The 576,716-nt window shown below is 44.8% G+C and overlaps 6 protein-coding genes and 1 pseudogene across 11 annotated transcripts; 4 read left to right on the top strand and 3 right to left on the bottom strand.

Moving 5' to 3' along the window:
• Nucleotides 1-13,872: 13,872 nt before the first annotated feature.
• On the top strand, nt 13,873-49,300 carry BPIFC (BPI fold containing family C; the record flags this gene model as incomplete). Its single annotated transcript, XM_082665061.1, has 15 exons — nt 13,873-13,996; nt 15,660-15,780; nt 20,663-20,791; nt 21,917-22,072; nt 22,193-22,256; nt 24,446-24,506; nt 26,816-26,907; nt 28,651-28,827; nt 30,015-30,068; nt 30,872-31,042; nt 31,688-31,755; nt 45,854-45,896; nt 47,365-47,428; nt 48,193-48,269; nt 49,136-49,300. 15 exons carry the CDS (start codon nt 13,873-13,875, stop codon nt 49,298-49,300), a joined length of 1,566 nt encoding a protein of 521 aa, XP_082521187.1.
• On the top strand, nt 40,684-41,402 carry LOC309829362 (pleckstrin homology domain-containing family B member 2-like; annotated as a pseudogene). The gene has a single exon. The product of its transcript is annotated as a pleckstrin homology domain-containing family B member 2-like (transcript).
• Nucleotides 49,301-51,079: 1,779 nt separating the features above from the next.
• RTCB (RNA 2',3'-cyclic phosphate and 5'-OH ligase) lies at nt 51,080-73,257 on the top strand. Of its 2 annotated transcripts, none has more exons than XM_082666962.1 (12): nt 51,080-51,247; nt 53,950-54,028; nt 55,190-55,257; nt 56,375-56,474; nt 58,526-58,682; nt 60,463-60,619; nt 61,842-62,001; nt 63,282-63,457; nt 63,961-64,149; nt 64,838-64,948; nt 66,342-66,461; nt 70,097-73,257. In XM_082666962.1, the coding sequence occupies exons 1-12, from the start codon at nt 51,155-51,157 to the stop codon at nt 70,202-70,204; spliced, it is 1,518 nt and encodes a 505-aa protein (XP_082523088.1). In that variant the 5' UTR covers nt 51,080-51,154; the 3' UTR covers nt 70,205-73,257. The 2 variants fall into 2 exon arrangements, with proteins under 2 accessions (XP_082523088.1, XP_082523087.1); XM_082666961.1 differs by having other exon boundaries at nt 70,079-73,257.
• A 17,978-nt stretch (nt 73,258-91,235) lies between these two features.
• On the bottom strand, nt 91,236-91,864 carry ASCL4 (achaete-scute family bHLH transcription factor 4; the record flags this gene model as incomplete). The annotated part of the gene is made up of 1 exon (XM_082665797.1): nt 91,236-91,864. The coding sequence occupies one exon, from the start codon at nt 91,862-91,864 to the stop codon at nt 91,349-91,351; it is 516 nt and encodes a 171-aa protein (XP_082521923.1). The 3' UTR covers nt 91,236-91,348.
• An 11,361-nt stretch (nt 91,865-103,225) lies between these two features.
• On the top strand, nt 103,226-127,730 carry PRDM4 (PR/SET domain 4). Its single transcript, XM_082665060.1, has 14 exons — nt 103,226-103,321; nt 103,503-103,769; nt 106,906-107,039; nt 109,611-109,796; nt 111,387-112,181; nt 114,439-114,588; nt 115,599-115,717; nt 116,666-116,751; nt 117,746-117,873; nt 118,500-118,814; nt 120,378-120,546; nt 125,873-126,134; nt 126,856-126,982; nt 127,607-127,730. The coding sequence occupies exons 2-13, from the start codon at nt 103,759-103,761 to the stop codon at nt 126,979-126,981; spliced, it is 2,481 nt and encodes an 826-aa protein (XP_082521186.1). The 5' UTR covers nt 103,226-103,321; nt 103,503-103,758; the 3' UTR covers nt 126,982; nt 127,607-127,730.
• Nucleotides 127,731-145,501: 17,771 nt separating this feature from the next.
• On the bottom strand, nt 145,502-167,593 carry PWP1 (PWP1 homolog, endonuclein; the record flags this gene model as incomplete). 2 transcript variants are annotated; one of them, XM_082666391.1, is made up of 15 exons in its annotated part: nt 145,502-146,436; nt 147,270-147,375; nt 148,765-148,886; nt 148,979-149,069; nt 150,781-150,892; nt 152,128-152,189; nt 152,854-152,950; nt 158,928-158,989; nt 159,631-159,761; nt 160,537-160,647; nt 163,104-163,200; nt 163,301-163,386; nt 164,946-165,130; nt 165,267-165,325; nt 167,380-167,593. In XM_082666391.1, the coding sequence occupies 15 exons, from the start codon at nt 167,449-167,451 to the stop codon at nt 146,327-146,329; spliced, it is 1,503 nt and encodes a 500-aa protein (XP_082522517.1). In that variant the 3' UTR covers nt 145,502-146,326. The 2 variants fall into 2 exon arrangements, with proteins under 2 accessions (XP_082522517.1, XP_082522518.1); XM_082666392.1 differs by lacking the exons at nt 165,267-165,325; nt 167,380-167,593 and having other exon boundaries at nt 164,984-165,017.
• A 21,204-nt stretch (nt 167,594-188,797) lies between these two features.
• ABTB3 (ankyrin repeat and BTB domain containing 3) lies at nt 188,798-494,455 on the bottom strand (the record flags this gene model as incomplete). Of its 3 annotated transcripts, XM_082666738.1 has the most annotated exons (17): nt 188,798-189,007; nt 195,872-195,985; nt 197,853-197,921; nt 204,872-204,953; nt 207,040-207,142; nt 210,564-210,669; nt 223,351-223,529; nt 224,983-225,203; nt 225,870-226,005; nt 226,122-226,215; nt 228,195-228,296; nt 230,288-230,377; nt 232,482-232,647; nt 258,748-258,900; nt 295,105-295,309; nt 306,880-307,029; nt 493,303-494,455. In XM_082666738.1, the coding sequence occupies 17 exons, from the start codon at nt 494,453-494,455 to the stop codon at nt 188,798-188,800; spliced, it is 3,333 nt and encodes a 1,110-aa protein (XP_082522864.1). The 3 variants fall into 3 exon arrangements, with proteins under 3 accessions (XP_082522864.1, XP_082522865.1, XP_082522866.1); XM_082666739.1 differs by lacking the exons at nt 224,983-225,203; nt 225,870-226,005; XM_082666740.1 differs by lacking the exons at nt 295,105-295,309; nt 306,880-307,029; nt 493,303-494,455 and adding an exon at nt 258,999-259,132.
• Between the last annotated feature and the right edge of the window lie 82,261 nt (nt 494,456-576,716).

Genomic DNA, 576,716 nt, shown 5'->3' with positions numbered 1-576,716 from the left:
GCTTTTTCCAGAATATCATATAATTGGAATCAATTATGTATGTAGCATTTTATGGCTTCATGACATGCTTCTTTCACTTAGCAATATGCATGTAAAATTAATCCATGTCTTTTTGTGGCTTTATAGCTCATTTCTTTTTTTGTTGTTTTGTTTTTTTGGTTTTTTTTTGCGGTACGCGGGCCTCTCACCACTGTGGTCTCTCCCGTTGCGGAGCACAGGCTCCAGACATGCAGGCCCAGTGGCCATGGCTCACGGGCCCAGCCGCTCCGTGGCATGTGGGATCTTCCCGGACCGGGGCACGAACCCGTGTCCCCTGCATCGGCAGGCGGACTCTCAACCACTGTGCCACCAGGGAAGCCCCATAGCTCATTTCTTTTTAATGCCGGATAGCATTCCACTGTATGGATGTACCACAGTTTATTCATTCACCTATTGAAGGTTGCTTCCATTTGGGGGCAATTGTGTATAAAGCTCCTAGAAACATTTGTGTTTGTGCAGGTTTTTATGTGGACCTAAGTTTTCCTATCAGTAGGATAAACACCTAAGAATACTACTGCTATGTCATATGGTAAGACTAGGTTTAGTTTTGTAAGAAAGTACCAGACTTTTCCAAAGTGGAAAACATTTTTCATTCCCATCAGCAATGAATGAGAGCTCCTACTGCTTTGTATCCTCACCATCAGTTTGTATTGTCAGGTTTTTTTTTAAAAATTTAGCCATTCTAAGAGGTGTATAGTTGTATGTCATTGTTTTAATTTGCAATTTCTAATGGCAATGCCAAGCATCTTTTCATATGCTTATATGCCATCTATATATCTTCTCTGGTGAGGTATCTGTTCAGATCTTCTGCCCACTTTTAATTAGGCTGTTTGTTTTCTTATTGTTGAGTTTCTGTTTGTTTTCTGAATTTAAATCAAATTTGGGTGCATGACAAAAACCCTTTATAATCTAGCTAGAAACCTCTTTCTTCAATCTGCCCAATGATCCCTGAAGACTACTCACACTGCGCTACTCCAAAAAGCCTCTCCTCCTCCCCTTTATATCCTCTTGCACCAAGTCAGTTTGCCTCTGTGCTTTTACACAAGCTTATCCTTCTACCTGGAAACCTTTCCTACCCTTCTTTTAAGCAGAGTGTGTTGCTCCTTCCTTTTGCTCTGAGAGCACTTGGAACATCCTTTTCAATGTTAACCATCCCATCATAGTGCAATTATTTGTGCACCAGGCTTTCTCCAATCCTAGGTTACGAGTTTCTCAAGGGGAAAAGGCAGGTCTTATCCATCTTCAACAACACTCGACCCCCAGCTCCAATGTGAGGGCTGGTTAAGCAAGATTCAGAATGACATAAAGATATCCATGCTTATCTCTGAGTTCTTCATATATCTGTTTGGAAGAGTAAGATCCTCATTCTGTCTCTACCAGAGAAAGTCAGGTTGGCCTCAGTTTCGCTGTTTTCTTACAAATCCAATCCACTTTCTTGCATCTTGAGCTTTAATCTACATACCCATAGTTCTTGCCCTTTAGGGTGTCTCAGAATTACCTGGAGGGCTTTTTAAAACACGGATTGCTGAATCCCATCTCCAGAGTTTCTAATTTAGCAAGTCTGGACAGGAGCTTGAGAATTTGCATTTCTAATGGTTTCCAGATGATGCTACTATGAAACCACACTTTGGGAACCACTGGTTTATGCCATGTGTTCTTGCCGTGGTTGTTCTGGGTTTTTCTAACACTTAGAAAAGACTTTTGAGGTAGCTGTGCTTGGTGAGAAATTGAAATGGGCTTTTCAAAATGTTGTGAGTTGAAATGAGAGCCATACAAGTTAGAAAAAAACATCTTCAGTAGTTGTTGAAATGATTAAGACTCTATCCATGGACCAGATGAAGATGTCTGGAATGTATTGAAAGAAAGAAAGAAAAATGTCCTTGGAAAGCAAACTAAGTGGACGCACACAGGAGGTAGGGACAAGGCGGGTGGGGGACCTTGAGGATTTTCACCGTTTGATCTGTAAACTTCAGTATTGTTTGAATCTTTTACCAAGAGAATGTTATTCACATATTTATTGGGTAATTAACAAAAGTGTTATTAGGACTACTAGAATCTGATCCTTAGGAGGAGTGACATTTTCTACTGCAAGAGCTAGACAGAATAATATACTTTACTTTCTCGGTTCTCAGTGAAGGCCCATCAGGGGACACTTGGCATAGTCTGGAGACATTTTTGTTACCATTCGGGTAAGAGGGAGTAGTGCTAACATCAGGGTATAGACCAGGGATGCTGCTAAACATCCTACAATACACAGGACAGCCCCCTAAGTTAAAGAACGATGCGACCGAAATGTCAATAGCGCCAAGGTAGGGAAATCCTTGTCTCGTGGAATTGGGCTCACACCAGTGATTCTCAGACACTTCAGAGATGTATCACACTATCTTGGTTCCACAAGATTTCTCATGTCTCATAAAAGTTATAGGAAAGTACATTTAAATTTTAGCATGAATTTAAATTCACTTTGAACTGCAAAAAATAAAAAGTAACTCCCTTTTAAATAACCAACAATAAGTGAAGGTTCAGTGGGTAAGTGGGGTTGTTTATTTTTCAAAACCAGGAGGGAGTCACTGCCATAAACCATTCCAGAGTGTGATTGGTGGGAGAGGCCATGGTCTGAGTCAGTCATCAGTGCCCACCCAGAAACGTCATCACACAGACATCAGGGGCGTATGGCCTGGGACCGAGCTGGGAAGAGAGGGAGAAATGCTGCCAGGCAATAGGGTGATTCTGCCTGATGTCTCCCTAGCCCTTCCAGAGCGAACTGTAGAATCACTGCTCTCTCTCAAGAGCTACACTAATTCCAGGCAGTTTCCTCTGGTCAGTAATAATCTAGCAATTTCAAACAAACACATATATCTATGTTACTCAGATTCAATTAGCAGCTCAGAAAACCAGATGTGTTGCCTAGCAACAGCATCCTTCTCTCTCCTCACCTTCCACATCCCCTAGACTGTGGGTTGCCCTTTTGTGACCTTCCTAAAACAGGCAGCTTAGCATAGTGGTTAAGAGCCTCCCAGAAGTAACTTAACCATAAAAGTAATCTTAACCATAAAAGTAATCTTAACAATAGTGGTTCCTAGACTCCCAGAAATGGAACACCTGGGTCCTGAATCCTGGCTCCACAAACTAGCTGTGATGCCTAAACTTAGGCAAAATTACTTAACCTCTCGGTTTCCTCATCTATAAAATGGAAATATTATTACCTCGAACAGTCTTGGTGGGGATTTAATGAGTTCAAATACAGATGATGCCCAGAGCATAACAAACACTCAATAAATGTTAGCTCTTATTTTTCTCTACCTCTTATATCCCTCTTCAGGGTTTCCTTTTAACCAGATTTCATCAATACAAAATGTTAGGGGATGGTGAGGGATGGGAATTCACAGTATCTTTTGCCCTAAAACTGCTTTATCTGGCTCATCCCCTCGTATACACAGAATCCCTGTTCCCTTGCACTTTTGTCTCCCACAAAGAATAACAATTTGTTTCCAAGCTCAGAAAAAGTCTTATATTCAGATAGCTTCTTTCTATACAGGAATAGCCCAGACATTCTAGAAACCAAGAACTAGGATGCTCCGTTCCTGTATCTTTCTTTAATGAAGATTCTAGCTAGTTGATTATAATTTTTCTTTTGGACTATTAATTAAAGGTACCCCCTTGATCTGCAGAGACTGATGTACTGTCAGCCGTTAATAAGTGAAATAATTAAGCTTGCATTCTAGATTATCATCGTGAGTAGGCTGGATAAGTAGGAGTTCCCAGCAAATCTTTAATTAAATCTGAAAAACTAAAACTAAAATAAATAACGCAACTGGATATAGTGCTGCTGGCTTTTTTTTTTTTTTTTTTTTTTTTTGCTGTACGCGGGCCTCTCACTGTTGCGGCCTCTCCCGTTGCGGAGCACAGGTTCCGGACGTGCAGGCTCGGCGGCCATGGCTCACGGGCCCAGCCGCTCCGTGGCATGTGGGATCTTCCCGGACCGGGGCACGAACCCGTGTCCCCTGCATCGGTAGGCGGACTCTCAACCACTGCGCCACCAGGGAAGCCCAGCTTTTGTTGTTTCTAATGACAAATTTGCCAAATTTACCTGAAAACAATTCCTTGAACAGAAAGTAAGGCTTGAGTTGATTTCTAAGACCCCTTTCAAATAAGATAAAACAGACCAGCTGTAATCTCTTCTTCTATCTTTGTTTCTTAAACTTCAATTATCTGAGCACCTTTTCCCAAAATTATCCCGTGTCCCACATGAGCTGTACTAATTATTTATTCTTCCCCATAAGTCAACCCAAATCTTAAAGTGTATGTAAATTTGTTTGAAAGGAAAAGCTATATAAAGGGAAAACTTTTGTTAATTTCCAAATAGAGGGTAAATGTAAAAAGTAAATATCATGAAAATTAAACTTTGTACATTTCTTTAAAATAAAAGTTGTTTAAAATATCTTTTAAATTATTAATTGAAAATAGTAATGGGGAAATACAAGTAATAATGCATCTAATTTATTGACACTGTAGGAAAAATTTAATATGTGCTAGGTCACTTAGTTTAATTTTTATAATGACTCTTCAAAGTAAATGTGATCCCCACTTTTACAGAAGATTCTCTGAAACTCAAAGGAAAGAAGTAAATTGCCCAAGATCCCAGAGTTGGGGTGGGCAGGGCAGGTCCATGTGAGGCCAGAGCTCTCAAGGACTGCAGGATGGGGTCCCCCCACCATTTTAAATCCTCTCCCCTCTCCTTCATCCAGGCCACCCTTCCCAAGATTTCTCCTGAAATCCTGTGCCCAAAGTCCTAAGTTACACACCAATGACGGGTTTTCACCAAGATGTGGTTGGACTTTCAGGCCTTTTGTGCCAAAAAGAAAAATTAATATTTACATCAGAAAAAGATACTGTTATTTTACAATTTTCAGCGTCCTTTTAAGTCGAGCAGATTCTTATGCAGCTGGTTAATGAGTATGAGATGGAAACAGGAGGCTGGGCAAGAGCTATTTCTGACCGAGAAAAGAAAAGGGGGTGGGAGAGAAGTAGGGGAGCAGGGGAGGAAGGTAGAGGTAAGAAGCTGCTCTGGGGAGGAGAGATGAGACAGAGACAGAGAGAGAGAAGAGGGAGACAAGAGGGGAGAAGGTGATGCTGCCGCTCAGGGAAGACTCAGAGGAAAAGACAGAAATATTTAGAGGTACTTTATGAATTTTTTTCCATGTGCTGTGTCATGTCATTCATCTTCTTCCATGTCTGGTTCTGGGGTGTTTTTTTTCTAATACATTAAAAATAATCACAATACAACATCAAGTGTTTATCTGTGTATCACCTGAAATTATCCCGCACCCCTCCTATAGCACAAGCACCACGGGAAACCGCCTCAGATGATCTCACCACTTCTGTGGCTTTAATTCCACCTCTAGCATGATGACTTGGAAATTCATATTTCCAGCTGACCTCTCCCGGGAACTCCAACTACCCACCTGACGCAGCCATGTAGATGTCTAATATCGTTATTTCTGCTCTTGCTACATTCCAGACACACTGGCCCACCTTTGCCATTCCCTCCACCCTATTCCCTTCAGGGCTTTGCCTGCCTGGCTTCTAATGCTCAGATCTCAGCTCAGATATACCTCCTCAGAGAAGCCTTCCTGGCCCATCCTAACAGAAGAAGCACCTCTCCCCCAGTTACATCACCCTGCCAATTACAAGACCACCGCATCAACTACATTCCCTTATTTCCTTCATAGCACGTGACAATCTACACATTTTGGTTTGTCTTGTTGTTTGTTTATTTTATATCTCCATCTGCTAGAAGATAAACTCCATGTGGATATGAATTCTGTCTTTTTTACTGAAGGGGAACTTGTACTTAGTAGGTGCCCAGTATTTGTGGATTTAATGAATGAATTAATCTATGATGACTGAGATGACTGACAATAAATGATTCTATGAGGAGAGTGTCTTCAGGCTCCTATCACCATTGATATGGCCACATACTAATGAATAAAGATTTTATAGCACTTTACAGTTTAAAAGCACATTCTCCTAGGTTATTGTTATGGTCTGAATGTTTGTGTCCCTTCAAAATTCGTATGCTGAAATCTTAACCCCAAAGGTGATGGTATTAGTAGGTGGGGTTTGGGGGATTAATGCCTTGTAAAAGAGGCCCCAGAGAGACCCCTAGCTCCTTCCACTATGTGAGGACACAGCCAGTGGACCTGGCTATGAATCAGGACGAGGGTCCCAACCAAGATGTGACCATGCTGGCTCCTTGATCTTGGACTTCCCAGCTTCCAGAACAGTGAGCAATAAATCTGTTATATATAAGCTATGTCGTCTTAGCTTATACATTTAGCTTAGCTTAGACTGGCCTGTGATAGTTTGATAGCAGCCCAAACAGACTAAGACAGTTATCTGTATCTTTTTTCCACCAGCACCTATCAAGGTAGATACTAATTTTATCCCCACTTTACCCTTAAGAAAACTGAGGTTAAACAGGTATATATAACTGGAGGTACACTAGATGAGAAACCTGTAAAGCTGTCTGAAGTATGGACAATGCCAAGCAAACATACCTGTTGTTCTACCTAGGTTCCCTGAACTCTCCTGGTTTTAGTACCGAAAATCCTACATCCTGGGAAAACCAGGAAGTTGATCACCCTATCTTAAATTGTAAATTTAAGACCTCAAATACTTCATGTAATCAGATCCCTGGCCATCTAAAGTTCAATGACTAAAACATGGGGGATGGGAGTGGGGATGGCATTTAGAGACTAAAGACATCAAGTTCCATAATAGTTGATGAACCCACCTAAACTGCTTTCAAAGGAATTCTGGGAGAGGAAGTCATTAATAACCTGAAAAGGAGCAGACGCTTAGAAATGCCATCTCTGGTCCTACCCTGAAAGATAAAGATGGTAACTAGGTCGGCGTGGCTATCAAGCCTCATGCTTTCAGAATGAATCTGATCCACCAAAAATCCAAAAGGTATATTGGGCAGTAGTGGCACCACCAACTGCAGGCACCCTGACCGAGGGAAACTGGCTTCCTATCCCAGAGAGGAAAGTTCTTCCTTTCCCAATTCAATACAATTTAACACCTTTTTCAATACATTGGAATTCTTAACTTAAGCATTCTGGTGACGTAGCCATAAAAATTTCACAAGTTTGTGTGTGTGTATGTGTCTCTCTGTGTGTGTGTGTGTGTGTGTGTGTGTGTGTTAGAGAGATAATTATTGCATAGGTGGCATTGTTTTCTCATCTAGGTAGAGACTGAAGTATTCATTCAAGTCATTGGGTAATTGAAGTGAAGCAATTATGTGTCACATTTTGAAAGAGGCTTTTTAAAAAAATCCACCCCTAGATGATTTAGACTTAATTATCTTGTCTTTGCAGCAGCTGAGTTCAAGCCTCAAGTGGAAAGCACATCGATTTCAAAGGCAGAGGGAATCAAAGGTGCTCCCCGGCTTTGGATACTTCCTCTGCTTGAGGTAAGAATCATGAACAAACTTCAGGTCTCTGCCACTGCACAGTCTCCCAACGGGAATTACCTTGTTGCTGGAGATGACCCAGATCTGGTAGGACACCTTGAACAGCCCCCTGTCACGTATCCTGAATTATTTTTGTCTGCCTAGGTTTTTCTGTTTTATTTCTTTTTTATGTCACTCACACAGAAGACTAACAGCTCTAAGAAAGAAACAAGAGTTGGTTTGGACTACATGTTTAGTTTTGCATCCTTCAACAGTGTTAAAAGTGTTGCTCAGTAGTCTGGACTTATTTTTGCCTCCATTCCAGTGGGGCACCCAGCACAGAAAATTCACACTTGCCTCTCAACTGGTGTGGTTCAGATGAAGGAACCGCTGTGATCTCTGTGCTTTGGGACCAGGTCTTAAACCATATCAGTGACCTAGATCCTGCCAAGCAAAGGACCTTCCCATCTGCCTGAATTGTTTAACTTGTTTGTGTTAAGTATAGAGTTTGGGGGGTGAGGGAAGACTTGGTGTAAATTTTCAAGGCCCTTGTCATTAGAGATCTTGGTATAACATCAGATGTGTGTGCTGAATCCCTTGAAATATTCTCCAGTTCTGCCCATATTCCATACCTGTTGATATAGACATTTTACCAATGCTATTATTTGTCTTAACTGTTAGGCTGGAATATTCTTATAGACTAGGCTTCTTTAAACCAATTGAATTTAATTTCTCAAACTTTGCCTCTATTTTAAAGGCTACATTTCATTCATTCATCAGTCCTTCTTAATTTTTCCAGAGTCTGTCAAAGCTCTCCTTCATGAGTGGTAACGGTAAGTTGATCTGTCTCAGCAATTTTCTGAGTTGTACTTGAGTGTTCTTATTTCCGGTCATCAAAATGGCTCAAGTAAGAGCCAAGTAATTTACAAGTGTTATTCTGTCTGAACATTGGTATGGCAATGCAGTGACTTCTCAGGTTTCGAATATTGGAAAGAAGCAATTCCTCAGAAGCAACGAAATAGGTAACTTGCTAGCAGGTTTTTAAATCATCTTGGATTCCTTCTTTTAACAGGCAACTTACCCTGCCCTTACTTGTCCGCCAAATTACCTAACCTTTTAGGAGTCATCTCCTGGCTTGACAAGTTTCTATTCCTCCCCTGCCCATAAATTATCATCCTACCCAAACAATTCAACTGAAAGTTACATTCAATCCGTCCCTTTAGAGCCCAGTAATTTTATTCACTCATAAAATTTCTAGAGGAAAAATATGTGTTTTCTATGTGCAGTTTTGAGTTCCTGGATCTCCATCAAAGCAGACCACTTCAGAAAATTCCTTTAACCAAGAAGTGACAACAGGTTTTTCGCTGCTGGAAGGGAATTTAAAACTCCATTCGTACCCAAGAAAATACAAAGGGATTTGCACTATGATGCTTGAAATTTTCCAGATGCTTAATGAATTTTTCCACATATAAGATGGTATCAAGCAACTCCTATTTAAAATTCCCAGATTAAAATGAAAAATCTAGCACTATCAAGTCATTAAATGAAAGAAAACCATAAAACTAGAATTAAGAGCCAAAAGAACAGGTTTGATTCCCAAGAGTCTGACTTATTATGTGATCTTGGACAGGTCATTTGGACTCTCTAAGCTTCTGTGTCCACATGTCTAAAATGGGGGGAGGATGATAGTATTGTCGTGAGTTTTGTGAATGGTGAAGAAGTACAAACTTATTATTTTAATTGTTCTTCCATTCACAAGTAATACCTCTGCTTTGGTTTATTGTGCTTTTTCACTGTAGAAATGGAGAGCTATTTATATGATGGTTTGGTTTTCTCATTTCTTTCAACATTTTCTAGAACCTTCCTTAGTTCACCAGAATCTTGTAAGCCAGTCGGTTGGTCAGTTAGCAAATATTTATTGATATATGCCAGGCAGAGACATAATTTCTACCTTACTTTGCATACAGTCTAATGGATATTGGATTTTTGGTCTAACATTCTTTCCCATTGCTTTCCACTACTCTGAAAATATTTTCCTCTTTTAAAAAATCCCCCTCTTGTGATAACCTATAATGGAAAATAATCATATATATATATATATATATATATATATATATAAACTGAATTGCTTTGCTGTACACCTGAAACTAACACAATATGGTAAATCAACTATACTTCAATAAAGAATTTCTCTCTTATGCCTGCCAAGGCAGGACACATCCATTTACAATTCTTTGCCTACAGTGATATTAGCATGACTACACATCAGTATGGCTCACCATTTGTTAAAACGTGGAAATACTTCTATACCAGTTGGTAAATAGCCACTAATCTAAGCCCCAGGAGTGTTCCTCTCACTCCCACAATGCCATCCATCGCTACCTATCCCCCTCTCAAGGACGCTGGACCACTCCCAGGACAACTAAAGGATCAAGGAAGGCCTAGAACAGATGCCAACTGGACCTAACTTCTGCATCCGTTCTGAGTATAAGGTGTTGTTGATCTCACCCTGCCTCCCAGAATGTGGAGGACTTCACGCTTGTTTATCCCACTCCTCACATTTCCTCCAGCCCTCAGATTACTCGTTGCTTGATCAGAGACCCTCCTCTCCTACTGGAATTCCTTCCCCTCAGCTCTCACTCTCATTCCTCAGTGTTGTCTTCACCCTGAGGCTGCCCAGCTTCTTCCTGTAGACTGTCCTTTATTACCCAAACCAACTCCATAGAGCTGAGACATCACACTGAATGCATAAGGCCATAGCAGTTTTAAAAGATTGAAAGACCTCAGTATCTAATAGTAAGTAGTCGCTACTCAGAGTCCCCCACCCCAGCCCCCAGCGTAGGCCAGCCACACTGGCCACCCCTCCAAGACTTCCTCTGTGCTGCCCACGATCCGGTACCTAACCTCTCCGATCCTGCTCCAGAACTGTGGCCAACATCTGTTCTGATGGGTAAATGTGCTCCGCTAGTGCATAAGTGCTCTGTTAACCACCTCTGCAAAGAACCATAATGTAATGTAGAGTGAAATGAGGGCTATTCCTTTACTTATGATTCATTGATTCCTTCTACCAGGACTTATCAATCACTCACTGTGTCCAAGACACCAAGCAAGCCAGGCTCTAAAACCTCCAAACCTGATGAGTCCTTTGCCCTCATGGCACTTACATTCTGGTAGGGGAGACTGACAATAAGTAAAAAATAAACATAGACGTGTGAATAAATATATATTTTGACTGAGGGTTCAGAAGGAAATGAGATTAGCTTAGGGAAGTCAGAAATGGCTTCAGAAAGAAGGCTATGGTTACAATGGACCTTAAGGATGCACAGGGTTTCTGCAGGCCTGAGTAAAAGGGAACAGCATAAGCATGGATATTAGTCAGGAAACATGGGGTGAGTTTGGGAACTTGTCTGGACAGGGATGGGCAGGGGGCGGGATTATACGGAGGAGGCTCCTGGGAGATCAAGTGAGAAATGTAAACAGGTTGACTGAGCCAGCCTCTTCTCACACCTGAAGATGGATTCATGAACTACAGAACAGACACGTCAAGACCCTAATTCTCAACCTCATGGCCGTCTAGCAAAATGCCCTCATGAGCATTCACCAGTCTGAGCATAGGCCCACTGTACGAGTGGGGCAGCTTGTGCGCTAGACAAAATGCCGACACAAGGGATGAGTGGAGCCTCCTTTTCTCTCCCCACCAGGCTGGATGCACTAGTGTGGGATTTTCCTAGAACACTTTCTTCTGGCCCCACTTTGTGCCAGAGGCTGGTATATCTCCAGAGGGCACCTTTTCTCATTTCACACAAAAGCCCAAGATAGGCTAGCAATAGCCCTACTCGGACACTCCCTCCCTTGACCAGACTGCTCTGCTCCTTTCAAATAAATTCTCTGGAACACCCCTTCGTCTGCATTATCCCTTTCCTACCTCTCTGGCCTTACCCAAGAGCACACACAAACCCCTTTATCAAACTTCTCGCTTATCTTGGCCAAGCACAGACGCTCACTCTCTCTCTCTCTCTCTCTCTCTGTGTGTGTGTGTCTCTCTCACACACACCCCTCTTACAATGACCTTTGCCTTCATCTAGACTGCTCCTGAGTCCCAGCCCCTCTATGCATCCTTCCCTGCCCAGCTGGCCTGACGCCTTGCTCTGTCTGAATGCACAGCTCCTACAGCTTCCTCTTCCCTGACCACACCCACAAATGCTTCCCTGACTTGTTTCATGTTTGTGTGTTAACTCCATGGGTATCTGTGTGAATGCAGTAAGGGTAGCTCACCCAGCTTGTAAACTCCCAGAACTAGAAACAAGGCCTGTAAATGTATTACTCACTCAGCTGTGAGTCTCATTAAAAGAAACCTATGTCACTGTTGCTGTTGGTACCTCTGCTTCATTCATCAAGAAAATGGAGTGACATTAATTCATCAAGTCCATTCATTCAATAAGTATACATTGAACACTTACTCTGTGTCAAGCTCTAGGAATATAACAGTGAATAAGATGTGGCCTTTCTCCTTGGAGAAGATGTTTATTAAGTTTTTCCATGTGTCTACTATGTGCCAGGCATTGTACTAGACTCTGGAGTTATAGAAGTAAGATAGACAAGTAAAGACAATCACATTGCAGGATGGTACATATTAAGATCAAGGACTGCACTGAGTACTGTGGAACCTCAGAAGGCATACCTGGCCCACTTCATGGTTTCAAGGAAGAGACATTCATTCATTCATTCAATCAATCAATCAATATTTACCCATTAATTATACTACATAAAAGATGTAGTATATACTACATCTTATAGTAATTAAGTAATTTATGTTAGTAAATTATACTAACATAAAAATATTAAAAAAAAATATTTACCCATTGCCTACTGTGTGCCAGTCGCTGTTCAAGGTGCTGAAGTGATGAAGTCCTTCACCATGAAGCCTAAAAATTCCAGTAGGAGAGACAGAAAATAAATAAGATCTGTAGACTATACTAGGTGATGACAAGTGCTTTGGAGAAAAGTAAAGCAAGGGAAGCATGGGGAATATCGAGGTCATGGGGGAGGGTGTTTCGTATAGAGTGGTTAGGAAAGGCTTCACTGAGACAACACTCAAGATACCTGAAGAAAGTGAAAGGCCCAGCCATGTGGTTATCTGGAGGGTGACTCTGTCAGGCAGAGGGCACAGTAAGTGCAGAGACCTGGGGTACAGGCTGCTTAGAGTGATAGGAAAGATCAAGTCAGCCGGTGAGGCTGGGGCCAGGTGAGCCAGGTGTGTGTGCTAAGGAAGGTCATCGAGGAGGTAGAGGTGTGGGCAGGGCAGGGCCTTGCAGTTGGTGGAAGGGCTTTGGCTTTTATGCTGAGTAAGATGGGGAACCACTGGAGGGTTTTAACGGGAAAGGGGGTGGGGTGATGAGGTCTGACTTTCATTTTCCAAGGCCCACTCTGGTGTGGAGAACAGCCAGAAGGGGGCAAGGGAACCTGAGAGACCAGTAAGGAGGCAGTTGTAAACATCCACATGAAATGATACTGGCTGGTGTAGTGGCTGGAGGGATAGTGGTGGAAGAGGTGGGGCTGCCTCCAAGTCCATCGTGTGTCAGATTGACCTGGTGAGGGGAGCTTTCACAGAGGGAACATTGGAGCTGGCCCTGGAGGATGCATTCACCAGACAGATGTGAGTATGTGACCCAGAGGCAGAGAGACAGAGAAAGAGATGTATGTGCATGTGTGTTTACATTGGGAGGGTTATCGAAAAAGCCCTCAATCATGAGAGAACTGACAAATTGAAGAATAGCAAATAGCTCAGTGTGGTCAGCTCAGAACACTACCACTTAGACAGGAGGAGAGCTAGGAGCTTGGAAGAAGTTTGGAGCCAGTTGTGAGCGGCCTTGATTGCCATGCTAAGAGCTTAGACCTGTCTGTCGTGTGGGCCAAGGAGAGTCATCAAGAATCTTTAAGCAGATAAGTGGTTGCCTCACATCCACTGAGGCCACCTTTCCAAACTACTGACTCATTTGTTCTAAAACTCAAGAATTCCCCCATCCCACCCCCATTATCCTTCCCAAGGCATATCCAAATTGCTATATTTTTTGTAAGACTCTTGTATTGCATTGCATTATATCTTACTGTGTTACAATCACCTGTGTGTGTATGTCTGATTCACCCACTATTCTGTGGGAAGCAAAGGTCAGGGGCCACACATAGGTCATCTCTACACCCTCAGCACCTAGAATACGTTCCAGTGTGTTCAATAAATGATTACTGGATGGATGGATGGATGGATGGAGCAAGTTCTGGAAGTAAGCAGTGAAAGTGAGAAAGCCTAGAAATGCTAGATGGAATTGGCCAATGAAAAAGTTAAGAATAATAAAGGGACTATAAATGTTGACTAATTGCAGATGTGTACAAAGATGGTCCAAGTCCTCTGGGGATGTTTCCTCCTGTGGAATCTCTACATCTCATCCGCTCAGACCATTTACCCTGGAATCAAGGCGAGGGCTACTCAGAGAGCTCTGGACTATGGTGAGTTGGATGCTTTCAGAAGCCAGGCTGTACTCACCTCCCAGGTGTAGTCTGTGACCCAAATCCAGAAGCTCAGATTGGTCTGTCTCATGACTGAGACAAGCTCTACAGTGGGGTGATCCAGAGCTACTAAGATGGTTGGGGGAAAGGTGTTGTCTAAAAAATAATCACCTTAACAATAGGCATATCCAAACATCGTCACAGATTCATATTTTCCCTCTCTCTCTCCCCCGCACATGCATACACAATGAACATCTTAGAGCATATAAAGTACTTGGAACAGAATCTCACAATAGCAAATGCCCAACAAATATTACCTACTGTTATTTTCACATATGTGAACAGACACCTCCACAGTTGCTAATGTCCCCACGTTACAGATGAGGAAAGTGAAGGACAGAGAGATTTTGTAACTTGCGGAGTCACACAGCTAGTAAGTGAGGGTTGGGATTCAAACCTAGGCTGTCTGATGGTGCCTTCGGTTCCATCGTTCCATCCTTTACATTCTGTCTTTACTTCTCCATATTACAGTATTATTCACAGTATTATAGAGGATAAAATCTGCTCTTCTTAATCTCCAAAAAGGATAGGATAAGTGGAAGTGAGCTTAAGCTGTAAAGGAAGGGGTATAAGCAAAACTTCCTCCTTGAGAAGGTAAAAATGAAAAGATCATTCTTCATTACTAAGTTACTTTTCTCAAGCTCTTTAATGTGGAAGAGGGCTCTGTTTCTCCACGAGCTCAGAGAAATGTGTTCTGTGGTGCTATTATATAAAGATGGGTTTATTCCAGGATTAAACAAAAGCAGTGGTTGCTAACCTTTTTGGAGTGCTGGGATCCTTTGAGAATCTGATTAAAATGTGAACCCTGGGGCTTCCCTGGTGGCGCAGTGGTAGAGAGTCTGCCTGCCGATGCAGGGGACACGGGTTCGTGCCCCGGTCCAGGAGGATCCCACATGCCACGGAGCGGCTAGGCCCGTGAGCCATGGCCGCTGAGCCTGCGCGTCCGGAGCCTGTGCTCCGCAATGGGAGAGGCCACAAGTGAGAGGCCCGCGTACTGCAAATAAAAAAATAAAATGTGAACCCTGGAAAATTTTCCCCTAAAAAATGAGATAGATACACATACACATGACCCACTCACTATCTTTCATTAGAATTTCAGGGGCTTCAAGTGTTCCCAACAGTCCATGGACCTCCAGTCCAAAATTCCTGAATTTAAAGAATCTAGGAGGGAAAAAGGACAGTGTAGAATAACTGTCTGGAACCGGCCATCAGGCATAGATTCTGGAGCCAAATTGCCAGATTTGACTACTGGCTCCCCCAGTTCTTAGCTGTGTGACTTAGGCAAGAATTAACCTCTTTGAGGCTCAGTTTCTTCATCTGTGAAATTGGATAACGATAATACTTTGTACTTTTCCTATAACACTGTCCTGTGTTAACATTCTCCCATGCTGTTAGCTCTGGGTTCTTGGACAATTTTACTAGCCTCTCTGAGGACCAGTGTCTTCTTCTGCAAAGTAGGGACAATAATAACCACCTTGTTAGAATCCTGTTTTCTCAGTATCTAAGAGCATGGCTTACTTAATAAATTTAACTTGTGTGTTTAATGATATTATGCCATCATCATCTTTGTTATCAATAAACATTTTCTTTGGTTGCTTCACAGGCATTCAAGCTGGGGTGGAGATGATTGAGCAAATGGTCAAGGAAAGAAAAATCCCAGATTTAAAAGGTTCTGAATCTCCTAAATTTCTGAAAATTGATTATATGAACTACAAGCTTATAAAGTAAGTAAAAGAGAAGAACCTTTTTAGCAGTGAAATTAATCTTTAAAATCTCAGGGTTGTGGATACGCCACCGTGAGTCCTGGTGTAACACCAGGATGGAGTAGAAGTTAACCAACCTTTGGTGAAAGCCTTATCAGATAAATCACCCAAGAAAAAGGGGTCATGGAGCCGGCATGTGGTGTTTGGGTCAGAACGCGTGGGTCCAAGTCACATCTCTGCTGCACACTCGTTGTGTGTACCTGGCGCATCTGCTCAGAGACTCAGTGCCCTCTCCTCATTCCTAAAATGAGAGTTCTAATTCGATGCAGATGTCGGCTGTGGGCACCTTGCCCCCAGAATTCTAAATGAAATTCTTGTTCATTCCATTGCTACCCCTATCCCCATAAACTTAGATGCAGGGTTCAATATCAGTCTCACAAACAAATCTGCTCTCACTACATCTTGTCTTATTTTGTAAAGTTTAGTCAAAACTTCAGAGGTCATAGGAGTGGATTACAAGGCACATGCTTTCTGCCCTCTTGCTATCTAGACCTCCTCTCCTTCTCTGGAGCAACGTCAGTTTCTTCCCCTGGGCTCATGCATAGCAGTTCCACCCACTCCTGGGTACCAAAGGATCATCCTAAATACTTTTCCAAGTAATTTTCCCACCAATAAACTTCTCTTCCTAAGAAGAATTCTGGTGGCAGCTATAATCTTTTCTACCATGTTACAGCAATAAAATCAACTGTCGGAATCAGTAAACAATAAAAAGCAGATGATGTAACAAATGTGAAGATACTTCATAAAACTGAAGCTGCTGAACACGGATTAGCTGATATACTTAGTGACAGCATAGACCGTCAGTGTAAGAACAATGGAATTGCCACATTGATCCAGATCCTTGTCTCACCCAAGCCAAGGGTTTTGAGATTGTATTTATATTGTTACCCACCCTCTCAGATTGGGTGGACCCCAACTGGGTCCTTCTCATGCCAGATGAATGAGACAAGGTTTGGCAAAGCAGAGCAGAAACTGTATTCGTTGATCAAGGAATGGAGAAGGGAGAGCTCATGCTCTAAAGACACCTTCTCCCCATGGGAGGAAAGTGGGAGATGTTTAAGGAGTAAGAGGCCAGTGCATCATCAGAAACTGGGGAAAAGGGCAGAGATTTCCAGGAACAGTGCTGCATGCACAGTCCCTTGCGCCCGGCACTCATTGTGCCTAGCAAAGTACGAGTCCCCTCTTTGGGCGGAGATCTTAGCACGGTGACGAGGCAAAGGCAACTTTTGGGCGCTTCTACGTTTCCTTGGCACAGACGCTGCTCTTTGCACTTAGGCTGGAACTGATTCAGGGCGGACGACTGTAGAGTTTCCTTTGAGGTGTAACTGATAAACATCTTTGACAAACATCAGGTGTTTTGGAACAAGAATAGAAATAGGTTAAAGCAGAGATCTTTCAGCTCCCTGGGGTATGTAGGGGTGATGGTACGAACCAGGAAAAATGTTCAGCCGAATATAACAAAACTAGTGTGACTTAGATGAAATAGGGGTTCATTTTTGTCTCACAAATAAGAAGCTCTGAAGAGAAATTGTACAGAAGAACCTATTTTCAGGGCAGGAATAGAGACACAGACATAGGGAATGGGTGTGTGGACACAGTGGGGAGGATGAATTGGGAGATTGGGGTTGATATATGTGCACTGCCATGTGTAAAACAGATCGCTAGTGGGAACCTGCAGTATAGCGCAGGGAACTCAACTCGGTGCTCTGCGGAGACCTAGATGGATGAAATGAGGTGGGTAGTGGGAGGGAGGTTCAAGCGGGGTGGGGGTATATGTATACATATAGCTGATTCACTTCGTTGTACAACAGAAACTAACACTACATTGTAAAGCAACTATGCCCCCCGCCCCAAAAAAACAGTTGAAGAATCCTATTGAAGCCCCACAGTTTCATCAGAATACAACTGTCTTGTATTTTTCTGTTCCCCTATCCTTAACTCTGGCCTCTGGCTTCGTTTGCCTCATGGTCTAATATGACAGATGCTCTAATTATAATACAGTCAGCCATTCAACAAGAATTTGTTGAGCACCTACTGTGTACTAAGGCTTTGTTCTAGGCATAGGGTATAGTGTAGTGAATGACACAGATACGCCTTTAGTGTCCAGTGAGAGAGATGAACATTAAATATATATTTACAAATCTAATGATTTAATTACACTGATGATAATGCCACAGCAGAAAAACCAGGGTGATTCCTGTAATATAAAGTGAAGGTAAAGATGAGGAGAAACAGGTATTCCCATGCATTGCTAGTGGGAGCAGATAAACTGGTACAATAATTTCAGACCTGTGCTGTTCAAACAGGAGCTGCTAGCCTCATGTCACTATTGAGCACTTGAGGTATGATTAGTGCAACTGAGTACTGGATTTTTAATTTTTTTAATTTCAGTTTTAATTTAAAAACTCACATGATTCAGTTACTGAAGAACTTTTAAGTCTGGAACAATTTGAGTATGTAAGTTTACTCTTTCAATTGAAAATTTTATCAGCTCTAAATACAGGTCAAGAATTTCTGTTGAAAATGCAATATCTAGATTGAGGTACATCATGAATATAAAACACATACTGTATTTTGTTTATTTTTGAAAAAGGAAAATAAAATATCTCATTAACAATTTTTATATTGATTACATGTTCAAATTATAATATTTCCCATTTTTAATGTGTCTAGATAATGTTAAATTACATATACGGCTCACATTATATTTCTATTAGACAGTGGGGTTTTTTTTGTTTTTTTTGTTTTTTTGCAGTACACGGGCCTCTCACTGTTGTGGCCTCTCCCAGTGCGGAGCACAGGCTCCAGACGCGCAGGCTCAGCGGCCATGGCTCACGGGCCCAGCCACTCCGCGGCATATGGGATCATCCCGGACCAGGGCACGAACCCGTGTCCCCTGCATCGGCAGGCAGACCCTCAACCACTGCACCACCGGGGAAGCCCCTAGACAGTGCTATTTTAGGAGGTGATTTTTAAGGATTTTTTTAGGCATGCTTTTTGACCCAACAATTCCACTTCTCAGCACCCTCTCTAGAGAAACATCTACACAAACAGCATATATGGGGATGTTCACTGTGGCACTGTTTATAATGCAGAAATACTGGAAACAACCTAGATGTCTACCCACAAAGCAATGATTTTTTTTAATCCATAGCTTAGATTACTCTGCAGCAATTACAAAGAATGAGTTAGACCTATACGTATCAAAGTGAAAATATTTCCAAGATACATTAATCTCTACCATCCTCTTTTCACAGTGATCCTCAGGATATTTGACAGAGAATAGGTAGGAAAGGATGCAGAAAAGAGGAAATAACAAATAATCGTTTCTTATTGGCTGTCACATTTTAAAATTTTCCCTAATCTTAGTTCATAACAGTGCTTTCTCCCGTGCAACAGTTATACACAGATGGCTTCATTTTGTCTTCTCAACCTTCCCATGAGTCACACTTCTTTTCAGTGACTGACTGAAGGAGGTTAAGTGCCTTGCCCAAGGTTGTACAGCTAGCACAAAACGTGGCTCCGAGCCCAGTGCCCTTTGCACGGTGCACGAAGTGCCATAGCCTCCTGGTTAAGAAGCCTGAAGACAGATTGAGGAGGCTTCCAGGTCTGGTTCTACCACTTATCTATGACTTCAGCCAAGTTTCTAATCTTCTCATCTCTGAATTGCAGATTGCAAAATCAGCAGCAGCCTCATAGGATTATGGTGAGGGTTAAAATGAGGTAACACATGTGAAGTGCTTACTCCAGTGTTTAGCAGGTAGTAATTGCTCAATAGATGGTCATACTAATAACTTAACATAATGCACGTGGCCATCTACCTATGTATGTTGCATGCCACCTACTGCCTCTAGTTACCTGTGTGACAGCTCAGAGAATCCTAGGGGGAGTTAATGCTCTAAAATAAATTTCTCAACTAGGGAAGATACTGTCCACATAGAGGACATTTGGGAGGAAGGCATGCTGTTTATCGTCCTGATGATTTAGGGGTGGGGGGAGGGACACGATTGGCATTTAGTTGGTACATATGCCAAATATCCTGCAATTTGTACAACAGTCCTCTACAAAAAAATAGTTGTCCCATCCAAAATGTTAATGTTAGGCTTCCCTGGTGGCACAGTGGTTGAGAGTCTGCCTGCCGATGCAGGGGACACGGGTTCGTGCCCCGGTCCGGGAGGATCCCACATGCCGCGGAGCGGCTGGGCCCGTGAGCCATGGCCGCTGAGCCTGCACGTCCGGAACCTGTGCTGCGCAACGGGAGAGGCCACAACAGTGAGAGGCCCGCATACCACAAAAACAAACAAACAAACAAACAAAATGTTAATGTTTCCCGCATTGAGAAACACTGGGACAGCTGAAGGGAAAAATAATGATGGCAGTGTTTTGTCTTTAAAGAAACTAAAGAAGTCGATTGATTGTTTGCAAATCTGTTCCTAAACTTGCTCATTTCTCCCCTCAGCTAGATACAAGGGGCTTCCTGCCAAGGGTGTGAGAGGAATTAGAAGGCAGTGCCGTGAGGCTGCACTGCATACCTAAGGGTCCTTCCTCTATAGCAGCAGTCCGAAACCTTTTTGGCACAAGGGACCCGTTTCCTGGGGAGCAATGCGGAGCGGCAGATGAAGGGCTCGCTCGCCTGCCCGCCGCCACTCACCTCCCGCTGTGCGGCCCGGTTCCTAACAGGCTGTGTACCGGTACCGGCCCGTGGCCCGGGGGTTGGGGACCCCTGCTCTATAGGAATTCACAATTGCCCATCTTGGGAGTTCTACCACTGCATTTCCGATTTTGCCTTACTTAGAGATGTGCTGGCTGAGTTGCACTAACTCCTCTGTTTCCTGTTTTACAGCATAAAAATCAATGCCTTTTCACTTCCAAATACTTCACTAGCCTTTGTGCCTGGGGTGGGTATCAGGGCCCTGATCAAGCACGGCACTGCCAACATCAGCACAGACTGGGAAATCAAGTCTCCACTTTTGTGAGTATTCCACTGAGAAGTCTACTGCTGTTCTGGGGGAGACGGAGCAAGAAATCAGAAGTAGATAAAGTTGCCAATGTGTTTGACGTTAGGCTTCTTTCCCTCAGCCATTAACCATCTTTCTCAAGAGCATCTTTCCAGGAGAGATTTAAATCAGAATATCTCTACTGAGGGCAGGGAGGAGGGGGCTGAAAAGCATCCTTCCCTTAAAGTCAGAGCCACTGATCAGCATGTCATTTAAGATTTCCTGGGACTTCCCTGGCAGTCCAGCGGTTAAGACTCCCCGCTTCCACTGCAGGGGGCACAGGTTTGATCCCTGGTCAGAGAACTAAGATCCCACATGCCATGGGCTGTGGCCAGAAAAGAAGATAAAAAAAAAGGATCAAATTCATGGTACGGTTACAAACCACCTACTATGTGTAAGTCACTGTGTGGGTGTAATGTTTAGGTCTGCCTTGGTTGATGCCCCAGGATGACACATTCATTCATCCATTTGGTCATTCAGTATCCATTTACTGAGTACCTACTGACTGTATCCATTTATAAATGGTACTGAGTACCATTCATCCCTGTCTCAAGAACTCCAGTCTCGTAGACGGTAGGGATATAATATGTTCCCCCATAAGAAACATAGATTCATGTATTATTCATTTCTTTGCTGACTCATCAACCATAGATTGAGTGCTTATTCTGTGTCAGGCCATGAGCTAAATCCTGGGGCTTGGAGATGAATAGCACCACTCCCTCAAGGAGTTCACAGATGACATCTAAGTGTCACCTCCCCATCTATGCCCCTCCTAAATAAGGTGTGGCCACCTTGACCCCTATGTTCTTCCTCCAAACAAGCATCGTATATGAATGGTGCCTAATACATGCTCAACCATTATGGGGGCCAGCGAACTCAAGATGAAATAAATGCAAGTTTCCTAGAGCTGTCACCATTCACATATTTGTTACTTCATTTGTTCAGTAAATATTCACCCCTACCTGTTGTAGGTGCCAGGAATCCAGAGGTGATGAAGTTCCTGCCCTCCTGGGGCTTAGATTCTATGGCTAATCAGAGAAACAAGATCCATCTGCACCCCTGCCCAGGCTTGGGTAACCTTGCACTTCTTCCCTCAACAGCCAAGACACAGGAGGAGCTAACTTGCTTCTCTCTGGGGTCTACTTCACCGGTATACTTGTCCTGGCCCGGAATGACTTTGGTCACCCAGTCCTGAAGCTCCAAGACTGCAATGCCCAAGTGAGCCGCAATGACATCTCGTTTTCTGGAGAGCTCAGGTGAGCACCCTGGTAGGCAGTGGACAGTCTGGAGCTGGGTTCTCACGTGGCACCTAGGGGCAGTTATGAACTGGCAGATATGATCCTGTGTAAGCCCTTTTGTAATCTCTTTTTTCCTAGTGTCCTATATAACTCCTTTGCTGAGCCCATGGAGAAACCCATTCTAAAGAACTTAAATAAAATGGTAAGTCTTTAGAGGCTATACAGCCATAGTAACATGCCATCAGCAGCAGTTCTGCCGTGCTTTGATTAGCTTTTAGTCACTAAACCTTTCCTGAGCACCTACCGTGTGCTAAGCACCATCTAAGGCACTTTCACACACATTATCCTTTGCAACTTAGTAGTTTCTCAAGTGCCTACTGTGTGCCAAACAGAATGGTAGGTGCTAGGGCTGCAGAGATAAATAGTACAGCATTCCCTCCCTCAAGTCCTCGCCCCAGGGTGGGCAAACAGTCAAAAAGAGTTCGTTTATTGTGTACCTACTACATGCCCAGCACTCTAGGCTAGAGTCTGTTGAGGATATGGAAAAGGAATAAACTTGTCTGTTTAGGAAAAACCAGCTCAGACTTGTGAAACTGCAACTGAATAAGTATTTGAATTTCGTACATACTTACATGGTCATTAGGTTGGACTGAGGGGGTTCAGAGAACTGGAAAGATTAAGTAAATAGAGCCTAGGAGTATCCTATCCTGGGAGATATTTTTGGAGAGTGCAGGACTTGAACTGAGCCTTCAAATATAGGTAGGAATTGAATAAGTAAGGAACGGGAAAGAAGAAAGAATATTCCCAGCCAAGTGAAACAGTATACGTTAAGATGGCATCCAAGTATCTTGATGCCAGAAGTCAGTGTCCGAGGAAGGGAAAGATGGAATTGGCCATGTGCCCTGTTTCCGTTCCTGACAATATCTTCCCTGAACGCTTTACCCACATTTCTGGGGAGACAAGGAGAGAGGTGAGGAGGACGGGAAAAGAAGGGAGATTCCTTTCTGGAAAAGAGGGGCAAGGATGGTGTCTGGCTGTCTCCAGCCCCCTTGTGTTCAGTTCAGCACTTGGAAGGCAGTAGGTGCATAATGAATGTCAGTGAGGAAATCAACGCACAGAGACGTCAAGCAGCTTGTCTAACAAGGTTGTGCGGCTGGTCAGGGGACACTGAAGCTTTGCAACCTTTCCCGTCCTTACCTGAAAGGTGCTGAGTGCCAGTGGATGTGCATATTGAAGAGTGCCTGGGAAACAGTGCTGTTGCTTTCAGGGACCCCACACTTGATCATTCCTTTGTTCAAAACAAGGCATGGTCCTTTGGCCTCCGACAAGAAGCCAATAGTTAAGTTTGCCTGGAGCTTGTGTATGACTTAGAGATCGTAGATGCTTTGCTTCTAGGTTCCCTCTGTGCCGCTAGAAAAGGCCAAGGGTGCTCAGACCACAGCTGTGTAGCCACGTCAGGCCAGATCTCACATCCTACTGATCTAGCTCCTGGCAACTCGCTTACCCTCTGCAAGCTTCTGTTTTCCATCTGTAAATAGGGGCCAGTAGTGCCTGCCTCTCAGGACTGTAGTGAGGATGAAATGAGGTTGGCAACAGCTAACATTTACTGAATGCTTACTCTGAGCTGGGCAATCTCACATGGATTGCCTCAATTTCTACTCACAATCACCTGACGCAGTAGATACAGCTATCATCCCCACGTTGCAGATGAGGAAACTGAGGCCAGAGAGTACAAGTAACTTGCCAAGGCATTCAACCCCAGGCAGCCAGGCTCCTGAGCCTCTGCTAGTAACCACCACACTGCGTGCTCAGCACACTCCTGGCACACGGCATCGAGCTTGATACTCTTCCTTCTTCCTACAGATGTGCTTGGGTCTGATTCAAAATTGATTTTCTAATTCCAAAAGGGGCTCTGATCTAAATAGATGTCTGATCTAATGGGCTCTCCGAGCAGTCCAGCAAGGAAATAAAGGCCCTGCTCTAACTCTCCCTGGCAGGGCCTGGCATGCTGATGGCAGAGGTGGCAGGCAGGGGCATCCCTGCCATTGGGAGAGGCTCAGCCGTGCAGGCAGCAGGTTCCCCAGGTGTCGTAGCACTAACATGGACTGGGGCACATGCCCTGTCATGCTGCAGAGATGAAAGCCAAGGGCTTGTTCTTTTATGGGGCTGAGTGGGTGTGGTCCCGGTTGCTATGAAGTTGAGCCAGCATTCTATGTCATGCCACCCATACATACGGAACCTGAGGCCCATAGGCATCAACTAATTTAAGGGAGAGTCCAAAGGGAGAATGTCTCCTCACTGGAAGGCCTTTGTTGGGGTCTAGGCCCTTAAACAGTGGTTTCCAGTACAATGTGATAACCTGCATTTTTTTTTTATTCCTTTTATGGCCAGCTCTGTCCCATTATCACAAGTGAGGTGGAGGCACTGAATGCCAACCTCAGCATGCTGGAGGGTGAGTCCCAGAACTGTCTCTTCTGGGTGTTTCTCCTCCCACCTTCACACGCAGGTGCTCTCCAGGTGTGCTTTGCTCCAGCTCCCCCATCTGCTTTCCCCTCTGCAAACTAGCACCGCAGGAAGGTGCATGGGAGGACCTGCCCGTGTGCAGGTCCCGCTCTTTTCTGCTGCTAACCAGCTTCACTGCAGGTGGGGGTGACTTCAGGAAACTAGATGCAAGGCAAAGAATTAAACTGTCGTGAGCCTGAATCCCAGCTCTGGGGCTAAATCCATCCTCTTCAGAATGATGAATGCTCATCCTGACCAGTTATCCCCTGGTTCTAACCCCTCCAGTGGCTCCTATAGCTGCCTTCAGGATCAAGTCCAAATACCTTAACATGGACTGCGAGACCCACCTGCCGTGCTCTGGCTCCCTCTCGCCTCTCTGGGCTTCATCTTGCACCTTTGTCTGCGATCAAACTGCTTCTACCGCCTCACACCTTGCCTCCAGTCATGCTGTCCTCTCTGCCTAGAAGAGCTTTCTCTTCCTCCCCTCCATCCATCTATTCACTTAAGAGGTATTTACAGGGCACCCATTTCTTTGCCAGCACTGTGCTAAGCCCCGAGGGATGCAGCCCCTTCTGCTCCCTACCCCGCAGGCATCCCTTGTCCTGTTCACTCCTCTAGCTCTGAAGGCTCAGCTCAGGCATAGTCTCTCCCAAGAAATCCTACCTGACAGCCCACACCCCAAAGTCCCGCCTCCTCAACGCTCACATGACACTTCGGGGCAGATCTCTCTTTGCACTCCATCCACTTACGCCCCCGCCCCCGCCCCCGCACCCTGCCACGGTATGCTGAGCCCCTGTAATAGGCTGGGTGCTGTTCTTGGTGCTGGGGATGCCGCAGTAAGCCTGTGAGACAGAAATCCCTGCCCTCATGGGGCTAGTGAGAGGAGACAGCCAGCCGGCAAGATAATAAGTAAAATCTATGGTATCGTTGCGATAAGTGGTATGAAGAAAAATAAAGCAGGGAAGGAGCTGACGAGGGGTTTCTGTTTAAAATAGCATGGCCAGGAGAGGCGCCACTGAGCAGCTGGCATTAGAGTAAAGACCTGAATGAAGTAGGGAGTACACCGCTCCTAGATCTGGATGAAGAACATTCCAGGCAGAGGAAACGGCAGGCTCAAAGGCCCATGTGGGAGCACTGCCGGGCGCATTGAGGGATGTTGAGAAGTCCATCCCGAGAGCAGAGGGAACGAGGAGAAAGCAGACGGCTAGACCTTCAGGGCTCTGTAGGTCACTACAAAGCCTGGCTCTTCATCTGATATGGGAAGTCCTGAGAGAGTTCTGAGCACGGCTTTCATGAGCTGACTTATATTTTAAGGAGATCCCTCTGGTTTCTCTCTATTAATAATAGGACAGGATTCAGGGGTGGAAGCAGGGAGACCACTTAAGAGGCTAGTGCAGTGACCTATACGAGCAAGGAAGGCAGTGACCTGGATGGAGTGACGAAGATGGTGAGATATGTTCAGGTTTCGGATGTACCTGGAGGGTAGGGACAGTGGTATTTGCTGACACATTGAATGTGGGTCATGAGGGGAGTCAGGCATGAGGCCAGGGTTTACTCTGAGCAACTAGAAAATTGGAAGAGTGGAATTACTGATACCAAGATGGGGAAGACTATAAGACTATGTTTGTAGTAGGCCCTCTGGAGCTCAGTTACAGATCTGCTCTTATTACGCTGTATTATAATTTCCTGTTTATATGTCTGTCTCCTCCTTCAGACTGTGAGTTCATTGAGGGCAGGGACGTTGAGTCTTCTCCGTGTTCTCAACACCGAGCACAGTGCCTAACTCACACTAGGTTCATAAATATTAACTTGATAGAGGGATGAAAGGAGATGATGGCTGGACAGATGGATTGATGAGTGGATGCAGATAGATGAATAAAAAAGAACAGATTGGAGAGGTAGGGAAAGAGAAAGAAGATGTAGAAAAGACGAGGAAAGAACCAGTGGAGGATTGCCATGTCCTAGGTTGCTGTGGGCAAATTTCTTTACTTCTGGGAGCATGCATAAAAGGCTATGTACCAAAATTTTACTGATGGTTCTCTCAGGGCAGTGTGATAAAGAAGAGTTTTTACTTTCTTCTTTTGATTTATCTACTTTTCCTGGGTTTTGAAAAGTGAGCAAGTATTATTTATGAAACAGGGTAAGGGTTAATTTTGTTTTAAATAACAGAGGATTAAAAACTTGTTCTGGATAAATATTAACCATGTGTTATACTATACCTTTAATAAATGTAAATTTTCTTTTTTCTTTGTTATTTAGTTTTAAGAAGCGTTGACAACTATACCCTGCTGGATTATTCCCTAATCAGTTCTCCAGAAATTACTGAGAATTACATTGATCTGAATTTGAAGGTAATTTTATCATCATCAGAGTCCTAAGCTTGGCTATCAATACCACTATTCAAGGAACAAATATTACATGCAGAGGGAAATATAACTACATTCTCTTCCAACAGTTTAATCTTCTTTCAAGCAGTTCTCTCATGTTTATGCTCCTTTAAAAGACTCTTGAACATCTTCTGGACTGGTAAATGATTGCTTGGATTGCACAGCATATGTCTGCCTTCTTCAAGAAAAGTATCGTGATGTCTCTGCCTCTGGGAGTAAGCCTGCAGACTAAGGGGCAGCAAGTAGAATAGTCTGCATTTATTAGGGCTCAACAGATCAGTAGACTATAAATATAGATAGTTCTATTCCTAGCTCTCAGGTTAGTCGATCTAACTGAGGGCTGCTGAACTCTGTCAGGGCCATTAACACATGATAATAGTGTTTGCTGGGCTTCCCTGGTGGCGCAGTCGTTGAGAGTCTGCCTGCTGATACAGGGGACACGGGTTCCTGCCCCGGTCCGGGAAGATCCCACATGCCGCGCAGCGGCTGGGCCCATGAGCCATGGCCACTGAGCCTGCGCATCCGGAGCCTGTGCTCTGCAACGGGAGAGGCCACAGCAGGGAGAGGCCCGCGTACCGCAAAAAAAAAAAAAAAAAAAAAAAATAGTGTTTGCTGATTCTAGAAAAGTGATTAACTGTGCTTTTGTCCCAAAGTAAATATAATTTATTTTAAAATTTATTTATTTTTTGTTGGGGGGCTACTCTTCGTTGTGGTGCGTGGGCTTCTCATTGTGGTGGCTTCACTTGTTGCAGAGTATGGGCTCTAGGCACGCGGGCTTCAGTAGCTGTGGCAAGTGGGCTCAGTAGTTGTGGCTTGAAGTCTCTAGAGCGCAGGCTCCGTAGTTGTGGCGTGCAGGCTTAGTTGCTCAGAGGCATGTGGGATCTTCCCGTACCAGGGCTTGAACCCGTGTCTCCTGCATTGGCAGGCGAATTCTTTTTTTTTTTTTTTTTTTTTTGCCGTACGCAGGCCTCTCACTGTTGTGGCCTCTCCCGTCGCAGAGCACAGGCTCCGGACGCGCAGGCCCAGCGGCCATGGATCACGGGCCTAACCGCTCCGCGGCATGTGAGATCTTCCCGGACCGGGGCACGAACCTGTGTCCCCTGCATTGGCAGGCAGACTCTGAACCACTGCACCACCAGGGAAGCCCCCATTGGTTTTTTTTTTTTTAATGTACGTTGGCTTATGTTTCAATCAGAGTCATTCAACTCAGTTAAATATTACACAAGACACCATTTTGTAATAACAGCCTATACCTTATGAAGGCAGCAGTAAAAATGCCACAAAAATGCTTTGAGCCATTTAGAATCCTGGGTCCTTCTGAGTCTTTCTGTGATGCCCCAGATGCTCAGAAGTTATGGATTTTGAAGGTCAAAAGTTTGACATCTCTACATGACACTTCAGGAACTATTCAGAGCTGTCCCCTCCAGCTACATTCACCTGCCTTCCTGTCTCTGAGAAGAGGACTAACAAGGAACTTCTCACTGGATTACACCCCAGGGTGGACAGACACACTCAGATATGCTCAAGAAGTCATCAGAGCTCTGAAACATAGTCCCCAGTCAAGGAGTCAGAGGACTCGTGGTTTTTTCAACCCTACTGAGTTTCTGGAATATTCCTTATTCTGACTTGAGTGGGTCCACCTTCTTTAGTCCTGCACATTCGAGTCTTCCCCTGATAACACTGGTCTTTCTCTCTGTTTCCCCACAGGGCGTATTCTACCCCCTGGAAAACCTCACAGATCCCCCCTTCTCATCAGTTCCTTTTGTGCTCCCGGAACACAATGACTCTATGATCTACATTGGAATCTCCGAGTATTTCTTTAAATCTGCGTCCTATGCTTATTTTACAGCTGGGGCTTTCAACGTCACTCTCACCACAAAAAAGGTTAGGAGAGTTAACGGATGATGACAATCGACACCAACATTTAATCTTGTTATAAGTATCCCATTATGGGGGGTTTTATGTCATAGTTTCTATTCCTGGGCCTTTGTAGACATTATCACTCCTAGCAGGACAATGAATGAAGGGATTATGGAATGAATGTTGATACTAGTTGGGGAGTTGTTGGGTTTCCAGTTCTGCTAATTTCAGCTTTTTATGATACTGGGCCACTGTTCTTCTAGACTGATCTTCAATAATACCAAGAAGCCCCTCCACTACTTATTACCTGTGACAAATACCTATGAAAATTTGGTAATTTCAATGTACTTAACTTCTCTGTGCCAGATTTCATCATTTGGAAAATGGGAATAATAATGTTCCATACTCATAGGGTTGTTATGGGCATTAAAGAGGTTTAAATATACGTAAAGCATTCAGACCAATGCTTAGCACAGACTACATGCTCTCTAAGTGTTGATTATCATCATCATCATCATTATTATTTTATTATTTGTGTTATGCCAACATAAAGATTTCTACTGTTAGTAATTACAACTGACATCTACAATGACCAGTAAATAGCACAGATATTCATTGATCCTCTGTCATGCCCTTCCCTTTTATAATGAGAACTCTCTCTTCTACCAGTCAACTAACAACTTTTATTGAGCATTCCTTATGTATCTTTTCATTCTCTAGGCCTTAATTATACAAATAATTATAAATCTTGTGTTCAAAATGCTGATGGCAACACCAGCTGCTATACAGTACTGAGAATTAGACACTTCTAGCTTCAGACTTGAAAACCATTCATCTATGAAGATAAATTGCTTATGCATCATGTCTCAGTAACCTCTGAAAAAGAGGACAATAACACAAGACATTGTTAACCACTGTACAATGTTTACACATCGATCGTAGCCATAAGATATACACTGTGTTCCTAAGGTTAAAAGGCCCTTACTCAAAAGCAATGTAACTTCCTGTGTGACCTAGGACAAGTCACTTTACCTCTCTGGGCCTCAGATTTCCTGTGGTTGGGCTATAAAATAATCAGTCACCTTCAAACACTAGGCATTTTTGGTGCAACAGCTTCATGATTCATAAAAATTACAGGGAATGCTGCATTTTCCCTGAAAATACAACCCAGGTAAAAACCTTGCAGTGACATGATGGTCTTCATTTCCCAGATTTTCAACCATTTGATTCGCAACTCTCAAGGCCTTGGCAACATGCTCTCCTGGGTAAGTGCTCAGGGTTTGACTCCTTAATGGTGTATTTGGTTTCACTGCAATTACTTCTGGAAGACTTTTTGTTTCTTTATGTTCCTTTCTGGTCCAAGCTTGCATCCATATTTCCATTCTTAAGAGTTTTTCTTTTAATCAGATATCCACAAATATTAACTGAACAGTACAAGTTACTAGGAAAGACATTGTACACAGAATAAATCATTTGTTCCTTCCATAAGTTTCCACCACACTTTAAATAATTAGCTTAAATGGGAAAGGAAGGAATAGTGCCACATTGTGACTTTAGTTAAAACAACTATTAATATCATGCTGTCATGGGATCTGAGTATTGGACACAGTATATTGAAAGGCTCAGGTTTGCCCTGGAGGACAGAGAGATGCTCGTGTAGCATCCTGGGTTTAGAGCAAGGATCTTGAGTCAGACAGACCTAGATTTGAATCCCAGTTCTATAACTTACTCATCTGGAACCTTGAGAAAATTACTTAACCTCTCTGAGACTCATTTTCTTTAGTTGTGAAATGGGAATTCCGATAGAACCTGCCTCAGAGGGATTTTTTGGAGATTAGATGCAATAATACTGAAAGTCCTGACATGGTGCCTGACACACAGTATGTGTTCAATAAATGGCAGCTGTTATTATTATTATCTTGTTGTTATTGCTATAATTATTAAAGAGTTTTTTTCTGTTCTAACTGTATGATGTAAGATTTAATCACCACAGGCCACCCCAAATTTGTTATTTCCCCTCTTCAACTCACGACTCCCAATCTCTGTTTCTTTCCCTGAATGTGGGCAGATTGCAGAGCTGTACATCTTGTCCCAGCCCTTCATGGTACAGGTCTTGGCAAGAGAGCCTCCCGTGGTCAATTTATTACCGGGTAACTTCACCCTAGACATCCCTGCCTCCTTCGTGATACTCACCCAGTCCAAGAACTCGACTGCAGAAACCGTCCTTTCCATGGACTTTGTAAGTCTGCGGGGACAGGAGGGCAGCCTACGGATACCAGTCCTGTTCCTGCAGTAGACCACTGGCCAGCAGGGTCTACTAAATGTTTGAAGGGATGGGATGTGATCCATGGATTAGGAGAGAGGACAGGGTTGAGACTGGGGTGGGGGTAGGTATGGGAGGCCAGTGCTCATACCCCCAAACGTTGTAAAATAGCTCTCCCTGCTTCTCCACGTCCTGTGTGCCCTTCCCTCTGCTTCAGTTACATTGATAACCAAATTTCTTTTTTTCTTGAAATAAGTCAGTCAAGGTAGAATTCAAGTTTATTTGAGTAGATGAAGGCCAAATAAAATCTGAGAGAAAATGACTGAACAATGAACCTAAGTGAGACGTCTCTCTCTCCCTCTCTCTCCCCCCACTGCCCCCCACACACGCAAAAGAGAGATTAGAAGAAAAGGAAAAATAATTTAAAGGAGATCTTCAAACAAAAAGTCTTTATAGTTAGTTTCCCTACCTGCAAGACAATATTTTTAGAGCTATTTCTTTCCAATATTTTTTGAGATGAGAGTGAAAGTGAAGTTTATGTTTCTACCATAGGTAATGATATTCATGGCCAAAATGGATAAATTCACTCATCTTACTAATGTACGCTTTTGTTCTCTGCAGGTTGCTAGTACCAATGTTGCCCTGGCTATTTTGGGACAAAGATTGATCTGCTCTTTATCTCTGAACAGGTAAGCTCAGTTGATGTGACTGTTGGATGGTAGTACTAAGTGAATCAACAGACCTTAGAGACAAGTGAACAGTAACAAAACAGGTGAAGTTACCATTCAATAGAACATGAATCACTTAAACATTTCTCCTATAAGAGTCCAGATAATTTCAGAATATGGACCTAACTGAAAATTATGAAGTTTTTCTTTTTTCTTCCCATCAGACAATATTCAGATAAATTTGGCAACAAAATTATTGTAAATTTAATTCCACAATGTAAATTCTCATTCTAATGGTACAACAGTATAAAATAAAGTTCCTCTTCAACAAATTTAGAATGGATGCTATTGAAGAAAGAGCATGAAGCTTTGAGGTCAAGGAATGAAGTTTCAAATCCCTGCTCCCTGGTTCCAGAACCGTGATCAAGTCTGTTAACCTCTTTGAACCTCAGTTTCCTTATCTGTAAAATAATGAAGTTGGACAAAATCATCTCTGACTTACCTTCAGGCTCTGACACTCTGATCCCTTTACTAAAGTGGAGAATTTAACAAGACCATGCCCCACGGCCTGGCTGGCTCTCAAACACAAACCATGCAGTGTGAAAGGGCTTGAGCAGGTCATGTACACAGATCATTGAACACTAATTACCACTGGGAAGAGCCACCCGCAAACCCCGTTCTCCTCAGCCCAATAAAGCCCATAGCTGAAGCCATGAATCAGACTACCTGGGGCGGAGGGAGGCAGGGGAGGATATACAGAATGATCAGGTGGCCCAGACTAAATCCATGAAAGGACAAAAAGGAAGCAATAAAACAGACAAAGAAATCCTAGTCTGAAAAGATTGGGAAACCAACAGAGAAAAATAAGTCAATCACCATAAGTCAAATTGATGGTTAGGAAGACTATTGTAGAAACATGGAAAATGTTTTCAGTAAAATAATACGAAATGGAATAAACAGAATACAGAACTGCATAAACACAACAGTCAGCCGTGTAAACTAGCTTTCCATCTGGATAAGGAAGTGAATTACAAATGAAGGGTTGTGTTAGACTATGAGATTATGAGTTGGTTGTTTCCTCAAAATTTTCTTTATAACTATGTTGTTTTCCCAATAAAAGGAACAATAAAAGCAAAAAGTAATATGGCTTCCCAGAAATAAAAGACTTCATGAAGGCTTTCTCCTCAACTTTACCCAGGCCTTCAAAGAAGGACTAATTTCTCCATTAAATTCTAAAGGCACAGTGCCCAGAGCCTATGAGACTTCAGGGACCCATGAAAATGTTTTAATATATTTTAAAATGAGAATTTTAGGGGCTTCCCTGGTGGCGCAGTGGTTGAGAGTCCGCCTGCCGCTGCAGGGGACACGGGTTCGTGCCTTGGTCCGGGAGGATCCCATGTGCCGTGGAGCGGCTGGGCCCGTGAGCCATGGCCGCTGAGCCTGCGCGTCCGGAGCCTGTGCTCCACAACGGGAGAGGCCACAACAGTGAGAGGCCCGTGTACCGCAAAAAAAAAAAAAAAAAAGAATTTTAAAATAAATACAATCCAGACTGGATTATACTTATCTTTATAACAACACAGTCTTCGAAGATAATTTTTAATGTTTTTTTATGGAAGAAGGGCTCCTGAAGGCTTCAGGCTACCAGAATTCATATGTGGCCCTGTTTCTAGAGGATCAAAGCTGATGAAACTCTGAACCTTGATGGGTGGTGTTTGAGATGGCAGTTTTAATGGTTGAGAGGATGGAAGCCAGAGAGCAGGAGATGAGGAGGGAAAGGACCAAAGGTGAAGAGCTGGCGGTATCTGAGCTAGGCCGAGAGAAAGGAGAGAATTTGAAAGGCGGTTTGCCTGAGCCGCAGGACTGGGAGGCCTCTATCTGAAGACTGAGAGGAAAGGGCTATAGGAAAGGGCAGCTGGCAATCTGGAGTGATGGGGGAGTATGCGGGCAGGGCTGCTAATTGAGGCAGCAAGCTCTGAGAAGGTAGAAACATTTGCACTTGAGCGGGGTTCTGGTTTACTGGCAGGATCTGAAGGAAGGATTTAATAAGAAGGGGATTTCAGGCTGTGGCAGGCAGGTAGGAAAGATCTTAAGTTGCAGAGACCAGGTTTGCTTCTCTGCTTCATTGGGCTTGACCCTCACCTCCAACATTCTACCAGTAAGAAACTGCATGTACAGTGGGCGTTACGTTTATTTATGGGAGTAACTGGGAAAACTGATGGTAACCTGCTAAATTCACATCATCCAAAGGAATGTTTGAATTCATTCTCCAGCTTCTGGAGGTCCACAAGCCTTCTTTGACCTTGTGAACACCAACCTGAAATTAGAACTCCTGCCTGCTTGAAGTCTCTTCCGAACACCCCTGTGATCTCCTTTAGATTCCCGTGCTGGGGAGGCTGCCTGCGCCCTGAGGCCTTAGTAGGGTCTGAACAAGACCACCTACATAGTTTGTGAGGCTTGGTGCAAAATGAAAGTGCAGAACCCCTGTTCAACAATTATGAAGAATTGCAAGATGGAGACGGCAGGGCGTTAAACCGAGCACAGAGCCCTTCTGAGCACCGTGCAGGTCACGTGCACTGAGTCTGAGTGGGGCTCCTGCAGTGGGTACTACAGCAAACCTCAGGCAGCGAGCAGACTAGGGGCAAAGCAGGTGGGCCTGGCATCACTCAGGCCTCAGGCAGTCAAACCCAGAAGCAAGACCACAAAGGAGCAGAGGCTGTGCTGAAAGAGCAGCCTGAGCCGTTGGCAGCAAGAGCAGTAGCCCCGCCTCCCACACGGGCCACAGCAGCCAATGCCTCCGCTCCGGGGCTCCACAGAGCTGCTTTTCAGGGTGAGCTGGTTTGGTCTTAAGTGACGTCATAGAGACACGGCAGGAAAAGGTGTAAGGTGGACGGGGACCAGTGAAACGCCCCTGAGGAGAGCCAGGGAACACAGGGTCTCCGAATACGTCTCCCCAGAACACCACGGCCTTCCTAACTGTCCCCTGTCTGAGGGCGTCTCTCTCTGGAGCTGCTCAGGGCTGGCTACCTAGACACGAGACGCAAAAATCAGAGGCGAATCCAGGGTGGTGAGTTTAGAGAGGTGGGGAGATCATGGGCTTTGGAATCAGACTATCTGGTTCAGGTCCCAGCCCGGATCATTAGCTGTGGGATCTCAGGCAAGTTTCTTAATCTCTCTGGGCCTACATTTTCTCCTCTATAAAATGATACAATAAAACCTACTTCAGGGAGTTGTTGTGAGGAGTACATAAGTTAATACGTGTAAAGTGCATGTTAAGTGTTAAAAAAAATGATGGCTATGGCTATTATCTAAAATTATGGGGACTGGCCTCAGCCAGGGGAAGGAAGGACTCAATTATACAAGATCATTCCAAGAGCTCTATTCAGAAAACACCTCACTCCCCTGTCTCCTGTCCAGTGATGGCTATTAGAGAAAGTGCCTTTTGTTCTACCATTTATAAATACACTTTATCATTGAGCCTTTACTATCTGCTGGTCCTGTACCAAGCACCACACATAGATTACTTTTTTTAAACCTCACAACCCTGTATCTCCAGGATCCGGCACAGCGCTCCATAAGTGTCTGTAGATTGAATGAATAATCCTGGAGGTAGCTTATCATCCCCATTTTCCAGCTTATAGAGGTCAAATAACTTACTCAAGTGTTGACCAAAATAAATGGACTGCCGGATATCTCTCCCCAGCGAAGATGTACGTATTCGGGATGAGCAGAGAACTGCAGTTTGGGGTCTATAACCATGGTGAGCCCTGTGCAAGTCCCCACGTGGCAAGGGAAGGAGAACCCTTTTATAGAGGGAAAAGGAAGTTGGGAGGGCTGTAGTAAACAGAGAGTCCATGGCTTTTCTTTAGCTAAGTCCTTGCCAGGAAACAAGAGGAGGCTTCCTTCTTCCTGTTGGGCTCTGCTGTCGTCACAGGGTGTGAGAACTCCCCCTGCTGGTCTCCAGACTCTATTGAACTGAGCTTTCTATTTATTAGTAATTTTTTATGCAAGTCTCAGAGCTATTGAATGGCAGAGCTAGAACTTGAACCTGAGTGAGTCTTCAACGCCATGAGTGTTTGTTTACTTACTACATTGTACTGCCTTTGATGTGGTGAATAGCTAAGTCTTAGAAAATGAGACTTAGACCTACAATTTATAAAAGAAATACCTTTGCCTAGAGGAGAAAACTAGAAGCATGGAGTCAGGTTAAAGTGAAACAGATGTCCTTTCTCAATGTTAAGTATTGATAGAAAAAAGAGAAGACACTGGCATTGTGTGTCCTGAAATGGAAAAAGCACACAGCCCTTTTCTCATTGCGTTAAGGAGCTGAGTGAAGGAAAGAATAAAGAAAGAGAAAGCTGGAAGTACTACTAATAAACTTGACCTTTTTGTGTATGTCCAATTAAAAGCACAGGCTCTGGAGTCAAGCATGTCTCATTTTGAATTCTACCTCAGCCATTTGCTAGCTGAGTGACCTTGCACAAGTTAACTTTCCTCCTCAGCAAAACAGAGCCCCTGTGTAGAATGTTGTATTGGTAGAGATGAGAATGTATGAAAAGCACAGCGCCCAGCCCATAATCAGTGCTCAAGAAACATCCGTTACTGCTACTAGTAGTACTTTATTCTCTTTCCTTATTCTAGTATCAAAGTTTGGCCAAGTAAGAGGGAGAAATTGGTCCCAAGAGACATGACAAGTCAGGAGGGTCTTAAAAGCTGTGGAGTGGCCCATAAACCAGATTCTTACAGCTCTTTGTATATTTGAGGCTTTTGTTCCAAACAGTTCTGTTTGGAGGTAACTCCAATCCAGGTTGGTCTATTTGGAGGTAACTTCAATCCAAATGTCCATGTAGACATTTTTGAGACTAATTCAGGGACCAAATTAAACAACACTTTCCTTTTGATGGTCTTCATACACATGACTTAATTCTAACCCTTTTTCTTAATCGCATGCAAAGCTCAGGGCAATCAAATGCACATTATTGTTCAACCATTTAGAGCTTGGAACACTTTTTTTTTACATTCCCATGATTGAGGATTTGGATACTCCCAAACTGCACCCCACCCCACTACCACACACACACACACACACACACCTACCTACCTGCCCTGCAACCCCTCCCATGCAACACCATCAGAGTGCAAATATAGCTGACTACAAGCAGATAGTATCACCACCCAACTCCATTTCTCACAGCTGGGCAGATAAACATTTCCCAGCGTGAGCCATCTGGTGAGAAATAGAAAGGGAAACAAGTCTGGGAAGAATGGATTCAGTTTCTGTTGGAATGGTGCTTGGACAGGCCAGCAGAGCTCAGTCTTGGCAACTGGGCTGATCTCCATCTCCATCCTCCCTCTGAACTACTGTTGAAGCCAGGGTAGAGGAAGGCCACAGTGGGGAGCCCCTATCGGAGGTGGAACCCCGAATGACTTCTTACCTTTCTCCCAGACTCACTTAGGGAATTTCTAGACTGCAGAAGGCAATGGAGTTAAAATACTGGGGAACTCTGCCTCATAAAGAGGGTCCTTTAATTCTGGAGTGGGCTCAACACATTCCTCCCCTCAAAACTTTTCATCATTGGATTAAATCTACAGCCTAGGGTTTTCAAGCTCTTCAATGTCTGGTCCTACCTTTCCAGACAGCCAGTCTAACCTCCCATAACTCCCTAAATGAACATTTTGCTTTAGGTGCTTCACCCTCAAGGTGACCTCAATTCTAATAGATACTTTCCCACCCATCCTTTATCTGCTTGTTTATCCATACATCCATTCAATGAGAATTTATTGAGCACCTATTACGTGCTCTGCACTGTTCCTGATACAAAGAGTTGAGAGAAGAACAATGGTTTCTACCTTCCAGGTCCACAGCCTGGTGAGGGTAACACTCAGATTTTTTTAAATTAATTTTTATTGGAGTATAGTTGGTTTACAATGTTGTGTTAGTTTCTACTGTACAGCAAAGTGGATCAGCTATACGTATACATATATCCCCTCTTTTTTGGATTTCCTTCCCATTTAGGTCACCACAGAGCACTGTGTAGAGTTTCCTGTGCTATACAGTAGGTTCTCATTAGTTATCTATTTTATACATGGTATCAGTAGTGTATATATGTCAATCCCAATCTCCCAGTTCATCCCACCCACCCCCTTCCCCCTTGGTATCTATACTTTCTTCTCTATATCTTTGTCTCTATTTCTGCTTTGCAAATAATATCATCTATGCCATTTTTCTAGATTTCACATATATGTGTTAATATACGACATTTGTTTTTCTCTTTCTGACTTACTTCACTCTGTATGACAGTCTCTAGGTCCATCCACATCTCTACAAATGACCCAATTTCATTCCTTTATATGGCTGAGTCATATTCCATTGTATATATGTGCCACATGCTAATGGACAAGGTAGGGTGCCTGTACATGGTAGTATACAGAGTGCTTCTCTCAAAGGGCAATTTATTTCCGCTCTCCCCCTCGTATTACACACACACACAACCCTCGCTGGTCTCATCACCTTTTCACACCTTCTCAGAATTCCTGCAACAAGTCATGTGTAAGCCCACAAAAGCGCACCTGAATACAGGCTGCTTTGTATTGCTCTCTAACTTCTTCCTGTACAGAAAGTTTCTCCCCATCCCTCATAAATATAGATATAAATAAAATTCTTCACATAGCCTAGCACATTACCAGGCATAGAAGAAGGGCCTGGGAACCTCCTCAGCCTGCCAGTCTTTTCTCCATACTGCAGCCAGAGTGATCTTTACCAAACACTGACCTCCTCCCCCTTCTTAGAAACCTGCCACAGATTCCTTTTCGGGTAAACATCAAAATTCCAACATAATCTGAGAAACCCAGCCTGGTCAACCGCTGTCTGTCTGTCTAGCATCGTCTCACCGTGCTCTCTCCGTAACTCTCTGTTCCCTCCACTGGGCCTTTGCCCTCTGCCCAGAGCCCCCCACTCTTCCTTCCCCATTTTGCCTTTTTAATTCTGCTCATCCTTCATATGTCAGTTCAAGGACACAGCCCTTTCTTGGAAACCTTCCTGCCTCCACCAAGTTAGATTCCTTAGTCATTTGCCTCAATGAGCAAATGAACGTATTTCTTTCCTTCAGACTATTGATCTAACCTGTAGTTAAACGTTCATCAGTGCAGTTATTTGGTTAATGTCTGCCTTCCCACTAGGCTGTAAGCTACATGGAGCAGTGAGTGTGTTTGGTTTTTCTCACACTTGTATCTCTGGTACCTGTCCCAGAGCTGCTGTATACTGGGTATTCAATAGATATCTGCTGGAAGAATCAATGAGTGAACGAATGAACACTAAGCACTAAGTGTGCCATGCTCTGTACTCAGTCCCACGAATACAGAGGGAATTAAGACTGTATCTCAACCCACAAGGAGTTTATAGTCATAGGGCAAAGAGGTAAGCAATCATTATAGGGGATTGAGTGCAAGGATTGATTTTCAATGTCTGCCATGGCCACAGGGTTGGAGGAATGGCATTGTGAATGCCTGTGATTTGGTCCACTTGGCCTTCATTATGTCATAGTTGCTATATTGACTCAGATTATGAAGGGCTTTTTGCCATGCTTAAAAGTTTGCACTTTAGCTCTGGTTTTCAATCAGAGCAGTAAACCTTCTCCAAAGCTTTAAAAATAAACTACACTTTTATATGCCTGCAAGGTAGACATATTTGAGCTCCCTTTCTCCTCAGCTACTCTGTGGTTCTGTAATAAAAATTAGCTGCTAGTAGCAGGGCTTTAAGTAACAGGTTAGGTGCCAGGTGAAGGATAAAATGTCAAAGGAGTGAAGTTGTTCGCCACCTAGTGGTCTGAGTTGAGCTTGTGTGTTTTTCAGAACCTGGACGGGAAGAGTTTGCTCTTTGCTCCACCTGTTTCTCTGCAGTTAGACTTGTCTCTTAGTAAACTAACCTAGTAAATATGCCTAGAGACTAGTAAATAGATAAAAGTCATACGGCCCTAGTAGGAAAGGATAGTTGGTTTGCGGGAAGCTCAGGTGGTCCTAAGATAACCAATCATGGCTTAGGGTTGTGATGAAAGAAAAGAAAGGAAACTCACAAGTGTGTTCCATTTTATGCAGACCTAATTTCTAAATTGCTCTAGATTGCCCATTGTAAGAGGCAGGGTGACCAGGGGGAGGCACCCACATTTCCCCAGCAGTGCCTGCCAATGTTTGTTCAACTGCTCAGCTTACTTCCTTCAAAGATGCCCCAATGATTCTGGTCCTCACTTTCCACTAAGATCAATTTGAGCCACGGTGCCTCTGATACCATTTCTGATCCTTGTCAGAATTAACAGTCTTTCTGGTTTTTACTCCTAGCTGTCACTTTGAATAAATCTCAAAAGCTAATTCATGCTAACATGATATTGGCTGATAATAAGCAAACTTACCTCTTCTGTGAATATCTGCTCCTTAAATGAAATAACAGAAAGATTCCCGGAAGAGGTCACACCTGAGTTAAATCTTAAGCAAGTAAAAGGAGTTAACCAGCCAAAGAGAAAGGAGAAGGGCAATTCTAGAAAGAGGGGGCCACATGAGCAAAAAGCATGGAGGCCAGAAATATCATGGAATATGCAAGGAAACACCTCAAGGTCGTTTTAGGGTCTTTATGGCCTTACCCACTCTAATTTTTGGAGACTCCATCCCAAAATATATTGCACATATTCAAATGCATTCCACAGTAAATATAATTTATATTTAACTATGAGTCGGGTTGAGTTAACGTGACTAGCGGCCATAATGTTACTTGTAGACATTTATTAATTTTAATTTTTCAGGATTTTTTGGTATGTGTTTTGAAGCCAATATACTTCAAACTCAGGTATATAGTACCTGATGAAAAAGACAGCATAGCGCTAAGCAGTTCGGAGTTACTGAGTATAAAGTTCAAGGTAGAGGGCGTGAGGCAGTCGGAGCTGAGGAGCCTGGCAGTGACCTTGCGCTCCCGCCCTGCTTCGGTGCACGGCTGTGGCCAGAGGCTTTGCAGGTGAGAAGACAGCGTTTGTGAAGAGTGGATGGTTGCTGAGACAGAGCACTATTTTGAAGCGCTGGAAGGAGAATGGGTTTGACCTGTGGTCAGATGGTCACCTGACCTATTATGATGACCAAACTCGGCAGAGTGTAGAGGATAAGATGCACGTGCCAGTGGACTGCATCAACATCCGCATGGGACATGAATGTCAGGATATTCAGTCTCCAGATGGGAAGGCAAAAGACTGCTGCAGATTGTTTGCCGAGACAGGAAAACCATCAGTCTTTGTGCAGAAAGCACAGATGATTGCTTGGCCTGGAAATTTACACTTCAGGATTCCAGGACAAACACAGCTCATGTTGGCTCAGAAGTCACGCATGATGAGACTGCCCTGGCTTCCTCCCCACCTCCTTACACCGCCTATGCTGCACTAACCCCTGATGCAGATGGCTATGGTCCACACAGTGGTGCATACCTGCCAGGAGCTCAAGTTTTCTATGCTGCAAACAGGCAGGCTTATGCTGTACCCTATCAGTACCCATATGCAGGACTTTATGGACGGCAGCCTGCCAACCAAGTCATCGTTCATGAGCGATATTGAGACAATGACAGTGACCTGGCGCTGGGCATGCTGGCTGCAGCAGCCACAGGCATGGCCTTAGGGTCTCTGTTCTGGGTCTCCTAGAGTCCTTGGAACCTGGATGTGCATAGCTTCTGATACCCTGCGTGCAATAATATACTTTGCAGGGCATTTCTGTTTGTTATAAATGCTTTTAATAATAGTTTTAGTAGTTCTTTTGAAAGTAGTGACATCATACTTATAACTAATCCATATAAATACCACAGAGAAGGCTTTGGACTGCTGTTCAGCTAAAACGTGGGGGCACTGGCTCATTCTAGGAGTTTTTTATGGCACTCTCAGAATACCTTATTTGAACACACCTGTTTGGAAAGGCCATTTTCCTTTTAGAGTTAGGCCTTAGTGCTTAAGGGATAGTTTATTTTAGTAGTACACTAGTAACATGGTGATGTATGAGTGAGTGAGTGATTAGGGCAAGAAGAACTGCAGCTGTTTTGTTTTAATGCCAGACTTTGAAACCTCAGACCAGAACTGGCTGCACGTTACTTCAGGAGTTGTAGGCTGGAACCTTCCTGAGGCAGCAGTGTGATATGCCCACAGCCTCTGGGGCTCTGCAAAGCTGACTGCTCAGGATGATGGGCGGGGTGGCAGATCCCCCCCTTTAAAATGATGCCTTTTCATTTTATTTTTACTAGTTTGTTTTTGGTAGCGATCCTTGGAAAACATCTCAAATTAGGAGTAGACTTGAGTCTCAGCGTTTTAGGGCTTTATCATTTAAAACTTGAACAAGGCAAAACAATTACAAACAAGTATGTGGAGGTAGATTTGCTTTATTCAGAGGCATCATGTTTTTAGTGTTTACTTTGACTATTTTTATTGCCACTTCAGCCTACTTATAGCTTGTTTTTCTACTTGTTGAGAAAGTAATATTAAGAGAATGGTGAGGAAAGTGGAATGAGAGCCATAGTTACAGTGCTGTTTCAGGGGATTGGGCTGCACTGAGGATCCTCTTTTCCACCCTTCTGAAGGCTGTTAAAGAGCCCGTTTCCTGTCCTGTGCAGGACTGGGGCTCTGTGGCTGTCCCCAAGCACTGGGGTGCGTGCAGCCCCCATGGGTGGCATGGTTGGGGAGACTCAGATTACAGATGGGAATTGCGGCCTAAGGACATGAATAACCTGCTCAAGGTATTATTCCACCTGATCAGGACACCGGCCTTGTTTTTATTCTTGACTCAAATGTTACAGAGAAGCTTAAACCATTTAATTTGAGCCCCAACTATGTGTGAAGCTCTGGAAAACTGAGAGTCGTGCGTTTCTGTTATTTCTTATTTCTTTATTTATGTAAATTTTAAAACTTCAATTATTCCAGTTTTCTGTCCTGCATGCTTTAAAAAATGTGCTTTTACAAAGGCAGTTTAGCACATTGAAGGTCTCTGCCCCTGTATTCCATGTGGCCCTATTTTCCATAAAATACACTCCTAGTAGCACAAATTCTGTTTGTATTCTATGTGGCCAGTTACATACATAGTCTTTTGTTCCACTGATCAATGCACTCCACCTCGAAGGCAGACTTAAATAGATCTATCTCCGTACGAAACCAGATGCCAAATGAACTTTGTGGTGACCACAGGTCTGTTTTCCTAGTCAATTCTGTTGCACTTGTTGACTCTGGAGAGTCTGTTTCCAGCTGAAAAGAAGTATACTTGGCTGTCATCTCTTTGGATGTTTGACATGGTGGAAATTTGCCAGACGTGATGCGTGACAACACTGGTTTTGATGGTTAAAAATGTTACTTTAGTTATTTTACATCGTATGTAATAAGAATGGTTTTGTTCAGATGGTAAGCATTATTTGAGCTGTATGCTTTACTTACAAAACACTAAACTCAGTTTTTAATGTTACATCAGGGTATTAATTTTGAACTTGGAGTTACTGGAACCACAGATACTGAGTTATGTCAGTGAAATGCCCTTGAAGCAGATGGTCTCCCTGTGTTCCCCTGGCTTCCCTCTGTCAGAAGGGGGAGAGCTATGGACTGAAGCTTGGGCACACGTATTCCCCCGCATCTCCAGTCCCTGTCCCCAGTGGGGCCAGCCCCACTGGGCAACTATAGTTGAGTCTGGAAGTTCAATGTCACTAGTGACTTGATCCTGAGAGGAAATGCATGCTCGGTATAAAGATGGGCTGAGATACTTCATTTCCCTGGCCCCAACTCTCATAGATGCCAACACTTAGGTAATCCTAAATCAAGAAGTTAGGTGAGTTGGAAGGAACTTGTTCAGGTTTAGTCAGTATTTTACTTCCATGTGTACTTTTAACTAGTTGGCCTTTGACATTGCACACAGGCCAGTCTGCTTGTTTCTTAGCTCTGTTCTTTTAATTCCTTGAGTTAACTTCAGGGTCTTAGATGTAAAGAGAAGGGAGAGACCCGTGATTGTGTTTCAGATCATCATTCATCAAACGGGCCAGACCGGGACCCAAGATCTGGATCATGGGAGAAGTTCCTGTCATTGAGACAAAATGACCCACATTTATTTTCTGCATTAATTGTGATACCGTGTGATCTATCTTTCTGCTTCCCAAGTTTATGTAGACACCAGCATGGGATGCAGTTCCCTTTTGTCCCCCTAGGTTGATCTTTTTTTCTGATTGCTTGCCTGTCTCTAGTATTCTGTTGTGTCCTCAGAACCTATTTTTCCCTGTATATGCAAATTGTATGTTTATAAGTGAAAATGTTAATACATTAAATGATTGCTAACCTTAAAAAAAAAATTCAAGGTAGAGAATGAAAGATGAGAACAGAGAGGCAGCTGGGAGTCAGGATACAGAAAGCCTCCTGTGCTGTATGAATCACTAGGACTTTATCATAACCAGGAAAGAATATTGAGCAGGAGAACGTCCTCGTCAGACATGCGTGTAAATGTAGCTCACTCTGGGGATGGTGTGGAAGATGGATGGAGAGAATGAAGACTGAAGACAGGGAGTTCCACTGGAGGGATGATGCAGAAGCAAGACTCTAGACCTGGGCAAAAGTGAGCCATAGGAAGCTAAACAGGGAAAACGAGATGAGTCAACCTCGTATAATGGAAGGGAGCTTGGGGGTGGCATCAAGAGATCTGTGTTCCAGTCCCAAATCTGCCATTAGTATTCCCCTCTTTGGACCTCAGTTTTCCCATGTGTAAAATGAAGGAATCCTCCCTGTGGATTACTATTGCTCCGTAGTACAATTCTATTGATTACTATTGTTCCATATTACTATTGCTATTGATTACTATTGTTCCATATTACTATTGCTATTGATTACTACGGCTTCATATTACTATTACTATTGCATTGAACATCAAGTGTGTATGTTGGGAGGACTACCTGTGGATCGGTCCTTGGAAAAATGGGGAAAGAGGCAATGTTGGCCTTTAGCTTTATCATGAAAATTACAAAATATCAAGCATCAGGACAGGCTGTGTTGGGGAGGTGAGGGACTCCCTGCTAATGGGACCTATAGCAAAGGTTCTGTATTTGACAAAGAATATCAAGGGCATTATGTGCTGGCCTAACTGTTAGCATTTCTCCTAGTTATAATAACAGCATTGATCGAGTGCTAAGGATATGCTAGGCACAGTTCTAGGCATTTTATGTGCATTATTTCATTCAATCTTCACTATAGTCCTATAAGGTAGGTACCATTCTTATTCATATTTTGTAGATGAGAAAACTAAGATCCAGAGAGAGTAAGTAATTCTATGTAGTAAAAGGCAGACATGGGATTCAAACTCTGGCATTCTACAGAGTCCCTATTCTTTAACAATTATACTGTACTGCCTTTCATATCAGGTAGCCATCACAGGTAACGTTTCCCTTATGTGTTCTGACTGAGGCGCTAAAAAAATTATACATGTAATACCTCCTTCAGAGGGGTGTGGCCTAGACAGAGCATAGAACTTAAGAGTCAAATAGAGTGAGATTTGTCACCTGCATCTATCAATTGCTGACTCTGTGACTTGGGAAATTTCCTTTCCCTCTCTGATCATCAGTTTTCTTGTCTGCCAAAGGGACAGTAATAGTAGCATTTCTTACAGGGTCATTATGAATATTAAATTTTTGAATGTTTACAAAGCTCCTAGAATAGTCCACGTCCTGCAGTGGCACTACCACCATCATTGTCATATTTATTAATAAGGGACCGGCCTGACTCGGGGAAGTTATATGGTTGAGTTCAAAGCAAGAAGACTTAAAAACTGTTTCTTAAGAATGTTCTGCATTCCAAGTGGCCAACAGTAAGTTGCATATAGCAAATGCACTTGGGCAACCCATCCTGGTTACACATCCAAGCTTTCCGTTACCCCTGCTCTTCTTCTTAAGCAGCAAATATAGGGGTAAAGATGTACTAGAACACTATGTTCTTAAAAGTTTGTGTAGTTTTTTGAATAACGGCTTATTGAACTAAAGAAAAAAAAAGTTCCCTTTCCTTTTTGTTTCTTTCTTCCGATACGGTTGTTTTTAAGTCTTCCCTCCTTTAACTTTTTCCCATTGGTTTTTGTTGCTTTGTTTTGTTTTCAGATTCCGCCTCTCTTTGCCAGAGTCCATTCGCAGCAATATTGAGGTAGGAATCAGAGCTCTCAGAGTCCCCGTACAGGGAAAAATGAGAATTTTCCTATATAGTAGCTGGATGATTGTTTTCTTTGCCTCTGATTGTAGGTTTTAACTTTAAAATTCTTTATGTAGCTACTCATCCACCAAGCCTGTTAACTATTAAACTCTCCAATTTACTTTTATCTATTCAAAAAGACTTTCAAAAGAACTCAAAAGACTGTTAAGACTGTGTAATATTGGGGAGAAGAACCCAGACATTTCATTTTTTGGATAAAATAATCCTTTAGAGTTAAACTTAAGATTCAGACTACCAAAGGATGATGCTCTATATAATTATTAGACTACGATTAGGTTTGCTCTTAAAAGGATATCTACCCATCTCCTAAAATTAGGTCAAGGTGCCTAATTTTAGGAGGTTGTGTAGGTGCCTCTTTGGAGGGTCTAGCCTGGTTACCTCCTGACTGGAAGAGGTCATCCCAACATTCGACTTGGAAACCCCCCTCCCCAAGCTTCAGGAAGATCAGCCAGATCACTAATTGGTGCCCCTACCCTCACGTCGCTTATGTTCTAGAGCGCTGGTTCTCAACGCTTATGTTCTAGAGCGCTGGTTCTCAACGAGGGTCAATTTTCCCCTCCACGGGCATTTGGCAGCGTTTGTAGACATCTCTGAAAAATGACAATGCTATATACTGGGCATTTTACATAATATTAACTTGTTTAATCCTGATAACAACCCTCTGAGATTAGTACTATTATCTTCATTTTACAGTTGAGGAAATTGAGGCACAGAGAGATGTTTCCCAACATCACACAGTAAAATGGTAAAAACAAGAGATAAACCTAGGACATCTGCTTCAGAGCCACCCTTGCTAAGCTTCAAAGAGGTTCTTATTATTGCTAAGCATATAGGATGCTTAAAAAATATTCACTGAATGAACTGATGTTCATCATAGTGCATTTGTTTTTAATACCTAAATCTTCCCAGAAACCAGCAGTTTGCTAAGATTATACAGCTACCATAGTTTATTAAAGATAAATTACATGTTCTGGTGGTGCTATTAGCTATAGAGCATAATATAATACAAGGAAACTTCTGTGGCCAGGGTTCCCAATAAATTAATGGAAGACTACTAATTGGAATATCTATTAGTCATTCAAGATTATCTTACCTGATCAGTATCTAAGCTGTTATGTTTGCTGCCACCATGTGGTCCCTCTGCATTTGTTGTCACCACGATCTACTGTAGAGAGGAACCAAAATGTCCATCCTCAAAGAGGAAAAAAGATTAGGAAACCCTGTAAAATGGCTTCCCACAAAATAGCTTTCAGTGTCTGGAAAGCTAGAGTATCTCTATGGGGAGATGCTAATTATTGCTTTCAGTCCTGATAAAGACTGGGAGAGTACATGTCCAAACCAGGTGTGGTGCTTTCAAAATGCCCTGATTCGGCAACTGATTCAGTTTCCCCTTTCATTTTAGGTCTTCAGGTTTGAGAATATTCTGTCTTCCATTCTCCACTTCGGAGTCCTCCCACTGGCCAATGGTAAGGGATTCTTGGGAAACAATGTGACACTGACATTGGCTAAGTGTTGGTGATTGTCTGGGACTTTTCCATCCTGAAGCTTGTACTTCTAATGTGTTCTTATGAATCGAGGCCAGCACTAGAATTGACAGAGTTTGTACCAACAACGATACAGTTTTGAAGTTAGATATTCCAGGTCCAGGACTTGTTAGCAACTCTACTTGCAGACTCAGCAAGAACAGCTAACTCTGTTTGAGTTAAGGAGATTAAAACCACTCTCCTTAGGCAGTCAAGAGTCTCCTTCGGGTCAACCAGAAATGAGATGATGATCCTTAGAAGGTGTCTCTGTGGTTCTTATGCAAAGACCACCATCTGGACAGACACAGTTTTAATGAATGACAATCCTAGGCCTTCTCCCTACACTGCAATTGTTCACAAACTGTAGGATCTTGAGTTTGGCTTGGTTAAAATATGCTTTGTACTGGAGATCAAAATATTCTCAGGACCCACTAGTTAAGGTATTTTCAAAATACAAATTGGACAAGTTGCCAGCATTTTTCTGCCATCCAAATGCCCATAGTTGCAGGTGCATTTTTATTAAGCACAGATTAATTAACCATTCTTTCAGGGAAATGCTAGGGACATATCAGAGAGAATGAAGACACAGAACCAGGAAGAATGGAAAGATAAATTATCAAAAAGTTTCTTGTTATTCTCTTACTAAAAGGTTTACTAAATCTTCCATGCCCATGCCCAATTATTTTACATCTTGTTCTATATTTTAGCAAAATTGCAGCAAGGATTTCCTCTGCCCAATCCACACAAAATCTCACTCGTCAATTCAGATATTGAAGTTCTTGAGGTAAGAATTGTCAATGTTAATTGCCCCATTTCTTTTCATAGTAAAATATACCTCTTCTTATTTTGCTTACTTTTTGTTTTATTTTGTTTTGCTTTGTTTTTTCCCAGCCCGAGGAATTTCATAAATAAGATGTTTAGCTCTTAAAGCCCATAATTAACAATGAAAAGCACTTAAACTTGAGTTTAAAAATCAGATCAAAGTGGAAAAAAACCCCATCAGACCAAGTCTGATTTCCCTTTGAAGCCAAGTTTATTCACACCACACTACAAGAAGATGCACTAGTGCACTGTATTTCATTTGTTCCACAAGACAACTTGTAAGGCTGGGATTATTAATCCCATTTTATAGATGAGGAAAGTAAGATCCAGAGAGGTGAAGTGGCTTGTGTCCTGGAAAAGGGCATATCTGAGACTAGACTGACTCTTCTGATTCTCTCAGTCAGTAAACTTTTGCCTGAACCAAAGACCCTCCTCTGGGTTCAGGGATCTGTTGTGAGCTGTTTCCTGGTTAATCATTATTAACAAACTTCAGAATACCTTGTTTCTTCCTTTCTGGGGCTTTTTGGTTTGGGGAGGTGAACATAAGATTCTGACAGAGTTCTCCAATCCTATATACTACCCTGCACTCCCTCTTCCCTCCCCATGTCCCTTTCTATAACTGCTTAAGTCACATAAGGTGACAAGAATCCAAAATGGCCTGTTCCTATGTCTGAGGCACTCACAAGGGGGACAGGGGTTAGGAAGGGTATTGCACAGTAGGACCTGGTAAAGAAACCACATCTCCCCAACCCCTCAGGCAAACTCAGACATCCTATGGCTCCAGGTGCCCCAAGTTTGATATCATCTTCATTGTTGCATCCTTTTCAGGGTTTCCTTTTGATTTCCACTGACCTGAAGTATAAAACGTCCTTAAAGCAGCAGTCAAGTTTCCATGGTTGGGAAGCTCTGAACCTGATAAGTGGACGGTGGAGGGGGAAGCCAGCCCCTTGGTTGCCTGTTTGGAGTCCACTCCAGGAAGTAAATCGCCCTTAATCCCACAGCTCCTGTAAAGCCAGAGCAGGAAGATGGTACACACAGGAATTGTAAAGCCATTGTGAATTGCTGGAAGTTTTCTTTTTCAAGCCCTCAGGGATGTAGAGGGAGGCAAACTGGGTGAAAGGGCTCAGTCAGGATGTGTGTGTTCCCATGTGTGTGGAGGGGTATATGTTTGAATGTGTGTTCATGTTTGAGTGCATGTTGTATGTTCCTGTGTCTGTGAGATTCTGGGGCCAAGAGTGAGGCATGTACTTCTAAGGAGGTGCATGAGAAACTCTCAAATACAGATTTGCATCAGTTGTTATCAGCGGAGATCCCTTCAGCCCCTTCAGCTCTCTAGGGTTCCCCCCTCCCTGCATATTGGATTTTATGTTTTATATTTACTGTTACTGTCCCCTGTATTTAATTAAAATTGTTTGCTATCAATGTCAATTTTGCCTTTTTATTTGCAAATTTTCTTGCCCCAGATTTTTTTTTAATAAAATAAGACTGGTAAGAAGAAAATTTAGTGTCCTTAACATTAACACAAACTGAGCTTGTACAGAATTCAAGAATTTTAAGTCCTTGATTTAAAAAGGGAATATGTTGTCTCTTTAGATGTTTCCAGAGAGAAACAGAGTGAACACAGGAAACTCTAGAAGTTGTATCACTTGCTTAAGTTTTACGCTGTTTTCCCTTTCAAATTAAATGAAATGGCAGTGAAGAGTACTAAACCTAGATAAATCACAGTAGGTTAAGTTAAAGCAACCAATCAATGGGGCGAAATTGGGGCAGAAGAGGAGGAAAGGGGAACCCGTATGGATAATGTAGGGAATGAATAGAAACCACACTTTGCATTTGTGGTGCTGACAATCCAGTGGGGGAATGGAAGAGAGCTGTTTACTGGAGGGCTTACCAAGTGTCATTTCATTTAATCCTCACAGCCACTCTGTGAAGAATTATGATCCCATTTTATAGATAAGGAAACAAAGGTTAAAAGAGATGAATCACACAAAGCCAGTAAACAGCAGAGGTAAAAATTCAATCAAAGCCTTTCTGATTTCAAAGTCGCTGTTCTTTACATGAGGTAGGATTAGAAACCGAAGGCACTTAAAGCTCACTTATTACTGTGGAGAAGCGACACTGGATAAAAGCACGATCACAGAGTACTTAGTCATCACAGAAGGCTGGACTGGGAAGCTCTGGCTATCCATAGGGACTGCCATTTACCCATCTTCGTATTGCTCATAAAATAGCAATAGATACCCCCGTAATAGAAGCCCCTGTCAGTGTTGTTGGAATAAATGATAAGCTGTCACGTTTCATTCTTTGGAATGCCCTTTTCTGAAAGAAAAGTTATTTAATGTGTTCACAAATTCGTTCTGAAACATTACAAAATTTCCGTTGTGGTATTTATTTAAACACGTTTCTCTTTCTCGGCTGCAGACATTTCTTCCCCCTCACTACTAGGAAGGTAAACTCCAAGCAGATGGATGCTTTAGAACAACTGGACCTGATCCCGATTCAGTGTGTTTCTCAGTGCTGGAAAACACTTCCAAAACGAAGGATAACTAGATCATACTAAAAACTACTGCACTGCATTTAACCTAGCTTTAGCCTAGAAGAAAATGACTAGTTAACATCCAAAAAGTAAACACTAGAGGACAGTCTAACTTAAAAAAAAAAAAAAAAAAAAAAAAAAGCGATTGGTGCGACGAGTTTTGAGCCTCGGCGCTAGCCGTCGCCCATCCTGCCGCGGAGCTGACCGCGCCTGCGCGTTGAGTTCCGGAAGTTGGTGTTTCGGTCAGCGGGACAACGCGGCAGCGGCTCTTCAAAGCGAAGCCGGGAGTTTTCGCCACTCTTGTCGCCGCCATGAGCCGCAGTTATAACGATGAACTGCAGTTCTTGGAAAAGGTCAATAAAAGCTGCTGGAGAATCAAGAAGGGCTTCGTGCCCAACATGCAGGTGAGGCGGGGGAGCAGGACCCGGTGTCGGGGCCTTCCCGGCTGGGGGCCCGCGGCGCGTCTTTACCCACCCGGCCCGGTCTCCTTCGAGCCCTCCCGACCCCTCGCGCGCCGGAGAGGCCCCCGCCCACAGCAAAGTTCCCATCCCACCCCACCCACTCCTCCCGCCTCCGGGGCTGCCCAGCCTAGGGCGGCCCCACCTCACGGATGGAGCGGTCCCCGAACCGCGAGGACGAGCAAAGCGGAGTGCGTCCAGGGAATCCCAGTAAATACGAAATTGGCCTTTGCAAAGCGTCTTCACACAGAAGTCTCATGAACGCACCGTGAGATGTGTTACGTCCCTGAGCCTTAGAGACATTAGTGGGCTTTTACTAGGTGGCACAGCCAGTCCGGGGTGCAGTTGCTGGGACTGAACTCCGCTTCTCTGAGTCATACCAGTCATTTACATAACGTTTACTGACCTGTGTTCGCTGAACCAAGTTTCTAGCATTCACTGCTCCGTGTTGGGTTTGTTGTTGTTTTTTTAATTGACATGCGCGGGGTTTTAATACAACGATCTTGCTTCTCGTGGCAACCTAGAAAGTTCACAGGGCAGGTTTTTTCTTTTTAATGTGCACTTTTTAGTAGGGCTTTGAGCGTGAGTCGGTTACACGGCTTCCTTTACTCACCCAGTAGAAGCTCAGCTAAGACGTGATGTCCAGTTCACTTATTTTTCCTCTGACAGGATGACGTCTTCCCGATGGAGACTTGGGAGCCCGATACCAGAGAGTTTGAAAGCCAGGTCTCTGTATCTCTTGGGCTTCCTTGTCATTTGTGCTTATGGTCTTCCATTAAAATGAAGAAGGCGGCATTTGTGAGGTTTTGGTGCATATGTTGTTAGACGGCTTTTGAAATCCCTTTAGGTGCCCTGCAAGTGTATTGAAGGTTTGTGATCCTGCGTCTTGGTAGAAGTTCCTGATAGCTGCTCCACCCTCTTACTCAATATTAAAACTTATTGAGCGCCCCCTATGAGCAAAGCACTTAGCTAGACGCTGAGCGGAGAAAAAGCCCATAGTCGCAAACCTCCCTTTTGCTCTGTTTTTTCCTTTGACTAGTTTCTTTTTATGGAATCCAGTTCCCTGCATGGAGTAGAAAATAAAAAGCATATGACCATCCTAAGAGAATTGTAACACACACTGTTATGTTCCGTCAGCAATTCTAGCTTAACTTTTGATGCACACACTCCTGCTAATTCAGCTTGGGGACAAGTCTGATTTTTGCTAGGCAGTTCCAGTTTAACTATTTGAACAACACTTTACTACCACCCCTCCCTTGGGAAGGGAGAGTTGAAATCTTGATATATTGCTCTTAAAAAGTTACTGACCTTTATGGTAGGCTTGTGTTGTATTCCCAGTCTCATGAGAGTAGTGAACTTCACACTTACAATTCCCTATCTCTCTTGCTTAATCTCCATTCCTCCTGTAAGAACCGTGTGCTGCACTAAAAATTCCTCTTTGTTCCTTAAAAATACTTCTCTCCCATCTTTACGTCATCTTTCCATTCAGCTCCTAAATGTGTTGCTGCTGCTCCAGTAATCTCTTGTCTTTAAAGAGCCAGCTCAGTGTTCACAAAAAGTTAACAAACTGTGAAGCGCACCCCCACCCCGGCTACCGCCTCCCTAGACTGTTGAGCCCCTTCTTCATCAGATTCTTCCGTAGTACTCTGTGCTTCTATTACAGCACTTGCCTCATTGCACTCTACGTTTTCTAGTCTGAGCTTCATGCTAGACTAGAAGTTCCACAACATCACGATCTTGCATATTCTCTGTATCTCCCCTACTGCGCAGTACAGTGCCTGACACATAATGAGTCCTCAGCAAATGTTTGGTGAATTAATAAATGTGGCCCTTTGGAAAATTGAGACATTTTCCATAACTGGTATTGTTATTCATGCAGTGGTAAGATGCACAAGTCATCTTTCTGATAAATAAATTTCCTTGTCCAGATGATTGTTAAATCTTTGGTTCTTCAATGCTAGGCAGATCCTTCATAATATTTGATCTCTGATTAAAATGTTCTGTCCTTTGGTGTTGCATAATCATGTCTTCCATTGACCTTTGTGTGCCTCTATTGTCAAGCTTTTTTATCCCCTTAAAATTACATAGATGGTAAAACTAAGCACACAGCTTTATAGCTACCTGTTAAAATTTTTTTACTCACTGTTTACCTAAGTACAGATTTGTAAATCAGAATAGGACACAGTAAAGTGTAGTGTGCTGTTGTCTTAGACCTAGAAAAGGTACACTTAGGTCAGATGACTGCATTTTTATGTTTAGATCTGAGTTTTTGATTCATTTATTTTTTTCAAAACCTACTGATATTTTAGAAGCACAAGAATACTGAGACCTTTGGCCTTAGAGCATTGTTGGAAGACGTTTCTTTATCACACACACACACAAAATATTTTACCTGTTGAACTTTTAAATATGGCTTATGAGAGTAGGAGAATAAACAAAATGATCTGTGAACATTATAAAATACACTTTTAAGATATAAAGATGGGAACATCTTGTAAGAAGTTTTCTGCTTGTTTAAGGTAGCGTGAAAGTGTTTTATAAAGAGTAAAGCAAAATAAATATTGCCTACAGTGTTTGTATTCTGTCCTGTACTTATATACATCAGGTCCATGTGCTTAGACATAATTCTTCCTTTTCTTTGGTACCAGGTTGAAGGAGTTTTCTATGTGAATGATGCTCTGGAAAAATTAATGTTTGAAGAATTAAGGAATGCCTGTCGAGGTGGTGGTAAGTAAATTAGAGTTTGACATGTGGCGGTACAAGTAGTGTCTACCTTGTGGCCTGAAAAATGGTAACTCAAAGAATTATAATTTAAAAATACAAAAGTGTTGTCAAGGAATGATCAAGACTTCAAATGAGACGAGAACCCGTTACTTATTCGTGATCACATTGTTAGCCACCTGGCCTTGTAGGAAGCACTTGGAGCTGGATGGACCTGATTGGTTTTGCACCTAACCTCGGACAGTAATAACAAGAACTACCATTTATTGTGCACTTACTATGTGCCAGGCACTTTACATAGGTTATCTCATGTAATTCTTAAAGTAACTCTAAGAGGATATCTCCATTTTACAGATGTTTAAGTCAAGGCTGAGTGAAGTTAAGTCATTTTAATTTGTCCAAGGTTGCACAGTCTCTCAGTGACAGAATCAGAATTCAGATCCAGGAGTGTCTGATTACAAAGTCAGTGCACTGATTAGCCTCATTGAACTTCAGTTTTCTCATCTGTAAAAGAGAGTTTATAACACCTATCTTGCAAGACTACAGGGAGGTTTAGAGATAAATGTATAAAACTGTAATATAATGTTCTAGTGGTGATGGTAGAATAGAAGTCTAGTTTTAACCGTTTTATTTTTTTAGTCAACAAACCTAAAATAAATAAGTCTCATCCTGCCCCCCACCAGGGTGTGCTGACTTGTCTGAAATGACACACAGCCAGTGACAGAGCTGAGATTAGAACTCCAGATCCCCTGACTCTCCATCCAGTGTTTTCCCAACTCTTCCAAATTGCCCTTCTTTGTCACTTAGAATACAACCAGTACTTTTTTTTGATATATATTATGAACAGTTAAAAGAACCCTTTTTTTATACTGACAACATAAGGTATAATGATTATGTTTCACATCTCCCTGTACAGTATTTGCAAGCAATCCTCCGTGGTATGCACAGAATACTGACAGCATGTTTGTAATTATTCTGGTTGCCCTCACTACCTTCCTGTGCATGTGCTGCCTTCTTTTCCACTTCATCTCAAACACCCTTTTATGCTTTGTTGTTTTAGCAGTCCTAGCTGCTACCCCTTCATTAATGCAATCTAGAAAAGTATGAATACACTTCAGCTAAAAATCAAATATGTCCTCTTTTCTAATATTGAAATTTTGTTTTCAGGTGTTGGTGGCTTCCTGCCAGCCATGAAACAAATTGGCAATGTGGCCGCCCTGCCTGGGATTGTTCATGTGAGTCTATGTTCACAGTTTTAATCACTCATATTTTTTTTTAGTCTGAAAGTTTGTTGAATGGATGAATGGCCATGCCTAACTGATAGTGGTGTCATTTAGACAGTGACCTTCAAACATCTAGAAATAACCATGGAATTTAAAGAAATAACTGAGTCTAGGTAACATCTCAGTTTCTGGTTGCCTTTAGCCAGAATCTATAAGTGTTTGAGAACCTTTGAAGTAGATTTTGTTTTCTTGTTGTACACATTATTCTTATATCAGTTTGCCACCAGTGAAAGTTTCACGGTGGCCTCATTTAAGAGGTTGATTGGAGAAAGACTGGCAAGAATTGTAAGGGTTAGGACTGAGGGGAGGGACAAAGGGCAATATAGCTGTTGTGGATATGATTGGAAAAGGAGGGTGGCGGCGATGGTGGGGATAGAACTGGATGGTACAAGTGGGGCCCTCACCCGAGTCTACATTCAGATTCCAGCATTAGAGGTAGATGTTAAATCCACTCAACAGACATTTTTTGAGGTCTTTATGCCGGTTTCTCTGCTGGGCACTTGGGAGGAGAAGTGAAAAGACATGGCTTGTGCATTTAAGGAACTCGTAAGTGTCCAGGTGTCTGCATGTATTCCTACCATGTTTTGACCTCCATTCTTCCTGGGTCAGTATCCTTTTCTAGGCCCCAGATGTAGAAATTGTACAGTTTTCATACCATCAAATGGATTACATTTGTCTCTGATTGCTTAAACACTAAGGACCTGTGTAAATCAGGTATTTTCCTCCTGTCAGCCTGACATGACCACAATCTGTCAATCATCTTTAAAATGTAATAATGCGTTAAAGTTAGTATGTGGTCCTCCTATATCATGTGGTACTAAGGTTTTTCTCTTTTCAATTTTCTTAGTTAATGTCAGACTTTGTAAAAAAGTTTTTCCTGCTATATTTGGCTTTATGATTAGGAATTTTTTACACCTAATTTCCACCAATAGAGAAGATTTCATGAAAACAGAATCTTGATTTAGGGAAGGCTTCAGCCCCCCAGCCTATTTGAGAGTTAGTGTCAGGTCTATCAGGCAGCCAGAGTGCCAGTGAGAAAACTGTATTTTATTTTCTAATTCTCTTTCAGCGATCCATTGGGCTTCCTGATGTCCATTCAGGTTATGGGTTTGCTATTGGGAATATGGCAGCTTTTGATATGAATGACCCTGAAGCAGTGGTATCCCCAGGTAAGGTCACTCAGGTGTGTAGCTTCTCTCAGAATCGTAGCCTTTCTAAAATAGAGCACAGCTGCATTTTGTGTGTGAATGTCAGCCTCATCATATTCTATCATTTCTTTTCCCCATTTACTGAGAGAATTAATTGTGGACACTCAGAGGCTATTAAAATATCAAGTAAAGCATATATTTATTTAAAGTTATTTGGGCTCCTACTGTGTGCCAGGCACTATTCAGACATGGGCTACAAAAGAAACTGAAACACTTCCCTGGCAAATTATACATCTTCTTTGTATCCCAGTTATGTCTTAGGCAAATTGTAGTTAATAATGTTATTTACTACATAGCATTATTGTGAGGATTAAATTCATTAAGCTTTGTTAAAATACTTAGAACAATGCTGGACACATAGGAAGTAATTGATAAGTGTTTACTCTCATTAGCATCATTATTAGTCACTTGTAGTTGTATACTTCTTTTCTGCTGTGGTGTGCTTTCACTGAAAATGTTTCACGCTGGAAGTAATATCTTTGCGTTCAGAGGCTGAAAAAAAGATGAAAGGTTGAATCGTGTCTTGAGAGTTCTGCCTCCAGCAGCAGTGGACAAGGTAATTTCAGGCAATCCTTTGCCGAGAACAACGAGAAAAGCTGCGTGAAATTTTTAAAACAGAGCCAAAAATGCATCTGTTGAAACCATAAAAATCTACAGAGGCAGTAAGAATTTGTGAGGCTAAGATCCAGAGGAAAAGTGCAGATATGTGAGCCCAACATTTAGCACTATTTTTCTCTTGAGGAAATGGCAGATTTGAATCAGTAAGGACACGTGATTTGAACAATCCTGTTACAAACTTGACACCTTGATCTCTCCTATACATGTGTGGTTGTGCATGCATCCACATTACAGTACATCCAAGAACTGTAGAGTACACATTCTTTTCAAGTGCACACAGAATGTTTACCAAAATTGACCATATACTGAGCCGTAAAGCATGTCTCAAGTTTCAAAGCATTGAAATCATACATCAGCAGTTCTCAAACTTTGGGCCCAAGACCCCTTTACGTTCTTAAAATTATTGAGGGTTGATCTCAAAGGCTTTTATCAATGTTTACCTTACTGGAAATTAAAACTGAGAAAGTTTAGAAACAGTAATACACAAGGACATGTCTCATTACCCCTCAGAGCAAGCATGTTATCACATGTCATGTAGCCTTTGGAAAACTTCACTGTACAGTAGAGAGAATTGTATTGTTATACAATTAATCCTAAAGGCCTGAAAGAATTCTTGGGTCACACCTAAGAACCACTGATATAGAGGATACTATCCTACCACAGCAGAATTAAGTTAGAAATCACTAATAACAATAAAAACCTGGGGGAAAAAAAACTATGTTTATGAGTTAAGCAATGCATTTAAATAACCCATGGGTCAAAAACAAAAAATCCTAATGGAAACTACAGAATAATTTTAACTGATGTTAATTTAAAAAATACCTGTCTAAAAATTGTGGGTTACTGTTAACGCCATACTTGGATAGAAGTATATAGCCTTCAGTGCACAAATTAGAAAAGAAGAAAGGCTGCAGTGTCAATGATCTAAGCATCCATCTCAAAAAGTTAGAAAAAGAACAACTAATTAAACCCAGAAAATGTAGATAGGTGGAAATAATTGAGCAAGATTAATGAAACAATATACAGTGGTAAGGACCAACAAAGCCAAAAGTTGGTTCTTTGAAAAGACTAATAGAATTCATAAACCCCTGACAAGAGTGATCAAGAAAAAAAGAGAAGCATGTAATTCAAATTTTAATCTCTAGTCTAGATGTTACTTGTTGTTCATTACTGCCTCCTTGACCCACAAAGTACCTTTAGTATGTATTTACTTTAAATTTTGTTGTCCTCAGACTTTACCCACAGAGAACCACTTTGTTGGCTCCTTTAAAACATAGCTATTTTTAAAAGAGTGGCTGTCTTTTAAACCCTTTATTAATAGTGGGAAACCACAGGTAACAAAGCCTAACTACCTGGTTTTGCTAATATTTGACTAACTTTTCTCTATTTTGTAGGTGGCGTCGGATTTGACATCAACTGTGGTGTCCGCTTGCTAAGAACCAATTTAGACGAAAGTGATGTCCAGCCTGTGAAGGAGCAACTTGCCCAAGCTATGTTCGACCACATTCCTGTTGGGGTGGGGTCGAAAGGCGTCATCCCAATGAATGCCAAGTAAGAATGAAAGCTGCCAGTAAAGGGAGCGAGAGATAATAATCACACGACCCTCACGTTCATTTCCAGTGTAGGACACTTAGGAGATGGGGATTGTTCAGTCACTGTTGAAGAAGTGGTAACAAATTGTTTTTTTAAGCATGAGGTCTGTAATATTCATTAGAGACATTAGTCAATTCATGTTCATCATGACAGCCTTTGACATATGGTAGAATTCAGAATAGAATAATATCCATTGATGATTACTGAGCACTTCCTATATGCAGAGCACTGTGCTGTAGTGTAGGTGTATATCATTTTGTGTAGATAATAACCCTAATATTATTCTTAGTTCACAAGAAAGGAAACTGAAGTTTAAAGAGATAATAGTAAATAAGCTAGTAAGTAAAGTCAGGATTCAAACCAAGGATCTTTTGGCTTCAGAGGCTGTATTCTGAACCCCACTGTCCTTTGTCAGTGAACCTGTATTGACAACCTTCCTTTTTGGATGATAGCACTGAGTGTGTTCTTCACCTAAGATGTTGTGTATTTCCAAAGTAGAAAATTCAATGTAAAGCTACAGCACAGTGGCCTTTTACATGGCCGTTGATGTACTGTCATAGCTCGTATGAAGCTGTGCGCCTTACACTTTGCAGAAGGGTGTGCTTAATAAGTATGTATCATTGATATCTTCTGTTTTATCTAAAAGTTCATGTGAATTTTGCATTCTATTCAAATATATGTACAGACATTAATATTAAAATGTCTTTAGCTATTACCTGTTATACAACTCCCCTTTACCAAAAAACAAAACAAAAAAACGTGGAGTAAAATTGATACATTTGGAAGATGCTTATTCTGTGACTTTATGTGGTCCCTGAATGCAGTCCCACTTTGAAAAGCATACCTGGAACATCTAAATAAATTCCAAGCATCTTTACAAATATTTTAGGTAGGAATTTTGTCCTAATAAGTAATGTTTGAAATGGGCTGTTGTGGGGAGGGCCCATTGATCATTGTAATCTCTCCGGATGGTATTTTGTAAGAGGGCTAGACCTTAGGTGAAGATCAGAGCTTTTTCCTTCTAAGGGTTTAACGTTGTGCACCTCAGCTTCAAAGTGCGGGTGCAGTAAAGCGACGTAGTACTTCTGTGAAGGTGGGAATAGACCTTAAAATTTAACCTGTGTTGGGCTTCCCTGGTGGCGCAGTGGTTGAGAGTCCACCTGCTGATGCCCTGGTCCGGGAAGATCCCACATGCCACGGAGCAGCTGGGCCCGTGAGCCATGGCCACTGAGCCTGCGCGTCCGGAGCCTGTGCTCCACAACGGTGAGAGGCCCGCGTACCGCAAAAAAAAAAAAAAATTTAACCTGTGTTGCCTGAGGACATTGAGATAGCTTTGTTTGTTAGTTGTAATTTTTCATAAGTTACTATGAAAAGTTAGTGTAGCTGTAGTAAAGTTGGTGGCAGATAATGATATTTGATTATGGTTATAAATTTTCTGTGGCTGCTTAATCACTGCCTCATAGAATTCAGGATCAGAGAGATAAATAAGATTTGAAAAGTATGAGGGGCTGTGTCAATGTCAAGAACATTGGCATTTATAATTTTAATATTCAATTATTTATGTAACCGCTTTTCCTCAAAAAACTAGAGTTGCTGAGAGCATGAACTACATCTAGCACGATGCCTGATACACAGGCATAGTCAATATAGTTCTTCCTTTTGCCCTTTGAGATGTGGTCATCTTTAGATTTTGATCTGCCTTGGCTGTGAAATGACCTGCACCTTGTTACTCACTCAGAGACTTGGAGGAGGCCTTGGAGATGGGTGTGGACTGGTCCCTAAGGGAAGGCTATGCCTGGGCTGAAGACAAGGAGCACTGCGAGGAGTACGGAAGGATGCTGCAAGCCGACCCCAGTAAGGTCTCTGCCAGGGCCAAAAAGAGAGGCCTTCCCCAGGTAGCGCTCACTTTGCAGGGGAAATGTTCATTTTTTTCATATTTTGTTTTTGTTGGGAGGAAGAAAAAAATCTGTCTTCCATGTAGTAAATATACCCCAGCTTTTTTCACATCAAAAGGAACACAAACTTGTTTATGCTTCATTGTTAATCTTTTAAAAAGCTATCAGGAGCTTGTAGATGTTCATAAAATAAAACAAGATATCATGAATTAGAAGTGGATGGGAGGAAAACGGGATATGATTATGAGGCTTAAAATGTATACCAGGGCTTCCCTGGTGGTGCAGTGGTTGAGAGTCCACCTGCCAATGCAGGGAACACGGGTTCGTGCCCCAGTCCGGGAAGATCCCACGTGCCGCGGAGCGGCTGGGCCCGTGAGCCATGGCCACTGAGCCTGCACGTCCGGAGCCTGTGCTCCGCAACGGGAGAGGTCACAACAGTGAGAGGCCTGCGTACCGCAAAAAAAAAAAATGTATACCAAAATTGCATATGTACAAACTTGGACAATCTACAGATTTGGCTGAAAGTTTTCTAGCATCCAAGATGACAGCAGATACCTTGTCGGTTCATGGTATCCATGATATAAAAATATACCCGATGTTTGAAATTCACAGCAAATTGTGATGGCTTTGCCACTAATTCACTGTGACCTTGGGCAAGTCTCTTTTGCCTGTCTGGGTCTCATTTTCTCATCCAAAAATTGAGATAGTTAAAACTAGGCAGTCTCTAAGACTGTTCCAACACTGCCATTCTTTGGGTCCGTAAAGCATCTGTTAGCTCCAGTTATGGGATATATTCTTCCAGTGATGGATAGTGGTAGGTGTCAGTGAACTCACAGATATTTCAAAAATCATTTGAACTTGGACTTTGTGTAAGAGTCAACATTCACCAGAGTTCACCCCAAAATTTGACCCTTCTCTCCGTGATGTTTAAATTGTCCTGTGAGCCATTTGGTGGTTTGAGTTTTCATTTATGATGCTTTTAATGTGCTGTGCCTCAAGCAAATAATGATATAATAAACGCAGGAACTGGTCTACATTATTTTAGTTGTGTGGGATATTACTTTAAGTGAATGAAGCGTTTCTAAGCTTAGAAGTTTTTTTGTTAACGCTATATGTGTGGTTATCTTTTTATTTTTATTGGGTTTTTTTACCTATTTGCTTTGCAAATGGATTTTTTCAAACCTGAATGCAGCTATTTTATCAGACATTCTTACATTTGCAGTTGGGGACTCTGGGAGCAGGCAACCACTATGCAGAAATCCAGGTTGTGGATGAGATTTTCAATGAGTATGCTGCTAGGAAAATGGGCATCGACCATAAGGGACAGGTGTGTGTGATGATCCACAGTGGAAGCAGAGGCTTGGGCCACCAAGTAGCCACAGGTATTTTCTGGACCTAATTTTTGACTTGGTGCTAAAATGTACATTTTGTGGGGAACCATATAGAGACTAAAGGGAGAAAGTGCTGGAACTGTACTGTGCAGGATTTTACCCTGGTTTTCCTAACTAGCAGAAATTAACTGCACTGGGCCTTAACTTACTTGTCTGAAAAAAATGGGAATAATAATTATTTCATATGGTGTTGTCAAAGGCTCCAGTTACCATATTTACTCTTACAGGTTACTATTACTGTCTGACCAAGAAAGAGCAGTAAAGACTTCAAATTGTAGAGTTTATGATATATGCGGGAATATGTCTTAGACACCTACCTGTACGGCAAGATTAAGTGTTATAGTGGATTCAGAGATGAAATAGCAAGGGCTCTGCCCTCAAATTGTCTCATGAGAGAGATGTCATGTTCATTAAGAAGAAAAAGTAAAGACAGAAGGTATAGTAATTGATAAAATACTATGGAAGAGACAGAAGTGTTTAGGGAAAAGATTTTAGAGATGACTTCATGGACACATAACATGTGCAGTTTGAACAATCACACACGCAGAACATTCATGACCAAAAGACAGTGTGAACAAAAGCAGGAGGCAGGGAAATAGTAGAAAGGTCACTTTGGACCGTTTGTATGATGAGTGAAAGGATTTATGAATATAGGAAAAGTTATATAGACACGTGGAATTACTATAAACTCTAAATTGCAATTATGGTTCATCCTTGTATGTACATTTAATTCTATGGGAATCTAAAAATTTGTGCCAGCCTGGCCTGTTAGAATATTTTGTCTAGCAAATATATGGAGCATTGACTAGTATTTCTGAACTTTCTACTGAGTTCTGCTTTACACTTTATCATGGATTTGATTTGCATGCAGAAGGTCTAGCAACTTACCTCCAGTTCTTTTCAGTTAAGTCACTAAAAATTATTTTTAAAAACCATGATGGCAATAAAACGTATTTTATTACTTCTCATTCATGCACATGCCAGGAAGGGAGTAAGTAACTCAGACCACCTTGCATTCCCCTTGCAAGTCCTCGAGGGCAGGTGTTCTCTTTGGAGCCTGCATATATTGTGTCACATAGCTCTGACAGAAGATTCTCAGTAAATATATCTTGACCAATAAATAGATGAGCTCAGAAACACTTTAAAGGGAAAATGGTATTTTACTTGTTTCTTTGTAGAATGGTTTTGAATCTAGCCCACTTTTCTGCAATAAATCTGAATTATAAAGGGAAAGCTGACTGGTTTGGACTTGTTGTGCTCTCTCCTTTCAGATGCGCTGGTAGCTATGGAAAAAGCCATGAAGAGAGACAAGATTATAGTCAATGACCGTCAGTTGGCTTGTGCTCGAATCGCTTCCACAGAGGGTCAGGACTACCTGAAGGGAATGGCAGCGGCCGGGAACTATGCCTGGGTCAACCGCTCTTCCATGACCTTCTTAACCCGTCAGGTACAGTTGAGGTTGCTTGTCTGTTCCCAGTTATACATGATGAAGTTAAGTAATTTAAAACATAGTGTATTCAAATCTAAGCCTGTAGAATTTGGTTTTGGAAATGTATGTAATAGATATTCAGAATATTGGCGAAGTGTCCAAGCTTTCGGTGTGTCCTTAAGCTAACTCAGCAGGGTATCAGGAGAGGGGAGAAGAGAAGCCAGAATTATTCCTAGAATTTGCCTTGAGCAGCGGAGAGGGTAGAAGTGCCGTTCATTGAGATTCAGAAGGCTGAAGAAGAAGCACCTCTGATGGGTTTGGTCAAGACTAGTTGGAGTTTATGGAGTGGAGTTTGCTCTGTGGTCTAAAGACAGTTTTTGTCCTTTACATGAAGGTTAATAATTCTGCTATTTTTGAACTCTTAAATCCTTCACTCCCTTCCAACAGACCTTCCAGAATCAATAAGATAAGTTCTGAAGAGCTGGTTCTGCCACTTTTAACGTAAGCTTTTTTTCTCTTAGGCTTTTGCCAAGGTCTTCAACACAACCCCTGATGACTTGGACCTACATGTGATCTATGATGTTTCTCACAATATTGCCAAAGTAGAACAGCATGTGGTGGATGGAAAGGAACGGACTCTGTTAGTACACAGGAAGGGATCCACCCGAGCTTTCCCTCCTCACCATCCCCTCATTGCGGTTGATTACCAAGTACGTACTGAGCCATTTGTGGTTTTAAGCAGTGGGGGCATGATTTAGACAGTTCTAAATACGTAAGAATTTAAACAGGAAAGCAGCAATTGTGAAAAGAAAACAGTCTGTCATCCATGAGAACAGTGATTTCCAGTCTTCTCTGAAGCATGACTCCCCCCATCATCTGTGCTTACAGTGTGCTGTAGTGCTGCATGGAGAATATTCTACTCCATTAAGATGCACTAAGATTATCTTTTTAAGGCCTTTGAATGATTAGAAGACAGGATTAAGATTAAACTCAGTCTGTTTCATTCCTCTTATCCTTTTGGTGTCTGGCTGTGATAGAGTTAGAAAGACCCTTAACCTACCATTTCACAGATGAGGAAACAAGCCTGAGGGGGCAGATGCCTTGCTCGGGATAGTTCTTCCTAAAAACAGTTCACTACAAATTTGAGTTTTGCTTTGCTCTTACCTTCAGGCTGTCTTCTGCTGCCTTCCTGGTCCTCACATTTTTCCTCCCATCCTCTTCCCTTCCCTCTCAACTATCAAAGAATCAGAATAATATCTTAATATAGTTGTGAGCACAGTGCATTTAAAGGCCCTGGTTTCTCCACAGTCCTCCAATGCAAGAGGAAATTTAAATCTCAGACATAGGAAGCTCCTGCTTTTCTAAATTTTAACATGTTTGATTTGTGTGCTTCCTCAGCTCACTGGACAACCTGTGCTCATTGGCGGCACCATGGGAACCTGTAGCTATGTTCTCACTGGCACTGAGCAGGGCATGACCGAGACCTTTGGAACAACTTGTCATGGAGCGGTGAGTTAATGAAAACAGTGTAGTCAGTGTAGTCACTGTTCTCTTCAGTGTAGTCATTGTTTTGCATTTTGACAGGTAAATGTACTTGGTTGAGCATTAACAAAGTTGAGGTTTGGGTTTGTCTTGTCTTCTACCTGAATTTTTCCCCGTAATATATACTGTCTAGTGAACTAACTGAGGTCACCAAGTATCTCGACCTTAGTGGGGTCATTGTACGGCCAGGGACTGTTCCTCAACTCTGTGAGTCCACAAAATCCAGATCGAGGAATTATCACACTACCGTAACTGATAAAACTTTACCTGATGCAAATTTACATCAAAATGTATCTCAATGATTCACAGACCTAGCCATTAGCATAATTTGTTCCTTACTGGGTGGGTCCACTCGAGATTTGGAGGATATGCCCCATTTTGCAAATCAGGACCCATGTGTAGACTGCACACCTATTTCAATATATTGCCTCTTCTAAGCCAGGGGTTGGTAAACTTTCTATAAAGCACCAGACAGTAAATATTTTAGGCTTTGGGGGCCATAAGATCTCTGTAGCAGCTATTCTATTGTGCCATTTTAGTAGAAAAGCAGCCATAGACAATACATAAACAAATAGGTATTGCTGTGTACTAATGAAACTGTATTTACAAAAACAGGTAATAGTCCAGATTTGGCCCACAAACCAGTTTTCCAGCTGCTCTTCTAAGCCATCAAAGTTCTTAGCTGGTGATGGAGTGGAAAATAGAAACTGTCTATGATACCTTCTCAGTAGGACAGAGCCTCACATATATATTAACCCTACTTTTTTTCCTCTGATCCTTTCTCATTTTCAGTTGCCTCCCAACTCCTAACTTTAACCCAGTGATCAAAACCATCTCCCCACACACATTAGCAGTGTCTCAGGGCATTTTCTGTTGTCGCAGTGGGGGAGGGGAATTGTGCTATTGGCATCTAGTGGGTACAGGGCAAGGATGCCGCTAAAGTATGGGACAGTCCCCACAACAGTTACCTCATCCAAGATGTCAGTAAGTGCTAAGGTGGAGAAACTGTTTTAAACCACAGAGAGCACAAAGTTTTTGTGATGATAGACATACTGATTACAATTTTAAATTAACATATTTATATGTAATTGATAATTAGTAGTGATTAGATACACAAAACTAAGTCTTTAAATGCTAAATGCTTTGTAGATGTAAATTTGTCTTCCAAAAGGATGAGTCTTAAAACAAAAAGCACATTACAGTGTTGATTAAATAGAAAAAGACTCTCTTATTTCTTCTTTTAGTTTAAAAAGAAGTCAGGGAAAAGGCATATGATCCTAAGGGTTTAAATAATTGCTGGGATTGAACATAAATTGGAGCTCAGAATTTATAAATGAAGTTCATTCCTTTCCCAATCTAGGGCCGTGCACTGTCCCGAGCAAAGTCAAGGCGTAATTTAGATTTCCAGGACGTCCTAGACAAATTGGCAGACATGGGAATTGCAATCCGTGTTGCCTCACCCAAGCTGGTTATGGAAGAGGTAAGTGAAATTTTGATAAGTATTCAGCATAAAACTGTTTATAATTTATGCCAGTACCTGGAGACAGCAATTTTTAGTATTGCTAATAGAAATGGTTTTTTTAAAAGTAACCTCAGTTACAGTCTATCATTGTCTTCTCTTTTGTTTGGAGGTTAATTATGAGCTGGGTCCATAAGAATGATTTTTACCATTCATGTATAGTCTTTGTCTACATATTACAAGCTTTAAATTTAGTTTGAGCTAACTCATCTTAACCTTTCTTTTGCACAACTGTATACTTAACAGTTAAATTTGAAAGCAAATTTGAAAAGGTAGGGGGGAAATGTTTGAGAAAATGGGTTTTTTTGATTCATAAGGGAGCAAAGATTTTGTTTAAATTACATGTATGTATATGTACACATATGTACATATTTAAATTAGAAGCAACATAACTTCCTTTTAAAAGTTTAAGAGAAAAGAAAAATTGTCATCAGAAATTCTGTGCCATGACATAACTATTACCTCCTTTTTTTAAGATGCTTATTGCCATTTTTTCCCTAAATGCTTTTTTTTAAACTGGTTATAATCATAGTTTACAAACATTTTATAGTCCTTTTTAAAATTTAACACATTATTATAATATTGTTTACGTCATTTTTAACGACTGAGAAATATTCTACTAGCTAAGTACCGTAAGTTTCTACCCATAGTGGATATTCAAGTAGTTTCCACATCTTTGCTACTCTATATTAAGTTGTACTGTGTGTCTTCATGCCTGAATCTTTCCTTCAGATGTTTTAATAATTAGAGTGAAATCTCAAAAGCAGAATTACTGCGTTAAAGAGTATGACAAAGCTTTATTTTTTGTTTTTTTGGGGTTTTTTTTTTTGTGTGTGTGGTACGCGGGCCTCTCACTGCTGTGGCCTCTCCCGTTGTGGAGCACAGGCTCCAGACGCGCAGGCTCAGCGACCTTGGCTCACGGGCCCAGCCGCTCTGCGGCATGTGGGTTCTTCCCGGACCGGGACATGAACCCGCGTCCCCTGCATCGGCAGGCGGACTCTCAACCACTGCGCCACCAGGGAAGCCCCAAAGCTTTATTTTTTAACAACTTAATTTTTCACCTGATTTTAATTAAGAGGTTTTAGAAAATACCAAGAAGAAAACATCTAGAATTCCACCAATCAGAGATAACCACTATTAACATTTGGTATACTTTTTACTTGCACATTTTATATATGATTTTTTTCACTCATCCAGCTAATACTTATTAAACATCTGCTATAGTTAGGAACTGTTCTAGGTGCTAGGGATATTGCAGTGAACAAAACAAACATAAATCCTTTCCTGTGAAACTTACCAAATAGTAAAATGTATAGTGTGTAGAATGATGGTAAGTGCTACAAAGTAAAAATGGGAAGGGGGATAGGGAGAGACTGGGAGTGGGTGCAGTTTTAGATAGGGTGTAGTGAGGTGGTATTTGAGTGAAGACCTGAGTGGGGTAAGGGAACAGGCTATGTGGGTATCTAGGGGTAAGCTTTCCAGGCAGGGAGGATGGCAAGTGCAGAAACTCTGAGGCCAGATCACACTTGGAGGTTCAAGAAACAGTGTGGAGGCCAGCGTGACTGGAGCGAGCAAGAGGGAGAGGAGGTTAGAGAGGTAGGGTCACCAGATCGTGTGGGTCCTTGTTTTTTCCTTTACAAATGGATTTTTGCTCTTCCTCTGAGTGAGATGAGGGGAAGACTTGGGAGAATTTTGAGCAGAAGAATAACATGATCTAACTGATGTGTTTGCATGCTGTTGAGAAGAATCTAGAAGAGAAATTGAAGATGCAGGAAAGAGTGGGGAATTACTAGAGAAGTGTCCTTGAGTAGACGAAAGGAGATGGGATCTGGTGGGGTTGGTCTTTGCTAGGAGCTTAGGTAATTCATCCTTAATAAAAGGAGAGAAGGTACAGATGCTGGTAGTCAGGGAAGATATGGCAAGAGAGTTTATGGAGATTCTTTTCTGGTTGTTTCTGTTTTTTCAGTGTAATAGGAAGTAGGGCCAGCAACTGAGAGTGAGGATGCAGGAGAAGGTATAAAATCATCATCTAAGAAAGTGATTGGCCTAGTGAAATTTTGGGTGATTGCCAGGACAGCGTCAAGGGCCCACTTGAGCTTAAATTCAGTGGTTGGGTGTTTTTCAGCTACATCCAACTGTATAGGTGCTGGCATGAAATAGATGTTGAGTTTCCTTTAACCAGGGTTGCAAGTAAAGGAGAAGCAAGGTTGTTGAAGGGTGTTGCAAAGGGATTGTGGGTCTCGTGGGGTTAAAGGATTGTTGGAGGTGGAAACCTAGGCTGTCTGGGGTGCTGGGAGCTGAGACTGTGGAGGAGTTGTAATCATTGGTTATGACGAGTTCTTGGGGATGACTCTGGGAGAGAATGGCAGAGGTAAACATTGAAGGAGAGGGAATCAAGAAACTAGGAAGCCAAGTTACTGAAAGAATCCTCTTCCTGGATATTGAAATCATTCTGAATTACAGCAGGAGAGGGTGAGGGTGACCCAGGAGCTACAAAACTTTAAGTAACAATGGGGATCAGACTCTAGCAGATGATTGCAGCAACAAGAGTAGTGGGTGGTATAAATGGTGACTGCAACATTCAAAACTGGGAGAAAGGAGGGAGAATGGTCTGAAAGGAACCATGAAGAGCAAGGACACCTGTCCCACCTCTCAACCTCATGGCATGACCCAGTTTGGGAGAGAAAACAGCTACCACTTCAGAAAGTTGGAAGCAGAAGTAATATCCTCAGCGGAGGTCCATGTTTCAACAAGAACAAGAAAGTGAAGGGAGTGTTTAAAAAAGAAAGGAAGAAGTTCTTTGCCTTTGACTCAATGGAAGGAGTTCAGAGGCCACAGTTTTTAAAAGTTTTTAAAAAACACAGTTTTTAAAAAACAGAAATGTTTCAGAAACTGGAAGGGAATAGGAGATGGGCTAGAAAGGGGTGTGTACAGAGCCCCCACGGGAATCAGTCTGAGAGGCCTAAGCTTGCTGTGTTGACATGAATGGAGATAAAGGGTGTGTGTGGTGAGATTTGTTCTAATGGTGGCAAGACAGAAGGAAGGGGGGAGGTCTTACTAGAAACTCACAGAAATAAATTGTATGTGTATGTATGTATGCATGCATATATGTAGTGTTAGTTATATATATGAATGTAATAACCTTTCCTTATTGTGAAGGTTATACATGGTCATTCCAGGAATTTTGACAACTGTAGAAATATCTAATAAAAGAAAATCAAAACTGCTAATAACTCCACCATCCAAAGACAGTTACCACTAACAGGATGATTTGGTACATTTCCTTCCAGTTGGGTATTAGTGTATATGCTTTATTCAATTACATTTACTGCTTTTCCTACTTATACAAGTGATATATGTTCTTTGGGGAAATTTAGAGAAATACAGAAAAAATATAAAACAAGATGAGAGTGTTATTATACTACTCCCTTACCAACACTGAGCTTCATCTTTTTTTAAACCTTTGCCTATTTGATAGGCAAAAAAAGAAAAAACAAAACCAACTCAGTACTGTTTGAATGTGCATTTTTTAAATTACAAGTGAACATTAATGCTTTTAAAGATTCCATTTTAAGTAGACTTTTCCTCCCCTGCAGGCACCTGAGTCTTACAAGAATGTGACTGATGTGGTGAACACGTGCCATGATGCCGGAATCAGCAAGAAGGCCATTAAACTGACACCGATTGCTGTTATCAAAGGATAGAACCCTGACGGCAGCCACTGGACACCACTGACCCTCACTGAAGTGGACGTGGACTGAAATGCTCTTCAGACATCAGACTCGAGACCTGACAGGTTCCAGGGTGTGCAGGTGTAGCTGCCCGTTCCAGAATGGCTGGTGGGGAGGCTCCTGATTCAGGAACCAATGTTGTAAACTTTCCTTCTGGGAGGAGTCACAATGCCTGCATTTGGAAAGGGATGTATATGCTTCCTCCCTGATTATCCCACAGGTTTTTAGGAAAGTCTGTTAGGGGGTGGGGGTAAGTCAAGAAACTGCCTTACTCAGTCATACAAGTCTTTAATCATCAGAATGAAGTTCTTTACACCAACCTTTGTTTCCAGCCTGAGAGGTGTCATGAAGAACATTGTATTAAATAGGAAGGTTTGGGAATGTTTCTTTTTGCCCTCTGTTTGTCAGTTTATCCATTTAGCCACTCATATACCCGCTTCCCCTGCACTGAGCAAAACCCTAAATACCGTTCTTACTTGGAGCATATAAAAGGGTCATAGCAAGATGTTAGATGGATAATGAGATACGTTATGGAGGGGTTATGTGTGGAGGCGTAGGGATAGGGACCCAAAAGAGAAAGTAATTCATCATAGACTTGCTACCTTTGTCATTCTAACTATGAGGCAGACTTCTGACTTCCGTGTAAAAGTGGCATCAGCTGGTATCTTTAATTAGGCCTAGTCTGGCAGACTTTTCTTGAATAATAACTTGCACAGCAGCAGCAGAGAACCCTCAGATAATACAGATATCTTTACATTTATGATTGAATTATTATAAAAGCATCAAAAGGCCGCAGCTATGATGTTAATGGTTACTCTGTGTTGACAGGTTGGCTAGTCCTTGTGCCACCTAATCAGATTAGGTATTATATATACTGTGACACCCAAAGATGTTAACGTTATAGGTTACTAAGGCCATAGTTGAGTCTAAATAGCCAGTAAAATAGAAGAATCTAATAAAGTTGTAATACGTTGTTTATATTTTGTGCTTAATGTTTTATGGCTTAGGATAATTAGTATTTTTTCTTGGTTCACTTTGGACAGTGCTTCTGTTTTCTGATTTTCTCCCTGGTTGCTTTCAGAGATGCACCCTAAAAGATATTCTTTTCTAACACTTACCTCTCAACATATAATAAAACCCCCCATTGGAGTGTCTTCTAAATGCTGTTTGGAAGACTAGAGAAAAGCAGACTTCCTCTGAAAAATGTATGATATGAAATAGCATGTCTTGACTCTGAGCACTCGGTAACTTTAATGGTTTTGATGGTAGAGTTTGAAAGTTATCAGTAAGTTAGTAATTGTAATGCGATAATTATGCATTAGTTATGCCTCCAGATTGGACCAGCAACTGTTGTGCACAGATGACTTAAGGATGTAGGTTACCTGTGAACGCTGGAGGGCATTTAAAGATGAGAAACAGGCTTCTGGCAAGTGCTAGATTCTCTAGAGATGAGGCAACACTGAGTGTCTGAGTGGACTTCCTCTAACTGGGCTTTCCCAATGATGTTGTTTGAAACAGATTCATAGCAAAGTCCTCTCCCAAAACTAACTGATGTCAGTGCAAGAAATGCTGCAGATCGTCTTAAATACATAGGTTGCGTTTTATTGGATGCTTTGAAAGTCACTCTTTGGGAAGGGAAGAGGGGAGCAGGTGAGGAGGAGAAATAGAGAAGGATGGTTTGTGCCATGGCATTTCTGTATTATAAGCTTTTCTTATATGTAGCATTTCTACCAAACTTGACCCTATTAATGACCTTGGAAAGTAATGGTTAATATTTTGAGTTCAAAAAGAAAACTACAAACATTGTTTTCCTTGTTCTAAAGATGTTATTTTCCCATTTGAGGCAAAAAGCCACTTAAAAGTGAATGTTCAAATGAAGCTGATGTAACGGACTGTTTTTACTGCCCTGAGTAAAAGAACCCCATGCCTGGGCGCATGGACGCAGCTGGGAAAACCCTTTGATAAGGCACTGTCTGGTTTTCTCAGGCATGAAGGTGAGTCTTATTACTATGCACATATTTGTCCCTTTTTCAGCCCTCTAAAGTCAGTAGGTTTATCATTAATATTTTCAAAAGCACTGCCGTTCACACATTGATGATGGGCTGTATCATTCCTGTCATCAGCATATGGTTGGGAAAACCAGTTCATGAGATATAAACAAAATATGAACATTCACTAATTTTCTAATTTTGTGAATATTTTGTGGAGCAACAAGGAACTGAAGGTTTTTTTTTTAGGTTTTCCTATTTTGTTTGCGTAAGACTGCTTTTTTCCCCTCATGTTCATTTTAAAGTTTCTTTCTCCTATTTCTGAAAATTGCCTTTAAGCATCACCTATATTGCTGGAGTGTTTGCAACTCTCTGTGCCTGCTATTCCAATACACAACTAACATAGCCTCTCTGTCCGTACTTCTCACCTATGTCCTTATTGTTACATCTGCTCCATTGCTTGACTATGTAGGATTTTCATGTTGTCCAGAGAGCATGATTTGGGTCCATCTGGATCAGTTGAGTTTGAAGATGCTGTTAATTATTAATCAAGCACCTTGGAGTATGCAAAGTTGTTATGATAGATTCTGATCTTTAAAAGATCTTGCTTTAGGGCTTCCCTGGTGGCACAGTGGTTGAGAGTCCGCCTGCCGACGCAGGGGACACGGGTTCGTGCCCTGGTCCGGGAAGATCCCACATGCCGCGGAGCGGCTGGGCCCGTAAGCCATGGCTGCTGAGCCTGCACGTCCGGAGCCTGTGCTCTGCAACAGGAGAGGCCACAACGGTGAGAGGCCCGCATACCGCAAAAAAAAAAAAAAAGATCTTGCTTTAAAACTAATATCTGAAACACCAGTGATCCGAAGAGAAGATAATGTTATAAGGGGAACATGTCATAGAGAACTGAGTAGTGATTGAAGTTGTACCTTGCAGACAGACATGTTGTAAATGAACAAAGTGCCAAGCATATAGTAGGTGCTTAACACATTAAAAATCATCATTCCTGGGGTGAGGGATCAGAGAAAAAGAAAAAATCACCATTCCTGCTTTGCAGTTTACCCAACATTTTTACATATGGTTTTAGTCCTTAATAAATGAGGGAGGACTGACAGGCAGGGTCGACGCCCCTACTCAGCCTTGAAGCAGTTACAGAAGACTGACCATTGCCCCTTGCTTCCCATTAGAATGTGGGAGTAAAATCTCTGAGGGGGGGATGAAACAGAAGGTGAGGGGTCAGGGCACAACCTTTAAAAGAATGACATAGCCATAGGACATGACAAAAACTGGTTAGAACCAACTAGATCCAAGATGGTGAAAGATTCACCTTCCAATGGACCTTTGAGCCTCATTATATGCTCATTGTAATACATTAGCATATGCTGAATGACATGACACCCACAGGTGTCATGACAGTTCCTAGGCCGACCATCAAAGGTCAAAAAGTGAGTGGTGGCCCAGTTTCTGGAAATCTCCACCCCTTCTCCAAAATAGTTAGAATAATCCTCCCACTCATTAGCCTATGAAATTACCCAGCCCATAAAAACTAACAACCCCATATTCCAGGGCCTCTAGCCTTTTGAGATGGACTGCATTCTGTATGTGGAATGTGTATCTCTCTAAATAAGTTCACTTCTTATCTAAAAGGAGGGAGGGAGGATTGTGTGAGCCATTCACTGGAATTTAATGAAGTTGGCAAGATAGGTATTATCGCATCATTACAAATTAGAACGAAGCCTCAAAGATCAAGCAGCTTGGGGACCTCCCTGGTGGTGCAGTGGTTAAGAATCCGCCTGCCAATGCAGGGGACACGGGTTTGATCCCTGGTCCGGGAAGATCCCACATGCCACAGAGCAACCAAGTCCGTGTGCCACAGCTACTGAGCCCATGTGCCACAACTACTGAAGCCTGCGTGCCTAGAGCCCGTGCTCCGCAACAAGAGAAGGCATCACAATGAGAAGCCCACGCACCACAACAAAGAGTAGCCCCCACTCGCTGCAACTAGAGAAGACCCAACGCAGCCAAAAATAAAACTTAAAAAAAAAATCAGTTTGCCCAAGGACAAGCTTGCCCAAGGGCACCAACTAATGACAAAGCCAGGCATAGAGAGCCAGGTGTTTTGACTCCCAAGTTTAATTTTTTTTTTTTTTTTTTAAATTTCTGTTTGCACCACGCAGCATGCGAGATCTTGGTTCCCCAACCAGGGATCAAACCCGCGCCCCCTGCAATGGAAATGCGGAGTCTTAAGCACTGGACCGTGAGGGAATTGCCCCTGTTTTCTTGATGTCACACTGCCTCATTTAACCACTTTGTGCTGCTTTTTCTAATCAGTACAAGAACCAGCCAAGACCAGTCTGGAACTTTTAACATGGAGCACTCACAGAAATTTCTTTCAAATGGGATTAGTCTTCTTGCTTGGCCTTGTTGAGGCAGGTCAGAGATCTTGACCACCGTTAAGGATTCCATGTGAACTATGAAGGTTTTATTCTGCTTAATGAATGTAAAACAGGCCTCTCCTTTTGCTTTGTGTCCTAGCCCACAAATCAGCAAATGTCAGGTAGCCCTCAAAACACAGCATCTCTAGGGACCCCAGGACCCTGTAAACATTTGCCCTCTGTTGCTACATGTTTCTTTCCCAGAATGGGAGAAAAATTTGTGTATAATCAGGCACCAAGACACTTGCCCAAGTTACTGGGGGAAGGAGACCCCTTTGCTCTCGATTCTAAATCAGTATTTATTAATCAACAATAGTTTTATTTTTAACCGTGAGCAGAGCACTGTGCTAGATCCTAAGGAAGTTCACAAAGATTGTCATATTCTACCTTCAAGAACTTAGAGTCTAATTGAGAATGTGGAACAGATGTGCATACTTTTCAAACAAAAGCAATTTAAGCATTGACTGATAAGTGTGAAGAATACATGTTGTAGGGAAAAGACACTGAATTCCAGCCCATCGTTGTACACAGCCATGCTACTTCAGAGGGGTGTGTGTGCTCTAAGCCTCCACTTCCTCTTCTCCCATGCTGTCCTTGATTCTTCTTAATCCTGGCTGTGCCCTTACAACTCCAAGGAAACTACTCACCAACGTCACCAGTTGGTTGCTAGTTAGATGGACCAATTTTTGTTTGTATTTGCCTTGTGCAGTATTTGGTACTATTAATCACTCTTGGAACACTCCCTTAAAATGTTTTCACTGGGGGAATTCCCTGGCAGTCCAGTGGTTAGGACTCTGCACTTCCATTGCAGGAGGCACGGGTTTGATCCCTGGTCAGGGAACTAAGATCCCACAAGCCACGCAGTGCAGCCAAGAAATTAAAAAAATTTATTTAAAACAAAAAAGTGTTCTCACTGGGCTACATCCTGGCCCTCTTCCCACTGTGCACATACTTCATGGCTCATTGTCAACCACTCCCATGGCTGGTGACCCCACGTTCACCTCTCCAACCCACACCTGCTGGACAGCTCCACCTAAAGATCCCATAGACACCTCAAAATCAACACGTAAATTCAACTCATCATTTTTCCTTCTTTCAAGATCTGTTCCCAGTCTCAGGGAAGACGCTACCACCAGCTGATCACTTAAGCCAGAAATTAGTGTCTTCTTTGATTCTCGCCTCTCTTATTCTAATGCTTGGCTATCTCTAAAATGCTTTCCTCTCTTCATTTTCAGTGCCTACATCACTTACCTGTTCAGATGCTTATCTGCCATCTCTGAGACTATGCATTAGCTGGTAGCCTGCCCCGCATAAATCCTCTTTTCTTCCGGTAATAGAACCCATATGTTTCTTAGCGAACCATTCCGCCTCCATTCTCAGTTCATGTGGTTTGTTGGGTGGACTGACTCCACCCCTAGGCTCACACCTGGGTACCTGCATCACTTCCTCCGCCCCAAGCTCCCAGCCCCAGGAACTGGTTGAGGAATTGGCACATGATCCAGTTAGAATAAAAGCTAACTGGGAGTTTTTTCTGTTACCCAAGAGCAAGGTGCCCTTTTTCCCCTGGTGTTGCTAAGAGGATATGATGTAGGCCTGGGCCTCTTGCTGGCCATCTTGCCATTTGAGCAAACTTGCCTGAGAACTGGAACCCACATAAGGGAAAGCAGAGCTGAAAAAGCAGATTTGAACTGGACTTACCCTTTCCCAAAAGCAGGATACCCTTGGACTTTTCAGTTATGTGAGAGGAAAAAAGTGTACCTTTGTGCTTAGGTCAGTTTGAGTTGAATTTTCTTACAACCATAAGATTCCTGGCTGGCACAGTGATCAGATGATGGAAGTAGGCAGGAAGAAAGGAGTCAGCTGAATCCACAGTTTCGCACCTGACGTACTGAAAGAAGGATGGCTCCCCTCTCAGAAACAGAGATTGCTGAGGAAAACTGATTTCAAGAGGGTCGTGAGTTTGGCATTAGACACATTGAATTTAAGGTGCTTCAGACCATGGAGGAGGCAACTGAAGATGTATTACAGGGGCTAAGAAGGGAGACTCTAAATGGATTGTTGGATTTCGGAGAAAGAGATTTTTCAGAACTCAGACTCTGAGGCAATCTAGCACCAGAGCATGGGAATCTTCCCTAATAATCTTAATAGTTAACATTTATTGAGCATTTCCTATAAGCTGGAGATTGTTTTAGGGCGGATGTAATTGAGATAGCAAAAGGAAATAACACCCCTCCAAGCTACCCAATAATAAGGAACCTGAAAAATGGTAGATCTGAAAGACTCAATAGGGATTTCTTGAGATGTTAGTTGTGGTCCTTAAACTTGTGGAGGTCAGGGACGTTCTTTGAGAATCCAGTAAAAGCTAAGCTAGATCTCTCCCCAGAAAAATGTACAATCAATCACACAAAAGTTTGCATATAACTCATAGGGTTTACCGAGGTCATCTTTGTCAAATCACAAGGATGTGTGTGCGAGAGAGAGAGAGGGATAAAGACTGGAACATCTTCTTGTGCCAGAAAATAAGGAAAAGCTCAATGAATAATGGGGACATGTAAAAGGAACCAGCTTGAAGGGGTTTCTCTACCCCCAGTCAAGTTAGAAACAATCTGAACACTCGGGAACAGTATTTATCAAAAATAATATTAATAGGTGACAACCTACTGAATGAGTCGATACTGATAAAAATAAATGAATAAATTAATTGAGAAAGTAGAGAAAGCTCTTCCACTGTGGAGGTGACTGATGCAGATAGGAGTCGTCAATAAACATGAAGGCGAGTTGGTGGAAGTTTGATGAACAGGATATTGGCATAATATGAGAATACCTCTCCCTCCCTCAAAGACTAATCAATTACAAAGGTGAATTTAAGGTAGGGAAACCTGGCAGATTGATCAGGGTTAACATGGCCAATGGTGGGATGACTCACATCTCCTGGTGTGAGGCAGAGAGGAACACAGCACCATCTCTGAGATGTTCCTGTCAAGAACGCATGGCCTCAATCTGGTCATGAGCAAACATTGAAAACACCCAAGTTGAAGGTCATCCTACAGAACGAAAGCCTGTGCACTCAAAACTGTCAAGGAAATGAAAGACAGGGAGAGGCTGACAAACTGTTTCAGACGGAAGGAGTCTGAAAAGACATGACAACTAAAGGCAATGTATATTCCTGGATAGGATCCTGGACCAAAAAGGAAACACTGACATTGTTGGGACAGTTGGTGAAATTTGAATAAAATCTATAAACTGGCCAGTAGGGATATACCAACGTTGATTTCTTGATTCATTGGTTATGCAGGGTGGTGTCTTTGTGTGATATTGTGATCTATAACAACTAACATAAATTTGGTCTTCACCCCTGGCTTTTGGCACAGAGCTCTTAAACCCTTGGAATTTCCTAAGTGATGAGTGATAAAGGTGTCTTGTTATTCATAACAAGCCCCTTTCAACCACATCAGAGTTTATACCAATGAGATAACTTTTGGAAAACCCCTAAGGAGGGGGCTGGTTGCCAGGGGAGCCAACCACATGATTCGATGGTTGGAACTTTCAGCCCCAACCCTGGACCTCCAGGGAAATGTGAGGAGCTCGATATGGACTTCAGTCACCAATGGCCAGTTGCTTAATCAATCATACCTATGTAATGAAGCCTCCATAAAGACCCAAAAGAGGTTCAGAGAGCTTCCACGTTGGTGAAACAGAACACATCCACATGCCAATAGGGTAGCACACCTGAAACTCCACGAGGACAGAAGCTCCTGTGTTCAGGACCTTTCTGGACCTCTCCCTTTGTATCTCCTCATCTCGCTGTTCATTTGCATCCTTTAATATTCTTTGTAACAAACCAGTAATCTAGTAAGTAAACTGGTTTCCTGGGTTATGTGAACTGCCCTAGTAAATTAATCAAACCCAAGGAAGGGGGTCATGGGAACCTCTGATTTATAGCCAGTGGGTCAGAAGCACAGGTGACAACCCGGACTTGTGACTGGCATCTGAAGTGGGGGAAGACCTGTGGACGGAGCCTCTAACCTGTGGGATCTGATGCTGTCTCCAGGTACATAGTGTCAGAATTGAGTTATATTTGTAGGACAACCAGTGTCCACTGAGGATTAGAGAATTGCTTGGTGGTGTTGGAAAACACAGACCTCGACCTTGTTTGGGAGTGTGAATGAAAATTAACAGAGCTAAGATGCCGGCCAAACCCCCTGATGCTGCGCTCTGGAGCAGAGAAGGCGAGTGCCCAACACCCCACATGACTCAGACCTGACGCCCGTCCCTCAGGCAACTGCACCTGACCAGGAAGCCCCTGACAGGAGGCTGCCCCTCAGGAGTCTCCGGGGCCCAAGAAGAGGAGCCCCCAACAGGACACCCAACCCTCAGGTGACTCCATGACAGGATGGCTGCCCGAGCTGTGTGGCTGACAGGGTCTTGGTGCTCTGGCTGGGTGTCAGGCGTGAACCTCTGAGGTGGGAGAGCCGAGTTCAGGATATTGAACCACCAGACCTCCCAGCCCCATGTAACATCAATCGGTGAGAGTTCTCCCAGAGATCTCCATCTCAACGCTAAGACCCAACTCCATTCAACAACCAGCAAGCTCCAGTGCTGGACACCCAATGCCAAACAGCTAGCAGGACAGGAACAAAACCCCACCCATTAGCAGAGAGGCTGCCTAAAATCATAAGTTCACAGACACCCCAAAACACACCACCGGACGCAGTCCTGCCATCAAAAAGACAAGATCCAGCCTCGTCCACCAGAGCACAGGCACCAGTGCCCTCCACCAGGAAGCCTACACAACCCACTGAACCAACCTTACCCACTGGGGGCAGACACCAAAAACAGTGGGAACTACAAACCTGCGGTCTGCGAAAAGGAGACCCCAAACACAGTAAGTTAAGCAAAATGAGAAGACAGAAAAACACACAGCAGATGAAGGAGCAAGGTAAAGACCCACCAGACCAAACAAATGAAGAGAAAATAGGCAGTCTACCCGAAGAAGAATTCAGAGTAATGATAGTAAAGATGATCCAAAATCTTGGAAATAGAATGGAGAAAATACAAGAAACGTTTAAGAAGGACTTAGAAGAACTAAAGAGCAAACAAACAATGATGAGCAGCACAATAAATGAAATTAAAAATTCTCTAGAAGGAATCCATGGCAGAATAACTGAGGCAGAAGAACGGATAAGTGACCTGGAAGATAAAATAGTGGAAATAACTACCACAGAGCAGCATAAAGAAAAAAGAATGAAAAGAATTGAGGACAGTCTCAGAGACCTCTGGGACAACATTAAATGAACCAACATTTGAATTACAGGGGTCCCAGAAGGAGAAGAGAAAAAGAAAGGGTCTGAGAAAATATTTGAAGAGATTATAGTTGAAAACTTCCTTAATATGGGAAAGGAAATAGTCAATCAAGTCCAGGAAGCACAGAGGGTCTCACACAGGATAAACCCAAAGAGAAACACGCCAAGACACATATTAATCAAACCATCAAAAATTAAATACAAAGAAAAAATATTAAAAGCAAGGGAAAAGCAACAAATAACATACAAGGGAATCCCCATAAGGTTAACAGCTGATCCTTCAGCAGAAACTCTGCAAGCCAGAAGGGAGTGGCAGGACATATTTTAAGTGAGGAAAGGGAAAAACCTACAACCAAGATTACTCTGCCCAGCAAGGGTCTCATTCAGATTCAATGGAGAAATTAAAACCTTTACAGAAAGCAAAAGCTAAGAGAATTCACCACCAAACCAGCTTTACAACAAATGCTAAAGGAACTTCTCTAGGCAGGAAACACAAGAGAAGGAAAAAACCTACAATAACAAACCCAAAACAAGAAAATGGTAATAGGAACATGCATATCGATAATTACCTTAAATGTAAGTGGATTAAATGCTTCAACCAAAAGGCATAGGCTGACTGAATGGATACAAAAACAAGACGTGTATATATGCTGTCTACTTCAGACCTAGGGACACATACAGACTGAAAGTGAGGGGATGGAAAAAGATAGTCCATGCAAATGGAAATCAGAAGAAAGCTGGAGTAGCAATTCTCATATCAGACAAAATAGACTTTAAAATAAAGACTATTATAAGAGACAAAGAAAGACACTACATAATGATCAAGGGATCGATCCAAGAAGAAGATATAACAATTGTGAATATGCACCCAACATAGGAGCACCTCAATACATAAGGCAAATGCTAACAGCCATAAAAGGGGAAATCGACAGTAGCACAATAATAGTAGGGGACGTTAACACCCCACTTTCACCAATGGACAGATCATCCAAAATGAAAATAAATAAGGAAACACAAGCTTTAAATGACACATTAAACAAGATGGACTTAATTGATATTTATATGACATTCCATCCAAAAACAACAGAATACACTTTCTTCTCAAGTGCTCATGGAACATTCTCCAGGATAGATCATATCTTGGGTCACAAATGAAGCCTTGGTAAATTTAAGAAAATTGAAATCATATCAGGTATCTTTTCCAACCACAACACTATGAGACTAGATACCAATTACAGGAAAAAAAGAACTGTAAAACATACAAACACATGGAAGCTAAACAATGCACTACTAAATAATTTGATTACTGAAGAAATCAAAGACAAAATCAAAAAATACCTAGAAGCAAATGACAAAACACGACCCAAAACCTATGGGATGCAGCAAAAGCAGTTCTAAGAGGGAAGTTTATAGCAATACAACCCTACCTCAAGAAACAAGAAAAATCTCAAATAAACAACCTAACCTTACACCTACAGCAATTAGAGAAAGACAAAAAAAAAAAAAAAAAAACAAAGAACAAAGTTAGCAAAAGGAAAGAAATCGTAAAGATCAGATCAGAAATAAATGAAAAAGAAATGAAGGAAATGATAACAAAGATCAATAAAACTAAAAGCTGGTTCTTTGAGAAGATAAACAAAATTGATAAACCATTAGCCAGACTCATCAAGAAAAAAGGAGAAGACTCAAATCAACAGAATTAGAAATGAAAAAGGAGAAGTAACAACTGACACTGCAGAAATACAAAGGATCATGAGAGATTACTACAAGCAACTCTATGCCAATAAAATGGACAACCTGGAAGAAATGGACAAATTCTTAGAAAAGCACAACATTACGAGGCTGAACCAGGAAGGAATAGAAAATATAAACAGACCAGTCACAAGCACTGAAATTGAAACTGTGATTAAAAATCTTCCAACAAACAAAAGCCCAGGACCAGATAGCTTCACAGGCGAATTCTGTCAAACATTTAGAGAAAAGCTAACACCTACCCTTCTCAAACTCTTCCAAAATATAGCAGAGGGAGGAACACTCCCAAACTCATTCTATGAGGCCACCATCATCCTGATACCAAAACCAGGCAAAGATGTCACAAAAAAAGAAAACTATAGGCCAATATCACTGATGAACATAGATGCAAAAATCCTCAACAAAATACTAGCAAACAGAATCCAACAGCACATTAAAAGGATCATACACCATGATCAAGTGGGGTTTATCCCAGGAATGCAAGGATTCTTCAATATACACAAATCTATCAATGTGAAACAACATATTAACAAATTGAAGGATAAAAACCATATGATAATCTCAATAGATGCAGAGAAAGCTTTCGACAAAATTCAACACCTGTTTATGATAAAAACCCTCCAGAGGGACTTCCCTGGTGGTGCAGTGGTTAAGAATCCACCTGCCAATGCAGGGGACGGGTTCGAGCCCTGGTCTGGGAAGATCCCACATGCCGCGGAGCAACTAAGCCCATGCACCACAACTACTGAAGCCCACGTGCCTAAAGCCTGAGCTCTGCAACAAGAGAAACCACTGCAATGAGAAGCCCACACACCGCAACAAAGAGTAGCCCCCGCTCAGTCCAACTAGAGAAAGCCCATGTGGGGCAATGAAGATCCAGTGCAACCAATAAATAAATAAAAATTAAATTAAACAACAACAAAAAACTACAATGAAATATCACCTGGCACTGTTCAGAATGGCCATCATGAAAAAATCTACAAACAATTGTGCTTCCCTGGTGGCGCAGTGGTTGAGAGTCCGCCTGCCGATGCAGGGGACACGGGTTCGTGCCCTGGTCCGGGAGGATCCCACGTGCCGCGGAGCGGCTGGGCCCGTGAGCCATGGCCGCTGAGCCTGCGCGTCCGGAGCCTGTACTCCGCAGCGGGAGAGGCCTTAACAGTGAGAGGCCCACGTACAGCAAAAAAAAAAAAAAAAAAAATCTACAAACAGTAAATGCTGGAGGCGGTGTGGAGAAAAGGGAACCCTCTTGCACTGTTGGTGGGAATGTAAATTGATACAGCCACTATGGAGAACAGTATGCATGTTCCTTAAAAAACTAAAAATAGAACTACCATATGACCCAGCAATCCCATTACTGGGCATATACCCTGAGAAAACCATAATTCAAAAAGAAGCATGTACCACAATGTTCATTGCAGCATTATTTGCAATAGCCAGGACATGGAAGCAACCTAAGTGTCCACTGACAGATGAATGGATAAAGAAGATGTAGCACATATACACAATGGAATATTACTCAGCCGTAAAAAGAAATTGCGTTATTTGTAGCGAGGTGAATGGACCTAGATTCTGTCATACAGAGTGAAGTAAGTCAGAAAGAGAAAAAAAAATGCCTTATGCTAACACATATATATGGAATCTAAAAAAAAAAAAAAAGGTTCTGAAGAACCTAGGGGCAGGAGAGGAATAAAGACGCAGACGTAGAGAATGGGCTTGAGGACACAGGGAGGGGGAAGGGTAAACTGGGACAAAGTGAGAGAGTGGCATGGACATATATACACTACCAAATGTAAAACAGATAGCTGGTGGGAAGCAGCCACATAGCACAGGGAGATCAGCTCAGTGTTTTGTGACCACCTAGAGGGGTGGGAGGGAGACGCAAGAGGGAGGGGATATATGTATACGTATAGGTAATTCACTTTGTTATACAGCAGAAACGAACACAACATTGGAAAGCAATTATACTCCAATAAAGATGTTAAAAAAAAAAATAAGAAAACAGAAACCTCATTTAAAATGGAGTCAGGAGGCCAGTAGAGGGAGCTCTCACGCCCACCACTTGCCATCGACTGCAGACCCCAACAGCAAGAAGGTTACTACTTTACTACCCAGCAGGAGGAAAGAAGAATTTCTCCCCGCCCAGTGACAGCCCAGCCAATGAGAGCCAGTCACGGCTCAGCTAATGAAAAGCTACTATACTTGGAACTCCCAGTTTCCTCCAGAGGATTCTTTGTTTATAACAGCCCCTCCCAATTTTCCCCTCTCCTTTATAAAAGAATCATCTTCTCCTCTCTTCTCCCCAAGGGAGACCAGCAGATGAACCACCCAGTTAATCTCACAGTCTCAATTGTGGGAAACAATAAATTGCTGTTGTAAATTTTAGAGTGACTTCTTACACATTAGGAAACCTAGTATGTTTCTATTTCCGTCCTCATACTTGAGAATTTAATCAATATCAACTGACTTTATGCTGAATAGAATTTTCCGCAAATTGGATAGTGTATTTCTCTGCAAAGCGATCCCTAACTTTCATTGGAGAATTGATTTGCATATGGGTTAATAGTGATAATAGCACTTTTTAGAGAGATATTTTACTTATGTAGCCTCATTTCGCCTTTACCACAACCCTGTGAGATGGAATAGGGGTTACTATCCTTAATTTTACAGATGAGAAAAATAGGTTCAGAGCAGTCCTGTCACTTGCCCAAGGAAACAACCAATAAGTGCTGAAGTCAGGACTGGAACACAGGTCCTTTCTACTCCGTCAAGGTGCAGCTAGTGTCATGGGCCTCTGTGGGGAACACTTGGCTTACCTGCAGATGTCAAACCGAAATTACATCAGGAAGTGTTCTAATGTTCTGAATCAACTTTGGTTGCTGTGAATGTGAAAGGGGATTGATGGGGATCCCCTTATCAAGTAGGACCCCACTTTATTCCATTTGTCCCTCGTTTTTTTACATGGATATTGAGCTGAGTGTGGTAACCATGGGTCTCAAACAAGAAGAGCTTACAGGGGAACTTAATGTCAGTCTTCAGATACGCTGGTCTGATTGAAAGTTGTCTAGACATTTAAATCTGCACAGGGCTGCTTTAGAGCAGTAGAAGGAGAAGAGATGTTGATTGAAAATGAGAGTGAAAAGTAACTGAATTACAAAAATCCTTGCTTTATTTTTCTTGGCCATTATCACCATCTGAAGCACATTTATGCTTGTTTACTGATTTTCTTCCTCTCCTAAAATTAAGCTCCATGTAGGCAACCAGTAAATATTTACTGATTGATGAATGGGTGGATGGACAGATGGATGGATGAAGACCAACCAGAGACAGTTTACTACCACTGATCTGTATGATATGCTACTTAACCTCTCTAAGCTTCACTTCCTCATCTTTAAAATGGAAGTGGTACACATACCTTGTAGGATGGTTGTGAAGATCAGATGAGAATAATACATAGAAGGGCTAGCCTCCTGTCTGGTAGGCCCTCAGGAAATGTCAACTGGTGGAGAATTTCTGTCATTAGAGGTCTTTTAAGAGAGAACAGATACGCTTCTGCCCTGCATGGTTTAATCCTTCATTTCACTAAAACCCCTGGGGTTGAATCAGGTCATTTCCCAAGGCCCTTTCTAGTCCTGTGACTCTGAGATAGGATTCCTTCTTCAGAGATGTTTCCACTGTCAGGGAAATGAGAAATGTCTTCAGCAGTGGCCCCCTCAAGGCTTGCTCTGCAGGCAAAAACCAGTTTGGAGAGTTTCATCGTCTGGACGCACTTCGTTCTGCCACAACTGCAGTTTCATTTTAGCTGTGGTTAATGACAGTGAGTAACCCCACACGAGAAGGCCGCTGACAGGTTTTCAGCAAAGGACGCAGCTAAAGAGCTACGAAAGGATTAAAGACCAATCTCACCACCCAGAGAGCCTGCGTGTAAAACGCATACACAACCCAGCGATGATAATCAAAGAGCTGGAATGGTTCTATGGTTTCATGGACCAATAAAGAAAATGTAAAGCAATTTCAGGCCCTCTGCCCTCTTCCAGCAGTCTGTCCGCCTCACATGGAGATAAAAGGGCCGGTGATGCCTGAAAGAGAAGGGTGGAGAAGTGATCATTCTGCAGAGAAGGAGTCCTTTGAGCCACATTTCCATCAAAAGTCTCATTCCCAGGGCGACAAGTGGGATTGTTATCCATTTTGGGAGAAAATGATAACTTTGGGAGCATTGAAAAAAACCTTCAGAGGTTTCAAAAGCTCAGAAAGCTTTTGAAATGCACCATCTGAAACCGTGGTTGGCTATAGCCGGGTAACGCTGACTCATCCTATGAAACGCCTTCCCCAGTCTGATGGAACTTTGCTCTCAAATTCAATTAAGACTTATAGCACCTGGAGTCAGGAGGATGAGAGATAAATTCAAGTGTCCTGAGTTGAAGTTATTTTACCCCAAAATCACAAATGGCTAGGCCAAAGGAGCAGACCCCGTCTCTTCAGATCTAGATAACTGAAGGGCATCTCAGTTCTCCTCGCCTCCAAACTTTGTTCCTTTTTCCTAGGTTACTTTATTCTTCTTGTCTCCAGAAATAATTCCACAAAGGGAAGAAAATAAGATACTGTTTTCTTCTTTCTCATCAGTGCTTGATCCACTGCAGTTACTTTATACCGTTTGTTCTGTAAATACTATTCTACATGAGAATTTTTTTTTAATTAATTAATTTATTTATTTTTGGCCGTGTTGGTTCTTCGTTGCTGCGCGCGGGCTTTCTCTAGTTGCGGCGAGCGGGGGCTACTCTTCGTCACAGTGCACAGGCTTCTCATTGCAGTGGCTTCTCTTGTTGTGGAGCACGGGCTCTTTGGCATGTGGGCTCAGTAGTTGTGGCTCGCAGGCTCTAGAGTGCAGGCTCAGTAGTCGTGGCTCATGGGCTTATTTGCTCCACGGCATGTGGGATCTTCCCAAACCAGGGCTTGAACCTGTGTCTTCTGCGCTGGCAGGTGAATTCTTAACCACTGAGCCACCAGGGAAGTCCCTCTAGTGATCTTTCAATGGCTAAATCCAATCTGAATCACTTGATGCTGTCCACTGCCTCCTTCTTACAAAATGAAATCTTCATTTAATTGCCATGATCTCACACCAGCCTGGTTCTCCTTCCAACTTCTCAGTCCTCTTCAAAGACATTTTTTCTTCTGCCACTCCTTCAGTGTAGGCCTGCCCGGCTTTCTTCTCTCCCTGGGAGATCTCATCTACTCCTACTGCTGCTTATATGTTTATGCCTCTCAATCTACAGCTGTCCTTGACTTCCCTCCTGACCACACTGTCAGCATTTCCGGGCAGGAGTAACCTATTAATATTTTAAACCCAGCATCTCCAAATCAAGACAGGTACCTTTTCAATCTGCCTCTCTTTCTGCATTCCCAACTTCAGTTAGTGGGAACTCACTAGAGCTGTCTCTAACTTCTTCCTCTTCTTCATCCCCAGCCCTGTCCTCTGAGTAGCCAAGACCTATTAGTGCTACTCCCACATCACCTCCTCATCCATCCATCCCTTCCTTCCCATCCCCACCACCACTGCCTTCATTTAAGCCCTCACTTCCTCTTCCTTCATTATTGCAATACCCCATCAGTCTGCTGCTTCCTGCCACCAGAGTGATCCTCAGCCACAGCGATGAACAGTTCACCCTCTCTGCAAGCCAAAAGAAACCATTTTTTTCCAATAGTTCCCCATTGTCTTAAAAATAAAGTTCAAGTTATTTTAGCCGGGCTTTCAATGCCTCCTAGAACCTAGTCTCAGCCGTCATTTCTAATCTCCTATTACTCGGCTTCTATTCTCCAAACACAGTTCCTTGCTTCTATGTAGGAATCCAGTCGATTCCCCGCTAGATGCTCTGCCTGTAATTGTTCCCCTTGGATTCTCTGCCTGTAATTCTCATTCCATTTTCACCTGCCCAAAGCCTTCCCTCCGAGTCCTCTGCTCACCTGAAGTTAGAACAAATCCCTCTTTTCTCTGTATCCTCATAGCATTTTTCATTTTGGACCCCAGTTGTAACACTTACACCTTTTTACCTCATATTGAGGTGAAATGGGTTCATTTTTCCTCCAGATTGTAAGATTCTTCAAAGTCCACTCCACAGAAGATTATGAAGTTTGTGCTTTTTAAAATTAAGCATTGTAACAGCAACTAGACTCAAAGTGTAAACTGCAGCTCTGGGACTGGATCTTTCTAGAGGGAGAATATGATACAGAAGCATAGAGCCACTGCACTGTGTGGCAGGAAGTGGGCATGTCTTACCACCATTTGTTTCCCCTAGTCTAGGACTTTGCACATGTCAGAAGAATGGCATGTTCTAGCTGGAAGGCCTAAAAGATCATGCAGTCCAGTCTTCACGTGCCCTAGCATAGGGAACTGAGATCACTAAAGTTAGGGACTCGCCCAAGGTCACCAGATCAGTGAAAGGCCAAGCCCGAGGGCACACCCCTCCCACACCCCTCTACAGCCCCTCCTTCTTTGCACCCAAGGGATGGGGGTAAGGTGTCACAGTTATTAATCAGTGTTATGAATATTCTAAAAGCAATACAATGTAATCAATGGATATGTCTGGGCTGAGTGTCCAAAGAAATAGGGAAGATCTTGAAGGACTTGCAATGTTTCTCCTTTCATGAATGCATCATTTCCATAAAACTCCTCTCCACTCCATTGATTCTACGCAGCCTGCGGGATCCTAGTTCCCTGAATAAACCCGAGCCTTGGGCAGTGAAAGCATGGAGTCCTAACCACTGGACAGCCAGGGGGTTCCCGAGAGTTAAATTGTTCTGTGGTTCATTAAGTGTTCAGTCACAGAAAAAGGGAAGACTAAACATTTTAAAAGGTCTCATTCCTGGATTGGTGCTCCTCCTGTAAGCCATTAGGAAAGTTCCAGAAAAACTGCCTGATTTTTTTTTTTTTCCTCTAAAAAAAGTTACATGATTGAGATAGGATTTTTTTTTTTTCCAAAAGGTTTCTCAAAATCATTGCTTTATTCTCAATAGGACTTATTTTTTTTCAATAGGACTTTAAAGAAAAGTCTCATTAGAAGTCTCTCAAGAAATTTTATCCAGAAAAAAAGTTCTCTTTTAAAACTGCCTTTGTCCTTCTCTTTATAAACCACTCATGTCAGCCAAGTATATTATACTTATTCACACATTTTATACACATATTTTGAAGAAGTAAATGAAGAAATCTTTATTTCTTTTTTCCTGCATTAAAAGCAACCACATAACCTGTATAGATTAAACAAAATATACTCTTTTATTATTATTCCTACTGTAGAAAAGAGAATGTCAAGGTTCTCACCCATTAGCTGGAGCAGAAAAAAGGAATAAAGAGTGTTATTACTGTCCAACGAATACCCCTAAAAAAGTATCTCAAAGTTCTCCAATTAACAACTTGATTAATTAGCCTCTTCTTCAACACAGCCAGGAGGTAACATGAGTGCTTTCCCTTTTTCTTTTCTTTTTCCCCCTAATTAGCAAATATATCTTACGTATACTTGCTTCACTGAAACCTGCACTGGAGTAAGAACCAGCCTGGAGAAAAAATGGATACATTATAGGAGTTTGTCAGAATGTAACTAAGTAATGGGTAAGAGAAAATAGCTGTTCCATCTTGCTCATTCAAACCACAGAGCTCTGCCTGCTTCTAAAGAAAAAGTAGTTTGGTAGTAAATCATTGCACAGCATTTATCTGAGCAGTAAGAAACAATAGAATCCCATAATAATTCATCATCATAAATATTAGTAGTAATGCATTTCAACATGGATTCAGCATTCCATCAGTCATGTCCCCTAGAACCTTACAATAGAAGACAGAACCCTAATAAAGTGTGGTTTACTCCATCCTTCTGAACGCTGAAGAAATCACACTCACTCCATCTAGACATCATTTTTAACCAGGCTTACTCTCCGTATAGCTAATGAATAGTACTTCCTCCAAACACTAACGCTAACACTACTAACTTAATCATTGGATTGTAGCTTGCAGATGACCAAGGTCTGTAACCTATGCTTCTGTGAAGTAGTGGAATGAGGAGGAGGAACCTGAGTTGCAGAGAGGTTAAGAAGCATTTGCTGGTCACCTAGCTAGCAAATGACAGGGCAAGGGAGAGCACAGTCAGGTAGAAAGCAAGCCTGGGCTTCAGGGTCAGGCAGACTTAGGACTGGATCTCAGCTCACCTAATTCTAGCAACACTAACCTGGGCAAGGCATGTAACCTCTCCCAGCCTTTTTTTTTTTTTTTTTAACTACAAATATGTATAATACCCACTTCACAGATTTATGAGAATAAACAGGACAAAATGTGAAAACCACACAGCAAAATTTCTGGCACATAAAAGATGTTTATTGTTTATTTGCTTCCCTCTGTTTACACATCTGCAGAAAGGGGGTAATAAAACCTACCTCAGTGTGGGACTTAATGAAATAATACCTGGAAAGGGCTCAGCACTGTTAGTTTTCTCTTTGTCCTCTTCCCAGCACCCCCAAACCCCCTCACCCCCAGAGCAAAGCTGTCTCCAGGGAAAGGGACAGTCAGCATATTAGAAGACTTTAGAGATAGGAAGTTTATATGTCAACAAGCATTTGACTTACCTACTGAATTTATAATTGTTTCTCAGGAAAAAAAAGACCAGAATTAAATATTTTTAAAAGACTTCTAGAGTCACTAGACAATTTCAGTATAGCTGGAAGCCCTCAAGGTGATAAAAGTATGAGAATGTCCCAACGTCAATCCCTCCCATTCAACCATCTAAGCGTTTCCTTTTTTTTTTTTTTTTAAGGTCACAGTGCCACTTTAACAGAAAGTTAGATGGAGTGAGAACAAGGGGGTGGAGGTGAGGGGTGCAAAGAAAAGGAAAATGAAAACACAACGCACAAGACACCTGAGAGGAAAAGTAAGTTTTCATACAAATCTTGAGTTCTCTTCCAAAAAAAGATCATTGCCACTGACACGTTACTATCTGCTAGATGCTATGAAGCTCCCACACGACCACTCTTGATAAAACAGGATGTTTCCAATATGGAATGTCCTTTCTAGCACCGCCATCCACACGCTTAGTCAACAGCACAGGCTGGCCTGGCCGCGTGCTCTGGCAAACGTGTTCCCAGGTGTCAGCTTTGGGCCACCTTCCTCCAAAGCACGGTGTCAATTACATTTCACATCAATTCCCAAATGAAGGAATGCAGGAAAAACCTTCCGCTCATCTTAAGGGCTGTTATTTAGTTAGCTAGTTTTGGAAAGTTCTTCTTTGGTTAAGATTGGATTTGTTTCAGTATTTACGTCCCTAATTTACCCACCCCGCTGACTGTGGCAAATCCTCGTTGTTTTCGCCCTTTGAGGAGTTCAGAGTCTGGTACAGTTTGTCTTTGAGAAGTACAGGAAGAGTTTCATAAGCATCTTTCAGTTGCAGGCACATAACCAATAGGGGGGGTGGAGGGGGTGGAAACAACTAGAATGTCAAAATCTTTTTTTCCCCCTAAAGCACTCATTTCTTTTTCCTAAGATTTAGTTCTGGAGAAAAGAAAAAAAAAAAACAGATTGCAAATGCAAACCACCTCCGGAGGGAACCTTAGAGCAGACTCCAAAAGCGCGCGGCGCAGCGGGAGGGGTCCGGGCCGGCCCAGCGCTCGCTAACAGGCCCCCTCCTCGGGCTCGCTGCTGGGCGAAGGCGCCGACGAGGCCTTGGACTCGCCGTCGCTGTTGCATTCGGACCTGAGTGAGGGGCCGGCGCCGGCCGCGCCCTCCTGACCCCGCGCGTGGCGCTCCAGCAGCTCCTGGAGGTGCTTGATGTAACGGATGGCGGCGCGGAGCGTCTCCACTTTGCTGAGGCGCTTGTCCGCCAGCTCGCGGGGCAGGTGAGCTCGGAGGCGCGCGTAGCCCTCGTTCACGCAGCGCACCCGCTGCCGCTCGCGTTCGTTGCGCTTGCGGAGGAAGGCGGGCTCGAAGGCGCCGTCCAGCGGCAGGGGCAAGTACGGCCGCCGCGGGGCGCAGCCGCCCCGCTCCCAGCACGCGGCGTCCAGACGCAAGGAGACCCTGAAGGGGTCCCGCAGGGGAAGGCGGGGCAGGGACCCAGGCACGCCCATGGGCCCCGGGAGCAGGTGGTACGGCAGGGTCAGCAGTCCGGCCTGTTTACGTTTCTCCATCATCCGCCGAAAAGCGAACCAATCACTCCAGAGGTGAATCTCTCAGCAGAAGACAGAAAATAAATCTTCAAAGCGGAGATGCTGGTCCATTCAGACTGCCTAGCACCGCCGCTGGTCTGCTTCTGGAGAAGGTTCTGGATCCGGAAGCTAGGTTCCAGAACAGGCTTCACGGAAACGTTGCATGATTCCCTAAGTTCATTGTACTCCTCGATCTTTTTATAATGATCCAGGCGGAGGTGATAGGCAAAGATTTAGGCGACCCCCCCCCCAATCCACACTTCAAACCCTGTCTTCCCTTCTGATCTTATTTCAAAAGATTACAAAAGGGGTTCCTCTACGCTGTCCCCTAGCCTGGAAATGTGAGCGCACACCAAACATATAGTAATCTTCCAAAGCCACCAAAGCTTTTCAATTACTGTAATCCACCGCTCTGTGTCTTCATGAACATAGGAATCGTCAAGGTTTCAGAAGAGCTCCTCCCAGGAACCAACAGATCTCCTGGCGGCTGAGCGAAAGTTTACCAGAGGCTTTCTCCTTGAAAATCAAGACTTGACTGCCCTTTGTGGTTTCCGGCGTCCAGGGCTAATGGAAAGAGCTTTTAGGCTGTTTGCAAACTTACACTTGCTCTTTCATTTCTGGAGAGGTGGAGAGAAGACCTCATCAAAGGGAAGAGTGCTCCCTTGTGGTTATAAAATGTGTCAAGTTAAGGAGGATCCCAGGGAAGTCTTGAGGGTTTTCTTCTCCAAAACCAAAACTTTTAAAAACCCAAGTAGACATTTTTTGAAGAGAACAGAAAAGAAATATACTTTAGCAACAAATATAAGGGTCTGCATATTATTATGTTGAACACGGGGGCCGTGATGTATTTGTGCTACTTTTTAAGAGCACATCAAAAGACTGAGCAGTAACAAACACTTTTAGCCAGAGTTATTTCTCACAGTGCTTACTGTAAACACAGCTTAAGCGCTGCTTCCCGATCTCTTCTGATCCCACCCAGGATATAAGGACATCAGCTTTCCATAGTGTAAATAGTATATTTCTATTGTATTCTTTTTGTCTTAAAAAAAAAGATGTAATTTATTTTCTCCCTTGGGGGTAAGAAAGCAACATTTGAAAGGTGGAGAGCCCCAGTTCCGAGGAGAAAGGATGATGCCTTTGAAGATTTGTCTTTTTAACACACAACCAAAAAATGAATAATTAATCCACCGTGTTGGTGAAGGGCTTTGAAGATGAAAGTGTCATTAAAAATCCAACTGTACTGGTTAATGTCAAAGAATGTGTTATCACACTGAAAATCAGATTTCCTGTTCTGCAAACCAGCACATTAAAGGCAGCTTCTACTTTAAAAGACTGACTTAAAAACAAGAGAAGCAAAAACCCCCTACGTTTTCAATCAGACTTTCTGCCTATTCCTCCGGGAGCCAAGGTGTCGCCCTAACATGTTTTTTTGACAAGTCCTAGGCTTCCCTGTTTACTCTGATGATCTGCCTGAAGCAATTGGAAAAACACTTCCATCAAGGCAAGTAAAATAGAAACAATTATTCCTTTCAGGCATAAGTTAGTCACATTTTAAAAGGTGTAGCTCCCTCTGAGGCTTGTACCAGTAAACAAACATATGTCATCTTGATTTCTCAGTAGAGTTGAGACCTATCAGGAGGAAGCCCTACTGGGGGAAAAGCCCACCAGAGAGGCAGACAATTAGACCACAAGGAGCTTTGGGGCCATGTCAAAGATGTTGGCCATTACTCTAAGAGTGATGGGAAGTAAATGAGGTGTTTTGAGCAGACAGGTGACGTGGTAAGATTTGTTTTTCTAAAAGATCACTGCAGAATGCAGAATAGATTGGAGGGGAACAAAAAAGAGAATAGTTAAGATACCATTTTTCATCCTCAGATTGGCAAAAATTTAAAAGATTGCTAATAAGGATTGGGGGAAAGGGCAGAAGCATAAATTGCTGCAAGCTTTTGGGAAAATAATATTAATAGTGCACATCACATATCCTTTGACTCAGAGTTCTCTACAATTTTATCCTGCAAAAATAAATGCACCAGTATGGATTTATATGTACAATAATATCTATTACAGCATTGTTTGTAGTGATTAAAACAAGAGAATAAATGGAAATAGAGGGAATGTCCATCAATAGGGAAAGGGCTAATCCTTTTAACATACTGTCTTATTAAAAATAAGGAGTTAGATCTATATGTAAGAACTTGCAGAGATGTCCATAACACGACAAGTGAAAAAAAGCAAATGGTAGGGTAACGTATGCAGCATGAACTTAAAACAAACTATTCTGCACGATGTCTTTACATGAGCACGGAGAAAAAAGTAGAAAGACACACTCTAAACTTTTGTCATTGGTTGCCTAAAAAAGGTGGCATTGGGGGGCTTCCCTGAGTGGTGCAGTGGTTGAGAGTCCGCCTGCCGATGCAGGGGACACGGGTTCGTGCCCCGGTCCGGGAAGATCCCACATGCCGCGGAGCGGCTGGGCCCGTGAGCCATGGCCGCTGAGCCTGCGCGTCCGGAGCCTGTGCTCCGCAACGGGAGACGCCACAACAGTGAGAGGCCCGCGAACCGCAAAAAAAAAAAAAAAAAAAAGGTGGCATTGGGGATGGGGGAGTGGTTCACTTTTCTTTATGGATATTTCTACTATTTAAAGTATTACAAAGAACAAATATTACTTTTGATTTTCTCTGATCTAGTGAACTTTAAAATACTAAGGTAAAATATACAGAAAACTCAAATGATACCCTGGTCTGACCTAAACGAACAGATTTATCATTAAAATTTAAAGTTCTTGAGCCAAGTTTTCTGGCTTCTTATAAATTCTGTCTCTGAGGAATAAATATCTACAGGATTTTTTTTTTCCCACTACTAATACCACAATCAACAATGGCCGGACCCTGATCCTATAGTGGTCTTTTTAGAGGGTCCAAGTAGTGTTAGGATTACTACATGATCTATATGGTCACAAAGAATGCTGACACTCTTTCTTACACTTTTTGAAGGTGCACGTGCATTGGAAATAAGTGGTTTTCCCAGTGAGATCCCAGTGAGAGAAGCATCATTTTACTCGCACAATGTGCGTGAGTGTGTATGTGGGGGGGGGGGGTATGGGGGGAGGGGCTGCCTTCTTTCTTATATAAGAGATCAAAAGAGGAGATTCTGACTCCCCATCACTCCCCAGTCAGTTTTCATCCAGACAAATGTTCTCGCCAACTTTAAAGATGTCTTTCTTAAGACTGGCTAGATCAAGTTACAGATAGGCAAAACCGCCAAGAGCGTTTGGGACTAGGGTTATGTAGTCCTACTTAGATCTGCTTGTAAAAGGGGAGATGGGATTCACCCAGGCTCAGGAGATTTAAAGGTATCTCTAAGGCCAAGGAAAACTTCCACCCCTAAAACTCAGACAGGTCTCTCATCACTTGCTTGAAATATGTGAGATAAAGAGACTTAGATTGGCCCTTCTTGTGAAGTATTTGATATCACATTGTAGATTTTGGTATCCTAAACCCATGGCACAGAGGGCTGCATACCCCCTGGCCCCATACCTGCAATTTGCATCAGCTGCCACTGATGGGGGAACAGGGAAACATATGTATTACCTCGAGATCCAAGTAAGATTTATCACAGGTGTAGTTACATAAATCTCAAATTGATGCTCTAACACAATTCTATCCAATTAGTTCTTTTCTATATAGCCCAAGTATAAACTGTTTGTATTACCATTTGCAGCATTCACCAGGAGTCTTCTCAGGCACAACTAAACTTCAAGATTCATTAAGACTACCATGGGCCACATTTAGCATCAGATTCATTTGGAAGGATTTAGGTCAGGAACAATAGCTCTGAGCAGGGCAGAATTAGGTGTTATACCTCCCAGGGAGTGCTTGCAGTAATCTATGCAGAAATCTACATAGCTTCTCCCCCTTAACCCACCTGCGGCCAAGTGACAGCTCAGGTGCAAGGCAAGACCACTCACATCAGACCAGTGTGGCAGCTGCCCTGACTTGGATGTCTGGTACCCCTCGGGAGCCAGTATGTCTTGTAAAGACCCCATAGGCATAACTTCCAGGGACCTCACCAAGGGCCCAATTAGAGTCTTCACACTCAGAAAAGCCCAAAGCTATGCTCCCCCACCAGCTATAGTTGTGGCAACCCAGATGCAATCTAACAATCAGGTAATTGCTTTAATATAAGTCAGGCTGCCTAACAACATAGCTGACATTCGATCTTTATTAGGTTTCAGAGAAACAGATAACAGCAAGTTAACCGAAGGTCAAATTGTTGTGCAAGAAGAGGAAAAGTTTTATTAATCCTTTACCCACACCATTACATTCTATTTTAAAGATAATATAATTTACAGCAAGATTTAAAGAACCACAAATATTTAGGTACAATTTATTACTGTTTTTATTCTGAACTTCTCAAACACTATTTGCATTTTAACCTTGCCTATGCAGTCTTTTATTGGATAGAAATCTAAAACTTTGATGTAGTCAGATCCATTAATCCTTCCCTTGTGGTTTTTGTCTTTTCTCTCTTGCTTAAGGCTACCTTCTCCTACCATACATTTACAAGGCCTTTCCTTGTCTATGTGGCATCTTGGTGTGAATCAGAAAAATGTACCACATTCAAGGCTTGGAGAATGGATGGCTGACTTTGCAATTTATCTGAAAGAACTATTGAGCAAGGATGCCCAAATTTGGAAAAGAAGAGGAAAGTAACATGCACGTTTAAAAAAAGTTATTTATTTATTCATTCATTTTGGGCTGCACTGGGTCTTCAGTGCTGGGCGCGGGCTTTTCTCTAGTTGCGGCGAGCGGGGGCTACTCTTCGTTGCAGCGCATCGGCTTCTCAGTGCGGTGGCTTCTCTTGTTACAGAGCACGGGCTCTAGGCACGCGGGCTTCAGTAGTTGTGGCTCGCGGGCTCAGTAGTTGTGGCTCACGGGCTCTAGAGCATAGGCTCAGTAGTTGTGGCTCATGGGCTTAGTTGCTCCGCGGCATGTGGGATCTTCCCGGACCAGGGCTCAAACCCGTGTCTCCTGCATTGGCAGGAGGATTCTTAACCACTGTGCCACCAGGGAAACCCAACATGCACTTTTAATATCCGTGAGAGAGGAAAACTTTGGGATTCTAATTGGGATTGTGTTAAATATACAGATTAATTTGGAGAGAATTTACTTTTTTTTTTAACATTGAATCTCTCCTATACGAACATAGTAGAACTCATTTATTCAGGCCTTCTTTTTGCCCTTTAATAAAGTTTCATATGTTTCTTCATGTAGATCTTACACACTTCTTGTTATGGTTATCTCAGGATGTTTTACAGGGGTGATTGCTGCTGTGAATAGAATTTTTTCAAAGCTATTTACTTATTTCATGTTAATTTTTAATCCAGTCATCTCATGATCTCTCTTGCTAGTTCTAATGATTTTTAAGTGAGTGAAAATCTACATATAGTTAAACTCTCATATATTAAATACATCATTCAATGAGTTTTGATATATGTATACACTTGTGAAACAACACCCCACTCAAGATAGTTCTAATAGGTTTTTCGGGGGCCACACCACACAGCTTGTGGAATTCTAGTTCTCGGACCAGGGTTCGAACCTGGGTCCTCAGCAGTGAGAGCGTGGAGCCCTAACCACTGGACCGCCAGGGAATTGCCAATAGTTTTTGTTTGTTTTTTGTTTTTTTGGCCGTGCCGCAAAGCATGTGGAATCCCAGTTCCCCAACCAGGGGTCGAACCTGTGCCCCCTGCCCTGGAAGCACAGAGTCTTATCCACTGGACCTCCAGGGAAGTCCCCCAATAGTTATTTTTTAAAGATAGTTTTCTACAATTTCTTAAACTGTAATCAGATTGTCTACAAGTAATGATAATTTTGTTTCTTCTTTTCTAGTATAACTCATTTATTTTTTCTTATTGAATTTCATTGCCTAAGATCTCTAGTCCAATGCTAGCATCCTTGTCCTTTTTTATGGGAAAGCATCTAATGTTGCAGCAGTTTAGCTTTTGCCCCATTAAAATCTCTAAAGTAGATCAGAACAATACATTTGTTAAATTAACCTCAAAGCCTGGTGGTCCCTTGGCCAAAAGCGCATTCTTTTCCTTTCTCTAATGAAAACCATTTCAATAGAGCTGGCCAGAGATTATGCAATCAAATAAATTATCAGTAGAATAATACTTCAGACTTTTAAAAATCATTTATTTATTTATTTGGCTGCATCCGTTCTTAGTTGAGGCACATGGGATCTTTGTTGTGGCACGCGGGATCTTTCGTTGCGGCGTGAGGGCTCTTCTTTGCAGCGCGGGCTTCTGTCTCGTTCTGGTGCGCACACACAGGCTCCAGGGCGTGTGAGCTTAGTTGCCCTGTGGCATGTGGGATCTTAGTTCCCCGACCAGGGGTCGAACCCACATCCCCTGCATTGGAAGGCAGATTCTCAACCACTGGACCACCAGGGAAGTCCCCAATACTTCAGATTTTAAAAAGCACCCATTATCAAATTGCTAAGGATAAATTAAAACCCAAAGTTTAAATAACCTTACCCTATAGGTTTAAATTCAAAGGTATCAACATCAAAATTTCTTTGGTTAAACTCCACAGATCATTCCCCCCAGTTTCCGATTCTGCTCAGTCTCAAATAGAGGGGTCACACTGCCCAGTCTGAGCAAAGTCAGGGTTTCTTCAGCAGTTTTAGCCTGGGTGATCGTCTACTGAAATTCGTGTAGTCTCTTCAAATCTGAGGAATTGAATTAGTTTATCACCACATGTTTTCTGCTTTTGAAGTCCATAGAACACACAAGATTATCCCAGTTCTAGTCCCATACACACTCCATTTAGAAAACAAGCCATTCTGCAGCCCTTAGAGAAGTTAAACCAAATACTTGGAACTTAACCCAAGAGAAATAATGTTCCAAATACCAGTGGTTAATTTTATACCCATGTAACAGTTTCCAAAGGTCAAAGCAGAAAATCAGTGGCATCCAAGAAAAGGAAGGCAGCCTCAAAATTGCCATCAAATAAACCACCTCAAGACTCAGTAGCTTAAGAAAATAAGCATTTATTTAGTTCTTGAGCCTGAGGGGCAATGATTTAGGCTGAATTCTAGTATATGTCTAACATGGCAAACTTAGAATCAAGGGGCAGAAAAAACTTTTTTCTTTTCCTAGGATGAGCTATGAAGTCCCCTTGTAAAGGGCATGGTTACAAGAGGAGTGAAGAACTGGGGCCAGTAACATAATCACTCTAAAATAATTACACAATTTGAACTAGGGACATTTCAGGGGCTCAATAACCACACGTGACTAGTGGCTCCCATGTTAGACCGTCAAGTGCTAGTGTCACTGGCCTCCTTGCAATTCCTCAAACCTGTCAGGGATTCTCCTGCCTCGGGGCCTTTGCATTTGCCATTCCCTCTGAGTGAAACACTCTTCCAGATGTGCAGATGGGTCACTCCCTCATCTCATTTGTTTCAAATGTCACATTTTCGATGATGACTTCCCTGTCTACCCTGTTTAAAATTGCAGCTCCTATCCCTGAGCACTATCTATATTCTTTGCCATACTTTTAATGGTATTTATTGCTATCTCATATATTTTATATTTTAATTATTTATTATTTTTCTCCACTATAATGTAAGCTCCATAAAGACTGGGTATCTTTTGCCTGTTTAGTTCACTGTTACCTCCCCTGTGCCTAGAGCAAGAGTAGGCACTCAACACATATTTGTTGAACCAACTCTAGCCTTTCTGCAAATACTAAAGAAATAAGTCAGTTAGAGTTATATTTGATAATTATAATTTATTATATCAGATTGTACATCATAAGTCTGATTTACAATAAATCAGGCTTATGCATGAGAATCCCAAGAATTCCAAAGAACAGGTTTACCCACGTAAGAAGTCGTATTTCCAGACCCTCCCTTACATGAGCGATCAGAAGTAGGATTTGAAACCTTAATTAGAGTCAATTGAAAGAAAAATATCCTAAGAAGCCCAGTCCAGGCCCAAACTTACCATTACTGTCCTTGTCTTTAGGGCTAGAAGATAACGTTTAAAGGTAATTTGTGCGGTTTCCCTGGTGGTGCAGTGGTTAAGAATTCGCCTGCCAATGCAGGAGACACGGGTTCGAGCCCTGGTCCGGTAAGATCCCATATGCCGTGGAGCAACAAAGCCGGTACGGCACAACTACTGAAGCCCGTGCGCCTAGAGCCCATGCTCCGCAACAAGAGAAGCCCATGCACCACAACAAACAGTAGCCCCTGCTCGCCTCAACCAGAGAAAAGCCCGCGCACAGCAACGAAGACCCAACGCAGACAAAAATAAAAAAATAAATAAATTTTTAAAAAAAGGTAATTTGCTGTTTCTGTCTTTGCCATCCAGCAAAATATTAATGCTTGCTGTCTGGTTTGTCTTATACACAATTATCTGTAAGGTTTACCTTTGATTGCAACCCTAAATCTTTGCTCCACAGTCTTTCTATTACTTGGGTTCTGAAAGAGCAGCTATGCTCTTCATTTCTACTTGTCTAATTGGTCAGTAATTCTCCTGTTGTTTTTATTGTCTCAGTGGCACTTTGGTGTCTCCTAAGTGGTAAGTCACCCTAAATCAGCTCCTTAGACAACTGTGGGCAACCATTTTACTGTAGGTCTCCAAGTAAATAGATATTTGAGTCAATAAGCATAGCTTTGATTTATGCTGGTTTGACTTTCATTCATTTAACAAATATTTATTGAGAACCTAATATATGCTGAAAATTGTGCTATGTCATATAGCATTAAGTAAGATGGACATGGGTCTTGTCCCCAGAACTTAAAATCTACTTGGCAAGACAGAAAATTAAACAATTAATTACAATGAAGATAAGGACGGTGAGAGAACATACGGTGGACCTAATCTGGTCTGGGGAATGGGGTTAGGATGCTTCAATTTTTGATGACCCTGATATCATTTTCTTTTTAAAGCAACTTTTTGAGTGTTTTTTTCTTAAATGAAAGAAATGGAAAATTTTATTCAAGCCAAATTTGAGGATTATAACCCAGGAAGAGCATCTATCTCAGAAAGCTCTGAGAACTGTTTACTCGAGGTATTTTTACATACAATAAAACTCATCAATCTCAAATGTACTATTTGATGAATTTTGACAAATGTATGCAGTCATACACCCACTCCCACAATCAACATAATTACATCACCCTTAGAAGTCCCCTCATGCCCCTTTGCAGGCAGTCTCATTCCTCCCATTCAGCCTCAACTCCCAACACTTACCTGCTTTTTATTACTACAGTTTTTCCTTTTTTAGAATTTCTAGCTTTTTCCTTCTTATTGCTGAATAGTATTCCGCTACGTAGATATACTCTAATTTGTTTATTCATTCACCAGTGGATGGACATTTGGGTTATTTCCAGTTTGAGGTTATTATAAATAAAGCTTCTATGCACCTTTGTGTACATGTCTTTGTACATATGTTTGTATTTTCTCTTGGGTAAACACTTAGAAGTGTTAATTACTGAATCATATGGTATAAAAATTGCTAAGTTGTTTTCTAAAATGGCTTCAGCACTTTGCATTCCCACCAGCAAAGTGTGAGGGTTCCAGTTGTTTTGTATCTGCACCAACACTTGTTGTAGTTGGCCTTTTAAAATTTGGCCACTCTAGGATGTGTATAATGTTATCTCATTGTGTTGTGATTTGCATTTCCCTAATCAATAATAATTGCTCATCTTTTTGTGTGCTTAGTTGCCATGCATATATCTTCTTTGGTGAAGTGGCTGTTCAAACATTTTGCCCATTTAAAAAAGTTGGGTTGTTTGCCTTATTATTTAGTTTAAAGGGGTTTATATACATTCCAGTAAAAGTCCTTTGTCAGATATTTGTTTTGCAAATATTTTCTCCCCATCTCTGGCTTGACATTTCATTTTGTCAACATTGGCTTTTCAAGACCGAAAGTTTTAATTTTGATGAAGTTCAATTTGTCAAATTTTTAGTGGTTCCTGATTTTTGTATCCTATCAAGATTACAAAGATTTTCTCCTATATTTTCTTCTGTAAGTATTATAGTTTTAGCTCTTACATTTATCTGACCTGACTTTTACATACACTTCTGAAATTAATAAAATTGTCCAAAAAGAATAGGCATGGGAAACCAGAATGAAATTATTTAGCCTTTGTAAGACATCATCTCTCCCTAGGCCCCAGGTTTGATGTGACATTTTAGGGAATATTGTCTCTCACTTAGTTGTGATATGATGACTTTCTTGATTTAGGTTTCTATTGATATCTGTTGTCAACAAGAGCAAAACCAACGTGACCTGCCAGTGTTTGGTGAATAGTTCCCTCAACTTGGAATGTTCTTTCTCCTTCTGAGAAGTAAAGGAAGGGAGACATTACACCACTCCAGGCTCTCGTCCAAAACATTGTATGCGCCTCTGTCTTTCACATGAGACTGAATTTCCAAACTCACCGGTCCCTACTACACTGCAAGCTGTTGAAAGTAAAGACCTGCGTGTTATTTTGTATCCTATGTTTGAGATGAATTCAGTAAATGTCTTCTGAATGAAAGGAGGAATTCCTGGGTCTCTGCTGTTCTGCTGGTGAATGGAAGCTAACAGGTAGTGTGTGCTGTAGTTTCATTGTCCAATCCTCATGAACTTGGACCACTTTCCTTTAAAGCCATCTCAGTATCCCTAGGGCTTAGCACAGTGCCTGACATGCAGTAGGGAACGAACGGCAAAGAGAGAAGGGGAAGGAAATTTGTACAAAATCCCAAACACCACTCTTTATGACTTCAAGCAAGGAAACTGAGCAACCTTCAGATGTAACGTATGACGACAAATATTCGGGATATTCAACTCCTCCTGGGCAACACCACCAACACCTCTAGGTTAAGTCCCTTATTTCAAATCTTGTGGGCTTGCGTGGACGCACGCTTTGCTACTAGGAGAATGCCAGGAAGACTGAAATCCTAAGTGTGGTGGATTTATAAGACTCAGAACTCACTCCCTGCGCGCACGTCAGCCCTGGTTACTTAGCAACGGGATCGATCGCTCGGCGCTCGACTCGACCCGGCCGGACTGAGACGAGGCGTTCCGGGCCGAGCCTCTCACGGCCCGCCCCCTCCGGCCCGAGTCCCCGCGGCGCGCAAGCGCGGAACGGGGTGGGTTGGGGGGAGGGGAGTCGGTGCGCTGGCGCCGGTTGCGGGCCGTGGCGGGGAGGGGCGCACGCACAAGGGGCGGGGCAGCGGGCGCCGAGAGTGGCTGAGGAGCCGGAAACGCGCCTTGGAGGGTGCGGCCCTGAGGACACTGCGGGCTGGGCCGGGCCGGGCGGGAAACGTTAGGCGAGCGGGCCCCGGGGCGGGGGGTCGTGCTGGCGGGGAGGGCCCCGAGGCGAGCTTTGCCCGGATGAGGAACAAAGCGGTGGGGCAGGCGTGCGCGACCCCCGCGCGGCCGGCAGGTGGGCTGCGCGCGGGCCCGGCCGGGGCGGGGCGAGGGCGGCCTGCGGGCCCCATGCCGGCGAGCGGGCGACTTGGCCGCCCTTGGGAGGCAGTGTCAGCAGGCCCGGGCTCTCTGGCGGCGAGGGGACGGGGGCTGCATCCTTCCCGTGTTTTGGTGACCGCCCTTGTCCTCCCCCTCAGGTTAGGTAGCCCCCCTCCCGAAGCTTCTGGAGGAAAGGCCCCGGGTGTCCCCCGGCATGCCTTATCTCGCGGCGGGGTGCGCGGCCGCCGGCCCTCGGGAGAAGTTGGGCTGCCCCGGGCGGCCCCGGGGAAGAATGGCCGCGTTTGTGCAGCGGTTGTAAGCAAGATGCGGTAGCACGTGACCCTGGAACGCAAACCCTGATGCCGGTTCTCCACCACCCGTGTGCGCGTTCCTCTGACACTTGGCCCCCAGCAGATGCATCACAGGTGAGTAGCTTGGTGAGCTCAGCGTTGGTGACATCTTTGGAAAACATTTGGCAAATGAGACTTAAGAGTGCTTTTGTTTTTGGTGCCATTGGGCAGGTTACAGGTGCGATTGGCAAGTGGGTTTGTCCCAAAGGGAACAAAACATCCAGAAACCAGTATTGAGTTGAATATACTCTCATTAAATTTGATTTACTCCAAATGTGAGTAGTTGTTCCGAATAGCCATTACGTCGATTGTTGGCTCGTTGGACATCTTTATCCTTGCCTTTGAGTTATTTGCGCGTTTAATAATATTTTCATCTGGATTTCGAAGTGTGTTTTTAGCTCAAAACCATGTTTCACCTTGAATTTTGCTGGTTACCGTCTGGCTTGGCTGGTAATGTAGAGAAATTAAGTTATTAATTGTGCAGGCTCCGTGTTAATGTTGAAAGTACTTTGTGGTACCATGCCACTACAGTACAGAAGTGTGGCAGAGAAATAGTTACATTTGGCCATTCTTTATGAGTCCTTTCATAGGCTGTATGTTGAGGATAAGGAAGATTAAAAAAAGTTCATCCAAATTACTGAAACTGTCCATTGCATTTGCAAAGTGGCTGCATTTCAGTTAGCTTCTTATGTCATTCTAAGAAAAAGTCGTAAGATCAACAAATGGTTCATACATAGGTCACATAAACTAGAGAAGATGAAGGATATGATTCTACAATGAATGCATAGGGAAGAAGAGCGAGCTTAGTATCTTGATTCTGGCCCTTCTCCCAAGATTGCTTCCTAGCATCCCATATGGGAAAAGGAGCTAGAATAGACTTGCACTTTGGAATGAGGGAGTCTTTTGAGGCTCATACTGTAAATTCCCTTCATCTGCTTTCTCTCTGTGGGATACTAGTTACCTTTGGTTTATGGCTGCTGAGATCATCACATTTTAGTGACTCACAGCAAAGCAGAAATCTGCTGAGCCTCTCACATTAAACTCCGGTTTGAACTGGTTTGAGAAGGCCTAAGAGTCAACCTAGAAGCACCGTTTTGATTTTCATCTTGAGATGAGGTGCACAGATTAATACTCAGAAATTTTCAGCATGGAATTTGAAGCTACAGACTTTTAATTGTACTTAAAAAAATTATCGTAACCATTTTTTTGTAGGTCATTACTGCTCCACTGGTTCTAAAGTTTTAGTTAATGTTTGTAGCTATAAAGTCACAGGAAAAGTCTGTTTTAAACCACCCCAAACCCAGAAACCTTCAAAATTGTTAGCTATCACTTCTTTAGGCTATAAGGATTTTTGCATTCTTTTATAGCATAATTAAATACTGTTATTAATGTGCTGTCTTTCATAAGGTGTATCTCATTTGCCATGTGATGCTAGTTGTCTTTCTAGTAAAGATGAGTTTGCATTGCTTCATCCAAATCAAATACATATTTCAGAATGCCTACTCTATATAGGGTGTCGCCCTCAGCTTTGTACACTTTATTAACGTCTGGGAGCCTAGTTGTATGAGATACCTAGCCCGGAGTAAGGTTGAAGCTTATGGATAGAGAGTAATTCAGGAATAGGTCTATGTGGGACTTTAAACATACTCCACAATATAAATACACAGATCATAAGTGTTGGGACTGTAAAAGGCAAAGAGTTTCTTTTATTGTAATTGTCTTTTTCTAGTCATAGTTAAGAGTTTAGATTTCTTAAATTAGGCAGACCTGGACTTAAATGCCAATTCTGCGACTTACTAGTTTTCTTAAATTAGGCAGACCTGGATTTAAATCCCGACTCTACCACTTACTAGTTAATGTAATTTGGGGTTAAGTTTCTTAGCCTGAGTCTCAATTTTCTCCTCTCTAAAATGGGATTAAGAATAATACCTACCTCACAATAGTTATAAGGATTAGGTGAGGTAATTACATGTTATCACTTAGCCCAGTGCCTAACACCTAAAGTAAGGGAGTAATAAGTATTAGTTGTTATTATTTTCATGTTGATTGGCAGCTGATATTGCCATTTTTCAGATTAAAAACGTATTAAGTTTTGCCTTCACTGCTAAGGAGTGTGTAGACCGATTTGGTTCCCCTTCCTGTTCTTCACCCCTCCCATATACATAGGTGCATGCGCATGAACTTGAATCACTGATAACTCAGTATAAGCACTGGCGGTCACTGGTGACCTCCTTTGGATAGCCTGTTGGCTGGCCTCTTGAAGTTGTTTATAATATGGCAGTCTCTAAATTCTGACATAGGAACTAATACTTACTGATAACAATCTCTAGTAGTATCTTATTCAAATCAGTATACTCTTATTAATGACTTTGTCAATGGCACTACAAGATGGATTTTATGGAAAAAGCAGTTCTCAGATTCTTCAGCCAAAAATGGTCTCTAGATAAAAAAAGTTTGGTGTATTGAAAAACTTTCTGACAGTATTTTGCAGCATGATCTGTGTTATTTCATTGCTGTGTGATTTGGGGCATATGACAAGCCCTCTTTGAGCCACTGTTTCCTTGGTTACCTTATTTTGTAGAATTGGTGAGCAAATATGAAGGAATTTTTTATAACGTAGCTAGCAAAGCTTGCCTAATGAACCTTGATATGTGGAGGATATTACTAAAATTGATTAATTATTAAGGTATCTATACAGAATTTTAATAAAATGCTGATCCATGGAGAAGATATGGTGCTTCTTTATACGATTGGTAATCTAATTCACACCCAGTATCACTTTAACTCCTGGTAAAAGGAATTAGTAAAAATTCTTTGAGTAAGTTAAAACAGACTGTCTATAAAACTCCTGGTTTAAAGTAATAAGCTGGTTGGAGAAACTAAATACTGTGAAGGAAAAAACTTAGGTGAATTTAAAAAACAAACCCTTGTTGCCAGTGTGCTCTAAGGATTGCAAACTTTGCTTTGGATAGTGTGCTTAGGGTTTGGAGCGAGGCACACCTGAGTTAAATCCTGTTTCTGCTATATGATGGCTGAGTTAACATCTCTGAATCCCAATGACACTAGTTATCAGGGAGCTGTGAGCATAGAAATGAAGTCATAGTTGGTTAAGTCCCATTTCCCCACCTCCATTGTTTCAGGTTCTTCAGTACCTTAAACAGAGTCACTGAGGTAATTTTTTGCATAACTGGTTGTGTCTGCTCTTTCTTAGGATGAATGAAATGAACCTGAGCCCAGTGGGGATGGAGCAGCTGACTTCATCCTCTGTGAGCAATGCCTTGCCAGTCTCAGGGAGTCACCTGGGGTTGGCTGCCTCACCCACTCACAATGCCATCCCAGCCCCAGGTGAGTGGTAAGGGAGAGTGACTGAATTTCAGCACTTAATTGCATTATCAGTTCTAAATGGAGCCTACAGGGGGGTGAAAGCCCCTTTAAGAGTAGAAGGGAGAAGCCCAGCAGGTCTAAATGGTGGTTCCACATGTGGCAGCAATTTTTCTAGAGTACTGAAGTCCTAGTGGATAGAATAGGAGTAGCGGTTTTTTTCTGGTTGTTCTCTTCTTGGGTTAGTGGCCTTTTGTCTGTAGAGCTGTAGTTGATTTGGCATTTTATCTAGGGTTACCCATTCATCTGTTTTCCTCCTTGGCATTCTGTCCCTGGGTTATTAGGAGAGAATCAAAGTTACTGTAATAACTATTCCTAGAACACATGGGAAATTCAGCTTTATTTTCTATGATATCAAACTGGCAACAGCTGCAAACACACCAGGCCTAGAATTATGGTCAAAGAGGAGGTTTCAGAGATGGAGCTCCTACGTAGAACTCCCCCTGAGCCTCAGTACTGGGACAGAATAATAGTATAGGAAAAGCTCATTTTTCCCCATCGCTGTACTTTTAAAACCTTTTTATCTGGCTAGTTCAATTTTTCCTTTCTACTGAAATAGAAATGAAACAAGTAAGCCATTGAGTCTTACAGTGGCAAGATAGTGATTCTTCGGTCTTTGACATTGTAATGTATTGGATTTTATCAAAGTAAGAGTTAATGTTTAAGAGTATTTTAAATCTATTAAGTTGTTTAGTTCTCTATAGACAATTACCTGCTTAATTACTAATATGCAGCCGTTAAATAAGGTTTGTCTAAACTAGGGTGTCTTCACATTTCTTTTAGTGTCCACAAAAGAAATTTTTAAAAAAAGTATTACTTCTTAACTCATTTGATTATGTCTTAGGCATTCCATTAGTGGACACTTATTGAGGAGGAAAAACCTATTAAAAAATACTGCCACTGGCAAAAATAATGCGAATCAGCACTGCCCAAGTTGGTGATTGTTCATTATGATACGTAGGCACAGGGTCACTTTAGCACTTGCGGATAGATATAGTCCAAGGTAAATATAAAGTACAAATTTTTAAAAATCATGAAGTACAGCATATATACAAAAGATTATATGAAAATATGTATGTACAGTTTTACATTTAGCTTTACATTAATATCCAAGTAGAAACATTTTTTAAAAAATTAATTAATTTTCTTGGCTGCATTAGGTCTTTGTTGCTGTGCCCAGGCCTTCTTGTTTTTGTTTTTGTTTTTTGCGGTACGGGGGCCTCTCACTGTTGTGGCCTCTCCCGTTGCGGAGCACAGGCTCCGGACGCGCAGGCTCAGTGGCCATGGCTCACGGGCCCAGCCGCTCTGCGGCATGTGGGATCTTCCCGGACTGAGGCACGAACCCGTGTCCCCGGCATCGGCAGGCGGACTCTCAACCACTGCGCCACCAGGGAAGCCCCCAGAAGCCCAGAAGCATATCTTTTTTTAAGTGAAACGTTCTCACCATATAAAATGGAAAATATAGTAAAGTGCAAAAATAAATTAAAAAACTCTGGGGACTTCTCTGGTGGCACAGTGGTTAAGAATCCGCCTGCCAGTGCAGGGGATACGGGTTCAAGCCCTGGTTCGGGAAGATCCCACATGCCGTGGAGCAGCTAAGCCTGTGCTGCGCCACAACTACTGAGCCCGCAGGCCACAACTACTGAGCCTGCACTCTACAACTACTGAAGCCCGTCCTCCGCAACGAGAAGCCACTGCAGTGAGAAGCCCACATGCCGCAACGAAGTGTGGCCCCTGCTTGCCACAACTAGAGAAAGCCTGTGCGCAGCAACAAAGACCCAAAGAAAGAAAGAAAGAAAGAAAGAAAATTCTTAGAAAAACAAACAACTGTTCTACCACTACTCAGAGACCACTCTGAACTTTGATATATTTCTTTGATCTTTGGTATGTTTCTTCCCATTCTTTTTATCTCTAATAATTTGTTTTCTTAAATTGTATTTAAACTAGGTTTTTAATTGTAATTAAATGCTTTGATACTTAAGAGCAATAGACAACTGGATGATCAAGTTGGCATTTTAAAACTAACTTGACTAAATGTAGGACTTGTTTGTGGATGTCTGCACAACACTACCTATCTGTGGATGTAAAGGGCTGCTAGGTGAGATTTTTGCCCATTGCAAAAACCTTCCTAAGAGTTGAGCAAGTGATTACAGAATTTTAAAGTACTTACTTTTTTAAAAAAAATTAATTATGGCTGTGTTGGGTCTTCGTTGCTGTGAGTGGGCTTTCTCTAGTTGCGGAGAGCGGGGGCTACTCTCCATTGTGGTGTGCGGGCTTCTCATTGCAGTGGCTTCTCTTGTTGCGGAGCACGGACTCTAGGCACGCAGGCTTCAGTAGTTGTGCCTTGCGGGCTCTAGAGCGCTGGCTCAGTAGTTGTGGCGCACGGGCTTAGTTGCTCCCGCGGCATGTGGGATCTTCCCTGACCAGGGATCGAACCCATATCCCCTGCACTGGCAGGCGGGTTCTTAACCACTGTGCCACTAGGGAAGCCCTAAGATACTTACTTTTAATGGAGAAAAAAATTTTTTTTTGTAGGGCTGCCAGTGGCGATTCCAAACCTGGGTCCCTCCCTGAGCTCTCTGCCTTCTGCTTTGTCTCTCATGCTCCCAATGGGTATTGGGGATCGAGGGGTGATGTGTGGGTTACCTGAAAGAAACTACACCCTACCTCCACCACCTTACCCCCACCTTGAGAGCAGTTACTTCAGAACCATTCTACCTGGTAAGTGTTACAGTTATTCAGGAATTTAGGAGAAAGAATTCAGCCAGCTCTTAATTTCAGTTCTTGAAGGCTTGAATAACACTTTTTTCTGTTTGTCACTATTAGACATTAATCTTTGTGGGAAAAAATTGTTCATATTTATGTACTTTTCCTCTTAGAACATATAGATAACATATTAACATAGCAGTTTGACTAAGCTTAATTTCTTTTTTTTTTTTTTTTTTTTTTGCGGTACACGGGCCTCTCACTGTTGTGGCCTCTCCCGCTGCGGAGCACAGGCTCCGGACGCACAGGCTCAGCGGCCATGGCTCATGGGCCCAGCCGCTCCGCGGCATGTGGGATCCTCCCAGACCAGGGCACAAACCCGCGTCCCCTGCGTCGGCAGGCGGACTCCCAACCACTGCGCCACCAGGGAAGCCCTAAGCTTAATTTCTTAATGGCACATAAACAATTTTTCTTGTCTCCTCTAGCATCTCCTTGGTTCAGTTTTTATAATTCTGCAGTTGTAATTCCTATCAACCACATGTCCTGCTTACAAGTGTCATTGTTTATTATAAATTAAAGTTTATTGAATTTTTATTCTAGAAGTATTATATACTCATTTCAAAAAATTTAGCAAATAAGGAGGAAGGGGAATCATTCATAGTCCCATCATCCATCTTTTTGGTGTACTTCCTTCCTGTCTTTTATTTTTATGTATAGGTTTTTACTGTTTTTCATAATTAACACTATATAGTACTTTCTATACAATTGTGTACCCTTTTTTTTACTTAATATTTTTCTCTATTTTTACATAGTTATTTTTCCCAACTGCTGTGTGGTTTTCATAATTATCCTTTTTAATGATGCATTATATTCTACTGAGTGGATATTCCATGGTTTATTATATCTTTATTGTTGGACAGTTTTTTCCAGTTTTTTTAATAACCATATATGAATGTCTTTGTGTATAATACTTACAAAATGCATTTAGGTGAGATTACCATAAGTGGAATTTCTTGTGCAAGAGGGTATGAACATTTTTGAGGTTATTATTGTAGATACTTTCCAAAGAGGATTTAGAAATTTAGGCTCCTACTGGCAATGCAGCAAGTACCATTTCACCACATCTTCATAAGCACGAGTGTTCAAATATTTTTTTCTGTTTTAATAAAGCAGGTATAATTGTGACTTGTTTTGAATAGAGCCTAATGTTTTATGATAGTCTAATAAGTTAAAAATTATATTTAATTTTTATTTTTCACATGGAAAATCTTTTAAATGATTTTACCTTTTAACTCTTATAGAGCAGATTTCAGCATCTTAAGACTCAGGAACTCCAGCCATGTATATATTAAAGGCAGCATTTATAAGTGATTAATTTCTAGTGACTTCAAAGGAACATAGTTAATTTTTTATGATTTCTGAGTTTCACAGGAAAAACTGAATTGTGGTATATGTATGTTGCTATTTATAAAGTATATAGATATCAAACCAAAGAAATAGGTAGGAGATTATTTTAGTTTAGTTACATTTGTAAGGAATTTGGAATTCTTTATATTTAACAATATACTGCAAAATTCCTGATATCTCATCTTTTCCTTTTCTCAGGCATTTTATCTTATTTAGCTGACAGACCACCTCCTCAGTATATCCACCCTAACTCTATAAATGTTGATGGTAATACAGCATTATCTATCACCAATAACCCTTCGGCGCTAGATCCCTATCAGTCCAATGGAAATGTTGGATTAGAACCAGGCATTGTTTCAATAGACTCTCGTTCTGTGAACACACATGGTGCCCAAAGTCTTCATCCCACTGATGGCCATGAGGTGGCCTTGGACACAACAATCACTATGGAGAACGTCTCTAGGGTCACCAGCCCAATCTCTACAGATGGAATGGCAGAAGAGCTTACCATGGATGGTGTTGCAGGCGAGCATACCCAAATCCCAAATGGCTCCAGAAGTCATGAACCTCTGTCTGTGGATTCTGTGAGCAACAACCTTGCAGCAGAAACTGTAGGACATGGTGGTGTGATACCCATTCATGGGAATGGCCTGGAGCTCCCTGTGGTCATGGAGACAGACCACATTGCAAGTCGGGTCAACGGAATGTCTGACAGTGCCCTCAGTGACTCCATCCACACCGTGGCCATGAGCACCAACTCTGTAAGCGTGGCACTCTCTACCTCACACAACCTCGCCTCCCTAGAATCTGTTTCCCTCCATGAAGTTGGCCTAAGCCTAGAACCTGTGGCTGTCTCCTCCATCACCCAGGAGGTTGCTATGGGGACAGGTCATGTAGATGTGTCTTCAGACAGTCTTTCTTTTGTACCACCTTCACTGCAAATGGAAGACTCCAATTCAAACAAGGAAAATATGACAACCTTGTTTACAATTTGTGAGTGTGCTTAGCCTTTTTCTTTTGGAGATATTGATAGAAAGGGCCATCATCCTTAACAGGTTTAGTCACAAAGTCAGGTGTTAAGGGAGTATAGAAAGTAACTAGACTTTGGAACTTTTATTTGCCTTTGTATTGTCCTTTGTATTAATGTGGTGCCTTTTCCTCAGGTAAGCCAAACAGTATATAGACATTTTGTTGGTTCTTATAGCATCTTCCTGAAGTAAGGAAACAGTCATTTCTGTATTTTACAGGTAAGCTTAGCCTAATAATGCTTAAGGTATTTCCCAAGATTTCACAGATAGTTAATTATAGAAGTAAATTTCAGTAAGGTGTTCTGTGTGACATGCCATTTGCTTTTTCAACATAAGACATATTTATTAGATCATGTGTAATATAATTCGCATATGCATTTAAAGTGTACAGTTTAGTGGTTTTTAGTACATTGACAAGGTTGTGCAACCATCACCACTGTGTAATTCCAAAATTTTTATCGCCCCATAAAGAAAGCCCATTAGCAGTCACTCTCACCCCTGCCCCCCATTCTCAGGCAACCAATAATCTACTTTCTCTGGATTCGCCTATTAGACATGTCATATAAATGGAATCATACACTATGTGGCTGTGTCTGGCTTCTTTCCAGCATAATGCTGGGATGGCTCATCCGTGTTATAGCATGTATTAGTACTTTATTCCTCTTTTTGGAAGAAGAATATTCCATTGTGTGCATATACCGCATTTTGTTTATCCATTTATCTTTTATGACTATTTTGTTTCTCCTTTTTGGCCATTATACTCAATGCTGGTAGGAACATTCACGTACAAGTTTTTGTATGAACATATGTTTTTAATTTTCTTGGATATATATTAGGAGTGGAATTCCTCGTTTTGAGGAATTGCCAGACTATTTTCCAAAGTGGCTGCACCATTTTACATTCCCAGCATCTGTGTATGAGGGTTCCATTTTCTCTACATGTTTGCCAAGACTTTTTTTTTTTAATACCCATTGTAGTGGGTGTGAAGTGGCATCTCATTGTGGTTTTAATTTGCATTTCCTTAATGACTAATGATGTTGAACATCTTACATGTACTTATTGGCCATTTGTATATCTTTAAAGGAAACCTGTAAGCATTTTTTGCAGTATGAATTCTGAATCTCCTTTGTTTGAAGAGTTAACATGGTTTCTTGTTAAGAGCATTGGAGAATAAGTTCTCATAGAGTGTAGGGGATCTCTAGTCTGATATTCAAAGAATTTTTAATCAAGTAGTACTCGAAGAAGTAATATATTATTACTGCTTTGGCTAAATATGAAAACTTACTGATATTTTATGCCATTTAGGCAGTAATTTCTAATGGATTTCTTAGGAGAAAAAGGCACCTAGAAGGCTGCGATTCTAAGGTTTATGTATTTACAACTATTTTGTGAATGAATTTGGAAAGTTTGAACACAATCATTGACTAAATAGGGTCATTAATACTACTGTTAAGGTAGCAGTGAGAAAGGAAAGTAAAAGAATAGAATGGAAGATTTATAGAGAAGGAGGACACTCCTGAGCTTGTAAAAGTGAAGTTACAGTAAGCACAGAAAACAGAATATGAATTCAGCATTTTTTCTGACAATGCAAAAAGACCGCATGAACAATAAGAATTAAGAATGTTAAGCAAATATATCTGCAAGAATATGATTCACCTGCTGTCCCAAAGAGCAGGTTGCATATTTTTTTTTGTCTTAAGAGCTTGTCATCAAAGCGTGGTCAGCCAGTTTGTTAATAGTGAAGCAAAAGAGAGCAGTGGTGCAGCTGACTCTGACTTTGTTGTGCTCTGTTGTCATCTCTGTTTTGGCTTTGCATCGCTACAGCATTTTAACTCAGTTTCCTCTTATAGTTTGGTAGAATTGGAATCTTTTGGACTTTAGAACATCGTATCTCAAGGTATTACTTATCTACTCAATGTAAGGAATAATATACTTGATTCTTGAAGTAATGTAGGCTTATTTTTTGATCAGTCTTTCTCTTACGCATTGAATAGAAAACTTGTCCAGTTGGATCAAAAGAAAAATATCAAATGTTGCTGAAGAGAGATATAACAGTGGATATATATTTTAGTGTAAGAAAGTGGTTCTTTGATCAGAGAATTTCTGCTAGAACCTTGCTTCGTACTGGTTACATTTTAATAATTTGTATTTAAATAAAAAAGCAGGTGGTCATTTGCCTGCTAGAACTGACCCCATTTATGTCTCAAATTTCCCATCTGCAGGGTGCACTCTCTGTGACCGAGCCTATCCCTCAGACTGCCCAGATCACGGACCGGTGACTTTTGTTCCTGACACTCCAATAGAGAGCAGAGCGAGGCTTTCTCTCCCAAAGCAGCTTGTTCTCCGCCAGTCAATTGTGGGAGCAGATGTTGGTAAGACCCTTGGAACCATAAAACCCCATCAGAGGTTCTTCTTCCTTTGTAGGGTGAAGTTGTAAAAGTGGATGTGTGTAATTTAGTGATTATTTGGTTGATCCAGAAGTCAGTTTATAGCTGAGATTTATCCTTTTACGGAATATTTGTCTTGTCCAGGGGTGACAGCAGTACATCAAGTTGAAAACTTTATTGGAAAAGTTCCCGTTTCTTAGAATCAGAATTGAATAGAGGAGAGAATCCTAGCCTGAGTCTTTGAAGACTTGACTTTTATTTTCAGCTGTATCATCCACTATCAATAATCATGACAAAGCACTCCTTGAAACTTAGTTTCTTTTATAAAACATTGAAAATTCACCATTGATAACTTCTTTATCACTAAAGATATTTACATTAGATGTTTGTAAATTGCCTAATACTCCTTAGGAAAAGGTAATAAGAAATGTAGACTGCCAAAGTATGCTTATCCATATTGGAACTTCACATGGTATCTGCATCACTGTGCCATTCTTCGAAAATACAATACTAGGTTCGTTATTCTTTCAGGTGTAACTTAGGCATGGGTCAATTGAAAGCAATAAACAGCTTAGATAGTAAAGAGCAGTGCTTTAAGCACAAGTGATCTTAGAAGTTTGATTTATTTTGTAGTAATTGCTTTACCTTTTTATGATAGAATGGTGTTCTCTACTCTTTTTTATGTATCAACTCCAAAATAACGTATTTGGAGGGACATGGTTTGGTTCCTTGTGTATAAAAATGGTTCAGGAATTTCTGATACTGCTTCTTACTCTGCTTATTTCTTCTGAGCCCCTATCTAATCTGTTTATTACTTTTTCCTTATTTACAGGATAGGACCCATAAGACTTATCTACCTCTCAGGAGTGCTAGAATATCAGTAGTACTTAGGTTCATTGAAAATAAGATTCTTTGTATGAGTTAAGCTACTCTCTTCTCTATCTGATTAGATGTTTAAATGATTGATTGTGTAGTTCATGTCCTTCCACTGATAGGTGTATGGACTGGAGAAACCATTCCTGTGCGGACTTGCTTTGGGCCTCTTATTGGCCAGCAAAGTCACTCCATGGAAGTAGCAGAATGGACAGACAAGGCAGTTAATCATATCTGGAAGGTCAGTGTTTATGAAACTTTTCTATGACTTTTGGTTGCTTTTACTGTAATGAGGTAGTTAAAAACTTAGCCAAGATTCATACAGTGCCTTTCGCTTATCAGTCATTTAATAGTACATTCTCTCTGTTCTTAGTAGCCAACTTATTATACATAGCAAAACATCAGGTATTGAATATGGAAGATAAACTGTTTTAGTCTCCATTTTGTTAGATAACTCAACGATTATTCATTTTTATTACTTGTGGCAGCTGAGGCCATGGACTTTGTTTATATGTTGAAAGTCTTATTTTGTAATCAACTAAAACATTCCTCAAATATTTAGCTTGGGAAACAATTCTAGAATTGGAAGCTAAGATTATTTCTCTAGTTTTCTAACGGAAGGGGCTAGAAACTTAAGTTTTTGATATAAACAGCTACTCCTATAACATGTTTATATAGAATTTTAGTCATAGGTTGAGAATGATGCCTGCAAAAATTGAAATAAGGGGGAAATGGGTCTTGTGATAGTTGGAAAGGTAGAGTGCCACTGGCATTGGGGACTTTAATTGTGGTATCCAGGAGTAAACATAGAGGAATGCTACGTGCATTGGAGAAATAATGAGAAGAGGTGGTTCTCTGACCTTAATGTCCATTCATGTGGTAGGTGGTGAAGACAAGCGGACTGTTTCTTATGTCTTTTCCAGTCAAGCCAAAATGTGAATAATCAAGAGCAACATGATTCTATACACTGAGCACTAACTGTAGGTCTCTAGTGGTCTTTATTGTACTGCTGGAAATAGGGGGACTGGTGAAATGACAAACATTTGAGAAGACAACCATGTATTTTCACACTGACTAGGAAAGTTGGTACCTACTGCAAAGTAAATGAGATTATTGCTAGACTAAACTTAGTAGCATTGTGTATCACTTTTCAGTTCATCTGATGTGTATGTTTGCCTTTTGTTGACAGATATACCACAGTGGTGTCCTAGAATTCTGCATCATTACAACTGACGAAAATGAATGTAATTGGATGATGTTTGTGCGCAAAGCCAGGTAAGAGTAGACTTGGATGAAAGAAATAGTTACGATTCAGATGTTTTTCAGTAGGAAGCTTTGAATAAAATAGGGAAGAATCGAAGAATCCAAATGACAGTGATATCTGAACATACCTTAAAACCTAAGACTTTTCACCTTCTTCACCCCAGTAGTTGTTGACTAAGGGTTATTATAAATCAAAATATAAGAAACTATCCTTGTTTTATGAACAGTTTATTCAACTTACTAATGCAGTAAGGAATGATACAATTACCATTGACCTTGCAAGTGGGTACCTTTTCTTTTTTTTTTTTTTTTTTTTTGCTGTATGCGGGCCTCTCACTGTTGTGGCCTCTCCCGTTGCGGAGCACAGGCTCCGGATGCGCAGGCTCAGTGGCCATGGCTCATGGGCCCATTTGCTCCGCGGCATGTGGGATCTTCCCGGACCGGGGCACGAACCTGTGTCCCCTGCATCGGCAGGCGGACTCTTAACCACTGCGCCACCAGGGAAGCCCGGGTACCTTTTCTTTATATTAGCTATTAGTCAACCCCTTAGGCTGCTGTTGTGGTTAATTCTTGTTCAGCTATCTATTTCTGTGTCTTTGTTATATTGTTTTAAGACTTTATTTATTTTTCTTCCAGTAACAGACTGTAGTATTTCTGACTATAAAGGACGATATTGAAGTAAGAATTCTGTTTCTATGCAAGTTACTCCTAATAGGTAGTATAGGGAATTAGAGAAATGACCCAGAGAAATAGTACATCTAAGTTTTCATATAGGATTTTGCTGTAGGGATATGATGTGTTTAGTGTATATTTCAAAATTAATATGCTTGATGGGAGTTCCCTGGTGACCTAGTGGTTAGCATTCTGGGCTTTCACTGCTGTGGCCTGGGTTTAATCCTTAGTCGGGAAACTGAGATCCCGCAAGCCTTGTGGCACAGCCAAAAAAATTTTTTTAAATTAATAAAATAAATTTAATATGCTTCATCTGTTAAATGTGATAACTTAGGAATCGGGAAGAGCAGAATTTGGTGGCTTATCCCCATGATGGAAAAATCTATTTCTGCACCTCACAAGATATCCCTCCTGAAAATGAACTGCTTTTTTATTACAGCCGGGATTATGCTCAGCAGATTGGTAAGTTTATGTAAGACTTGTTTGCTATGAATCTAGCATAGTAAAAGCACCAAGGACCAGTAGTAGAGTTTTGGGAATGATTTACATGTAAGCTGAAACAAATCCCATACCTTTGTGTATATAAAAGCAGGATATTACCCCATGTTAAAAGTGTTAAAATCCGTGAGATTCTTCATAAGCTAATTGTTATTGACCAGACAGTATGAACTTTTGTGTTAGGACTTTGATTTGTGGAATTTGAAGTTCCTATGTTCCTTTTGAACCATTACAATTTAATTTCATAAAGGACAGCAAAGCTTCTTGAGTTGGTTTAACCTTCATAGGCTTTTTCTTGCACTGTGTCATGATGACAAGTGATGTTTAGGAGTTTGTATACTACAAAATCTTAAGTTTTTTTCCTAGGAAAGGTGCCTTATAATCCAGTATTTACCAAGTGTTCCCTATATATGTGCCTGACACGCTATCTGAGATGCTGGGACTAGAGCATTGAACAAGATGTTTTAATTTTACAGGTAGTGGGCAAGCTGGAAATTTTGGTAGAAGGGAGAATTATAAGCAATAGTTACTAATATCAACAAGTTTTTAAATTTAAGTATCAGGAGACATTGAATAATCTTTCTCTTAAGGTGTTCCTGAACACCCAGATGTGCACCTCTGTAACTGTGGCAAGGAGTGCAGTTCCTATACAGAGTTCAAAGCCCACCTGACCAGCCACATCCATAACCATCTTCCTAGCCAGGGCCACAGCAGCAGCCATGGGCCAAGCCACAGCAAAGAAAGGAAGTGGAAGTGCTCCATGTGCCCCCAAGCTTTTATCTCTCCTTCCAAACTTCATGTTCACTTTATGGGTCACATGGGTATGAAGCCCCACAAGTGTGATTTCTGTAGCAAGGCTTTTAGTGATCCCAGCAACCTGCGGACCCACCTCAAGATACATACAGGTAAGTTGTGTTGGACCATCAAAGTGGAATTTTGAAAAATTAGAAATTAGTAAGGCCTTGGCAGCAAGATAGTCTTGCAGGTAGAGTTGAGATCAGATGTTAGAAAGAATCCAGCTGGCTGTCAGCAGGACTTTGTTGGGTCATAAATCTTGGTGGGATAACTGTGCCTCCTCAGAGAGTATTACTTCTCATTATTAAGTTACTTCACTTTCCGGGTGCCCCCACCATAGTTTGAAGGTGACTGGAAAAATGCAGTTAATAATCAGGAAGTTGATGTATGTGTTTGGGCCTAAAGGGAATTCTACAGAAACAGCCTGAGCCTCCCATTAGAGCTCACCCCTGGTCACCAGCCACAGCCAGTTTCTTTCCTTTGAATATTGCTCAGTAAACACTGCCAAAATTTATTGAGTTTCTATTTTCTAAACTCCATACAAACCAACCCCTTTCTCTTAGCACTTACTTTTTTCACTTACTTTTTTACTTTGCTATAAAGTAACTGCTTTAGTTTCGTTTTCTTGGCTGGGTCATTCATTCTCCAAATCTTTGAAAGTAAAGCTTTTCCTCATTCTTTTCCATTAAGACTGAGTAGTCTCAGCAGAGACCATATGGCTCACAGAGCTTAAGATTCTGACCGACCTGTAAGAAAAGGTTTGCTAACCCCTGACTTAGAGTAACTTTATTTCTTTTTTTTTTTTAATATAAATTTATTTATTTATTTTTGGCTGTGTTGGGTCGTGCTGCGTGTGGGCTTTTCTTTAGTTGCGCCGCGAGTGGGGGCTACTCTTGGTTGCTGTGCGGTGGCTTCTCTTGTTGCGGATCATGGGCTCTAGGTGCACAGGCTTCATTAGTTGCGGTGCGTGGGCTCAGTAGTTGTGGCTCGCGGACTCTAGAGTGCAGGCTCAGTAGTTGTGGTGCACGGACTTCATTGCTCCGTGGCATGTGGGATCTTCCTGGGCCAGGGCTTGAACCTGTGTCCCCTGCATTGGCAGGCGGATTCTTAACCACTGAGCCACCAGGGAAGTCCCTATTTCTGCATTCTTAAAAGGATTTTATTTCATCCCTGGTTTATGAGGTCATATTAAATGTTTTAAAAAAGAATACTAAAATGTAGGTTGTAAAAATATGTTTGCTTATAGGCAAGTACTAGATTTCATGAGTTTTTTAAAAAAAATAATTGAATTAAGTTGGGCACTGGGGTTATAAGTGATTTTTTTTTCCAGAGTTTATATCATGTGTTAGCTATAAACATTAAAAAGTGTGTGTGTGTGTGTGTGTGTGTGTGTGTGTGTGTGTGTGTGTGTGTGTGTGTGTGTGTGTGTGTGTGTGTGTGTGTAAGCAGTCCTAGGAGGTCAGATTTATTAGCTTCACTAGCTTTAGTTGCAGAATATAAATTCAGTGGCTCTGAGTGGCTCTGGGTAGACAGTCCCAGAAAGTGAAGTTCCAGTTTACAGTCAGTTCTGTTTTATTCCTGCCTCTGCTACATACCCATACAGTGTGCCTCTTCATCTTGAGAATGCTCGTGGCAGTTTTATTCATGGTATGGTAATTCGGGTTGATGTGCAGGTCAGAAGAACTACAGGTGCACTTTGTGTGACAAGTCTTTCACCCAGAAGGCTCACCTGGAGTCCCACATGGTTATCCACACGGGTGAGAAGAACCTCAAGTGTGATTACTGTGACAAGCTGTTCATGCGGAGGCAGGACCTCAAGCAGCACGTGCTCATCCATACACAGTGAGTCGCCCGCAGCCCAACACCCCTCGGGCGGGGAACGAGGCTTGTCATCTGTCTCCTGCCTTGGCACCCGTCGGTGCCTCCTGTGTTCCATGTAGCCAAGCAGAGGTTGGAAAACTAACGTTTTGGCTTATCCTGGAAGATTTCACTTGTTTTTCTTATTTTTCACCTCTACTCTCTGTATTTCCTTTTTTTTCATATTTTCAAAACATCATTTCATTAACAAATTTCTAAGTACCTCCTTGATGCCCAGCACTGTGCTAAGTGGTAAAAATACAAAGATGAGATGGTCCTTGGATTTAAAGAGCTTGGAGAGCATTAAGAGACAGAAGAGTAATTGCTATACTGTGTTGCAGATGTCAGGGTAAGCGCTGGGTCCTGAGAGACCAGAGAGGAGGATCCAGCCCAGCCTGCAGTGTCCTGGGAAAGTGTCCTGGTAGTTTGAGCAAGCATTAAAGGAGATAAATTAGAGTTATTCGGGGAGACAGTGAAGGGTAAGGGATGAGAATACTGTTCTAGACAGATGAAACGGAGTATGCGAAAAGGACTGTGAAATGCGAGTGGTTCTTTTCTTTTCTTTTTTTTTTTTTTTTTGGCTGCGTGTGCGGCATGCAGGATCTTAGTTCCCTGACCAGGGATCGAACCTGTGCTCCTGCAGTGGAAGCACAGAGTCGTAACCACTGGACCACCAAGGAGGTCCCGCTAGTGGTTCTTTATAGTTAGAGCATTGGGTGTATATGAGAGCGAGGGAGAGAGAGGCAGCAGCCAAATCATGAAGAGCCTTTTATCCAACTAAAAAAATTAAATTTCATTCTGGAAATAATGGAGAGTCACCAAAGCATTTTCCCTACCTATGTACCAGGAACTATTCTGTGCTTTGTGTGTGTGCGTGCATGTGTGTATTTTAATTATGGCATAAAACACAAATTTTACTGTCTTAACCATTTTTAAGTATATAGTTAGTAATGTTACGTGTATTCACATTCTTGCACAGGCATTGAAGGATTTTAAGGGAAAGAATGTCATGGTGAGATGTTCTTTTTTTTTTTTTTTTGAGATGTTCATTTTATAAAGATTACTCTGGCAGCAGGAAAGGGTGATTGAAGGAGGAGAAGGCCAAGTATTGGGAGACCTATTAGGATTTTATTGCATGGATCCAAGTGTAATTAATTGCCCAGCCTGTGTTAGTTACAGTAGTAGTAGAGAGAAGAGAACAGATTTTGTGGTCCTGGACTTTTAGCAAGTGTTAGAAGAGGGAGAAAACATTAGCTTGAATTATTATTTAGAAATCCATAAAAAATGGAAACTTTATATTCTTATTACGGGTTTTAGATAAATATTTTGCTTTTATACCAGCTCTTTGATTCATAGCCACAGTGCAACCTGAAACACTAAAACATCCAAGAAGTCTGGATCTACATTCCAAACTCTCAAAATGACCTTTTAAAACAAAGTCTTCATTAAGTGGTTTCATTCTTAGTATGAAATTTTAGAAATTTGACACACTAATTATCAAATATTAGATATGATTGTACATAATTAGAGCTGAAAGAGATCTCTGGGATCATTTAGTCTAGCTGCTTATATTAGTCAGCTTGAGCTGCCATTAACAAAATACCATAGACTGGGTGGTGGCTTAAACAAAAGAAATTTATATTCTTAAACTTCTGGAGGCTGGAAGTCGAGATCAGGGTGCCAGCATGGTTGGGTTTTGATGAGGGCCTTCTTCCTGGCTTGCGCATGGCTGCCTTCTTGTGTCCTCACATGGTGGAGAGAGCGAGCAAGCTCTGGTCTCTCTTCCTCTTCTTATAAGGGCACTAATCCCATCATGGGGGTCCCATCCTTATGACCTCATCTAAACCTGATTACCTCCCACAGGCCCCCACCTCCAAATACCATCACATTATGAGTTACAGCTTCAACATACCAATTTAGGAGTGGGGGTGGGGGGATGACAAATATCCAACCGATAACACTGCTCATGATAATCAGCTGGGAAATGTGAAAAACAGTGATTGGTGCCAGGGCCCCAGCTCCAGGGATTCTAATTTAGTTGGTCAGGGATAGAGCCCTGGCCTTGGTATTTTTAAAAAGCTCCCCAAGTGAGTCTAATGTCCAGTCAGTGTTGAGTGCTACTCAGTTGATCCAAATGAAAGACTTGTTTCACAGTATCTCTGGCAAGTGGCTATATTGTTACTTCTTGAAAACCACACATAAAGAGGAGTTATGATCTTCCTTGACCTTAACTTTCTATTCTTTCAAGTGATGTGTAAATTTGCACTTGCTTTTATGGTAGCCATTTCACAGCATAATGAAATAGAAATTATTTTGAGATTAGTCATAACTGCTTATCTCCTTTTGGGGTGGAAATTGGCTTTATCAGATGTTGACCAGTGAAAGCAGTTTTCTTAAATGTGGATCTGGACACTTTCTCATGATGACAAAACATAATAAGCCTCTACCAAACTCCCATGGTATAAAAGTTGTTTTAGGACTGTCAAGACTTTATGCTAGTATAAGTCATTCATAAAAGAAGCACCATTCACCATATATATATATATACACACACACACATACATACACACACACACACACACACACACATACATACACACATTTTGGCTGCACCACACGGCTTGCAGGATCTTAGTTCCCCAACCAGGGATTGAACCCAGGCCCTCGGCAGTGAACGTCCTAACCACTGGACTGCTGGAGAATTCCCCAACCAATTTTTTTTTTTTTTTTTTTTTTGCGGTACGCGGGCCTCTCACTGTTGTGGCCTCTCCCGTTGTGGAGCACAGGCTCCGGATGCACAGGCTCAGCGGCCATGGCTCACGGGCCCAGCTGCTCCGCGGCATGTGGAATCCTCCTGGACCGGGGCACGAACCCGTGTCCCCTGCATCGGCAGGTGGACTCTCAACCACTGCGCCACCAGGGAAGCCCCCCCAACCAATATTTTTGAATGAGACTTCCTATAGAGATCATTGGTAAAATTTTCAGTTGTTTGTATCTTTACTTTTAGGCATTTCAAAATGCATATGTTAGTATTGGAATTCATTCTATTTATCTGCTTAGAAAAGAACTATAGCCCCTAAAGCCAAATGTAGGAGTTGTTCCTCTCCCAGTGTTCCCCTGGGAGTATAAGGCATGGGACTTTGCCCTTCCTCTAAGAAAGGAACTTGAGAGTACGAGTGGGGCGCTTATTCTCTAGGTCGTTATCTTAGTCCCGTGGCTTTGTGATCTATATCCCCAGCCTTATATAACTAACCATTCACTCAGCATCTCTGAGTTCTGGATGTCCGCTAGGCAGCTCAAACCTGGTAAGTCCAAACCTCAACTCTTCGTATTAACCCAACAAACTTGATTTTCCCCAGTGTTCACCGGCTCAGAAAATGATACCACCATTCATCCCAGTGGCTCAAGCCAAACACCTTGGAGTCGTCCTCAACTCAGTCTTCCATTCTTTCCTTCATTCAGCTCTTGCCTGGTTGAGACCACCAGCATCTTTTTTATGGACAACTTCAGTAGTGTCGCAGCTGACTTCCCTGCTGCTCTTCTCTCTCCTCATCCATTCCCCAACACAGATATACACACAGGTGCCACACACACATGCTGTATTCGTCCACAGTGGCCAGAGTGATATATTTAAAACATAAGTCAGATTGTGCACATCTCCAGTCGTGATTCTTCATTGACTAGAAGCCCCTTCACGATGTGGTAGTGGTACTTGACTACGTGTCCCACTCCATCTTTTATTGCTTTTCTCATACTGTTCTATTTTACCCACATTGGGCCTCCCCTTGCTACTACTTCAGCATACTGAACACAGTCTCAGGGCCTTCGCACTGTTCTGCCTCTGCCTAGAAACTTCTCCCTCTGGATATCTCCCTGTCTTCCTCCCTCACTTCATTCAGGTTTCTGCTTAAGTTTGTCATTTCCTCAGAATGGCCTTCCTTGATTATCTCATCTAAAACAGGACTCTGTCACTCTTACCTGGCTTCATTTTTTTTAATAGTATTTATTACTATCTGATATCACATTATATATTTTTAATTTGTTTATGGTGTGAGTCCTCCACTAGAATGTAAGCTCCATGAGGCAGGAACTGAGTTTTCCCTGTCCTGTAGCTCCACAGAATTCTTCTCTGCCACGTCCTGCTGGGAGAAGGTGGTAGAAATGCTAAGGAAACCAGGCTTCAGAACTTTCCACTGCACCCTCACACTCCATCAAGGATTTTAACCCCCTTTTATTTGCTTCACATATTGGACTTTCATTAAGACGTAGGGTTCAGCTGCTCAAAAAAAGAGTTAAAAAATTCCTGCTCTGTGTGATCCCTAAGTTTCTTTTCAGCTCTAAATGTCTAGGCCAAGTTTACTCCATCCTTGACACTACTGACATCTTTAGCCGGATAATTTTTTGTTGTAGGGGCTACCGTAACACCATAGTTAGATACCATTGTGTATTGGTCAATTGGCAAATGTTTTCAAATTTGAGTTTTCCAGTTGGTAAGAATGTGGGGCAACGGGAACTCACAAATGGCTGTTGATGGATGTGTATATCAATACAGCCATGTTGGAAAACAGCGTAGCATTATCTAGTAAAATTGAAGATGTACATATCCTTTGATCCAGCTATGCCTCTCCTGAGTATATGCCGTAGAGCAGCGGTCCCCAGCCTTTTTGGCACCAGGGACAGGTTTCATGGAAGACGGTTTTCCCACGGATGGGGGACGGAGATGGTTCAGGCGGTAATGCGAGCCACGGGGAGCGGCCGATGAAGCTTCTCTTGCTCACCTCTGCTGTGCGGCCCGGTTCCGAACAGGCCGTGGACCCCTGCCCTAGAGGAACTGATGCGTATGCAAATCCACACACCAGTGTAGAAATGTTCATAACAGTCTTGCCTGTGGTGATAAAGAACTGGAAAGCACCAGAATACCCATTAACAACAGACAGAGCCAGTGCCACAGATAAGTTGTGGTATATTTGTAAGTAGCTTACAGCCGTGGAAGGGAGCAAACTACTGATACAGCATCTTGATTGAAATTCAGAAACATCATACTGAGTGAAAGAAGCAAAACACGAGAGATACATACAGTACGATCCCTTTTACATAGAGTTCTAAAACAAGCAGAATCAGTCTATGGTGTTTAAACTACAAATGTTTTATGACTCTTCTATATGATACATCTCCTGTTAAAAAAAAAAAAGTTTGATTCTACTTGGGTAGAGCTTCTCTGACAAAGGTCTGAGGTTGTGCAGAATAAGTGTGTGCCTCAGTTGTCATTTGTAACCCCAAATCAAATGTTTTTTTCTTGTGTTCCTCTTAGAGAACGCCAGATCAAGTGCCCCAAGTGTGATAAGCTGTTCTTGAGAACAAATCACTTAAAGAAACATCTCAATTCACATGAAGGAAAACGGGATTATGTCTGTGAAAAGTGTACAAAGGCTTATCTAACCAAATATCATCTCACCCGACACCTGAAAACCTGCAAAGGGCCCACGTCCAGTTCATCAGCGCAGGAGGAGGAGGAGGAAGACGACTCGGAGGAGGAGGAGCTCGCGGACCCTGTGGGGGCAGAAGGCTGCCGGGTTAGCAGTGCTGTGTATCCCGCGGACGAGGCTCTGTCTACACATAAATGAAAGGAAAAGGAGCCAGCTGTTTCGGATGGAAAATACAAAAGGGAAAAACACACATGACCAGTTATCCACTACCGTGCTTTTTATATAAAATAATTTCTGATTTCCTTCCAGCCAACAGTCAAAACAGACTAAATGGGAACGGATAAAGCACTTATAGAAGAGTATCCTAATGAAAACACTTTAAGAAAGATTGAGAAAAGAGCATGTATCCTATTTTTAAGTGGCGTATGGGGAGGAAAGTGTCAACTTTTGAGATTTTTTTTTTTTTTTTTTTTTTGCTGTACACGGGCCTCTCATTGTTGTGGCCTCTCCCATTGCGGAGCACAGGTTCCGGATGTGCAGGCTCAGGGGCCATGGCTCGTGGACCTAGCTGCTCCGCGGCATGTGGAATCCTCCCGGACTGGGGCACGAACCCGTGTCCCCTGCATCGGCAGGCGGACTCCCAACCACTGCGCCAGCAGGGAAGCCCTGAGATTTATTCTTTATTTACATAATTGGGTGATACGTTTATGCCTGAGTCAGAGCTGCTCTCTGCCCAAACAAATCAGATTTATTTTAAATTCTTTCATTATTCCATTTTTCTCCCAAGCCACTGATTTGGTAGCACTCTAAACTTGGTCCCTGCCTTACAGTCGTCCTGATTATGGTTCTGGTGTTTTGTTTTATGCAGACTTGTGACTTAAGCTCATCCCAGAATGGATTGGAATATAACAACGTAAGCTTGTTACTCTTGACTACAGCTAACAAGTTTAAAGCACCACCTACCTTAATCTCTCCTGGCTGCTTGGGAGTTTAGGGTAGGTCTTGCTTCCCAAAATTTCAGCAGGTACCTAGAGGACAGATAAAAAAGGGAGCAGCCAGGCAGTAGCCACTGATGGAGAGAAGAAAAGGAGAGATGCCTGGGCCACTGTCCAAGAAGCTAGCTTTGATTGAAGCTGGGGTAAGAGATCTGGTGGTTGTTCCTTAGAGGTCTTTGTAGGTTTAGACATGTCTCTGTCTCCAGTGAAGCCTCCAGCACCCAGACAAAGGGGATCTGGGGGTGTAGCAAGCCAAGTAATGCCTGCTGCATCGTCTCCTGATAACAAGGACATGTGGACTCAGCTGGCAAAGTGGTACCTTGGCCCAGGGAAGGAAGGAGGGAATGATCCTTCCTATCTGGCTTACCCTATGAAAAGGATCAAGACACCATTAAAATGTTGCCAACTCAGAATGACAGATGACATATTGGTGCATTTGCAAGATTAGGCCTTCCCAGTTGTCTACAATGAAGGACCTCATCAGTTAAGCATGGTGGATGCCAAAGGATTTGGGAAGTGCAGAAGGTTAAATGGTCACCACGTGGGTGTGTTTTCAGGGTCCCAGCTTAATTATCTACCCATCTGATCTTTTCACCTTGTCTCTCATGCATCTTCTGCTTTCAGCAAGAAGCAAACACATCTTGAAGTTGACGGTTGATGGAACATGCTCTCCTGCTCTAAGGCGCGACCTCTGGGCTGGACTAGAGAGAACCTTGGTGGGAAGGTTTTGCTGCTAATGTATTTATGGAATGAATGTATTTCATTCAAATCTGTATTCCTCTAGGAAGGATTAAAATAAAAACTTTTTAAAAAATACGATTCCTCTTGTAATCTCATTTTGTGGACGGAGAGGAATGAGTCTTTTTAGGGAAAATGAGGTACAACTTGAGTTTTTCTTAAGGTCAGAAGTGGAGAAAGTATTTCCTAAGTACTGTAGCTTTGAAATTATATTTTCGCATGCTTCTGCATAACAGTGCTTAAATAAACTATGCTCCCTGTGTTTCCAGCTCTCATCCCTGCCCTCTTCCTTCCTAAGGTGGTGCCTTTACTTTGCTGTCTCCTTGGAGAACTACAGGTCTACAGTTGAGGGAGTTGGTGAGGTATGGTGTTTAGAGGTGGCTGTCAACACTGGGCCATGAAGGCTTCATCAGGGAGCTCTGGTGGGACTGAGGCAACTCAGATCTCAGCCTTTTGAGCTGGTAAAGGCATCCTGGTGGCAGCGACTCCTGTCCCCAGGAAACCATCGGTGCTAGAACTACAAGCACCTTTCTCCCTTTAACTCTGGCTCACGCTGGGTTAAATTTCTTCATTTCCAGGTGCTAGTTGAAGTGCTGCCCAAGATAGATAAACCTTACATAAAACAGTAAAAGAGGAATTCTGGGAAATAGCTTAGGTGAAAATGTAGCTGTTGTTGCTTGCTTTACAACTGTGTCTTCCATTTTTTTTTTTTTTACCTCTTAGACTTAAGTGACACATTATAAGTCATTCTCACAAGATGAGTAAATTAGTAGCTGCCCCTTTGACAAGATTTAACTCTGAGCCTTCCTTGCCCATTGCAGGTGCCCTCATCTGTTGCTGCTGCTGGGATCAGTCTGCTGTTGGGTAAATGGTCACATTCAGAGGCAGGATATTATGAGTGTGGGCTCTGTAGCCCTGCTGAACGTTCTCCAATCTGCGCTTTGCTGCACGATGGTTTGGAAGCTTAGTCAAGTTATGTAACCTCTCTGTGCTTCTTTTTACTTAACTGTAAGCAGAGACTACTAATAAGAGTTCCCATTTCATAGTATTGTTTGATGTTAATTCATGTAAAGGGCTGGCACAGTGCTCAACATACAGTGAGCACTGGCTAATATTCTTTAGTTTTAGGTTATCCTAGCACAGATTTCTATCCTTAAAATATGGTTATTCATGACCCAAGAAGTCCTAGATTTTAGTGAGACAAGTAAAACTGACGTGACTTGAGTTTTCAAGGCCAAAGCCTAGAAACTATTTAGTTTGCAGTCTTCTTGTGGATCAGTATATGTATGTTTGCTGTTTCCTTCCTTAAAAGGCGAGTTTCAATCTTGGATGTGTGCTGAGTTCCTCCATACGTCAGAGGGCAGAGAGGTGACAGGATCTAGTCTGCTTCAGCCTTTTCAGCCTATTGACCTATATTCACACTTGCTAGTGTGTCTTGAGGAACATAAACGTTGCCAGAGCTATCAGCCCCTTATTAAGTATGTAAACTTGTATTACCTGATCACCAAGCTGCATCTTAGAGTCAAACACTCAAAAACAACTTCAGGTATATAAATGATATCATCTGTTTTGGGCAGAATTGTGTTCCTTCAAAATTCATGTATTGAAATTCTAACCCCAGTACCTCAGAATGTGAGTGTATTTGGAGATAAGGTCTCCAAAGGAGTGATTAAGCTAAAATGAGGTCCTTAGGGCATACCTTAATCCTGTATGACTGGTCTCCTTATAGAAGAGGAAATTTGAACAGAGACACCCAGGAGGAAGATCATGTGAAGACGCAGGAAGAAGATTGCTATGTGCAAGCCAAGGAGAGAGGCCTCGGAAGAAACAACTCTGCTGACCCCTTGACCTCGGACTTCTGGCCTCCAGAACTGTGAGAAAATTAATTTCTCTTGTTTAAGCACCCCCCACCCCGCCCCCCGTCTGTGGTACTTTGTTGTGACAGCCCTGGCAAACTAAATACTGTCCAACCGAATAGACCATCTTTATGGTGATTGCTTCATAGAGGAGCAGCTTCCAGAGTAGTGATTACAGTTTAACCTCAGTTTTACAAATCGTGAGCAACATAATGGCAGTAACAATCTGTAGTGGTGTGTTTTGCCACTGGCAGATTTCTGGACTGCTGAAAGGATAGAATTGCTCCTCAGCTATGTTTTTGTTCCTTTGCTTTTCTTGCATATACACACTTGACAGTCATGAAGCCCCCAGGCCTATGTCATCCTCAGATAAGGACAACTTTCTTTCAAAAACCATATATTGGCAAAAACAAAAAACAAAACCAAAAAAACCCCAAAACACTTATTGAGTGCTGGCACAAATTAAGGCATTGTAAAGGAACAGAAAAATGGTTAGAACTTAGGCCCTTGTCCTCTGGAAACTCAAAATTTTGCAGAGATCTGAATGCACAGCTGGATCACCTGAGGAAATGAGAAAAGTCAGGTGTCCAGGTCAGCCCCAGGCCTACTGATGAGCCTCCTGGGCTCCCCAGGTGATCCTGAAGCAGTCCACAGGAGTCTTAAACGTTGGAGACCCCACAAGATGCAGATGCAGACACCTATACCCAAGGCAAGCCAGACAATGGCAAGTGTTACAGGTACAAGAAGTAGTAAAGTCTAGGAGCAGGAGTGAAAATGTAATACTAAGAGAAGAATAGTAAGGAAAAGTGGATAAAACAATCCTGGATCTGTGGTGTAGTAAAATAAGGCTGGGGCAATACATTTGAGATAACAGGGCTAAAATTTTTATTTTTATTTATTTATTTTTAAAAATATTTATCTGGTTGCATTGGGTCTTAGTTGCGGGCGTGCAGGATCTTCGTTGTGGCATGCGGGCTTCTTTCTGGTTGTGACGCGCGGGCTCTGGAGCACGCGGGCTTAGTTGCGCCGCAGCATGTGGGATTTTAGTTCCCCGACCAGATATCAAACCCACGTCCCCTGCATTGGAAAGCAAAGTCTTAATCACTGGACCGCCAGGGAAGTCCCCAAGGAAGGCGGAATTCTTAACCACTGGACCACCAGGGAAGTCCCAGGGCTAAAAATTTTAGAATGACTAGTTTACCAAATCAATAGCTGCCTTTTGATTATTTTTAATTGCATTGGTAGTGTTTACTTGTGGCAGGCATTGTTCTAAATGTTTTCTAAATAACACATTTAACCTGCACAGTAGACTTGTGATGATCCCTAGTATAAAGAAGAAACAGAGGTGCAGGAGAGGTTAAGTAACTGACACACAGTTACATGGCTGTTAAGTGCAGTCTGCGCCTAGCCCACCAAGCTTTATTGATTCTTCAGTAGTGGCCTGGCTAAACCTGGGATCTCACCGTGGCATATAGGCAGGCTACAAGTCTTTAAAGGCAGTCACACAGGACATTTAAATTATTCTATTTAGACGAAGCATATTTATATACACGAGTTAGGGAGCTCGTGGAAAGCACGCTTTGGTTTTTGTCTCCTCTGCTGCAGCAGCCCTCTCCACCCTCCACCCGCTTCGTGCTGCTGCCTACTTGCTGAGGCACAGGCTGGAGCTGGGCTTTGGGGTAGGACAGACATCAAGATCTGTTAATGGCCAGAATGAGGAGAGAAAATCACTTAGGGAGAAGGGTACTAACTTTGGGAAAATTTACTTCTTGACTGATCTATCACTGGTCAGTAGACAACTTCCAGCCCTTCTTAGCTAACATGTTCTAGGACATCTGTGACACATTTATTTGCAGATATCGTTTGTAACAGCAGTAGTATATTTTAGTTTAACATTTGTTTAATCCTCGTAGAGCATTATAAAAGTAGATTTTACCCCCATTTTATGGTTATTGAAAATGAAGTTCAGAAAAATAAAGATGTTCCACATTTCATATTCAGTACTTCACTGCCTGGGAGCACTTTTTAAAAAGTACATTTTAAAATGTATGTAAATATTTCTCCTCCAGGGTTCTCTTCCATGTGACTCCACATGCTGCTGTTCTGACACCTCATTTCAGGGTGCATCACACTGCTACCTCTACTAGTTGCATATTTGTGCTGGGGTTGTGAAATGCATTTTTAGAAGCAGAGAGCACCATTATGGGCCATTGCTCTTAATTGGTTACAGACAACTGGCACTCAGCTATGAAAAATGAATTAGTCAAAAGCGTGGGAGATGACATAATATCCTGTTAGGGACTTTTTCAAGATGCCTGACCCAGATATGCTGTAGCAAAAAGAAAGTGAGCCAGGCTATTTTGCATCTGAAATTCCCAAATGCAAGTAGTATTTTGAGGCCAAAGAAAAGCAGGATGACCCACTCATTCAGTATATATTTGTTCTCTTTGGGAAAGGAACATGTTAGACTTTAAGGGGGGTAGAGGAGGGAGATAAAGTGTAGGGGAGGGAGATGAAAAAACAATGGCTTATGACCAGGAAATTCAATCTCAAGCCCAGAAGCATACACACATGCAAAAAAAAAAAAAAAAAGATATATTGAGGATCATAGTCCTTTCTTACAGGGGTGTAGTTAGGATGAAGGTATACATCAGTTTTTAACAGCGGAGACAGAAGAAGCCTAAGTGTCTTCCAGAAAGGAAATGTTGAATAAATTATGGCACATTCATACTGAGCAATACGTTGTTATGAAAAAGGATGCCTGCTTCCCAGACTCCTTTAGAGCTAAGATTCCAAACAAAACCACAGTTTCTCTGATCAGATGCACTTGTGTGAGACTTTGATTCGGAAGTGAGTTATGTGGGGACAGAAGCAGGGCCTGAGGCGTCTATTTAATATGCAGGCTTGGATCTTACCAAGGCTGATGTGGTTTTGGAGCTGGTGGCTGTGTGGATGGAGGCCTTCTGGTGTGGCAGGTCGCTTCCTGATTGTAGAAGCAGCACTGTACCTTGCAAGCTCACTTCTGTGGTATGGGATTGGGAGTCATTCCTAGAATTCAGCCTGGACTCCATTTGAAACCTTTTCAGTGATTCTATGAGCTATCTATACTGCATAATAAATTCTTTTTGCTTAAACTAGCTTGAGGGGATTCTGTTTTCTGAAAATAAGAATGCTAATCAAGTAATTGGTATCCAGAAATATTACAGGAAATAGATCCACAAGGAAATGGAATCTTGCATTAGTTGTCTGACCTCGCTGGGTTTCAAGGCACTGAGGATCCAGCTACTGTTAGAGGATGGGGTACAAAATTGTGCCTGGCCCCCATGGTTGGAACATGAGTTAGATCATCACCTGTGACCACTTGAATTGAAATGTGCCCAAAACAATAAATTCAGTTTCATCTAAATTATGTTTCTCCTTCCCGGTCCAGCATCCTCAGAATCCTTTGGACACATATTCCTCAAGAGTTAGGAAATTCTTGTAATTCTGTTAATATATAAGCTTTCTTTTACAAGGTTTGTCTTTGGAATTATGCAGAATTTGAGGGTTTGTCTTAGTCATAGGTTAGAGGCAGTAGGAGGTAGTAGGACTGGTAAATGAGGGGAATTGGAATTTTATTTTGGTGTGGTCATTACAGGGTATTCAAGAAAGTCAAAGCCATTCTCATTAGATAGTGGAGGAGGAGCTGCTTCTGTTGACTAGGGAAATCTTTGGGGTTTGGGGGTGATTGGAGTTACTAGAATCCTCTCAAATATTACCATTCTACTTTTCAGTTTTGCACTTCTACCCCCAAATACTGTAATTTTCACTTAAGAAATCTGCTGAAGCTATGAATTCGACCTGCGTTGTCAGTCAGTAACCTGCAGGATCAGGCTGCTGCTGGCTTGTCCCTGTGTCAGCCTTACGGCTGCAAGAGGGAAGATATTCTTTCCGGGCAATCAGGGATAACTCCATGGTTCTCTGACGTAGCTTATGTGTCTGTCAGGCAGTTTGATATGAATATTAAGTGTGTTTCAGTATTCATATTTTCTATTTTTTCTTGTATCGGTTCTGGTAAGTTATGTTTTTCTAGGAAGTTTTCCATCTTAAATGTGTAAATTTAGTCACATAAAGTTCATATCTTATTAATTATTTGTCTCTAGGATCTGTAACAATGTCCCCTTTTTTGTTCCTGGTGTTGATAACTTGTGTGTGTCTTTTGTTATCAGTATTGCTCCTGGGTTTATCAGCTTTCTTAGTATTCTAAAGAACCAGTTTTTTGCTTTGATGATTTTCTGTATTGTATGTCTGTCTCTGTGACATTACTTTCTACTCTTCCTTCTGTCCACATTTTCAGGTTTAAATTGCTATTCTTTTTCTTCTTAAGATGGCTGCTTGAATAACTGATTTTATTTCTTTTCTAATATGCTTTTAAGGCTATAAATCATCTTCTCAATATAGCTTTAGTTACATCCTATTTTTTTATGTTAGACTTTCATTGTTTTTCATTGTTAAAAATACTTTCTAATTTCTGTTGTGCTTTCTCCTTTGACCCATGGATCATTTATAAATGAATGGCTTAATTTCCAAATTTTCAGGAATTTTCTAGTTGATCTTTTCTAATTGATTTCTAGCTTAATTCCATGATGATCAGAGAACACACTGAATAATTTCAGTTCTTTAAAATTTGTTGAACCTTGCTTCAGGGCCCTGCATATGGTCAATTTTGGAAAATGTTCCATATGAAAAGAATGTATGTTCTGCTTTTCTTGGGTACAGTGTTCTATGAATAACAAGTCAACTCGATAATCATGTTAACTAGGCCTCATACTGAATTTTTTGTCTGCTTGTTGTATCAGTTACTGAGAAAGGTATATTAAACATCTTCAGTCTGATTGTAGATTTGTCTGTTTCTCCTTTTAGTCGTCCTTTTTGCTTTATGTATTTTGGAGCTATGTTTCTGGATGTTTAAAAATTTAGAAATGTATTTTTGTGTTGGATTGATCCTTTTATCATTGTAAAAAGGACACTGCTTTTATAATGTCTTTCCTTGAAGTCTATTTTGGTATTAAAATAGCTGCATCACATTAATCTTGATATTTGCATAGTGTGTATTTTTCCACTTTTTGAGGACTTTTGACTCTTCTGTATCCTTATGTTTAAGTGTGGCTCTTGTAAGCGGCATACAGTTACGTTTTTTTTTTACATATTTGGATAATCTGCCCTTAATTACTTAGATCATTTATATATATTATACTTATGGATATATTTGGGTTTAAATCTTCCATCTTACAATTTGTTTTCTATTTATTCCATTCTGTATTCCTTTTTCTCTCCTTTTGGATTAATCAAGTATTTATTATTCATTCCTCCTCCCCCCTTTTGGCTCTGTATGTTCTTTATTCTCTTAGTAGTTAGCCTAGAAATTACAACATGCATCTTTAACTTATTAGAGTGTAATATCAATTAGTACTTTTATTGCTTTTAAAAGAATGTTGGTATTGTAGAATACCTGACTCTATTCGTCTCTTTCCAGCCTTTTATATTGTTGTCAGGCATTTTAATTTTACAGACATCTTACATTCTACACAAGATTATTATTGTTGTTTTACAAAATAATATTTATTTAAATTTACCTGTATTGATCATTATTCTTTCTTGTATTTCCATGTTCCCATCTGAGATCATTTTTCATTTTTAAGTTTAATGTAGGTCTAAAGATAATGAATTTTCCCAGTTTTAAGACATTCTGTCTTAAAATGTCTTTATCTTTTTACAAAACAGCTTTATTGAGGGTAATTTACTTACCATAAAATACATCCATTTAAAATGTACAATTTAATGGTTTCTAGTATGTTCAGAGGTGTGCAACCATTGCCACAATCCAATTTTAAAATATTTCCATCACCCCAGAAAGATCCATTGTGTCCATTTGCACTCATTCCCATTCTCACCCCTAGTCCCAGGAAATTATTATTCCACTGACTCTATGGATTTGCCTTTTCTGATAATGTAAATGCAATTCATTCAATATGTGGTCGACCCCTTGTGTCTGGCTTCTTTCATTTAGTGTGTTTTAAAGGCCCACTCGTGTTGCAGCATGTGTCAGTAGTTCATTCTTGTTTATCGCAGAATTCTATTGTATGGATACACCACATCTTGTCTGTTCATTCACCAGTTGATAGACATTTGGATTATTTCCACTTTTTGGCTATTATGAATAATGCTGCTGAACATTTGCATACAAGTCTTTGTGTGGATATATTTTTATTTCTCTTGTGTATATACCTAGGAGGTTTGCATGGTAAATTTATGTTTAACTTTTTAAGAAACTGCCAAACTGTTTCCCAAAGTGGCTGCATCACTTTACATTCCTACTAGTTATATAGAAAGGTTTCAGCTTCTCCATATCCTCACCAACACTTGTATTTTTAATTATAGCCTTTCTAGTGGGTATGAAGAGGTATCTTACTGTGTTTTCCCTTCTGGCCAGTGATGCTGAGCATTTTTCCGCAAGTGCTTATTGGCTTGATGGCTTTCATCAGTTTGGGAAAAATTCTCAGCTATCTCTTTGAATATCACTCTCTCTCATTCCATTCTCAGATTCCAAGTACATGTAGTTTAGACTTTTGTACCATGTCCAATATGTATCTTATGATTTTTTAAAAATACTTTTTTCTCTTTGTACTTAGCCTGGATATTTACTGTTGACCTACCCTCAAGTTCACTAATCCTTCCTCACCTGTGTCTAATTTTCATTAATCCCATACATAAAATTCCCTATTTAATATATCAGTTCTAGAATTCTCATTTAATTCTTTACAGATTTCAGTTTTCTGGTGACATAGTCAATCTTGTTTTCTCTTTTCTTGGATGTATCAATCTTGGCTGTTTCAAAGTCCATGTCCAGTAGAAGTCAATTGTGTGAATTCCTTTCAGGTCCATTTCTCTTTTGGTCCTATTTCCTAGTATGCTTGTTAACTTTTTTTTGGCCACGCTGAGCGGCATGCGGGATGTTAGTTCCCCAACCAGGGATCAAACCTGTGCCCCCTGCAGTGGAAGCACGGAGACTTAACCACTGGACCGCCAGGGAAGTCCCTATGCTTGGTAATTTTTGATGGGATGCTAGAGATTGTATATGGAAAAACTGGAAGCTGTGGATGAAATTATCCTCTTCCAGAGAGGATTCACCATCTTCTCTAGCAAACAACTAGAGCAGGAACATCTCAATCCAGTCAAGAACTGATCTTATTCAAGGCTGGGCTTCTGATTTTATAAAGCTGGCTCTGTGTCTGGTTCACCTCAACTTCTAGTCTAGGGGTCACAATAAGAGCCTGAAGTGTTTGGAAACCTCCCTCCTTGAGGTCCTTAAGTTCAATTTTTGTTTTTTTTTTTAGCATTGTGAGACTGCTGAATGCTCTGCTGTACTTTTCACCTACATTTTTTTCCCTTTTAGTTTCTCACCTCATACAACATAAAAATTAGTAAATGCCTGAGAAGAAAACCAGCCTAGGTTGCTTCTCTACAGGTCTCTTTTCCCAGGATCTTTGCCCCTCAAGTCTCGGGTGCCTTAGAAACTCTCCAGTGACTTCAAATAGATGTTGCATGCATTCTGTTCAGCCTTTCTTGTTTTCAGTGGAAGAGCATAACAAACTAATTTGTCATAGCTAGAAATGGAAACATAGAGTTATTTTTGAACCCACATTCTGGATGTTTGCTCTGACATTATGTTTTTTTGTTTTATTACTTTACTTGTCTTGAAAAGACCAGGAAAAAAAAAGTATGTACTACCTTTAAGATGTCATGTTTATAACATGAGCTTTAAGATGTAATGAACTTTACAACGTACAGTTGGGGTTGTCCTGAACAGTTAAGGCCTGATCATTACCCCTGTGTAATGCGTCCCCCCAGCAAAATAAGTTGATTCTGCTTTTAAAATAATTGGTCTCAGTGAATTTGAATTCTGATATATAATTAGCTGGAGGCTACCTATATCTAGGTTTTGTTTTTTTTTAAGTTAGTATTGATTTTTCACTTTGACAGACAGGATCAACCCCATAGCATTTCCACGTACTACCTAATGAAAACACCAATCACCAACAAACCACCAATGATGAAAATAATGCTACATCTCGTTTTCCCACTTTCCTTTCCAGATAGGCACTCTCTCTAGGCCACTAATCTCTGGGCTCAGATCTATCCACATTTAAGAGTGGTATATCCCTATGGTAGGAAACAATTGGAATTTTTTTCTCAGTCCACATGGCACAATTGAGCTTCCTTTTAAATCTACAATCCTGACTTGTATTTGAATCCCCATGGTCCCCAGTCTCCTGGGTTTGACTGCCTCTGTTGCCTGTCTGCTCAGATGTCTCACCCACTGCCTGTGCTGGCTTTTGGCAGCAACTGCAAGCCTAGGCCAGTTCTTTGATCCCAGGTGTCCAGATCTACTCTAAGGAATAGCTTCAGAGGCACATTCTCTTGGCTCTGAATGCACCTCCTTGCCTAGCATTCATCAGACCTAGTACTTTCCAAGTTGGAAATAGGAATGTCACCCTTATTTTACCATTTAAAATTTTTATAAGTATTAACAAATTATTGACTGGCGGATTTTTGCAGAAACTAATGCTTGTGGCTGTAATACATCTCCAGTCAAAAATGTGTTAAATATGAATTCTTATATTAATATGTATAATAATGAGTTATATATATATTTAGGCAGTGCCATATGTCTATATAAAACAGTGAAATTTCTTTCTTTTTTTTTTTTTTTTTGGCTGCGTTGGGTCGTTGCTCCACGTGGGCTTTCTCTAGTTGTGGTGAGTGGGGGCTGCTCTTCCTTGAGGGGCTTCTCATTGCGGTGGCTTCTCTAGTTGCGGAGCACCGGCTTTAGGTGCATGGGCTTCAGTAGTGGCATGCAGGCTCAGTAGTTGTGGCTCGCGGGCTCTAGAGCGCAGTTGTGGCGCATGGGCTTAGTTGCTGCGCGGCATGTGGGATCTTCCCAGACCAGGGCTCGAACCTGTGTCCCCTGCATTGGCAGGTGGATTCTTAACCGCTGTGCCACCAGGGAAGCCCTCTTTACTTTTTATACCTAACTTTTCCTGAGAAGTCCAGGAAAGATGCATTTTTTATAGCTATTCTTTACAGGAGAATACAAAATTTGAGAGAAAATTAACTATTGAGTTTAAACCTGTTAGAAGTCTGCCTCTAGCTATCACTAGTCTGGGGCTGGTTTTGATACTGAATTAAAAGCCAAATCAAAACAAAGAAAACCAAAATAGTTACTCCGTCCTTCAGCCTGTTGTCCTTTCTAGAGAGATTCTGGTGAACCCAAGTTGCTGTACCTTTATACCAGTGTCTGACTTGGAGTGATATTCTGCAGGATTCACACTGAAATGACTGAAGTCATATTCATGAATTAAACAGGAAATATTAATGGTTCATGAACTGATAGCTCTTTTATTCTACCAAGTTAGGATTGGGTCTCATAAATCAAACTAATTTTTACTGCTTGCTAAAATTCACTTTTAATAGGAAGAAAATCTGTAATTAGAATTGTCCCATTAGGTGGAAAGCAAAGACTTTTCTTATTCACACTGAATCTCCCCATGCCTGAACGGCACTAGATACAGAATAGGCATTCAGTATTTGAAAATGAAAGAAGAGTCTCCCTTTTATCTCTCTCACTTTTTAATGCCCATTTATGTATTGTCTGTGGCTACTTTTGTGCTACAACTGCGTTGAGTGTTGTGACAGACGCAGCTAGCTAACTATCCAGAATGTTTACTATCTGGCTGTTTTTTGGAAAACTCACCAACCCCCATTTTAGGTTATAGTGATCAGGAAACACCTTACGGTTCTTGAAGGACATTTTTGCTAGGTATAGAATTCAAGTTTGGCTACTATCTTCTTTCAGCACTTTCTATTGTTTTTTTGTTTTCAGTTATGTTTTTTTGTTTATCTGATTATTTTTATGCCCTGATTATTCGTATCAAAAATTATAATAAAAACGTGTTGACCAATACTTTCCAGGCACTTTCATTTAGATTCAATTTCTCTTTGTCACAGAATTATTTATCTTTTGTGTATTTTAATATTTGCCTCTTCATTTATTCTAGTGTGGGCCTCCTGACAGGAAGTTCTCTGGGTTTTTTAATAACTTTCACTTTTGTTCTTGAAGAATCATTTTGTAGGTGTAGAATTCAAATATGGCTGCTATTTACTTTCAGTACCTGGACTATATACTTCTGTTATCCTCCAGCTTCCATTATTTTTGTTACAAATTCATCTGTAAGGTGAGTTGTTGCTCCTTTAAATTCTCCTCCCTGCCTCACTATGGTTGTGCCTTAGCCTTTGCTATAGTTTTCAGCACTTTACCATAATGTGCTTAGATACGGTTTTTTTGGGTATATTCTGCATGGGTTACTGGTGCCTTCAAATCTGTCATTTGATAAATCATTAATTTGGTGTCATTATTCTTGGAAAGCTTTTAGCCAATAATTTTGCATATATTGCTTCTGTCCCATTTTTCTCCTTTTTCTCCTCTACTTCTAGAGAATCTCTTCTCAGTTACATCTAATCTGTTGTTAAGGCCATTTATGGAGATTTTCATTTCTATTATTATGTCTTTCAGTTCTAGGTTCTATATTTTAAATATAATTTCTAGTTCTTGGCCAAGATTCTCCATTTTTAAGTTTCCTTGACCATATTAAAGATAGTTATTGCAAAATCTGTTTCCAATAACTCCTTTATTTGGATCTCCTGTGTGTTTCTTTCTATTGTCTTTTTTTTTCCAGTTTTCAATTATGTTTTGTTTCCTTCTGTACCTGGTTATTTTTATGCCCTGATTATTACATATCAAAGTATAATAAAAATGTGTGGCCCCATATGATGCTGTCTTCCTCTGTCTTCCAAATGATTTGTCATTTTGGTAGGCAGGTAAGGGTATTAGCAATCCTGGATTACATTAATGAATTATAATTCAGATGATTCAAAACTGGCCTTCAATCTGTTTGTGGGAGGAACAGTTTCTGGTTAGTCATTACTTCTAGATCAACTCAAAGCCTTGGGAGGTTATTCAAGCTCCACCTACCTACTTGATGCCTCTCAATACCAGTTGTTTCCCACTAGCACTTCACTGTTAATAAAGAAAAAAAAAATCTATGCTTGGCTTTTCAGGCCTTTAGCTACCTTTCTGTAATCCGCGCATGTTCCTCGAGAAAAAAAATAGTCCCCAAATTGGGTACAACTTTGTTTGTTTTCTCCTGTTGCTGCAATATTTCAATGACTTAGTTCCTTGGGATTTTCTATGATCTGTATTTCTTAGTCTGGCATTTGTGGAAATAGATGTTGAACTGTGTAGTGGATGCTGGGATGAACCACCCAGAATCCCTTTCACAAATAACAAGCTCTTTCCAGAGGTGCTGGCCTATGACTGCTCACAGCTGAATTCTTCTCTGGAGATGGCTCTCAGCTTATGGCAGTTGCCTTGCCCAGGGAGACAATGCCTGCTCATTCCTGCACGCAGTCTAAACCAAACGACTGGTTGGTGTACAGGTAAATGCTCAGTGACAGTGCCTCAGTTTAGGACTTCTGTGGAGGGTCATTTCAGCTTTAGGGTTAGAGATCTGAATGGGACATCTGTGGAAAGTTCCTATCAGTTCAGCTTATCCCTTCACATAATTCTGCATCCCTCTTTCCTTACAGGTCTTGTTTCAGAGAGTACTCCCAATTAACCTACCACAGAGTTCTAGGAAACCATATTTATGAGTCACTACTTTGCTTTTAATATAGTCATAGCATTTCTTTTTGTTATATTTAACTCATATAACAAAGGAGGAGAGGAGTTAGGAGAAATAGAACATTTGGTAGAAGTGATATACTTTGGCTATGGCAGAGGCAATTAAGATATATTTTGTCTTTGTCTTTTGCCTGAGGGGGCACATCTTTACTGTTTTACATTCTCTCCTTTTTTTTTTTCTTTTCTTTTTTTTTTTTTTTTGCAGTACACGGGCCTCTCACTGTTGTGGCCTCTCCTGTTGCGGAGCACAGGCTCCGGACACATAGGCCCAGCGGCCATGGCTCACCGGCCCAGCCGCTCCGTGGCATGTGGGATCCTCCTGGACCGGGGTATGAACCTGTGTCCCCTGCATCGGCAGGCGGACTCTCAACCACTGCGCCACCAGGGAAGCCCCCATTCTCTCCTTTTTTAAAAAGATAGAGATATAACTGACATATAACATTAGTTTCAGGTGTACAACATAATGATTAGATTTTGTATATATTGTGAAATGATTACAATAAATCTAGTTAACATCACTCCACACAAATTTTTGTGATGAGAACTTTAAAAATTTACTCTTAGCAACTTTCAAATACATAATTCAGTATTATTAACTATAGTCACCATGCTATACATTACATCCCCAGGACTTAATTTTATAGTTGGAAGTTTATACCTTTTGACCCCCTTTACCCATTTCACCCACTCTCCCCACCTCTGGCAACCACCAGTCTGTTCTCTATAGCTATGAGCTTGGGTGGTAGTGGGGATTTTGTTTTGGATTCCACACAGAAGTGAGATCATACAGTTCAATATTTGTCTTTCTCTGACTTACTTAGCATAATGCCCTCAAGGTATATCCATGCTGTCACAAGTGGCAAGATTTCCTTCTTTTTTATGACTCATTGTGTGTGTGTACCACATTTTAAAAAATTTATTTTTATTTGTTGCTGTTGGGTCTTCAATGCTGTGCACAGGGTTTCTCTAGTTGCGGCAAGTGGGTGCTACTCTTCGTTGTGGTGCACGGGCTTAGTTGCTCCGCTGCATGTGGGATCTTCCCGTACCAGGGATTGAACCCGTGTCCCCTGCATTGGCAGGTGGATTTTTTTTTTTTTTTTTTTTTGCGGCACGCGGGCCTCTCACCACTGTGGCCTCTCCTGTCGCGGAGCACAGGCTCTGGACGCGCAGGCCCAGCAGCCATGGCTCACGGGCCCAGGTGCCCCGCAGCATGCAGGATCCTCCCAGACCAGGGCACAAACCCATGTCCCCTGCATCGGCAGGCAGACTCTCAACCACTGCACCACCAGGGAAACCCGGCAGGTGGATTCTTAACCACTGCACCACCAGGTAAGTCCCCACATTTTCTTTATTCATCCATTGACAGACACTTGGGTTGTTTCCATGTCTTAGCTATTTAAGTAATGCTGCAGTGAACACTGGTGGTTCATGTATCTGTTTTAGTGTTTTCATTTCCTTCAAATGAATACCTAGAAGTAGAATTGCTGGATCATGTTAGTGCTATTTTTAATTTTTTGAGGAACCTCCATACATTTTCCATAGTAGCTGCACCAATTTACACTCCCACTAACAGTGCACAAGGGTTCCCTTCTTTTCAGATCTTTGCCAACATATTTCTTGTGTCTTTGATTAATAGCCATTCCAGCAGGTGAGGTGACATCTGATGTAGTTTTGACTTGCATTTACCTGATGATTAGTAATGTTCATTACCTTTTCATGTACCTGTGGCTTCTGTATGTCTTCTTTGGAAAAATGTCTTTTCATATCCTCTATCCATATTTAAACTGGGTGATTTCTGCTGTTGAGTTATATGAGTTCTTTATACATTTTGGATCTTAACCCCTTATCAGATATATAATTTGCAGATATTTGCTCCCATTCTGTAGATTGCCTCTTCATTTCATTTTGTTGGTTTCTTTTGCTGTGTAGGTGCTTTTTAGTTTGATGTAGCCCCACTTGTTTTTTACTTTTGTTCCCGTTGCTTTTTGTCAGATCCAAAAAAATTATTGCTAAGACCAATGTCAAGGAAATTACTGTGTATGTTTTCTTCCAAGAGTTTTATGGTCTCAGGTCTACTAGTCAAAGTCTTTACTCTACTTTGAGTTAATTTTTGTGTATGGTGTGAGATAGTGGTCATTTCCCAACACCATTTATTGAAGAGAGACTGCCCTTTTCCCATTGTATGTTCTTGGTCCTGTGTTGTAAATTAACCATATGCGTGGGTTTATTTCCAGGCTGTTTATTCCATTGATCTGTATCTGTTTTTATGCCAGTATCATACTGTTTTGATTACTATAGCTTTGTAATATAGTTTGAAATCAAGAAGCATATGCTTTTAGCTTTGTTCTTTCTCAAGATTTCTTTGGCTATTCAGGATCTTTTGTGGTTCCCCACAAACTATAGGATTATTTATTTAACTTTTGTGAAAAATGCGATTTGAATTTTAACAGGGGTTGCATTGAAGATGCAGATTGCTTTGGTTAGTTCCTGCATTTCAATAGTATTCTTCTCCTTCACAAGCACTGAATATCTTTCCACTTATTTGTCTTCAGTTTCTCTCATCAGTGTCTTAGTTTGCAATGTATAGGTCTTTCACCTCCTCATTAAATTTATTCCTAGGTAGTTTATTCTTTTTGATGCAATTGTAAATGGCATTGCTTTTTTCTTTTTCTGATAGTTGGTTATTGGTGTATAGAAATGCAACAGATTTCTGTGTATTGATTTTGTATCCTGCAACTTTACTGAATTTATTCTAATTTTTTTAATAGAGTTTAGAGTTTTCTATACATACTATGTCATCCACAAACAGTGACAATTTTACTGCTTTCTGATTTGGATTTTTATTTTTCCTAATTGCCCTGGCTAGGGCTTCCAATACTACGTTGAATAAAAGTGGTGAGTGGCAGCATCCTTGTCTTGTTCCTGATCTTAGACGAAAAGCTTTCAGCTTTTCACCACTGAATATGATGTTAGCTGTGGGCTTGTCATATATGTCCTTTATTATGTTGAGGTACATTCCCTCTATACCCACCTTGCTTTTACCATAAATTGATGCTGAATTTGTCAAATGTGATTTTTTTTGCATCTATTGGATGATCCTATGAGTTTTATCCTTTTTTTTTTGGTTAATGTGGTGTATCATATTAATTGATTTGCAGATGTTGAACCATTCTTACATCCTTGGGGTAAATCTGACTCAGTCATGGTGTATGATCCTTTTAATGTATTGTTGAATCCAGTTTGCTAATATTGATATTTTGTGGATTTTCACATCTATTTTTATCAGGGATATTGGCCTTTAATTTTCTTTTCTTGGGGCATCCTTGTCTGGTTTTGGTATCAGGGTAATGCTGGCCTTCTAAAATGAGTTTGGAAGTATTCCCTCCACTTATATTTTTTGGAAGAGTTTGAGGATTGGTATTAACTTTGGTATAATTCACCATTGAAGACATCTGGTCCTGGACTTTACTGGAAGGGTTTTGGTTACTGACTCAACATTCTTACTAGTAATTGGTGTGTTCAGATTTTCTATTTCTTCGTGATTCAGTCTTGGTAGTTGTCCAATTTGTTGATGTACGGTGCTCATAGTAGTCTCTTATGATCCTTTGTATTTCTGGGGTATTGAGGTATAACATTTCCCCTTTCAGTTCTGATTTTAAGTCCTCATCTCTTTTTTTTTCCCTTACTGAGTCAGTTTTATCTTTTTGAAAAGTAGCTCTTGGTTTCATCTTTTCTATTGTCTTTTTAGCCTCTATTCCATTTATTTCCATGATCTTTTTCCTTCTGGCTACTAACTTTGGGCTTTGTTCTTTTTCTAGTTCCTTGAGGTGTAAAGTGAGGTCATTTGTTTGATATCTTTGTTTCTTGATGGTAGGCATTGCTAAGAACTTTCCTCTTAGAACTACCCTTGCTGCATCCCATAAATTATGGTATGTTGTATTTCCATTTTCATTGTTCTTTTCTTTTGATTTGACACATTAGTTGTTCAATAGGATGTTGTTTAATCCTCACATTTGTGAAATTTTCCAATTTTCTTCTTGTAACATGTCTAGTTTCATAACTGTAGTTAGAAAAGATGCTTTATATGATTTTAGTCTTCTTAAATTTATTGAGACTCATATTTGTGGTGTAACATATGATCTATCCTGGAGAATATTCCATGTGTGCTTGAGAAGAATGTGTATTCTCTTGCTTTGGGTGGAATATTCTATATATGTCTGAGTCCATCTGGTCTAGTGTGTCGTTTAAGGCTGATGTTTCCTTATTTTCTGTCTGAATGAGCTTACCCATTGGTGAAAGTAGGGTACTAAAGTCTCCTACTAGTAATTGTATTGCTACTTCTCCTTTTAGCTCTTTTACCATTTGCTTTATTTATTCACCCAACATAAGGGTACCTAAATATTTATTTACAAATGTTATATCCTCTTGTTGGACTATCATTATGTAATGCCTCTTTTGTTTGGTAACACTGAATACTAATGCTATGGACAAAAAAAGGCATATGCCACTTTTAAGAGAGTAGCACTAAGAACCACTCATTGGAGAACAGCTGGTCAGGAAAGTGTAGTCCCAGAGGGACCTGCCTGTGCAATCTTGGCCTAATTACCACTTTTCCAGGCCTGGGTTTACCCATCTTTTAAGATTAGAGGATTTTCCTCTTAAAATTCTATGAAGTACTACTTATTTTACAAACCTAGACTACCTGTGACAGATGGCATACTTAAGGAATTATTTTTAAAAAACCTTTTTTATTATCCCTTTCAAGAAATGCAAGTGGAGCCCTATATACCACATGCTTGAAAGGTTAGTACAAAGACCAGCCCTGTTTGTTTGTGCTGCCACCACAGCTGCAGAGAGGAATGTCAGGCAATTTTGTTTCAGTCATTTTGATGGCTGCAGCAGGGAACATCTTTAGGCCAGCTTTAAAAAACTGAGTTAGGGTAAATAAAACAGGAAACTGTATGCTCTTCATTAAGACTCCATTGGTGTTGCTGAGCTCCTGCTCCCAAAAGGGCCACTAACAGATGAATTTCTTGTATTGCTGAGAACAAGCCTCTCTCGTCTTCCAAATGCTTCATTTACTAAAACATAAATAAATGGTTAAGAAGCTACCAGATCAGAAAACTAAGACCCTATAATATAAAAAGAGACTAAAATGTAGACATGAGCAATGAGGTTCTCTATCTACCCTGTGGTGGAGATTTTGTTTTGAAAAATATATATTTAGCACTTTATAAATGGGTAAGTAACCAGCTCAAAAGTCCAAGATAATGTTCTGAAGTTTTAACTATGTTTTAAATTGGTCCTCCTTTTTTTAATACTTTCTTTGCCTTGTCCTGGATTTATCAAATCCACCTTGATAACAGATGTCCAAGCCCTTATAACAGTGACTCTATCCTTCCCTTATTGTACTTCTGATTGTTTCCTACCTTCATCTTTCTCTGTATCATGATCAGAATAGAACTTTGTGGATTTAGGACCCCAGTGGAGGGAAGAATCAGTAAGTAATAGAAGGGAACAGAGTGGCCCCTTCAGGAAAGCTGGATTTTCTAGGAAGTAGTTGAAAAAAGGCAGACTTATTCACACTGGGAACTGGGAAGAGGAGGGCCATTCTTTGAGACCACACTATATATCCTTCCAGCTTTCCAATAAAATCTTTCGTTTTTAAAATTCAAATTTTGTCATAAAAAGATATTTAAAAATTATCTACATTTAAAGTGTGAAGACAAATTTATTTGTGAACATGAACATTTCCAAATTACAATTTGATCTTATCTGTTTCCTAAGCAGACTGTACTAGAGGATGAACACTGGATCCATCTTTGTTATCTCCTTAATGTATTCAAACCACAGATTCTACTACTTTAGCTCTTATAGAACTCATCCAGAAAAAGCAGGAAATTAAGATTCTTACCTGAAGAGATTGTGCTTATATCCCAGACCCGAAGCCCTTCTTTCTGACCTCCAAAAGCATAAATAAATGGTAAATCAGGGCAACAGGAAGAACAGAAGAGAACTCCCTGAGAAGAGAATACAAAGTCAGTGATTTCAGTCTTTCCAGAAAGCTCTAATCTTGATCCCTACTCCTGTCTACAAGAACCTATGATTGGAATGGTTACTCAAAACCAACTCACCAGAATCTCTTTCAAGGCTCTTGCAAAGGTAGTTCACAGTCAAGTTGGAAGGGCTATCTCTACAATACAAAGCTGGACAAGTTCAGCATGATGGACATTCCGGGAGGACAGGTGTATGCTCTGAGCACTCAGGTCTCTCATCTCCATTGTCGTTCTAATAGGGACCTCCTAATTAATCTAATCTGCTAAATATTCCCATAATGATGCTGATACCAGATGTCATTATTCAATCATTTAAAATTTTTAACTCTATTACAACATTTGCATCATAGAAAATACAAAAAGTATAAAAATCACTCTGAGATAACCAGCTGTTCATGTTTTGGGACAGGGTCTTCTAGATTTAAATATAAGCATTCAAAGACTTAAGTATTTAAATATATGCATGGAATGATGCTATAAAAACTGCTCTGTAACCTGCCTTTCCACAAATATTTATATTTATATATATACATACATATATACAATTTTAAACAGCTGTGTGCAGTGTTCTGTGTCTGCAATTTAAATTTTATAATTTAGTGCCTGGCATACAGTATATGCTCAATAAATATTTGATGAATGAATTATTGAATTCCAGTTACTTCTAAAACTCTTGCTACTATGTAGTAATCAGTGTAGTAAGAACTAGTTATACAAAGAAGTAGGTGATAAACTGACCTCAACCACTATGGTGCCCTATAAAGGTTCAAGATTTCCTGGGATGGTCCTGATTTTAAGGTTAAAAAATTGTGGAACTTATGGTTACCTGGGGGGAAAGGGGGAGAGGGATAGTTAGGGAATTTGGGCTGACATGTACACAGTGCTATATTTAATATGGATAACCAACAAGAACCTACTGTATAGCACAGGGAACTCTGCTCAGTGTTATGTAACAACCTAAATGGGAAAAGAATTTGAAAAAGAACAGATACATGTGTATGTATAACTGAATCACTTTACTGTATACCTGAAACTAACATTGTTAATCAACTGTACTCCAATATAAAATAAAAAGTTAAAAAAAAAAATGTGGCCATTCCACTTGTGTCCTTGAAAACCACCCCCTCATCATCCTTGTTTTTCCCAGCAACTGTTAATCATGTGAGTTGGAAAAGGAACCAGCTAGTCATTGATTTCTCCCCAAAGTGTCCTAAGTTATAAAACTTCCACAAATTTGACTAAGCCCCAAATTAACCTCCCAACAAATCCATATTCTTTAGTGCAATGATTCCTAGAGAAAGACAAACGACAGATCAGAAACAAAAAAACCAAGATGCCCAGGGATATTCTTACCATTTTCATGTCCCTAGAGTGAACTAGGCTTGGCCTATCTCCTAATATGTCCCAGATCTTCACATACTTGTCCGCTGATGCAGTCACGAGACAGCCCTTGATTTGACTACTTAGATCAAGACCTAGAGGAAGATAAGTTCAGAGACTCTCACTTTGAAATAAATTCACTTCATCACAGGTTAATAGAGACGAAAGAAACAGTATTCTTGCTCACCAGAGATTTCATCGTTGTGTGCATTAAGTGTAAAAATTGGCTTATCTGAACGTGCATCCAAATTATATACAAAGCCGTCATCTGTACTGGCCTGGAAAGAGTAAAAGATGGGCAAGGTAATATTACATGACAATAAAATTTAGCAATGGGTAAACAGTATAAATCATTGTGAAAATCAGCTATGTACCTGACTTACCTGAAGAGCTTATTACAAATTAACGTGGACATAAAGAATTTACTTGTGGATAAGTCGAGTTGGTTCTTACAAGGACTAGTTTAGCTGACATGTCTATTAGGCAGTTGGATATGAGTATGAAGCTGTGGTAGTGATACAGACTGCAGAGATATGGAAGCACAGAGGCAGAAGTTACATCCATTGAGAACAGAGGGGATACACCCTGGGAGTGTATAATTAACAGCACTGTGTTGAGGACAGAGACCTGGAGAGCACAGCCACTTACGGTAGAGGCTGAGGAGGAGCTCACAGAAGTAAGAATCAAAGAGGGAGGAGGGAATAACAGTGTTAAAGAAGCCAAGGAAAGAGGGGTTCTGAAGAAAGGAGTGACAATGCTGTCAATATTTTGGCAGAGATTTAATCAGATAAGGACTGAAAGGCAGATTAGTTCCACTTTGAAGAAAGGAAGAGAAAATTTTGAAGGAATTAAGAGACCTAGTCAAGGACAGGAGACAGAAACTTGAGCCTATATACAGGCCAAGGGCAATAGCCAGGACAGGAAGAAGGGAGGGGAAAAAAAGGACAACTGATGCAGTCTTGAAGGTGGAGCTGCAGATGGGCATAAAAACAGAAGAGGGAGATCCCATCCTTTGAGACTGGAGGGAAAGAGGTAAGCCATTTTGATTACTTTCCATTTCCCTAAATATTTGTGACTTTAGTACTGATAACCATTTGTTAGCAAATAACCTCAGGAAATACGTGTGCCTGCCTGTGAGAGCCAAAGTACAGTACAACATTCAAATATAACGGGGACTTCACTCCTGGTAACTGTAAGATGAAATCTGGCTTAAGGGAGCTCAGCTGGGAACTGCATGCAACTCCACACAGAGGAGACTAAATGTTCCCACAAGTGCAGGAAACTTATTAAAATTGTTCACATATTTTAAGAAAGCTGTTTTTTTAAAGAATTCCTTTCCTCATTTACAAAGCACTACGTATTTGCTTTAGGAAAATTAGGCAATATATGGATGTATCACAATTTCTCTAATTAATCTTCCCTTCTGGATAAAAGCTGGGATTTTATTTTTCCATGGATTGAAATGTCAGTGGCATCTTTGGATCCTACATGGAAAACTGTTATCCTACAGATATTAAGGGTATTTACAAAATGATCGTAAACTTTCTATCTGGGAGATGGTGGTATATTAAGTGCTATATTAGTTAAATAGGCTAGCATTTGCATCACTGGAGCTCCATTTAAGTACTAATATATAAATAAAGGAATCTTTTTTTGGACTGCTTTAACCATTAAAAAACATAAAAAGAATATTAGTCATGCTTAGTATTTCAAAGTAATTTTAAAATGATCAACTAATTACAACTAATAAAATGTGACACTTTGGAATGATTGGAAATTAGCAAAATCATTTACATGTTTACTGTCTTTTTGTGGCAAATCCACTGTTCTCTTATTAAAAATATATTTTTGTTTTCAAAGAAAACCCAAACCCAAATACTTCACACTGTTAATACAGAAAAAGCTTTTCAGAGATTCTCTCTACAATGGAAGTAAAGAAAAAAAGTCATTAATAACCTGATAAACGAACAGTGATATGCACACTCTTACCAAAAAATGACAAGGTGAAAAGTGATTCCAAGTCACTCTCTCGATCTGCCCACTGAATCGCCACATTCGATGGCTTTCCTCTGGACTTCGGCAGTCATACAAAGCCACCGACCTGGATGTGTTCAGGCAAAGTTAGGGTTTTAAGGGTTCAGTTTTCCTGTATGTTTTAATTTATTTTTAATGAAATGGTAATAAAACAACACCATGAAATCAAGATCCAATTATTTAAAGCCTATTTTAAGTAGAAAAATCAACTCATCTAAAAGTAGAAGAGTTGATTTTTACTAATTGGTGGACTCTGGTCCTGTCACTTGAAGACACTGGTAGCTCTGGATGTCACAGTGGCCTTGACCTCCCCCAGACTGAATCCTTTACTTCCAAGATGAATCCTCTCTATTTCCAAAAGAATGGGACAATTTCTAATTTCCCCTTCCCCAGTAGTGCTCAGAGCCAGATAACTCACATCTCAGCCACATTTACTCTTTACAAGCAGGCTACTGTGTTGGGGGAACTGATAAATAGACTTTTGCAATTTTTGCATGAATCCCAACTAAAAAATGTAAATATAGGACTCTTCAAAAGGGTAAGGAATCAAAGTAAAGACTGCAAGTTGGTTTCTGTTTCTACTAGCTACCTCTCCTACCTTCAGACCCAATCTGTAAAAAGCACACATATGACTGGAAACCCCCCTGTGGTTGACCATAGTGGTCCCAGTTCTTCACCTCTCCCTACATCCATGCCCTCTGTCAGTGATCTGACAGTTCCTCCCCTAAAGGCAGAGTTCATTTCCCACTCCATGTGATGTCTATTTTGGCCAAGAGTAAGACAGACGTGTATTAGGTCTGAGCCCAGGTCTTAAGAGGCCTTGGTGTCTCTGCTTGTACTCCTGACCTTGCTATGGCAACACGTGTGGGCCAGCCCGCTGGTCCCAGGAAGATGTGAAACACGAGGAAGGAGAGCCAGGTCTCCAGGCCCAGCCTGAACAAGCCAAGATTAGCAGAGCTACCAGTTGAATCTAGCCTCGATTAGCTCAACCCTGCAGGTGATAAGAAATAAATGTTCACTGCTTTAAGTCACTGAATTTTGGGATGGCTTATTTCACAGCAATGTCTAACTCATACACCCGCTAAAAAAATCAAAGTAGTTGCTAGTTAGGAACTACATTATAACAGAACCATATTCCCTTGCAGATTGAAAGGATCAAGCTGAAAGGACAAGTAAGTAGTCCTACAAATTTAAACACACAGAAGCCTCAGTAATAAATTCTACCTGAGCATCAAACGACACTTTCTGAATTAGTTCAAGAGGATAAAAACGACAGCAATAATTCCTGAAATGCTTTCTTACTTATCATATGATCCAGAAATCAGAGTCTGTGCTTCAAATGGATGAAACTGGAGAGTCTGGACCTAAAAAGAAGAAACATAAATGAATAGATCAATGTTTGTTTTGGTTTGGTAAAACTGCCTTATACTTGGTGAGACTCAATCTGGCAGTGTTTCTACAGGTTTTTCCCTTTGAAATGTAGTACTATTTAAAGAAATGTAAATGTACTGCATAATCAAAAGGACAAAACATACTTCTGAATAAAGGCTGACAAGAGACACAATGCAGCACCACCCAAACTGTGCTTGGCAGTATACCTATGTCCCTCATGCTAAACTATAATCAGAAGAAAAAATGGGAGCTGTCAAACTTACTGGGCAACTCCACACGTTCCGGAAGTTTCACAATGTACATTAGCACATTAGATCCCTGGGTTCTGTAGTAACATCTGTTAGATTCTTTAACCCCATTTGGTGACTGATACCCCTTCATCCCTTTTTAGGAGCCTCTGTAAAAATGCTGCAAAGCACTAATGTTCCTAGTCACTTCACCTTTCTGCACCCATTTCTGCATCTCTCAGGTGGGTAATTATAACTATCACGAAGGGCTCTGTGAAGGATCCAGTGAGATAGCATGTCACAGCACTGTGTAATTCACAAAAAGCCATATATAAATGTTTGGGATTATTTGTAGTCAATATATGTCTCAGATTTTTTAGAATCCCTTTTATCCATTAAATCACCATACCTTGTCTGTATGTACGGCAAGGCTGGCTGCTGGTTTCCCCAAGGACATATCCCACAGAATAACAGTGTTATCAGCTGATGCACTGGCCAGCACATTTCTGAGAAAGGATACAAATCAGGTAATCTTTTAAAAATCAAGAGGATTACATGTAAGAATTCCATTTACAATACCATCAAAAAGAATAAAATACTTAGGAATAAATTTAACAAAAGAAAAGTAAGATTTTTAATATACTTAAAACAAAGATTGTTGAAGGAAATTAAAGAGTATCTAAATTAATGGAAGGTCATTTCATGCTCACGGACTGGAAGGCTTAACATTAAGACAGAAATATTGCCAACTACAGACTGATTCATAGATTCAACCACAATCCCAGCTGACCCTTTTGCAGAAAACTGAATGCTGGTTTTAAAAATTGATATGGAAATGCAAGGGACCCAGACTAGTCAAAAAAATCTTGAAAAAAGGAGAGCAAGTTGAAAAGTTCACAGTTCCTGATTTCAAAACTGACTGAAAAACAACAGTAATCGTAACAATGTGGTACTGGCATAGGACAGACATACAGAATAGAAAAGTCCAGAATTAAACCCTCAAATTTATGTTATGTTCACTGGTTTTTGACAAGGGTGCCAAGAGTATTTATGCTTAGTTCAATGGGGAAAAAAACAGTATCTTCAACAAATGACTCAGGGTCAACTGGATATTCTACAGCAAAAAAATGAAGACAGAGCCCCACCTCACACTATACACAAAAAGGGATTCAAAATAGATCACAGATAACAGCTAAAACTCTAAAGCACTCAAAAAAAAAAAAAAAAAACCCAAAATACCCCAGGTATAAATCTTCATGACAATGGGTTAGGCAATGGTCTTAGATATGACACCAAAAGCAAAAACAAAAGAAAGAAACTGGATATCATCAGCATGAAAAACTTTTGTGATGCAAATAAGACTACCAAGAAAGTGAAAAAACAACCCACTGGAGAAAATATTTGTAAATCATATATGTGATAAAGTGCTTGTATCTAGAATACATAAAGAACTCTCAACCAAAAAATAAACAGACAAACCCAATCAGAAGATGGGCAAAGGATCTGAACAGACATTTCTCCAAAGAAGATATACAAATGACCAATGAGCATGTGAAAAGATGCTCAACACCATTAGTCATTAAGGAAATGAAAATCAAAAAAAATGGGAGACCACTTCATACAGGATCTCTATAATGAAAAAGATAAGACAAGCGCTAGCAAGATGTAGAGAAACTGGAACCCCCCCTACATTGCTGGTGGGAATGTAAATGGTAGAGACACTACCACATGACCTAGCAATTAAACTCTTAGGTGTGTATCCAAGAAAATGAAAACATATGTCCATGCAAAAACTTGTTCATGAATGTTCACAGCAGCATTATTCATAATAGGCAAAAACAAACTAAATGTCCATTAACTGGTGAATGGATACACAAAATGTGGTATATCCATACAAGAGAATATTATTCAGCAATAGAAAATGAGGTACTGATAGACACTGCAACATGGATAGACCTTGAAAACATTATGCTAAGTGACAGAAGCCAGATACATACGGCCACGTATTATATGATTCCATTTCTAGGAAATGTCCAGAATAGGCAAATCCACAGAGACAGAAATCATATGAGTAGCTACCAGGGGCTGGAGGGACAGGAGAACGAGGAGTGACTGCTAATGGGTATGGCATGGTTTTTGGACTGATGAAAATGTTATGGAATTAGACAGTGGTGACGGCTGCATAACTTTGTGAATATACTGAAAACTACTGAATTATATACTTTAAAAGAGTGGATTTTATGACGTGTACTTGCTAGGTCATATATTATGTTTGTTTGTTTGTTTTTTGCGGTACGCGGGCCTCTCACTGTTGTGGCCTCTCCGGTTGCGGAGCTCAGGCTCCGGACGTGCAGGCTCAGCGGCCATGGCTTACGGGCCCAGCCACTCCGCGGCACGTGGGATCTTCCCGGACTGGGGCACGAACCCGTGTCCCCTGCATCGGCAGGCGGACTCTCAACCACTGCGCCACCAGGAAAGCCCTTAGGTCATATATTATGAATTACATCTCAACTGTTTTTTTTTCTTCCTTAAAAAAGAGCATTAAATGCTATTAACAGAAAAAAACCAATATGTCTACCTCTTAGGGATCAAGCGCTAATAATGTAGTTCTACAGCGGGACACAGGCTTTAGGGCCCAGAAAACCTGAAATGGAGTCTTGGTGCTGCCACTTGCCTGCCAACGAGAATGAAACAACCAACCTCAAAGAGCTGCTATGCAAGAACCTGGCTGAGTAACTGGGACATAGCAGGCCCTTGATAAATGTTAGCTGCCTCCTAAAAATACAGATACTCCTGAAATTGAAAGCTCATTCTTCAACATCGAACTTTAACATGGTTCAACACAAAATTAGGCCATTAGTGACAGTAATGTTTTTGTTTAGAAAACCAATATACTGTTGAAATAAAATGCTGATGGACCATTTTCAGATATTATTTCCTCAATAAATTACTTCCATTATACAAACTACTTTCAGTTTTGTAACTCACATTTCGGTGATATATGCAAGGTCTCTGAGGAGGATCATGTATATTCAGGTCATGCTAGCTTTTTTCTACCATTAAGTCCCACATACAGGTCACAATGTTTTAAGTCCTTAGCATTTTATAAATTAAATATTAATTTAAATTCCCAGTAACTAGTTTATTTATATTCTATGTCTCCCAACAGCAAAAAGTTAAAATTCCACAGTACATTTTTCATTCCAGTCATTCCAAAAATATCTGAGATTCCTCCCACATTAAAGTTCTTATTGTATGAGGCGAAAAAAACAAAAACAAAACTTCTGAACACTACAACCGCAAGAAGAGCACTCCAACAAGAGTATGAATTAGCAGAGAACATGCATTTTTTTTTTCCTGGGAGGATTTTACTAGAAACCAAGGGCCCCACCAGTAACAAGGTCAACATGTTATTCCTCACCATAATCCTAAACTCTGTGCACTGGAGTATGGGACATATTTTAAAGCATACTGCACCTTTTCAGTAAAGAAAGGGGAAAGGAGAACGAAGATCTAAAATAAGATAGAGAAAGGAGAGTGAAGGAGCAAAGAAATCTGTGGCACTGAAGTCAAAGAGATGTGAGTGCAGATGGGGATGGAAGGGAGTACAGGTGCTGATAAGGGTCTAAATGGAACTAGGGAATTGTGGCTGGGGAAAGGAATTGATGAGTCAGTTGGAATACTGACAAGAGGTTGTTCCATTAGAAAGAACTTTCAGTTGCTCAAAGTAACAGTTGCTATATAAGAATTTATATATAAAATTGGGTTTCTAAAAGCATGGTACACTCATTATTAGATCTCTTATTTATCCCCCCATTCGTCAGGATCAGGGCCAATTCAAGCAAAACCCAAACAACTGCCTGTAGCCCGGCAGCAAGAGGTTCATCTGGGGAAGCTTTGAAAATAAAAACAAAAACACCAACAGATTCTTGGGCCCCTGCTCCAGAACAACTGACTCAATCTTGGGGGATTAGAGACTGGGAACTTGCACCTTAAAGGGTTACCCAGAAGTTTCTGATTTGCAGCTATGTTTGGGAAATACTAACCTAAACAACTTTCTCAGGTCCATTTCCCCAAATAGTCGTAACTCTGAAGAGGTCTGAACACAAACAAGATAGGATATCCTTCAGTTAAGCCAGCACTCTGGGATCTTCCTTAGAATGCTCATAATTATAAAGTGTCCAGTGTAATAGAAATGCTTTAAAAAAAAAAGTGCCCTGGGTAATCCAGTTTGTTCTTACCCCCCTTAAGTAAGCTGTACTCAACCTAATGCTTACCTCCCTTGCCTTAGCAGCCCCTCAAACCAACTACACTATTAGGAAAATGGCCCCTTTGCAGTAATTGTTGTTTAAGGATAAGTATGAAAAATATGTGGATGACATGCAAAAGAATTAAGGTGAACCCTTACCTTACACAGTATAGAAAAATTAACTCAAAATGGATCAAAGACTTAAGAGCTAAAACTATAAAACTTTTAGGGGAAAATCTTCATGACAATGGATTTGGCAATGATTTCTTGGCTATAATACTAAAAGCACAGGCAACAAAAGTAAAAATGAACTGTACTACATCAAAATGAAAAACTTCTGTGCATCAAAGGACACTTCAATAGAGTTAAAGGCAACCAATCGAATGGGGGAAAATATTGGCAAATCATAAATCTCATAAGAGATTAACATTCAGAATACATAAAGAACTCACACAACTCAAAAACAAAAAACCAAACAACCAATTGAAAAATGGACAAAAAGACTTGGATAGACATTTCTCCAAAGAATATATAAAAATGGCCAATAAGTACTTGAAAAGATGATCAACAGCACTAATCATTAAGGAAATGCAAATCAAAACTACAATGAGAGCTTCCCTGGTGGCGCAGTGGTTAAGAATCCGCCTGCCAATGCAGGGGACACGGATTCAAGCCCTAGTCCGGGAAGATCCCACATGCCGCAGAGCAACTAAGCCCGTGCGCTACAACTCCTGAGCCTGCACTCTAGAGCCCACAAGCCACAACTACTGAGCCCACGCGCCACATCTACTGAAGCCCTCACACTCTAGGGCCCATGCTCTGCAACAAGAGAAGCCACCGCAGTGAGAAGCCTGCGCACCACAACGAAGAGTAGCCCCTGCTCGCGGCAACTAGAGAAAGCCCACGCACAGCAATGAAGACCCAACACAGCCAAAACTAATAAATAAATAAAAATAAATAAATTTATATAAAAAACTGCAATGAGATACTGCATCACACCTGTTTGGATGGCTATTATGAAAACAACAATAACAAAAACAGAAGGTATCAAGTGATGGAGAGGATGTGGAAAAACTGGAACCCTTGTGCACTGCTGGAGGGGAGGTAAATGGTGCAATTGCTGTAGAAAACAGTATGGTGGTTCCTCAGAAAGGTAAACATAGAACTACCATTAGATCCAGCAATTCCATTTTTGGCTATATATTCAAAAGAACTGAAAGCAGGGACTCTAACAGATGCACATAAACCCACATTATTTATATCTGTGTCAATAACAGCAGCATTATTCACAAAAGCCAAGAGGTGGAAGCAACCCAGGTGTCCATCAACAGATGGATAAACAAAATATGGCATATACGCACAATGGAATATTATTATTCAGCCTTAAAAAGGAAGGAAATACTGCCACATGCTACAACTTTTGCTAAGTGAAGTAAGCCAGTCACAAGAGGACAAATGCTGTATGATTCCACTTATAACAGGGAGACACAAGAGGGAGGAGATATGGGAATGTATGTACATGTATAGCTGATTCACTTTGTTATAAAGCAGAAACTAACACACCACTGTAAAGCAATTATACTCCAATAAAGATGTTAAAAAAAAAAAGAGGTACCTGGAGGAGTCAACTCATAGAGACAGAAAGTAGAACGGTAGTTACTAGGGCCTGGGGGGGAGCAGGAAATGGGGAGTTACTGTTTAATGGGCATATAGTTTCAGTTCTGGAAGATGAAAAGGTTCTGGAGTTGAATGGTGGATCGTTTTGCACAACAATGTGCAAAAATGTCCAATGAACTGTATACCTAAACGTGGTTAAAATGGTAATGTTACATATATTTTACCAGTTTAAAAATATATATATATATATATAAAGAACACGTGGATGAGATGTGAAAACTAAATGAAGTGAGAAAAACGTCCTCCCTGAAGAAACAATTCTACTGCACCACTGGCACTGCAGTACATACTGCTTTTTCCCAGTGGTGTTGGAGGAGGGCACTTGGTCCCCAAATATGTAATGAGCATCTACTAAGTGAAGAGCTGGCAGGTGATGCTGGGGGGTGCAAGGATACAGACAGCAGAGCTCCTGCCTTCCAGCAGCTTGTACTGCAGGAAAAGAAAATAAAACATGGACACAAAGATGTGAAACTCATAATGTAGAGAGATAAGTGTAGACAGGAGGTAAAACCACGCTAGTTACCGTCTTTACCAGTCCTGCAAATGGTATTTTTTACCTGATCAGCTTATTCCAAGAAAGGTCAAGGACAGCATCGGTATGCCCATCTGCTGAGGAATTCTGTAATAATTGTTTAATTACTTTTGGTATTAAAGTACACCCCCAAATAATATTGGTATATTAATTTGAAAGATTCTTTAAACCTTATTTTGATTTTAAGTAAACTTGCCCAAATATCTAGGGAAAGAAACACCTTTTCCTCCTCTTACTTGAGAGACATGATAAATGTTCTTTACAGGGAAGAAACTATAGTAGTTCTTAACCTAGGTGCTACAATTCTACAAGTCAATCCTCACCCCACCCATCTCTCCCCCACCAAAAACCTGACAGTTTTCAAAGCTACAGGAATACATGGATATTTAGAATTCAACGTACTCAAGGCTAAATAGAAATATTTTAAAAGTTCAAAAATAGCATTTTAGTGTGAACAGCTACTCTCTATGAAGGAAGATCATAACCTTAAGAGTAATTTGTTTTGTGTAAGGATGGATAACGTGCCAGTGGAGGTTTTATATAATCAGAAGTCAATTTTTCTTTGGATGGGCTTTTCAAAACTAGAAACTAGAGTAACTTCGTAATTACCTGTCCTATTTCACCAGAAGTGTCTAACTGAAAAAGTGCATGTTCCCATCCCCCGTCCCCAGCCCCACAAACCTCTCTCTGTTTGTCATCAGAGTTTAAATATCTATTAGCTTGTTTACCTTCTTTCCTTTCTTTTTCTTCTTTTTTGATAGCTTACTTCCAAGTGTAAAGACTGGCTCCAAAGAGTCCACTATATCAAGGTCCCACACTTCAATAACGGGGGTCATGTTTCCCACAGCAATGTAATTTCCTACAGGAGGAGATGATATACTTATGATTTAAAATACAACTCCTAATGAAATACATTACACTTCAGATTAACTGAGTCATGGCTTAGAGCAGTTTCTCTCAAACTTTCGTATGTGTGTACACCACCTGAATGTTGTTAAAATGCAGATTCAGTTTCAGGTCTTGGGTGGGGCCCCAAAACTGCATTTCTAACTGGCTCCTAGGTGATGGCAATGCTGTGCTGCCGTCCTCAGACCACAATTTGAATAACAATTTCAATATCATGAATGTGAACAAGCTTTGCAAACAAGATGTAAGGTATGAGTATTAACAGTTTTTATCCTTGTTAAGAAGTATGCAGGGGCAACTAGTACTGTGCAGCTATGGCCAAAGGGACTAACAAGAGAGCCCAATTCTTTCTTCATTTTGGTTTACCTTGATGTTTTCTGAAAAGGGTCATGCACTAAACTCTAGCTGGTAACATCAGACACACCATGCCAGTTTATAGGTTTGGGATTTTAGGAGACCTTCACACAGTTCTGCAGACCCAAAGCTTCCAGGCCCTGTCCTTCTGCCTAGTGGAGCAGCAACCTCCTTAGCCTGTCCAAAGTCTGGAGACACACAGACCCTAAACAATTAAGTGATTGTGCTTGGAGAACTATATAACTTCATAAAATAACATTAACTTCATAAAACATCAATAATTATGAAAACATTCATACAAAATAGGTAACTTATGTGGCTAGGAAAAACACATAGGAGTAGAACCATTGAGCAATCTCAACTTTTCTAATTACCAGTTGAATCATCTGGGCTAGGATCAAAATTCAGCCATTCCACACTCAAAGGGTATGCAGACAACAGGATATCATGGTGGACATAAAAAGAATCTTCTTCTTGATTATAAACTGAGAAGATTGGGAAAAGAGAATTTATTACATCAGAATAAGAAATCATATCCCACTCAAAAGAAAAGATTCTCCCTTTTAAACCTATGGGAGACACTTGCTTAAAGTGAGACATATTTTATGACATTAAAGACATTCCAAAGTATTTATTGCTAGGCAAAAATTTTTCATGTCAAATATATTCCCAGCACCTGGTGTGTCCCAAAGGGGAACAGGAACGCTGAGAGAGAATTGACATCTGCCTGAATACTCCATCTGCATGCTCCCCGGCTAAAATGGTCCTACCTTCTGGTTCACCAATTACAGAAAACAAACGAGGTCTCCATAAGAAGTACTTCATTATTATTTTATCTTTTAAAGGTCTATCTGGTCATAAGTAAAGAAGAACAAATCAGCACTGGAGAGAAATAACTCATATTTAGAAGTCTAAATGCCTGTCAAAAATTGCTTCTTTAATATTTATTGTTAAAATCAGTAAGAAGCCTTTTAAAAATTATATAATGAAACACTGATAAAAATAGAGCCCAAGTAGTCAGAAATTTCCCCCAATATGTTTTTTACTAGAAAGAAGCAATGTTAAGATAAGCTAAGGATTTTTAAAAAATTCTTCAGACCACTGCATCTGGGACAGATCTTGGGATCAGCAGATTCCATGTAATGCTCTATCACATCACGTTATGATAAGAATGTGTTCAAAATGATTAGGTTGTGGCCCTGCAAGAACCTCAACTATGGTCAATGTACTCAGCTTACATTTTAAATAAAAATGATGATGATGCCTTAAAATAATCTTCTTTTAACCAGTCAGATTATTATTCAGATTTGATTTAGAGTGCAATTTTGAAATTATTCTTGAACAGAGATACACTAGGTAATCTGGAGATTCACACCAAATCCAAGTAAAATATATCATTAATGACCTAACCTAGAACAACGCAGGAATACAACTGCTTTACTTCAACTTCTCAGCTCCTGTCTAAGGCTCACGAGATTCAAAGGAATGACTACAGTAAATTCTCAAATAAGAATGCATAAAAATCAACGATGACAAACCGTAATAGTTGCAATTTTTTGAAATCAGAATTGGTGTTTTAAAAATTCCATCATCATGGTTTACACTTGAAATATGTAAATAGTTCAAAGATAATTAGGAGAATAACTTCACATTGACGTATTTGCTATTTAAAGCCTTTTTGACTTTATAAATAGATCACAATGGGCCATGGAATAAAAATGGCCTGATTGATAGGCTTCCTGAGGGCAGTCTTGAAGAAATTCAAGCTAAAAAATGGAGTAAAACATTAAACCCAAGGGTTTTAATTTTCAAACTGTGTTTCCTATAAGAAAAGGCATTAGCCTATTAATCTCTTTAAAGCTTCAAAATTTTAAGACAGATGAACAGAAGAGTGTTGGGGAAGGAAAGTATCTGGGCACGAATGGACCTGTCTGAGGACGTGTGCACACAGGAAGGGGCAAAAAAAAGAAAAAGGGAAAATATGGAGGCAGAATATTCCAGATATCTTAAAGGTCTATTTTAAGAAAATAGTCATTAATGTTTGTTGAATTAATAAATATCAACATTAAGAAATATCTGATTTAAGAATTCCAATAAAAAAGAAAAATTCAAATCATTGCCTACTTCAGATTCAAAGTACAGCTGACCCTTGAACAATGCAGAAGTTAGGGATGCTGACCCTCTGCACAGGAGAAAATCCCTGTATAACTTATAGTCCACCCTCTGTATCCCAACCAAACTCGCATCGTGTAGTACTGTAGTATTTACTATTAACAAAAGTCTGCATATAAGTGGATCTATGCAGTTCAACCCCGTGTTGTTCAAGGTTCAACTGTATTCACCTCTGGCTTTAGTGCAAACATTCTCTGCACCGAGGAAGGTGACCAAAATGTTTTGGTCTCTGAAGAAAAATGTGGGCCTCTATGCTGAAGTTTTATGAAAAGAATAAAATGTTTTGCAAAAGGGGATCTATTTGAAATGACTCTGAAAAAAAGCAGGATAAATTATATTGAGTGTAATCTTTGCCACATAAAGAAAAAACAGCCAAAAAGCAAACTGGAGTAAAGAGCCAGGGTAAAAAGTTACCCTACGCTAATGAGATTATAATTTTTTCTTGCATTTTAAAATAGTTTTACTTCCAAGTTTTCTCCATTGAGGGGAAAAAGTTAAAAACTGGCAAAAATGTTTAAACAAAAGATTTTAAAAACCCAGTTAGAACCTTCCAGGTGACCTATTTCCATAAGTAAAGTCAAGTACCAAACTAACACATTGGACTGCACATGCCCAGGCACAATAACCAGGAAGTCTGATTTAACTAGGTAACCAACTTAAATGAAATACAGAAGGATCTGGTGCTTAGAAATCCATAATAGTTACTATGATGGTTATTTTAGTATCACTTAAGTAGAAAACTTTTTAGTAAGCGATGTATCCCACTTACCATGTACTTCTAAATTGCACTGGTCCTGTTCAGCTCTGCCACAAACTATGAGATTGTCATTGGGCTTAATCAAGAAATCTTCACGTTCGTACTGCTCCTAAGTGGAGAAAGAAAAAGTCATTGACTAGAATCAGATATTTGGGAAGGTTTTTCAAACACTTAAGGAGCATAATTAGAAAAGCCATATAGATATTTACCGTATCTTTCAGAGTAACATAAGGATCTTGATCATTACTCCCATAGACTGTAAGACCCAAAAGAGATTCACCAAGAGTTTCAGTATCTGTAAGAATTCATAAAACAAAATGAATAAAACAGTCATTTTGACAAAAGCATTTTTCCTAAGGCATCCCATCTTTAGACTTAGATCCAACCATCTATTTCATAACTAACACTGGATCATCCACAATTGGGAAAGGAAATAGTGGATAATAATAAACAGGAGTTTAAAAGCCATTTATATTTGGCCCTGGAATGCACATCTGATAGTCTTGGAATACACAATCTTCCATTAAAAGAATCAAATCAAACCAAGAAACTCCCTTTTAGAAAATGTTAGAACTCTACTCAGATCCTCTAGTTTGCTCCTTGTACTCATTATTCAAAAGTGCTACAGAGAGGTGGCCTCGCAGACCTGGAAATAAATAAGTCCCTAAAACACTGGTATCAACACAATGAAGTAAGGGTTGCTTGGTCAAATAAAATAGAAAAATAATGAGTCTCATAAAGGTAAATAGGTTTCTTTATTGCAAGATGTCTCATAACCACTGATATGCTAACTTGCCTAATGAATCTGAAAGAGAGGATCCTACATGCCCTTTTCACCAAACTTATGGCATTCTTTTATGGCATGTCTGCAAAGATGACATAGAGTAGACCCCGAATAACATGAAACTCAGAAGAAGGAAGATACTCTTAATTTTCAGGAGAAGCTACTTTAAGGAGGCAGGGCTAATACGTCTTAAACATCTGACAGGCAACAGAGAGGGGAATTTCTACCGGATGAGAAAGACAGAGTCAATACTCTGCAGGGTATAGAGAGCATCAGGGAGCAGTGTCTGAATGGCTTTTCTCCAGGCTGGTTAGCTCTTCTTTCTCTGTATTCCCATGGCCTCTGTCCTAGTAGGATGGAAGCCAACCCAGAGGGGCCCATAACCCAGAGTCCAATGGAAAAAACTATCCCCTGCATCTAGTGAAGTACACTGAAAAGCATGAAGGCTTTAGAGCCAGAGAATGTTCAAACCTCAGCTCCATTAATCACCAGCTGCATGATACTGGCAAAGTTATTTCATCTCTGGAAGCCTGTTTTCTCTTCTGTAAAATGGAGGTAATAATTCCTCTCTCATTGCAGGTAAAGAAAAATGAATTACAGATTATCAAAACCACTACTTGCAATAAAACATACCATACTAATATTTTTTTGTTTTTTAAATCTTTTTTTTTTTTTTTTTTTTGCGGTACGCGGGCCTCTCACTGCTGTGGCCTCTCCCGTCACGGAGCACAGGCTCCAGACGCACAGGCTCAGCGGCCATGGCTCACGGGCCCAGCCGCTCCGCAGCACGTGGGATCCTCCCGGACCGGGGCATGAACCCACGTCCCCTGCATCGGCAGGTGGACTCTCAACCACTGCGCCACCAGGGAAGCCCCGTTTTTTAGATCTTAGAGGGCTGAACTGATTTTTTAAAATCAGTTTAGGAAACATGCTGTCTTCCTTGAGCCCGATTATTTGACTGACATAAAGGACAACAGATTCTCAGAGTAAAGCTTTGGTGGAACACTAGAAGCATGATCTAACGCACTGAGTTTGTGATTAAAAACCAGCAGAAGTGGGTGAATTCTAACCTGGGTCACCTTCCTCATCATATTTATCTAAGGCGTACTCGGCCAGCTCATCATCATCCAGCGTCCTGTCATCCTCTGGGTCGCCATCCTCCAGGGGCTCCTGAGGTCGGGCCTGGGTACGGGCACTCTGCATGCCATCTTCTGAAGGATCGCCTGTCTCCTCTTCATCACTGCCACCTTCTTCTCTAGGCCAATGAAAAAATAAAAAGTAAAAAGATCACCCAAAAGGCACCGTTCAATAACAAGACCGCCTTGTCGTCATCGTTTAAGATTTACATTTCATCTGGATTTTACTACAGGCGTCAACATCCCAAAACTTACTGTAATTTTTCCTTTGCTTCAGCAATGAGACGTTTCACTTCTTCTTTACTAAGCTCTACCTATAAAAGACCAAACATTTCATTATGATATATTTAAGGAAATCATTTTAAGCCTTTGAATTTAAAAGAAGTTTACAAACTAACATAAAACATAGCTTCAAAAGACATCAAAAGTCAAATGGAGTTTTCACAGGTCCTTACAAATTAAGATCCTTCTCACCTAAAACTGTTAAAAAAAAATCATGTTCGGTCTACCTCTCCAGTCTTTTTCAAAAAAGACAGACTTGTATAAACTGGCTTCTATGAAACCCCAACTCATTTTCTTCCACTTACCCCAACTCCTTGGCCGCTTCTCCCCATTTTTCCTGTGGATATTCCTAAACAAACCACCCTTGCCTTGGTCCTCTGCTCTTTCCCCTGGTATCCCTGCCAAGTATTCACTCATTACGCTGTCACTTCCTTGCAAAGCTCATTCATTCTCAAGACTAAAACCACCATCTCTGAACAGATTACTCCAAACTTTCCCTTCTCTAGCCCTGTATACTGTAGGTCCATTTTTCCAACTATAAGACTCTCCACTTGGACATCCTGTTCAAAACTGAAGTCATTCTCTTCATTTAAAAACTGGCATTCCCTCACCTAATCAATGCTTCAGTACCTTTTAAAAAACGCCCGTATCACTGCTAAACTGTAAGCTCCTTGTCACTGTGTTTTCTGCCCATGGTAGATGATAGATGATGAATCAAACAATCACGCAGTTTGTGCTAAAAGGCCTTTAATAATGTGGAAATCCTCTTGGGTGATGACATTCTACTGTTAGCTCCAGAAACTAAAGGTTCTTAAGTTTAATCAAAAGATACTTATTTTTCTAATTTCTCTTATTGATTTGAGTTTTCCTTTCTGGGACTTTGTAGAATAAATTCAATCTCTTCTTCCTATAAACTCTTCAAGCAATGGTTCCAAATTTGTCTGCACATTAGAATCACATGGGGGAATCTTTTAACAATTTCAGGCTCTACTCCAGGCTAATTAAATCACAACACTTGGGAGCTGGTATTTTTTAAGCTCCACAAGTGGTTCTAATGTGTAGACATGTTTGGAAATCACTGTCTTCAAGTATTTGAAAGGCTGTATGTTCCTTTTAAACAACAACTCTTACCTCCTTCAATAACTTTTAATATGAGATGGTTTCCTGTCCCTATTCTACATATACCGCACTGAATGCCTACTGTGAGCCAAACACTGGAGAAACTGGTGAACAAAACAGTCTGTGCCCTGGTGAAATTGGCTCAGTAACATTGAAACAAACACTCCCCCGTCCCTATTTGTTTCATAGCATTTATTCCCACGGACAGAGTATCATATATGCACGTATCAACTCCACAGGGACTTTTCCTGTTTTGTTCATGCCTATCCCAGGACACCGAACAATGCCTAGTACAGAGAAAGCGCTTCGTAAGTATCTGTTGAATAACTTAACTAATCTTCTCCTCTGCTACAGACTCAGCCTCTCACTCCTGTAGGCTTTCCCTTCATGACGTGTCGCGTTTACCTCGCATCCCCACTGCCACATCAACATCTCACTTGGACTACTGCGAGAAATTCCTAATTCAACTCCCAGCCTCACGACACCGTGGTCTCCATACCAGCTTTTCTACACCACAACTTTCATCCAGTTTATTCCTCTAAACGCCGAGCGGAGGAGTGGAAAGTGGAGTTTCACATATGTGCCCCCTCTTCCCCTTATGCCTGGAAACGCACTGGGGTGGTGGGAGACGCCGTGGTGTCGTCAGCAAGGCTCTGGGGGAGCTCCCCTTCCGAGCAACACCCCGCCCCCTTCCAGCCCGTGAGGTCCACGTGTTTGCGAACTGGGGGTGGGGCTGGGCTTGGGGGAAAGGACCGTGAGGAGGCGGGGCCCCCGATCCCAGGCCCAGGAGCCCTAGACCCTCGGAGCCGCAGCCCTAATCACGACAAACAGGCCACAGCGGGCCTCACCCCGTCAGTCCCACCAGCCGCGCCAGGGCCGCGCGTTCCGGGTCCAGGTCCCCAGGTGGGGCTGACTCAGGGTGCTGCAAAGAGGCCGCTACCCCTACCTCGGAGCGACCAGGCCTCACCTTGTCTGGCGTCTCTTTGGCCACGCCGCAGCGGACCCAGGCCACGCACGTCACCTGGCGGCTGCGGTTCATCGTCCTCGGCGCAGCGACGCCTCAAGCTGAAGACTTGGCCCCAACGGGTCTCGAAGCCACGCCGCGCTGGGGTCCACACGCTCCCCAACGGGCTCCAGGAGGCGCCTCGGCAGGGCAGAGGCGCGGGGCGCTGCTTCCTGTGGCGTCGGCGCCCGTTTCTGACGTCAATCGAAGGCGCCTAAACGGGAAAGGGGTGGAGAAAGGGCTGGAAGCTGAAGCAGCTGGGCGAGGAATCTGCTGTGTGGGATGATGTGAATGGGCTCTACGGGAGGCTTCGTGGAAGCAATGACTAAATAAGTGAAAATGGAACTGTAGGGATCAGAGGCAAATTTCCACCGACCTTTATTTTGCCTCCATAGCCTAAAAGCTGACAAATGGTAGAGGTTTTAGGTTTATTTTTAAAGCTTTCTCCAAAATGAATTTATCTTTTTTTCTTTTCCTGCCGAGACGCGCGGTTTGCGGGATCTTAGTTCCCCAACCGGGGATCGAACCCGCTCTGGCAGTGAAAGCGCTGAGTCCTAACCCTAGGACCACCAGGGAATTCTCCCGAAATGAATTTATCATTTCAAGGAGATACTTCCGCCCTTTATATTTCATTACATTCTTGGATGTTACTTATATACTAAGTATACAGTAGTGGTTGTAGCTAGCAGTAGTAGCAAACACAAAGTGCTTGATAGCGTTTTAAGTGCCTTATATTAACTTGGTTACTTCTTAACCCTGTGTGGGAGGTCTTGCTCCCATTCTACATATGGGGAAACATTATCTTTCCCAAGGTCACACAGCTAGTAAGTAGCTAGGATATGAACCCAGGCAGTGTGACTCTACATGCTGGCTATAATCTGTCAGGCTTCTCAGCTAAGGTCAGAGTCATCTACTAGAAAATGTCGGTGGCTGGAGACTTTAGAATGGAAAGTCTTAGCATTGCATAAAGGTCTAGGTTTTGATCTTTTTCTTGGCTGTGTGACCCTGTCCAGGTCATTTGCCCTCTCTGAGCTTCCATCTCTCTCTCCTACCTCTGAGACAGGCAAGCAAAAACAGGAGGGTGGCTGCTATGGAGAGAGAGTGGTGGCAAAGGTGAACCCGCAGCATGTGGTTTGCCCCAGATGCATTGTCAAAGTGGGCTGCCCACCTGTGGGGTCAACTTGCGGGCACTTTCGCAACACATTTTTCTTACATACAATATTTTGCTTGGTTCTTGTAACAATGCTGGTGAAACATGATCGCGCATTACCTCCATTTTAAAGGTGAGGAAGTTCAGTGATGAAAAGCCTTACTACTGTGAGATCACACACAGTTAGGGACCGACAGAACTACAACTAGACACCGGCAACTCTGTACACTCAGACGGATGCCCTTGGCACTTGCGCGGCCTGAGAAGGGATCCTCTCGGGTGTGAACTGCTAATCCTTAGGGTTGGTGGACTGTGTTCAGCTCTTCCAGGGCTCTGTTCATCTAAACTGATTCCTCTGTAGCTTCTTTGCTTTCAGCCCATTTTGAAAGGTGGTATGACAGGTTCTATTTTTCAGAAGTGGCTGCAACAATATCTTTCCTTCAGACGTGTTCTTCCACAATGTGATCTTGATGCTCTCCCATCAAAACATGGAGTGTAATTCTATCCACACCCCCAACCTCGAGTTTGGATAGGCTTATGACTGTTTTGACCAATATAGAATATGACAGACATTCCAAGGTTAGGTCATAAATGGGATGCAGGTTTTGCCTTTTTTTTCCCCTGACACACTCATGTTTGTGCTGTGAGCTGCCATATAAAAAGTTTGACTACCCTGAGGCCACTATATTGTGAGGAAGCCAAACCACGTGGAGAGGCCACATGTGGGTGCCCCAGTAGACAGTCCTAGTTTTTGAGTCAACCCAGACACGTTACTGAAAGAGCCTTCAGATGATTCCAGCACCCAGACACTAAATCCCTCACCCCCAGCCTTTGAGATTTTCCACCTGAGGCCCAGACACCGTGGAGCAGAGATGAATCCTCCCCACTGTGCCCTGTCCCCAATTTTGACACCCCCAAATCTGTGAGCATAGTTAAATGGTTGTGTCAAACCATGAAGTTTTTTTTATCCTTCCGTAATTCTTTATTGTGGTAAAATATACATAGTATAATCTAATAATTAGATTTACCATTTTAATCATTTTTAAGTGTATAAGTCAGTGGCATTAAATACCAAACCACTAAGTTTTGAGGTCATTTTGTTTTATTTTGAGGTCATTTTAAAATGCAGCAATACTACCTGAAACAGGCAAGAACCTGGGCTATATTTAGAACAGAGCACATGAGCTGATATATATAAAAGGCTGATTTATTAACACCTGGCTGAGCCTAGTCAGGTGTGCACACCTGCTACGTGGGAGTGGGATCATATTTGAGTATTTGCCTCTAGATCTGTTTTCTCTGGGGGCTGCCTTCTTCAGAGCCAGCTGCTGCCGCATGATGGTGCCTGGTGCAGAGTAGGTACTTGATAAATATTTGTTAACATGGATGAATAAATTAAATAAGAGAAGGTGCAGCAGGGCTCTGGCTACTTTGACCTACTAAACTTATACTCTTTTACTGCGCTTAGATCTGACATTCTGCCACTTCAACCCAAGCTGTGAATTCCCTTTAGAACTGAAAATCCAACTGCAGTTGGCATCATTAGTTCCTTATTACAAGAATAGAAAGAGATTGAGCTTAAGAAGTTCCATTTCTAAGCCTGATTCTTAGGCACACTGATGAGCATATTTAACTCAGAAAAGTCTCTTTGCCAGAGGCCAGAAAAAATGTACTTGGTAGCATGTTGGCTATTCTTATAGCTAAAGGTCCCAGAGGATTGGACCCAGGCCCATGCAAGGCTCTCACTACACCCTCTAGCTCAGTGCTGGGTATAATTAGGCTCCTAAACATGATTTCAGATCGGTCCTGAGCCGGGGAAGGGAGTGAAGTGTGTGGTACCCCCTCCCCCATTACACTAGGCTCTATTTCTTGCCCCTCTTATAGCTAACCCTGCAATATTAGCTGATAAGGAGTGGAAGGAATAATAATAGCTACCAGTTACCAAGTGCTAGAGACTTCTACCACAAACAGATTTTACAGTGACACAATCAAAGTTATTTTTCTAGAACCGAACTCTTTTTCCATTTTCATGAAAATAGGAACCATGAGGGTTTTGCTAGTACAGCAGAGCCAACACCTAGCTTGGTGCCTGGCACAATAAATACTGTAAATATTTGTTGAATAAATGAATGATATCAGAGTTCTAAACTGAAGTCCAGAGACATCGGGCAACTTGCCTAGTGTCACCCAGTAAATGGCAACATACCGTGCTGACTTTTAGCACAGAATCCTTTCCTCTATGCCTCAAGTTTTCCAGTAGATGCATTCATTCATTCATTCATTCATTCATTCATTTGCCTGTCAGGACTCTTTCGGATGCCAGTGACAGATAACCCAATTCTAATTGCCTTAGGCAAGAAATGGAATTTATGTGCTCGGGTGACTCAAGAATGCAATGACATAAATGGCTTCAGGCTCAGCTGGATCCAGGGGCTTAACCCATGTCATCAGGATTTGACCTCGCTCCCATCTTCTGTCTCCATCTTCCAATGCCTTGGCTAATTTCAGGCCTTCAGCAGCTTCCAGCTTGCAGTATCCTTACTACTTGCAATCCTAGCAGAAAAGCACTTGCCTTTATCCTTGCCTCTCTCTGCCTCATTTGTCTCTTCAGTTCTGAAACGGTCACTTGCCCATTCTTGAAGCAGTCACTGTGGTCAGGTGAAGGTGATGTTTTGCTTGGCCGGGGCTGAGCATGTGTCCAGCTCTGGAGCCAGGGAAGGAGTCAGCTGTCACATGGCGCACGTGAGTGGGAGAGGGGACAGGAGAGTTCTTTAGAGAGAATTGGGATGCTGCTCCCGTCAGTGGGCTGGCAGGAAGAACCGATGCTCAGGACATTCATCAAACGTTTTCTCTGCCATCTTTGTGCAGAGCTCTGTTTGAGAGACAGGGAGCTACACAGATGAATATGCCATAGTCCTTCTCCTGAGAGGAGTTTATACTCTAACGGAAGACTAGCGGTGTAAAGTCAAGGGAAAACTAAGATGTGCAAGCACATGTGGTTGCAGCAGCCTGATGGCCGACTCACTCACCCTGTTCCCCGTCCGATGCTAAATGACAGCTGAGGTTTCTGACCCCTTAGCTTCCACCAGAAACTCCGCATTTCCCCAAACCCTTCCTGCTTTATGCCACCACCATCTCCACCTCTTAGGAAAAAAACCTTTCCCCAGGTTCAAGGAGTAGTTCTGGGTAACACTTCAGTATCTGTCTTAAATTGAAACTTCAGTACCATAAGGTTTCTAACTCCAGTTCTACCTTGGTTTTCTGCTCCAATTTCTCTCCAGGTGACCAGCTGCGTGGTATTGGGGTCCCAATCCCAGACATGAGGCTGGAGCAGAATGAACAAGGAGGAGACAGGTGGAGAGGTGGTGGGCAGCCAGACGGTGACAATCTTGCAATTCATGGTGAGGGACACTGGGGGCTGTGAGTAGGGGGCATAGGACAGACAAAGGGCACATCTAACTTATGTTTTCATGCCATTCGATCTCCTGTGTGATGGGGGGGGAGCCGAGTGAATGTGGGGAGAACCATTAGGAGGCTACTGTATGGCTAATCTAGGGGGAGATGATGCCACGTGGACTAGAGCATGGCTGACTGTAGGATGGAGGGAAGTGGGGAAAGTCCCCATCTCCTGATGGGATGGTCTGTAAAGAACTGGTGGCTGTATTTAATTTACCACAGATGAGAAGACTGAGGCCCAGAAAAAGGATAAGACTGATCCAAGACCACACACCACATATGGGTCAAGATGGGGGTCAGAGCCTGAGTCTTCCAACTTCAGTCTTATGTGGCTCCCTCCACACCCACACAGCCCCTTCTAGAAGAGAAGGCAGAAAGGTGTGCCTGAGGAAGAGCGAAGCTTCACGAAAGCCCCAGATGAAAGAAATCAATCACATCCCTGCCATCTCAAGCCCCACCCAGTGGCATTAACAGAGGTTTCTGAGGAGACAGGACTTTATTTCCATTTTCATGAGAACAGGGATTGGGAAATGGATCCAGCTGTTCACAAGAAGCAAAGAAAGGATGGGTGGGGCAAAGGTTTTGATCTCCCCACTTCAGGGTGCCAACAGAGAAATGACTTGACTTTAAAGGGTCCAGGAGACCTTTCAAGTCAAATTCTGGGCTCCTCTGGCTAGCTTTTGGCAAGCATCAGTCATCACACCGGTCGAGCTGAACGCACGTGTTTTTCTTGTCCACCAGACTGTGCCTGATCCCTCTTAGGATGCCCAGAGCTTGGTGGAGAATACATGCTAAGTGAATATTTGAATAAGAAATGGGAGAATGATATCTCTGGACCTCTGTTAAGGATGGAGTGAGTAGAATGATGTAGCTGTTGCCTGGCTATGAGACATTCCAGAAGCAGAGTCGTCAGATCCTTACAGGGTTTGTAAATACAGTGTTCACTGCTGTATCACCATGCTTAGTACAGAGTAGGTGCTCAGTAAATATTGATTGGATGAATGGATGAGTGAGTGAATGAGTGAGCCTCCTCCATCCCTCACTTAGGGGCCAAATTCATGCTGTCCTCTGGAAACAGTTTGAGAACCCCCTGAACGTATCAATAGAAGTGTGGCTCCACCTAGTGGATACTTGAGGATTGTGCCTGGAGTTTGAACATTTTGCCCCCACTTGTTCCTGAACTGTAGCTTCTCTAATTACTTGTCCCCACTTTACCCAGTTTGTCACGGACCACCATGTGTGGCAGTCTAGCCCTGCAGGTGAGCAGAGCCTATATGCAGCCCTGAAATGAGCAATTTGAGAAAGATGCTGTTAAAGGATGGAGGGGACCAGCTATATGAAATGGTTTAGAGTGGCTGAAGTTGTGCCCAGAACCCTGGACCAGGTGTCCAGAGAACTGTCACTAGTTTGCTGTGTGGCCTTGGGCAACTGACTTGCTCTCTCTGAGCTTCAGTTTTATCATCACACAGCTGTGTACCCCTTGTACCCCTGCGCTAATCTTCAGATCCCAGCACAGCCTCACTGGACATGTGGGGACCACCTTGCCCATGTTACAGCAGAGGAAATCTGCTTTAGATTAAGTGAGGAGCCCAAGGCCTCACAGCTAACAAGGGTGAGAATCAGGATTTGAATTCAGATCTGTCTGACTCCAGTGCCTATACTGCTGGCATTGCATTGATGCTTTCTAAAGCCATTCGATGGTTCTGCACATCTTCTTGAACCTGTGTCTCTCCTTTTGAGAGGCTGTATATCAAAAGACTTAAGGGTGTGGCCCCTGGAGCCAACCTCCCTCAGTTTGAATCCTAAATTTACTTACATACCTGATTCTATGAAGATACCTACTTGTAAAGCATGTGACCTTTGGCAAATCACTTGATTTCACTCCATTTCAGTTTTCCCATCTGTAAAATGGGATTGACAACAACGGATATTTATTACTTAGTTAACTCAGAATACTACCCAGGATACCCAGTATTTATATGTTTTAACTATAAATATATAGTTAGCCATATACATATATACATATGTAAGTCTTTATATGTTTTAACTATTATTTTCGGCCTTTGAACTTTTGCTGCTCCTAATGACACAGCTTCAAAGAGCTGTAAATTTAGATCTTTAATATTTTTCCAAGTAAAGTATATTTATAGCTACAGAGACACACTAAGACTGAAGAGAAGAAAACCTTCACTGTGTACCTATAAGGTTGTATCCCATTAAGGGACAACCTTGTCTGTAGGGTACTATGAAATAATATATGAATTTTATAGATGTTTTAATAGCACAAGTATATTGCATTCTATTACTCCAGGGTAGAAATATTAATTCCTTATATGCAAATATTTAAAATTAATTGATATTTTTGTAATCTTGTTTTTGCCTTTCTTCATTTTTATACCTGGAGTTTCTAAAATGGACATGACCTGGGTTTCTCTTGACCTCCCAGAGGCCCCGATCTATGCCAAGGAACCAGGGTTGGAAGAAGCTAAACCCCAGAAATCCCTTTGGAGACTAAAATATAAATGAGGGGGCTCTGCCCTCCAAGGAGGCCGTGTGGTGACACAGCTGAGTGGTCAGGACCTGGCCCTGGGGTGCGAAGCAACCTGGGCTCATCACTTGAGCCTGTTCATGCTGACTTGCCTGTGATCCAAGAAACTACGGGAGGAAGTTCTGACCCAAATTCCCTCAATACCACCGTGCTGAGCGGTGAATGGAGACTCAAACCCATCTCCCCGGAACAAAGCTTCTCAACCTCATTGCTACTGACACTCGGGGCCGGATAATTCTGCGGTGGAGCCTGTCTTGTGCATTGTAGAATGTTTAGCAGCACCCCAGCTCTGCCACTAGATGCCAGCCGCACTCTCTCTCTCATGACACCAAAAATGTCTCCAGACCTTGGCAAATGCCCCGGGGGTAACCTCACAGCCCCCTCCCCTCGTTGAGAACCACCAGCATAGAGTAAATGGTGGGAGTCACAAGGCAGCCGGTTTGCTAAACCAGCGCTCCCCAACCTTTTTGGCACCCGGAAGACAATTTTTCCACGGACGGGGCGGGGGCGGGCGGCGATGGTCCAGGCGGTAATGCGAGCGATGGAGAGCGTTGCGGGGCGGCAGATGAAGCCTCGCTCGCTCGCCTGCCACTCACCTCCTGCTGTGCGGCCCGGTTCCTAACAGGCTGAGGGCTGATACCGGACCGCGGCCCCGGGAGTTGGGAACCCCTGTGCTAAACCAAGTCCCAATCACGTGGTTAATGCCTCTGGTCAGATATTTTTGGAGAAGTCCATGATGATGGCTTGTGTGCAGAGGTGGTTGGGCTGGGGGAGGTTGGCTGTGGCTTATCCCGATAATTAATCAGTACTCCTTCTCCACCTGCATTGTAGGCAGGGCCTTGATCTCCTTTGGATGAAAAGAATTGCTTTTACAAAAAAGCAATTTTGCAAAAAGCAAAAAGATCATGTTTCATTAATAGATATGTAGAGACATAATCTAAAGGCTGAAATCCTAGGAGTTTAGGGCATTCTGTACACATCGTAGTTTCTTGTTTTAACTTTTATGCTCTCAAAGGACATTTCTAAGGAAGATGTTTGAGACTGTCAGCCCCCCCCTCCTGCCCATGTACCCTTGAAACATCCTCTTTCAAGCCATCACACTTCCCTCCCTTCAATTCCCTTCTCTGCTCCTGCCCCTTGAGTGGCTTGTCTGTCCCACATGGAACACAAGCTGCTTTTGGCAAATCTCAAGCATGCATATGTGGTTTTATAAAACGTCCTTAGCTTTCTGTGTCATCTCTCCCCAGAATGGAGTGATTTATACCTAATGCTTGGTAATTCCTAAAGTTGTCAGCAGAAACAGGTGGCTGGAAAGGATGATTGCTTATATATATGGTGTTCCAAAGCTTTCTTCACAATATGCCCCTGGTGAGAGACAGCAGGAAAGAAGCCACCCAGCAGGGAAGGTAATTGACCAGACATTCTGCAGCGGACTTGAAAAATATCTCACACCTCTAGTCGGGGGAGAAGTGATTGGCAGTAAAAAAGTGATGCACAAATGACTATCAGAAAACGTCTCTGAGGGACTTCCCTGGTGGTGCAGTGGTTAAGAATCCACCTGCCAATGCAGGGGACACAGGTTCGATCCCCGGCCAGGGAAGATCCCACAAGCAGTGGAGCAATTAAGCCCATGTGCCACAACTACTGAACCTGCGCTCTAGAACCCGTGAGCCACAACTACTGAGCCCACGTGCCGCAACTACTGAAGCCCACGTGCCCAGAGCCCGTGCTCCACAACAAGAGAAGCCACCACAATGCGAAGCCCGTGCACCACAACGAAGAGTAGCCCCTGCTCGCTGCAACTAGACGAAGCCAGTGTGCAGCAACAAAGACTCAGCACAGCCAAAAGAAAGAAAGAAAGAAAGAAAATGTCTCTGAGAACACAGAGGTCTTAAAATGACTTATTACAGGACTTCCCTGGTGGCACAGTGGGTAAGAATCCACCTGCCAATGCAGGGAACACGGGCTCGAGCCCTGGTCCGGGAAGATCCCACATGCCGCGGAGCAACTAAGCCCGTGCACAACAACTACTGAGCCTGTGCTCTATAACCCACGAGCCACAACTACTGAGCCCACACCCCACAACTACTGAAGCCCGTGTGCCTAGAGCCTGTGCTCCGCAATGAAGAGTAGCCCCCGCTCGCCGCAATTAGAGAAAAGCCTCCGCTCAGCAACAAAGACCCAACGCAGCCAAAATAAATGAATAAATAAATGTATTTAAAAAAAAGACTTATTACAGCTGAACAAATAAAACATTAAAAAAATTTAAAAATATTTATTTAGTTATTTGGCTGCTCTGGGTCTTTTTTGGGGGGGGGTTGTTTTAATTTTTTTTTTTCATTTTTACCTGCGTTGGTTCTTCATTGCTGCATGCAGGCTTTCTCTAGTTGTGGCGAGCGGGGGCTACTCTCCGTTGCGGTGTGCGCAACTAAGTCAGAAACAAAGGCCAGTCCCTCTAACCCCAGGCTGGCACTGAGGACACCTGCCTACAGCTCAGCCCTGAACCGCTGAACCAAAGTTGTTCAATGTCCTGATTTTCCACTGCCTGGACATCACAGCTGTTTACTTATTTCCCGATTTTGCTTAAAAAAAAAAAAAAAAGAAAGAAAGAAAGAAAGAAAGAAAAAAGTACCTCCTGGGCTTTCTCAATCCACTCTTGTTCCCCTGAATACAGATGTATTGAAGATGAAGATGCTGTATGTACAGTAGAAAATGGGAGAAACAGAACCGTGTTTCAGCTCAAGCTGATCTACTAAAAGAAACACAATAAAACAAACAAAAACCAGGAAAAAATTAGATTGCCTGTGTAAGTGTGAGGAGTTTCTGGTGGTTTATTCTTGAGGTGCTTCTGAAAGGTTGCAACTGAGAGCAAAATTTGTGGTTAGGGCAGTCTCAGCAACAGGAAGCAAACAAGTCTCTTGTCCTCCACATGGAAGTCAAAATAAGCAGCCTGGTTGCTGCACTGCAGGAACTGGGCCATGGGGCGTGCCTTCTTCTGCAGCCTCAGAGGCAATAAAGGGGGCCTTCGTCTGCTGGCTCTGTGGGCCTTTCCTCGTTTATAAAGCTCTAAGAAGCAGCTGAGCCTTTGAAGTGTTTCTCAGCTCTAACAAGACACTAAAACCCAAACCTCCCAAATTCAGGTTGTTCCCCGTGCCTGGAAAGGGGACTACGTCCCGCTTTGAGTTAACACAACCATACTCTGCTCCCTGCACCCCGAGGTAGCAGAGTCTTGGAGTCCAGGAGGTGCCTCTTAGGTGTATGCCCCTGGGGAAGTGATGCCCATCACTGAGTCACTGTTTGGGGGTGAAGTCAGCCTTTAGGGAAATTCCCTCACTGCTTTCTCTATTTGTCAACAAGGCTGAGAACTCAGGTCAGTGGGACCCTGGCCCAACAAAAGCCAAAAATCTGAGTTGGGAAAGGGGCGGACTCAGAGGCACAGGGGACCAATCACGTCTCCTGTTTGACCCATCGCCTCGCTAAGAGTGATGATAATTGGTGACCCCTCTGTCAACGAGGTGTGGAGGGTGGTGGGTCCTTGGACAGGGTGGTGGGTCTTCGGAGGCTGTCTGACAACCTCCCACCACCTCACTTTGCACCGAGTCAGCCTGGCAGCAACTCAGTACCTAGGCTGTGTCTGTGTGTCAGGGAGCACCTTTGAGGGATGCATCGTCCTCATCTCTGTCCCTAGTGGAATCAATACCCGTTAAATATTGGCTGATCTGAATGGAACCCTTACAGCACTCAACAATCCTTTCGCCCCCAAACAAAACTCACAACAAAACTACATCTAAAAAAAAAAAAACTACATCCAGAGGCAGCTGACCTTGGCCTAATAGCTCACCATAGGTACACACGATTAACCTTTGTCTTAGCCCATAAGGCTTTATCTTCCACTTCTGAATAGTTATCTGAATGGTCATTTTTCAAGCAGTGGACAAGAGAGAAGCATCATTTTTTCCCCACCTCTCTTTACAGGACGCCATAAACCAAGAGGACTGGGCTTGCTTAGAAGTCAGACCAGCCCAGATCCACAGTCCAGCTCTGCACTTATCTTTTAGCCTTGCTCTCTGCACTTCAGTTTCCCTATCTGTAAAATGGAAATACAGATCCTTATCAAGTAGGATTCGCAGTGAGGACTGAGATAGTGCATGTAAGTACTTGGTACAGTATCTGCCACATGATAAAAGCTCCATAAATGTTAGATCTCACTATTCTGTCCAAGTCAGAACAATGCTGGGTTTTACCTGTTCATATATATATATATACACACACACACATTGCAGAGTATCTTTCCATGGTAGGAATGTATACGATTGCCCTGTGGTGGTCCTTTACCTGTCAAGAAGTCATTCTCTAAAACCAGCCCTGTCCTGTCATGCCAATTTCTGCAAAGATATAAAAGAGGAACGCAAAATATAAAGGAATGGGAAACACACGACTCTCTCGTGCACTGAAAATGATATTTCAGTCACATGGAAGCAGCACACAGGGGCACCATATTCGGGTATTGCTTCCATCGCCTCAGGAATGAAATGTGACAGCGGCTCACAGTCTCAGAGTAAGATTCCTTACCTGAGAGTTCAGAGCAGGAGTCCCTGGGGACTCCGGGGAATGAGGCTGTCAAGAGGGTGTCATGAATCAAACTGGAATCTAGTGGGTGACTCTTCAAACTCAATAGTGTAGTAAGAGGGGGGCTGTCAGGCTGTTCCGGGCTGGATGGCTGACAGAGCACCTGCTGGCCTTTGGGGACCCAAGGCTGCGGGGGAGGTGGATTTAACCAACCAGCGAGAAGACTGGAGGCAGCCAGCTCCAGGGTAGGGACAAACCCTAGTTTCCCTCTTGCTTCTCTCTGCTTGTCCAGACCTTGGTGAACACCGCGTTCTGCATTTTGACAGAACCCCCCTCCCCCACACTACTGCAAGATTGCCTCTCCACCTCTGGCTTTGTCAATGCAGCGGCATTCCCATTCTGCAGGTGGGAAGACTGAGGCTGACAGGGGCACTCACTCACCAGGCACTTGTGGCCAAACTAATGCACCACTCATGGTTTTTCTCTGTTGAGTCTGGTTTAAAAAACGCATAACAGGGGTGGTGTTGACACATGCAATTTCACATACCTGGATTTCTTTCTACTCTCAAAACTGGCCCTCCCTAACTTGATTACTTTACTGAAATCCACTTTTTCCCCCTTTATAAAAAGAAGTCCCATTTTTCAGTGACTGAATCACTTCTAGCTACTTTTTTTCTTGCCAGCTGGTGAGGTTTTATAGAATATTTCTCTTCCTTCTGTATTAGATAAGTAATAATAATGAATAGATCTACTGCCTCACTAACTGGATGAGGATAAATAGGTGGCAGATTTTAATACAATGCAGCCCTGGCAAAAAGCAAAGGCTGGGAGGTCATTACAAATTCTACATAAGATCTATCAAGATTGATTTCTTTTCTGAGGCCAAATGGATGATTACTATCAGAAGGAGAGAACTAATAATGACAAAATCCCTGACTTGTAAGAGACCTTTAAATTCTACCCTGCTTTATTGCTTGCAGTTGACCAGCATTTTCTTGAATGCTTCCTGTGATGGGGAACTCACTACCCCTGAGAGAAGTCATTCAGTCTTGGGAAGGCTTTGATCTGACTTTTGAAAGTTCTTGTTTATGCTTAGATGAAGTCTGAATCCTTGAGGAGTCCATCATTAGGACAGCTCTAATCCTTGTGGCCATACTGAATCAGGCTAATTCCTCTTATCTATGAAATCTCTCCCCCTATTTAAAGGCAACCATCATGGTCACCCAAGTCTTCTCTTCTACGGGCCAAACATCCCATTTTCTTCAGCTGTTCTTTCACTTTCTGGCTATTTCCTTCTGATGAGGCTGCAGTTTCTCTGTGACCTTCATTAAATGAAGGGGACATGTGTCATGTTCATGGCTACCCATCATCTTTCTATACTTGTAGAAATCCCATGGTGTAGGTCCTGTCTCCCTAATGCAGCAGTAAGAACTGAAATTCCCAACCTCCTCTGTGTCTGACACAGTCACATGACCCAGGTTCTGCCAGTGGGATACACTGAGGTGAAACTCTGTTCTTACAGGTGGAGGTAAAAGCATTGAGCTTCTCGAGCAGGCTGAGTTCCTGATGCAGGAATGGTATTGGTGCTCACGGCCACAGCAGTCTTAGAAATCAAGCTCCTGGTAACTGCAGACCTGCCATTATTGATTTCTGCCTTCGTTGTATCTGGCGGTGGCAGTGACAGCAATGATATCATCAGGGCTTTTCTGTATCACAGTTTATGTTATTCCTAAAAGCCCCGCCTTTAAAATGGTTTCTCTAGCCCTCTCAACAATTGTATGAATCATCTAATATCTTTGAATAAATCCCCTTTTGTCTCAAATTAGTCAGAGTTGCTTGCTGCTGGGAACCCTGATTCATCCCGGCCCTGAACCGAACGCACAGCTCCAGTGGGGATCTCTCTGGAGCAGAGAGAACCATCACGGCCTCATTCCAGTGATCCTGCTTCGACTGACGTAGGCTACAGCCAAATTAACTCTCCTAAGTGACCACATCACACACCTGACTTACATTCAATTTAATGGTTAACTGAAACCCTCACACTTCTAGGGCAGGGAGTCACTCCCTGGTCCAAGGAATTGCTAGGAAAACAGAAGCTCATGTACTTTCTTACTATGTGTTCAACAGAAAACGGCGTCTGAGCTTTCCCCCCACCTCCAATCACAATATTTAGTATATGAGAGTGATTCCTTTGAAGTATTGAAATCATGCACTCATTCCCTTGACAAGGAAAGGAAAGAGGAGTAATTAAGCGTGAAATCCTACCCCCTCCTTCCCCTGCAGCACATGCTGTCAAGTCTCAAGGTCACCCGGCAGCCATTTGAACCAGATATGTCACTCATCCCTCTCCACTATCAAAGAGTTTTCAAGCGAACACAGAAGGGACAGCTGTCTTTGATTGTTCCCTTCTCCATCCTCCTGAGACCCAGGGTGTCTCTTGAGTACAGCAAGAAGCCTCATAAAACAGCCTTAAAATAAAGAAGCATTTTCTCCTTTCCTTCTACTGCCATCCCTGAAGGAAAAAGGGAAAAGAAAAGGGGCAGAGTTTGGGTACTTGATGGCAGAGAGGAGGGTCCCTTATGCAGCTTACGACATCAGTAAATACCTGTGCGATAAATACATTTGATTTAGAGCCAAAGCAGGGTCTAAATACTACCAGGAAAAGGTGAGGGTAGTATGGAGTTCTGTGAGAATAATTCCTCAGGCATAATGCAGAACCACCTAGAAAAATATAATTTGAAATGATTCCCCCAGATACATGGCTAAAATGTCTTCATGGTCCGGGTCAGAAAGAAAGGCTCGTAATAATCCACAAGGTTGAAATTCCAGAAAGGCCAGATGACAGGACAAAAGCCACAGGTTGGTCTGGCAGGAGAAAGTCTTTGAGATGAACCTCTATACTCTACACCTTTGCTACTCAAAGTATGGGCCCTGGACCGGAAGCATCAGCATCACCCGGAGGCTTGTTCAAAATGCTGACTCCCAAGCCCAAACCAGCCCCACTGAGTCAGAACCTGCATATCAACGAGATCCCCAGGGATATGTATACAGAGTGAGTGTGAGAAGCCTTTCCCAATACCATCAGTGAGATGTTTGGAAAAGTCAGTCAATCATAGAAGGACCTCACCGCAGAGCTGAAAGGCCCAGGTGAGCCCAAGTGAGAGCAGTGGACCTCCGTGATCCATCACCAACACTGAATTGTAGGACTAACATCATGGGACATTCCTCAATGCTGCAGGGTGAGGCAGTCATGTCCAGCTCTCAGGAGACAGAATTGTTTTCTGGGATCTCTGACCAGAGAGGCAGCTGCCAGAGCCTCTCTGGCAGAGTATGGCAGTATGTCTCACTGCCATACTTCCTGACGTGCTGGAGCATTAGGTAAAAAGGAGATGAGACACCGGGGAATACTGCTCAGCAATAAAAAAGGAACAGACTCTTGATACATGTAACATGCTTGGATGGATCTCAAGGGCATTGTGCTGAGTGAAGAAAGCCACTTACTGTATGGTTCCATTTATATAACATTCTCAAAATGACAACACTATGGAGATGGAAAACAGATTAGTGGTTGCTAGGGCTTATGGATGGTATGTGTGGAGGAAGGGGGTAGGAGTGACTATAAAGGGGTGGCACGAAGGAGATCTTTGTGGTGATGGCATAGTGATTGTGGTGGTGGTTAAACAGATCTACACATGTCATAAAATGGCACAGAGCTATAAACTCACATTGTGCCAATGTCCACTTCCTGGTTTGATGCTATACTAGAGACACTTGAGATGCTACCATTGGGGGAAACTGGGTGAAGGGTACACAGGACCTCTCTGTACTCTCCTTGTGACTCCCTGTGAATCTATAATTATTTAAAAACAAAAAGTGAGAAAAACAAAAGGAGATGGTAGTCATGAGGCCGTGATCTGGTGAGATGCATCCTCACCTCATCTCACCTTGGAGCCGGGTTGTAGGGCTTTACTTGGCTTCCCACCTGTTTTACTGAAGACATCATCATACACTGAGGTCCCTTTACTGAAGTCATCCTGGATGCAATCCAGTATGTCCTATCACACTAAACAGCGTCACCACCATTCTAATATATGTAATATATAATATATATATGTAGTAAGAGGAGTGTGTGTGACATGTGCCGGTCTAGGTGACAGAATATCATCTCAGAAGGACTCCCATTTAGAGCTGAGGAAACTGGTCCAGGGTGGAGAAGAGGCCCAGTCAAGGTTACCCAAGTAGCTGATGGCAGCAGTGAGCCCACAGGTGAGGTCTGGTACCCAGCCCAGAGCCCCTCTGTTATCCCACCTGCAGCTTAGTACCAGAGGTTTGAGACGGCATTAAAATGCAGAACTCATCCAAAGGTTAACTCTGAAAAGCAACACCCAAAGAACGTATCCGTGACATCAGGGCACCTCTTTTAATTGCCTATTCACGTGGACAGATTGACTTTTCATATGCAGAGCTAAACTTGGAGACGTGTCCTTTTGCAGGGTTCTCGTTATCTGACTGCCTCATCAGGAATGGAACTAATGCGCAATGTGATTGCTGAGTTTGAGTTCTATTTTTTTTTTTTTCCTGTGAGCAGGAAGTTTAAAATGTGCTGGGTTATATTTTAAGATGGTGAAAAAATAGGCATCCTACCAGCTTCTGTAACGGCCCTGTCCAAAGGCACGTGCTACTTTATTCAAGGCATTGGCCAGCTGCGGAGGAACAGGGGTGGCATGGAGTCTTACCAGGGAGATTTCCTGGTGGAGGGACTGGGCATGAGTGTCCACACACTGAAGTGGCAGCAAAGGACCTGAGCTTAGCTGTTGACTTGGCGAGGACAGAGATCCAGGGTGTTTTTGGTGGTGACATCCAGCAGTTTGTTTCATTTGGGAATTTATGACTCTCACTTCCTCCCCAAAGCGTGTTGGTTGCCAGACCTGAACTGAGAGTTGGCCCCAATGAGTCTGTTCCCTGCCCAGTCATTTTTGGGGCCTTGTGTCATATGAGTCACAAACGTGAGTCTCACATTCTTGAGTTGATGAGGAGTTTGGGAGAGCAAACCCCTGCAACTCTAGTACTTAGGAAATCGAGTATTTATCTGAAAGGAACTTGAACTTGGCTTCCATTAAGTTACACATTTCTTGATCACCAACTTTGTGTTAAGGCACTGTAGTAGGAACGAGGTTGGCAATAGAATTTTTTGGGGGCAATTTCCCCACGTCGCCTGGAAGAGCAACAAAACTCAGAGAATCACAAACCACCATGGGAAATTCTGCCGTAGAAAGTTCTAGAAAGTGACTTCCCTGGTGGCGCAGTGGTTAAGAATCTGCCTGCCAGTGCAGGGGACACGGGTTCAATCCCTGGCCCGGGAAGTTCCCACATGCTGCGGAGCAGCTAAGCCCGTGCTCCACAACTGCTGAGCCTGCGCCCTAGAGCCCGCGAGCCACAACTACTGAGCCGGCGCGCCTAGAGCCCGTGCTCCGCAACAAGAGAAGCCACCGCAGTGAGAAGCCCGCGCACTACAAAAACGAGCAGCCCCCGCTCGCCGCAACTAGAGAAAGGCTGTGTGCAGCAACGAAGACCCAACGCAGCCAAAAAATTAAAAAAAAAAAAAAGTTCTAGAAATGAATGGTAAAATCATTAACCTTCCTTTCCTTGTGTGAGTCATCATGTTCTCCTCTCTACTCAGTCTTAGAAATTCGGAACGCTTTTTCTCCGCTACTACAAGCAGAGGCCCTGTACAGAATACCTCCTCTAATCCTCCCAACAACCCTGTTCACTAGTTATTTTTAAACCCAATTTCTCAAAAGAGGAAAATGAAAACTAGATGGCGTAATAACCTGTCCACTGTTTTCAAAGTGAGTCAGGGGCTGAATCAGCTGGGAAAGGGAAGGTTTCAGGCCTGCACTGGAGCCTGACGTCCAGCAGTGGGCGCTGCACAGAAGGGCTGGGTGAATTTCTCCCCGACTTGAACGCTAAAGCTGACAAGCTCAGGAAACGGTCTGCTAGCGGGGGAGGGTGTCCACGTCGGGGCGGGTGGGAAGGGGAGGTAGGAGTGGGAGGCTGTGAACACTTCTCTGACCACTCATATGTGACTCAAGCTGGCGAACGTAGGGCGAGGGGCCGGGGGAGCTGCGCACTGGATTCTGAAGAAGGCTGGGAGCCCAAGATGGGTGAAAGAGGAGATTTTCCTCAAAGAATTGCCTAGAATCCTTACCTTTCACCCACCCTGAAAGCACGAGGCCTGAGGTTAGTAAGTGCTGTGTGATAACAGCTTTGATGAGACAACTCTGGATGACATATCACCCAGCTGGAGTAACACTTTTGCCTGGGGCTTCTCAGGAAAGAAACGCAAGCTACAAGAGTCACAGAACTCCAGAGTCCCAGGGGTGGAGAGACTCTGGTAGAGGCCCTCTATCCAGCCGTACCAGAGGCCTGACTGCACTTTCCTCCAGCTTCTGCCTGGGCCCCTCTCGTGTTGGGAGCTCACACCTTGATCTCTATTTTGGGTGGAGAATCCTCCTTCTTTTGGGGAGAACGGATGGCACCCAAGCATGGTGTATATAAGACCCTTCCCACGTTGAGGTGGGGAGGGGGTAGCAGAAGCCAAGTCAAGCCCTTCACGTTGATTCCCGGGGCTGCAGGCACACGAGCCTTCTGGTTTTCCACTGCGAACGGAAGGGGCGCAGGGGAGCTACGTGGCAGGCAGGTAGGCTCCCCCGCCTACGCCTACACCCCCATGCTAAGGGGCCCTTGAGCAGTCGCTAAGAACAGAGGGACAAAGCCCCCTATCCCACAAGTAAAAGGCAAACGCCACAGCACACGCTTTATCTTTCCAAAAGGAACACATCACATGCCTTATTCACCCCGAGGCTACACAGGGGGTGATGCACAGTCAAAAATAAATTGACCTTCTGTTCTCCTGGCCTGACTCTGAGTTCTGGCTCCTGGCACTCAGTTGCTTGGGTTGCTTCCTAAAGAAGAAACAGACCTCGACTGCTAAGCAGGGGTGATCAGTCTTTGCCAGAGGTGCTTGTGATGTCAGCTGTTGACCAGGCCTCACTGGCCCAGGGCTCCAGGGGCTGCCTGGACCTCTCCCTGGCTTCCTGTAGGCCTCTGTGGATAGGTCAGAGGTATTCATCTCCACCAGGCCTGGGTTGGGCCCAGGCTGGGTCAGGAGCCAGAGGGGGCCAGCTGGGGACTTGGTTTGACCCCCAAGGGGAGAGCTGCTTGTCCCTCCATGACCCTCACCCCTAATCCCAGAATGCTGCCACCATCCACAAATATCACTTCATGCTGCCCTTTGGGGCAGGACATGCCAGGTTGAGATAACCTGTTTTTCTTCATTCCCCCACTCCCCAAAAGCTTCATCAAGGCACACAATGACAGTCAGAACTCCATCCTTTGCAGGCGAGTTAGCTGCAGGAGGCAAGAGGCAATGACAGGCGGCACCTGTATGTCCTCTGCCTGATGGGAAGGAAATCCAAGAGTGGCACCCAGAGGTGTCTGCAGACCCAGGGGACTAGAGCTTGGTTAGCCAAGTTCTAGTTGGCAGAGTGGAAGGCAGTCAGCGACACGAGCAACCATCTTTTATCTAGCATCTTCATTTCCCTTTTTTTTTTTCTGCAGGGTCACATTTTCCGATCTCTTAACTGAGTGAAGTTCTCAGGCTCCAACTGTGGGGTGAGAGCTCACTGGTACCATACAAACAATGCACGGCTTGGGAAAATCATTTCTTTTAATGACAGAGAAAGCACACCAAACTATGACAGAAGCCCGTCAGGAGTTGCCACTGTACAAATCAATGCCCAGAGGCCCAGAGCTAGCATCAGACATTCACAGGGAAGTCAGTCGCGGTTAAGGAAACATCCACGCAGCATCTCGGACAGGAGGAGGCGAGAGACAGCAATGACTCAGGATGTGCTGTGTATCTGTGACTTGGACTCCTCTGTAGGCAGTTTTTTTTCCCCTTCCTCATCGGATGCTGGGGGCTGGGGAGGTTTGCAAATGACCGAGTGGAAGAGAGGCCTTGTGTATCAGCATCACAGAAGAGCCAATGCTGTAGACAGATGTGGCCCGAGTACTCCATGGGTCATACCCATGAAATACGACTTGACATTGGTCCTCTGAACAATGGCTCAGGGAGCTAGTACAACGTTTGAACAGCAGCTCCTTTAGACTCTGGGGTCTGCGCACAAGTTCCCAAAGGCATGCTAGGAAATAGTTTTGTCAACGAAACTTTGCCATCCTAAAGGGTAAGAGTCATTCTCCTAGTTTTTACTGCATGTTATCTAGGTTTCAAATGACAGGACAAGAAAAAAAAGGCAGCGACTCAAAAATTATTTGGAATATTGTGGCACTTCACTAATCTCTTTTGCTTATAAGATATGGCAAAGCAAACAGAACCCTGTCGACATAAACTCTCATTATAGATAACCCTATACTGTACACTCTCAGAATACAGAAAGAATCCATCCTATCATACATGTTTCATCTTTAAAAATAATCTAACATAGTCATATCCTCTGGCTAGTAACAAACTATGAACATCTTCTGAGAATACAGAGGAAACTCTGGGGTTAATAGTAAATTCTCTGACGTGCCCCCCCCCATCCCCTATGCAGCATCATCTATGAACACATTTCTGCAAAAGCATCCCAGCATCATTCCTAACTAGGAAAGGAAATGGATATGTTAGTTTCACCAAATGGACTTTTAGCAAGAAGTGATGGGACATTTTTACCTTGGCAAAAATGAAGCACAAACATAACATTTTACAGGTTCAGGCCCATGCAAATGCATGTTTTTTTTTTTTTTTATGTGGGGGGATTTTATTCTCACCCCGAAATCACGATTAGCATGCAGGTTTTTTTCAACTATTGAGTTAATTATTGGCAGTGCAGCTCTTTTGGGTAACCATGATCACTAAGGCAAGGTTATTATTTCACCTTGTGCAGAATATAGTAATATCTTCTCAGATGCATGTTTATACAGTGTAGACCTGCAACTGTATCTTTAAAAAAAGAAATCTCAAAACACAGATCCCTAAACACAATCCAGTTGAAAATGAACTGTTAAGCTTTTAGAAATATATTTTAAACTACAAGGCTACCCTGTTTTGGGGTTTTTTTTTAAATGAACATTTTAAAAAGTTCCCACCCCTAAAAATATGCCAAATGATGTCTTCGTCATTGGTAACAGTCTCACCAATTTGCTACCATGGTTTAACTCTTGCGGAATTGCAGCTACTAAGGTAATGTGTAATAAATATAATGCTTTTCAGGGTCGATGCAGTGAAGTTCTCCAACTGTCAACCTGGAACCTGAACGACCTTTAGTTCTCAGTCTATCTGCTGGACAGCGGTCCCTGGCAAGGGGTGTTCAACTGCCCCAGGGGTGCTTTCAGATGAGGTCAGCTCGGCTGCCCCACGTTGGCCTTCTAGCTCTGGATCCAGCCGTAATCTGACCTGCAGGCCAGTGGCATGTCCTTTGTTTCTCAACAGGAGCTCATGAGAGCTGCATTTGCTTATTCAAGAGCAGCTGAGGCAGGAAAAGCAGCTCCTTGGCCCAGCCAAAAACAGACGCCAGGTGAGACTCGTATGTTTGTGTGAAGCCAATGCAGCAGCAGAACTGGCAAGTTCCCGGGGAACATTCTTTGGCCTGGACGTTTCATACAACAGAACCTTTGGAAGATGACAAGTGGATTGACTGAATCCTGATGGCCAACGTCCTCTGTAAGTCCTGGAGCACATCCTGGCCCGTCCCTTCGCCATTTTTGTCATATAGGAGCTGCTTGAATGCTTCGTTTTCGATGAGGACCATCATGTTTTTGAGAAAGTAGCCTTCGCAATATGCTGAGAGCTCCATGACTCCAAGAAACTGTGGAGAGTGGAGAAGAAGCAGGAGATGGTTATGTTTCTGAAAGCACCTGTTTTCACACGTGTTGATGGCGAACACCTGTTAAAGGAGACTGCGACAGTGGCCCCGATTCTGCATCCTTTGCTGTATTCTCACCCAGGGTATGTGACTTTGCAGCTCCTCCCGTCAAAGGGCTGAGTCCATTTCTCCCTGCCTTGGCCTTGTGAGTTGCTCAGGCCAAGAGAACGTGGTTGAAGTGAGAGTTGCCAGCTCTGAGCTGGCTTCAAGTGGCCATGTGTGCTTCTGTGCTCTCTCTCAGAACCCTGCCTCTGCCTCAAAAACAAGCCTGAGCTAGCCTGCTTGCAGCTTCAACAACCACATGAAACTGACCCGACAGCGACAGAGCCCAGCCAGGATCAGCACAGCCAGCCACAGCCGACCGGCCAGCTGACCTCAGAAGCAAGGCTGGCTGAGACCAGAAGAGCCCACCCATGCTGTCAACTCATGCACTAACACTGGGTTTTGAGTCTCTTTGCTCCACTACAGATAACTGGGGCACTGACGGAGTTGCAGACACAGTTCTAATCTCTTTACAAGTATCAATTAGCTCACTTAATTCTCACAACCATCCTATGAGTGGGCACTGCCTACCTACCCCCTGTATTTAGGGCAGTGGTTCTCGACCAGGGGTGATTTTGTCTCTCAGGCGACATCTGGAAGTCTGGACACATTTTTGGTTGTCACAACTCGGGGGCAGGGGTGGAGTGTGTACTACTGGCATCTAGTGGGCAGAAGCCAGGGATGCCACTAACTACCCCACCATGCAGAGGACAGACCCCCTGGCAGAGAATTACGCAGCTCACATTGTCAGTAGTGCCAAGGTTGAGAAACCGATCAAGAGACATAGTTCCTGACAGACTAAACCAATACGGAAGGGATGACATTGACCTGCCTCACTTTACAAGCCCAAGAAGAAGGCTTGGTAGACAGTAGACACAATATGGATTTGTTGAATGTATGAATGAACAGTTAATTCTCAGAGTAGTGACGCCAGCAGCAAACACTGAGTGACAGCATATCATGTGCTGAGCACCGTGCTAGGCACTTCACGTGCATCATCTCAAAGTCCTCAAATTTCCTTGAGGCAGGTACTATTACCACCTTCGATTTATAGATGAGGAAAGTGAGACAAGGGAGTAGCTGACAACAATTCACACATGTCAAGGACAGAACCAGGAGCTGAACCCTGGTAACTCAAGTCCTGAAGGCTGTGTGTTTAACCATTAGGATGCACTGCCTCCGGCCTGATACCATTCAACCTTGGAAGCGTGCTTGGTGGAAGCGTGCTTGGCGGAAGTGTGCTCGGCGGAAGTGTGCTGTTTGAGATGCAGAAGCAAATGTGCATACGAGGTCCGCTGTGTCCGTATTCAGACCTTTTCTACAGTTTTCAAAGCCTGTAAGTCTCTCTTTTGCAATGAGCTGGACGCTCAGTAGTTAAATGTTCCCTGAGATGATATCCTGCTGCTTTATTTAGATGCTAAATTATCTAAATTATCTAAATGTGGAATTTACCATTCTGAACTCCCCAATATGCTGTCCTTAAGCCAGAGATGCACTTTAAGCTGCCCCATGTGGGATGGTGGAATTACGATGAGGCAGCGCCAACAGGGCGATGGTGGAATGAGCGGGACACCTGGATTCAAGTTGAGGCTCCCCCACTTTTCTGAATATGTGACCAGGGCTGGGTCACTTGGCCTCTGGCTTTAGGTTCCTCATTTTCAAAATGGGAACTATGTCACTTGCATCATAGACCTGTTGAGGGGATTGAATGGAACATAACTGATGGCAGAGTTGTCATCTGTCACACTTAGGGGATGCAGGTTAGGAAGGGAGCTAAGGGAGGGAGCTTTGGAACCTGCATGAGTTTTTAATCCAGACTTTGCCACCTCCAGCCATCTGCTGCTGGGCAAGTTATTTAATCTCTCTGTGCCTCCATATTCCTGTCCCTAAAATGGGGGAAGATAATAATACCTACCTAATAAGCTGTCGCTGGCATTAAATGAGATAATACATGGCACATTCAGAACAATGGCTCATTGTAGTCAGTGCTCACTCAATGTTAGCTGGCATGCTAAATGTAAACTATTCATAATTATTACCCTCATCTCACTCATTTAAATCCAGGGACCCACGTGGACAAACTAGGTGCCTAGGTTGGGATAAGAGGAGCTGACTGTACCTATGGAACCTAGTTCAGCGAACTGGCCCATAGAAGGAACAAGCCTGTAACCTTTGTTTCTTTTTTTTAAAACTATTATTGTTATTTTTTGGCTGCATCACATGGCTTGCGGGATCTCAGTTCTCCGACCAGGGACTGAATCCAGGCCACGGCAGTGAAAGCCTGGAATCCTAACCACTAGGCCACTAGGGAACTCCCCCAAGCCTGTACCTCGCACTCACTGACACCATGTGCTAATTCACTGAGTCAATGACCTATCTTCATAAAAATCATGTGCAACTTTGGGCAAGTCAAATCACTTCTCTGGGCCTCAGTTTCCCAAGCTACAAAATGAGGGGGTGTGAACTGGAGGGTACCATGTTCTGTGCATTCAGGACACGGACACACCAGGTAATCCTGTGGTCTCTGAGAGGCTTAGGGGGCCTGGTGAGCTTTATCAGGTGGGCAGGATTGTTATCACACAAATGTTCACAGAGACGCACAGCATCCTGGAGCTGGAAGAGTTCTTAGGAATGCTTTCATTCTTTCAACATGAACCCTCCTTTTAGAGTCACAGAGAAAAGGCCTCATTGTACCTGTGGGGAAACTAAGGCTCAGAGTTGCCTATCTCTGATTTTGTGGACACAGAGAGACTCTCTCCCCTTACCACACCTAGCCACTTGCTTTGTATAGGGGTGTCTCTCATCACAAGTTAGTGTAATTGGAGAAGAATAAGCACAATAAGTACTTCCATTTATATTTGGTGATATTTATTGAATGGTGAGTATATATCAGATGCTTGCCTACCTTTACACAGCTAATTACAGACAGAACTGGGACCAGACCTCTCACCTTCTAGACCAATGGTTGACAAACTACAGGCCTGTGAGCCAAATCTGGCCCACCACCTGTTTTTGTAAATAAAGTTTTATTGGGAGACAGCCACATCCATTCATTTACATATTGTCTCTGGCTGCTTTTCACTACAATGGCAGAATTGAGTAGGATCAAAGTGACAGCATGGCCTCTGTGAAAATACTTATCTGGACCTTCATAGAAGACGTGTGCTGACCCCTGTCCTAGACAGTACCTTTTTCAAGTGCAGAGACCATATCTTACTAATTTCTTATTCAGATGTATATACACCTCCTGGTAAACAGTGGGCTCACAATAAACACTAGGGAATGAATCCCTTGGTTTCCAAACACGTGTTCTTCCCATCACAGTGCCCCGTTGAGCTTACTGCGTTAGCTTAGATTCAATCTGATGAACCAGCTTGTTCTTATTCTCAAGTTGAAAGACACCCTGAAAGGGCCATCAGAAGCTCCAGGGCCTCTTCTTCATGACTGAATAGTTCGGGACAGCTTTGCTAGCAAAAGAAAGATGAGGAAGCCATGCATTTATGGGCTAGGCTTCTCCTCTGGGCTGGAAAACTCCACAGCTGTCTCCAATGGTTAGGTGCAGAACAGAGGTAATGTTGCCAAGAGCTTGTTGACATTTGAAGCATGGCTGTTAGTATCTCAATGCCTGCATTTCCTGGGGTTCCAAACCGAGTATTGGTTTCTTTTCTGTCTCTTTTACTAAACTAGCCTCAGTATGCAGCACAATCTGGCAGTAACAGAATCCACGTGGCAGGTTATCATTAGCGGGAGCTGCAGGATCCACAGCACAGGGGAAGCGGCACATAGAAAGGGCAAGGGGTGCTGGCATTGTCCCGTTCTCCATGCAAGTGTCAGGAAGGGCAGGCGTTGACCTTGGAAACATTCCAGGATGAGGCCTGGGAGGGCAGACAGAGGCTGGCGTCTGCAAAAGACCAAGCTCTGGCTGCAGAGGCACATCCATGAAAGAGGCAGTTCTTTGCCATAGGTGTTCCAAGCCTGTAGCACTAATGTATTCCCAGCCCGGGCTCATGTTGCATCCAGTGTGTTATTAGATAAAAAGAGAGCTACAGAAGCTGCCTGCCAAGGATCCTGAAGTTATTAAAATGGGACTGTGGAACGCAGGCCTTGCTGCCAAGGAGATAGGCCACAGCAAAGCCACTGTGGATGTGGGGTTCACAGGGCAGTCTGGGTGTCCAATGGCCAGGGGAGGGGGCAGAGGACCGTGAGACTAATTGGGCCCCTTCCTGGGTAGAGAGTTTCTCTGGATGCCAGTAACCAGTTTCTCTGGTTACTTTTTGCAAAGTAACCAGTTCAAGATTAAAAAAAAATTTTTTTTGCTGTGTCCCAAGAAACCAGATTTTGGTAAAACCCTTACCTAACCCAAACATCCAGTGTGTGTGGGTAGAGAGTAGCCTGACTGAACCTTTTGATTTACTGATGAGCAATCAGAAAATCTTTTCTGAGTATTATTGCAAGGATTATTGCAAATATTTTGAACATTTATTAGGCCAGACAATAAACACAAGGAAGAACCTGTGCTTTGGAGTGAGGCAAATCTAGGTTTACATTCTGAGCAAATATCCCAAAGAACTGAAAGAAGGGACTGGAACAGATATTTGCACACCCCTGTTCATAGCAGCATTATTCACAAGAGCCAATACGTGGATGCAACCCAGGTATCCACTGATGGATGAATGGATAAACACAATGTGGTACATACGTACAATGGAATATCATTCAGCCTGAAAAAGAAATGAAATTCTGACGCACACTACAACATGGATGAACCCTGAGGACACGGTGCTAACTGAAAGAAGACAGCCTGAAAAATAAGCCAGACAAATACCATATGATTCCATTTATATGAAGTACCTAGAGCAAACTCACAGAGACAGAAAGTAGAATGATGGTTGCCAGGGCTGGGGAGGAGGGGGGAATGGGGAGTTAGTGTTTAACGGGTATAGATTTTCAGTTTGGGAAGATGAAAAATTCTGGAGATGGATGGCAGTGATGGTTGCACAACAATGCGAATGTACGTAATACCGCTGGAGTGTACACTTAGAAATGGTTAAAATGGTAAGTTTCACATTACGTATGTTTTGCCACAATGGAAAAAAATCTCTGTAATAGCTGTGTGACCTTAAGCAAGTTACTTCACCTCTCTGTGCCTCAGTTTCCTTATTATAACATGGGACTAATGAAAGGGTTGTGGTGAGGATTTAAAAAGGTAATGCAACAAAGCTTGAAGCACAGAGGCCTGCACCTGGAAAGGACTCAGGGAATGTTGGTGTAAAACAGAAAATAACATCTCAAACGCAACCTGTGTTTTCACAACGAGCAGAGTAACCATTATTCACATCAGTTGTCACTCTACAACCGTGGATGTGGGAGGCATGTGTGCTGAGCTCCAGTTATACCAAAGAAGAGTGCTTTGTTTTAAATTAACTCCTGATCTTAATTTATTTCATTGTTTCTTCCCAGCAGATGCTAATCCTCCTGTCCTGAGCGCATGAACCAAAATGAAGTGGCACCTGGACACACGATTTTAATTCTCTTGGTCCCGGTATCCCCACTTGTGAAGTGAATTGGATGAAATTGGTGGTTCACTGATTTTACTCCAGAAACTGGAGTGAAGACTGGCCTTAGGGCTGAAATCACAAAGGTTGCCCTGGGAGCCTGTTAAAAATACAGATTCCTGGGCTTCCCTGCAGAGATCTTTGGGGTGAAGGGCCACACCGAGATTCCAGATGTCTCCCCAGGTGTTGGGGCCACCTGAGTAGGAGGAATCCTTGGACCTCTCTAGTGTTGACAGCCTGTTCTCAATCTTGGCACATCTGAGAATCACCCAGGAAGCTATGAAAAAAATACCTTTTTTCCAGGCTCCACCCCCAGAGATTGATGAATTGGTCTGTGATAGGTCCCAGGCATGGGGAATTTTTTTTTTTTTTTTTTTGCGGTACGCGGGCCTCTCACTGCTGTGGCCTCTCCCGTTGCGGAGCACAGGCTCAGGACGCGCAGGCTCAGCGGCCATGGCTCACGGGCCCAGCCACTCCGCGGCATGTGGGATCCTCCCTGACCGGGGCACGAACCCGTGTCCCCTGCATCGGCAGGCGGACTCTCAACCACTGCGCCACCAGGGAAGCCCCAGGCATGGGGATTTTAAGTGAGTGCCCAGGTGATTCTACCGTGCAGCCAGCATTGGGAACCTCAGTTCTAGCATAATGGTTCTCACCTGTGAACACCCCCAGAATCACCTGGAGGGCCTGGGAAGCCATAGATGGCCAGCCCTCACTCACAAAGTTTCTGATTCAGCAGGTCTGGGTGGGGCCTACAATATACATTCCTGACAAGTTTCTGGTTGATACTGATGCTGCTGGATTGGAGACAACACTTGGAGAACCACTGTTCGAGAAGCTTGCTGCTCAAGGTGTGGCCTAGACCAGCTGCAGAGGCTTCACCTGGGAGCCTGTTAGAAACGCAGGACCAGCACCCACCCCAGAGCCTGCTGAATCAGAGTCTGCGATGTGACTCATACGCATGCCACAGTTTGAGAATGACTGCTTTTGAAACTTCTGCTTGCTTGCTTTCACTGTGTTCTGGAGGGGCGGATGAAGGGAAAGACACCTCTTCTAAGCAGGAAGCAGACCTTGGGAGGAGTGATGACGGCTGGCCTAAATGCACAGGCCCGGCATCCGCGCTCTACCCGGACTCAGAGTGTGTGCAAAGGAAGCCCCTCCCGCGTCAGGGCACGGGGGGCGCTCGGGAAGCGAGAACGGGATCGATTACCTTGGCGTGGTTGTAAATATCCACACAGTTGTCGGTATTGATGCTCTTTGCGCAGATAATCTCACAGTGTCGCTGCAAAGCCTCCAGCTGGAAAAATTTAGCAGCAGACAGAAGCTAAAAACCATGAAAAGAGCCTGTTAGAGGTTGGGAGGTGGAAGGAAAGCAACGCCCATGGTGAGAAAACTCTTCACCTCCCACAGCGGTACCCAAGGTGAAGGCACCGGGAATAAAGTGTCGGACATCACTCTAAAGCCGGAAGGTTACACTAGAGCTGTTGCTGGCATTAGAGGACTAAAGACTCAGTGACAGAATTCAACTGCAGGGGAAGATGGCAGGGGGGCGGGGTGGGGTCGAAGTGAATCAAATTTACATTTATTACAGCAAGAGGTCAAGCAGAAATGCCTAAAATTGTTACATCCAGAAATAAGGGTGACGCTCTTATTCCGCAAGGTGGGTATCAATGTGGCTCACTCCCTCCATTTATGCATGTCTCCACACACATGTCACCTCAGGACTCCTCCCTCCATCACGATCTGGCCCCCCTACCCTGTCTGAGTTTTCCTCACAGCCCTTCTCACACCAGACATGATGTCATGCCTGTCGCCCTCCCCAGAGACCAGGAGGGCAGGCATCTCTGTCCCTTTGCATAGCTGCTGTATTCCAGCCCTGAGCACGGCACCTGGCCGTGGAAGATGCTGAACAGAGGCTCTGGGGAGGGGAAGAAAGGGCTGAAGCAAGAGTTCAAAGGGATTGCCTTTGGGGAAAGGACTGGGAGGATGGGGTGGGGGGTGGCTGGGTGAGGTGCTTTTTATGTACTGTAAGGCTCTTCTGTATTATCTACATGATTGAAATGTATGTTCATTATTTCAATTTGAAAATAATTTTTAAAAAGGTTTACAAAAGAGTCTGAGTCCTCAGAGTGTAGTTTAGTCCTGAGGTTGTGACGAGTCAGAGGAGCCGTCCAGAGAGACAGGAGAGTAACTTTGGGGGGTGGGGGAGTGACCACAGAAGGTTTCACAGAGTAAGAACAAAAGGATAAATGGCCCCCAGTGAACACACAGCCCCTGTGACACAAGCCAGGCACTGTAGTAAGCACCTTACAGATAGAAACTCTTAAGATCTTCAAAACCCAATGGGGTAGATATTGTTATCCCCATTCTACAGGTTGGGAAACTGAGGATCAGAGAGGTTAAATTACTGCTCCAAGATCACACAGCTCAGAAGGGGTAGAGCCTGGATCTGAACCCAGTCTGGCCCAGAGCCCATGTCTGAACCACCACGTGGTGTCACCTCTTGAACAACTCATAGTGTTCTGACATCTCTCATCAGCCACCCTGGGCTTCAGGCACCTGAATGGGCTCCTGGCTCTCTCGCTCAGCAATATCAAAGTGATTTTGGCTTCTGGTTCAAAGCTACCAGCTTTGACACGAGTTCCACTTCTAGGAAGGAGCAGGGAGGGCAGAAGAGGCAGAGTTACGAGAGGTGGACAGGAGACAGGGAGAGCCAGGGAGCTGCAGGAATGAGGGGCCTGAGTGAGGCCAGGAGAGCTTTGTAACTGGTTCTTGGCTTCTGCCTCAGTGGACGTGCTGAGATTTGAGGAATGCTTTCAGACCACATATTTCTCTTACAAATGACAAGGGAGAAGTCGTCAAAGATAGTTCCTGATGATGCTATTTGAGCCCCAGCTGTGCCTGAAGCTAGCGCTAGCCTCAGACTCTTCAGTAAATTTCCTTTCCTCCACCCGCCAAAGCCAGTTAAAATTGGGCTTCACTCAGCTTCACTCAGTTGCTATTGAAAGGGATCAGACTAGCGCACCCAGCGCCCCAGCCTTCCGGGGGAGGGGCTCTGATGAGAAGCCCTTGGGAGATCTAAGGAGGCAGGCAGGACCCCAAAGCCTGCATCCAAGTGAAGACCCAGCACAGCCTCCCCCCAGACACCGCCCGTGCGTGCCACCCACTCAATGACACAGCGGATTCCTTACCTCCATGATCTCATTGTTTTTAATGAGAAGCGACTCTGGGCCACCGTAGTAGAGGTACTGCATGACCAGCTGCAAGACAGAACACAGTGAGCAAAGTGTCAATGGCACACAGACGCAGTCATCTTGAAGCCATCCACTCAAACCCTCAGGCTGGTTCTGAGTCCCTGTATGACACCCCTTTCTAAGGGCGGCCATTCCCGCCGGATCACTGCCTTTCAGGAGAAGCTCCCTTTAAACGTTGTATAGGCTGGACAGTTTTCCTTACACCGTGCTGCCATCCGTCTCCCTGTGGTTCATCCTCAGGGCCAAATCAAACAATTCTAAGCTCTGCTCTCTAGGATGGCTTTCCCCCATCTATGAGTGATAATCACGGGTTGTCCTCCTACCTCCCACCCCATCGAGCTGCCCAGAACTGCAGCACACATGGTGTGGCTTAAAGACCCTACACCAGCGGCAGTCCCCCTGGGAACATGGCCCGGTTTGACTAGAAACCTCTTGTTTAAGTTCCAGAGGGTGACTGAGCCACGGTGAAACCACCTGCTTATTATAACTTGACATCAGGGGTCCAGGGTCTCAACGTTTCATTGATGGTGTGAACTGTCCAAGCCAGGCTTTGTACATGGGACTCAGGATGCGGGATGGTGTGCAGAGTCCCAGAGCTTTGCAAACTGGTGTCCCTCAAGCAGAATGAAGCCTAAGGATGTGTTAGTATTGGCTGTCACCACCTCCCATGGAGCTGAGTATAAATTTTTTAGGGGGTGTGTATCCTTCCCAGTTGGCTACTGTCTCCACTACTCTCTAATGTTTTCTGCCTGCCTGTATGACACGCTGACTTTACCTGCCTGGGCTTAATAAAGGTGTGTTGGAAAAATCTGTAGACTGTTACTTCCATTTTGGGGCGCCTATAAAATGAGGTGCTTGGACTGGGCTGCCCTCTATGGTCCCTTCAGGCTCTGAGAGTCTGTGACTAATACAGAACAGTGGTTAGGAGCAAGGAACCTGGAGCTGGGCTGCCTCAGCTTCTGATCTGCCTCTGCCACTTAAAAGCTGGGTGACCTGAATTAAGTTAGGCTCTCTGTGCCTCAGTTTCATCATCTGTAAAGTGGGGATAATATGACCTACGTCATGGAGTTGTGATCAGGATTAAATGAGTTAATATATGTAACAGGCCTAACAGGGGCCTGGCAGGTGCATGGCAAGAGCTCAATAAATGTTAGCTCTTCAATTTTCTCTGCGGTTGAAAAACCTTCTTCCAGGAGTGCTTCTGCCATGTGCTGCCACTTTCTTACTCAGGCCATTTAACATCCTTTGTGACTGATCTCAATCTACTTTTTGCATGTGTGTTTAAAGTAATCATTTTTCAGCTCATATAACTCAATAACAAAAAAAGACAACCCAACCAAAAACTGGGCAGAAGACTAAAACAGACATTTCTCCAAAGAAGACATACAGATGGCTAATAGGCACATACAAAGATGCTCAATACTGCTAAATATTAGAGAAATGCAAATCAAAACTACAATGAGGTGTCACCTCACACAGGTCAGAATGGCCATTATTAAAAAATCTACAAATAAGAAATGCTGGAGAGGGTGTGGAGGAAGGGAACCCTCCTACACTGTTGGTGGGAATGTAAATTGGTGCAGGCACTATGGAGAACAGTATGGAGGTTCCTTAAAAAACTAAAAATAGAACTACCATATGACCCAGCAATCCCAATCCTGGGCATATATCCAGAGAAAACTCTAATTCGAGAAGATACATGCACCCCAATGCTCACAGCAGCACTATTTACAATAGTCAAGACATGGAAACAACCTAAATGTCCACTGACAGATGAATAGACAAAGAAGATGTGGTATATTACTCAGCCACAAAAAGAATGAAATAATGCCATTTGCAGCAACATGGGTGGGCCTAGAGATTATCATACTAAGTGAAGTTAAGTCAGAGAAAGACAAATACCATATATCACTTATAAGTGGAATCTAAAATGACACAAATGAACTTATTTACGAAACAGAAGCAGACTCACAGCCATAGAAAACAAACTTATGGTTACCAAAGGGGGAAGGGGGAGGGGGAGGGACAAATTAGGAGCTTGGGATCAACATATACACACTACTATATATAAAATAGATAAACAACAAGGTCCTACTGTATAGCACAGGGAACTATATTCAATATCCTGTAATAAACCATAACGGAAAAGAATATGTATATATATATGTATAACTGAATCACTTTGTTGTACACCAGAAACAAACGCAACATTGTAAATCAACTATACTTCAGTAAAACAGTAATTGTTCAAAAAACATGTATATGTATATATTATTTAGTTGTATTGAAATAGAGTTGATATGACACAAAATGCTTTGATCTAAAGTATACAGTTCAATGGTTTTTAGAATATTCACAATGTTGTGCAACCATCACCACAATCTAATTTTAGAACATTTTCAACACCCCCAGGAAAAACCCCACGCCCACCAGCAGTCTCTCCCATTTCCTACTTGTGCTGGCAACCACTGTGATTTGCCTGTTCCGGACATTTCATACAGACGGAATCATACAGCATGTGCTCTTTTGTGTCTGGCTTCTGTCACTTAGTGTGAATGTTTTCAAGGTTCACCCTGCTGTCACATGTATCACTCTTTCACCTATCTTCTATTGCTGAACAATATCCCGTTGTGTGGATGTACCACATTTTGTGTATCCATTCATCAGCCGATGGACATTTGGGTTGTTTCCACTTTTCTGCTGTTATGAATACGGCTACTATGGCTCAACTTACTTTTTCAGATCTCACCTGCCACTCTGCCCTTCTCGCCTCCTAACCTTGATAACATCTGCCTTTTTCACTCTGACCGCTCCCAACCATTTGCCTTGAGCAGAACCTACCACCACCGTCTCTTTCACTCCTCTGCTTTTGCCCACGCTGTTCCCTCTGCTTGGATGCCCTTCCCTTCTTCTCCACCTGTTGATCTCTGGCCCCTCCTTCGGGATCTAGCTCAGTGGTCACCTCTGTGAAGCCTTCTCAGATCTGCTCAGATCTCTCAGCTGCCTCCCACCCCGTGCCGGGCAGCCCATCAGGCGTGACTGCAGTGTTACTTCCCGCTGGAGTCTGAGGGCACAGACTGGGTCTCGTCCATCTCTGCCTCTCCAGTGCCTGCCCTTCCTCTTTTGCATTTGAGTCTGGCCACCTGCCTGTTGCAGAGATGGCGGTGCTTTAATGGTGATGGCTGAGGCTTTGTGAAATGATATCGTAGCGTTATTTACCCGCCCCGCCCCCCCAAACCTGATGGGTCATAAGCATCTAAAACACCACATCGGTGAATGCTGGGACATTTGCTTTATTAAAATCCATTTATTCCCCTAGCATCTCTCTTTTATAAAGGCCAAACCAACAATAATAACGGTAAGAGCCATAATAATAACTGTCCTGAACACAGGGCCGCTCCAGTTACAAAGCATGTTATCTCATTTCCTCACGGTTGGGTTGTTGACTTGAAATGCTTCTTTCAAGAGCATGGATGGAGAACCTGGGGCTCATGGAATTTAAACTGGGCTGAGCCATGTCACCTTCAGACTCGGCCAGCACAAGCCTTTCCCGCAAGGGGGCGGAATGGACCCTTATTAGGCCAAAGGGCCTGTTTATGGAGTTGTTTTTCTTGGCAGCGGTCCGCCTGCATGAAGCAGGATGTAAACGGAGTCCACAGCCTCGTGGAGGCCCTGCTGCCAGGTGCAGCCTCAGCTGCATGGGGCTCTTGCCCGTGTATGATGTTAAATATTCTTGCAGGGAGGAAACTCAAAGCTGCCTCATTTACTAAAATTCTTCTGTTCAGCAGGGAAGTGAAGTGAGCAGGCCCCTGGGAGCCTCCTTCTGGGTCAGATTCAGCCCTACCTGGCCTATTTTGAGCCACAAATGAGGCTTTTCTTCTTTTATGGGGAAGGGGCAGGCACATGGAAGAGTCCCCAGGGCCTGCTCAATCTTCTCTGCCCATTACAGTAACTGGAGGCTAATGTGGCCGGGAAGCCTAATCCAGCCAAAAGCAATTACAGGTCTATGATTCCTCTGGGGCTGTGCCTTTCCACGTAGGTGTCTCATTTAACCAGCTCCCACAGCACACATTTATTGAGTGCCTACTACAGGCCGGGTTCTGATGACAAGAACCTCCCCAATTAGTCCCATGCTTGATGGCGTACGTGCTCCCTCCATGAGCACTTGGAGAGCTGGGGGGGCACGTGGTTTCCAGCATCTGGCCCATGCTCCAAATGCTAATGGACCTTTCCCCCGGGCTGGGCGATTTTTAGGGAGGACCCAAGGCCCCAGAGCAGGGAGGCAGTTAAGAGGTCAGGTCTGGGAGTCAGCCAGGCCTGGGTCTGAAGCTCAGCTTGGCTGTGATGAGCCGTGGGAGCTCGGGCCACTTCCTCTACCTTGTCTGCTGGGTGGGAGAAGAGCCACCTGGAGGGGGAGCTGGGAGGACTGAATGAGACGATGTGGGGCAGTGGTGCTCGGAGTGGCTCCCTGCAGCAGCATCAACATTACCTGGGATCTTGTAAGAAACATGAATTCTCGGGCCCCACCCCAGGCCTACAGAATCAGGAACTCTGGGGGGCGGGGCCCAGGAATCTGCATCTTAGCGAGTTTTCTGCATCTTAACAAGCAACTCCCTTCACCCCCCCAGCACTTCCCCTGGAGTTTCTGATGCCTCCTAAATTTCGAGAACCACTGAACTTAGAGCACTGGTTCTCCACCTTGGCTGCACATGCCTCTGGATGATGGCAGAGGGTGGATACTTCAAAATGCTGATGCCTGGGCCGCAGCCCAGATTCTGATTTACAGCCTGGACACTGGGGATCGTCAAAGTTCCTCAAATGATTCCACTGCTCAGCTGAGGTTGAGAACCACTGGTTTCGAGCCCTGCACGTAGCTGGAGCACGTGAAATGGGAGCTGCTCTTATTATTGTTCCTCTTTGGAGCAGACTGGGTGCAAATAATGGCTCTGTCACTGACCAGCACTAAGTTCTCTGGGTTTCAGTTTCCCCACCTCTAAAAGTGGCAAGATTAATCCAGATAACCACATGCAAGCAAAGGTCAGTGCCTCATTCATAGTTGGAGTTAAAAATAGGGAAAATGAGGCTCAGAGAAGACAGTGTCTTGTGCATGGTTATTCCATAAGGATTCTTTATTTTGAAGTTTCAACATAACCAAAGGAATGCATCTCTAATGGTGGAAATACTGACACCTCAGTGGGCTTTAGGGCTTTAGTGTGAGGTCATGGTGGCTTCCTGGCAGCCCTCTGAATCACAGGATCTGGGGGACCAGGGTCAATCACCAGTGGAGGGAAGAACCATCATCTGGCCAGCCACACTTGGCTTATAGTATGTGGTTCCAATGCATCTTTTCCATCTCCAGTATACCTTAAGACACAGCCGAATGGACTATTATCACTTTCCCTCAAATACACACCACGATTTCCCACTTTTGTGCCTTTGTTTATGCTGTTTCTCCCTCTGGAATACCCTCTCTCTCCTATTCACCAGATGAGGAAGCTGAGGCTCAGATAGTCTGGGTAATTTGTTCAAGGTCACACGAGGGACAATGGTTTCAAACAGGGGAATGCAGCTGTTTAAACTGGGGAAGGTAGCATTTAGATCCTGAAACGCAGCTCTGTCCTTCAAAGCCCAGATCAGGACCTCCGCCCTATGACCCTGGTTACGGCCATGCTTGCCTCCTGCTTATGTCTGAGTGGTCTCCTCAACCCTCTTGGAATGTGAGCCTCCCGAGGGCCAGCCTGAGTCTTACCCACATTTCCCCAGGGCTGTCCTTCCAGAACTGAACCAGAGGAAACAGATCCTGTTCAGAATCCTATAAACTCCAATCCCAGATCACCCACATTGGCCGACTAACCCTGGCTGTGGGAAGACAGCACGGAGGGGCCACAGTCTCCCCGGTAGGCCCCCTGCTGGACGTAAGCAGCCCACCAGCCTCCATGCCCCCAGTGAGACTCAGAGCTTCAGAGATAGGGCTGCAAGGCCAGATGGGGGTGTGAATTTCTCCTAGCGGCGAGAATTTCTCCTAGTGGCGAGAATGTCATTGCAAGGCTGGATTTATGAATCAGGCACGAAATCCAGGGCCAGATGGCTTCACAGGCAAATTCTACCAAACGTACAGAGAAGAACTTATACCAATTCTTCTCAAACTCTTCCAAAAGATTGAAGAGGAAGGAACACTCCCGAAGACATTCTATGAAGCCACCATTAGCCTGATACCAAAACCAGACAAAGACACCACCAAAAACAAGAAAAAAAAAAATGAATCAGGCATGAAGAATGGAGGAAAAGGGAAGAAAGCTACTGTGCCCCCTTAGAGGCGCCCCATAAACCAAACGGTATTGATTTCAAATGGAGGGAGATACGGCAATGTCATCTGGCCTCTGACAAACCTTCCTTTCCTATTTACATTAGGTTCAGACCAATGTTAAAATGACACTGGATTCCCTGAAGTCCACTGGTTCCTGATCACACTGGGCTCAACCGCCTTTGGGGACTTCATACCTGCTGTTCTCTGCCTGGAATGTTCCAACTCCCTTTCTTAAGCCCTAAGCCCCCCATGGTTTGCCAGCTTCTCCTCAGCCTGCAATATTTCAGCGACACCTCATCCAGGGGCCTTCCCCAGTCTCCCGGGTCTGAGTCGCCGTAGCTTGTTGGTTCACCCCTCTCTCATGCACAGCCCACTTTATACTGTAACTCAGAGTTACCTCCTCTGGACTGTGAGTCCCCAGGAGAAGAATGTCCTTTATCCTTGTGTCTCCAGGTCCCAACACAGTGTCGGGCACATAGTAGGTGCTCAGTTAATGCTGTGGTAAGTGGGAGGGGCAGTGTGCAGATGGGGGCCAAGAGTGCACGAGCTGATGACTCAGTACAGTGGCTGATCCACAGGTGGCAGGTTGGAGGGACCCACCGGTGCCCCGCACCTACCAGCAGGGTTCCAGGCCACAGCAGGGGCTTACCTGAAAGATGGGGTACTTCACATATCCGATCTCTATGCAGGTGTTGTCATTTGTTGGTTTGTTAGAGAGGAGGGCTTTGAACCTGAGAAGGAACATAAAGAGGGAGATAAGAAGACTCAAAAAGACATCAACAGCTTGCAAGAGACTCAGCTCTCTGATGACAGAACACGTAATGTCTTGTGTCCCCTCCCACTCTGAAATACAATGACATATCCATAGATCGTTTAACATAATGCTCCCCCTTCTGATATGATACCATAATTCAATCTGAAGTTAAAACTAAAACTCTAAAGTTAAAAACAGTGTTTGGAACTGTTAAATTATTTCTCAAACAGGTGATTGGAAAAGAACAAATGTCTTTTAAAACCCCATCCACCTTGTAGGGCCCATCACAAAGGCTGCCTTCTTCCTGGAGTCCTTCCTGATTCAGGCCTCAAGCTCCTCAGGCGCCCACGGAGCTCTCCACCTCCCTCTTCCCCCCTCCCACACAACCTTTGCTCCAAGAGGGCAGGGACTTCTGCCATTTCTGCCTCTGCTGCCTCCTCAGAGCCTATGCCAGGCTGGACCTGATGCACTGTAGGTATTTCATCAACATCTGTGGATTACCTAACCACCTCCCTATGTGGGTGATGTTCTGTCTGGGGTTTGAGGTGCATTTTCCTGCCACTGACTAAACTAAGCTCCTTGTGGGTAGAGACTCAGTCAGTGGAACACATGGATACTCAATATCTTTAGAAATAAGCTAAGCTGTGTCTCTTTTTATAAATTAAACTTTAAATCTGAAATAATTTTAGATTTACAGAAGAGTTGCAAACATCATACAGAGACTTCCAGGATGCCCTTCACCCAGCTTCCCCCGACGTTACATCCTACACAGCCATGGTACCTTTGTTGAAACTAAGAAATTAACATTGGTACAATACTGATCTAGTTCTTCTATGGTGTCACAACCGAGAACCTTGCAAGGGACAGTGTATTTTTCTTGCAGTGGCAAAGCAGACATTTGGGGTATTAGGTTTTGGGGGGGACACCGGAGATGCCAGGAGGCTTTTAGGAACCCAGGGAGTGTTGGCCACACAGCTTCATTAGTGACCTGGAAGTGGGTTCCGTTTCTGGATCCCAGTGTCCTTACCCTCTGCTCACCCCCTGGCAGCCTGCCTTCTCCTCATTCAGCATCACTTTCTTCTCTGCCCACCTTCACCGATCCCCGTTCAGGTCCCGGGATAATGCAGTTCTAAATGGTCAACTCTATCTCTACTCAAATCAAAAGGAGAAGCAAGGGCTGTAGCAGAGCTAGCAGGGACGGTGTTATACTACTGTCACTCCAGAGTCAGGGCAAAGTAAGGCTCAGGACCTCTGTGTTTGGGTGGCTCATGTCAAAGTTCCCTGATATTTGGAGAGCAGGCCTTTCAAGGCTTCTGTGTATGAGCTTTCAGGCTGCATGAGGACACCTGGCTGAGGGAGCTACGATCCAATCCACGCTCTGCTCACGAAGCTCTTTGCCCGATATGTGCCCCGTCTGCCTAGAGGAACGGTGCCCTGTCTAAGCCACATAATCAGGCTGCTGATTATGCTAGTGTCAGCCCTGTACTCTTTTTCCAAATTGTGGTTAAACACGTAACATAAAATTTACTGTATTAACCATTCTTAAGTGTAATGTTCACGTGAAGTGTGCTCACATCGCTGTGCAATCAGCCTCCAGGACTTACCCTGTCCCCGTTAAACAACTCCCCATTCCCCTCTCCAGCTCCACCATCCCCACCCTTCTACTTGCTGTCTCTATGAAGTTGATTACTCTAGGTTCATATAAATGGAAACATACAGTATTTGTCTTTTTGTGACGAGCATATTTCACTTCATATGATGTTCCCACGTTCATTCATATTGTAGCATGTGTCAAAACTGCCTTCCTTTTTAAGGCTGAACAACATGTATACACTAGGTATTTTTTAATTCATTCCTCCACTGATGGACTCCTGGGTGGCTTCCCCCTTTTGTCTTTGTGAATCATGCTGCCTGTACACGGTATACAAATGCCCTGTACTCTTGGATCCTTGATTTTGAGAAGAAAACCTGCCAGTTCAGTGACGATACCACCCGAATTGAATTTCAGAGAACAGTAATAGCCACCCTCGTAATTCAGTGCTTTCAAAATTGATGACACATACCTTGGAGAGGCTGTAAATAACAGCACTTTGTGGGCATAAAATGGTCTTCCTTCTACCAGAAAGGTAACATCTGACATTTCTTTATTGTTAAGGAAATGAGGATCTGGAACAGGAAAGGGAGAGAGGGTAGCTTTAGAGGAGAGAAGGGTGAGGTTTGGATTCCCCTTTTGGAAAAGTGCCCGTAAGAGCTGACAGGGAGGCTATGGCAATAAAATACTCATTGGAGAGAAAGTGACCAAACAGGAGACAGAATCAGTTAAAGGAACACTCAAATCACTGAAATTCAGTTTCTCGTGGGAAACCTTCATAGCTTACTCGCGACTAAAAGTAGCATTTCCCCTTAGAAGCCTCGCCCCCAGCCCGAGTTCAGATGACTGTCAGGTGTGGAAGGTGACCATCCACCTCGCTGACCTCCAAGGAAGTCACCCCCCCACCTCGCTCCTCCTCAAGCTCGGTGCCCTCCTGCCGGAGAGAAGTGCTTCTGAAGAGCTGTCCCCTTGCTGCTGCGTTCCAGGCGATCCGAAATCCAAGCCCTTTTCTCAGGGTCAGAGGCAAACGAGCCAGGCCCCTGCCCTCAACTCCAAGAATAAAGAAGTTGTATAACTACTTGTACAACGAGTACTCTAGTACTTACTGAGCTGCCACTTACACGTGTAAACTCATTCAGTCCTGGGAGAAAGGGACGGCTGTCAGGCGTGCAGCTGGGGACACAGATGCCAGGAGTCACAGTGACTTGGCCAAGCAAATGGCAGGTGGAGAGGTCAGGATGTGAACCTAGACATTCTGACTCCAGGGCCTGCATTGCTAAGCACCGGGATACTCCGATTTGCCTGTCGTGTTGGCCATTTTTCCTGGGGCTACAGAAGGTGCCAGTCTGTCCTCAGCTCAGCCCTTCTGCCTCACTGGGAAAATCCACCAACACTCCCGTGCACCCCTACACGGCTCCACCCCACCTGGCTTCTAAGTCAGACCCCTGGCCTGGCCCCATTTTGCCCAGGCCCTGCTGTAACTTGGACCCAGAATTTGCCTTCCTGGCTGATTCGCCCCAGGGGGTGGTCCTGGATGTCCTCCACTCATATTTCTCTGTCCGTACCTACAGCCACCTCACCTCTTCCCAATAAAAAAGTTTTAATTTAAAACATATCAAAAAAAAGCATTAAAAAGTCAAAATCACCTGTAATCCCTCTATCTTAAAAAAATTTTTTTATTAAAAAAAATACAACAAGGGCTTCCCTGGTGATGCAGTGGTTACGAGTCCGCCTGCCGATGCAGGGGACACGGGTTCGTGCCCCGGTCCGGGAAGATCCCACATGCTGCAGAGCGGCTAGGCCCGTGAGCCATGGCCGCTGAGCCTGCGCGTCCGGAGCCTGTGCTCTGCGACGGGAGAGGCCACCACAGTGAGAGGCCCGCGTACCGCAAAAATACAAAAAAACAACAAAATCCAAACTTCTAAAACTCTCCAGGTAAAGGGAAGAGAGGCTATAGGGGAAGGCCCCAGCGTTGACTAACACTTCTCCACTTGCTTTAAAGACCGTTAACAGGTTGGAGTGACTTTCTCCCTCTTCTCAGCCACCTGCCTCCCTCCGCTGGGTCTCTCTCATTCCCACTGTCCACTTCCAACTAGCCCCCACTCCGGCTTCCTAAATTGCTAATATCTCCTACCTTTAGCTCTTTTTACCATTCTCTCCCAGAATTCACTGGGAGGGCAAGAGGACAACATACTATAAAAAAATAAGGCATGTGCTCTCCAGTTTGCCATAGTCCCCACCACTCCCCTATTGTCTTACACCAAACTCATTTCAATCATCTTTATGACCTGCCTGGCCGTACAGAGATGCCAATTTGGAACCTTTGTCACTACTCTTATCTTTCCTTTCAAGTAGATTCCTAAGGAACTACTATTTGGCCACCTTTAGTTATCTGAGCCTGAAATGCTGTATTGAAGATGCAAAACACTATTTGTTCCATATTCCACTTATTAGTAATTATGTCCTTTTTCTTTCATCTCGTGAGCTTTGAGCCTCTCAGGCCTGCCTTTATTCTCTTGGTGCTAATAACCCTTGGGATTCCGATGCTTGGGCTGAAAACCAGGCCCTTTTAATCGCTGGTGAAAGAAATCTCAGCAAGTTCAGGAGGAAAAAAAATGTTCCCTCCTCTCCTATAGCTACAGGAAAGCAGATTTTATGCTGCATCAGTGAAACAGCCCTTGCAAATGTTTGCTCTAACAAGGATGTCTTGTAAGGCACCAGCTGTCAGAGATTATTGCTGTGTCCTGGCAATGTAACCTTCAATCTCTAAAGTCTGTTAATTTGATTGATCTTTATAATTTGTTGCCCTGATAATATTTTAATTAACACCTGTTTTCTACAAGGTAAGAACTACTAGCAGTTTTAGTACATTCTGGTTTGCCTACATGAATGGGCATAAAGAAAACCAGACAATTTGGATTCAACTGCTAAGTTTTTCATTTTAGCATAAAAGTTGTATCATTTAAATTAACAGGTTATTCATGACAGGAACAAAAATACTTTAAAACAGTTTCATGAATTTAGCCTTTTCATTAATTTAAACTAGCTCACCTGTTTCAAAAGTAGGGGTTTTGCTAAAGGGTAGAATTTTTCAGATGCTTCCATTTCTCCAAAGTTTCCTGGTCTTTACAGGAAGAGGAAACAGGAAGTAGGAAAGTCCCCAACCTTCACGGCAAAGGGAGTCCTTTATCTTTAATATTTTATAACCCCCAGGCCCTCACAACAGAAGGTTCATGCTTCAGGATTCAAGGCAGCTGGGTGTTTGCCTTCTTGCCAGGCTGATCAACCAGGCTGCAAGCAGACTCAGGATCTTCCAAATGAAATCAGTGCCTGATGGAAAGGTTTCTTCTGGAAAACCCCAGAAGCCGGACTGGAGAATGATGGAATTGTGGCTTTGGGGGGACCTGGGTTCAAGCTCCAGTTCCACCTGAATTGACGCTGCAGCCTCTGAGAGCCTCTCTTCAGCTTTGACCAGGATGACACTGTGTGCCTCCTGCGGTGGCCCAGGGATTGCTTGAGAGAGAGTAGGTGAGGGGCTTTGCTGCGGCCAGCTCAATGCCAGGGTCAAAGAAGGGTGAAAAGTACTGTCACTGTCCCCAGCTTGTTCCATCTCAGGGAGGAGGAACTTCTTAGAGGGGAGGCTGGGGGAGAGCAGCCATGCATGCACAGCTCAGCCTTCTCCGGGACTTTACCTGGCTGCTGGAAGTGCGTGGGCTCAGAAGGTCTTGGGCAGCCCGTCACTGTCGGTGACTTGCAGTAGAAAGGCACTCAATGGAGGGATGAGATTTTGGCGAGTTCCCTTGTCCACACCCCCAAGGTATGTTCTCCAAACAGCTTAATCGCATAACAAAGGTGACATCCCGATCTCCACCTACCTCACTCCAGTCTCCACCTCGTCTGCCCTCCAACACTCCCACCTTCTTTTATGGCGTTTGCTTGCTCCCTGCCCTCCAATCACAAAGCAACAGCGCAGGGCAGGACCCGGGAAGCACTTACCCAGGCGCGAGGTCTGTTTCCGTTTGATCTCTGTGAGCTTGGGGATGGGGTAGGGCCCGTAGCAGTGAGTGAAGATGACACACAGCTGCTGGCTGATCACTTCGTTCTGTGGAAAGGAAAGAACGGCTCACACTGCTGGGGGCTGTGCACTCATCCAAGCTGTGCTGTAACAATGGGTTCCTCCCCCCAGGCGAGAGGAGCCCACAGACTTACTGCAGATTCTCAGAGAAATTCCCCTGACATCACACGTTCACTTTGCCCCTCAGGCCCTGGATTTGCTTGCTCTGTTTGTCCACTATTTCTAGCAGGTTCATTGGTGGAAGTTTAATTTGTAATTAAATCCTTTCTTGCTCCAATCATTTCTTTACTATCCATTAGAAAACAAGGTTTGTAACTCACAGGATGGAAAATAAGTTTTTCACCCTAAACACACCTTTATTAATACTCCAAAATTCTGGCAGCAGGTCATTATCCCGAAAATCACAGCAGGAAGCCCTGTGGGTCCTGTTCTTGTGCTCTCCATGACCAAGATACAAACGCTCCTGATTCGGTGTTCTTCTGAATTTGATTCTGGCGCTGAGGCATTTCCAGAGCCAGGAGTGCTCAGCTGAATCACTTCCTCCAAAAAAAAGTGTGTGTGGGGAGGGGAATAGTTCTGTGATGCAAAACTACAGCTGCCCCAGTTGCTCAGGGAGCCTGTTTCTGATCGCCCTTCGCCCTTCACGTTCTCTCCTCCTTTCCTGTTGGGGCCCGTGCTGTTCATTAATCTCCCTCCAACTGCAGGTGTGCAGGAAGGAAGCCCAGGAATCAGAGCATTTTGGGGGATGCTTTTTACTGGGTGAAGGGGGTTGAAACTAGGGGCTAAAATCAGAGGTAGATAGCTAGACATTTACAGTATATTAAGAAAAGTAGGTTACAACACAATTTGTACCATGTATTTTTGGAAGTAAAATGCTACATATATATTTGGATGTATAAAGAAAGGTCTGGAAAAAGAGTAGCTACCGTTGGGTGGGATGATGATGTCTTCCCTTTTCTTTTTATCTATATTTTCTGTAATAAACAAGTGCTGCTTTGGTCATAAAAACAATACATGTTATTTTTCATTTTAAAAGACAGGTTTGGGACTACTAGTGATGTTAGCAGTTCTGATTCTTGAATCTGCTTCACTGTGTTCCTGAAAGAGAGGGATCACAGCTCAACCTATGGAAAGAAAACCCAACCCTTTGATCCTGCAAGGCACCATGTTACCTCAGAGGGGGTCCACAGAGGTGCCTAAGGAGATGCAATCCTATTGGACAGAAAAAGGGATTCTGCTTTCAAAGATGATACCTTATGACCAGCAGCATCAGCATCACCTGGGAGCTTGTTAGAACTGCAGATCCGCAGGTCCCATCCCAGACTTCAGCCTCAGGTGGGCTGGGGGTGGGGCCCACCAGTCAATATTTTAACAAGTTTTCTGATGCTCCCTTTGTTTTGAGACCCACACGTTTCATATATTGAAATTCTGTCTTGGGTTTGACCTGGGCTGGGGACTGTCAATTCGTTTCCTTTGGTCTAAAGCCTTGCCACACAAATGTGCCCCATCGACCAGCAGCAGCAGTATTGCCTGGGAGCTTGCAAGAAATGCGGACTCTCCTCCTAGGCCCACTGCATCAGAATCCGCATTAACACGCTCTACAGGTGATTCCCATGCATACTCATGTTGGAGAAGCACCGGGGTGGTTGGCAGTACTGTGGCCCCTAGAGGACTGCGTGCCCTAATCCCTGGGACTGTGATATCATGAGATACCATGCCTGTGAATATGTTCTCTTTCAGAGCAAAAGGGACTTGGCAGGAGTAATTAAGGTCACTAAGTAGTTGACCTTAAAAGGGGGCGATTACTTTGGATTATCTGGGTGGGCTCACTGTAATCACATGAGCCTTTAAAATTAGAGGCAGAAGAGGAATTCAGAAGGGATGGGGGAGACGTGGAAGTCAGAGGGTCTGGAAGCCTGAGAAGGACTTGATGCACTGTTGCTTGAAGACGGTGGGGGCCACATGGTGAGCTTGCGAGGGAATGCAGGCCCCAACACTAGGAACAAAATGTGACCCCCCAGCTGACCCCCAGGAAGGAAATGGGACCTCAGTCCTACAGCCACAAGGAACTGAATTCTACCCAAACCTGAATGAGCTTTCAAGTGGATTCTTCCCGGGTCTCTAGAAAGGAACTCAGCCCTGCTGATACCCCTGATTTTGGTCCTGTGAGACCCTAAGTAGAGAGCCCACCCGAGACCTTGTGCCTGGACTTCTGACCAATGGAAACCATGAGAGAGTAAATGGCTGTTGTCTTCAGCCTCTAGATTGTGGTCATTTGTTACCGCAGCAATAGAAACTAATCCAGCTCATCTAGAGTTTGCCTATTTCATCTTCCTTCTGACCGCAGCGTGCCCGACGCACTGTGGATGCACAGTGAATACTTGCAGGTCACAAGAAAGATGAGACCTGTGACCTGCAAGATGCTCTGTGCAGACTGTGTGATGAATGGTGCTGGTCTCACTACCTGCACCTGGGGTTGTCTTGGGAGGCTTGCTGGTGAGTCAGCCCATCTCATCAACTCGGGGGAAGGAACGAAGATCCATTTCCTGGATTTCGTGACCCGTAAGAGAAGCTGTACTCAGCATCTAAGAGGTGACCGGCACCGTGAAAGGAGCCATACTGGGGGCAAGCAGAGGCAGCAGAGCAAGATCCCGTCTCTCCAGGAACTCACAGCTCGGCCTCACTTCCTAACTTCACTATGTGTTGTATCACCTGAGAAAGTAAAGACAAGGGCTGTCTGTTCCACAGGGGCAATCCTCAAGCACTTAAAAATTATCTGGGAGGCACGTAACTCCCCACTCCTAAGTGAGGGCTGCATACAGTGACTTGATTCCAAAGAGCACAGTCTGGAAAGCGAGGGGGAGGCAACAGTAAGTTTGCCGTGGAGAAACTCGACAAACACAATCTCAGCCAGGTGGTCAAGGTCATCATCACCGGGGATGAGTCATATCGATCGCAGGTACACCTGATGTGATGAGAAAGGCGCTTTACCTCGGTGGGCATCCTTCCCAAACCCACAATCTCGGTCTAAATCGTGAGACAAATACTGCGTACTCCACTAGAGGGGCAGCCTATAAAATATGTGACCAGTACTCCTCAGAAACGGTCATGGTTATCAAAAACAAGGCAAATCTGAGAAACTGTCTCAGCCAAGAGGAGCTTAAGGAGGCATGACGACTAAAGGTAACCTCGTGTCCCGGAGCAGAAAAAGACACTAGATAAAAACCGAGGAAACAGGTATAAAGTATTTAGCTAACAATAACGTATCCATGTTGGTTCACTGATTATAACAAGTGTACCACACTGATGCAGGATGTTCATACTGGGGGGAGCAGGTGAGGGGTTGTATGGGAACTCTCTGTGCTATCTTCTCCATTTTTCTGTAAATCTAAAGTCACTCCAAAAAATGAAGTCTATGATTACAAGAAAAGCTGCCCAATGAGGAAATAGGAAAATTATGATGAAAGCACTAGAAGTTCAGGAGAGAAAGGGAAAGAAGACGGGTCATCAACAGTTCCCTAGGCTTGACTCATTCATCCCCCAAAGGTTTCGTGAATGTAAACGTTCCCTCATGCGCTAAGCTACGCTTTCATCCACTCATGAATTTTCTTCAAAATATTTATTGAGCATCTGCTAAGCGCCAGGCACTGGCTAGACCCTGAGGGCTGGACACTGTGCGAAGGATGGTGTTGATGAGCCCGACGCCAGCACCAAAGATGCTGCCATTTCCGAGGCTTTCTGGCCGCTTCTCCTTCAGAGATGAGAACCCTAAGAGAAGCCGCCCCACTGTGTCCTTGAACTCATCTGTGTTTGTCGAGGTGTCTGCTCTGTGCCCTTTTCTGTGCACTTCCTCCAGACTGTGGGATTGTTGGGATAATTCACTCTGCTTCCCTGGCACGCTGTAATTCGTATAAGTGAACAACTTGTGGGGTTGGTCTACCCTAAGGATTTGGGTAGCTCTGGACCCAAACCTGAAGACAGTGGCTGGACTTAGCCAAGCTTGAGGCTCACTCTCTTCTGGGGGTGGGCGTGGGTTGGGTGGCTGTGCTGGGACAGACGCTGACGCTCTCCTCTGAGCGACACATTTAAGCGTGGCGCTTTTAGCTCAAAGGGCCACAAGGCTCAAGCCCCAGGGGCAGCAGGCCAGCCTCAGCATGTAGGCCCTGACCTGGGAGGCCTGGGCTGGGAGAGGTGGGTCTGGCCAGGCTCATGAACATGGCAGCCGGTTAGCAGTTGTTAGTGGCGTGCCGCTGGGGACCTGGAATTCAGGTTTCTCACGGAAAATGCTGGGTATGTGTGCTCGTGGGGTGAACGTGGGTCCTCGGGGCTCGGAACTGTGCGGCTACATAGAACTAGACAGGAATGAAGCCAAGTTCCTAACACCAGGGTTACCAGGAGACTCCCCTGAGATGGATTCCTGTGGATTTGGGGGCTGACATCCTTCCTCTCCTCCTCTAACCCCTCACTCCTCTCCTAAAAAGATACGGAAACACCTTCTCTTCTTCACAAAGGAGTGCTAGGATTGATCCCAAAAGTCCTTTGCAGGTGGCTTAGGCGGGGGTTCTACACAGTGGTAAAAACCTGGACAGGGGGGCCAGATGGGACTGGGTCCCAGTCCTGGTTCCTCACCCACTAGCTCTGTGACCTTAGGAAAGTGACTCGGCCTCTCTGGGTTTTGGTATTCTCTTCTAAAGTGGATTAAAACTACCTGCTTGGTGAGGTTGCTATGAGAGCTAAAAAGGATAACACATCCCCATATACTGCTGAACCAAAGGAAAGTGCTGAGATTTGACCATTTTTAACCCCCAAAACAGCAATTTCCCATAATTCAGACGAATGCCTATTTTTCTAGACCCTAAAATGTCATAAAATTAATGGCAGCTTTTAGGAAGAGGAAAAAGAAACTCACCACACTAAACACACACACCCATTTTTAAGATCCATTTAACTTGAGAAATGCTGGAAGGTGGAAAAAGCTGTGTCTCAGAATCAAGAGAATGCGGAATTACTGTTACTATCTGGGGACACTGGCAGGGAGTTCTCTGCCTCAGTCCACTGTCAACAGCGACTGACTCTTCCCTACAGAGGCCCCTCCCTTGCGGGATGCACTGACCTGTGAGCAGTGAGCTGCTCTGCGCTGCCACACCCCTGGGAAAGGTGGAGGTGGGAAGTGTCCCCACCTCCAGAGGGTTCTGCGAGGTCAGCATGTAGCCCCACTGGAGTTGTGCACCAGATGAAACTGAACACACAATGAACTCAAGTGCTTTTAAATAGTCATCCATGTGTTTTGATATGTACCTTTTATTCATGTCAAGTGAGGAAGGTTTTCAATTCATGGTAGTAATACAATGTTTCCTTTCTAACTACATTTAATGGAAGGCAAATTGATTTAAAGAAAAATATCAGTGGAAGTACCCTTGAGGAATGAAAGGGAAATCAGACATTATCAGATGAAGGAAAACTCAAAGAATTTGTCACCAGGAGACCTATCCTAAAAGAATAGCTGAAGAAAGTTCTCTAAACAGAAAGGATAGAGGAAGGAATCTTGGGACATCAGGAAGAAAGAACATGGTAAACAAAAATATGGATAAACATAATAGGTTTTCTTTCTTCTCTTGAGTTTCCTAATTATGTTTGATGGTTGATGCAAAAATTATAAGTGTCTGATGTGGTTCTAAATATGTAGATGAAATATTTAAAGACAATTATGTCATAAATGGGGGAGGTAAAGGGACATAAAGGGAAGTAATGTTTCTGTACTTTACTTGTACTGGTAAAATGAAGACACCAGTAGTCTATGATGTTATACACACACACACACATACACACACACACACACACTATAATACTGTAAGCAACCACTAGAAAAACTATACAAAGGCATACAATCAAAAACATTACAGACATATAAAAATGGAATTTAAAAAGTGTTCAAGTAACTCCACAAGAAGGCATAAAAAGAAAAGAGAAAAAAGACAGAGAGACCAAACAGAAAACCCAAAATAAGATGGCAGGCTTAAGCCCTAAAGTAGCAATAACTGAGTAAAATATAAATGGTCTCAATAAACCAATTAAAAAAACAGAGATAGGCAGAGTGGATGAAAAGCCCAACTATATGCTTTTTACAAGAAAGTCACTTCAAATCTAATAAAACAGGCAAGGTGACAGTAAAGGATGGAAAAAATATATCACATGAACATTAATCAAAGGAAAGCAGGAGTGGCTATATAAATATTAGATAAAGTAGATGTCAGAGCAAGGAAAATTAGCAGAAGCAGAGAGGGGCATTATATGATGATAAAAGGGTTAATTCACCAAGAAGATATTGCAGTCCTAAATGTGTATGTACCAAACAACAGATCTGCAAAATATGTGAATCAAAAACTGACAGAACCAAAAGAAGAAATAGACAAACCCACAATTACAGTTGGGTTCTTTCTCAACTGATAGAATAACTAGACAGAAAATCTGTAGGCTATGGAAGAACTCAACAATACCATCAACCAACAGGGTCTTATCGACAGTTATGGAAACACTCCACTCAACAATGGCAGAAAACAGTCTTTTCTTTTTTTTGGCCACATTGCATGGCTTGTGGGATTTTAGTTCCCAGGCCAGGGATTGAACCCAGGTTCCCGGCAGTGAAAGCACTGAGTCCTAACCACTGGACCACCAGGGAATTTCTGAAAACATTCTTTTTAAGTGCCCGTGAAACCAAGATAGACCATATCCTGGGCCATAAAACCAACCTCAAAATTTTAAAAGGATTAAAATAATACAGACTGTGTTCTCTGACCACAATGGAATCAACCTAGAAATCAATAACAGAAAGATAACAGGAAAATCTCCAAATACTTGGAAACTAAACAACACATTTCTAAATAATTCATAAGTCAAAAAGGAAGTTCCAAGGGAAATAAAAAACACACTGAACTGAATGAAAATGAGAATAAAAGGTATCAAATTTTGTGGTACACAGCCAGAGTAGTGCTGAGAAAGATATGCATACATAAGACAAGAGGAAAGGTCTCAAATTAATATTCTAAGCTTCTACCTAAAGAACCTGGAAAAAGAAAAACAAAATAAGAAAAAAAAAGAAAAATAAAATAAGCCCAAAGCAAGCAAATAATAAAGATAAGAGCAGCAATCAATGAAACTTAAAAAAGAAGAGTAGCAGAGAGAGAAGATACAAATTAACAAAATCAAGAATGAAACAGGGGCTATCACTACAGACTCTGTAGACATCAGAAGGGTAATAAGGGAATGTGATGAGCAACTCTACACACATACATTTGACAACGTAGATGAAACGGACCAATTCCCTAAAAAACACAAAGTACCCCACCTCACTCAATATTAAGTAGATAATTTGAATAGCTCTGTAACTATTAAAGAAATTGAATTTATAATTTAAAAAACTTCCCTTAAAGAAATCTCCAAGACCAGATTGAAAAGGAAGAAATGAAACCATCTCTACTTACAGATTACATGATTATCTAAGTAGAAAAATCCCAATAAATCTGCAAAAAACTCCTAGAACTAATAAATGAGTTCAGCAAGGTCACAGGATATGAGATAAACATACAAAAATCAATTGTATTTCCATATGCTAGCAATGAACACATGGACAAAAAATTAAAAATATAACACCATTTACAATTGTTAAAAAAAGAGAAATAGTTATGTGTAAGTCTAATAAAACATGTCCAGGGGCTTCCCTGGTGGCGCAGTGGTTGAGAGTCCACCTGCCGATGCAGGGGACACGGGTTCGTGCCCCGGTCCGGGAGGATCCCACATACCGCGGAGCGGCTGGGCCCGTGAGCCATGGCCGCTGGGCCTGCGGGTCCGGAGCCTGTGCTCCGCAACGGGAGAGGCCACAACAGTGAGAGGCCCACGTACAGCAAAAAAAAAGAGAAAAAAACATGTCCAGGACTTGTACCCTGAAAACTCACAATATTGATGAAAGAAATCAAAGAAGATCTAAAGACACCAAGAGACTAACATGTTCATGGATTGAAAGACTTAACATAGAAAAGATGTCAATTCTCCCTAAACTGATATAGAGGTTTAACACAATTCTTATCAGTCTCAGCAAGATTTCTGTTGTTGTTCATATAGCAAATTTGTTCCAAAATTTATATGGAAAGGCAAAGAACTAACATAGCTAAATTCATTTTGTGAAAGAAGAATAAAATGGAAGGAACAAATTTACCCAATTTCAAGATTTATTTTATAGCTATAGTAATTAAGACTGTGTGGTAATGGTGGAGGGACAGACACATAGATCAATGGAACAGAATGGAAAACTCAGAAACAGACCCACACAAATATGCCCAACTGACTTGACAAAGTTGCAATAGTAATTTGATGAAAGAGAGATAGTCTTTGCAACAAATGGTGCTGGAGCAATTGAACATCCACTGGCAAAACAAAAACAAAAACAAAACAACTTTGCTCTGAGTCCTGCATTTCATACCAAAATTAACTCAAAATGAAAATGAATCACAGACTTCAGCGTAAAACAGAAAACTATAAAAACTCTAGGAGAAAAATGCAGGAGGAAATCTGCATGATTTAGGGCTAGGCAAAGCATTCTAATACTTGTCATCAAAAGCATCAGCTCCGTAAAGGGAAAAACTTAAATTGGACTTCCTCGAAATGGAAGCTCCGTGAAAGACCCTGTTAAGAGGATAAGAAGACAAGCTGCAGAGTGGGAGAAAGTATTTGCAAACCATGTATCTGACAAAAGACTATTTTCTAGAATTTACAAAGAACTCTCAAAATTCAACAGTGAAAAACCAAACAATTTAATTAGAACACGGGCAAAAGACACAAAGAGACATTTCACTGAAGAGGATATACAGATGGCAAATAAACACATGAAAATATGTTCAACATCATTAGCCATTTAGGGAAATGCAAATTAGAACCACAATGAGATACCACTTATACATCTACCAGAATGGCTAATATAAAAAATAGCAATAGCATCAAACAGGGAGGATGTGGAGAAACTTCATTACCCATACTTTGCTGGTGGGAATATAAAACGGTGCAGCCACTCTCAAAACCAGTTTAGCAGTTTCTAAAAACTAAACATGCAACTTCCATACAATCCAGCAGTTGCACTCCTGAGCATTTATCCCAGAGAAATGAAGACTTATATTCATATCAAAAACCTGTGCAGGAATGTTTAAACAGCTTTATTTGTAATAGCTCAGCACTGGAAACAACTCAGATGTCCTTCAGTGGTGAGTGGTTAATAAACTGTGATCTGTCCATACCACAGAGTACTAGTCAGCAATAGAAAGAATCTAACTATCAACACATGCAACGACCTGGAAGAATCTTCAGAGAATTATGCTGAGTGAGAAAATCCAATCCTAAAAAGTTACATACTGTATGATTCCATTTAAATCACATTCTTGAAATGACAAAATTAGAGAAATGGAGACCGGATTAGTGGTTACCGGGGCATAAGGAGGGAGTGAGGGCAGAAGAGATATGGGTGTGGCTGTAAAAGGGCAACATGAGGGATCCTTATGGTGATGGGAGTTTTCTGCATGTTTACTGTATCATGTCAATATCTTGGTTGTGATATTTAACTGTCATTTTGCAAGATATTGCCCATGGGGGAAATGAAGTATCTCTCTGTATGTTTTCCTACAACTGCATGTGACTCTACAATTGTCTCAAAATAAAAAGTTTAATTTACAAAACTCAATTTTAAAACAGTGGGAAACCCCCCTAAAAACGTGTATAAACCACAAGGAAAAAAAAACCCAAAACACATAGCTTATGTCTCACCCTGGACATGAGCTATGTGTTTTGTCTTTTTTTTCTCTCCACGTGAACTGAATAGAACAACGCTGGAGGCTAAAGCCTCCAGCGTTGTTCTATTCAGTTCACGTGGAGAGAAACCCCAAATGTCCACCATGTTCTGAGCAAGGCTCTGTGCCATTTGATTTCATCTCCTACACTTTCTCCTGTGTCCCGCAGCTTCCTGCTGCCCCAGCACATCAAGCACGTTCCCACCTGGAGCCTGAGCTCCTGCAGTTCCCCCACTTGGAATGCTTTCCCTCCAGACCTCTGTGTGGCTGGAAGCTTTTCCTCACTTAGGTGGTTGTTCACATGCTCCCTCCTCTGGGAGACTTTTCTTACCATCCTCTCTAAATTAGACCTTGCACCAGAGACTACATCGTTGTCCAAGTTCATTTTTTCATAGCATTTATCATGCTCTCACTCTCTTTTGCTGACGTATTTCCTTGCGTACTATGTGTCTGCCCCTCCCCTGGCCACAGTAAGTTCCATAAAGAAGGTAAAGAAGGTCCTGTCACCCCTGTAGCCTAGGAGGCACTCATGACTACAGAATGAATAAATGTCCAGAGGAGTTATGTGTGGGAGAAACGGGCCAGGAGCTCTCTTTAAATAGATGTATTTTAAAAAATGACTGTATTGTTCTACTCCTGGGGAACTCTAGAGACACTGAACCCTTTTAAAGATAAAATTTATAACTGGGGGCAAAAAAGCACATCTGCAACTAGATTTCAAGTAACGTTTGACCGAGCAAGAGTCACGGATGCGGAGAAGGCATCGCCTCACTTTACAGGATGGCTGTATTTCTGTGAGTTGACCATAAAGTGGATTTATTTACAGGAATTCTATATTCTTACCCACTACTCTGATAGAACCAGGTATTTGTGCCCACAGAACAGCAGACATGATTTGAACAGGAATCCGTTAATGGAGGGAGAAGGGACAATGCTAGCTAGTTGTGTGATGCATGGCTACTCCTTTCCTCCAATAGGACACTTTCTGAAGGCAGAGCTTTGCAGCACTTTCTCAACTCTCTGAACTTCTCTGCCACCATCTCTCTCTAGACATCTTTTGACCCCAGGAACATCACCATGTTTGGGGACTGCTTGACTTGCCCCGGCAGCCAAGGGAAATTGATCACCTCTTTGTCCCCTGTGGTCAGTGTACATGGTGGTGTAATACCACATCTCACCAGTAGGGGTTACCATTGACCCCCCCCCCATAAGGGCAAACTTGACTCTTGAAAGCACCCTTTTCCCCAGACTTGCCCCCCGCTCCTGACCACACGCTGCTCCTGCCCCATCCCTGGCTCCCCCCACCCTCCAAGATCAGTACAGCTGACAGGGAGCAGGCTCTAGTCTACATCTGCCAAAGGCCCCTGGCTTCTTCCAGGCCTCCAGGTGCTACTTTCAGAGGCTGTTGGCTGCCCTTTCTGGGTGGTGGCTGAGTGGGGTATTAGGGGCCTGCTGGCGTGCTAGCAATGTTCCGTTTCTCAGTCTGGGTGCTGACCACACAGGTAAGTTTACCTTGTGAAAATTCATTAGGATCTATAGTTACGATCTGGGCACTTTTCTGATGTATCTCATTCTTCAAAGTGAAGTTTACTTTAAAAAATCCATAGATTAGCTTTCCTCAATACATAGGATGCCTTAGTAATTTCTGGAACTCCCACTACAGCCCGTAGAAGAGAAAAAAACAAAACCAAACCAAAAACCAATTAGAACACCAAGACCCTGGGAACAGACCTAGCAATGATTTTTCACTAAGGTGGTTTCTTAGGTAGTTTCAGGCCTTATTTATTTATTTTTCAAGTTGCGGGGTGAGGGGCAGGGAGAGTTTGGTTTTGAAATACTTCCAGCAGGTTTTGCTCTTTGTGGAATCACTGAGGCTCATTACCCGAGGGCCGGCACACCTCCTCCCGTTTTGGGTCTCAGTGGGGCCTGACACCAAGCACAAATCCAGCCCCCAGAGGCTGAGACTCTGGTGCTAATGAGAATACCTAATGGGACCCGCTCTGGACCCGAGGCCAGGTGCTCCAAGGCTCAGGGAGCAGCTGGGTGTGTTGCTGCTGCTGCTTTGCTGCGGGGCCATCCCTGCCAACTGGAGAAGGCTGCTCCCCCTCTCCACTCGTGACAGCTTGTTGGCCAAGCCTGGCAGGGGAACCCACGCTGCCCTTTTGGTTCAGAGGCCTGCCTACTTCCCTGACACTTCACAGGCTCCCACTATCTTAGGACCCCCGGGTCCTGCACAGCCTGTTGTAAAGGGGTTGCGGCATTTCCCCGTTGCTGGGAACATAGTGCCAGCAGGAATTCAGAGGCCCTTGAGGAAGGCGTGAGCCTCAAGCGCTAGGCTCATGCGATCCTCAGACCTGAAAAGCCTTCTCAGGGCCTGGCTTTCCAGGGACCTTGGCAGGTCTGCATCCTGTCGACCTAGAGAGCTACACCCATTTCTCTCTTCCTGCTGGGTTCCTAATGTCCATCCAGGCCTGCCCTGGTCTCAGCGCCTCAGTGACGCCTTCCCTGAGCATCTCACACCCCTCAGAGCCTGTGCCACCCAATTTAACATTGTTTCACAAACCACCTCAGATGTCCTTGGGGCCCATGGGTGGGCTTTAGCTCCCCAGCTTTCATGCAAATTCCCCAGGCTGGAAGGTATCTTTTACTTTGTCCCACGTGCCCAAGTGCCTTGGGACATAACAGGTGTTCAGTAAAGCGGCTGCCCCATGAAAGGCTCTACAAATAGCTGTAACCAGCTGGGGTACATTTGTGCCAGCGCTGTGACTGCAGGCAGCCCCCCCCCTCCGTGGGACAGGGTCAGGCTCAGGGAGCATGGAGATCAGAGCCCCCAGCCTTTCTCTCTGCCCACAAGCACAACGGCATTAAGCCCTCGTACCTTGCTGGCTTTCAAGATCTCGAACATGAGGGGCAGGCCCTGGGTGACGAGCTCCTCCGTGTACTCTTCCTCCTGAATGGTCTTAAACTCCTTCAACAGGCACTGAATGAGAGGCCGGCGGTGCTGCTGGAAGGCGATCCGCAAAGACTCCAGCCAGGTGTGCAGGGTCCACGGGACACCTGGAAAGGGGGCAGGTGGGGGTGGGGGAGGGGAGGGGAGGGCAGAAAACAACCAGAGGAGAAGGCGTGTTTTTATCTGGAAGCTGGCCTTTCCGGGGGACATTACCACATCATGAGACCAAGAGCCTGCCTTTCAATGAATAGAGCCAGTGTTGCTTTTTTTCCCCCCCAAAGACCCGCAGAAGTTGAAATTAAAGGTCGTAATTCGATTCCCTTAACTATGGGTGTTTAGTTCTGCACGCTACTCACGTTATTAGGGGCTGCATTTTACAAGGTATAATCCTTGTGTAGAATATTGGAATTCTAATGCACACTCTTTATGCAGATCCCATCCTTCTGAGTTCTGACTTCCTTCGTCTCCATCCCCTCTACATCCGTGCCCAGAGCTTAGAGGTGGTGAAACCTCACCATCCGCTGCTCTGGTCAGGGCAGGTATTTCCATCTGAATGTGAAGACACGGGAGGATGCTGCTGCCGCCCCCATGTGCAAAACGACATTTCCACCTGCAGGCACTTCATCAGTTCTCTCTCCCTGGACAGAAGCCTCTCCAGCAGCTGATCGCTGTGATTTGCTTCTCCCCCCTCACTGTGAGACTGAGGCACTCGCTACTGTTTATAACAAGCACACGATTCAGGGTCTTGAGCTTCAGAATCAAGCGTCACAGGCTCCCAGGGCGATGGCATAAACGTCCGCCACACTAAACGGCCACCCTCCAAGAGAGACCAGTTTCCAGAACAGCACCGGGGGCCCCTCCTTGGGGCCTCAGCCTACCCTGAGCTGCCACAGCCTGTGTTTGCAGCCCGTGCTCCATCCTGCTGTGTCTGGGCCGGGGCTAGCGCCATTAGAGGGGTGAAGGCCAGGCCAGCCTGTTCCCCAGACGCACGGAGGAGATGGCTCCGGCATAGCTCACTCAAGGGAGAGCCACCCCTAACTTTGCCCGAGGGTGGCTTTGCCCCTGAAGTGGGTGCAGCCTTGCTAGGGAAGAGATGCCCTCATCCTAGCTGGTGCCGGCGGCCGCTTCATGGATTTGGGGGCTCTCAGGCAGCGATTCCCCAACCACTGGGAACCACCTGGGATGATTGTTAAATATAAAGATTTCCAGCCTTTATCCATCCAGACCCTTGAAAGCAGAGCCTCTGGGTGTAGGGCCTGGCAATCTGTATTCAGACAAGCTCCCCAGGTGATTCAAATTTCTAACTCAGGGTCCAGAGTTTGGGAATCGTGGAAAGGTGACCTGAGGATGGGACTTCGGGGCTGGCAGGATGCTGCTGTCTATGGGGATGGTGTGGGAACTTAGCCTGGAAGTGCTCCAACCAGCAAATGAGAAGTTCCCTGGGCTGCGTGGGGTGTGTGTGCGTGCGTGCGTGCGTGCGTGTGTGTGTGTGTGTGTGTGCGTGTGACCTGGAGCTGGGCAAAGGCTCTGTGCCCAGCCTTGGAGGGTCCCCAGACTGACCTATGCTCCTGATATCAATTGTGACATCCACGTAGCCATGCTCAGCGCTGTGATACATGGCCTCCCTCAGGGCTCTGAGTTTGGCCTTGCTGTTGCGGCTGGCACACAGGGGGGGCGGGGTTGTCTCCGCCAGGTCTGTCCCCTCAGCCAGAATCTCCTCCAGGGACAGGATATCACTCTTCTCCTTCTCTGGCTGAGCGAGCAGTTTGCGGAACACATTCCTGTCAATCATAAACCCAGAGATGAAGACACTCAGAGATGGAAGGGCTGAGCCAGGGCAGGGACTAGGCAGGGGACGTGGGGAGACCTCTCACTTGGGACAAGGGAAGGACGGGACCAACTCCGGGGTGGTGGTTTCAGAGGCCTGACCACAGGTGCTACGTTTGGTGGATGGAAGAGATGGTGGGGCAGGTCTGGCTGTGTTTCCTTGAGGACAACTTGGAGCTAAGTGCATTCCCCAAATATCTAGAAGGTTCTAGAACCGTCTGCCTGCGGTTCCCCCCCCCCATAGTGAATTTGCTTCACTTGGGGTTACGTGTAGTAAAATCTGATGGGGTAAATCCTGAAGGAAATGTAGACAGGAGGTAACCAAACATGAGAGGTTTTACGATTCTTTAAAATGGATTCTTCTCACTTCACGACAGGTGATAGGATGAGTGCTGACCAACCCTGGCAGAGAGTGACGTCTCTGTGATAGGAAAGCCGGTTGGGAAAGGACCAGACAAGCCAGTCTGAGTGGACGTGTGCTGCATGAAGCTGGCTGGCCAGGACTGGTCTGCCTCTGGGTCCCACATCCAGAGATACAGTGGGTCTGGGGTAGGCTTGGGAATCTACATTTTTAACAAGCACCACTTGGGACCTCGTGGCTTTGGGCCGTCCTAGCCTACCTGTGTCCGTGGGCTGCGGCCTGGCTGAAAGAGTTCATATCACCCTGGGGGGTGGTAGAAATTCCATTCCTGTACATGGTTCCTATCAGGGGGTCCGCGCCACGCTCCAACAGCAAACTAACCAGCTCAAAATTTCCTGCAAGCCCAGAGAAGGGGGTTTTATAAGAGAATCAAGCAAACACACAGTCACAGACACATCAAGGGCCAGCGCGCTGGAGCCCCTTGGCTGGCGTGAGCATCAGCAACTCTTACCTACGGCGGCTGCGAGCTGGAGGGGCGTTTCTGAATAGTTCTCCTCGCCATGCTCCACAGAGCCCTCCACCTTGGCCCCAGCGTCCAGGAGGAGCTGCGGAGGAAGAGTGACCATTGAGATGTTTAAAGGACATACATGCGAGGGGACGTCAGGAAAAGGTGGTGGAAATCAGTGTGACGTCAGTGTTCCTGCCCTCCCTCTGGGTCTGTGAGCATGTGCACGGGGGAGGGCAATTGCATCTCAGAGGAAAAACCGAGAGCCTCTCATATCTTCTAGAGCCTCAGATCACTCAAATTGTGGTCCACAGTTTGAGTGACAGTAGCATCGGCATCCCCTGGGAGCTTGTTTGAAATGCTGGCTCTGAGGCTCCACCCCAGACCGAATGATGGGAATCTGCACTTCAGCAAGTTCTCCAAGTGATTTATATGTACATTAGAAGTTTCTAGAAGCACTGAGCTAGAAGCTCGTGGCACCAGAGGGTTGGAGGACTTCCTTTCGGGGTCGGTGACATAAAGCCTCGGAGAGTATTAGTGGGGTCTCTTAGAGCCATAGCAACGCAAGAGTTCTGAAGAACTCTTCGGGGACCACCAGGGCCAACCAGGATAAGAATCGCTTCTAGAACATCCTGGAGGGCTCTGAGGACAGCTCAGCAGATGCTGAGTTTTCTGGCCAGCAAGATCAGTGAGTAAAGTGGCAGAGTGAGCTTCCAAGAGCGCTGCTGAATATGATTCCATTCTGTGCATCTCTGAGAGATCTGGGCTTCCTAAACACAGAGATGCTGTCCATGCCGGATCTCACAGTGAACGTGCTGTCAGCACTGCTGATGTACAATGAGGGGGAAACATCTGTCTTACCTGTTCAGGGCTACCTGAGGGCACAGCCAGGAAGGGGCTGCCTACCTGGCATCCCATGATGTGTGCACCTGCTGCACAGAGGTGACCTGACTTCTGTTTGGCTTGGCTACCCACTGCTCCTATTCCTGATTTAAAGGCTGGGGATTCCACTGCATGTTAAGGGATGGCATTGGTGTCCACTAGGCCACCCTCTGACCCCTCCTTTCTTAGATCCTTCCACTAGGAGTGGGCTGGTCATGACATTCTACAGGCAGAAGCCAGCTCTCGGTGTGACATGTCACACACTCAACCTCCTGAAACATGACTTCGGATCTGTCTTAAGGATTCCCACGACCTAGGAAACAACGAAGGATTCCTGTGGCACTCCAACATTGCCTAGGGGTCCCTAGCACACTATTTTCTGCTCTGCATAATTCTAAGAGGCTTGGACCACGTAAAAGGAGGTGAGTTCCCGATGTACCCAAAGCTCAGCGTTTATTAGGGGGTCAGATGTGGTCAGGGACCTGGATGCTGATCTCTTTTTTCCAATGAAGTAAAGTTTTAAGATCTAGAATAAACCGAGCTTAAGATCTAGAATATACTAGATGGGTATTCATCGAACACCAACTCTACAACAGCCAGAGAAGGTGCAGGCAAAACACACTTACGTGCCCAAAGGACCTCAGATGCGGACATACTCAGGGAGCTGTTTCAGAAGACACATGTGAAGACCCTACTCTAGACCTCTCGGATGGGCTTCTCCATAAGTGGGATCCAAGCAAGTATCTTTTGGAACCACTCCCTTGGAGACCTGGATGTTTCTTTCCAGTGGTTGGAAACCACTAGACTCTATGCAAACACTGGGGTCACACCTAAGGGAAGGTTCTAAGGTCTCACGCCAGCCAGGTCTTACGTTCATGTTACAACAAGCAAAAATGAACAAATCCACAAAATCACAGCTCAGGCCCCACCCCCGAGCAACTGGGAACAACTTGATAAGTTTGCCACTCTGCGTGTGAGGCTGCATGTGGGTATGTGTTAAGTTCATATTGGTTAGAGCCAGGCCATATAGAGCATTACATATAATATTTTCATTCATATGATATGAATGTGCTATATTTAACTGCAATTAACCAATATGAATCTCTTAGGGAATAGGCATGCTGGGAGAGGTACAAATTTGCGTAATGAAAGAGGTAAAATTAAAGGTCAGATGTGGATAGGGAAATATGTTAATACCTGAACTACAGGAATATGTCCATGCAACACAGCAAAAGTCAGAGCCGTCCAATGGCGGGTCTCAGGGTGGACGGATGGATATTTATGAGGAGTACTGACAACCTATAAACAAATTGAAGTTATTTTCAAAATGTGACCTTCACAATACTTAGACCAGCAAATCTGACCTATCTGTGGCTGGGCATGTGGGCCAGATATGTACAAAAGGACGTCCTAGAAGGCGCCTCGGGAAACACTGGAGATGTGGGGTAGTGACTTTATATCCTCCGTCACAATAAGGACTCCTTTGCTTCTCATCTGAAAAGAGTTGAATGGATGATTTCTGACCACCTCTAAGGAGCCTTGGAGAAGCTGTAATGGTGGCTACAATGAGCCTGCTCCCCTGCCTGTTTCCTCTTCCTGCTTAAGGGAGGGTGATGCTTCTGAGAGCTACAGGATGTCAGGTAGTGTGAGGCCACTACCATCACATCCACATCTTCAGGGGAAATTCTTGGCAGTGGCAAACCCCGTGCAAGGGGAGGTCTGCTTCGAGCTTTCAAGCCAAGCAATACCACCAGCCTTCTGATGGAGGACATCACCATCTGGTCACAGCTCACCCCACACTGTCTTCACTTCATTCTTCTGCTGGCTTCCTGGTTGACAAGGACCCTCATGCTACTGGAAACCTAGGCACAAACATTCCCTGGGCACACCACGAATGAGCAATCTGATACTGGCCTTCCCATATGGGGACCTCAAAACACCCCAGGCCAAGAGAGAGGCTGCAGGACAGCTAAAGGTTAGGGTCCTGCAGGATTGCCACCTACACATGGCTTTTCTTCCAAACATTCCTGGGGCCATATAGCCGCGATGCCTGCTGCTTTCATAGCAGTTGATTTCACTAATCACCGGCGGGGGGAGGACCTTGAGCTGGGAGCTGTGGGATGGGCTAGAGGACCAGAGAACCCCACCAGGACCCAAAGTTGACGAGCCTTTGCAGGGATGTGCACAGTGCTTGGGGGATTCATAGCAGGAAAAAAAAAATCCCCAATACCTAAAATTTATAAGATCCAAAATGGTTCTGGATCCAAAACCATGTCTATTGCCTGCTTTCCTCAGATGAATATAAAGCATGCTTTTTTTTTTAACCACAGTACTAAGACTACAAGAGCATCTAATTTTGAACTAAAAAAAGTTTCCTGGGGTGGCTGAGTTAGGAGTGCAGCATGTCAATCGATCTTCTCAGCTTCTGAGACTGCCAATATTAGGCTGCCGGAAGAGAGTGGGTCTTCTTTTTTTTTTTTTTTTTTGTGAGAGTGGGTCTTAAGTCAGCATAGAACATGGTCAAAAAGTGTTATTTTACCTATTATAAGCCTTGGTGGGGGCAGGAACCAATAATAACTGAGTCCTAAATTGATGCTACTCTGTATTTACTTCTTCCAACAACTCTCTGAGATGGGTGCGATTGTTCTCCCATTTTGCAAAGGGGAACACTGAAGCTCAGGAAGGTTAAACTATTTGCCCAAGCAGAAAAGCAAGTTACTAAGATGCAGTAGTTTCAGAATTTGAATCCAGGTGTCAAATTCTAAAGCCTGCGGGGAGTGTGCTTTCCACTATACCACACTGCCTCATGGAAGCTTTGCAATTAGCTTTAAGACCTGTGGTTTAAACCGGCCAACTGGGTGAGCCAATCGGGATTCGGTGGGGGAGGGTGGAAGATCTGGGGGAGCTACACCTGAGCTCAGGGTACGTGGACCAACTTTGTATTTGGCAGAGGAAAGGGCTGATGGCTCAGGAGAGCTCTCTCTTCCCGACCCCAGAAGGAATGGATCAGCAAGAAGAATCAGAGATTGGGTACAGCTGAACTGAGGGAAAAGCTAGGGCTCCTTGTGGCCTCGTTGGTTGTTTTTAAATGAAAAATGTTTTGGGGCAGCTCCTTGGAGTTTGGTTGGGCTGGGGCCTCAGGATGGAGGAAATCCAAAAGCTGGTCTGACCTATTTGCTGGACTGAGCACCCTCAGCGGTGGCTCTTTGGGAGATAAAGCCCCCCTCTCTTTGCTCGCCTTCCCGAGGGACTGCCAGGCCCAGGGGCCCTGCAGCCCTCTGCACCCTCACCTCCACATTCAGGTCAGCTCCGGCATCCAGCAGCATCTGAACCATTGCCTCGTCCCCGCGGACGCAGGCGTACATCAGGGGGGTCATGCCCTGCAGTGAGTTAAAAACCAGAGAATGGAGGTTTACCAGGTGGCTGTGTCACTTGACAAAACAAACGGAAAATCTTACTTGTGTGAAGAAGGCTATAACTGTACTCAAAATCCAGTATTTTAAAGTAAATGTACAGCCCTATAAGGTCATAATCCTCCATATTTTGAAAACCAAAAGGGAAGCAAGAAGGGAAACATACATTGCCTTATTTTTGCATTTATCTTGGCTTAAGTCGGAGGATTTTTTGTTTGCCTTAGGGTGCAACAGATCTAAAAGTGTTTGCTGAAACAAGTGGCTGGTTTCAACTGAAAGCTCTTAGGAACTTTCTGGATTCTGCAATATCAGCCCTAAGCTATCTAATTGGTAAACACTGTTTCCTTGACATTTTCTCTTTCACAATATAAGTGTCATCTTTGCTCTATGTGAGCTGCTGGTCAGTGTCAAAGGAAATTGGTGCCTCTGAGTATGACCCCAGCACGACGTCAGCTTTGACATTATCATTTACAAGCAAAAGGCAAGGGAATGAGGAATGACTTTCAGGAATTCCATATCTGCCCACGATTCCTGCTTATTACAAAGTACCACAACCAACAGAAGTAAGGGATAGATTTTTCAATAAACAGTGTTGTGAACGTTTGGGAAAATGTTCAGGTTAGAGTCTTATCTCACACTATACACCAAAATCATTTCCAGTTTGATTAGAGATATAGAGAAAAAAATTAAAACCATAAAAGACATCTAACTGAATCCGTTTCTAGGCATAAAAGTAATGGAAGAAATCACAAAAGAAAATCATTATAGTGTTGAGGACACGCAATTGAAAACATAAACAAAACTAAGAGGTAAACAAAATAAATTGAGACATATTTGTCATATTGTAACAGAGGGTTATATGTCTAATATGTAAAGAGCTCTTTGAAATAAAGAAGAAAAACACTTAAGCTCTAATGAAAAACAGGCAAAAGATAATTAAATTAAGTAAAAGATTAACAGGGTACACATAAATAGTTGGAGAGTGTGTACAAGGAAACAGTCTCCGGGAAAGTAATTTGAGATCAAAAACTTTAAGATAAGTTGATGCATTTGAGTGACTATTTCCACTTAAAAAAAAGTTCCCTAATGAAATAATCAGAGATTTGAACAAAGGTTTGCGTAAGTATATGTAGCTCAGCATTACTGATATAAGTAATTAGAAACAATCTAAGTATTCAACAGCTGAGGTATGGTTCACTGAACAAATAATATGACCATTTTATGTAGCCATTGAGTTAAAAAAAGAATATTTAATGATACTGCAAAGTATCTTTAATACAAAATACCAAAACCAGAAAGATAATAAATCCTTGTTCTTAAAAAATAATGTGTGTGTGTGTGTGTGTGTGTGTGTGTGTGTATGTGTGTGTGTGTGTATTACGGCTCCTTTGTGTTGCTCAAGAAAATTATTAGCTGTTATCCCTTCCCTGGAACTTGCTGCATGAGCTGCCCATGTGAGAAGCAGTTCCATTTGTCCTTTGTGACTTTCCATCTGGGGCTCACATTGAAAGCTGCTGTTTGTTTTCTCCATCCGTGACATCTTCACCCACCCGGGGTGTCTCCCTGATAGATACACAAGCCTCTCACTGTACCTGTGTCAGTGGTTTGGGGGATGGCTGCCTGTCTCTGAGGTGTCTCCTAGGGTCCCTCAGAATGACTTTTGTGTATCTTAAACACACCCTGAAAGTTTGGTGAAAATCTGCTTGGATTTGTTCTGTGATGCAGAGAACTAATTTTAACTATGCTGGAAAAAGGGCTTGAAGGACACAAGCTAAATATAAATGATGGTGGATGATGATGGTATGATTTCCTTTCTGGAATAGGTCTATTTTTCTCTATTTTCCATTTCAGCTGCAAGGATCACGTGCAACTTCTGTACAGATGAACAAGGATATTTTTATAAGCTATTTTAAAAACTTAAAAAAAAAAAGAAAACAACAACAACAACACAATCACCCTACGTCACCAGAAGGGGGAGCCTCTGTTCAGTGCCTGCTGTTTCCATCCTGCCCTGGGGCAGGGCACATGGTGGAGGTGGGGTGCCTGTTCAGACACTCCGAGGACCCTGTACCTGTTCGCTCATGGTGTTGATCCCATCGGGCCCCAGGAGAGACACTGCCTGCTTCACCAGGTCCGTCCGCCCACAGTTCAGCATCCGGAAACCCAGGTCCTGCTTAAACTTGGCTTCGATGGCCACTGCGTCCAGCTTCCGAGAAGCGCAAAAGCAGTCGTCGGCCCTAAGGAAGGGAGAGATGGTCAGGTGTGTGCAGCAGCTTCGCCAGGACTGGCTCTCGAGTTAGGAAGCACCAAGGAGACTTTCCATTTGCTTTTCATGTCAATTGCTTGTTTCTGGGCTCCAGTTAGAATGTGGATATCTCTTGATCCTTGTCCTTTATAACTGCAGCTTATCTGTCTTATCTCTCCTCTGCTCCCACAGCATATTGACCTAAGAATAATAATGGCTAATATTTACTGACTGTTCACTATGGTTAAACTCTTTACATGAGTTAATTCGTTTACTCCCCACATAACCCTAAGAGGTAAGTACTATCATTACCCTCTCTTTTAACCATGGGAAACAGACACAGATAAGGGACTTGCCCAAGGCCACACAGCAAAAAGCAGTGAGCTGGGATGTGAGCCCAAGGCAGTCTGTGGAGAGCTGACCTGGGTATATACTGTGTCCCCCCGTCCCCCCATCACAGCATATACTATTTGCCTCTTTCCTTGTCTGACTTCCCCTCCAGGCTGGGGACTTCTGAGAGCAGGGACCTTGTCCAGCAAGTCTCTGCATCACAGTCCAGACAGTACCCAGCACGTGGAGGTGTTAAAAACGTTAGCCGAGTGAACACAGAATGGCTGGAGTCTCTACTTTCAAAGTGGAAGCAGGGCGGAGACCTGGCAAGATAAAATAAGAGTACTAGTGGTGAGATGCTTTGGAAACTAACCGAGCCAGTTGGGCGAAGTGAGCCAGGTTAGGGAAGGGTGGGGAGGAGAATCAAGGAATTCAAGAAGGGGATACAAACTACACTTGCAAAGGATGTTACTTCCTTCTTATGGTGAATTGTCAAATCAAATCACCAAGCATTTACTGAGCACCTGTTTGCAAGAGGCGCACAATGCCTGGAAGGGGAGAGGGCACAGGCCCTGGCAACCATAATGCCATGTGGCAATTGCAGTGATTGAGGTGTTCAGAGACACACACCAAACAGAGCCTAGGGGATCCAGCAAGGCTTCCTGGGGAAGGTGACCCCTGAGCTTTGGCTTTTTTTAAATATATATCTTTATTGGAGTATAATTGCTTTACAATGTTGTGTTAGTTTCTGCCGTACAACAAAGTGAATCAGCTACGTGTATACATATATCCCCATATCCCCTCCCTCTTGAGCCTCCCTCCCACCCTCCCTATCCAACCCCTCTAGGTCATCACAAAGCACCGAGCTGATCTCCCTGTGCTATGCGGCTGCTTCCCACTAGCTGTCTATTTTACATTTGGTAGTGTATATATGTCCATGCCACTCTCTCACTTCATCCCAGCTTCCCCTTCCCCCTCCCAGTGTCCTCAAGTCCGTTCTCTACGTCTCTGTCTTTATTCCTGCCTCGCCACTAGGTTCATGAGTACCGTTTTTTTTAAGATTCCATATATGTGCATTAGCATACGGTATTTGTTTTTCTCTTTCTGACTTACTTCACTCTGTATGACAGACTGAACTGTGTCTTAAATAAGGAGAGAGAGGGACAGAGGGTAGGAGAACTTGGAGCAGGGCTTGCATGAGCAAAGGTATGGACATGAGACGTGGCGGGCTCTGAGAGCTAACTATGGAGGTTTTAGTGTTTCTGGGGCATAAACTTCCAGGCAGAGGGCCAGAAGCTGAGGGTGGGGAACTTTACTTAATCCTAAGACTTTATCCGTAAGAGCCACTGAAGGTTTCTAAGCAGGCAGGGGAGTGATACGGTTGGATGGCCAACTCTGGGAGACCGTGGAGGATGGATTTGAGGGGAGCTGACCCTAGAGGTGGGGAGATGTTAGTGCTAAAAGAAACAGCCAAACAGAAAGAAGTCACTGCCCAAGTGTGAAGTGACAAGGGGCTGAGTGAAGGTAGTGGGTGCTGGGACAGAGCAGAGGACGAAGATTCCATTTTTCTACGAGCAGGTGCCCATTTCTCAGGCGATGGCCCTTGTCCTCAGGCTGGTGAGCTACACGCCCTGCATCATCAGGAGTCTGTGCTGTCCCGGACCCCTTCATATTCCTGCTCTTTGCTAATGCTGGGCATGGATACCCAGGAAAGGAGCCAGGGCTCCAGAATTCCTGGTTCCACTCCTGCCTCTAAATAACCCACTTTCTGGTGTGAGGAAGGGTTAACTTTGCCAGGGAACTAGCTTCTTGTTAATCCTTGAAGGAAATGAGACGGACTGTTGTTCTGAAAGTTTATGGCACTAAGGCTCCTCAGAACGGCTAGGATCTGGGGCAGAGGACCTGAGGGATGAAGAACAGAGGGAACCTTAGGAATCACGTGGGATGGGTGTGCCCGTGACTCTTCACTGGGTTCCTGACCTATCAATCATCTCAGCTGGCAAAGGAGCCTTGGAGGAAGGCTGTCCGGAAATAGGAACACAGTCACAGGAGATGTTAGGGCTCTTAGAGGACCAGAGGGCGCTGATGCAGTGACGGTGGAATCCAGAGAAAGAGGAAGCTTGGTGTTGACGTGGGGTCTAATCTGCATACATGCTTCAGGAACTGCGTGTCAGGCCAGGCCATCCGAGGGCTTGTTTGTATGACAGCCCTGGGAGGAACTAAGAAAGGTATTTAGGAGACTTGGACCTGGACCCTGGACTCCAGGATTAGAGCTTTTCATGTTAGGTCGGGGAGCCAAGACTACCTCAGTTGGAAGACTCTCCGAGGAAGCCTGAGAGCTCTCCAGGTGTGGGTAGGGGAGGGCTGAAGACTCCGGGTCTGGCTTTAGACCATGGCATCAGCACCCAAGATGTGAACTTCTAAGGACACATAATGGGGCTGTGCCCTAGGGCTTCTTGGTCCAGTTCATGGGAATTTGGACTTGGGATTCTTACAGCTACGGTGGCCAGATTTAGCAAATAAATATACTTTAGCAAATACTGAGTGACACAAACTTATACTAGAACATTATTCACTGTTTATCTGAAATTGAAATTTAACTTAAAAAAATAAATCTGGGAAAGGGCAGAGCCACGTGCCATGATTTGAAAAGAGCACACGGTGAGATCATGGATCTCACTGAATGTAGACAGCACCCATCTCCAGGGGAAGAGGGGAGGTGCTTGGTGTGGCAGTGCGCTGCATCTAAGGGACCCATGTTCCCCCGAAACTGGTTAAGGCAGATGCTTCAGGCAAAATGAACACAACAGAGAGAAGAAGGTGAGAGCAACAGGGTGAGATCCTGGGGCACATATCACAGAGGCTTCCGGAGAGGGAGAGACGGGGGCCTGCAGGTGTCACACCGAGGTGTCTGGAGCCTTGATGGGGGTGTGTGTGTGCAAATCTTGGGGAGGTATCTGATTTGACTAATTGGAAGAGAAACCTTTCTTCTAACAGACCACTAACTAATTCTGGAAGAGGTTGCTCTGTGAAATCAAGAGCCTCCTTCTTGGGGAGCAAAGATGCTGTGAATCGTCACCGTCACTGAATTTGCAATTTCCTCTCTCCCGTCTGTGTCCAAGCCCCTTCTGCTCTCTTCAATGCCTGATTGATTCTCTCAAATAAGCATCTTTTCCGGAATCACGCTAAATTCCATGTAACTGGATGAGGGTTACTGCGGCACATCCTGCGTGTGGGCACCAGGAGGGGAGGTTATGAAGGAGAGACACAGACCCTACCCCGTGTTCACGGAGCTCCCAGACTGGTAAAGCGATAATTCCTGGAACAGCAGGAGAAGTGTTTACCAGCTACAAAGGTCCTTGATTTTAATTAGAAAGAGAGAAATGGCAAGAAATTACTGTCGCTAAGATGATGATGATGATGATGATAATTGTTATTATAGGAATCCAACACTTATTGAATACTGACTATTGAAATCTAAGCTCTTCCCACGTATTAACTCATACGATCAGTACAACAAGCCCACAATGTAGGTGATATTGGGAGCCCCGTTCCAGAGATGAGGAAACTGTCCAAGTCACAGGGCTGGTACGCGGCGAGCCAGGATCTGACCTGGCTGATCTGAGACCCCGGCCTGACACTGGTACTTCTCCATCATGCTGGCATATACAACCGTCTACTGGACCAAGCTGCTTGGATGGCTCTCAGACCCTCAAATTGGGCCCGTCCAGAATGGAGGTTTCTATGTCCATCCCCACCCTCCGTCCTTGTCCTCCAGTCATCCCATCTCCGTAAATGGCATCACCGTCCACCCAAGGCGCTCAGGCCAGAACCTTCTCTCATGCCCATATTCATTCCATCAGCTGTTAATGTTCCCACCCAAATCCCAAATCCGCCCGCTTCTCTCCACCTCCACCACCCGTACCCTGCTTCTAAACACCAGCATCTTTTTTTTGGGGGGGGGGGATGGTTGTTTTACAATGTTGTGTTAGTTTCTACCATACAGCGAAGTGAAGTAGAGTCCCCTGGGCGATACAGCAGGTTCTTATTAGTTATCTCTTTTATACATACTAGTGTATATACGTCAATCTCAATCTCCCAATTCATCCCACCTCCCCACTCCTGCTTTCCCCCCTTGGTGTCCATACAACACCAGCATCTCTTGCCTAGAGGTCATAATTTCAGTCCTATTAAAGTGCTCATAGTGCAGAGACTTTCAGGTCTGGGCATATTTTAATTCTTAGGCCTGTGATATCCTAGACAGCTGCTGACAAACAAGGACTGCCTTGCACCAAGCATAGGCATAAGAGTTTGTGATGACGAATTCTCGTGACAGTGCTTTGGCTTGGGTCATTAGCAGGGGAGGGCTGGGAAGGGACAGTTGTTTAGACTTTTATATATTGGAAAGTTGTATTTTGAAATGCTTTAATAAAAGTTTTCTGTGTGAGGGACTTCCCTGGTGGCACAGTGGTTAAGAATTCGCCTGCCAATGCAGGGGACACGGGTTCAGTCCCTGGGCTGGGAAGATCCCACATGCCGTGGAGCAACTAAGCCCATGTGCCATAACTACTGAGCCCACATGCCACAACTACTGAAGCCCACGTGCCTAGAACCCGTGCTCCACAACATGAGAAGCCCATGCACCACAACGAAGAGTAGCCCCTGCTCGCCACAACTAGAGAAAGCCCGTGCACAGCAACGAAGACCCAACACAGCCAAAAAATAAATAAATAAAATAAATTTGAAAAAAGTTTTCCGTGTGATTTGACTCTTCTCTCTATCCAAACCAGTCTCTTACACAAGGTGAGAGTGAACTTAAAACGTCTATAAGGGGAGTTCCCTGGTGGTCCAGTGGTTTGCGCTCTCACTGCCGAGGGCCTGGGTTCAATCCCTGGTCAGGGAACTAAGATCCCACAAGCCATGGAGCATGGCCAAGGAAAAAAAAAGTCTATAGGACCATGTTCTGCCTCTGCTTAACACCTTTCAATGCCTTCCCATGTACTGAGAATAGAATCCGGCTCTCCATGCATGGCCTGCCGGGCTCTGGGGTACCGGCCCAGCCCTGCTCTCCAGCACTTCCCTGCCTCCTTCACTCTGTATGAGCAATTCTCCTCTCTCTTCTGTACCTTCAGCTGGCCAACGTCTGTCCTGCCCGGAGGACTTTACTCCTGCTGTTCCCCCTGGCTAGAATGCCCTTCCCCTGGCTCTTTGCAGGGCTGACTCCTTCTCTCCCCTCAAGTGTGAGCCTGGAGGTCATGTCCAAAGGATGTCTTCTCTGACCATCTAAAGGAGGTAAGTTTCTCCCCTATCTCTGTACACCGTGGCTCCAGGTCAATTTCATCTGTCTCCTTCGTGGCACCTTTCAAAGTCTGTGACTATTTTATTAATTTATTTTTTCACTTGTAAAAAGCTTGTTTTTTTTGTTTTTTGGGTTTTTTTCCATGAGAATGTCAGCCTCCTGGGGGCAGGACCACATCTACCTTATTGTCTGTCGTATCCCCAACAGTGCCTGAAGCATAACGGCATTAACAGATGTGTGATCCACGCACAACCCACTGTTCATTCTTGAGAGCAGACCCCAGGAAACGTCTGTTCATCAAGAATCCCTCGGCCATACAAAGTAAGGAATGGTTCTGGTTACTGAATTCTGCCAGCCAATGCAGGCCAGCAAACTGAAACAGGTAAGAAACATTTTCCATAGCGGTATGTGAAAATGTGGCTTTCTGTTCAACTGGGTTTGTTAGAAAATTTAACTCTGCAAAGTCTTAATTCCTGCAGCATTCTTGCAGACACGACTCAGAGCTCCATTTACTCTTTCTGGAAAGTCTCTGAGGGATCTGCCCCGGAAGACCAGCAGGTTCCCCGTGGCCTGGACAAATGAGCATGCCTGCCTAAGTACAGGACTTATTTATGTAGAAATCTATTAAGCCGGTCACCTGGGGCTTCACTAGAAGGTGATCAACTTTGTGGTTTTTCCCTCTGAGTGGCTTTCAATGATGCCATAAAAAAATCTGATCAATTTAAGTAAGAGTGGTCAGCTACCAAGGTGGTCAATTTCTCTGACTTCTCAAGGACCCCGGCCCCAAGAGACTGGTTCAATATTTCCCACTACTTCAGGAACATGACTTCAGAAAGATGTTTTCCAGGAGGCCTGCAGGCCTGAGGACAGCAGTGATTGCACTGCCTTTTCTCCCCCGGGGAAGGAGGCGGCGTTGAGGTGAGAGCTGACACATTCTGCTGATATCTTGATGCAGTCCAAGTGACAAATGCAAGCTGGTGTGGCGTCAGACACATTTTATGCATTTATGAATTTTAAAAGCTAGCACCGAAGTTACGAGCATGAACTCTGGTTTTCCCAGCTCTACTGTTTAGCAGCTATGTGACCTTGGGGCAAGTTATTTAACCTCTGTGTTATTCAGTTTTCTCATCTGTAAAATGAGCTTTTAGTAACGATACCTTCCTTGTAGGATTTTGGGTGTGGATTAAATGAGATAAGCCACGTACAGCGTGTGGAAGAGAACAGAGCTTGGCACACAGCTCTCATTAAATATTAGAGATCTCATACCATAATCATTACAAATCACAAAGCAAGGTGCAGACTGGAGAAAATACACTGTATTTCAAAGAAGCAAATGCAGAGACACAGAGACTAAAGAATGTTTTAGGAAGAGCACTTCTTAAGGTCTCAGATTAGACACTGTATTTAACAAATTCTACCAGAATAAAGGCGGTCCTTTTCCTAGTGGGGAAACCATGCCCCCAGAAGGGCTGTCATTCCTGTCCTGTATGCTTCTGCAAGCAAACTGTAACTGACGACAGAGGTTGGGGAGGGAGGGGGGAATGGGAGTCACACTTGATGAAAGCACAGTTTCTGGAACAGTTCAACAGCAAGAAAAGCCAGAGCCTCTCAGGATGCTATGGGCCTGCCCAGCCAGGCTCCCACACCCTCTTTCCTCCTCCACCACCAGGACCAATCCTGACCCCGCTGGTACGAGAAGGTAACCTGCAGCTCCCAGGATCCCTGAGCTCCAGTGGAACTCTGCTAAGCCCGTCCCCCAGGGTGTGCGCTCAGAAGCCAGACTGCCTGGGTTCACTGCTTGGCTCTGCCCTCACTCCCTGGGTAATGCTGCACAGGTTACTCAATCTCCTTTATTTTTCTCCTCTGTAAAATAGGGACACTAACATTACATGTTTTACTTATCCAACAAAGACTTAGAAAGCAATGACCATGGACCAGGCATATTGTAAGGTTTTTTTTTTTACAAATATTGACTTGTTTAACTCTCATGATATCCTTATGAGGAAAGCACTATTATTACTAACCTATTTTACAGATAAGGAAAATGAGGCACAGAGAGGTTAATTAATTTGCTCATTGTCACACAGCTAATAAGGAGGAGTCAGGATGTGAACTGAGACAGTCTGGATCCGGGGTCAGTCCCACTGACTAGTCCGTACTGCTCAGTTCTTAGTGATGTGCTGGCAACCACTGGGCTTCCAAAGGGACTCCTCATGACCCTGGGATCTGAACTCCAAAAGGCCTAAGCAGTTCCCATAACCATGACTTTCTCATCAGTAATAAAAAAAGCTACCCTTCACTGTACGCTCATTATATGCCAAGCGCTGTACAAAGTGCTTGGTTCCCACCACTTCAGTGGATTCTCTCCTTGAAGGAACTGCTGGAAGCTGAAGCCCAGGTTTGAGTGTCTGACACCAAAGCCTGTGCACCTACTCAGCAGGCAGAGCCCAGGCCCCAGCACCAGAGTCCACATCCCTGTTTGGCTTCTTACTTGCTATCTTGGGCAGGTAGCTTAACCTCTCTAAGCCTCTGTCTCTTTATCTGCAAAGCAGGCTTGACAACACCAGTACTTAACGTCTATATCTGCAATGAGGATTAAAGGAGATGATACTTTCGAACCACTCAGCACAGTGTGTGATCATAATTGCCTGATACATGGGAGGCATATTTATTACGATACTATTATTTTATAACTGCAGGTCCTCTTTCTAGGGATTTAATCAGGCCATCTGGAGTCTCCCCTCTCCCCCTTCCCCCTCCCCCATCCTCCAACCACACAATCCCCCAGTCCCAGGGCAGGTCTTTCCTTGGCCTCCGAGGCGATTTCCAGCTATCCCAGAGCCCGGCCTCCCAGAACGCAGCCCTCCCTGCAGCCTCTTGTTTGCTGGGCCTTGTGAAAGTTCTGCGGTTTCTCTCATGGCTTCTCACTTCCCTTTCCCTGTGTTTCTATTCTTGTTCATCAAGGTCTCGCCAGCAGGCTGGCAACCTGAGACAGAGCAACTTTCGAGACCCCTCTCAGAGGCAGTGGCCTGGGGTAAATATTTAGTAAATATTTACAGTTTCCCAACACACTCTAGTTAATATACTACTACTACTACTAACTGACATTTATAGATAGCTTTCCACGTGCTAAGCATTTCACATGTAATAACCCATCTCATCCTCAACATGGCCCTCAAAACTGGGCACTGTTCTGTTCATTTTACAGATGAAAAAACAGAGGCATGGAGGTTATGTCACCCGCCCAAGGCCACACAGCTTGTAGGTGGTAAGGCCTGGTTCAACCCAGGTGGTCTGACTCCTGAGCCCATGCTCACTTCCTGCCAGAACCGTTAAACCCGAAAGGCAGGTTTCCACACGCCCATTTCACAGGTGAGGAAACAGAGACCGAGAGGCGTGAAGTAACCTGCCCCAAAGTCACTTGGCTCTTCTATCTCCAAGTCACCAGGCCTGTCTCGTCACAAAGTTAGGCCTAAGTAAGACTCGGGCTGGCGAGGAGTCCCACACCTGGTCCCAGGCCAACTCCTCTGAATCCAACACTATCGAATGCCACGAGCCACACCCTGGGAATACAGAGGGGCCGATAGGATGAGATTTCGGCTCCGGAGAACCTCAGAGGCTAAGCGAAGTGCCATGATTCATTCATTCCACGTATTGAGCACCAGCTACAGGCCAGGCGCTGGGTTAGGTGCCGGGGTCCCGCAGCAAGTGGACCAGACACGGGCCCTGCCCTCCCAGGCTGTCATGGAGAAGGATATTAAGCAAGATGTTTGGCTACATAGGTGACTATGTAACTGGAAATGAAGTTGCCTAGGGTTGAGAGTACAACACTAACTCAAAATAGTAATTGCGGATCAAGTCGCCATCCCTTCATATTTCCCTGTGGGCGTGGCGCTTTCTGACATCCAGGAGCGAGACGACAATGCTGATTTCATTTATCTGCCGACCCTGGAACTCACCCAAGGGTGGCAGAAAAAAATATTCATGAAATGGGAGAGAAGTACATACGTGTCAAGGTTTTTGTGAGGAATCAGTGAGAGGGTGCCTACGAATCTACTCTTGCTATGCTGGAGGTACTGTTTGAATACAGATACGTAACTGGAGATGTGGGATGTGTGACACAGACTATGAATTTCTAGAAGATGTGGGCCTATGTCAGTCATCGGAAATGCAGGAGAAACATTACAAGGAGTCAGCACTCCCACTACCTCTTTAGGAATTCAGGGTAATGTTGTGTTGTCTGTGAACAACACCTAAGCTAGGGATGGAACGGGGTTCATCTTGGGCAAACTCTGATTCATTGGATGATTAGAGTAAAGGTGTTAAGCAGGATTCTGAGGCCATGACCAGATTTAGCCAAGAAAGAGGAACCCTACAGAACAGGGGCCTACGTAATGGTTCTGAAAGCAACTGGTAAGGCAGGAATAGGGCCACTGATTTAAGTCGTGGCTGTACCACCCATTAGCTGTGACCTTGGATACATCACATTTCCACGGACAGCTTCAGTATCCTTATCTATAAAATGCGGGTGTTGGGCTAGTCAAGCTCTTGAGTGCCTCCAAGCAGGGACATTCTCTGAGTTTATCACGTGTTTTCTGGTGTTCACGTACCACTCTTTACTGTGCAACAGCTCTTCTCCCTGACTCCATCCTGACGTTTTAGCTTCTTGGTTTTTGCTCTAATTTCATGCAAACACTTATTACTGTAGCCAGGTGGATCACCTGGGAAAGAAATGCGTCTAGTTTCCCAGCTTACTGGGCACCTGGATGAGGTCAGCTTGAGGAGAAACAAGGCCAAGAATTTGCCAGTTTACACTTTCATTTAAGAGCAGCCCAGTGGTTCTCAAAGCACAACAAAGAAAGCCACACTCTGTCCCTGCTGTGAAGCACAGGAGTCTACCCAGGAAGAGAATTTCAGGAAGGAGGGAGAGGTGCTGGGCTTGGGAGCAGAAGGGCAAACTCTAGGCCAGTGCAGTCCTAGCACCTATGCTGCGGACTGGCACAGGGTTTGAAAACAGTTGGAAAACTTTGATGTGGGGCATACATATGCCTAGCTCTTATCTCACTTCCAGCTGGGTCCACTCATTGGTGTTCCCTGTCTGGCTCTGGGGCATCTGAGTTTGGACCGTGGACTAGGGAAGGGTGATATGGGATAAGTTCTAGTATCATAGATGGGTATTAAGGAGCTAATGTTTTAAGAAATCTTCATTAATTCATTCTGATCACCTATTGTATGTCAAGCAGTATGCAAGGCATACTAAAAGTATTTTATTGGTTCTCAAATAATAGTAATACTAGTAATAACAATACCAAACACATTAGTACTTATTGTGTACTAGGAACTGTTCTAATTTTATTATATGTGTGTGTGTGTGTGTGTGTGTGTGTGTGTGTATATATATATATATATATACACCCACACACCCATACACACCCACACACACCCACATATATACTCATTCATATATGTGAACTTATCTAATCCTTACTTTAACCCTAGAAAATTTATCTTCGCTGCTCAGAAGAAGAAACTGCAGCATAGAGAGGCTAAGAAACTTGCCCCAGGTGACAGAGCCTGAAAGTAGTAAGTAGAACTGAGATTTGAACCAGGCCGACTTTTGCTGGAGCCCTGCTCTTACTGCCTCACTCCCCTGCCTCTCTGTGTTACCAAAGGCCTTCCACGTTCACTTAGATTCTGTTCAAATGCTGCGTGGGTAACTACTAGACGCCTGGTCCTGAGTTGGGTGCCAAAGAAATCTAAATTCCCAACCACAGGCTTCAAATTCAAGGCTGTCTGGCAGTGGCCCCTCTGGAAAGTTCCCCATTTCTCAACCATTTCTTCCTTCTCACCATGCCAGCCACGGGGTCTCTTCCCACTTCATATACACATTTCCCTACCGCTTTCCTGCCTGCATGCATGGTGTGTCCCTCACTACAAATTCTCTCCCCTGAATCTGCTTTCCTTCAAGTTGTATTCTAGACCCAAGTCCCAGATCGCAGCTTCTGACCTGCAGAATCCCAGAAGGTCAGTGCTGAAGGAGAGCACTCAGCTCAACTCTCTACCTTCTTCAGATCAGGAAACTGGAAGCCTGAGAAGGGTTAACTAATTTTTAGGGGTCAAAGATGTACTTAGGAGCTGAATTCATGTCTTCTTTTAAGGTCATTTAGCAAGTCTCTCTATGGATGGATACCTGTAGGTTTTGCAGGGCAGTGATTCTCAAACGGGGGTGATTTTGTCTCCCAGGGGACATTTGGCATTGTCTGGAGACATTTTTGGCTGTGACAACTAGGGACCTGCTACTGGCGTCTAGTAGGTAGAGGCAAAAGATGCTGCTAAACATCTTACAATGCACAGGACATCCCCCACTACAAAGAACGATCCAGCCCAAGATGTCAATAGTGCTGAGGCTGAGAAACCCTGGTGGAGGGAAATACAATTTTTTTGCATCATCTCTTATGTAGTGGGCAGTTCCCATTACAGGATTCTGTAACCGTGACAATAAAATGGAACCTTCAGAAATGAATCGTGAAATGGAAAATCAGAGGACTCTAGGCTTCACTTGGATGAAGGAGCACATTTTCCCAAGGAAGCCAAATTCCTTTTCAGAGCCTACAAGTCCCCCCAGTAATGAGTTTTTCCTTCTCTTCTTGGTAGCAAAAAGATGAACAAATTGAGACCACTTTGTACTCAAGTAAGTCACACCGAGATCTCCATGCACCTTTGTAAGAAAATTATATGATTGTTGCAACTGGAACATGCAATGCTTGCAAAGTTCCTAGGAGAAATCTTTGTCCAACAATATGCCCACTTGCTGTTTAATGCTGCTACTAAAGTACAGAAAAGAGCCAGCTCATTAAACCTGCCTTGAATAATGTAACAAAAGTGTGATTCCACCTCCTTCTCCCAGCCAATCTCTTCTGCCTCGTGAGATATAGCAAGGGACCTGGAAGCTCTCTCCTTCTTAGAAGTAAATGCTCAGTTAGTGGCAAAACCCACTTTGTTTACCTCCTCACCAAAAAAGAAATTCTGGGTCTGTTCAAATACGTGAAAAAAGACATCTCAAATGCAAGAGCTAGGAGAACAAAACTAGCGTGTTGCATCTGAACGTGCTGTCATGTTACTTTGAGTAGAAAATAATGAAGCAGAGTTACACGTCTCTTGCTCTGGCATCAGGGCTTATTTTGTTTTTGTTTCTGTTTTTTTTTTTTTTTTTTGTGGTACGCGGGCCTCTCACTGTTGTGGTCTCTCCCATTGCGGAGCACAGGCTCCGGACGCGCAGGCTCAGGGGCCATGGCTCACGGGCCCAGCCGCTCTGTGGCACGTGGGATCTTCCCGGACCGGGGCACGAACCCGTGTCCCCTGCATCGGCAGGCGGACTCTCGACCACTGCGCCACTAGGGAAGCCCACGGCTTATTTTAAAAGAGTTGAAAATAAGGCCTATCCCTACAGAAAGGAGTCACCTTTGATTTTGGCAGCCCTTAATGTATCCCTTTTTGGCAGAGACTCATTGCTCTCCCCCAGAATCCTTTACCTCCTTTATGTGTTGTAGGACCTGAATTTTTAGCTGGGCACGTGGCTGCCCAGATAAAGACTACAGTTCCCAGGTTCCCTTGCAGCTAGACATGGCCACCTGACTAAGTGCTGGCCAATAGGGAGTAAGGGGAAGAGATGGTGTGCAATGTCCGGGGCATGCCCTATCTTACGTTCCCTCTTCCCACTAGATAGATGTAGTTCTGGTGGGTGGGGCCAGCCATGTCCGGCCATGCAAAGAAAGGTATCACCTAAGGGACCACAGAGCAACAAGAGGGAAGGTGCCTGGGACCCTGACCTGGAGTTGCCATAACAGCCCAGACTGCCTATGCCTGGATTGTTAGATGAGGAAAATTTTAAGCTCCTATCTTATCCAAGCCACAGGTACTTCGCATGTCTGTTACAGCTAATGAATCTATATCCTAATTAATCCATTCCACAAATGGTTCTTTAATTTAAATCAATTCCACGAAGCACACAGGAAGCACTAAATATATGCGGGCTATTGTACTAGGTGCTGGAGATTCCAAGATGAAACACCATCTTCCAAGGAATTCTAGAAAGCAAGGATAGTCTTCTTTATAACAATTTTCACAAATGAACATACCAGTTCCTGAGGTGTAGGGGCAAAGTTCTAGTGTTACAATCCCAAAATTAATTCCCCGTAACACCAGTGCCATAAACTGCTCTATGACAGATCTGCACATTATTTCTGTAAAGGGCCAAAGTAAACATTTTGGGCTTCGTGGGACACGTGGTCTCTGCCGTAACTACTCAGTTGTGCTACGGTGGTGAAAGCAGTCATAAACAATGCTAAACAAAGGGGTATGGCTATTTCCCCATACAACTTCTTTTACAAAAATAGGTGGCAGGCAGCTCTAGTTTGCTGACTCCTCATCTATGGTAAAAGAATTTAATAGGATAACCTTCTTTTGGGGATTTACAAGAAAGACAGGATGTTAAAAGCACCGAGAGGGACTTCCCTGGTGGCACAGTGGTTAAGAATCCGCCTGCCAATGCAGGAGACACGGGTTCGATCCCCGGTCCGGGAAGACCCCACGTGTGGTGGAGCAACTAAGCCCCTGTGCCACAACTACTGAAGCCCGCATGCTCTAGAGCCTGCATGCCTCAACTACTGAGCCTGCGTGCTGCAACTACTGAAGCTGGAGCACCTAGAACCCGTGCTCCGCAACAAGAGAAGCCACTTCGATGAGAAGCCAGTGCACCACAACGAAGAGTAGTCCCCGCTCGCCGCAACTAGAGAAAGCCCGCGCAGCAACAGACCCAATGCAGCCAATAAATAAATAAATAAAATAAAATACACAACATAGAACAAAAAATAAAAAAAAACACTGAGAATTTTTTAAAAGCCTGTTTAATTTTATTTAAGCCAGTGTTTCCCAAATTTATTGAACCACTTACAACTTTTAAAATAATTCTTATAAATATCCCAGAATTGGCCTTCTGAATGTGCTGTTGCAAACACCAGCTAAGTAACTTTTATTGTTAATAGGTTATTTTAGGCATACATAAAATATAGAGTAGTACAATGATGCCTACATGTTCACCACCCAACCCAGCTGAAAAAATAAAATACTACAAGTACAAAGGCCTCTGCACACTCTTCTTGATTCCATCATCTCTTCTACCTTCCTGAGATTACCATCTTCCCTGAATTTGACATTTATCATCACTGTCATGCTTTATACTTTCTACTACTTTTATGAATTCCTAATAATATATAGACTGTTTTGCACGTTGGTAAGCTTTATATAAATGTTAGCACTGTACCCAAATCCTGCCCCAACTTGCTTTTTTTGCACAATATTATGTTTCTGGGATTTAGTTATATAATAACATGTAGCTCTAGTTCATTTATTTTCGTAGCTACTTTGTATTCCCGTGAATGAACGTACCAGCATTTATCCATCCATTCTCCTGTAGAAAGCTTGTTCCTTTCTCTTTTTCTGTATTTTGCTATTACAAACACTGCTTCCATGAACATCTTTGTACATATGGGAGAGTTTCTGTAGGGTATAGACTTAGATATGTGTTTAGGTATGTGTTTTCAAGTTTACTTGGAAGTGGATTCAGAGTCCCCTCCGGTGATGTTTAAGAGTTCTCACGTTTCTATATCTTTTCTCAAATCTGATATCGTCAGACTTTAATTGTTTTTGCCAATCTAACGGTTATGAAATGCATACTGGGTTGTGGTTTTGAATTGCATTTCTAGGATTACTAGTGAGGTTGAGCCTTTTTCATACATTTCTTGGACTATTTCTACGTTAATTCTTTACAGGGATCCTTGGCCTCGGACGATGCTGACAATGTAGGTTGACACAAGAGACAGACGGGCATCCAAATTCCTAAGGGAAACTAAGGCTGGAAGCTAATCCTTCCAAGGTGAACCAGTGGGCCTCACTCAAAAGTTACTTTCCCATTTCCCAATGCCAATTCTTTGATTGGAGTTACTTTTTTAGTGGAGAGAACTTGGGCTTTGGAGTCAGACAGACTTGGTTCAAATCCAAGATGGGGCTCTTTCTACATGTGATGGTGGGCAGGTTTCCCCACCTCCCAGAGCCCTGGTTTCCCCAGGTGTGAAGAGGAAAATAAAGTCTCTCATGCAGTTGGGGGAAACTGAACGCAGTGCAAAAAGCACCCAGGACAGTGTCTGGCCCACGACTCGCAATCATTCCCTCTGTTATTCTGTGAGATATGGGAGAGACGTGAGCTGAAGCTCCGCTCATTTCCTTCACCCTCTGCATGCCTCAGTTTCCTGCACAGGGAAAAGTGTCACCGCCATTTGCACACAGAACATCAGACCACAAAACTGAATAATCTTCAGAGTTAGAAAGGACTTTGGAGATCACCCAGTCTGGTGGTTCTTAACCTTTCATAGGGTGATTTAATGAGCTGATGAGAGGCTAGTTCACTTTGGAAAAATGGCACATATGCTCCAAACGTTGTGATGACTGCAAACTTTCTGAAGGATGGTACCCACTCTTTCACTGTTACCCCAAAACACCATTGTCATGACCTTATATGAAGGACTTTGTGTAAGGACATGGCTTTGCAGTAAGTACTGGTTGGCTGGCTAATTGCTAAGGGAAGATAATGCTCCTGTGTAACTAATATTTTAACCTAGAGTTTGGGAGATTTGCTCACAGATAAGTAAATAAGCATCTTTGACAGAAATTTAACAGACTCAAGAGGGGAACCCCCCCCCCAAAATCCCTGTTCCCAGGAAGCCAAATCCCATATGGCAAACTATACACTCTCAAGCTGCCAGCCTGAATCTGAAGGCCCAGTTTGGAAGTGAGCCCCAAATGCCATTTAAGATGTAGTTCTCTGTGTTGCTGTAAGCACCAAATGTGTTTCTTTTTTTTTTTTGCTTTTAACACTTGGAAACGCCAAACAAATTCCAAGTGTCGGCAAACTGTCTGCTGCCGCAATCTGGTCTCTGCCCACACCGGGCTGTCGAAACTGCCGTTAAGGGAGCTGGTGGCTCCTGCACTGCCAATCCCTGTGGCCTCCTTTCGGTCTGCATCTTCTCTGCCTGTGGGTAGCCTTGGATCCTGGTGACCCCTCCCCACCTTAGTTTCCTAAGTCTGCTGCTTGCTTTCTTCAGGCTGTTCTTGGACCTGGGAGTCCTCTTCCTTCATCTCATGATGACGCCTCTTCGTTGGTCCTTTTCCTGGGCTTCGGCCCCACCCATGACTTCAGGGGCCATTAGTCTGCCAGCGTACCCCGCAAAAGCCTCTTTAGTTAAGACCTCTCTTCTGAGTTCCACGCCTGCATCTCACCTACCTACCACTGTTTCCATGTTGAAGCCTTTTTGCCTCTGAATTAGTCCAGGACATCTTAGTCTGTCACTTCTAGTATCACCAACACACTTGATGACAGCCTTTTGCATCATTCATTCATTCGACAAGGATTTACTGGGCCCCAGCTATGTGCCAGGCCCTGTGGTAGGCACCCCCATCAAGGAAACTGATTTCTGGCCCAGCCCTAAAGAGAGAAGGAGGCTACTCTCTGAGATAAAGTCCAAGCTGTGACTCTTTCTTCGGAAATATTCTATGCCCCCCTCCCCTAACCTCTGCTCACTTGGGACAAGACCCCACTGATGAGGGACCATATTTGTTGTCTACGTGTCTTTCTTCCCTTCTTTTATCTCTTCCTGCTAGTGACCTCATCCAAGATTGCAAATGCAGCTGGTGATGTATGATCAACTGCTTACAAGGTTCAGGACTCCAGCCAATGATGGCTTTCAAAAATCTCACACGTCAGAGAAAATATAAAACTTGAGTATCCAGAGGAACTCTAAAGTCGCTGGAATAGGGACAGTGGCCCCCAAGCCCGTCAGCCCCGGTTGTCTTCCTGCACGCTGGGGGGACTGAGCCACCAGCAGTGGTAGAAGGGCCAAGACACACCTGACTGCAGCGTGGGCTACAAACCATATTCCTGACGGTACACTAGCACATCTCTTCAAGATATATATTTCTCCTCTCTCTCAGAGGAAGTTGAGGCGATTGGTTTTGGCAATCGAGAGGAGCTGACCTTCTTGGTCCAGAGTAGGGCAGTAAGGATAGTCACTAATATTTAATGTGCATTTACTATGACACAAGTATGCTACGTGGTTTTCATGCTACATGGTGTTAAATGTTTTATATATATTATTTTACTTAATTCTTCCTATAACCTTATGAGGTGGGCATACTATTGTGCCTATTATATAGATACAGAGACTGAGGCCCAGAGAGGTGAGTAACTTGCCTAAGGTCACACAGAGCGTAAGCAGTCGAGCCAAGATTGGAACCCAGGCAGTCAGGCTGCAGGGCCTGCATTCCTAGCCACTCTGCTCTGTTTCTCCTCTAATTAGATGATAACACAAGCACTTAATTACCTGGCAACCTTCCTCCAATGGACGAGCCTGACACAGACTCTCATTTCCATGGACTACCAAGTGGGCGGCATCTGGCGCTCAACATTTTCAAAACTGACCCCATTGTTACTTCTCTGACATCATCCTTGTCCTGTATTTGTTAAAAGCATCCCTAGCTACACACTCCCCTCAGAGTCAATTTTTTTTTTTTTGCTGTACGCGGGCCTCTCACTGTTGTGGCCTCTCCCGTCGCGGAGCACAGGCTCCAGACGCGCAGGCTCAGCGGCCATGGCTCACGGGCCCAGCCGCTCCGCGGCATGTGGGATCTTCCCGGACCGGGGCACGGACCCGTGTCCCCTGCATCGGCAGGCAGACTCTCAACCACTGCACCACCAGGGAAGCCCTCAGAGTCAATTTTTAACATAAAAGTTTGGTGAGGGGAAGAGGTATCACATGTTCATGCTACAAAGTCCAACAGTCAAGTAAGTTTCCCTCCCATCTCTGTACTCCTGTGTAATGGGTTGAATTACGTACTCCCCCAAAGATATGTTGAAGTCCTAACCACCCTACCCTGCATCTGTGAAGTGAATGTAACTTTATTTGGAAAAAGAGTCTTTGCAGATGCAATCAAACTAGATGAGGTCATCAGGGTGGCCCCTCATCCAGCATGACTGGTGACCTTTACAGGAAGATGGAAATTTGGACAGAGAAACAGAGAGAAGACAGCCCTGTGAAGAAGGAGGCAAGGATCGGAGTGATGCTGTCACAAGCTAAGGACCATGGGGGCTACCAGAAGCTGGAAGGGAAAGGAAGGATCCGCCTCCAGACACTTCGGAGGGAGCACGGTCCTGCCGACACCTTGATTCTGGACTCTAGCCTTCAGAACGGTGAGACAATAATGACTGCTTGAAGCCACCCAGTCTGTGGTACTTTGTCACAGCAGCCATAGGAAACCGATATATCCAGGTTTCTAATTCCCCTCCTTGGTATGACTCTGGTTATTGGTTTCATACCTACCCTCTCGGATGCAGTCTGAGCACGGAGAGCAAATACTCATGTATATATTTCACACGGGGTGACATGTCATACACTATTCTTTATGATCATTTTCACTTGATAACACACCAGGACTAATCTTTTAAATTGCGGTGAAGTATATATAACATAAAAATTGACCGTGTTAACACCTTAAGTGTACAGTTCTGTGGCATTAAGTACCACAGTGGTGCAGTCATCACCACAGTGGTGCAGTCATCACCACCATCCATCTGCAGAACTTTTCATCTTCCCAAACCGGAACTCGGTACCCATGAAACACTAACTCCCCAGGCCCCTCTCCCCCCCGCCCACCAGGGCCACCTCTAACACTGCTCCGTCCCTCCCCCACCGACATGTGCCCCCAAGTCCTGCTGCTTCTACCTTCTCTGTTTCTCTAGCATCTCTCCATCCCCTCTGATTCTGCATCACTCTGGCTGTCAGCATCTCTCACCTGGATCTCTGCAAGAACTTCTTGACTCGAGGCCCCGGCCCACCTCAGCCCATCTTCCCTGTCACCACCAGCCCCCCTTTCTAAAATACAACTCTGATGTCAGTCCCATACTTAATCATCTGTGATGGCTCCTACCTCCCGCAGAACATAGTCAAAAGTCTTCGGCGTGGCATACAAGGCCCTCCCTGGGCGGAATTCAGCCCGGCTTTCTGCGCTGTAGCCAATGCCTGGTCCAGGGCCTGGCCCACAGGAGGTGCTCAGAGCAGTGTTGGTTGAACCCTGTGTTCTCAGTTTGAATTCCTTGTTTCCTCCAACACACATTCTCACCTTGCCCTTTACATACATGGTTCCCTCTGTGTGGACTTATTTTTTCTAATGCCGTTTCTCCATTCCTCTCCTAGCTTCAACTTCTCTACCTGATAAATCTGTTTGTTCTTCAGTATTCAGATTAAACGGTACCTCTTGCATTTCGAGCTCTCCCAGACCTAGATCTTTACTGCCTTCTATTAGAGCGTTTACCAGATTTTTCTGTAATTCCTTCGACCTCTCTGCCCACCCACCTCCAGTCTAGCTCACAATAGGCCAGGTGCACAGTGGGTGCTTGGCCTGTGTCTGCTGAGTGTAGGGTGGCCTCGCCAGCTCGGCTCCTGGAGCTGTGCTGTGGCCTGTCCCTGACACTGTTAGGGAGGACAGCTGAGCCCAAGAGCAGCCCTCCTGGGGTCAGGGAGAGGGCAGCTTCCTGGCTCGCAGGAGGCGCTAATGCACTGACATCAGTGCAGGGGTAGCAGTGGTTCCAACGGGGTCACGCGGGGGCTGGCAGCACAGGCTTAATGCCCGTTGGAGGTGAAGGAGCTGGCATCGCGAGGCTGCACTTCAAGCCGGAGAGGCTGGGGAGCAGCAAGGACAAGGGCTCTCCAGGGGAGAGGAGAGCGTGGGTCTGGCTCTGAGAGGCTGGGGAGCCTTCCAGGGCCCCACAGAGCCGCGTGCAGGGCCCAGGTGCTCGGCCTCTGCAGGTGACCTTTTGAGGGAGAGAACAGGGAGGCCCAGGTCTGAATTCAGGGGTCGATGTGGACTTGACCAAGGGAAATGGCTGGCGTGGGTGCGGCTCCAGATCTCCCTCCACCCCCCAGCCCCCAGTTTTCTCCATAAGCCACTGGCCAGGATACCAAGTATTCCTTTACAGCAGGCCTGTGACACTGTCCCTTCCTCTCCGAGTTCCCAAGGTGCCCTGTTCTTTTCTCCTCAACTCCTCTCTATCCCAGACTCTGTTTCACTTTCTTTGTAGTACTCAGACTCTGTGAGATTATTTTGCTAATCCGTTGGCTACTGTCTATTACTGGTGTCTCCCCAGCAGCAAGTAAGTCCCAGGGACTCCGTCTCCTCTGAGCCCAGAATAAGACCTGGCTCCATACAGATGGGGCAAGGAATGGGTGGACAGCATCTTTCCTTCTGGCACCAAGGGCTGGAATTCCCCTCATCTGGGTGATCCTCTTCTTAAAGGGCCACGGGTGCTTACAGGAACGGGGACCAGTGGCTCCAGCAGCACCAGGCCTGCTTCCTATGTGATGGGCAGCAGCTGGGTTTTCCCTGACTTGGTGTCCCTGGGTCCCACACAGGTTCTGGTGGGCCATCAGCACCCAATACATTTTTGGCCCATGTTTGGCAAATGAGCCCGAACTTCCAGCTGTCCTTATAGGGCTGTCTCAGAGGCACCAGAATTTCACTTCAGGTGCTGCTGTGGCATAAACTTCGCCTTAGAACCTACCTTGACCCAAACCAGACAAATAACAAAACCTATTAACCTCAAGAGGTGCCAAGGAGACCTGGGAAGGGTTAAAAGGGGCAGACCAAGCAGTGGTGCAATTTTTAAAATTCATATGTGACCTCTTACTGAGGTTCCCCACCCCACGAAGCAGCTGTCACCCCCGTCTTTACAGGGGATGAACCTGGCCCTGTGAGATGGGCAAGGTGACCTACCAGAGGCGACCTGTTAGAAAGCAACAGACCCAGGTGAGAGCATCTAGTGTGGGGTTTGGCCTTAGGTGCTCAAAAACAATGTACCAGAAGAGCAAAGGAAAGAACATAATGACCCAGGTCTCCGTCCTGATACTCTTAGCATCCTATCACCCCGAACATCCATTCTGGACTGCTCAAAATCTGGTCTGAATCTAAGAAACGCTTGCAAAAAGATGAACCATTTCCTGGAGTGAGCTCATCGTTCTAACAACCCCCAGTTCTTGTTGGTAGGTGTCGTTTATCAGCTCCGATAGGATTTGAGAACACCCCTTACTATCGTTATTTTAACACAGCCTCACTCTGGAGCAGAAAAACTGCCCCTTAAAAATATGGGGAAAACAACAGTATTCACTCTTTGTATTTCTGAAATGTTTCAAAACCAGTTATTAATAAGAAAATGTACAAAGCCTAATAAGAAAATGTACAAACTGCTCCAGGATGTATTATTTGTTCTTTCCTTTATTCTTACTTCCCTCCTCCCCCACTTCCCGAAGGACATGAAAAAGAAAAGAAAGGGCCCAAATTCCCAGGTTTCAATGATCTGATACTTTAATTAAGGAAGAATAAATGGGTCACCTCTGTCAGCTTACAATCTGCAGCTGCATTAAATGGTGTTCCTTTGGTATAAACCCAATAGCCACGGTGAGGCTTTACTGTAGCAGAATAAAGACGAAAGCAGAGCTCCCACAGGACTGACCAAGGTCACTGTGAAAACCAGTGTAGCACGAGCGTCAGACCTGGAATTCCTTGACTCTGCTTGCTCTGTCCCGGCTGGTGTCCAGGCTGCCTCCCCACGAGGAAGCCTCAGCCAGCTGGTAGGTAATTACATGTGCTAACAGTCACTGACACTCCAGCTGCCAACACCACGTCCCAAGTTCCCGCATCCGTTAGAACACCAAACTACCCACACTTTTCTAAGGCTGATTACGTAGAGAGGTATGTTTGGCTCCAAATGAGTCAGAACTAGGAGCCTGCCTGGGAACTTTGAAGATGAATGTCTTGAGAGGGTAGAAAGACAAGTCCACTTGCCAAGTCCTCCATCCTACACCTCATCTGCCTCACAGTAGCTGTGTGACCTTGGACAAGTCCCATAACCGCAACTAGCCTCAGTGCTTCTATCTGTAAAATGGGATAATAAAGTCTGCCTTGCGGAATTGTTGGGGATGGCACACCATGAAGACTAGTGAAGACTAGTGCAAGGTGGGCGTCCAATACCTATTTGTTGGCTATCTGAATGAACAAAACTTCTTTGATCCCATCCCCTGAAAACTGGAGACAGTAATTCCTACTTCACGTCACACTAAATGTGATTGGGAGATATATGTATAGATGTATCTGTATGTTGACCAGACTGAAAAATAGGTACTCTTAAAAACAAAAACAAAAACAAACCGGCTCATTGTATCATGTACTGAATTTGGTCTAGTTAATGGAACTTGTCTTACACTTACGATTTAGGAAAATTTATAATGAAACACTATATTTTAGTTTTCTCTTGGAATATGATTTCCAAATGATGAAAATTTGGCTGGAACAATCAATTCGTATAGTTTGTACACACAAATCATCATCCTGCGACAAAAGAGTCAAGAATTGTGAGGTAAATCACTAAAAATAGCCTAGAGACTCAAGTGGAACTGACTTCCTTTGTTTCGCTGCTCTGTGTGCATCTTGGCCTGCCAGGTGATCACAATCACATCCCGAATGGCAGGGCTGATGCCTCAAACTGGACAGACATTGAAATGGAAATCCTTGGTGTGACTGTCAAACAGCACATATCTGGTCACTAGACCATGTAGCAAAAGTTCTGTGTTGGGGAAAGAGCATAGAGATGACAGCAGCCCTTGGAGCTCCTGTTCAGTCTATGGAATTAGCATATGAAATAGAAGCGTCTGGAAGAAGGTTATCAGCATCCACCAAGAGGGCTGACTCTAGGTCTAGGGTGAGGACCAGAAAAGTTGGTTATATCTCTGGGCGTCTGGGTTTGATATTCGGCTCCTAACTCTGTCACTTAGTACCTGTGTGACGTTGGAAGAGTTACCTAATCTTGTTGGTCTTGATTTCTTCCTCTGTAAAATGGGGAAGCACTACCTTCCCAGAGAGCAAGAGTGTTTGTTTTGAGGCTCACATGAGAAAGTGTTAAGATAAAACAATACCAGGACTTCCCTGGTGGCGCAGTGGTTAAGAATCCCCCTGCCAGTGTAGGGGACATGGGTTCGATCTCTGGTCAGGGAAGATCCCACATGCCACAGAGCAACTAAGTCCGTGCACCACAACTACTGAGCCCACGTGCCACAACTACTAAAGCCCACGTGCCTAGAACCTGTGCTCCGCAACAGGAGAAGCCACCGCAATGAGAAGCCTGCACACCACAACAAAGAGTAGCCCCCGCTCACTGCAACTAGAGAAAGCCCGCGCAGCAACGAAGACCCAACGCAGCCATAAATAAATAAATAAATAAATAAATTTAAAAAGAAAAGATAAAGCAATACCTAGGTATGAGCCTGCATTATTACTGCAGGGATAGTAGAGGTTTAGGGTAATGTTCACTTCCTTTTAGGCATTGTCTGTGTGGGTCCTTCATGTTCATGACCCTGCTTTGTGCTTGCACCAATCTCCGAGGGAGCTGCTATTATTATGTTCATGTATGGGTGGGGAAAAAGGTCCAGAGAGGTTAACGAGCTTGCCCAAGGTTGCACAGCTAATTAGCCATGGTGGTGAGATTTGGACCCAGGCAACAGGACTCTGGAACCCAGACTCCTAACCTTTAGGCTGTGGGGTTTCCTGAGAGCATGACAAGAAGTGCTTTGTCGGCAAGAGTTAAGGAAGCATCTTACTTTCCTTGCCACCCAGCAGTTTCAGGTTTGCTGCAAGGAAGAGAGCTGGAGTCTGAAGGTCATCCCAGGTCGGAGCTGGGGACAGTGAGCACGGGCAGTGGGAGTGAGCCTGCAGGTAGCGTAGCCATGCCCATGAAACAGGAGGCAGGAGAGTCTGGTGGGCAGAGGATGGGCTTTGGAATACGAGCTACAAGGATCGCATCCCTGATATCTCCACCTATAAGCTGTCCCAGCAACGGCTTCCCAATCTGTTAAAATGGGAAGCTTATACTAACCTCAGGAGGCTGCTTCAGGGCTCAAAGGAGACAAGTAATGAATGCAAATCTCTTGTTGCAGTTAATAACAGGCACATAGTAGGTGCTCAATAAGTGGCTGCTCCCTTGTCTCTCTCCCTGAGACCTCTTGTTATTCTAGGTGACAAGATGTAAGGGATGGTGGCACAGACAGATTCTGTCTAGACAGAAACCTGAAGAAAGTACAACTCAGTGGTTAGAACTATGGGGGCCTGGGGGTCTGGGCTGCCTGAATTCATATCCTGGCTCCACCACTTACAAGTCCTGTGACCTTGGGCATGTAACTTAACCTATCTGTGCCTCAGTTTCCTTATCTGTAAAGTGGGCATAATAATAATGCCCACTTCATACAGGTTGGAGAATATTCGATATTAATTAATCTGTGTAAAGCATTTAGAACAGTGCTCAGCTTATGGTAAGCATTCAATAAATGCTTGCTGACGTCCATCAGGCCCCTGCATGTTCCTGGGCTGCGGGGCATCTCTGGGCCTTCAATGGGCTATACTTCATACTGCAAACCCTCTCTTTCCTTGAAGACCTCCAATCATATCCTGGAAGGGTGGACATCTCTGCAGCCTGGCCACATCACAGGCTAGATGAACTTTAGAGGAAGGACAGTGTCTCATCTGGTGGGCAATGGGGATTTGAAAATGGTGACAATGACCACCTGGACAACAGTGCAGGGAGTCAAGAAAGTACACCACATATGCACACACACCTATGTCTGTGTGTCTGTATCTTCTGCATTTAGAACCAGGTTTTGACTCAACTAAGAGAGTTGTTTCCTTTCTTTCACTTTGGATAAATGTGAGCCCCCCTGCATGGGGTCTCTGAGCAGCCCGTGAATAATTCCCACTCTGATGCAGGAGAGACCTGGATGCAGGCGTGAGAGATGGTGGGAGAGTCGCTCCATCCCCGTGCAAGTGAAAAAGCACAGGCGGGCTCTGACCCAGCCAGAAATTCTACTCTGCAAGGTTTTGCTAGTAAACTACAGGAAGACAATAATTTACTTCTAATGGAGAGAAGGAGAGAGGGAAGGAGAGGGAGGGAGGGGGAGAGGGAGGGAGAGAGAGGAAGAAGGAGAATAGAAAAGAAAGAATATGAATCGAATCAAGGCACACCGATATCTTGCAATCGAAGAATCAGGAGCCTTCCCACAGAGCCTTGCTCCTGTCCTCCTCCATCCCTGCAACTCGAGGAACCTGGTCATTGTTAAGCCGGCGTCTGTCCTTTAAACCAGCGAAGCCTCGATCTCAGCGACGGCAAGGCTGCCGGCGCATACCGCCCCAGGCGCAACCAGCCCCGAGCCCCACGGGCTGCGGCCGCTCTCCCTGCACCCGGACGCGGGCTGGGTGTGCGGGGAAGGGCGCCCTCCCTGCGCCCCGCCGCCCCCGATCTCCCGCCCGCCGCCCTACCTGAGCTGGCGCGGCTCGCAGTCCACGCCGGGCAGCAGCAGCCGGGCGGCCTGGCGGACGTCGTCGCTGTCCATGGAGAAGCTGCGGCGGTGGCCGGCGTGCGCCACGGCCACCCGGATCCACTCCATCAGTGGCGGCAGCACGAGGAAGGGCCTGCGGCGGGGGAGGGAACGAGACGCGTTTAGGGGGGCCGCGGCGGGAGCTGCCGGCTCAGACCCACCCCCACCGCTCATCGCCGACCACCCCCCCACTTCCCTATCCCCACCCCCTTTTCCCTGGAGTCCCTGTCTCTCAATTCAAAGTGGGAGGACCTTTGGAGACATCCGGACCGCACTGGTGACCTCGGGGCAGGCTCTCCTGAGTCTTTGGGCCTCAGTTTCCTCATCTGCAAAACGGGGATAATGTGACTGAAAGGCCACGATGTGACTCTTCTGTGAGTGTAATCTTCCTCGGCGGTCATGTGAACATGAAGGAGATGACTCACTTAAAGCACCATGCACAGAGTCGGGTGCTCAGTATAAAATCCAATCAACTCCTGGGGTTTTTAGGACTTGGGGCTCCCCATGGTGAGGCCAATCGTAAATCGTCCTCCAACTCTCTCTTCCCACCCCTAGCTGCTCCGTGTCATCATTCTGGAGCTCTCCCAGGCCTCAGCTCTGCCCAAGCACCAAGTCGCCAGCAGGCTTTAGCGTCTGGAAACAGAGGAGCCTTCCCGGAGAGACCGGGCAGCCCAGAACTACCAGCAAAGTGCGGGGGAGGAAGGGGCGGCACTTTGGGGCCTCGGCCACACCGCTGAAGCTTTGGGAAGTCTCCTGCTCCCACGGGGCTCAAGGGATCACAGCAGTGGTGCAACTCGCCGCCAGAATTCATGAGATAATGCTTAAGGCTGAACTATAACTTTCGAAGTGTAATACATTTGTGCCATCTTCTTATTTCTTCCGGTGATTATCATAAACTCCATCCTCACATTAGGCTTGAGGGCAGGGGAGCTTTTGGAAAATACTGATACCTGAGTCCTATCCCAGGAATTCTGATTTAATTTATCTAGGATTGGACTGGACATTGGTAGTGTTTAAAAACATCCCCCAGGTGACCTTATCGCACATCGGAATTCTCCGGAGGCCTTGTTAAAATGCAGATTGCTGGGTTCCACCCCCACAGGGTCTGATTCAGTAGATCAGGGGAGGTGGCCAAGAATCTGCCCTTCTAATGAGTTCTGGGGCCATGCTGATGCTGCCGGGCTGGAGGGGCAAACTCGAAGAACTTCTGCTCTAAGGTATGGTATAGGGCCTGAGAATCACCTGATTTTGAGTGTCTGTGTGTGTGAGTGAGTGTGTGAGTGTGTGTGTGTGAGTGTGTGTGTGTGGTGGGGGATGCAGATTCCCTGGCCTTATCTCCAGTGATGCTGATTGCATAGGGTCCACGAATATAATTTTAATAAGCAGCCCATATGATATTGATTTAGGTAGACCAAGGGCCACACTTTGAGAAACGCATGGTGTAGATCAAACAGGTGTCCTACCATTCAACGTGGTTATGACCAGGGTGAGGCACATGGGGCGCCTGGGTGCAAAATTTAAGAGGGTCAGATCAAGTAAATATGTTCTAGCAGCCCTCTTGCCTCACCCTAGCCCCGGTGGTGCTATTCAGTCCAGCATGGCTGCCACGGGAGGGAGAAAAGGTTGGTAAATAAAGGGTTTATTTACCCAAGGCAGCAACCCCCTCACAGTATGTAGATGTCACGAGCTTCCCCCCCAGTTTTGGTGGCAGGTTCCAGTTTTCTTAGAAAGTAACCTATTTATCCAATGTTAAGATTAAACAGCTTTTACAGTCATCTCAGTTAATCCCATTCATGATCTCATCTAAATGCTTAGGACCAATCTACAAGCTAGTTATCCATTTTCTAGATCAGGAGAATGAAGTTTATTGAGGTTAAGTAACATGCCCTGGATCACAAGGTTAGCAAGTACGAGAGCTGGGAGTCAGACCCAAGACATTTGACTACATAGCCTATGTGTTATAACCCCATGTGGTTCCCATCCACGTTCTCTTGTCCAACTTCCTTCCCAGCACCAGGGGAAGCCGATCTCGTCTTGGACCTTTGATGGCATGCCATTTTCATTCCTGCTCATGCAACTCAATCCCCTGTCTGTAAGGCCTCCAGCCCTTTAAAAAGCCACACCCCACTTAACCTTCAAACCACAGTTCGAATCCCACTTCTCCCTAAACATTTCTCCTGAGGACTCCTCCCAGCATGGACCCCTCCCATGGTAGCCCTCACCCCAGTGGCCTTACCCATCAGCCTTGCAGATTCCGCATTACAATGTAAGCTCCATGGGGCAGGGACCTGGAACTGCTGGGTTCACCGATCCAGCCCCATCCCTACTCCCAGGGCAAAGCCTGGCAGGCTGTGAGCACTTAATAAATAATGTGTTCATGAAATGGGCTAAGATTTATCAATTCCTTACTGGGTGAAACAGATAAAATCAAGCTTCTGGACCCATGGACCTGTGGGGCAGGCTCCCCGGGAATTTCTGCCCAGATCAGCCTGCTGCTTAGGCTGTCGTCCTCATTCGCTCAGTCTCTCCATCACCTAAACCTAATCAGGTGCTCAATAAACACACTGACTTGAAATTGAATTGGATTCTACGGTCTCAGGTGAGCAGGACTTATTTTGGTCACCATGTCTCCATTGCTGCTAAAACCAGCCCCGGGTACTCAGAGAATGCCCCTCTGGGTTGTATTTTCAGAGGCAGCACCCCCAAGCCCTGGTCTGCCTTTCCTTTGCTCAGTGCCCCCCAAAGCATAGCCCACAGCTCCCGGTCCCTGGGGGCGCTGCGTCTCTAGCACAGACTGCCCTTCAGCGGTTGCCTTTCATGTTAGATGCTGAGGCCCAGGGCACACAGCCAACTTCTGATGAATACCAAAGAGGAGAAAAAGAGGCTCTAGTGCCTTCAAAATAACACCTTTACCAAGACAGCCGGCGAGCACCAGAGTAAGAAACCTTGAATCCCAGGATTCCGGCCTCTTCTGGAATTTTCTATGTACCTATTTTTCCCTTTCATCATTGCCTTCTTTTTGTCACTCTGACCTCAATAGTTCATAAGCTCATGAATTCTTTGCCAGCAACTCATCTAAAAATCTTCTTATCTTGGCTACTCAGAAGGAAAGAAAAATAGTGTTATTTGTGATGTTTCTTTTGGAGGAGTTGGAGATGGGAAAGAATGCTAGGGTCTTGAGTTAAGAAGAGGGTGGAGAATACTGTATTCTCCTGATATATTTATTAAGACAACAATGTTCCACTGGCTACGGACTTTGTTCTGAAGTTGTCTGTAGTAACTAAAACCTAGAGGAAGCCCAAGAAGCTCATGGCTTAGTGAAGTAGACTCAACCTCAGAATCTTGCAGGGTCAAGGGTTGGGGGAGGTTAGGAAGGGGGTGTGTGTGTGTGAAAATTGCCAAGGCCTCAATTTGACCCCCAGAGTTTTGGTTCAACAGGTCTGGGATGGGGCCTGGGCATCTGTATTCTAAATAAGCTCCTCTGGAAATTTGGGAGCAAGCCAGGTTTAATAACCCCTGAGCAGGTGGCCTGAGGTGAACAGAGGAGAGACACGGTCCATTCAACAGGCCAGTGGCCATTAAAATTGTTGCTATGGTCTTAAAAAACTAAAAATAGAGTTACCGTATGATACAGCGATCCCATTCCTGGGCATATATCTGGAGAAAACTATAATTCGAAAAGATACATGCACCCCAATGTTCACAGCAGCACTATTTATGATAGTCAAGACATGAAAACAAGCAAAATGTCCGTTGACAGATGAATGGATAAAGAAGATGTGGTACATATGCACAATGGAATACTACTCAGCCATAGAAAGAATGAAATATTGCAATTTGCAGCAACATGGATGGACCTAGAGATTATCATACTGAATGAAATAAGTCAGACAAAGACAAACATCACATGATATCACTTATATGTGAAACCTAAAAAAAGATACAAATGAACTTACTTACAAAACAGAAATAGACTAACAGACATAGCAAACAAACTTATGATTACCAAAGGGGAAAGGGGGGAAGGGATAAATCAGGGGTTTAGGATTAAAATTACACACTACTATATATAAAACAGATAACCAACAAGGTCCTACTGTATAGCACAGGGACCTCTACTCAATATCTTGTAGTAGCCTATAGTAGGGAGGGAATCTGAAAAAGAATTACTTGGCTGTGAGCCTGGGACTGGCACAACATTGTAAATCAACTATATTTCAATAAAAAATTAAAAAGAAGTAAACCCTAAAAAAAAATTGTCGCTAAGGCTTTTGAAGAGAAGGTTTGTAGGAGTGGGACCAGAGGTTCTAGAAGGGAAAAGAAAGCCTAGATGGGTTTCTTGCAGGGTCAAGAGAACAAGTCAGCTCAGGAAGGTTGTTGGGCCCAGATTCAAGAAGGACATACATGGGCGGGGCCTTTCTAAAATGCTGAAGACAGAGCTGGTGATGAGGGTGACCACCCAGAGTGGAAAGGGAGTCTTGCGGGGGAGGGGCTGGGTGCTAAAGAGGATGGTGGGGTATGTGGGAGAGCCTGGTTTGTTCAGGATTCTGAGGAACTGAATTCTAGTCCTGAATCTGCCAAGAGCTCACAGCAGGACCCTGGTTCTGGTCTGTCAAGTTCTGGCTCTCAGTGTCTTCATCTGTAAAGTGGGTGGGTTTGGATCTGAGGGTCTATTTCAGGGGTTGGCAAACCTTTTCTGTAAAGGGCCAGGTGGTAAATAGGGTTTATGGGCCATACAATTTCTGTTGCAACTACTCAACTCTGCCATTGCAGTGAGTAAGCAACCACAGACAATACATACATGACAGAGCTGGCTGTGTTCCAAGAAAACTTTATTCACGAAATCAGATAGTGGGTCACAGTTGGCCAACCCTGGGTCTGTTTGATTCCTTCCTACTCTGAAATTCTTTGATTCTATCAAAATAGTCAGCTGCCTGGGGACTTAGGGTGAGTCTAGTGTGCAGATCAGGAAAGATGGGAAGAAGCAAATGAAGGTCCTAGCAATGGGCACAGAAAGCTTTGGAGAGATTAGAAAATAGGACCCTTCCAAAAAGAGGTCATGGTTGGATCTGGGGAATATTGAGCTACAGGCATACTCAGAGGAAGAACCTTCAAGGATAAAACTCAAACCTGGCCATGGGTGTGTAACTGATAAAATGTCATCTATTAATAGCATTTTTTCATCCAACAATCCTTTAGGGAGCACCCACACTGCAGGTATGCTTCCAGGAGCTGGAGATGGAGTGGAGAACAGGATGCATCCATGTTCTCATAGAGCTAACAGTCTAACAGGGAGACAGATAAGAAACCCATAAACTAACAAGTAATAAAGCAATTACAAACTGTGATCAGTGCCAGGGTGCTGGGATAGAGAATAAACAGGGTTGACATAGGTTGGTGGGAAGGCCTCTCTGAGGAGGTGACAAAACCTTGAATATGTGAAGGAATTGGCCATATGTGAATGTGTGTGTATAAAGATGGATGTTCTAGGTGGCAGCAACAGACTGTGCAAAGGCCCTGAGGCAGAAAAGACCTTTACAGCTCAATCAAGGCCTTTCACACACATCATGTCCTAGTTGGCCCTCCAGGACAGATGGGGCAGCCAGGACATGTGTGAGGAAGGATTACTGTGGTTGGCTGGATAATGGCCCCCAAAGATATCCGGTCAGTTCCCTATGAATACTGATAGCAAAAGAAAGTCTGCAGATGTGGCCCAGCTAAGGATCTTGAGAAGATTAGCCTGGATTATCCAGGTAGGCCCTAAATGCAATCACAAGGGTCCTTATAAGAGGGAAACAGAAGGAGATTCAACACAGGTGATATGGAAGCAAGATGCTCTGCTGCTGGGTTGAAGATGAAAGAAGGGGCCACAAGCCAAGGAATGCAAGGGATGCAGATTTAGAAGCTGGAAAAGATGAGGAAATGGATTCTTCCCTCAGAACCTCCAGAAGAAAACAGCCTTGCTGACATCTTGATTTTGGCCTGGTGAAAGTGACTTTGGACTACTGACCTCTAGAACTGTATGAGAATAAATGTGTGTTGTTTTAACCCACCAAGTCTGTGGCCATTTGTCACAGCAGCCACAGGAGACTAAGCCAGGGTATTGACAGGGTCGCTGCAGGTGAGGTTGGAGACATGGGGGTGGAGAATGTGAATCAAGTATTAAAGCTGGGAATGGGGGCATTCACAGGGCTCTGGAATTCATCTCGGATGCCTAAACTGCCTTGTTCCTGAGGTCCAAGCATTACTTGTTGACATGGGCTGAACTGTGTCCACCCCAAATTCATATGTTGAAGCCCTAACCCCCAGAACCTCAGAACGTAACTGTATTAAAATGAGGCCATTAGGGTGGGCCCTAATTCAGTGTGACTGGTGTCCTTATAAGAAGGGAGACTGGGACACAAAAAGAGACAGAGGGGCAGCCATGTAAAAGATGCAGCAAGAGGGCAGCAGTCTGTAAGCCAAGGAGAGAGGCCTCAGAAAACACCAAACTCGCTGACACTTGGATCTTGGACTTCCAGCCTCCAGCACTGTGAGAAAATAAATTTCTTTTGTACAAGCCGCCTTTTTTATTATGGAAGCCCCAGCAGACTAATATGCCTGTGGCTTGACTTACATTTTGCCCTGCCCTTGAGGTTTTAGTCTGTGGTAGAGGAGCATCTATTGGAAGCTCACACTCTTTACAGTGTGATGGTTTTCTGTTCATTTCCTAGGGACAATAGTGGATAAGTTAAAGCTATTTGAAAGCTGTCCCATGCGGAAGTCAGAAGTTTGGGCTTTGGAGACAGGCTGACCAAGAGCTGGATTCCAGCTCCACCTTCAAGCTGTGTGACCTTGAACAAAGGACAGTTGTCCCTTGGTATCCATGGGGAATTGGTTCCAGGACCTCCACAGGTACCAAAATGCTCAAGTCCCTTATATAAAATGGCATGGTACAGTTGGCGCTCTGTATTCGCAGGTTCTGCATCTGCAGAATCAACCAACTGTGGACGTGGACCCCACGGATATGGAGGATGACTGTATTCCGATGGTCATGCCTCACTTCTCTCACCGGGAAAATGGGGATAATAACAGTACCTATGTCAGAGGATGTGGCTGACACAGTACCTATGTCAGAGGGTGTGTAGGGGCCCCCCAAAATGTCCACATCCTAATCCCCAGAACCTGTCAATGTTATCTGATGAAACAGAGTTTGCACGTGTGATTATGTTAAGGATTTTGAGTAGGGAAGACCATCTTGAATTATCCAGGTGGGCCCCAAATGAAATCACAAGCCAAGTTAGAAGAGGGAGGCAAGAAGGTCAAAGGAGGGAGTAGATGTGACAACAGAAGCAAGTTGGACTAATGCAGGAAAGGGGCCAGGAGCCACGGCACACAGGTGGCCTCCAGAAGCTGGAAAAGGCAAGGAAGTAGATTCTCCCCCAGAGCCTCCAGAAGGAACCAGCCCTGCCGACACTTTAACTTTAGCCTAGTGAAACTGATTTCATACTTGTGACCCCCCAGACCGTAAGATCATCAGTTTGTGTTGTTTTGAGCCTGCACGTTTGTGGCAGATTTTTTCTTTTTAATTAAAAATTAAAAAAAAATTTTTTTAAGTCTTTATTGAATTTGTTACCATATTGCTTCTGTTTTATGTTTTGGTTTTTTGGCTGTGAGGCACGTGGGATCTTAGCTCCCCGACCAGGGATTGAACCCGCACCCTCTGCATTAGAAGGTGAAGTCTTAACCGCTGGACCGCCAGGGAAGTCCCTGTGGCAGTTTTTTACAGCAGCCATGGGAAACTAACACAGAGGGTTATTGTAAGAACTGGATGGGATGAGGTCCATGTAGCCTGGTGCCTGGTACCAGGAAAGTGCTCATAAGCGGTAGCTGTCATCATCATCATCACCAACGTTTTTAGCATCAGTCAACCTTCTCTCTGCCAGATGGAAGAAAAGGCCTTGCTACACAGAGCAACGCTTGCGTCTTCTCTTTTCAAATCAAAGCAAATCTCTGCAGTGGCTCTGCCTTTCCTTTATAAATTGTGTGGCTCCGACTTTTCATGTTTGTTATTTGTTAAGTCTTTCTTTGGCTGGAGAGGAATTTAGATATTTGACTGTGGTTTGGGAGGCTCATAATTTCAGAGAAACAGGGAGTGAAGGACGAGCAGCAGCATTGATAGTAGACAATATCCAGTGCTGGTTTCTATAGCAATATTCACTGTAATCTCACTGTAGTTGTGATACCAAAGCTAGGAAGATGATGGCAGAGGTCAGAGGTGGCCATGGCTGGTTACTATAGTGACAGCCCAACTGTGCAAAGTATGGTGGGCTTGCCTGAGGGGTGGTTCCTGCAGACAGCCTGGAGTAGGAGGCGGCAATGGTGTGGGCTAGGTCAGAACTTCCTGAATATTAATGTGCATACGAATAGTCTGGAATCTTTTTAAAATGCAGATTCTGATTCAGTGGGTCTGGGGAAGGGCCCGAGACTCCGCATTTCTATCAAACTCCCTGGCAATGATGCAGCTGCCAAGCTACTGACCACATTTAAATAACGAGGCCCTAGGAAGTATTATGACTCAAGCCAGAAACCAGGGACGGTGAATTTGGTTATCATGTTTAAGGGGGAGAAGGTGAGGCAAGGAGGGAGAGAGCTGCAAGAGGGGAGAGAGGCCCAGGAGACAACAGAAGGGAAGAAGGAGCTTGTTTGTACCTGGACCTCCTGATTAAACCTGCGGGCTCTGTCGGATTGGCTGAACCTAGGTCACAAGACTGCACCAAGCTGTAGGGGAGGCTGGGAGAACAAGTGTTTGGTGATTTCGGCTTTTATTGGGGGAGGTGGGTTCTGCCTCCCACCAGGATTCTCCTTTAGTTTTCCAGTAATCTTAGGAAACATCATATCCCATTCTTAGGGAGTTTGTTATGAACTAAGCTCCCATCCCATTGTCTGATAGGTGTTTTGTATTCAGCACAGTGTTTAGCATCATCCCGGGAATGTAAATGCTTAAAAAATACACTTTGTGATAGTTGATTTTATGTGTCAACTTGGTTAGGCCACAGCTACCCAGAGATATGGTCAAACATATATTACCCAGATACGTAGTCCGGATGTTGCTGGGTGTTGAAAGTATTTTTTAGATGAGATTAACAATTAAATCAGTGGACTTTGAGTAAAGCAATTTGTCCTCCATAAGGTGGGTAGGGCTCATCCAATCAATTAGAGGCCTGAAGAGAAAAAAAGACTGTTCTCCAAAAAACAGGGAACCTGCCAGCTCACTGCCTTCAGATCTGAGCTGCAACGTTGACTCTTTCCTGGATCATACACACAACCTAGTGGTTCTGTTTCTCTGGAAAACCCTACCTAATACAAACCTGCAACGGGTGCCACGGGAATTAATTATTTGCAGTGATGCAGCCTCCTCTTTCTAAGATGATCCCACCCCCTTCCGCATCATGCACAATTGGCAGGGGCAGGGAGGAAGCTTGGGGGTCGGATCACACCAAGGACCGCTTCCCAGTTTCCCAAGTGTGCAGACACATCCCTTGGGAACTGAGACAAAGGCATCATGGGTAGGGTACGGTCAATGCTTTTAGGGAAGGGTAAGCCATGCTAACCAAAGGACAAGTCCCTTGCTGTGTGGAAGTCCACCCCACCAACGGGTGATTATATAAATCCCCTGAAATGGGACAAGTGCCAAGGGGTACTGGTGAGGAGGTGACTTCCCCTAATAGTGCCAGCAGGTGCATGTGACTGACCACCCAGCCTTCTTTGGCTTTCCTGTCACACATTCTGAAGAAGGTGATTTAGGGGGCTGCGGGGTCCATGAATGGAGCACAGAGGTGCAAGCAGAGCAAAAATGATATACAAATAGTAACAGTGTCCTCGCTGCGGACAAACAGCTGCACATCCCCCAGCCTTCATCTTCCCTCCCACCCTGGAGAGGAAGGTCTCCTCCTCCACACACCCCGCCCCCCCCCCCCCCCCCCCGCTTCCCTGGGCACTGGCCCCATCACTGCTCTCCCGGCGGTCCCATAACTCAACCTCCACTTCCTCTCTGGACTTTCCCATCAGCATTTAAACACGCAACATGCTCCCGTCTCTCACAATTTGAATAGGAGAGGAGAAAAACTGATGGAGAGTAAGAATTCACAGTCCTCCAGGAATTTCAGTCTAGGTACTCCATCTAGTTTTCAGTCTTCAGCAGGGGGAGCTCAAAGTCACGCGGGGGGGCTTCCCTGGTGGCGCAGTGGTTGAGAGTCCGCCTGCCGATGCAGGGGACATGGGTTCATGCCCCGGTCCGGGAAGATCCCACACGCCGCGGAGCGGCTGGGCCCGTGAGCCACGGCCGCTAAGCCTGCGTGTCCAGAGCCTGTGCTCCGCAACGGGAGAGGCCACAACAGTGAGAGGCCCGCGTACCGCAAAAAAAACCCCCCAAAAAACAAACAACAACAACAACAACAACAAAATCACCCGGGGAACTGGTTGAAATGCATAGTCCTGAGTTCCTGCCATTTGCTGGGTGTGTTCGTTTCCTGTCGCTGCTCTAACAAACTACCGCAAACCTGGTGGCTTAAAACAACAGACATTTATTCTCACAGAGTGCTGGAGGCCAGAAGTCCAAAATCAAGGTGTCCCCAGGGCTGTGCTCCCTCCAGAGGATCTAGGGGAGAGCCCATTCCTTGCCTCTTCCAGCTTTTGGTGGTTGCTAGCATTCCTTAGCTTGTGGCTACATTACTCTCATCTCTGCCTCTGTGTTTATATCACTCCTTCCTTTGCCTGTGTGTGTCAAATCTCCCTTTTCTTATAAGGACACTTGTGATTGGATTTAGGGCCTACCCAGATAATGCAGGATAATCTCCCAGTGTCAAGACCCTTAACTGAATTGCATCTGCAAAGACCGGTTTTCTTTATAAAATAACATCTATTGGTTGCAGGGGATTAGGACCTGTTTTCTTTGGGGGCCACTATTCGGTCTACTAACACTTGGCATCTATCTGCATCTAGTCCATTCTCTGCAGGGGTGTCTGGTGACTACCTGAGGCCGAGACTCTCAGGTCTAGAGAATGCCAGCTCTGAGCTGAGGGATGCTCGACAAGCCCGAAGTCCTTCCTCACACATCATGCAGGGCCCAGAGACCAGCCTGCACCTCTCCTCTGTAGGCTGTTGGCTACAGCACAGCCGAGCCTGGCTTAGGGGTGCAGAGGCCTCTGTGGTGGGAACCTGATCTCAAGTGAGTAGAATGATGATGGGGCCTAGAGGGGATATAAATGGCCCTGGGAGGGAAGCGGTGGCTTCAGAAGTGGGGAAGCCATAGGCTCTGTTGGACGCTGCCGCAGAGCCTTCCTCGCAGCCTTGGGTACAAAAGATAAACATCCGGGAGGTGGCAAAGGCTGCACAGCTTCATATCCTAGCAGCAGAGGCTCAAGAAACCTAAAAAGGCAGGGCCTGGCCGCATCAAGGCCGAGAGGCAAAAGCCAGAGATGGGCTCCCGGGGTCATCTGAGCCTGCCCCTGCCTCCAAGAGGATTATTATAAAAGTCTCCAAAAGGCAGCACACGGCCTAACAAAGAAACCCACTGCATCTTTGAATCTAAAGCTGGTGTGGTGGAACGGACACACAGCCTGAAGACAGAAGGCCCTACATTTGAGCCCAGGCTCCATCATTTGCTGTGGGACCTTGGGCTAGTTACTGAACTTCTCTGTGCCCCAGTTTCCTCCTATGTAAAATGGGAGAAATAGTAAGGCTACCCCACAGGGTTGTTGGGCATATTAAATGAGAGCATCCCTGTAAGGTGCTGAGCTCATAGTAAATGCTCAACAAAGGGAGCTATTATTGAGGGCTCATTACATGCTAGGCATGGTTCTGAGCGGTTTCCTTTCATTGGTTCATTAGATAATGACTAGAACCATAAAGTAAGTACCATTATGATCTTCATTCTACAGATAATGAAAGGAAGCACAGAGAGGCTATGTAACATGCCTAAGGGCAAGCAGTTATAAGCAGCAGTACTGGGATACACATGCAGGCAGGTGGACCCAGCCCTGGGGCTAGTAACCATGTCATTTCCAGGCAGAGGCTACAGTGTACCCAGGCTGGGTGTGGCTGGAGCTGAGATGGAGGGGAGATAGTGGTGGAGGGAGGTAGGAGGTAGGACAGGTAGGAGGCAACACTGGAGAGAGACAGGAGAACCACACAGGGCCTTGTAACTCCTGCAATAAAACTGTGAACTCCTAATACTTTAATTTTCCCTGAGAATTGCAGTTGGAAAACACAAAATCAGAAAAACATTTGAAAAAAACATCAAAAATGGGTTGACAAAAATACCTCTGAGAATGCAAAACAATGGGTTCACCACAACTGTTTGTTTAGAAAGTTAGTGGAGAATTTTTTATACTCTGGCTGAGACTGCTTGGGTCCCTTTATATGTGTCCTCTTCTTCCTTAGTAATAAAACCCCCAATCTTCAGTCCTATAAGCAGGACTACCCAACTTCCATTTTTCAGCCTCCCTTGCAGCCAGGAGACTGGTTCTTACAAAGATATAAGCAGAAGTTTCTTGTGAGACTCTTAGGAAAATCCCTAAATAGAGGAGGCCCAACTTTCTCTGGTCTTTTTCCATTCTGCTGACAAGAATGTAGACATAATGGCTGGTGCTCAAGCAGCCAAACTGAACCATGAGGTGGAAACCACATGTGATGACAGCAGAGCAAAAGGAGAGTAGAAGGATGATTGGTTAAGTGGCCATACCTGCCCTGGATTCTTAATTCCAGACTTAGTTTATACGAGAAATAAGCTTCTATCTTCTGTAAACACCTGCTATTTGAGTTTTCTGTCACTGATAGCTAAATCTAATTCTAAGTGACACTCATATCAGTTCCCATAACATTTACATTAAATCTCTATTTTTCCTTTATTGTGTCACCATGGATTTGAGTTTCTTTCTGTTTAGCAAAAAAAGACAGAAACATTTCTTTTCAGTAGTTATCTTCTAAAGACTACAAATTTTAACCTTGAGATTGTATTTGTTCCCAGAAACTACATTTATTAAAATATTTGTTACAGTGAGTTGTTTGTTCATTTAAAGCTGTAAACAATGTCATAGGAAGTTGATTTTGTTCATCAACCTTGAGAAATTTTACTGACAATGGTTTTGAGCTTGTCAAAATTAACCTAAAAAATCACAATATAGATACTCTTGGAGACAGAAACATATCTCAAAGTCTTTATGCTTGCAAAAGTTCTCTTGTAAGGAATTAAAATTAAAAAGCTATTTAAAAATAGCTAGCTTATGTTAGCTATTTTTCCTCAACTTTATTGAGATAGAGTTGACATACACCAGAGTGTAAGTGTTAAGTGTACAGTGTGATGCTTTGATACATATATTTTATGACTACCAGTAGGGTTAGTTAACACCTCCATCACCTCACATAATTACCATTTTGTTTTGGTGGTGAGAACATTTAAAATCTACTCTCTTAGCAATTTTCCAGTATATAATACAAGATTGCTAGCTATAGTCACTGAGCTGTACATTAGATCCTGAGAATTTATTCCTCTTATAACTGGAAGTTTGTACCCTTTAACCGACATCTCCCCAATTCCCCCACCCCCAGCCCCTGGCAACCACCATTCTACTCTCTGTTTCTCTGAGTTCAGCTTTTTTAGATTCCACTTATAAGTGAGATCATACAGTATTTGTCTTTCTGACTTATTTCACTTCGCATAATGCTCTCAGGGTCCATCCCCGTTGTCACAAATGGCAGGATTTTCTTTCTTTTTCTCTTGGCTGAATAATATTCCATTAACAGATCAATTAAAACACCATGCAGAATCTCTTCCTTCACACAAAGAAAGAGGAGGTAAAGTGAGGCTGGGCATAGTCTAGAGGTTCCCCTACATGCCCTTGGTGTCTTTGCCACTGGGCTGTGGCTTTGAGAAAATGATATTCTAGTTCTCTTGTAATAAACCCCTTGAACTCACATTCTCCTGCATTTGGCAGTCTGACAGGATGGATTAAATTCATACTCCAGCACTGATCAATCAGAACCCTACTTATGAAAACACAGACTTAAGACAGCTGGTTCCCCGGGCCTCCATGGAATGACTCATGCATTGAGTTAGAAGCATGTTTTGGAGCAGGCTCTGCCACTAACTAGCCACGTGACTTGTGTGTCTTGAGGCTTTGTGGGCCTACAGTATACTCACAGTAGAGTTAAGAGACCAGAGAACCCTCCCTTCTAGCTTAGAATAATAGTATAATATTTTGAAATAAAGAAAGAAATAACATACTGCCACGAGGAAGTTGGGGGGGAAAAAGGCATGAAGGGAGTTTCCAATAGAACTTCCTGCTATGATGGAAATGTTCTGAATCTGTGCTGTCTAATACAACAGCCACAAGCCACTGTGGCTACTGAACCCCGAAATGTGGCTGGTGCCACTGAGTAGCTAAATTCTAATTTTATTCAGTTTTCATTAAGTTAACTTTAAATAGCCACACGTGGTTAGCAGCCACCTTACTGGATGGTGCAGTTGTAAGGAATGTCCTTCAGGTCACTATAGTTCCAGACAGGAATCCTGGTGGAAGTGGAAAAAGGGCTACAGTAGATATTAGGTAACCTAATTTTTGACTCTGTCTTCTTTCCATTATCATGATCTACATCATCACCGTTGTTATCAGGATTTTATAGCATCTACTCAAGTGCTTACAATGTTTCAGGCTCTGTGCAGAAAGCTTAAATGTACATTATTTTATTTAATTATAGTAACAACCTTGGAAGGTTATTATTATTATCATCCCTATTTACAGATGAGCAAACGGAGGCTTTGCAAGACTCAGTAACTACAGGATACCACAGGTATTGGTGCAGAACTGGGATTTGATCCCAAGTCTGCCAGAAGCCAAAAGTCCACATGCTTAGCCATTCTTATATGGCTTCTCCAAAGACCAGTGTGCCACTGGCTGAGTCATGGAACCTTGAGAAGCTTCAGGTCCTTGTCTGTGGAGGAGGAAACTGAGCCCTATGAAATCTAAGATCCACTCACACAGGAAAAAGTCATGATTCCTAAACTCCACCCCCACCCCTCACCCAGGGGGCCACTTTTATATAATGAATGCTATTGTTTACAGATGTGACTATGTGACTCCAAAAGTACCTAACTGCTCTCAGCACAGTTCAATGATTTCCCTCAGTGTGACCCTGGACTTGGTTATACATTGCTTTTAAAAACTCCCCAGGTGATTCAGATCACGGGAATGATCTAAGAGTCCTAGTCCTGGACTGAACTTGGTAAAGTCAGAAAAGATCCTTTTAAAATAAGATAATGAGAGCTTTATAATGCATGTTTCTCTTTTTGCCTTGGAGGCCAGGAAACTCAAAGCTAAATTTTGTGTTCAATTGCAACAGTAAACCTTAGGAGAGATTTTTCTGGTACGGTGGTCTTCCTTAGTGTTAATGACACGTTTTTGTATTGTTATCCTTGTTTTGTGGTTCTGTTATATCTAACTCATAATGTGAGTCTAGTTCTAACCTTTTTCAGAGTTAGATTCATTATAAATGATGAGTGGATAAACATCATCTGTCTCAGGTTGTGACAAAGCCCCAAGATTAACTGGGATAATAAAATAAAAAAGAGAATGTCACCATGTAGAATGAGGGGGAGTCCTTTGAAAATGTGGGGGATAGAAATGGGATAGAACTTCCCAGCAAAAAGAAAAATAAAAAAGGAACATGGAGAAAGGAAGGAAAGAAAAGAGAAATCCCCAGAGAGCCTAAAAAATCAAGGAAGAGGGACTTTCATGGTTGTCCAGTGTGTAAGACTCTGTGCTCCCAATGCAGAGGGCCCGGGTTCGATCCCTGATTAGGGAACTAGATCCCGCATGCATGCTGCAACTAACAGTCTGCATGCTGCAACTGAGGAGTCCACATGCCACAACTGAGAGTCCACATGTCACAACTAAGACCTGGTGCAGCCTAAATAGATAGATAGATAGATAGATAAATAAATAAAATACAGCTGCAAATGTATATTTAAAAAAAAAATCACGGAAGAGACTAGAGGAGGAAGGGAGGCAGTTTTGCTGCCTACACAAAACAACCGTTTGGCCATTTAACAGATTTATGGAATCTCCATACGCGTGAGAAGAAAACATATGCATAATTTACTTCTTGGATTAAACGTTACCAATTTTACATTTCACTGAATCTGGAAGTGAAAGATGACAGAAACCAGGAAGGAAGCTTGTGATTTTAATTAAAGGAAAACCAAAAGGGCTATTTGTTAAGCTGGACTTTGGTGCTATCTAGGAAAGGATTCCTCGTCTATGTCAGTACTCCAGGGCGACCCTCGCCATCTACACAGGCAAAATATTCAGGGCTGATTATCTGATGAGATGGAAAGGGGTCTGGGTGCGTCCCCTACCCACATACCATGACCTGTCCAATCCTCTTAGGAGAATTCCTGCAGCCTCTCTCATCCAATCATCGAGTGAAGGGGTCACGTTCTGGGGCCAGCCCCAAGGGAGGGAGAGTAACCAAAGCAAATCCTAACCAGGGATGAGTCCAGGCTGGGGAGGGGAGGCCTGGCCAAGTCAGGAGTAGCACTTCTCTGAGATGGAGGGATGGGCTGGCAAAGAGGTTGGGGGCTGGGGTGAGAGGGTGGGTATGGGTGTGTGTGTATCCATATTTGTCTGGGGTGCGGGTGTTGGTTCTGAATGGAAGCTGGGTGCATGGTGAGTGGATAAGGCAAAGATGCCACCTAACCCTTAGATTCCTCTCTCACCTAAAGACTGAGGATAATGTCCATTGGTCCTTCTTTACGGGGCCACTGAGAAGATGACGTAACAGGTACAGAACTACAGTTATATGAAAGGTTTACATTCAGGCGTCTTCATGTACACCAGGCATCTAACATATCTAGTCTAAGTTGCTACCAACTTAAACACCAGATGAAGAAAAACACAAAGAGGAAGGTAGTTCTGCTAACCAGAACCTCATCTTATCAGGGTTTTCCAGCTACAACTGTAGCAATGCTACAAACCGCCTAGCGGGAGCTCCTGTACACATGCTCAGCACGTAGGCTGGGTTCTCCTGGCTTTTCCTATCAGTTCCTCACACCTGTTCTCATTCTGCTTCCAGAGTTCCAGCCTTTCCGTCTTGCTGTATTCCTCTTCGCCTATCACTGGGATACCTCCAAGTTGAAGCTTTGCTTTACCCAAATGTGATTATAAACATGGGTCTCATGCCTTCCACCTTTCTAGGTACATCCCCCCTCCTGCGTCCTCCCGGGATAGAGATCTTCTTTCCCAGACACAGCTCCTGCACTGGGCTTGCCTCAGTGCTACCAGCAGGAACCAGGCCCATGAAATGGGCCAAACATGAATCACTTGTCTTCTGGAATAGCCAGACGGCAGGCTAAAGTCAAGCATACATTATCACAGCGCTTGGGTATTGACTCCACTGTCCAAACCACTAGAGTGGGGAGTGCCGGACTTCATTAACCATGCTTATTCACCTTAAGTTTTCCCCTTCTGTGATACCCAGGACAGGGGATTCAAAGGAACAGGTGCGAAAAAATGTTTGTCAAGTTAAACTGATAGCTTTTTCTAAGGGTGCAGGTGTCAGACAGCTGTGAGTTTTGATCCTGGTGCTGTCACTTACCTGGGTCAGTGACCAAATTTCAGCAAGTCACATGGCCAACGAGCCCCAGGGTCCAATTGGGAAATGGGGAAATACACACCCTGCAGGCTTGCCCGGCACACAGAAGGTCCTCAGTAAATTACAACTGTTTTTGAATGGTGAAAAGTTGCATCTGGGTTAGAAATTGGACTGGTTGGTTCTGAAAGCCCCAAGGAGCAAAAGAAGGAGTGGTGGTGGCAGCTCCAGGGAGCAGATCTCGGCTCACTTAAGTAAGACCTCAGAGGAGTCTCAGCTCTCTAGAGCTGGGATGGGAAGAAAGCCTCAAGGGCTGGTGCCTAGGTTGGGCAGTCCCTTGGGGAGGACCTTAGGAAGGGGATTTAAACATCGAATGGGCGGTTAGACTAGATGACTTTTTGGAGTCCCTCCCCACCCTAAGAGTCTAACACTCCACACTTAACTGATTGGCCACTGATACAAGACTCTTCCTAGGATTGGACCATTGCATTATTTTCATAATACTTTCCGGGTTCTGGTTTTTCTCTTCCATCTTTTCACATTGCTGCCATGATGAATGTGCTAACATGTAAATGTGGTCATCTGATAAAAGTATAAATTCCTCAGCCTGCGCATATGTTAACTGGCCTCAATCTGCATCTTCACTCTCCCGTGCCCCTTCCATGCCTGTCCAGCACCAGTGTGCTCCAGCCACACCAAACGGCCAGCCATTTCTGGAACACAGGTGTCTGCTCACATCTCCCTCCATTGCTCCTGCGGTTGTTCCCTCTCTCTTTCTATCCTGTCCATCGAGTTAAGTCCTACTCATCTTTAAGACACCAATCAAATAGCACCTCCTCTGGGAACTATTCCCCAAGAGGCCTCCACCCCCATACCCACAATATAGTTAGTCCTTTGTTTCCTTCTAACTCGATAAGCATTTTGTACGTAATTCCATAATACCATTTATATCATGTTATTGTTATCATTTATGTCTTTACTACCATCCCAGCTAACCACGGGGACGTGAACTATTCATCTTTATATACCCCAAATTTGCATATTGTAGCCCTTGCCACTCAGGATGACATTTTATGTTAGTGTCCTGGTTTGTCCTGTTTTGTTTGTTAGTTTGCTTGTTTGTTTTTTGGCCGCTTGTGGGAACTGAGTTCCCCGCCCAGGGATTGAACCCACACCCTCGGCAGCGAGAGCGTGGAGCCCTAACCACTGGACCACCAGGGAAGTCCCTTCCTGGTTTGTTCTGTCTCCTCCACTAGACTATCAGTTTCATGAGAGCAGGAACTTATCCTGTGCTCTGCTTTATCCTCAGCACTTAGTGTGGTGCCTGGTACATCATAGGTCCTCAACCAACATTCTCTGAGTGAATGAATGAATGAATGAAGAATGTTAACTGAATCAACGAATGTACGATTGAATCCTGTGAATTTGCTTAGGTCCTCAACCAATATTCTTTGAGTGAATGAATGAATGAATGTTTGTTAAATGAATCAATGAATGTACAATTGAATCCTGTGAATTTGCTTAGCTTAAATTCTGGTGGGTTTCTCACTTTACTGTGGGTGACAGGTAACTGGGATGGTTTTATAAAGACTAAGTAAAATGATAAAAATAGTTAAATATAGTTTATTTTCAGTTGTGTTAAGGGTAGGAATCCACATTAAAATTCAATGTGGCACATATATACAATGGAATATTACTCAGACATAAAAAGAAACGAAACTGAGTTATTTGTAGTGAGGTGGATGGACCTAGAGTCTGTCATACAGAGTGAAGTAAGTCAGAAAGAGAAAAACAAATACCGTATGCTAATGCATATATATGGAGTCTAAAAAAAAAAAAAGGTACTGATAAACCTACTTGCAGGGCAGGAATAAAGAGGTAGATATAGAGAATGGACCTGAGGACATGGGGTGGGAGGACAAAGCTGGGATGAAGTGAGAGTAGCACTGACATATATACACTACTGAATGTAAAATAGTTGGTTGGTGGGAAGCAGCAGCACAGCACAGGGAAATTGGCTCGGTGCTTTGCAATGACCTAGAGGGGTGGGAGAGGGAGGGTGGGAGGGAGGCTCAGGAGGGAGGGGACATGGGGACATGTGTGTGCATATGACTGATTCGCTTTGTTGTACAACAGAAACTAACATAGTATTGTGAAGCAATTATACTCCAATAAAGATCTATTAAAAAAAATTCAGTGAGAACCAGGCTTGGGTAAAAACTCTGTTAAAAGTTAGGTTCAAGACCTTGGCCAAGTGCCCCAAATAAATCCCAGTGAGCATCAAAGACTTCAGACTCTGGGAAAGTCAGAAATGAAACATAAATGATGAGCAGGCATTAGGACCACATTCCTCTTGAGTTGAGATGTCCCCTGTGCCCAATCTGCCACCACAATGAAACTAGTGCATGTAGGAGGGGTTGGCAAAAGTGTCACTGGCCACAGACTTTTGGAACGATCTACAAGGCTGTGCCAGTTCCAGAACAGGTGAACTCACACACTAACAGGTTTTAAAACTGCTAAATGGGACTATTCATAGTGCTTTACCATTTGTAGGTAATAAGGGCAGACTTGGGATTTTGCACGTTTCAAAAATTGTATGCAGTCTATATACCAAGATGAGAGCCAATTCTGTTCAGTTCAGCAAAACCCAATTCAGGTCAATTCAATTCAACCTGACTCAAATAATTCAGATTAACAAACATTTACTGAGCTTCTCAGAAACGTGGACTAGAAACCAAACTCTTCCATATGCTCAAAAGGTTCTGCAAGATCTAACCCTGCCCACCTTCGACTTCATCTCCCACCATGCTCACTCATTCTCTGCCAGCCTCACTGGACTCCTTGCTGTTCCTTGCATGTTCCAAGAATGTTCCTGTCCCAGGGCCTTTCACTTACTGCTCTCTTTTCCTGGCAAGATCTTTGGTCAGATATCCACATAGCTTACTGCCTTGATTCCTTAATTTCTCTGCTCAAATTCTATTTCCTTAGAGAAAACTTCCCTGACCATCCTCGCTAAAATAACACCTCTCATCACCTGTACCTGGTTCAAGTACCCAGTTTTGTTTTTCTTTATATCAGTTACCTGTGCCTGATATTTTATTATTTATGCATTTGTTCCTCATCTGCAGCCCCTAGTAAAAGGTAAGCTCCATGAAGACAGGTATTTTGCCTGGCATAGAATAGATGTGCTATAAATATATGTCGAATAGATGAATGAATGAAATGAGCACCTACTATATACCAGCTTCTATACTTGGTGATACTGCAACGATTCTAGCCCTCAACAAACTCATGGTCTAATGTGAAAAACATGAGAAAAGAAGCTTATCTGAAGAGTCTTTTGATAAAGAAATGTACAAAGTCTTACGGGAGAATGAATCAAAATCAGCTGGAGCCGAAGGGGGTAAGAGCATGTTGTAAAATGCCATCCTGAGCCTGGAAGGGGGAGAGCTAGAAGGGCTTGGAAGAAGAATCCAGGCAGAGGATGGATTCCAGGATGAGGAAATGCAGAGCAAGCTCAGGGGACTCTGTGGGGACTGGAGTAGCTGAAGGAATAAGAGGATGGGAGGTATGGTGGCCGATGAACCTGGGGGCTGATAAGGCATGAACAGGGAGGGCCACTCATGGAGCAGGCCAATCATTTAACTTGTTCCCTATTTATTGACTATCTCCTTGGAGCAAGGGTCTATGCTGAGTTTTGTGGAAGACGCAAGAATTTAAAACCTGGACCCTGATGTTCAACCTAGCAAGGGAGTTCAAGTCACACATCCCCAGTTTCCCAGGGCAGCCCCAACTGCAATGTCTGTTTGCCCTTAATTATCCTTGTATACTTGTTAGACCATGACTTCTGATTGGTGGATGGGAGCGTAAAGTGGCCATCAAAGAAGGAAGGGCAGATAACCATGACGCAAGGCTGACCATGAGAAGTGTCCTGTGGGATGCTCTTGTAAAGTGCCCTGGGGTCTGAAGAAGGACAGTGCCTCCGGGGATGGAATTTGGAGGCAGTGGAATCTGCAGTCTGTGTTAGTGTTTTCAACAGGTTGGTCCTTGACTTTGACAATACTTTCCTTCCCTTTTTCTTCATAAAAATGTTCTTTCCACACCCTGCTGCCATAACGGATTGGGGAATGGCCATGTGATGGGTGGGATTCTGTGTAAGGAATTCGTAGAGAGCAGTGTGACAAAGGACTGCCAAAAGGGCTAGCTCCAGCCTTGGAGTTCAAACTTTTCAGTGAGAACAAAGCCTGGGAAAATAGTCACCTTCTTTTGCCAGCATGTTCTGCCTAAATTCCTGGGCAGGCCTGAACCTGACCTACTGAATCTTGACTGAACTCCTCACACCAATTTGAAAGAACTGAGGAAGCCTTCCCAGGGAATGTTTCTTATCTGCGGGGAAAACCTAAAAACAGAGCAAAAACTTTAAATCCAGAATTACAAACATGACCGACCAACCAGCCAACCAACCAACAGTTCCTGGAATCGTGGAAACTTCCATATCTATAGACACGGCCAAGTACATGTGCAATGAACTCTGTACATGGTCAGATGCAAAACTTGCTTTCTGATAATGCTGGAATGCTCTTCCCCATTCTAGAAGCAGTGTGGGAAGGAGGGTGGGGATTTCCAGGCATCCCTAGAGCAGCCCTCTGGTTTCAATTTGACCACTCCATTGCATGGCTTTGGGCAAATCTCACGACTTTTCTAGACTTTTCTTTCAGTCTCTTAAGTTGTGAAAAGCAACTGCGGCTGGTCTTCCCACTTCCGGAATCCAGGGAGATTGCAAGGGTGGAAGACCCCCGGAAACCGTGAAGCACTCGCTCCAGGAGATTTGATAATGACTGTGGCTGGAAACCTTACAGGCTGGGTGGGGCCACTCCTGATGTTTCCCACAAGGCATTTCTTCCTGGAAAAAGAAGTGGCACGGGATGGGGCTGGGGAAGCCCACCTCCTGGTGCTCTGCTTCTTCTGTAATTTCTCCCTCACCCGGGCTATCAGAGGCCTCATAAATTAACCCCTCCGTTGCTTTGCTCCAGACAGACTACTCTCTTTATATCCGTTCCCTCAACATTGGTGTTTTAGTCATGCCACTATGGGCAGTTTTAAAAGAACAGCAATTCACACATTGGAAACAACCCAAATGCCCGGCAACCTGGGAACCGTTAGGGAAATTATGATGCCTTCACAAGATGGAATATTTTGCAGTCATTAAAAATGATGTTTATGAATATTCTGTAGTAGTGCTAGGATAATGCTTATGGCGTACTAGTAAGTGAAATAAAAAAGATATAAAATTATATATACACAGTACAATTATTTTAAAAAGGCTAATTTGTCTTGAAAAAAAAGAGATAAGAAAATAGACTAAATAATCATTTTGGCTACCTCTGGGTAGTAGAATTGTAGATAATTTTAATTTTTTTTCTTACATTTTTCTGTATTTTCCAAAATTAAAAAAAAAGGAGTATATATAGCTTTTCAGTAAAAAGATACGATCATATAAAAATTTGTATTTATAGCACCTGTATTGTAGTTGTAAACATATGCAGTCCATGAGGAGAGCAAAATGGATGGAGGGGAGAATGTGATTCAATCAAGAAACCTAGGAAAACTATAGCCTAGGATACACGGAGACATGTATAGGCTTCGTTTGGGAAGTCAGACTTTGAAGAATGAAAGGGCAACTCAGATGCTCTGATGCTCAGGGCAAAGGACCAGATTTACTGCCTGGGAAACCACAGCATGTGAAACCCAGCTATGTGCTGGCAGCTGTCAATATCACTATTTCTGAAAGGATGAAAAAGACTGAAAACTTGGCACAGGGGCAGATGGTTTGAAAGCGGGCTGAGCTCAGAGAATGCCCTTCCTCTCTCTCTCTCTTTCTCCCTCTCTCTGCAGGCCTTTCTGGTCCCACGCACTCTGGCTCTCGTTTGACTTTGCCATCCTGGGCCAGCCCTCAGTTTACACTAGGCAGCTTCAAGGGCTAATTTTCGCCCTTTTAATGTTCTTCAAAAAGAATTTTCCTGCACGTTCACAACATTCACATATGGTGCCCGAGGCCCCAGACACAGGGCAAGCAAAGGGCTGCCGGTTCTAGGCAAATGAGAAAGAATCAAAAATCCAAGAAGGCTAAGGTAGCTTTCTTCCAGGCCATTCAGCGAAAGGAGGAGGCCACTGGTGACATCTCTCGCCTGGGGGACACAGAGGTTGGCACTCCGCCAAGCCATGCACTTGTCATCTCTCTTGGGATTTTTGCAGGAATCTTCTGACTGGTCCCTACATCACCCTCTGCTACATCCTCCTGCTGCCATGCACTCAGATTGATCTTTATATCCCCATCCACTCTGTGCCAGGCCTGGCTGGCTGCCAGAGAGAGCACGAGATGATCAAAGTCCAGTCCCTGCTGGCGAGGAGCTCAAAGTCTGGCAGCAAAGACAGACATTTGGAAGCAAATGAGTACCATTTGGAAGCCAGAGTGATGACTGGGGCCACACGGTAGGGGGTCAAGAAGACACAGGCTCTGGAATCACAGTGCTTGGGCTCAGCCTCCAGCCCAGCCACTTACTAGCTTAGCTATGTGACCTTGGTCCAATCCTTGGACTTCTCGAAGCCTCACTTTCCTCATCTGTAGAATAGTCAGAGTTACAGTATCTCAGAGGGTGATTGGGACATTTCAGTGGGATAATCTAGAAAAGCTTATCATAGGGTCTGGCTCACATTGGCACTCAAGAGTTGTTATAATTATGCACAGAGGGCTTCATGGGGACTGGGGGTGAAGGGCACAAAGTTTCACAGCACAGGTGAGGATGCAGCTGAGTCCTGAAGGATGAGCAGCCATTTGTACTTTGCTTATGCTTCTTCCTTTGTTCAAACCTTCACCCTAACCCCACTGTGGAAGGACCAGAGGCCCATCAACACCTGCAGGATGTGTATTTCTCCCATAGACTTTCAACTCAGCGAGGATTTTTTAAATACTTGACTATGGGGAAGGCCCAGGTACCACCTAACTCCTAAGGTCTTGCTGCAGACAGGACCTCTTATGGGGCAGCTGCAGGACACGAGGCGGGGGATGAGGGTGGTGGAGGGGACATTGGGGGCAGCAGCGTTTTACCAACTCATAGAGAATTATTTTAGCATTTTAACAACTGGCTAACCATCTGCACTTCTGCAAAGCAGCTGAAGGTCAGTCTGGCCTCTGGTCCAACTCAGCTGGTCTATGGTACATGCTTCCCACCATGTACCTTGCAATTTCCTACCTTGGAGCCTTTGCCAGCTGCTCCTTCCCCTTAGAATGCCTGATCTTATCCATCTTTCAAAGCCTGACTCAAACACCATCACCCCTGAGTTCCTCAGCAGTTTATCTGCACCTCCCTTCTGAACCTTGGCACTTTCTATCTTTGGTGATAAATGAGCTGCTCAGGCAGGAGTCCTGAGAGGTCCCTGGGCCCCGCCTCCCCAGCACGGGGCCACTTCTGAGCCCTGTGAACTTGGGCAAGTTGCTTATCCTCTCTGCCTCACTTTCCACATCTATAAACTGGGGATGACGATAACAATTCCTCCCTCCTGGAGTTGTCAGGAGGGATAAATGAGTTAATTCATGTAAAGTGCTTATAGTGGTGCCTGGCACACAGAAGACTCCGATAAAGACCAGCTCTTCCTTTTACTATGCTTAGGGCAGACACTCAATGCGTGTTCAGTGAATGAATGAAGAATGAACAACTGAATGAAAAGTCCAGTAGTAAATAAAACAAGTAATTAACAATTTTGAAAAGTACAGTAAGAAATGAAAAGCTCAAGTAGCACTGAGGTAAAGATTTAAGAGGCAGGGTCTGTATATATATATATCCAGCAATTTGTTTCAGGAGGTTAACATGTTTCTCAAAGGTTTTTAACTGTTGTTTAATCTGATGAAATGATTTGATTACCATTATTCCACTTATATTAGTGATATTTATTAAAGCCTAAGCCAGGGAGAATCTTAGAAGGAAAAGTGTAGAGGTGGAAGAAGCATATTAAAACAAGAATGTTCCTGTTGGGAGATTTTCAGACTTTTAACCTTTGCAGGGAATCCTATGCCCTCCCCATCACATCCGACATCCTTCCCATCCCCGTGGCACGGCACCCCGTTGACAGAGTAAACTCTGGACTCAAGCTTCCTACCTTTGCGTCTCAGTTCTGCCCTGATTAGCTGTGTGACCTGGGCAAGCTACACAACCTCTCTGAGCCTGAATTTACTCAGGAAAAGATAAGAGATTGCGATAGTGTAAGATATGCTACTACACTTGCAGGATTCTCGTGAGGACCCAATGACTAATGCACTTAGAAGAGAGGATAGCATGTCATAAGTACTTGGTAAAATTTGGTTGTGATGATGATGATGGCCGCTTTGAAAAAGCTCTAAGATGATCAAAACACGGAAACACACAAAATGCCTTGGTAGGGGAGCTGGTCCCTGGTCCCTACACTTCCTACCTTATTGCTTCAGGAGTGGGATTATCATGGGCTCTTTTTCCTGCAATGGGGACACTATGTGCACTGAGTCTCTAGTTCAGCGACGTCCAATAGAAGTTTCTGTGATGTTGGAAAGGTCCTATCTCTGCGGAATCCAACGCAGGAACCACTAGCCACATCTAGCTATTGAGTATTTGAAAAGAGGCGAGTGATACTAAGGAACTGAAGCTCTAGTTTTATTCAATTTAAATTCATTTAAATTTAAACAGCTTTGCATGGCTAGTGGTTACTATACTGGATAGTGCAGCACTGCTAGTTCCTTAGTCTTTGTATCATAAAGGTAAGGTTTCCCTTCTTTTTCCCTTAAATAAAGAGAAGCTGGTATCAGACCAGACCAGACTGCTGTGGCAGCCAGTTAACTGGGATTCAGAAAAGATCTGGGTATTGAAACGAACAAGTGAAGCACATGCATTTGTTCAGACTAACCCCCCACATTAGGAGAGGGGGCTGTTTTTAAACTTGAGCCCCCAGCTTATTACCTGTGGTCAGGAGCAACTGCACCCCCTTTGGCTGGGAGAAAACTCCTGGGCAACTGCGTGTAAACAGTTTGACAAGCCCTGAGGGCTGGACGTGTTTTTTTTTTTCTTTTTTGCGGTACGCGGGCCTCTCACTGTTGTGGCCTCTCCCGTTGCGGAGCACAGGCTCCGGATGCGCAGGCTCAGCGGCCATGGTTCACGGGCCCAGCCGCTCCGCGGCATGTGGGATCTTCCTGGACCGGGGCACGAACTCGTGTCCCCTTCGTCGGCAGGCAGACTCTCAACCACTGCGCCACCAGGGAAGCCCTTTTTTTTTTTTTTTTTGGCTGGACGTGTTTAACAGCCCTTTAGCTGGTGTGGTTTAGGATTTGCCCTGCTGCCTCTCCCCAGGTAGGACACCTGTCAAATCCTGCCTCACCTTTCTCCTGCACACTTGTGGCTAATTTGCTATTCCCAAGCCTCTTGAGAGGAGCTGGCCACCTTGTTAAGTGGAAGATGATCATTATATTTGGATGCTCAGCACCTTCCCTTGGCTGCCTCTCCAAAGCCTGAGAGTTCCACAGGCTGGCCACATCTGACTTCTGAAATCCATTCATTTCGGCAAATTGCAGAGGGGTCCAGCATCTCATGAGGTAAGAGTAGAGGCCCTGCAAGGCTCAATCCAACCCCCAGAGCCTGAGAAATATTTCTTAGGCACCTATTATGTGCTAAGCTCTATCAGAGAGACAAAAATCAACAAAAGGCTTATTTCTTGCCCTTATGTAACTGAAAATGGGGGGTGGAGTAGGTTGGGGAAATGAATGACAACACAGTATCTTGTTATTCACATGATGCTCCATGGACCAGAAGCATCAGCACCACCTGGGAGCTTATTAGAAATGAAGCATTTCAGGCCCCACCCCAGACCTAATGAATAGAATCTGCATATTAATGAGGTCCCAGGGGATTCAAATGTACGTTAAAATTTGAGAAGGCCTGCTATAGCATACACCTAGGTTATAAGCACCATGACAGTGAGAATAATAATGGCCATTATCTATAAAGAGACTAATGCATGATGGATTTTAAGTGCTTTCTATATATTAACACATAATAGCTTCACAACAGCCCTCTGAAGCAGATTCTATGATAGCTCCCATTTTACAGATAAGAAAACTGAGGCTCAGAGTGGTTAAGTAACCTGTTCAAGGTCACAGAGCTAGTAAGTGTTAGAACCAAGATATAAACTCTGGCTCCACAATAAAAAATATCCAGAGATATAATTAATGCGCTGTGAAGGTCCTTAGCTTTATCTAAATAGCTTCCAAATAGCATTTTCCTACTAGTAGCAACTAGACTTAATCGTCTCATCTGTAGATGAAGGCATTTCTACCTCACAAAGTTGAGTGTAAGGATTAAATTAAACTCTGAAAGTAAAGTAGCTCACATAGCACATGGCACATAGTAGGTGCATCAAATGTTCATCACCTTCCTTCAGGCATCCTTATGCCTCCATCAAGGGAGGGCTTACAAGGAATCAGACGCAGTTTTGGTCTCTTCACCTCCCTTCTCAGAATCCTTTCCAGCTCCTCACTCCTTATAGGAGAAAGTCCTGACACCTTGGCGGGTCTCTCAACCTTCTTTCCTGTCTAATTTGTTGCTCTACCCAACACCTCTTCAGAACAAGGTCTCACTTTCTGTTTTCTCACCTTCCTGCCCTCCATGGTATGCATTCTGTTCCCTTAGCAGAGAGCTTCCTTCCCTATAGCCATGCAGCATTCATTTGATGTCTTTGATACTCCCAGACCTGCCCAAGTGTACAACTTACTTAACCTCACTGCACCTCAGTTTTCTCATTTGTGAAATGAGGAGAGGTGAGGCTAGCTTCTGCCTCAAGGGGTACTGTGATGACTGAATTAGTTAATACACACGACGTATAGAGCAGGACCTGCCACATACTAAGTGTTGATCAAAACCTCTTATAATGTCTAAGAGGAGGTCAACCTGGTTTAAAGAAGTCAATAATAATCCCTGCCGTTGACGGATCACCTGCTAAGTGTCAGTGATTGTGTGTGGCACTTACATAAGTTAGTTCATTAGTCATTGAAACAGCTCCATGAAGTAGGAATGATTATTTTTTGTGTACAGCTAAGAAAACTGAGGCCTGAAGCATGTGATCAGTAGAGCCAGTGGCAATCTAAGGGCTGTCTGAGTTGACACTGGCAACATGGCTCTTTGGGCCGAAAGCCAGAACATATAGGTTTCAGACCCAGCTCTGTTCAGTTCCACAAGCATTTATTAAGCACTTACTATATGCTATCCACTGAGCTAGGCCCTGGACACTCAGTGCATCCTGAGGTTGTAGGAAAGGGATCTTGGAGGAGGTGATGCCTAAAATGAGTCTTGAAGGATGAACGGATGGGGGTAGTGAGATGACGGAGCAGAGGGGAGGCAGTGGTCCAAGAAGAGGGCAAAGCATGTGCAAGGCACTGTGGCACTGCCTTGCAAATCCACTGAAAATATGCTTATGACTCCAGAAAAGTCCACTCATCCCTCTAGGCCTCAGTTTTATCATCTTCGACAGGAATGAAGCATGTTTGACATGCCTGTTCTCAGCTTTTCTCTTGACTTTAAATTCCATATCCATGACGGAACAGTCCTTATTTTGTGAAACAACCAAACACGTTTTGAATATACACAGAAAACTAAGATTGGAAGGAAATACCCCATATGGTCTCAGTGCTTATTCCTGGACGCAGAGACTATGGGTGACTCAAAGTTTCTTCTTTAAAGTTTTTGTGTACTTATATTTTATTTAATAAGTATATTAGTTTTATATCCTGTAAACATTCATAAAGATTATAAAAAGATTCTAGAGATTAGGGATGAGGCTTTCAAATATTATTTCTTTAAAACCATAGTCCATGGACAGCAAGACAGACTAGCGAAGACAAGCACAGAGCAGGGCCTGATGCCAGGAGTTCAGACACTAGTTCTGCAACGTTAGCTGCATGACCTTGGCAAGTTAATCAACTCCAGTTAAGTTAATGTAACCAAAAAAAAAAAAAAAAAACCCAACAAACTTTCAAGAAACATAGTTACCTTCCCTCAATGCAAGCTACTTCGATTTTTTTTTTTATTCAATTCTACTTAATTTTTTAGAAATGCAGGTTATAACCCACAGCATCAGGGGAAAGGGCTAAATAGTATTTTCAGCCTTGTGGGCCATTTGGTCTCTGTCACAACTAACCGCAAGTGCAAAAGCAGCCATAAATAATATGTAAACAAGTGGGTATGGCTGTGTTCCAATAAAACTTTATAAAAAGAGACAGTAGGCCAGGTTTGGTCTGTGGGGTATTGTTTGCCAATGTCTGCACTGCATTGGTTTAATGGCCCATTAATGGGCTGTAACCTACAGTTTGAAAAATATTGGGATTAGAGGTGCTTTTACCCTGGCCAGATGAAATAAATTGCAGCAACGCTCATGTCACAAATAGATCATGTTTTAAAACTTTGTTTCTTCACAAATAGATGTTTTAAAACTTTGTTTCTTAAGTTAATTATTTAGAATTCAACATGCATTTTGTTTTTCATTAGAACCATTTATATAATGGTTGGAATTCCAGGCCAGCCCACAAAAGCCCACAAGTAGCCCTGCAGAAAACAGGTCTAATATATGGTTCTCCCACTCTGGGTTGTCCCCATTCATACATTGACTATGAATTTCTCCAGGACCCACTAGCACTGGCTGGACATTTTAGGGGACTTTTGTGCCAGATGTGATCACTGCCCTCCAGAAGGTGAGAAAGTAGCATTCTTCCTCTGCTGCTTAAGATGTCAGGAAAAAACAGTCCTCCTGTCTCCTCCTTCTTGCTGTTGAGGTTCCTAGGGTGTCAGCCGAAGCAGTCTTTATGTTGGGGAGTATTCACTGTGGTGTGTAAGCCAATCAGTTGTGAGCTGTGTGGCTAATAATGGTCAGAAGTACTGAACTGTGCAAATGATTCACTTGTGTGTTATTGATTTTAAAAAAGAGTAAAGTCGAAGAGTGTAGTGAACCTTTGTCAACTTTTTTGGGTGCTTGGAACCACTGATGACCTTACCGTTTGGAGAATTTCCCATATTATTCTTCCATAGTTCAACAAGGTAGAAATTCACCTTTCCAGACACCCCTGCTACTAGGGTGCAGGGATGTGACCCAGGCTCCACTGATTTAGAAGCAAGTGGTGTGACATAGATGGAACATGACAAGATAGAACATGACAAGAGTGGTAGCAGAGACATTCAGTTTTCAGGGGTAATGGTGACAGAGGTCCTGCTGGGAGTGGCCAAAGTTCAGCCTCAGTGGTATAAAGTCCACTGTCTATGGCTCTGAGCAATCCTGGGGTGCAACTTGGGCACTGCTCCAGGTTGTGTGGGCTCAAATCCTGCTTCTCCAGCTTCAATGCCCTCCAGAAGTCTTCTTAAGCTCTACTAAACATTTAGACTCGTGGGACCATCATAGGCCACACTTGTCCCTCATGACAACATCAGACGTTCCTTTTACTGGGAGTCTTTATAACGATTCACCCAGCCGTCTCAGAGCTACCTTCTGCCCCAGTGACACTCAGGTGCAAGGAGATAAGATCCAGTTAGGTGGTTGTGAGAACTGCCCTGCTTTATGAACCCCAATATCTCTTGTAACAACTCCACAGAAGTAGCTTTCAAGGTCCCTGCAAGGGACATTGCCAGTTATAAGGATCAGTGAATTCAAGGAAGCCCAAAGCTCTGGAAGTACTATACCAAGTACTATAGATACTTGGTATTTATACCAAGTATCTATAGTACTACAAGGCCAGATCTAATGTACCAACCTAGGGTCATTCTGACCATAAGCAATGTTGCTTAGTAACACAGTTGATATTGTAATTCTTATCATGTTTCCAGGGAAACAGAGCTAGAAAATTAACCCAATGTCAGGTTCTCATGCAGGAGTGACAAGGATTTATTAACCCTCTTCCTACACTGGGCCTCCCAGAGGTTTTCTTTCTGCTCAGCAGGTTCAACTCTTGCAACTAAGCATTCTTACTAGTAGTGCTGCTTGTATCAAGGATACCTCTGCTCACTTGTGTTGTGATATACATTCCTTGATGGGAAAGAAAGGGGAAGGGTTATAATTAGAAGGCTGGAAATTTTGCATAACCCTGGGTATGTCTGTTGGAGTGTGTTAAAATTTGGATATCACCTGTCACATATTGATGTGCTGGGGTGATCTTTTGGGAGGGTTTCTTAGAAGATGTATTTGGGTACCATTAACTTATAATATCTGGTATGTTTTCTTTATTAACTCTATTTCCTCAAGTGTAAATTCTTCCATTTGTTAAGACTGTTCTGTTTCTCCCATTCATTTTCCTCAAATAGTTGGTGATTGGATACTCATGTTTGTGGTTGAGATTTCCCTGGTAGACACAGGGAAACAGATGTCTGCCACATCTGTTTACACAGCTCTGTTACAAAAGGGGCGAAAGCTGCCACTGCCTAGATGTAAATTCTGGTTTGTTTCCCATGAGACTCGGGGAGAGTAAAACTACCTAATTGTCTAGTCTTCTAGGTGAAGCTGATCTCTGTTCCTCTCGGGCACGATCAGTTACTGCGGGCAACAAAACACTCCTATTTATCCTACTCCTTTTAATTTTATGATGACAAATTACTGAAATCATTCATGGCCAAACACATCTAGGAATCACTAGTCTTTCCAGTAATGATTTGGGGCAGGGAAATTTTGTCATAGATTTAAGATGATTCTATTAAAAAATAGTAGTAGCTTCACATGACCCCCATCCTCAAAACTGAGGTGTTTACATTTATCACTACTATTTGTAAAATGAATATAGCCTAATCATAATCATATAAGATTTATCTGAGTTTTTTTTTTTTTCCCCTAAATAAAGTATCTGAGGGACTGAAAGATTTCAGAAGCTCAAAAAATAGTAGCCAAAGTCCTGGAACAACTTAAACTACAGAAATTTTATACTGGTACTGAGCTTCTTCAAAACCCCACAATGAAAAATGAAGCTATCCAAAACCAATGTAGCAACTGGAAAGCTATGCCCACATGAAAGAGTCAAATGGTATACGGAGGCCTAGTTCCAAGTACTCCAGCCAAGAAAGGCTCTTCTGACAAGCAGAGATGGTTTGAGGCACAACACAATCCGTATTTCAGTCAACAAATATGTTCCAGGCCTTCTGCTCGGCGTGGACAAAAAGCACATAATATTCAGCTCCTGTTCTTGAAGAGTTTATGGAAAACCATATAAACACCATGGCCTTACTTGACTTTGCCAGACAGAGATAGAGAGTCAAGGAAATGTTTTTGATTTGGAGGGAAAAAGAAGACAGAAAAAGAGAAAAAAACCCAGCTCCAAATTAGAATCCTACCTCCCACTGGAAACGTCTTGTTTGTAAGTTTTCGTATGAAGCTGCTGTAAACACTTGTCTGGAAACAAGAGTCCTCTCTCCTCTGAAGCCCTTACCTATGTGTTTTCAGACGCTAATAAATATCAACGCCTAGCCTATCGTGGAACGGGAAGAAACAGCTTTTCGTCTGGAAGGAATCATACACAGGCTCCTTCAGGGACAACGATAATAACATTTGAGAGCCAAAAAATAAAAAGAAGATGTATTATATCAGCTCCTTTTTGGTGGGGGTGAGGGGAGCTCCCCTTGTGCCAGGCATGGCACTGGATGTCTTAGCTACAGTATCTAATTAATTGCTTACACCAGTCCCAAGAGGCTGGTTTTGTTCTCATTTCACAGTTGAGGAGAAGAGTTTCAGTAGGGGTGAAATGACTCATTCAAGGTCCCAGAACTAGAAGAAGCAGAGCTGGGATCCAAACCCAAAGGTCGATCTGACTCCCAAATCCATACTCTTTCCAGAGGACCAAAGTGAACAGAACTCAAAAAATGACAAGTGTTTTCTGTTTTGTGTCGTCCCCTGAAAATTCAGCCAAGGAGGAATGGAAAGACCAAGATAATTGACTCTGACAAATTCTAGGACATGTTCTCTTTACTCGGCTCCCCCTTGCAGCTCATGCCTCTTTAAAACTTGTCCCAGAAAGTTTGGAATCCTTAGATGCTCTCCCTAGACTTACAGCCACTTCAACTACACTCTGAATCCTGAAATAGATTCCGGAAGGGAAGATGGAAACTACATAACAGAAAATATAACAGGAGCCATGCAACTGTGTTGAGTTGGGGGCAGGGGGTATGTCACACGATGAGATGCATATTTTAGAAGTTTCAGTCTGGTGGCCATGAGGATGGAGCTGGTCAGAGAATATTAAGCCTCCCGTCCAGGGAGACTGCTTAGAAATCAAATGCAGTAATAGCAGTAAGAGGAAACGAGGGACTGAACCATGCAGTGAGGCAGCCATCTGGGGAGGAAGGATTAGAGGAATGGGAGACGGCACAGAAGTTGCATCGGTGAGACCTACTGACCAGCTGGCTGTAGGAAGGAGGGAAGGAGAGGAAGGAGTGTGGAGTGAGTCCCAGTTTTCTGACCGAGGTGACCGGGTTGATGGTGATGCCATTCTTAGAGACTGGGGGTGGGGGGGAAAGGAGGAACAGTCGGTTTGGGGGGAAAGATGTTGGCTTTAGTTTTGAGGTGGTTGTGGGCACTCCTGATGGAAATGTTCCATAGGCAGTTGGATCAACGGATTTGTCCCTTCTTTCATCCTACAAATATTTACTGACTTTGTGATATATACCAGATGTTGAGCTTGGCATTAGGTGTGGCGTGACAACAAAAACAGATGTGTTCTGTGCCCTCATGAAGCTCACAGGCAATAAACACACACACACACACACACACATTTGCTGTGTTGGGCAGAAGAGAATAAGGTGCCCTGAGAAGAACCAGCCTGAGAGTGTGAGACTTGACAGTGGAAACTGGAAGGCTGAGCTGGATCACGTTCTGGAGCTCAGAGGTGGTGACGTCTGGCTGGAGATGGAGGGGGTGTCATGTGCATAGAGGCGGGAATTGAAGAGTGGCGGGGTAGGCGAGTCAGAGAAACTGCCCTATTCTACAGGCTGCTGGGGTAGGGATGGGGGCTGAAGAACTAGGTACCCCAAAGGCCAAGGCCAATAGTTTCCATCCTCCCAGCCATCACGATTCATACTCATAGAAAGCAACGTCTTGGTGTGTCTGACTGAGGCTGTTTTCTGCCCAGGGACCACGGGCACGTTGCCACCTCTCCACTTTGGGCATATTTGGCACGTGAAAATATGCACACGGCACCCACTGATTTGGCCTGGATGGCGGGAGACATGAGTAATCCTCTGATTAAGTTAATTCCAGACTGGATTGAAATATTGATGCTAACTTGGGATTAAAAAAAAAAAAGAGTCAACTTCTGTCTCGCTCATCCTCCATCCTCTACTCTAAACTGAAAGCCAAGAGACATGGTTTAGGAGCCCAATTAAGCCCGACCCATCCTGGCAGAAACAGAGCATCCAGTGAGTGTTTTAAAACCACTTGGAACCATTTAACAGAGAAAAGTGCATTGAGCCCAAATTGGGAGTTGTTCGGCTATTTGCGGATAAGATCTCCAACAACAATAATAAAAGGGAACATTTATTGAGCACTTACTACGTGCTGGGCACTGTTCAATGCATTCAATCTTCAAACAGCCTTATGAAGGATTTATTCTTAGGACCTCTATTTTGCAGACGAAGAAACTGAGGCACGGGGAGGTTAAAGGCACTTTTCCAAGACACCCTGGCTTGTAATTGGAAGAGCCTGGATTTGAACCCAGAAGTCTGGATCACAGAGCCTGTTCTTTAACCACTCGATAAACAGCGTCACTACTGCAGTAGTTAGAGTGAACAAGCCTGTGTACACAGGAGGAGGAGCCTGATTTGTGAGATGCTGGGGGGAGATGTTCCCTTAGGAACAGGTCCACACCTCTGTGGACCTGTACCCAGGGGAAGAGGGGACACCTCCAGGCAGCCTCCTTTCCTGATGGTGGTTTGGATTCCTTGCCTCTGAGAGGGTGAAACCATCCTCAGAAAATCTTGGGATTTTCCAGGTAGAAGGCAACCTGGAAAGCGATTAGTGCAGCTACTCGTTTATAGATACGGAGGCTGAGGCATGGGGACGTGGACGGATGGCGCTGGGGAGCAGCAGAAGCCAGGTCAGAGGGAGCTTCCTCTTCCAGGGAGCCCTCCCTTCCTTCTCTGCCATGAGGATTCTGCTTCATGGGAACTGCTATGCTGTCTTCTGCCCACATGAGAGGCCCACTTCTGGCTGAGCAAGTGTTATGGTTTCCCCCTGGAATCCCCAGGGCAGACAGGGTGAAATGAAGATAAAACATCTCCCACCCAAGGAGCTGGGATCCCCCTAAGCTGCCTTCACAAGGAAGCCCCCTTGCACTGCAGAGGCCTCATCCCTCCAGATTTGCAGACCCTCTCTTCTGACCCAGGCCACTTTTATCCCAAACTGGGCCAGCCCTATGCAAACCCATTTCAAAGATTCCACCCAGGTCTCTGATAACCCCTCAAGGTCATCTAGACCCCTGCAGTGAGTTTCTGGAAACTGGGCAGTTCTGACCCCCAGCATCCCTCTCCTCCCCCACTCCTGTACCACCCTGGAGGCAATACCTACTCACCATAAGGTGGTGTTGGCCAGAAGGGAGCCCCTCTCTTTGGCCATCCAAAGCCAACACAAGTCTTACCTTTCCACCTGCAGGTTGACTTTGGAGGGCTCCACGTTGGGATTTTCCCATTCCATCTGCGGGCAGTGCATGAAATAGCAAAGGGTGTACAGGGCCTCGGGCTCCCAGTAGAGGGCCCCCTGCTTGTGGTGCAGGGGGGTGCCGTTGCCATGGTGCTTGGCGTTGAGGGGCTGCAGGTGATGCATTGCTCGGGACACCAGGTCACCTGTGGACAGAAGTAACATTTCAGATCCTTCAGGCAGCCAAAGCTTGCAGAGAAGATGTGCCTGGAGATCTCGGCAGAGGTTTGCATCCTGAGATTCCCTCATTCAATGGGAGTGGTCCCATGAGACCTCCAGGTCACACATCAAGCAGAGAGGAAAGCATTTGTTCATTCACCACACGACTGTCAAGGGCTTTCCAGGTCTGGGGTGCTGTTTCAGGCACAGAGGGCTGCTAAGATAACTCCAGTCCTGCCCTTCTGGGACCCCTTGTTTCTAACAAGGCACAGAAAGCCCTTTGTATGTGTCTGCCTCCGGCCTCCCTCACCTTGGGATACACCCTCTGTCACATCCTCTGCTGTAACCAGCACTGCCTTCTCTGCAGTCACAAGAACTGTCACTTGCCTTTAAGCCTGGGCATACACTATTCCATCCATCCAGAACATTCTCTCTCTCCTCTTTTCCAGGCTAACTCCTACTGATTATCCAGGTATCGGCTTATATATTAATTTCTCCAGGAAGCCATCCTGGAATCTCCCGCATTCCCCTGTGTCTCATATCACACTGTACTTTCTTGGGTACAGCATTTAGAGCACTGTGTCTTTTTCTTTGTCAGTCGTTCCCAACGGCAGCGACTCAGTCCTAAATGACACTTGTTATGCGATAGCACTAATTCATTTGATTCTCACAATACCCTATAAAGTAGGTACCTTTATAAACCCATTTTACAGATGAGGAAACAGAGGCTCAAAGAGGTTAAATAATTTCTCAGGGGTGCACAGCTATGAGCAGCAGAGGGAGGATTTGACCCCGGCAGTCTGGCTCCAGAATCCACGCACTTAACTGTGCTCCTTGAGGGGCATGTTTTACTTTTCTCAATGCTGGCAAACCTTGAGAACACGCTGGTCTTTCTCACGCTTTCTCAGAAGGAAACCAGCCTTCTCCTTAATCAAACCAAAGCTGCAGGCTCCCAGATTGGCCATGGAGGGAAGATCCTCCTGTGGGATGCTGGCTGGGCCTGAAGCCCCGACTTTTCTTGGCTAAGATGGTGTTTCTCAAACTTGGATTGCTTGTAAGCGACCTTCGTGAGTGTAGCTGAATCCAAACACCACCCGTACCATTATTTACTTAATCTTCAATGGACTCCCTTTGTTTTTAAAAATACACATATCTAAAAAGGAAACATTATGTCACTGCCATAAACGGAAAATCAGTATCACCTGCCATCAACAGAAGGTCATTGTGAAAGTTAACCTGATGAAAAGGAAACAACATAATCAATTTATAGCTGAATTCTGGTCCTGCTTTCTACTCTTATAAATAATGAGTGAGAGCGTTGTTAGGGGCTCATATCAAGTGGAGCCTTTCTTCTGAAAGTAATTAGCATTAAAATAGAATTTAAAAGAGTCACTCCCATGACCAATGTTATTTAAGGCACTGTCCCGCTGGAAATCATCTCATGCACAGTGGGAGTGTTGCACACTTGGGGAGACGCTCCTCTAAGATACCTGTGATGGTGAATTTTATGTGGCAACTGGGCTAGGCTATGGTGCCCAGTTGGCTGGTCAAACACTAGACTAGATATTGCTGTGAAGCTATTTTTTACATGGGATCAACATTTAAGTCAGTAGATTTTCAGTAAAGCAGATTACCCTCCATAATGTGGGTGGGTCTCATCCAGTCAGTTGAAGGAAGGCCTTAGGAGAAAAGATAGAGAACCTTGAAGAGGAAGGAATTCTGCCTTCAGACTCATGACTGAAACATCAACTCCTACTGGAGTTTAAAGCCCCCATTCCCAATCCTTCATTGCCCAGCTGAAACCAAGCCTGCAGAGCCCACCAGTTCTCTGCCATCCAGCTGCACTTTTTAACATGACACTTTCTACCTAAAATCCAAACCCAAGAAAGTGAGGCTCAGTGAGAGGCAGGAGTTTCTCCTCTGAAGGCCCAGGGCCTGCCTTCTAGGTTCCCATTTCCTATCTGAGGAAAAGGGCCACTTCTTCAAAAGAAGATTGACAAGAGGACCATTCACCCCCTCTGTGGGAGTGAGACTATGGAGATGAGGTCTCACCTGAGGGTGGAAATGGCAAATATTCCCCTTTCTCTTCCATGCCCATGGCAGACATGCTTAGTCAATCACAGAGCCCGTATCCACTAAGTGTAGATGCAGCCTTAAAAATCCTTCTTGAGGCAAGATTCCAAGTGTCCACTATTTCTGATAGGAGTTGTCAGAGGAAAGGAAACTTCTATGTTGCCAGAGTCCTAAGGCCTCATCAAGACGACCTAACCAGAGTACAATCCACTAAGCTTAATATCTGAACAGTGATGCAGGAGTTAAACAGATAGCAGTGGGGCGGGGTGGGGGGGAAGGTTTGCTTCCCTACACCCCTCTGCCTCTCATCAAGCCTAACCTAGAGTCTGACCCTCCTTCTCTCCATTTGCCACAGCAGGAAAATATATGCAAGAACCTCAAAAAAGAATCAGAGGAGGAAATTCTCTTTGAGTGGCAGGTGGGCAGGGAAGATCCCCAGGGGACCTGCAGATGGAAAATGTGGAGAAACATGGCTCTACATGAAGAGTCCCAGCTGCCATTCATTGAGCGCCTACCCTATACCAGGCACTGTGAAAAAGCACCTCACGTGCATTGTTTCTATTCCTCACAGGCTCTATAGGGTATGTTTATATTATTTTAGCTTTAGAGCAGTGATCTGCAACCAGGGTGATTTTACCTCCCAGGGGATGTCTGGCAATATCTGGAGATATTTCTGGTGCCATGTCCGGGGGGCTGTTACTACATCTAATGGGTAGAGGGAAGAAATGTTCTTAAACATCCTACAATGCACAGATCAGTCCCCACAAGAAAGAATTTAGCCCAAATGTCAATAATGCCCAGGTTGAGAAATCCTGTTTTACAGATGAGGAAACTGAGGCTCAAGGTCACAAGGCAGAGATAAGATTCCAACCCAGGTCTGTCTGACTCTAATGTCTGTGCTCATCGTCCTACACGGACCTGAGTCCTTCTTTCAGAGACATCCTGCTGCATCTGTGGCCAACTCCAAGTCTATGATGGGGCCATTTGTCATTATGTAGCCAAGGTGTTCACGTATGCTCCTTTCCCTTGATTCAGTAATTCCATTTCTGGGACTCTGTCCCAGTGTTAGAATCCAAAATGCAGCAAAATCTTCATGCACAAGGATTTTCACCCAAACCTTATTTACAGGGTCCAAAATTTGACAAAGAAACAAATGTTTGAAAATCAGAGCATGGTTAAATAAACTCTGGTATGTGATAAAACTTATGCAGTTACTAAAAATGTTTACATAGAATGGCAATAAATGATGAAAAGCTTTGTGTTAAAATGGTAAGTGGGGAAAAAAGTGAAATTCAAAACTGCATACAGTGTGATCAGGATTATGTTATTAAAAAATATGCTCTGAGTAAATACCAGGAGAAAAAAAAAGCAAAATGTTGACCAGGGATTTCTGTGCCTAGCGGGATTGTGGGTGACGTTCCCTCCCAACTTTCCTGTCATTTCTGAATTTTGAATTATGCCATGTGCTATTTGGTATTATCGGAATAATAAGCTCACCGAGATGGTGTTTAAATTTCTTGTACCTTCCATCTAGGGTCAGGTTGGGGTACACTTAATCTGTTACAATATTGCTTCTGTTTTATGTTTTAGTTTTTTGGCCAGGAGGCATGTGGGATTTTAGCTCCCCGACCAGGAATTGAACCTGCACCCCCTGCATTGGAAGGCAAAGTCTTAACCACTGGACCACCAGGGAAGTTCCCCTCTGTCTTTCTTGAAAGCACTCATAAAAAAGCTCAAAATAAGGGCTTCCCTGGTGGTGCAGTGGTTGAGAGTCCGCCTGCTGATGCAGGGGACACGGGTTCGTGCCCCGGTCCGGGAAGATCCCACATGCTGCGGAGAGGCTGGGCCCGTGGGCCATGGCCGCTGAGCCTGTGCGTCCGGAGCCTGTGCTCCGCGGTGGGAGAGGCCACAGCAGTGAGAGGCCCGTGTACAGCAAAAAAAAAAAAAAAAAAAAAAAAGCTCAAAATAAGAAAATCAAAATGGGGTGGAGATGAGAAGAGGATCCATGTTTTGGGGCAGTGCATCACCCCTCAAGTTCCCCGAGACCCTGGGAAGGCTTTGGCCTTAATTGGGCTAACCATCTCCTCAGGGCATCGTTCAGCTCACCCTGCACTTCCAGGTTCCCTGCTTTTGCTTTTGCTCTTGTTGTTTTCTCATCTTAGAGTGCCCCCCCCCACCCCGCTTCATCCTCTCAACTACTGACGACCTTCAAGGCTGTGATCAAATGCCACTTCTTCCCTGGAGCCCTCCAGGATGTCACAGATCAGAATCAACTTCCCATTCCCCTGTGTACACACAGCACCTACTAATAAAGTCTAACATGTTACTTGTTTAACTCAGATGTGTTTTAAGTGCCCACACATCTACTTCCCCTACTGAGCTTCACAGGCAGAGACACGACTCATTCATTGTCCTGTTCTTGGAGGAGCAGTGTAGTGTAGTGTAGTGGTTAGGGACAAGCTCTCTGGAGTCAGATTGTCTGAGTCTGAGTCTCCAACCTGCCACTGACTAGCTGCATGATCTTGGGTGAGTTTACTTCTTTGTATACAGGGATGATTATGACCTTTGTGAATTTGTTGTGTGGATTAAACTGATAACATGTATAAAGTACCCAGCATTGGTTTCTTCATTTGAAAAATGGAGATGATAATAGTGCCTAACTCATAATATGAAATGAAGCAATCACAAATCACTTAAAGCACCTGGAATAGGGTCTGGCACATCCTAAGTGTATATAGTAAGTATTCAGCACTATTTCTTTTACTTTGTATCATCCCATCATCATCATCACCACCATCATCATCACCATCATCTTTTCCACATCATGACCACCATCATCATCACTTTCATTATCATCTTCATCATCATCACCATCATTTCTATCTTCATCATTATCACTATCATCATCACCACATCATTATCATCATCATCATTGTTATCAGCCGAGTCTCTGGATCAGAGGCCGAAAGGATGTCTCTGATGAGGGCTGGCCATAGGAGATGGAATTGGCACAGGGATTCTGTAATCACAAGCTCCATTTCAAATCCCACTCTATGTATGTGCTATCTGCTGCTTCACCTGTCAGCGTCATGAACCCCAAACAACAAATCCACTTGTCACTAGCTGCACTGAGTTTGGGTGTCTGGAGTTTGGGTCTAGGAACCTACTTGAGAACCCGCTTATAACCAGGTTTTCCAAATGTCAGCCATTTGGGAATCAGCATCATGAATTCTCACATACCTGTGTGCCGCAGGTACAGTTTATGTACTTAATATTTTTCCTTAAATTGGCGAATTCTTTCACACAATAAATTCATTTTAAAAGGAAACTTCATATCAGTGCCATAAAAGGAAAACCAATATTTTTCTAGTACCTGTGAAAAATTCATAGCAATTAAAAATAGAAAGTGTTTTGAGTATCACCTACAATCATCTCCCATGCAACCCTTTGGGAAACGCTGCTCTAACCTGCCAGGCTCAAGCTATCAGTGTAGCTCCCTCTAAGCCGTCTTCCTGCATGCCAGTGTGATCCCCCTGAGACAAAGGGCTGCACATTCCAACGTGGGCTCCTTCTGCCAAAACCTATGCTGTGACAGCACCTTCAATTCCTTCACCGCTCTTCATCCTCGGTCAAAGACCACTTACTATAGTACGTTTTCAAAACCTCACACGACCCTGGGGTAGGAGGTATGATCACCCTCTTTTCACAGATCCCTGGGGATCCGAGGGATCACGTCACTTGCCCTAGGTCACACAGCAAAGATAAGGAAGCGAAGGCACTCCCCAGCATCATAAACTGCAGTTTAACTTGCCTCACTGAAACTCCTCCCCTTGAAAAAAAGAAAGACCATGTATAGCCCAGTACAAAGTAATGAGAGGAGATTTGTTTTAAAGGAGAAGGAGAGCTGGAGAAACAGGGATGGACAAGGGAAGACTGAACTCTGGATCCAGGAGGAAACTTACCATTCATGCATTCATTCATTCATCAAATATTTATTGCATCCTACTATGTGCCAGACATTGTTCTAGGCACTGGGGATACAGTCAATGATGTTAAAAAAAAGTCTGAGCTCTTATGGGGTTTACAGTCTTGGTGAGGTGGACAGAAAATAAACAAATATATAATATGTCAGGTGGTGCTAAGTGCTATGAAGGAAATTAAAGCAGGAAGTGTGTATAGAAAGCAGTGATGCAGGGATGGTTAAGTGAGTGGGGCTGTCACAGGAAGGCCTCTCTGAGGAGGTGACATTTAAGCAGAGGCCTGAATGAAATAAGGGAGGAGCTTTGTAAAAATCAAGGGAAAAGCTTTCTAGGCAGAGGGAGGAGCAAGTGCAAAGGCCCTGTTGTGGAGTGGAACATTCAAGAAATACCAAGAGGCCAGTGGCCACTTGACCACCTGAAAAGGTCACAGTGCATTCTAGGGGCTGGAGGCAGCAGGACCTTCTGAAAAGATCCCATTTGCATTTGAGAGACCCCCTTGTCCAAGCAATAAGGGCTGTTTTTCTTTCCGGTGACACCAAGGGGAGACAACCCAGAAACGTTTTTGTGCACAGTTGTAAATTAATGGCCCCATTTTGATGAACTCATTGAGTGGGAACAACAAGTTCACAGTTTAGTGTGAAAAGAAAACAGAAAGAGGCAGTTTTCGATGAAGCCCTCATTTTTTCCCCTTTAACGAGCAGAAAGCAATGACTCTAATTAATGACTGTCCAATGCAGTTTTAATTGGGAGCTTGGGGGCAAGGCAGGGAATGCCGGGCAGAAGAGCTGCAGCAAGATCTTGGAGGACACAAATGTGGGATTGATGGGACCAAATGCAGAGTCGAGTTGGTACAGAGGAATGGATAAAGAAGATGTGGTACATATATACAGTGGTATATATTACTCAGCCATAAAAAAGAACAAAATAATGCCATCTGCAGCAACATGGCTGGACCTAGAGACTGTCATATTAAGTGAAGTAAGTCAGACGGAGAAAGACAAATATCATATGAAGTTGCTTATATGTGGAATCTAAAAAAAAGGGTACAAATGAACTTATTTACCAAACAGAAGTAGAGTCACAGATGTAGAAAACAAACTTACGGTTACCAGGGGATAAGGAGGGGAGGGATAAATTGGGAGGTTGGGACTGACATACACACACTACTGTATATGAAATAGATAACTAATAAGAACTTGTTATATAGAACAAGGAACTCTACTCAATATTCTGTAATGGCCTATATGGGGAAAGAACCTAAAAAAAAAAAAGAGTGGATATATGTATATGTATAACTGATTCACTTTGCTGTACAAATGAAACTAACACAACATGGTAAATCAACTATACCCTGATAAAAATTTTAAAAAAAAAGGAAACCAATAAAATAAACTAAAGTAGCCTTAACTTCTGTTCTCTCAAAAAATAAGTGAGAATAGCCAGAGCCTCTGCTTTCCTTGTGGCCTCAATGGAGGAGACGGGACAGACCAGCTTCCCCCAGACCTACTCCTGACCTGGTTCAGGTAAGAAGACCTGGTCTGCCCACCGGACTCTAAGCATTGCCTTGAGAATCTCTTCGGGTTCACAGTTAAGAATCACCAGGCTTGTGTCAGTTTGTGGACCTTTGTGGTCTCCTGATTTAGCTTCTCATTCAAATAATTTGACATACAGAGATTCAGCTCTAGTTCTCTGAGTTCAAAATTCAGTTTAATATTTGACGAGAGTTTCATTAAGAGTTCCCCTCCCCTGTAGCATTTTCTTCAGCTTTTGTTTCACGGACTAGTTCACTGTGGGTCCTTCATGTCTTCATTTGACATTCAACAGATATTTCCTAAGCTACAGGTGATGTGTTAGTTGCTTAGAATGCAAAGCTGAACTGGATGCAGAAAAGTAGAAAAAGAAAAACCGTTTGAAATGTGACTCTGCCACTTCCTAGCTGTGTGGCTCTGGGCAAAACATTTATCCTTCCAGGTCTTAGTTTTCTTATCTATGAAATGAGAATAAAAATACCTTTAATATATTTAAAGCACTTGGCATGCAGTAGGTGGTCGGGAAGTAGTGGATATATTTTCACCTCAAGCCATAACAGGCTAGACAGAGAAAGTGTTCTGGACATCACCACTGATCAAGACAGTTCTGGATTCTAATAAGATGCCCTGAGGATAGAAGCAGGGGGAATACAGGCAGAAGTCTCAGCGGGCAGCGGGGTCCTGCCATCTAGGTGCTGGTGAAATACTAGGTAACCTTTGTGAATTCTCACGTCTCCAGTTTAGTTTTGAGGAGAGCATACCCAGTACATCCTACAGAGCAAACTGCGATCCTCAGACCTGGAAGGAACACAGATCTGACAAACATGATGATCTTACAGAGGCGGACTCTCATTCCCCCTGTATCATATAGAAACACCTGGGCTTCCTCCAGAGACAGGGAGTCACGCCTAGTGTTGAAAGCTCTGCCTTGAGAACTGGACTCACTTTCAGCCATCAGCTCACAGGTGTGGTTGATCTTAGACAAGTTGTTTGTCCCCTTCCTTCCTCCATGCCCACATCTATCTGGATAATAATGGTTACACTGGAAATAGCTCACGTAGATTTTTCATAGATCACCAGGTCAACAGCATCAGGGGCTGCTATTATTATTGTTGGCCATGAAGAAGGCCATAGTCAGGGGCTCTGCCCTCAACCCTGAACAGCCTGGTTCAAGAAGAGCAGGGACGGCTGGGAACAAACTCTTTCCATCTCGCCTTTTCTGGAACAACAGTGGTTTCTGGAATCCACACTGGCAGAGTAACCTTTGCATATGAAGAACAGCTCTCTATGTACACAGAGAGAGCAAGGCTGTATTGATTCAGACCTCAGAGCAAGCCAGTCTAAATTATAGTCAGATCAGAAAAGAAGGCAATTTTATTACCTTCTGTCGCCCATGTGGCTGATCAACGTGCTACTGTGCACACGTTCTACAGGGCTGACTTGATGAACGTAGGGAACCTATTCGTAATTAGCAGCACCCATCTGTGTGCCAACAATTCATATGCGAAAGTCAACATTCAATGAAAATGACAGCACTTAATTTACAGAGCAAACTGTCCTTAGAAACCATTTACGTGGCAAGGCACTCCCGCATGCTGCCTGCTTAGGTGGAGGGCAGATTTGTTTAGCAAATCCTTTCCTCCAAGTGAAGAACCAGATTTGAGCAGGGCCTCAGCCCAGGTGCTAGGAGGGGCCCTTAAAATATCGCCGGACAAACTTTTGAGACCCCAGAGAAGAATGCGTGGGGACCTCTTCCGAGGTTGCGCCCACACAGACATGAACCAACCCTGTAGCCAGATTCAGCCTTTCCAAGGTCACGGGCATGTCTTGGAAATTTGCAGAGTCCCAAACAGTATGGCATTTCCTCTTTGAGATGTTTCCCCAGGGGAGCTGCTTGGACCAGCTACATCTGAATCCCTGGGGAGCTGTTAAAATACAGACCTCTCCTTATTCCAATTGTTGCAGATATCTCAAAATATCCTTCACACACATCACTACCTCAAAATAACGGCTCATCAGAGCTGCTGCTAGATCTTGTTTTACAATGTTCTAATAAAAAAGGCATAGAATTACTGTATCACAGTTGAGGTAAAAATATATTGATAACTGTATTTTAATATAATTAGCTTCCTTTATAAACTTACGCACTTTATTTTTTGCATTTAAAAATATTATTCTGAGGCAGGGTCCATAGGCTTCATCCGATTGCCAAAGGGGTCCATGGCAAAAAGTTTAAGAACAATCGTACAACTGACCAGTGGCTGGAAGACCCTGTAATTGGAGGCGTCCTAGGACTTCAGGGGTTTGATGGGAATGCAAGCACAATTTCCAAATTCAGGTGCCAGGAAAGTAACTCTAGTGACCATAAGGTCCCCCTACGGCTTGAATTGGCTACTGCTTCCCTTTTCAGAGGTGCATGTTGTATACTCAAGGGTGGATGCTTGTCCCGGGTGTACAGGGAATTTTGGGGAAGAGGCACAAGTTGCTTTATGGGTCCTGAATTCTTTCATAGTCCAGAATTTTCTAGAATATCACACCAACTCATAATTTAACATACTCTAGCATTTCTGAGATCGATGCTCCAGTTCCATCCGGAACTAACACATGGCTATGTCATTTGACAATCAATTGGATCGTAAGTAAATACAGTTTTATTTTCCTCTGGTTGGTCAGACTCAGAAAGCACAGCCCCGAATTAGGGGATATACAAGCACAGCAATCATTGCTCAAACTTGGGACACCCCAGCCTTCTTCTCTCCACCTTTCTGCCCCTCTCTCTCCCTCTCTCTCTCTCCCACTGTCTTGCTGTCTCTCTGTCTCTGTCTCTGTCTCTCTCTCTTTCTTTCTTCATATTTCCTGAGGGCCTACTATGTGTCAAGCAGCATTCTTGGTGTTGAGGTTACAACAACAAACAAAACAAATTGTGTACTCTCCATGAAAAAATAGTCTAGTAGTGGGAAACAGACAATTAAAAAAAATTAATGAGTAAACTATAGGGTGTGACTAGGGGAAGGAGGGAGGGGAATGATTGCTAATGGTTTTCAGGTTTCTTGTTGGGGTGATGAAAATGTTCTAAAATTGACTGTGCTTATGCTTGTATAGCTTGGTTAATATACTAAAAGCCACTGAATGATGATACACTTTAAGTAGGTGAACTGGATATGAATTCTATCTCAGTGGAGCTGTTATTGAAAAACAAACAAAAAAATAGAGTATGTCATAGGGTAACAGCTGGGAAGGAAGGTAAAGCAGTGAGGAGGGATTAGGGTCCTCAGGGTGCTATAATTTTAAATAGGGTGGTTAGGGAAAGCTTCATTAAGGGGTAACATTTGGGTGAGACTTGAAGATAACTAGGGAGCAAGCTATGTGGGTATCTGGAGGATGAGAGTGGTGAAGGAACAGTACCTTCAAAGGCCCTAAGGTGTGCCTGCTATGTCCAAGGAACAACAGGGGCCAGTGTGGCTGAGTTAAGCGGGCCTTGGGAGAGAGTGGAAGAAGATGTCTGAGGAATACAGGTGGGCGAGCCTGGACGTAATTCTGAGGACTTTGGCTTTTCCTACAGATCAGATGCGGAGCCCGTGGAGGATTCTGAATAGAGGACAGATGTGATCCCACTGTAGAAATCAATAGCATTTGCAGGATTTACTGTGTGCCAGGTACCGTGGTGAACCCCTTCATGGGCATTAGCTTGCTAAATCGCCACAACTATTGAGTATTATCATTTTCTCTATTTTATAGAAAAGGAAATTGAGGCTCAGAAAAGGGTAGGAACTTGACCTACATCAGAGGCCGAGCCAGGAACTTTACCAGTCTGCCTGATTCCAGAGCTGCTGCCTTCACCACGGCCATCAGCACAGGTGTGTGTACACAGCAGGCGCTCAATAAAAGGAATCCCCTGGCTGGTTACAAAGCACTGCCCTAAGGGCAGCTGGTCGCTTGGGAACAGACAGGGTAAGAGAACCAGCGTCCACTTACTCAGTTCCGCGATGCTGCCCACGCGGGTGGCCAACAAGGATTGCTCGATGGTCCTCAGCTCGGACTGGCTGAACATGGGCAGCTCTCCCGGTTTGCTGGTCCGCTGCGGGTCTCGGTGAAGGTTCAGGCTGTCTGGCAGGCAGAGTACCCCTATGGTTGGTGGGGAGAGAGAGTGAAAGGAAAATAGATTGTTATTGTTCAGTTAACCAAAGGAGGGGTGCAAAACCTTGCACAGCCTCAAACCGCACCAGGGCTGGTACCACAAAGCCAACATGGGAACCAAGGCTCTGAATCCTCTTAGAAATGATGTCTAGCTCTTTTAAAAGGTCTTTTGCTGACTTTAACAAACACGGTGGCATCCGTCTGTATGCACACATTTCCAAAGGACACAAAAGAAAATCATCTCCTCAGACCTGGCAGGGATTCCTTCCACGCAGAGAACCCAGCAGTCACTGTCCCACTCTCTGTCCCAGAGGCAGTTGCCTCCCAGAGCGCCCTGGAGGAAGTCTCTGCTGGGATTCTTTTGAGAGCTTGCTTTACTTGCCCAGCAAATTTAACTCTGGGTGGCTGGGCTGTTATCTGTTAGACAAGGCCCTGGCTTTCTCCATAGAGCTGTATGTCAGGAGGTGAAAAGTCCCCATGGACTTTTGTAACTTGTATGGTGAATACCCATGGGAAATCCCTGGAATCCAATTATTTTCATCCCGTCCTTCCCATTCCATGAACATTTAGCGAGAACTTACTTTGTTGATTATTCAGAAATAATCACTGTTCCCATATCCTCCCCAGCCTCCATAGGCAGAGTACGCTTTCTTGCTCCTTGACTTTGGGCTTGATGAACTTTGGCCAACGGTATATTAAGAGACATGATGGAACCAAAGGCCTGAAAAGCACCTGTGTGGCTGAACTTGCTCTTTCGTGTTTTTGCCATTGTTATGAGAAAAACACACCCTGGTTAGCCTGCTGGTCTAAGAAAGGTGAGAGACAGACAGAGCCAATGCAGTAACAATCTGCAGCTTAGAGCTGCCCCACAAAAGCAAATGCTAATTTAATTTGTCACTGGGGTTATTTGCTACTCAGCATTATTATGGTGATAACTAACAGATACACCTACCAAGTGTCAATCACTGAGGAGACAATGAACAAGGCAGGCATTGTGCTAAGTTAGGGGCTGAGGATACAGTGATGGACAGAATACACATACTTCCTGTTCTCAGTGGGCTCACAGTCTAAGTGAAGGAGATGGACTGTTACACACATAACCACAAAGCCAAATGACACATGCTCTATGGTAAGAGAAGATGAGGAATAAAGGGATATCTTAGCAGGGACCTGAACAAAAGTAGTTGTCAATAAGTAGGAAGCACTTATTGAATGCCTACAGTATTCCCAATCCTGCTAGGAGATGGAAAAGAAGCAGAAGACGTATTCAAGTATAAACTCACTGGAGAAACAAGACTGCCAGTGACAAAACAACTGAGGTACAATAAAGCAGTATCAATATACAGGTGCTGAATTATTTAAGCCAACTGTCAGGGTGAGGGGACAGACAGAACACAAAGGTCGAAGTTCAAGTCCACAAAGCACAGAGCTGATCTCCCTGTGCTATGTGGCTGCTTCCCACTAGCTATCTATTTTACGTTTGGTAGTGCTTTGTGACCACCTAGAGGGGTGGGATAGGGAGTGTGGGAGGGAGGGAGACGCAAGAGGGAAGAGATATGGGATCATATGTATATGTATAACTGATTCACTTTGTTATAAAGCAGAAACTAACACACCATTGTAAAGCAATTATACTCCAATAAAGATGTTTAAAAAAAAAAAAATTCAAGTCCACTTCTCACCCTGCTCGAAACACAAAAGCTCAGCAAACAAAGCCTCCTCTGGGACAAAGTGAGAGAGTAGCACTGACATGTATACACTACCAAATGTAAAATAGACAGCTAGTGGGAAGCAGCTGCACAGCACAGGGAGATCAGCTTGGTGCTTTGTGTCCACCTAGAGGGGTGGGATAGGGAGGGTGGGAGGGAGACGTAAGAGGGAGGGGACATGGGGATATATGTGTACGTATAGCTGATTCACTTTGTTATACAGCAGAAACTAACACAACATTGGAAAGCAATTATACTCCAATAAAGATGGTAAAAAAAACAACCAGAGGCTTCTCCTTTGAAGATGGGCAGGCGTGAGGTGGCACCCAACACACACCTCCTCTGGGCCCTGCTGCCTAGTTAGTGGCTCCAGCCACACTGAACCAGTCACTTGTTCTGAATGTTTCACCTTCACACCTAACAGGCTGACACGGTGGAGAAGGCAACCATAGTAGATTTTTTTTTTAATGAATAATGAATAAATGGATGAACAATGCAAATGACCATTAGATGTTAATGTTCCTATAATCAGGAAGCTGTTCAAGTTACTGAGATTGTTCTCTAACCATTGTTTTTCAAAAATTTTAGACTCAATAAGAATGTATTTTACTAATTAAACTTAAAAGCTTTTGCACACCAAAGGAAACCATAAACAAGACAAAAATGGGAGAAAATGCAAATGTTTTCTCCCCTCAGAATGGGAGAAAACATTTGCAAACGAAGCAACTGACAAGGGATTCATCTCTAAAATATACAAACAGCTCATGCAGCTTAATATCAAAAAAACAAACAACCCAATCCAAAAATGGGTGGAAGACCTAAATAGACATTTCTCCAAAGAAGACATACAGATGGCCAAGAAACACATGAAAAGCTGCTCTGTATCACTAATTATTAGAGAAATGCAAATCAAAACTACAATGAGGTATCACCTCACCCTGGTCAGAAAGGCCATCATCACAAAATCTACAAACAATAAATGCTCCCGCAGGTGTGGAGAAAAGGGAACCCTCTTGCACTATTTGTGGGAATGTAAATTGGTACAGCCACTGTGGAGAACAATATAGAGGTTCCTTAAAAAACTAAAAATAGAATTACCATATGACCCAGCAATCTCCCTACTGGTCATATACCCTGAGAAAACCATAATTCAAAAACACATGCACCCCAGTGTTCATTGCAGCACTATTTACAATAGCTAGGACATGGAAACAACCTAAATGCCCATCAACAGAGGAATGGATAAAGAAGATGTGGTACGTATATACAATGGAATATTACACAGTCATAAAAAGGAACGAAATTGTGTCATTTGTAGAGACGTAGATGGACCTAGAGACTGTCATACAAAGTGAAGTAAGTCAGAAAGAGAAAAATAAATATCGTATATTAACGTATATATGTGGAATCTGAAAAAATTGGTATAGACAATCTTATTTACAAAGCAGAAATAGAGACACAGACATAGAGAACAAATGTATGGATACCACGGGGGAAAGGGGTGGTGGTGGGATGAATTGGGAGATTGGGATTGATATAGTATATACACTATTGATACAGTGTATACACTTCTGATACTATGCATAAAATAGATAACTAATCAGAACCTACTGTATAGCACAGGGAACTCTACTCAGTGCTCTGTGGTGACGTAAATGGGAAGGAAATCCAAAAAAGAGGGGATATATGTATACATATAGTGGATTCACTTTGCTGTACAGTAGAAACTAACACAATACTGCAAAGCAACTGTACTCAGATAAAAATTTTAAAAAACTACAAAAAAAGAATGTATTTTACATCATGACCCAGTACACACACACACACACCATCGCCACCACTACTACTACACACATTTTTCATGTTTTCCATGAAAAATTTCATGAAAAATAACACTGATCCTTACTATGTATGAGGCACTCTCAATTTTTTCTTTTCACTTCTTTTCTATCTTACCAATAAAAAATGCTGTCTGCAGCACCAGAAGTGATTTCATGGTCGACTAGTGGGTCATGACTGGCAGTCTGAAAAACACTGTGGGCTGGGCCAGTTCACAACTTGGCATTAATTGGACAATACAGATTGACGATTTACTACTTAGCGCTGGGCCGGGCTCCACACGGGACGTAGAGATGGCTGAGAGGCGATCCCTGCACTTCAGGAACCCTCAGCTTTTTAGGAAAGACAAGACCTTCACAGAAATGCCCACCATCCAAGGCCGGCCTCCTGCCTGTCCTTTTCTCTTAACAGCTGAGTCATCCCCCCGATCACCCCAGGCAGGGACGCCCTGAGTCATCTCTGTTTCCTCCTGCTTGCTCACCTGCCCAGACATCTGGTCAGAGGCCAAGGCAAGTAGCCATTGCCAGGGCAATGAATGTTGGGCCAATCCCTCATCTGACGCCTCTGACGTTCCTGACTCTTGATTCAGAGATTTACTACCCTTAAAAGTGCTCACGGCAAATGACACCAGATGACCACGACCCAGTGTGACAAGTGACCCAACGTTCAGGGGATGAGGGCCTCCGCTGGGGGACGGGGTGGTGATCAGGGGCTTCACAGCAAAGGAGGCCTGCGAGTGAGCCCTGAATGTCAGGGAGGATGAAGTACAAATGGCCCTGACATGTGCTCACAGGATTGCTTTCTTGGTAATTGCACTGTGTGCAGCAAGTTCTTATCCCAGGCCTGTATCTGAAACATTGCTTCACATGTTGGTTGAGGCACAAGCAAACGGGACGTGGAGTCTGGAACCCAGAGCTTCAGTCCTGGCTCTGCCACTTCCCACCCATGTTTAACCTTGGGCAGGTCACAGAGCCTCTCTGGACCTCAGTTTCCTCTTCTGTGAAATGGGAGTGATAGGAATGGCCTTGCCTCCCTCATGGCGCTGCTGCGGGCGGGGATGAAGTGAGACAATGTGTACTAAAGAACTTACTTTGCATGTGCTGAGTAATAGTATGTGCTCGACATATGTTAACTGAGATGAAGATCACTTACTGTGTATAAGCCCAGCTTTGCACTACTTTATGCTTCATCATAAGAATAAATAATTTCCCTCAGAATTACTCCTCCATCTTTTAGAGGGTTATGAAATTTAAATGTGAAAATATAATTATTCCAAGAAGCTTTGAAAGCTAGAGTACTAGGATTTGGGAAATCTATAATTAATCTATTATGCAAAGAGTATATACCAGGGTTTTCCTTTTTTTTCTTTTGTTTTGAGGACTTCATATGGAGTACACACATAAACTAGAGTCATTTATTTTTTTGTATAAAAATCAACTAGGTCATTAAGAAGGTCCCAGTATCATATTTTAGTGTTAGCTGCAGGTCTCCGTTTTGGACCACTCATCAATTTCCATTACTGGAACCAAGGACAGCCACAGCCTGGTGATTAAGACTCAAGTTTAAAAACAGGGGGAACCTAAGGTTCAAATATGACTTTGGACCTAAAGGAAATAATTCCCCTGGAGAGCAGGTGATCACAGGAGAGGGTCCACTATGCTGAAGGGGTCATGGTCTTACCGAAATCTATTACTTTGGGGTGGGTTGTACATTGTCTAAGGGAAAATCCATTCACATTTTCAAAGGGGTTGGCCAGTGCTAAAAGAGGATGAACCAATGCCTTTGAATGTCCACATTTCCAGCCATAGCAACCTGGGACTGACTGGCTGTAGGTGGGACAGAGGGGCCAGGCATGACCATGGGCTCTTGACAGAGCCAGGCTCCAGTCCTGCCCCAGTCCCCTGGGCAACCTGGACAAAGCACTTCCCAGATCCCCAGTCAGCTTCTGTGTCTGCAAAGAGGGGTTAAAATATCTACTGCATCAGTTTATTGCAGTGATTAAACTAGATAAATATTTAAGGCCTCCAGCCTATAGTAAGCGTCTACTAAATGGCCTGTTCCCACAAATGTGCAGTTTTGTTTATTTAATGTCTGGATTCAAATAGTCTTGCAGATCATCTTTCCAAAACCTTGTGCGACTGGAGACAGACAACTTTTTGGTTAGGGCATTTAGAACAGAAAATATGAAAACCGCTCCTCTGGGTGGGCCCCTGGACCAACCACATCTGGCATTCTGTCTCCGATGGGGCGATCAGGGCAATTCTGCCTCCCTGACTGCCTACCTTCCTATATGATTGGATGGCTCCTTGGCAAATATAACCGCGCCATCCTTTTTCTCCTCTCAGCTTTTCTCTGTGTCTCCATGCTGTCACTGGACTAGGATGCTATTTACCCACCGAGAGAAAACCAAATAAGACAGCCATCAGCACTCATCCATTCTCCCCTTGATGTTGATGGTGGTGATGGAGGAGGAGGCTACGTAGGTCTTGGCACCCTGGGCCCAGGCTGGGGTTCTGCCTTGCCTGTCTCTGGCTGTGAGAAGGGAACAGACTCTCCTATGTCCTCCTTGCCAGGCTAGGCTTTGTCTTCTGCTAAGTTATCCCCAGAATTTAAAGTGGAGCGTCCTGGCACCAGTCCCAGCTTTAAGAAATGGGAAGGAAGCAGCTGGGGTGCAGCAGACCAGCCCTCAAACTGGCACAGGACAGACCTGGCTGGGTTCAGATTCCCGCCTTGCCGTCTTCCAGCTGTGTGGCCTGGGGCTTGCGACTTGGCTCTCTGAGCCTCTGTTTCTCCCTCTGTAACATGTTTGATACTATCTACCTCCTAGCATGGTTGGGAGGCTGTAATGGGATAATCTACATGGACAACCTGTCACAACAAAGGGGGTCGAGAAATGTTTGCTAATAATCTAAGTGAAGTTCTTTGAAGGTAAAGATTTAGAAATTCAATAACATGGTGCCAGAGTGTTTTCTTCTACTGTTCAGTTTATTAAGAAACAAGATAGGAAGTCATCAGATTTTTTTTAATGTTTGCATAAGCGGCTTGGAAATTCCTTTTTATTTTAAGAGACTTGGCAGTGGGAAGCAAATTCAGGACTGGCTTGGCAAGCACGTTCATCTGCGAGAGGCGTGCCGTACTCCAGTTAGGATACATCCAGACCATGGCTCATTTTCGTGCCCTGCCCCGCCCCCCCCGCCCCATAATGAATTACATTCAAAGGGAAAGTTCTTAGGAAGTCTGAAGCCAAACCATCACAAGAAATAAGAGGTAGAAAACACAAAGATGGAGAATTTTCAGGAATGGGTTCAATAACATGCCCATCCGTGGAGGCTGAAGTACACAGAAGGAATAAGCATGCCAACCTTAAAAGAACATGAAGATATCTACGGACCATTCATTCATTCAACCACCAATACTGAGCGCCATGAAGACAGTAGGACACATTTCTGTTCTCACAGCCTCCCGGTTGGCAGGGGAGACACCCCCCCCCCCCAATTGAACCACTATGGGAGAAACACCAGAGCAGAGACGTTAATGAAGTCCCCGTGGAGCGCAGTGGGTGAACCCAAGTTGGCCTGGGAGCTTCAGGGCAGCTTCCCAGGGGAGCTAAGGGGACCTGGGGAAGCAGATGCCTTACAGCAGAGTTGAAAGAGTGTGGATTCTCGTTCATTCTCCGAATGAACGTTCAGGTTGAATTGCATCTGTGCTACTTCACAGCAATGTTGCCCAGGGATGCTATTTAGCCTCCCTGTACCTCCGTTTCCTTGTGAATAATATGGGAATGGTCATTGTACAATCCTTATAAGGCCACTGGAAGATCAAATGAGTTAATACATGTAAATCTTGGACCCTATAAATAGCTCAACAAATGTGATCATGATTATAAAAATGATGGCGGGGCTTCCCTGGTGGTGCAGTGGTTGAGAGTCCACCTGCCAATGCAGGGGACACAGGTTCGTGCCCCGGTCTGGGAAGATCCCACATGCCGCGGAGCAGCTGGGCCCGTGAGCCATGGCCGCTGAGCCTGCGCGTCCGGAGCCTGTGCTCCGCAACGGGAGAGGCCACAACAGTGAGAGGCCCGCGTACCGCAAAAAAAAAAAAAAAAAAAAAAGATGATGATGATTAGAGAAGGACATTCCAAGAAAAAGCAAAGGCCCAGAGGTATGTGCTTTGCATATAAGAGTGGCTGGAACAGAGGGTACAAGAGGGTGCAGAAGTTGGGAGAAGGGGCTGGACCGGGAGGCAGGGGTGGACCATTGAGGGCATTGGGCCAAAAGAAGTTTGGACTTAAAAACTAAACCTTTACCTTCCAGCTACCCTGTTTCTCTCTCTTCTCTTTTCTCAGCTGAAATTCTAGAAAGAGTGGTTGACACCCATGATGCCCATTCCTTCCTCTCCCTCATCTTTATACCTATTATCTCCATTTTTGATGGGTGCCCAGCAAGTTCACGTTCATCCTTCAAGGCCCAACTCAAAATGCCACTTTTGAGATCTCAAGACTCAAAGAAGTTCCTGTTCTTAGGAAGCTCTCAGTCCAGAGAGGAAATCCTGAGACAGTAAGAAAACTGTACCCGGTGTGCATGCTGGGCACTGAGGCAGAGAGGCAGGGACAAGGTGGGGACGGGGGTGGGGGCCACGAAGGAGGAAGTAGTCCAAGGTGACCCCACACGCGGCCCTCCCCACGTGAGCCAGGTGCAGCCAGCTTTCCCTCGCAGTCAGCTCAGGAGTGAAGGGGACTAATTAAAGTCTAGGTCAGGGAGTGTCAGCCTTTAGAGCAGGCCACAGAGGCAGCCATGATGTTATTAAGGCATCGTACATGGTGCGTGGCACACAGGGACACTGGGGTGATGGTGCGGCTCTAACACTGATGGCATAAATAAGAAAAGCTGCAGAAAAACAAAGGGAAAATACTCTGTTCATTCATTCATTCGGTGAGTATTAGCTGAGCGCCTACTAGGTGCTAGGTACAGTTCTAGGTACTGAGGATCTAGCAGCAAAATACTGGAAATTCTTGCCATCTTGGTACGTGTGTTCCAAATACATAATTAGAATATGTAGCCAGCTGGGTGGTAAGCGCCATGGAGAAAAACAGAGCAGGAAAGGAGGATGGGGAGCGCTGGGTGGGGTAGCGGCGTCACATGGAGAAGGGGACATTCAAAGAGAGACTTGAAGGGAGTGAACATGGGAGCAGGGCTGATATCTTGGGGGAAGAGCAGGGGGGATGTGAGGGCAAAGGTCTGAGGGGGAGGGTTTGGCTTGTTAGAGGAAGAAACAGAGAAAGTGAGGGGAAAGCAGTAGGTGATAAGAGAAGTGAGAAGTGAAGTGAAGTGATAAGAGAAGTGATGAAGGAGGACTGGGTGGAGTCTCATAGGCGACTCTGGACTTTAGCTTTTACTCTGAGCAAGATGGGAGCCGCTGGAGGGTTTGGAGTTTTGGGGGGGTGTGACCTGACCTTTTTTGAGGGTCCAGCTGGTGGGTTGAGAACAGACTGTAGGGAGTGGCCAGGGCAGAACCAGAGTAGATATGGTGGAGATGCTAGAAAAGTGAAGGAGGGGACTTCCCTTGCAGTCCAGTGGTTGAGACTTCGCCTTCCAACGCAGGGGGTGCATGTTCAATCCCTGGTCGGGGAGCTAAGATCCCCCATGCCTTGGGGCCAAAAATACCAAAACATAAAACAGAAGCAATATTGTAACAAATTCAGTAAAGACTTAAAAAATGGTCCACATCAAAAAAACATCTTAAAAAAAAAAGAAGAGTGAAGGAAAAGCTGATGGAGTTGCCAATTGGGTGCAAGGTGTAAGAAAAAAAGGAGACAAGAGCAAGTCCAAGGTTTTTGACCTGCATGATTGAAAGGAGGGGTTTACCATTTACTGAAACAGGGAACATTGCAGGAGGGTCAAGTTTGGGGTAAAGATCAGGAGTTCAGTTCTGGTTATCTTTAACTTGAGACACCCACTGGCCACCCACGTGGAGATGCTGTACAGGCTTTCCTGCTCTCTCTCCTGACCTACCATGATGTAAAGCCTCATCATGTAAGCCCCACTGTGGTTTGTGCTTTCCCCCCTCTTCTTCCTCTTCCCTGTCACTAGCAAGCACAGTTAAACATCCTTACAAGATTGTTGGTTACTTCCTGTGCGCTCCCTCCTCTCCCAGCGTTCTGTCTTTATAGCATTATCCTTGCAACTTTCCCCATAGAGTTCTGAGCTACATCCATCTCGCAGTGGCTTAAGAGGAGAGAGAAAGACTCATTTTCCCAGTTTTCTAATCTCTGCAGTGAAGTGCACCTGGGGCTCTGCAGGGCTTGTGAGTTTCTGCTTCAGTCCCTGACTCCTCCTAAGAGGTATTTTCCACCTCCAGCTAGGTCTTGGGTAGCTGTGGAAATGTCAGAGGTTGATCAGATTTTGAAGATCATCTGGCTCCCAACCATGGACTGTGGCCATTTGGGAGTTCTCTGAAAAGCGTCTGTCTCCCTTGTTTACCAGTGTTATATAGCAGTGACACTTGTGGGCATACTTTCATGTGGTGGTGATAAAACTCAGCACTGGGTGCTACTGACAGCGAAGCTGTGTGTTAAGACTATTTTGAGTGAAAACCTAGTCTTTGACATTTCAATTAACACATGGCAACAGGCCAGAGTAAAACAACGAGGAGACAGCTTTTTGGACGATGGAGACTTTCTTGCTCTACATCAAGGTGGCCATGCATCTTCTTCTTGAATACTTATAATTTAAATGCATTAATCAGTTCATCCATTCAACCATTCATTTATCCATCCATCTGAACTTCCACTTTTATTTTTTAATTTTTTTAACATCTTTATTAGAGTATAATTGCTTTACAAGGGTGTGTTAGTTTCTGCTTTATGACAAAGTGAATCAGTTATACATATACATATGTCCCCATATCTCTTCCCTCTTGCATCTCCCTCCCTCCCACCCTCTCTATTGCACCCCTCTAGGTGGTCACAAAGCACCGAACTGATCTCCTGTTGCTATGAGGCTGCTTCCCACCAGCTATCTATTTTACCTTTGGTAGTGTATATATGCCCATGCCACTCTCTCACTTTGTCCCAGCTTACCCTTCCCCCTCCCCATATCCTCAAGTCCATCCTCTAGTAGGTCTGAATCTTTATTCCCGTCTTGCCCCTAGGCTTTTCTGACCATTTTTTTTCTTTTTCTTTTTTTTCTTAGATTCCATATATATGTCTTAGCATACGGTATTTGTTTTTCTCTTTCTGACTTACTTCACTCTGTATAACAGACTCTAGGTCCATCCACCTCACTACAAATAACTCAGTCTTGTTCCTTTTTATGGCTGAGTAATATTACATTGTATATATGTGCCACATCTTCTTTATCCATTCATCTGTTGATGGACATTTAGGTTGCTTCCATGTCCTGGCTATTGTAAATAGAGATGCAATGAACATTTTGGTACATGACTCTTTTTGAATTTTGGTTTTCTCAGGGTATATGCCCAGTAGTGGGATTGCTGGGTCGTATGGTAGTTCTATTTTTAGTTTTTTAAGGAACCTCCATACTGTTCGCCATAGTGGCTCTATCAATTTACGTTCCCACCAACAGTGCAAGAGGGTTCCCTTTTCTCCACACCCTCTCCAGCATTTATTGTTTCTAGATTTTTTGATGATGGCCATTCTGACTGGCGTGAGATGATACCTCATTGTAGTTTTGATTTGCATTTCTCTAATGATTAGTGATGTTGTGCATTCTTTCATGTGTTTGTTGGCAATTTGTATATCTTCTTTGGAGAAATGTCTATTTAGGTCTTCTGCCCATTTTTGGATTAGGTTGTTTGTTTGTTTGATATTGAGCTGCATGAATTGCTTGTATGTTTTGGAGATTAATCCTTTGTCAGTTGCTTCATTTGCAAATAGTTTCTCCCATTCTGAGGGTTGTCTTTTCGTCTTGTTTATGGTTTCCTTTGCTGTGCAAAAGCTTTTAAGTTTCATTAGGTCCCATTTGTTTATTTTTGTTTTTATTTCCATTTCTCTAGGAGGTGGGTCAAAAAGGATCTTGCTGTGATTTATGTCATAGAGTGTTCTACCTATGTTTTCCTCTAAGAGATTGATGGTGTCTGGCCTTACATTTAGGTCTTTAATCCATTTTGAGTTTATTTTTGTGTACGGTGTTAGGGAGTGTTCTAATTTCATTCTTTTACATGTAGCTGTCCAGTTTGCCCAGCACCACTTATTGAAGAGGCTGTCTTTTCTCCACTGTATATTCTTGCCTACTTTATCAAAGATAAGGTGACCATATGTGCGTGGGTTTATCTCTGGGCTTTCTATCTTGTTCCATTGATCTATATTTCTGTTTATGTGCCAGTACCATACTGTCTTGATTACTGTAGCTTTGTAGTATAGTCTGAAGTCAGGAATCCTGATTCCTCCAGCTCCATTTTTCTTTCTCAAGATTGTTTTGGCTATTCGGGGTCTTTTGTGTTTCCACACAAATTGTGAAATTTTTTGTTCTAGTTCTGTGAAAAATGACAGTGGTAGTTTGATAGGGATTGCATTGAATCTGTAGATTGCTTTGGGTAGTAGAGTCATTTTCACAATATTGATTCTTCCAATACAAGAACATGGTATACCTCTCCATCTATTTGTATCATCTTTAATTTCTTTCATCAGTGTCTTATAATTTTCTGCATACAGGTCTCCTTAGGTAGGTTTATTCCTAGATATTTTATTCTTTTTGTTGCAGTGGTAAATGGGAGTGTTTTCTTAATTTCACTTTCAGATTTTTCATCATTAGTGTATAGGAATGCAAGAGAATTCTGTGCATTAATTTTCTATCCTGCTACTTTACCAAATTCATTGATTAGCTCTAGTAGTTTTCTGGTAGCATCTTTAGGATTCTCTATGTATAGTATCATGTCATCTGCAAACAGTGACAGCTTTACTTCTTCCTTTCTGATTTGGATTCCTTTTATTTCTTTTTCTTCTCTGCTTGCTGTGGCTAAAACTTCCAAAACTATGTTGAATAACAGCGGTGAGAGTGGGTAACCTTGTCTTGTTCCCGATCTTAATAGAAATGGTTTCAGTTTTTCACCATTGAGGATGATGTTGGCTGTGGCCTTTGTCATATATGGCCTTTATTATGTTGAGGAAAGTTCCCTCTATGCCTACTTTCTGCAGGGTTTTTATCATAAATGGGTGTTGAATTTTGTCGAAAGCTTTCTCTGCATCTATTGAGATGATCATATGGTTTTTCTCCTTCAATTTGTTAATATGGTGTATCATGTTGATTGGTTTGCGTATATTGAAGGATCCTTGCATTCCTGGGATAAACCCCACTTGATCATGGTGTATGATCCTTTTAATGTGCTGTTGGATTCTGTTTGCTAGTATTTTGTTGAGGATTTTTGCATCTATGTTCATCAGTGATATTGGCCTGTAGTTTTCTTTCTTTGTGACATCTTTGTCTGGTTTTGGTATCAGAGTGATGGTGGTCACGTAGAATGAGTTTGGGAGTGTTCCTCCCTCTGCTATATTTTGGAAGTGTTTGAGAAGGATCGAACTTCCACTTTTAAATTGGATCATCCTTTAATTAATTAAAGGGTAATTAATTAATTTTTGAGCATCTGCTGTGTGCTACACATTGTGCTAAACGATGGAGATACAGCAGAAGACAATAGAGGGCAGCTGCTCTCATGGAGCTTAACTTCCATTCATCTATCTAATTATCCATCCACCCACCCTTCCTTCCATCCATCCATCCATTCCTCCACCCATCCATCCCATATAAGGTGCCAGACTGGGACTATAATGAAAAGTAAGACACAGACCCTCTCCTTAAGAAATTCATAATCTAGTGGGATAAGTACACATGCTCATGAGCGTCACCGGTGATGTTAGAGAAGCTCGTACATGCTACGCTAATAGCACAAATAGACACTGGATATTCTACCTGAGTGGTGTGTCAGGAAAGGATTCATAGGTGAACTGTCCTAGGATCAGTACTAAAAGATGAGCTGGTGCTCACTAGGTGAATTGGGTGGGGGGTGGGGAAGAGAAGGGTATAGGAAAAGGCAAACCAGAGGGAGCAGCAAAAGCCAAGGCACAGAGGCAAGAATACTCCTGGTGCATTGAAGGACTCTGATAAGTTCTTTTTATACATTATTGGATTTGTTTTACTAACATTTTGTTCAGGATTTTTGCATCTATGTTCACAAGAGATATTTATCTGTAGTTTTCTTGTAATATTGTTTTCTGGTTTTGGTATTAGTGTAATACTAGATTCATAGAATGAGTTAGGAAGTATTCCCTCTTCTTTTATCTTCTGAAAGAGGTTGTAGAGAATTGGTATAATTTCTTCCTGAAATGTTTGGTAGCATTCACTATCTGGGCCTGATGCTTTCTGTTTCGGAAGGTTATTAACTGTTGATTCAATTTCTTTAATAGATATAGGCCTATTTAGATCGTCTATTTCTTCTTGTGTGAGTCTTGGTAGATTGGGTCTCTCAAGGAATTGGTACCTTTCACCTAAGTTATCAAATTTGTGAGCAGAGAGTTGTTCATAGTATTTCTTTATTATTCTTTTAATGTCCATGGGATCTATAGTGATATCCCCTTTTCCATTTCTGATATTAGTAATTTCTCTTTTTTTCTTAGTTAGCCTGGCTAGAGGCTCATCAATTTTATCAATCTTTTCAAAGAACCAGCTTTTGGTTTCATTGATTTTCTCTATTCATTTCCTGTTTTTAATTGATTTCTGCTCTAATTCTTATTATTTCTTTTCATTTGCTTACTTTTGATTTAATTTGCTCTTCTCTTTCTAGTTTCCTAATGCAAAAACTTAGATTCTTGATTTTACATCTTTCTTCTCTTTTAATACATGAATTTACTGCTATAAATTTCCCTCTAAGTACTGCTTTTTCTGCATCCCACAGATTTTTGTTATGTTTTCACTTAGTTCAAAATATTTTTAAAACTTCTCTTGAGATTTTTTCTCTTTGACCCATGTGTTATTCAGAAGTGTGCTGTTTAACCTCCAAGTATTTGGGATTTTCCAGCTATCACTCTGTTATTGATTTCTAGTTTAATTTCACTGTGGTCTGAGAAACAGTCATTGTATGATTTCTATTCTTTTAAAGTTGTTAAGGTGTGTTTCATGTCCCAGAATGTGGTCTATCTTGGTGAATGTTCCATGTGAGCTTGAGAAGAATGTGTATTCTGCTGTTGTTGGATGAAGCAGTCTATAGATGTCCATTGTATCCAGTTGTTTGATGGTGCTGAGTTCGACTATGTCCTTATTGATTTTCTACCAGTTGGATCTGTCCATTTCTGATAGAGGGGTGTTAAAGTCTCCAACAATTAGAGTGGATTTATCTATTTCTCCATGCAGTTCTATCAGTTTTTGCCTTTTCTTTTTACAACGTATGTTGGGGCTATTTTTAGCTGTTTCTTTCCAAGATTAATTTAAATTCTGAATCATTAAGTATTTGAATATGGTTCAACTAGTGAAGGTGATCACACTAGAAAAAGAAGGAAGGAAATGATAGGCAGGAGGAGTGGTAAGGATGTATATATCCATTTAAGAGACTTTCTGGATTCATTATTTGAATATACAGTATGTGCCCTGAAACAAGTTTAGCTGTACCCTTCTCTGCTGCCAACTCTTCAATTCTACTGTGTCTCACTGAGACCTCCTTGCTAAACACAAGTTGAATTAATGAATGAGTCCTGGGTAGAGTTCTTGATGGAAAAGAAAGATTAGTACATTTTAAAGAATGGTGTTAATGATACATTAGCACCCCACTGAGAATTTCTCCCTGATAGAGAAAGAAAAGGGGGCTGGAAAACGGATTTCACAGAAGCAGTCAGAACATTTTATGCCAAGGACAAATATTCACAGGTTTGTCATCCCTGGGATGTCTAGAAACCATTTCCAGATAATTGCGAGGGTACCTTCTACAGTGAAAGTCTGTGTATTTGGCAGGATTTCAACTGGAAATTTCTTTCCAATGGAACTTCTGCAGAGTAAGAGCATGAAGATCGTTTATATTCATAACAAAGGCCCTCAAGGTCTGTAAGATCCTGAATCACCCAAGAAAGATTAAATCATGTTCAACTGAGCTTTAGTGTTAAGTATATTTAATTGTATTCTAAGTCTTCAAAGACCGATTATCTTTAATTAAATAGCCTGGTGACTATAGACTTATCACTTATTTGATACGATATAGTGAGGAACTATTCACTAGGATCTTTAACAAGTTGAAATACCCTATGGCTGACCACACAGAATGACAGAGGGGTGTGTGTGCATGTGTATGTGTGTCTACAGGCATAGAGGAGATTAGGCCAACATTCTGAGAGCTGGCTAAATGCTGCTGTTAACATAGTGTAGATGTTAATGGCACATAAAAGCATAAATCTGCCATTTGCAGGCATGCATGTGTACAGTGAATATAAATAACTAATAGGGCTTTCACAGTCTGTTGAAAATACAAAGATTACTAAATTGGCTTTTAAAAACATTACATTTCCATCAGGCCCAAAACTCAGCAGCTGATTACAGAGCAAAATCAACCTCAAGAGGACTCTAAATTCTCATTTGTCGCTGCTGCTAAAAGGTACTGTAGGGGGCTTCCCTAGTGGCGCAGTGGTTGAGAATCTGCCTGCCAATGCAGGGGACACAGGTTCGAGCCCTGGTCCGGGAAGATCCCACATGCCGCGGAGCAACTAGGCCCATGAGCCACAACTACTGAGCCTGCGCGTCTGGAGCCTGTGCTCCACAACAAGAGAGGCCACGATAGTGAGAGGCCCGCGCACCGCGATGAAGAGTGGACCCCGCTCGCCGCAACTAGAGAAAGCCCTCGCACAGAAACGAAGACCCAACACAGCCAAAACTAAATATAAAAATAAATTAAAAAAAGGCACAAAGTTCACGCCCCTTCCTTGCTTCTAAAAAAAAAGGTACTGCACTTTTGACAAGGCCATGGGCCCCTGGGGAAGAAAGCTCATGGTCCTTGCTGGGAAAGAGTGGCCCTATCCAGCTGTACATCTGGATAAGGATGCTTCCAGGGAGATGCTTCCTCCTAGCACCTGTTCTGGGAGTTCTATCAAGAAATCTATGATGTAGCCCAGATACAACTCAATGTTTCTCAACCATTTTTTATTATGGTTCCTTCTGCCCAAGAAGTCTTTTTGGACATTTTCTTCCGTCCCCCACCCACACCTCCATTATATTCACCATGTCTCTTATTTCTATATTCTGATGCTTTGACATCTGGGTCCTTGCTGACCCCGGAGGGTCCATCCTTCCCAGGGTTAGCCAGTTCCTAGAGATAGCAAACAACTTGCTAGTGAACGTGCTTTTCAAATGCAAAGCAACCAATCCAGAGCCCACACTCACAATCACCTCCTTAAACCGGCTCTCATGCTCCAGACCACTATCCACCCACCCTAATCACCGACCCCGCCCACCCCCTGCCAGCAGGTACCAGAACAATTAGGGACACCCCTCTGCCCCTGAGGCCACTGAAACTAGCCAATCCTAAATCTGTTTATCCTGCCTCGCCAGTTCCTTTGCTTGAAGACCACAATAAAGGGTCTTGCCCACATTTTCCCCTCTTCCTCTGCCTGCTGACCCACCCCGGTGCTTCCCTGTGTCCACCCATCCTCCCTCCCATCCGGGTGTGGCATGCCTCTCCTCTTGGGAGCCGAGAGTAACAGACTACCTTTTCAATGGCAATTGTCTCCCGATCCGCTGGCCTCCCTGTACCTCAAATTTTCTATTAATATACTATATTGTAAAACATTTCTATTAATATACTATATTAATATACTATATTGTAAAACATCCCACCCCACGGAATTTTAATAGCATCTATACACTGTGTATCTGTTTATGTTCTGGGGCCCTTTGGAGGGTCACAAACCATTGTAATCCTAAGGGCTTTTTTGCCTCCCAAGAGCCAATTTTCACTCCCTCGGCTCTATATTGCCCTCATTGAAATACCCATAGTGAACCAAACTGCACTGCACATGAGGATAACTTAGAGAGTATTAAAAAGTACTGACACCCAGTCCCCACTCCAGACCAATGAAATCAGAATCTTTAGGGGGGCAGGGCCCAGGCACTGGTATTTTTTCAGTGTTCTCCCCAGTGACTCTCATGTGCATCCAGGTGGAGATCACAGTTGCTCCCTCCATCCCACTCACCAGGCCTGCCCTCACACACCACATTGACTTTTACAGATAAGAAGAACCACAGGAGAAAACCAAATGACTCAGGGCTCCATGCACTTCCATACTTCTGACAGCTCTATCCTGCTGACGGCAGGAATGTACATTTATGTGTAGACATGTGTGTAGACATGTGCTGGACAATTGTGTGTGTTTTTTTACATTATACATTTTTTTTTTGTTTTTTCTCTTTTGCTAAATTGAAGTATAGTTGATTTACAACATTGTATTAGTTTCAGGTGTACAGCAAAGTAATTCAGTTATACATACATATATATCTATTTTTCCAGATTCTTTTCCCTTATAGGTTATTATAAAATATTGACTATAGTTCCCTTTGCTATACAGTAGGTCCTTGTTGGTTATGTATTTTATATATAATAGTGTGTATATGACAATTGATTTAATCATCTGTAGTAAGTTGAATGATGGCCCTCAAGAGAGAAATCTGAGCCCTAAGCCCGGGACATCTTTTATTTGTTAACAGGGTCTTGCCGATGTAATTCAGGATCTCAAGATGAGATCATCCTGGATTTAGGCTGGACCCTGAATCCAATGATGTGTCCTTAATAAGACAAAGGCAGAGGGCCACTCGAGACACAGAGACAGAGGGGAGATGGCCATGTGAAGATGGAGACAGACTAAAGTAATGTGTCTACAAGCCAAGGAAGATCAAGGGTGGCCAGCAGCCACCAGGAGCTGGGAGAAAGGCACAGCACAGATTTACCCTCAGAGCCTGCCAACACCTTGATTTCAGATTTCTGACCTCCAGAACTATGAGAGAATACATTTCTCTCACAGTTGTATTAAACCACCCCGTTTGTGGTAATTTGTTACGGCAGCCTTAGGACTAACTTATTTCTCTGTGATTTTAAATGTTTCGTACCGCCTAGAGCAAAGTCTTAAGGCCATGGCCACCCTCTCCACTCGAACAACCTTCAGTGGCTCCCCACTTCCTAGAGGATAAGATGGAAACTTCTTCACCAGGCGTTTAGACACCCCTGCGACCTTTATCTAACCTAGCTGTCCCACTGAATTTCAGACCACTCCCAAAGTGACCGAGGGATGCACTCTCCTCAGCACGGCTCTCCACCTCCACGCGTGCCCCCATGGCTCCTCTCATCCAGAACTCCCTGCCCTCGGCTTTCGACAGGGAGCGCGTCCCCCTTTCCTCAACGCACAACATAAACGCCACTTCCTTCACCAGCTGCCCCAGATCTCCCCAGGTGGCTGGGACCCCCACCTCTTCCCACAGCAGGGTGACGCATAGAACGTCCACATCCATTTCGTACTGTGGCAGGAGAATCATGATATTGATGAGAAACAGTAGTTCAGGTTTTATATGGCACTTGTTAGGAGCCAGGCACTCTTTACATGTAGGAACTATTATATTATTTATTTGGCCGCAACACACGGCTTGTGGGATCTTACTTCCCAACCAGGGACTGAACCCGGGCCCTCGGCAGTGAAAGCGCAGAGTCCTAACCGCTGGGCCACCAGGGGTTCCCTATGAACTACTCGTTTAATCCGTACAACATCCTTCTGCAGTTGGTATTATTATTCTTGCTCTTAGCTTACAGATGACAAAACTGAGCACCATACACACACACACACACACACACACACACACACACTCTGTTTCTGTCTCTGTCTCTGTCTCTCTCCCCTTCTCTCTCCCCCCTCCCCCTGTGTGTGTATGCATATATACATGTATACGTATATATACACACACACATTCACAGTTGTCCATCCTTCTGTTTAGTGTGTGTGTCATCGGGTGCCTTCTTGTACAAAGATTTGTGCCACAGAGAAAAATGACACACCTTCTGCTCAGGAGGCGTTTCCTGACAGATGTGGATACTCATTTTGAAAATCTGTTATTTAGAACCGTGAGTCAGGAAACCACAGACCTTGAAGGCTGGGAAGCCTCAAATACCACTAAATCCAGCTCCCCCAAGTCAGCACAAACGTTTTCTGAGTGCCTACTGCGTGCTGGGCCCTGGGCATGAGATAGTGAAGCCATAGTCGCTCATTACCAGAGCTTACCGCTAAACTCTTTATTTTAGAGGTAAGAAAACACAGGTTTATCCAGAGAGGTTAAGTAACTCTCCTGAGGTCACATGAACTTGGTTTAATCCCATTTATGGATAATGAAAACCCACTTTCAGTTCCAGAGATGAATTACCAATTAAAAATTTTTTTAAAATTGAAATACAGTTGATTTACAATGTTGTGTTAGTTTCAGGTGTACAGCAAAGTGATTCAGTTTTCTTTCTATATGTATATATATATCCTATATATGTATATGTGTGTATATATATATTCATATATATATATATATATTCTTTTTCAGATTCTTTTCCACTATAGGTTATTACAAGATATTGAATATAGTTCCCTGTGCTACACAGTAGGACCTTATTCATCTATTTTATATATAGTAGTGTGTATCTGTTAATCTCAAACTCCTAATTTATCCCTACCCCCTTTCCCCTTTGGTAAACTTAAGTTTGTTTTCTATGTCTGTGAGTCTCTGTTTTGTAAATAAGTTCATTTGTATCATTTTTTTAGATTCCGCATATACGTGATATCATATGATATTTGTCTTCCTCTCTCTGACTTACTTCACTTAGTATGATCATCTCTAGGTCCATCCATGTTGCTGCAAATGGCATTATTTCATTCTTTTTTATGGGTGAGAAATATTCCACATGAATTAACAATTTTGAAAGAACTAGCATATAATTCTATAGTCATAATGCCATGTGGTAGGCAACATCATGGTCCCCAAAGATGTCCACTTCCTAATCCCTTGAACCTGTGAATAAGTTAAGTTACATAGCAAGGGTGGAAGGAATTAAGGTAGCAGATAGAGTTAAGGTTGCTAATCAAGTGATTTTAAGATTAGGAGACTATTCTGGATTATCTGGGTGGGTCCAGTGTAATCACAAGCGTCCTTCAAATGGAGAAGAAGGAGGCAGAAGAACCAGTGTCAGAGAGATGCCGTGTGAGAAAGACTGGACCAGCTACAGCTGGTCTTGAAGATGGAAGGAGGCCGAGAGCCAAGGAATGCGGGCAACCCTAGAAGCTGGAAAAGGCAAGGAAAGGGCTTTTCCAGAAAGGAACACAGCCCAGCTGACATCTTAGTTTTGGCTCAGTGAGACTCATTTTGGACTCTGACCTCCCAAACTGTAAGAGAAGAAATTTATGCTGTTTTAGGTCACTGAGCTTGTAGTCATTTGTTACAGCAGACATAGGAGGCTAATGCTCCCTATAATTACACTGAGCCTTACAAAACTCCTCAGGGTGCTGGGCGCCTGACAGGACCATTCTGAAATGAACATCATCTTTCTAGAAGTCCAGACATCTAATTTCACTTTAAAACTTTGTACTATCTATTTTCAGTCGGAATACCTTCTCAGCCTTTGTCTTTTTCTCCTCTGGGTAAATTCCAGCATTTAATGCAGAAATAGAGATGACCAAAGAATGCCATTTTTCATAACTTTCTTCCTCTGTTCTTCCAGACGCTTCTCTCTCTGCTTTTAGATCATTGCATCTGGCACTTATTTTCAGAGATGCTCTTGGCGTTTATCCCCTGCAGCCCATTGAAGAAGTGACCTTGAGGGTTAGTGTTGCTCTCCCCATGGCCCCCAGCCTCCTTTCATTTGTTAGTTTCTGTTTGGAGACTGTCTTCTGCTTTGGGAATGTGCTTATGATTCGAGGTCCTCCTAATGGGGAGGGAAGGTAGAGGGGCTTACAGAGCGGGGCCAGGCTCTGTGTTCTGGCATGAGAAGGGGGAATCACTCCTGCCCACTAGGGTCAGAGAGTTGAGGTGGGACCGAGCCCCTTCCAGGAGAAGGAAGGATGCATCCACCACTTCAAGGGAGGGAGATGGTGGCAAATGGCTCCTCTGGGGACTCAGAGAATAAGAGCGTTGATTTTTCTGACACAGAAAAGCTGTCCCTCCTGGGAACATGAGTGATCGTGAGAAATGCCTCATCATCCAGCATTCAACAAAATATTCACTGAAAACCTTCTTAGTGCCAGGTTTTGTGCAGGGGGTATAGATGATGAAGATGATGGTGATGCTGATGCTGACGGTGATGATGGTGATGATGCTGACGGTGATGATGGTGATGTTGATGCTGATGGTGATGATGGTGATGACTGCAGCTAACACCCACTACGTGCCAGGCACTAAGTACTTTTTTCTAAGTACTTTTCATATACTCACATGTTTTATATCTTCAGGTGGTGGGCATGAAATATTTGCTGAATTAATGAATAGTGAATGACTTGGTCTCTACCACCCTAAGCTCACAGAATGAAGGGAAGATGGGTGAGGGGAAATAGAAATAGAAACAGTAATTGTGATAGAAAAAGACAGAGTAGTGGGTTTAAATCTAGCTCTGTTTTCTATTAACTCTCCAGCCAAATTAATGAACCTCTCTGTGCCTCAGTTTCCTCATTTGTAAAGTGGGGATGATCAGAATAGCATTTACCTCATAGGGTTGTTTTGTATGTATCCATAGCTGAACGGTATCTGGCACACAGTAGATGCTCAATAACTGGTTTCTTGTTATTACAAGATGCTCGGCAGAATTCATCTAAGCCACTCGAAGGCAGATTTGGTTGCTTCAGGTTCCTAATTTGGCTTCTCTCCTAAACCAGTTCTCAGAATCTAATTAGGAGTCTTTGTTGCCTCTATTCTTGCTGCCATTCTGGACAATAAAATCCCCACACCTGATTTCCTATTTTGCATCTTTATCTCTCCTCAGCCAAGGAAGACTTCAGCAGACAGATGACATCTGAGCTGAGTCCTTAGGAATGTGCAATTTTTTTTTAACATCTTTATTGGAGTATAATCGCTTTACAATGGTGTGTTAGTTTCTGCTTTATAACAAAGTGAATCAGTTATACATATACATATGTTCCCATATCTCTTCTCTCTTGCACCTCCCTCCCTCCCACCCTCCCTATCCCACCCCTCTAGGTGGTCACAAAGCACCAAGCTGATCTCCCTGTTCTATGCGGCTGCTTCCCACTAGCTATCTATTTTACATTTGATAGTGTATATATGTCCATGCCACTCTCTCACTTGGTCTCAGCTTACCCTTCCCCCGCCCCATATCCTCAAGTCCATTCTCTATTGGTCTGTGTCTTTATTCCTGTCTTGCCCCTAGGACTTCATGACCCGTCTTGCCCCTAAGTTCTTTTTTTTTTTTTTTAAGATTCTATATATATGCGTTAGCGTACGGTATTTGTTTTTCTCTTTCTGACTTACTTCACTCTGTATGACAGACTCTAGGTCCATCCACCTCCCTACAAATAACTCAATTTCGTTTCTTTTTATGGCTGAGTAATAGGAATGTGTAATTTTAAATAGAGAGGGAGTTAATAAAAAAGGAAGAAGGAGCTGGTCTGGCTAGAGGGGGAAAGTAGGGGAGAGAGGTGATTCCTGGGGAAATGCCAGGCAGCAGGCGGTGCCTGGGGATAAGGCAGGAGCCCAGGCGGCAGGAGGCAGAACTATAGGATGAAAACCCTTAACCAGCACATTAACATTTTACAGGTTCAGTGGGAGCCATTAAAATTTCCAAAGGTTTATAAACCCATAATTGTTATGCATATCCTGGAGGGTGACATTAGTACCACCCTTATCCTAGTGGTGGCATTAGTACCACTACAAAAGGTAGCTGTAGGAATAATGGCATTAATAGTCACAGCAGCAATCACAGTAGTAGGAGTAATAGCAGCAGCATTGCGGAAACTCAGACGTCATCATCATCACCATCTTTCTTACAGTTACTTTCATTTAGTACTTACTATGTGCCATTCTAAATACTTTTGAGTCTTATCACATTTAATCCTCACAGTAACCATATGAGGTAGTTACTATTATTATCCCCGTTTTACAGATGAGAAAACAGAGGCAGGATAGAGTTATGTGACTTGGGCAAAGCTACAATTGGAACCCAGAGACCCAGGACCTGGATGCTTGTAAAAGACTATATTAGGCACAGTGAGGAGCTGCCCTGGCTGACCCCATGGGAAATGGACACCAGAACTAATACCTTAAGAGGCCCTGGTACCTTCAGCAGTACCAGCTGAAGATAGGAAGGGCTTCCCCAAAGTTCAGGGAGCACTCAGGGACGGGAGCCCCTTATTTTTTTCTTTTCTTTTTTTTTTTTTTGCGGTACGCGGGCCTCTCACTGTTGTGGCCTCTCCCGTTGCGGAGCACAGGCTCCAGACACGCAGGCTCAGCGGCCATGGCTCACGGGCCTAGCTGCTCCGCGGCATGTGGGATCTTCCCGGACCAGGCCACGAACCCATGTCCCCTGCATCGGCAGGCAGACTCTCAACCACTGTGCCACCAGGGAAGCCCGGGGAGCCCCTTAGATGTGATTGTAGGGTCCTGGCTGAGCCTTGGAGGTGGTAATTGATGAGGGCAGCCAGTCCCAGCCTGTCTGATGCCCCTCTGGCCTCCATGAGAGATGGAGTCCTGGGATGGCTGTGCCCCACTCTTGTCATACGCAGGCCAGGGCTAGGAGGAGCACATATGGGTAGCCAGGAACCCCCTCTGCAGGCCTCCCACCAGCTGGGGCTGGCCTGCCTGGCCATCTCCCCTAGGTTGAGGGGTCAGGCTGGGTCTCTGAGCCCCTCTGCTGCTTGCCTCGAGTCTGGTCTACCTGCAGAGCACATAGACAGAGGACCGTTCACACCACAGCACGGCTGAGCCAGCGTGAGTGGGCCTGGCTCTGTCCCGCACCCTGCCCAGGCTGGACGCTGGCCAAGTGGTCCAGCAGGAGGCAATGGCTAAGGCAAAATGTAATTACCCCAACTGCAATTTGGCTCTGCTCCCTGTAAAACATGTCACATCCCCCTCCTACTCTGCTTCCCAGTTACCAAGGGAGAGGGGGTGGGGCTCCCGTGGACAGCTGGAGGTGCAGACAGCCTCCATCCGAAAATGCCTGGGAGGGGACCCTCGGGCAGCTGGGGGTTCTGGCTAGCCCCTGCCTTACCCTGGGTCCTGAGAAGGACAGTCAGCCTGCACTCTGTCTCTGCATTCCCCTGGCTCTTCAGTGACAGCTCCCCTGTGCCCCCCACGGTCCCCTGCCAGGAGACGGAGCTTAAAGGGCCTATTTTGCAGGCTCCAGGGGGACTGAGATGCCATCTTTCTGTGCCTTGATTAAGAATGATCCCAGGGCCCTGCTGGGGGAGAGGATGAGCTCTTCTGACAGGGATACAGGAAATGGAGGGGCGTCACAGAGCCTGGCCCTCAGCGGGGAAGGGAGGTGCTGCCTGGGGACAGCTGCTTGAGCCCGAGGGAGGTGGCATGGGGAAGAGGGAGGCCTTTGGGTCATAACTTGGTGTTTTAGAGAAGCAGGAAAGGCCCAGGCTTTGAAAGTCTGAAGAAGAATATTAAAGACAGCGGGAGGCAGATTTCCTTAGGACACCCCGACGATCTCTTGGCTCCTGGCCCCTGCAAAGCCGAGCCTTATAGCTGGGGCCCCTCGGCTCCCTGGCCACACCTGTCTTGGGCCGAGGAAGCCCTTGGCCTTCAGACAGCTGGCTGAGGGGCTCCCTCTACTTTTTTTTTTTTTTTTTGCGGTACGTGGGTCTCTCACTGTTGTGGCCTCTCCCGTTGCGGAGCACAGGCTCCGGACGTGCAGGCCCAGCGGCCAAGGCTCACGGGCCCAGCTGCTCCGCGGCATATGGGATCTTCCCAGACCGGGGCACGAACTCGTGTCCCCTGCATCGGCAGGCGGACTCTCAACCACTGCGCCACCAGGGAAGCCCTACCCTCTGCTTTCTGGTCAGCTCCTTACCCCTGACTTTCCCAGATCACTCATCAGCGACTCAGCTCCATACGCTCTGGGCTCATCCTGACTTTTCTGTCCCAGCCCCACTTATTGTGGGAGGGGGAGGTCTTGGCAGGACTCATTTTGTAGGCCAGGAATCCCAGGCTGTTGCATGAGATCCTAGGAATCTCGAAGTGCTTCTCAGATCTCCTTTGCTTCCAACAAAGACCCAGGATTCAATGTTCAAGTGGGTCCTACACTGTCTGTGTGCTTGGAGCTGAACAGAGCTAGGCTCATACCTGTCCTCTTTTCTTACTTACTGTGTGGCTTTGGACAAGTCACTTGACCTCTCTGAGTCTCAGTTCCTATGTCTGTAAAGTGTGGATAATAATATCTCCCTTTGCAGGCTTCTTGTGAGGTCGAAGAAGGTAATATACTGTTCTAGTTTGCTAGGACTGTCATAACAAAGTACCACAAACTCAGTGGCTTAAACTAAAGACATTCATTATCTCACAGTTCTAGAGGCTAGACATCTGAGATCAAAGTGTTGGCAGGGCTGGTTCCTACTAAGGGCTGTGACAGAGAATCTGTCCCATGCCTCTCCCCTATCTTCTGGTGGTTTGCTGGTAATCCTTGGCATTCCTTGGCATGAAGAAGCATCACCCTAATCTGGGCTTTCATTGTCACACGGTGTTCTTTCTGTGTGCATGTATGCCTGTGTCCAAATTTGCCTTTTTTATAAGGGCATCAGTCATATTGGATTAGGGGCCCATCCTACTCCAGTATGACCTCATCTTAACTAACTACATCTGCAATGAACTTATTTCCAAATAAAGTCACATTCCGAAGTGCTGGGTGTTAAGACTTTTGGGAGGACACAATTCAAACCATAACACATACATAAAGGTACCAAGCATAGGATGGATTCTCAAAAAATGCCAGACCCTTTTCCTTCTCCCATGAAAGAGGAGCTGGCCTCGGAGGCTGAGAGAAGGCTCCAGCTCTGAGGTTGCTTTGCTGATGGTTGCAGGCTCCGCTTGCTGCTGCCTGCAAGAGCCCTTCGTGCTCCAGCCCGACTTACCCATCAGGGACGTCCTGCCCCAGAGGGTGCCTCCCTGCCCCACACAGAGGGTATCTTCTGCACCATGGCTCCCGCCGCCTGGGACAGTGTAGGGAGAGGGCCAAGCCTTGGCAGGGAGAGGCCAACCCGCTCTCCGTCTTTCTTGCTCATCCTTCCCTGCAGGGACCCTGAGTTGGGAGGCCCCAAGAGCTACCTCAGTCCCCAGGTGACTCCTCTGGGCTGAAGCCTGGCCTTTTCCCTCTATTTTCTATGATGGAAGAGAATTCTTTTCTCTGCGGCTTGGTCCTGGGGAAGCTTAGCTCATTTCTCCAGCCCTGGGGGTTACCGCGCTTCCTGTTTGTCTAACGTCATTCTGATCCTAACATCAGCACCGCTACTAAAGACTGATGCCGGGTGGCACTTATTAGCACAAAGTTCCTTCCAGGCCCTCTGTTCATTCTGCGTGGCAGCTGCCCACCGGGTTACCTCTGGGAAGGCGAGCAGCTGCCCAAGGGCACAAAGCTAAAAATAAGCAGAGAGGTCAGCACAGGTTCTGCCCCGCGACGGTCCCCGCATGTGCTGGATTGAACTGTGACACTGCTTTCTCTGGTTGTGCTGAGTGGGGTTGGTCGGCCTCCTCTAGAGGGTCTGAAAGAGTCCTAGGGGGTGGTGCAGGGTGTGGGGGAATGCCTACGATGGAAGGGGGATGAAGACAGGAGAGCAAGCAGGCAGGGGGCGGTCGGAGGGACAGGGGCACAGGACGCCGGAGTGGGAGGGGGTGCAGGCTTGGACGACAGCACCTGGGCCACTGGCTTTACGAGGGTCCTGTGGTGTGGCGGGAAAGGGTCCAGCTTTGGAGCCGGGAAAAGCCAAGTGCATATCCTTTCTCTGGCTTTCCAAGGGGCACCCTGAGCAAGGCACCCCAGGGACTCTGACCCTCAGGCTCCACATCTGAAGGTGGAGAGAGGACAGCACACACTGCACCCAGATGGGGCAACATCCCGGGGTTGGCAGCATCACTCCCATTCTTCAGGTGAGAAAATGGTCAATGAATTATTGGGAGGTGTCCATCCCTGGAGGTGAGAATGCAGCAGCACAGGAAAGGGGCAAAGTGGGAGGGGCTTCTTTTCACTCCCAAAATCTAAATTCTCATCCAAGGGCTTCAGAAACATAATTTGATAAAGTCTCCTCTGAGAATTGCTCCATTTTATAACCGTCTCCCCAAAGCCCAAGCCATGACTCAACCCAGTTCTTAAATGAAATGGCGTATCACTGCTAACTCCTCCATCCCACCGACTGGACTGTGCTCTGTGGGGGAAGGACTGGGCTCCGTTCAGCTGGCAGTGCTGGCTCTTAACTCAAGGTCCAGTACAAAGGGACTGCCTGGCTGGTGTTTGTTGGATGAATAAATGAATGAATGAGCAAAAGAAAGAATGAATGCCTTTAAAAGGAAACTGCAGGGAATTCCCTGGTGGTCCAGTGGTTAGGAATCTGCACTTTCACTGCCGAGGGCCCGGGTTCAAACCCTGGTCGGGGAACTAAGATCCCACAAGCCATGTGGTGTGGCCAAAAAGCAAAAAATAAAAAATAAATAAAAGGAAACTGCACACTTCTGGTACCATGTTCCCTCCTATTTATTAATGTTGTCAGTAGACACGAAGAACAGAGTGTGACAACAGGTGTGTGGACCTGCTCTCATCAACAGGGCAACCAAGATGCTGAGGCATGTAGCCCAGCAGCTATTCACTTGGGTGATGAATGAATGAAGTGTGGAAAGCTGTTCCTCTCATCTTAGTCTTGAAGGCAGGATGACTCCTCAGCCACAGAGGCCCACCTACTCAGATGTACAGTTATTATTATGTGATGATGACATTAAGGTGTGGTCCCAGCAGGCTTTGAAGTCCAGCAGATCTGACTTCTAATCCTGACTCTGCCTCTCATAAGCTGTGTGGTCTTGACCAGTGATTCAACCTCTGAGCCTCTTTCCTCACCTACACAAGGGGCTATCGAGACTTCAGGGTGGTTGCGAAGAGTGAATTAAGTGAGGCAATTATTTCAAAGTTCCCAGCGCAGCCCTGGAAACGCTGAATGTGGCCAACACACAACAGCACCCTTTCTCCCCTAATCCTTGTTGTAGGTTGAGAAGCAAATTGCTTTGCCCAACCATGCCTCTGTTTCTCCCTCTGTGAAGTGGGGTCAATGATATCTGCCCAGCCTCCCTCACAGGACTGTTGTAATGAGATGAAGAAAATGAAAGTGCTATTTCTCCAAAGAAGAAATACAAATGGCCAGCAGGTACATGAAAAAATGCTCAACATCGCTAATTATTAGAGAAATGCAAATCAAAACTACAATGAGGTACCACCTTATTTAATAATGGTCGGAATGGCCATTATTAAAAACTCTACAAATACAATAACAAATGCTAGAAAGGGTGTAGAGAAAAGGGAATCCTCCTACCCTGTTGGTGGGAATGTAAATTGGTGCAGCTACTGTGGAAAACCATATGGAGGTTCCTCAGAAAACTAAAAATAGAATTACCATATGATCCAGCAGTCCCACTCCTGGGCATATATCTAGACAAAACTCTAATCCAAAAAGATACATGTTCCCCTATGTTCATAGCAGCACTATTCACAATAGCCAAGACATGGAAACAACCTAAATGTCCATTGACAGATGAATGGATAAAGAAGATGGCGGTACATATATACAATAAATACTACTCAGCCACAAAAAGAGAATGAAATAATGCCATTTGCAGCAACATGGATGCAACTAGAGATTGTCATACTAAGCAAAGTAAGTCAGAGAGAGAAAGATAAATACCATATGATATCACTTATATGTGGAATCTAAAATATGACACAAATGAACCTACCTATGAAACAGAAACAGAATCACTAACATAGAGAACAGACTGGTGGTTGCCAAGGGGGACGGGGTTGGGGAAGGGATGGAGTGGGAGGCTGGAGTTAGCAGATGTAAGCTATTACATACAGGATGGATACACAACAAGGTCCTACTGTATAGCACAGGGAACTATATTCAGTATCCTATGATAAACCATAATGGAAAAGAGTATTAAAAAAAGAATGTATACATATAACTGAATCACTTTGCTGTACAGTAGAAATGAACATAACATTGTAAATCAACTATACTTCAATAAAAAAAATTGTTTACAAAAAAGAAAATGAAAGTGCTTTGTAAGCATAAATGCACCGAAAGTGGTTGTTTTTATTTTGTGGTTAACTCCAACCGCCATCTGTTCCAATTCAATTATTAAGGGCATTAGAGAGAGCTTCCTGGGTGGGCTTCATCCTGGTGAATATCCATCCCTCTCTCCGGGACACTATCATTTCTGTTCCTGTAGCCCAAGAAGTCCAGAGGCCACCATCTCTGCCAATTCCCCCAGTCCAGGTGGAATAATATTCTTATCAAAGTGGGTAGAAGATGCCCTCTTCAGTCCACTGCAGGGGTGATTTCCAGCCTCAGTGATGATGGCTGGACTGTCACCCAGGACAGGGCTGTCACTCTCTACCACTTGCCTGTGATACACTCCCTCTCAGGAGCCCTGGCTGACCTTGGGATGGGGATTGGGAATGTGCACCCACAGTGCAAACCCACAGTCTCCTTAACCAGTCCCGTTTTCCGGCAATAAACCTAGGAAAGTGGAGGACAGCTAAGGAATAGCTGCCCAAGCATTCACTGGAATTTGGGGGTTACTCTCCCAGTCATGTCAGTGTGCCTGGAGCAAGGTAAGATTAAAGAGTTGACAAACAGAGATCCACCTATGAGTGGCTTTTACGTTTGCAATGGGTCTATTATTCCCTAACTATTGTATATAAATATAATTTTTGTCAAAAAATATTTTAAATGCCTCATGGCATCTCCTAATGGAACAGAGCCCTGCTACCTGCAATAAATCTTTAAAAAACATTTTTGTTAAGATTCAATACCATGCTTTTTTGAACTCTTCAATTAATCGGGGACACTCAGGTTGCTTCCACTTGGGAGCTATTACAAACAACAGTAACTGAGGTTCATGGATATCAACACGCAGCACACAGTCCTGTGAAATCTGTGTTACTCTGAGGATGATTCCTCAGAAGTCAAAGTACCGGATCAGGGTGAGAATCATTTTTTAAATGGCCTTTGACACGTGTTGCCAAATTAGTTGTCTATAGGTTGTGCCCCAAGTAACGTCCATAAGTGCCAATTTCACCACACCTTTCCCAGCATTAAGTGTTATTAGGGCTGCCAAGATCATAGCCAAGTAATATGTTGTGAATAGAAGTATCACAAAGAGAACTTGAGATGTCTTTTTCTTTCTTCTTGGAAATCACAGCCATCTTTGATTCTTCTTTCTTTCTTATATCCAACTTTCAATCATTTACTAAATCTTATGGTTTCTTCTTCTTAACTTTTCTTGTGTATTTTTTCCATTCCTGTAAGTTCATCCCTAGGTCAGGCCCGAAACGTCTCCTGTATGCACTGCTCTAACAACCTTGCCGAGGGTCTCACTTGAGTTTCTCTCTCCTCTGGGTTTTCCTGCCCACTCCTTTCTTTTTTTTTTTTTTGCGGTACGCGGGCCTCTCACTGTTGTGGCCTCTCCCGTTGCGGAGCACAGGCTCCGGACGCACAGGCTCAGCGGCCATGGCTCATGGGCCCAGCCGCTCCGCGGCATGTGGGATCCTCCCGGACTGGGGCACGAACCCGTGTCCCCTGCATCAGCAGGCGGACTCTCAACCACTGCGCCACCAGGGAAGCCCCCCACTCCTTTCTTAAAGCAAAGTTTTCGATGGTGGTGATGGTTGCACAATAATGTGAATGTACTTAATGCCACTAAGCTGTATGCTTTTTAAATGGTCAAAATGGTAAATTTTATATTATGTATATTTTACCACAATTAAAAAAAAAAACTTTGGATTGTTTCCCTGCTCAGAAATCTTCAGTGACTCCCTGGGCCTACCAGACACAGTTCAAAGTGTGCAGCCTGGGCTTTTAAGATTCTCTGCGATTATAACACAGCAACCTTATGTGAGCCAACGCTGGGTTGAGCAATTTATAGGCATTGGCTTGTCAACCCTCACCCCAATCTGATGAAGTAGACATTATTGGTATTCCCATGTTCAGATGAAGAAATCAGGGCACAGATTTTTTTCCATTTAAAATCAACTTTCTTGTGGTGTAATTCACATCTAATAAAATGTCCATTTTAAGTGTACAGCTTGATGAGTTTCGACAAATGTACAACCTATCTATGCAAGTAAGACTCCGATCAAGTTGAAACTGAGCAGGACCCTATGTTCCCCCCGGTCAATTACCTCTGCCTGCCTTTTGTGTGTAGAAAAACTTTAGCCAAAGAATAAGTTTAATCGGAGAAATGAGAAAATGCAGAAGCAAAGGAAAACAGTCAAACAGAACAAAATAATAATAGTTTAGTCATTAAGCAAAGTCAAGGACTTTTAGTTTCTCTTCAAGGGCTATAGACAATATTCTGAGCCATATCCTGCGAGCTGTTTTGTAGATACTGAAACCCTCACCAGGTGGAAGAAGTTAACTACATGATGACCAGACTGTAGCCATGACATAAGCGGCCACGATTCCGAGAACTGGCCTCAAAGAAATGGGAACCAATAGACCCTGGAACTAAAGGCTAACTGTACTTAAAACAAGATGACGCTGGTCAGACCACCGCATGACCAATTTTGAGAAGACTGTCAGAGCTGACTGCGCTGTTTCTGCATGTAGCCCCCTCCCTCTGCCTATACACACCTGAAACTCCCCTTTAAAAGCTCTTGCCCACTGATTGTCAGTGGGGGAATTGGCCTTTGGACACGAGTCTACTCTCTCCCGAGTTGCCAGCCTCTGAAATAAAGCACCAACCTTGCCTTTCCACCAACCTTTCCACCAACCTTGCCTCTCTAGTATGGGTTTTCGAGCGGTGAGCAGCCGGACCACACTTTTGGTAACAAAGTCATAGTACATTTCTATCATCCCCAAGCACAAAATTGAAGTTGTCAGCTAAGGGTATGAAGCTTGCAAAGGAACTGGTTGAGAGCAGAACCCAGGTCTGATCACGAACCAAGCTCTTAGCCACTCTATCCCCCCAAATCTCCCACCGCCTTCCAGCTGTACCTCCTTGGATGTGTCCCCCTGAAGCCAGCCCCTTGTACCTGAACCATATCTTCTACCTGCCACTCTGCACCTTTGTAAACGCTGCTTCCCACACCACAATGGCGTCCCTCCTGCTTGGTCTAGACCTACTCCTCCCTGGGAGCCTGGCTTTAATCCTTCTCTTCTAGGAAGTCCTTCTGCCCTGCCCCAGCCAGCCCAAGGGCAGGCCACCTCTCCCCTGGATGTCCACCACCTTGTTATCTGTGTCACCCTTTGCTCGCTGCTCAAATAAATACTCAATTGATGGTGATCAAATACTGTTTGTATTTAGTTGATTTTTTAAAAACTGTCCCTTCCCTCCAATGGACCAGATGATCCCTGAGGGTTTTTCTGAAAATGCCTGTGGTTTTGTGAATGCAAAAGTGTACCTGGGGTCTTTGTCAATCAACTCGTTTCCTCAAAGATCAATCTCACTGGAATGAAAGGGGGTAAATTTTTAAAATTTTTGCTGAAATATTTCCTGGTGCCAGCAGAATTTATGCTGACTTATTCCTTAAGTGCAATCAGTGAGAAGGTGGCCAGATCACATTAAGCACCAGTGAACATGGCAGGTAACATCCTTTCCTTCTCTGAGGATGCTCCCAGCCAAGTTAAACAGACTCTGGCACAGAGGTGCGGCTGACCTCTTCCTAACAGCAGTCAGTCTGAAAGGTAGAGGCCTCAAGCCTCAATGGCCAACACCGTGTAGAAATGATGAGCTGAAAAGAATGAAGAATATTCTGGAAAAATTCCTTTCTTCCTTGTCCCTTTGCTGAGCCCACTTCTCTGAGGAAGGCACAGTGCTGGGCACTGGGGATCTGGTGATAAATGACATGACCTCCCTGGGTCTGAGGGTCTTACAGTCCAGAAAGTGACCCCATCTAAGCCTTTATCCACTGAGCACCTGCTGTGTGCCAGGCACTAGGGTCTGGGGTGAGAAAGAGCGTTACTCTGCCCTCGAGGGAAAACTGGGAAGATGCAGATGTGGATGCACGTTATTATAACACAATGGAATATGTGCTGTGTAATAGTTTTTGTTTACATCTGTAAGATGGAGATAATAACAACATCTATGACAAAATGGTGAACAAACTGGCCTCTGGAGACAGACTTCCTGGGTTCAAACTCCAGTTCGCCTTTTTACCAGCTGTGTGACTGTGCGAAAGTTACTTAACCTCTCTGTGCCTTGGTTTCCTCATCTGTAAAAAGGTGATAATAAAGGTACCTACCACTTAGAATTGCTATGAAAGTTAAGTTAGTCCATGTGACATGCTTAGAAACAGTGGCTGGCACATGGTGTTCTATGAACATCAGTGATTATTTGCTATTCAAAGTCCCTTGGGGGCCTGAGGAGGATGTGGTTAGCTTTGTTTTGGGCTTGGGTGGCTACAGAAGCTCCTCAGTAGAGAAAATACTACAAGTTGGGCCGTATAGTATGCATAGGAGTTTGCTAGATAAAATTCGTGTGTGTGTGTGTGTGTGTGTGTATACTGGATTAGAGCAAATGTTATTTAACTTGTCCTGTAAAAGGCCAGACAGTAAATATTTTCAGCTTTTTGGATAACTACTCAATTCTGCTGTTGAATAGGAGTGGTTGTGTTCCAATAACACTTGATTTACAAAAATAGGCCCTCCGGCCATAGTTTGCCAATCCCTGAATTAGAGGACTAACGGGACACAAACCCAGATTTATGGCAGTACTAGACCTGGCCATGTCCACTGAGGTTAATGGTGTCTTTTGCAGAACTGATCCTCAGGCATGGCTCTTTTACACAGTTGACTTGTAAACATTTCTTTCAGAATTCTTAAAACCAACTAGAGGGGAAATTAATGCTCAGATAAACATCCGTGTGTGTGTGTGTGTGTGTGTGTGTGTGTGTGTGTGTGTGAGAGAGAGAGAGAGAGAGAGAGAGAGAGAGAGAGAGAGAGAGACAGAGAGGGAGACCTGCATCCCTGGCCATCCCTGGAAAACACCCCAACATCTTTCCTTCCTAACTCACATCATTCCTGGGAGCCATGGATTTCAAAATGGTAGCTGTGTATGGCATGAAGGCCACCTCTTCCAGAAGTCCTCAATACACACCCTCTCGAGGAGGGAGGCAGGACGCAGGTGCTCTATAGCCTCTGCTGAGAAAACCCTTTCATGGCCCAGCTGGTCGTGGGACCCCGCAGAGCTGCTACATGGAAAGGCTGGGCCTGGGGGATAATGTGTGTGTCCCCCAGCATCAGGGCCACTCACTGTGTCCCCTGACCCCACACCTGGGTAGAATTTTCCAATGTCATCCATGGAGCCTGGCTGGGACTTATAAATGCAGTGCAGTAGAAAAATCACAGGCTTTGGAGCCAGATTCAAATTCCAGCTCTGCCATTTCCTAGGTAAGTGATCTAGGGCTCCCCTGAGCCTCATTTTCTTACCTGTAAAATGGGTTGTTATGAGAATTTAATGAGGTAATGGATACCAAGTAACAATGTCAAACACATTATTGAAAATCTGAGGATGTCGGTTATCTTTATGCTCTCGATATACACCTTCCAACCAGTTATTTTCCTGCTCCACACTCGGGTATCTGCCCTCCACGGCTCAAGTATTCTATTATTAGGAACTTGGAATCAGAAAAATCCCTGCCACCTCAGCATGCTCAGAGAAACATTTAAGAGAGTAAGACAGATACATAAAGTCATTTCTTCAGGTTAACCATAGAGACAATATATTTTCTTTCATGTTTCAGTCCTGGAAACATTGCCTTCCAGAAAAAGTTATATTGTATGTCAAGGGAATATGAAAAAATAAAAGAAATAAGAAGAAGAAAACAATGATCTCATTTCTTGCCCTACAGGTGTAATCCCTCTTGGGCTGGTAGAATAGTTGATTTATTTGCAAGGTTGGGTTATTCGTTTCCCAAGTTCAAGCATTCTGCTATTTTCACTGTTCTAGCCTACAGTGTACAAAAACAGATACAGAGACACAGACAGACATACTCAGGGTCCCCAAAAAGAACTTCCTTGTCAAGAAGCAAGTGGCAGAGAGCCAGAAGAAAGAGGCATTAAAGGAAGAGCAACCATGTGAACCAAACAGCTCCATTACTCTGATCTCGGGAGTGGTGCCTGTGCCCTTGTCACCCACAGCCCAGACTGCACCAGACACGGCAGCAGCAAGGGAGGACTGGGGTCTTGAGGTGCAGCTGGGGGTTCTTCTCTCTTAGCTCGAGACAATGATGACATTCACTGGTCATGCTTTTCCCCACCAATTTTTAAAATCTCCTGGAAATCTGGAGGGAGCAGAATGACAGAAAGGAAAAAGGAAATGGATTTGAAATCAGAGGGGCTTGGCCTGTTTTGCTACATAGGCATCCTATGACCTCTGACTAGTTATTTACCCCTGTGACCCTCAGTTTATTCATCTCTAAAATGGGTATAAACTGATCTACCAGCCCACGATTCTTATCTGCATTAAAGGAAAGAACATGTATGAAGGTCTTTTGGTAAGCCCTAGAGTATGCCTCCTGTAGCCTTCTCCATCTTGGTGGATGCCGACTGGACATCATCCCTTGATGTTCAAGGGCATCTCACAGGTAACACATCCCACACTGACCGCTGATCAATGCCCATCCCCCAACCTGCTTCTCCATCTCAGTAAACAACCACTCCATCCTTCGATGCTTGGGACAAAGATCTGGGAGTCAGCCTTGACTCCGCCATTCTCTTCTACTCCACATCGAGTCCATCAGCAAATCCTGTGGTCTCTTTCCTCAGAATCCAATTGCTTCTCAGTATCCCCACTGCTGCCCCCAGTCCTGCCATCCCACCTCTGACTGGGGTTACAGCTGTACCGTCAGGAGTGGTCCCCCTGCTTCAGGGGAGAATAAACCCTCACCCAGGTTTATTCTCAACACGGCAGCCAGAGTGATTCCGACAAAAAAAAAATCAGACCAGGTCCCTCCTGTGCTCAAAACCCTCCAATGGCTGCCATCCCACTGGGGTAAAGGCTGAAGTCCTTACAATTCCTTTGGGAAGAGGGTTCATTCACCTCTGGGGCACGGCTGCCACCTCCCGAACTCACCCTCAGGCAGTGACGTGGGCTCATCACTCTGCCTGGAGCCTCTCCCCAGACATCACACGGCTCTCTCCCTCCCCTCCTTCAGGTGTGTGTGCAAACGTCACCTTCTCACAGGCTCTGGAACTCCCTGTCTGAAGTCGCAGCTTCTGTCTCTTTATCTTCCGTCCTCAACCCACTTTGTTTTTCTCCACTGAGCCTTTCTGATCTGACATGCTGTCTACCTGACACCTTAACATGTTCATGGGCAGCTCCACGAAGGCATGGAGGGATGTCTCGTGTTTCCATCACCACCCCCAGAGCCTAAAATGATGTACGGCACAGAGTAAAGACTCAATGGACACCCGTGGAAGGACTTACAGATGTTTCTTTATGAGGTGGAAGCACCCTTGATATGCCTGTTTGTATTGGATTGTAAGCAAACCTGGACCCATGTCATCAATGCCCTCTCCTCTACATCAGGAAGGAGCTTCAGGCAGGCATTTTGGAATCCGAGCAAACAAGTTTGTTCTGCTTCTAGTTGATCCCAGTCAGGGAGCTGCCAGGGGTGTGTTGGGGCAGGGGAAGAGGCTGCAGGACAGAGGCTGGGGGGCCTGGCACCGGGCAGCGGGCCGGGAATGGGCGGGAAGTATCTGTAATGCCAGAGGGTCCGACCACACACAGGTCCCGGGAAGAGCAGGGGCCAAGGAGACCACAGGTGGGAGCCGTCCCCTCCGACTTGCCTTACACATGAAAGGGGATTAGAGTGAGCATCAAAGAGAGCTCCGGAGGGGCTGCTAAGAGGAGGAGATATCCTACACTGGACCCCCGGCCGGAGGGGAAGGTGAGGGAGCAGACGGTATGCGTGCAGTTTGTATTTACTGGAAGGAAGGCCATAAATGACTGTGAAGTCATTTCCCAAGTCCGGGACCCAGGCCCTTCTGGTCCTCTGTCTCCCCGAGTCACTGCCTAATCACAGCCACCTGCCCCTATTCCCTTAGCCCCAGTCCGAGCCTTGAAGAGAGTGGGGCCAGACCTCAGACTCCACTGGGCTGAGCTCCCAGCCCTGGACCACCTTCTCACCCTCTCCTCTAACTCCGCTCCCCTGGGCCAAGCGTCAACGCCGTGGGTGGGACCTTAGGAGGCAGCAGCTCTGCCTTAGGAGGCAGCATAGCAGAGATGAAAGACCAGGCAGATAACAGGACACCTGGGCTGAGTGCCCACTCGGCCACTTACTGGCTGGGGTGGTGACCATGTGTCATTTCAGTCCCCCAGCGTCCACCCCTACTGCTTCTGGTAGCAGCATCCCTGAACTTCCCCTGGAGGAGCACCCCTCTCCCACTCCCTGTGCAGGCACTGTGGCCAACCTGTTTGGTCGTTCAGAGTATCCTTTCCCGCCAGCAACAGGGGTTGGATCAGGGATGGATGTGTTCGCTAATTCAGAGCCAAAAGGTACATGTAGGGACAGCTGAGAGAGAGGCACGTTATTTCCTCCTCACTGGGAGCTGTGAAGGTATAGCCTGTAAACCCAGCGACTATCTTGCCGCCCAGAAGGGCAAGACTCAGAATGTCCCGGGAGAGAGCAGAGCTGAGGACAGGAAGGCAGAGCCAAGAGGTGGGCAGCGGTGGGATCTAGTGTCAGGGCTCCTGGATCCAGCTGTGTCTGAAGCTGTAACCCTGAATGCTGTGGTTATTGAATGAAGACACCTGAATCGATCCAGTCTGAGCAGGATTCCTCTGTGCCGGAGGAGTCCTCGTGGATGCACAGCCACAGGCTAGGGCGAGTCGGTTCACTTCCCCGGGATTCAGTGCCTTCCTCTCTCAGTATTGGGTGCGGGTGAGGGGAACCTGATGACCTCCCAGCTCCCCTCCAGTTCTGCCCTATGGGTCTGTGCAAAGGGCCACCACTATCGGCTCAAGTCCTGAATTCCCAACGATGAGGGGGAGATGTGAGCTGGTGTCCAGAGGGAACCAGGCCTGGGTCCTGCATGGTCCCCTTTTTACTGAGGGTTAATGGATAACACAAAGCCTTCCAGGTGCCTGCTTCTGATATAAGTCTGTCACTCCAGAGGAGGTCAATTAGCCCTCAGCCTCTTCTGGAAGCTTACAGGGGAAGGCATGAACCCAGTGGTCCGGCTGAGCCTCTGTGCATAGTTAAAAGGAAAGACTTCTTTTTTCTCTAAAGCAGGGCTTCTCATCCTCAGCACTGTTGACATGGGTTGGATAATTCTTTTGTTGGTGGCTGTTCTCTGCATTTTAGTGTTCAGCATCATCTCAGATCTCTAACCATGACAAACCAATAGCACAATCTCCCCTAGTTGTGACAGCCCAAAATGTCTTCAGACATTGCCACATGTCCCCTGGGGGTGCAAGGTCACCCCTGGTAGAGAATCACTGCTCTAAAACATGTTGACAGACCAGAGGACAACTCTTGGTTCCTAAGCCTGGAGTGTTCATTTCACCTCTAACCTTCCTTCCAAAACCTACCTACCTATCTATCTATCTATCTATCATCTATCTATCATCTCTATTCTCTTTATCCTTGCTTTTGGATTCCAGGAATTGTTCCTGCAGAATCCTGGGCTTCACCTTTGGGTGTGATCCCTGAGGCATCCCAGCACGTCAACACTGTTTTTGTGGTCATGGATCATGGATTCCTCTAAGAAGCTGATGCAATGGACCATCTCCTGAGTCAAATGCCACCTGTGTGCACATTCCCAGGACACACACACACACACACACACGCACACGCACACGCGCACACACACACACACACACACACACACACACACACGCCATTCTGCCTACGATGTCAGGTAGTCCTCAAACCCCTTACTGCAAGAGCCATGACCCTTCAGAGTTCAGGGGACTTAACCCTTTCAGACCTAACAGACTCAGCCATGTCTTTGCCTGTTGCAGCAGAATAAACACAGAATTTATAGTCAGAAGACCCGGCTGGAGTTTGGGCTCTACTACTTCATTAGATATGTGACTTTGGACAAGTCATCTGACCTCAGTTCTAGAAAACTGGGAATGCCTCATTGCTTTAGGGCTGCAAGGAAAAATAGGCACCATCAAATCCAATGATCTCCCAGTGTCCATTCCCTCCACCTTTCATTCCACTTGACATTCCTCTTCCAGGTTAATCTTCCTAGAGCACAGCTGTGGGCATACTCTCCTCCGCTCAAAAGCACTCCATGGCTTGCTACTTCCTAGAGGCTAACATCCTTTTTTTCATCCAATGCCCTCCACAGTCAGGTCGTGTGTTAGCTTTCTACTTGCCTAAATTCTAGCTAAAGCTAACTATTTCTGCTTAAACAATTTTCTGGGGTTTTTACTTTCGTATCTTTGTTCCTGCTGCTTCTTCCACCTGGAATTCTTTTCTCTACCCATCCTTTTTAAGGCCACCTCCTCTGGAGGTAGACACGGCTTACTCCTGCCCCAAGTTCCTATAGCACTTGGCATCACTTGTTCTGCCTGTATCCCACACCAATGCTTCTTACCTAAGGATCCCACTCTGCGTAGTGACTGAGAACATGGGATCTGGCGTTGACTATCCTGGATCAAGTCCTGGATACCACCTGCTTCCTCAGTTCCTCAATCACCCTTCTTTTCCACAGTTGAAAAACAGAGCTAATAACATTGCCTGCTTCACAGAATTATTGTATGCGTTAAACTCTGTGTCAGGCACTGAGCCGAGGTATAGGATCTCATATAGGATATATATGTCAAGTAAGTATATACAAACTGCTTATATCACAGTGCCTGGCACAGAGGAAGTACTCAATAAATTTCAATACAATCATAGCCATCATTACCAGCCCCTGGGGAAGGATTAGGAAAAAAGACCATTCCACAGGGCTAAGGTGATAACCACCAATTAGAGGACATGGGCCAACTTCCTCAGTGGCCCCCGGAGAAGAAGGAAATTAGAAATAATAACAGCAAACACCTACTTTGTGCTGAGTATGGGGCAGGCACTGTCCTAAGCATTTTAATGCATTTACTCTATAATTCTCACCATGGCCCTATAAGGTAGAGGCTGTTAGCTCTCCTTTGGAGATGTGAACACTGAAACACAGAGAGGGCAAGTAACTCACCTGAGATCACACAGCTGAGCTGGGATTCAATCCCAGGTCATGTGGCTCTTCAGCCCCGTCACATTTGCATCCTAACAGGGTGCATCTGTGATGTCTCTTGGGACAGAGACCTTGGGAGGCTCTTCAGGGGCATCCCAGAACTGGAGAAGGCAGTAGCAAAGGCCATACATGAATCTGAAAGATGCCTTTATGCAGGGCTATCCACTGTTTAGTCTGAGCTCTGTCCACAACCACCTGCGATCAGCTACCACTCTGCAGGGCTGGAAAACATCTGGAGCCCAGATGTGTCCATCACTCCCTGGGCCAAGTAAATGTATGCACAATTTTCAAAACTTGTCGGTTCTCAAAGTATTTTAAATACTTTGTAGGAAGGAGGAAGAAGGAGGGTGCGGAGCAGAGTTACAAAGAACATCTTCGGGAAGAATCTCAAACAAATCTCATTTCCCCTGTTAGTTTCAAAGTTCTGGAGGACCAGGCAGTTCAAAGGTTGCTCCCGGGTCAGTGTGTCTTAGGGCAAACCTAGAAGTTGGCTGAGCTCACGCCATTCTGAGGGGTCAGAGGCTGAGAAGGCGGGAATCCAGGGCCGCCAAGGCAGGAGACTACTCTGGGATTCCAGACGACGATGCACCTAGAGTCCCTTCCTTTTTTAAAAATTAATTTATTTTATTTATTTTTGTCTGCATTGGGTCTTAGTTGTGGCACGCGGGATCTTTGCTGAGGCATGCAGGATCTTTCGTTGCAGCACGCAAGCTTCTCTCTAGTTGTGACACACGGGTTTTCTCTTCTCTAGTTGTGGCGCGGGCTCCAGGACACGCGGGCTCTGTAGGTTGCAGCACGCAGCCTCTCTAGTTGAGGCGCGCGAGTTCAGCAGTTGTGGCACGCAGGCTTAGTTGCCCCGCGGCATGTGGGATCTTAGTTCCCTGACCAGGGATCGAACCCGCATCCCCTGCATAGGAAGGCAGATTCTTTACCACTGGACCACCAGGGAAGTCCCTAGAGTCCCTTCTTTTTTTTTTTTGTTTTGTGGTACGCGAGCCTCTCACTGTTGTGGCCTCTCCCGTTGCGGAGCACAGGCTCCAGACGCGCAGGCTCAGCGGCCATGGCTCACGGGCGCAGCCACTCCGCGGCATGTGGGATCTTCCCGGACCGGGGCACGAACCCGTGTCCCCTGCATCAGCAGGCGGACTCTCAACCACTGCGCCACCAGGGAAGCCCTAGAGTCCCTTCTTTAAGAGGTGAGATGAGAGGGGTTTCAAGCTCACTTCACAAATATATTAGTTATATAATATATAAAAATGGGGGGAGGGATGAGACAAGATTATTTTCTGAGATGCAATCCTTCCTAAGTTTAAGTCATCGTCCCTTTATTCAGACTCTTCAAATGATGGAAAAGAAAAAGCGTTCAGCAGTTGTCCACTGACTGTCTTAATGTGACTGGATTAATTAATTCTTCTCTTTAGACAGTTACTCATTTGTTTATTCAAGCCATGTCTCCACCCATTCATTCTACAAACACCTCCTATGAGCACCTACTATGTGTCACATGCCAGACTAGGCGTGGGAGGCACAGCAGTACACTGGACCCATGTGGCCCTGAGTTTCGTGGGCCTGACCATGTGGTCTGGTTTGATGGGCTCCTAGCTCTATATCCCCCTTCTAACTCCTCTCCATCCAAAAGTTACAACTTTCGAAATTCAAAGAAGATCATGTCTTCTTTAAAACATGTATGACATATAACTAAACACTGATAGTTTCAGCTTTGGGACAAGAATACCTGTGCTAAACCAGCCCAAGTAATTTAGCAAGAGTGGCAGAGTTGGGCATCTGGACCATGACATATCCCTCCGAATTGTGCTCTGAGGAAGGTCAAGACTGCACATTACCACAGCAGAGCTATTTAGTGCAATGTCAGGCTTTCTGTAAGGATTCTTCTAGGGGGCTGGAGAAGACACTGGGTCTTCTCCACAAAGGGCTCAGAGGAGATCCCCTCAGGTCTCAGTATCAGCCAGAGTTTTGCTTGTCCTGATCAACAGGTTTGTTTGATCATCACTGGGACAATGTAATTGACTGCATTTCCCTTTTCACAATGCCTTCTTGGAAGCTCGGAGCCCTGTTTATAGCTCGGCAGAACAAGCATATAGAGTGGTAGAACATTCATTTTAAAATTCAGCTCATTCCTGGTACCTTCTGGTGTCTTCATCCTTCTTTCCCTTTTATCTCTGTCATTAAGTTCGCATTTACTTTATCCTGCCATACATTATATAACCTTGAAAGCAAACTTTAGTCTTCTTCGGAGCATGAAGGTGCATAAAATGGAGTGAAGTGGAATGGAATGAAATAGCATAAAGTAGAATAAAATAAAATAACGGTTTTGAGTTTGAAATTTTGAAAAATTCCTGGTCTACCCTAACCCTAACCTCTGGAATTCACACTAAAATACAGAATATATTCTAGCATCTTCTTTCCAAAGGCCCATCAGTACTGATGGGTTAATATTCCCATCTCAACTGATGCATTTGGCAGGAGCAAGTTTTAGTGTCAGTGTGTCTGCTTACCCACATGACCTTCCCAGCCCAAGAAAAGCTAGCTTTCAACACCATTTTCCCACTAACAAGCATTAAGAGGTAGTCAGTTTTCTGTTCCTCTGTTTTTCACAGTGATGTCTCTCCACCTACCCATTGAACTCTGTATCATGGACACATGCTAGAGGCAACAGCAGGAGAGAGGCCACAGGCCCCCTTGACCATACTTTGGCCAGAGGTGAGAGACACAAGTGGCCTTTTGCAATCTTAAGGCATGAGCGCCAGCGCCTCCGTTTTTAAGCACAAAGGCCCAGCATATTCAGACACAGGGCACAGTTTTATCTAAACGCCCCTGAGTTGCCAGCGCCAAGCACCAGCAGTCCTGCGGACGGCCGCTGATGTGGATTTCTTCCAAAAGCCGACCCCCAACTGGAAAACAAAGCTGCTTTTCTGTAGTTCCATTCAACAAATATTTCTTGAGCACCTACTATGTGAACATCCTATTAGACATAGGCATACAGACATGAAATGAACAAGGAGTACAGATGTGTGTTTGTGCATGCACAAATAAGCAAACTAGTGAGTAAATCCATGCACGCACACTTCGTGCATTCCCTCATGCCTACACACGTTCCCCTGCCTTCAAGGAGCTCACCATCCAGTTGGGGGCAGGGGGATAGGCACCCGCCTACAATCCTTGCTCTCTATATTCCACTAGTTTCTACAGAGACTCTAGAAGGTAGCTTAAGCCTCATTCCTCCTGGGAAGCCTGTTCTGATACCTCGGCCAAGTGTCCTCCCAAGCAGGTCAGGTGTCGTGTGGGTCTGGTGACAGTTTACTGATGTTATGGGGTACATCTGACATGCAAGTTACGCTTAATAAATATCTGCAGAATGAAGGAGTGAATGAGTGAGTGAATAAATGAGTGAGTGAATGAATGATGTTGCTGTTTCCCTAGCAACGTTGTACCAGAACTATCGTCTTTGATACTGTGAGTCAGGCATGGTGTTAAATGCTTTTCACATATTATCTTATTTAATTCTTATCTACAAGAGCCTTACGAACTGGGAACTATTATCATCTCCATTTTGCAGACGGCAACACTGAGATCCTAGGAGATTGTCTGACACGTCCAGGTTTCACCTCCAGGCAAAGGAGGAACTGGGACTGAATCCAGACCTCCTAACACTGAAAGGTTAAAATGAGGGATTCAATGAGTAGACGGTTTCCAAGGTACTCACCTCTGGCTTTGGCCAGAACTTTTGGTTCTGTGATTTTTTTCAGGAAATTGAAGTCTCAGATCACAATTTAGAAGGTTTTGGGGGTGGTGGAGACCCAGCTGGGTAGCTCCCTGCTCACATCTGACATCTCACCATGCCCAGAAGCCCCTTCAGGGAGGGGCAGGCAGTGGGCCCAGCATCCTGAGTGAGCCCTGAGCACAGTCTGCTGGGCCTGGGCCAGCCAGGGGCCCTCACTGGCCAGCCAGTGAGGCTGCCCTAGCTCTCACCTAGCCAGGTCCCCTCCTTTGTTTGTCTCTCTCCTTAGCCTACTGAAGGAAGTGGTGGTTTGACACTGCAAAGTAGGCAAATCAGGGCTGCAGCTGCTGGGAGAATGTTTGCATCTTGCTCCCTCCTGCAGAAATGTCATCTATGGCTTTAATCCCCAGCCATCTAGAACCAACAGCTCAGGCGCCAACACGGTGAGCTCCAGGGACCTGGGGGCTGTAAGAATGTTCTCTGGCCAGGCCAGGCGGTCCTATCCTGAGGCATTTAGTAACCTTCAGCTGGCGCGGCATGTGCTGCTGTTAACATTCACCCACCGTGGCCTGTGTACCCAGGGAAGGCCAGAGAACCAATCTGCATAAAGGCAAGGACATGGGCTTTGGTGTCAGAAGCCTTGGGCGCAAGGCCTAGCTTTATTGCTGACCTCTTTGTGTCTCAGTTTCCTCATTTTTAAAAACGAAGAGAACAATAATACTGTCTGGAGACGTTTGCTCTGAAGAGGAAATGCAGTAACCCATGTAAAGTCCCTACACCACAGGGTCTGGCCTGTGGATGCCGTAGGATTCACCCTAGTTCTCTTGCTCCTGAGGGGCTACAGTGCAGGAAGGGTCTGGGTCAGATCTGGGTTCTACTAGGATCTCACTGGGAGCTGTGTGGAGGAGGACCAGAGGGGACAAAACTGGACACAGGGCTACTGGGCAGGAGGCTGGTGAGACAGGAAATGGCTCACACTCACTCTTGGGTTCTGTCTGCTCCTGGCTGCTCTGAGTACCTAACTGATCAGATAAACCATGCCTGGCAACCTATGTCCACTGTATTCTTTGGAAATCATGACAACTTGCTGATCTAGGTCTTTTTTTCTATAGGTGAGGAAACTGAGGCCAAAGAAGATCTAGGTCAAGTCAGATTTCCATTCCGAACCCAATCGCACGCAGATACTGATTCCTGACCTTGCACCCAGGGAGATACTCTCCCATAAAAGGTACCAGAGAGAAGTCAACGTGAAGGGGTGTTGTTATTTAAAAGTGCAGCCACTATGGAAAACAGTATGGAGGTTTCTCAAGAAACTAAAAGTAGAACTACCATATGACCCAGAAATTCCACTCCAGAGTATTTATCCCCCCAAAACAAAAACACTAATTTGAAATCATACCTGCATCTCAATGTTCATAGCAGGATTATTTACAATTGTCAAGATATGGAAGCAACCTAAGTGTCCATCAACAGATGAATGGATAAAGGATATATATATATATATATATATATATATATATATATATATACACACACACACACACACATACATATACCTATGCATATAAAATGGAATACTACTCAGCCATAAAAAAGAATGAAATTTTGCTATCTGCAACAACATGGATGGACTTGGAGGGTATTACACTAAGTGAAATAAGTCAGTGAAAGACAAATACTGTTTGATATCACTTATATGTAGAATCTAAAAACAACAAACCAGTGAATATAACAAAAAGAAACAGACTCATAGATATAGAGAACAAACTAGTGGTTACCAGTGGGGAGTGGGAAGGAGAGAGGGGCAAGATAGGGGTAAGGGATTAAGAAGTACAAACTACTCTGTATAAAATAAATAAGTTGCAAGGATATATTGTATTGCACAGGGAATATAGCCAATATTTTATAATAACTATAAACAAAATATAACCTTTAAAAAATTGTGAAGCACTATGTTGTATACCTGAAACATATAATATTATACATCAACTATATCTCAGTAAGAAAAACTGTGGTATAATCAGACAATGAAATATCACTCAATAAAACAAGAATGAACTTTTGTTACAATTGGAAAAAAAAAAAACAGCCTCAAGAAGCTAAGCTGGGATGGAGTTTCACTGCAGAGTTGCACTAAAGCTGCAGTCAGATATGGCACAAGGTAAAGAGATCCTGAAAGTGAAGGGTAAACTCGGTGTCAGGAGAGCTGAGAAAATCGGGAAGTGAGCTGAGGCTGTGAGTTGGGAAAGCTGTTCTCTCTGACATCTCTCATATCTCTCACATCTGTTCTCTCTGACAGCAACAATCTCTTTGTGATGGGGCCCCGTGTGGGCCAAAGAGACTGGTATCTTAAAACAGTAGTCTCCAGATGAGAATCAGAATGACTACTGGGACTTGTACAAAAATGTTGCATCTCTGGTCCCAGCCTGGGAGAATATGATTCAGTGGGAAGTGGTGGACCAGATGTCTGTGTTAACCTCAACTCTGGGGTGGGTGGGGAAGTGACTTCTGCTGCTCTGGGAGGCTGGTACCAAGCACTGAGTGGAGGGTTGGTAAAATGGTGGTAACAAGTGGAGGTTCACCATATTAGTCTCTCTAATTCATTTTATGTTTGGCCATCCCCTTCTTACCTGTCCCCCTAGGGCCAAGGGCATCCTAACTTTTAACCTTTCTGGATTTCTCTTGAATGCCCCACCTCTTCTGCATGGCTGACCACTCTCCTTCCCAACATCACTGGTCCAGCTACAGGTCCACGGTCCCATCCTGTTTGCCCCAGGGCTGAGCCATTTAAGAAAACAGGGTCTGATATCTTTGCTCAAGTATCCCTGCCGCCCATAGCTTTTAATCATTTGAAAAGAGCCTGCTGTTTGCAGGAAGTGTCTCCCTTACATGTGTCAGTATCTCCTTATAAACCTTCCATGCTGCTCCGTCCCAGGGGTCTGACTCAGGGTCACACCCTCATGAGAGAAACAGTGAGCTGAGGTGCCTCTCAGATGCAGTGGATGGATGAGAGCCCTGCACAGGATTTAGCTTAGAATCTGTGTCCAATAAACGTGGGCTGAGGGGCTGTCCTTGAGTCCCATGCTAGAGGTCAAGTCCAGAGGGCTCAGCCATCCCACTTCCAGGAACATACCCAGCAGGACAGCAGGCAAACTGGCACTAGAAACATGTTCTAGAATGTTCACAGCATTACCACCCATGGGAACCCCAATATGAAACCACCTAATGTCCATCAACAGTAGAATGGATAAACCAAAATGTGGTTTCCTCATCCCATGCAATCAAACACAGCTACACCCAACAACATGGGTGAGTCAAATAAACATAATACTGAACGGAAGAAGCCAGACACAAAAGAGTACGTATTGTGTGATTCCATTTATGGAATCACAGAGCGGCGAGACTCATCTATGCTGTAGGAGTCGGGACAGCAGCATACAGGTCTGCTCTGGTGGTGAGAATGCACTGAGCTCTACACTTTGGATATGTGTATTTTCTGTGCGTCAATTACACTTCAAGTGAAAAACATCTCACCCCAGAGATGCTCATGAATGAAAAAAAAAAAGGTACAAAGGATCCCAAAAACTTCCACGTGGTACTCCTCTGTCCTCTCTTGGCTACTGGCTTGCTGTGGCCTCCCCTCGGTCCCTAGGTCTCCCAGGGCCTGAGTGTCATCTTTCATCTACAGAGCAGAGGCACTGGGATGGGATGACCTCTGTGGTCTGGTGGGGACTGTCTCTGCTGATGGTGCTAAGGGAGCTCAAAAGGTCAAGGTCAAACCCCAGAGACCTCTGACGTCCTCTGACAGCTCCACAGAACATCCCTGGAGTCAGCTAAGCCGTATGGGCTTCCTGATGCTCAATTTTGTCTTTATGTCTCATCCCACCAGCCTGTGAGTCCCTCCGAGGAGCGTTCCTCTGTGCTCCGTGAGGGCCCAGCTCTAAGTATAGGATCAGATAAACTTGTGTTGAACCTGAACTGCTGATGTTCCCACTAGGTGCAGTAACAGTCACAGCAACAGCCCACGCACATACAACCCTTCCTATGTTTGTGCCAGGCACTGTTCTAAGCCCTCTCCAGGCAGATTTTATCTACCAGCCCATTTTACACTCGTGAACTGAAGAACAGAGGGGCTGACTGCACTGCCTAAGCTCACGCAGCTAGCAAATGTCAGGGTGGGGTTTCAAACTCAGGGAGTCTGGCTCCAGAGTTCATGTGTTTTACCCTCTCCCTAAAGCTGGCTGGCCTTTGATTTGTCCCAGCCACTGGCAAGGCCAAGGCATCTACCGTCCTGTTTGCTCCATCCACACTTTCCCTTCCACCTTGTATAGGTGTCCATCATTGCCCCTCTTGGCCTTTATCCTCCTAGACTGAAGAGGCCTTTAAGGTTTACCAGTCCACACCCATGGCAGCTGCTCAGAGCCCTTCATTGTTTAAGTTCCTTGCTCTGTCTCTGCTGCAGAAATGACAGGAATGGATGCACAGGCTGCGTTCTAGGCTCTGTCGCACGAGACATGTTCAAGGGCCCCTCGGTGTTTTCTCTTTGGTCCCAACAACCCTCCTGGTAATGGCCAGCTATTTTGTCTTTAGGTTCAAGAGGTGTTGAGGAGTGCTGGGTTCCAGTCAGCCCCTGAGTCTCAGTTTCTGCACCTGAAAAGTGGGGAGATTATGTCTGCTCTGTCTACTGCAGGGGGCGCGGTTATAACCAGGTCCACCAGGACAGTCCAGGAGCCTCAATGGCTAGGGTCAATCTGCAATTGTATGGAAAGCTGTAAGGCAAGGGAATCAGCTCTTTAGAACTCCAGGTGCTGGGGGCAGTTAGCGCCACTGTGCCATCGAGCCTCACAGCTTTGTGAGGGAGGCATTCTTAGTCCCATCTCACAGATGGAGATACTGAGCCATAGAGAACTCACTCACCGTGGTGTCAGGATGGCTGAGCCCAGGGAGCCCCAGGGGGCCACCTTAAAGCCTGACCTTCTGGATAGCAGAGGGAGAAGCTGCTGCTGTATCTCCTTTCCAGGGTCTCCAGGGCCATTTGCCATGTGTCCCATTTGTAAAAGCTACACTACACACTGGGGGCAAAATTCACACCAACTCAAAGTATTGCTGCTCTAAGGATTAAATAAGATGAACCAGCTCAAGGGCTCAGTATAGAACTCGGCACACAGAAAAGGCTCAGTAACTCCTAGGTACTTTTTTTTTAATCCAACTACTTCCTATCCTCTACACTCTTTTTTTTTTTCTTTGCTCCCCTTGAATTGCAGTGGGAGCCCCTATTTCTGTTCCCAATCCTAAGATTCCAGGTAAATGAAAAGCAGATTCTGGAAGAAGTCTGGAAGAATTAAGTCTGGAAGATTAAGTTCACCCAGACAATCCTTCTAGATCCCTAAATATTGTGATCCCTCTCTTATCCCTAATACTTCTTAGTTGAATGACTTTATGCTGGCTCCTTAACTTCTCTCTGCCTTAGTTTCCTCAGCTGTAAAATGGGGTAATAATATCTTCCATAGAGTTCTTGTGAGAATCCATTGAGTGAGTAAGTATGTAATTAAACAAACAAATAAATGCTTAGTTTAACACCTGACTCAAAGCGCCAGATAAGGGTTTGCTGTTATAATTTACACAGAAAACACAGAGGACCGGCTGTGTTCTTATAGCCCCACCATCCATGCATCAAGCCATTCAACAACTTATTATTTATTAAATGCCTCCTCCGTGCCTGGCACACTCAGTACTTCACATCTGTTCTCTCTGACAGCAACAATTCCCAACAACTGTTGTAAGGTGCTGGAGATACGAATGGGAATAAGATGCCCACATGCCAGCCTCCCTCCCCTGTCACTCCCGTTTTAGACCAAGATCTCATTTCACCCAGGTGGCCAGTGAGGCATCGGGCTATCCACAGCTTCCCAGATGGCTCGGTGCTTTCTCCCCCGAGCCTCCATTCTGGGTGGATTTCCTCCTCTCTGGCCACCATCCCAAGTAGCAGAGGCAACCTCTCCCAGCTGGGGCCTAGCCAGCCAGAGCCAGGCACCGGGAGAGGTACCACCAGACCAGGGTCGGTTAATCTTGCCTTTAATTAGCAGACGCGCTAAGTGACCTGCAGGGGCCTGTGGCCCCGGGGTGACCCGCAGATGGCTGCCTGCTCGGCTCCGAGTGATAAATTGGGAGCGTCCAGTTCTGCCAAGGGTTGCATCCACACTGCTTCCTGTGACTGCACTTCTCACACCTGCTGTTCAGGCACCACAGCACTGCTGGGTGGCAGGGCCGTCCTCAGGGCCCAGGGTCAGGGCCCCGAAGATGACACAGAACAACAACATTCAGATCACAGAGTGGCTGTGAGGGTTAAATGTTATACATCCTAGTTTCAAGACTCCTAGAAAACTGTTTGATGCAAATAGTCCATTAATGTTAAATATCAGAGAGACAGAAACAGGAAGAACACCTACCCCTCCTTCGATCCCCCCCCCGCTCTATTTTTGCCATAGTACATGTGGTATTTATGGATTTCTTTATTTACTTATTATTTTCCTCCCACCAAGATGTAAGCTCCACAAAGCAGGGCCTTTTGTTCATCTCTCTACCCACGTTGCCTAAAAGAGTGCCTGGCACATAGTAGCTACTCAATAAATACTCATAGTTTATTAATAAATGACCACGCCCTTCCCTTCACCGAGTATGAAGCATCACTCAGCTCACAGTCCATAGCCCAGAGCAGCTCATCTTACAGATCATCCCTTCTCATCCAGCCTCATCCACAGTGGGTCTTTGAAGAGGTGCTGTTTGTTTTCAAGGTCACCCTCCAAGGCTCCCTGCCCCGGCCCGTAGCTCCCCCCGAAGCACGTTGGTCACACTCGCTTTCCTGGCTGTCTGCAATTCCTGTGGCCCTGGGGGTCCTCTGCCAGAAGCCAGAGCCCCCTTCAACTCAACTCACTCACGAGGTCACTGTCTGGCCAGCTTCCCTCTCTCCCAGCAAATCAGCGCCTTTCCCTTGCCAGGTCCACAGAAGTGAAAAATAAACAGCCCGTGCTGGCTGGCTCCAGTTCCACCTTCACTGCTGCCAGGGAGCGCTTGCTCTTCAGATTTTCCCCTTTTTTGCTTGATTAATAGAATGCCAATTCCCTGCTGCTCAGTCTTCTGAGGGGCGCGTATTTGCTTTTAATGCAGCTGACCTCAGCTCCTGCAGGAAGGGCTCATATGCAAAAATCCAGGGGCAGAGGCTGGATTGGACATGTCCTGGTTGTAAAAAGTCTGGATGAGTTTTAGCAAAGCCCAAGAATCTTTCAAATCAAGGCAAAGACAAGAGGGGAAAGGGTCTCTGCAGGCACGTCCTTTTGCTTTTGCACACGGTGAGGGGGGCCACTTCTGGCCTGGTCACGAGGATCCCATCTGGAGGGATGGTTGGTGGCCACTTCTGGAGCGCCTGGAGCCAGCCATGCCTCTGCTCTTTGTGACTGGTGGGCAGCAGGCAGTGAAGCGGCTCCAGAAAGGGAAAGTGTGCAAGGAAACAGTTACCATAAACAAAAGGAGGGGATGACCTTTGATGTAAAACAAAGCATGGTCCTTTCTCTAAAAGTCTCTGATAAAGAAAAGCAGGAGGAAAAGGAGTGTCGCTTCAAGAAACTGGTTTCTCTGGAGCCCTGAGTGGGTCAAAATATAGGGGTGTGTGTGTGTGTGTGTGTGTGTGTGTGTGTGTGTGTGTGTGTGTGTGTGTGTGTGTGTGTGTGTGTGTGTGTGTGTGTGTGTGTGTGTGTGTGTGTGTGTGTGTGTGTGTGTGTGTGTGTGTGTGTGTGTGTGTGTGTGTGTGTGTGTGTCCCTGCATCTTGGGCTGGAGAATAATGTAGCCTCCAAGCAGGCCTCGACTTAGTTGCTTCTAGAGTCAATAGATGGATGCAATTCAGTGAACAATTATCAAATGTCCCAGCTGGTGCTGAGGACAAGAGAGTGACAAGACAGCCCGGGGCTGCCAGGAGCTCACAGGCTGTCTGCCACACGCCAGGCCAGGCCCGGCCTGCTGCAGGCACAGGACACCCACTGGGAGCGCTGGCCAGAAGTGGGCATGCCTGCTGGTCTCCGAAACAGCACTGCACAAAGGCCTGCTTTCATTTGGTCCCCTCGAAGCTGAGGCCAACCGCCTGTGCAGTTGGCTCTCCTTCCCTACCTGGCTGCTCGCTGCACCCCAGCTCTGCAGACAGCGGGCTCTGGCAGCAAAGGATGTTAGAGTTTGATAGTTCATCCAACTAATGACACAGGCAGCTCCCATCTACTGTCACCCACGTGCTGTCAGGCGCTGTTCTCAGTACTTCACTTGAATAAACTGATTTTTATCCCCCTCGGCAACCCCATGAGATAGATGCTACAGATACGCAATCGCTTTTCCACGGCCCTGGGGCCCAGATGTGTTTTGGAATGGAGAACTTTTTGAATTTTAGAAAGATGATATCGCGGATGGGCCGTAGATTACTAACACTCAGAGGATCCATCCCCTTAACGCTCCTGCAGCCACTCGTAGGACTCTCCCCACTTGGAACAAGAAGACTACAGACAGCCTCATGACCCCTGGGCCGGGTTCAGCTGCTAAATGAATTTGTGCCAAGTTTATGAAAAAAACCTCTGGTTTCCAGAGCTTTGGGGGTTTTGCATTTGCAGATAATGGAATATGAAGCCCTGTTTGCAGAGCATAGTGAAACTTGAGAGGTAAAGCTGGTGAGCGTAGGGGCCAGCTTCACACCCAGGCCAACTGGCTCTGGATCTGGGCTCTCAGCCTCACACACGGCATGGCCTCCCTCATGTATACGTGAGAACTAAAAAATTACCTTCAGAGATGCAAAGGCCTGCAGGTTCTGCTCCCACCTTACCTCCCCAGCAGACTGCTTTTCATACACTTCTTTTCCTACCCTAGGAGCCAATCACACAGGTTTCTGAATACACCAGGATCTTTCCTTCCTTTCATCTTTTGCAAATACTCTTCCTACTGCCTTGAATACCCCCAACTTCTTTCACTGTTTGGCCAACTCCTATTCATCCTTCAAAAGCCACTCAAATACCCCTTCCTTGGTGAGGCACATGCTCATTTCACTTGGCCCAGAATGAATTGCTATATCCTTCTCGGCCCTGCTCAGACCTGCATGGCTCCTTGTTAACTCGCCAGAAACACTTTCCACTGAGCATTAACCAGATGCCAGGGGACCCTGTCTGCTCTTTGGAATCTGGACAAGCCAGGCACCAAGGCCCAATTCCACACCACTCAGAAGACACTCCCTCAAGCTGTCTGCAAGATTCCCAGGGGTGGGTCTCATCTGTGATCACTGCAGCCTCCAGCTCCTCTTCCTCCGAGTGGTCCCATTCACATGATAACCAGCCCTTTCCACGATGCCCACCTGAACCCACTACACAAAGCATATGTGAGAAGACAAGCCTTTGCTGGACATTTGCCGTTGGGGTGGGCGGAGCAGAGGGGATAGTCACACTGTAGAAATACGACCCACCTCAAGCTGAATGTGGGGTCCTGTTCTTAAATGTCCCCACAGGAGAATTTTCTGGTCCTCCCCCCACCCCGGGTCCCAAGCCTCCTTATCTCACTGGTCCTTCCCCTCCTCTCCTCTCCCCTCCCCTCCCCTCCCCTCTACTCTGCCTTCTCGCTCCTGCTCCACCCTCTTAGGAGAAGGCCCAACTCCTGTTTCCTCCTTGCAGAGAAACTGACCAGCTTTTCCCTTTCTAGACCCTCCTAATACCCTCCCACCCCATCCCCTGGGCCTCAGGCTCTACTTCCTATCACAAGCAGCTCATCAAGGCTTTTCCTCAAAGTGATCAGCATCCGCCCGGGGGATGCTGAAGTCAGCAGCTAGAATTACAAATATGGTTCAGCTTATTAGAGTTGTTTACTTGTCTGTCTTCCCTGCACTGGTCTGCTTTGCTCAGCTGAGTGTCCTCAGTCTCTAACAAATGCTGGACACATAGTAGGGCTTCAATAAGCGATGGTGAAGTGAACGAATTAATGATGAACGAAGAATAGCTCTGAGAGGCAGAACAAAATGCAGAGAAGATTTATTTCGTACAGGAGCATAAAAGACATAAATAGAAGCCTGTGTGTGTGTGTGTGTGTGTGTGTGTGTGTGTGTGCGCGCGCGCGCGCACGCACGTGTGTGTATATTTTCTGGAAGTTGGGTCATGGATGTCAGGCCTGGAAATTTGAGGTAGGAAGAGACGAGACAAGCCAGGCCCATGAGATCAGGTGGGCAAGCCTAGCACCTGAGGTTTGAGTCAAAGAAGGTGGCCTAGTGATCAAGGGACACCAGTGCTGAGCCTGACCCCAGGGCAGTGGCCCTGGTTGTGACTTTTTCCACTCTGGTATGCAGATGAGGACAGAGCATCATCAGGTAAGTCTGTCCACCAGCACCCCCTTCCCCTTAGAGGGATGCCTACACTTTTCAGATGATGGGACTCTGCCTTTGTTTTTAAATTTAAGAGCTACATGTCCATTTGCATCCAAAAAGCCATTACTGAGCACACCCATGCCGGGGAGACAAAGGTATCACGGGGCTTACAATTGTGGGGTAGGGGAACCCAGACAAAAACAAATGATCCTAACACAGAGAGTGCAACCTAGTGGCCATGAACTTGTGCTCTGGAGCCAGGTTGCCTAGTAAGATGCTGGTGTGGACAAAGAATGTCACCTGTCCTATTGGTCAAGGATGTTGCAGCCATCGAGCCATCCTCCACTACAGCCGCCCCTGAGGTGCACCTTGAGGCGATTCAGGACAGAGAAAAACAGGATCTTGGCCCTAGGTAGGAATGATTTCATTGAGCCTAGATTCTTGCATCTTCCCCATACATGGAAATCTGCTAAATTCATAAACATGAAATGTCTGGTTTTCTTTAATTAGCAGTAATCTTTTGATGTTCAAACTACCTGGGTGTTTTGTTTTTGTTTTTGCAAAAACACCTATATGTGCTGGCTCCTCCCTTACCTCTTCTGAACGATCCCTCAGGGCTACCTGAGAGGCTGCATCCCAGGCTTAAGTCCTCAGTAAGTCCTCCAAATAAAACACAATTTTCAACTTTTAAGTTGTGCATTTTTTCCGTTGACACTGGGCTCCATCCCTTAAATGCATGATGTTGCAAAAATCATTTTACCTCTGCGCTTCAGGTCCTTTGATCCTGATATGCGCCTAGTAATGATGCCTACATCACTGGGCCCTTGGGAGTTTCAAACAAGTGAGTATGTATCAAGTCTTCAGAACACTGTACGGTTTGCAGCATGTTCTGCATGAGTTTCATATTCTACTGCAACTAATGATGATAGTAAATAGTATTACCCTGGGACAAACGCTATGGCAGTTGTTGCTATGTGACCTAGCCCCTCTCTGACCTCAGCTCTTAACACCCTCTCCCCACCCCACTCACTCCAGACCGGGGTTTCTCAACCTGAACATGACTGGCATTTGGGATTAGAGATGAACTTGGGTGGTGTGTGCTTGGGGCTGGGGGTGGGGCTGCCCTGTGCACTGTAAGGATGTTTAGTAGCCTCACCAACAATGCCCCCTCCCCCCCGCAAGCTGTGTCATCCAAATATGTTTCCAGGTATTGCCAAACATCCCCTGGGCAGGTAAAAAGGACCCAAGCTGAGAATCACTGCTCGAGACCTACTGATTTCCCTGCTGTTTCTCAAATAAATAAGCCTACACAGACCCCAGGGTCTTAGCACCGGCAGTTCCCTCTACCTGGGATGCTCTTCCCCCAGATAACCAGGTTGGCTCAGTCCCTCTGCTCACATGTCACCACCTCCTCTGAGAGGCTTCTGACCACTGCAACATGCAACACACACACACACACACACACACACACACACACACACACACACACACACACACACACACACACACACACACACACCCCATACACATTTCATGGCTCTCAAGCTCCTCTTCACCCTCCACCTTGTAGCTTATCTACATCTGACCAGAGTTAGAGCTGTCCTGCCTCAGAAGGCTGAGGGTCCGATGCATGGCAAAGTGCAAAGCTAGGCTGCAGCTGCCCCCAAACGTGGCTCCAGTGGGGCCCCACTGTGCTTCCCCTCCCTGGACCGAATCAGACAAGCCATGGAGATCATCTGTGTCTCCCCCTCGTTTTCAGATGAAATGACAAGAGGCCCAGAGATGGGGCAGATTTTCCCACAGTCCTACAGAGAGTTGGTGGCAATCCAGGGACCAGAATCCCCATCTTCTCTGATCCCAGGCAGGAATGGCGGTCTCTAGAAGCAAAAGTGAAAGAGAGGCTGGTTGAGGTCCCTTAGCACAGCATTAGGGAAAGCTCTTGATCTGATAAATGGGGACAGAAGCCCCTTGAGGGGTTGTTGAGATTAAATGGGAATGTTTATGAAGAGCCCAGCACATGCCTTGTACAAAGTAGGAGCTTAACAGATCACATTTGTTATTGCTGGTGTCGTCATCATTGTTGCAAGCACTTGTCTCACACCAAGTTTATGTGGTTTAGGTACAGGCTTTGGAGTCTGAGTGTCTTGGTTCAAATCCCAGTTCTGTTGATTACTGGCTGTGTGATTCTGGGCAAGTTACTTAACCCCTCTGTGTCTCAGTTATCTCACACATAAAATAGGGGTAAATCCTAGAACCTACCTCATAGGGAGCTTGTAAGGATGAAAGGAGATCATGTGGGCAAAGTGCTTAGCAGGGTGGCCAGGACAATGGCCAGTCATTAAAGGTTATGATCACCATCATCATCATGACCATGACCATGACCATCATCATCACCATCACCATCCCCGTCATCCCAATCACCATTATCACCACCATCATCATCATCACTATTATCGCCATCTTCATCATCATCCCATCAACCTTATCACTGTCATCATCATCATCATCACTATCATCATCATCATTCCCATTATCACCATTCTCATCATTCCAACTTGACATGAAATGCAGCACAGTGAAGGGCTCCACAAATCTACTTGTTGACTGACTTTCAAGTCCCCACCCATTGATTCCCAGGGAAGCTTTTGCTTCTCCCCAAACGTTTGCTTAGAGGATTTCTCAACACTCAAAACAAAACAAAACTGTTCCAAAGATAAGAGAAATCACAGGAAGGCTGAAAGATCTACGCTATCTAGTTTTATTCATTGAATATTAAATCAATATTAAAATCTCACCTCTTTTTAAAGGCATTAATAAAAATAGACTTTAAATTTTCTGCAAATAAAAAGTCAGTGCAGAAAGATTCCCAGGGCTGCAAAGCCCCACTCTCTCCTCTACTGAAGAGATTTCTAAACTGAGGCAGATTTCAATCTCAGGATTCTCCCCGGGGGCCCAAAGGGAAACAATCAATCAGGAAGGGCTCAGTCTCTTCTCCCCATGCAGACATCTTCTCCTGGAACGCCCTCTGCTCTGTCCCCACCCACAATGCAAAATCAATGGAACTCTCCAGAGAAACCTTGGTTCCTGTTGGCTCTCCTTATTTATGCATTAGCACACTTTTAAGTCTAGCTGACTTTGGAATCTCACCAGGGGGATCACTTGATTTTGCCAGGGGCGCCACATTCAAGATTCCCAGCTCCAAGCCTGATTTATTTTCTTTCTCTGGAAGCTGTGGGGCTGCTGTGAATCTCTGAAGTTTGGGTTTCTTACTTCCAGGCTAATCCATGTCCTTCTTCTCCCCAACTTCCCCACTTGAAAAACTGTCTTTCTTTTGCTGTGCAAATCCGCCAGAGAAGCCTCAAGTAGAAAGTTGATTATTCAGAAGCCACAGAATCAAGGATTTGAAAAACAAGGAGAGCTGGGCTGTCTGTTCCCCAGGGCTACCGTCACGAATTGCCACCAACTGGGAGGCTTCAATAACAGAAATCCATTCTTTCCTAGTCTGGAGGCCAGAAGTCTGAAATCAAGGTGTCAGCAGGGTGCTCCCTTTCCGAGGCTCTGAGGGAGAATCTGTCCCAGGCCCCTCCCAGCTTCTGGGGGTTCCCAGCAGCCTTGGCCTTCATTCCTTGGCTGGTAGCTGCATTTTTCCCATCTCTGCCTCCGTCTTCACATGGCCTTCTCCCATCTGTGTCTGTCCTCTGTGTGTCCACTCTTCTTATAAGGACACCAATCATATTGGATTAGAGGCCCACCCTAGTCCAGTATGACCTCATCTTAACTCATGACATCTGCAATGGCCCAATTTCCAAACAAGGTCACATTCTGAGGTTCCGGGTAGACATTCATTTGGGGGGGATACTATTCAACCCAGTAGAGGGGGCAAGAATTTAAACAAATTATTTAGTACCTTGCCCACACTGGGACCCTCTCTGAGTGCCTTGCACAGTCTCCAGCCCCCCAGTGTAAGATGGCAAAAGGAGATGTCAAGTTAGCAACAGAAGCAATGCTGTGGCCCCACTGAGGGAGAACTTGGAGTTTTCAAACAATTTCCCCCAGCTAGTACACCAGTGTAACCTCATAATGACCACAGAGGGAGAGTGGACTTTCTCATCATCCAATGAGGAAACAGCTCAGAGAGGTTGGGCCACTTGCCTAAGGTCACACAGCTGCTATGTGGAGAACTGGGCCTAGAACCCAGGCCTTCTCTCCCCAGTGCAAGGCTCTTTCTCTTTCCCCATTTTCTTACCAAGGAAAGAACAGGGCTGGTGAGTTGGTAACAGAAAACAGATGGCTTGGAAACCTGTTGGGGGTCTGGGGAGAAATTGCCTCTTGAGACACTAGCCACTTTCCAGACACAATGGCAGAGCACTGGCAGGGTGAAGGGAGCCAGGCTGTCTTCCCTTGATGTGGCACCTATACACAATGGAATATTACTCAGCCATGAAAAGAGATGAAATTGAGTTATTTGTAGTGAGGTGGATGGACCTAGAGTCTGTCATACAGAGTGAAATAAGTCAGAAAGAGAAAAACAAATACCATATGCTAACACATATATATGGAATCTAAGAGAAAAAATGATTCTGAAGAACCTAGGGGCAGGACAGGAATAAAGACGGAGACTTAGAGAATGGACTTGAGGAAGCAGGGAGGGGGAAAGGTAAGCTTGGACAAAGTGAGAGAGTGGCATGGACATATATACACTACCAAATGTAAAACAGATAGCCGCATAGCACAGGGAGATCAGCTCTGTGTTTTGTGACCACCTAGAGGGGTGGGTTAGGGAGGGTGTGAGGGAGACGCAAGAGGGAGGAGATATGGGGATATGCGTATACATATAGCTGATTCACTTTGTTATACAGCAGAAGCTAACACAACATTGTAAAGCAATTATACTCCAATAAAGATGTTTAAAAAAAAAGAATTTATGAATAAACAGTTTCTGAAAACTTTAAAAAAAGAAAGAAGAAAATCAAGAGAAGTCAGACGTTGCCGGGTCCCCTTTCCCATCGATCTCTCAGATTAGCTCTCCTCAAAATCCTGCTGCAGGTTCATTATGCTAACTCTTTTGATTCCCCCAGTGCAGCTTAAAAATCTACTGAGAGATGAAAGTGAGGGGCTGATGTGCGCCTGGAGGGTGGGAGGATCTTGCTCAGCCAGCCAGCCTGCAGGGGGGTGCTCTGGGGTCTGGCCGCATCCCTTCAACACTGCATCACACAGGCTGGACCACAAAAGGCCACACGTGCCATCCAGCAAGCCCAGGTTTCCCCCTGAAGGCAGAGCAGGCATAATCCTGTGGTTTAATGAATGGCTATAGGCTAGAGTTTGATAACTGGCCTCTTTGCCCCCACCTGCCTTGTGGTTTGCTGCATCTGCTGTTCCCTCGGCCTGGAATACTTTTCCCCTAGACAGGCATATGGGCACTTCCTCACTTGATTCAAGGCTCTGCTGAAAATCACCTCTTCTTGGAAGCCATCTCTGACCAGCCTTCTTACAATTGCACCCCCAGCACTCCCTAGCTCCCTCCCTGCATTTTTCTCTTAACATCCTATGTATTTTAGTTTTAAATTTTGTTTATGGTCTATCCCTCCAGATTGGCAGGTCCATGAGAGCAGGGATTTTTGTCCATTTTATTCACCGTTGAATCTCTAGTGTCTGTCATATTCCCTGGCACTCAATAAATACTTGTTAAATAAATCAACACACGGATGAAAGCATTTACGACAGGATTCAGGGCAGCAACAAGAGGTCCTGGATTCAGATTCTCTAGAAATTGAATCTAACTCCTTACTGCCTGGCATGGGACCTGAGCAAATCACTTACTGTTTCTGGGCCTCAGTTTGCTCATCTGTAAAAAGGGGATAATAACATTGCTACCTCATAGGGTTGTGAGGAGGATCAACGAGATGAATCTGAAGTGCCTGGTACACTGCCAACCTCCAACATATATATCAGCTATTTTTATTACTACTGGATTTTTATTACCATTTGGGGTAGAACATTGCAAAGTTTTGCAGGAGAGGATGAGGAAAGGGAGACATGCCCCCCATCCTCAGGGACCTTAGAGCTTCCAGGCACCCACCAAGCTGCCATCATCTATCCCAGTGCCTAGCACAGAGTGGGCGTGGAGGAAGTGGCAGATGAATGAACAGAAGTGCATCATCCCAGGACCCCTGACAGAGGATGGTTCTGTATTCCATGGCCTCAACCTTGGAAGACAGCAGATAACTGGGTGGTGAGGGGAGTTGGAGAGGGTGTGTCCAGATGGAGTAGGTTGTCCGTGGGCTCTCCCTTGCCCTACAGAGCCCTCCTGGCTACAGAAGCTTCCTGGGACATCTCGGTTTAAGTCCTGGCCCTGCCCCCAGCTGGCTGCATGTCTCTGGGACAAGTCCCTTGACAATTCTGGGTCTCAGTGTCCCCATCAGCAGTGTGAGGCAGTAGAGCCCCTTCTAGCTGTGACACTCTCGGGTCCTTGGTGGTCTCCATTGACCCAACCATGCTGAGTTTCCACCTTGAAGACTTTCAGGAGGAGACCCATCCCACCAGATTCTGTCCTGTCTCATTAAACAAGTACTGTTGAGGTTGCTGATCTGGGTCCAATCCTACTGCCAACTGCCCAGAGAGTGTGGACCTTGGTCTTAGCATGGACTGGGCTCCAGTCCCAGCTCTGCTCCTGCTTGCTGAGTGACCTGACAAAAGTCACTTAACTTCTCTGATCCCACTCTCTTTGCCTGTCAAACCACAATAAAACCCCTATATCCCACAGGGAACTGTGACAGTGAAATAAAAGAGCCTGCATGAAACACTCACAACACTGCATGGCACACAGTAGGGACTCAGTACATATTACTTCCCTTCTTATCCAGCCTGGGAGGAACAGATGGCCTCAGCAGTGATGAGGAGGAAGAAGCGAATGAAGACAGCAGCAGAGAACCTTTTGCAAAGTTAAATGTATCACCCATTTCAATCTTCACAGCACTATTATTCCCATTTCACAGATGAAGAACCTGAGGCTCGGCAAGGTCAAGCAAGCTGCCCAAGGTCATATAGCCACTAACGGACGTGGCAGGACCCCAACATCATTTTTTTCTGTTGCCAAAGACCTTGTTGTAACTGTCACGTCCTGATTGCCTCTCATGGGGTGAACACTTGAGCCATGGGTTCTCTTGGTCCACATGGCTAAGCAGAAGGTACAGAAGGAGGGACAGGGCATGAGGCTTGGCATACAGCAGGCAGCTGAGGCCGTGCTTCCAGGGCTGCAGGTGACACTGCTGCCTTTTATCGGGCTAAGGAGGGCCATGTTACCACTGTCTGCCCCGAAAGACTCTAGCTCTGGGCTGGGAGCTGGGATGGCTCTAAGCTTGCAGAATTCTTTCTGCTCTAACAAGATTGAATGCTGTGAGTCTGTACCTGGAGATCCTATCCATTAGTTGATTAAAAGCTATAGATCAGCCTGCCTGGGACCTGCCAGCGCCATTATGAATAAGAAGTGTCAGGAAATCTTTCGGCATGACCAATGTCTTTGAAATTGCCACGGTGACAGATAATAAAACTTCGGAGTCTTTTGGCAAGCCAGCTCTGCTGCCAGGCAGTAAAATTTGGGACAGCCTTTGAAGCAGTTTGTATTTAAATGAGCCGTGAGTGCCATATCTCAAAGTTCCACACCCTCGGATTAAAAACAACCGCCACCAAAAACAAGCTTGTCAAACGATGATTCCAGGCTAACGTAAGTGGTTGTGAACAATACTAAGGGCTACCCAGGATTATGCAGAGGCAGTAAGACTACCGTAGTGGCCACATACACGGTCCCTGGAGTCAACTAACTGCCCAAGTTCAAATCCAGGTTCTACTACCTCCTAGCTGTGTGACGTTGGGCCAGTTACATAACCCCTCCATGGTTCAGTTTCTTCACTTATAAAGAGGGGATAACATTTAGTAACTACTTCAGGGGGTTGTTGTCATGATCAGATGTGTTAATATGGATGTCTTAGTCCATTTGGGCCATAAGACAAAATACCATAGACTGGGTGGCATAGAAACAGAAATTTAAATCTCACAATTCTGGCAGCTGGAAGACAAGGCACTGGCAGATTCAGTGTCTGGCGAGGACCTGCTTCCTGGTTCATAAAGGGCCATCTTTCTGCCATAACCTCACACGGCAGAAGGTGTAGGCGAGCTTTCCTGGGTCTCTTTTATAAGAGCACTAATCCCATTCACAGGGGCTCCACCCTCATGACCTAAGCACCTTCCAAAGGCCCCACCTCCAAACATCATCACATTGGGAGTTTAGGCTTCAACATAAGCCATAAATTTTAGGGGGGACACAAACATTCAGCCTATAGCAATGGAAAAGGCTTAAAATGGTCCCCATAAGTAAGGGCATATCCATTTACTTAACAAGCATTTATTGTGCATTATGTCTCTAATTTTTCATATCTCTGATCCATACTCTCTGGGAGTGCCCTTCCCTACTGATTCTGAGCCAGACCTTGTGACTTCATTAGAGAATGCAGTAGATGTGACGGTGCTCCAGTTCTGAGCCTGGATCTAGAGAAATATTGTTCAATTCCACTCCCTCTCTTGGAGCCCCAGTGTAGCCAAGTAAACGAACCTAGGCTAGCCTGCTGCAGGAGGAGTGACTGTGACGAGGGCTCAGGTGAGGCTCTGGGCCATCAGATGTGCCATCGGAGCCATCCTAGACCTGCCTGCAGCCAGCCAGCTCCCAAACCTGCGAGACAGCCCAGTCCAGAAAGCAGAGCTGGTGCACCAAATGACAGCTGACTCTGAGGATGTGTGAGACCAGAAGAACCATCCAGCTGTCCCCAGACTTGTGAGTATCAATAAATGCTTTCATTTAAGTCATTTGGAGTTTGGGAATAGTTTGTTACACAGCAATACCTAGCTGATACAGGACCAACTACCTACTGAGAGCTGTAGTAGACACAGAGGAAACAGTATTGAATAAGATGTTGCTCACACCTTCAGGAGTCTGCTATCAAGTTGGGGAAACACCACCAAAAAAATAATCCCATCATAACTGGGCCTTGAAGGATCCCTCCCAAGGAGAAGGGGCATTCCAGGCAGAAAGACCAGCATGGGCAAAGGCACAGAGGCATAAAAGTATCTCTCTCCCACCTATTGCCATTCTCCAATGAGCAGGGGATCTGAGCATCCCATATCTCAACAGTGAAGGAATAGGGAGGAAAAACAAGTACCAAATGACCTTCTCTGTGTCAACACAAGAGCTCGGCACTTTAAATGGAGTCATGTAATCATCTCAACAACTTAGGTGGTAAGATTTTTCAGAAATTAGGAGACTTGCCTCAAACCACAGAGTTAAGAGGTGGTACAGATCATCTCCCACCGTGCCCCAGCTCTGGAATCAGAGACAGGAGTTCAAACCCCTCACTAGTTTTTGTTTTCTTTTTTTCCCCTCACTTGCTAAATGACCTGCAGATAAGGTGACACATACCAAGAGCTGAATAATTAGAAGCCATTTGTTATTATTATTTATAATAGTGAACAATTATAATTCAAAGCAACCTAATTTAACAGAGATACAAATTTTACAGGGAAAAGGAGACTAAAGGAAAGGAGTGAAAATGAAGACAGGCATGGCTGAACTGCTTCCCAGAAATTGCAGGCTGCACACAGTCAGTCCCCACTGGGCTCCTTGAACATCTGGGCTCCTTCTGCTGGCTCTCAAAAAGTTCTACATCAGACTTTAGCTCAGAAACCCTGGATGAACCGACATTTGTCCTCAAGTGTTCGCGGCTTCCTACCTAGGAGCAAGGCCTGTGCAGTCACACAGCACCTCCTGTTTGGTTTAATGCTCTCCTGTCACCATCTTGAATTTCTTAACAATTTCGAACAAGGGGCCTGCATTCTCATGTGGCAGTGGGCCCTGGGAACCATGCAGACTGTCCTTCTCGGGCCTATGCAAGTGTGGATCCTCTGGGAAGCCCCAGACAGATCTGCATCAGCAGGGACCAAAGCTGTAGCCTTACTGGTTAGGTAGATTTGGGTGTCTATTCATTCAACAAGCACTTATGAGCACCTACTGTGTGCTGGGTACAGGGCTAAGAGCTGGGGTATGTATAATGAATAACACAAGAACTTGGTGTTTCAAGAAGTTTGCATACCCCAAGTGCACTCTTGATTTCCCTTAAACCTGCTCCCTTCTTCTGCCCCTGTACCTCTCCCACTCAGTAACTGGTACCACCATCCTCCCAATCTCTCCAGTTGGAAAGCCAAAAGTCATCTGGATTCTACCCCCCTGCCCCCCTTGCAGAACAGTAGCAAGTCCTGTGGGTTTTACCCTCCAAATTTAGCTCCAATCTCCATTCTCTCTATCCCCACTAGTACCCCTCCTCCAGGCCACATCCCCTCTTATCTGGGGGGGTCCCACTTCCATTCTTGCCCCAGGCCAACCATTCTTTCTTACCAGAGGAATTAAAATGAAAATAAGATATCACTCCCTTGTTTAAAGCCCTCTGATCACCTTCTCTTGCCTGTGGCAAAAAATCTCAGCTCCTAACCTTGGCCTCAGAGCCTCAGGATCTGGTCTTCCAACTCCCCTTGCTCATGACTATACAGACAACCTGGCCTCCTTTCAATTCTCTGAGTACATCAAACTGTTCTGCATCTCAGGGTATTTGCCCATGCTGTTCCTTAGACCTGGGTCATGTTCCCCTTGCTGTTCCATATGAGCTGGTCCTTTCTGAACAGAAATGTCATAGCCTCAGAGAAGCCTTCCCTGACCACTCTGTCTAAGGGTGTTTCAGCCCCACCCCATTATCCCATATCTCATCTTGGTTTTTTTTTTTTATCCATCACTTATCACCGTTGGTGATTATTTTATTGATACATCTTTCTAAAGATTTAAGAATCTCCCTTCCATGATCCACCCCTGGAGACTGTAAGCTCCATGAGGGCAGAGACCTTTTGATCTCTCTGTGTGTCATTCTTAACGCTGGTAGCAAATGCAGTGCCTGGCACATGTTTGGTGCTCAATACTTGTTTGCTGAGTGAATGAATGAATGAATGAGTAGAAAGCAGGGAGGCAGGAAAGAGCACATGTGTCCGGCTATCTGGAAGGAGCACTGGGTGGGTAGAGGGACAGCAGCAAGGGATGGGGCTGGGGAAGCCGGCAGGGGTCAGATCCCAAAGGCCTTGTCAGCCACACTAAGGGGCCCGGACTTTGAGGGCAGTGGGAAACCTACGGAGAATTTCAAGCAAGACAGGATCTGTGTCTAATAGTGTGCTGTGGCGGTTGTGTGGAGGATGAATTAGAAGGAGGCAGGCGAAGACAGTTATTTACGAGCCCCAGGGAGCACACGCATCCATTTCATGCAATCCTGAGGAGTATTCAGGACCACAGGAGGCGGCGGGAGGATGGCAGGCATCGCAGACAGCCCTGCCTTCAACATGCTCTAACCAGGCTCACCTTCGGAGTCTCAGCCCCCAGCTGAAAAAGAGGTTTCCACCTTGCACATTGCAAGGAAGAAAGCGAAAAGAGCTATCAAAGCTCACCAATCTTGTCTCGGATTACGTCGTGAGCACGAGGAAGAAAATCCATCCTCTCTGGTGCCATAGTTTTCTTTCTTTAATGTCACTTCTTTCAAACCTATCAAAGCAAAGCATGCTGTACATGACGTGGCATAATATCTCGGGGGCTGCTATATGGGCTCCATCTGCTCTGTGAAAGGGCACCATTTCCAATATTGAATTCCTTGACGTGAGAAACTGTAGAAATATTTCACATGACCCCCTACTGTTTAGAAAACATATCTTAATCCAGAGGGGGAATTAGAATTTTCTTCCCCCCTATTATGGGAAGAGAAGAAAATGGAAAGGAAGGAAGGAAGAGAGGGAGGGAGGAAGGAGAAAGAGAGAGAGAGAGAGAATCAGTAAGAATAAGGTAGACCAGACACAAGTGACCCCCAAGAAATCCCTCAGATCGTTTCCCACCTGTCCCCGTGGGCTGTTCATGAGTCAGAATTCCAGCAACCACACATTAATCATTTGGACAGTGAAGATTTACTATTAAGAGAAGAAGAGCGTTGACATTTATTGAGCACCTACTGCATACCAGGCACTGTGCTAAACATCAATTCAGTTAAACCTCATGTCTTTCCTTCAGAAATGAAGAAATCTTATTACCCTTATCTTCAGATGCGAAAACAGAGGTCTGAAAATGAGGGGATGTGGCTTACGTATGCAGACTGCACAGGACTGTGGATGTTATTATGCTCCATGGCCAACGCAGTGGGCTACTTGGAGGGATCCCAACGAAGTGGAAGGTGGGGCCCCTCACTCCCGTAGCTCAGCGTCTCCTGGGCTGGGAAGGAAGATATAGGCAGAGAAATGAGAAGCGGGGGAGAGGTTCCCTGCAGCCTTACATTTCTACATTTTGGGATGTCCATTTGTTACTGGTCCCACATGCCATCTGGAGATAAGATGCTGACATGAGCAGTTCAGATTTAAGAGTTCTGCTTCATCAGAGCAGTGTGGCCTGTCCCTGCTCTGGGAAACAGACCCACTACAGGACAAAAAGAAATCCCATGGCAGAGGCTCTCCCTATGGTGCTGTCCGGGCTTCCTGGATGCAGACAGTGGGTCCAAAAGTGCTGGAGTCTAGACTGCCCCCAGCTGCAATGTTACAAGCAGGAAACCTAAGGGGCCAGGCACATGACTGCCTCACCCGAGGTCACATGACTGGCAGGTGGCAGCACAAGGGTGGCCCAGGGTCACCTGGCCAAGGCCTCCTTCTTAATGCCTCTTACTTCTCAGAACTGGGCTTTCTCATGCTCCTCCAGATACTGCTTGGGTTCATTCATTCATTCCTTCGAGAACCCACCACTGAGCTCCTATCCTGTGAGGTCCTAAGGCCCTACGATAAACAAACTGTAGGCCCTTCCCCAGCCCAGGTGCTCCTTGCAGACGCAGCAGATGCTGGGTGCTTTGAAGGCCTTGCTTTGGGTTCCGTTTGGAGTTTTGCTTTAAGTTTAAATTATTTTGTTCCCATCTCTTCTAATTTCTTTGGAAACTGCCCTCCTTTCTTTCTGGGTGCCTTTTACGGAGACAGCAGTGGGTGTTAGAACGAAGGCTCTGAATGACGCCCCCTGGGGGCAGAGCATGGAACTAGCGGTCAAAGATGGGGGCTCCACAGAACCACGAGATTCAGGCAGGTCAATCACACAGCTGCCGCTCATGGAGCTCCCACCGTGATTACACACCTTCATTCATTTATTTCTCACAGCAACCGCTCAAGTCGGTAGATGATCCCCATTTTTGCAGGTGAATAAGCTGAAGCTGAGAGGGCCAGGATCAGTGCAAGTCACTCGCCTATGGAGCCTGGTTTGGGAGATGGATTTCTAACTCAGGTCAGTATGATTCCATTTCCATCTGGGCCTCATTCTTCCAATCTCTGAAATGGGGATTACAGAACTTGCTTTCACAGGGTTGCTCTGAAGTGCACTGAAGACAGTTACAGAGAGGCCCTTAGCCCATGCTTGGCCCATCAATTCCTTCATAAATATTTGGGAGGAGAGGACGATATCCCGAGCCTGGGCTGAGCATGGGGCCCCTGAGACCTGCCCTGGCCAAGAACCCTGGGCCCACCTGGCCGTGGGTCAGAGGTTGAGGTTCAAGTTCTCTCTGGGCTTGAATAAGCAAGTTCCAAATCTCGTTTTTAGCTTGCAGGATGCCTTAACGAAGAGGCTGTGCCTGGCTGCCCTGATCTCTCCCTCTCTCAGCAGAGGGGACCTGGGGCGGGCTCCATTATTCATGGAGACAAAACCATTACATGGTCGACCTGTGAGTTCTGTCGGGAGACTTTCTCCCTGGTAATCGTGAAAGTTAATACAATGCAGGAAGTGCTGCAGCGATTTGAATTTCAAATATGGCAAAGCTGCTGGAAGCATCCCTGGGTGCAGGAGAGGGTACATTTCACTGTCTCACTTCCTGGACCCCCCAACCACTGGCTTGGGGTGCGGGTGTGGAGGACCTGGATTCTCAGGTAACCTCCAATATGAAGAACCAGGCAGGGCTCAGGGAGGGGGAGAAAAAGTCAACTTTAAGGGTCTCCACCTCCTCTTCTCAGCCAGGGGACAGATGCCTGGGACCATATATTCTGTCCCCCATAATGTCCTGGAACAGACTGCTCTGGAAAACAGAGTGTTCTCGTTAACTGAGAGGGGCTATGGGATCCTAAGAGGATGAACATCTTCCAAGTTAGAATCCACTTCCAAAAACTCTACACTTAAAAAAATTATAAAGCTTTTATTTGGAAGGCACTTTCCAAAGCATTACATTATCAAATCTTCCCAACAGCCCAGTGGAGTAGAAGTTATTATCCATACTTTCTAGATGAGGAAATTGAGACTCTGAGAGGTTAAGTAACGCCCAGGTCTGCTTCGTCTGCCTGCAAGACAGCTGGGATCTGTACAAATCTTCAGAATTTGGGTGCAGCCTCTTCCTGTGACCCCATGTCTACTAGATACTGCATTTGACAGAGGCAATTATCTTCTCTGGGATTAAGTACTTTGTTGGCATCAGTGGTCACTCTGGGGACAGACACAGAGGCAGCTGGAGCCTGCGCTGCAGCTCTGCCGACCCCAGGAGGGACCCAGGAGCTGCTCTGATCTCCTCATGGTCTCCTGGGGTTTACCTCCCTGCCCATATGGTGGGGGACACGGGAGGAAACGATCCTGGCTTCCTTGGTGTCTCACTTATTGTGTCCATGCTCTAGCATACAGTGGATTTCCAGTCTCTGTAGCTTATAAAACCTGACATAGATGTACCCACTCTCCCTCCCAGTCTGCATGGCATTAGGCCCTTCTTAATCTCTGAACCATCCCTCCCCCCACAAGCCACCACAAATAGACACACCATTTAAGTAAAGACAGCGTGCTTGGCACACAATATGGTAGCTTCAGAACACATCCCCTGGCTCACTGTTCTACCTAGACTAACCCCCCAGCCCCTCCTATCACAGAACTCAGAGCCAAAAACCGCTTCTCACCTAAGAGGAGGTCCCGAAATGCTCTAATTTTTCTTCCCACGCGTTCACATAGCTCTTGGCACTATGTTTATTATGCCTTTGTTTAAGCAGTTTCTCCTGTCTGAAATGCCCTCCCATCTGTGGTAGGCAGAATTATAGCCCCTGAAGATGGGGCCAGGACCTGTGAATATGTCCCCTTACAGGGCAAAAGGGACTTTGCAGATATGATTACATGAAGGACCTTGAGATGGGGAGATTATCCTGGATTACCTGGGTGGATCCAATGTGATTACAAGGGTCCTTATAAGAGGGAGGCAGCAGGGTCAGAGACAGAGGAGGAGAGGGGATGACAGAAGCAGAGGTCAGAGAGAGAGAGATTTTGAAGATGCTATGCTACTGATCTTAAAGATGGAGTTAGGGGCCGCAAATCAAGGAATGCAGGTGCTCTCTAGAGACTGGAAAAGGTGAGGAAGTAGGTTCTCCCTAAGGCCTCCAGAAGTTACAAAGCTCTACCGATACCTTCACTTTAGGGCTTCTGATGTCCAGAACTGTAAAGTAATACATTTATGTTATTTAAAATCACGAAATTTGTGACCATTCTCCATGAGTCTCAGAGTTGGCTTTCCAGGAATCTAACCTCCTACAAGGTCTTTGCTCAAATGTCACCTTCCCAAGGAGACTTTTCCGGAGTGCCCTATTAAAATGTCCACTTCCTCTGCCCCAGAAACTCTCTGCCTCCCCGACTTCTTGCTTTCTCTACATAGAACTTACCGCCATCCAACAGTCTGCAATTTATTTATTTATTTAATTTTTAAAAGTTTATTTACTTACATATATTCTGTCTCCCCCACTAGAATATAAGCTCAGTGAGGGCAGGGACTTTGTTATGTTCATGGCTGTATCCTTTTCTAGGCACTGAGGCTACAGCAACAAACAAAGCATAATGGAATGGAATAAATAGCTGTGGAATGAATGAACGAACGAACGAGTGAATAAGTGAGTGCCTATCCTCCTGGTCACATGCTTCCCAAGGCGGCTCCTCTAGTTTCTGGCTTCCCCGATGGGCAGTGTGGGGCATCCCAGTCCCTCCACCCTGCCCACTGCCTGGTCCTCCCAAGTCTCTCCTTTGCTCTTGAGAAACCTAAGAAGACAAGCCATGCCATGTCATTTTCTCCAACTCCTTCTGACCAAATGCATCCCAATCCTTTGCAGATTTTTTTTTTTTTTGTGGTATGCGGGCCTTTCACTGTTCTGGCCTCTCCCTTTGCAGAGCACAGGCTCCGGACGCACAGGCCCACCGGCCATGGCTCACGGGCCCAGCCGCTCCGCGGCATGTGGGATCTTCCCGGACAGGCGCACGAACCCGCATCCCCTGCATCATCAGGCGGACTCCCAACCGCTGCGCCACCAGGGAAGCCCTTCTGCAGATTTTTAATAGCAGTGTGGCTGCCCTGGGGATCAGGTACACCAAGTCAAGTTGAGAAGATCCAGGATGGTGAGCAGGCCAAGTGTCCCGCCCCTCCTCCATGCTCTTTGCCTAAGAGTCCTCCTGGGCGTCCACAAAGCACAGCTATCTCCCAGGATTTACATGCTTTAAGCTTTTCATGAGTCCCTTATCACCTATCCTGGAACTATGACTGGCTGGGAGGAAGAGAAAGGAAGGAAAAATGGGAGAAAGGAACCCCCCCCCCATAGACCTCTTTATTTGCTACTCTATTTCCTAAAATTTTGGAACCTCTTGAAGAAAAGCTAGCAGATGTTAGGCTATTTGGCCAAATAAATAATATCAAAAAAGCCTTCAAAATCAATCCTCCACCGTTAGCAGGACACAATTAAACAGCAACCAAAAGGTGTTTGGCTTCCAATGGGCAAAAAAGGAAATGAAATCTACAGTTTTCTCTACTTTTCAAACATAAATTAGGTTACAGCCTAGAGAGGCGGAAAGTGATTAGAGCTAACACCCTATTAAATTTCAACAGGACCCGAATTATTTTCAAAATTTCTGACTTAACTGGGGGGAAAAAAGGATCCAAAATGAAATCACTTACTTATTCATTCATTCACTCATCTATTCATTGAGCTAATGCTTACTGAACACCAGCTACATACCCCACGCTGGACCCTGGAAATGCAAAGGTAGGATGAGCCCTCGCTGTCCTCAAGAGTAAGAAAAGAGGGCTTCCCTGGTGGCGCAGTGGTTGAGAGTCCGCCTGCCGATGCAGGGGACACGGGTTCGTGCCCCGGTCTGGGAAGATCCCACATGCCGTGGAGCGGCTGGGCCTGTGAGCCATGGCCGCTGAGACTGCGCGTCCGGAGCCTGTGCTCCGCAACGGGAGAGGCCAGAACAGTGAAAAGCCCGCGTACCGCAAAAAAAAAAAAAAAAAAAAAAAAAAAGAGTAAGAAAAGAAAAGGCTGTACACCAAGGTTGTCAAAAAAAAAAAAAAAAAAAGTGATTCTAGGGCCCCCATCCCAGACCTACTGAAATCAGAACTTCTGGGGTGAAATCGGAATTCTGCATTTTAAGTAAACACTACAGGTAATTCTTAAGCACTTAAGAAGCTTAACTTAATGTTTGAGAACCACTGGCCCGCCGTGGCTGAGCCTGGCTCTGTCTCTTCCTCCAGTGCCCAGCTCAGGGGGAAAGCAGCAGGCCGGCTTTGGACTGACCCCTAACCTCGGCACTGCCTAGCTGTGGCTTTGGGCAAAAGCCACTTCCAATTTGGAGCCTCATTCTCCTCATCCATAAAATGGGAGAAATACTAAAAACTTGCAAAGGTCATTGTGAGAATCTAAGGGGTGTGTCCGTCACGCCTTTGACTCAGGGTCCAGCGTGGTGCAAGCGTTGTGTGCAGCTGTCACCTTCTTGTCTTCCGTCTGGTGGGGTCCCACCCCTTCCACTCACTTCCACTGTCTCTCCCCCTCCTTCCTTTCCCTGTCTCCCTTCTTTACTTCTTCCATTTGAGAGACTCGCCCTGTGACTTGTGGGATCTGGCACTGTGTTAGGTAGTTGGGGAGTTCAAGGGTGGTCATCACAGACAAGGTTCCTGGCCCAGTAGAACATACATTCTCATGGGGAAGAGTTTATAGGAGTGAACACACAAAATAACCAAGGCTGGGCTAACTTCTATAAATGAAATAAGGGTGGCACAGAGACAGAGCGTGAGAGAGGAACCCTAAGGAGGACGCATGGTAAAGGAAGGCCTCTTTGAAGAGGCAACAACAGCCAAACGGAGGCTGGAATGATAAGAAGGTCTTGAAGATGAGAACCTTCCAGGCAGAGGGAACAGCAGGGGCAAATGCTCAGGAAAGCAGGCATGAGCTTGGGGTGTTTGGAGAGCTGAAAGAGGTCAGTGTGGCTGGATGGAGAAGGCAAAGGTATGAACCTGGAGCGGGGAGCTGGTGCAGAGCCTTAAAAGCTGCGTGATAGGTGGAATATTTATCAGGTCTCCACAGCATCAGAAGGGATGCTGACCACAGTGCTGAAGCAGTGCCTGGAGGCCCCAAGGCACCAGGTGTTAACCCTTCACTGATGGATTATGCAGAGCTGTGGGAGGGTGGAGGGGTCCCTAGGTAATGAGCCAGATAAGACTTCTAACAACCGGGATCACCTTAACAACGAACACCAGCTGAGTATCAGGCTGTCAAATAAATCATACGAAGGCATTTAGATTTTATTCCAGGCACGACAGGAAGCCACGGATGAGCAAAGCAACAGGGGAATAAGACCAGCAGGAGGACATTTTTAAAAGCCCGCTCTGGTTGCTGTGTGCAGATGAATGGCAGGGGCAAGAGTGGGAGGGGAAGCAGGGAGGAGGCCTCTGTGCTGGTCCAGGAGAGATGGGGGGCCAGAGATGGGGCAGTGGAGGAGGAGAGGTGGGGCTATTGGGTAGTCTCAGCCCTGCCTGTGGGGTACCCAAGGTGCACTGGAGCCCACCCCACCGATGGGCTCCGGGCATTCACAAGGGCTCAGCAGAGGGGAGTGTGTGGCCTGAGCATCCCAGCCAGCAAGCGAACAGACAGGTGGAGGTGAGATTTCTGACCTGCAGATCCCTCCCCGGGAGTAAGAGGCCTAAGGTGAGAAGTGAGAGGCTAAGTGATCTGAATCCTTCCTTATTCATTCCGAACGTTTCCCCAGCCAAGGTTCAGACCCAGCTAGTGTCAAAACGAGACAGTCAACCTTATTATTAAGCCAGGCATGTCTAGCTAAGGTTAAATCCTGGAAGAATTAAAAACATAGACATTTGAAGTGCTGTTATCTACAAATTACAGCACCATTAAAGATGCGCAATTATTAGCACTTCACATGCGTGGGTGACGGTCTTTATGTTCAAGCCCCAAACAAATAGTTTGTTCTTCCAGAGACAAATATTAGCCACACTTCCATGGCTGTTAACCACCACAAGAATAAAATAAAACGGGGGATGCCTTACGTTTGCAAAACGCATTTCCATTTGCTAATTGCCTAATATTGGCACAAACGGGTGCTTTCTTCAGCTAAACAGATATTAAATCAGACTTTTTGGAAAGGTGGTGCCGTTGCTCGGCATTCAAAGTCATTTCACCTGGGGCAACTGCTTTCTGAGCGGCAAGCAGCTGTATGTAGCCTTCTGAGGCTAGAAGTTATTTTTCCACCAAGATAATCACTACAAAGAATCTGGTGCTAATGTGTCATTTTGTTCCATCTTTGGTGAGAACTTGGGGGTCACTAAGTGGAATGGCTCCAAGAATTCATGGGGGAGTAGGGACAATCCTAGCAGTTTACTGGTTTAAAAAAAAGAGAGAGGGAGAAAGAGAGGGAGACGTTCTCAGAGGGCTGATGCCTTTTATCTGCTGGAAGATGTGTTTCCAGAAAGCACGGATATTTGCATTTCCTGAGGACAAAGCATTAAGCATGTAAAGAATATTCCAACGTCTCTCAAGGCTGCAGGACTCAAGTTTCTGACAGAGCAGCGAAGCAGGAGAAGTGCAGGCTTCTTCTGAGAATTGATTCATTCACACAGCTGCATTTGAGTTAAACGCCACACCCCCACTAAAGGAATCCATCGCAAGGTTGGGCAGAGTTGATCTAAGACAACTTTTAAAAGGCAATCTTGTTTCTGTGGCCTGGAAAGGGAGGACTTGATGACTCCCCATCCTCAGGAGAATGGCTTACAGACAGTCTCATCCATGCTTGCCAATGCACGAAAAGGGTGTGCTATGTGAGCCCCCCAACTCAATCCCCCTTCGTGTTTCCAGAAAATAACGTCACATAGAGGGCTCACAGTGACTGTGACCCAGAGCAGAAACAGGGATACAGGAGTAACTCAGTGCCTTGAGCCTGGCTGTATCACCTTAGAGCTGAGCCTAACCCAGCTCAGGGTCTCTGTGTCACCTCTGAATGGCCTCCCCATGGGAGAATATCCTCAGAAGAGACCAGCTGGGACCAGAAGAAACAGGAAAAATGCAAACCAGTGTCTGTGGTTTCTGACTGAACAGTTCCAATCAAGGTCAAGGCTGTTTGGAGGTAGCCCTGGGACAACAGTAAGAAAAGGCAAACAAGCCCCCATATTCACTGGAGCCGGTTGAACGGTGGCGCCCCAAACAGATATGTCCACATCCTAATTCCCAGATCTTGTGAATGTGACCTTCTTTGGGGAAAGGATCTTTGCAGATGTAATTAAATTAAGGATCATGAGATGAGGAATCCTCCTGGATTATCCAGGCGGGCCCTGAACCAATGACAAGTGTCCTGATAAGAGAAAAGCAGAGGGAGCTTGGAGACAGACAGAGAACAAAGAGGTAATGTGACCAGGGAAGCAGAAACTGGAGCCATGCAGCCACAAGAGAAAGAATGCCGGCAGCCACCGGAAGCTGGCGGGGGCAAAGAACTGATTCTCCCCCTAGAACCCCAAACGAGTGCTGCCCTGCTGACACCTCAATTTTGAACTTTCAGTCTCCAGAATTTCGTGAGAGAACAAATTTCTACTGTTTTAAGCCACCCAGTTTGTGGTAAGGTGTTACATCAGTTACAGGAAACTAATACACACAATCAGAGGACATCACCCAAAGGAGCTTAGCACCGTCTACAGCCCAGCCTTTCCCAAGAAGGATCCATGGACCCCTACGAGCTCAGGGATGGCTTTCTACCCCGAAATCATATACATATTCTGTGTGACTAAACAGTCGTGCATTTTTGAGGGGAAAGTGTCCACAGTTTTCATCAGATTCTCAAATGGGACCAGGACCCCAGAAATTACCAAACACCACAGATCTCCCTGACGGCCCAGAGCTGTGCAGGGTCACACAGCTCATCATTTATTCACTCACTTATTCTAGAAGTCATCCTGCAAAGATTTATAGAGCACCTAATGTTCCAGGTGTGCAGCTGTGACTATATAAGCAGAGCTGATAGATTTCCCACTACACGCTGGGAAAATACAGACACAGAGAGAGGCCAACATCTGGATTTTCTGCCACAAATCCCTTTAGGGCTTGACTGCTCATTGCATCTGGAAGCATGTGGCGGGCAGGATAAGCCTCCCGGATGCTCTGAGTCAGTCATAGGCTTGACTATGTTACCAGGTAAAAGCCCTCACACCCTTACAGGCCTCCAGAAACTCCACTATGGCGACCATACTCCCGACTGCCTGTCTCACCCAGAAGTAGTCCCTAATCCTTGTTCAGACCATGTGACCCAATCTTGGGGTAGAAAACACAATGCCAGAGCTAACTGGGGGCCAAACTCAGATCCCCAAGCCCAGTTTGTCCCTCCCTCCTCAGTACTCCCATCAGCCTTTAATTAGGCCTCTTTTGTGTCTGTCACATCATTCCTAAAAGGAACAGTGTTACTCACTGATAAGCTGCTTGAGGGAGGGGTTGAGTGTCAGTTCTGAATTCTCATCTCCCAGTACCATATCTGGCACCTCGGAGAGTATTCAGTAGGTGTTTCCTGAATGAAGAAGTGAGCCAGTGAACTTGTCCCTGTTCCCATTCCTTCCACCTTGGCTTAAGATGAACCATAAAAACTCCATGTGGGCAGCTGTGGGTATGTGGATGCACATGGACAGTGCTGGTGGCACAGTGCCTTGGCTGCTTTTTTTGAGGAGAATGCCCTGGACATGTAGAGAAAGAGTTGAAAACAGACTACACTTTCACTGTCCAATGTGGCACCCACATGGGCTAGTTAGGTTTAAATTAATTAAAATTTTAAAAAGTTAAAAATTCAATTTCTCAGTCACACTAGCCACACCTTAAGTACTTAATAGCCATATGGGGCAAAAGGCATTTGCATTGGACAGCACAGCTATAGAACATTCCCGTCGGAGCAGAAGGTTCTATTGGATAGAGCAGGGCTATGCCCTCTGGCCCCATAATTCCACTTCAGGAATTACATCCTGGGGAAACAATAAAGGAAGAGCAAAGTATCCTGTACAGAGGGCACCATCTTTTTTTTTTTTTCTAATTTTTTTTAATACAGCAGGTTCTTATTAGTTATCTATTTTATACATATTAGTGGATATACGTCAATCCCAATCTCCCAGTTCATCCCCACCTGCACTTTCTCCCCTTGGTGTCCATATGTTTGTTCTCTACAATGTAGACTCTATCTGTGTCTCTATTTTTGCCTTGCAAACCAGTTCATCTGTACCATTTTTCTAGATTCCACATATATGTGTTAATATACGATATTTGTTTTTCTCTTTCTGACTTCCTTCACTCTGTATGACAGTCTCTAGGTCCATCCACGTCTCTACAAATGACCCAATTTCGTTCCTTTTTATGGCTGAGTAATATTCCATTGTATATATGTACCACCTCTTCTTTATCCATTTGTCTGTCAATGGGCATTTAGGTTGCTTCCATGTCCTGGCTATTGTAAATAGATCTGCAATGAACATTGTGGTACATGACTCTTTGAATTATGGGTTTCTCAGGGTATATGCCCAGTAGTGCGATTGCTGGGTCATATGGTAATTCTATTTTTGTTTTTTAAGGAACCTACATACTGTGCTCCATAGTGGCTGTATCAATTTACATTCCCACCAACAGTGCAAGAGGGTTCCCTTTTCTCCACACCCTCTCCAGCATTTGTTGTTTGTACATTTTCTGAGGATGCCTATTCTAACCAGTGTGAGGTGATAACTCACTGTAGTTTTGATTTGCATTTCTCTAATGATTAGTGATGATGAGCACCCTTTCATGTGTTTGTTGGCAATCTGTATGTCTTCTTTGGAGAAATGTCTATTTAGGTCTTCTGCCAATTTCTTGATTGGGTTGTTTGTTTTCTTGATATTGAGGTGCATGGGCTGTTTATATATTTTGGAGATTAATCTTTTGTCCGTTGATTCATTTGCAAATATTTTCTCCCATTCTGAGGGTTGACAGAGTGCACCATCTAAAACAAGGGAAAACTGGAAACACCCCAAATGCTTCCACGTAGGACACTGGCTAAACAAACTGTATTAACATGAAGAAAACAATAACGACCCTCATATTTGTATCTGTTCACTCATTCAACAAATATTTATTGAGGACCTACTGTGCACCGGACCCTGTGTCAAGTGCAGGAGGTAGGTGACATCTCTGTCCTTGTGGTCTTTTTATTCCAGAGCAGGAGAGCCAGGTGACAAACAAGTCAATGAATGAATCAAGAAGATTATTTAAAAATGTATTAAGTACATCAAAGAAATAAAAAGCTGGAAGCCACAGAGAGTGATGGGGGCTGACAGGGGGAAGGTGCTATTTATAAAGGGTTCTCATGTGTATCGCTTCCCTCACCCTGTGAGGATGCAGTGGCTTCTCTTGGGGAATGTGGATTACAGTCAGGGCCTGGGAATATGTGCACACACTGTCACGTGTAAGCAGCAGGAGAAATGGCCAGCATGCAACAATTAAATTTCCAGAGAAACACGTGTGCATGGAGCAACAACACGGCAAGAGCATTCAGAGGTGCTTACGTGTTTTTGTTTTTTAAGTTTTTAAAATTTTATTTATTTTTGGCTGCGTTGGGTCTTCATTGCGGTGCATGGGCTTCCCATTGCAGTGGCTTCTCTTGTTGCGGAGCACAGGCTCTAGGACCGCAGGCTTCAGTAGTTGTGGCGCATGGGCTTAGTTGCTCCGCGGCACGTGGGATCTTCCCCGGGCCAGGGATCAAACCCACGTCCCCTGCATCGGCAGGCAGATTCTTAACCATTGCGCCACCAGGGAAGTCCCCAGAGGTGCTTATGTTTAATTAACATTTGGCAAGCATGGTTTTGGTCTGTGTTTTTGCAATGCTGTTGAAGTTCATAGTTTCAAAGAAGAAACTTCAGCTGAGTATAAAGGGCTCCAAAATTAGGGCCATGCTGACATGTTCATGGGGCACATGGTGGCCATCTAGGGGTGGCGCTGGTCACATTCCGGAGCCAACTTGCCACTTCCTAGGCTACCCGTCCTGAGCAGAATGAATTATTTTCTCTTCCATGTTCCCATCAGCCTTTATTGCTAACACAGATTTGATTCTTGGACACTGAATTATAGTTAGCATCTGTCTCCTGGGTCTGCTTTAACTATTTGGATGGAGCAGCTGAGATTGACAGAAGCTGGTGTATAAATACCCCAGGTGCCTTGCCCTGCAGGGAGGATAATTCTGAGATATATGTTCTACACTGGCTGCCAGTTTCCCTGGTGGGAATAAGTCCCAGGCGCCCACCGTGGTAGCTGGCTTGCTAACACACCCTTTAGTGGTGGTCTTCCCTTCCTTGATTCAGTCTCCACTCCTCTACTTTCACCTCCCATATGAATCTCTAGCACTCAAATCCTCACTTAGGATCTGTTTCTGGGGGAAACCCAACCTAAGACAAGGTTAGGTTAGAAACCTACCCTATGTAAGGCTGTTATGAGCATTCAGAGGAGAGAACAGACATCGCACACCCAGAGTGGCACACAGTAGGCACTCAGCAAATCAGACGTCCTTTCCATGGGGACCGCTGCTCCCCTTAGTTCTATCTGTTCCCTTCACCACCTTGTCCGTCGAGCCCCACAAAGCCTTCCTGGGATGCCCATGTCATGCTCTACTATTTCCCCAGCAGCTGATGGGTAATTACAGATTCTAATTGTAACTCATCTTCGTGATTTGGATAAATCCATTAGAGCCACCTCTGACAAACCTCTATTCCTCGTCTTGTCTTGAATGTTAACCACATTCTACTGTGAAAAAGAGGCATGCAAAGAGGTGCGCTTGTTAATGAGTGGGCTGTGAACAGGAAGCTTTCCACAACACAATCTCATTAAGGAAGATCACCTAGAGCATGGATCTCAAATTGAAGGGTGTATCAGAACCTCCCAGGGTTAACTTATTATAAATGCATATCCCCGGGTCCCTCTGTAGAAATTCTGATACAGAACATCTGGATGGAGCCCAGGAATTTGCATTTTAGCAATTTTCCCAAGGGATTCTGAAGCAGGGGAACTCCCAGGACACACTTGAAGAAACAGGGTCCCTTTGTTCCTTCTGGGCACCAACGTTCCCCAGTGTCCAGCGCCTGGATCAGTGTAAACTCCCATCCACTCATTCATCCAACAGCTCTCATTGCACACCTCCTCTGTCCCAGCCACAACACTGTGCACTGGGACTACCGTATGTTTGCCAAATGAGAACAGGAGCCATACCTGCCGCTTTCAACACATTGGGAACCAGCATCAAACACACAGGAGGTCCTCAACGAAGACTCAAGGGCTGCCAGGACCTTCCCAGGGTAAAGAAAGGAGTCTGGGGGCCTGCCTCGCGGAGGACTTCATAGTTTTATGGAGACTCCAAGACGTTAAAATGTACCAGAGGGTCTTCTTCACAAAATCAGCTCATAACCCACTTTCTTCACACACTTTATCCTACTCTCACAAACAAAAACGGCTCTTTCCTTCTCTCCCAACCCCCGTCAGTCCCCTCACGCCTCAGAGTGACTTCTGCTTCTAGGGCTTTCCATCCTCAGGACCACCTCTGGCTACACAAGGGAGGGAGAATCGGGTTGGAGGGAGGCAATGCAACCTAGATGTGTCTGAACACAGGGATCTGACTTACCTACTTGTTGCCCAGAAAAAAAGTCACCATTTATAATTCTTTGGGTTGACTTTTTTAAAGCACCTACTATGTGCCAGAACTCCCAGGGGTGCAGAGGTGACTAAACAAAGCCTGCTTATGGGACAGAATGAGCATCTGTGCAATCCTTTGTGCACTGCCACCCACTGGTCAGCCAGGAACAGGAAAAGGAATCAAATTGAGTGAGTCATTTTTTCAGCACAGAACAATACCCCCTTCTCCCCGGGGTCTGCCAGGCTTCACCTGCTACTCATCCAGGTCAGGTAGACCCTGATTGATTTACTGGAAATATCCAGAAGGAGCACAAGCACTTACATGTTCACATGCTTCTGGTGAGTGTCTCTGAGACCGGACAGCCAGGAAGATTTTCCATTTATTTTATAAAGTTAATCTAACATCACCTTAAAAACATACGCAGTTGTATGTTCTAAAAATCATAATAGGGGCTTCCCTGGTGGCGCAGTGGTTGAGAGTCCGCCTGCTGATGCAGGGGACACGGGTTCGTGCCCCAGTCCGGGAAGATCCCACATGCCGCGGAGCGGCTGGGCCCGTGAGCCATGACCGCTAAGCCTGCGCGTCCGGAGCCTGTGCTCCACAACGGGAGAGGCCACAACAGTGAGATGCCGGCGTACCGCAAAAAAGTAAATAAATAAAATAAAATAAAATAAAAAAATCATAATAAGTCTTGACTAAGAAATGTTTATCCCAATAATAAAATGTGGTTTCATGTTAGGGAAATAATATGGTTCAATCACACCGACTGATCCAAAGAGATAAACAAAGGATTTTCTCTGTGGATGATAAAAGGTATTTTGTAATCTGCTTTAAGATTTGAAAAACTAAGAGCACAGAAAATATTTTTTTTTTACTGTTATGGGGAATGTCTCTGTAACTACTAATCAACATCATACTTAACGGTGAAACACTAGAGATTCCCACTAAATTCAGAAACAAGAATAAGTGACCCTTCACTGTAACTTTTTAAGATTATTTTAGAAATTGTAGCTAATACATTGAGGAAAGGATGATGGAAGGATAGATGGAAGAAAGACAAATATTAGAAAGTAGGGGCCCAAGTCATGAATATATGCAGGTGTGGTGACAGCTGACTTAGAAAGCCAGAAGTGTGGGGAAATGGGTACTCTTAATTTTCAAGTATAATACTGAAACAACAAACATTAGAAGCGAAAGTCTTTTTCGGACCTTTTAATCTAGAAATTTTTCTTCAGGAGAAAAAATCTGAGCTGCATGGGTATACTTATGTTCAAAGATGTACAACATTATGCTATTTATAAAAGCAAAAAGCAGGAACAACTCAAATTTCCAGCAAAAGGGGACTGGGTAAATAAATTATGATTTCCCTAGGAGATAGATGGAATATAAAACAGTACTTTAAAATTATATTTTAGGAGAGCAATACTTATTGCAAGGAAGAGGTCATGATACATCAGTAAATGAAAAAGGCACGATATAAACGGTATGCTTAAGATAATCCGATTTTGTAAATTACAGCTATAAGCATAGAAAACAGACTAGAAAGACTCCCAAGCAAGTGTGAAAACTGATTATCTCGGTGGTTTTGTTTACCTTTTCTTTGTGCTTATTAGTAAGTAATTAGAAAACAAAACATGCTATCTAAGAAATAAGTAGTCTGCCATGCTCTGTCTCAGAAGGTCACACCCACAATGGGAACCCAATGCCGGACATGGCAACCCCTGTCCGTGGCCAGTGACAGGCCAACAGCCTTTTCTGCATCATGGCTGACTCAGGCCCTATATATCTGTGAAGAAAAACCAGATCTACACAATCATAAAACAGACTGTCTTGTGTGCTGAGTCTTGAAGAAAACCTAACCCAGTGACCGAATCTCTCATAAATCGTCATTCACCCAGGGGCAGCTCATGGAGTTCCAAGAAATCAGCAGTTTCTGAGGAGCTGACCTTGCAATTTGAACCTGGCAGGTGAGGACAAATGCCAGAACTTCCGAGAGCCCAGCCCGCAGGGTGATGAACCGTTTGGCCCGGGTGAGAGGATGAGACAGCTGTGATTCACTGCACACTTCACTTCCCTGCCTCCCAGTGAAGAGGGCAGACTAGGCAAGAGAATGAAAAAATTTATTTTATTTTATTTTTAATTTTTATTGGAGTATAGTTGATTTACAATGTTGCGTTAGTTTCAGGTGTACAGCAAAGTGAATCAGTTATACATATACATACATCCATTCTTTTCTTTTTTTTAGATTCTTTGCCCATATAGGCTATTAGAGAGTATTGAGTAGAGTTCCCTGTGCTATACAGCAGGTTCTTACTAGTTATCTATTTTATATACAGTAGTGTGTATATACAAACATTTTATATACACACTACTGTATATAAAATAGAGAGTGAAAAATTTTAAATGGTGTGGGCTGAGAAGTATAGTCAACCAGGCGGACAGCGGAGAGGTTCTCATCTCAAGTCCAGAGCAAGGAAGAGACCCAGAGGGCTACTGACCTGGGCTTCTGAGGCTGAAGGGAGGGGAGGGGAGTGTAAGCCCCTGGACGGGGGCAGCCAAGGGTCAGCTGGTCCCATCACCTTTCATAGGCACCGCCCAGCCTGGGGCAGGCTGACTCAACTCAGAAGCAGAGCAGAGACAGAAGGAGTGGACACCTACCAGCTGATGGTAAAAGAAGACCAGCGCTTTCTGTGCTTTAAACCAGAAAAACAACCCCACATCCCCTTCCCCCTGGCAACAAGTCCTCCTTGAAGGATGTTCCCTCCCACCACTACCCCATTCCTCTGGACCTCCCTGCCCTGGATGCTGGGACTGGAGGTTTGGTGAAGCAATGTATAACAGCTACGTGACTTTGAACAAGTCTCATTACCTCTCTCAGCCTCCGTTTTCTCATCTATAAAAGAGGACTACTAATAAGGACCTACTGTATAGCACAAGAAACTCTATTCAATACTCTGTAATAACTTACATGGGAAAAGAATCTAAAAAAGAGTTCATATATGTATATGTATAACTGATTCACTTTGCTGTACAGCAGAAACTAACACAACAGTGCAAATCAACTATACTCTAATAAAAATTAAAAAAACAAAAAACAAAACAGGACTGACAACAGCAGCCACCTCACAGGGTTGCTGTGAGGATCAAACGATATGAGTGCTGGTGGCTAATCACAGTGCCTGGCATGTGATGTTAGATTTTATTATTTTAACCTGATGCTGTCTCTTCGCAGTGTGGTATTTCTGTTTGGAGTCCCCCAAAGCAGACCCTGAGGCAGGGGATTTTGTGTGAGTCATTGATTTGGGAGGTCATTCTGGGAGGTAAGAGAGTAGAGAGGAAAGCCCAAGGTCGCTTTAATGAGAGGGTTGCACTATAGGGAACTGGGTCTCAGCCTTGCTGGGGACCCTCTGAGATGTGTGAATGCACCCAGAACTGTCCCACCAAGAGGGTGACGACGCCAGAGGGTTATCCACCGATTCCCATCCTTCATTGGTGGAGGGTCACTCCTGGGGTGTTAACTCCCCTACTTCCTGCCAGACTGAACACACTCCAGTGGCCAGAGGACACACAGGGCAGACATGCAGGAGTACTCAGGAGGGAGCTGAGGACACAGGTGGGACACTGACAGCACCTGTTACAATGGGAGAGGTGGCATTGGCCAATGCGATCCCTGGATGTCAATTGTGCTGAGATTTGCAAGCCATTTCAGGGCTTAGCCAGGTAAGCTGGTTTTCCTTATTCCATTCATATATTTGTTCATTTCTCGCATCTTTCATCCACCCATTCACCAAGCACCTAATGAGTACCGACTGACTGCTGTGCCAGATACACTGTGAGAGTCAAAGAGGAAGGAGGTGGGTTTTTAAAGGCAGAGAAGAGAGGGAAAGGCATTCCACGCAGAGGGCCCAGCTCAGCAAAGACTAAGAGGAGAAGCCCCCTTGGTGTGGAAGAGGGAGCAAGTGGTTTAGCCTGGCTGGACCTGGGACACATGAAAAAATGAGGTGGAGACAAGGAGGGCAAGGGGGTTAAGGCTGTGGAGGATTCTGACTCTTGTGAGGAGAAGCTAATGTGCTGGGGACACACCGGGCACACGTTGAACACTCCATCCACCCGGCTGTCAGAATTAGACTTTGATCTGTAAGCAACTGAGAGCCACCACAGATTTCTAAAGGGAGAATGGTGAGTATTTTAGGAAGATAGCTGTGGTGGGCTGAATAATGACCCCCGACCCGCTGCCTCCAAGGGAACCCCCAACCTAATCTCTGCAACCTGTGAATATGTTACCTTACACCGTAAAAGGGACTTTGCAGATGTGATTAAATTCAGAATCTTGAAATGGGGGAGGTTAACCTGGATTATCTCGGTGGGCCCAGTGTAATCACAAGGGTCCTTATAAGAGGGATACAGGAGGGTCAGAGGTCAGAGAGGAGAAGGCAATGTGATGTTGGAAGCAGAGGATGGAGTGCTGTAGCCACAAGCCAAGGAATGTCGACAGCCTCTAGAAACTGGAAGACGCAAGGGACAAATTCTCCCCTGGAGAATCTCCAGGAGGAACCAGTACTACTGACACCTTGATTTTGGGCCCATAGACTCATTTTGGACTTCTGACTTCCATAACTATCAGAGAATACGCCTGTGTTGCTTTAAACCACAAAGTTTATGATAATTCATTACAACAGCAACAAGAAAACTGATACAAAGGCTCTGGGGGCACTGGGGAAAATGGATGAAATTGAGAAAAGAGCAGGAGAGTAAGGGGGCTGCTGCCAGGTCTCAGGGGATGGTGACCTAAGGGTGAAGCCATAGGGGCATGGGGGAGTGGGTGACTGGAAAGGAATTATGAGGATAGGACCCCCAGGGCTTGGCAGAGGTGGGAGAGTAGGGGGATGGTGGAGGCAAAGTTATGCCCAGGTTTCTGGTTTGGGTGAGGGAGCAGAGGATGGTGGGAGGAAGAGAAGGCTGAGGTCTACCTGGGGGAGACTCAAGTTCCAGCCCTCTTGGCCCCAGGGGTCAAGGCAGCGCTGACCCTCCCTCTCCATAATGGCTGCCTTTCTTTCTTTGCACCCTGACCCTCAGCAAGGCCACTGCATGCCAGGGAGCTAATCCAGAAAACCAACCCAGTCAAGCTGTGCAAGACACCCTAGTGGGAGGCTGCAGGAACAACATCTGGATGTTGCCTGGGTGACCAGGGAAGGAAGGGGAGAGGATGTGGGTTGGGAGAGCAGGAAGAGAGGCCAGCAGTGCCCCTGGACCCAAGCTTTGGAGCTGACCCTGCACAGCAGGCTGGGAGCCCACTACAGACCTCTAGCTGGAATCAGTCCATGCGTCGATTCGCAGGCTGTGTCACACCAGGGATGGGGAAGGCGGCCCGGAGGGATCTGCGCTGACTCACAGCAGGCTCAAAGTCCCCACCACAAGCACGGAGTCACCCCTCCCTTGTCCGCATCCATCCACCTTCAGCCTGGCCAGACACAATGTGGCCAGCGGGCCACTACTTGGCCCTAGTTCTGTCCTTAATCAGTTTAAACTGCTCCAAAAAGTGGGAGGGAGCTCTGCTGTGAAGTGCTGATGGCACAGAATTGGAGAGAATAGTAAATAGAAAGGAAACGCCTGGGAGAGGAGGCGAAAAGGAGATGCCAGCATTTATGCAACTAGGCCAGAGCTCTGTGAATCCCCCTGCTAGAGGGTGGGAGGGAGATGGGCCTGGAAGCCCGTGTGGGAGATGCAAATGCCTTCTCAGTGCAGGAGAGATCCTTGGAAGTCTATATTCTGGGCATCTCCTGAGGCTGTGATCAATGGTCCGACCCAAGCGGGCAGAGGGCGCCTCCCCTCTCCAGAACAGGAGGACTTGAAAGGTTACAACCTCCTGGGAAGACAAGGTGGGGTAGGAGGTTCAACATCTGAGCATCACCTGGTGCCTGGCCCTGTGCTAAAGCAGAGGATGCAGGCTGGATGGAGCTGGATGGATGCCCTCAAGATGCTCACAGGCCGCCGGGGGCACAGATGTGGAAATAAATGAGTGCAGTGAAGTCCTGCGGGGGGAGGGGATCTGATAAAAATCTAGACGGCATATGGTGGGCATAGGGGCCACCCTGGAAAGAGGAGTCTGTTTCACCTGGGTGGTTCAGAGAGTCTTTATAGAATAGGAGATTCTTTTTGTTTGTTTAATTGAGGTGAAATTCACACAAACATAAAATGATCTATTTTAAAGTGAACGATTCAACGGCATTTAGTACATTCATAATGTTGTACAACCACCACCTCTATGTAGCTCTAAAACATTTCCATCACCCCCCAAAGGAAACCCTATACCCATTAAACAGTTCTCATTCCCCCCACCTCCAGCCCCTGGCAGCCACCCATCTGCTTTCTGTCTCTATGTATTTTTTTACCTTTTCTGGTCATTTCTGTAAATAGAATCAGACAATAGGTGACCTTTTGTGTCTGACTTTTTCCACTCAGTATAATGTTTTCAAGGTTCATCCACGTTGTAAAATGTATCAATACTTCACTCCTTTTCATGGGTGAATAATAGAGGAGGTGATTCTGATTCTTGAGCCGATCTTGAAAAATGAGTAGGTGCGAGTGAGCCAGGGAGACCAAGGAGGGATGGCCATTCATGGTGGAGGAGGGGGTATCGGCAAAGGCATGGAGGCATGTAACAGCGGGGTATCCTCCGGGGACCGCACAGAGGTCAGGATGGCTGGAGGGGTGATGTGCAGCAAACGACGAGGCTTGGAAAGTAGGCAGGGCCGAGCAAGCTAAGGGGCTCTCTGCTTGGGTAACAGGGGCCATGGAAGGCAAACCAGGCTGTGACATGACTGTGCTTGCGTTTTAGAAAAGAAGTACTGGCTGCAGCATGGACCACTGATGCGGGGAGACCAGTTGGGCGGCTCCCGGGAGGTGATGGGGCCAGGACCAAGGCAGGAGCTGTGGGGACACAGAGGCAGGACCAGCTGCCAGTGTGTTAGGCAGGCAAACGTAGCAGACTTGGCCCACCCACCCTGGACCGTGAGATGCAGGAGTCTCAGATGAGTTCCAGGAGGAGATGCCCTGAGGGTGGAAATGAGAGGAGCTGAGGTGATCTGCTGTGGGCGAGTTGGGTTTCAGGGTTCTGTGGGTCGTCCAGGTGGACCCTTCCTGCAGCAGTTGGGTGGCACCTGGGTCTGGGTCAGGAGAGGAGCCTGGGCTGAAGAGAAACGTTTATGAATCTTGCTCCATTGATTCCTTACAGAAGTCTGCATTACAGAATGGATGGGATTCCCATTCTACAGACGGGAAATCAGAGACTCAGGGAGATTAAGCCACATACGCAAGGCCACAGAGCTAAGAAGTGCGATTCGGCTTTTTCTCACATAGCAGAGCTGGGGTGTGAACCCATATTTGGTTGATTCGAAAGCCTCTGAACTTTCCGTTAAGCCCAGCTGCCTTTCAATCCTTTCCTGGCAGCTCCCACTCCTCTCCTCAAGCTCTAAATCCACTCAGCACATCCATGGGAGATGGAATATGGGCCTGACCATACCACAGAGCAGCAATTTTTCCATCTTGATGTTCAAGTGCAGTGGGTGGGGGGAGAGTGGTGGAGAAAGGAAAGACAATGGGGAGGACAACGTTTTCCCAGTAAACACTTAAAATCTGCCGGGATGCACTGGAGATGCTGCTGAACCTGAATCAGACCCCAGAGTCACAAGGACGAAGCAGCCTCAGATAAGGTAACCAGGCAGACGTCCCCAGGCTGGAGAGTCAGAACTATGTATGTTTTTTACACCACTTAAGTGCCCACTCTGGCCTCTCAAGGTAATGGTGTTAGCTGATTCCCTCCCCCTGTCACGTGGCTCAGCTTACGGTGCCATGGTGGGGAGGAAGACGCAAGTTAACAACTTCATGGGCAAATTTGGAGCTTTGGGGAGCTTCTTAACTGGCACGAATAAAGCAGTCCCAGAAGCAAACAAAACCTAGGCAAGAGCAAAACTACCCAAAGAAGGCAACTTGGGGATGTGATCAGGTATCATTCAAAGCAAGAGAGGCAATGGGGGAACTGTTATTTTAATGAAGCAAAAACAGCATCTTCTCGGAATGCTTCTTTAAATGAGTCCAGCTTGCATTCTCAAGGCCAAACAGCCCAGGCCTCCAAGGGCCAGGCTTGGAATGGTATCAGGTTATCACTGAACTTGCATTTGAATAATTCAAAGTGACTCAGCCATCCTTTTTTTTAAACAGAAAAAATGATGTCCAGGGGTCATTAGGCATCACAGGCTACAAATCTGGACCTCTGTGCAATGGTCCCCCCTGCTGTCTGAGCCAGCTCCTCTCCTGCCCCGCCCCTCCCCCGCCCCACCATGGCGATTATGATTCTCCACTCTCCTTATACAATACAGTGTTCTGTCCCTTCAGAATGCAGGAAATACTGTGCTTCTTTCTGCTCTCACTGGACTCGTCAGGTGGCTACAGAACATGTGACCATCAGCCTTCCAGTCTCAAGCTCCTTTCCTGGCATGGAGCTAGCATGCCCTGCAGCTGGATCCTGCGTGAGGAGGTTCCTTGAAAACTGGAATCCAGCATATTGTAGTTCTCATGGCTACAATTACTTTCTGTGTCTCCAGGAAAGCATATTCTGTGACCCAAGAAAAACGAGAAGGCAGAATTCTCATTTATTTAAAAAAAAAAATCTCATTATGCCTGGGTTAGGGTTAGGGTTAGGGCTAAAGTTAGGGTTAGAGTTAAGGTTAGGGTTAGGGTTCGGGTTAGGGTTAGGGCTAGGGTTATTTTTGCCTACACAGCATTCATCTTCCCTTCTCCTAGTGATGCACTATTATTTTCTCGGGGAAGGGAGAGTGTTCTTCTCTGCCACCAGCCCTGATTCCAGGTTGAGCACAAGACACAGGGCACCAATCAGTGTATTTTATTTCCTTGGACAGAGTGATGTGCAGATGACTTAAGGTGGGTGAATTGTCAATTCTATTGAAACCATTGAGCAAAAAATACCCCTTTCCTACAGCAATTGTTATCTGTAAGGTTCATGTCAGCCTGGAGCTGCTGGGGGCCACCATGTGAGAAATGAAGCCAAACTAATATATGAAAAGACAGAAGTGACTAAATCCTGAAGATATCATCCATGCTCCTGGAACCAGCCATACCTGAAGCCCATGTACAGCTTCAGTGATTGGAGTCAGTGTGAGCTGGTTTTCTGCTCTTACAAAGCAAGAGTCCTGACCCATATAACATACTACAGTGCTTTGCACAGAGGAAGTGTAAGGAGTTATGTCTTCATTCATTCTATTAGCAAATCATGCTGGATCTGTCTTCAAAATCTATCCCAAATTTTATCACTTCTCGTCACCTCTGTTGCTACCATCAAGGTCCAAACCACCAATATCTCTTACCTAAACTACCGTGAGTCTCCCACTGGGTCTTGCAGTTTTCCTTCTTATTTCTCTATAGACTATTCTCCACTTCGCAGGCAGGCAGGCAGAAAGAGCCTTTTAAAATCTCAGACCACGTCACTCTCCTGCTCAGAACCATTCAATGGCTGCCATCCCACTTTGGATAAAATCCAAAGGCCTTCCAGCACCTGTAGGACTTTATCACGACCTGCAAACCCAGGCAGAGCTAGCCCAGCTTCCTCTTTGACCCTTCTCCCATCCTCGTCCTCCAGGCTGGCCTCCCTGCTGTTCTGTGTTTGTACACCTGCTCCTTCCTCTGTCTGCAACCCTCTTCTCCCCATATTCTCCCGCCTCCCTCTCTTTGCTCAAATTTCACCTCCTGGAGGACTTCCTTGACCATCTCATCCAAATTAGCCCCCCTCACTCCTACTCCCTTGCCTTACTTTACTTTATTCCATAGCACTTTCTACTGTCTGACATAATCCATTTTTCCATTTGTATACTGCTTGTCTTCCCCACTGGAGTGTAGGTTCCATAGGACAGGGCCTTGACTGGTCCTGCGCGCTGCTGTAGCCCGGGGCCCAGAACAGTGCCCGGCACACCACAGGTGCTCAATAAGTCTTTGTCAGGAGCCTGAGTAAGTGCTGAACGTGTGCTGAATGACCCTGGGCAATTAGCAGCCTCTCTGGTCCATTCGTTTTTCCATGTGTGAAGGAAGAGATCAGATGAGATCTACGGTTTTCAAAGTATAGTTCACTTTTAGACTGAGTGGGGTTGGGGGGCACTCTGGGGCCACCTCCCTGCTTCGACGGAGCCCCTCAATTTTTATTTTTATATATTGGGTTCCACAGAAGAAACAAAAGTGTACCACTATTATGAGGTGGCTGAGAAGGCTGGATGACTTCAGTGCTGGGCCTACAAGTCCACAGTTCCCATTTCTCTAAGTCATTTCAGCACTTTTTACATTTTCTCGTAGCAGAAAAGCTTTGCAGGCTTTTTCTCTTTGCCTTAAACTCTGAGAAAGTCTAAGCAGATTCTCTTTCTTTTCATTAAAGTAGCACAGAGGGGTTACTGGCTTCTGGTGCCAATATATTATCTGGCATACAATATAATATCAACCAACCCCCTCTGCCATGGAAGGTCTCAGCAGAGAGATCCCCGTGTTATGGGTGTTTAAAGGAAATCCCTTCCCTCCTCCTTACTGGGCAAAATAATCTCTCCTTTTTCTTTTACCGCATGCAATTTAGAGAAATTGGCAAATTTCTCTAAAACTGCAGAGACGTTAAGTTTAAACAGGAAGAGAAAATCGATCCGTGTATGAGGCTAATTAAAAAGCCTCTCAGTAGGGCTGTGCTTCTTGCCTATTCTTGCACCTTCTCTTTGAGGCAAAATTTTCCTCCATAGACTCAGCATATTGAGCACACGAAAAAGAAAAAAAAACAAGGCGATAACCTTGTTAACCTTGTGAACCTCAGGCAATAACCCTTCAGTGGCCTTCTCCCAGGAAAGGGGCTCTGAGACCTCACTCCTCTTTCACAATAGCTCAAAAAGCTGGCAGAGAAGACAAGCAAAATTGGGAACCAAGGCTTATGTAATTTGAACAGTATTGATTCAGGCAGCTCCCTTGGAGAATACCCGCATTTGGTGGCAGGAGGAGAAAGGAATGCCGGAGATGGAAGAAAACGGGGGCTGGGGAATGACTTCTATTTACTTCATGTCAATCCCCAGGCAGTTCTTTTCATCTCCAGAGAACAAAGGAGCTTCTGAAGGAGACAGGTAGGGGGTTTGCCTGAGTCCCACAGCAGAGACAGGGATGGGGCCGTGATTCCACCTCAGGACCAAGGTCAGAGTTCTCTCCAGCACCCTGCACCACCTCCCAGGAAACCTAGTAAAAGGCCAGGGATGCCAAGAATGTGGAAGGCTTGGGAGGAACGGCGTGTGGTCAACCATCATGTGCGGCAGAAAGATCAGGAAGGACATCACTGAAAACCCACCGCTGGATTAGCAAACTGGGGTCCCTGAGAGAGCAGTGAAGTAATGGCGACCCTTGTCTTGGGTTTCATCCTCGTGTGGGGAAAATGGTGCAGAGCCATCATTCCACACACAAATGTGGCCACAACTTACCCTGCTGAAAACCCTTCACTGGTTCCCCACGGCCAACCTCCCAACTTGGCCGACAGGGGCTTCGAGGACTCCCCCACCCTCGTCTCCCTTCTCCCTCCTCAAACACTCCACTTTATTAATATCACTCACTGGGCTCTCTCAGCTCACGATGCTGCGTCTTGCCTTTGCTCATGCTCTTCCCTCTGTCAGGCAGGCCCTTCCCCCAACTCCTCACTTAACTCCTGTACCTACATTAATACTCTTGTTCTTGCAGCATGTGTTCAAAAAAGCGTTCTTTGAAGCCGTAAGTCAGGGTAAGTCTGGACTGGAAATAATGATGAGAGTGACGATGAAATTAACTAACACTATGGAATACCCACTCCGTGCTAGACTGGTCTAAGTGTTCATCGTGTAGTAACTCATTCAATCCTTATAACCATCCTGGGTGGTAAGGTGTCACTAATTCATAGGTGAGAAGACAAGGCACAGGGGAGTTAAGTAGCTGAGGGTAACAGGATAGAGAGTGACAGGGTGGTAATGGGGGGTATTATGGACTGAATGTGTGTGTACCCCTAAAATTCATATGTTGGAACCCTAATCCCAAAGTGACTATATTTGGAGATAGGGCCTATAAGGAAGTAACTAAGGTTAAATAAGGTTATACAGGTGGGGCCCTGATCTGATAGGATTAGTGTCCTTATAAGAAGATACACCAGAGTGCTCCCCGCTCCTTTTCTCTCCCTCCTGCCATGTGAGGACCCAGCAAGAAGACAGCTATCTGTAAGCTAGGAAGAGAGTTCCTACCAGAAACTGATCAGCCACAACCTTAATCTTGGACTTCTAGCCTCCTAGAACTGTGGGAAGATGCATTTCTACTCTTTAAGCCACCAGGTCTATGGTATTTTTTTAGGGCAGCCTAAACTGACTAATATAGGGAGCAGCAAAAATAGAGCACTCCAGGCAGCCCTCTCAGAGGAGGTAACATTTCAGCTGAGATCTAAATGAGGAGTGTGGGGTGGTCATGGGAATATCTGGGGAAAAACAATCCAGGCAGAGGGAACAGCAGGTGCAAAGGTCCTGTGACACGAATCATCCCACATGTTAGAGAAACAGAAGTGTAGTGAGCAAAGGGAGACTGGTACTAGGAGGGTCTGGAGACACAGGTAGGGACCAGACTTCTTAGGCCATTAAAAAGGATCTGGATTTTATTCTAAGCGTCTCATTGGCCTACTAGGAGACCAAGCAGGTCGTGCTCTGAGGAGTGGGATGGGAGAGGAAAAGGTCTCGGAACAAACATCTTTCCCTCCATTGCAGGCCACTGCACATAGCCACATAGGCCATGCTCCACACCACATTGTGGGGGGCTGTGCACCTGGGCTCTGCTGTGAATGCAGCCCCTGGGACTGGGAAGCCCAGTGACCTTGCTCACCCTGTCCTCACACTTGTCTCTGAGAACAGGCATTCTCAAAGTGTTTTTGTTTTTTAATTAAATTTCAGTGACCTGCTCCCTGTAATGGCATTAAATTAGCAGGCCATCTGCTACCTGGGAACAGAGGAGCGGGGACGCAGCCTGAGTTGGGGGAAGTGGATGTCCACAGTGTTTCCTCCTACAGTTATTCTCCTTATGCAAATCCAACCACTCCCACCCAGCAACGCAGGGAGGGAGAGAAAAAACTAATCCAGACAGTGTGGGCAGATTTATCCACAATCCCAGTCGATGTGCAGATGCCAGGGAATACGGGAGAGATGGGAGACAGGAACCTGGGGTTTCCACGGGCTCAGCAGAAGGGGAGCATCTTAGATCCTGGGTGTGATTCTGCCGTGTCAAGGGTAATTTTGACTGTGACACCACTTTTGAACACAATGCCTGGGTGAGGTGCGGCTCCACTGTGTAATCAGAGGCTAGAAGAGGTTGTCAGCTCTTCCGGATCCATTGGGCCTTGGCTCTGCACCAGGATGTGGTTAGTGCTGGGATTCATAAGAGGGGAAAGTTCATTTTAAAGGGAATGGAAGAGCATAGCGGGGGAGGTGGCACATGAGATGCCTCTTGAAGGAAAGACAAATGCAACGAATTCCTTAAATATTTGACTATGGAAGACACTGAGTCCCAAAGACGATGGTCTCAGGATTCTGCCTCCAGTGGGCTCACAGTCTGCCAAGGCAGCAAGACTGCACACAAGGAACCATAATAGCAGGCAGTACATGATCCAACAGAATGACGCTCAAACGCCATGGACTAAAAAAAAAAATGAAAGAGTAATTCTGTCGAAGAAACAGAGGATGCTATAGACAGGAGAGAACACTTGAAATGCCCCTAAAGGGCTAATTCAACAGACAGAAAAAGGTGGGTGGAATAGTAGAATAACGGCCCTACAAGGATGTCCATGCCCTAAGCCCAAGAACCTGGGATTATGTTCCCTTACAGGGCAAATTGGACTTTGCAGATGGGATTAAGCTGAGGATCTTGTGATGGGGAGATCATCCTGGGTTATCTGGGTGAATTCAGTGTAATCCTAAAGGTCCTTATAAGAGGAAGACAGGAGGGTCAGAGTCAGAGAAAGAGATGTGAAGTCAGAGCGATGTCACGTAAGAAAGACTAGATGGGCCTGCGCTGGCTTTGAAGATGGAGGTGGGGCCACCAGTCAAGAAATGCAGGATCCTCTTAAACCTGGAAAAGGCAAGAAACAGAGTCTCCCCAAGAGTCTCCAAAAGGAACACAGCCTTGATGACACCTTCATTTTAGCCCAGTGAGACCCACCTTGGACTTCTCAGCCCCAGAACTGTAAGATACTAAATCTGTGTTATTTTAAGCCACTGAGTTTGTGGTGATGTGTTACGGCAGCAATAGGAAACTAATGCAGTAGGGAAGGGCATTCCCAGGCAGGAGGAACAGCACACACAGAGGCACAGAGGCCTAAAAGGCACAGTTGGGTTTAGAAAACCAAGAGGGGGCTTGGCCATAGGGTACATGCAGAGATTGGCCGGAGGTGACACTGAAAAGTATTTGGGGCTGGGCTTTCTAGGCCTTTGAGGTCATGTCTGCAACTTGGGAATATCTCTGTGGGCACTAGGGAGTGCCAGGAGATTTTTAAGCCTGATAAGTTAGGGCAGTGAGCTGATCAGATCTGTACTTGAGAAAGATAACTCTCGTGGTGGTAGTGAAAGCAGTGTGAAAGAAAAATGGGAAGAAAGGAGGTAAAGCACAAGGAACCCCAAAACCCATAAGTTGGGGATCACGGCCCATAACAAGGAGAAATCCTGCTCCTGACAAGCGGCAGAGGCCAACTTGCAGCCCTGCAGTGTGTCTGCCCCACACCAGTCCCCGTTCTCCCATTCACGAATGGGAGGGCAGAGAGGTTTTATCTGAAGGGCCGGCTCCAGGACCACCTGGAGGGTCGTGTTCACCACACTCAGGGTCTGTGGGAAGAAGTTTTGTGATGGATTAGTCACGTCTGCTCTGGGCCTGTTGGCGGGGATAGTGCAGGGGTAGAACAGCCCCGTGGGTGACCATGGAAGGAATGTGGCAGTTCCCTTGGTAGTGGTGGTGCGGGTCGGGAGTGGGGATGGTGAGGGGATGTTGAGACAGGGGGTGATGATGGGGCATTAAGACAGGCAGTAGAGAGAGGAAAAGGGTACGGGTGAGGCATGTGGAGGGTGCCAGTCCAGCTCGGGCCAGGATGTGACCCCTTCTCATGGCCCTCTTTCACCTTCAGTAAAGTCCACAGAAATTCTCAGAGTGAGGGGAGTTCTTGCCAGAGAGGAAGGGAGGTGAGTTCTGCATTCTGATACCAAGGAAGGTACTTGCAAATGAGGAAGCAAGTGCGGACACTTGAAAAAAATCATGGGGAAACCAGTGGACTCTCACAGGGGGTAGGACTGAGGCCAGGGAGCCCTGAGTGGACATCTGGTTATGCAAAATGGGATTCTGGGAAAGCTTTTAAAGCAGCTTTACTGCTTTTTTAAAAAGCAGGAGAACTTCCGCTCTAAGGCAGCCCCAGTGCACCTCCAGCTGAATATCTGGGCCTTAGAAGTTCAGAATCTTGCCCAAGGTCATACAAGGAAATTGCAGAGCAGGCTGAACACTCCTGCCAGCTCTCCATCAGGCCAACTCCTTCTCGGCTGTCCCGTTTCTAGGCTACAACATGCTGTTCCTGCTCTCAGAGTGTTCACAGCCCTGTCATCTGTGCCATACCCACCAGGTGGTGGATGAGAAGGGCCCTCATCAATTCCAAACACGGAGAAGAGACCCTCGGGGCTAGGGTAGGGGGACAGGATGCAGGGCTGGAATGACTTCCAAAAGCCAAGCATTGGTTTCCTCTGTCCTGACAATCCCCAGAAAGGTATCCTACGGTAAGTTGAGGAATTTTCTAGAACTGTCCCTACAGGTGGGGCCGTGGGTCATTCCACACGGATACAGGAAAACTGGGTTTTGCAGACCTTCTGGGCACTCGCGTAACTGGGAAGGCCTTGGATGCACGTAGGAATTAAACACAGGTTCTTCAGACTGTATCAGAAAGGGGTATCAGGGGAGACCATGTGGGCCCAGCACAATATCTCAGCATACACCGGACACTCAGTAAGTAAGAGTAATGGCCATCGATGGAGTGTGAGCTATGAATGGGCACTGAGAAAGCTTTCCACACACTATTCCTATGAGGTATATAGCAGGGGCACCTCTGTTTCACAGCTAAAGTTATTGAGGCTCAGGAAGGTTGAATAACCTCCCTAAGGTTGAACAGTGGGTTGAATGGTGGGACCTGCGAATGGGACCTTACTTGGAAAAAAGAGTCTTTGCAGAGGTAGTTAGGTAAGGATCTTGAGATCATTCTGGATTTTCTGGGAGGGCACAAAATCCAATGACAAATGTCCTTATAAGAGGCAGAAGAGAAGACAGAGAGGAGGAGGCCATGAGAAGACAGAGGGAGAGCTTGGAGAACTGTGGCTACAAGCCAAGGAGCACCTGGAGTTGCCAGAAGCTGGAAGAGGCGAGGAAGGATTCTCCCCCAGAGCCTTCAGAGGGAGTGCAGCCCTGCGGCGACACCTCGAGTTTGGATGTCTAGCCTCCAGAACTGGGAGAATACATTTCTATTGTTTTAAGGTAATTTGTCACAGTAGCCCTAGGACACTAATGCAGGTCACAAAACTGGTGGGTGGCAGAGGTGGGTCCGTTTGACCCCAAATGCTGTGCTTTTAACCATGAATGAATGGATCCACGGTTTGACGAATGAATGAAGGAAGGAAGGAATGAGGAAACCTCACTACAGCAGAAGATCTATATTGTTTCAGTGACAGGATAGAAAGGAGGGAGATCCAGGCCAAAAAAAAAAAAAAAAAATTCAATTGCACTTCTTTGCCCTCAGGTGTCAAATTTAACACTCTTAATTCTGCCTGTTCATTCGCCACTAGGGCTCCCCGTGCTCAATAGAAAGAGAAGAAGGGAACAGCAGGTTTTGCATGAAGAGGCCATGAAGTGAAATAAGATGAACACCAGCCCGAGTCAGGCAACCAACTGCTTTTCAGCTCAAATGTGAGCGGGTCACACCTGGAAGGAGAGAAGGAGGTCGTGCAAAGAAGTGACAGGTGTCTTAACACGCATACCTAACTAGGCATCACGAGGAGCCGTTCATTCTTCCAAAGGTCAAGGGCCTCAGGAGTTCATCCTCTTTTCTACTGTCTCCTTCCCCAGGCCTCAGGGATGGGCGCGGTGGCTTCCAGTTAGAGGAAGGGCCGACCAGCTGGATTTCCAGAACCTGGTACATGTTCTCAAGCTGCAGTGCTCAAGAAGGAAGTGGACGTCCAATACCTCTTTATCTAGGGCTCAGTTCTTGACATCACACTTCAAAACTGCACAAGAAACAGAAGGGAAGATGGAGGGACTTTCTTCTCACTGCAGCAAACACATGGACCCCGGCGCCTCTCCTCCCATTCTGGGCTTCGCATGACACGCGGACCAGACATTACTTCAGGCTGCGTTTACCTGCTGCGGTTCCTGACCACAGTCTTTCCAGTTTGCTGCTGGGCCTGCCTGAATTCTTTCAGACTCTGGAATTTTTTCCAAACTCACATTACTGGCTGGTTGTGAAACAGAGCGTAAAATGCCAGTCATTTTTTTTTTCCTCTCTCTTTCACATTCCATAGTCGTCTGACATCATAACAGATTTCAGACTCAAACTGTCAGAATCTGGGCTCAAACAATGCTCAGCCAGCCTCTGAAGGACAAGAGGCAGCTTGGTGTGATGCAAAGAACCTTGAACTTGGGGGCACACAGGTTGGAGTTCAAAGCCTAGCCCCACCGTTTACTGACAGCAAGGCCTAGACCAGTGTTCTAACCTCCGAGTCTCAGTCTGTGTGTTTATTCAATAGCTACTGAGCTCTCACCCTGTGGCCAGCACTGCTCCTTTCTGCGGAAGGAGCCAGGCCATAAACAAACAACAAGAAAAATCCCAGATGGCGATAAATGCTATTCAGAGAATTAAAATGGGCAGGGGCGGGCACAGTAGCGGAACTGCAGCTTTAGATGGAGTGGTGGCCCCTCGGAGGAGGTAACATTGTAAATAAGATCTGAGGGACAAGAAGCAGCCAGTTACACAGAAAGCAGGAGGAGAAGCGTTCCAAGAAGGGGGAACGGCTCGTGTAAAGGCCCAAAGGCTGAGCCACACTTGAAAATTTGGATAGGAGCTGTGGGGCTGGAGTATAGTGGGCGAGGGATAAGGTGGGGAAAGGTGATGCTGGAGAAAGGAAGGGACCAAATCACATGAGGGTTCCACGCTATGATGACTGGGTGTAGGAAAAAATGAGAACTTCCGGCTACACTGATTTGCGGATCTAACAATCTAAGAGATTAAACTCAACGAATTTCACTATATTATTGTTGGTAGTACAGGTATGTAAGTTCTAAATGAATAGGCATATAAGGAAGGTGCGTGCTCAAATTTTGGGGGCGGGGTACGTAAAAACACTTTAGACATCGCTAAAGTAGAACTTTGTGAAAAAGCGTGTGGAGTGGGATCGTGAGCCTTCCAGGAGTTTTTTTTGTTCGTTTGTTTTGTGTTTTTTTTGTTTTGTTTTTTTTCTTCCACGAGTTTTAAATGGGAGAATGAGAGGAGCTGGTTGATATTTTTAAACTTTAAAATTTAAAGCATCACTCCTTACAGAATGGAGCAAATTGCCCGGCCCATAGACCCACCCAGTGTGTCTGGAGGCCCCAGCAAGATGATACAGGTAACACTGTGCTTATCGCTTACAGAAAAGCTGTCTGTATAGCGTAAAATGTATTAGAACCGTTACCAATTACCAAATTATCCCCATTACACAAAACATTCATGCTCATTTGAGTTCAAAATTCTACTGGCCTCTTAAGTTTCACATGGCCTACCATCACCTCCTCCTAACACATACTCTCTCCATATTGAAAAGGGCCCTTCCTTTTCCAGCCACGCCTTCTTTTCTCTCCTATGCCCCTGATCACCAGATCAGAAAATCCTCTGTTTATTTCTCTTTTTGGAGATCCACAGTGCACATTGGGTATTAGAGGCCCTGAGCAGTTCTGAAGTTAAAAAAAAAAAAAAAACCTGTCTAACTTTGTCTAACCTAGTGGCTGGGGAGCCTTATAAAATCCTCATGCCTGAGTCCCGCCTCTAAAGAGGGACTCAGGGGTGTAGCCTGAACAGGAGCAGATGTCAAAGCTTCCCCGGTAGTTCCAACGTGCAGCTACAGTTGGGAATCACTCCTTTCACTCAACAGTTTCCAAACCTGCTTGCCTGGAAATTTGTTTGTTTGTTTGTTTTACATATACTTATTCATCTCCCCATGGAACTGAGCTGAGCTGGTGTTCTGCGAAGCACATTCTGAGGCATGCTGGACTGAGGTGGCAGCAGTTCCCAAATTTGACTGCATGTTAATATCAGCGGGGCCTTTAAAGGCGCTCCATTTCCCAGAGGCAAGCCCAGACATACCGCATCTGGAGCCCTAGGGCCGTAGCCTGGGAGTCTGCAGTTCTAACCGGTCTGCCAGGTGATTCTGATGATCCATGAGTTTGGGGGCCATCCATCTAGATAATTCAGGCACCAGATGGGTAGGGTGGAGGGTGGAGGCCACCAAGTGAAGGTGAAGTCCCTCAACTCAGAGCTTCTCTAATATGGGGGTCTCTGACCTTCCTACCACCTCAACCCCATGCTGCTGCCCCCAGCAGGAGCACCCTAACTGAGCAGGGAGCTAGGCTTCGAGTTTGACCGTGGTCAGGGAAGGATGCGTCTTCATTAATCTGTGTATATCACCTTACAGCCCTTCATCAACCTGGGCCTCGGTTTTCTCATTCGCAAAATAACGAAAGGATTTCTGAGGCCCTGTTCCAACCTCCTACATCTCTGCGTTCCTCTGTTAATGCATTTTCATGAATGCATCACCCCTTGGAAGATGCTAAGCACAAATGGCTCCTCTCCACTGCCTCTTTCAACCTTGTAAGACTGATGTGTCCTGCCTTGGATGAATAATATCCAACAGGAAGAATGCTGGCTCAGGCATCTGGGCCAGGCTCAGACCACGAGCTGTGTGGCCTGGAGCAGGTAACTTGAACTTGCCAAACCTCAGCTTCCTCATCTACAAAATACAGAAAAGTGCGTTACACACACCACACAGGCGGTTGCAGGAATACAAAGAGGGGTTGTATACAGAGGGTTAGCAGAGTGCCTGGCAAACATGAGGAGCTCAATAAATGTCTGCTGTTGATGGTGGCAGTGAGGTAGAGTAATAGAGGGCCGCCCTCTAAACATTGTCAATGGCTGTCATAAGGCCCACAATTCCTAAACGACACTGAAGCTGCTCATCTCTCCTGCTGAGTCAGGGTTTGCTGGGGCCCTGGCATTCTTGACACAGGAGCAAACACTCCCAACACAAAGCGAGTCACTGCTCTGTGACTCCCAGGGCTACAGGCCACAAGGGGACTCGCTTGCTCTCCGCCGCCAGAACCACCGGTTGAGCAGGGCTAGATGGAGCTCAGATCAGAAACCACGCCATCCACTCGTCAGTGCAGTTAAAATGCACCCCACTGGGTACCATTGGTCAGTCAGTCCTGCAGGGCTGAGGGATGAGGTGAGGGGAAGCCACGGGCATAAATCTGTCCGGCTCCATAGGACCCTGCAGCTGACGGACCACAGGATCAGAGATGGTGGCCCAGAGGCTGACAGTCCTCCCACGGATGGGGAAAGTGAGGACCAGAGGGGTAACAAGACTCACCAAGGCAACAGAGCTTGCCAGTTGCAGGCTCCGAAGGAAAGTAAGAAAGAAGGGGATGCTAATGTTTATTGAGTGCCTACCGAGTGAATATCCTACATTCACTCAGGCAACGTTTAAGGACGGCCAGGCACGTACCAGGCGCCTTACACGTGTTACGGCATTTAACGCAATTAATCCATGCACGAGGTAGGTATTACTATCTACACAGAGGAGAAAACTATGCTCAGGCAGCGAAATGGCTGGAACGCCTGGTTCCAATGCCAGCTCTGCCACTTAGGAGCTGCATGACCTTGGGCAGGTTATTTAACCTTCCAGTGTCTCATCGCCCTTATCTGCAAAATGGAAATCACAGGTTTAATGTAAAATAAAATATATGTGTAGAACACATAGAGTAATGTCTGACACTAAGTGCTCAGTAAGTGTTAGCTCTTCCCAAGTCTCCCTAAATCCAGCCCAGCTCTCCCTGCCCCGCCCGTACCCAACCGTCTTCCCAGAGATGCTCTCCTCACTAACAGAGCTCCCCAACGTGTTTAAACCATTTCCTGACAATCTTTAAATGTGCAAATTAGAAATGTCAACATGCACCTCCAATGAACTAGATAAGGATGGGACAGCAGTCTGCAGGACTGTGGGTTTTAATAAAAGAAAAATAACCAACAATATCAATTTTTTAAAAGCACCTGATGTACAATTTCCAAATTACCGCTCTATGCATGTCTTTCCTTTATGCGTGTTGCAGTTAAATTACCTTTCTCAGAAATCTCGGCCACACAGAGCCTGCTTGTTTCCTCACCAAGCTGCATACATTTTTAGCATCTGCTTGGGGTTTTATCGTGGAGAGTACAATACACAGCTAGAGACAGTTTATCATATTTGGTCGGCTGGCCCCTCATTTTTCCAGCTGACAGTTTTATTCATTTTGTGGCGAAGACAGGTTGGTCAGAGGGTGGCATCCCGGGGCTTTGCAGTCCAGCTTCCCTGTACCCATCCTCCACTTCTGCACAACATTCCTGGGAAAAAAATCCCAGGCTACAACCCCAGGCAATCTGGGTGCAAGATGGGAGCAATTTTCTGGAGCGATGATCCAGTGAGTGTTTCAGGGCTATTGTCCCCATGTACAATTGAAAATATAAAGGACTCCCCAGATCACTGCCCCTCGCTGCAGTTCTTACACTGGTCCTCTCCTGGGGGTTCTTGGGAGGCCCAGCAGAGCCCATTAATGTCCCTGAGATTCTTCACACCCCCTGCCATGTGACTGCAGTTCCTTCCACTAAAAGACTGGAATCTATTTCTCTACCTCCTGACATTGGGTTTGACCATGTGATTGTTTTTACAGGCAGAATGAGGTGCAAGGGACAGTACTGTCCCAGCCCGAGCCTTCAGGGGCCTTGAATGTTTGCCCTCTTTTACCTTTGCATTGCAATGAGAAGCATATTCTCTGGGTAGCTACTGTTCTCTGAGACAAGCCCCAAGATGGACCACACGTGGAGCCATCTGAGCCCAAACCCCAGCGAGGAGCCAAGTCCTGCTAGATCTGTGCTTTAAAGCACAGCAGTCCAGTCTAGCCTAGAATAATTCAGCTGCCTTATCTCACCCACAGGTATGTAAAGAATTATAAATAGTTGTTATAAGCCACCCCATTTCAGGGTGATTTGTTATGCAGCAATAATTAATCAATACAGGAGAGGAGGAAAAACCACCACTCTGTGCTAAGCCAAGTGTTTCACATACATTATCACATCTCGGGCTCCCACTGTGAGTTAGGAACTATTTTACACCCATTTTACAGATGAGCAAACTGAGGTTCCAAGAGTAACTTGCCCAAGGTCATACAGGGGCAAGCAGTGTTCTAAATGCTTTACATGTATTAACTCCCTGCATCCTCCTGACAGTCCTAGCATGTGGGCGATGTTATTTTAAAGATGAGGAAACAGGAATGGAAAGGTCAAGTGACCTGCCCAAGGTCAAGCAGCCAGGGATTGGCAGAACCAGGACTCAAAGCCCAGGCTGTCTGACTCCAGAGCCCAAGCTCAGGAGGAATAATGGAATGAGAGCTTAGTTTGGAGGAGGGTGACTCAGAACTCCCAGAGGAATACAGTAGGGGCTTCTAGATCAATGAGTCTCAACCGGTGATGGGGATGGTAGGAATCAGAAAGTCACCTATGGTTTTTCCAAAGCAACGCATGGAGATTCCTGTTTATATTCTACTTGCTTATTTGTTGGGTATCTGTCGTCCCCCACGAGACTGCAGGCTCCATGAGAACAGGTATTTCTGCCTGTTCTGATCACAGACACATCTCCAGTGCCTAGAGCAGGGCCTGGCACACCCCAGGTGCTCACTAGGCAGCCCTGAACGAATGAATGAAGGAGTGCTCGGTGAATGAAGACCGTGGATTGCATGAGACCACCCCAGCATACTGAGCTGACTTAAGGCTGGCGACTCCTGGACTTAACAGCAACTAGATCCTGAGGCCTGGGACGGTGGGACTAACTCTTCAAGTAGGAAAACCAGGGGATCTTTAAGGAGCAGCCTGGTAAGTAACTAGCTCCAATGGTGGAGCGCTGCTGGTGCCAGGCATCATTCTAAGCACCCTCATAATCCTCACAACAAGCCCCTGGGATAGGTACTATCACAGCCTCACCACCAACCCATTTTACAGATGAGGAGACTGATACCCAGAGAGGTGAAGTAACCTGTCCCCCAGCTAAGAAGTGGCAAAACCAGAATTAGAACACAGGAGTATGTATGACTCCACTTCACTTAACCACTACCCTATGCTGCCCCTCAAACAAACAGAGCAGGGAAAGAAGAGTTTCCAAGGTCATCTGGACCACGCCCTCACTTACTGATGGGGAAACTGAGGACAGAGAGTGGGAGCATCACACCCAAGTCAGGGCGCTGGTCAGGAGCAGAAAAGGGACCTGCACTGGATCTCTAAAGGCCCCGCTCAATCCCTCTTTCATGGGACATGAGGACGATGGGCCCTGGGAAGGCAGGGAAACAGAGGAGCCAACTCCACCAACTCCAGGCAGGGAGGACTTCCTTGGCCAGCGTCCATGCCAGGCTTGTGTCTGTCTATAGCACAGCACCCCCCCAGGGACTGGCTTCCCCTCCCAGCGTGAGCTGGCGGGTCAGACGGCCGCTGTGGCTCTGGCCCAGACTTGAGGATTTCCACGTCTGCTGTTCTGCGGCTCTCCTTCAGTTGCCCGGCAGGACAGCCCTGGGCACCCTCACCAGCACTGACCACTCACCTGTGCCCACCGCTCAGATGGTGGTTGCTTTCAAGAGAGGATGAGGCTAAACAAAGGAGAAGGTGTGCATGGATTTAAAGAAAAATACAAGTAAATAAAAATAGCGACCATTTCGACCATTTAATGATGACTTTCTATTCGATCCTGACAAAGACCTGATAGGTTGCCTTCATCATTATCCCCACTTAACAGATGTGGAAATAGAAGGAAAGAGCCAAGGTCACATCACTTCAGTAATAATCAGCACTAACAGTGGGCCCAGTACTGTGCCAAATGCTTTGCATGTCTTAAATCATGAGCACACCATGGACAGGCCCTACTATCATCCCCATTGTACAGAGAAGGAAACTGAGGCTCGGAGAGATTAAGTACCTTGCCCAAGGCAGCAGATAATAAGTAGATGACCCAGGGAGCCTGACTGCTAACCATCAGGCTATACTGCCTCTTGTACCGGAGACGCAGCAAAAATCATGGCTTAGCGCTCAAATAACTGGAGCTGGGGAAACACTGCCTGGGTTTGTTGTGGCCACTCAGGTGACTCCACCACCTCAGGGTCATCCTAAGACCTGTCTTGTCCCAGCCCGTTCATGGCTGGCCTCTTTGGGGATGCCGCACCCTCACACCAATGCAGCCCCTCCGAATGGGACAGCCCAGCATACAGGTCCAGTCTCCCCAGAAGCTTGCTGGTAGGGAGTTCAGGGCTGCTTCTCTGAATCTCAGGTAGTCAAAGCTGGGAAATTCCTTAGTATCTAGTTTGGAGGTTTTTTAATGCTTACTTATTTGTTTATTTATAACTACCAGAAGCCTTTAATTAAAGTCTTCCTCAGGAATCTGATAAACAAAACAAATAACACGGGCAGTGCTCTAGTGTCAGCGGTCTCTGAGTCCCCATAGGATCCTTGGGGGTTGGGGAACCCACTTTGAAAACCACTGCTTGGGGCCAAACCCTCATTTTACAGATGAGAAAACTAAGGCTCAGAGAGGAGAAGTGATTTGCCCAAGGTCACAAAGCAAATGAGTAACCATGCTGGGGCCAGACCCAGGCAGCCTCCTGGCCAGCCGGGCCAAGAGCAGGCTGGCAAAACCTTGGGCGTGGCCAGGGCTGCAGAGGGAGGAGGGGGTAATGACTAAGGGGCTGGGGTGGGGCACCCCATGGCCTGGGTCCAGATTGCAGCACCACTGCTTCTGCTGCCTTAGAGGAGCTGTTCCCAGGCGCTCAATTTTCTCAGCTGTAAAATAAAATGAATGTTAACACCACATAGGGTTGTTTGTAGGGAATAAACGAGATGTGGTCATTCCTGAGACACGTGACACAGTAGGCGTCCAACCAATGTCAGCCGTTACGATGGCCTCTGAGCCGCAGCCTGAGCCTTCTCTAGGTAGAGCCCACGTGCATTCGTCAGTTGGTTTAGGGTCTATCCGTTTGTCTGTCTCTCTCATATACTCATACACACACACACACACACACACACACACATACACACACCGTGGGCCAGTCCACCCACCCTCCAGGGAACAGATCACCTTCCCTTCACAACCTCAGATGGATCCTTTGGAAGCTGTGATCCTAAGCTTGTCCTGGGCCAAGAAGCTCAGCGCTGGGTCTGGAGGAATCACCAGTGTTCTGGAAGGGGCCTGCTGCCCTCCCCACCTGGTGGAAGATTTGGCCACAGCGCGGTCCCCTGCCTGTGTCTTTTTGCACGGGCCTCTGACATTGCGTGACAATGTACACGGTTGTCAATTCTGCCCAGACCCCACCTTGCCCTCCTCTGGACCCTGATGACACTTCCTGCACTACGCTACCAACCCTCAGCCTCTGGCCCTGCATCCCCTACTTCAGAAAGAAGAGTGAGCCCCCTTCAGATGCTCAGTTCATGTCACCATTGCCAAGACAGAGAGTAAGCCACACCTAGCAGAAGTCTCTGCAGCCCTTGTCCATCTTCATAAGGTTGGGTCATATACACTTGTCGTCATGGTGTCTGCTGAGCACGGGGGGCCCTCCCTGCCCAGAGCTCCTGTCTGGCAGAGCTGCTTCACTGCTTGCTGGGTCACAGTTGGCACTCCCGGCTGGGACAGATACTTGGTTTCTTCCACCCCACATCAATCCTTATGAACACTGGCAGGTAGCAGCCTGAATGTTGGGCTTTAGGTGGCCCATGCCTGAGAGGCCCAGGATGCTGGCTGGGGTGGCCCAGGACAAACAGGGAAGAGCACCCCCATCCGTGATTGCTTGGGGAAAGGCTGGAAAGGCATGAGTTCTCTGGGAAGAAGAAAGGGGCATCTTTCATTAAGTGGATTTGCTCACTTCACAGAGGCAGCCACGGCCAGGCAGCGGCTTGGACATAAGCTTCAAAGACACAGAAGTGTGGGTTCGGATCCTACCCGTGACAGGTCCTTAAGCACGGCACTCGGCCTCCCTGAGACCCTCACTGAGCTTTGTGAAGATGAAAGGAGATAGCTGACAGCTGATACCTACCACCCAGCACAGAGCCTGGCACCTGGGAGGCAATCTCAATCAAAACGTCCTCCTTCTCACCACTCTCTGCAACAGTCCCTTTCACACTGTTCTTCTGAACATGTAGACATGTCAGGGGCAGTATGAAAAGGGCACACAGAAAAGGGCACACAGAATATTCATAGCAGCGTTATTGACAATCACCAAAAAGTGGAAACAACCCAAATGTCCATCAACTAAGGAAGGAATAACCAAAATGTGGCCTATCCATCCAATGGAATATTGTCCAGCCATAAAAAGGAATGAAGTTCTCATACATGCTGCAATACGGATGAACCGTGACATACTGCCAAGCGACAGAAGCCAAACACAAAAGGCGACATACTGTATGATTCCACTTATATGAAATGTCCAGAAAAGGAAAATCCTTAGAGACAGAAGTCGATTAGCAGTTGCCAGGGGCTGGGGGGAGGGGAAGATTATGATGAACTGCTCATGAGAATGGGATTTCTTCCTGAGGTTACGAAAACTTTGTGACTATACTAAAACCAACTGAATTCTACACTTAAAAAATTAAAAAGAATTCAAAAAAGAAAAATAAGATGAGGTGAAATAAATGATAGCTGTTTACATTTTAAAACAAAAAGGAAAAGGTATATGGTTGTGCCCATCATATACAAAACTCCAGCTGTTAGGTTACCATTAGGGGGATATTAATCTATTCATTTAACTAAAAATGCAAACCATTTATTAAAGACCTACTATGTGCTAAGCCCTGGGCAAAGGTACTGTGGGGACTAAGACGTATGGCTAGATCAACTGGTCATGTCCTCAGCCAGCTCAAAGCCTGGTGGGGGAGACACCTCACACAGGAGGCATAGCTGTGATGTGATCACTGTCAGAGACAAGCAAGTTATATGATAAGAAAGCTTAGAGCAGGGGAGGGGGGATCAGAGAAGGCTTCGTGCAAGAGGCTGTACCCGAGCAAGACCTTGACAGTAGAATTTGGACACGGTAAAAATGAGGAATGGCATTCTACATGAGGCAAGTAACATGAGCAGAGGCACCGAGGTAGGAAAGTAGAGGAATGTGTGAGGAAATTCATTTGCCTGGAAGGTGGGTAGAGAAAGGGACGGTGGGAAGTAAAGTTGTGCAGGTTATAAAAACAACAGCAAACATAAGCAGCCAACATTCACGGGGCGTTTACTATAGGCCAGGATTGTCCCAATCACTGTACATGGATGAACTCACGTAATCGTCACACCAACCTCCGGAGAAAGACAGTGCTCTCATTCCTTATTTCATAGATGAGAAAACTGAGGCACAGAAGGGTTAAGGAACTTGTCCTAGGTCACACAAGTGGAAGCAGAGAGCCAGCTGTCCAACCGAGACCTGATGGGATGGTGTACGTTCTCCTGAGCCCACCTATGAGTAAACAGCTGAAAACAGCTAGAATTCCAGGGCCACTATTTTGGTTGCGCAGCTTGTGCACTGCACAATTCTAGAGGGTGCTATTCACAAAAAACTACACTGTGATTGATACCCTCTGTGGTTGTGCAGTGTACAGCCTGGCCAACTGTATGCCACGGCCCAGACAGAGGTGCCTCCTAAAGCAGCTAAATCAAACCAGCACTTTGTCTACATCACTCCCAAGATCTGCTCACTGAAGCAGAGCGTTGCAGCAAAACAGCAGGGCCCTGGGCTCGTACCAACCTGAGTTTGCACCGTGGATCTGCCACATTATACGGATGCGAGGCCTGGGGGAGTTCCTAAACCTCACCAGACCTTACTGTCCTCAACTACAAAATAGACCATAATAATAGTGCTTTCCCTGTGGGTGATTATGAAGTTTACAGGAGCACAGACACAGGAACAGTGCCTCCAATGCAGCCGGCATTGGGGCCATAGTAGCTACTGTGACGAATAAAGCTTGGAATGAGGAGAGGGAGCCTCGATTGAGGTCACCCCAGCCAGGGAAGAGGCTGTGCCATCCATCAGGGCCAGCTGAGCAGTGAAAAAGCACCTGCTTCCAATGAGCGTCACAGCTCCATTAATCAGTGCTCCCCAAGCAGGTAGGAAAACTGGGTATGCATCATTCCTAGAAGCCAGAGGAAGCCCCAGGAGAGTCAAATCCAGCAGGCAGTTTCAAAATACTCCATCTTTTGCGGTGCTACGTGAGATGCTGGCGCTGCTTTCAAAGGCAGTCTTGAGCAGATCTGTCTTGATTACGCATTTTAAAGAGACAGGAGGCAGTGAGAGCTCGTGAGAGGCAATGGGGAGACAGCACAGCCGCCACACTGCCTGTCTGGAGCAGAGGCCGTGTCTTCATGGAGCCAATTTCCAAAACTGCAATTTCTTTGGCCCCTCTCACCCTGCTCAGGAGAGCATAGAAAGAACTTGTGGGAACAAGTTCTTTCCAACAGATGGGACGTGGATCATTAGAATAAAATCTGGTTGCCATTGACTTTGGTTTATCCATAAATTCCAAAGACTTCCAGGCATCTTATCTGGTCTCCTCTAACTGTGCACTTCTGATTTGGGGAGGAGGTCTGGAAAGGAGGGTCTCTCACTGGTACCCTCAGAGTTTCGAGTAAACGGGCAGCCTTTGGAGAAGTGTATTCCTTGCCTGGCATTCCCTCTGCCCTCTGGGATCTGTGATTGCAAAGGGCTCCCTGACCACCCAGCCTGTGCCCTCAGAGAGCTGTATGTTTGTTTGTTTGTTTTTAAAACAAGAATGTTGCTGGAGGTTGGAGGATTTTATCAAGAATAAGGAGAATAACATTTATTAAATGTCTGCTGCTGGTGAACACTTTGCAGACACAATCTCATTTTATTTTCCCTACAGCCCTAGGAGGTATTATTAGGCATCTGTAGACCCACTTGAGGGATGAGAAAACCAAGGCTCATTGGAGAGGTGAAGGCATACCCTGGGCAGATGGAGCCGGTAGGGAGCTGGGGCCACCCATCCCCCAAGCTTTCTTATGGATTCTGGAAATGGAGGGAGCCTGGTTAAACACCCACTGCATTTCTGGCCTGTGTCATACGAGGCACAGGGATATTTAGACTGTGCAAGGGCAGATCTATCACGAATGGGCTACGAGCGACATGCACATCTCTCTCTGCCCTTGCCAGGCCTCGGTGTGTTCATCTGTCAAATGGAACCAATGAGACCCACCTCACAAGCAGTCAGGAGAATTCACTTACATATGTGATCTACAGACCACGTCTGAGGCATCACAGGTGCCACACTAAAGGGCATCCACGCAAACAGATGCATGACCTGGACCCAAGGCCTGCAGGAGCCCTCTCAGCAACGTGCGGCAAAGCGGGGAGAAGGACCTAGGATCTGTGCCTAAGGTATGCTGCGGCTGGGGACCACCCCTCCCCAACTCCCAACAGCACAGCTTGGGAAGGGAACCAACCCAAGAGCTACAGTTACCCTCCTGGAAACTGCTGGCCTCACAGGTTTCCAACCCACTGGGCCAGCCACAGAGATGTAAACCCAGGAAGAGGAGGAATTTAGGGGTTAGCAGAAGTGCAAGGATGTCATTAGCTAGAAATTCTGTCTTCAGTGGGGTAAGGCAGGGTTGGGGGCCGTAGGAAACAAAGCAGGAGGAGCCAGCAGGAATCATTCCCTATGCGGGCATTACCTACTGTGTAAAGAGCAGAGGTCAAGGCTAAAAATGCTATGCACGTGGGTTAAAAAAGGAGAGAGGTTGCTTTTATACCTTATTATTTCGTTTGGTTTATTACATGACACTATTCCTTTCTATATAAAGCAGTGATTCTCAGACTTGAGGATTTCATAGATCAGGAATTTCTCCCCAAAGCAGAAACCATTATTAGGGCCCAACTTTGTGTCGTATCAAAATGACAGAGGCAACCACAAATTATTATCACCATCATTTTGGATTTCTTAAAGGACATCCTGACATCAGCTCAAGATCAAGCACCAGCCTTTAAGCTGTATATATTTTGCAGTATTCGGGGGCAAACTCACTACTCTCCCCTTATTTCTCTCTCATTTTGCCACAGATGGTCGAGACCTTGGGTAGGGGACCAGTGTGCAGACGAGCGATCAGGCATTCCTGGTATTGAATCTCCCCCATCCCGCCACTTGGGAATGCTGGTGACTAGAGAGGTGTCTATTTCCTATAATTACTGAGTGTTAATGTAATCACCGAAGCAGAGAGCCAGCTGGAAAGGATGGAGTCTGATGTCCCGCAAAGACAGACAGCTAAATAAGTCATACGGCTTGCAGACAGCCTAGCTGCCGGGTTATGTAATCATCTCTCCTTGGCTCCCTTTCCGTTGCTCTATTTCTCCGTTTGGCTTTTGTGTGCTTTTGCTTTTGCTTTCTGAGGCTGAGCCTCTACAATAGGCAGGGAAAATACTGGACATGAAAGAGAACCCATCTGGGAACACGGTACAGACAGCCACCTCATTTGTCTCCAGGCTCAGAACCAAACCCCAGGTTTCCATGGGAGCCGGGCTACAGCCACAGGAAAGGTCCTGGAACTGTGTGGTCCTGCATGTGAACGTGGACGGTCGGTGGCCTGGCACAGGCAGGCGGGGCACGGGCCTTCCCAGATGGCTGGTGGCTCCTTGACAAACGCAGTTAATGCATTTTAATTTGACCGGGACCTTTTGAAACATGGCTGCTGAGGGAGTTAGGAAGTAATCAACTCTCTGCCAATCCATTTTCCTCCAGGTGCGAGATCCACATGTGAGAACCGGCGAAAGGAGATTAGCTTGGGCATATCCTGGCAGTAAACTGGGTAAAGGCCACTCCAACCGGTAACACTGATGCAGGGGTGTGAGCCTCTCTTAGGGCTCTCTACGCCTCTGAATAATAGCAATAACAATGGTAGCGCTGGCCACTTACCAGGTACCAGACCTCACGCTTTGAATGCTTCATCTCTACTTCATCTCTTCATCTTCATCTTCATCATCTACTGGGCAGTAGATCCTGTTACCATTCGAATTTCACAGAAGAGGAGACAGGCTCAGAAAGGCTCAGTTCAGGGGAACAGGCACACGCGTGGAAACTGACACAAACTTCACCGTGCCAGCTCAGCAAACAAACGGAGAGAAATAATTCTGCATTTCCGAAACCAGCCTGTATACAAGCATTCCCTGGAGTACTTGTTAAAAACACAGATTTCTGGGCCCTGACCCAGATCTACTCAATCAGAAATCCCAGCAGAGAGGCCTGGCAACCTGTCTGGTGAATAAGCACCCCAGGCGATCTTATCACGGAGCACACTGCAGTGTTTATTACATACATATTATTAAGTAAGTTAATACAGAGAGAGCATTTACAACAGTGCTGGACACAGAGCATTAGCTGTAATAATATGAGTGGTATGATTTCATTACCATTTTGGGGGCAGGTGATTCCACCCACTCTTCTAATCCATAAGCTCATGCCCGGAGTATAGGGGAGATGGGGGTCTTGAATGTTCTGCTTCCCTCTAGGGCTCCCCTCTCCCTAAATGGGCTCCCCTCCTGGCCCTGAGTGTCAGCCCAGTGTTCAAAGACAGAGGCGGAGCCAGGTTCTAACACTAGAGGGAAGAGACTTGGGGATGGGGAGCTGTGCCCCTGCTGGGGAATCTGGGGCTCCACCAAAGAAATGGTGGTCTGTTCCAATAACAGAGGAAAAACTAGCTGCGGCGGACCTGTGTTGAGAATGGATGTCTATACGTCACACTTTGTAGATAATGTAAGGGATTTTTCCAGCATAGTGTAGACTCTCACTTAATGCACTGATGTCAGACATAATCCCCCTGCCCACACACCCCACGCAAGATGGGACTTCACTGTAGCTTGTTTAGGATCACACAGAACTCAACCCTGGTCTGCTGTCCGGAGCCCAGGCTCTTAACGTTTTACTGATTGTACTGATTCTTAGAAGGTACTAGGAAGCCAGACTGTGCCTTGTGAATTGTACAGAGCTCCCTGGAACTCCCTGCTAAGTCAGTCCTGCGAGAGTTTAGACCCTCAGTGTAAAATATAAATAACCACCTTCCCCCGCCCCCTCCAAGTCCCCGTCAGCCCCACTTTAGTGGTCTCCTAAATTGCACGCACTGGATTGTAAAGTGAGATTGAGCAGCGTGAGGACTGCGTGCGATGCAGCGCCCTGGATGCAAGAGCCAGAAGCGGGAAATGAAGAGATGGTTCTGGACACCCCGGGGCCAAGGCCAGTGCTGAGGGAGGGACGTGGCACATGAAATGCAGCCTCCGCACGGCCCGGGCAGTCAGCGTGCTTGCTTTCCAACTGATGGGCTCTGCTCCTGGGAACCGATGGGAGAACCCATCCTGGGAGTTTACCTCTGGCCTCCTCATTCAGTCGGAAGATGCCCACTTGTCCTGCCAATGAGCTCACCGACCTTAAAGTTTTCTGTGGGAGCCAATTTGTGCTGTCCTGCGTCTGTGTTATCCAGCCTCTGTGGGGACAGGCCCGTGGCCATGGTTAAATTGCTCTGAAAAATTACTCTATGGCAGTGAGGACAGGTGGGCATAAACACCAGGCTTCTGCAAACAAACTTGGACCTTGCCTGCACACGGCCACCCAGGCTGGTGTGGCATCTGTCACTGCTCAATGGGTCAGGCTTTCTTCTCCCATCCAGTCCCACCCCCATGTCAGGGCAGACAGTTTACATAAGGCGATCAGGCTGTGTAATGAAGAGGTCTGTAACTCATATAAAAGCTAAGAAAGCAGCAGAATAGAGCAAAGGAATGAAGGGCCTGCCAGTCCCCCTGCTGTGTGTTCTCATAGCATCCTGGGCTCTTCTACGATGACATTTGCCCCAATTATGATTAAGTAATACTTTACGTCTAGATAGAGAGAAAAAAACAGTGAGCCTAGAAGAAGACCACATAAACATATCAACTCAGTATAGAACAGAGGTGGTGTTACAGAACAGTGCTGGGACAAACGGCTTTCCTTAGGGGAAAAAAATTAAATTAGATCCCCACCTCACACTACACACGAAAATAAGTTCCCAATGGATCAACCACCCACACGTGAAACTAAAACAACAAACTTCAAAATTATGAGGAGGAAACATAGGAGAGTAACTTTACAATCTTAGGTCTTAATCAAGACAAGAAAGTTGTAATCCTAAAAGACTAATCAATTTGACCATAACAAAATTAAAACCTTCTGCATGACAAAAAGCCTAATGAAAAAGGCTCAGCGATAAGCAATACACTGGGAAAAGGCATTTGAAAAATACACAACAGATAGAGAATCAGTCCCCAAGATGTATCAGGAACGCCCACAGGAGAAAAAAGTGGGTAAAGAATATGAACAGGTATTTTGTTGAATAGGAGACCCGAATATTCAGAAAGCTTAGAATCATGTCCAACTTGCTAGTGATCAGAGATGTGACCATGAAGACAGGGATGAGATGCCATTCCACATCCGATCAGATTGGCACAAATTAAAAAGTCTAATAATACCAAGCACTGGTGAGAATGTGGAGAAACAAGAACTCTATATGTTGCTACAGTAAATCGGTACAAACACTTGGGAAAACAAGTTGGCACTGTCCAGCCAAGCCGCAAACGCGCACGCCCTGTGATTCAGCAATTCTACCTCTAGGAATACCTCCCATGGGAGCTGGAAGAGAGGCACACCCGCCTGATCACTGACAGCCCTGGGAGAGAGCAAAGGTGGGGAATTGACAGAATAGCATGTAGCAATCCAATGAGTGAACTCAATGTTTCAACATGAATGGATCTGAAACACAATACTGGGTGAAAACGCTGAGTTGCAGAATATCACCCACAGTTTGATGTTATATATTGTAAATATAACACAGAAAAGACCATCCATGAATTATGAACACAGAGAGAGAGCGCAAAGTATAAAGACAGATTGGAAGACTTGCCCCAAATTCAAGATCGTAGTTGCCTCTAGGGAAGGGGGAAGGACTGGGGGTGTGGCTAACAAAAGGGATTTCAGCTCTTACTAAAATGTGTTCCTTCTTTTATCTGAGAAACTCATGCAAATATGAGAAATTATTAACTACTGTTAATTCTACTGGTTTTTTCATATACTCTGTTGTTAATTACTGTAAAGAACATTAATCCCAAAGCAAATAAAATTAAAATTCATCGTGTGAAAAAATCATCCATGTCACACTATTTAGTTCGGGTCCACCTCCCTGGAGGGCGGAGCTTGGGATCTTGTGTTTTGGTACAAATGCAGAGCTCCGCAGAGTGCTGGCCACAGTCTGCGGTGCTGGCTGAACGGATCTTTTTAATGCATTACCTCATTTGGTCCTCACAGCAGTCTTTGAAAGCGCCCCCATTGTACAGATGAGAAAGCTACAGTTTGGGAAGGTGAAGAGATTTGCCCAAGCCCACAAGGCAAGCAGACTTTGAACTTGGATCTAACTCCACACAGGTGGGCAAAGTTCAGGGCATACACTTACACGAGAAGCAGGAGGCTGGGGAGAAGGTGGGGCAGAGCACATGAGCTGCAGGCATTGTTCTAAATTCTTCATATGCAGTAACCTATTAAAACAAGACAACAGCCCTACGAGGAAAGTATTATTAACAAGCAGAGGACAAAGAGGAGAGGCACAGAGAGGTTGGGTTGGGTTGTAAAGGGTCTGAAATGCGAAGGCTGGGCATGCTTGGCCCAGGACCTCCCAGGTTTTAGGCAGGATGAGGTCCGGCTGGAGTGGGGAGCTAAGAGGAAACACCTGCTTGCCCTGGCCACGCCTGCACCTTCACGGCTCCCTGCCCACTTTGGGAGAGTGCCCAGGTCCTGGTCCTATCATTCCCAGCATCCTTCCTGGCCCAGCCCTCTGGTGCCCATCACACCGTGATCTGAGTGTCTCTGGTCACCATCCATTTGCCCCACACGTGGTTTCCGTGCTGCCTTCTGTGAATTACTTACACTCTCTGTGCCTTGGCTCCCTTGTGGGAAAAAATGGGAACTGAAAGGACACTGGGTATGAGAGGAAAGGCAGCTTGGGATGGACGGGCCTGGAGTGAGGGAAGGGACTAGGGCTGGCCCTGCTGGGGGTGGTCGGCATCCCCACGGCACCTGGGAGTATGGCCGGTTAGGGAGGCCGTGGACATACACAGGAAGATCCTCTGATGGGTGGGTGGCAGCACCCACCTGAGCAGGGAGGTGCTTGCAATTGAGGAAATGCTTGGACACAGCTGGCACAGACAGTTGGCTTCAAACAGTGCACCGAGTAGGTGTTCAATAAACACGCTTAACAAACCAGTTTGGAGCTACTGGCTAGGCGTGCAAGCAGCACAGGTGAATCCCAGGGGTGTGTGTGTATGGGAGGGGGTGTCACGGCCACAGGCAAATAACCTAGACCTCTAGACAGCATTAGCAGGTGACCTAAGGGCCAAGCCAGGAAGCCCCAGCATATGAACAGGTAAACCAGTGGGGCAGGGACTAAAGCTCAATGCAGGTGCAGGTGGGTGTTTGGGACTCCGACAGGTGAGGACAACAGGAGCACTTCCAGATGCCACCTGCTGATGGGGGGCCGGGGGGCTGCAAAGGCAAATACCTAGGTCAGAGACTGGGCTGGGCCAGGTGTGCAGGTGGGCGGAGCTCAGGGCTCCACAGAAAGGCCAGAGGAGAGTAAAACATAATGGTAAGAACAAGAGCCCTGGTAAAAGCCCCCGGACCTTTGCCCAGAGCAGCCTCCAGGGCTGACCGCAGGGCTGCGCTGGCTCTGCTGGGAGCCTTCACGCTACCCCAAGGGAAGCCCCGGCCCACCTGTATTTTGAAGAATAATAATGTTCTTGATCATCATGATGATGGTGAAGGTGACAAGGGCTGCCACTTACTGAGAGCTTGCTCTGTGCCGGGAGTTGTTCTAAACGCTTCACATGCATTAACTAACTTCAACAGCCTCACGAGGAAAGTATTATCATGCAGAGGAAGAAACGGAGGCACAGGTTAAGTAACACCGCCGGTAGCAGAGCTGGAATGTGAACCCCATGGTTCGGCTCGAAAGCCCATTTTCCGACAGTCAGCCTATAAAAACCAGTTCACATTGAACAGCAGTTTAGTGTTAACAGAAGCACATCGGTATTCATTTCCTCATTCGAGCCTCAAGTGGTCTTAATGCAGTGATGCTGTACCCACCATTACCTGGCTGGCTGGGGTCAGAACAGACAGAAATTCTGGTTCAGGAGGAAGAACTAAGCTAACAGGATGCAAACTTCCCTAAAGAAATGTCTTTATAATACTTGGTTCGACTCTGGAATTCTATCACCAATTACTGTGTGACCCTGGGTAAGTGGATGATCCTCTCTAAGCCTTAGTTTTCCCGTCTGAAAAAATGAGCCAGTATGGGCCTTGTCCCATATGGTTAAGAACCCTGGCTTTGGAGTCTGGCGGCCCTGGGTGAGAATCTGAACCCTGCTGGCTGTGCAACCTTGAGGAAGTGAATTCACCTCTCTGAGCCTTGGTCTTGTCATTCATTCATTTGCATTTACCGAGCACCTACTATGACCCTGACACAGGACAGGTGTGATTTTGTAAAGTGGGGTGGACTGCAGTGAAGATTAAATGACATCACCTCCGCGGAGGGCTTCCCACCTTGCCTGGCCACAGTCAGTGCCGTTGGGGAAACTATTGTAAATGCTAGAGCCCAGGGTCCCCGTCATCACTCAGAGCTCTTTGTCTCCTGCCCCTGTTGCTCCACAGTGCATGAGTTGGGGGAGGCCTAGATGCTTCTGGATTTCCATCTCCCCGACACCTACACACCCCTGTGCGCCTCTGCCTGAGGTGTGAAATGAGACTCAGAGATCGTCTTCCCTGCCCTGCTCACCCTTCCTACTAGAAAGCGCAGAGCATTCTTCCTGTGACCTCATTAGAAAACCACAGAAGATTTATTTTTAAGACGAGGAATGATGGTTGCATTTTGCTGAGCAGGAGCTCCCGTGGCTGCCCGATCGCCCCCGGCGTCCCTCAAGGAAGCATTTCCTGAGTCACCTACATGCCAATCAACATCTTTTTCAACAGCTGCTGCAGAGGCACCAAGGGGGACCTGGGATGGGCACGTCCTGCACACCTGCCTCCTCTTTCACCTCACCAGCGGTTCTGGTTCTGAAGGCCAGATCCAGAAAGAACCAAAGCACCTCACAGTTTTCCATCCGCCATCTTCCTTGGGCCTTTTGGTGACCTATCCACCGTGAGTCTGTAACAGGGCTCCTACTGGGAGGAAGACCTCCCCCGGATCAGAGAAACTCTGATACCCGAAAAAAGGACTGACCTTTTCCCTGTGAACACAGCCTATACTTTACACTTCCATTCACTCTAGTAAACACGTATTAAACGCCTACTCTGTGACCAACGCTGGACTCGGCTCATCAGTGGATGTGATTCCTGCCCTCAGGGAGTATACGGTCTTACAGAGGAGACAGGCATTAATCAGGAATTAAGCGGACACTATTTAAGTGCTGAGTATGGTTCTGCCCATTCCTGCCCTATAAGCACTTAATATTTTGGTCAAGCTGGTTTACTCACGACCCCCCCACAAGGACCTCCCTCTAAAGCCAGCCTCCCTTATGAGAGGCGGTAAAGCCTGATGATTAGGATCCCGACTTGGGTGCCTGACTGGGTTTGAATCCAGCTCCATGATGTTAGGAGCTGTACGTACTTGGCCAAGCTACAACTTCTCTGTGCCCCAATTTCCTCATCTGCGAAGTGGCAATAATGGTGGCACTCAGTCCTTTGGGTTGTTTGAGGGTTAAATGAATTAATTCATATAAAGCTACAAGTGCCCTATGTAGCACATGTAAGTTCAATGATCACCACCCTGGACTCAGACTTCTTTCCAAATCCCAATCACTTTTTAAGGTCCAGTGTAAGTCCCACTGCCTCCAAGAAGCATCATCTGAGGTCATCAGTCCTTGGACTCTCTCTCCATCCTCAGAAGTACCATGTCAGCACTAACCAGCCTGACCAGGCTAGCTGGGCTCCGAAGGTGACCCTGGAAAGACCATCCCTCCCAATGTCATGCCCCTGTTTAGTCTCCTCCCACAACGAATTAGACAGGACTTTGGCCATAGACTAAGGCTTGGCGGCTTCTGCTTTTGAGCTTTTGGGAGCCTTGAACCACCATGTAAGGAGGTCAGTTACTGTGCTAGAAAGACCATGTGGAGGGACCACGTGGAAAGGCCACATGAAGAGGCCTCTATGAGGGGATGGAAACAGACAGACACACACCCCAGGTGTCCCAGCATCCCATTTGACCTCAGATTTAAGACACTGGACACATCAGTGAGCTGTCCTAGAGATGCCAGTCCAGCAGAGCCCCCAGCTGACCACAGCCCCAGCTGACATCACTGAAGCAGAATATCCACCCAGCTGAGCCCAGCCAACACCGAGAACTCCCAGAGATGAGACACGGTTAAGTCACTATAGTTTGCGTAGTTTGTTATGTAGCAATTGATAACCAAAATATTCACTCTGGACAGGACCATGGGAGGAGATCCAACTCAACTGCCAGTTGAGGAGAGACAACTGCCATGCCAGTTTCAGAATCTGTAAGCTAACAGGTTCTTGTTGGGGGGGCAGAATGTCACTGTGGGGAAGTGTGGAGTCTCAGGTGTCAGGCTGCCTGGGTGTGAGTCCGGGCTCTGTCATCTATATGCTATGTGACCCTTGGGAAGAATTCCTGCTTATATCTCAGTTTTCTTACCTGTAAAACAGAAAAACAGGGTTTTTGGAAGTATAAATGAGATAAAAGATGCAAAATGCCTGGTACATAAGAAATAAAAATTGTTAGCTATTATGGGGAAAAGACTGGAGGAAGTAGGGAGTTACAGCTTGAATGATACAGCTTCTTTGAAAAGTCTTTGTTTAATTAAAAAAAATTTCCCAAATATTGTTGCAAATTTATTGAGGTCAATCCCATTACCCTCTGGCTCCATTTTCCATCCCCAAGCATGCAAACAGAGCTGGCTTGTGATGTCCAAGGTACAGAGGTGTAGCCCTAATTACCATGGGTTAATACTCATCTGCAGCCCATGCCTCTTTATTTGAAAAAGGAAATCCCAAAAGTTGAACTCTGATGTTTAATGTTGATTCACTCCAACATGAAAAACATAAACACTGAATGCTTTTCCCTCAAGGAACACAAGATCTGAGAAACCTATTTGATCTTTGTTAAAGGAACGTATCCATGAAAGAACTAAAGAGGAAACCTTGGTTCCTAATAACCAACATGATCAGTACTGACTATGCGCCAGACACTGAGCAAAGCACTTTATATCTATTAATAGAGCCCTGGGGCCATCCAGGATATGGACGTTGGGGAGATAAGGAACACTCAGCAAAGGAGACCCTTCGGTGCTACACAGATGACACTCACTCAGCCCCCAGCAGAGGCCGTCAAGAGCTCAAGAACAGCTGGGCCAGGACTCCAGAAGAAGGGAGGATGAGGGGGAGAAAAAGAGGGGGAGGGGCTTCCCTGGTGGCACAGTGGTTGAGAGTCCGCCTGCCAATGTGGGGGACGCAGGTTCGTGCCCCGGTCCGGGAAGATCCCACGTGCCGCGGAGCGGCTGGGCCCGTGAGCCATGGCTACTGGGCCTGCGTGTCCGGAGCCTGTGCTCCGCAATGGGAGAGGCCACAACAGTGAGAGGCCCGCGTACCGCAAAAAAAAAAAAAAAAAGGGGAGGAGGGAGGAAGAGGAGAAGGGGGAAGAGGAAGAGAAGGAAGAAGGGATCCTCAAACTCTTTGGTGGAATAAAAACCAAACCTACGAAAAAGGCAACAAAGCTCTTGTACAAGATGCTGGAGGACAGGAAAGGCTCTTACACATCTTCATCTCCCAGAACTTAGGGCCTGATGTGTTGACTGTTCTCAATATATATGCATGCTTATATCAGTGCTAAATCAGTGCTAATTGGCAAAGTCAAAAGTTCCCACATCTCAAATGGGAGATGCAGCTGATGTGGGCTATTCAGAGGAAAGGGCGTTATTCCTCTGGCCTGGTGGTCTAGGAAGCTTCCAGAAGGAAATGTGCTTATTAATTATCTAACACACTTCCTGGCAGAGTGGGTGCTTCAAGAGATTGTTGAACAAATGAACGGATGAACTTAAAAACAACGGACCTACCCTGTCGCCTTTCTTTGCAGTACCTGGAACACTTGATACCTTGAGACCGAATCACAACTACATCTGGTGATTCGTTTAACATCTCTCTTCTCACTGAATAGTCCCCTGCAGGCTGGCAAGAATCCTGCCTGTGTTGTCACCAGGGAGTCCTCCGCACCTAGTCAGGCACCTGACACACAGTACTCACTGATACGCACTGACTTAGGGACAGAGACTGCCTAATATTAAGAGGGGCAGAAGAGCCCTGTCTGCAGGATCGGGCTTGCGAAGATGTGAAGGTTTAACGTGGGTTTGGAATGCAGCTGCGTGTCTTATCCATACCACACCACACCACACCACACCACACACACACACACACACACACACACACACACACACACACACTTTCCATTTCCTTTGACTTCTCAGCCTCCCACCCCGGGAGGCCCAGGCTGCTGTGACATACCAAGGATATCACTGTGACATGATGCAATTAGAAAACTGTGTGTGGCAGCTGCAGTCAAAGGATGGAGTAGGGAGCGGCTGAGCAAGCCGATCTGCCAGGGCCTCGGGAACACCTCCCCTCGCCTGGTCTGCACCAAGGGCCAAGGAATGATTGGTCAGTACTGTCAGCTCACTGAGCACAGGCTGACACAAGACAGAGTTGGACAAGTGTTCTTTTAGGTTCTAGACGAATTACCCAAACCCCTGAAGCTACTGAGATGCTTCCCCCAGGTCGATGTTACCATCCTGTTGATAACACACCTCCCTTTTGTTTAGTGTTTTTCATTTACAAGGGTCTTCATCCACATAATCTCATCTGAATAGGCATTCAGCAACAAACATTTATTGGGCATCTACTATACGCCAAGCACTCTGCTGCATGCTGGGGATATAGCCACGGACAAGACAACAAGGTGCCTGCCTTCAATGGGGCAAATAAGGATGTCACTGATCCAAGAATCCCACAAACAAATGCCGGCTGACAACTGACCAGTGACCAAGAGAAGGAATGCAGCTCTGTGGAGGCCCATGAGAGTGGATAATGGGGAACTGACCCGGTTAGGCAGGTGTGATGATTGACTGAGACATGAAGGAGGAATGGGATCCATTCGGTAAAAGGGAAAGGGGTGAGGAAGAGCATTCTAACAGAGAGAAGAGCCTGTGCAAAGGCACTGAGGCAGGAAAGAATACCTTGGGAGGCAGGTAAGGCTGTGTTCACCTTATCCCCATTTTACAGATGAGGGACTAAAACCCAGAGAACCACACAGCAGAATCAGGATCAGAACCCAGAGTTCTGACTCAAAACCTGGTTTTGTGAAACTCCATGAAATCTTCAAAGCCCCCAGGATCCCCTTTCCGGGTCTGCCATGGTCCTGGCTCAGGCTAGGTTGGGCGTGCTGGTGGGGATGGCAGCAGCGTAGGGGCAGGGCTGTTCTCACAAGGCATTCCAGGCCAGCGAGAAGCAGGAAACAGCAGAGAACGCCCATTCTCACAAGATTGCCCAACTTGTGTTTGGCCTTGGGGAGGGTGGTAGGGAGGGTATGTGTCGCCATCAGGCCCCAAGAGCTGTCTTCATGGCAGAGCTGCTCTGATCCTCACTTCTAGGGCACTACATGAGGCATTGGGCAAGGACCAAGGTGGGAAGTTTTCCAAGGAGCATCTCAGCCCTGCCAGGCAGAGGACAGCCCAGTGAGCAGGCACCACACCCCCGGAGCAGCTTTGTGGAGCCCCACCCCAGCGAGCAGGAAGGAAAGACAGGCTTCCCAGCCTTGACAATGGCAGTTAAGCCAGCCTGTCATTCAGCTACACTCAAATGTTGAATATTTATCATGTAAGGGGAGACTGCATTAGGCAGCAGGGAATGCAAAGATGTGTAAGCCACAAACTTGTCTCTGTCACCGAGAGGCCCTCCAGTCACTACGCCCAACACCTTGCTTTATTTTCATCACAGCACTCATCACTGCTGGAAATTATCCCACGTGTTAACTTGTCTGCCAGGAGAAGGTAAACGCCATGAAGACAGCCCATATTGCCTGTCTTCTCACTGCTGTATCCCAGAACCCGGCACTTACTCTGTAAATAGCTGTGGAATGAGTGAACAATAAAAAGAAAGAGAAAGGAGGGAAGGAAGGAAGGAAGGGAGGGAGGGAGGGAGGGAGGGAGGGAGGGAGGGAGGAAGGAAGTGGGGAGGGAGGGAGGGAGGGAGGGAGGAGGGAGGGAGGAAGGAAGGAAGGAAGGAAGGGGGGAGGGAGGGAGGGAGGAGGGAGGGAGGGAGGAGGAGGGAGGGAGGGAGGGGGAGGGAGGGAGGGGGAGGGGGAGGGAGGGGGAGGGAGGGAGGAAGGTTGCCTTCAAGGAAAGAAGAAAGATAACTAGTGTGGAGTTTGTACACGTGCCAGGCCCTGGGCTGGGAGAGCTTTATACATTATCCCACTAACGCGCATCACCCCCCGAAAGGCTGGACTTATTCCCAATGCCCAGTAAGCTTCGGAGCCTACGTCTAGTCCAGGGAGAAGTGCTGAACCCAGCCCAAGGATGGTGATGCGGAGGAGTGGCGGCAAGGAAGGATGTGCCCGAGGAGAAATGGCATGACTTGGTGGTGCAGCACAGGGCTGAGAAAGACACGAAGTCCAAGCTATTCTCTTGGTTTCTGGTTATGACTCCTGATTCCACAGTGACTCCATAGTGAATAAAAGATACAAAATTGGTCAGAGTCAGTAATGCCTCATGTAGTAGATAGAGTCTGTAGGGCTTCCTCCCAAGGCCCCCTTTTCAGATTCAAGGCACCCTGCCCCCAGCTGCTGAAACCCTTTCCAGGAACTGCTCAGCGTAAGGAAGGGCCTTGCCCACGATCATGTCCCAGCACAGGACAGCTGTGTCTAATGACTGGTCCATGTGGAGGTACAATGGCCTGGCCCCCTTCCCTGAATTGGGGACAGCCCTGAAGGGACATTCCAGCTTTGGAGCTCCCCAGGGCACTAACAGAGACCTCTATTGCAGTTCAACCTCCGCATCTGTCCATTTCTGCTTCCCCATGCCGATCCCAGGAGCACGCTCCACCCATCCTCCTGAAGGCAAATCCGAGAGTCTCCTTGCCAGGAAACCCAACCTAAGACACCTCCCAAGATGCACTTTGGAAACCAAGGAAACCCGACCAGGACCTCAATTTTGGGTCAGTGCCATGGCTCCCAGGCAACCCGTTCCTCAGCCCACTGAGACCTGGGGGCTTTTTGTTTTTGGCTAGAAATGGCCTTGGGCTAGTTAAGGACATAGTTGCCTCTGGAGCCAGGCTGCCTGAGTTCAAAACCCAGCTTCACCCTTCCTGGCTACATGAGCCTACGCCTAAGTCTTTTCTGTCTTCTCCTTTGTAAAACGAAATCCTCTGTCACGGGATATTGAAGATCACACACATCAATACATAAGAAGTCTTCAGAACACAGCCCGTCACACTGCAAGCGCCCCAGACACATTAGCTCTTAGCTGTGGCCAATTCTATAAGGTGTATGTTTGTCTTTTCTCTCCTAGAGGGACTGCAGGGGTGCAGGGGTGCCAGTGTGCAGGGGTGCAGGTGTGCAGGGTGCAGGGGTGCCAGTGTGCAGGGGTGCAGGTGTGCAGGGTGCAGGGGTGCCGGGGTGCAGGGGTGCAGGGGTGCCAGTGTACAGGGGTGCTGGTGTGCAGGGGTGCCGGTGTGCAGGGGTGCAGGGGTGCTAGTGTGCAGGGGTGCCGGTGTGCAGGGGTGCCAATGTGCAGGGGTGCAGTTATGCAGGGGTGCCGGTGTGCAGGGGTGCAGGGGTGCCAGTGTACAGGGGTGCTGGTGTGCAGGGGTGCCAGTGTGCAGGTGTGCAGGTGTGCAGGGGTGCTGGTGTGCAGGGGTGCCAATGTGCAAGGGTGCAGGGGTGCAGGGTGCAAGGGTGCCAATGTGCAGGTGTGCAGGTGTGCAGGGGTGCAGCCCGACAAGCCCACCACAGCCTGGGCCTGACGCTCATCACTGGGTGGATGGTAAATGGATGCGCGCATGCCTAGATGCTGGGAGTGATGCCTAGATGCTAGGAGCGACGCTTGCATGGGTGTCCTCTTGCTGTTCCTCCTTAGCAGCCTTCTAGAAGCTTTCAGAATAAAAGACCCGGAGCACATGGAAAATACTGTTATTTGAACTGTCTGAAATTTGCTTATCACTGATTTAGATCAACTAGGGACACGCCATTTCCATAAATCAACCAACCACACAATCGGCCTGTCCACAAAGCATAAAGATGACAATGATAATCATGTGTATTTATGCAGTGCCTTTGTTCTGCAAACCTCCAGACAGTCAACAATCATTATCTCATTAATCCTGTAGCCATCTCTGAAAGGTAGGCAGAGAACAGGCGCTTCTCCCCTTGAATAGGTAGGAAAATAATACTGACAGTAATGGCAAATACAATACTCACCGACCACTTATTCTGCGCTGGGCCCTGTTTCAAGGGCTTTGTAAATTTTAATTCACTTATAACTCTGTGAAGTGGTTACCTCTATTGTTATTCTCACTGTACAGAGGCAACTAAGATCTAGAGAGGTTAAGGAATTTGCCGAGGTCACCCAGCCAGCAGGAGTGGAAGCAGGCCCTGACCCAGGGGACTGCTCATTTACTCCCTGCAGCTGGTGGCCTCCCCAAACCCAAGAGGCAAAGTGTCACCAGGGACAAATGCAAAAGTCAGAGCTGTGGATAGAAGACATGCCAGGGAGGGTGACAGTCTCAGACCAACTATACATGCAGGAGCAGGGGAGTCCTACGACCCCAGCTTCAGGACTGGGTCTGTGCCCCAAACGTGGCTTTCACTTGCCGGCTGATCTTGCCTCAAACCGAGAGCCACTAAGTAGGCTACTGCCGACATTTAGATCTTTGCCTGAATGAGCATCAGAGCATGACACGGGGTCAGGGAGACAACACACGGGCACTGGTAGCAATGGCAGGCCAAGTGCCGTCGCAAGAGCGACACAGATAAACACATCTTTCTCTCCATCTCATCTTTGCTTCCCATTCTGCAATGAGTCCAGGCAGCAGCCACAAGCATCTTTTTAAAAGCAGCCAAAAGGACAGGAATAAAGAATCAGATGTAGAGAATGGACTTGAGGACACAGGGAGGGGAAAGGGTGAGATGGGACCAAGTGAGAGAGTGGCATGGACATATATACACTACCAAATGTAAAACAGATAGCTAGTGGGAAGCAGCCACATAGCACAGGGGGATCAGCTCAGCACAGGGAGATCAGCTCGGTGCTCTGTGACCATCGAGAGGGGTGGGTCAGGGACGGTGGGAGGGAGACGCAAGAGGGAGGAGATATGGGGATATGCGTACACATATAGCTGATTCACTTTGTTATATAGCAGAAGCTAATACAACATTGTAAAGCAATTATACTCCAATAAAGATGTTAAGAAAAAAGGGGGTAGGGAGGACTGACTAAACTGAAATATTTAATAGCTATTATAAAATATATGTGCTATTTTCCTTGTAGTAAAGTTTTCATACTTAAAAAATATATATATTATTTTACAGCTAAATTTCAACTTAAGACATGATTAGTGATTTTAAAATGTACTGAAGAGGGCTTCCCTGTTGGTGCAGTGGTTGAGAATCCGCCTGCCGATGCAGGGGACGTGGGTTCGTGCCCCGGTCCGGGAGGATCCCACATGCTGTGGAGCGGCTGGGCCCGTGAGCCATGGCCGCTGAGCCTGCGTGTCCGGAGCCTGTGCTCTGCAGCAGGAGAGGCCACAACAGTGAGAGGTCCGCGTACCGCAAAAAAAAAAAAAAAAAAAAAAAAAAAATGTACTGAAGAGTCTGACAATGTTAATATTAGACTCTATTAATTGATAAAGTCAAATGTGAAACCTGTACTCATTTCTACATGAGAATACATATGCAAATTATTCATTAAATAACTTCTAAAATGGAAAGAAAATAAAAGGAGCCAAATCCCATCACCTCCTAAGCCCTCCAGTGCATTTCTACCCGAACCCCTTACTTTCACAGACCAGGTCCTGGCCTCCCTCCCCGTCCCTTGCTTCATCTCCAACACTCTGATTCTTCTGGGCCCTCGCATATACCCAATCTCACAATCTCACTGCAGATAAGTCACCTCCTCCGGGAGGCCCTTCCTGGACACCAAACCCAAGGGAGCCCCCTGCACCTCTGTACATCCCTGCTCTAATTCTCCCCTTAGTCTTATCGCTGGCTGATTTGTTCCTGTTCATTTATTTATTCATCTATTATTTTTCTCCCCTAATTAGAATGCAAGCTCCATGCCACGATGGTTTATGTATAATTTGGTCACGATGTAACCCCAGCCTGGAGAACGGTAGGATATGCAGTTAATATTTGTTGAATGAATTATAATAAGACTTGCAGAGCAGTTATTCCACGCCAGGAACAAGCTCTGTGATGAACATGAATTAGCTCATTTAATCCTCACGTCACCCTGCTGCAGCTGGTCTTAATTACCTCCCCATTTTACAGATGAGGGAATGGAGGCAGAAGGGGTTAAATATCTTGCCTAAATGACAGAACCAGGATGAGAATCCAGGCAGTCTGCTTGCCAAGTCCTTGCTCCACACCACACAGGGGTTCGAATAGTTCTCACTAGCCGTCAGGATGCAGCCTCAACTCCCTGACACGATGAGGAAGCCTTTGGTGATCAGATCTAGCCTCCGTTCCAGCCTCATTCTGGCCATTCCCTGATGCACACACTAAGTTCCAGTCCCGAGGAAACTTCTGGAAGACCCTGTCCTTTGTTGTTTCTGCCATTTGCCTTTGCCGTTCTCTACCTGGAGCTCTCATCTTTCTTGACCAACTCCTTTCTTACTCTGCAGGTTCCAGCTCAGGGTTCCAGCTTAGCAAGCTTCCCCAAAGGCTTGGGTCAGGTGCCCCCTTGGCGTCCTCCTAGGACCCTGCACTCCCCCAAACCCTGTGGGTAGCCCACTCTAGTGGGCATGTGTGTTCACCCATCTGCAGTGGCTCCCCAACCATTCATTTGTTTCAGCAGATATTTACTGCATGCCTACTACATGCCCAGCCTTGCAGGTGCTGGGGAGACAGCAGCGTGCAAACCAAAATCTCCAACCATGCAGACCTGACGTTCTAATGCAGGAGACGCATAAGAAAGAAACAAAAATATAATATAATGTCAGGGAGAATGATGGAGACAAAGGCAGAGGAGAGGGAAAGAGAGTAATGGGGTGAGGCTATATTAGCATAGTTGGGGATGGCCATCCACTCACTAAACCAATGGTCTCCAAATTTTTTTGATCATATACCCTATAATTCTTCTTTTTTTAAACACCTTTATTGGAGTATAATTGCTTTACAATGGTGTGTTAGTTTCCACTGTATAACAAAATGAATCAGCTATACGTATACATACATCCCCATATCTCCTCCCTCTTGCGTCTCCCTCCCACCCTCCCTATCCCACCCCTCCAGGTGGACACAAAGCACGAGCTGATCTCCCTGTGCTATGTGGCTGCTTCCCACTAGCTATCTATTTTACGTTTGGTAGTATATATATGTCCGTGCCACTCTCTCACTTCCTCCCAGCTTACCCTTCCCCCTCCCGGTGTCCTCAAGTCTATATGGAATCTACCCTATAATTCTTGAGGGTACCTCTCCAGTATATGAACACATATTTAATCATAGACTATCCTAATCACTGCCGTACTACTCTGTTCTACAGTTCATTATAAAATAGACACAAAATATAGAAATACCACAAGGATGAGAAAAAAAAGACGAGAAAGAGGCGTACTGGAACGTTCTTCCTTCCTCCTGGTGCCTCATCCTGCACACTCACGCGCGTACCCTGATTGAGAGACCACCGTGCCAGAACGTCAGCTCCACTTAGTGTTAAAAAGGAAAACCGCAAACAAAGTAACGAGGCCACTCCCTGATCCTGGCTAATTCAACGTAGCAGACACCCCAAAATAATCTGTCAGGTGACTCAGGAAATGGGGTTCAGTAGACGCTAGGTAAGTCAGCCCCAGACAGTCATTTCCTAATTCTTGATCTCAGTTTCCCCATCTGTAAACGCAGGGTGTGGTCTAAATCCCTAAGGGCCCAGAGACCCAGGCTCAGGTTCCCTCAACCTGAACCGCACCACTGTTCTCCGACCTAGAAGGGGGCCCACTTGGTCCTGAAGCAACACTCAACCAAGCTCTGGTGTGGGCAGGGCTTTCATTTGCTGGCCTTTTGTTGATTTTTACTGGTTTACACAGAAAGGGAAAAAAATGCAAACAAAGAAACAAAGGCACTCCATCTCTAACCCCAGCGAATTATGCAGAGATTCAAGAGAGTAATGAAAACCATAAAGCATCCGCTGAAATAAGAGCTCCCAATCTTCCATAATTCTTTGGTGATAAAACGCAAAACAGCAGGCCAGTGACGCCCATTCAGAAATCCCAGGTCCGTTTATTGTCGTTCCGTTCAGAGCACATTTGCTGGCACTGAGAACCCGTTCTGTTGTTCTGCACGCCCGCTGGGGTTAAGGGCAGGTCCTTTAAGTGTCACAGGTGAATCTCAGCATCGTCAACGCCAGGGATGCCAGGGGCCTGGGAATTCTGTTGCTGCAAAGTATGTAGATGGTGGAGGTTTGCTGGATCCCTGGACTGTGGCCAGACAGTACTGTGAGGGATTAGGGTGGATGCGAGTAAAGCCCATTGTTAGGTTCAGGAACCTGGGGCTCCAAGAAACCAACTTGTCCCAGAGTCACACAGCGAGGAGTGGAGGCGAGACTTAAGGCCAAGGCTTCCCGGCAGCCTGACCCACGAATCCTCATTCTCCTTGGAAGGCTCTGTAAGCCCAAGGCTGGGTGGGTCTTTGTCATCTCTGCCTCTCACTCCCCAGCACAAGGCTTTGCTGGTAGAAGAAGGTGACTAACGTTGAGGAAGGGATGAAGGGAGATGAGAGAGGGAAATTCAGTTTACGTCTTGTCTGCCAATACTAAGAACAGTGCTAAAAACAATTGTTCACAGAACCCTTACCTCACATCAGCTGGAGCAACCAGTGCTTTAAAAGCAATGTCTCTGCTACTCTTTCCAGCAGTCTCTGGGGAGGGTACTGTTGTAATCCCCATTGTTTAGAAGGGGAAGGGGAAATGGAGGCACAGAGAGGTTCAGTAACTTGCCCAAGGTCACTCAGCAGGTAGGTGGTCAACCCAGAACGTCAGCTCTGACAGCTCCGATGCTTAACCACCACCCCACCCTGCCTGCCACTGGGAGCAGAAACCGTGCTTCTTGAGTTCTCTCCGGCACCCTCTGCTACTCTGTGCTGTAAGGGTGGGAGCAGCTCTCACACCAGGTGGAGGCAGCAACTCGGTGACTCCTGGGATACCCCTGGGGAACCCCAGTGTCTGTCTACAGGGCAGGGCGTGCAGCCAAAGCCCTGTCAGGGGACATTCTCACAAGTGACAGAAGATCCACTCTCATTCCCAAAGGCAAAAGGAGCCAGCGCAGTTGTAGATTTGGGCATGAACAGTCAGGACGCAGATGAGAAAGGAAAAACAGGGAAGACAAGCCAGTGTGTGGAGCTGGAACCAGGAGGTTCAACGGATGAAGAAGCACCAAGAGAAGGGGCTACATCAATTGGCCGCTTACTTGCTGTGAGACCTTGGACCTCCCAGAGCTTCAGGCGCTCATCTATAAAATGGGGATAATAATAGCACCTACCTTACAGAGTTGTTGTAAGGATTAAATAGTGTATATAAACTGCTTCAAGCACAGGAGCTGGCATATGGGAAGTGCTCAACCAGTAACAGTGGTGGTGGTCCCGTCATGTAACTGGTGTGTAAAGGAAGGGGAGGCAAAGGCATGAGCAGGTGAGATGGAAGAAGGTGCAGTGGCATCACCCCCCGAGCTTTAAGTGACATGAGGTTAACAGACGACGTCTGAATACAGCCAAGGCAAAGACCGTCATTAAGGAACATGCCCAAGGCTGAGTCACAGCATTTTCTGGGCAGGGACCGCGGCTGAATCATCTGATATTCCAGCCCCTGACATCGCCTTTGCAGAGTGAGCACTCCACCAAGGTTTGAGAAATGTCCAAGTGGTGGGTCTCCCAAAGTCCATGGTGAGATTATATTCCCTACTTTCTCCTTTGGCTTGGTCTCCCATGACTCCCCTCCCTGCTGATTCATTGATCTTCTTCCCACACTTCTTGAGCATCTATTGGTGGTGGAGACCAATAGATGCTCCCACACCATCTATTGGTGTGGTACTGCTGGAAACTAGAAGAGTATTAAAAGGAGTCTGGGACAGGGCTGAAAATGAAGCAACCGGACATAAGCATTGAACAACCAGAAGGTGACCTATGCATTCCACTTGGCCACATCCCACTGCCCACCCAAAATAAGGTCTTTCCCTCTCCTGTGCGGGCTGTGTGTGAAATCTTAAAAGAGCAATTTCATTTCTGCCTCTCTTGTTCCCTCAACAAGCATTTCCTAAGGAGACCAAAGTATGGGCTCACAGTGGCTCACAGCAAAGAGTTATTCATCTCATCAGTAGACCATCACAACTCAGAACCGCAAGAGAAACTATGCTGAGTCTTACACTCGACGGTCCCCTCCCTCTGGTCATTGCTACCAATGAACAGTCCCAAGGCTTCAACCAGCACATGCTGGCCCTCCAAGACTCAAGACACTTCTGAGGGGATGCAGGGGGGAGTCACGTAGCAAGGTGGGTTCCCTGAGAAGCAGAAAAGCAGATGGAGTTGAGCATGTGGAGGTGTATCTGTAGGACTTAGGCGCACAGAGACAAAGCAGTGCTCTTGGGCTCGGCCCCGCGTAAGGGAAGGTGAGAAGCAAGATTGGGCAGTGGCAGAAGTTGGGCTGCGATGCGGTCTCAGCGGAGGCCTCAGCCCAGCCCACTGGGTGCTCAGAAGCTGGGGTGACCCTTCAGAGCTGTCCTGAGCTGGTGAGTGGCGGCCCAGGTTTTAGATTCCCGACATAAAACAAAAAACAAGCAGACTCACGGTCGCTGAGTGAGGGCTGCCTACAGAAGGGACATGACTTTGGCCTAGATACTCTTTTTTTTTTTTTTAATTGAATGAAAGATTCTTTAAATTCTTCAGTGCTTTACAGTTTTCAAAAGTTTCACACGCCTGATTTCACATAATCCCATAATAACTCTTTTCTCCCCCACCCTGATATTTCCCCTCCCCACTTCCCTCTCCCCACTGGTAACCACTAGTTTGTTCTCTCTGCCTGTGAGTCTGCTTCTTTTTCATTATATTCACCAGTTTGTTGTAATTTTTAGATTCCACATATAAGTGATACCATGCAGGCCCAGATACTCTTCTGAACAGAGGCAATTTCCAAAGACGGCTGCAAGCCCAGGGCTGTACCAGCAGCACTTCAAACAGCGAGGAGTGGCCTTCAGTCCTGAAGGGGTCCCCAGTAGCACACCTCTGGTCTGAGAGCCCTAGGGACAGCCACTGACTCTTTTTCCCCATTGAAGAGCAGAACAGGGCAGTGGTTGAGATGTTGAGCTCTGGAATCAGACAGGCTTGGGCTCCAGTGGAGAACCTGCCCGTTACACCTCTAAGCCCCTCACCTGTAAAAGGGGGCCACTAATAACATCTCCACATTCAGCTGCTGTAGGACTGGATAAGACAACACACGTGCCTGAAAACAGCAATCACTCCATAAAAGGCAACTCTGGTCATTGTTACAAGCCCACAATGGAGGCAGACACTGCTTACTTCAGGGCACAGCAGTCGTGTATTTCTTAGTCTCACAGGGTCTGCAGCATATGTACAAATCCATCAGAAATTTATTCAGGGCCTACAATTATATACAGGGAACAATTCTAGGTGCCAGGAGTACTGTAGTGACCCATGGAGAAAGCCTGGCCCTCATGGAGTTGAGTGGAACAAAAGAACCAATACAGTAAGTCCCCTACACGTGAACGAGTTCCGTTCTGAGAGCACGTTCGTAAGTCCAACAATGTTAGCCTAGGTACCCAACTATATAGTAGTATACTGTACAGCTATATAGTCCTGTACTGTAATAGGTTTATAATACCTTTCACACAAATAATACATAAAAAAACAAGCAAACACAAAAAATAAAGAAAACTTTTTTTTTTGCGGTACGGGGGCCTCTCACTGCCGCGGCCCCTCCCACTGTGGAGCACAGGCTCCGGACGCGCAGGCCCAGCGGCCATGGCTCACGGGCCCAGCCGCTCCGCGGTACGTGGGATCCTCTCGGACCGGGGCACGAACCCGCGTCCCCTGCATCGGCAGGCGGACTCCCAACCACTGTGCCACCAGGGAAGCCCAAGAAAACATTTTTAATCTTACAGTACAGTCCCTTGAAAAGTACAGTAGTACAGTATAACAGCTGGCATACAGGGGCTGGCATCCCGTGAACAGGCAAGAAGAGTGACTGACTGTTGGAGGGAGGGGAGGTGGGAGATGGTAGAGCTGAAGGATCGTCAGCAATAGGAGACGGAGGGCAAGCTGCAATTCCACTCACACCTGACGTGGATGGCACAGGTTCTGGTTCCTTGCTGGATTCAATTCTATCCACCCTCTTGAAAAAATGACCCAGTGATATCTGGGTAGTAGCTCTTTTTCTCGTCATAGATGACACAGTAGCACTGGATTGCATTCTGAATGGCTGCTGCAACCTTCGTGCACTGTTCTACGTTCGGATCCTGTGCCTCAAAAACTAACAGTGCCTCGTCAGATAAAGAAAATCCCCTCGCCATTCCCTGCGTCGTGAATCTCTTCAGTTCTTCAGTTCTCTCTTCCTCTTGTCTCTCTTGCCGCTTCTTAGCAGTACCAGCTACGTCACCGCTGCTTTTACGCTTGCTTCTGGACATCCTGGGCTTGAAATAAAGATACTGTACTCCTGTACTCTATACAATACTGCACAGTAAAGTATACAAAAGCACAACCACTGGTAGAGGATGCACACATGTGACAATGTACACCAGACACGTGAACTAATTTATGTGATTGTACACCAGACACGTGAACTAACTGTGATTATGTGATTGGACATGTGAACGCACGTTCGCATCTTTGAACGTTCGCAACTTGAAGGTTCATACGTAGGGGACTTACTGTATGTTTGTAACACAGGCCCTAAGAAGGAACACATAGCCAGGCAAGAGGACAGAGGGGGCTGGCTGGGGGCGGAATGGTGGGGAAGGGGAGGACTGTTTTGGACAGAATGATCAGGGAAGCATCTCAGGCAGTGAGCAAACTCCAGACGGAAGTGAGGAAGGGAGCCGCAGGGTGTCTGGGGGACGCCTTCCTGGTGGTTGGGAGCTGCCTGTCATATTCGGGGAATGTCAGAAAGGGCCCCCGGGGCTCGGAAAACCATAAACAAGGGGGAGGGCCCTGAGGCTGAAGAGGCAGCCCGGCTGGACCATACAGAGCCTCAGGCCGGGTGAGAACTCTGGCTCCTCCTCCAAGGGTGACGGGAAGGAAGCCCCTGGCAAGTTTTTGAGCAGGAGAGGAACCCTGCTGGGGTGCATGGGACTCCAGGACACAAGAGAAGTCCCATAACTAAAAATCACCCGTCAGTGGAGGAAGAAGAGAGAGGATTCCAGATCCCAGAGCAGTAAGAAGTCTCCTGAGAGCATCTGGCCCAGCTGCTTGCCTTCCAGCAACTAAGGGATGAATATCGCCATGTGGTGGAGGAGTAACGCCCAGAGACATCAAGAGATCTGCCGAGGGTTCTGTGGCCAGTGAGAGGCAGAACGGGGGCCAGGACTCTCTCTTCTCCTCTGGAAGTGCTCCGCCAGCCAGCCCACGCTGAGGACAGAACGGGTTTCGGTTTTTGTTGCTGTTGCCGTTCTGTTCTAAGGCAAGCCCTAACACTAACATAAGCTGTAAAAAGAAACATTTCAGGGAGGTTCCTCAGTCACAGCAGCTGAGGTGCCAGTTAAATGGTTTCTCTGTGGCCTCTGACCAGACACTCTCTGTTCCAAACATGGGAGGAGGCCAAAAAGACTTAACCTTTCCCCAGAGCTGCCTGCTTCCTCCATCCGTGGGTCCAGCCCAGGACCCAAGAGAGAAAACAGCCCAACTCTCAGGTGAGTGTGGCTACCAGAGAGTCTCCAACGTATGAAATAATCAGACAATTCACCACGGAGGGGCTCTGCTCCTAACTGTTCCAGCTGAGGGGTGCCTGCGGAGAAAGGCATGAGAAGATTCAGGGCCATAAGCCATGAAGCCGCTCGTTTGAGTCCATCTTACTCTGCCAGGGCCCAGAATGCAAATGCACCCCTGACGTTCACTTTCTGTACATTAAGCATCACTTGCAAGCAGGGCAGCGGAGAACCCCTGTCCCAACAGAATGGGAGGGGCTACCATGTCAGGGACCGGGAACACAGCAGCTCCTTTGGAGAAGGCCAGGAGGAAGGAGAGCACTGAGGAAAAGTCCACCCGTCAACACACCCCCCTCTCCCCGCCCAGCCCACCCACCCACGTGCAAAGGTTTGAAAGCCCAGTCTTGGGCTCAGGGTGGGGAGGGTCCCAGCCCTGCAGGGCGAGGAGCAGGGAAATGATGTGAGGATGTGCGCAAGGCCTCGGAATCTACCCCGCACTGTGGAGCAGGGCAGAAATCATTCGCAGCTCCAGGAGGGGCCTGACAGGTGCGCGCAGCAGGGGAAGGAAATGTAGGTTAGGCATCTAGGGCAGTTCTGAAGCTGGGGCTTGCCTGTCGGGAAGTCAGGCAGCGGCCGGCCGTAAGCGACAGGAAGTAGAATGCGCTAAAGGACCAAGCGGGACTCAAAGCTTCTGATTTGGAAAAGGAGCAGAGGGGGAAGAATAAAGAATTGCTCTGATGAAGCAGGGGGAGGGGTGCTGGGGAGGCAGGCTGAGCAGAGGCAGAGTTGCCAGCAGCCCCTCCCCTGCCCACGCCCACAGACACCGGGGCTAAGTGGTACAGGAGCCGAGCATCCCTTCCTACCGTGGAGACACACGGAGACCCGAGGCCAGGCTGCTGCCCAGGACACTCACTAATAATTCACTAGGGCTTCCCTGGTGGCACAGTGGTTGAGAGTCCGCCTGCCGATGCAGGGGACACGGGTTCGTGCCCCGGTCCGGGAAGATCCCACATGCCGCAGAGCAGGTGGGCCCGTGAGCCATGGCCGCTGAGCCTGCGCGTCCGGAGCCTGTGATCCGCAACAGGAGAGGCCACAACAGTGAGAGGCCCGCGTACCACAAAAAAATAATTAAAAAAATAAAAATAATAATAATTCACTACAAGTCCTCTCTGCCAGAATATCTCCCTCCCGCGTATCCTGAGCTCCCTGCATAAACTCCACTCCAGCATTTATCCTGTCTGACTTTTATTTGCTGAGTCGTGCACTCAATTCTTCCACAAATATTTATTGAGCATGAATAAGGCTCTGGGCTGGGGGCTGTGAAGGAGGCTGAGTTACAAGGTCATCTCTCTCTCAAGGAGGTACAGCCCAGGCACCTGGGATCCAAAGTCCAGCTCCAAGACTTCCTAACTGTGTGACCTTGAAGAAATTCCTCCAGCTGTCTCAATTTCAGTTCTTTTTCTGTAGAATGGAGGGGCTTGGAGGTGGGGATATGGAGTGATAAGCCTAAAGGGCAAATAGGGGTCAGGTCAGGGCCATTGCACAACATCATAATTGCCATTTATTGAGCACCTACTAGTAAGTGTCCAGAAACTGTTCCAGTTGCTTTATGGATATGATTCCTAAACCCTGCCATCACCCCACAAAGTGGGAATTGCTCCGCCTGCACACAGACGCAATGGTAAATGAGAGTGATCTTGCACGGTGCTTGGCACATGGTAGGAGTGTGAATAAATGCTGAATTAATTCATTCTCTAGACACATACTCATGTTTACTATGTGCGACATGTTTCTAGGCCAGTGGTTCTCAACCAGAGGTGATTTTGTCCCTTTTATTTGCTGGGTTGTGCACTCAATTCTTCCACAAATATCTATTGAGCATGAAGAAGGCACTGGGCTGGGAGCTGTGAAGGATGCTGAGTTACAAGATCATCCCTTTCTCAAGCACGTACAGCCCAGACACCTGGAATCCAAAGTCATGACTTGGAGGGGGCAGTGCTACTGGCATCTAGTGGGTAGAGGCCAGGAATGCTGCTCAACATCTCACAAAGCATAGGGCGGCCCCCCGACAACAGGGAACTATCTGGTCCAAAGTGTCAGTAGTGCTGAGGCTGAGAAACTCTGCTCCAGGCCCTAGGGATCCAGTGGTGCACCAAACAGGCCAGTGTTCCTGGAGCTCACATCCCAGGACAGTGGACAGAAAATGGGGTCTGTCGGCACAAAGCGCTAAGGAGAAAAACACAGTAGGACAGGAGGGAAGAGTGACACGTTCACCAGGGACAAAGGGGACATTGAGGAGAGACCAGAGGGGAATGAGGAGTGAACCAATAGCTGCCTGATGTGATGGGCAAAAGCCCCGGGTAGGACACACGAGCAACCTCAGGTGAAGCAGGAGGCCCGTGAGCCGGGAGTGAGTGGTCGGACATGAGGTCAGAAAGTGACTGGGACAATTGATTTAGTTGTGTGGATATCTTCTGGTCCCCAGGGGTGGTGCACTCCTTGAGGACAGAGGTCATGCCCTTGTATGCAACCTCTCAGTGCCACACACTTGCTGGACCCAAGCTGAGGAAGACGCCAAGCTGAGTTGTATTTTGGCTCAGGGAAGGCAGTTTCCTGTATTGTGAAATTTGCATAAGACAAATTGCCCCTCCTTTGTTCTGGTTTGGGCAGGAAATGAGTTTAAATGTGCTTTTAGTTTTCATTTTGTGATTGCTGGTTGGCTTTCATTCATTTCAGGAGAGAGAATATAATGATAAGTATCACTGAGGAGGGAGTCACAAGCCCCAGAGCTGGTTGTGAATAGAATTTCTGCACTGTCCTCTTAGTCCTAATGAGAAGACGTATCTATCTATTCACTGATCCAACAAGTAGTTATTGGAGATAACCTCAGGGCAGAGCTGGGGTAATGCAACAATGAATCACGCACAGATTCTTCTCTCCAGCAACTTATGGGGTAGTAGAAAAGTTAAAATGTATATCTAATTAATAACATAAGGTACAAAGTACCAGTTGAAGAGAAGTAACAAAGAACTATGAAGAACAGATGACTACATATAAAGCTGGATAGCATAAGCTTTCATCTCACTTGCCAACTGATCCACAGAGGTGCCTAGAACAGTGTTAAGAAGACTTCTGATATCCTATATGAACTCAGTGAGAAAAAGTGCTGTGCTCCATTACTTGGGTCTGCTATGAACAAGGAAGCCAGGTGGCAGACAGTCCAAGTATTTTTTGTCATCCAAGCTTAAGTGGAGACCAAATAAGTGGAAATGTAGCTTTAAAAGTGAATTATGTCCTTCCTTTTCATGATGAACACAGAAATATAATTAATATGCTACACTACTGAGGTGGAAATAGAGGAGCATAAAAAACTCAATTTCATAACACTGAGTGTACATTTATTTACCTCTTCAACTCTAGGAGTATTGAAGAAATAAGAGAGAGAGCAAGGAATTCTCTGCTACTAAATGACTAATTACAAGTAAGACTCGGCCAAGGTGTCACCACTTAAAATCAGGGGGCCGAGCTCTGGACAGAGGATCCCGCCCCAGACACCTCACCCTGCCACCTCTCCTCCCCAGAGCTCCACAGGAGGCCGTACTGAGGAGTCTGGCAGGAAAGCAGTGAAATCTCTTCTGAGAACTGGGTTTGCCAGTCAAATCCTTCCCTCCCAGGGCCTGGAGAGACAGGACAAGATACCCTGCTACTGCCTGGTCCTTCACAAACTTGCTCAGCAACAGGTTTGGGGCCAACTTCCCAAGTTTCCTATCTCTGGGATTCTGTCCACTGCCCTTTTTTCAGGCTGTTTCAAGAACAGCAGCCCAGGGCTTCCCTGGTGGCACAGTGGTTGAGAGTCTGCCTGCCGATGCAGGGGACACGGGTTCGTGCCCCGGTCCGGGAAGATCCCGCGTGCCGCGGAGCGGCTGGGCCCGTGAGCCATGGCCGCTGAGCCTGCGCGTCCGGAGCCTGTGCTCCGCAATGGGAGAGGCCACAGCGGTGAGAGGCCCACGTACCGCAAAAAAAAAAAAAAGAACAGCGGCCCAGAGATGGGATTGAGTCTGATTCTGACACAACAAAGCTCCAGAATGATATTCCCACTTGCTAGGCAAGCTGGGACTGAGCCAAAGGCAGCACACGGGTCTCAGGATCCAGAGAGAGATGGAATTGCTTTATTAATATCGCAAAGTGAAAGGGGAAAGAGAGTGTTCTGGCTCTGCTGTGCCAGCGGTACTTCAAAACACAATGGGAAAAAAAAAAAAAAACACACACACACACACACACAATGGGAAGGGAGGGGAGAGAAGGGTCAGGGGGATCCCCCAGAGGCACGCCCTTCGCCCTCCAAGCGCAGCCGTGCTGGGAGGGGGCAGTCGCCCTTGCTGGCCAGTGCGCCAAGTGAAGAGGAACCATGTGTCCTCCCACCTAGAGGGACAGCCCTCCAAAGCTCAGGAAAGAAGGGGACAGAACAGAGCCGCAACCAAGGGATCAAAAGCTTAAATCACAAAAGTTTTTTCAAAAAGTCCTTTTTTGAAAGGCAGCCAAAAAAAAGTGCCTTCACAGAGCCAGCTCTGTGCCACCTTTAAACCAAACTATTTCCAGAGGCACAGGCTGAGCAGCCCAGAGCCTGGGTGTGAAGTCGTTGGTGCTGCTCTCAAACCTGTGGCCCAGAGACCCTGCTTTATTTTGTTTCTATTTTTATTTTCATTTCAGGAGAAAGGGCTGAGAGGGGCAGGGGAGCCAAGCAGAAATACTACGTGTTCCTGAAGCCCACGTGCAGAAATAGCCAGGCAAGACGAGCATCCGGATGATTCATTCCACGGGCCCAGCTAAGCATCTGCCGTGTGCCAGGCCCTCGTCTCAGAGCCCTATGGGGCTGGACAGAGCAGGTGCTCTGTGGAGGCCTTGGCGGTGCCCACAGACGTGCTGGTGGAAAGACCAGCGGAAGCTTTCACGAGCCCACGTGGGACAACATGGGACACCAGAAATAATTGAGTGGAAGTCATGGATTAGCAGGTGGGGGCAAGAGGCAATGACATTGGGGGGATTGAGGGTAACATGCTCCCCCATTTATACCCACACCTTGGTGAGGCCTGGGGAAATAGCTCAGAGCACCCTTAAAGGCACTGTCTGAGATGAATGGATAAAGAGGATGTGGTACATATATACAATGGAATACTACTCAGCCATGAAAAAGAATGAAATAATGCCATTTGCAGCAACATGGATGGACCTAGACAGTATCGTACTAAGTGAAGTAAGTTAAACACTTACAGAGAAAGACAAATACCATATGATATCACTTATACATGGAATCTAAAAAAATGATACAAATGAACTTATTTACAAAACAGAAATAGACCCACAGACATAAAAAACAAACTTATAGTTACCAAAGGGGATAGCAGGTGGAGGGATAAATTAGGAGTTTGGGATTAACAGATACACATTACTGTATATAAAATAAACAACAAGGACCTACTGTATAGCACAGGGAACTATATTCAATATCTTGTAATAACCTATAATGGAAAAGAATCTGAAAAAGAATATATGTATGTGTATATATATGTATATTATACATACGTATACACACATAATAAAACTAAATCACTTTGCTGTACACCTGAAACTAACACAACGTTATAAATCAACTATTTCAATTAAAAAAAATTTTTTAAGTCATTGATGATGATGATCTGAGGGGAAATAACATTTATTGAGTGTTATGCATTCGTATACATTATAGTTTTTAATTCTTACAATAATCCTAGGAGGTGCATATTATCCTCCCTGTTTTACAGATGAAGAAATGGAGGCTCAGAGGGGTTGCTCAAGTTCACGTGGCTGGGAAGTGGTGAAGCCAGGGCTGAGGGCAGGTTTATCTGACCCCAAGAACCCTGCTGCTTTCGTTATGCCTCACCACCTCTCAGCATTACAGGAAATTGTCAAGGCTCCCTTGCTCAGGACACAACTACAAATTGTGCAAAACAAAAACCTCATTCTTCTTTAGTTTTCAAATGGTAAGGTTCAGAGATCTCAGAAGAGAATAAAAAGCTCAGAAACAAACCCATGCACACAAGAACCTGATTTATGATAAAGTTGCTTCTTATATCAATGGAGAAAGGACCGACTCTTTAATAATGTTGAGAAAACTGACTCACTAAATGAATTTGGATACCTCCCATACCCCACATATATAAAGGTAGACTCCAAATGAATAAAAAACATAGATGTGGAGAAAGAAATCTATAAGCTAATAGAAGAAAGTGTGAGAGACTATATTCATGAACTTAGGGTATGGGGGAACCTCTTAAACAAGATTCCCAAAGCACAATTCATAAAGCAAAAAAAAAAAAAAAAAAAAAAAGATGGATTTGATTACATCAAAATGAAGGGCTTCCATTCAACAAAAGGCACTATGGATAAAGTTAACAGAGAAGTGGCATAGTATAAAAAGATATAGATTTTTCAACATCTACACCCAACAAACGATTAACATTCAGCTACTCAAGAAACACCAATAAATCAACAGGAAACAACAGAACAATGGTCTGTGAATATGAATAGGCAGTACAAAAAAGTGGAAACTAGAATTCTAGCTTGCTCAACAGATATATAGAAAATGCTCAAATTCATGGTAATGAGAGAAATGAAAATGAAAGCAATGACGAGACTCCTCATTACACCCAACAGATTGGCAAAATTAGAATGTTTAATACTGAATGTTGGAGAGGGTATGGGTAAATGGGAACCCACGCACCACTGGTGGGCGTCTAGATTGGTGTGACCATTCTAGAGACTCATCTGGCAGTGATTATTGAAACCAAGTGCATATAAACCCTATGACTAAACACACACACTTGGGGATAGAGCTCAGAGAGATACCTGCACAGGTTTATAAGGGGACAAGCAAAGGGTATTTGTGATAGCACTGCTCGTGGTGATGGGGAATTGGAAGCAACTAGTTGCCTATGGCTAAAGAATGGATAAACGCAAAATATGGTGGGCACCTACTTTGTGGTAGTTATCAGCACCTTTCACCAATTATTTCCAGTTTTCCTCCTTCTAGGTTCATGGTAGGATTATACTTCCCATCCCTTATGAAACTGGGAACGACCATGTGACTTGTTGTGGCCACCTGTGGACCAGTGTGCTATCTGCTACCTTCTGGACAGAGTCTTTACAAGTCAGTGTGTTATTTGCCACTTTCTCCTCTCCCTGCCATGGTGAATGGTGGAAGCGCCATCAGCCTATGACCTGAGTGAGATGTGAAGCAAAGTTCGCGCTGACCTGATGGACACGTAGTATGGCCAAGCAGTAAACCTTTAACATTTTAAGCCATTAAGAATTTGGTGTTGTTACTGTACCATAACATAGCCTACCTTGATTGAGACAACTATGCAGCTGTTAGAAGCAATGAACTAGATGTACAGCCAACAACATGGATAGATCTTAAAACCTGAGTGAGAACATGGGTGAAAATGGTAAGAACAGAAACAAGGTCCTTGACAGAATATCCTTTCTATAAATCATTAATACACACACACAAAACAATACTGTATTTTTTCAGACACAGGCCCTTTTGAGGGCATATATTAGACACCTTACATGGGTACCTATAGCGGAGTGGGGATCACAGATGAAGACAAAAAAATTAAGAACTGAAACAAGAGAGAACTTTGCATTGATCAAAATGAAACTTCCATAAACTTATGAGTATGAATTACTCAACTCTCCATTATATCTGAGATCAAAGGAGAAAAGGCAAGGGGAAGAGGTGTACATAACTTTCCTTATTTAATTTCTGTATGCATTTTATGCCAATCAGTCTTCATGCCAATGAGACTTGAAAGCACGGAGTTTCCCTTTCCCCACCAAGTTTTAATTGACCCAGACAGACTTTCACTTCACAACCTCCACGGTTACTACGCTTCCTTGGTACAAAGATTACAGCCACAGCAGCTACTGCCAATACCTCATTTCACCGTGATCTAAGGAAAGGCACCCCTGTGAGGGAACAGAGCAGCAAACAAGCGGAATGGAGAAGCAAGACCCGAATGGCACAAGTCGATGGCTTTGATGGGCTCCATCCCCCCGTGTGGGGAGTGATCCCGGCTCCTGAGAGGATCTCAGCTGAGAACAAATGGTCAGCCAGTGGGTGAGCCAGCAAGTCATGCTCAGGTGCGCACCGGCAGGAGATGATGCAAGACTTTCAGCCTGAATTTGCTGGGTCCCAAGAGGAAGTGGGGTTCAGGAGTAGGCTGGCTTGGAAATCCACTCTGTAGACACATTACAGCAGTGACTGTGCAACAAACACAGCTCAGCCCAAACAGTTCATCGTTTCTTTCCTTGGAGTACTGTAAAGAAGCTGGGCTTGGAGTCAGGCAGACCTGAGTCTGAATTCAGGGGGTGCCCCAGAAAGAAGCTGTAAGTCTCTGCACCAGACTGTTGGCTCTCTGGGGGCAGGGACCAGGGATTATTTGACTTAACATCCCTAGCACCTCATCAAATGTCTATTGAATGAATAAACTAATGAATGAGCAAATGACTTGACTGATTAACAAATTAATTTTTCTTCCAATGATCTCTAGTTTACACATCTTCTTTCCCCCTAGGCATCCAATTAACTCAGGACATTGCAGCTATTCATCTCTATGCCTAGCACTGTGTCAGGCACACAGCAGAAGCTTATACATATTTGCTGAATTGAACTGAACTGTTTGTATGCTTCTAATTCATTTTCTTTTAGAAACCACCAACTTAGATAAATGCATTCATTTTATTTGAGGCACCCCCCCCAAAGAATGTAAATAATAGTAATTCCTTTCAATTGTCAAACATGTGATACAAGGTTCTTCACTATCAAGATTAATACTTATATCAACACTCTTTTATTATGCTTTTTATATAGATAAGTAGGGTAAAGCTCAAAGAGGGTAAGTAATCAACCCACAGTTTTCTGGAATGTAAGCTAATCAATGTGGAAGAAATAATAGAACTAGAAAAATCACCCTTTTGCAATCTTCAGCGTAATCATTGACTCAGGTCAGAATCATCAACAGAGGCTAAGACTTCTGGGAGGAAAACTGTTGGAGAACAGGATATTCACATGCTCTGAAAATATCACTCACAGGTTAATAGTTACAAAGGGAAATGTGTCTTTACAGTGGCGAGCTCTTGCTGTCGCTACCTTTAGCCAAGAAATCAAACTTAATGTCTCCAACTGTGGGACAACCCGATGCTATGTGCTCCCAAAGGGATGTATTAACAAATACAAAGCAACACCTGTGGGTATTCCTGCCAAACGTGTTTCACGTTACTATAACCACGAGGAAACCATCAGACAAATCCAGAACGTGAGACCCTCTACAAGACACGCGGTCTGTTCTTCCTCAAAAACAGCATCATGAAGGGACTTCCCTGGAGGTCCAGAGGTTAAGACTCCGGGCTTCCACTGCAGGGCGTGCAGGTTCAATCCCTGGTCGAGGAACTAAGAGCCCGCATGCTGTGTGGTGTGGCCAAAAAGTAAAAAAAAAAAAAAAAAAAAAAAGTGTCATGAAAACATAAAAAGGCAGGGGAGGTGTTTTAGGTTTAAAGAGACTAAAGAGATCTCATAATCAAATGTAATACGTTGCTTCCTAGATTTGTTAAAAATTATAAAAATCATTCTTGGGCCATTTCAGGAAAATTAAATAAAGACTGAATAGCAGATGACATGACTGAATGAATAATTTTCATTCAGTATGAATAATGAATAAATAATTTTCTGAGGCATGATAATATTGTATTAATGTTAAATCTCTTGATTGTGGTAATGGTCTTATAATTATGTAGGAGAATATCCATGTCGTGAGGAAAAGCAGCTGAAACATATGCAGTGAAGATGAGGGATAAAGTGTCATGGTACCTCAAACTTACTTTTAAATGGTTCAGCAAAAGAGAAATGTGTGTGCGTGTGTATGTGTAAAGAGAGAGAAAGGGAGGGGGGCATACAAATGGGACAAAATGCTAACAGTTTGTGAATCAAGCTAAAGATAAGGGGTATACAGGTATTTACTGTACTAGTCCTTCAACTTTTCTGTAGGTTTGAAATTTTTCGATTAAAAAAAAGTTGGGAGGAAAACATAGGTGTTGTGATTTTAAGGCCAAGGATAACGTGGGATACTGACCCACCCCTATAGGTGGCTATTGGTGTACAAGCAACATTCCTCCTCCCTGTCCCCAGGACTATCATCAGATCCCTTTCTAGCCAGAAAGAATAATCAGTCATTCAGATATAGGGGGCTGCATTCCTTCTCAGAATCTTTTCTGTTGATAGGGTACCAATATATACTCAAAATGGATTATAAAATGAAGTTTCTTTTCCACCCCATTTTCATTCTAATAGTAAAACACATTTGTTAAATGTCCCAATTAAACATTGAAGGAAAGGCCATACTTCACTGTTTAAGCTGCATTTTCACTAATTTGGTCACTAGTTAAAGGTTTAAGAGAGATGGCATCTGTCAGGCATGAATGCTGCCCTCCTCCCTGCCCTCTCCCCAGCAGGCATGACTAATCAATCACTGAACCTTTTCCGCAGCCTCAAATGGTACCCTGCAGAGTTTCCTGGTGGTAAGTTTTTCCTTTTTTACTTTCATTTTCTTCCTTTTTTTAAAAAAAAAAAATTAGATGAGAAGGAAAATATTCACTCTTCTCTTCTCAGGAGACTCATTATATCCAAAGGGCTTATGTAAGATGTTTTCTCTGGAAAATCGCTGTTTTCAAGGTCCCTGATTTCCTCCCGTAATTATTCATTCAATAATCATCTGTTAACTGCCTACTGTGTGCTAGTGTCTGGGGTGCCAAGATGAATGAGATCCAGTTCCCCTCCAGAAGGCTCACTGATGGATACTGACCAGATGTTTAAGTAGGGCACAAAGCAAGGAGTGGCCGACTGGCCGGGAAGGGGAGGAAAGGGCTTCAGAGAAGCGGGGAACATTCTCAGAAGCCTTCTAGAAGACACAGTGTGGAAAGGTGCTGGTGGTAGGAATGTTATCAGGGATGTGTGATGTGTTCTCACGTTACATGATCCTCACTCTGGCTTCATCAGCTCCCATGGGTACCCGTGGGCACCTCAGCCAACTACTGGTCAGTCTTAGTGTGAGGTGGTTGCTGGCTGCCAGTATTCTTTCAAAGGCAGTCGAATTCCATGAATGCCGCCCATTTGTGAGTGAAATATAACCTTTCACTTTGTGCTGGGTCAATTCACTGCAGCAGGTGGAACGGGCAGTTGTCTGGTGAGATGTGTGCAGTGCCAAGCTGGACTCACCCAATGTCGTGAAACATCTCCCTCCCTGATGTTTGCAACTCCATCCCATTGTGGGAAGAGCATTGTAGTAAGAGGACATGATGGGACGGAGGAAAGTGATGGAAAACAACATCTACTGAGCAGCTGCTATGCACCCACACTGGTAAATGTTTATATCAGCTCGTTTACCCCTCAGCAACCTTGAGAGGCAGGGAAGAGTTGCACATGTCCCAAATGGCTCTCCTACAGCTAGATCAGGATCACAGTCTGACACAATTACGAAGCAGGTGGAGAGAGAGGGAAAAAAAATTTTTTTGGTGTTCACTTTGTGTATTAAGCGTCCACGTATGTGATCTAAAAAGCTCTAAACTGTTAGTGCTATTATTCTCATTTTGCAGATGAGCAAGCTGAGGGTTCAGGAAATTGTTAATCTGTGTCCTGTATTACCTCTGTGAACTTCTTTGCTGTAAACATCTTTGCTGCCAACATTTTTGCCACCAACATTTTCACTGCATAACTAATTGGCTGTAAGGCAATTTTGCCATAAAAGATAAAATAATGAAAAATAAACCAATGAAAAATAAAAGACAGATATTAAAAAGGACATAATGAAAAATGAATAACAAAATTAGAAAGACGACCCCATTTAACTGGGAAGTCATTGAGTCCAGGAAAGGTTAAATCACCTTGTCAAGATTACATTCAGTAGGTGTTAGTTCTGGGATTCAAATGCAAGTCCACCTGACGCTAAGCCCACGTTCTCAAACACAACTAATGCTACCTTTCAAATATGTGCCACCTACTAAGTGACAGGACACTAAAGCAACCACTGTGACAGTAGCTACACCCACTACCTCCCAGGGGAGTCTATTTGGGCCTCTTTGAGTATGTAGAAGTCATTCCTTAGACCAAATCTAAAAAGAAAGATAAAACAGCCTCGGGACTTCCCTGGTGGTACAGTGGTTAAGAATCCACCTGCCAATGCAGGGGACACGTTCAAGCCCTGGTCTGGGAATATCTCACATGCCACAGAGCAACTAAGCCCGTGCACCGCAACTACTGAGCCTGTTCTCTAGAGCCTGCAAGCCACAACTACTGAGCCTGCATGCCACAACTACTGAAGTCCATGCACCTAGAGCCCGTGCTCTGCAACAAGAGAAGCCACCGTGATGAGAAGCCCATGCACCGCAACGAACAGTAGCCCCCGCTCACTGCAACTAGAGAAAGCCCACCCGCAGCAACAAAGACCCAATGCAGCTGAAAATAAATAAATAAATATATATATATTTATTTTTTAAAAAAGAAAAAAACAGCCTCAATAGAAATTAAAATTATATTTTGGCAGTGCTAGCCATTAGCAATGACAGCTTACTCTTATTTCATGCTTATTTCTAACAAGCGCTATGCACATGGTGGTGGACATACCGCTGCTCACCCATGTCCCTGGTTTTCCTCTGCTTCTAGCCCCTTTCTGCCACCTTGAATTTATGTATCACCATACAGTTTGCTTTCCCCAATGAAACACAAGCAGAAATGATTTGTGTCACTGCCTGTCAAAACCTTTGAGAGCCAGTACATAATTCCCCATCTGTCTTCTCCACTGTAGCAAGCATGGAAGCATGTTGATATGAAGGGGCTGTAAAACTGAAGCGGCCTAGAATATGTTGAGCCAACACATGGACAGCAACTGCACTGAGAATCATCCAGATCTTTGGAGGACTCTGCAGGAGTGAGAAATACACTTTGGTAGCATCGAACTTCTGAGATTTGAGATTTGTTACTGCAGCATAAGCTAGCCCATCTTGACTATCTTGAATCCTTGTAACAACTATGATGGGGGTGCTGTTGCTATGCCCATTTTATAGACAAGAAACTAAAGCACAGAGAAGTTAGGTCACTTGCCAAAGATCACACAGCTAATAAAAGGTAGAGCAGCTGTGAACCTCAAGAATGGAGGTTCTTAGTCAGTACCCTACCCTTCCTCACTAACATTTTTACCAGTCAGATATACTAATGCATAAAGATCAAGGTCTATAAGTTTCTTGGTAAATCTTAGCCAATGTTTAAAGAACAAAGGAATTATAAGAACATATAATTAAAGAAGCACCAAAATTGCTTGCTTTAAAAAAGAAGAAGAAGACAAAAGCCTAGCTTCTGCTTGTAAAGCAATTAAAACCAAAAATGGGTTGCAACAGAGGTGACTGTTCTTTAGGGAATTGCCTGGAACGATCGTAAGCCACTTAAAGAAAAACTCAGTTTCTCTTTCTTTACCCAATTCCTTAGAGTTTACCCTAAAGGGCAATAGATACAATTAAAAGTATAATTAGTGTTCTCACCCCATCCCCCCAAATTACATGTTTTCTTTCTGATTGAAAAAAATTTTTCTTTAACAGATTCATTATTTTCTCCCTAAATCCAAGCAAATCCTTAACGAATTGCTGAGATCCTTAGGATAGAATGGAATCATCAGAAACCTCACATCGTGAACTTGAATGTGTCTGAGTTCTCTGTGAAAAAGGACACTTGTCAAGGTCCTCTCTGTCCTGTGCGGTCCATCATAATCGCCGTTCGTTGTAATTCAGGACACTTGGTTAAGTGGTTCTCTCAAAAGCAATTAATGAATTCCATGGGAACAGGGCTGGTCAGAAGGTCTGCCAGTGAGGGGCATGCCTTTTCAACCTGGGGACACTCACAGGCTGGCAGGTCTGGCTCTTAGCTCACTCTTCCTCTAAGTTTAGGGGTTGTCAACCTTTCAAAAGTCAGGTGATGCTGATGGTGGGAAGCAGATTCCTAATGACTGGTCTCTGGAGTCGCACTGTCTGGGTTCAAATCCCAGCTCCCCCTCCCCCTCAGCTAGAACACTGGGGACATCTTACTTAATCCTCTAAGCCTGTTTCCTCATTTACAAGGTAGACATGGCCAGAATGGCTATTTCATTGTTAGAAGGATCGAAGGAGAAGATGCATGCACAAAGCCTAGCGTAGTACTCAACACAAATGAGCTATCATTTTTATAATTATTACTAGAGAATGGTTATTGCCCTCCCTTGCTCTTTTCCTGCCATGTGGAGGGACATCCATTTATATAACAATCTTGGCTTTTCTTTACCCTCTTACTCCTTCCCTGGGGAGGTGGAATGACTCATCCTGTTAGCGAGCGTGGGAGGAGGTGCTGGGCAGGCCTCGCTTAGCTCCTCCTACCTTCTCCCGGAAGCCAGCTGCCTACAAGAAGGGAGTGGTCCTCTGAGCTCCTGCTCTGCCATAGTTTTCCAGGGTGAGGTCTGCAGTCTTCCAGCACAGCCCACGAGTAGGTGCTCACCTCTGATGAGTGGCAGGGTCCAGTATTAGAAAGCCAATCGTAGCTGCACATCTAAGCCACGTTCTCCTAACTAGTCTTTATTAATAATAAAAGCAGCATTTTCACCTCCATCTACCTGATCTCTCCCGTGTCTATCTCAGTTATATGAGAACTGGTGTAGAGAAAGAAATGCTGTTTATTGGATTGCCTCCAACCTCGATTATGGTCACTGCAATCTTTCTGGTGGGCATTCAAGGCCTTTTATGAGCTGGCTGGTCGGATCCAGCAATCCCACATTTAGAAATTTAACCTTAGCATATAAGCAATCCCACGTGAAAGTTATATTACAGGGCAATTCACGACAGAGCTGATTATAGAATCGAAAAATGGGAAAGAACCTAAATGTCTAACATTAGGGAACTGACTGTGAGATAGCACATCATACAGCCATTTAAAGCGATGCTACCAAACAGTATGTAACAGCATGTAAAGATGTTCATAATCTAAGTGAACAAAGCAAGTACAGAACAATATGTACGAGATGATTCTATTTTGTAAGGAAAACATGAAATGCGTAAAAACGTTGGGAAAGGATCTACAACAAGCTGTTAACACTTTCTCTCTAGATGGTGAGATGGTGGGTCATTTAAATTTTTTCTTTTATTGCTTATGTAAATGCTTTTTCCCCTAACGTACATGTGTTTCCTTCAAAATAAGAAAAGAACGTATTTTTCATTTTTCAAAAGCCAAGGGTGCAGTGGCTGGTGGCAAGAACTCCTTCAGAGAGCTCAACCTGTACTTCTCAGCCACAGATGGACATGGCCTCGTTTTGGAAACAGAGCCATTAGGTAAACGGGACTGTGCTCAGATCGTCTGGGGTCCTCCCTGACTTATCAGTTGAGGTCTGGTTGTTCTGACTGTTCTTATAGAAGTCGGGGCAGGGTTCCGTAGGAGCCCTGTGGGATAGTCAGTCGTGGCCGAGTAGGGGAGGTGGTGACCCAAGCAAGGGGCTGAGAACAGCCTGGAAACAACTATCAGGAAAGGGGCACCTGGGACTTTGGGGCCTTCACCGCCAAAGGTTAAAGTCCCATCCATTTAGCACGACATTCGTGGCCTTTGGATCTGGCCCTCATCCTTACCCCACTGGCTCAGCTCCACAAAGCTCTAGCCATTCCTCAAATGGTCCAGACACCGGTCCCTCAAAGCCCCTGACGCAGTGTTTCTTCCCATCATCCTCCACCTCTTTCTGATCCCGCACCACCTACATCCCCTACACTTACCTACACCACTAATGCCCCCTACAGCTACCTACACTGCTGACATCCCCTACATCTATCCAGCAGCAATGGTGTCTGGGTGCCACAAAGCTCTGAGCCTACAGGCACAATTTGAAACGGAGCAGGTGCCCAGAAGTCCAGAGGGCCCTCAGGAACCCACCGTGTATCCAATTAGCAGTCCTTTCCCCCTTCTAGGCCTCAGTCTTTTCTGACAAATTTGGGGACAGGACCGGATGTCCTCAGGGTCTCTCCACCCTGACAATCAATGATCCCAGCGCAGAGGCACTGGGCCACCCATCCCTGCCTTCTCTTCCTACCTTCTGTCCCTCGAACTCGCCTGACCTCAGTTTGAGCACAGGCGCAGCGTCTGACTTCTTTTTACTAGTCTCAATGTCAACGTCCAGACACTAAGATGATGGCGTTTCTGGGGGTGAGGAGGGCAGGTCAGTGATGATTACCCCCTCTGTTTTATACCGCACACTGGAGGGAACGGTAGACCATGCGGGGATGGTCACGAGTGGCCCAGATGTTCGCTATCAGTGGCTCTCACGTTTCAGCGGGCATCAGAAACCCCCTGGAGGGTTTCTTTAAACAAAGATTGTGGACCCCACCCCCAGAGTTTCTGATTCAGTGGATCTGGGGTGGTTCAGAGACTACACTTTGAGAACCATTAATTTGGATAGAATTCCCAAACCCTTGCAAGGTCTGGCCCTCATCCCTCATTACCTGCGTGAAGTCGTCTCCTACACTTTCCCCTTGTTCCTCCTCACTATTCTTCAAACATGCCAGGCACAGGGGCCTTTGCATGTGCTGTCCCATTGCCTAGAGGGCCCTTCCTTAGTTACCTGTATAGCTCATTCCCTAACCTCTTTAAAGGTCTTTACTAAAATGTCACTCTGTCAATGAGGCTTTCCCCTGCCGCCCTATCTACAATCACCATCTCCCAACATTTACTATCCCCATTCCCTGCTTTGTTTTCTCTGTAGCACTTATCCCCGCATAACATACTATTTATTTTATTTTATTTTATATTTATTTATTTGGCTATGCCATGTCTTAGTTGTGGCACACGGGATCTTTAGTTGCAGCATGCAGATTCTTAGTTGCGGCATGCATGCGGGATCTAGTTACCTGACCAGGGATCGAACCCAGGTCCCCTGTATTGGAAGCGTGGAGTCTTAACCACTGGACCACCAGGGAAGTCCCCATACTATATATTTTATATCATTGATTTTATTTATTTTTGTATCACCCCACCAGAATGTGGGCTCCATGAGGGCAAGGGGGGTTGTCTATTTTATTTACTGCTGTATCCCAGAATAGTATCTGGTATATTGTAGATAATCTAGCATTTGTGGAAGGGAGAGAGAAAAGGGCAAAGGGATGCAAGGAAGAGAGGAAGAGAGAGAAGAGAAGGAAGGAGGGTAAAAGAGTGAGAAGGGAAGAAGGAAGCAAAGGAGGAAGAAAGGAATTTCACAGACAAGTAATATTCTTGTAATAGCTGCAGATCAACAGTGTGGGTACTGACTTTGTTATTTTGCCGAGTAAGTGCTTTAAAAGCCCAGAAACATCAATTACCATCTCCTATCCCTTCAGGACCCCGCAGGGTGGACCAGAGGCTGCTGAGCACATGGTAGCCTGAGTGAATAGTGCCCCAGGAATTGGACGATACACAGCACGCGTGGTGCCACACAGTGTTCTGAGCACCATCATTTCATTAAAGAAAGGACATTTTAGTCCCAGCGCCTTTCAAGTATCAGAGAAAGGGCTGTAGATTTCACTTCAAATACCAACTCTGAATGCCTGGGGTACTAAAGGATGCAGAGGCCACCTCCAGGACCCCCACTGTGGGGCAGATGGTGACAATGGGAGCACGCGTGAGCCATACACTTGCCAGAAGATGCCCCGTAAGTGTTGGTTGAACCCATGAATGACATTTGCCTGTTGAATGTGCCCATAATATGCTGGCTGTCTAAGGGTGCAAGTATGATGACATTTCAAGACACTGCCCAACACACATACAACTTCCCAAGCTGTAAGTCAACAAGATTCCTCAGGGTCCTCTGAGCTCCTTGAGGGCGGGTACTTATTATCTTTGTATTCTCAAGTCTGAGTTCAGCCTTCCCACCCCCATGCAGTTGGGCTTCAATAAATATTTGTTGAGCTGAGTTTTCCCTTTTCAACTCAGAAATCAAGTTCTGGCTTCAACGTCTATGCCTAGATGGTCTGATCCTAAAGTAGGAGAGAATTAGGGGCACTTAGCCCAGTGCTTGGCACATAGTAGGTCCTCAATAAATGTTGGCTGAGTTCACTGACAGATCTTCTGACTCATCCAGATATCGAACAGGACTCTGTGGTCTCACCAGCTCTTGAAATAGTTGCTGCTGCATTTTCCGCTAGGGGGGATGGTGCAGAATCTGCCTGGAGCTCTGTCAGACTTTGTGAAGAGGCTGGAGGAGGAAGGAAAGCAGCCAGTGGTACACAGGGTGGGAACTCTTTTGGCAAGAGAAACAGCCAGAAGCAGGCTGATCCTTCCACATCCAGAGATCAAAGCAGCTGGATGGACTGGAGGAAGATGACAGTGTCCACGGTCCCACAAACCAAGAGCTTGAGAGAGCAGGAAGGACTTCACATGGAGAATGTCAGCCTCCCAACACCTCCGTGGTGACACAGGCATCATAGCTTCTAAGCACTCTTGTACCCCTGGTGCTAAGGCTCTAGCTCCCTGCAGCCTCCCCATCTCATCAACGGTCAGGGAAAGAGGCTTTCTTCCGGTGTTCTCCATAAGGAAGGGGAAACGCCACTCACTCTTCCCCTTCCTCTTTATGGCTCCATTCATTCTGTCATGTACCCATTATTCATGTAGCAAGCGCCTATAATGGGTCTGTTACGGCGCTGGATGCTGAAGATGCCAAGATGAATAAACCCCAGGCACAGCCTACTTGTCACTCCTCATCGAGGGGGAAAGACAGCCCTGTAAGCAAATCACTGCACATCATGTGTTTCTTTCCCCAAAGTGTGATCCACATAGCACTGGTAGACATGAGCTGGTTTCAGGTGATATATGGATGAACATTTTTATCTTGAGTTATGTGTTTGTTTTCATGTAGAATCCCCCCAAAGCACAACGAGCATATCAAACCCTCTGTGTTATGTGAATTTGTGCACTGGCCTTGTTTCTGATGAACAAAAATCGTTCTTGCGAAGTTGATGATAATAAAAATATTAGATAACTAGAGCGCAGGTGGTAGAAGGAACTCACAAAGGTGGGATGCAGATGACTGAGGGCTGAAACCCACTGGGAGTGGATGAAAGCGCAGATGGCGGGTTCAAATCCCAAGTCTGCTGCTTACCAGCAGGGTGACTTTGAACTTGTTATTTACCCACCTGGGACCTTGATTTCTTCCTGCATAAAGTGATTATGTCTACCTTGTGGATTCTGCTGTAGATAATAAACCTGGTAGGTGCAAAGTCATTATTAGTTTATTATCGTTACATCATATTCTCCCTGTGCCTATAACAGAGAGTTGGGAAGCTGTTGTACTTGGGGCAGGGGGCTGGCAAATGCTACAAGTTGTGCACCAGCCATGCAGACAGATAAGGGAACAAGAAAATGGCTTTATTTATGAGCCCGAGGAGCTTCCGGGGCTCCCTGATGAGAAGGGGGACAGCTGGGCAGCGGAGGCCCAGGGTCCGCAGCAGCAGCTGCCTCAGTGGTCGAGGTCCACCTGTCTCACTGGGCTGCAGCCCCCATACAGAGGCGTCGTGCCAAGAATGGCATGTCAGAGCCACGATACAGAAATTCTAACCCCGGGTGGGTCTCCACTCCCTAGCGGCTCCAGCTCACTGGACTCAGCTCTGCAGCTCAGAGGGACCTCTAAGAGGAACAGCCTGGGTGTCCTGCAATGCTGGCAGCCCAGGGAGGCTGGGAAAAGGCCTCCCAAACCATAAAAGGCCCTGGCAAGGAGTGAGGCTTAGTCTTTGATTCCCTGGGCAAGGGGTCTGTCTAACTCTACTGTGCATAGGGGCAGGGGTTCCTATGGTGGTACATCCATGCGAGGGAAGGAATGCAATTCAGCCATGAAAAGGCGCACAGCCACATGGATGGATCTCCAGTGGCTTATGCTGGGGGGAAGAAGGAGAGTCAAAAGGCTACATCGTGTATGATTACAGCTATCAGCTTCTGGAAAAGGCAAAACGAGAGGACCAGAGAGTAAATCAGTGGTTGCCAGGGAAGAAGGACATGTATGGGGAGATTATACACTGAGACACCACTTCACAAGGACTAGGATGGCTAGGATAAAAAATACAGATAATAACAGGTATTGGCAAGGATGTGGAGAGGTTGGAGCCCTCATACACTGCTCGAGAGACTGTAAAATGTTGCAGCTGCTGTGGAAGACAGTGTGGCAGTTCCTCTAAAAGGTTATACATAGTTACCCTATGACCCAGCAATTCCACAGGAAAACATAGGTCCACATAAAAATTTGTACACTAATGTTCACAGCAGCATTATTTATAATAGCCCAAAAGCAGAAACAACCCATGCTGTATATCCATATAAAATAGAATATCATTCAGCAATAAAAAGGAATGCAGTCCTGATACATGCTACAACATGGGTGAACCCTGAAAACTATCCTGCTCAGTGAAAGAAGCCAGTCACAGAAGACCAGATAGTGTATGATTCCCTTTATATGAAGTGTCCAGAGTAGGCAAATCCATAGAAAGTAGGTCAGTGTTTGTCGGGGGCTGGGGCAGGGGAGGAGGGGAGAGCTCACAGGAAAGGACTGTGACCGCTAAGGCGTCCAGGGTTTCTTGTGGCAGCGATGAAACTGTCCTAAAATTGTGCTGATGGCTGTACAATTCTGTGAAGGTACTGCAAAACCACAGAACTGTACACTTTAAATAAGTGAACTGTACAGTGTGTGAATTACATCTCAAGAAAGCTGTTGCAAAAACTAAGAGAATAAATTATCACAAAGAAAACAAGAGTAGGGGGAGGGTTTACTACAAAGGGATAAGACAAGGGAATCTGGAGGGAGGTCGTAGAATAATGTGTATCTCGTTTGTGGTACTGGTTACACGATTATGAACTTGTCAAAATTCAGAACTCTACACCAAAGCTACAAAAAAAAAAGCCTAACCTAATCGGTATTAAAACTGGTTGCCCTCTAGTAGACACTCTGCTAAGTACCTTATATGCCTCGAATTATTTAATCCTCAAACCACTGAAGTATTACTATCCCCATGTTACAGGTGGGCAAACTGAGGCTCAGAGAGGCTGTGTGACTGGCCCAGGATCACAACTAGGAAATGTTTTCAAAGCCAGATTCTGAACTCAGTTCTGACTCCAGATCCCACGTGCTCTGCCCGCCTGCACACTGATAATCTGGAACATTCCTTGTGCACCTCTCAGAAGTCTCATTACTCCCCACTGGTGAGTCCTTTGAGGGCCAAGACCGCGCCTCTGGACTCTGTATCCCCCACTGCGCTGGGCACACAGCCAGGCACTTAGCAGGCAGTGCACGAATGTTTGGGTATAATCAGGGGATAACGAAAGACAGGCAGGGAAAATGCCATTCAGAAATGTAGAAGAGCTACGATGAACCCCATGCCTGGGTCCCCTGGCACTCGGCCTTGAGTCTGGCCACTAGACCACAGTCACCATCTGCTGGGCCTTCTACCGTTGGATCAAATACCTGAGTGTGAGCTGGAGAGCAGGGGACCACACCTAACTCTGGCTCTCTCGGGAGCCAGGGGGCGACACACTAATCCTGTAGGCTGTGTTCCTTCGTGATTTAGTATTTCTGCTCCAGAAAGAATGTCCTCATCTCGTTAAGTCATAGGAGGCAATGAGAACCAGGTGGTTCGTACAGGCCACGACTTCTGCATCTCAGACCCATTCACCTGTTTCCATCCTAACTGCCTCTCATGCTGCCACCATCTCTTCCATGCCCAACCCTCCCCCCACCCCACCATTCTCCCCCTCCCTCCTGATCCATCAACCAGCAAATGCTGCAACCAGAGAAAAGGGTCAAAAACACAAATCTGATCACATCATTCTCCTGATATCAAGGAAAGCACCGACCCTTAAGGTTCCTTGATAAGAATGAGAAAAAGGTGCCCTCCTCCAGGCAGACACGGGCCCTACACTGGGGACCATGCCCTGGTGGGTGGAGGGGCTTCCCTTAGCTGGCACCCTTGTGCAGGACACAACCTGGGAAACCGCCCAGGGCGGCCCTGACCTACAGTGTCTGCCTACTGCTCTGAAAACAAACACCAAACTCCTGCCAGGGGATCCTGAGGTCCTGCACAATGTGGTCCCTGTCTATTTCTGCATGCTCTTCCCCCTCCAGTCTGTTCCCTCCCCACTGCACTCCATCCTCCATCCAGACAGTCAGCACAGTTCTCAATCCCCCAAGCATTCCATGCGTGCCCTCCCTTTGCACAAACTGTTCCCTCCAAGCCCGGCCAAGTCCTGCACATCCCTCAGCCCTTACCTTAGATGTCCCCCACTTCACTAGAGCCTCCCCTCACCCCACCAAGTCCTAGATGGGTGACCCCAGGGCACCTGGCACCTCCCTCCTATAGCTCTTTTCACCCAGTACCACGATAGCCTGTTTACTCTGCTGTCTCTCCCCCAGACCCACTGCTCTGCAAGGGCGAGAACCAGCTGCTTATTCACCAATTCACCATTGTATCTGGGGCACATACTTGGCACAAGGGAGACATTTACTGAATAAATGAATTCATCAACTAATGAAGAGGTAAGTGAATGAAACAAAATTGCTTGTCATTGGTAGGACACGCCAGGATTTTGGATCAGAAGACTCCTACTAACTCAGCCTGACCCATCATTTTATGGAGAAGGAGGCTGACGCCTTAGGGAGGTTCCACGTCTTTCCTCAGGTCACGCATGTGCGGTCCATTGGGAGAGGGCATTAGAAGCCAGGCCAATCCTCCACCTACCGCAGCAGACAGAGACAGCAGAAGTACCTGAAGCACACGGAACACTCCTTTAGAGAAACTCTGATGGCAAAATGCAGTAGAACACAGTGGTTAAGCACAAGAGCTTTGCAATCAGAAAGCCCGGGGCTACTTATTAACCATGTTTCCTTGGGCAGCTAATTTGAACACTGAGTCTCCACTCTGTAAAACGGAACCCAGGCACCTACTGCATGAGGTATGAGTGGGATCAAAGAGATGCTGTATGAAAAGCACTTAGCACAGTGCCGGACACTTACTAGTCAATTAAAACTATCTGTGAATCCTGTAACGGAACAATGCTTTTTATAACCCCATGATGCACCCTCCCTCCACCCCGGCCTCAACCCCAGGCCCTGCTTTCTCCCCTTTGCCAATCCCATCAGCACAAATCCTACCTTTGACTCCCTACCATCCCTCACCGTGGTACGGGGGAAAACTCAAACCTCACAGGGGTTCGGTTTCTGAGGGCAGCTTCAGGCAACTGAGGGGACTCCAAAATGGCCTTGAGGCTTCCAGGGTTTTCAAAAAAAAAAAAAAAAAAAACCCTCTATCTAAAATATCTCCTGCTGGACAGGAAAAAAGACGCAGATGTAGAAAATGGACTTGAGGACACGGGGAGGGGGAAGGGTAAGCTGGGACGAAGTGAGAGAGTGGCACGGACATATATACACTACCAAATGTAAAATAGATAGCTAGTGGGAAGCAGCCACGTAGCACAGGGAGATCAGCTCGGTGCTTTGTGACCACCTAGAGGGGTGGGATAGGGAGGGTGGGAGGGAGACGCAAGAGGGAGGGGCTATGGGAATATATGTATATGTATAGCTGATTCACTTTGTTATAAAGCAGAAACTAACACACCATTGTAAAGCAATTATACTCCAATAAAGATGTTAAAAAAAAAAACAGCAAAAAAAATTTTAAAAAAACTAAACTATCCCCTGCCACATCTGGGAAAGAAGAGGGAGCCTTCAGTAATGCTGATCAGACCACGTTCCAGCCCAGGCGGTGCATCTGCAAGGGGAGACAAGAATGTGTCTGGCAGCTTCACCTTCTGCAAAATATTCCCAAACTCTCCTCCCCGCATTTTGATGCTTGCAGCTTTACCCAGAGAGGCTTTGGGTAGACTGTAGTTTGGAGCCAGACTCCAATTGTGTGTCTCCTATTAGATCCCTGGGTGGCGCATGGCAAATTTATCTCTAGATCTGCAGGGAAGCAGAATAATGAATTATCAGCATTTTATCTGAGAGATGCACAGACCATAAAGTCGGGCAACAATCCCCTCAAATTAATTTCATTTTATTTTTAAATAGCTTCTAGAAAAAGAGTATAAGTAACGGATTGTCTGTTTCCTGATCAACAAAAATCACCCTTTGCTTTGAGAGGGAAGAAGAGTTCATCTTCCCAATGACTTGATAGAAAAGCAAACTTCAATTGTCCGTCTCAGTTAATTGCTCACACCCTGTGCTCTCGTGGCGTCAATCCTACGGTCACTGTGGGGGCTCAACAAGCAAGGCAACAATCCGCAAGGGTGAGTGAGTCTGGATTTCTTAAGAGCCCAGAGGGGGATGTCTGTTTCCACCGCACTCTGTCTGTACCTCTGACATGACTCACGTCACCCAGCACGGCAGTGACGTTCTTCATGCCTGTCCGACCACTACCACGGGCTCCTCAAAGGCAGGCATTTTTTTTTCCGTCATCTTTATCCCCAGGTAGGGTTGCTGGTTAAAATACTGGATGAACAGTTAAAAGTGAACGTCAGATAAGCATGCAATATTGGGCACATAACTTATACTAAAAAATACCCCTTGTTTATCTGACATTCAAATTTCATTGGCATCCCATCCTATCTATTTGCTAAATCTGGCAATCTTATCCCCAGGGCTTCTTCTCATCTGATCCTCACAGCTCTGAAAAATAGGTATAATACTCATTTTATCGTTAAAGAAACAAAGGCTTAGAGAGGCTAAACAACCTGCTGAGATTCCACAGCTAGTAGGTGGCAGAGCTGAATTTGAACCTCTAACTTTCCATCTACATGCTCGGTAGACGGTTTGGAGAATGAACGAATGAATGCACACCTGCAGAAGATGAGTAGTTAGAGAACCTGTTATGCGCCTTGCTCTGAGTCATCATTCCCTCCCTCTCTTGAATCCCAGCCACACTTCCTTATTAGCAAGATTGCTCACCGCAATGACCCTGCCCCACATTCCTCCTCTTGGGAAAGGGCCAGCTTCCCGAGAACAACACTGATGCTGTAGATGAGGTCAGGTTCTCCCTAAGTGAAAGCAAATCTCCTGGTGCCAGAACAGCGGGGGGCGGCAGGGTGGAGTGGGGGGGGGGTGTCTGGACAGAACAGGCTGCTCACTACCCTGGGAAGCCATCGCCCTGGAGCTCGAGGCCTGGAAGCTGACCATCCCCCACCTGCAGCTGCCCTCTTCTGGCTCAGAGCAGCAGAGCTCCGGACAGGGGTCCCCCGCCCCTCGCTCTAGCCTGTGACCTCAGAGAGCCCACGGTGCAACAAGGCAGGTTTACAGAGAGAACCAGGGTGCGAGGTGGACAATACGTGCCGAAGCAGTTCACACAGGCCCTGCTGTTCCCTCTTCCCGGAATTCTCTGCCCAAGAGCATCCCCACTTTTGCTTAAGTGTCACCTCCCAAGAGAGGCTTTCCAGCTGCTCTGTCTAAAACAGATAAGATCTCCACCTTATGGCTCAGCACTACCCGAAATCACATCACGATTGAAACGTCCACTTGTTGACTGCTGGTCTCCCGCATAACATGTAAGCTCCAAGAACAGCCTCTTGTCCACCGCTTTTGTTTTCCTCACCACCACATCCTCAGCATCTAGAACACTGTCTGGCATACATTAGGCGCTCAGGACATGTTTGCTGAGTGAAAGACTGAACGGAGGTCTCGGTGTAAAAAAAATTTTAGGTATATATATGTATATATATATATACACATATATATACACACACACACACTTATGTGGGTATGTGTATATGTATATATATTTATATACACCTATGTAAATATACACATATATTTATATATAGCCACATACACACACATATAAAACATTAAATACAAGTAATGACGTGTTAAATTTTCCCCAAGTTAGGAGGACTACTTCAATAAATAAAACTAACCTGTCCTCAGCAATGAGCTGAAGCTACTGCCTGGCCCGTGTGAAAAATGAATGGGTAGCATTTATATGGAGATTTACAGGATATTATTCACTGCTCTAAACAAAAGACTTTTGCAGGGATGAAGTAAAACCATGATTACCTCCAGTAAGTTTTAGGAATATTGCCGGTTATGACAGTTACTATAAAAACATCGCATAAAAATACCCCATTTTTGTGTCTGGTACTAGGAAGCCCTGACAATTTCTTCATTGCCTGCAGGACCAGAATGGAGATGTGTTCCTATGGCCTTGGCTATTTACTCCAGGCATTCAGAGACAGAGTCTGTCTGGCAAGTCAGGGTGTCTGCCTCCAGGAAAATTGCATTTGCTTTTTGTTTGTTTGTTTGTTTTTTGCGTTACGCGGGCCTCTCACTGTTGTAGGCTCTCCCGTTGCGGAGCACAGACTCCAGACGTGCAGGCTCAGCAGCCATGGCTCACGGGCTCAGCCGCTCTGCGGCATGTGGGATCCTCCCAGACCGCGGCACGAACCCGTGTCCCCTGCATCGGCAGGCGGACTCTCAACCACTGCACCACCAGGGAAGCCCTGCATTTGCTTTTTATTGGTAAAAATTTAGAGGCAGCCTCAATTAGAAGGGCTTCCTGTCATGGGACACCGCCTGTAGCTGAGAGATCTGGATACAGGATGCCTTTGTTGGACCATCACAAGGCCATGCTCTGCACCAGCATGCCTCCCAAGTCCTCTCAGTTCAGCCCCACCCAAATCCAGGCCTTCCATCTTCCTCCAAATCATAAACTCAGCAACAAAAGGGCCCTCGGGGCCCCCTATGCCAGGGCCTGGTCGAATCCTTGCTCAGGATCCCCGGCCTTTTTCAACCAGACCCTTCTGGTGTGCTGGACTGCAGAGGGAACAGGTACAAACTCCATCTCAGCAGCCCCAGGTGTGAGTCCCGATTCTGCTACTTACAGACGATGGAACCTGAGACAAGTCACATGACCTCACTGGGTCCATGGGGGCCAAGGACAGCTCATACCTCAGGGGACTACTGTGAAGATTGCGTGAGATAACGTCTTGTGAAACGCTTAGAAGGTAGTAAATGTTCAATGAAAGGAGCTGCTCTAGCTGAACAGACGGCACAGACCAGGAGTGGGAGACCATCTCCCCGCTTATGAGCAGTCTGTCCAGTTCACCCTTCATTTTCTTCTCCCAAGTGTTCCTGCTTAGCTCCCTCTGCGCTCTGCCCACCCCCCAAGGCCCACCCCCAATACCTGCCCAATGTCAGTTCAAATTAGGGGGGAGAAGGCACCCCTGCCCTTCTGCTTCCCTCCTCAAAGCCTGATTGGTCTAATACAGAACTTCCTTCATCCCGCCACCCCCCACCTCCCAACCTCCCTTTCCATACTCCTAATCCACACTTTTGAGTCTCTTATCGCACTTGCCCAGGTGCCCTGTCTCCTCCACTTAGCTGTAAGTTCTCAGAGTCAGGGAATGAATGTTTCATCTTCATAGTCCCAGAGCCTAGCACAGGGTCTGGCCTGAGCAGGGGCCCAGCATTTGTGTGGGGCAGGGCAGTGAATGAACAAACAATTGAATGAATGAATGAATGGACACGCTGGTGAGAACAGAGCACATGACACCCTGAAGGAATGGCTTTCTTGCTGCAGGCTCTGGGGCCCCACAAAACTTCCCTTCTTGGCCATTCTAGATCCCAATTCCATCTTCTGGGATTTCTGGATGTTGGAACTGTTTGTTCTCCAGCTCTCTGGGGCCACCCTCCTTTTGGAGGAAACCTCATTCCAGCATGGGTAACCCCCCTACCACACTGACTGGGTCAGGGATGGGCCCAACCAATACTCGGTCAGGACCAGTGAACACCAGATGTTTATCAGGATGTCTGGGGAGGGGAAGGTCATTCTCTCCTCCTGATATGATAGGAGGGAGTCAAGTCTGGGGTATTGACAGCCATCTGGCTAGCACGTGAGAAGACGAGCTGAAGATAAACCCACACAGGGAGGAAGGGGCCGCTGAAAGGTACCAAGAGCAGCTGAGGCCCGAGGACGTGATGGAGCCTCAATCCAGCAGCCCCTGAACCAGCCCTGTCTCTGGACCTCTCATTTTCATGAGCCAGTATCTCCCCTACATGGATGTTTGGGTTGGATATTTCATCACTCGCATCTGAAAGAATCCGAAGACACAAGGCCCTTTTTATCCAAGGACAAAACCAATTCTCTTTGCCGGACAAATCCTATAGAACTCTTCCTTCACAGAGAGCTCTAACGCCAGGGAATGAAGCATCTACTCCTCTTACAAGTGGCCTCACAGATACATTTTTCAGGCCCACCGAAGTGTCTGCTTGTTTATAAAGGATCTCTTGCCTCCATCACACTTGATTTCGCCCATCTTTTCAACCTTGAGACAAACCATGGTAATCCACAAACAAGATACTTTACTCTCATCTCTCAACACTAAACGCCCTGCAAACAGAACACAGAGATGGGTAAAAAGGGACTCTCCTTCCAGGCAGAGAACATAATAAGCAATGGTAAAAGCAGGGGTGGGATCCAGCTGAAAGGCTTATTCGGTGAGCTGGGATGAAACGACAGGCTGGAAGATCATTGTCTTCCTTTGGAAATAAACAAGGTCTGACCATAAAATCATGAGGTGGGGTGCTTTCTGGTCCAATCCTAATTTCTTTTAGAGTCCCTTTACCCACCAGACTGATTTTAAAAGCAAATCGATCATTTTTAAAAATCAAAATGTACTCTCGTTCATCAGGTTGTCAAATTAAAATCTACAGAAATATTAAAGGAAATCTTTGTTGAAGCTCATAGTTGTGTGTAATCAAGATTATGCTCATAATCAAGGACTAGGGACAATGAATTTAATGTAGAGGGTGTGGCCTGGCTTTAGCAAATCTTTAAAGTGATCCAGAACACCAGGACCGTTCCTTAGTGCTAAAGGCTGAGCCGGCCATGACAAGGGTGTCAGCCATCACCCCTTTATGAGGGCAATTACAGTTCAGTGACTTTGGGGGCTCAGGGTGAATCATTCAAGAAACACTCATCTGAGGATGAGGTTGTGGAGAAACCCAACCTTTGAAGTCCTTGGATTCACTGGCAGAAAACTGCAAAGTACGGACTGGACAAATCTGTTGCCTTCTTTGACAGACACCTACTCAGCCTGAAACACAACAGTGTCATTAACCAGCTACAGCAGCTGGCTGCCAACCCAATCAATATTCCTCCCTGCCTTCTTCCTTACTAAGAGACCTCCGACTGAGTAGTGGTGGTGAGAAAAATACGTCCAGCTAAAGAACTACATTTCTTAGCCTCCCTTGGAAAAATGGTGGCTGGGGGGCTAACTGTTGGCCAGAAAGATAAAAAGCAGGATTACTGGGTGAGGCATCGGTGAAGTTCCTTAAAAGAAGGGCTGACTCCACCGGCAGGCACCCTTTCCCCCACCCTTCATCACTCTTCATCCTGCTTAAGATGTAGAAGTGATGACTGGAGCTGTAGCAGCCATCTTGGGACCACGAGGGTACCTTAAGAATGCAAACCACAGGCTAAGGATGGCAGAGAAGAAAGACAAAGGATCCTGAGATGTTGTAGAACCACCTTCCCGATCTTGGACTGCCTACATGCCTTGGACTGTTATAAAAGAGAAAACCACCTCGCTGTCTTGTTTAAGCCACTGTTAGTTTGGTCTCTGACACTTAGCAGTCAAATACAATCTGACATCAGATTGGCCAGTTAAAATCAAGTGTTCTTATTGGTCAAGGATGGCACCTTCACCTCTGGTCACCTTTAGCAATCAGAATGCTCTAACTGAATACATTGGTTTGTGCTCCAGTTCAGGGCGAGCTGATCAAGTAATAGCTTCAGTGAGTATAGGGCAGAAAAGGGGACAAAAGGACTGGAAGATCCAGACTCTTCCCTCAACGAGTTTATGGTCTAATGGGAGAGGCAGGTCACAGTCACAGCAAAAGATTTCCAACAGCATAAGGACCTGTATGACCCACAGCCGACGTGTTTCAGACAGTAAGCAAATGCTGTGGGACTTCAAAGACAGGGAAAGCTGCTTGTGCTGGGGCAGCCCCAGGACCGAGGAAGGGCTTGGCTTAGAGAGTGCAACTGAAAGGAGGGTAGGAAAGGAGCCATTCCAGGTGGACAAACAGCCTGAGGAGAAGCTTAGAAGAAGGAATGAAAGTGTTCACGGGAGGATGAGAGTAGCCCTGGAGGCTACAGAGGTTCCACTGAGGCAGGATTAGGGGGTGCCAGGATGAGGAGCTTGGACTTGACCGTGCAGCCAAGACGGAAACCATACTATCAGAGCAAGGCTAATCGGGGGTGTCAGGAAGAATAGACTGAGACGAGGAGGAGGCGGAAAACAAGACTAAGGTGAGGCTCCAGTAAGGAGGCTGACTGTGGTCTGTGGGCTCCTGGGACATTGTGAGTGGGGGTGGGGCCAGTGTAGCAGACGGGATGACAGGAGCAACGGTACCATCACGGTCTGTCCGGCTGAGGGTCACTCTGGACAGCTAGAGGGACAGAGCAAACTGACTGCACATCATCCCTCTTCTCCTCCCCTGCAGGCAGGCTCCTTGGATGGAAGCTTTGACATTCATACTCCTCCAGTCCCCCAAGGAAGAATAAAGAGTGTGAGTCTGGCATCCATACAGAAAGAAAGATGCTAGCCAGCCCTGCTCCAACTGACAGTTCAGGATTCCAGACACAAGATCGTGATGACTTGGAATGGAAGGGACCTCATCTGTCATCAAGAAGTCACAGAATTCTAGAATAGCATGGGCTCCTGGAAGGCTCCTGAAGGACCATCTCACCCAACAGTTTTCAAAGTGGGTTCAGTACAGCAGTAGGGTCCCCTATACACAAAGCAAAACAACTCTGCTTTTTCCTGTTTCACGTCCTGATGTTCCCCAAAAAGCTGTATTCCAAGCCAAAGGGTCACCACCAAGTCTGAAAGCCACCGACAAACAACTCTGGTCCAATGCTAATTTCTTTTAGAGTCCCTTTACCCACCAGAGCGATTTTAAAAGCAAATCCCTCATCTTACTGAAGCCCACTGAACGGTGCACTCCCTTTTTTGTCACCCCCATTGAACTTGTAATGACTCAGCTAACATTTACATTTCCCAGACAGCCTCACAAGTTTGGGGCAAGGCTATTCCCATTCACTGCTGGACCCCCAGCTCCTGGCACAAAACCCACCACAAGGTAGGTGCTCCATAAGCATCTACTAAACAGAGCTATGACTGAAAGGGGCTGGAGACGGCTTTCAGTGCAACAGTGGCAGAGCCACGGTTACTCAAGCCTGGACCGCGCCCAGTCATTGCAGGCGACCGAGCTCGGGCACGTGGTTAACAGGGCATCCTTGGCTCCTTGACTCAGAGTTCCCAGTTACCTATGGCAGGGCTTGGAGTCTGTGCCCCAGGCCTTCCCACGCCACTGTCTCCAACCTGCATTACAGCTCACGGCATCCTATGCTTGAGTAATGGTTCAAGCTCGTCAAGGGCACCAACTGCATCACATCCATCGTGTCTCTCCAGCACCAAGCCTGGCCGAGAACAGGCACTCAGCACTGCCTTTCTGCTTCTCTTCACCAAATTCGTGATCTGTTACAAACATTTGGCAAGTCTTTGAAAATGCAGTTGAGAATGTGCAGATGGTAAAGTTACTAAGCTAGAAAAATTCTCCATCCTGGGAAATCTCTGGTGAATCTTCCAGGAGTGTTTTTTTTTTTTTTTTTTCCCTGTCTGAGTGTTCATTTCTCTTCTTCTCTCTAAAATGGGAAGGTTGGCTTTAATCAACCCCTGAGGGCAGCATCAATGCTCCATGTAGTTGTAGGAAAAGAGCCCGGTGAAGTGTATAAACAAGGAATCACATTGCAGGCACCAACTGTGTTTTCATTCCACATCTCTGAGCCCAAACACCTGTAGAATGAGACTTCCTATCCAGATTTGTAGAAGACACGCCGCACCACCCACAGGGAGCGGGAGATGCAGGAGAGGACTCACTATTGACTTTGCATGAGATTCCAATGACCTCAACAACTATATAGCGTGTGTGTGTGTGTGTGTGTGTGTGTGTGTGTGTGTGTGAGATACCTCAGTTGGGCATTGAAACTCTCAGAATGACCTTTCTGAGGCCAATCTCAACTCAGTTTCTTGATGTCACCACACAGGGCCTTTTCTTTCCACTGGGCAACTCAGTTTTAGGGCCTCTTCTTGGGCCTACTAAACTATCTGATGCCTTATAAGTTAAAATTATCGGCTATAAAACATGAAAAGAAAACTGCAAGGCCATAATTAATAACTGTAATTAAGTGTAATTAAGTGACTAAAATACGTACCATGAAATCAACATCATGAATTGCTGACTTCAATATTCTTAACAGTCTCATTACTGTTGGGGTGAGGGTAGGGAAGCTGGTTAGGTTTTTCTCATTTTGTGAGAATTCCTGAGGACACGTGACGATGGGAGAGAAATCAAAGCCCACGGTAAAACAGGTAAGATACACACAGAGCAAAATAATTCTCAAAGCAAAACCAGTACAATTTTTTCCAGCCATAACACACACTTAACGGGTATGTTTGAGGGTGACACAGGATGGTCCCTCCAAAGATAGGGTGGCTAGAGTTTTGGAAAATGTTAAAACCACCTATATGACAGTCTACAAAATGTTAGCTATCAAAACTCAGAAGATATGGCAAATGTTTGATTTCTGACAATTCTGCTGAGCTGATGTAGGCACTTGTGCATGTGCGTGCGTACACACACACACACACACATACACACACACACAGTGGCTGCCTGTTTCCCGGGTCTCTGCTGCAGTAACAACTACTTTCCTTCACTTTATCCAAACGAAAACAAACTGAAGCTTTCCTTGATGTACGACGCATGATCAATAACCTCCCACTTCTCTTTTCATAGAAAACTCATTTTACTTTAAGGCAAACATGATGAGTGATTAAGATCCATAACAGAGACCCTGTGGATGGAATACATAAGGATTTCTGACTGTGACAGTCCTTGCAATGGAAAACTTTTGGCAAATTGAAGACCTAGCCGGCAGCGTGTCTACCACAGGGCACACCCATCTTTCCAGGTAGCCAGGAAAGACCTCTTTGGTGTGGGGACGGAATGGATTTTACAGCTGAGCTGAGCACCCTGGGCTTTGTGAGCCTCTACACGCGTTTTCCTTCAGCAAGAGTGAGCTCAGGCTGGGCCACCTGTTCCTCTAGAAAGTTCCACTATGGGGGAGGCTCAAGTGGCCCACGATGGAGGCCCCTTCCTTTGGGGCCAGTGGGAAGTTGGTGAAGGGTCCATCTGCAGTCTGCAGAGCCCACAGAAGCTTTGATAATCCAGAGGTTACCTCCTCCCAGGGTCCCTTCTCTCTTCTTTCTGAGTGGACACTCCACACACTTAATGACCTTCAAGGAGCAGCACCTGAAGCCCAAATCAGAATGGTCTGGGTGGGCCCTCCTACGGCTGAAAATGGAAAGGTGGGAGCCAGGGTCAGACTCAAGGTTCCACTGAGACCTGAGAGGATGCAGGGGAGGGAGAGAATAACTCCATACATCCAAAGGTTGGGGGATCCAAAGGCTGGGCTAATCTCTACCTCCTGATGAGTCTTCAGGTGGGGCCGCTGTGTACTATTCACACATCCCCTTGGGATAGTCAATCCAAGTTCTCAAAATACTTGAGCGCCAAGAATGCTCATGGAGTGGTATTGGGAAGCACAGAGAGAGCAGCCAACAGGGTTAACGGGAACGCCTGAGGATAACGCACCAGGTGACTGGGGTGGGAATCCCAGTTCCTGCTCCCCCAGTGCGTGGCCTGCAGTGAGTCCCTGAGCTTGTCTGAGTCGGTTTCCCTGACTGAGGCGTGGAACTAACAACACTGACCTCAACGGCGGGGTTGGAGGGCTTAATGAGAGAATACCGGGAAATGGCTCAGCACAAATCCTGGCGCGGCAGACCTCCATAAACGGGACCCGGGGTTACTCACAACTAAGGAAAGAAAACAAAGCCGTGTTTGTTTTGTTCCTGGGGCAGCATGGCATCGTGGAGAGATGCCAACCTGGGGGTTCGGGGAGCTGAGGCTGGCCCCACCATGAACTCAGAACTTTCTACCTCTAAAACTCGGGATCTTGTCTCACCCACAGAGCTCGCTCATCTGCCGGTGGCTGTGTGGCCTCACACGCGTCTATTCATCCCTGTGGTTCTCAGGTGTCTGCTTTGAAACATCCGCCTGATACCCAGACTATGCTGCATCAGGAGAGCTGGGCAGGCTCCTTCCAGTTCTAAGATGCAAGGGTCTCTGCAGACACAGCTTTCAACTTTGAATTAGAGCAAGGTGCCATCTCACAGGAAGAAACCGGGTATAAAGGAATAACGAGCAATCATTTCTTTTCTGTTCTTCAAAGAGAAGGAAGCTTTGAAAAGGAGAGATTTTCAGTGTGGAGAATTCAGAAACAGAGGAAGACACCCAGCCAGTTAGCCAATGGTTAGCACCGGCCTTCCTGTCCATGAAGTTCCATTGATTCATGGTTCATTTCACAGACCACAAGTATTTATTCCATGCCCACTATATGCCAGGTGATTGTGGTGAATGAATCAGACAAGCTCCCCTGCTTGAATGGAGCTTACATTCTATGGCCTCCTTCATTCATTGAACAAATATGTTTAAGTGCCTACTATGTGCCAGATGTGGTACCAGAGATGGAAAGATGAAGAAGACATAGTCTGACTTGTAAGGATTAACAGGCGAGTGAACTATTCAGTATAACCTGATGAGTGCAATAATAATAGAGGTTTCAGATGACTGGGGAATGATAATCCCAACAATAACAGCTGACATGCATCGGGCACTCACTACCCCAAACTCAGTGCATAGAAATGTCATGTCACTTCATTTTTTATCCCCAAGATACTCCTACGAGGTGGCCACTCTTACAGAGGAGGAAACTGAGGCTGAGAGAGAAGACCTTGTCCAAGGTGGCACAGCCAGTAAGGGATGGCACTGGGATGGGCACCCAGGCTTCTGGCCTCAGACCCTTGGTTACATGACATGATACACCATGTTGACTGCTCTCCAAACCATCAACCAGATTAGACATGTTGGTGAGTAAATAACTTAATAGCCCATGAGTCACAATATCCTAAAGTCACCATCTCCTATGTCGGGGTTTAGGAATTCGGGACTGATCCTTTCTGTTTATGTAAAATTGGTTTAGCCACAAAACCCCTTAGAAAAAAAAATATATACATGTTTCTTTAATACAGAGGCAAGCCAGTTTGAACCTCAGACCTTTGAAAACCATAGGTGAATGTGCCGACTTCAACAAATGAAAGCAAGCCCTTTGGCGTGGAAAGTTGGAATGTGTCTGGCTGGACAGGGTTATTTTGGGTAACAAGACAGCTTTGATAGCAGAGTTCTACCTCTGCTCCCTCATATCAGAAATGCCACCTGGGAGGTGAGGATGCAGCAGTCAGCGGAGGCGGAACAAAAAGAAGAGCTTTGCATCAGGCAGCACGCAGAGCTGCAAATAATTGTGAGGATGGGGAGAGGAGAGTCACGTTCGACTGAAACATCTGGTTAGTGGACCCTGCATTCTACCAGTTCTGTCTCTTCCCAGTATTGGTTCCCCTCATTCCCTTTTTCTCTTTTCCATCTCTTTTGGGTCCAGGAGCTCTACACGATTCCAAGCACAGCACTTAGCTTTCTCCCCTCTCGCCACCCAACCTCGCTCCGTGCTTCTCCAAGCCTCAGCGGGACACGCTCTCCTGGATTGTCTCCACAGCCAAAGCCAAAGCACACTGTGTGATCCCTGCTCCCTGGGTAGCCTGAGCCTCCTGGGATGTCAGAGCAGCAAGGACTTGCTAATCCTCCAGGCCAGTGCCTTTCAAACTTGATCTGGCAACAGAATCCCTTTTTCAAATGCATCTTATGCAAAAGTCCGATATAAAAACAGATGAAAGGGTAGCAACTCTGATGAAATGTGTGTGTGTGCGGGGAGTCTCCCCATGTGACCCCTATAGGACTCCCTAAGGCCCTTTACAGGAACCTAAGAATCAAGAAAGCCCAGACTGAAGTCACCAATTTGGCCTAATTCCCTTAATTTATAGATGACACACTGAGGCCATTTTCCCTCCATCCCTTTGAGAAAACATCCAAAACATCCTTCTGGTTCACTATGGTTAGTGTGATTCCCATTAAGCACATCAATGATGCTTGTTCACTGGGCCTCAAACAGTGCCCAGGGGTAGCAGGCAGAAATACTCCCACAGCTCGGGGAGCAGTGGTGGGAACTACCTCTCTTGTCACATGACACAGTTGATCACTTCCTCCTCCTAGATATTTTCTTCTGTTGACTTTTAGGATATTTCTGGCTCTCCATCTTACTGGCTGTTCCTTCTCAGTCTCCTTTGCTGGGTTCTCCTCTTCTGCCCAGGTCAAGGAAGGACTCCATCCTTGGTCCTCCGGTCTCTTCTACATTCACTCCTTAGGTGACCTTGTCCTGTCTCATGGCTTTTAAAACAACTCGCATGCTCCCAGCTCCCAAATTTGTATCTCCAAACCATCCTCTCTCCTGAACACCAGCCGTGGCTATCCAACTACTACCTGATATCTCCACCTGGATGTCTGAAAGGCACCTCAAACTTAGTACATCCCGATCTGGACTTCAAATCTTTCCACTATTCCAAACCTGCTCTTTCCAAGGTCTTTCCCACCTAGTTTATGGCAACTCTACCCTTCCCTTTGTTCAGACTGAACCCTGGAGACATCCTTTTTTTTTCCCCCAAGTTATCCCCCCCTCCCTTTGGTAACCATAAGTTTGTTTTCTATGTCTGTGAGTTTGCTTCCGTTTGGTAAATGAGTTCATTTGCACTATTTTTTAGATTCCACATATAAGTGATGTCATATATTTGTCTTTCTCTGTCTGGCTTACTTCACTTCGTATGATCATCTCTAGGTCCATCCATGTTGCTGCAAGTGGCATTACTTCATTCTTTTTATGGCTGAGCAATATTCCATTGTATATATGTGCCACATCTTTATCCATTCAGCTGTTGATGGAGACTTAGGGTGCTTCCATGTCTTGGCAATTATAAATAGTACGACTATGAACATTGGGGTGCATGTATCTTTTCGAATTAGAGTTTTCTGTATATATACCCAGGAGTGGGATTGATGGATCATATGGTAACTCTGATTTTAGTTTTCTAAGGAAGCTCCACAGTTTTCCATGGTGGCTGCACCAATTTACATTCCCACCAACAGTATAGGAGGTTCCCTTTTCTCCACACTGTCCCTGGAGGCATCCTTGACTCCTCTAGTTCTCTCACACCCCACACTCAGTGCGGCAACATCTTGCTGACTCTTCCTTTCCATAATGACCCAAATCCAATCACTTCTTAGCACACCTGCACTGCTACCACCCTGGTCCAGGCCACCATCATCTCCTGTCTGGATTACTGTAAGAGCCTCCACACACCGGCCTCCCTGCCTTCCCTCCTGCTCTTCTAGAGTCTACTTTTTGACCAGCAGCCAAAGTGATTCTTTTTATTTTATTTTATTTTTAAAGGAAGAATGGGATCTTCTTTTATTTATTTATTTATTTTTGGCTGCGTTGGTCTCCATTGCTGTGCGTGGGCTTTTCTCTAGTTGCGGCGAGCGGGTGCTACCCTTCGTTGCGGTGCGCGGGCTTCTCATTGCGGTGGCTTCTCTTGTTGCGGAGCACGGGCTCTAGCACACAGGTTTCCGCAGTTGTGGCGCGTGGGCCTAGTTGCTCCCTGGCATGTGGGATCTTCCTGGACCAAGGCTCAAACCCGTGTTCCCCTGAATTGGCAGGTGGATTCTTAACCACTGTGCCACCAGGGAAGATCCCAAAGTGATGCTTTTTAAATCCTAAGTCAGACCTTCAGATCCTGAGTCAAAATCCTGCAGTGGCTTCCTAGTTCACTGAAAGCAAAACCCAAAGTCTACAATAGCCTATGAGGACCTACCCAAGCTGGCTCCTAGGGACTCTCTGTTTTCCTGTCTTATCCCTCTTGGCTCACTCACTTCTCTCCATCACAATGGCTTCTTTGCTATTCCTGCCTCAGAGCCTTTATACTGGTTATTCTCTCTGCCTGGAACACTCTTCCCACAGATACTCACATGGTAAATCCCTCAGCACCTTCACCTCTCCCTGCACCAACATCACATTGTCAGTGAGACCACCCTGACCACTCTATTTATAATTACAACCAACCATCACCAGCCCTCCAGATCCCCCTTACTCTGATTTATCTCTTCCATGGTAGATATCAACTTCTAACATCCTATATTATTCACTTATGTTGATTGTTTAGGGCCTCCCTCCACTAGAATGCAAGTTCTATGAAGGCAAGAATTTTTGTCTGTTTGTGCACTGGTGTATGCTCAGTGCCCAGAACCATGCCTCTTCCATAATAGGCTCTCAATAAACATCTTTTGAATGAATGAATGATTATCTTGCAGCTTGCAGATCACTTTCACATCTGAGGGCTCCTTTGAGCCTCAAAACTCTGCTGGTGATTAAATCCTCCCAGTAACCCAGCAGGACCCTATGGGGCCTTCCCAGGACAGGCCCCCCCCACCCCCCGCCCTGCCATATCCTCTGCTGTAGCTCCTCTCTGAAGTACCCAGATAATAGTATCTGATGCATATTTCCTAAGTTTTTCAGATGCTAAAACCCCCCAACAAATGGAAGAAATTAACTAGTTGATGATCATGAGCCCCCAGGCCTATTGGTGCCCAAAGATTGTTAAGGTTAACTCCCTGTTACCTCACCATCAACCAGTCAGAGAATTGTGGGTGACCTGATCACATACCCTGCGACCCCCCTCCCCCTCATCTGGCCTTTAAAAATGCTTTGCTGAAACCCTTTGAGGGAATTCAGGGGTTTTTGTGCACGAGCCACTCGTTCTCCTTCCTTGGCCCTGCAATAAACCTTTTTCTGCTCCAAAAAAAAAAAAAAAGAAAAAAACTCTGCTGGTTTTTTCCAGATAAGAAAACAAGCCCAGAAAGACTAAATCGCTAGCCTAAGATCACACAGCTTGTTCCACAGTGGGTCTCATGCCCTCCTCTTCTGTCCTTAAACCCTCAAGTGCATCTGATCTGACCACACTGGTGCCAATCTCTCCAAGGCCCAGGCCCCACCTGCCTCCCCAAACTCATAGCCCGGCTTGCTGGGGACCACATTTACAGGCTCAGTACACAGGATGCTTCCCCCCACCACCACCCAGAGGAGCATTTGTACACTTTCACTCAAATGAACTCATATCTGGTTTCTAGGGACCATGTGACAGAGACATCAGCTTCCAAGGCCAGATTCTAACCCCAAGACCCTCCTCCCAAATACAGGAGGGACACTGATACGCTGCCCACCCCCAGGCTTCTGTGAAAACACATTATCACCACAACTGGACATTCTGTAAGGAATGAGGGAGGAGGTGCGGGCAGCAGGGAGCGGAGAGAGACACTGCAAAACAAGAAGAGGTCCTCCTTGTTCTTTCTTACCAATCAGAGGCTGAAATGTGAGGTCACAAGTACAACTTAATAACTGCTTCTAGCCTCCTGCTGAGAAATTTCTTTTGGGCCTGAGCCCCAGGAACAGCTACAGCAGCTAGTTTATCTCTGTCTCATCCATGACACTGAATTGTGTATCTGCTCACGACGGCTCCTTTTTTGCACAGGCTACTGGGAAACCGGAGGGCAGCAAATCCTGGTTTTCAGGTCTTCAGACTCCAGGACCTATACCAGAGACCCCCTGGGGCCCTGGTTCTCTGACTCGCAGATGGCAAACTGTGGGATTTCTTGGCCTCCATAACCACATGACTAAATCAGTGTTAGCTTTTACCATTACTAAGTGCTGGTAATGGTTTTCCAAAGTGTTGCCTCTTTTGACACGTAACTTTGTATGAATACCAGAACCTGGTAGTATCATGATTTCCCATTCTTACATGAGAAAACAGGTTCAGAGGGATGGCAGCCTGTCCAAGGTCGCACAGCATGGGTACCCCCTGCTACACCTGAGCCGAGGTCTTCCCGCTCACTGGAGGACTCACCTCCCCTCCTGTACCCCCTCCTCCCCCCTCCCCAGGCTCCCAGAAGCCCCCAGAGGCTCCACATGATGGAACCATCAGAGGCCATGAAATCACCAGCTTGCTCTTGGTCTGTTCCTTAATCCACAGCTCTCGTGCTGGGAGGAAGGAGGACTTAGAACAGCAACCAAATCAGCAACAGCAGTGGAAGCAGGTGGGGAGGCGTGGGGGAGGTCGCGATGCAGAGAGAGGCTGGGGCCCCACCCTGGCCCCTGGAACTGAGCCTTTGGCCCCACACCTGCACCAGCCTGCCCCCGTGACCTGAATATGAAGCATCGAGGGACTCATAAACTGGCCCCCAAAACGGCAGCTGCAAGACGGAGCGAGCAGGAGTGGGGGTGAGGGTAGGTTTCTAAAGACAGAGGAACAGATGCAGAATTCGGAGACGCCGACCCGCGGAGGAGATGCCCGGTCCTTCTCCCCTGCCGGCCCTGATGGCAAACTCCAACATGGGAAGAGAATTTTGAGTCTTAACCCCAACCCCACCCCGGGCCCCAAATGTCTAGTCTCCCTGTGCTGGCCACAGCCAGCCCAGAAGCACAAGGGAGGGGCAGCTGGACTCAGCCCGCATCGGAGGGGGCTTTGTCCTCGGGCCCCATGAACCGCTCCTAAGTAGGTCCTGCCATGGGTGCAGTTTTACATCTGGGGGATACTTTGTGAATAAACTAAACCTGCCTCAGGCCTGCAAGCTGCATGAGGGCAGGAACCATGTGTAGTTTTGCTCACAAGGGTGAACCCAGGCCCTACCCCTCAAAGTGAAGGGGCTGAGGGAGGAGGCCGAGGGAGGGAAAAACCATGTATCCATGTATGCTCCCCAGTACTTGACATTTTAGAGGTATCGAGAGAGAGACAGAGGGAGAGGGAGAGACAGAGACAGAGACAGAGAGGCAGAGAGAGAGTGGGAGACAGAGAGGGAGACGTGGCGGGGGGGGGGGGAGGCAGGAGGTGATCTGTGTGTGCGCGTTTGTCACACACATCCTGCGCCCCTGGGTGGCACTGTGAGCTGGGATTAGGAAGAAACAATGGCACACGCTACCCAAGAACCCCCGCTGAATCCAAGCAACCTCAGCCTCCTTAAGATTCCACTCACCCCGTAGAGCTGCCTCTCTGATTTGCTTTCAGACGTTAACGCGCTGGGGAACCACTAATTTGATTCTACCTTCGGCTCACCTGATCTGCACAGTAATTGCTTTCCCTGGCTCAAGCTATGGAGACCTCTGCAAGCTTCCAGACTCGCATTCCCTTCTGCTGTGAGACGTACGTAGAGTAAAACCCGCAATGTTACACCCAGGTGGCAAATTAATCTCCAAAACTGCTGTCTGTCGTCAAGGCAGCCTCTCACCCCACTCTGCCTCCCAGGAGTGATCCGGTTTGGAGGAGACAATGCATCACAGTGGAGGGGAGATGGGCTAAGCATCCAGAAACCTGGGATACTGGTCCAGATCTGCCATGTGACCTTGTGACCTTGGGCAAGGCAGTATCCTGCTCTGGGCCTCAGTTTTCCCATCTGTAAAACGTGAGAGTTGAACCAGAAGCTCCGTTGGGACGAGGCGTGGCACGGGTGGGAGGAAGGTGGAATGTGAAGTCCCTCAGGCTCAAGTTCAAATCCCTGCTCTGCCATTTATTGTCTTAGCAACTCTGGGAAAGCTACTAAATGTTTCATAGCCTCAGATTCTTCTTGTGTAAGATGGAGGTGATAACAATACCTGACTGCCCTTCCCACATTCACCCTTCCCTTCCTGTCTGCTTTCTGTACTGCAGCCAACATGAGCTTTTTAGAACACAAATCTGATCACAGCATCTCCCTCCTTAAAAGCTTCCAAAGGCTCTCCGGTGTCCTTGGGAAAGACAGACTCCTTAATCTGGCAGACGCTTAGTCCAACCTCTAACCAGCTCCACTCACTTGGTTCTCCCATTCCAGCCACACTGGCTGCTTTCCTCCTTACCGAGCTCCCTTCTGCCACAGGCCCTTTGCGCATTCTGTTTGCATTCATGGAGTACTCTTCTACCTTTTCAACCAAATACACCATTCTTCAATCTCATTCAAGCCTCACTCTTCCTTGCTTCCTTTCCTCACTCCTGACTACATCCAGAGCCTCAGTAAAGACTCTTACAGCCTCATTCATCTCTCTTTTGTAGCTACTGCCACAGCTGTAAATTTACATCTGCATGATTGATTGTTTGATGACAAAACTAAGTCCACTACAGGCCTGCAATCTCCATGAGGGCAGAGACCATGTTGCTTAACATCTAACACAGTGCCTGTAGAAAAAGTCTTCACGAACATAATAAAATCCAACAATGCCAACATTTATTAAGCAATTTCTACATGCCAGGCACCTCCCCAAAGCTCTAAGAATTAGGTTTTATTATTTTTCTCATTTAACAAAAGAGAAGACTGAATAACAGAGAGGTTAGGTAACTTGCCCAATATCACACAGCTAGTGAGTGGTCAAATCATGTAAGTCTGGTTACTGGCAAACTACTTAAAACCTTTCACTCAATAAATGAAGCAGGGGACAGGGGACAGGTCTCTAAGCAAGGAGGCTGGTACTTCTTAAGCATTTAATAAGAATAATAATTGCTAACAGACAGTGAGTTTTTATGATACGTTCAATATTATTCTGAGGATTTTACATAAATTAACTCATGCTCCCAGTGACCCTCAGTGGTGGAGGGGGGAGCACTACCATTATCCTCATTTAACAGATGAGGAAACTGAGACTCAGAAAGATTAACTGGCTTGCCCATGGTCACCCGGCTTATGGGTGGTAGAGACTTGGTCCACCTAATTCCAGAGTCTGGGAAAACTCAGTCTGTGATTCTCAGGGAGGACAGATTCCCCACCAAGCCTCAGATTTCTACATTCAGTTCTGGTAAGAAGGCCTGAGCTCCTTCTGGCACTGAGCCTACCCAGCTAGACAGGATATGGAAGGAGCTGTCCCCTGGAGGCCACAAAGCCACCCGCTGCTCCGGGGTCTCGGCTGAAGAGGCCACACAGCAACGTCATGGACAGCTGGGCAGTGACTCACGGGGCAGCCAGGGAAGAGGACGCCAGCAGGGGCTAAAAAAGGACGTAGGACCACACATTATACAAAGGAGCATCATCAACCATGACCACCAGCGCCAGGGCAAGCCCCGGTTCCACTCCACACACTCCTCAAGCTGCCCTGGAGTCCATCTGGGATCCTCTCAGAGTCTCATTTGAACTGGATTTCACCACTGTGCCATAGCTGTTCAGAGCACAGGCTCTGGACCCCAAATTCCAACTCTACCCCTTAGTAGCTATGGCATCTCGGACTGGTCACTGAACCTGTCTGAGCCTCAGTTTCCTCCCCCAATAAAATGGGGATAAGAAACACCCACCTCACAAGAACAGTGTGAAGATTAAATGAGCTAACGTGTGTGAAAGGCCCCATGCAGTACCTGGCTCAGCAACTGTTAGTTCCCCGAGTGGATGAAATGCAGGGGGTGGCAGAGGGGAGAAGACAGGCGTGTAGTACAATTTGCCTGGAGCACCCACTCTTTTGGATTCATATTTTAACCATGCCTGAGAGCTTCACACCAATTCGTTGTTAATCCATATAGCATCCCACTTCCAGAACAGGATGATCATAACAAGAATAATAAAGATAAAGGATAACAGTTGTTAAGTATGTACCATGTACGAGACACTGGGGAAAACACGTTGCACCCACCATATTATTATTTTAATATTACTTTGATCTCCATAAACATTCCATAAGGCAGTCCAGAGCCAGACTGCCCTGGTTCAAATGTGACCCAAACACTTGCTAGCTGTGTCGCCTTAGTCAAATTCTTGAATTTACTTCCTAATTGACTTCCTAACCTGTAAAATGGGAACAATAATAATAATAGCACCTATTTCATATAGTTGTGGTGAGGATTCAAATAGTTAATATATGATGGCGGAGGTGTCTAGCACTCTACCAAAAATTGATGCCCCTCTAACAGTACAGAATTGTGGCTGGGAGTGGCTGCCTTGCCAGAGACCATAATTCCCAGCCTCTGATATCTAGTTGAGGCCACATGACTCAATTCTGGTGTCTGGAATGTGGAAGCAATTAATATACCCACATCCCAGACTCTCCTACAAAAACATCCCCATCCTCCACACTGGAAGCTCCTGGGAGTCACGTGTTCCAGAGGGCAGACCCTCCATCAGATTCCATGGAACACAGCGCCTCCCTCCCCTACCTTCAACGGGACTCAACAGGAATGAGAAAACAACTTTTATTGTGTTTAGCCACTAAGATGCTAGGGTTTATCTGATGCCACAGCTTGCATTACCTTAACTAATAAAGAAATTGACACCGTGAGTGGGCTCCTTACATATGTGGCATTGGCTTAGAAGTCAGATGGTGGGTTATGATGCTTGAGGCTGGAAAACTGGAGCACCATGTTATACAGCAATAAAAGGTTTGCTTAAACTGTCACCTATCACAACTTAGAAGGCAGAACTCATGTCTACTGAGCCTGTAAGTGCTAGAGGAAAAAGGACTGAAAAATAATGGTAGGAGAGTTTGCTGCTCGTTCCTGGCTGAGTTTAGCAAGGTATTAGGGAAAGAGAGGATCTCAGGCATGAATTAGTCAGTTTGCAAGTAAAACTGGAAAGGAATAGTGTAGACATGAAGAAGACGATATTCCTAGATCCCAAACAATAAGAGTAAAGATTGAGCAGACTTCTAAGTGAAATAAATATCAGATGAAGTGTCTAAGCTTCCCACCACATAAGCCTGATGGCCTCAAGGTAGCTGTCATTAAGTTGAGTGAGAAATTGAGGTATGGGGTTAAGAAAGCCAAGAAATAATCCAGGCTTGAGAATTAGGTCTAGGAAATAACTTTGACTGCTGGCACACTAGACGTCATAGATGAAAATCCTACTAAGGTGTTGTGGGAATTGTTCTGGCAAAATCTATAAGCTTGGATTTTAAAAACCTTTTACTGTTAAAGCATTAAAACAATCCTTGGGCCCCTTAAAGTTCAAGGGCAGGAACTAGGTTACACAAGATTTAGAGCCTCAAGGAGGTCATATTCCCCAAGACCCATTTCAAGTGTGGCCGAGAGGAATAATGGACAAAGAAAATCCTGCCACAGGGCAGAGCCACGACCATGGAGGACAGTGAACCAGGAAACTGCTTCCAGAGAGCAGAATCAGGGCTTAAGCAAGGAACCTCACCCACTTCCAGGGCATGGTCACACAGTGTCTGCTTGGCAAGATTTCATAACTACTAAGGGCCGGTGACTTCTGTGCGTCTTCCACTGTTGCCTTTTCCTAATGGGTTATCCTCCAATATGGTATATGGGCACAGAGGGGAAGATAATGAGTCTCTTTTAGCTCATGGGTCTCTGAACCATAAGAAGCCATATTCAATCCCATGGATAGGACAGGAATTCACCCAAAGATCTTGCACTTTAAGTTGGAAGCACTGATTGGCCAGAACATGAATATCCTCCCTCAGGGGAAGGGAAGCATGTTTTGTGTGTGAGAAGAAGGAGGCACATAGATATTTGGTGGCCAAGGGGGCCAGTGACACATCTGGCCAATGATATATGGGCATAGTGATGAAGGTTCCTTTCAGGCTTAGCCCATAACACCTTTCTTAAGATCCTCCATACTCTCCTTCTTTCTCTACCTACGGGCTGGATAAATGTCCAAGGAAGGCCCTAAAGTCCACATATTGAAGGTAAAGAAAGCACTCTCTCCATCAGTCGTGGTACTTAAATGACCCTCCAGCACCCTCCCACCACACTCCTCCCACAATCAGACTTTAGTGAGTAAGAAAGGACCTTCTATTGTGTTAAGTTCCTAAGATTTGGGGGTTGCCTTCTATAATAGCTAATGTAACGACAACAATTATAACATATAGCACTCTTCGAACAGTGCCTGGCACATAATAAGCACTATACAAGTGTAGCTATTATTATTATAATACTCATTTTACAGACAGGGAAACTGCAAGTTATGGGTGTGTCTGACTCCAAAGTCAATTACTATTTTATATTTACCTCTCAGTAAATGATAATCAGACCCATTTTATAGGTAAGTTTGGTGTCTGGCTCAAGGTCACAAATAATAACAGACCCAGAATTAGAGGCCTTTCTTCTATTCAAAGGCCATTAGCCACCCCGCCCCTGACCCCAGATCTCCAGGTTGGTCCGCCATTGTTTATTTTGTTGTTATTTTTATGGTGTGTTTCAGGAAACATTCTACTTACAAATGCCCCAGCACTGAACTGGCAAATCTGAATAGAAAACCAAATAACCCTCCACTGACCTGAATTCCAAGTTTTAATTTACATTAAGCTAGTTAATTAAAAACATGCTCTGTGAGCACAGACACTGACATGACTGGCTGCTGAGATAGCTTTTGCAGTTCTTTGTAAAAAGCTGGGTTTCTTCTGTGATGTTTTTGTCCAGCACAGCAACACTGTACCATGGAACAGTGCGACCAGCTCCGGGGATGTGGACGGGGTGATGGGCGGGGCTGGGGGGCAGGCAGCAAAACTGCTGAGTAAGCATTTAGTTTATGAGCAAAAGACCTGAACACCAACTTACCCACCAAACCAGTGCTGGTGAGGCGAGGGCTCATGTTAATTAAAATTTATAAAGTGATTGGGGATCCCAGCAATGAAAGAGACTATTCCAAATCACCTTATTATTGTTATCACCAGCCTGAATAATCTGTTTTTTAAGGAAGAGCCATTATTATCGAGTGCCTACTATGTGACAGTGGTTTTCACATATCTGATCTGATTTAATGCTTTTAATCACCCTATGTGGTAGGTTTGGGTTTTCTTCCTTTTTCATGTCTTTTTTTGTTTTGTAATCCTTACTGTGCAGATGAGAAAAACAAATTCAGCAAAATTAAGTCACTTGCTAGAAAGTGGCAGAGCCGAAATTTGAGGCTAGATCTCTCTAAGTGTAAAGCCCTTCTCCCTTTCATCACACCACACTGCCTCTTGCAGTCTTCCCTTCAAATTCTTTCTGCATTTAAAACAAAATTTCATCCAAGGATGCCTACGGCTTTTTTATGTTTCCTTTTTTTACTGAAGTGTAATTTGCAATACAGCGAAACACACATATCTTAACGTTACAATGCAATGCATTTTGACAAATGCAAGTACCCCTGAACCCACACCCCTATAGATAGAAGAGACATTGCTATCACCCCATGTGTCCCATGTGATCCGTTTCCTGATTCCTCGAGCCATAGCAGCAGCAAATTAGAAAGGCGGACAGGTGCAGAGATGGCAGTAAGAATGGGCAACCAAGGTAAAAAGACTTGAAAAGATGATTCAAGGAACTCAGAATTCAATAGTTTCTTTCAGGATATCATTGCACAATATTACACAATAGATTGCTCAACTCAACAGGCATCTAATAAGCTCCAACTGTGTACCAGGCCCTCTCAGACTTGACAGAGGATATAAAAACGTGAAATCCAGTACTGCCCAGTTCAGTTTAATAGGAACATATGGTGTGTTAGAACAGAAGGACTGTCAGGCTATCAAGGGCCTTGGTCAACTGAGTAGGTAATGAAGGGCAGGGAGGATGGCCTGAAGGCAGGGAACTCATCTGTCACTAAAGAGAAAAACAGTTAAGTTGCCTGTGCCTCAGTTTCCTCCTCTGTATCATGGGGATAATAGCAGTACTTTTTCAAGGGAATGTTGAAGAGTAAATGGGTCAATATATAGAGTAGTGTTGGATGCATGTTAGCTGTTATTAGCTTGTACGTCAGTACTTGAGCAGCCCCTAGATTTAGTAGCTGCTCAATAAATATTGATGAACAAATGAATTCACGAATGAATAAGTGAGGCTACTGAGTTAAAGGGGGAAAAAGGTTATGTAAAGCATGGGCTCCTTAATAAAGCTTGCATATCAGAAAGAATGTCATGCAAAGTAGTTGAAGAAATAGGTTTGATGTTTAATGTATGTTTCAGGTACCTAAGAAATTAACTGTTCATTTCTTACTGCTTCCTGCCATTTTTAACAAGCCCAAGGAAAAGAGATGAAGAGATCACAATGAAATTACAGTATATCTCATACCAAGAGATGGCGAAGGGGCCCTGAAACCCAGGAGTTAAGCTCTGTGGTGTGGGAAATGCTGTGATGGCAGCAAACCCTAACCACCACACATTCACCCTGCCCCAAACCAGCTCTGCGGTCTTCTCCTTCCTCAAATTATACTTATTCCAAAAAGGATAAACACAAAATCTGTCTTTAAAAGATGTTAAAGATCATAAAAGTAAAACCAATTTGAAAAAATGCAGAGGCTACTAACAAAAACAGACAGAGCTACAAGAGGACCTGGGGGTGTATCACAGATCTAGGCCCTTATTTTATAGATGAGGAGACTGAGACCCAGAGAAGGAAAGTGAGTTATGACCCACAGTCATAACTTCAAGAGAACGGCCAAGGCAGAGTTGGACCAGGGCACCCAGCATCCCAAACTGGAGCCCAAAGGGGAATGCTCCTTCTTCCCAAAGGACACACAGGAGTGGGAGGAGATTCCAGCAGGTAAGGGTCTGGGGGGCCAGTAGATTGTAATGGGGAGGTAAGAACAGGGGTGGTGGGCGCATGCGGAGGGAAGAAAATTACGCCTCTCTGCACTTTTTATTGGGGTAGGGCTTCAAACAAAGAACTGTCCAGTCCAAAGCTCCTGGGTTTTGCAGGTGAATCCGACTCCTCCTCCGGAAGAAGCACACACAAAGACCAATGCCTTCTCCCAGGTGTTTCCATTTCATCAGGAGTTCACGGGTGGAGGTGGGCAGGCACGGGGAGCCTTACAGGCACCCTCCCTTTAGAGGTTTAGCCCTCTACTGGCAGCAGAGGGGGAAGGGCTCTGCCAAGGAGGCCAGAGGAGTCTTGGCGATCAAACGCAGAAGTCGCCATCCTGCCCCCACCACACGAGCACGCGCGCGCGCGCGCACACACACACACAAGCTTTGCTTCTTCCTTCCCCTCCCCCAACGATGACCAAAGCCAGGTGAGGGGATTGACAACTGGAGGTTCTGTTTCCGAAGGGCTTCTGCGGGAGCTGCTTGCTTCTGCGCACACTCACAGGCACACTTACATACACACGCACGGACGCGCGCACACAGACTCTCACAAATACGCACACACTCCTATGCACACACTTGGCACCCACAAGAGGCCGGGCCGCGCCCGCCGCATCTCTGCTGCAGCCCCGGGGAAACGACAGGCAGCAACATGAATGAAATCTGCCCAGAAAGACTGCATTTCAGCTCCAACCACGCAACCTCCAGCCAAACCGCCGAATATGCAACAAAGTTTTATTTCGCTTTTGGAGTCTCCAGTTACGCTTCTACCATTTCCTGTGGAAAACTGAAGCTTTGAAGTGTCTAGCTCCGGCTTTCGCAGACACGCAGGACCGCCAGCTGGAGCTCTCCAAAACAAGAGCCCCGGGCCCCACCCCTCCGCCACCAGAACTGCAGGTTCAAACCCACCCAGCTCCGGCCTTCAAAACAAGGGGTGCGGGAAGGAATGACAGAACCTGCTGGAAACGACCTCTTAAACTGACAGTCCCTTCGGAGCCCCGCCCCACTCCCATCCTGACCGGGTCCCTTGTGGCGCTCCTTAAGCCAAGTGGTGACGCCTGCACCTCCTAGCCAACCGACAGAGGCAAGAGGTCGGAATCTGGGGGGTCTGCCTATTGCGCAGCAGCCACCAGCTGTGAGCTCTGGCCCTCAAAAACTGCCCCGGAAAAAAACTCGGGACCTGTAAGCCTTCCTGCTTATAGGTCCCACCTCTCCCTGACTGTTTCTAGGCCGAGCGAGCTCTCAAACATTCTGCCTTTACGGCCGCAGGGCCCTGCCTTCCTGCGCTCACCGACGGTGTCCCTGAGAGCTCGGGGAAGTATGCTAACTGGGCGGCGAGGGCGGAATGCGCCTCCTCCTGAGTTCCAAGGAGCCAAACTCCTGCGCCCGGGTATGTGGCATCTTCAAGGTCAAAAATAAATTTAAATAAATAAAATGTTTAAAATGAAAAAAACAACAACAACGAAACACAGGGCTCTGGCAGAAATATGTACTAGGCGCAAATGATCGCACACCTGTGCCTCCAAAGTGATGCTGGGTTCTTCCCACCGCCTGCCTGAGGCAGCCGCTGTCCCGCCCCGAATCCGGGGCGGAACCGCGCCCTCTCGGACTTGGGACCCTACCATCGGCGTAAAGTACGCGGATCCCGAAAGCAGGAGGGACCAGGGATGTTTCTAGCCGCCTCCAGCTCGGCGGTTCCCTCGGAGGCTTAAGACAGCAGCGGGCAGCCGGAAGGGCGCGGGAGGGGGCCGGGAGGCAAACTTACGACGAGAGTTGGCCCGGTTGGGTGGGAGGGGGCAGCACCCGCGCAGCCACTTACCGCTGGCGTTCTTCCCGCAGATGAGGTGCTGGTAGGGCTGCAGCAGCCCCCAGATCTCGGAGTCGTTGTTGACCGTGTGCTCCAGCGTCTCCACGGTGAACTTGGGCGCCTCGTGGAGCGCGTGGTGGTGGTGATGGTGGTGGTTGGCGGCGGCTGCCGGTGGGGCTGCGGCGGCGGCGGCGGCGGCAGCGGCGGCCGGCGGGGCGCAACAGCTGCTGCCCCCGCTGGCGCTGCTGGCTGCGCTGCAGGCGCCGCCGCTCGCCGCTCCCCCTCCCGGCGCCTCCCGCTCCTTATCCGCCACGGGGGCTGCTCCGGGGCCCGAGCCCTGACCCGGGCCGGAGCTGGAGCTGGAGCCCGGGCCCGGGCCGCTGCAGCTCCTGGGCAGCCCGGAGGCCACGACCCGCGCGTAGATGTCCCGGAAAAGGCTCTCCATGCAGGCCGTCAGGTAGATGGCTGCGTGCTCGTGGATGCGCAGCGCCACGCGGCTGTCCACCATCCAGCGGTACACGCGGCCCACGGAGAAGGTGAGGCCGCAGCGCGCCGATTTGCCGCGGCCCAGGCGGTCGCCACCGGCACTGCTCATGTTGTAGAGGGACAGCGCGGCCAGCGCGGCCGCCGTGCAGTGAGCCGCTAGGCCCCAGGACAGCACGATCTCCATGGCGCTCTGGATCTCGTACTTGGTGCACTTAGCGAAGCGCAGGCTCAGGCGCTGCGCCTCTTTGGCGATGCGTACCAGCGCCCGGCTCACCAGCGTCGACAGCTTGGCCAGCGCGTCTTTGGGTAGGCCGCCGGGGGGCACCGAGCCTGCCCGGGGATCCCGCGAGCGCAGTAGCAGCGCCTCCAGCTCCTGGAGGGTCCAGGGGACCTCGTCGAGGTCCGGCAGCAGCCGCGAGCAATGCTGGCCGGCGCAGTCCAGCCCCTCGGAGTCTTCCACCAGGGCAGTGTTGACAGTGTCAAAGCTGTTGTGCCGGCTGTGCATGGAGTCAGCTAGAGGCGGCCAGCAGCTCCCGCCATACGGGGACGCCGGGTGCGAGTCGGAACAGCACAGGGACAAGTTGGAGGAGCGCACCGAGTCCGCCGCGCCACCATAACCCGAGTCCAGCGTCAGATCCTCCAGCGTCCGAACCACGGGTTTCTTACCTCTCCTGGCCATCGCTGCGCCACTTCATGCTGCGGCCGCCGGGGAGCCGAGGGGAAGCAGCAGCGAGGAAAAGCGGGCGCCGGGGCGCAGGAAGAACCGAGTCCGCGCCGCCTCGGCTCACTTTTCCACCAGACGCTACTACCTACTGTTACTACTTTCGGATGCCTCCCCGAGCCGTCGCCGCTACAATACTCAGGGCAGAGCAGAGAGTCATCTTCCAGAGCCCGGGCCGGAGCTGGGACACGCTGAGGAGCGAGCCAGGCCGGGGAAGAAGCTCACGCCGGACTCGTCCCTTTCTTCCAAAATAAAATAAAACTGTCTGACCCGCTCCCCACCGGGCCGGGCTGGGCGCAGAAACCACTGGGCGCCGGCCTCGGTGTTCGTAGGACGGAAATCGACCCAGATGCCCGCGGCAGCACCTCTGCCGGCAGCTGGCTCTCGGCTCTCGGCTCCCCGGCTCCCGGTTCCCGGCCCGGGGTTCGCTCGGCGCTCGCCCGCCCGGCACTGAAGCGCAGCAACAACCGCGACAGCTGCAAACCCTACAAAACCCCGCAAGCCCCGGGCAGCCCGAGGGGGCGGGCGTATGTAAAGCAGGGCCGGCGGAGAGCCAATGGGATTGGAGGATGCTAATTACCTCTTTTTTTTATTCCTCAGCTCCACGCAGCCCCGCCCCTCATACACGCCCCCGGCCCGTGACCGAGGCTCCATGAAGTGGGGAGCCAGGGCCTGAGAATTGGGGGACCTGTGGGAGCGTAGAGACGCAGATGCTACCCCACCCCTCCTCTGCTGTCCCTGCCCTTGAGCCTTCGGCTTTGATACCAGAACAGGAGAATGGTAGGTTGGGCATGTGACCCACCCACCCACCCACCCACCGAGTTGTGCTCCCCCCAGCGGTTCACAAAGTGTCTGCCTGGGGTCGCTTTCTGCCCCTGCGTTTCGGATTTCACTTTCCTTTTTCTTTCTCTAGTACACAAAGCATATTTTTTCTCCCTCTCCAGCCTCCCCCACCTTCGGGTCCCCAAACCAATTAATACGGTCCTCTTTCAGCCCCAGTTTGCCCCAGAGCGGAGGGAACTAAGAAACCAGGCAAGCAGAGGGATCAGGGAAGTGGACATCACTGGAAGGCTGAGTCTCTGGACGTTAGCCGTCTGCCACCAGCACTCATTAACTACGTTCCTTCAGTAGCAAGGAGGACGCTGAGCCCATCCTTCAAATGCCTGGGGGTACACTGGAGGGAAGGCTTATGTCCCACTTTGACGTTCTGGTGGGTAATGGTCCAGAGAGCTCAGCTTTAAAAAGGATAAATTTGCACAGAGGAGAGTTTTCTTTTTTGAATAAAGAATGGTATATATGTATGACTTAGTTGCATTTATGTCCAGTGGCATTGTCTTATTTATTTGTCCCCATCCACCAGGGCAGAAACCATATCTTATTCACCTGGGGATCAACAGCTCCCACTGTCTCTGCCTGTAGGGGACTCTCCTCTGAGTTTCCAGCTTAGAAGTGCCATTCTACAAGGTAGCCCATATCCTTCATGTTAAAAAACAAAATTCAACTGAGTAAATTTTAAAGCTCTTTATTGGCTTTATTCAACAATTCACGAATCTGGCAGTATCCAATCTAGCAGATAGAAGGGAGCTTGGAGGAGCTGTACAAAATGAAAGACTTTTCATAGACACAATGGAGAAGGAACAAGGAATTTATACTAGGTTAAAAAGCAGGCTGCTTATTGCAAGGTTACTTTCCTCTAGGAGATGGCAGGGGTCTATAAGGCAGATTACCTAACTACTGCTGATCAGGTGATTCCTGATTGACTAGTTTAAGATTCCATTTCTGGGAGAGCCAAAACTGTAATTAAGTGTCTCAGTTTGGTGAAGTGGAGCTTAGCATAAGTGACTCCATTTGGGGCCTGGTATCTTGTTAACACTCAGTACTGTCCTGGGTGTTTCAGCTGCCTCCCCCACTTCCGAGGCTGTTGATTTCTGGCCCCTTGTAACACTAGGTTACTACAGTCTGCTTACTTGTTAGATTCCACACTGAACTAGGGGTTCCCCATGCATAGGCCTGACACAGAGTAGTCAGTCAGTAAATATCTGTCGTAAATGCATGAAAGGAAAGAAGGACATGAGTTTGAACTGTTGGTTTGATGTTCAACAGTGGATTTTGCCAGATAACCCAGGAGATTGTCTGATGTTTCTCATCTCTGTCAGCCCAAATCCACCATCACCCATCCCTTCACCCAAGTATACTACCATCACCCTGTAGCTATCATCCTAATGCATATGCTCATCACCTCTCTCTATTGACTATTATAATATTCTACCAACTGGTCTCCTCTCCTGCCTCTTCCTTCTCCAAACCATCCAGCCCGAGAATCTTCCAAAAGCCCAATTCTCATCTTGTCATTTCTCTCTTGAAAAAAATTCAAAGGTTCTCGTTTGCCTTCCAAATAAATAAAGTTTATACTGATTAGTGGCCTTCAGGATCTCCACCCTTTGTTCCCAGACTTTTTCCATAACATTCCAAACCTTTTAAAAGGGACTGTGATGGTTAATTTTGTGTCAATTTGAATGGGCCACAGGTGCCCAGATTAAACATAGTTTCTGGGTATGTCTGTGAGGGTGTCTCCAGGTGGGATTAGGATTTGAATCAATGGACTCAGTAAATTGCCCTCCCAAACGTGGTTGAGCATCATCCAATCTGCGAGGGACTGAATAAAACAAAAGGTGGAGGCAGGAGGAATTCATCACTCCCCACCCCCCATCACGGACTGAACTGGGACATCTCATCTTCTCCAGCCCTCAGACTGGAATTTACATCACCTGCTCCCCTGGTTCTCAGGTCTTTGGACTTGGACTGAATTATACCAGCAGCTTTCCTGGGCCTCCAGCTTGCACACATCAGATCGTGAGACTTCTCATTCTCCATAATCATATGAACCAACTCCTCATAATAAGTCTTTTTCTATATGTATTTTTCATATACCATCGAATACAAGGATACACAGTCTTTAATGATCTGAACCCTGCTTCCCCCTCTAGGCTCTCCGTCATCACCCTAGCCTCCTGAACACATATTCACAGTCACATAAACACACAGATGCACTCCCATACCCACACAGATACCTGCACACTCATGAACACACAGACACACAGACAAACACACACACACACACACGCTTATGTTCTAGCCATACTGAAATCACTTGCTGGTTTTCCAAGTTAACATGTTGTCCCTTGCATCTGATAAGTCTTTGCAGATGTTCTTTCCTTTGCTCACTTTGCTCAAAGACCTTGTCTTCCTCTTCTGAACCTGGCAAACCTCATCCTCTAAGATTCAGCTCCAAGGTTACCACCACAGTGAAGTTTTCCCTGATGTTGCTTCCTGTCCACCCAGCCCAGACCTGGGAGGGTGTCTCCATCTGTGTTGTTTGGGATTTGTTCCCAGAGCCTTTTCTCTTCTCTGTGTGTTTCCCTGGTGATCTCGTCCACTTGTATGCCTTCAGTTCCCACCTATGTGCCGATGATGCTTGAGTGATGACCACTCAGAGTGTAAGCAGCAAGAGAACCCAAGAAAAGCTCATGCACAGGGAAGAAAAGAGACTGAAAGCAATGGGCTTAACATTGATTGATTTACTTTTTTGATGGCACCAGGTCAACTTGGGTTCCATTACTGCCTCTGCCAGTTTTCCAAGCATGTGTATTCAATCGCTTTTATAGTCTCTTCCTTTGCCTTTGAAATGCACAAATAATCACACCCATCTTTTTGGGTTGCTGGGGGGTTAAATGAGATTTTTCTGTATATAGGATTTAGCACAGTGTTCCACACATGATAGTAACCCTATACATGTCTGTTATTATCTTATACATTTTCCTATTTTCTGTAATAAACACATTTCTTATAGAGTCAGAAAAAAATGACAAATGTTACATATAAAATCCAAATGATCCTTCAGGGCTGGGCTGAAATGCCACCTTGTCTAGGAGGCTTTGCCATATCTTAGTAGACATGCTGTTGCCTGTTGTGCTACAGATGTGCAGATGGCTCCTCTCCCCTTTCAGAAGTCACACTCCTTGAAGGACAGGCCTTGCCCCCAACACAGTTCCAGTACTAACGAGCATGTCCCTTAGTTAGTTTTATGGATAAACCAAAGCATATGTCTGTTTAGTTTACTGAAATAGATCATTAACGATAATGCTAAGTGACTGAGGGCAAGTGAGCCCAAGCACTGAGAATAATAAACACACCAACCATGTGTTCAATATTAGCCCCATACTATGAGAAAATTTGGCATCTGCAAAAAAGTCTGAAGAAAATTCAAATCATCCCAAATTCCATCTTACAGAGATCAACATTAATGATTTGTGTTTCCTTCAAGTCTTTCTAATTTTTTCCCATCTTCTTCTTTTAACATATATATTTTAACAGAGTTGGAATTATTCTGTAAATCATTTTGCATTTCGACTTTTTCCTTAAGAAGTTTTCTCAAACTTGATACTATAATCATTTCCCCATGCTAGTAAATATTCATCCAAAACATTCTTTTTTGTCACTATGAAATATTCCAACATATGTTTATACCTTAACTGGTGGGTTGATTCCCTATTTGGTTGTTAACTGCTGTAAGTAATGCTGGGATGAACCTCTTTGTACATAAATAACTCTCTTCTTCAAAACTAGAAGTTTTATCTATGTTATCCTTGGAGAAATGCAGATCAACAATAAACATATACTAAAGATTTTTTGAAAACAGAAATAAATTACTGGGGTTATTTTGCCTATCAGATTAGCAAAGATTTATAAAGTCAGTCGTGATGAATGTGTGTCACAATGGGACATAAATTGGGGCAATCTTTTGGGAAGGCAGTTTGTCAATATGTATCAAAATGTCAGTGTGCACTCCTTGGGACTTCCCAGAAGCCATATCTTCTGATATTATCTAAGGTGATCCTTGTAAATTTTTCAAAAGTATACACAATGTTCTTTGTAATGCTGCTTTAACACAGGACTTTGGGAAACAACCTAAATGTCTTTCAATAAGGCCTGATGAAATGAATTATATTAATTCATACAAGGAAATATTTAGCAGTTGCAAAGAATAATGATGGTGATCTTTATTTCCACAGCATATTGGCGAGTGAAGAAGTTTTTAAAAATAGGTTTTGGAATTGCACATATAATATGATCCCATTTATGTAAAATACTTTATGTAGAGCTAAATACGTATATAAATATGTAAACGTGCCTCAAAGGGTGGAAATAATAGCTATAACTAGTTTGTTGGATTTCTGGTGATTTTTTTTTAAAGGAGCTTTATTGATTCTAGTTCTATCCCTGATGTTTTTTTCTTTTTCTTTTGTTTTCTTATGATCTTTTTTTAACTTTCTTCTTCATACTTCTGAACTTTTTACAATAGGGATCATTTTTACCAGAGCCGGAAAGCTATTTTCCGAAGAAAATTATATAATTTTCTGCCCATTATTCTGAAGCCTACCTGTCAATCAAAGTATTAATATAATCTTTCGTCCTTCAGCATTCTAGAAACCAAGCAGCAAGCATAGCAACCAACCCGACAACCATAATGTGAGCCGGCCTCATTTAGCTAGGGTCACACGTGTTGAGAGCTTCGTCACGTGCTTTCTATGCATCTACTGTGCAGAAGCAAACAGGGCCGCTTGGGTTTGAAGCCTGGCTTCACTACTTTCTAGCTATGTAATCCTGAGCAAGTTTCTTAGCCTCTCTGTGCCTCTCCATGCCTCCGTTCTTCATCTTTAATTGGGGATAATAACAATACCTTGACCGGTTGGCTGTGAGGAATGAGATCATTAGAACAGTGTCTGGCCAGCACTGTAAATGCTCAACTAGGGTTGGTTACTTCTATTATGGGTCAGGCGCAGTGCTGGTTGTTGGGGGCAATGGGGACTCAGCTTTCCTTCTGGGTCCTGCCCTTGTTGAGCTTTTAGTTGAAAGACAGATGTTAATAAAAGCTGCAAGTGCAATGAGTTTCAGGAAAGAGGAAGTTCAAGAATTACACACACAAATTAAACAGATTGTGTATGTTTCACTGCACCATTTCTGAGCAAGCCCCTGGCAAATACCAGCTGTTTCCTGGATGCACAGTCAGTGTGTATAAAGCTCTGCAATGAGCCCTTTGCCATGTGAGTGTCTTTGTGAGTGGAAGACTCTATCACTAGGTAGAAGACTACTGATGAGTCCAACCCAATTTCAATCTGCTCCACATCAGAAAGGGACGTATGTGCCTACTTCTTCTGAACTTTATCCTGAAAGAAAGAATTACAGAGTCAACGTAATGGCTTGCTCATTTGCAGAGCAGATAGGTCACACAATTCAAGGAACTATAAAGAGGTAACTTTTAAGCAAGGGGTAGAGTTGCACCTCTTAATACAAGGCAGCTCTGAGAGCAGGTCCCAGTGCAAGCGTGACCCTCATGGCAGTGAGTCTTCATGTCTTAGGGTCATACATCCTTTGATAAACGGGTAGAGCTGCATGCGTGTGCATAAACATTATTTGTATTCAACTGGTATACAATATCTGGGGTTCACTGACCCCCAAGATTACACCTGTAATTGTCCTAATTGTCAATTAATATGATAATCATTATAAACTCTAACCCTTATTGAGAATGTACTTTGTGCCAGACAACTGTTCTATGCACCGTTCATGTACCTTCCCCACAGAATCCCCACTTTATAGATGAGAAAGTTGAGGTGCAAGGAAGCTGAGCAACTTACCCAAAGTCAAAGAGCTACGAAATGTGGACATAGAATTTTAACCCAGACATTCCAACTCCATTCCACTTCCTGAATCAGTACCACAGGGCTGTGATAGGGGACATTTTGTATGCCAAGGGAGTTCTGAGGAGGGGATCCTAACCCACAGTGGATGAGTCAGAGATGGATTTCTGGAAGAAGTGACACAGATGGTCAGACTTTAAGAATGAGTAGGAACTTACCCACTATGGGAAATATTCCCGAAAAGCAGAAATGGCACATACAAGGGTCCCAGGGCAAAAGAGAACTCAGTCGTTTGGAGGAACTGGCAGAAGGTCAGTGTTGCTGAGCTCAGAGGCAGAAAAAGGGATTTGTAAAATGAGACAGAGAAGGAAGGCACAGGCCAGCGTAAAGTCCCAGAGGGTATTTTACGGAGTTTGGACTTAATCCTGAACCAATTTCAGACCACGGTTGGCCAATATGCCCTGCCTCCCTGAAATCCAAAAATCAGTAGACCTACAAGATTAACTATGAGAAGGAAGGCAGGGTCACAATCATTCAGAACCAATTCGCCTTACATCCATAAGAGCCCAGAGATTTTAGGTAAAGCTGTAAATGGCCTTACCCAAGCCAAAGGTTTTCCCTTTTCTCAGCTCCATAAACCCCTTGCCCTTCTTCCTCAGGAGCCAGGTGATACTGTAGGGTCCTGTGTGCAAAGCCCAGTGGCAGCCCTATCTGTGATGGCTCTTGACTTCCAGCTGCAAAACTGGGAAATATAATGCTTACCTCAAACTGTTAGAGTTAGGAGAGTTCATTAACATAAGGTACGTAATATGCCTGGCTTGTCTGTTTGAGAGCAACTGGTCACTCATCACTGAGAAGAAGAAAAGAAAATACACAAACAATCCTGTATCAGTCTGGATATACTAGGTTATGCTTCAGTAACAAACAGTCCCCAAATCTCAGCAGGCTAAAAGAGCAAATGTTTCTTTCTTGCTCAGGCTCCAATGTGCAATGTGGGTCGATAGGGTTGGCTACACTACTTACAGTGTTCACTTAGGGACCCAGGCTGCTGGAAGCACCATCTCAACACATGCTTCCAAAATTGATGAGGCAGGAAAAGGGGTGAGGACATAAGAGTAACACTCTTGACTTTCAAAGTTTTCACCTGGAAGTTACACACACATCACTTTCGCCCATGTTTCATTGACTAACACCATTCATATGACTGCATCTAATTGCAAAAGAACTTGAAAGCATAATCTCACATGTACCCAGAAAGGAAACTGGAATATTTGTGAACAATCATAATGGCTACCACAAATGCAGCTTTTGCTCTACTAGGAGTGTTATTCCATAGGAGGACAGTTTAATTGACAGACTCTGGAGGAGATGCTGATCTTTCCAAGTTCATTATTTGCAAGCAATCTGGTCTGTTAAAATCTGAGAATGTTGGTGACAAGCCCTTAGAGAGCAGTAAGAAAATAGGAAATTGCTTCTCGAGTTTCTGGACCCTCTGATGTCAGTGTTAAATGAGATGGCAAATGAAAACTGCTCCAGAACACTTTCTACCACCCAACCCACTGAGGTCTCAAGGCTTAGCCAAAACTTGACTTCCCTGGGGGGGCCTTAGTTGACCACCAGTACCCCTAGGCTAGGTCAAGTTCCCCTATTATCAGCTCTCATAGCACATTTACTTCTCCTTCAGAGCGTGTGCCCTAATTTTAATTATATATTCACCTTACTATTTGCTTAATGTCTTTCATTGCAACTAGACTATATGATCCAGAGGGTGTGGACCTATTTGTCTTGCTCACTTCTGTAAACCACATTACCTATTACATAGTGGGTACTCAAGAAATGCTTATTGGATTGGATGGATAGGTGTCTTAGCACAGAATCTGCCCCCCAAATGATATTACTGTTATTTTTATTTTCTACCTGGAAGTCTCCATCTCTTAACCAGATTATCTGATGGGGGATCTCCAGGCAGTGACTAGAAAAAAATGAGCCAGCCCCTTCTCCCCAGTGGCTTATTGGTGCATTAAAGTCCTCTACTAAAATGTAAACTCCTCAAGGAAAGGATCATTGCTATATCCCCAGCAGCTAGGAAAGTGCCTAGTACTTGCTAGGCACTCAATACATGTTTGTTGATTGGATGAATCAATGAATGGGTGGAAACTACACCATAATCCAAGCTAAGCACCTGGAAGAAGGAATTAGAACTCATTTCTTTCGTGTCTTCTCTTTTCAGATCCCACACAAGTGAGCCAATGAGGATTACTGTTGGGATCCTTACTGTTGGGATCCAAGGCCAGGTATCAATCAAATATTTCTTGAGTAATTCTATCTTTCTCCTTGTAGAATTATAAAAATGGAGAGATACAGTGCCTGTCCATTAGGAAATTCTGCTCTGGGTGGGGAGTCTAGCCAGGAAACAGAAATACTCTAGGTGTTTCAATCTGAAGGAATCTAATGCAAGGAATCAGTTCCAGAGAGGATGGGAGAGCTGAGGAGCTAAATGGGACAGGAAGGAGACAAGGGGGAAAGTAGCATCAGCAAGAAGCTTCTGCCATGCTCAGGGCTGGAAGGACAGAGAGAAGATGGTGTTACCAGAGCCCAGAAGCCAAGCCGTCTGTTAGGATCTAGAGCTACAGTGGAGACCAAGCAGGAGAGCTAGCTCCATGTTGGGAGGGGCTGCCCAGCAGGATCTGGGCTCATGGATGAGACACAGCTGCTGCCAGGAACACGACCTGTAGCAGACAGAGAGGAACAGAAAAGCCCCGGGCTCACCCCTCCTTCTGCCCCACATCTTCTGCCAGTGTCTCCCGCTGGCCAAACCCACCAAGAAGTTGGAGGGTGAGGGAGTCCGGGAAAGGTAGTTCCTGTGATACAAACTAGATGGATATGAGCACAAACAAGCAAAGGACCAACTCAGGAAGATAAGATGATATTTCAAGACACGTATCTATTATGGCATGTCCCCGAGTAATACTGCAGACTTTCAGAGGAGGAAGCTTCGATTCTGTCCCCTCTTCATTCCCACTGTTCTTACTCTGGTAGAATTGTTCATCACCTCCTATTGGGATGGTTCCCAAAAGCCCCTCGCTTGGTCTCCCCAGTGACAGTCTCACTTTCCCATCCGGACTACTCTGCTGCCTGGGACATTTTTCATAAGCACTTCCCCTCACCATCAGAAGGGAGGAATGCTGGTCCCTGTCCAGTCTTATAAGTTGCCATCTTCCCTGGTTAACTGCCCCTACACTCCCTACAAACTAATTCTGGTTTTCTTAAATACAGTGTCTTTACTCATGCTGTTCCCCCTATTGTACTCCTATGGATCCTTCAAAGCCCATCCCAAATGGTACCACTGTAGTAAGTACTACACTCCTCCTGTCCTCCTGCCCGATAGAACTAGCCTCTCCCTTTGCTTTTGCTTCTTTAAAACATTGACTATGTATCTCCATTACAGCCCTTAGCAATAATTATTAGCCATAATCAATATCACGGTCAGCAGCTCCAGCAGCCTCCTGCTCTTTGTGCAATAGCGTGGTAGTTAAGAGTGTGGACTTGAGCGAAATAAGCCAGACACAGAGAGACAAATACTGTACGATATCACTTATATGTGGAATCTAAACAATACAACAATCTAGTGAATAAAACAGAAAAGAAGCAGACTCACAGATATAGAAAACAAACTAGTGGTTACCAGTGGGGAAAGGGAAGGGGGGAGGGGCAAGATAGGGGTAGGGGGAACAAAAGGGTTGTTATGGGATTATATGAAATCATGTGTGTGAAACTTTTGAAAATTGTAAAGCACTATAAAATCTAAAGAATCGTTCATTCAATTAAAAAAAAGAGAGTGTGGACTTGAGGTCATAAAGACCCACGTTTGAGTACAAGTGGCTGGCCATGTGATTTTAGTAAGTTTTTATTTTTTATTTTTATTTTTTTTTGGCCATGCAGCACAGCTTGCAGGATCTTAGTTCCCCAACCAGGGATTGAACCCGGGCCACAGCAGTGAAAGCACCAAGTCTTAACCACTGGACCGCCAGGGAATCCCCTTTAGTAAGATTTTAATCTCTGAATTTCTATCTGTTAATCTTTTACGTAGGGAAAACCATAATGTCTCAGAATTTCATAGGGTTTTAGCTACGTGAGACAACGCACACTTAACACAGTGTCTGGCATGTGGGAAGGCTCCAATAAATACCAGCTAATCCTAATCTTTCAACAAAAAAATTGAGATCATATTGCATATACTGTTTTGTAAACTACATTTTTCCTTAAAATATATCATTTCTTCCTGTCCTTAAATGTTTTCTTACATTTTTCCAACTTTTTATTTTGAAAAATTTCAAACAGACAGAAATGTTGATAGATAAAATAAACATCCTATCTACCCTTCACCTAGATTCACCATTGCTTTCTCTCTCTGTGAGATATTTATGGATATATATATGATGTGTGTGTGTGTGTGTGTGTGTGTGTGTGTGTATGGTGTGTTATGTTCTTTTTTTCCTGAACCATTTGAAAGTAAGCTGTAAACATCATGGCATTTCAGCATGTATCCTACATTTTCCTACAAAGAGCTGTAGGACCATTATCACACTCAAGAAATGGCACTGATAAAATAACATCATCTAAGTCATATTTCAATTATTCCCCAAATGCCCTTTTAGTGGGTCTTTATGTCATTTGATGACTACGTAGAATTCTACCTAATGGATGTCCAGTAATTTGTTCAATGAATCTATTGTTAGACCTTTAAGTTCTTTCCAGCATTGCACGATTATATCCAGATCAGAAGAAAAGTCTTTACAGCAGCTTTTTCTTTATATATTTGACCTCTCATTTCCTTGGGGAAAATGCCTACCATGGAGTTTGGCACAAGGCAACGTAGCATTCTAAGAGCTTAATGCACAGTGCCAAATTGCCCTCCAAGAAGATTGTACCAATTTATACCCCCCAGCAGTGTACAAGAGTGCCTGTCTCACTCCTTTGATACCACTGGCTATTATTATTTTTGTATTTATCAATTTAATAAGAGAAATAATAACTAGCATTTATATACCACTCCTGGTATGCCAGGCACTATTACAATTGTATGATATCAATGAGGAGACTGAGGCAGCAACCCAGGCAGCCTGAATCCAAAGACTGTGCCACTATTTGCCTTATGCTCTTACCTTTAATATAGAGTCTAACATTTACTTAATCACCCCAGAAGTTGAATTTTTTCACTTGTTTGTCTTTTATATCTTTGCCCATAAGAATTCCCTGTTTATGTCATTTCTCTTTTTGGAGTGGGGAGGGGGCATCCTAAGATGTTTGTCTTTTTCCTAATGACTTTTAGGAACCACTTACAGAATAAAAATACTCTCTCTGTCATATACACTGCAGGTAGTGCTCCATGGCTTGCCATTTGTATTTATTTATTTGTTTGTTTAGCATAAGATTTTAATTTTCTCACAGTTAAAACTGTCAATTCTTTTTTTTTTTTTTTTTTTTTTTTTTGCGGTATGCGGGCCTTTCACTGCTGTGGCCTCTCCCGTTGCGGAGCACAGGCTCCGGACGCGCAGGCTCAGTGGCCATGGCTCATGGGCCCAACCGCTCTGCGGCATGTGGGATCTTCCCGGACCGGGGCACAAACCCGCGTCCCCTGCATCCGCAGGCAGACTCTCAACCACTGCGCCACCAGGGAAGCCCAAAATTGTCAATTCTTTTATTTAATGTTGGTAAGTTAGAAAAGTCTGCCTTCCTCCCAAGAGGATAAATATTATCCTATCTTACATCTTCACATTTTACTTTAAATCTTCAACCCATCCCATTTCTCTGTGTCTTTGCCAACACCGGCATTGCCTCATGCCTACCAGGGATAGAAATGGGACACAGTTTGCTGAGGGGTTGGTCCCGGGACATCTCTTACTTCATTAAATCTGGAAATGTCACGTGCAATCCCAAGGAGCGGTGCACCAAAGACAAAATAGGATTGCTATTTCAATCTGTTTCATAAATGAGGTACCTTTTTTCTCTCCTGCTTTTCACCTAAAATATGAAACACTTGACACATGTTTGACAATTAAGACAAAAGTCCTGCTTCCACAGGCTTCTCTGAAGCAGGCTATTGTGTGGAGAGCGGTGGTAGTTGAGGGGAAAGCATGCCAAGAATTCATTTCAATTTGAAAGAACTTTTCAGGGCTTTATTTGTTCCAAGAGTTCCTCAAACATTTTAAATACAGTCCGATGAAGTGTTTCAGGCACTGTTTCAATACCGATTATGTCTTCTCTCCTTGAGCACAATGCTTTGCTTCAATACACATTACAGTTTTCAGCAAAGCTTGATTTTAACATTAACCAATCCCATTATTTCTCTCCTTGGCTCTTTGTCCAAATATTGTGGCTGAAACCATTACTCGCAAAACGAAACAATTAGTGCATTTCCAAATACACTTCAGGAGAAATACAGCAGCCCCATCGCCCAAGTAACTATTCGGTGCCTGCAGTAGATAATCGGTCAATGTTTGCTTAAGTAAATTAGTGAAAATGTGCATGGGGTCCAGGAAAAGAAGAATAGCTATTAAGTCTATAATGAACAAAGGGTGGCATACTCTGAAATTTTTGCAGGGGAGCTTAAACCTTTAAAATTACAACTTTAATTCATTTACTCATTTAGCTAATAAGAGAATTTTCCAGTGTGTATTCCATAAAACATTAGCCCTATGAAATGAAGAGCAAAAAAAAAAAGAGTTTAAAAGTAAGAGACCCATCCTCCCCCTCTTAGAGATTGATGGTGTACACTTGCATATTAAAGGCTCTGTCTATTCCCGCAGCATAGAAACACATTTAAATTAATTTAAACTCCATAAGGGCATAAGTCAGGTCTGTTGTGCCCATTAATGTGTCACAAGAGCTTCACATAGTGCTGTTAGATATTTATTGAATTCTTTATCTGTTGCTGATAAAGAATTACCCCCAAAACTTAGTGGTTTAAAACAACAAACAGTTATTAGCTCACAGTTGTGCATCAGGAACCCAGGCACAGTTTAGATGGGTCCTTAGCTCAGGGTCTCCCAGGCTGCAATCAATGTGTTGGCTGGGCTGCAGTCATCTCAAGCCTCGTTTGGGGAGGACCCACTTTCAAGATTAGTTACAGCTGTTGAAAGCCTGCAGGTCCTAACTGGCTATTGGCTGGAGGCTTCAGTTCTTTGCACATGGGCAGCTCACAACATGACAGCTGGCTGCTTTCTGAGCAAAAGATCAAGATACCCAGGACGGAAGCCACAGTCTTTTTATAACCTAACATCAGAATTGACATCCATCACTTCAGTCACATTCTGTTTGTTAGATGTGTCAATAAATCCAACCTACACCCCAGGGGAGAGGCTTACACAGGGTGTGATTATTGGGAGATGGGGGTCACTGACCAGCTTAGAGGCTGCCTACCACAAAGAATGACTGAAAGAACCCAGCATTTTCCACACTTATTTGACCTCCTAACTTTTTTCAAGTAATAGCTTTTAACTTAGAAAAACACTTCAGGAAACATGCAAAACTAATATGTATTGAGTGCTAGGTCCTAAGGCATAAGAATATATAAGACGATTCATTTTTAAATTTATTCCTTTTAAAAATATATGTTTTGAGTATGTAGCACTGCCTCCTTGAAGAGCTCAGAGTTTAGCTCATATTTGAGGAGTCCCTCTGAGAATGCATCATCCTAGGAGAAGCAGGCTTAACTGATCAGCAGTACAGATTCCAACCGAAAAAGATGGGGAAGGATTCTGTCATGTTGTAGCCTTCTGACTGACTAGCATGTGCCCTCCCTCATGTGCCTTCTTGATGGAGCACTGAACATGACCTTACCTTGGCTGGTGGGATGCTCCCACCAGGATTTTGAATTCTAAATGAGTCACATAAAGTGCAAAGCTAGTGAGCAAGTGTTCATGGTAGAAGTGGTATTGGAACAGTCAGAGTCATCAAAGCTGATGACAAATATAAAAATTCTCAATCTGGGTGCTAAGTAGAATTGTATTTTCTCATCCTGTAAAAGATTAGGCCTCCCTTGCTTTGGTCAGTTAGATGTGAGGGAAAGTAGCATGTGCTACATCAGAAAGAAGCTTTAAGAGCTGTTAGGTTGGCTAGCTGCAATTGGCTTCATGCCTTTCCCTTTTCCAGTTTCTGAGATCATGGAAGCGTGAGGCATCCGCTGGCCTGGGTCCATGATTGTAGACATATAATGGGAGTGAGAAATGAACCTCTGTCATCTAAGCCATTGAGATGTTGGGGCTGTTTGTCACTGCAGCATAATCTCACTGATACAGTAGTCCAGCAGTGAACATCAGCATTCAGTGTCCAGCAAATGGTAGATTGAGTGTCCAGCAGTGGTGCTGCCAGTGGTAGTAGCTTAACCAGCCATGATATTGGCTGTATTTTTTCTACCTACACTCACTTCCTTCCTGCTTTCTTCCTGCAAGCTATATCCTTCCAATAAATCCCTTTCCTGCATAAATCACTCAGGACAGGTTTCCATGGCTTGCAGCCCCAAACCTTGCCTAATACTAGTTAGTTCTGTTTCATGCAATAGGAGTCTATTGAGCCCAGAGTGCCTATCATTGTCTTAACTTCAGGCAAGTTTAAAATTGGAACTCAGTAATGAATAAGACACACCTCATCTCAAGTAACCTACAATCTCTTTAAACAAATAATATGCATACAAGTTGAGAATTAAATGAAACTAGTTAAGAAATTTAAAATAAGTCATGTGACCCTGAAGGCACATGGGTGGGTTCTTTACCTAGAAATGTGCAGAAGAAACACACAGATAAAAAAGAGATAGGGGGCTTCCCTGGTGGCGCAGTGGTTGAGAGTCCGCCTGCCGATGCAGGGGACACAGGTTCGTGCCCCGGTCCGGGAAGATCCCACATGCCCTGGAGCGGCTGGGCCCGTGAGCCATGGCCGCTGAGCCTGCGCGTCCGGAGCCTGTGCTCCGCAACGGGAGAGGCCACAACAGTGAGAGGCTGCACTTTACTTGACAAAATTTGTCTTTTGATTTGAGCAATATTTTCTTGACACAGGAAATATGATTATTACAACAGTACCTGGCGCACAGGAAGCAGTGAGTATATATTTGTTGAATGATTCACTGAATGAATGTGATCAGGGGCACATAAGCTTTAGATTCAGTGACTTAGGGTTTGAGTCTTGCCTCTAACATTTATTAGCTGTGTGCTGCTGTACACGTTCCTTATGGTTACTGAGACTTGGAACAGAGACACCTCACCACAAAAATGGAGATGCTATTATTGGTTTCCCAGGATGGTTGGCAGAATTGAATATATGTGACGGCATATAGGAAACATGCAATAAATGAAATATAGGCATTCAGACACCCACATATATGTACCTATGTGTGTGTATACACTCCTCAGGGTGTATACACATTTCACTTCATTTATTAACTCATGTAGAAATAGTTCTTGAGCATCTACCTCATGGGACACACACTGCTGAGGACATGCTTACTGGCGAGCGTGACATAAAGCTCACAAGAAGTAGGATGACAAGGGACGTTCAGCAAGCTAGGAGACTACACTACAGGGAAAGTTTGGGCTGAACTCTTATAAAATCAGCAATCAGAACTTCCAAAGTCCTGGAAGTTCTCCCAAGTCCCACCCTCTATATTTCTCCCAGCTGAGAAAAAAAAAATCAAAAGGCAGATGAGGCAAATGCTATAAGTCACCTCTCCAATATCCATTTCTCTTTTCTCCTTACTCCTAGAAACTTGATATGTTCTTTAGGATAGTCATGTGTCCTGCTGTAAGACCACATTTCCTAACCTCTCCTGCAGCTGAGGGTGGCTGTGGAACTTGGTTCTGGCCTAAGAGATGTCAGCAGGAGCATGCTAGGCATTTCTGGGAAAGATTTCTTTCCTGATGTAAGTGTCACCTCCTCTTCCCTGTCACCTCCTACTTTAACCAGCGTGGAGCATGAAGGGGAGGCCTGAGTGGAGTGAACATCCTGTGTTCAAGAGGACACCATAGGGAAAAGAAAGCCACCCACCAAAGATGGCAGGGAGGGGAGGTGGAGGAGGGGCCAAGGGGTCCTGACGGCGAAGCCGCCCTACGACCTGAATAAGCCACTATATTAAAGATATATATTGGAACATTACTCAGCCATAAAAAAGAATGAAATAATGCCATTTGCAGCGACATGGATGGACCTAGAGATTGTCATACTGAGTGAAGTAAGTCAGACAGAGCAAGACAAATGTCATATGATATCACTGAATAAGCCACTATTGTTTGGGTCTTCTGTTGGGCAGCAGAATTATGAGCCTTTGATGTTATATTTATCCATCTGACAAACATTTAATGAGCACCTACTATGTGCCAGGCACTATTCTAAGCCCTGGGGATAGAGCAGAGCAAAAAAGAAAAAAATACTTGTCTTCAAGGAGCTTACTTTTGGGGTCAAGGGTATAAACAAGACAAGCAATGAAATATGTATTACGTTAGTGCGCAGCTCTAAGGAGGAAAGTAAACCACGAAAGGAGGATGGAGGCTGTTGGGAGAGGGAGGGTTGCAATTTAAATGGGGTGACCGGGAAAGTCTTTGGTGAGGAGACTCATTGAATCAAGACCTGCAGGCAGTTAGGGAGCAAGTCATGAGGATACTGAGGGGAAGGATATCCCCAGAGATGTGGACCAGCCTTTCAAGGCTGAGGTGGAAAGATGTGTCCTAAGTTAGGGGACCAGCATAGACCCGAGTGCGTGGATGGAGCAAAGTGAGCAGGGTAGGAGGACAGGGGTCTGAGAGGTGACCGTGGGGAGTATGGATGAGGCAATCGTATACGGCAGGGGGTGGCAAGCCTTTGCTGTAAAGGGCCGTTTGATTTTAGTCTTTGCAGCCCACATGGTCTTTGCTGCAACAGCTCAACTCTACAAGAAAGCAGCCGTAGACACTAAGTAAACAAATGGGTGTGGCCACGTTCCCAAACTTTATTTACGAAAGCAGGCAGCAGGCAGCTGGATTTGGCTGGAGGGTCATAGTTTGCTGATCTAATGCAGGGCCTTGTAGATCAGTATAAGGACCTTGGCTTTTACTAGAAGTAACTGGTTAGCGATTGGTAGGAGCATAGGAGTGACATGATCTGAATTGCATCTTACCAGGATCGCTCTGGGTGTTGAGTAGAGAATAGAAAATAGAGAGTGGGGGGTAAGAGTGAAAGCCTGGAGACCAGTTAGGAGACAACTGCAATAATCCAGGTTTGTGCCACATAAAATGTTTCCTTGCTTTCCAAATTATCGACAAGAGTATGACAACATTACTCAAATGATTTATTCAACCCACCACACCTCATGCACAATTAATGATACCCACCTCCCCTCCAAAGGGGAGGACCCCAAGTGCTTTGCAACCTGACTTGTCAAGCAGAATATGAAGAAGTCCTTATCTAATTGAAAGAGTGGGGGAGATTTTAAATAGGCAACATGCAATCAGCCAAATTAGAATAGACACAGGACAACAAGGCTCACACCCCCTACAAAAATCAAAAACAAAAGCAGCCCAGCCCCAGACGCAGGTGATCTGCAGAGAAGACCTGGGACCAAGGCTTTTTGTTGACTTCATGATAGAAGGGGTGCATAACAAATATTGAGATTTGGATAGCCAAAAAGAAGAGATATTTTCCCCCTTCTACTGCACATATTAAGCTGGCCCTGGGGTCAGGAAAGTCTCCTGATAATTGGCAGTCATATCTGATTGGGTCTGGCTGAGGCAGACGTACTCAATGGCCATCTATTGGTACCAGAGATTTGTTGAGTGGTGGAGTCGGGGGAAGAGGTTGGCAGACACTCTTTTTTTTTTTTTTTAAATTCAAGTCTAGTTGATTTACAATGTTGTGGCAATCTCTGCTGTACAGCAAAGTGATTCAGTTATACACGTATAGACATTCTTTTTTTAATATTCTTTTCCATTATGATTTATCCCAGGAGATCGGATACACTTCTCTGTGCTATACAGTAGCACCTTGTCGTTTATCCATTCTAAATGTACTAATTTGCACCTACCAACCCCAAACTCCCAGTCCATCCCTCTCCTGACCCCCTCCCCCTTGGCAACCACAAGTCTGATCTCTCTGGGCAGACACTCTTGTTGCCTCCCCATCACCTCTCCTCTCTTCCTTCCACTAAGGGGAATCCTCACCTTTATCCTCTCTGCTCTGAATGGCCAAGTCCCTGTGCAGACCGGGCCCTTCTCTGCCCCAGGGATGACTCTTTATTGGTCTTTGACAGCTGTGGGTTCTTGTTCTCCTTGGTAACTGTGGTGGCCATGAGAATGCATCTCTTAGATCCTCTAATGCAGGGAGCATAACTGGACATCGGCCCACCTGCTGTGCTTGAAAAGCCGTCGTTGATTTGGTCATGACTCATGCTTCCCATGGGCTGCTCCCAGCCAATGACAGTATGTGGCAGGGATATTAAGGCAGGCTTGCTCCTGGGAGACACAGGACTCTCCAGCAGGTCACTTCACCTTGAGTGCTCCCCAAAGGTTTTGCCAAACTTTCCTTAGGCTTCGCTGCAGGGTAAGATGCTTTCACCCAACCTTCCTTGCTTCTCTCCCCTCTTCACTCAGGGTCAGACCTACATTTCTATCTGATGGCTCTCTCAGACTCCAGCTCCCTCCCCATTTTCTCTCACAGGCATTTCCCCTAATAAATTTCTAGCTTGTTTAATCCTGTCTCAGCATGTGCTTCTTAGAGAACCTGAACCAACACACCAAGTAACAATTAAAGTGTAGGCATGTGATACAATTTTGGCCAATGCAATGCAAAGCGAAGTTGGGTGGGAGGAGCAGCTTCCAGGAAGCTTGTCTTTGTTCTTAGAAAAGGGATTCAGGGTAGGACAATTTTTTTTCTGTCTTAGCACTAGGGATAGGTCCAGATTTTGTGGAGCATAAAGCTTACATAATTTGAAACACCTTCTTTATGTAAAAGAATACATATACTTTTTATTTTTGAAAATTTCACAAAAGCATATGGTCATTTGAGTACATTGCTAAGCCTTGAAGGGTCCTATGAAAGTGAGGGACACTGAAGCTTAAGTTTCATTAGCTTCATGGCAATCTGCCTCTGCTCTTGATGTTGCCATCAACATGTGATGACTGGAGCTCGGGCAGCTATCCTGGGACCATGAGGGGAGCCAGCCCAAGAGAATGAGCCAACACAACGGAAGGAACACATGCTTGTTGATGTTTCTGAGCTACCTGAGTTTCCAACTCTGGAAGTACCCTATCTCTGCATTTAGGGTTTTAAGAGCTAACAAACTAATAAATGTTCTTATTCCGTAAGCCAAATTTAGTTGGGCTTTCTTTTATTTGTAACCCAAAGTGTTTTAACTGATACAGATTTATTTCTGAAAAGGTTTCATCTGCCAACCCCATTCTCTGTTATGCATTAGATGAAGAAGATCGGTCTGGGATAAGAAAAGAAAGGAAAGGCAAGGTGGTAACTGCAGAACAATTGGGTCTGCACAGCTGATGTTTCCTTGGAAAATCCAGCCATTCTTCTAAGATGAGGTGAATGAATGAATGAGTTGCAGAATTCACTTGCCTCTGGGAAAATGGTGAGTGTCCTAAAGAAGAGGAAAATGATCTAGACTTTGGTTGTGACATGGAGCCATGAATTGGTGGAGAGACAACAGGAATGCAGCAATGAGAACTTCGCAAGGGAAAAAGCACTGGCATTGAACCATAGGCCTTCATGGCACACATAAAATCCTCTACCTGGACCAACAATAAAAACTGGTATCTTGGTGGCTGTCAGCTAATAATAGCCAATGACATGTATTGAGCCCTGGGTTTATGTCAGGCACTGTACTAGCACTTTACACACAGGGTTTCACTTGATCCTCATAGAAAGTTTGTGAGGGTTGTTCCTCCTCCTGTTCTCTGATCCCACCTCCTGCTTCCTTAGAAGAACTGTTATCCCCTTTTACGGATTAGGAAATTGAGGTTCATAAAAGTTGAATAACTTGCCCAAAGTCACATAGTTATGAAATGATGGAGCCAGAATCAAATCTCAATAATTTGAATCTAGCGCTCGTTTCTTCTTGCCTCATTTTCTTCTATTTCAAGACCTTCTTAATTTTCCCCAAACTTTTAATATAAAAGGCCAGATAGTCAATATTTTCAGCTTCACGGACAAGTCTCTGGTACAATGATTCCACTCTGCCATTGCAGTGCAAAGCTCACCATGACAATGAGTGTAGCTGTGTTCCAATAAAACTTTATTTGCGGAAACAGGCAGTGGGCCTGACTTGGTTTGTGGGCCATATAGTCTGCTGACCTCTGCACCATGTCATCACTCACTTGCTTCTCCTATTAGCTCTCCTATCGCTTCTACCACCTGTTACAACCATGCCCATTCCTGGTGACATACAGAGTCCAGATGACTCCAGTTCAGTTGTGACAGCACAGGAAGATTACTATGAAGCTATTGAAGCTTCAGCTACATCAGGGCACTTGTACAGGCTTCTTCTAAGGCCCTACGTGGGTCTCTAGCAGTGGAATTGCAGAGGGAGATATATACAGATATAGATATATTTGATTTGCATAAGAAATATATTTTAACAATACCTCCTTTTCCTCCTACTTCCCCTCACGCAGGAGGCATTGAAATGGTCATGGGCATTTTGGGGGTCTGGCCTAAGAGGAACAATTTAATTTGGTTCCAGGGGTATATTTTTGCAGTTCACAGTCTTATATGTGTGTGGTTAGGCTATTGCCTGCCACCTAGTGTGGGAATGGCTTCCAGAGCACTCCTATGACCCACTGTGGCACCCGTCCATCATCATAACCTGAAGGTGTAGAGCTAAAGGTGACACAGTGCCAGGAAAGTGTCCTACAGAGCCTGGCACTGGAAGCAAGTGGGTGGCAGGGAGAAACAGGCTTAAAATGTAGCAAGGCATTGCCCTGTCTGCGGAAAATTCCTTAAAGCATCAGACATGTCAATTTCTTAGTGGAGGACTGGGTTCTCAGCCAAGTCTAATCAAACCAGAATTTCTCTCTTTTCAGGAAAATACTTGATCATGCAGCACACGTGACTGTGAATGCACACACATTTTTTACGGGTAGTGCACAGAACAGTAAGGCGCTTAATGAACGTTAGCTACTTTATTTCATTTTGCCCTCATTGTTCTACAAAAATGAGTGGAAAAATAGAAAATTGATAACATTGGTATTAGTACTAAGAAACATGGCTCTCAGAAATGTAACACAATATTAAGAACCAAGAGGGAGAACATGGAGCAGACAAATCAGTGGATTTTCAGCCTCATGTTGACGCTTACTGACGTAAGCTGACCGACCATATCCATTGGTGAAGGAAAAGAATAAGATGAAAGAACATGTACAAAGTAAGGGACCCATATCATCAAAGACGATGCATGACTAGAAATTCCACTGTGTTTCTGCAACTGGGAGGAAGCCTCCCTTCCTTCATCTCTTATGACATTTAACTTAACACATTTTCAGCAGGTCATTTGTATAAAAGCTGGGCAGTGACTAAAGACACCTGATGTCCCCGAGCCTCAGCTTCTTGATCTGTAAAATGGGGATGATACTAATAGGATTATTGTGAGACTTGCACTAGGAAATGTGTGTGAATGTGTGTAGCAGAGGGTCAGGCCACCAGTGGGTGCTCAATATGTTTAACTCTCTTCCCCACACCCAGTTGTTGGACATGGAGGGATCAGCAGGCCAACTTTAAGGGCCTTGTTTGCCAGTGTTTGCCAATGTTCCTACCATTTCCCCAGTCTGTCCACGGGCTTAGGGATGGTGCTGAGTAACATCCTACACTTGCTCAGAAATGACTTCAATTGTCTGCAGTAGGTGCAGCTCCCTGGTCTGACATGAGAGTGTCTGGCAACCCTGGGCCGCTAGGAAATAGATCCAGAGTGATGAGTGCTCCAGAGAAGGTATGAAAAGGAAGGGAAACACCCTGAACCTTTGCGGGGAAGAAGAAATAATGGAGACCTGATCCTCATTGAACTGGCCCTGAACTTGATCCTTGGAGAGAGGTACCTATGCCATGAACATTTCACCCTCGCCTCTATCCTGCAAGCTGGAGATTCTTATTCCCTTTTCACAGATGAGGAAACTGAGGCACACAGGTTCCAAGGGACTTTCCCAAGGACACATGGCAGGACAGGGGCAGAGCAGGGCTAGAGCTCCAATTCCCTGAATCCATCTCTAGTGCTCTGTGGTACTTACCCTCCCCCATCACAGATTCCATGGCTCTCCCCCCTGCTCATGGCCAAGGGTTTGAGATGGCTCCTCTGGTCCTGCTCTACCCCTACCACCTACCCCTACCACACAAGAGGAAAGACATTCTGTGTTGTTGCTCTCCCTGGTAAGCCAAGCATCTAGAAATTCTGTCTAAGGTCATGGGGGTGTCTCTGAGGATGCAGGACCTTGAATTGCAAGTCCAGAGAGCTTGGTCTCTATTTTTAGGAGTTTATCAGAAAGAAAACACTCTATTCAAGATCTTCACTCATTCACTCACTCATTCATTCATTCCAGTGTGTGATGAGGGCCTGCTATGTATCAAGAGCTGTGCTGGGTGCAAGGATACAATGGTGAACATGGTAGAAGTGGTTCCTGTCGTCCTAGGCCTTGTGGTCCAGTGGGGAAGACAGACAAAAAGACGGGCATACAAATAAAACATGTTACTGCAAAGGGTGATGAGGATTAAGTAGGAGTCCAAATAGGAGGCTGAGATAGAGACTAAAACTTCGGTTCAGGAGTTGCAAGGAGGCCCCTCTGAGGAGGTGACATTTAAGCCTAGTCCTAAAGGATGCAGAGGAGGCGGCAAACAAAGGGTGAGGAGTGGGGGTGGGGAAGGTTCCAAGGTAAAGGGAACAGCACGTGCCAAGCCCTGAGACAGGAAAGTTGGGCCTGTTTGAAGAGCTAAGGAGGCCAGTGTGGCTGGAGCACAGGGAGAGACGAAGAGAGTGGTCAGAGCTGAGTTTGCAGAGGTTGTCAGCCAGCTAATGGAGGGCCTTGTAGTCATGGGAAGGAGCCAGCTTTTGCTCTGAGTGCCACAGGAAGCCACTGAACTTGAAATGCATTGCTTTCTAGCTGTATTTTGATGTTATAGTAAATCTGTAGAAATGTGAAAGTCTCAATTTGGACATTCATCTCATGGTAGGCTGATTGAATTAATAACCTCAGTTCTTCACCCCTCTCTATATCCATGTGCTTTTTCATGTGACTTTCCAATTCTCAATAAAGATTTACCTGAAATCTGGGCTGGACGTATGACTTACCTTGAAAGGACTGTTAGCAAATGTGATGCAAGCAGAGACTTGGACAAGCACTTTCATGTTTCTACTTCCTCTGTCATCATAAAACATATCTGGGCTAGCTGGAAGGAGAAAGACATGGATCAGAGCTGGGACCCAGTCATCTCAAGGCCATCCTAGATCAGCCAACAGCCAGCCAGTTCCCATACCTGGAAGTGAGCTTAGCAGAACTGATTAGCCAAAACACAACTGATCACAGGCACGTGAGTGAGCCCAGCCAAGATCAGCCCAGCCCAGAACAGTCTGACCGTGCAGACTTGTTAGCTAATAAATGTTTATTGTCACATGTCATTGAGGTTTTCTGGTTATTTGTTACACAGCATTATAGTGGAAATAGATAACTGACATACACTTCAAACTGAAGCTGCTTATATCTAAACTCCTGAAACCTCAAAATCAATCATTCAGATGGAGTGTCTGGATGGTTTAGTTCCTTCTAACACAAACTCTGGAAACTTGTATCTTGTATTCAAATCCCAGCTCTGCAATTTATTACCTGTCAATGATTGCACAAAATATTTCACTTCTCTGAGCCTCAGTTTCCTTATCTGTAGGATGGGTTTAATGATTATACCCACCACATAGGTTGTTAGAAGAATCAAATGAGAAAACACTTCGTAGGTGTTAAACACTCTCTCTGCAGCTTTTAGTTGTAATCACCAACATATTCATATATGGAGAACAGAGAATAAAAGCAAAAAGGAAATAGAAGCAGCCTGGAAAGCATGGCCTGGGGAGGATATATAAGAACTTTTATAGAGCCTTGTGTTGACAGTCTGCTGTGGTTAGTAAGTTGCATCTGTTGTAGGGAAGAACCAGAGAACATAACATGTTCCATGGGGCATGACGTGCTTTGGTTGGAAATCACTTTTCAGGTGATGGATTGAAAAGGATAGCCAGAAGCTAAGAAACTGTCAGGCTGGTGTTACCAGCGCCCCAGAGATGGCCTCCCAGGCTGGCATCATCCACAACAGCACAAGGAGGCATCAACCAGCAGCACTCCACTCAGCAGAAGTAAATGGTCAATGTGTCCTACCTGTTAGACATGGTCCTGAGACCAACAGTGGCTGATCTGGATAAGGGTCACTCTCACCAGCCAGACAGCATCTGAGGGTTGTTCCTCCTCCTGTTCTCTGATCCCACCTCCTGCTTCCTCCAAGGCCCTGCCTCATTGATTCCTCCCTCTTGCCTCTTAAAGCCCTGCCTCTCCCTGAATCCAAACGTGCTTAAGCACCCCTATTACAAAACCATCTCTCCACCGGGCCATGCTCGCCCTCCTTCCTTTCCTGCAACACTTCTTCAGAGTTGCCTACATGTCCCACTTCTTCCTAACTCTCCATGTTTGCCTTCACTTCTCAGAAGCATTCGATTCTAGTTGTTTCTTGGTCCCCAACAACCAACTGTTTATAAAAGCCCAGAGACTTTACATCCTTAATATCTCTCACTTCCATTGTCTTGTTTGGATGTATATGACCTTGGTTTTGATACTTTTTTTTTTTTTTTTTTTAGGAAGTTGCAATAATCTCTGGTCGCTTTCTTTACTAATCTACATTCCATATCATTTCTGAACTCTTCTCTCTGAATCACAGTTCTGAGCCTGGCTTTCTCCTGCTCAAAACCTCTCAGTGGCTCCCCATTGTCCACAGAAATCGTTTGAATTCTCTAGATTATCTCAAAGACCTTCATGCTCTGGTCTCATCCAGCTTTCCAGTTTATTTGCCACCACGTTCATTCATGAGTCCTATGTCCCATCAAACTTAACTATTCTTTATTCCTTGTGCATACTGAGTACTTGAATACCTCTGTGCCTTTGTTCATGCAGTTCCCCCTTCCTAGCAGTCCATCCCTGCAATTTCTACACACCTAACTCATACCAAATCTTCAAAGCCCAGCATAAATACTTCCTCCTCCATAAGGCTTATTTTATCTTTTCAGGAGAAAGCAATCTTTCCCTTCTCCATCCCTAGAAATGGATACTTTTGTAGCTTTCAGTATAGTTTTTGTACGTATTATATCTCTCATATTGGACTAGGACTTCTTGAGAATACAATGCATCTTTGTATCACTGCAATATGCAGCACTGTGCGTTGCACATAACAACTGCCCGATTAGCATTTCTTGAACAAATAAATGAGTGTATTTAAAATACCATTGGCATAAAGATGATAACCATAAGTCATAATCGCCAACAATTATACCATATACCGAAGTCATGTTTATCGTAAGTTAATCTAGGGGTTGCAAACTCGGGAGACTATCAAGGCCAAGAAAGTAGTGTAAATGGTAAAACAGGGTTGGGTAAGTACAGTGGCCAATGCTACGATGTCTGCCAGATCTCATGGAGGCAGCTTCTACTCAGCGGTAGCCAACTGCTGCCAGTTGGAAATGTGGGCCCAGCATTACCAGGTCATTTGATTATTAGAGCGATGCTAGAAATATAAATGTTTATGTGAAGTCTTCCAGTTTTTAAAAATTGGCAACTAGCTCAATTTTTTAAAGTTGGGCTGCAAGTTGGAAGTGTGGGATTGGAGAATACTGTATTCTGTTCAAGTGAAAAATGCTAGTTAATTGACTTACCAGACACCAGACTTATACTCAGTCAAAGATGGCTGGCTCTCCAAGAACTACAGCATCCTACAATGCATTTAAGGCTGGTTCTGGGGTTGATTCAGAAGGCAGTTTCTGGCTTTGCCATGTCTAGGCTCCCCATTTCCGGCATCAATCATCATCTGGGAAAAGAGGGAAGAGCTTTCTGAGAATGGGAACCCTCTGTTTGTCTGTATTCTGGAGACAGTGGCATTGCTTTTTTCTGAGTACATCGATTTCCGAGGCTGTTCTCATTTCCTCTGTCTCCTGCACTGAGCAATCACTCTGCTGGCCTCTGGGCAGGTAGCAGAAAACTCCGAGGCCCAGTCTCCCAGCTTCTTAAACTTCGTATAATCTCAGTGGCTTGGCAGGGCCCACACTCAAGGAACTGAGGGCCAGACAGGAAACCACCATGTTCCCCTGAAGCCCCAGATCTTTGTTTGGCACCATTCTTATAGGACTTATTAATAATCTTAACAGTAACAAGGGGACCATGTATTGAACACCTAAGCTAGGCATTTCACAAGCTTTCTCACAACAATCATGCAAAGTAGATGACTGGATTAATCAGGATAAGTTTATGGTTATAACAAGACAACCCCTAAAATTCCAGCAGTTGAACACGATGAAAATTTATATCTTGCTCACCTCACAAGGGTTAGGTCATTTGGGTTAAGAGGGGAAGCTCTGCTCTATGCAGTCATTTAGGGACCCAGGATCCTTCCACCTTGTGGCTGGACCCTCCTTTAGGGTATCAGGATCCTCTCTATTCAGCTGCAAGATGGGGAAAGAGAGAGAATGAGGACAGCACATGGGAGAGTTATATCAACCAGTCCTGGAAGAGCTCACATCACCTCCACTTACATTCTAGGGACCAGAACTCAATCAAGTACAGTCAGGCTGTGTGCCCAGGAAGGAGCAGAAGCAGATACTGGTAAACTCTAGCAGCCTCAGCCATAGTCGTCATTCCCATTTCCCAGAGGAGGAAAATGAGACTCAGAGAAGTTACAGCACTTCCCTAAGATCATATACTACTAAGTGGCACCTCAAACCTAGGCTGGTCTGGCACTGACATCCACTTTTATTCACTGCCCCACTTGGCTCTATTTGCATCTCCTATTCCATCTTGTACTGTGGGCATTAATGAATTTGAAGTACCCACTCCCATAAGACCACTTGCATCTGCAGAATATGTTATTGGCATATCCCCATGGGATTTTGCCTAAAAAGGCTCTCAACTCCCAAATCTTTGGGCACACACACTGCTTTCTCCTAGGATAGAAAAGGGAAAGAAAAGAAGCAGGCCACAAGCGATGTGTAGCTCACCTGTCCATCAAGGTTTACCTGGGACACTCTGAGACTAATAGTATACCACTTCATATTGTTAAATTTGCATATTGCTTCCCCCAACCCCAGTAGCTAGAGACCACATCAAATCTCATACTACCTGAATGCTCCAGAGCTCCGCCATAGACATGTACACATCATCAGTATCTATTCGTGTATTTTAGTTGTTCTCCTTCTTAGGGTTAAGATAGCTTAAAACGTTCGTACAAATGCAACAATGTCAACTATCTGAAGGAATTTGACAGTATAATTAGTTAGCTACAGATAGGAAACCTCAGTGTTACTCTTTCTAGAACTACCTTCCACCTGGGGGGAAAAAAAAAGACTTGGCTAGATGTTCCTGTTACACACTCTTTCAGCACTATGTATTCTAGTGTACTTCCTTCATGACACTCATGACAATTATAATTTTTAAAATTGCTTGTGTAATAATTGGTTTAATGTCTGCCTCTCCCTCTAGACTATAAATTCCATGAGGGCAGAGATCATGTCTTTTTCATTCACCGCTTGTATCAGTCAGCTAATGCTGCATAATAAACAATGCCCTAACATGGTAACTTACAACAATTATTTATTCTCACTCATATAGCCACAGGTTGGCTGCAGTTTGATACATTTAGGCTGGTCTCCACTGAACTTAACTCCAAGCTGACAGTACATCTTATTCTTTAGAACCACTGGCGTGTTTTTCTCATGGCACTGACAGAAGTGCAAGAGGCATTGAAAGCAAACAAAGTCTCTCAAGGCCAAGTCTTGGAATTGGCACACAGTCACTTCTGTCCACACCCCATGGGCTAAAGTGAGCCACATGGCCAAGCCTGACCTCAGTAACATGGGGAGCAACATACTCCGCCTCTAGTAGGGACAGTTGCAAAGGGCACAGGTACAGGGATGGGTGAAGAATTGGGAACAATAATGCACTGCATTACATGGCTGTGCCTGCAGTAGGCAGCACACTGCACTGCACATGAGATGCTAATATTGCTTGAATAAATATATAGGGTATTCTTAGTAAATTAATCTCTCTAGGCTGAGAAAAAAAACTACTGGTTGGTGAGGATTACCTAATGTGGCAGGATCATATAGCAAGAGATGAATTTGTGTTTGTTCTTCCTAAACCTTTCCCTCTTTGCAGTTACAGCAGGGAGCCAGGTGGACTTGCGTGCTTGCTTACGGGGTGGAAGAGCCGAAGCAACCTGGAGCTGAGAGCTTTTCCAATCTTTTATTGAAGCCTCAGCCACTTGAAGAGAAAACGCCAAGGAGGACAGAGAGACTTTGAGAAGGGAGGATAGAGAGACTCTGGAAAGAGGATGACTTGCCCAGCCAGGGAGGGGAGTACTGACGTGGATCCTCCATGCACGGAGCCCCACGCACTGTTCTGTGGCCTAGTCTAGAAGATGGAAGAGCTTCAGAGAGGATGACTGTTCGGTGTGCCTGAGGCAGGGAAACCCTGGCCCCATCAGGAAAAAACCCCCAAACCCCATGACTGGCCCAGAAACAGGGACTTCTGGACCTCAAGGTCCCCTCTCCCCCACAAGCTTGGACAGTAAGGACGTCCGACCACTTCAGTCTCCCAGGTCCTGTTAAAGCCTTGGAACTTGAAGACGTTCCAATAAAGTCTGAGATTAAATTTTCCACATCCCAGGGGAATAAGGGTCTAGTGTCATAATGAAGGTGATTTAAAGGAAATTAAAAAATGCTATTTCCTGTATACCCAAGTTAGAGAACAGTTTATTCATACCTGTTAAAGTATAAAAATTATAGCTGGGAATTGGCAAACCAAGCCTCTTTGAAAGCTTAGTGTAATAATAGTATTTAAATATTTTGATCGTTAGCATTTTCATGTGAAATCTTATAAATCCATACAAAGGCTTGTGCAGAGCACTAGGAGAAAGATTCTGATAAGAAGATAAAGGACTTTCCTCCCCACCTTCCAGGGTTGGAGGTATCTTTTGTAAAACCCACACAATCCCAGATTGTGAAGTTAAATGAGCAATCGTGGTTAAATTATGCAGGCTCCCAGCTGTGCTGTGATGTTTGCACACTTTCTAGGAAGTGACTAATTATAACTCGTGCTTAAATACAAAAGACATACTGTCATTAAAAGAAAAGGAGAAAAATAAATCTTACACGTTTAGACCTTGGTCTCCCAGCACTGGCTGTCTCCGTCTGCGCGTGCTGGGCTGCTATAGCTGAAACGACAGGAGGGAAGTGACTGCTGCTTTCTGAACTTCATGTGAGAAGATGGGTCTAGACGTTCATGGGTCAAACGAGGACGCCAGACACAGAACAACTCCCAAGACTAAGAATCTGATGTCACCTGGTCACCTGACCAGGAAAGCGGGGAGGAGCAGAAACAAGGAGCAAGCCATGAGCAGAGCCGAGATCTCCTCCTGGTTATGTCCCTTGTTATTTGAGGAAGGTCATTTAGTGTTTCTGGGTCTCAATTTCGTGATCTGCAAAGTGGATCAACAATGCCTGCCCTAAATGTTTGATAAGTTTGTGTGTGTGTGTGTGTGTGTGTGTGTGTGTGTGTGTGTGTGTGTGTATTTTTTCCCCTGCAACAATCAATAGCCACTATTATTTGAGTGTTTATGAGGTACGAGGCCCTGGGCTGGAACCTGTGGATTTGGGGGCAAAGAAGAAATACAGAACTTCCTCTCCTATGCTCCCCCAGCCACCCTACTTGTCTTTATTATGGTGGTTTCTTCATTCATCTCCCTCACTCACCCTCACCATCGGGTCTTGCTTACATCCCCAGCACCTGTCATTGTGTCTGCAAGTAGTAGACACCTGATAAGTATTATTTGGAAGAAGGAAGGGAGACACCTTGTCTCATGTTGATAGAAAAGGATTTAAATATATTAGTCTTGCCTCATCTGTACCATAAAGTCTTTTGAAACAAGGAGTGTGTCTGACATTTCGCTTGGTATTCACTACAGTGCCCAGCAATTCTGAGCATGTAATTATTCATACGTTCTCATGAATATTTATTGAGCCCCGACTTTGTGGAAGGCACTATAACAGGTGCTGAGGACACAGCACTGAACAACACAGCCGCCCATCCTGCCTCCTGGGACTTAGGCTGGAAAGGATAGTCAGATCATTAATGAATTGTCAAACCGACAAATAGTCAACCATAAATTGTGAATAGTTAATGCAACAAACACTAGTAGCTGCCTGTTGAGATCATCGCTCCCTTCTTTCTTTTGCTAACAGAGCCCTGCTTTGTTTGAGAGGCCATATCCCCGGTTCTGAGTGACTCAACATCATTTAGTTGAATTGAACTAAACTGTCATGATACTTCCATTTCTCTCTGCCAGTCATTGGTCTGGAGTGGACATGTGACCAAGTTCTGACCAATAGGTTGTAAGGGAGAGTCTACTGGGGGCTTCTAAGAAATATTTTCAAGAGAAAATCCCTTTTGCCCCTTTCTCCATCCTTCTTGCTTGGGATGCAGTCATGTGGTGATGTGATATTTGCAGCTGTGGCAGTCATCTTGTGACACCAAGGGGACACATTGTTGACAGACTGATGATGGCAGAGCAGGCAGACTGAACATAGCTTGGTTCTTGATAGCATCTGTTTGAACCCAATGAATAGCTCCCTTTTTCCCATTCTGAGTTCTGAACAAATTGAGAAATCGGATAATGGAGGCAGAGATGAAGGGGAAAATATCACCTTGGTTGCTGATAAATGCTAACTATGAGGATGTAACTTAATGCAAGAACCAGTTGGGTCTGAGCCCCCAGGTTAGGCAGACTTAGCACCAAGTTAGAGCTCACACCCAGAGCAGCAGAGACCAAGGGCTGTGTGTGGTACGTTCCGTCCCAAGAGGAGCTTGACCAAATTTACCAAACAGATAAGCCACTTTTCCCCGCCAGGGACAGAGAGAATAAAGGGGAAGAAAAAGCAGGAGTTACAGTGATTAAGCTTCCTTCAAATGGAAGGAAACTTCAGGAAGGGGCACAAGGCACCTGTCCCTCATCCCAACCACACAATTGAGCCACTGCACCAACCCTAGTATTGTTTGTAAACCTCTTATTACATGAGACTCATAAAATGCTGTTATTGAAGTTACATTTAGTCAGGTGTTCTGTTCACTGCAACCTAACTTTTCTAGGAACATCCTGATTGTTCTGTTCAAAGCATCCTAACTGGTCCAAGCACAATGAAAGAAAAGCAAAGGATAGTGAAAGGAATTGTACTTTCACTACAAAAGGGGATTGAAAGGGGACTTTCATTTTTATTTGGACAGAGATGAAGGCAGTCAAGGAAAAGACTTGCACACCTTGAAAACCTGCACAGGTACAAACCCAGAGGCCACCTCCACTGCCCTTTAACCTGCTCACAAGCTGATTATTTACTGGAACTTGACGAGTTTTGTGAATAAAAGCAAAATCACATCCGCAAAATCTTCCCAACTTCTTGCTAAACCGGTTCATTGTCTTCCCTTCTGGCATTTTCCTTGGGTTTCTTGTCAAGGCTGACTCAGCTATTGCCTTCCTTCAGAATTCTCCACCCAGCTTTGGATTCTTTGAGTCAGGCCCCAGCACATATTCTCTGAGTCTGTATTAATATGCATTGTATCAACTTCTGCTCCTACAAAGAATTAGCTTCCCACTGGCTTTTTCTTTTCTGAACCGTTTCCTCTGTGGCAGGAAAGAACTCTCAGAATTAGAAGGGATGACAGACACTTAGACACCGGAGGCTGGGTTCTGTAGTTGGCAACTAATGGGGGTTTGGAGGTCTCCACAGTTCCCCTCTTTCAACTGATAGATGTTCCTCCCTTTTTTGAGGGACCACCCCTTGACAGAGGCTACTAGCCATGTTCCATACTCTGGCCTCTGGGGTTGCCACAGTCACACAAGATGGACCAATAAGAAGGCCAGTTTCTTCTGGTCATAGTGATTGGTTCAATGATGAGCATGTGACATCAGCTGAACCTATCGCCCTTCAGCTTCATTCGCTCTGGTCATAGATTCGGAACCTGCAGCTGCTGGTGGCTTGATGCCCCACTCGGGGAGAATAGAGCCCACACAAGGAGAGACAGCAGAACAAGAAGCAGAGAGACATAATAGCATTTGAGCCTCCTTGGGGCAGATGTCTTGGAGACTAAGCCTGTACAACTCCTTGATTATACAGGGCCAAAAATTACATATCCCTCCCTTACCCCATGCATTTTAAAAATTTTCTTAAACTAGTTTTAATTGAGTTTCTTCTACTTGCAGGGAAATATTCTTGACCAACACAGATTAATTAAGCCTTGACCCCCATATCTATAGCAATATCAGATATTAGAACAGAAAGGGATAGTTGTATTCACTTATTCATATGATCATTAAATGAAAATCTATCAAGTGCCTACTAGTCCAAGCAAGTATAATAATGATTAAGGGTACAGTTTAGGAGTCAAAACTGTGTGTTCAAATCCTGGCTGCACCTCTCTGTGGCACTGGGTAAGTAAACTTGTTGAGGCCTAATTTCCTCATATCTTCAAATAGAAGTTTAAAATATCTACACTATCAGGTTGTTGTGCAACTTAACCTATTGTAACTCGTTTACCATTTAGCCTGCTATATTCTAGGTGCTTAGAAAATGACAGTTCCAAATGTATATATTATACATCAGAGAAACATAAGATTTTCCAGGGTACCCAGCTATCTAAGGACTTAATCTATCCTTAACTTACTCAGATTTATCAAATTCCCTTAGAGAATCAAAGAATTTAGATCTAGCTCACCATCCATTATTTTGAAGGGGTTGTCATTAATTTAAATTTGGCCAAGTAGAGGGTAGGATTACCAGTGCTTCAGAATTCTCCTTTTAATATCAACTGGTTTGCATCAGCTTAAACAACAGAAATTCCAAGTTGTGGTAGCTTAAGCACACGATGTTTACCTTTGTCGCACAACTGAATGTTGGAAGAAGGCAATTCCGGCTGTGTGGAGACTGCAATGCCATCAGGGATCCTGGATCTTCCTGTCTGCTCTGCTAGCCATAGATGATTAGCGTTCATTCTCATGGACACAAGATGGCTGCTATAACTCTAGCCATGACTTCTGCATTCCATCCAGGGAGTAGCAGAGGGAAGCAGGAAGAGGTGGTATCTATATCAGAAACATAAAAGCTTTCCCAATAAAAGTTTATACATTCTATGTCCAAATATAGCTGCTGGAAGTCTAGGAATGTAGCTGTTTTCATCTGGGTGTGTTGCTACCCTGAAGAAAATCAGGGTTCTTTAGTAAGGAAGACAGAGAATGAATATTAGACAGGAAACTAGCAATGCTTGCTATACTCCTAACCTCCATTCGGCAGGTTTACCTGAACCCCAAAGGGCCTCACCTTATATTTCCTATCAAACTCTTAGTTACAGACAAATATTAATTAATTAATCAGTGAATTCATTAATTAAGTTGTTTATTCATTCATTTACCCAGTCAATGCATTGCCAGGTATTGTGCTAAGCAATGTGAGATTACAGAAATACTAAGAGATGATTTCTGCACAGAAGGAGCTCTCAGGTTAATGAAGAAGATAGACCAAAAGAAACTGTTACAATATAAATCTGGTGAATGGGGTTTTAGCTGTAGGTTCATAGAACAATAAGAGCATGGTCCAGGGAGTGGTAGCTAACGCCACCTGCACAGGGGAGTCAGGGGAAGCTTCAGAGAGGAGGTGACCTTTGGCCTGGACCTCGAAGAGAGAGTAAGTGTAAGTCAGGATAGGGTGTGCTGTGCAGTGGTAACAAGTAAATCCTCAAATCTCAGGGGACTAGCACAAATAGAAGTTTCACACTCACGCAGAAGCGAATACAGACATAACTGGTCAGGAGGCTCTCCTGGGTACCTCTCCATCACCTGGTGACTCAGGGGGTGACTCAGGGGGTACCTCTCCATCACCTGGTGACTCAGGGGGTGCAGGCTCTTCCATCTAGTGGCTCCACTGTCCCCTGAGGCCTCAGAGTCCTTTCCAGATACTCTGAATCCAGTGGCCACTGAGTGAAGAGAAAGTGTGCAAAGGATTGTGAACCCCAAACGGAGACCACATCAGCCTGAAGTGTTGTACATTTCTGCTTATATTCCATTGGTGCTAGTTGCATGGTCCCATCTCCATGGGCAGCACCTCTGCAGTATGGAAGGGTTATGCCATTTCTGTTGACCAGCTAATCATCTCTGCTACTGTAGGACTTTACTAGGCAGAGAAGGGAGATAAAGGGCATTGAAAGAAGAGGGAGGGACTTATGCAAAATCCTAGAAGTGTGGTGTATTAGGGGCACAAAGAGTAAGTTTCTGGGGTTGGGTTTCAGGTTACAAGGGAGATGCGAGTAGTATCTAAAGAGGAATCTGAAATGGTAAATATGATGGGCTAGGGAAGGTCCTCAAAGGAGCTTGAATTTCATGCCAGGATTTGACCTTGTCTTGTAGGCAGTGGGGAGACGTTAGAGGTTTTATACGTAGCTGAGCAGAGGATGGATTAGAAGATGCAGAGACAGGAAGCAAGGATCACATTTAAGAGATGAAAGCAAAAGTCCAAGTGAGAAATTATAAAAGCCTGACCTAGGGCAGTGGCTGGAGACTAAAGAGGAAAAGTCTTTGGGAAACACTGCAGATGTAGAGTTGATTGGACATGCCCACGATGGAATAGGGGAGGTGGACGCTCCAGTAAGATACAGTCTGCACCACTCAAATAGAATTCCCTTCTGTACTCCCATCTTCTTCCCTCCCATGGCAACCTACACTGATTCTCTAGGGAAATCAAAGAGCTACTTTTCTTCACTTGTCAATCTGGAACGAACCCATGCATCCTGGCATCACCCTGTCCCCCACCCTCAGAATGAGCTACCCCACCCCAGCGCTCTTCCTGCTCAGCAATTCAATAACAACACAAAAATGCTTGGGGCAGAATAGTAAAGTGCTTAAGAGTATGGCTCTAGCATGAAGCTGCATAGGTTTGCTTCCCAGCTTTTCTAGTTACTGGCTATATATGACTCTGAGTAAATTAAAGCCGTTCTGTGTTTTAACTTCTAATGAAATTAGGCAATTAATATTCTCTACCTTATAAGGCTGTTGCAAGGGTTAAATGATAGAATCTTATATAAAGCACTTAGAACAATGCCAGGATCTTGGTAGGCACTCTAGAAATATTGGCTGCTATCCTTGCTGTTGTTATTATTACTACTGAGCACCTACCACCAGGCAGGCACTGTACTAGACATCATCACACCAAAGCCTTCTCACCAAGATAAAACAGAAGAAAAGATTGCTACACACCCTTGCACGTCACCCTCCACTCTTAATTCCAGTGCTTCTGTTAGGCCTGGCCTGATGGGACCTCTGCCCCGGGCCCTGCTCCTTGGAAGGTTTCACATAACACGAACATAAAAAAATACATTTATTGAAGGGCACACCCTCACCTCTGTCCCTCAGGATTAAGTCAGCAGTGGAAATGGATTGTGAGCCCAGGTAACCTGACTCTGAAGCCAACAGCAAGCGTAACCACTCTGCTCTGCTAACCCTGTGAGTCAGGTATGTTACCACACTTCATGCTCACCATAATCCTAGGAAGCAGGAAATACTTTTATCTTCAATCTACAGATAAGGAATCTGAGACTGAAAGACATTAAGTCATTTGCATGAAACACAACAGAAAGTAAGTGCTGGTATTAGAATCCAAACCTGGATTATTTGGTTCCAAGTCTCCTGTAGTCGTGCTTAAGCAGTTAAGACAGGGGTTTGTCAGGGCTCTTGATATATCCTTGAGATTTAGAGATTAGATAGAGCTGTAGAGTATGGATGGTAGTTGGATTAGGTGGATGTATAACTGGCCAAATGACTGTGCCCAAAGGATATTGATTAATGGGCTGCAGCCCCTCCTTTGAGGAAGGTTTCTAATGCAAGGTCATAGAACTCTGGCTGCAGCACTGTACAAGCGTAGAGGCCTGTGCCATCCATGTCTAGTCTGGTCTCCACGTGGATCTCTAAGGAGTTGTAACTGGACAGTCAGGGCTGGGCTCAGAAGACGAACTCGTGTGTTGTATTTCTCAACATCTGATGAATCTCGAAGACCAGCTCGGTCTGCCAGAGGAGAGGGGGATGCCAGAACTAGCCCACAATGCTTCAGGCTCTGCAACCAAGACCACAGTGAGAGCTACAAAGAGACCATGGAGATTCAAAGTCAGGAGGAACTTTCTTAAAGTCAGAACAGTTTGTTGATAGAATGGACTGTCGTAGATCCACGTAAACCCAGCGGCAGGAGCTCTGTGGGGGTGGGGCTGCCTTTCCTACAACATCCCAAAATAACGTCTGACTGTCCTAGAAGGAAAAGAATGGTAAGAACTGGATATTCCATAGACCTGTCAAAAGTCTGCCAAAGCAAACATGGAAACTATAAAGCAGTGTTTTCTCTTTGTTCCACAGTAAAATAAAATTGTGAAAATTTCAGCAAAGTAGAAGGTAAAAACAAACACTGTGGGCATTATCTTCTAGGGAGCCCCATCCCATCTAAGGTAGATAGCCCCACCCCAGCCATTTTCTCTGCTGTGTCTGTGCTATGGGAGATAGTGAGTTTCCTGTCAATGACACATCCAAGCAGAGGGTGAATGGCCATTTTGCAAGGATAAGATGCTATAGATATTTTCAAGCATTGATGGAAAACAAGATTCAATGAGTTTTTGGGTTTCTTTCAATCCTGACATTCTAGGGTGGAGGTTTCCATGTCCTTTCACCCATTCTGTTAGAGAATCTTCCCAACCTAATTCTGATTCTGTCCAGTTCCAGTTTGTGGAACCAGGGCATTCTGCATGGCAGCACACAGTAGGTGCTCAGTAAATGGTGCATATATTTTAAGTGGGAACCTCCTTTCCCCTTGCTTCATGTTTCCAAGTAGAGGGACCACCATTCAAGTAACAGTTCTTCCCTCTTCTCCCAGATGAGGAGTGCCTTATCTGATTGGCAAATTTAGGACAAGGAGGTGAGCATGCTCAGTTTCATCTCTCTCTTTCTCCGGGGGCCAGATGCTCATCAGCTCTAAGCAGGTCTGTCCCTGTAGGAAACGCCTGTGTTTGGGAATTAAGTTCAGTACTAGGAAGTGTTAGCAAGCAATTTGGCCAGATCTAAGCCATGCTTATTGTTTCATCAGCAATAAACCTGACATTTTAATTTCCATCTGGATGACTTCTTTGGGTTTTTCTCAATTAATTAGGAACCTGGGCAGGGAACATGGGTGTCATTTATTAGTGCCCTAAGTCCCAACAGTAGAATTATCTTACTTGCAGACAGGCCCTCCCATTTGGTTTACCCACCTCATCAGCTTCATCTCACACTGCCCATTGCCCTCCTTTTATCCTTCAAGGACGTCAGGATGCTTGTAATTTCTTTCATGCTCCTTGCTATTTCATACTTTTATGTCTTTGCTTGTGTTATTCCTTCTGACTGCATATCCATTCTCCCCCACTCTACTGCCCAATCTGCTAACACTTATCCACCAATCTGTTCTTAATGCCTCATCTTAGGGACACCTCATCCAGGAAGTCTTCCATGAATGGTCACCTTTCCACCACTCCAGGCTCTGTTTGGGGCTCCCTTATGAATAAAGCTCTGAAATGAATACACACGTCACATTGTCTTAAAATGTCTACCTCTCACCACCAGATTGTGAGCCTACTGAGGTGGGGACTAAGTGTCTTCATCTCTGAATCCCTCAGAATTCAGAACCTCTCACAGAGGACATGCACAGTACATTTGTATTGAATCAATGCACAAATTAGCCAATAGTGGGCAATACCTATTCCGGAGGCCAGGCTGAACTGGGAAGGGTATTTACACCAGCCAGAGGTTAGGAGCAAAATCAGTTATAGCCAAGGAGACAGGACAAACCATTTAGTCCACAGGGCAAGGCAAGGCAAAATGTGACAAGGAGAGCAGAGGTAAAAACAGACAGGAGGAAGAGGAGGCCAAAAAGGACTACAGTGCAAGGAACGGGTCAGGGCAGCTAATACAGAAAATGACTGTGAAGGGCAAATGAGTCTGGTGCTCACCTCTTTCGTGGTGCCAGGTGCATGGTTTAGGGAGGGAATGAGAATACCTAATGCTACTGGCAAGGATTTGGTGACAGTGGAGGGCAAGGGAAAATCATAGGAGTGAGCAGGAGATGTAGAGCCTGATCCCAGCTCTGCCACTGAATATGTGGATGAGCTTGGACAAATCACTTCCTTTTCGTGGGAGAGACTTTCCTCATCCGTAAATCTGAACAGCACATCCTAGCACACCTCTAAGTTCCCTTCCAGGTCAAATGTATTGTGATTCTTCAGATGCTACTCCATAGTATGATTGCAGAGGATTCTTCTGTTACATCTATAACATTTAGTCTCCATTTCATTCTTTATATTCAATCAACCCAAAGTACTTCTTCTGTTTTGATCTCAGTTCTTCTGAAATCAAGGAGATTAGACTAAATTATTTTTGAAATCCCTTCCAGCTATAGAATTTTTACTGTGCTGGAATTTTCTCCATTCATTGAACATTCGTTCTTTGTTCCTCTCTGTTCTTAGCCCCATGGTACTCTCTGCTCTGAATGCATTTATAATCTAGATGAAACTATAAGACTAACACCTTAAAAATGATTGAGAGAAAAATCCAAACCATTGTATAATTTTGTGTGAAATTTTATGCTACAGACTATAAGGAATTGTCAGAAATGAAGAGAATCAAGAGGGGTTGAAGATATCATTGAAGATTTCCTAGAGGACATAGAAGATAAAAGGAAGATAGAGATGGAGGGAGGGACGGGTGGATGGAGGGATGGACAGAGGGACGGGTGGATGGAGGGATGGGTGGGTGGGTGGATGGAAGGATAGATGGAGGGAGGGATGGGTGGATGGAAGGATAGATGGAGGGAGGGATGGGTGGATGGAAGGATAGATGGAGGGAGGGATGGGTGGATGGAAGGATAGATGGAGGGAGGGATGGGTGGATGGAGGGATGGATGGATGGAGGGATGGGTGGATGGAGGGATGGATGGATGGAGGGATGGGTGGATGGAGGGATGGACAGATTGAGGGATGGGTGGATGGAGGGAGGGGTGGATGGAGGGAGGGGTGGATGGAGGGAGGGGTGGATTGAGTAGGATATCCTTACTGAGAGGTATAGTCCAAGTAAAAGTGAAAACCTAAAGTTAATCATAAATTTGTATGGGGCTCATTATGGAAACCTGCTCTGGTAGAGTAAGGAGAGGGGAAAGAGATGGAGGATAATGTTTGTTGTGCAAGATGCATCTGAAATGTTTTGGTGTCTGCACTCCTGCAGGCCCTGTCTCTAGGAATCACCCCCATACAGAGCTGAAGGGGTGGGCTAGCCAGGGCCATGTTTATACTATGTGACAGTCTCACATCCTGGTCACAGATCATTGGACCAGGGGTGGACACTGGACCTAAACTCAGTTGATCCAGTTCTTCTCCCAGAAATATAGCATTGGTCACCAGAAAGCTGAACAGGACTTTCTGTGGAAAGGCCGGGGTGTAGAAAGGTCTAGAGAAGGGGGAAGGAGAGGTGGAAAGGAGCTGAGGAAAGCTAAGGACACCAGTCTGTGGAGAGCAAAGAGGGGAGAATGTACAAAGAGGAACAGATGGAGACCCCATAAGGCAGACTCTGTGGCTCCTGGGAGACGGAGCATGTACCTGGATTCCAGCAATCCAGTTCTTGGTTACTCCCCAAGGACTATTTTATTTTCTGTTCCCTGATTTCAGTTGAACTAGCTTCAGTGGTTTCCTGTTCCTTGCAATAAAAAGAGCCTTGGCCAGGATGGTCTGTTCACAAACATTTTTCCAGCTTAATCCTCACAACAATTCATGAGATAAGTATTATATCTCATTTTTTTTTTTTTTTTTTTTTTTTTTTGCGGTACGCGGGCCCCTCACTGCTGCGGCCTCTACCGTCGCGGAGCACAGGCTCCGGACACGCAGGCCCAGCAGCCATGGCTCACGGGCCCAGACACTCCGCGGCACGTGGGATCCTCCCGGACCGGGGCATGAACCCGTGTCCCCAGCATTGGCAGGCGGACTCCCAACCACTGCGCCACCAGGGAAGCCCCTATTTCTCATTATTAATGTACCAAATACCAAAGCTTAGAGGGGCAACATGATCTGCTGAAGCTCTTAGCCAGTAAATGGTTGATCAGGGATTCAAACCCAGGCCTGTCTGGCTCCAAAGACTTCTACTTCACCACACACCCCCATAGGGGACCTTGTCAGTGTTGGCATCAACAGCTGATCGCAAGAACATTTTCTTTGTAACCTGCACAAGACATCTCCACTCTGGGGATTACGTTTTGTTTATACATGGGCCAATTCAAGAGCTTTCAGTGATTCTGAGATTCTCCTGTGGAGGTTCAGGCCTAGAAAGTGTATTTAGAATGCACTAATTCAGAATTGATGAAAAGTCAGGCATTGTTATTTGTGACTCATATTGGGTCAAATTCAAAGCAGTCTTGTCCTTAGAGAATTATTCGAAGTCTAGTGAAAAAAGAGAAGCTGATCAAAATTAGCGGAAATTTTCCAAACCAAGAAGATGAAAAGAATTTCTTTAATTTCAGCTAAGTAATTCATTCATCCTAAGCAATATTCATGGAGTGGTTGCCACACCTAATTCTTAGATTTTAATAACCCATTACAAGTACACCTTCACGCATTCTACATTCTAGTCAGACTCAACTCTTACAGTCCTCTCAAATACCATATTACTCACCCTCTATGCCATAATGCATGTGAAAATTCACTTCCCTCCACCTGTTCATCTGGAAAACTTGCATTCTTCCTTCAGAATCCAGCTAGAAAGGCGCTTCCTCCGTAAAGCCGCCCTTGGCCTTTCACTCTCTGCCCCACACAGGTCAGTAGCTCTTTCCTCTATGGCCCAATAAACCCTGATGTGAACTCTCATCACTCTTTGCTGTTGAGGTGAGATGTTCTTCTCCTTCCCATGCCAGGTCACTCTTTTCTAGTTCCCACCTTTTCCCCTCCCCCGCCTAATGGGAAAGTAATTGCTAACTTGATGCACCTGAGATATTGACTCGGCCACATTTCATTAGCGAGTGAGGTTGCCATGGTCAAAAAATCTTTATCCTTCCTGAAGAGGGTCAGGACTTTTCTGGGCTTCCCCTGCCACTAACAGAGGGTCTGGGAGGTAACTTGGTCAACGGTCTCTTTCTTCCACTTCTTCTCTTCTGTACAGTTGGTAAAGTAAGAGAATGTGCAGCCCTGGGTACGACAGAGACCAGGCAGCGCTGCCCTGCAAGCCCAGCCATCCTCCCATCCCTGTGCCAGCCTCTTCACCTGTACCCACGTAGGTCAGCCAGGTGGGGTGTGCTCTGTAGGCTATATTATCTTTTCAGGGGCAAAGAAATAGGAAGTACGAGTTGGGTTTCCCAGCTGAAGTTCAGCTATTGAGCTCTGTTTACCAGAAATGGCTAACTTGCATGACTGACCGTGGGGTAATGGGGCACCTGCTCATCCATTAATAGAGTGGAACTTTATTTTTCATTTAGGTCTTTTTCCTTGTTATCTAAACTCTGGATTCTCACAGTCAAAATTCTGGGATGAGGAGACTCCTGGAACAGGATTTGGCACTACAATCTCACCCCACCATGTCCACAGCACACTTCTGAGGGAAATATTCTAACCTAGTGATTTGCAACCCGGGCTGCATGTGGGAAACACCTTCCCCACCTGAAATCACTATGGTTCTGATGTGTGGCTACATTTGAGAACCTTTGCAAAGGAGAGCTTAATAATGTCTCCTACCCCATTCCACCTGAGGACGTGAGTTCTGTTATGAGGCAATAAAAAGAAGCTTCAGGAATCAGTAGATGTAAGTAGAGCTCTGAGTGAACTTGAATTACTTCAATTCCTCGTGCTACACACCTCCCATCTGTGAAACAAGAGTTGTCACTGACAGCTCTGCTTTTGACATTTTGGGAGTCATGGACACCTTAGAAATTGTATGAAAGCTCTGGACATCTCACCAGAAAAATGAACATTTGTACACTCAGATTTGCACCCAGCTTCTGGGGTGCTTGGATTCCCTGAGATGCTTGCCTAAAGGACAAATAAGGGCCTTTCCAGGTTTCAGGTCTGTAATCCCAAACTCTTCAATCTGGGGCCAGCAGACTTCACCCCCTTTTCACTGTTGTTCAAAATACTTGTGCTGTGTCTTTAAACACTGGCATTAGCAAGATGCTGACGCTAGAAGAAGCACCTGATAACAACTGAGGGAAATGCAGATCCATTTTTTGGTCAAATATTTATTGAGTCCTACCAGGAACAGGCTCTGGGTGCATATAGCAGTGAGAAAAATGAATCAAAAATCCCCATATTTATTGTATTTATAACCTGAAGGGAGATTTGTATCAGGACATATGCTTATTGAGTGGTATACCCCATTCTACTTAGAAATCTTTTTCTGCCTCTCTCACTGTTTCTCTCTATATGTATGTTTATCTCTGTCTCCCTCTATTTCTTTAATGGTTGAAAATGCATAGTTGGCTTTTTATAAGAAAATGCACTATTTCCCTTACAACTGGGCAAGAGACTCTACCCTTGGCCCACACTTTGGAGGGTCCTGTTCTGACCTTCCTCTGCCCATGCGCCTGCACACCGAGAGAGGAGTCCATGAGGCCAAGGACATACATCCAATCCAAAGCTGCATGCTATCCTCCTACACCATGCTCTTGGTATCCCTGACTCTGTATCCTCTGCCACAATGTCCCTGAGTCTGTCCCCAGGGCCTTGCAGGCTTCTTCAGATCTGTCCTCCCAAAGCTGAGCCACGCTGATGGTTTATGTACCCCTGGACCTGAGGGGTGGCCATGGGGTAGCTGTTTGCTGGGAGTGTGGAAGGAGCTTGCCTGTGCAGGCTGGCATGTCCACGGGAGTGCACGAGGTTCCTTGCAGAGAGTCAGAGATGGGAAGAGAGGCAGAGTGGGCTGGAGGCTGGGGACTGAGGGCTGCCTCTCCCTGGGCTGTTATTGACAGCTCTGAACTTGGAGGAAACTGAGAATTCTAAATTCTCACCCAGCCTTCAAGGGCAGTATAGAGGCATATTTCTCCAAGTAGGAAGATAGAGCATATTTTAGTGAACAGTCTCAGCCTGATCTATAACTTTTAAATATTTATATAAATGGCATTTGGATATACTCTAGAGGTATCCTCATTCCAGGCCCCTCAAATGTTAGGGGAGGGTCTGAGGAAACATATATAGTATGAATTAACCCTAAGCTGCTTTCCTCACCAGTCCCTTATAATAATAATGATGATGATAATAGCTAACCTTTTAAAAATAAAATTCTTATTGTAACATAACATACATACATAAAACTCTTATTGAAGTGTAAGATACATACATAAAAGTGCACAATCATCAACACATCCATGTAATAAGCAACTAAATACATAGAACATTACCCAGCATCCATGCCCCCTTCCAATGACTACCCCCTCCATCCTTTCCAAAGGTAGCCAACATTCTCTCTTTATTTTGCCCATTTCTGAACTTCATATAAATGGCATCATATCATATGTATTCTTTTACATCTGGCTTTTCCTCCTCAATATTATCTTTATGATGTTCACCCGTGTTACTTCACGTAGAACTAGTTCACTCAATTTCATTTCTCTCTAGTATCCCAGTGAATGAAAATACCACCTCTCATTTACTCATTCTATCACTGGTAGACATTTGGATTGTTTTTACTTAGAGCTACGAAGAGTAATGCTGCTGTGACTATTCTTCTTTGTGTCCTTTGGTGTCCATATAAACTCATTTCCGTTCCGTTGAGTATATGCTCCTAGGGGTGGGGTTGTTTATGGATGTCTTAGTTTATGGATACATTCAGCTTTAGTAGACACTGCAGGAAGTCTCCCCAAGAGGTTGTACCAATTTCCATCCCTATCAGCAATGTATGAGAGTTCCAGTTACTCCATATCCTCAACAACTACTTGATATAGTCGGGTGTGTTTCTTTTTTCATTTTAGGCATTTTGGTGGGTGTTTATGGGTGTCTCTTTGTGGTTTTGATTGACATTTCCTTTGTGGATAATGTTAATGATTATTAATAAATTGTTATAATAATGCTTTCATATACTTGTTAGACATTTGAATATCCTCCCCTTTTGTAAGCCATCAGTTTTAAAAATTGGGTTCTCTGTTTTTTTCCTTTTGGTTTGCAGTTCTTTATGTATTGCAGATACAAGTCCGTTGCTGATTACATCTAATATATATATCTTCTCCTGCTCTTTGGCTCGCATTTCACTCTCTTAATGGTGTCTTTAGATGAACAAAAATTCATTTTTTTCATACAGACCAATTCATTAATCTTTTCCTTAGGGCTCTGAGAAAGGCCCTAGCAATGTGTTTACCTGAAGATGTACTATGTTAAATGTGAAAAAGATATACTCACTACAGTCAGTTAAGATCAGCGTGTTTTTCCATTCCAGCTTGCTCTCATTATACTTCCCTTTATGGCAGGTAGCATTGAAGTGGCCATGAGCATTTGTGGGGATGTAGGGAAGGTAGCAATTGAGTTTGGAATATACTTAGTGTTTAATGGGATATTTATGTAGTTTTCAGTCAGATCTGTGAATAGTGGAGTCATTGCTGCTGTCCTACTGTAGGAATGACTTCTGAGAATATGCCTATTGATTAATGAATGTCATCAAGTCAAAGAGTTCTTTAGAAGAGCCACTACAGAAGAAAAATTCATATGCCCTGTAATGTCAGAAATTTTATATGAAAGAAATTTGATAGATTTTCCCCACATTGACAGCAATCCTAGGTATTTACATTTCATTGCTGATAACAAGCTTTAAAGATAAAATACATTTTTTCTAAATAAGTAATAAAATTTTTAAAATAAATCATGCTAGAAAAAAGACCAAGTTATCTTTTTATTTTCTCTACAGAAAGTATTGCACAAATAATTATCATAAAAAGGAGTGACCAAAGATTTATTCAGCCAAAAAATGTAAGGAAAAATATTGTAGAGTTATGTCAGACAGATAATCAAAGTAATTTGAAATTTTTCCGGGCTCTGTGATGCCTGTGGGATTTGTCAGCTTTTTACTGTTTGTAACTTGTTGGGATTTCTTTTCTCATGCTAAATAAACCTTCACTTCCATGTCTTTTGGTTTTTGCTGGTAATTTTATATCACTTTTATTAATATTAGAAATTGTACCAGCTTTGGGCCTTACAAAAGCCTGATGTGCTCCTGGATGTTTTAGCAAATATCCTCTGTAACTATTTCATGCTTATGATTTTTCCTCTTTATTCTGTGAATATAATGAATTATATTGATTACTCTCTACTGTTAAATCCACTGTGCATTCCTGGAGTAAATCTAACTTAGATGTAATGTATTTTCCTTTTAATATGTTGCTAAATTTGATTTGCTAATATTTAGCTTAGGATTTTTTTTAAAGATTTAATTTTATTTTTAATTTTGGCTGTGTTGGGTTTTCGTTGCTGTGCTCAGGCTTTCTCTAGTTGCGGCGAGCGGGGGCTACTCTTCCTTGCAGTGCGCAGGCTTCTCCTTGTGGTGGCTTCTTTTGTTGTGGAGCATGGGCTCTAGGCACGCCGGCTTCAGTAGCTGCGGCACGTGGACTCAGTAGTTGCGGCACGTGGGCTCTAGAGCGCAGGCTCAGTAGTTGTGGTGCATGGGCTTAGTCACTCCACAGTATGTGGGATCTTCCTGGACCAGGGATTGAACCCGTGTCCCCTGCATTGGCAGGTGGATTCTTATCCACTGCACCACTGGGGATGTTCCAGCTTAGGATTTTTTTAGATCTACAATTATTAGATAAATTCATTGGTGATTTTTCTTTTTTGTAACAAAGAAGCTGAGAGGTGTTCCTGCTTTGCCTATTCTCTTGTTGATGCAAATAGTCAACAATCTATAATAAGAATAGAAGAGAGTTTTATTCAAGTCAAACTGAGGACTATAGTCCTGGAGACACAGATTGAGGAAGCACCTGAATTGTGTTCCACCAGACTACAAAATGGGGGAGGCTTATATATATGCAAAAATCTCAAAGCTACATAAGTTGTTTGTCAAGAATTAGGATTGGAGCTGGCAAGAAGTAAGCGTGCTTGTTAAGCAAGGATTGGTTGGGGTCCTAAATGGTTGCATAGTTACAAGGGGAGACCTTAAGACCATAAAGGTGCAGCTGGTAGCTGCTAGCAGACATTGTTTAGAAAACGGCTGGTGGTATCCTTGAATTTGATACAGTTCAGAAAACTCAAGTTCTCAGTGATTCAGGAACGTGTCTGAAACCACATCTACAATGGCCACCTGGTTCCATTTTGAATGCCTGAACCACAATTACTCCATTTTGATTTTTAAATTCATTCTTTTCTTTAATGGTTAAAGCAGATGCACAATGCATAAAGTTCAAGCCAAATCAGGTATAAGCAAGGATGACTTCCCTGTACCTCAATACGTGAAAATTTCTTCCACCACTCTCAACATTAAACTGTCTGGGCCTGAAGGTTAAAGTGTAGGAAAATTATAAATCATTATTTATATTTCTTTTATAGGTATAATACTGTTCATATCTTTCATTTCCTCATATGTCAATTTTATTAATCTTTGTTTTCCTAGGGATTTGTTCATTTCCTTTAAAACTCCAAGTTTTCAAATAGTCTTGAGTTGTTTAGTATGTTCTTAATACTCACAGAATCTGTAGTAACATCTCCTTTTCTATCCCTGAAATCTGTACCTATTTTCTTCTTTTCTTTTCTTCTTCTTTCTTCACATGATTTATTGATTTCATGAGTCTTCTCAAATAACTTTTGGTTTTCTTGATTTCCTTTATTGTACATTTCTTTCCTTATTTTAACGATTTTTTTTGATGTGGACCATTTTTAAAGTCTTTACTGAATTTGTTACAATATTGCTTCTGTTCTAAGTTTTGGTTTCTTGGCCATGAGGCATGTGGGATCCTAGCTCCCCGACCAGGGATCGAACCCACACGCCCTGCATTGGAAGGCGAAGTCTTAACCACTGGACCGCCAGGGAAGTCCCTGTACATTTATTTTCAGTTTTATTAATTTATGCTCTTATACTTATTACTTCTTTCCTTCTACTTTCTATGGGTTTAACTTGCTGGATATTTTTAAATTTCTCAAAATGGATACATACATAATTGAATTTCAACCTTTCATCTTTTCCAATATATGCACTTAAGGTTACATATTTCCTGTTAAGCACTTCTTTAGTTGTAGCCCACAAGTTTTGATATGTCATATTTTCATAACCATCCAATTCTAAATGTTTTCTGATTTCCAGTGTTATTATTATCTTTGATTTATGGACGACTTAGAAGTGTGTTGTTTCATTTCCAAATATTTGGTGATATTCTAGTTGCCCATTGTTATTTATTTTGAGCTCAATTCCATTGTGGCTAGACAATATATATATATTTTTAATTTCAATCCTTTAAAACTTGTTGAGAATTGCTTTAAGGCTCAGCACATGGCTAATTTTGGTAAATGTCCATGTGTACTTGGAAAGAGTTTGTATTCTGCAGTTTTTAGATGTAGAGTTCTAGATATTTCAACTAAGCCAAGCTTTATAATCATGTCAACTTTTTTTTTTTTTTTTTTTTCTGTACGCGGGCCTCTCACTGTTTGTGGCCTCTCCCGTTGCGGAGCACAGGCTCCGGACGCGCAGGCTCAGCGGCCATGGCTCACAGGCGCAGCTGCTCCGCGGCATGTGGGATCTTCCCGGACCGGGGCACGAACCCGTGTCCTCTGCATCGGCAGGCGGACTCTCAACCACTGCGTCACCAGGGAAGCCCCATGTCAACTTTTTGTCTGCTTGTTCTGTCAGTTACTGAGAAATGAATGCTGAAATCTCCAAGTATGCTTATAGATTTGTCTACTTCTTTTAGTTCTGTCATTATTGCTTCATATTTTTTGAGGTGTTGTTAATGGGTTCATACAAACAGAATATTTACATTTTCCTGTGGATGGACTGTTTTATCATTTTGAAGTACTCCTCTTATCTCTAGTAATTCTTCTTGCCTAAAGTCTACTTACTTAGTCTGCTACTAGTATAACTATGTCAGCTCTCTTTTGGTTGGCATTACATGGTATACCTTTTTTTCCTGACATTTTGCTTTCAGTTCTCTGCATCTTAGTGTTTAAAGTGTGTGTTATAAGAAAAATATGGCTTTATTTTCTTTTTTAGTCTGACAACCTTTGGCTATTAATCAGAGTAGTACGTCTTTTGTATTTCATGGAATTACCTACACATTTGGGTTAATTTTTAAATTTGACTATGAGTTTGTTTTCACTGTTTCACCTGTTTTGTGTTCCTTTTTCAGTTTTTTCCCTTCTGGATAAATTATGTATTTTTAATTATTCCACCTATCCATTAGCATAGTTTTACACATTTATTCTTTATTCTGTCACTGCTTGTCCTGAAGACAATTATACAGAAAGACTTCCCAAAGTCCAGTATAAATTAGTAATTTTACTCCTTCCTGAAAATTCAAGGAACTTAACACTTTAATTCCATTCACCACCCTCCCACCTTTAATGCTATTATTGTCATATACTTTAATTCTATAATTATTTTCAAACATATAAGATATTGTTTTAAATGTTCAACATTCATTTAGATATATATTCATATTTTGCTTTCCATTCATCTTCATTCTTTCCTGTTTTCCCATGTTTCCCTGTGATATCATTTACTTTCTGCCTAAAGAACACCCTTTAGTATTTCTTTAGTGAGGGTCTGCTGGTGACGAATTCTCTCATTTTTCTTTGTCTATAAATGCCTTAATTTCACTTTTATTTTTAAAGTTATTATCAGTGGGCTCAGAAGTCTAGATGCCAACTATTATCTTTCATCACTCTGAAGATGTCATTCACTTGTCTTCTTCCACTGTGGAGCTTCCATTGCTCTTGTGAGAAGTCATCTATCAAATTATTGTTGCTTCTTTAAAGGTAGTATGCCTTTTTCCTCTGGTTGCTTTTAAGATGTTTATCCTTGATTCTGAGTAGTTTTACTATGATGTGCCTATGTGTGGTTTCCTTTCTACTTATCCTCCTTGGAGTTCATAAAAGTTCTTGAATCTGTGGTGCAATGTGTTTGATCAGTTTTGGAAAAATTTCATCCACTATCCCTTTTTCATACATTGCTTTCCCCCATTCTACCCCTCTTGTTCTTCTGTGACTCTAACCACTTATTTGTTCAACTTTTCACTCTGTCCCATGTTTCTTAGGTTCATTTCTGTATTTTTCATTCTTTCATCTCTCCATGCTTCAGTCCAGATGTTTTCTTCTGTCAAATTCTTCAGTTCACTAACCTTTCCTCAGCTCTTTCTAACCTGCTAGTAACTCCATATATTGAGTTTTGTTTTTTTTTTAAATTTTGGCTACTGTATTTTTCAGTTCTAGTATTTTAATTTGGCCATTTTTAATAGTTTCTTAATCGATGCTGAAAATTACCACTTCATCATCTAACTTCTTGACTACATTAATGACAGATGTTTTAGTGTCTGTGTTAACTCCAATATTTTTTATTTCCTGTTGGTTTCTTTATATTGTCTTAGTTTCTTTCCCTCATAGTTTTTGGACATTTTGTCTTGCCTCCAGGTGAGTCTGGTAATTTTGGATTGGATATGAGATATATAAGGCTCTGGATGGTGTTATCTTCCTCTGGAGAGGATTATTTTTGCTTCTGGCAAGATGGGCCCACTTTAATTAAATCAGTGAACAGATTCAGAACCAGGCTTCAGTCTTTATGAGGGTTGATGTATTTATAGTTCATCCATATTTCTGGATTATAACCCTTGGGAGTTCTAACTGAAAGAGTAGGGTAAACACCATGGTTCCTCCCCTTTGGTAGGCCCTAAATTTCATTGGTGTCTGCTCCACCCCCATAAAACTGCCAGAAGTGATGCTCAGCTTTTCACCTGTCAGTCTTTTCTCTGCAGCCTCTCAGTATCTTAGGTAATGCTTGTCAGCTAGCAAACGCCCTGGAGGAAAAGCAGCACAGAATTTCAGGCTCCTTGTTCTCTGTTTCCGTTCTCTCTGAGATCTTAGGCTCTTAAAGACCTCTCAGCCTTGATAGTTTTCCAATATCTTTGGAATGATTTTTGACATTTTCATTCAGCTTTTCTCATTGTATTTGGCGAAACAAGATAGCTATTATGGAAATCCTCTATACCTGACATTTATTAAGAGCTTAACATGTACCAGGCACTGCTCCATGTACTTCATGGGTATCTACTCACTTAAACCTCAACACAATTCTAAAATATAATTCTTATTTCTTAAATTCTTATTTTCCCTCACTTTACAGAGAAGAGAACTGATGCATAGAGAGAAAAGTACCTTGTTCAAAGCCATACAGAGTAAGTGATAGATCCAGAATTTGAAACCAGGCAACTTGAGTTAGAAACCTACACTTAGCCACAGAACTATAAACCTCTTAATTCTCAGTTCTTCTTTCTGCATTTGGAATCCATGAGGTGTACCTAATGTCTTACATGAGAGCCACGTTTTACTTGAGTTAATCTGAGTGGGTTTCTGGCACTTGCAATCAAATGATTTCTGACCAACCTCTTGGGACAAGCCACTTCTCCCACCAAAATGCTTCATTAGAATAAAGTGTACTAAGATCCTTTCCCCAAATAGATATAATTTTTCTTCCCAGAGCTTCTCATTTGTTAACATCCTCATGATCTCATTTACTCTCCTTGTTTTTAAAAAGAAACTCACTGGACAATTCCCTCACACCCATGTTTCCAGCAAACCTATCTATGAGAAGTAAAGGATATATTCAAGCTAGAAGTAGGCAGCCTCAGTGAAGGAGCAAAGTCCTCCAGCAAGGTCAGAATTCCATCAGACTTGTGTGCCGAGGCCGACAGCCCAACTGGAGCAGGAGAGGTAATTGAGCCAGCTGCTGGGAGGCAGGAGCCACACACCCCAACCCGTTAATCTGCCTCCCTTAGCCACAAAAGGAACCCAGGGCTTCCATTTTAGCAGCATGAGGAAGCATACCATTCCCATGCATCATTCCATTAAAAAATCCCCTCCTGGAGCCCTTATCTAAGGGAAAAAAAAAAAAAATACTCAAGGGAACATTCTCTGCAGCTTCACAAAGCTCTTTATTTAGCAAATCTTGCCCCATAAAATCCACCCAGCTGTTTATTTTTTCCACTGTCAGCCAAACATGGCATTCAGTGGTGGTTTTTTGGTTCATTCTAGCCTACACTGAGGCCTAGAATTTAGAAGAAGCCCAGGGAAAGGTGTTTGCCTTGAGGGGCATTAGAGGTAAGAAGGCTCTTAGGGAGAATGACCCCTCCATCAGGGTGAAACAATCCCTCTTTGTCAAGACAGAATGTGGAAGAAGGTGGCAGATATTCATCTTGTCCAATCGATCTGCTGTTCCCCAGTATTCAGAGAGAAACTCTGAGTTTCTGGTGAGAAAGTAAATAAGAGACCACTAGGAAATTAGCAAGGGCACCAAAAAGGATTTATCATACTTGTCTCAGAGGATTCCAACAGAAACCCTTTCCCAACTCCTGTACTAGGATAATGATGATGATGATGATAGTTCATTTGATTGGCTATTATGTCAGACAATTTATATGCATTATCCCTAAGCAACCTGAAAGGCAGGTATATTTTTATCCCAACTTTACAGATAAGAAAACAAAGTTAGAAAGGTCAGTTACTCTGTAAATGGCGAAGCTGGGATTCTAAATTAAAGCCCACGCTCTTTTCAAAACACTACCCTATCTTCTGACTTCTCTTCCTTGTCATACCAAATAATATGAATATTTTTAAATGAGAGTGAGTCTACACTACAACAGAATAACTATTCTCCCACAAAGGAACAAAAATAAATACTGTCCAACTATTAAAGATTATTTAATAAGATATTAAGCAGGAAGCTTCTTAGTTCCTGGAATTGATAACTAAGATGGAATGAAGGTTCCACATACCCAACCTTCTAAATAGAGCCACAAATAACTGGGCCAGTTAACCACCCAGGACTTCATAAGAGCCACAGAAGGACTGGTTCTATACCGGAGGGGAGGAGTTGTGGGAGGTTTGGGTAGTTAGTCACAGGCCTAGTGGGTCCTACTGATTTGGGATCAGAGAATTTTTCTTCTACAGTGGATGGGAGGGGTGCTTCCTCATTTCCTAGCACAGTAGTTAACAAATTTTTTAGACTTAAGACTCCTTTATACTCTTAAAAATGATTGATGACCCTAAGGAGCTTTTGTTTACATGAATTCTATCTATGAATATTCACAGTATTAGAAATTAAAACTAGAAAATTTTAAATTATACACTTATTAATTCATTAAAAAATAATAAATATATTACATGTTAACATAAATAACATTTTAGTGAAAAATAATTTTATTTTCCAAAAATAAAAAATTAATGACTGCAATCCCACTCTTGGGCATAAATCCAGAGAAAACCATAATTCAAAAAGATATGTGCACCCCAGTGTTCATTGCAGCACTATTTACAATAGCCAAGACATGGAAGCAATCTAAATGTCCATCAACAGAGGAATGGCTAAAGAAGATGTGGTATATATATATATACACACACACACACACACACAATGGAATATTATTCAGCCATAAAAAAGAATGAAATAATGCCATTTGCAGCAACATGGCTGCACCTAGAGATTATCATACTAAGTGAAATAAACCAGACAGAGCAAGACAAAAATAATGATATTGCTTATATGTGGAATCTAAAAAAAGACACAAATGAACTTATTTACAAAACAGAAAGAGACTCACAGACATATAAAACAAACTTAGGTTTACCAAAGGGGAGAGCAGGGGGGAGGGATAAATAAGGAATTTGGGATTAACAGATACACACTACTATATATAAAATAGATAACCAACAAGGACCTACTGTATAGCACAGGGAATTATACTCAATATTTTGTAATAACCTATAAGGGAAGAGAATCTGAAAAAGAATATATATATATATAAATATATTATATATATTAAATATATATTATATAAATATATAAATATATATATATATATCATGGTGCTATATACCTGAAATGAACATGATATTGTAAATCAACTATATTTCAATAAAAAAAGAAAAAATTAATGAGAAGTGTACCATTGTTTTACATTTTTGAAAATCTCTTTAATGTCTAGTTTAATAGCAAACAACTGGGTTCTCATGTCTGCTTCTGCATTGGATCTGTTGCAATACATTTCTTTGATTAAAGAATATGAAGAAAATCTGGCCTCATACAGATATGTAGCTGGAAAAGAGTAATATTTCGTAGCCTTTTATATAACTGTGGATATTCTCCTTTGATATTACACCAAAACTCAACACGTGGTAATTTCTTAAGTGGAATCTGAAACTGTTTCAATCCTTTTTGTACTTTGTTATATTAAAATCCACTGAGTGAAAGGGGTAAGTTTGCCAAAAGATACAAATTTCCAGTTTTAAGACAAATAAGTCCTGGGGATGTAAATGTACAGCATGGTGACTATAGTTAACAATACTGTCTTGTATATCTGAAAGTTGCTAAGAGAAAAGATCTTAAAAGTTCTCGTCACAAGAAAAATGTTGTCACTATGTGTGGCATGGATGTTAACTAAACTTATCATGGTAGTCATTTAGCAAATAGATATTTGAAAGTCACTAACGGAGTAATCTTCAAAATTCAAAAGAATTTTGAAACTACGTGTGGTAATGAATGTTAACTAGGCATATTGTGATGACCATTTTGCAATAAATATATCAAATCATTGTATTATACATCTGAAGCTAATATAATGTTATATGTCATTATATCTCAATTTAAAAAATTGTTTTAATCCACTGGTCTATCTTCTACTAGGAATGGAGCTTTTGCCAATTTTTTGGAACATCATTCATTGATTGGTCATTTGAAAATATTAGTTCACTGAGTTATGTAGATCTTTCAAATAAAAACATTACACCTACTATTTAAAATATCACATTCATTATCGTCACTAGCAGTGACATCAGAGAAGTCTTTTAAGTAAAGGAAGCTATCAAGTTCATGGTTTCAGATGCAAGTTTTTGCAAAATTCCAATTACTGTTTGAAAACTCAACTTTTATCACGGGTGACAAATACTGTCAGATATTTTTTCTGGAACTGACAAGGTCTCTTTGTACATTTTCAGGAAAATTACTGCCAACTACCCAATTCGGAACAACAATAATTTATATGTCAGTATTTCTTTCAAGTAAAAAATGGTGTTCCATGAAAGGAGAGGCTAGTTCAGGCCACAACCCAGTTGCAAAAGTGTTCATTTCTTAAGACAACCATCATACTTCAGCATGTAGCAGAAATGCTTTTCATGTACTTCCCATTCTGCCACACAAAATATTATTATAAAGACATACTCAAGGGCTGAGATTAAATTTAATCATTTTTACTGCTTCATCAAGACATTCTTAAGTGACACTGGAATTTTTTCTACTGCTCCATGCGAGGTGGTGAAGAATCCAGTGACAACTAGAACATTCAGGTGCCACTGCCTTACTTCATGCTAAGGGACCAGCAGTTTTACACACCAATTATTTTTGTACTATTAGTTCTAATGTCAACACAGTGAAAGGGCAATGATATTTTATTATTAAAATAATTTTGACCTTGTGGACCCCATGAAAGGGTCTTGAAGACCGCCAGGGGTCCACGGACCACACTATAAGAACCACTGTCCTAGTAAATTGAGAGAAGGTGAAACATCAAGAAAATCACTGAGCAGGGGATGCATGCAAGAAGTAGAGACTGGCTCCCTCTCTGGATGCTTGAGGAACTGCAGTCAGTAGGCAAACTGTGGGCTGCCATCAGGGGTGAGGGGATTCTTGGGAGAACTTGGTGTGTGTCCCCCAGAATTTGCGAAGGCTGCAGTATAGGATTGTGCATTTTTGCCCTGCATTAGGATGCCTGGCTGAAGGAGTGAATAGGGGCTGAGGAGCAATTGGAAAGGGAAACTTTTTGGTAATTTGTCCACTCAGATGGGGTGCCCTTTTACGGTCTGCATAAGGCAGAGTGTGTATTTAGTGGAAGCTCTCAGTGGTGGTGGTGGTGGGGGGTCTGGCATGTACCCAGGGGCTTCTTGCCTGGAGAGCTCTGAAGGCAAGAGGCTTGTTGGAGTAGCCTGTGATGGCTGAGAGAGAAGGAGCCATGGATAATGAGCACAGGAAGAGAATGGGGCATCCTCTACCGCAGCCCACTTTCCTGCAGCCATCTGAGAGTGTAAAAGAGGAAGTAAGAGACTCCCAAGGCACCCTGTCAGGCAGCAGGGGTTAGAGGAAAGGGTAGGAGACGTGGGCTGTCCAAGGGTGCCAAGAGATCCCCACAGGGCAGCGGGGATCAAGATGAGGCTCAATATTGCCCCTAGATAACCACCCATATCCTCTACACAGAACACGTCATCAGACAGAGGCCACAAGGATGGACTTGTGATTCAGGCTTGGCCAACCCCAGCTCCTTCTTACAGTGATTCATTGTAATGGGGTGGGGTGGGGGGACACAAGACCCAAGGAGAGCCCCTCCAAGTGCATACAATCCCTGACTTATGGTGATTGGATTTACGACTTTTCAACTTTATGACGGTGCTAAAGCGACACACATTCAGTAGAAACTGTACTTCACATTTTGAATTTGATCTTTTCCTGGGCTAGGCATATGCGGTCCAATGCTCTCACGCAGCTCCGAGTCAGCATGCGATCCTGATGGTAAACAACCAGACACACGTACAACCATTCTGTATCCAGACAACCATTGTGTTTTTCACATTCAGCACCATATTCAATAGATTACATGAGATAGTCAACATTTTATTACAGAATAGGCTTTGTGTCAGATGATTTTGCCCAACTGTAGGCTAATGTAAGTGTTCTGGCACGTTTAAGGTTTAAGGTGGGCTAGGCCAAGCCATGATGTTCGGTAGGTGAGGTGTATTAAATGCATTTTTACTTACAATGTTTTCAACTTACGATGGGTTTATCAGGATGTAACCCCACTGTAAGTCAAGGAAGATCTGTAATTCAATCTGTGGTGGCCAGCAGGGAGAGTTTCTTTGTTTCTTCTAGAGTCATGGAGCTCTAAGGATGAACTACGCCTGTTGCTGATAGAGGCCATCAGCAGTGGATAGAGCCTATGGAAGACTGAAGAGCTGAGAAGGAAACAGAGCTGAGGTGTGGAGAGGGAGGCACAGAATGCTGATGCTGTCATTGGACCCCCAGGGCCCAGCTGCACCTGGACTGAAACCCAATGTTTGGGGCCCATTGCTCTTTTCAATTAAGCTACGCTGACTTGGGGTTTTGCTGTCCCTTATGATCCAAAAGAGTCTGAATTTACTGAATTCTAGATTCAGCTGTTCCACTTACTAACATATGAGCCTGGGCAAGTTATTAAACTTTATTCATTTATTCACGTATTTGTTGAGCATATATTAAGTGCTAGACACTGAGCTTGGCACTGATGCTGAAAGATGAAACTATTTGATCCCTGTCTTTTTGGGAGACAAAAAAATAAATAAAAAGACCAAAAAACAGTGGAAAAATTGTTTTAAAATTCAATGGGAAGGCTTCCCTGGTGGCGCAGTGGTTGAGAGTCTGCCTGCCGATGCAGGGGACACGGGTTTGTGCCCCGGCCCGGGAAGATCCCACATGCCGCGGAGCGGCTGGGCCCGTGGGCCATGGCCGCTGAGCCTGCATATCGGGAGCCTGTTCTCCACAACGGGAGAGGCCACAATAGTGAGAAGCCCGCGTACCGCAAAAAAAAAAAAAAAAAAAAAAAAAATTCAACAGGAGTATAGAGAAAGCACAAAAGTCTGTCTGGCGGACTATATCAGGCAATGCTTTGAGCTTGAGACCTGCTTCTAGAGAGATAAGGGCATTCTAGACAGGGAAGAGCATCTGCAAAGGCATGAAGGGTGGAGAGAAGTAGGCTCAGGACAGCTCCAGCATAGTGTAGGAAGCCGGGAGTGGCCACCATGAGCCGGGAGGGGTGGATGGGGCCAGGTCATGACTATGTCATGCAAAGGAGTTGGGCCTTTATTCTAAAAGTCATGGTGAGCCACCAAAGAATTTTCAGGAGGGGAGAGATTGGCTAGGAGTTGAAAGATTTTAAAAACCCAACCAATAAACTAATAACAATTCCAGATGATTGAAAGAGGGCAAGATGGGAGATGAAGGGATGAAGTGGTGGTAGGAGTGAGGGATTGGGGGAAGTGGCTGTTGAAATTGTCCAGGAGTGAGATGGTGAGTGACTGAGCTAAGGTAGTGGATGATACAGTAGTTGAATGGACAGAACATGGTGGTTCTTTGGTTATGGACAAGCAGGGTGAGAATTATATATTACCTTGTGGGTTTCTGATGAGAATAGCTCTTGCATTTCCAAGATTCTTAACCTTTTGGAAGTCATGGATCCCTTTCAGAATTTCTGAAATCTGTATACTCTCTTCCCAGAAATATTAGCATGTGTGGACATGATAGCTAACATTTGCTAAATACTTAACTATGTTCTAGCAGCTTCATTTATTTAATCATCACAGCAAACCTATGATTTGTTACTAACTCAGAGAGTTTAAGTAACATGTCCAAGTCACACAGTAAGCAGCAAGGCCAGAATTTGAACCCAGGTCATCTGACTTAAACTCAGTGATTTAACGACGATGCTTCACTGCTCCTCATACAGGGGTACCTAGACTGTGCCTACAATTCAGGAAAGTCACAGATTTATCCCCCTAAAGCCCATCCACTGTCACTTAAAAGTCCACAGATCTAGAGTTAAGAACACCCGCCATACTCAAGAGCCCTTGGTAAATTCTATGGAGTAAGATCAATATATGGCATTCTCATCATTGATTTTGGGTTCCCACAACCCCACCTCACAAAACTGTGGCTGGAAGAGGCCAGCTTTCTGCCTTAACCCAGTGTTATTATGGCCCTCCCCAAAGGAGCATTTGAAAACATTTTTTTCTAATAGCTTTCCCATGAAATGTCAATAATACAGATATACTGTCCATCTGGTTAGGTTCTATGTATGTGTCTGTGCTTTATATTTACATAAAAAATAAGTAAGATTTTTCTCTCTCCCACCAAGAATCAACTTTCTTCTAGTTGGGGGCATCCAAACCAGATGAAACAGATGGGGGTATACATTTACCACCAACGTAAACCCCAACATTTACCACCCACCAACTAGAGCTGCTCTCTGGTGTTCATGACCTTGTGTTCACATATTCCTTCCCTCCCTTGAGTGTGGGCTGACTTTTTTCCCCTACCAGTTAAAAAAATGTGGTAAAATATACTTCACATAAAATTTACCATTTTAAGTGTACAGTCGAGTGGCATTACGTATATTCACATTGTGGTGCAACCATCAACACTATCCATCTCTAGAACTTTCTCATCATCCCCAACTGAAACTCTGTACCCATTAAACACTAACTCACCACTCCCCACCTCTCCCCCAGCCCCTGGTAACCACTGTTCTACTTTCTTTCTGTCTTTATGAATTTGACTATTCCAGATTCCTCATTTCACTTGGCATAACATCTTCAAGGTTCATCCATGTGGTAACATATATTAGAATTTCATTCCTTCTTAAAGCTGAAAAATTTTCAGTTGTATGCACATACCACATTTTGTTTATCTGTTCATTTATTAATGGGCATTTGTGTTGTTTGTACCTTTTAGCTATTGTGAATAATGCTGTTTGAACATGGGTTTATAGATAGTATTTGAGTCCCTGCTTTCAATTCTTTTGTGTATATAACCAGAAGTGGAATTGCTGGATCATATGGTCATTCTAGTTTTTAATTTTGTGAGGAACCACCATTCTGTTTTCCACAATGGCTGCACCATTTTACATTCCCGGTGCACAATTTTTCCCAGGCTGACTTACTGACTTGCTTCTAACAAATAGAATAAGGCAGAAATAACAGGCTGTCACCTCCAACGCTGGTTATAAAAGGCTTGTCTTGGGCACACTCTTGGTCTGCTGACTCTGACGGAAGCAAACTGCCGTATTGTGAGCTGCCCTATGGAGAGGCCCACATGGCAAGAAACTAATGGGTCCAGCCAACAGCCAAGAAGCACCCGAGGCCTGCCAACAGCCAAGTGTGTGTGCTTGGAAGCAGATCATCCCCTCTCGAGCCTTGAGATGACTGTAGCCCCGTGGACATCTTGACTGCAGCCTTGAGGGAGACCTTGAGCCAGAGACATCCAACTAAGCCATGCCTGGATTCCTGACCCAAAATAACTGTGAAATAATAAGTGTTTATTGTCTTAAGCTGTGAATTTTGGGGTGTAATTTGGTAAGTAGCAATAGATACCTAATATAGTGGGGCTACATAAAGGTTTATTAAGAAGAGAGAAAGAAAATAGGTTTGTATGCTGTTGTAAATGATCTTGCAGAGGGAAAAATCCAGGAGAGAAAGGAGAGAACTGCTGAAATGATGCCCTTCAATACAGGGGATGAGATTTTGTGTACAGGGGGAGGGACGGGCTTTAAATCGAAGCCAAAGTTCATCTGCATTTCACCAGAGACACGTCATGTGAAGTTTGTGGTCATGAATTTAAAGTGAAACCAGCAAGAAGTCTGTGTGAATTCTCTCCAGCCACATTTAGCTGCGTGGGTTTGGACATGGAGTCAGTGGTGCTGGATTTAACCAGGGTTTCATTTTGCCCAGAAAGGATGACAGAGCTAAAGGGGGCAAGGGAGTTGATACTATACTGTATACAGTATATACTATACTATATATGCTATATATATAGTATATATACTATTCTATAAATATATACTGTATACAGTATATACTATACTATAGTATATATGCTATATATATATGTACTATACTATAAGTATATACTGTATATAGTATATACTATATACTATAAGGGTGATAGTACATGTAATAGTATGTAATATATAGCATAGATGTGTGTATATACTATATATATGGTATTTATATACTACATGACATACTGTAGTACTATAATTGTTGGCCATGGGTAGTGACATGGTAGGATCAATAAACTGGAGGTCCCAGTGGGGACAAAGTGTTGTTGGCATTGGGGAACTTTAGAGAAAGACCATAGTGGTTAGAGAGTAGACACAGAAATCAAGATTAGGGATGGAGTGCGGTTACAGGATGTGGCTATGAGAGTGACTGACAGAGGGTGAAGGAGAAGGTTGTTGGAGGAAAGAAGTTCAAGGAATTGAAACACCAAGGTGTCGGGTGGTGGGGAAGGGGGATGGATCATCCGTATTGAAACTGCAGCACTGAGTGGTAGTAGAAATAAATTAATAAATTATAAGTAAAGAGGTTATTAATGAAAATGTATGTTTTATTGGTGAAGTGATTTTTAAAAATCTAGAACCAAATAGCAAAAAAAAAAAAAAAAATCTTAATGGCAAATACTCTCTGTTCGGCACTATGTTAAGTACTTCATGTAGATTAATTCACTTAATCCTCACAATATTGTTATTATTCTCAATTTACAGATGAGGAAACTGGTGCAGAGAGGTTAAGCTGACAGGTGGAGCAGTTGAGATTTGAGCCCTATCCATCGAGTCTGGAGTCCTTCCTTTTTATCAGTAAACTGTACTGCTTCCCTCTGCTCCCTTCATCAATTCCCCCTTCTCTAGAGAGTTCCTAAGGTACTAGGGGAAACTTGTCACCTAATAGTATTTTGTCTTGAATTAGTCACTATGCTGGCTGGCATGTTAGTCTCGCCTCCACAACTCAGAGCTCAGACACATCTGTAATTCTCACTGTCCTCCACCTCCTCTGATCCCACGTGCATGCACACACACACTCACATGCGTGCACACACACACTTGCACATCCCTCTGCTACACACAGGTCTGGATACATAGTTGAGTGCCTTCCCAGTGGAGGTAGAATAGGGCAGTGATTGTGAATGGGTTCTGGAGCCATCTTTTGGGCTCAAATCCTGGCTCTGCAGTCCTATGTGGGCTGTGTGACCTTGGGCAAGTTTCTTTGCTTTGATGAACCTTAATTTCCCAATTTAAAAATGGGAACTCTAGGGCTTCCCTGGTGGTAGAGGGGTTGAGAGTCTGCCTGCCGATGCAGGGGACATGGGTTCGTGCCCCGGTCCGGGAAGATCCCACATGGGATCTGGGCCCGTGAGCCATGGCCGCTGAGCCTGCGCGTCCGGAGCCTGTGCTCCACAACGGGAGAGGCCACAACAGTGAGAGGCCCGCGTACCGCAAAAACAAAACAAAAAGGAACCCTGATATCCCTGTCCTCAGAGAGGAGTTGTGAAGATGAGTATGAATCATCTAACCCTGAGCAAGTGTTCCGTAAAATTATTATCATTGTTGTTATTGTTATTAGTACTATTACCATTACCCCCTCATTTCTTATCACTCTCCCCCACTACCAGGCCACTGGCTTTCTTGTAATTCTTTGAATATGTTAAGTTCTTATCTGCCTCTGGGCCTTTACATTTGCAGTGTCCTCTGCCTGCATCATTTTTGCTCTACATTTTCATGAGATAAACTCCTTTGATTCAGGTCTTTGCTCAGATGTCACCTCCTCAAGGAGCCCTTAGCTGATTATCTTACCTAAAGCTCACATGTGCACACACACATGCATGTTTCACTCTTTATCCTTTTACTATCTGCATAGCATTCATCACTATCTGAAATTATTACGCATATTAATTGCTTATTGTCTGTCTCCCTGCCTAGAACATAAGCTCCAGGAAGACAAGGACTTAGTGTTCCTTGTTCATGGCCATAATCCAGGGCAGGCCTGAGAAAACACTCAATAAATCTTTGCCGAATGAATGTTGAACGAGTAACCATGACTGCTTATAATAAAGACCACTATAAACTGAGTGTTTATTCAGTGCAAGGCATTAGGCTAAGTACTTGATATGAATTGCTTCATTTAATCTTCACAAATGGCCTAAGAAATCAGTGTGATGGTGCCCACAGGGAGGGGCAGAGCAGCTAAGTGACGTGCTGAAGGTCACAGAGTAGGTAAATGGAGGAGCTGGGCTTCCAGTCCACCATTCTGTAGGCAAAGCCTGCAGTCAGGTGAAAGATTTCTCCTGCCTTTCCTTGCCAGAACTTTCCCTCTCACATTCCAATACCGCTGCTGTATCTGGCACTCAGACAGGCTGCCTTCAGGTTCACCAGGGAACATCTTGGAAAACACCCAATTTAGCTCCTTGGAAAGGAGCCCCAACTGGGCTGGGAGCGCCAGACCCAACGGGCCACTGCTGGCTCACACCCTGCCTGTTGGCATCGCCACACATTGGTGAGGATTCCAAGGAGAAGCCACCAGGTGCAAGGAGTTGCTGAGCCAAGGGTCTCAGCAAGCTCCTCATCTACACAGCCTACCTTTGCTGGCCCCCTACCTTCCAGCTGTACCAGAATATTTGGTATTTCCAGAAGAAGCCAAGTTGCTTCTCCACCCCTTGCCTCAATATTCTGCTTCCCTGCCTGGCATGTCCTTCTTGCCTCCTTGTCCTCAAGCAAACTCCTGCTCATCCTTCAAGACCCAGCTCAAGAGTCGCCTCCTCCATGAAGCTTTCTCTGACCTTCCCCAGGCCAACTGGACTGCTCTTCCTCTGTCTTCCCTCTCTGTGTCGTACAGCAGAGGGATTAGGCAAGTGGGCTTGGAGTCAGCTGAGTTAGATTCACACATCTCCTCCTCTACTAGTAAACTGTGTGACCTCAGCCAGTTACTTAAACTCCCCAAGCTGTGGTTTTCTCATCTGTAAAATGGGGTCGATGATAGTACCTACATCATGTATTGGTGTGAAGCTTAAATGAGATAACCCACGTGAAGAACCCAGCACATACCTGGTATATATTGAACCCTCACTAAATATTAGCAATTATCATTACTAACTCTTTCTTAGAGAACCCACCAGTTGGTATTGAAACCTGTGTGTCTGTTTATCTCTCTCACCAGACCGTAATCTTGACACACCCATTGTACTCCTAGCCTTGCCCTGCACCTGGAACACAGGATGTGCTCCATAAAGGTTTGTGGAATGACTCTGGCAACTTTTCAGGAAGCATGCATTGAGGGAGGGGAGGAGAGGGCTGTCCTTAGGCTTAGAAGCAATATGCCCATAACTGATTTTCCTCTCTCATTTTTTTTTTTTTTTTGGTAGGGCCAGGGTTGTCTTGATGGGATGAAAAAGTAAGGGTCAGGTGGCAACCAAACTGTACAGCCTCTGCCCACTCTCAGACTGTAGCCTCAGTTCCCCTCATCTCCATTGCATTTACAATGGGAAAGCTTTTTGGAAGTTGGCTGCTGCAGGCATCTCGAAAAACCCAAGACCAAGAGAAAGTTTTTGGCCCCTCTTCACCGGGGTCATGTGCCCAGATTATTTCCTGAGGATTTCCTGAGGATGTGTGTAACCAGATCCTTTATGGCCCTGTGCTGGGGGGCAGGAATAACAGTCACTATAGCTTAATGCTGGGCGGTCAGGTTTCTGCTCGACTTCCTGTACATTTGGTGGTCGTGGCTTAACTGCTAATGAATGATTCCACGACTCAAAGTGCCACTTTAAGGGGGGGGGGTCCTGGACTTACAAGGGCGATCCTTATTCCCTCTCCTCATCTCCCTTCCTGCAAGGGGCCAGTCCCCTGACTGAAATGGGGGCCCTTCCCTGCTACCATTTCTTGCTCCCTCTTTCCATTTCCCCTGCCTTTCCTTATGTTTACTTTTACTTGAAAAGAGGTCCCACTTTGAGTCAAAGCGCTTTCAAGAGAACTTATAATAAATGCCCTACATTAAGATAGTATATTAGTGCCTTCCTTTTCTTTTAAAAAATAATATCCTCATTATGAAAGTAATAAATGCTCCTTATAGAAAATGTGGAAAATTCAGGAGCATTTAAGAAAGAATATTTACATCACCCATAATCTCAGAGCCCTGAGGAAACCATAAATAGCATATTGGCACATTTCCTTTTAGACTGTTATTTATGTATGCTTATACATACATTTGTACATAATTAGTGCCGGACTTCATATTAAACAGAGATGCATGCCATATACTTTACATATGTTTAGATCTTGTGACTTTCCATGACATAGTCCCATCATTTCTTTTTCTCTGGCCACCATCATAAAAGGGAAAGCAGATGTTCGTGTCCTGGGATTCTGCATCCAGGGAAACTATGACCCAAAGAAGTAAAGTCACTTTCTCAAGGTCACACAGATTTTGCTAGCACAACTGGGATTGGAGCCTAGGTCTCTTGGGTCATGGCCAAGTCTTCTTTCCACTGAACTGGAAATCTGTCCCAGGGGCACCAAAGAGAAGAGTCTTGAGTACTGGTGCCAAGTTTGTAAAATGTGGAATCATAGTTCTCAGGTTGTTGACATTTTTACCCAAAGTCCAAAGATAGAAAGTGCTGAAATGCTTTCATGAAACAAATTTGAAAATGTTTTGTGGTCATTGAGGGACATGAGAGACCCTCTCAATGGCCTCGACCTTGGCACTCTCATCTCTTTTAGTCAAGGTTTTAAGTTGCAAATCAACACATGCTTACTCCTTTTATTAAGCAGAAAACTTAATTTCTTCAAGAATATTAGGTACATCACAGAAGTCCAGAAAGGCTAAAGAGCCAGGCTTAGAAGCCACATAGCCAGGGACAACTGAACCTAGGGATGATTGTCAAATATTTGACAACCATCTGACATAGACTCCAACTAATCAGAATAGTGGAACATGGTAAATAACCTCTACAGCTGTTCTGGAACATAATCACTAGATATCAGCCCTGTCCAAATCATACTTTGGACACATTCCAATAGGAACATTGTATTAGTCAGGTTTCTTCTATGATAATGCAACATAACAAATTATTCTCCAATCTCAACAACAAGCATTTTATTTTATCTTCAGCGGATCAGTTGTGGTTTGGCTCATCTTGGCTGGGCTCAGCTGAGCTTAGTTGGGATTTGGGTCCAGATTTCGGGTCAGGTTCAGGTTTGTTTCAGGTATCTTCATCCTAGGACCCAGGCTGAAGGGACAACGGCTACATGGAGCATGCTTTTCTCATGGTGAGGGTGGAGGCTCCAGTGGGCTAATGGAAACTCATCATGCTTCTAAAACCCTCAGCCTAGATGGAATTAAGACACCATCCCTCCCATTTACTTTCCATGGCTCAAAATAAGTCATATAGCCCAGCTCAAGGCGAATGGGTCTGGAATGTAGACTTTGTCTACTGTCATGGGAGGCACTGCAAGTTACCGGTCCAAAGGCACGGATTCTATGATAGGGAGACAGTGAAGAGTGGAGACAGTTTTCCAGTCTATCATACTCCCAATACTGCCACCCATGGGCATATCCTCTTCAGTTTACACCACCAATGCTGGGCCCTAGATGCTACTCCTGGAACCTCTGTCCTTACTGCCTCTTGTAAGTGGAGGTGTTTGCCAGCATTCTCATCAGAATGGATTCTACCCAGAAACTGCTTTTCTGCTTCACTAGTTTCCAGTTTACTATTTAGAGCAGGTGCATCCCATTGACTGTATCCTGGCTACCAAGGAGGCTGCAAAAGCAAGTTTCTGGCTTCTACCTAGGATGAAGGTGGGGAAGTTGACTCATTAAGTATAGAATTTCTCAAGCATAGGAAGGATGTTCAAGGTATTGGGTGGCCATAAAGAATGGCAAACGTCCACTACACCCACCTTCAGGGAGATTCCAGGGAGCTCAGGGAGATGTGAAAATCCAGCACAGCCTTTGACTAAGCCATTCACCTGTGACTTCCCTTATTTCCTCTATATTCTCACCCCTCTGACTCTCCATTTCCCTGAATTCATAGTCTCATACTCTAACAGCTCCTCTGCCTCCTTTACTCTGACGCTTATCACAGAGACTGCTGGATGCGCCCAAAACCCATTCTCCACTTCTTCCCTCCTGTAAAGAACCCTTGAGCTTTAGCTGGGCATGTGGACAACCACAAGATGACATTCCCCAGCTTCTCTTGCAGCAAGATGTGGCTCTGTGCCTAAGTTCTGGCCAAAACTTGGGAGCAACCAACATGTCCTTCAGTGGGTGAATGGATAAATAAACTATGGTACATCCAGACAACGGAATATATTATTTAGCGCTAAAAACAAATGAGCTATCAAGCCATGAAAAGACATAGAGGAAATTTAAACGCATATTAACAACTCAGTGAAATAGCCAATCAGAGAAGGCTACATACGGTATGATTCCAACTATACGGCATGATTCCAACTCTACGGCATGATTCCAACTATACGGCATTCTGGAGAAGGCAAAACTACAGAAATGATAAAGAGATCAGTGGTTCTGGGAGGGTAGTGATAAATAGGCAGAGCACAGAGGATTTTTAAGGCAAGTAAAAATACTCTGTGATATTATGATGATGGATAATTGTCATCATACGTTTGTCCAAAGTCATGGAGTATACAACACCAGTAGTGAACCCTAAGGTAAACTATAGACTTTGGGTGATTATGATGTGTCAATGTAGGTTCATTCTTGGTAAAAAAAAAAAAAAAAAAAGTACCAATCCGATGAGTGACGTTGACATTGCAGATACTATGCACGGGGGGGAAGGAGGGGCTTATATGGGTAATCCTCTTGATTTTATCGTAAACCTAAAACTGCCCTTCTAAAAAAGTCTTTAAAAAACAAGGAAGAATATTGCCCTCAAGTACCTTACAATTTAGTGAGAAAGAAGGAAACAGGAACAATCAACTAATCCACAGCAGAATAAAATAAATGTGAAAAAAGAGTGTAGGCTAAATGATGGGAGTGAGAAGAGATTGTACCTAAATCCAACTGAAGTTGAGTTACCAGATAAAAATATAGGATACCCAGTTAAAGTTTATTTTCAGATAAACAGCAAATAAAATTTTAGTGTATGTATGTCCTATGAAATAGTTGAGGAATACTTATAAATTATTCATTGTGGATCTGAAACTCAAATTTAACTGGGTATCCTATATTTTTATTTGCTAAATCTGGCAACTCTAAACTTGGGAGGATCAAGGGAGACTTCAGAGAGAAATTGGCATTTGAATTGTGCCTCGAGGGATAATGAATAGGATTTCAATAGCTGGATTATTTAAGACTATTCCAGGCTGAGAAGACAGCAGGAACAAAGGATGAGAGATTGAAAATGTCTGGCATACCTTGGCACCTAAGCATTACAGTCTGGCTCTTCATTTAATGTGGCTCTTGTGTGGGTGGACCTAGCTAATACTGAGCCTAGAAAAATGTGCAGCCATGTTGCAGAATTCAAAACCTAGGATCTGGAATCCTTAGCATTGTGTCCATCTAACAGTAGATGCTCTGAATTCTGAAAGTACAATTAAATCAGAAAGTGGAGAATTTAAAGAAGGAAGATATAGTGTTAGAGCTGTGGTGTTCTATTCTAAGAACAGGAATTGCTATCCAGACTTTTCTTGCCAAACAATCATAGTATATACTATTTGCATGTTCTCCTCAGCTCACAAGGATCCTAGTTTGCCCCTCACTTACAGGGATGGGCCCAGGCAGCCATGTGTGTTCTATGAGGCTTCTGTCACCCTACTCAAAGTTGATTGGACCAATTATGAATACGTGACCCATGCTGAACAAAGCAGAATCCATATCCTGGGTGTTTGGGATTGGGACTAGAAGATTTTAGTTCATTCTGAATGTCTCTTGAAAGGAGGAGATTTACATTTATTAGCAATCACTGACTATTACAGCAAAGTCTTATCCCCATAGTGGCCTCAAGAACTCTGCTCACTGGGTGTGATGGGACTGGAAGCAGGAAGCCTGGAAGATTCTTCTCTTCTGAGCTTGATGGTCATAAGTTGGAAAAGTCCTCTGCCTTGTGCTAAAAATTGAGATGGTGTCATACTGTGACGTGCAAATAGGCTAATAACTTCTTTCTGTTCCTCACTACTTAGCTACTGTCAGGGTCAGCCTGGGCCCTTGGTCAAGGTGCTGGCTGCAGCCTGCTCTCTTGATACACGCTGGCCCCCCTTTTCCATATTTATCCTCTGGAACAGCGGTAGGGATGCCTTCTGATCCTTAGGAGTTATCTGTTCTGTGCCTGCCCTAAGCTGTGAGGGCTGCTCTTTGCATTATTGATAAGACGGCAGAGACTCTGAAAGGTCAGCACAGTGAGCCAGCCTCTACTGCCTCATTCGAGCAGGCGCTTGTACATCACGCCTGGCCCCATGGTTCTAATTTGGTGAGTCTGGGATCTAATGAGACTGATCGTGGGCTTGAACCGACTTCGGTCCTTTGGAATTACCACAGAAAAGGAGTCAACAGAATTCTCAGGTGAGTGATAAAGTGAAAATTAATTGGCTACAGTGTCTTGCAAGCATGAATAGTGGTCAGGAAAAAGAAAATGCGAAAGAATTAAAGGTGCAGAATGGTTTCTCTAAATATGCTATCTAAATGTGGCCTTGAGCCCTATCAGCTTTATTATAATTGTGAACAGAGGATACTTTGAATTGAGACACAGGAAAAGACCATAAAGCAAGGATTCACTAGTTTCCTGGGGCAGGGAGCAGGGCGTGTGATGTACGGGATGGGATGTCTTTCTCCTGAGCCCCTCTAGCATCCCGTTGTCATTGGATCCTGTTTCAAAAGTCCTCATTAAAGACTCTCATTCCAGTATTGTTTACAGTAGAAACACCAAACTAGGGAGGATGTAACCAAGCTTCAAATCACTCAAGGTGCTGGGTAGAAATGATTTTCATGGCTGGAGCCTAGGAAGGCAGAACCCACAAACCCAGCAACCCTGTTACACAACGGGCCCAACCGGACTTGCCAAGGTGACATGGGCTCTCGTAAAGTCCTGAGTTATCAGCTCACCCCAAATTTAGTCCCCGCCTAACTGGCAAAATCCGAGAGTAGATTCATGATTAAAGTGGTCAAATGCCTTCTTATAGCAATGCTATCAGTTGTAAGGAAAAAGCCCCAGTTCTCTGAAAGAAAGTAATCTTTCATCAGTGTCCATGTTTAATGCCTTTCTGGGACGATAGGGACTTTTAATACTTTTTATTTCATGTATGAGACTAATCTGATGTTCCATTTCTCACACTGGGCTCTAGGGAACAATAGTAATTTTCCACTTTGTAAAGCTTTCTCTCACTTTTCATCCCACTCAAAGGCAGCTGTTCTAAATTCTGAGTGTCTTTTTTTTTTTTTTTTTTTTTTTTTTTGCGGTACGCGGGCCTCTCACTGTTGCGGCCTCCCCCGCCGCGGAGCACAGGCTCTGGACACGCAGGCCCAGCCGCCGTGGCTCACGGGCCCAGACACTCCGCGGCACGCGGGACCCTCCCAGACCGGGGCACGAACCCGTGTCCCCCGCATCGGCTGGCGGACTCTCAACCACTGCGCCACCAGGGAAGCCCTTGAGTGTCTTTTTGAATAACATGGGCATTCCTGGGGCTATTATGGATGGCATTTTAGAAAAAGATATTGTCAGTTGATTCTAGGTACATGAGGGAAACACTTACCATGTGGAGTTACGTTCCTTCCGAGGGCTGATACTCCATGTTTTATAGATGTAACCACAAACCCTGTGCTTAATCAACTTTCCGTTATATGCCTGTACATTAGACAGCAAAGCCTTCTAAATTATCGATAAATCACTAAAACAGAACAATGCAGATGAACCATGACATTTTATTCATTCATGAATTTCCAGGGAGAGGAGCTTCATGAGAAAATGGCCTGGAAAAACTCCCAGAAGAGAAATAACACCAAGATACCAAGAGGTGCCTCTCCTCAGGTTAGGAACTGGCTAGAGAGCATAAGAAGAGGTTTCTTAAAGCACAGTGAGTGGGAAGATGGTTGTCTTACCTAATCACGCATGTCAAAACCAGACTGAAGACAGATACTTCTGGATTCATATACTGGCTCCACCACTTACTAAGTATCTGACTGGAGACAAGTGACTTAACCTCCCTCTGCCTCAGTTTCCTCACCTATACAATGTGGATAATAATAGCATTCACCCGATAGAGTGATTATACAGTTAAATGAGATACGAATATTAACATTAGCATCTGACTCTTCCAGCAAGGAAACATGAACCACTCTAGGTCTTTCAATCAACCAGAATTTAATACAGGAAATAAGTGATCCAGAAGACAACAGAGCTGAGATACCTAACGGATGCCCATAAAGCAACTCAGACATTAGAAATAGTGGGACACTGTTAGGGCTGGAGGGACAGTAGGAGGCTGTCCTGCAGGGGCTGAAACCACAGCAGGGTCTGAGCTGGAGCCATGGAGGAGATGCCACAGGATGCAGATAGAAAGAGGAGAAATACTCTGGCCTCTCCCCAAATCCTGTCTTCCGGTTTTCCACCAAAATCTTTCATGGCTGAACCTCCCTGGGAGCTATAGGGTCAAAGAGCTGGGAAAATGTTGTTCCCTGAAATACAGAGCAGAGCAAAAGAAGGGCAGGGGGGAATCGGAGTGCAAACAGGCAGTTAACCAGCAAATACTGACATTACTGAGCCCTCACCATAAGCCAGGCACTGGGCTGAGTGCTTTTTATGGATTAATTCATTTAAACCTGTTAGCAACTCACAGAACCAGGGTCTGAAGCACCCGATCAATGTTAGACCTATTATTGAAGTAATTGAACATAATTGAAGCAACCCAAAGAAAATAATGGTATGTGGGTGCAGCCACTAGATTGAAAACAAATTGCCAAGAGGAACCATGCCTCACTCATCTTTGGGTCCCCAGCACATTGCAGGTGCCCTGCCCTTAGGGATCACTCAGTTCATACTTGTAAAGCCAAATGACATCGACAGCAATGAAAGTGTGAATTGGTGAAGCAGATCTGGTGTGAGTAAAGGATTGTCTCCCATCCTTCTAGGAGTTTGGGTTTTGTGGTTACTGTATAATCCCATCACCTCCCATCAATATTTTGGCATTTTACTTGTAAAAATATGAATATTTCAATAACCAACCCAGTAGTATTGAGCATCCCTTATACCTATATTGTGGGCCCTGATCGCCATTTCCCATGAAAAGGAGCAAGGCTACTCAGAGAAATGGCTGATTCTTTGTCTGAGGCAAGACATATATAGATGAACCTGGAACATTTTGTTATGCCAAAACACAAGAAATCTATCAAAGACAACTGTGTTATGTCTAAAGGACTCAGGAGTCAACTTTAAGAGTCTTCCACTAGTCAAAGATGGGACAATTTAAGCACCAATTAGAGTAATAACCACAATTAATTAAAGTATATCAAATACGTTAAAAGCCATGAGTTCATAATGATACTAGGGGGGCGGATTCTCACTGGTCACCTCTGGAGAATGATAGGGAATCAACTGTTAGGGGCTGAATTGCGTCCCATATGTTGAAGTCCTAACACACAGTATCTCAGAACATGACCATTTTTGGAGACAGGACCTTTAAAGAGGTAATTAAGGTTAAATAACATCATTGGGGTAGATCCTAATCCAATATGGCTGCTGTCCTTATGAGAAGAGGAGATTAGGACATAGACACACACAGAGGGATGACCATGTGAAGACACAGCAAGAAGACAGCCACCTACAAGCCAAGGAGAGAGGCTTAGAAGAAACCAACTCTGCCAACACCTTGGTATCAGACTTCCAGCCTCCAGAACTGTGAGAAAATTAATTTTTTTTTTTTTTTTTTTTTTTTTTTTTTTTTTTTTTTTTTTGCTGTACGCGGGCCTCTCACTGCTGCAGCCTCTCCTGTTGCAGAGCACAGGCTCCGGACGCGCAGGCTCAGCTGTCATGGCTCACGGGCCTAGCCACTCCGCAGCATGTGGGATCCTCCCGGACCAGGGCACGAACCCCTGTCCCCCGCATCAGCAGGTGGACTCTCAACCACTGCGCCACCAGGAAAGCCCCAATTAATTTCTGTTTTTTAAGTCACCCAGTCTGTGGTACTTGTTGTGGCAGCCCTAGCAAACTAATACATCAACTCATAATTCTGAAATTTGGTAAATGAAGGGAAAGAATCAAGCATTTAACCTGCCTTTCCTATATACCTCGAGGTAAACAAATAGTTGATGAAGAAAACTATGTTATATGGATATGGATATTATATGGATATTTTCCATATAATAAATCAAGAAGGGATGAAAACATTTTTTAAATAACTATTTTGCAAAGCCCTTCAGGAAACAACGTTTCCAGGCAATGGTCATCAACAGTAGCTACCATCACAAAAAGAGAGAACTAGACGTCATGGCTCCTAACGGACGTGTACAATGTTATCTGTAAATTACTGTTTGCCAAAACTCAAACCTGAACCAGACCAGTTCTCTCGATCTAATTACTAATTCACAGAAAATACGTAGGACAGAGCAACGTTGAACAGCAGAAGGATGCAATTAGCAAAATTCAGAATATGGGAAATTCTGTAGGACAAGTGACCTGTTTTCTTAAAAAAATAAATTGCAAAAACTAAAAAAAAAAAAAAGAGAGAGAGGGGGAGAAATCTATAAATTTAAGAGGCTTAAGATACACATCAAGCAAATTCCACTTTAAAAAAATATTCTGAGACAAGCAGGGAAACTTGAATATTGACTGGATATTGAACATTAAAGAATATTTTGGTATTAACATTATAATAATATTTTAGGTGTCATAATGGCTTTATGGTTATATTTTATAAAAATATCTATCTTTTAGAGGTACATTCTGAAATATTTATAAGGAAAAGATATGATGTCTGGGATTTCCTTAAAAATAATCTAATGTAGGAGGCAGAGTAAGCAGGTAATAGATGAAATCCATCCATCCATGGGTTGGATGTCATAAAGCTGGATGATGGGTACATGGAGGTTCACTACAATATTCTCTCTACTTTTCTGAATGCTTTATGTTTTCAATTATAAAATGTTTTTTGAGAAGAGAATGTTTGAATGTTGCAGGCTATCAGAAAGAGGCAAACATGCTCATTCTTGCTAGTAATTCAAGAAATGTAACGAAAGATACTTTTTTGGCCTGTCGAATTAGCAACCATTTTATTTTAGTGGTAATTTCTAAGGTTAGGTGAAACAGACACTTGCATACACTGTAGCAGGAATATAAATTGGTCGGCACAACACTTTGGGAAATCAATTTGGTAATATGTACTGAGAATATTAAAAGAAACATTTCTATCCTATTTAGAAGAGGGAAACATAGATTTTATGTTCATACTTTTTTTTTTTTTTTTTTTTTTGCGGTACGCGGGCCTCTCACTGTTGTGGCCTCTTCCGTTGCAGAGCACAGGGTCTGGATGCGCAGGATCAGCGGCCATGGCTCACGGGCCCAGCCGCTCCATGGCACGTGGGATCTTCCCGGACCGGGGCACGAACCCGCGTCCCCTGCATCGGCAGGCGGACTCTCAACCACCGCGCAACCAGGGAAGCCCTATGTTCATACTTTTTAAACCAGTAATTTTATAGAATAGTTTCATATCCCCGATTGTTGAGATAAAGAAGGAAAAGCTTCATAATTAATAAATATGTTCATTGCATGGTCGTTTATAGTAGGGAAAAAAACTAGAAACCAAATATAGGTCCAAAACCAAGTACAATTAATTAGAACAAAATATTATTGGCAATTAAAATGTTTAAAAGGGTTTATAGTTTGAGGGGAGGCTTATGTTATAATAAATTTGCTAATACAATTAATTAGAGCAAAATATTATTGGCAATTAAAATGTTTAAAAGGGTTTATAGTTGGAGGGGAGGCTTATGTTATAATAAATTTGTTAAATATAGGAAACATTTTATGATTATAACTTATAGGCACTGGATTTTCCAAAGCTGGGGTGGGGGGGAGGGAGAGAGAGAGAATGGATGGATAGACAGATAGATGATGGATGGATGGATAGATACTTTTTTCACAATGTTACATTAACCCTCCTCCCTTGGTGGAACTTTGTAATTGCCTCTACCAGTAAAAGTGACAGGAATGCTATTGACTTCCAAAACTAGCTCATTAAAGAACCTTGCCTGGTTCTCTCTCTTGAGACAACTACCTTTGGAAACCTGAGCTGCCATCTAGATGTCCACCTTGTCCCCCAAGCCCATGCTGGAAAGACTATGTGGCCAGACCACAAAGAGAGAAAGATGCCTGAGGAATCCCAGCTACTTGAGTCTTCAAGCCCAGGCACCAGACTCATGAATGTAGAAGCCATTGAAAGGAGTCTCGTCCCAGCCCCAGCGAAACTGCAACCACATGAACGACCCCAGCCAGAAGTCCCAGGTGAGCTGCTCCTGTATTCCTGACCCACAGATAATAAATGACTGTTGCTGTTTTATGGCACTGAGTTTTAGTGCGATTTCTTATTCAGCAATAGGTAACTAATATATAAGTATACAAAATATATAACTATATAAAGTAACAGCAAAAAATACATTAAAAAAATAAGAAGCAGTTACCCCAAAGTATTAACAGTGATCATCTCCAGGGGGATTATGTGTATATGTTTTCTTCCTTCCCCTTCCTTCTGAATTTACTGAATGATCATATATTTCCTTGAAAAACTGAAAAAATAAATTTTATGTTGAAAAGAATTTAACTGTGACTTTTGTGGCATCCCGGCTCCTTCAGTCAAGTTCAAGGGTGTCCATCAGGCTTTCCCGAGGATCATTTACTGGTACATGAAACCAAATACAGCCAAAGCCTTGAGGGGTGCTAGAGACCGTCCCGTCCAGCCCCCCAGCTGCTCTAAATCTCCTGTATGCAAGCCCATGAGACAGCTGTTGCCCAGCTTTTCTGTGAATGAAAGGTCTCCACGACAGGGGATTTATCCCATCCAGAGCCAGCGCTTTCCATCTTCAGCCTCCCATGACACGAAGTCTTCCACTCACTGGTCTTATTCATGAAATAAATATTCATGAAGTCTTTGTCAAAGGCCTACTACGTGCCATGCGTTGTTCTAAGTCCTGGGACACAACAGAGAGCAAGACAGATAAAGACTTATTTCCAAGGAGCTTAGATTCTAGTGGGAGAGATGCACAGTTTATATATAAAGATAAAAACAGATAGTACTAAGAACTATGAGGAAAATAAATCAAGGCAAGGAGATTGAGAGTGAGGACAGTACAATTTTTAAAAAGATGGTCAGGGAAGGCCACCCTGGGGAGGTGACCCTGGAGGCCCGACTGAAGTGAGAGAGGGCGTCTTATAAATATCTGAGGGAAGAACATTCCAGATGGAGGAGCATCAAGGGTGCAGTTCTGAAGCAGAAGCCTGCTCAGCACATCTGAGTGAAAGCAGGAAGGCCAGGATGACTGGACAGTGGTGAATACGGGAGAGAAAGGCAGGAGAAAGACGTCAGGGAAGATTGTGAGCGCAGAGCGTGAAGACCTTGAAGGCCACACTTTGGACTTTGGATTTCACGCTAAGAGTCATGGGAAACTGCCAGAGGCTTTTGAGCAGAGGAATGGCATGAGCTGATTGATGTCTTCAAAGCATCACCCCAGCTGCTGTGTGGGAACAGAAGGGTGAGGAAGAGGGAGGGAGGGGAGACCAGTGCACACGTTGCTCTAGTTGTCCAGGAAGCAAATGGGTTAGAAGTGGTTGGATTCTGAATGTATTTTAAAGGTGGAACCAACAGTACTTGTTGGATTAGATGTGGGTATGAAAGTGAGAAGAGAGTCAGAGATAATTCCACAAGCAACCTTACGTCAACAAATATTCGTGTAAGGTGGTGGGGATACCCTATGAATAAAACACAGTTGGTTTATGTACTCCCCAGAAAGAGACAGACACATTCCCAGATCATTTTTATATATTAGGGCCTAATATATTAAAGACCCTGCAAAAAAAAAGTTTTAAAAGTTTCTATTTTCAAGATTAAAAAACAGTAACATTAAAGACTATTAAATAGGTTAAATATTAAAATGAATATACTTAGAAACCCAGGAAAAGGGTAGGAAGGGCTTCCTAAGGGAGAAACAGCTATATGAAGCTTGGGTTTGTAAGGTTGGCAGATGAAGATCTTTCCAGGGAGTTGGACTTAGCCTGGCTGAGGCCTGGAAGCAGGAAAATTAGGGAGGTGTTGAGGAAAACACTAAGCACCAGGTATGACAGAAGTGAGTGTGCAAGGACGTGGAAGGAAATGAGTTTGGAACAGTGCACAGAGCACAAGCCGGGAAGAGTCTTGGCCATTCTAAGGAGGTGGGGTTTTATCCTGAGAACAGTGAGGGGCTGTGGGTAGGTGTTAAAACAAGAACATCTATGGTGAGGTGTGGACTTCAGAAAGATCATTCTGGCAAAGTGTGGAGAAAGGAGTTGCAATTAGATCGGAGGTCAGTGTAGAAGCTATAATAGTAGTTCAGGTAAAAAAAATGCTAAGGGACTCAAGGAACACAGTAGATAGAGGCAAAGAAACTGAGGGAGGTTGTGTTGAAATAGAAGGTAGGAGGGACCTTGAAGGCATTGTGCTAAGTGAATAAGTCAAACACTGTATGATATCACATATATGTGGAACCTAAAAAACTCTAACTCATAGATACAGAGAACAAATGGATGGTTACCAGAGGCAGGGGTCGGGGGCGGACAAAATGGGTGAAAGGGATCCAAAGGTACAAACTTCCAATTTTAAGACAAATAAGTCCTAGGGATGTCATGTACAACATGGTGATTGTAGTTGACAAAACTTTATTTTATATTTAAAAGTTGCTAAGAGAGTAGATCTGAAAAGATCTCATCATGAGGAGAAAAAATTGTAACTACATGTAGTGATGTTAACTAAACTTGTAGTAATCATTTTGTAATACATATATACATACATCATATACATATATCAAACCCTTATGCTGTACACCTAAAGCGAATACAATGTGATATGTCAATTATATCTCAATTTGAAAAATTAAAAAAGAAGAAACAGAAGGTAAAATGGGCTTGACGGCTGATGGGATTTGGGGTGACTGAGTGTCGTCTAGGATGGTTCAAGTTCCTGATGTGGGTGACTGGGGTGGGAAATCAGGGGAAAGTCAATGGGTGTACATGGACACATCGAGTTAGAGTTGCCTGAGGGACACACCCAGGGGGCTGGTCCTGTAGGCAGTTAGACATAGAAGTCTGAAGCTCAGGGGCAAGGTCAGGGATATGTCAGTGTCGTTCTGACCCTTGGGGCTTATAAATCAAGTCTGATTTGCTTTTCACACAGAGGTCCTTTAAATACTTGAGGACAGCCATGACCTTCTTCAACCCTACCTACTGAGCTGCCTGAAGGCTAAACTCTCTTGGTTCCTCCCATCTCCTCTCACCTGGGGGGCAGTAAAGCAGAGTGCTACTCAAAGTGTGGCCTGTAGACCAGCAGCATCACCTGGGAACTGTGAGAAATTCAAAATCTCAGACTCACCCCAGCTCTACTGAATCAGAGACTGCATTTTTAACAGGATCCCCCCGTGATTTGTGCACAGGACTGATTTGAACTACAGGTTGGATTCACACTGCCAGGGTTTGCACTCTGGCCCTGATACTTATTAGCTGTGTGTGGGCAGATTATTTAACCTCTCTGTGCCTCAGTTTCTTTTTCTATCAAATGGGAATAATTTTAGGACTTACTCCACAAGGATGTCATAAAGGCTTAAATAAATCAATCCAGGTAAAGCACTTCATATAGTCAGGCACTAAGTAAGTGTGAGTTTTTTTGTCTTTTTTTTATGGTACGCGGGCCTCTCACTGTTGTGGCCTCTCCCGTTGCGGAGCACAGGTTCCAGACGCGCAGGCTCAGCGGCCATGGCTCACGGGCCCAGCCGCTCCGCGGCATGTGGGATCTTCCCGGACCCGGGCATGAACCCATGTCCCCTGCATCGGCAGGCGGACTCTCAACCACTGTGCCACCAGGGAAGCCCGTGAGTTTATTATTGATGACAGGGCTCCAGCTTCCTTACTGTACTAACCAGCCTTCTCCGAATCACCTCCAATTAGTCCACGCCTCCTTTAAAGTAAATCACCTAGCGCTGAGCCTACCACTGACTGTGGTCTGGCCTGCTCAAGTGAATCGGACTAGTTCATTCTGGATGCCAAGTTTTACACCTGCTGCCTCTGGGTACCATAGAATAGAGCTGATAGCATATAAGGGCTATTTAGACCTGAGCTAAGGAGCCAACCGCCTGTATTTGAATCCTGTTTCTATAACGTAGCAGCTGGGAGGCCTTGCGCAAATCATTCAACCTCTCTGTGCCTGTTTCCTCATCCGTGAAAAGGAGATAGTACCTAATTCAAGGGGTTATTTTGAAATTTACATGACAAAGTACTGGAATAGGGCTTGGGGCATATAAAGTATTCAGTAAATGTGATAATCCGTAAAATCTCCATATAGTGCACCTCACAAAATCATGACATTTTGTAGGTCCAGAAAAGTTAAGAGTCTGCGCAAGCCACACCAGCTAGGAAGGTGTAAGCCCAAGACGGGCTCAGAAATCAGGTCGCTTAACCACATCTGTGACCCCTCCTCAGAGCAGGTACATCACAGGCTATGGGAATGGCATCCTCATCATGCACTGCTCAGCCTGCACAGCTGTGTACAATGGACCTGCCCTTTCTGTGTTCAGAGCATCAGAATCTAGCTGTCTTCATGTAGGGTATGGAGGGAGAAAGGGACCCACCGTATACACTCACAGAATCTTAATGTCTTTCGATTTTGCTTTAGGTCAGTAATGAGTTCTGTAATTATGACTTAAATTGTGGAGTTAATTTCAGTGAAAATAATGTTCACTTTTCCCCCTCCTTTATTGCCTTAAGTCTTAAAAAGTGTTGATGGTGGGGATTTTGCTTAGGAGCCCGGTGCTGAATGTATTCATTTCTTCATCTTCTCCCGGAAGTGCCAGCAAAGTGGCAAAGAAATAATCATCTCTTTTTGGTCTGGTAGTGGGATAGAGGGTTGTTTTTTACTAGCTTGGTTGCCACCAGAAGCAAACTGCCATGCCGGGGAAGTGGGACAACCATGGATGAGAGTGATAAGAGGATTGTCGATATCAAACTCCTGTGAACATCACAGCTGTCCTTCCCAAGCCCCTCCCTAGAAGGCTGATTCAGTGGGTCAGTAGCGGGTCCAGGAGCCAGCAGTGAATAAGCACCCTGTGCTTCTCATAAAGAACATTCACTCTGAGAAACAGTGCAGTTCAGTGTAGATTGAGGGAATAGTCTTTGGAGTTAGAGGAGGGTGAAGTTTCCTTGTGAGACTGTAACTTCTCTAAGCTTTGGTTTCCCTTAGCATGGACCAGTAATTGAATCTACTTCACAACGCTGTGAGGATGGAATGAGACAAAGTGTACAAAACACTTAGATGTTGTGCCTCGATAATCTCTGAGCTCAATAAAAGTTAACTCACTATATTTTAAGAAGCAGAATAACCTTTTGGTTATAAGCACAGATATTGGAATCCAGCAGATCTGGTCTTGAAGCCTGTTTGACCATTTATAAATCATGAGACCTTGGTTTCTCATATTATAAAAAATGAGACTAATACAGTTCCTCCACCATGGAGTTGTAAAGATGGAGACATGAATCAAGAGCTTAACATATTGCCTGGTATAATCATTAGTGCTACTCCCCAAATATTTTTCTCTCTCCTCCTTCCAAGCACACGATAAGTGTGTGCCTTCCCAATTTAAAGTAAGGAGTGACTGTATGACTTGCTTTGGCCAATGAAATGTGAGCAGGACTGAAATGTCACTTCCAGACAGAAGTTTTAAGCAATGCTGTACAATCTTCCACATCCCTTCGCTCTGCTGGGGAGCACAGGTCCCTTTGTCAACCTGGATCCAGGGAGTCTATCTGGAGCAGAGTTTGCCTGATGACCCCAGTGGACATACACAATGAGCAAGAAAAAACTTTTATTGTGTTAAGCCACTGAGATTTTGAGGTCATTTGTTATTACAGCATAACCTAGTCCACCCTGCCTAACAAACCTGGTACACAGCAACCTCTCAAATTACTATCAGCTATCATTATTACAATCATTGCCCTTGAGCAGCTTATAACTCCTGTAGAACAGAAGCAAGACTTAAGAAAAATGAAATATTAAATAAGTCTTCACTGCTTATTAGAAGTGCTAAATAAATGAAAAATTTTAATATAGTACATATTCTAGAAGGCAGTGAAGAGAAAGAGATTGTCCTACAATAACTAGAAAAGGTCTGGTTTTATATTAAACCGAAATTACCAAGACTTTAATTTTTGTTCTACCTAAGTAGAAAGAAAATTTAATTCCTGATGTGTCTGGTCATATAACTTAGACCTTGAGTTCTTGGGAATAATCTTGAATTGAATATTTAAGCAATTTTAGCAACCAGGTCCTCCCCAAGTATTACCTGCTTTTATTAAATCTCAATTTCCAAGACAGATGTCTTCCCTTTTCATTAAAGAAAATAATCTGTTTTATATATATATATATATATATATATATATATAAAACTGAATCACTTTGCTGTACACCTGAAACTAACACAACATTGTAAATCAACTATACTTTGATGAAAAAAATATATATAATTCTTTTAAAAAAGAAATAAAGGAAGAAAGAGAGAAGAGGAAGGGAAGGAGGAGGGTGAATAGCTATGGGATAAATTGATTTTTGTCCTTTCTTACTAACTGCATTTCTCCCTTGCCTCCTCCCTGGTTTGAAGCAGTCTGGGTTCTGTCTGCTGTCCAGGTCACCAGGATCCAAGGAGGTCTAGGCAGTAGGATTGGGATGAGAAGGCTACAGTGGGGCAAACTGTGACACGGATCACAGTTTCCAGCAGCAGGTGCCAGCACAAGGCACCAAAAGACCAGGTGGGAATGGCCGGAGCCCAGAGTCCTGGAGCAAAGTCACATCTGTGAGCCCAGAGGGATAAGAAACACCCACGGTGGGAGGACACCCAGCGTGTGCGAAGACCTCTCCCTGCTACCATGAGGCTGCCTCAGCTCCCTCTAGCACCAGATGCCATCCTAGAAAGGTGGTGAGGGGAGGACAAAATACTTCCCCAACAGGAGTTTGAACTTTGAATTGATGAAGTAAATCAATGAGCTAAACTGAAAAAGACTTTCCCCAGAAGAATGGGAACTCCAGAGCAAGATGAGATCAGTTTTAGAAAACGGAAGTACTAGTTTTCACACCTGGATAAATTTTGACTCCACTATATATTTATTTATAATCGCATACAGTGAAATTATGATGATTGTATACTGGCCACGTTAGAACACGTGTG

This window comes from Grampus griseus (genome assembly GCF_964374135.1).
Source record: "Grampus griseus genome assembly, chromosome: 11".
Classification (NCBI taxonomy): Eukaryota; Metazoa; Chordata; class Mammalia; order Artiodactyla; family Delphinidae; genus Grampus; species Grampus griseus.
Note: the sequence above shows the minus strand (reverse complement) of the source record. Positions and strands in the feature narration are given on the sequence as shown.

What these genes read in the sequence shown, in the direction of transcription:
- RTCB (XM_082666961.1), top strand. Translation starts at nt 51,155, where the DNA reads ATGAGCCGCAGTTATAACGATGAACTGCAGTTCTTGGAAAAGGTCAAT. An exon ending in TGAAGCAGTGGTATCCCCAG is followed by an intron (nt 56,475 to 58,525) that starts GTAAGGTCACTC and finishes TCTATTTTGTAG; the next exon opens with GTGGCGTCGGATTTGACATC. An exon ending in GTCATCCCAATGAATGCCAA is followed by an intron (nt 58,683 to 60,462) that starts GTAAGAATGAAA and finishes TTACTCACTCAG; the next exon opens with AGACTTGGAGGAGGCCTTGG.
- PRDM4 (XM_082665060.1), top strand. An exon ending in GGATTATGCTCAGCAGATTG is followed by an intron (nt 117,874 to 118,499) that starts GTAAGTTTATGT and finishes CTTTCTCTTAAG; the next exon opens with GTGTTCCTGAACACCCAGAT. An exon ending in TGGGGGCAGAAGGCTGCCGG is followed by an intron (nt 126,135 to 126,855) that starts GTTAGCAGTGCT and finishes TGTTTTATGCAG; the next exon opens with ACTTGTGACTTAAGCTCATC.